At 36.8% G+C, this 541000-nt stretch overlaps 3 protein-coding genes, 1 long non-coding RNA gene and 2 other non-coding genes across 22 annotated transcripts; 4 read left to right on the top strand and 2 right to left on the bottom strand.

Annotated features, from left to right (window-relative positions):
- The first annotated feature begins 5496 nt into the window (after window positions 1-5496).
- Eloc (elongin C) lies at window positions 5497-27941 on the top strand. 3 transcript variants are annotated; one of them, XM_078017019.1, is made up of 5 exons: window positions 5497-5655; window positions 18761-18813; window positions 20785-20804; window positions 21144-21287; window positions 27521-27941. In XM_078017019.1, exons 4-5 carry the CDS (start codon window positions 21188-21190, stop codon window positions 27709-27711), a joined length of 291 nt encoding a protein of 96 aa, XP_077873145.1. In that variant the 5' UTR covers window positions 5497-5655; window positions 18761-18813; window positions 20785-20804; window positions 21144-21187; the 3' UTR covers window positions 27712-27941. The 3 variants fall into 3 exon arrangements, with proteins under 3 accessions (XP_077873145.1, XP_005335890.1, XP_005335889.1); XM_005335833.5 differs by lacking the exon at window positions 20785-20804 and having other exon boundaries at window positions 5498-5655; XM_005335832.5 differs by lacking the exons at window positions 5497-5655; window positions 20785-20804 and adding an exon at window positions 5693-5824.
- Window positions 27942-58678: 30737 nt separating this feature from the next.
- On the bottom strand, window positions 58679-59535 carry LOC144365475 (uncharacterized). The gene is made up of 2 exons (XR_013423949.1): window positions 59328-59535; window positions 58679-58888 (listed from the first exon to the last, which is right to left on the bottom strand). It is a non-coding gene; the product is annotated as an uncharacterized LOC144365475 (long non-coding RNA).
- A 50-nt stretch (window positions 59536-59585) lies between these two features.
- Window positions 59586-117036, top strand: Ube2w (ubiquitin conjugating enzyme E2 W). Of its 2 annotated transcripts, none has more exons than XM_005335831.4 (6): window positions 59586-59710; window positions 82781-82872; window positions 87383-87485; window positions 100384-100539; window positions 104179-104254; window positions 113543-117036. In XM_005335831.4, the coding sequence occupies exons 1-6, from the start codon at window positions 59609-59611 to the stop codon at window positions 113554-113556; spliced, it is 543 nt and encodes a 180-aa protein (XP_005335888.1). In that variant the 5' UTR covers window positions 59586-59608; the 3' UTR covers window positions 113557-117036. The 2 variants fall into 2 exon arrangements, with proteins under 2 accessions (XP_005335888.1, XP_040149869.1); XM_040293935.2 differs by lacking the exon at window positions 59586-59710 and adding an exon at window positions 59813-59866.
- A 43040-nt stretch (window positions 117037-160076) lies between these two features.
- On the top strand, window positions 160077-458493 carry Stau2 (staufen double-stranded RNA binding protein 2). Of its 14 annotated transcripts, XM_040293939.2 has the most exons (17): window positions 160600-160752; window positions 168570-168639; window positions 169436-169501; window positions 186453-186535; window positions 194260-194390; window positions 202699-202858; window positions 209961-210096; window positions 269014-269170; window positions 270609-270716; window positions 274487-274699; window positions 282763-282900; window positions 286835-286966; window positions 300553-300613; window positions 344946-345253; window positions 366961-367074; window positions 456177-456265; window positions 457397-458493. In XM_040293939.2, the coding sequence occupies exons 5-17, from the start codon at window positions 194277-194279 to the stop codon at window positions 457488-457490; spliced, it is 1824 nt and encodes a 607-aa protein (XP_040149873.1). In that variant the 5' UTR covers window positions 160600-160752; window positions 168570-168639; window positions 169436-169501; window positions 186453-186535; window positions 194260-194276; the 3' UTR covers window positions 457491-458493. The 14 variants fall into 14 exon arrangements, 13 of the variants coding, with proteins under 13 accessions (XP_040149874.1, XP_040149873.1, XP_077873149.1 ...); XM_078017023.1 differs by lacking the exons at window positions 186453-186535; window positions 194260-194390 and adding an exon at window positions 174333-174416; XM_078017025.1 differs by lacking the exon at window positions 194260-194390.
- Window positions 405656-405727, top strand: Trnaa-agc (transfer RNA alanine (anticodon AGC)). Its single transcript has one exon. It is a non-coding gene; the product is annotated as a tRNA-Ala (tRNA).
- Window positions 458494-509076: 50583 nt separating the features above from the next.
- LOC120883856 (U4 spliceosomal RNA) lies at window positions 509077-509217 on the bottom strand. Its single transcript, XR_005726035.1, has one exon. It is a non-coding gene; the product is annotated as a U4 spliceosomal RNA (small nuclear RNA).
- Window positions 509218-541000: the final 31783 nt, after the last annotated feature.

Genomic DNA, 541000 nt, shown 5'->3' on the forward strand with positions numbered 1-541000 from the left:
CAGGCCTGTAATCCCAGCAGTTTGGGAGATTGAGGTAGGATTGCAAGTTTGGGGTCAGCTTCCACTATTTAGCGGGACCCTCGGCAATTTGAGATCATAATTTAAAAAAGTAAAAAGAACTGGGGATGTAGCTCAGTAGTAAAGTGCCCTTGGTTTCATTCTCAAGTACAGGGGAAAAAGGAGAAATGTATTTGATTCAGTATTTGTTTGCGTAAGTAAGAGAGGAACAAATTCACATTCGAAAATAAAATGTGATCTCCGTGACAACTCCAAAAATATCTGGGAGTGGGGAGCGGAGAGGATCTCTAGAGGGATAAAATGATGCTACTTTGTGATAAATTTTCCTATAGTTATTTTTTTCATCCTGCCTCCCCCCTCTCCCTCCTCCTCCCCCTCTCCCTCCCCCTCCTCCTCCTCCTCCTCCTCCTTTAATAGTGCTGGGGATTAAGGCCAAACCCTCCCACATGCTTAGTGAGCACTCTGCCACTGAGCTATACCCACAATCCTGCCACTTAAAAAAAAACAGTTTAGTGTTATTCATATTCATTATCCAATATCTTACTGATACATATTTAATTTTTTTCATACAAAAAGTGTTTTTAATGTTATTGAATTTGAATTCATATCATTTATCAAGCTTACTTTCTTCCTACAGATACTGTTGGATGAAAATACTTGTTCTATTTCTCAAGGTTTCTAGTTAGCTAAAATGAGATTATATTCTGAAAACTGTGCTATACAGTTACATAGGGTTGTTATTTATGGTCACACAGATTTTCCATTCTTATAATTTAGAGATATTTGTTGAATATAAGCTATTTGAATGGAATTTTAGACTGATTCTAAGGTTGCTTAAAAAGAAAATAGCCTCTAGGCTTTGTGTGGTGGCACACACCTTTAATCTCAGCTACTCAAGAAGCTGAGGCAGAAGGATTATAAATTCAAGGCCAAACTGGGCAATTTTAGTGAGACTTTGACTCAAAAAGTTGAGCCAGGAACAGTGGTATGCGCCTGTAATCCCAGCAGCTCTGGAGGCTGAGACAAGAGGATCAAGAGTTCAAAGCCAGCCTCAGCAAAAAACTAGGCGCTAAGCAACTCAGAGAGACCTTGTCTCTAAATAAAATACAAAATAGGCCTGGTGATGTGGCTCTAGTGGTCCAGTGCCCCTGAATTCAATCCCCGGTACCCCCCAAAAATGGAAAATAAAAATAAAAAGTTGAAAGGGCTGGGGATATAGTTCAGTGATAGAACTCTCACCTAGCATGCAGGAGGATCTGGATTCAATCCTCAGTACTTGAAGCAATTAAAAAGAAGATGGAAACCTATGGAAAAATTGAAAATGGACGTAACTTTTAGAAGGTATGACCTCCACTGTTGTAACATATGTAATGTTTGTGAGGTTTTGTTTGTTTGCTTGTTTCTTCTAAACTAAAAGAGGAAATACAATTGAAAATGAGCCCATGGAGCCCACAGCCTTCTCTTTGTTACTGAGCCAAGCCCATTTTGCCTGATGGTCAGTATAACCCAAATACAATGGGTTTCCTCTTGGTGAATACAAAGCCAATAAGCACAACCAAGAGATAAAAGAGAGAAGAAAGACTTATTACTTGCAGCAAGTAAGAAGAGCACAGGGGATACTTCCTAAAGCAATGTCTTTCTCAAGACAGAGGGCAAGACTTTATGGGAAAGACTCGTTTTCATCTTGAAAGGACTTATCATCACCTGTAGAGGCAGGCACATTCCTGAACAAACTTAGTTGGTGTAATAGTTTGGATCGAGAAATGTTCTTTGAAAAAATCATGTGATAGGCAATGAAGCAATGTTCAGAGGTGAAAAGACTAAATTACAAGAGCTGTAATCTCCTGAGGGGATTAATGCATTCGATGGATTAATAATTTGAATGCAGTACCAGCTAGTAACTGTAGGCAGGTGGGGCATGGCTGAAAGAAGCAGATTACTGGGATGTGCTCTGACTTCTTTATTTATATATCTTTATCTCTATGTCCTTCTCCTTCCAAACTGACATGAGCTGTGTAGCTTTCCACCAAGATGTTTCTGCCTTGCAGTCAGCCAGCCATGGACTGAATTTCTGAAACTGTGAGCCAAAATAAACCTTTCCTCCTTTAAATTGTTCTTGTCAAGTATATTTTGGCCACAATCATTAAAAACTGACTAGCACCGTGGAGATTATGCTTCATACACTGCATGTTCAAAGATGGCAGATCAGATCCCCAACTACTCAGTAGAGAATTTATCATCATGGGCTGGGTATACAGCTCAGTTGGTGGAATGCTTGCCTCACATGTACAAACCCTGGTTTCAATCCTCATGCACCAGAGAGAGAGAGAGAGAGAGAGAGAGAGAGAGAGAGAGAGGGAAGGAGGGAAGGAAAGAGGGAGGGAGAGAGAGAGAGAGAGAGAGAGAAAGAGAGAGAGAGAGAGAGAGAGAGAGAGAGAGAAGGAGGGAAGGAAAGAGGGAGGGAGAGAGAGAGAGAGAGAGACAGAGAGAGTTAGTTTAGCATCATAATCATAATGAGAACTTTTTTTTTTGTACCAAGGATTAAACCACCCAGGGGTACTTTACCAAGTACCACATCTAAGCCACATCTCCCAGTCCTTTTTAAAATATTTTACTTAGAAATAGGATCTCACTGAGTTGCCTAGGATCTCACTAAATTGCTGAGGCTGACTTTGAACTTTCAATCCTCTTGCCGCAGCCTCCCAAACCACTGGGATTACAGGCATAAGCCACTCTGCCTGGTTACAATGAGATTATGATGACCAAGTTTATTCTAGGTCACCTAAAAGAATGACTCAGTGATTTTGGCTAGTTTAAGTAGGTTCCTTGTGGTTTTCTCTGGAGGGCATTTTCTGAAACAAAACAAAACAACTCTTAGTGAATGTTAGCAGTCATTTAAAGGTAGCAGCTTCTTCCCTTGCAAGCACAGGTTCTTGCCCCTAAAAGTTCCTGCCTAGGGCTGAGTGCAGTGGCACAGGCTTGTAATCCCAACAGCTCTGGAGGCTGAGGCTGGAGGATCACAAGTTCAAAGTCAGCTTCACCAAAAGCAAAGTACTAAACAACTCATTGAGGTCCTGTCTAAATAAAATACAAAATAGGACAGTCGGGGATGTAGCTCAGTGGTCAAAGGCCCCAGAGTTCAATCCCTGGTACTTCTCAAAAAAACAACGTTCCTGCTTAGCAGCTAACAAAACAATTTTGAAAAAGAGTTTATTCACTAGGTGCCAATCATGTGGAAAGAGGAAAATTAGACTCAAATCTTCCTTTCCAAGGATAAGATCTAGAATTGTGTTAGTCAGTTTGTTGTCACTGTGACAAAAATACCTGGGAAAAACAACTTAAAGGAGTAAAGATTTCTCTTGGTTCATGGTTTCAGATATATCCTTCCAGGACACACCCCAGTAATCTATTTCCTCCAACTAGGCCTTACCTCTTACAGTTTCCACTACCCTCCAATAAATCCATTCAGCTATGAATCCATCATGATGATGTTAGAGCTCTTATGATCCAATCACTTCTCAAAAGCTCCACCATTGATCATTAGGGACCAAGTCTTCAATACATGAGCTTTTAGGGGTCATTTCGTATCCAAACAATGAGAAAGGTATTTATAGGTTCAAGAAACAGAGTGGTCATGAGGCTGTGGTTGTGGCTCAGTGGTGAAGTGCTCTCCTAGCATGCATGGGGCACTGGGTTTGATCCTCAGCACCACATAAGTGTAAAAGAAAGATATTGTGTCCACCTAAACTTTAAAAAATAAATATTAGAAAAAAAAAGAAACAGGGTGGTCTTAGACATGGGGAAAGGCAATTATGGGCAGGGAAAAGTGAAGTAATCAGTGGTCTATGCACATATAATCAAACTCCATAACTCTTCATTCTGGAGAATAGCAGCATTCAGGTGATCTGTGAGTGCTACCCCTCTGTTATCAAAGGTCACCCTTGGACACCTGCACAGGCCTAAACACAGGATTAGTGGTTTTAACCAGTTGGAGATAGACAAAGGCATCTTTATAAGTTCCTGGAAAACAATTTAGGCAATTATTATCATTAAGACCCTTGTATTGGGGGGGGGCTGGGGGCTGGGTTGTGGCTTAGTGGTAGAGCACTTGCCTAGCATGTGTGAGGCTGTGGGTTCCATTCTCAGCACCACATATAAACAAATAAATAAATAAAGGTCCATCAATAACTAACAAAAATGTTTTTTAAAAAACCATGTATCAGAGGTGTTATTTATAACAAAGCTAATGGGAATATACTGTTTAGTTATGGGACTTTTAAAATTGATGATTAAAAGCAAGTAACTAAAAAGCAGTGAAGCTAGATTGTTTATTACAGTTTTTCCCTCAGTTTCATCTGCACCCCCGCCACCCTCATGAAACTCCATCTTGAGCTACTAGCACGGCCAAAATCTGTATTATTTCTGCAAAGGCTTTGAAAAGTTAATATAGGGCAGCACGTTCTATTCTGGAGATTAATTCTAAAAATACAATATCTTTTTCTGACCAAAATAAATTTTAAAAAGCCTTTTAGGGCTGGGGATGTAGCTCAGTGATAGAATGCTGACCTGCATGCATAAAGCCCTGGCTTGTTACCCAGCACTGACACTTAAAAAAAAAAAAAAAAAAAAAGCCTTTCAGGCAAAAGTCATTAATCAGTTCAAAAAGAAACTGAGTCGCCCGTGTATCTAGTTTCCTTTTGTGGGTATTATTACACAACAGTGCCTCGCTGAGTAACTTGCAACGTTGAGTGCCTTAGCCCAACATCCTCTTCATGCCACACTCCATAAAAGCAGTAGAGGGTGAACTTAATTTAGCTGTTTCAGCCTTCTTGGAAAGGTGCCTATATCTAACCACAGGAAAGCAAGTAAAAAGGAAAGGCTGTTCGAAAGAATGCAAGATGAGGGCATTCGGAGACGGGGTGGGCAAAGCCCGGGGGTGGGGGGCGGGGATGGGAAATATGGTTCCTAAATTGAGCATCAAAGCGCCTGGACTTTCTGTGAGTGAGCTCAAAATCTACAAACCCAGGAGACTAGACTTGGGGGCGGAGAACGGCTCTCAGAGTGGGAGTGGGGGTGTGGCTAGTTTTCAGTAAACACAGAGCGGTACCGGGAAAAAAGGAAATGAAGCTAGCGGATTAAGCGAGCCGTTGAGATGCTCGTCAACACGCCCTGCAACTTTTCAAAAGGCAGCTGCTGCTTCATTAAGAGCACGATTTTATTAGCATGGGAAACCCACTCCTACGTCTCAATCTCCGTCGCACTATCTTCCACTTCCAAGCGTACCCACAAACCAGAGGCAAGCAAAACCTCTACCACTACCGAAATCCTAACGTGCAGCACAAGAAACTACAAGTTCCAGGATGCACCGCTGCCTGGGGCCAAATACCAACAACAGCAACCCTCCAGAAAAACTCCAAGTCCCAAGGTGCAGTTCTGCCTAAGATTCCCGAGAGCCTTTGTAGAAATTGGATTAGGTTGGCGCGGCATGCTGGGAATCCAAAATATCTAGAATCGGACTGGTGGAGATTTGCCAGTGACGTCTCTTTGGAGGGCCTGAGTTATTGAAGGGGAAGGAAAGGGACGCTACGCACTTCCTGCAGACCCGTGGGCAAAGGACGGCGTCTCAAGCCTCACCAGGTACTAATCTCCCGCCCGTCGCAGAAAGCGGCATTGACCCGGCGGAAGTAATTCCTTCGACTGCCCCGGAACCCACTGGGGCAGGCAGCTGGGGGTGGGGGGGGTGGCCCTGGAGTAGGGGCTGTGGCGGTACGAGGGGACTCAGCTGCGGTGGCTGCGAGGCTGACGAGTGAGTGTCGGGTTGGGGCGGGAACCAAGCTGCGGGTGCGCGTGGAGAGTGAGGGAGGCTGGAACTGGGTGGTTTCACAGTCCCACTTCTCACCCCTTCCCATCTGGGCGGGGAAGGAACGGAAGCTCTTAACCTCCCGGGCCTCCCCAGCTCTTGGTTTGGGGGAGGGGAGAGGAGGTTGGCGGGACCTTTACTGGCGCCCCTCGGTGGGCTTGGAAAGATGTTGAAGGAGGGGAGGCTGCCGGCGAGATTGGGCCTCGCGGGGCTGAGCGCGGGGAGGGTGGAGTTAGAGGAGTATGGCATCCCTCTCGTCTTTTTCTTTAATCATGTGCGTTCAGTTCATTCTTGTCTTGAAGTCAGTCTCTAGTCCAGGAGTTGGTCTTCACTCTTCCTGCAGCGGGACCCCGAATAAAGTTTACCTTGCAGGCAACTCCTTGGATGATCTCTGCCTGACTTGGTTGGTTGGGGTTTTCGTGCATCTACATCCATTCTTGACTGAAAGAAGGTATCAAATATAGTGTCCAATTGATTTCTTACTGAAATCTCTTTAGTAGCATTTAACTGTGGAATTTGGGTCATTTAGTGTGAACATTTCTATTGAGCATGTCTTTCAGTGTAGAAAGTATCTGAACTCTTCAGTCTTTTTTAAAATATACGTTTATTTATTTATATGCGGTTCTCAAGATCGAACCCAGTGCCTCACACATGTGCCCCCTGAGCCACAACCGCAATCCAATCTTTAGTCTTTATAAAAAGCAAACAAACAAAAACTTGTTTTTAAAGTTCCAAATTTGCTTTTTGATCTCCAGTTATTTTCTTTTTCCTTTTTAAGTGGCCTAAAATGACAAATATCTAATCTCACTTACGTTATAATCATGTGAAAAATCACAGTTCACATGTGTTTAAAAAATTATTGTTATATAGTAATTATGTATATGAGTGGGTTTCACTGTGACATATTTGTACGTGTACATAACATGATTTGGTTAATTTCATTTCCCAGTACCTCTCTTTGCCCTCCTGGTGGTCCTTGTCCTCTGTCTTACTGGTCTCCTTTCTATTTTTACCAGATTCCTTTTTTCCTCTCTAATATCTATGATATAACATAACAGCTCTTGACTTTCTTGAGTCTGGTTAGTTTGCTCAACGTGATGTTCTGAAATTCCATCCATTTATCAGCAAATGACATAATTTACTTATTTTTTAAAGCTAAATAAAACTCCATGATGTGTATGCAGAGAATATATGCCACATTTTCTTTGTCCATTCATCTGTTGAGCCTGGTTACTGTGAGTTGCACTCCTATTGCTATAAACATAGGTATGCATGTATTGCTTTAGTTGACTTTTATTCTTTTGGATAAAAACCAAGAAGTCACAAGTGAATTTATTCTTTCTAGAGATATAATGGCAAGGAAACAGCTGTGATTCTTCCCATCATGGATATTTGTTGTGATGATTCAGGATTCTACTTCATTTTTATCTTGGGTTGATTTATGTATTTATTTTTATTTAATTTTTTGCAGTTTGGGGGATGGAACCCAGGGTTTCCCATGTGCTAGGCAAGTGCTCTACTACACCGCCAGCTTCCTATTTAAATTTTTAAAAACTGTTTTTTGTTAAATGTGAAGGTTTAGCCAAGTATGGTGGCACATACTTGTAATCCCAGCATCTTAGGAGACTGAGGCAAGAGAATTGCAAGTTTGAGGCTAGCCTCTACAACTTAGTGAGGCCCTGCCTTAAATGATAAAGGGGTTGGTGATGGCAAGCACAGTGGCACATACCTATAATCCCAGCAACTCCAGAGCCTGAGTTAGGAGTATTATAATTTCAAGGCCAGCTTTAGTAACTTAGGGAGGTCCTAACCAATTTAGTGAGACCCTGTCTCAAAAGATGAAAAGGGCTAGAGATGTAGCTCAGCAGAGAACTCCCAGTTTCAATCTCAGTACCATGGGCATGGGGAGTAAAGTTTTGTCTAATTAAACTATTATTCAAAAAATTACACATTTATTTCAAAAGGAGAGAATCTTTATCACTACTAGATGGTACTTCTGTAAGAAAATTAAGCAGTAGTTGACACCCAGAAATTATAGTCAGCCCCATATATCGAGTTCTAAAGTAATATTAGTTTAGTGCGCTTTTTTTGTATAATTTTCAAATGCTGCAAATTAAATTTATGCTCTTATATGTTTATGCATTTCAGCTAACCTGCCACCCTAAATGATTTATTGTTCCATTATTATATAAGGTCAGACATAGCTCATCCAGTGGTGCCTCAAATTTTAAAAAATATTTATTGAGAATCTACTATTATTGTCACTGTTTCAGGCCTGCCCTCAAAGAACTTGAGAAAAGAGAGTATATGTATAAGTAATCAAATAATAGTTTCAGGTTGTGCTTAAAGGAAATATATCAAGTTTAGGGGTTATTGTAACTGGGATGGGAATGTCTAATTTTGATAGACTAATCAGGGAAGACCTCTCTGAGGAGTTGATGTTTTAGCTGTCTTAAGGAAGACTTAAAGGAAGAATTTTTCAGACAGCAGCAACTGCAAATGCAAAGACCTTGAGATGTGAGTAAACTTGACCTATTCAAAGAATACTAAGAAGATCAAGGTAAGTGGAACATAGTAAAGGAGAAGTAGTACAAGATGAGGTGAGAGAAGTTAACAAGAAATAAATAAGATTGGGGCCTTATAGTCCTCTTTCTATCTGTAATGAGAAGTCAAAGCATTAGAGGGTTTTGGCAGGAAAGTGATACTGATTTATGCTTGAGATGGTAGTTTGCTGGGTGGAGAACAGACCAGCTGGGAAGAAAATGGGGAAACAATCTCATGAGTAGGCTTTGAAGTATTCTATTTGAGATATGGTAGCTTGAACTAGAGGTATAGAGTTAGAAATAAATGAGAAATGGTCTGATTTGGAATGTAATTTGAAGCTGGAGTCAAATCAGTTCACCCTAGGGACAAAAGAAAAAAAAAAAACTGAATGATCATATGTTGAGCATCTTTTGAGTACCATTTACCAAAATGGGGAAGACTGGAAAGGGACCATGGTTTCTGAGAGAAGTCTCGGGAGTTCTATATGGAACTTGTTGAGTTTGAATATTAAGATAGCTGAGAATATGTGAGAAGGCATGTTAGAGGTTCATAACTTGCACTTAACAGAGAAGCCAGTCTAGGAAGTTAATCTGGAAATCCTGTTTTATAGGTGATATTTAAATCTGTGTACTGGAGGACATCAAGCGAATGTTAATAGAGAATAAGGCAGAAAACTACAAGTGATAAAAGTCAAAAAAAAACAGGAGAGTATAGCATTAGGAGCACTAAGGGAAAAAAAATATCTCAAGGAAGGGAGTAGGCAGTTATGTAAAGTTGCAACAAATAAGGTGAGGATTAAAAATTGGCCACGTGACCATGCAAAATTTGATATGACGAGACTCTTGAGCAAATTGATAGGCCAAAAGTCAGATTGGAGTGGGTTTAGGAGTGGATGGCAGCCTAGGGGTATAATTTAGTGGTAGAGCACATTTTCCGGGCCCTGGGTTCAGTCCCCAGAACCAAATGAAAAAAGTGGATGGTGGGTTGGAGGGCGTGAGGATGTGAATAATGACAAGAGCAAGTCCTTAGGGGAAAAGGTATAGGACTCAGTGCTTAATGGAAGAGCTGACTGTGGACAAGATCTATATTTTTTATTCAACTTTTGAAACAAAAACATGAATAGTATATGGTGTATAGATGCAGGTAAGTTGTAGGTAGGAAGATAAGGAATTGAAGTGATTTATTTCAGTGTATTTTTAGCCCATCATTCTAAAGGTTCTTCTAAATGATTTTATAACGTACAGAATCTATGATTAGATGTACACAATATATTGGAAATAACTGCTCATACTTTTTGCAAACTGAAACAAAGGAATCTGGAGATGTTTAAAAAGGTGATTAGGCAGATTACAGGGTGAGGCAAACACTCAGAGGGAACATGCAGTGCTCAGTAAATTCTGTATTGTAGCTGGGCTCACACACACCTGTAATCTCAGCAGCTTAGGAGGCTGAGGCAAGAGGATCGAGAGTTCAAAGCGAGGCTCTAAGCAATTCAATGAGACCCTGTCTCTAATAAAATACAAAATAGGGCTGGGGATGTGACTCAATGGTTGAGTTCAATCCCCAGTACCCTCTCACCCCCACCTGCCCCCCCTCCAAAAAAAATCTGTGTTGTGTGGGGATAAATACTTAATAAAGATGGGAAATTGAGTTATAGGCAGTTGTAAGGGCAAGGAGGAACTTAAGATGGACTCAGGCATTAAAATGGTAGCGCTAGAAGGGACTTGTTGACACACATCTAGTTTATTTCCTTCATTTGGGAGACAAGAATCAGAAATCCTGTCTCTTAACCTAATATGGTCTCAAGATAGAAAGTAAGGGTTTAGGATTCTTTTGCTTCTTATCCATGAGTTTCTAGGACTGAGGGATTTAAGATTAAGAACTAGAAATGGTTGTTAACATTTTTTATCAATTGAACAAAAATTCAAAGAAAATTTTTATAACTCATAATAAAAATTATGTGAAATTCAAAATTCTCTGCCGTAAATAAAACTTTGTGGAAACACAACCATACTCATTTGTTTACATCTGTCTTGCTGCTTTTGCCTTCTACTCACAGAGTTGGAGTAGTTGTGACAGAGAGCTTATGACCTGGCCTGCTAAGTATAAAATATTATCTTTCCCTTTACAGAAAAAGATTGCTATCTCCCACACTAAAATGTAATTTCCAGACTGGGAAATAAAGACTAAAATAACGTGTCTTTATTTTTGTCCACAGATTATCTGAAGCATCTAGAAGAGTGTGTGTGTCTATACACATATATACATACGTGTTCATATGTAGATAGGCATAGATGAGTGAGCCTCTGGTTTGGAAATAATCATAGAAGTTAGTGTTTCGATGTGTTTGCTCTGTGCTAGGCACCATTCTAAGTGCTTTTTACATAAACTGATTCTTTAAGGCTCTGGGGTAGACTCTGTATTCCCATGTTATAGAAACTTAGGCACAGAAAGGTTATATAATTTCCCCCAAGGTAACATAGCTAGGAATCTGCAAAGGTCAATTGCGTTTAAGCACTATTTTATGTGGAGGGCTAAAATCAAGTCTTCAGGGATGATAGAAAACAATACTAGAATGGTTAGGTAGGAGAAATGAAAGAGGATAGTGTTACAAAGGACTATGTATCTTCCCCTGTGTTCTTAAATTAGGCATTAAAAATCTGTATCTCAGCCTGTGTTCCTTATCAGTCACTCTTTTGTTTCATAAGGCCCAACTCCCCAATCTCTGACCTCTTTTCCTACATTCTCTCCTTGACTCACTCCTCTGGCCAAACTGGTGTCTTGGTGTTCTCTTCTTTCAAAGATTCATTCTTTCAGGCCTCAGATAACCATATCTTACTCCCTACTTTGTACAGGTCTCTTGTACAGTGTTGGTGAAGCCTGTCTTTACCACCCTGAATGCAATACCAGCCTCATCTCCTCTCTGCCCATTCCCTACTCACCTTACCCTGCTTTACTTTTCCCCATAGCTCTTCTTCTATCTCACACTTCTATTTTAATCTTCTGTCCCCACCTTTCTTTCCATGAGAATCTTCTGTTAATGTTTTTCTCTGTGTCCCCAATGCCTAGGATAGCACTTGGCATGCTAACCCTCAATAACTATTTGTTGAAGGAGCTGGGTGTGGTGGTGCATGCCTATAATCCTAGTGACCCAAGAGGCTGAGGCAGGAGGATCCCAAACCTGAGACCAGGCTCAACAACTTAGACCCTGTCTCTAAAAATAAAAACAAAAAGGGCTGGAAAATAGCTCAGGGATAAAGGGCCTCTGGCGCAATCTCCTGTACCACTAAAAAGTCCTGGTGGGAGGAATAGAATTTAGTGGTAGAAAGTGAAAAGCACTTAGAATGGTCCCTAGCATGCATGAGGTCCTGGGTTCCATATCCAGCAAAAGAAAGAAAAGGAAAGGAAAGGGGAAAAAATTTCAGTAAGTTGAATAAGCATTTGTATGAGCCTAAGAACCCTTAAATATGACTCCAGGAGGATTCATCTTTGACACCCAGGCCAGTATTTGAGCTATTCTGTACCATAAAAGTTCCCAGGCCCTATCTACCCCACCCAACTCACCTGTATGATCTGGGGCCACATTAGTGAGTCTTAATTTGGAGTCAAACATAAAAGTTATATCAGGCATCACAGATGAAGATAGAGTGGGGACCTAGCAATGTTTTCTGTGATAAGTTAGTGTCACCTTATACTGAGCTGTGGAAAATTCTAACGTATATGTTTAGACACTGAAGGTCCTAGGGGAGAATCCAGATAAGGGTAAATATTCGAGAGTTTATTTTCCAGTTCTCAGGAAACAAAACAGTATAAACCCTGAGTTGTTGTAGAACAAACTTGTTCATCTTTAGCTCAAAAGAATGATTTCTTATCCTTCAAATTATGAGTTGTAATAGGTTAAATGGAAAATGTTTGGAGCCTGCTTCAAAGATCTTTAACAATGGTAAGTACTAATTAGTAATTAAAGGTAACTGATATCTAGTTATTAAGGTAGAAAATTCTAAGGTACAATTTTAGTCAACCTTGGACAACTTAACCCAGACATCTCTGCAATGGTGTATTATTATTAAATGTTCATACCAACCCATGTGGTAGGTATTAATATTCTTATTCTTTAAGCTGAGATGGAACAATTTAAGTCTACAGAGTGGCACTGTGGGGATCTAAACATGCAGCCACCAGGTCTCCCTTAACTAAGGGCAGAAGAGTGGACCCAGGCGAGCACAGGAGTGGGGATCCAATTTATGCTATAAGGTTTCAGTAAGAAATCCTCTAGCCTGGCATGGTGGCACACACCTAAATCCAGGCTACTGGGGAGACTGAGGCAGGAGGATTGAAGTTCAAGGCTAGCCTGGGCAATTTAGTGTCTTAAAATAAAAAAGGCTGGGGAGATAGCTCAGTGGTAGAACACTTCTGGGTTCAATCCCCAATATAGCAAAAAGAAAAATAATATCTGTTGAAGGAATGAATTTGTAAACTGGTTTCCAACAACACTGAATTATGCTGTATGCCCTCCATCCAAGCTGTTTGACTTTGCTCATTACTCCGCCTGGATCACTCTCTCCTTATAGTCTAGCCTGATAAAAACATCTTCATCCATTGAGACTCATCAAAAGCTATTTTCCTTTTATGGCTGTTCACTTAACAAATTTTCTATTGCAGCCTTGTACCTCAGAATTACTTGCTTTGAAACAAACTCCCCATCCTCCTCTGGTAGAATCTACATTTCTATTAAATCTGGGGTAATGTCAGTATGTCTTTGGAAAGGTTAATCAGACAGAAAACCTTCCTGGATTGAAGACATCTTTGGAGTTGAGAGACTGCAGCTTCAGGGGCTGGAGTCGGGGCTCAGTGGTAGAGCGCTTGCCTAGCACATGTGAGGCACTGGGTTCAATTCCCAGCACCACATAAAAATGAACAAATAAAATAAAGGTATTGTGTCCGCCTACTAAAAAATTAGAAAAGAGGGAGAGAGAGACTGCAATTTCAGTGGGCTAGGTGGCCCACGCCTGTAATCCCTGTAGCTCAGGAGGCTGAGACAGGTGGAGTTCAAAGCCAGCCTCAGCAATGGCGAGGCTCTAAGCAAATCAGTGAGACCCTGTCTCAAAAAAAAAAAAAAAAAAAAAAAAAATTAGGCTGGAGACATAGCTCAGTGGTCGAGTGCCCCAGAGTTCAATTTCCCCATAACCCTCCCACCCCCTCCCAAAAAGAGATACAACTTCAGAAATCAATAATTTTTACTTTCACCTTATATTTTTTAAATTGAGGTATGATGTACATATAGGGAAATGCTCATTTTCTCTCAGTTTGTGAGTTTGCTTTTTGATTTCTTCATGGCTTGTGGGTTTCTTGTTTTGGTTTTTTCTATTTTTTGTTTTTTTAATGGGTGTTTTTGCTATTTTTTTTTTTAAGGAATCCAGTTTTTAAAATTTGTGCTTTCTAGTATCTTTTATGAGAAATCTTTGCCTACATGAATATTATGAAAATGCTCTGTTTTCTTCTAGAAGCTTTATTATTTTGCCTTTTACATTTAGCTCTGTGAAATATCTCAGATAGATTTTTATGTATGGGGAGAATAACAGTTCTTTTCCAGATTGCTATCTAGTTATTCCTGAATCATATGTTGAAGAGATTTTCCTTTCTAGCCATGTTTTTTTTGTTTTTGTTTTTGTTTTTTCCTATACATATGCTTTGATTTACTTACTGGTATAAGGATTCAGAAAAGCCATACTTATTTTTGCTATTTGCAATTTGCTATGAAACAGATGTAACCCACCAAAACATAGATAATTAGTGACCATCACATCATTCACATTATATCTAAGGACTACTTAACATGACTGTGTCTGTTACAGGGTTCATACTTTGCTTCTTTTTATTTTTTGAGACTGATTTTGCTCAGTTGTTGAGGCTGGCCTCAAACTTGTGATCCTCTTGCTTCAGTCTCCTGAGTGAGTGGAATTGGAAGCGTGTGACTCCAGATCATTACATTCTTACATCAAGTTAAGAATCATCAGGTCAACCATTTATCAGCTTTTCATTGCTGTGACAAAATACCTAAAAAAAAATCAACTTTAAAGGAGGAAAAATTTATTGTGGCTCATGGTTTCAGTCTGCGGTCATTTGGCCCCATCTCTCTGGGCCTGTTTTGAGGCAGTGCATCATGGCAAAGGAGTGGTAAAGCATTGCTGCTCACCTCATGGCATCCAAGACCAGGGAGAGAGAGCAAGAGAGGAGCTAAAGACAAGCCTAAACTTAATGAAAAGCCATCTCCAAAAGTTTCCACAACCTCCCAATAGTGCCACCAACTGGGGAATCAAAGCATTAAAGACATAGGAGCTTTTGCGGGGCATTTAAAAAATCAATTTTAAGTCATAGATGAAATACATGAATAGATACTCCGTTTAGAAGAATATTTCAGACAAGCCTACATTCTCTATTGGCTATGTCTCTCTTTACCAGTCTTTATGCCAGTGATAAGGATTATTATCAGTTTAGAGAATATCTTTCAAGACCTTTTTCTAGTCATACACTTTAGAGCATGTATTCACACATTTTTTTTTTAAAGAGAGAGAATTTTAATATTTATTTTTTTAGTTCTCGGCGGATACAACATCTTTCTTTTGTATGTGGTGCTGAGGATCAAACCCGTGCTGCACGCATGCCAGGCGAGCGCGCTACCGCTTGAGCCATATCCCCAGCCCCAACACATTCTTATTTATCTGCAAATTAGAAGATTAGAAGGTGAGAAGCCACTTCTGTTACCTAAGGGACATCAAACTGTATTTATCATTCTAACATACCTTTTAAAAAGTCTGGTTTATTTTGTGGGCCTTTTGTGTCATTATGTATAGACTTTTACCTTATTCACAGACCCACAATATTTCAAACTATGGGTATAATATTTTCATTTAGCTCATTCCCTAATTGATGAATCTTTTAAAGCATTTTAGTTTTCTCATGAGTACATATTGTGGTAACTATTCTCCTTGCCTTTGCACACAGTGCTAGTGTTTCTGTAATGTAAATGCCAAGATAAATTTCACAAAGTTTTTTAATTGATACTATTGATGCTTTCCAAGACTGTATAGCCATTTCTTTAGTGTTATCCATCCCTGCCTCCTCCACTTAATTTTAGATGGTTTTAAAAGTAAACTTTGCATTTTTTTGTGATTAGTATTGCAACCAAGCAATTTTTCTTATTTATTTATTTTGTGGTGGTGCTAGGGATTGGACCTAGGGTTTTACACATGCTATGCAAGCAAGTGCTTTACCACTGTGATACATCCCCATGCCTGACCTCCATGTTTAACCTGTTCAGTTCATATTCCCAGAACTCAGCTTAGTTATCCAACAAATATTCAAACTGAATTTTTTTTTCCTCTCCAAACTTACATTTCTACAAGTAATTCATGGGTCACAAACTTAATTACATTTCACATATTTTTAAATTCTAAGAATTAGGAAATTTTAATTCTTAATGTTGATTTAGTCTTTTCTCTGTTAGTGACGGTAAACCTTTTCCTCCCTTCTTAATCTCTGTTGTATAAATGGTAAAACTGATTTACTATATTAAGTCTGTAGAGAAACTGTTGCTACCCAAAGGGCTTCTAAGATGACTGCATGGTTGCTTAGCTACTGCTAGTTAAATAAACATTTTAGATGTTTTACTCTGGAAATTGTCCAGATAGAAAAGTTGAAACTTGAAATTCTTGTACTTCAAGTCTTTCTAGAATTTTTTTCTTTTTAAAAGAAAGATTACAAAGTACTGTAAAAAGAAGAAAATGACATTGATGAATATTTTAATTGCCTATTATTATAACATGGCATAGTACTATTTTTAAAGCTTAGAGAACTACCTAAGGATTTATATCAGCAGCTCTCAAGAGAAGTAGAAAATAAGTTTAACTGGAGCCAGCATTTTTTATCTTGGAGGTGTAGAACAATGGAAAAGAAGTAGAATATGAGGAATATGAGCTGTGAAGTCAAACTTACCAAGGTTTAAATCTTGTTGCTTAAGTTGTAGAAGTCTTTGAGTAAGTGGTAGCCTCTTCATTGTTTCCCAGTCTCTAAATTAAGAACAATAATTCTGTAGAAGAGCTGTTATTTAAATAAGATACGGTCTGTAAAGCATTTATTGCAATCTTTACCAATTATTAAAGATCCACAATTTGTTGGTTAAAATATAATATGCCAGTTTTGCCTTTTTTCTCTGTTTTAGCTCACATTAAAACTAGTGCTTTAAATGTGTTCCTGTTTAGAGTGTTCAAGGCTAAAGTAGGTTTGATTGGGGGTTAAGGTCTTACAATGTAGTCAAAGCTGGCCTCAGACTTCTGGGTTCAAGTGATTCTTCTGCCTCAACCCCCCTAGTAACTAGTACAACAGACATATGCTCCCACCATCAGCTCAAGAGATTTGATTTCTACCACTATGTCACTGTGGGAGCAAATCACTCAAGCTTTCTGAATATCTTCTTTCCTAAACAGAGGGATTTGATCGGATATCTCCCAAGTTCTTATACTAAAATGTCATGTTTCATTTTCTTGATTCCTTAAGGCTAGAATTAAAATATTGCTTAGTAAGTTCTTAGAATATGTGTGTGTACATGCGTGCATGTGCTAGGGATCAAACCCAGGGCCTTATGGCATTCTAGGTAAGCACTCTGCCATTGAGCCACAAACCCAGCTCCAGGATATGCTATTTACCTATTGGTGACAAATAATATTTGTATAAAAAAGACTCAAGAAATGCTGTCATGTTGTTAAAATACAAATTATTGGGCTGCGGGTGTAGCTCAGTGGTAAGGTACTTTTCTAATATGTGTGGGGCCCTGGGTTCACTTCCTAGTACCACAAAGTATAAACTACTTGAAGGGCGGGTGCTGGGATACCGACCTTTCTTTTTTTTTCTTCTAGGAATCTGTTATTTTGGAAATATTAAGATTTTTCAAATTATATATATTTTGGAGGGGGTGGGTACTGGGGATTGAACTCCGGGGCCCTCAACAACTGAGCCACATCCCCAGCCCTATTTTGTATTTTATTTAGAGACAGAGTCTCACTGAGTTGCTTAGTGCCTCAGCCTCCCGAGCCGCTGGGATTACAAGCATGCGCCACCATGCCCAGCTTCAAACTGTGTATTTTTACCATTTTGTTGTTAAATTTCAGATCTTGGGTAGCCTATAAACAAAAAGAATGGAAGACTAAGATTATGTAGATGTACACACTTAATATAAGTAGAAGACAAGTCTTTTTTTAATATATTTTTTTTAGTTATAGTTTGACACAATACCTTTATTCCATTTATTCATTTTTACGTGTGTTGAGGATCAAATCCAGGGCCACACATGTGCTAGGTGAATGCTCTACCACTGAGTCACAACCCCAGACCCCAAGTCTTGTCTTTTTAAAATTTTTGTGGAAGCTTCTTCCTATTGTGTATATCATGTTGTCATTCATTGAAACCAATATTTGCTTACTTTCTACCACTATATAGTAAATACAGGATACAGAGCTTCTGGTATCCTTACCATATTGAGTAAGGAGTCATTGCCTGGCTGGCACATGGACATGTAAGAAAGCACAAGGTTCAGTATCCAGGGTATTTATTGAGTTCCCAATATGTAGACATGATTGATGGAATTATGACCAAAAAGGTTGAACTCAATCCTCAGCCCCCTCCGTCTGAAGTCTTTTTCCAAGGTCCTCAAATTCCTCCAGCCTGAGTCCTCTAGTTAGCTTACAATATTTAGAAGCCGTCCAGTCAATTGGTTACCATAAAGTAGGTGAATAATGAATAACAAAGACACTGTTATCATTAGGGAAATTTTAAGGGTTTAGAGGCTATTTTCCAGAAAGGAGGGACAATGGTCTGCCAAATCCTTCTGTTCTACAATAGAACCATAGTTTTCTTTAGATTATTGGCTGAGACCTTTACTCAAAAATAATAATGATAATGAAGAAACACTGCCTTATCTCAGTGTAGCATTTTTCTTTATCATTATGATGCGTGTTTGCATTTTAATATGCTGTACTTTTTTGCATGTGTATTAACTCAACATGGCAGATACTTTACAACCTCCCCTTAGTACCACCAACCCCCAATTTAGAATGGTTATTTATTATACTTCTATTTTAAATAATCTTCCTACAATTCAGAATCCCCATCTGATCAATTCACAAAGCATTTTGATATACTTCACTTGGTTGATAGAAGTGTATGTTGGAGTTATGACCCCCATGCATAAGAAGGAGAGTCCTTAAACTGTTAACACCAAGAATGTGTTAAATAACAGTGAGCAAAAACATTAATCTTATTGTGGTGTTGTTAAATTTTCAGGAAACTACTCACGTTCCTGTGGAACCAAACTAGAATTTATAAGAACATAATGGGTAAGTTATGTAAAGAAAATTTTGTGTTTCAATTAGTAGAAGCTATTTTTTCTTCTCAAAGACAGACCTTCAGAGTCATTGAATGCAAGTAAGAAAATGGTTAGAGTAAACTGAAATTAGTTGTTTAAGTTAAGACTTGCGTTTATTGTATGTTCCTGAAAGGCACATCAGTAAAAATATTGTGCCAGATCAAATTGGTAAAATGCAGTGAGTAATTGTACCTTAAGAAATTTGAGGGCTCATGGGGTTGTGGCGTGGCTCAGTGGTAGAGCACTCAGTGGTAGAACGTTTACCTGGCATGTGTGAAGCCCTGGGTTGAAAACCCAGCACTGCAAAAAAAAAAAAAAAAAAAGGAAAAGAAATTTGAAACTTCCTCAATAAATATAAAATGGTTTAATTTGGGGGTGGGAATTAGAAGCATAAATTGAAATAACTGATAGCTTTTTAGTTTTGTTCTTAGACATTGACAATAACTGTTAAAAATTCTGTATGCTTGAATAGTCTTATCATTTAGAAGTTATTTACATCTTTATAAGTCCCCCAGACTTTATTACGAAAAATTAATTACACTATCATAGCTTTCATTGAATGCTTAATCTTTTGCCTCAATTTGCTTTCTCTGCATGTTTGTGTTTTTCTGTACTCATTTAAGACTTACATAACACTTCACACCTAAACACTTAAGCATTTATCTCCTAATTTAGTCCATATTCAGAATTTCCCAACAGTTTTAATAGTATTCTTCACAGCAGGTTTGCTTATTTTAATCTGTTAATCCAGTCAGGGATCACTTATTGCATTAACTTGTCTCTCTCATTCTTTTAAACAATTCCCTACTTTTTGAGGGGTGGGGAGAAGGACTTTTCATGACTTTGTTTTGAAGAGTAAGCCAATAGTTTAAAGACTATTCTTCAATTTAAATTTGTCTGTCCTTGTGATTATATTCAGAGTAAATATTTTTTGCAGCAATAGGTGATTTTAATATTTATTAATCTTAGTTTTAGGGCTTTCTGAGTTAACTATTAACAAATGGGTAAGTGGATTTTTAAAGATTTTTTTTTAAGATTTTTTAAAAATTGTAGATGGACACAATACCTTTATTTTATTTATTTTTATATGGTGTTGGGGATCAAACCCAGTGCCTCACACATGCTAGGCAAGCGCTCTATCACTGAGCCACAACCCTAGCCCTCCTATGTTTTTAAAGTAAGCTTTAAGATATGTTAGTAACCATAAAAGATAAAGTTCTGGGATGGTACAGAATTGTAAAAGGTATGTATGTGAGAAAAGATCTTAAGGGGATATACCAAAAATATGTATATATGTACCACAAAAAAGTTAAATTGAGTGGACTACTGTGGCTGAAACCAGTGCAGTAGCAATGAGGGTAACTGGTAGTATGCATTCTCTGTTTTCATCTCTACTTCGAATTTTTTTCTTTTCTTTTTGCTGTGTATGGGACCAAACCCAGGGCTTTTGAGCATGGAAAGTAGGCACTTTATCACTGAGCTACAACACCCAGTTCCCTCTACTTTGAATTTTAAAAGACTGATTCTGTCTAAATTCATTATGTTAAACCATGCAATAATTTAAATTGGTCAGTAAATGTCTTTAAGATTGTTTGTATGGGGACAGGGGTTGTTGCTCAGTGGTAGAGCACTTGTCTCACATGTGTGATGCCCTGGGTTTAATCCTTAGGACCACATATAAATAAACAAATAAAATAAAAGTATTGTGTCTATCTACAACTAAAAATATTTTTTTTAAAAAAGATTGCTTTTATGTATCAGGAATACATAAAAGCAAGTAAAAGAAGGCTTAACTTATAGAATTTGGGACTTGGCATATAAACACTATGCAATTCTAGAAAAGTATATCAGGAAATAGAGTTAAGTCATTTATTTAATATTTTATCTTTATCTTCACATTTGATTGTGCTGCTTTGGCAACCAAAAAAAATTTTTTTGTCAGTACCTCCTTGAAAAAGATTGGTAAGTTTTCATCTAATATATCCTTTGATCTAGAGTTTATGCTGACAGTGGAAAATATTTAACAAGGTGTTAAAAACTTTAAAGTTGGAGCTGAGGGTGTGGTTTAGTAGTAGAGTACCTAACTAGTATGAGCAAGGCCCTGGGTTCAATCCCCAGCACTGAAAAAAAGGAAAAAAAAACTTTGAAGTCTCAGTGGCTGTTACCTTCCAGAAATGTTTATTGTCTTGAATTTCTCAAATATTAGCCTTAGTGAAACTGTTTGGTTTTAGTATACTAGTGTGATTCAAGAATCATTTCAATTAAGTTTAAAAAAAATAATCATTTTACTACCAACTTTAGATGGAGAAGAGAAAACCTATGGTGGCTGTGAAGGCCCTGATGCCATGTATGTCAAATTAATATCTTCTGATGGTCATGAATTTATTGTAAAAAGAGAACATGCACTAACATCAGGAACAATAAAAGCCATGTTGAGTGGCCCAGGTAAGTAGTTCTTTTCCTTAATGTTTGATAAATGTATTTTTTTAAGTTTAATCAAATGAGTCCTATTTAAAGAAAAAGTCTTCTAATGTTATTTCCTGGTTGTGTTGTATTGGGAAAAAAATTGGTGTGTGCCATTTTCTGTTTTCATTTATTTACCCTATAAATTTCAACAAAAACAAATTGATTATGTGGTAATAGGAAGGTTTGATTTTTTTTACATTTAGTTTCCATTGTCAACTTTTTAACTGTAGATTCTAGTGATTTTGTTCTAGTTTGATAGAAAGGTTATTTCTAGAAGTTCAATATCTCCCAGATCTCTATTTTTAACATTTTTTTCTTAAAAATAAATTTAAAAAAAAAACGTAGTATAGAATTAACTGTTTTAAAGTGTACAGTTCATTGCCATTTACTATGTTCACAATGTTGTGGAGCCTAGTTGCAGAACATTTTCATCACTCTAAAACAAAACCCCATACTCATTAAGCTATCGCTACATATCATTCTTCTCCTCTCACCTTTCCACATCTGACAACCAATATGCTTTCTAATTTTCTTATTCTGGACATTTCATATAAATGTAGTCATGCTATGTGACCTTTTGTATCTGGCTTTTTTTCACTTGACATTAATGCTCTCAAGGTTCATATATGTGGTAACATATATATTACTTTAGTCCTTTTTATGGCTGAATAATATTCTATTGTGTGAATATAGAACTTTTTAAAATCTGTTTGTCTTAGTTGATTAATATTTGGGTTGTTTCCACCTTTTGGCTACTATGAATAGTGCTGCCTTAAACATTTGTATGCAGGTCATTTGTCTGAATACTTGGTTTCTGTTCTTTTGCATGTATATATAAGAGTAGAACTGTATGATCATATAGTAATTCTACATTTAACTTTTGGAGGAACTATCAGATTCCTTTCACAGAAGCTGAATCATTTCACATTTCTACCAATAGTATACTAGAGTTCCAGTTTTTATGTATCCTGGCCAATAAGTATTATTGCCTATATTATTATGTATTATTGCCTTTTTGGTTGTCGGTTTTTCTAGTGAGTATGAAGGGATATTTCACTGTGGTTCTGATTTGCATTTCTTAATAATTAATGATGTTGTATTTTTTTCATATATATCTTCTTTGGAGGAATGTCAATGTCTGTTCAAGCCTTTTTCCCATTTTTGGTGTTGAGTTTTAAGAGTTGTTTGTTTGCTTGTTTTTAAGTTTTTATTGGTTTTGTTTTGTTTGACTAGGGCCTCTCCACCACCAAGTAGCATTCCCAGTCCCTTTTTATTTATTTTTAAGACAGGGTCTCGATAAGTGGCCGGCCTGGCTTTTAATTGCAATCTTTCTGCCTCAGTCTACCGAGTAGCTGGGATTATAGATGTGCATCACACTCAGCCTGTAAGAGTTGGCTTTTGTTGGTTTTTGGTACTGAGGACTAAATTCAGGGGCACTCGACCACTGAGCCACATCCCCGGCCTTTCTTTTTTTCGTATTTTATTTAGAGACAGAGTCTCACTGAATTGCTTAATGCCTTGCTTTTTGCTGAGGCTGGCTTTGAACTCTTGATCCTTCTGCCTCAGACCCTCAAGTTGCTGGGATTACAGGCGTGCACCCATGTGCCCAGCTGTTTTGGTTTTCTTTTTTTGTTTGTTTGTTTAGTACCAAGGGTTTAACACAGGGGAACTTTATACAGAGCCATATCCTTGGTCTTTTTTTATTTTTTATTTTGAGATAGGGTCTCATTAAGTTGCTGAGGTTGGCCTCTTAACCTCCTGCATTTGCTGGGATTATAGCCTATGCCACCATGCCCAGCTTTGTTAGAGTTCTTTATACATTCTTGATATTAGTCCCTTATCTAATACATAATTTGCAAATAAATATTTTGTTCTGTTCCATGGGTTGCTTGCCTGCCTTCCTGCCTTCCCCCTATTTTCTTTTCTTTTTTTTTTTGTTTAAGAGAGAATGAGAGAGGAGAGAGAGAGAGAATTTTTTTTTTTTTTAATATTTATTTTTCGTTCTCGGCGGACACAACATCTTTGTTGGTATGTGGTGCTGAGGATGGAACCCGGGCCGCACGCATGCCACGCGAGCACGCTACCGCTTGAGCCACATCTCCAGCCCCTTCCCCCTATTTTCTTCTTCCCTCCTTCATTTTCCAGTCTCGCACATGCCAGGCAAGCTTTCTACCACTAAACTCTATCAAATCTTTAGTTTTTTTGTTTGTTTTTTTAAATAGTGTCATTTGAAGCGTATGTTTTATTTTATTTTGATGAAGTATAATTGTTTGATTTTTGTTTTTATGTCTTTTCTGCAACCATATCCAACAACATGAAGATTTAATTAAGTTAGATTTCCCCTGCATTTTCTTCTAGGAGTTTTATGAATTCAGCTCTTATAATACTTAGGTTTTTTGTTTTAAATTAATTTTTGTGTATGGTGTTGGGTGAGAGTTAAACTTCATTCTTTTGCATGAGGATATCTACTATCGTATATTGAAGAAACCATTCTTTTCCCTCTTGAATGTTCTTGGTACCCTTGATAAAAATTGGTTAACCAGAGATGTGCATGTTTGTTTCTGGGCTCTCTATTCTGTTTATCTATATGAAAATTGTTTCAGTTGCTTGAATCCCTTATTCCTTATCTATATTTTTTTACTATGAAAATTTTAAAGCAAAACCAGAAATGCAATGGTGTAATATACCTCCATGTGCCAAACTTCGGTAGTTATTAATATTTTGCCCATCGTATCTTGTTTTACCTACTATCCCTATTTTGGGAGTATTTCAAGAAATTCCCTGACATTTTGACATTTCACTTGCAAACTCTTGTGGCCTTTTTTTGTTTGTTTTTGTGGTTTTTTGTGGTGCAGTACTGGGGTTTGAATCCAGGGCTTCTCACATGCTAAGCATATGCTCTACCACTAAGCTACATCCTTGGGCCCTGCACGCACCCACCCCCCTTTTTTTTCCCTTTTGTACCAGGTTACACTAAGTTGTACTGGCTGGCCTTGAACTTTTAATCCTCTTCCCTTAGCCTCCTGAGTAGCTGGGATTATGTATGCGCCACCATTCCAGCTATATCACATCTTTTACAGGTCAGGATTGACTGGTGGGTTCCAGGGTTGTCAAGCTGATTCATGCATAAAAATTCCCTAATCTGACTTTCATATAATGGCTTTAGAATTCATTGTGATTATTATTGAGGTTTACTTCATTTGGGATTAAAAATAGTGATTTACTAATTCTTTGGTTTCTTCTGCATTTATTAGCTAGAATTTTCCTATATATAAAAAAAAACTATTAAGTTACCTTGAAATAAAGTCTGTGTGGGAAAAGCAAGATAATTGCTTGGATTTTTTTCATTGTACATAAAATTTTTCATTAATCAATGAATTGGTTCTCCTTCATCTTCCAAATAGCATAGTGTTTTGTTCTTATTTTTGAGTTTTGATATATCATTGTGAGCTTTTGACTTATTATATTTGATGTTTTCTTTTGGATGTAGGGTGATGAAGCCTTATCATGTTGTCCAGGTTGGCCTCAAACTCCTGGGCCCAAATGATCTCACTAACTCAGCCTCTCAAGAGCTGGGTCTACAGACAAATGCCACTATGCCTGGTTCCATCTTTCTCACTGATGCTAAAATTCCTTCATTTTTGTGTCAGAAAGAGCTACCTCAGTTTGACTTACAATAGTGTTTTGTTGTTTGTTCTGTTTTTCAGTGCTCTGAGACTCAATCAAAACCAAGGCGTTGTGTGTGCTAGGCAACCACTTTACCACTGAACCATATCCCAGCCCAGTTCCTATGTCCTTTGGACATGGTGTCCTTAGTCTTAGATAGCTATATTATTTTTTGTAATATTTCCCACGTTTGTCATATACAGTATTTCCCAGTCCTGAATGTGCTATTTTTCCCAAGAGCCATGTTTTCTTCAGCTAGAAAATGGTATTTAGGGACTGCAGTCTAGCTTTTAGGGGTACTTAATGCTCCTGGGTTGAATCAATTTTAGGCTTCCTACTGCACAATGCTAAGAAATAGTTTAGGGGGTAAGAAATCATAAATGCCAACAAAATTTTATTTTAAAATTATGATGAGAAAGCTTTTGCTTTTGTTAAGCTTTATTTTCTTTAATTTAAAAACACGAGTTTTAATCTTTGAGGAAGCAGGAAAATATTTAGCCCAAAATTAATATTTGTATAAAAAGGAATGAAGTATTGATGCATGCTACAATGGGAACATACATCTAAAACTTGCTCGATGAAAGAAACGAAAATGGTCACATTATATGTAATGATTTCATTTATATGAAATGTCCAGACTAGGTAAATACAAAGACAGAAAGCAGACTGGTGTTTGCCAGATGTTGGGGGTAACAGGGAATGAATGTTTTGAACTAGATGGAGGGTACAGTTGCATAACACTGTGAATGTATAAATGCCACTGAATAGTACACTTTAAGATGTTTGGTTTTAAGTTATATGAATTTCACCTTTAAAAAATTATCTGGTATCAAAAAGTTAATAAGTACCTATATTATCAATAATATATTATCAATAATATATTCAAAAGATGGAATTTAAATTTTTGACACACCAAAATTTATTTTGCTGAGTCCTACTCTCTTTCTTCTTACCTCACTCCAACCAGTAGAAACCTACTGGAAACTTTTTAAAATACTACATTCTCAGAAAGTGTATTTTTAAAAATATTTATTTTTTAATTATAGGTGGACATAATATCTTTATTTTATTTTTATGTGGTGCTGAAAATCGAACACAGTGCTTCACTTATGCTAGGCAAGTGCTTTACCTCTAAGCCACGACCCCAACCCTCAGAAAATGCATTTTGAGATTTAAATGCTTTTTATATTCAATGTATATGATAGTGCAAAATCATTAAAAATCTTGTCCCTATCAGTAAAGACTAAATGGTGTGACTTTCATGTGGCTAAAAATTCTCTAAGGAATGGGACTTGAAAGGTAGCTCAATTGGTGGAGTGCTTACATGCTATGCACAAAGGTGTTCAGCCCCCAGCACTACCAAAAATTTTTTTGAGGAATGACTGAAAACTGATAATAAATTATTAGTAAATACTCACAAAGAAAATGATTAGTAAATACAGAGAAATGTCTTACGAGGAAATCCTATTACCTGATCATATTTTTAAAAAATCTAAAAGAGGAAACAATTTTCTTGCCTGAAGATTTTTTTTTTTTTAAAGAGAGAGAGAGAAAGAGAATTTTTTTTTTTTAATATTTATTTCTTAGTTCTCGGCGGACACAACATCTTTGTTGGTATGTGGTGCTGAGGATCCAACCCGGGCCGCACGCATGCCAGGCGAGCGCGCTACCGCTTGAGCCATATCCCCAGCCCTAGATTTTTTTAAAATATATATTTCTCAGGCTAGGGTGTAGCTCAGTGGTAGAGCATGTGCTTAGCATGCACAAGGCTAAAAAACATCTATTTTATGATTTTATTCTTTATGTGCTCACTCATTACCAAAAGAGCCAAATTAGAAAATCGATGATTTGCCCTGACTTTATTTTTACATGGCAATTCAATACTGCATAGGACTCCTGATGACCTGTAAAGACTTGACTCCTGATTTAGCTTTTTCTTTCTTTTTCCTCCTTCAGTAATCAGACCACCAAGATTTTAGGAAAAGCTATTTTAAGTCTCTAAATCATGAGGACAGAATTAGAATCTTAAAATTCAGTCTAATGAATCTCAAAACTCTATCTTTAGTAGATTTTTGTTGTTTATATTCAAATCAGAGTTAAATAATTTGATGGCAATTAGGATTTTTTTAAATTATTATTCTTTTAATAATTATTAGCTTGCTAGGACTGCCACAACAAAGTACTACAGACTAGATGGCTTAAACAACAGAACTTAATTCTCTGACAATTCTGGAGTATAGAAGTTGAAATTAAATTCTCAGCAGGCAGGGTTGAATTCTCCTAAGACCTCTTTCTTTGCCTTGTTAGATGGTCATCTCCCTATGTCTTTACATGGTCTTCTCTCAGTGTCTGTCTGTGTCCTTATCTCTTGTGAGGATACCAGTTATTGGTTTACCACCAATTTTAATTTAATCACCTCTTTTAAAGACCCTATCTCCAAATATATTCACATTCTGAGGTACTAGGAGGTCTAAGACTCCAACATAGGAATTTGAGGGGGAACACTATTCACAGCCCATAACATACACAATCCTTTTGTTTTACAGGTCAGTTTGCCGAAAATGAAACTAATGAGGTCAATTTTAGAGAAATTCCATCTCATGTGCTATCAAAAGTATGCATGTATTTTACCTACAAGGTTCGCTACACTAACAGCTCTACCGAGATTCCTGAATTCCCAATTGCACCTGAAATCGCATTGGAACTACTGATGGCTGCGAACTTCCTAGATTGTTAAATAAAATAAATTATAATAAACTGTTAATTTTTTTTCAGTATTTAATATTTGTAGTTCAGTTAGTAATTTTTTCATATATAGCATGTTGCCTGTATGCAATTGAACTACAAATTTAATTGCAAAGCAGATTTTCTTCTGTTCTTTTGCATAGCAATCAAAGTTAAAATTTGTTTCATACATCAACAAATTAAGGACATTTTCACAAACTGAGAAATAAACAATTATGCCAATTTGTAGGTGGTTTTGTTTATCCTTTGGATGTGACTTTTAAAATTAGAACGATGATACAATAAATGCTGAAATATAGGCATAAACGAATATGTTCTACAGGTAAATAATGGGGCTATGTATTTTTGTTTTTAGTGTTTTTTTAAAAAAAACTTATTCTGATCTATAGCCACTGATAGCATTACTAGAGTTATGCAAATAATTACATAATAAACATGTTTATAACTTAGCCAAAAGTTGATTTTTATAATTCAAAGAATGGGAGTTGAAATTTCTTATGTGTTTTTTGATAAACTGCAGTATTATTTAAGTGTATCTTGTGTTTTGTTTATTGCTACAATTTAAGAACTTTATTTAAAAACAATTTGGAAGATCACTAGGTACAACTAGTAACTGTTTGAACTGTAAGCCATGGTCAACAAGTTAAACTTCGACTTAGATCCTGTTCATTGTGCATTTGGGACAATCCAAAGTACTGTACTTTCATTAACTTTCAAGCTTCCTTTGCAATTTTCAATCTTCATAGATCCCCGTGAATATAGTTCTTGTTTAAGTATGTTTTAAAATACTTACTATAAGTTTTATCTAGATCTTAAAGCGAGATTTTTTTGAACAATACCAGTCTTCCTCCATCAAATGTTATAAAGTATGAAAAATATTGAGCAATGTAGTAAAAAAATATTACAATACACTTAGATATAGTACATGAATTATCTTCTATTAATTAAAGTGTGTTCCTATAAATATGGTACCTTAATCAGTGGGTTTTATGAAGTCAGACTTATGAGGAAGCATTCAGCTTTTAAGCAAACAAAGAACATGAGAAACTGACAGCATTTTGTGTAGGCTTAGGAGAAGAATTACTGAAGTTGGAGGTAGTATTGTCTGTTTTAGTACAACAAAACTGATTTTGAGGCCTGTAAACTTAAGTCTTCACCTTATTGTTAAGACTAGCTAAATATAGTCCAGTTTTTCTGGAAAACTCAAAAAGCGTAAAATAATTTTTTCTCTTAGTAAACCTAAACATTGTACTTTACAATTTATTAAATGGAGTTAAAAAACACGTATTTTTAGTAATCTAAAACATACATACATACTTTAGAAGATATGTATCAAGTACAAGATCTTCTGGGGCTAGGGATATAGCTCAGTGATAGAGTGCTTTGAGGCACTAGGTTTGATCCCCAGCATGGTGGGAGGCTGCTACTTAGTAGCCAATAATAGCAATCATAAACCTATATAATGGTTTCTAAAGGTGAGAGCTGGAAATAAAGTTTGACCAGTTTTTGTAGGTTACTTTGTGTTAGATCCAGAAGTAACCTGAAGTTTAGAACATTAAAATAAAACTGGAATGAAGACTAGACAAATCTGTGTATCTTGCAGCAAATGGTACTTGCATGTTAATAAAGACTGATTGACTAAAAGGTATGATAAACACTCGATGTTTGATCTTTTTAACCTTGATGTCTCTTTTTTTTGTGAAAGATTCACAAGATTCTGCAATGAAACCTTAATAGTTTCCTGAAACAGTAATTAACTTCATATTATGTGCAAATCTCCCCAATGTTTTTTTTTTTGCACAAAAGATATTACTATAAAATGTTTTATTCAATTTTTATTTGATTTTTTTTCTGTCTAGGTTATGCTTTTTATTTTTCATGGAGTTATTATCAAATTAATTTCCTTACTTTTGAAAGATATGCCTACATATTGAGACATAGAATTTATTATATGCAGTAAATTCAGTTCATGCTAATAGAGAAACACATTGAGACATCTTGTTCTGCATAGGCCTGTCATCTTGGTGCAAGTCATTTGCTAAACTTATTCATTTATTTAGAAAGTACAAATATTCTAAGCAATAATATAAATTTGCTATTAAAAATTTAAGTGTTAACTCAAGTAATATCTAAATAGAACAAATTTCATACAAATTAACAAAGCTAGAAAGTATTTAGATATAACAATTCTAAGTTGAGCTCTGATTCACTGTAAATTTGATTAAATAAGGTCTTATACTCAAGATTCCATTGGCTTTATATGTACATTTTGTGTTTTATTTGCAGTATATAAGTCTGGTTTATTATCAAACCAATCATATTTTATATTCCTGTTAAACTTAATGGTTTGTTGGTTTAAACAAATATTTAATAGTATACAACTATTTTGGTATATTAGAGCACCAACCTGGGAGTTAAAAAAGTCTAGATCCTGAGCTGATTAGTCACTTGAGTTTCAACAAGTCTCTAGGCCTCTGTTTCACATCTGTAAAATTATGAGGTTGTACATCTATAGAGTGATTTTTACCACCTTATTTTTCTAATAAACAAGACTATTGTATAAAACCCAGACTATAACATTATAGATGCAGATTGGAAGAATTTTGAACTAGAGAGAAAACAATTGAGTTTTTGCTACTTCTAGATTATGCATAAAATATTACATTAGTACTAAAACTAAGGGCAAAAGATGAGGCTCAGTGGTGGAAGGCTTTATTAGCAAGTGTGAGATCTTAGATTCAATCCACAGAACCACTAGTAACAAAAGTACTGTAACTAGATTAATTTAGAATCTTTGTGGGTTTTTTTCTAGCCTACTATATGTAAAAAAAAATTGTTTTAGCTCTGGTTATCAGTAATTTTCTAATATGAAGGAAGAGTATGTTCTGTGATTTTCATACCAGTATAATTAATGCCAAGATCAATCTGAATTCAATTTTCTTTTTTCTTTCATTGTTTATTTTTGCAGTGCTGAGGATTGAATAGGGCCTGGCACATGCTTGCAGTACTACTGAGCCACATCCCCAGCCCTTTTCCATCCTTCCTTTCTTCCATTCATTCATTCATTCATTTTAGTACTGGGAATTGAGCCCAAGATACTGCTACCAGTGACCAACATCTACAGACCTTTTTTAAACTTTATTTTGAGATAGGTAACTTGTGATCCTCCTGCCTCAACCTCTTCATAGCTGGGATTACAGCCTGTGCCACCTTGCTTGCTTTAACTATTCTTTCTATTTGCCTATGAATTACGAAAGAGAGAAAAATGTTTTTTCACTCACTAGTTTATCCCGAATTGGGTACATCATGTATGATATCTGTGTCTACTTCATATATCTCTTGCTGAGCCCATTAGACCTTCCCCTCTCCCTCTCCCCCCCTCCCTTCCCCCCCTCTCTTTTTGAATGCCCAAGTCCTCAACCACTCTAGCACACAAACTCTACTGCAAAGCTACATCCTCCAGCTCCCCCAAATTTTTTATTTTTGCATGTTGTTCTCATACAGAACATGGGTAAATTGGACTTTTTCTCTCTTTCTAGTACTAGATACTTGGAATTGCTTTCATATTTAGAATTTTTAAAAATATATTTATTTTTTTAGTTCTTAGCAGACACAACTCTTTGTTTTTTTGTATGTGGTGCTGAGTGAGGGTCGAACCTGGGCCGCACGCATGCCAGGCTAGCGCACTACCCCCTTGAGCCACATCCCCAGCCCCTAGAATTTTTTTTTTATCTTGCTGTGTTGCCCAGTCTGGCTTCTGACCCAGAGTTCTCTCCTTAGCCTCCTAAGTAGCTGGGGTTACAGGTATGCATCATTTTTGTTGTCTGTGTTTTGTTTATTTTGAAATGGAATCTCAATATATTGCCCAGGCTGGTCTTGAACTCCTGATTTCAGTTGATCTTCCTGCTTTAGCCTCCCTAGTGCTGGGATTATAGGTGTGCACCACCACACCAGGCTTTTCAATTGTTATTAATACAAAAATGTTTTATTACATTTGAACTCAATATTATATACTAAGTCCTTTATGATAGGCCCTATTGCTTCATTATTTAGAAAAGCATATATAAAATGGCAGATTAGGATAAGAAAATCAAATTTAATGACTCCTTGGTGCTGGAGATTGAACACAGGGCCTCACACATGCTAAGCAGCTTTCTACCACTAAGCTATATCCCCATCCCTTGTGGTGTTTTTGTGTTTTATTTGAGACAGGGTCTCCCTTAATTGTTCACCCTGACCCTGAACTGTTGAACCTCCTAGTAGCTGGGATTACAGTTGTGCACCATTGCATCCAGGTAAATTTGGTGACTTTTTAAAATCAGAGTTGTCTAAAATTATTTTATCAGAGCCTTTAAATTTTTTGGCATCATAAGGTAAAGCTTGTGGTTAATCCTGCCTATGCATGCCAGCTGGTCCAGATCTGTGATTAATTTTTTTTAAGTAGTAGGATTTTAATTCGATGTGTACTTATCAAATTTATATTTTTTAAGTCAGTGTATTGTCATTTCTGCTTTAGAAAACTCGAGTCTGTATCAATCTCCAGTTTGATTTTGAATTGGAATGTATAGTTTTTTAAGATCATCAAAGGCAAAGTTTATCATTCCATAATTTCATTTGCAAGCTTCATTAGTTTATTGCCACCATCCAAATCAGCCATTATTTTTTCTTCTGATTTTTGACTTAAAAAAAAAACAACAAAGGATCTAAGAAAATATTTAATGATGATCCAAGATCACAAACTGATTTGCAGTAAAATTCTAGATTCAGATTATCATTTGAGTTAATTAGAACAAATATGGTGCTTAGATTCTAAAGAATTACACTCAGTAAAAGTCTTGGAAGTATTGAAGAACACAATATGCAAAATACTGAAATGATGTAATTGAGGTATAGGGAGTTGATACATGACGTATGCCTATAACATAAATGCTTTAAAAATTACATTTCTCTCCACATGAACATCATCCTTCATTTAGTAGGGCTGTTGAAAATGTTTCTGGAACTGCCCTGCTTTTAGGATTTATAATAAATATTCTTATAATAAATGATTCCCCCTCCTTTTTATTTTTTTTTAAATTTTTTGAGGTACTGGGGATTAAACCCAGGACCAGGAAAATGCATACCTCTAAACTACAACCCCCTGCCCATTCTTTTGAAACGTATATAACTAAAGGAATTAGAGTAGTTTTCTCATGTAGGCAGTAACCTGTCATATCAGAACAAAATTTAAAGCTGTAAGCTTGACCTGGCAAATAAAAGGAGTTAACCAAATTTAATTATTTATTTATTTATTTATTTATTTATTGGCATCATGGATGAACCCAGGGGCACTTAACCACTGAGCTATATCCCCAGCCCTTTTTCTATTTTATTTACAGACAAGGATTCACTGAGTGTTATTTAGGGCCTCCTTAACTTGCTGAGGCTGGCTTTGAACTCCAGATCCTCCTGCCTCAGCCTTCTGAGGCACTGGGATAGTGGGTGTGCGCCACTGCGTCTGGCCCAAGTTGTTTTTAACATCTTCAGATATTTATAGCATACTTGTGGAAACACTAATTTCACAGGGCAAACTTGACCCAATATTTTTTGTTCAATTCAGTTACCAAACATTTGCTTTTTTAATAAAGTAGCTGCATCAAAGTTGCAATTCAGGGCTGGGGATTTAGCTTAGTTGGTAGAGTGTTTGCCTTGCATGTACAAGGCCGTGAATTTAATCCCCAGCACCCCTCCCCCAAAAAAAGTTATAATTCAAATGAGTTTTTATCTTGCACTATATCATGTCTTGTTACTTTGCTCAGAGTAAGTTAAGGTTTAAATGTTGTGCTTCAAGTATATTTGGTTTTTATTGTTTTTGTTTGTTTGTTTTTTGCAACACCACATTGAAAGACAAATTTCCTGTTCTGGGCAAGAATAGAACCTGATAAACTATCACCTTAAATACTAAAGATTCTGTCCATTGAGAACCTATCCCTAAATAATTGTGTCCATAAACCTACATGGACTGTTGGAATGGCTATACTAGAGTCATAAAATATTATCTAAAGACTAGACTGTAAAATAACAGGAATAGGGATGGGATGTTTTGTTGTTGTTGTTGTTGTTGTGTTTTTTTGTGTTTGTTTTTTTAGGCAGTGTTTATCTCATTCTCTTAGTGTGTCTAGCATAGCACTATACACATGGTGAGCATTCAATAAGTATTTGTTGGAACTAAATCAAGCTCATTAGTATATAAAGGTAGTATCTTAATTATATTCAGTTGGGTCTTTAAGTTTTACATCTTAATTATCCATGTGTAAAAACTGAAAAAAATATTTGGCCCTCAATCGCCAAACTGAGGATATCTGCACATCATCCAGTCCCCCCACTTGCAGGGAAAAGTACTAAATTGGCAGACAGGAAGGCCATGCTCTAGATTGTTGGTTGCCAATCTAGATTCTTGGTGTTCTTTCTTGAAAAATGATAGTGGTCTCCGAACAAAGAAGATACTGAGCTGACTCACAACATATGAAAACACCTCAAGTCATTGTTCATCAGGGAAATGCTAATAAAAGCAACAATGAGTTAGTACTTTATATGCACTAGGAGTGCTACAATAACCAATGTTGTCCAGGATATGTAAAAACTGCATTGCTGATGGGAGTGTAAAATGGTTAGGTCAGCTGCTGTGGAAAAGTTTTTTTTCAGTTCTTCAAAAAAATAGAGCCTCATGTGTGCATGACCCTAGGTTTGGTACCCAGCACTGCAAAGAAAAAATAGGTAGAATTACCATAATTATAGACTCAAAAGTTTCTATTGACATTTTAAACAGAATAACTATGGGCTGGGGATGTGGCTCAAGCGGTAGCGCACTCGCCTGGCATGCGTGCGGCCTGGGTTCAATCCTCAGCACCACATACCAACAAACATGTTGTGTCCGCCAAAAACTAAAAAATAAATATTAAAATTCTCTCTCTCTCTCTCTCTCTCTCTCTCTCTCTCTCTCTCTCTCTCTTCTCTCTCAAATAAATTAAAAAAATAGAATAATCAAAGAAGAAAAAAGTTGGGATTAAATTCTAGAAGTTTAAACAAAATGCCAAAAAATAAGATAAAAGAATTAACTAAAATATAAACAACTGGAAAATAGGATTTAGTAAAGTAAGATAACATTTCTAAGAGTTGGTTAAAAATAATAGAAGAATTTGTGAGACATAATCGAGAAAAAAATGAACAAGCAAAAATGTATTGTTATGAAAAAAGAAACTGCCCAACATTTGTTATGAGAAAGGTCATATCCAAAAATAGAGAAAAGGGGCTGGGGATGTGGCTCAAGCAGTAGCAAGCTCGCCTGGCATGCGTGCGGCCCGGGTTCGATCCTCAGCACCACATACAAAGATGTTGTGTCCGCCTAAAACTAAAAAATAAATAAATGAATATTTAGAAAAAAAATAGAGAAAAGTTGTAAGAATATTTATGCCATACCAAAAATGTTTAAAATGGGACTAAGTGCTGGGCAGCAGTGACTCACATCTGTAATCCCAACAGCTCTGGAGGCTGAGGTAGAAGGATTGTGAGTTCAAAGGGAGCCTCAGCAACTAATCAGTTCCTAAGCAATTTCGGGAGAACCAATCTCAAAAAGAGCTGGCAATGTGACTAGGGCTAAATCACCCGCTTACTAAGTGACTAATCGCCCCTGGGTTCATCTCTAGTAGTAATCAGTGGGATTATTGGCATCTTCAAGGAACATGATTCCCATACTACTCTAGCATATAGGGAAAGATTGCCAACTTCCAAGTTGATATTACAAAGCTAGTGTAATCCACCACCGCCACTCAAGCATATGGAAGCAGTGGTCCTGACTAAAATACTAGCAAATGAAGTCCAGAGTGTATTCAAGAAATACGACACCATAGGGATATTTATTCCAGGAAAGCAAGGATGGTTTAAGAAAATCTATTTATTTAATATGCCAAAGGAAAAAAGTATCTCAATAGGTGATTTAAAATCCATTTGGTAAAATATAATCTCCACACTTTAGTTAAATCTAATACACTGGGGGTAGGAAAGTATGAAAAGGACATTATTTTAAAATAAGCTCAAGCCAATCATTAACTTATGCTGAAGAAAAAACATCAGTCAAAGGTATTCTCATTAAAAATGAGAGCCACCATAAGAATACTTTAGCATTTCTTAGAAATTTCCACACAATGTTGCATTTTTTTTAAATTAGGTATAAATATTGGAAAGGAACAGACAAAATATCTTCAGACAATGTGGTGTTGCTCAGAAAAATACCAAAAAGGTGAACTGAAAAATTCTGAAATTTAGAAGGAAGTAGAAAATGTGGATATTTGTGAAAAGTTCTTGTATTAGCTGAGCTACCTAGCATAGCAGTCTCCATCCTGGATGTGTGAAATATCCCATTATCCTGAATCTCCAATATGTATTCAGGGTAAAAATGGAAGTTCATAATCTGCTTGAATCAAATGTATGAAATATGATATGTCAAGAGCTTTGTAATGTTTTGAACAACTAATAATAATAAAAAAAATAAATAGAAAAAAAAATCCCATTATCCGAATCTAGGTGAAGATAGGACCCAAGCAGGCCGGAGTTGTGGCTCAGTGGAGCACTTGCCTAGCACATGTGAAGCATTGGGCTTGATCCTCAGCACCACATAAAAATAAATAAATAAAAATAAACATATTGCATCCATCTACAACTATATATATGAAAAGATAGGACCCAAACATCCTACTACAGAATTCCAAAGAGACTTCTTCCCTGATTCTTGACTACTAGGGCAAAAGAATATGATGAAGAAATCTAGAGTGTGGTGGCCCACACCTGAAATCTCAGTGGCCTGGAGGCTGAGGCAAGAGAATAGCAAGTTCAAGGTCAGCTTTGGCAGTTTAGCAAAACCCCTGTCTTGATAAAGAGGCTGACAGGGTTCAATCCCTAGTACTAAAAGAAGAAAATAAAATGTGTGTGTGTGTAATTATTAGAAGGATGTGGAGGGCTGCTTCTCTCCAATAATTATCTCTTCTTTTTACCTAGACAGTTCCAGTTGATTTCAGTTGCTTTCCATTGAGCATCCCCAACCCTATTTTGTATTTCACTGAGTTGTTTAGCGCCTTACCATTGCTGAGTCAAGCTTTGAACTCTTGATCCTCCTGCCTCAGCCTCCAGAGTCAGAGAACTATGATTCTTTTTTTTTTTGTGGTGCTTGCCAAGGATTGAACCCTAGGGCCTTGTGCATATGAGGCAAGCACTCTACCAACTGAGCTATATCCTCAGCCCCAGAACTATGATTCTTAAGAAATTAATAGTGGGGCTGGGGTTGTTGCTCAGTAGTAGAGTGTTCACCTAGCATGCACGAGGGATTGGGTTTGATCCTTAGCACCACATAATGAAAAATAAGGATATTGTGTCCATAATATTTATTAAAAAAGAAATTAATAGTGACAATAGATTGCAGGTTGATAAACCCTTAGGAAAATGAGAGAATCTGATTTTGATTAACATGTCTAGCTTGAGCTGAAAGTAGTAGCACTTCCACTGCATTTGTAAGGGATGTCTGAATGCCAAGAGCTCAGGAGGGTTAAATATTTATTCAAATTATTAATCTTAGAATAGAGTGTCCATTGAGGACACCACATTGATTCTTATAATACCTCTCTAAAAACAAGATGGAGGACATGAAGAATTAACAGTAATTTTTTGGTGTTCTAATTAGTTATACAGGACAGTAGAATGCATTTTGACATACCATACATAAATGGAGTATAACTTCTTATTCTTCTGGTTGTACATAATGTAGAATCATACCAGTCATGTAGTCATATATGCACATAGGTTAATAATGTCTGATTCATTCTAAATTCCTTCAGGCCCCCATAACCCTCCTCTCCCTTCACACCCCTCTGCCTAATTCAAAGTAACTCTGTTCTTCCCTAGCACGCGCACACACACACACATACACACACACACACACACACACACACACACACACACACACACACACACCGTTATTGTGAATTAGCATCCACATATCAGAGAAAACATTTGGCCTTTGTTTTTTGGAGATTGGCTTTTTCACTCAGCCTGATAGTCTCCAGCTCCATCAACAGTGTGATTTTATAGCCTGAGTAGTGAAATTATTGCTTTCAATGGTACTGGATAGATTAAAGAAGGAAGACCATCTAAAATGGTTGGATCTCAGTGCAAGATATGGTCAGAATCATCCTAGAAAAAAAATTTGGGGGGGTTCCATTCATCTTTTATTTATTTATTTTTAAATACACGATAGCAGTGGAAAACATTACAATTCTTATTACACAATTTTTCATATCTCTGTATATAAAGTATGTTCATGCCAATTTATGCCTTTATACATGTACTTTGTTATGTTTTTTTGCATTACTATTCTTAATACACATATATACCACAATTTTTGTATCTCTGTATATAAAGTATGTTGACACTCAATTCAAGTGTTCATACATGTACTTTATATAATGATGTCCATCACATTTCACCATCCTTGCTAATCCTCATCCCAGAAATTTTTTAGTACTCTGTTCTTCCACAGAATGCTTTCCAATAAAAATAGATCAAGTTTGATCCAATAGGTTCCTGAATTTAAATGTCAATTGACAGTGCTTATCATGTTAAATTCAGGATATTAATAGAGAAAAGAGTGGAAAACCTCAAAGTTAAATAGGCTTCATTTTCCCAAGCTTTGATGACATTCCGCAGCTAAACATGCCCTTCCATCTTCTTGGAGTGGAATAAGAAGAAGCTCCCTTACCTGGTGTTAACTTGCAGGAAGAGCTAATTCTTTCCTCCACCTGCCAGTGCTTCAAATATAAATGGAATATAGATGACACCGTAGGAATATAGGATATCCTAGGAATTCCCTAGATCCAGCATCAAAGTTAATGGAGACTTACTGTAACCCAGCATCAACCAGAAATTCAAATTCCTCAGGAATGAAAGTTTAGGTCCTACCTCTGGTAAATAAGTTCAGCCAGGAGACTTAGTGACTCAAGAAAAAGGAAACATGATAACAGAGATTGAAAATCAGGGCTGGGGTTGTAGCTCAGTGGTAGAGCACTTGCCTCTCATGTGAGAGGCACTGGGTTCAATTCTCAGCAACACATATAAATAAATAAATTAAATAAAGGTCCATCAACAACAACAACAAAAATTTTTTAAAAAATCATAAAACGCCTTTAGCCTTCTGATCAGATGTAGAAATGACAATGACAGCCTCTCCCTATATGTCCTTTCCTGCTATGTCCTATGTATATTTGTATTTACAATTCCCCTTCCCCCATTTTAATTACCATTTTTCCTCCTCCCCTCTACCCACTACATTATTTAGGCCTTGTGGAGGAGTATTTGGCCTTGAGAGGAACACAGGAGAACGAGAGAAGAAATGGACATGATGTAGAAATTCCAGACTCATTGTTTTGGTACTGGCTTGCAGAGATTGAATCCAGGGATCCTCTGAGTTACAGCCCCAACTCCCTGTTAATTTATTTTTTAGATACTGTCTTCCCTAAGTTGCTTAGGGCCTCAATAAGTTGATGAAGCTGGCTTTGAACTAGTTATCCCCATGCCTCAGCCTCCTGAGTTGCTGGGTTTTCGGGCACACACCACTGCACCCAGCCCACAATATCCCTTGAACTGTAACCTCGTTTTCCACACCAACTGTCATCACCCTATTTGGACTTTTATTGCCTATTGCCTAGACTGCCTAGGGGTTTGTAATAACCTTTCTTCAGGGAGTGTGTGTGTGTGTGTGTGTATGTGTTGATGCTGGGGATCCACATATAGGGCCCTCGGGCATGCTGGGTAAGTGTTCTACCACTTTGGCACACCTCCAGTCCTCATTCTGCTTTTTCAAGTACATGCCAGGGTGTTCAAAAAATTAGCATTTGTTTTATCTTAACTGTCTGCACAACACCTCAAAAAGTGATCTATTGGATAGTGTCTTGTTTTTTTCTTTCCTTTCTTCTTATTATTTTTTTAAATTTAATTTTGTTATTTTTTAAAATTTGGGCTATTTATTGTATATATAGGAAAATACCAAATCATATGTGTACAACTCAATAAATTTTCACAAAATGTATACAACTGTAACCCCTAGTCATACCAACAAATAGAACATGATCATCACCCCGTAAACCTCTCCTGTGACCGCTTCCCCATCACTGGTCTCCCCCCAAAAAATAACCCCAGACATCTAGTACCACAGATTAGTTTTGACTTTTTTTAACTTTATATAAATGATACTTTATATGTGTGACTTTTTTTGCTTAGCATTGTTTCTGAGATTCATTCATACTAATTTAGAAATGATTTATTCTCATTTCTGTAAAATGTATGTGTATGTATGTAACATAATTTATCCATTCTGTTAATAGACATTTAGATTGTTTCCAATTTTGAGCTGTCATACATAATGCTGCTATAAACGTTTTTGAATGTGGTTTTAGGTGTTCAAATTACATGCATTTTGTGTAAATACCAGAAGAAAAATGGCTGGTTCAAAGAATGCCTATATATTAAGCTTTATAAGTTGCTTGTCCAAAGTTGTGCCAATTTATACTTTGCTGTCAGTATATGAGAGTCACAGTTACTCTACATCCTCACCAATGCTAAGTATTGCCATTTTTATTTTAGCTATTCTGAAAGTGATATAGTGGTATTACATTTTAGAGTTCTCTTATTACATAAATCAGCTTTGTGCTACTCTAACAAAATATGAGGCACCTAACATAAAGAGAAAAGGTTTGCTGGCTCACACTTTGGGAGGGTTCAAAGCCATGGTGTCTTTTTGGTTTAGTTCTGGCAAGGGCAGTGGATTGTGGCACATCATTCCAAGACCACTTTTAGGAGCAAAAAAGTCACATCTCCAACCAGAGAAAAGAGAGCCACTGGAAGAGACAGGAGCCCCATAGTCCTCTTAGAGGACACGCCCCAATGAGCTAATGAACTCCCATAAAGCCCCACCTCCTAAACATTCCATCACTGCCCAGTAACACTGCCCAATGTAATTAGCTTTCAGTTACATACAGAGCACCCTTGAGAAACGTTATAAAAAAAAGCCATGGCAGTTATTGACTAATGAAATAAAATAAGTGTTCATTGGCATTTTGCATATTCTTCAAAAGTTTTATTTTCTGGGGTTGGGGTTGTGGCTCAGTGGTGGAGTGCTTGCCTAGCATGTGTAAGGCACTGGGTTCGATCCTCAGCACCACATAAAAAATTAAATAAATAAAATAAAGGTATTGTGTCCATCACAACTAAAAAAAAAAATTAAGTTCCTATCTTCTGAAGTGCTTCTTTTGCCCAGTTCTGTATTGAGTTGTCTATCTTTTTTTCTTGACTTATAGGATTTTTAAAATATATGCTACATATACTTATTGTGTGCTGTCTGTATTGGAAATATCTCAACCTGCAGTTTGCCTTTCAGTGGTGTGTGTGTGTGTGTGTGTGTGTGTGTGTGTGTGTGTGTGTTTCTGAGGATCAAACCTAGGGCCTCGCTCATGCTAGGCAAGTGCTTTCCCAGCAAAGCTACAGCCCCAACCTTTGCCATACACTTTCTTAATGTTGGGATTTTTTTTAAAGCCAAAGTTCCTAATTATAATGTAATCCAAATTAGTTCCCTTTATAATTAGTAATTTCTGTGTTGTTTAACAAATCTTTGCTTATCCCAAGGTCATGAAGCTATTCTCTTATGTTTCCCTCTAGAAAGTGTGCTGTTTTCCCTTTCACATTTAGAACATACATAGTCATTCTAGAATTGATGTTTATGTATGGTATCAGACAGAGAACAGTCAAGATTTATTTTTTTCTATGTTAATGTCCCATTGACCTAGTATTATTGACTGAAAAGAGCATTCTTTCTCCAGTGTACTGCAGTTGCCTTTGTTATAAATCAAGTAACTGAGTGTTAGGGAGGGTCTTTTTCTGGTTTCTTTCTCCTATTCTCATGCATTAGTGAAATGAAGTCCTACATCCTATAACTGTTCCTTCCAAACATTCTTCCATCTGCCTTTCAGAATCATATTCCTGTGGCAGATGTGATGTCACTCCTGATACATACAAAAGGCTAACCACAGTCTGAATTCAACCTATATTTCTTTTTTTGAAAAACATCTATTTTTTTTTAGTTGTAGACAATACCCTTACTTATTTATTTTTATGTGATGCTGAGGATCGAACCCAGGGCCTTGCACATGCTAGGCAAGTGCTCTATCGCTGAGCCACAATCCTAGCCCTCAACCTATATTTCTAACATTATATCCTTCTAGCCACTGGCACAAGACTCTTTAGCTTCTAAGTTGAGTCATGCCATGTCCCGGGTACAATTCTAGTTGAATTGTGTATTTTAGAAACTTCATCCCCATTACTGTATGGTGAATGGAATGAATTTTGCTACTCTCAGTCTGGTATCTTATGGGTCTTGAATATATGTGTAGCATTACAATTTGTCCTGTTCCCTGATTCCATGCTTGATTGGTCTGACTTCACATCTGTCACAGGGTCCTGATTCCAATTCATTTCCCCTATCAATTATAGTGCAGACCTGAACTCCCTGCTTGGCTGGGAACCAAACATCATACCTGAATATTGCCCCAGTGTTATTCATGAGGCTAAACATGTCCTCATAGAACCTGTAATCAGAGCATGGGAGCTGGTTCAAATTCTTGAAACAATGAATGTGTCCCCATTATCAGCCATACATGTGAGCACTGTGTAAAGATATGGTGTCTACCTCTGACACAGGCTCCATGGGCACTGTTTCCAGTCTGAAGTTCTGTGTCCATTTGGAAGTTGTCATAAGCTTCAGATCACTTCTGTGGAGCCAGCCCCAGAGGCAGGCCTTTCCTGCAGCCTCTGCCCAACATTTCCCTTTTCTTTTTCCAACCCATTGTTCATGTTCTGTCCTGTTCTATAATCAAAATGGTATATATTTCAGTCAGGCACAGTGGTGCATGCCTGTAATCCCAGCAGCTTGGGAGGCTGAGACAGGAGAATCATGAGTTCAAAGCCAGCCTCAGCAACTGCAAGGTACTAAGCAACTCAGTGAGCCTCTGTCTGTAAATAAAATACAAAAGAGGGCTGGGGATGTGGCTCAGTGGTTGAGTACCCCTGAGTTCAATCCCCAGTACCAAAAAAAAAAAAAAAAGGTCCATATTTCAACATCTATGCTGTATTTCTACCTAAACAAGCAGTTGGGTTATCCTAGACATCATTTACAAACTCTCCAACTCCACCATCCCCATGAAAAGATGGTTTGTTTCCCATATTTTGTCACCTCCCCAATCTCTGCTCTCTCATTTGCTTTTATTTGTATATCATTTTTGACATGTCACAACTAGCTTTGGATCATAATAATTATGTATGTCTATATAATTTTATCATTGCTGTTGCCCTTAGATTGTAGAACACTGAACAGTATTTTTATTCCTCATAAATCCTAGTAAAGGATCTTGTACATAGCAGAGTTTAAACATAGGAAAAAAGACAATTGAATATTGGCTCTACTAGTTATTTACCTGTTGTGTGATCTTGAGCAAATCATGTAATTTCCAAGTCTGGTTTTCTCAACAGCAAAAATGGGAACATAAGCTAGGCATGGTGGCACATGCCTGTCATCCTAGTGGCTCAGGAGGCTGAGGCAGGAGAATCACAAGTTCAAAGCCAATCTCTGCAACTTAGAGAGGTTTGAAGGTACTTAGAGAGACCCTGTCTCAAAATAAAACATAAAAAGGGCTGGAGATGAAACTCAGTGATTAAGCACCACTGGGTTTAATCCCTGGTACCAAGTAAATGAATAAATAAATAAATTTAATAAATAAAATGGGAACAGCTGTTACTCAGTATCCTCAGGGGATTGGTTCTAAGATCCACTCCACAAATACCAAAATCTGAGGATATTCAAAGCTTTTATATAAAATGGCATAGAATTTGCATATAACCACAAAAATCTTCCTGTATAGTTTAAATTCTCTAGATTACTTATAATGCCTTATATAATGTAAATGCTATGTAAAAAGTTTGCATGCTATACTATTTAGGGAGTAATGATAGGGGGGGAAAATCTTCACATTTGGTACAGACATTTTTTCCTAATATTTTTGACCCATGATTGGTTGAATACATGAATGTAGAAACTGCCAATATGGAGGGTCAACTATATGCCCAGAAGTGGAATTGCTTCACCATATGGTAATTATATTTTTATTTATTGTAAAACCATGATACTGTTTTCCACAGTTAGTTATTTTATATATATATATATATATATATATATATATATATATATATATATATATATATATATATAAAGGTAGTAATAACTATGTGTTGATTCTGCCTTCCACTTTAACACATTATCTTATTCTGCTTTAGCATTGAATTCTCTTGGGTTGTCAGGTATGATTAATATGAACCACAAATAGTTTTAAAATTTTCTAATTCTTATGCAAAATTAAAATAATTAGAATTGTTTTTTCTTTGATTGAATGGGCTAATACTTCATATACAACATTAAACAGTAATAAAAATAGATACCTTAGGCCCTAAGTTTGATCCCTAGCACTTAAAAAAAGAAAGAAAGAAAGAAAGAAAGAAATGGACATGGGGGCATGTTTCACTTGTTATGATCTTAGTGGGACTCCTGCCAGCATTTCCCCATTCACTTAGATGCTGGTTGTATGACTGAGATTATATATATAACTTATTATGTTATCTTTGGGGTATTTTAATTATTTATTTATTCTAACCTATTATATATGATAGCAGAATGCAATTCAATTCATATTACACATATAGAGCACAATTTTTCATCTCTCTGGTTGTATACAAAGTAGATTCACACCGTTTGTGTCTTTGGGGTATTTTTTGACACCAACAACCACTTCTCTTATTCTCTGGAAACCAACTGGGTGTTCAATAATTCAATTCTGACGTTAATTATTCTGAGTGAGGTTAAAGTGTCAGTACCACAAGACTGTTCTGCTTAAAATGTCAGTCACAAGTCCCTGCCTTTTAGCAGAATGGCTATAAACCAGGTGTTTCTATGACCACCCCCATCTGGTTTGGAAATTTGCTGGAATAGCTCAAAGAACTCAGAACATGTTTTACTTATGATTACCAGTTTATTATTATGATTATATTTTAGCAAGGATACAAATGAAGAGCCAGATGAATAAGTATATAGGGTAAAGTCTGGAAGGATCACTTCTGTAATGTGGAGTTCCAGTGTGCCACCCTCCCAGCATGTGGATGCATTCATGAACTCAGAAGCTCTCTAAGCACCACCATTTAGGTATATAATCAATTATTGATTGACTTGATCTCCAGCTTCTCTCATGTCCTCCATTCCCCCCAGTTTTTGGGTGGGACTGAAAGTACTAGCTGCTGTATTTCTAGTGACCAGGCCCATCCTGCCAAGAGTCACGTTATTAGAACAAAAGATACTCCTATCTCTCAGGAAATTATGAGTTTTAGGAGCTTTGTGTTAAGAATGAAGGACAAAGACCAAATACATTCTGCACAGTCTCTGAATTGCGATAACTTTACAATTTTTCAACTTTATGATAGTGTGAAAGTTGTTCAGATGCAATAGAAATGAGGCTGGTGATATAGCTCACTGGTAAAGCCTTGGCCAACTGTGTTCTATCCCCAGTCCTGGAAAGGAATACAGGGTGGGCTGATGGGAGTAAGGAAGGAAAGAAACTTCTTTAAATTGTGAAGTTTGATCCTTTCCTGAACTGGTGATATGCAGTATGGTGCTATGTTGTCATAATGGGCAGTGGGCAGCAAGCCACAGCTCCCAATTAGGAAACAACCCATGCTCTACAGTATGCTGTTCAGCTAAGCCATGATGTTTGATAGGTTAGATGCGTTAGATGCATCTTTTTAAAATTAGGACACATTCAACTTATGATGGGGTTATGTCCCCATCAGTCAAGAAACATCTACATTTCTCATTGTGCCACATCTTTTAATATTTTTTGTTCCATTCAGTTTTTCTTCAGAAACCATCAATTATGCTTATATATCTAATGACATATTTATGACTTTCACATTCATCATTTCCTCTCTAATGTTCTATTTATCCGTTTTTTAAAAAACTATACCCAGTCTGTGTTGAAATTTGTCTGGTTGCTTTAATAATGTGTTTTTACAGTTGGTTTGTTTGAATCAGGATCCAAACAAGGTTGTCATATTGCATTTGTTTAATATGTCTCTTAAGTATCTTTTAATCTGTGACATTTTCCCTCCCCCTCCCTTTTATGACATTTAGGGAAGAAATGGGTCATTTGTCTTGATGAATTTCCTATAATCTGACCTTGGCTATTTGCAGCCTCACCATGTGGTTTAATAAGTTCCTCTATTTTATATCTCTCTCATCCTGTATTTCCTATAACTGATCATGAGATATAGAATCTTGATTCTATATCTTGGTAATCTCTTAGCAACAGCACTTCCTAATTTACTTCCTATTCTACTATCTTCAGGAGGCACATACTGACTCACTGTTTCTGATGTTCAAATTGATCAATAGGATCATGTGTGTCAGCATAATTCACTTCTACGTTTGCCTTGGATATCTGAGTTACCCCCTTTAGGGCTCCCCAAGATACTGAAATCCACAAATGCTTAAGTCCTTTATGTGAAAGGGTAAAGTATTTGCATATGACCTATATGCATTCTTCCATATGTTAAATTCTCTCTTGATTATTTATAATATCTAATACGATGTGAATGCTGTGTAATTCATTATTATACTGTATTGTTTAAAGAATTTTAAGTCTGTAAATTTTAGTAAAATACAACTATTGTATGTCTAACTACATTGTACAGGAACAAGATATGAGGTGAACAATGTTCAAACAACAAGTACTAGAGAGAAAGACTGAATTTTTGTGCATTTGTAGGGGCTACAGTAGCATATGATTACACATCACTTCATTTGTGTGGATTTAACATAGTGTTTGGCACTGACAAACCAAAGTTTCACTTTCAGGATTTTTTTTTTTTTTTTTGGTATTGGGGATTGAACCCAGGGTTGCTCTACCACTGAACTATATCCCCAACATCATTTTATATATATAAAAGTTGTCAATGGAACTTTATTTAATTAATTTATTTATATATGGTGCTGAGAATCAAACTCAGTGCTTCACATAAGCTAGGTGAGTACTCTACCACTGAGCCACAACCCCAGCCCCCAGGAATTTTTTTTCCAAAAACATTTATACTGTTTTTGGCTGGGATTACAGATGCTGAGCTCCAAATACTTTTGATCCATGGTTGAATTCATGAATGTAGAGCCTGGAGCTAAGGAGCACAGACTGTATTAGGCTCCTCAGCTTTTTATGTAAGTGTTTTAACATCAGTTGGTGTTCCATATCTGTTTCCATTATTTCAGAAAGTTTGAAAAGTTTTATTCTTTAATATTTTCTTAACTTCCATGTGCAATAAATACATGCATACATATACATTGTATTTCTAGTTACATAACTATGTGTTTCATTTTATCAGGGTCCTTACTAGTTTTTCTTGCTAAAACCATCTTATCATCAGCCAGCAAAAGAACTTTCCAGGCTTTTAGCTGTAGTTTTTAGCTTCTCTAATTTTTTTAAGCTCTTTATTCTTTTTCATTTTATTTGATACATCCAATTAAATAAAAAGCATCAGCAACAGGATGAAATTTAAGATCTCCTTCAGTGATTTTTCAGTTTCCACTGCAGTAATCCTAAGTGGGAAAACTTAAGGAGTCTGAAGAACATTCTATTTTAAATAACTACAGGATGGTAAAATTCTTGTACTGGGAAGATGTGTCATGTCTAGCTGGTGGTTTTATAAACCCTCTGTCATATTCTAGGTGTATGTGTCCCTGGCTTTATAGTACTGTGATGTAAAAAGCTACTGGGAGCCTGAAGGCATCCACATCAAAAGCAAAGATACATCAACCACAAAGCCTTTCCTTTTCAAACTCTTAGTATTTTCAGTTACCTCTTCCTTGTGGACTTTGATATCTGTCCTCTTCCCCTCTCCTCCTATTAGCCAATGAAACAAAAAAACCCAACAAAACCTTTCGCTACTTTTTTTTTTTCTTTTTGAGACAGGGTCTCCATAAATTGGCCAGGTTGGGCTCAAATTTGCAATCATTCCCCCATCTCAATCTCTCCAATAGATGAGATTTCAAGTGTGTGCTACTATGCCCAGTCTTTCCTCTACCCCAGCCTTGCATTTGTTTTTAATATACTCTTATCTCTCTCTTTTCCTTAAGCATTTTTTTGTGGGGGTACCAGGGATTGATTCTAGGGGCACTGAGCCACATCCCCAGCCCTTTTTTGTATTTTATTTAAAGACAGGTCTCACTGAGTTACTTAGTGCCCTTGCTTTTTGCTGAGGATGGCTTTGAACTCTTGATCGTCCTGTCTCAGTCTCTAGAGCCACTGGGATTACAGACCTGCGTCACCACACCCAGCTTCCTTAAAAGTTCTTGATACTTCTGTTTCTTCGTTTACTAGTTCGCTCCACAGTTCTTTCCAGAAAAAAATAATCTGGTGTTTTTTTTGTGGTAATAAGGATCAAACTAAGCATCAAACATGGCTAGCCAAGTGCTCTACCACTGAGCTAACATCCCAGCTCCTCTCCACTTTTTTTTTTTTTTTTGCTACCGGGGATTGAACCCAGGTGGCTCAACCACTGAGCCACATCCCTAGCCCTTTTTATATTTTAATTTAGAGACAAAGTCTTGCTGTGTTGCTTAGGGCCTCACTAAATTGCTGGTTTGAATTTACAATCCTCCTGCCTCAATCTCCTGAAATCCACTGGTATTATAGGCATTAGCCACTGCTCCTGGCTCTCTCCACCTCTGAATTCATTAGATTCAAGTTTTCAATTCCAAAATAGGAAGATGGGACATGATGGGTGTTGGTGTTTCCTTATTTCCTAACTTCAGCATCATGTTCTTCTTTCTCCTAAGGTCTCTCTTGGGGGGATCTCTTTATTGTTGGGTTTTATTTTTTTGGTGCTGGGGATTGAATTCAGGGGGACTCTACCACTGAGCTACATCCCCAGTCCTTTTTATTTTATTTTATTTTTTTTGAGACACAGTCTTGCTAAATTGCCCAGGCTAGCATTGAACTTGTGATCCTTCTGCTTTAGCCTCCCAAGTAGGTGGGATTATGAATGTAAGCCATCATGCCCAGCTTTCAGGGTAAAATTCTAACTCTTCCATTTATAAACTGTACAACTGGCAAATTACTTACTAAATTACTCACTAAAGCCTTTTCCTTATGTGTAAAATAAGAATCATTTATGTACCTCATAGTGCTGTTTTAAAGATTAAATATGTGGTGCAGGTTAGGATATGTGACCATGAAAAATGACTGTAGAAGATCAGAATATGCCACCCTAAAATTGATTTCTTTTTTAAAATATTTTTTTAGTTGTTGATAGACCTTTATTTTATTTATTTATATGTGGTGCTGAGAATTGAACCCAGTGCCTCCCACATGCCAGGCAAGTTCACTACCGCTGAGACCCAGCCCCAGCCCCTAAAATTTATTTCTGAGCTGGTTATTTTGAGGAACTACAGGCATATAAACTCTGAAATGTTACCTTTTTGTGAAGAAAATTTACTTTTTTTTTTCTATTTTATTTTTGTGGCAGGGTGTTGCAATGTTGTTCAGCTGGCTTCAGATTCCTGGTCTCAAGCAATCAATCCTTTGCTTCCCAAGTAGCTGGGGACACATCACTGGACCTGGCTGACAATTTACACTTTATAAAGGAATTTTTAGTAGTAAAGGGAAATACTCCAGGAAGAAAACTACTCTGCTACAACATTTATCACCTGAGGTCATCTGCATAATAAGGCAACATTTACTCACCATGCACTTTCTCCTTTTTCCCTACCACAACGTATCTCCACCTCTTGGAAGCTCCATACCACCATTCCTTTCTGTTGCTCAAAATAATATATAAGCCTCAGTTATCTGGCTGCTTCTTCAAGTCTCATGTTTTTATGGAACTCCTATGCATGCATATATAAATAGAATTGTTTCTCTCCTGTTAATCTGCCTTATGTTAATTTGTAGACTATGCAAAGAATATATAAGGGTAGGAGGAAGCAATTTTTTCACTCCTACATAGGAAATACAAAATACCTCTCTCTGGGCCCCAAAATGACAAGGTTTCTATTATGATTATTGTCATTAAAAGGTAGATCTGAGTCGCGCACTGTGGGGCTTGCCTATAATCCCAGTGACTTGGGAGGCTGAGACAGGAGAATTGCAAGTTCAAGGCCAGCCTCAGCAACTTAGTGAGGCCCTAAGCAACTTAGCAAGCCCCTGTCTCAAAATAAAAAATAAAAAGGACTAGGGCTATAGCTCAATAATAAAGCCCTCTGGGTTCAATCTCTAGTATGTATAAATAAATAAATGACATATCTGGGAAGATACCACATGTGGACAATCATGAGGTTACCTCTGCATACTAGGTAGGGTATGGAGAAGCAACAGCCAATCTTTTTTTAAAAAATATATTTTCATTAGTTGTTGATGGGTATTTATTTATTTACTTACTTATTTTATATGTGGTGCTGAGAATTGAACCCAGTGCCTCACACGTGATAGGCAAGTGCCGTACCACTGAGCCACAACCCCAGTCTCACAACAACCCAATCTTAAAATTTTGTCTGTGGCAAACTGTTCAGGGGAAAGTGTCTTAGTGTATTCTGGCTGTTATAATAAAATACCATAAACTAGGTGGCTTATAAGTAACAGAAACCTATTTCACACAGTTCTGCAGACTGGGAATTCCATCAGAGCACAGGCAGATTTAGCATCTGGGGAGGTCCCACTTAACTGGTTCATGCACAGCCTTTTTTTTTTTTTTTTTTTCTGTGTGTCCTCACATTGGTAGGAAAGGTGAGAGACTCTCTGGGTCCAAAGGCTGCACCTTCTAAAATCATCAGTTTGGGGCTTAGGATTTCAACATATGAATTTGGGGGACAGAAACATTTAGCATAGAGTGTTTGCCTAGACTCTTCTGTATTCATAAGTGGTATGAAGTTTGGAAATTTTGGCAGGGTAATTCTTAGGTCACTGCCATATACTTCTAGTTCAACACCTCACCTGTTCACCAGACAAAGGTGAGGTGTTGAACTAGATAACAGGAAAAAACCATTAAGGACCAGACCTTATTAGTGTGGTGCTGTGTAGTTCACAGAGCATCTTACATCCGTGATGTCATTCAGACAGCACTACAAACTATGTGTTGAATTGAGGCTTTTTGGGTTTTGTGGGTTGTTTTACAGGGAATCAAACCCAGGAGCACTCTACCACTGAGCTATATCCCCAGACACCCCCTCCTGTGTCCTGCTTTTTATTCCACATTTTTATTGGTGCTTTATAGTTGTTCATAATGATTAGATTTGTTGTTACATATTTGTACATGCACACAATATAACAATATAATTTGGGCACTATCACTGCCCAGCACTTTCTTCCTCCATCCCCTCTTTCCTCTCCAGGGACCTTTCCTCTACTCTATTGACCTCTCTTGGATTATCATGACATTCCCCCTCCATTTTTCTTTTCCTTTTTTCCTCTCTAGCTTCCATATATGAGAGAAAACATATGATTCTTGACCTTCTGAGTTTGGCTTATTTTTCTTAGCATAATGTTTTAAAGTTTCATCCATTTTCATACAAATGGCATAATTTCATTCTTTATGGTTGAATAAAACTCCATTATGCATTTTCTTTATCACTTCATCCACTGTTGGACACCTAAGCTGTTTCCATAATTTGGCTACAGTGAATTGTGTTGTTATAAACACACAGTTAGTTGGTAACACATGTATCACTGTAGTATTATGACTTTAATTCTTCAGGATAAATATGGAGGAGTGGTATAGCTGGATCATATGGTGGATCAATGTTTAAACTCTTGAGGAACCTCCATACTGATTTCCATAATGGTATACTAATTTAAAATTCCACCAACAGTGTAAGTGTTCGCTTTTCTCAACATCCTTTTATTGTTGTTGTTGTTGTTGGGGATTGAACCAGGGGCGCTTAACCACTGAGCCACATCCCCAGCCCTTCTTAAATTTATTTTTTTATTTTGAGATAGGATCTCAATAAATTGCTTAAGGTGTTTTTGATTTGCTGAGGCTGGTCTTGAATGCTCAATCCTCCTGTCTCAGCCTCCCAAACTGCTGGGCTTCACATCCTCTTTTGTATGTGTGTGTACCTCACAGTTGCCGGGCAAACACTCCATCACTGAGCCACATCCTCAGTCCTCCCTTTTTATTTTATTTGGTGACAGGATCCTGCTAAATTGATGAGGCTGAACTTGATCTTGGGATCCTCCTCCTGAGAATACCCAGCTTGTGCTGGGATTTTTTTCCCCTCATTTTGCAAATAAGAAAGCTAAGGTTTAGAGAAATTTAAATGACCAACTTCAGGACATAAGCTAACAAGAAGCTGAGTTTGTATACAAATCTAAGCCTTTCTGACACATGGGAAGGAGAGAGAAGGCAAAAAGGTAGGAGGTAGAGACCTGGGGAGGGCTGGAAAAGAAATGGGAAAGCCAGACAGGAGGTAAAGTCATAGGATGAGAAAGAACTGTCTGGTGGGGACAAAATCACTAGGACTGCCATTAATCCTAACAAGCAAAGGGAGGATGCATGTTTGAGCAGTAAAGGTCTTATGAGGAAGTGAAAGGAGGCACTATGAATTATGGTGACCAATTATGGAAATTTCTTAGAAGGTTAAGAATTCAGCTGAATAGCTTTGAAGAAACCATCAAGCCTCCATTTTCCCTTTCCTTCCTTCCTTCCTTTTTTTCTTTTGGAAAAGGGTATTGAACCCAAGGGTGCTTTACCACTGAGCCACATCCCCAGCCCTTTTTATTTTTTTTTTGAGATAGGGTCTTGCAAAGTTGCTTAGGACCTCAAACTTGTGATTCTCTTACCTCAGCCTCCCAAGTCACTGGAATTACAAGCATGTGCCACCATGCCCAGAACTCCCCATTTTATAAGTGAAGAAATCCACACCCAGGAAGATACCTGACCAACTATAACACCAACAGCAAAGCCAGACTGAAGGCCAATCAGGATTAATTGGGATGTGTATGTTAAAATATTGAAATGCCTCTCTCTTATTGCAATTTTGTTAATTTTTTTCTTCCTTTTTTATTTTTATTATTTTTATTTTTTTAGTTGTAGATGGACACAATATCTTTATTTTTAAAATTTATTTATTTTAATGTGGTGCTGAGGATTGAACCCAGGGCCTCCCTCATGCATGTGAGGCAAGCACTCTAACACTAAGCCACAACTCCAGCCCCTCTTTATTTTTTTAAGATGAACTCTAGATAGGGCAAAGGAAAGGAGGGGAAGAGAGAGGGCAGAGGGGTAGGAAAGCCAGTGGAATGAGAAGGACATCATTACCCTAAGTACATGTATGAAGACATGAATGATATGACTCTACTTTGTGTACAACCAGAAATATGAAAATTGTGTTCTATATGTGTAATATGAATTGTAATGTATTCTGCTGTCATATATAACAAATTAAAATAAATTAAAAGAAAAAGAAATAGGATCTTGGCTGGGCATAGTGGTGCACATCTGTAATCCCAGTGGCTTCAGTGGCTAAGAAAGGAGGATTTCAAGTTTGAGACCCTAAGCAATTTAGCAAGACCCTGTTTAAAATAAAAAATAAAAAAGGGGCTGGGGTTGTAGCTCAGTAGCAAAGTGCTTGCCTAGCATGCGTGAAGCACTGAGTTCGATCCTCAGCACCACATAAAAATAAAGATGTTGTGTCCATCTACAACTAAAAATTTTAAAAAAATAAAAAAGGGCTAGGGATGTGGCTCAGTGGTCAAGAGGCCCTGGGTTCAATTCCAAGGAAGGAAGGAAGGAACAGGGTCTTCCTATGCTGCCCAGACTGGCCTTAAACTTCTGGGCTCAAATAATCTTCCTGCCTCAGCCTCCCAATTAGCAGGGACTGCAGGTGCACACTACTGCACCTGAGGCCTATTCATCTCTCTCTCCCTCTTCTCTTTCTTGCATTGCTGGGAATCAAATCCAGGGCCTTGCACATATTAAGCAAGTGCTTTACCACTGAGCTATATCCTCAGACTCTTTTTTCTTAATTTATTATTTTTTAAAATGTGTTCTACTTAATCGTACATGGCAGCAGAATGCATTTCAATTCATCATACATAAATGGAGTGTAACATTTCAACTCTCTGGTTGTACAATGATGTAGAGACGCACCATTCATGCAATCATATATGTACCTAGGGTAGTGATGTCCATCTCATTCCACCATATTTCCTACCCCAGATTCTTTTTTTAAACAGCTTCATTGAGTTGTAATTTAAACATCATAAATTTCACGCATTGTAAGTGTATAGTTCAATACTTCCTAGTCAGTTTATACAGTTGGATAACCACCAGCACAATCTAGTTTTAGAATAGTCCTATCCCACCAAAAGGAAAACATCAAATACTTCTTAGAAATTAGTAAATAGTGGTTGCCCTCAATCCTCCAAAAGAACCTTCTTCCACAGTCTCAATTCATCTGTTCCCAGTTCTGAGCTGCTTGCACAACATACAGCCTTTCAGGAAGCCTCTGTCCTCAGATGGTGGCATTATTGGGAGGTGGAAGCCTTAAGGAGATAAGTTCAGTGGAAGGATGTTAGGTCTCTGGGGGCATCCATAAATCAAATTACAGTGTCAATATTGCAGCAATTGTCCCATGGTCCTTTTGTATTTTGACTGTTTTTTGTTTGTTTTGTAGTACCCAGGTGAGCTTAGCATTAAGCCATATCCCCAATCCTTTATTTTTTTGTTATGGGGGATTGAACTGAGGAGCACTCAACCGCTGAGCCACATCCCCAGCCCTATTTTGTATTTGATTTAGAGACAGGGTCTTACTGAGTTGCTTAGTGCCTTGCCATTGCTGAGGCTGGCTTTGAACCCACCATTCTCCTATTTTTTTTTCTTAGTTGTTGAGGACCTTTATTTTTTTTAAAGAGAGACAGGAGAGAGAGAGAGAGAGAGAGAGAGAGAGAGAGAGAGAGAGAGAGAGAGAGAGAGGGAGAGAGAATTTTTTAATATTTATTTTTTAGTTTTCGGCGGACACAACATCTTTGTTTGTATGAGGTGCTGAGGATGGAACCCAGGCCACACGCATGCCAGATGAGCACGCTACCGCTTGAGCCACATCCCCAGCCCGAGGACCTTTATTTTTATTTATTTATTTATATATGGTGCTGGGAATTGAACCCAGTGCCTCACTCATGCTAGGCAAGCGCTCTACCACTGAGCCACAACCCCAACCCTCCTTTATTTTTTGAGACATATTTTGCCTTGTTAGCATTTTTGGATTTTGTGTTTTGTGCTTTTGCATCCCATTATTTTCACAATATACCTGTCTGTGCCTCCTATACTTACACAACCATTGTTATTTTTTTTCCAACTTTCAGTGCAGTGTCAAATAAATGAGATATTCAATACTTTATTATGAAATAGAATTTGTGTTAGGTGATTTTGACCAATTATGGGCTAATGTGTTCTGAGAACATTTAAGGTGGAATTGGCTAAGTTCTAATATTTATTAGGTTATATATTAGATGTATTTTCAACTTATGATATTTCTAAAAATTTATGATGGTTTTATTGGGAACATCTGTAAAAATTTTCCTAATTCACAATTTTGTCTACAAACCAGTCCCACAAAATAAGCCACCTATGCAAATCATTGTTACTTTATTAATTTTCTCTGTCCTTTATTAGGAGAGTCATGTGAAATGACTGGGTAGAGTTCAAAATTTTTTTTTACAATAATGCATTTTGCTTTGTAAATATGCTTTTTTAAAAGTATCTCTCTAAATTGTGATTATGGGGTTTTTGCTATTTCATGAAATGAAATCCTGCATATACTTTAACTAGATGACATAAGAATGAAAAATTAGCTAAAGCCCTAAGTATTTCTGCATAAATTACAATAAAGCCAAGTTATTTCCTTAATATATTTAGAAAAGTGATTTTTAAACTTAAAATAGAAAATTCCTATTGCATTTTTATCTTAGACTTTTAACATTACATTTTGACAACTCATTATAATTTTTAATTTCTTTTACTAGATGAATAGAATTTGCAATCTGGATGAAATTGAAAAGGTCATGCAGTCTGGCTTGCAAAATTTTGATAAGGAAATAAACCCAGAGAGATTAGGATCCTTGCTCAAGCTTGCTAACAACAGAAATAGGGTAAGAATATAAACTTCAAAATATTTATTTAGTGCCTTTTCAAACATCCAATAATCAAGTTATTGGTTGCTGAACTGCCTTCATTTCTCTAGTGAGATCAGCCACGAGGAACAAACTACTCTATAGAGATACAGACTCAAGCAAGGGACTGTGTGTGTGTGTTGAGACCCAGGACCTCACACCTCACACATGCTTTTTGGCAAGTACTCTACTACTGAGCTACATCCCCAGCCCTCCTTGTTTTATTTTTCTTTTGAGACCTGGGCTGGCTTCAAACTTGTAATCCTCTTGCCTCAGTCTCCTGAGTAGTTGGGATGTTCCTACAAGGAAATCCTCAGAGAACTGCTCCTAACTTTCCAATCTAGTGAATCACTAGAACAAAAGCATCCACTAATCAAATTACATTATCAATATTGCAGCAATTGCCCTATGGTCCATTTGGTTTTTGTTTGTTTACTTTTTGTTTTTTCAGTACTGGGGATTGAACCCAGGAGTGCTTTAGCACTGAGCTACATCCCTAATCCTTTTTATTTTTAATTTTGAGGTAGGGTCTCGCTAAATTGCTGAGGCTGGCTTGAAATTTGTGATCCTTGTGCTTCATCTTCCCAAGTAGCTGGTATCTTAAGCATGTGCTACCACACCCAGCTCCAGTATTTGTTCGTTTCTTTCTTTCTTTTTGGAAGTGAATGGAGTAGGATTTATTTCCAGTGGTCCTTCTGTGGATCCTTCAGTGTTCTTAGTTTCCCATATTTCCTCCTTTTGACTATCAAGTCCAGTGGCTAATTTTGTCTTCCATGTCTCAGGCCTTTCCTCAGACACATACACAGCTTATATATGTCCTGATTTTACTTCTTACTAGAAATGGAAGTTGGGGCATTTGGTAAAATGAGGAAGAATTGCCTCATCTCAACCTGCTTGTCTTACTGTGGAAATTTCAAAAAATACCATTATCAAATATAACATAACAATTCATTAGTATCATTTAAGATCCATTCTGTTTCATTTTCTCCAGTTGTCTCAAAAATATCTTTTTTACAGTTTGAAACAGAATCCAAAAGAGCTTAACCTATTGCATTTAATATTTAAGAATCTTTTACCACAAATGATGCTGTTAAGATTATTCTGTAAAGATATGGAAAACTTTAACCTCATTATTGTTGAACTGTTTTCCAAAGTGATTTCTCTCGATGTGACTCCTATACAGTTTGTGAGAAATTCACTTTCTCTTCCACTTCTGAAATTGTCTGACATTTTAACATTTGCCTATTTGATCACAAGCCCAGTCTGTAAAGAAATGTGATGTGAACCTAGTCTTCATGTTGCACGCTCAAGTGATTTATTTATTTATTTGGGAACCGGGGATTGAACCTGGGGTGTTTTGCCACTAAGCTACATCCCCAGACCTTTTTATTTTTAATTTTGAGACAAGGTTTCGCTAAGTTGCTGAGGCTGGTCATGAACTTGTAGTCCTCCTGCCTCAGCCTCCCCAGCCTTGGATTATAGGCATGTGCCACTACAGCTTGCAACTGTTTCAGATATAACAGTTCATGCTTAGTTAACATAATAATATACCTCTACACTATCCAAAAGTTACTATTTTAGTTCCCAAGTATGCCAGGATCTATTATATATTTTTGTTTTGGAGCTGAGGCTCAAGCCTAGGACCTTGAATATGCTAGGAATGTGCTTTACGATTGGACTACATTCCCACTCCTCTATTATATTTTAATGAAAGAGTGAAAAATATAGGTAATTTTGTGCTGTTTAGATTTCATTCATGACTGATAATTGACTTTTTCCTCCTATAAAGATCCTTTCAATATATATGAAACCCAAGGAACCAAACATTAGTTTTACTGTGAGCAATGTCAGAATTCCTGCAACCACTTTTCTTTCTTCTTAGCATCTGTCCTGGCAGGCTATTTGCTCTGATGATGCCATAATGCTTTGTTTGTGGGATCATCTGGTGTCACTTACTCCTTTAGGTAGAATCAACTTTTAAGCTAAGTGACTCTTAGGATGGTAAGCTTGATCTTCTGGAACAATTTTCTGAGTTTATAGGGATGAAGATCCTTAAAAGAAAAAAATATCTAGAAACTTTTTCCTAATCTTACCTCTTTCATTGGGATATATGGGTTTTACTCACTGTTGTAATGTTGACAACACAACTGGACTAACATTTGGTATGCTTTTGGTTGATTTCTGGTTGCCAAAAGCATTCAAATTTCCTCAAGGACAGTCATTGTGTACAAAAAGGGGGAAATCAGTTCATTTCTGGCAAAGACTGCAATTCAGAGAGGAAGAGTATACCAATATAACTTCTCTGGTGAGGAAGAACAGTGTGTCTAATATTATACCATGGAATAACTGGCATATTTTAAAGATCTTTTTCCTTTTTGAACACATTTCACATTATGGATGTTCCCAGAGAACATAATGATCTATCTTAAGAGTGTGAAGAATGATATCCTACATTGCCTATATTTATATCTTAGAGAAATGTCTAAGAAGAAAGCCAAATGAATAAAATGACAGATATGCAGATATGACAGATTTTAAGCTTTCCTTCTGGTAAAGTAAAAGCTTCTACCCAGTGTGTTAGCCACCTTGACTTTTTTTTTTTTTTTTAAAAGAGATAGAACATGAGGTGCAAGATTTTGGTTTCCATCTTCCTTTTATAAACCAATGACATCTTCAGTCCTGGAAGAGCTTTTAAAAATGTGGCTTTTGATAAATGTGGGCAGAACTGGTGCATTCTTAGGATTCTCTATGCTCAGCTTTTCCTACCCAAATTCATCTGTAGTTTGTGGTGGCCACCAAACTTTCCACCACCAAACTGCCCACCACGAAAAAGGCTGAAGACACCTGGATATGATAAAAGATATATGTATATTATAACGTGAAGCTGGTATTTTTTTTAAAAAAAAACATGCCTGGAATAAAATCTCTATTAAATTTCGAATGCCATTAACATCTATTTACGATACACATGAAGTTTCGTTGGCATAAGGGAGCGGAAATCAAAAATCAAAGAAAAACTTTAAAACTCTCTTTTCAGACAAGTTTCAGCTCTACAAATCTAAAAGCCCATGCCTTTAAAATACCAGTGTCGTTCTGCTCTCAATTATCATCCCGTTGTACAAGGAAAAGTGGGTCTCTCTTCCCCAAATAAGGAATATGAGGTTTCCAAGTCCGCGTGGAACAGAAAGAAGCCCCGGAAGTTTTTTCTGGTCCCGAGGGATAAAACTATCAAAGTGGGCTTGGTGTGAAAAACACACCCGAAAATAAAAATCTGTAAACACACCTTATAGTTGGAACAACAAAATGAAACAGAAATAAACCGCATGGATCCAGACGCATCAGGACCTCGCAGTACAGACGGAAAAACTAACTATGTTCGGGTCAAAAGTGGAACCGCGACTCTTAACTCACTAGGGTAGCGGGTGGGCCAGGGGCGGGCTGGGATCCGGGGTACCCGCAGCGCCTTTTGCCGCGCCCCTGCCCCTCCCCCGGGCGTCCTTGCACGCCAGCCAATCCCCTTGCGCCATCCCCTTCCCATCAGAGGCCCCGCCCCCCGCGCCCTGGATGTTAGGGCCCCGCGGCGTGACGCGAGCACGGCAGCTCCGCCCCCTGCGTCTCTGGCCTCGCTGGCCTTTGGGGGATGGTTCCATCATGGCGTCAATGCAGGTGAGAAGAGTTTGCTGCATCTGGGCGGGTGAGGGAGCTGCCGAAAGGGTGTGAGCGTTCGGGCGGGGGCGGCGTCTGAGACTTCGAGACCCAAGGGCGGGCTCCGGAGCCGTCCAAATGACTGGTCTTCTCCTAGCTTCAGGGCGTCGTGGAGGGGTGAGAGGCGGCGAGAGGAAGGGCGGGGGGGGGGCGGTGTTTCGGTCGGTCGAAGCGGACACCAGCCGGCCGGGAAGTTGGGGGATAAAGAAGGCTTAGGAGGAAGAAAGGGCGAAGTTTGGTGTTGGCTCCGCGATGGTGGTCTTGGAAGCGCCGCCCTGCACTCCTAGAGTGCCGCTGCTGGCCTTTCTGTCAGCTCCAGGGATGCCTTTTCTTCCGCCGTGCCCGGCCCGGCGGAAACAGCTGCGCCCGCCGTTGTCGCCCGGGCAGGGGCGGCCCTCCGAGGGGCTGAGTTGAGTGTGGGGGAGCTTGAAAAGGCGTTCCCGGAGAAGGCGCTTAGCGGCCTCTGCCCAGCCTCCCAAACCTGTCCTCCCAAACTGCTCGGCCCCTTCTTTCTCTTCCCTTTGACTCTTAATCATTTGCCCGGTGGGTACCTTCTTCTGTTAGCCTCGGCACTCGTGAGCAATCCTGCAGCAGCCCTCCCCCCCCCTCGCCTTCCGAATAAACTCCTAGGCCACGTACATCATTTGCCACCTAAGGTGCGAGCGCTGGAGGTTGGTCACTAGCCCCCTTAAACCTCTAGAGATAACTGGCCCTCTGATTTTTTTTTTTCCCCCACAATGCCCCACCCTTGCGGTCGCGGTAAGGGAGTAGCTCTTTGCCCTTCTTCCCCACACCTTTAAATGGAACCTTAATTTGGTGGAAGACGTTTGTTATCTACCTGACTGGTCTTCTGGCTTTCCAACTTAATTTGTCCCCCGGCGTCCCCCCCTCCCCAGTCCAGGGAGTTTGTTTTTTCAGGCAAAGATGGCAACCACAGTTGTAATTTTTCCTGCATTATCTATTCTGCATTTAATTCACAAATAAGACTAGGGGTATTTGAAACACGTGAGAAGAGAAGGTACAACTCTCCTTAGGAGTGTCAGCTGAATGCCATTTAGAGTTTTAATACCATCCTCTTAAGAGAATACATTTTTACTAAAAAGATTTTCTTGCTTTTGTTTTTAGAAGAATAAGCAAGTGTCTTTCCTCTCCATTTTCCCCTATACTAAAAGTGTTTTTCTTTCTTCATTTTCTTCCTCTTTTATTCAATACATATAATTTTTGCTTCATATTTTCTTCTGTGCTTTTATGTTGTCTGTCCTATTTCTACGTATTCTTTATGATATTCTCTTTACCTTTGCTTCTCTTTGGCCTTTCCTGAAGAACAATAAAATTGCGCAAAACATTACTAGTTGAAGAGATGTCACGAAGTGGTGCAGAGAAAAACAAGAACAATTTCAGAAACATTATATTTCACACTAACCTCCCCTGAGATGTTAGAGAAGTTTCGTCATTTGAGGCCTAAAAAGGAACTGTGTAACACCAGTTGAACAGTAGTAGATGGCTGTATTACCGCGTTAAGATTTTTATCTGTATTGAGATTAAAACATTATTTGTTATGACCTGCTGAACATTATTTGTATTAAGATAAAAACATTATTTAAGACTGAAAATTAAGATCTAAATATATACTTGTGAGATACCTAGGGATGATTGAACCCATAACCTGGCAAATGCACTACTGCTTGAACTTTGTTTGTCTCAAGCTCTTTTTAATTTATTTTGAGGCAGGATCTAAATTAGCCAGGGTGGACTCACCTGGAATTTGTAATCCTCCTGCCTCAACCTCTAGAGTATTGGGATTATAAGCAATTGCCGCTACACCTGCCCTGTGATTATATTTGATATGAGAACAGGGTTACCTGGTTAGATTTATATTTCAAGTATTTGGAAGGCAGATTTGTTTTTGAGAGATGCCGATAGTCTTTTAACTTTTACATGGTGACTTAGCAGTGAAAAAAATATTCGACATTGCAATAGTGCATTTTCCTGTGCCTTAAGTACTACCTCAGAACAAAATAAATTTAAGTTAATTGTAAATTAGAAAGTGATAGTGTTGTGGAGAAGAATCATGGAAGGAAGTTAGAAAGTCAGTATTTGAGTGGGAAAAAGTTTGCTATAACACAGAATGCTGCTCTGCCGATGCCCTTATTTAAAAAGCTTTTTTCCACCAGAACTGGTGCTAGAATCCAGGGCCTCGAGCATGCTCGACAATCATTCTACCTTGGAGCTACATCCCCAGCCTGTAAATTTTAAAAATTTTACGTTAGGATATTACTGCTGCTGAAGAAGTAAAGAAAAAGTTACTTATAAAGCTGCAAGGGCTTTTTTTTATCTTTTATTTTGTGACACAGTCTTACTAAATTGCTTGGAGGCTTGGCAAGTTGCTGAGTCTGGCCTGGAATTTTCAATCCTGCTTCAGCCTCCCAGGTTGCTAGGATTACAGGTGTGCACCACCATGCCCTCCTGGAGGAATTGTATTTTTAAAACTTGCCATATTGGGACTGGAGTTGTGGCTCAGTGGTAGAGTGCTTGCCTAGCATGTGTGAGGCCCTGGATTCCATCCTTAGTACCACATATAAATAAATAAAAGATCCATTGACAACTAAAAAATATTTTTTTAAAAAACATGCCATATTATACAAATATAATGTGGGATTTGATTACTTGATAAATGAAATTAATCTTTAGGATCAATACAATAAAATCAAGTAAGGATAAACAATTTTTTTACTGGAGAGTATGTATTTTAGAATTGAAATTGTAGCTACTTTAAGGTAGTCTGCCAGTGCTTCTCAATCTTTCAGGTTATGCCACATTTAGGAAATTTTTTTTTAGTAGTACACTAAGGTGGATGAGGTTATTGAAGCCTAGAAGCACCTGGCTAGGCAACTCGGTGACCAGTGGTGGGTGATCAATATTCTAGTACACTTACAAGGTTAGGGAAGCTCTGTTATATGACTAAAAATCTTCAATTTGCAGTTCAGAGTAATGATTTCCCCACTTATTTGGGCTCCTAAAGGCATTCTTTCCTGATTTTTTTTTCCTTCTATTTCTTCCTGGAACAGTCACATTGCCAAAGAACCATTCTTTTTTCTTTTTCTTTTAAAATATGTGCTTTTTAGTTGTAGTTGGATACAATACCTTTATTTATTTATTTTTATGTGATGCTGAGAATCTAACCCAGGACCTTGGACATTTTAAGCAAAGGGTCCTCCAACACTGAGCCAAAACCCCAGCCCAAGAAATCATTCTTATTTATTTATACTAGGGCTTGAATCTTGGGTATTTTACCATTGAGCTACATCCCCAGTCCTTTATTTATTTTGAGGCAGAGTCTCACTAAATTGAAGAGGATAACCTTGCCCTTGTGATCTTCCTACCCCAGCCTTTGAGTCACTAGGTTTATAGGCATGTGCCACTGCACCTGGCAAAAAAGCTTTCCTTTTTTTTTTTTTTTTTTGAAGTTGGAGGTTGAACCCACTGAGCTGTATCTCCAGTTCTTTTTATTTATTTATTTTTTATTTTCATTTTTATTTTTTGGTATTGGGGTTTGAACTCAGGGGAGACTTTACTACCCAGCTACATCTTCAGTGCTTTATATTTTTTATTTTGAGACAGGTTCTTGATAAATTGCCTAGGGCCTTGCAAAATTGCTGAGGCTGGACTTGAACTTACAGTCCTCTTGCCTCAGCCTCCCAAATTGCTGGAATTATAGGTGTGTATTACCATGCCTAAGAAACCATTCTTTTTTTTTTTTTTGATGTGGGGCGGGGTGTGCCAGGGATTTAACCCAGAGTCACATTCCTCGCCCTTTTTTAAAATTTATTTATTTATTGAGACAGGGTCTTGCTAATTTACTGAGGCTGGCTTTGAACTTGCAATCCTCCTGCCTCAGCCTCCTGAGTCACTGGGATTAAAGGCATGTGGGATTAAAGGCACTGCACCTGGCTAAAGAAATAATTTTTAATTCTTGGCAAGAGTAAAAGGAATCTACGTTTAATTTTTGTTAATTCTAGAAATCTTAAAATATTAAATGAAAAGTACTTTGTAACATATCTGTAGTTGTACTACTTTACAGTTTCTAATTATTTGGTACAAATTTTCCATCCCCAACTGTAAAAGCAATTATTTTAATTAGTTTTTTCAGTGCTGGTAATTGAACTCAGGGCCTCATGTATGCTAGGCAAGCCTTTTTTATTTTTTTTTTTGGGACAATGACCTTGAACTTGTGATCTTCCTGCCTTAACCTCCTGAGTCTTATGGGATTACAGGTGTATGTCACCAGGCCTAGCTGTATTTTCCAATTTTAGAGTTGGTATATTTTTCTAATTCGATGCTATTCATTTTAGATATAGACTCTTCTTTTTTTTTTTTTTTTTTTTAAGAGCGAGAGAGAGAGAGAGAAGTTTTTTTAATATTTATTTTTTTTAGTATCGGCGGACACAACATCTTTGTATGTGGTGCTGAGGATGGAACCCGGGCCTCACGCATGCCAGGCGAGCGCGCTACCGCTTGAGCCACATCTCCAGCCCGAGACTCTTCTTATGTTATGTCTTAAGATCTTGGAAAGTCATTGAATAAGAATTAATGCTAACTCTAAAAAAGTAGTGATATATTTGAGAGAAATAATTAAAATTGAATTACTTGTGAGTTTTCTGCATTTTCTTTCTCTTACCTAGCTGGGTCTTATTAGATTGTTGGAAGGGGATTGAGATTAAGTAACAGAAGGTAGAGTATAAATGTGTGTTTATTGTCAGAAGGTTTAGAAATAATGATTTGGAGTTATTCACAGCTCTGTGTTTTTCTTTATTTTTTTTAAGAGAGAGAATTTTAATATTTATTTCTTAGTTTTCGGCGGACACAACATCTTTGTTTATATGTGGTGCTGAGGATTGAATCCGGGCAGCAGGCATGCCATGCAAGCATGTTACCGCTTGAGCCACATCCTGAGCCCTCTGTGTTGTTCTTTACGCAAGTAATTGGATGTAGTGAATCAAAAGTTAGAAAATTGATTTGTCATTTTGGATGCTGAGTATCATTAAACATTGAGAACTTGAATCTTAATATCTGAGGTTTGTTGGATTCTTTAGTCATAAGACCCCCCCTGAGAGCTGTTGGAGTAGGAGCCAAGGGAAAAGGGAAAAAGCATAGAAAGAATTGAGGATGTTCTTTGAATGCTAAATGTAAATAGATAGTAGACCATATGTAAACAAAATAGTGGTAATCATCTTCTTACCTCAAAGCAGTTGATGTTGTACTCTTGCTTTTACTCAATTATCACTTTATGAGATCTTTTATTTTGGTATGAAAAGTGTTTAAATTTTTATTTAACTTTTCAAATATCTTCTCCCCTAGCTATAGATTTCATGAAAGCAAAAAAAAAAAAAAGAAAAGAAAAAAAGAAAAAAAGTTTCCCTCTGTCCCTTAAGTGTACATATAGTAAACAGTTGTCCATCACTTGACATTTAAAAGGAATACTTCTAACTCACAAATTCTGTATTTTAAATTCTATTTCAGGGGAATTTCTTAAGCAGTTCTATTAAAGTTGAATACTTGTAAAGAAGTAACTTATAATTTACATTTATATATATTCCAAAAAGTTGCTTTTTTTCTTGATTTATGTGTTTGCCAAACTTTGATTTTTTTCAAATATTTTTATATTCATTTTTTTTTAGATAATCATCATCCCTTGCCTAAATTATACCATCAGCTTTATAAATGGTTTTTCTGCTTGTGCCCTTTGTCTTCTTTCAACCTATTAAGTCCAAACAAAAGTCAAATATCCTTTCACTCACAATTCTACTGTGGCTTCCCTTTTTAAAGTATAATCCAGAATTCCTGCTATAGCTAACCTATAGGCCTTAACCTCACTCAGGTACTCTTATCTTTATAGCCTATTAATGACCTTAGTATTCCTGCCCCAGGGCCCTTGCCCAGGTTGTTTCCTCTGCTTTGAATGCTCTTCTCACATCCTGGAAGACTCCTTTTTACATTCTGATCCTTTTTGGAGTGTTATTCTTTCAGTGAGGTCTTTCCTAACACTGAATATAGCCCTCCCATCCAACACTAATAATTTCCTTCACTGCAAAATTCTTCATAACTATGATTTATTATTTATTAGTTTATTTACTATTGTCTCTGGATATAACCGAGTGCCTGGGGATTAGTAGGTTCTCAGTAAATGTTGAATGGATAATTATTTTTATTTGGTGCTGGGGATTGAATGCAGGGATGCTTTACTACTGAGCTTCATCCCCAGCTCTTTTTATTGTATTTTTAAATTTCAAGACAGGGTCTTGTTAAGTTGCTGAGGGTCTTGATAAATTGCTGAAACTGGCCTCCACTTTGTGATCTCCTGCCTCAGCCTCCTGACTCACTGGGATTATAGGCATTTACCATACCTGGCTCTATAATTGGGTTTGGACCTTTAGTTTGCCTTTTAATAGTTTGTAAACCCCTTCCCTAAAATAAGGGTGATGAAACAATCATATGAGGTAAAACTGCAGATTATTTCATTTCATGAGTTTTTGGAGTTGATTCAGAGTTGTGCTGTAGGTTTCCTAGTTTTAATTCCTCCCCTTTTTTCTTAGTTCCTGTGTTGGTAATAAATGGGAAAAAGACAGATTTCTTTTGTGATTATGTGACATCTGAAGTCTCTTGTGTTTCCAGATCACAGGAAGGAGGATATAGACGTAGGATTTCCAAACAAAATTTGAGAATTAGCCAAATAAAATGTGAGCATTTTATATAAACTCTAAAAGGCAGGGTTTTTTTTTTCCAGTTGAAATATATTTCACATATCATGAAACTTACTCTTTCAAAGTAAGTTCCTAATTCAGGGGTTTCTAATATATTCAGTCATTAACACTGTTGTTGGAACATTTTCATCGTCCTGGAAAAAAACAAAAACCTTATCTGTTAGCTGTCACTCTCAATTTTCCTTTTCCTCCAGCCTCAGGAAACCACTAATCTATTTTCTCTCTCCATGGATTTACCTATTCTGGGTACTTCATGAAAGAAATCACACTACAAGTGACCTTCTGTGACTGGCCTCTTTCACTTGTTTTTGAGGTTCATCCATATTTTTGCTCTGATCTGTACCTCTTCCCTTTTGGGGACCAAATAATAGTCTATTTTATGGTGTATCACTGTTTATTAATTTATCAATTGATATTTGGATTATTTTCTGTCGACATTTATCATTGTTTGACAATTTGGATTGTTTTCACTTTTTGAACATTCATGTACATATTTTTGTGTGCATATATGTTTTAATTTATTATAGATGTATTCCAACTAGTGGAGTTGCTGGATCATATGGTAGACTTCTAACTTTCTAAGTCTATAGAGAAAAAACAACTACTGTTTTCTCCTACTTTATATGTACAACACTCACTGAAACTGGAGTTTAAGGCAAAACTAGATTCTCTGCTTTTGCTGGCAGGTGAGGTCTGCAAAAGCTGTAGGTCTCTGCAGCTGAGAAAGCTTGTTCCCAGCTTGCAAAACCAGATTCTTTATCACTATCAAGTGCCATGTTGCAACTTTTTATGTTGGTCTGTGCTCTCCAGTGTCGCAGCAGACCCCAGTAGCTCATCGACAATTTCTTCTTTCTGGGTTCTTGTCCTTAAAATTCGAAGAATGAAATCCACAGACACAGAAGAGTAAGTGTAAAAGAGAAGGATTTATTTAAATGGGAAGAGTCGGATCTTTAGGGCTGAGAGGGAACCTGAGGGGGGGGGGGGCTGCTTGAGTCTACTAGTCTTGGGGTTTGTATAGCTCTTTGGCCATTGGTCCAAATTTATGCAAAGTCAGGTCTTGACAAAATACTAACATTATTGGTCCAAATTTTTGCTAATCAGGTACTAACACTATTGGTAAATCCTAGAGTCTGAACTGTCCTGCAATGTCCATTCAGGTATGCCCCACTTCTGTTTTTTTGCTGCTTCTCAGGCCCACACCAGTGTGATGGGCTGTGCCAAATGTGGCCCGTGCTTGCCAATCACCCTTCAGCCTTCCCGTCTGCTGCTGCTTCTTGGTGAAGATTAGAGGAATGTCTGTGGCTTGCATCCAGGGAGACAAATTGACCAGGACAAGGCATTAATACTACTGATACCATATATTCAGTTATTCCACACCAAAGTAGTTCTCTGACACCAGCTAGGTGTCCTATAATTCAATCCAGTAAAAACACTAACCCAAGTTAGCATAGATCCCACAGATCCTAGTCCTACATGACTACTCCACTTTTTAGACACCAGTTACAAGTATAGGCCCAGGTTAACCACAGTTCCAACATGGCTCCAAATGGGAAGTTCTAGACTACCCTCCCACCCCGTCCTCCACCATTTTGGGTTCCATAATTTTTTTTTTTTTTGGCAGTGCTGGACAAGTGCTCTACCTCTGAGCTATGTCTCCAGCACCCAGGGTTGATAATTTCCTAGATGGTCTTCCAGAACCCTAGAAGACTGTCTACTTAATAATAAATGAATAGTCAGATGAAACTATACATACAGCAAAATTCCTAAGGGTTTTTCAGCACAGCAACTACCATCTATGAATTTGGCATCCATGCATGCTTTCTGCCTGAAGATTTGTTGGTCAGTCAGAAGCTCTACAAATCCTGTTCTTTTAAATTTTTGAGGCTTTACTTTTTAAGAAGCATGATTGGTTAGAGCATCAACTATTGGTGAGCAACTCCATTTTTTGTCCCTCCCTAGAGGTTGGGAGGGTGGGGCTGAAAATTCCAGCCCTCTAATCACAGAATTGGTTCCTTTAGCAAACAGCCTCCATTCTGAGGCTATCCAGAAGCTTCTAGCTACCTATCACCTCATTAATATAAAAAAGAGGCTTTAGAGATTCCAAGAGTTTTAGGAGCTGTGAGCCAGGAATTTGAAAGAAGACTTATATAGCTGCCCTTTGTTATCTATGGGGAGACTGGTTCCAGGAATCCACCCCCAACTCCCTGCAAAAAAAAATACCAAAATCCATGGATGCTCAAGTTCCTTATATAAAAGTCATAAGTACATGCATATCCTCCCATCTCCATCAACTTTAGATTACTTATAATAACAAATATACCAAATACAATGTAATATTAGGTGATAGTCATTATACTGCATCATTTAGGGAATAATAACCGAAGTCTGTATATGTTTAGTATAGATGTAATTTCCCCCCTTCCCCTCCAAATTTTTTTTTTTTTTTGGGTACCAGGAATTGAACTCGGGCACTCAACCACTGAGCCACATCCCTAGCCCTATTTTGTAATTAAATTACATTTAAAAGGTAAAATACGGGCCTGGGGATGTGGCTCAAGCGGTAGCGCGCTCGCCTAGCATGCGTGCGGCCCGGGTTCGATCCTCAGCACCACATACAAACAAAGATGTTGTGTCCGCCGAGAACTAAGAAAAAATAAATAAACGTTAAAATTCTAAAAGAAAAAATAAAAAATAAAAAAAATAAAAGGTAAAATACTACCCCTAAATTATGACTTAATTGAGCTGGCATACTTCCTGGATATTGGAGTTTTTCTTAGCTCCTTAGGTAATTCTAACATACAGCATTAGTGTAGGACATGTCTTCACTGCAGAGTAACAATTCAGGCAAATTATGTAAATTGGATAAATTGTATTGCATCCTATTGGATCTGATTTAGAGTTCAGGAGACCTTAGGCATTTTTAAAAATAGAGCTTTATAGTTCATTTTGACAAAATCTTACATGTGTGGAATTAGATTTACTCAATTTCAGTCACTAGTGAACCTTTTTCTCTCCCCTTTTTCCTCCTCTATTACTTCTCTACTGTTTTTTTACTCATTTATGTATTTTTGGTGCTTTGTAGATATTGGGTTATTTGGTTTTTTGGCTTTTTTTTTTTTTGAGTTCTTCATATATTCTGGATATTAATCCCCTGCTAGAGGAACAGTTGACAAAGATTTTCTTCCATTCTGTAGCTCTGTCTTCATGAGAAACTTTTTAATTTGATGCCATTCCATTTATTCTTGGTTTTATTTCTTAAGTTTTAGGGGTCTTAAGGAAGTCATTTCCTGAACCAACATATTGGAATGTTGAGCCTGTTTTTTTCTAGTAGTTATAAAGTTTCTGTTCTAATGCCTAAGTCTTGATCCACTTTTGACTTTTGTGCAGGTTGAGAGATTTCTTGTACATGTGAATATCCAATTTTCCCAGCACCATTGGTTTAAAAGGCTAAAGGCTATCTTTTCTCCATATACATAGGGCTGGAATTTTCAGCCCCACCCTCCCAATCTCTATCAAGAGGCAAAAAGTGGAGTTGATCACCACTGTCGATGATGTTCTAACCAGTCACTCTTCTTAAAAAGTAAAGCCTCAAAATTGTATTTTGTGAGTATATATTTTTTGGTGTTGAACTTTTTTTATTATTCTAATCAGTTATATGACATAGTGGAAAGCACTTTGAGAATTTTTCATTTCTGGTTGTGCATGAAGTAGAGTCACACCATTCATGCAATCATACCTTACCTAGGGTAATGATGTTCATCTCATTCTACCATCTTTCCTACCCTTTTGCCCCCTCCCTCTTCTTCTATGCTCCATTCAAACCTCTTCCACTTATCCTATGCACCCCCCCCCCCAATATGGATTAGCATCCACTTGTCTATGAGAAAACATTCAGTCCCTGTTTTTTTGAGATTGGGTTATTTCACTTAGTATGATATTCTCCATCTCCACCCATTTACCTGCAAATGCCATAATTTTATTCTCTTAATGCTGAGTAATATTCCATTGTATATATGTACTAGAGTTTCTTTATCCATTCATCTATTGAAGGCCATCTAGGTTGCTTCCACAGTTTAGCAATTGCGAATTGTGCTGCTATAAACATTGAAGTGGCTGCATTACTGTAGTGTGCTGTTTTTAAGTCTTTAGGTATAGTCCAAGGAGTGGGATAGCTAGGTCAAATGGTGGATCCATTCCACATTTTTTTTATATATATATATATATATATATATATATATTTTAAAGAAAGAGTGAGAGAGAGAGAGAGAATTTTAATATTTATTTTTTAGTATTTGGCAGACACAACATCTTAGTTTGTATGTGGTGCTGAGGATCGAACCCGGGCTGCACGCATGCTAGGCGAGCGCGCTACCGCTTGAGCCACATCCCCAGCCCCATTCCACATTTTTTAAGGAATCGCCACACTGCTTTCCAGATTGGTTGCACCAATTTGCAGTCCCACCAGCAATGAATTAGTGTTCCTTTTCCCACACATCTCGTCAACACTTACTGTTTCTTGTATTCTCTGATAACTGCCATTGACTGGAATGAGACGAAATCTTAGTTTTGAGTTGCATTTCTCTAATTACTAGAGATGTTGAACATATTTTTACATATTTGTGGATCGTTTGTATTTCTTCTGAGAATTGTCTTGTTCAGCTCTTTAGCCCATTTAATGATTGGATTGTTTGTTCTTTTGTTGTTAAGTTCTTGGAGTTCTTTCTTTATATTTCTTGGAGATTCCTTCTCTATCTGATGTGAGTATGGCAAAAATTTGCTCCCAAAATGTGGGCTCTATCTTCATCTCATTGTTTCTTTCACTGAGAAGAAGCTTTTTAGTTTGAATCCATCCCATTTATAGATTTTTTTTTTTTTAAAGAGAGAGTGAGAGAGAGAGGGGGACAGAGAGAGAGAGAGAGAATTTTAACATTTATTTATTTTTTCTTAGTTCTCGGCGGACACAACATCTTTGTTGGTATGTGGTGCTGAGGATCGAACCCGGGCCGCACGCATGCTAGGCGAGCGCGCTACCGCTTGAGCCACATCCCCAGCCCTCCCATTTATAGATTCTTGATTTTATTTCTTGTGCTTTAGGAGTCTTGTTAAGGAAGTCGGGGCCTAATTGGACATAATGAAAATTTGGGCTTACTTTTTCTTCTATTAGGCATAGGGTCTCTGGTCTAATTCCTAGGTCCTTGATCCCCTTTGAGTTAAGTTTTGTGCATGGTGAGAGATAGGAGTTTAGTTTCATTTTGCTGCCTGTGGCTTTCCAGTTTTCCCAGCACTATTTGTTGATGAGGCTGTCTTCTCCAATGCATGTCTTTGGTGCCTTTGGGCTGTCTTCTCCAATGCATGTTTTTGGTGCCTTTGTCTAGTATGAGATGATTGTATGTGTGCATTTGTCTCTGTCTTCTATTCCATTGGTTTTCTTGTCTATTTTGATGCCAATATGCTGTTTTTGTTACTATAACTATGTAGTATGTTTTGAGATCAGATATTGTGATGGACCATAGGCATTTTAAAGTTTAATTCTCTGAAGGACCTTCAAGAAACAAATTTAAGGCTGTGGAAATGTTCATATATATGCTTGGCTTTCTACATAATTATAGTCCTATAAAAGACCATCTATTTCCAGGGCTGGGGTTGTGGCTCAGTGGTAGAGTGCTTGCCTAGCATGTGTGAGGCACTGGGTTTGAGTCTCAGCACCCCATATAAATAAATAAAATGGTCCTTCAACATCTAAATTTTTTTTTTAAAAGACCATCTATTTCCCAAGCCTATATTTCAGAGCACCATTTGACTGTCTTATCTACTTGACTGAAATTTCTTGTTTGACTATGTTGTAGAAAGAAACAATATCTGCCATGTGACTTTTTTAATGGAGCAGCATTAGTGTATACCAAGTACATTAAGGTGTGACTGTTGGTGATCAGTGTGTTAGGAAATGAATGATTCTTCTTGGCCAAGAAATTGTACCTGTGCAAACTTAAAAATTATTTTATAGAATTAATCTTTGGAGTTGAATATGAATAAAAACTTTATTTTGAAAATAATCTTAGAAGCTCTGTATTAAAAGAAAAATAGTCCTTTCCAGTAATTGAAATGTTAGTCTCCCTCCACCACCACCCCCCCCTTTTTAAAAGTATTTTGACCTTTCATTAGGGCTATTTGATTTTAATTTTTTATTCTAATTTGACCTTTCATTAGGGCTATTTGATTTTAATTTTTTATTCTAATTTGTTACATATGATAGCAGAATGCATTACAATTCATATTATATAGAGCATACTTATATCACTGTACACAAAGTAGAGTTGTACCATTTGTGTCTTCATACATGTAATTAAGGTAATGATGCCCATCTCATTCCACCATCTTTCCTATCCTCATGCTCACTCCCTTCCTCTCCCTCATGCCCCCTTCCCCTTAGGAATCCCTAATCCTTCCATCTCCCATTCTAAGACATACACTGAACTTATTATTTGCTCATTAAAGCCTCTGAGAGTCAGTTTTTTTAATTGTTTTAGTCAGCTTTTCATCACTGTGGTCAAAATACCAGACAAAAACAACTTGGGAAAGGAAAGAGTTTTTTTTGGGGGGGGGGCAGGGTGGGGGTAGTATGAAGGATTGAACTCAGGGGCACTCAACCACTGAGCCACACCTCTAGCTATTTTTTATTTAGAAACAGGATCTCTCTGAGTTGCTTAGCACCTCAACCTCCGGCATCACTGGGATTATAGGCACTCAGATAAGGGAAAGTTTTTTTTGGCTTATGGTTCCAGAAGTTTCTTTCACAGTAGACTTGAGTTCATTGGTCTGGGCCTAGTGAGGCAGAGCATCATGGTGGAAGGGCCTGGTGGAGGAGTACTGCTCCATTCGTGGCAACAAGGAAGCAGAGAAGGGGAAGGGGCCACAAGGAAAATGAATCTTTCCAATCTGGCATGCTCCTAGTGACTCACCTCCTCTATGCTAGGCAAGTGCTTTATCACTGGGCTAGCTACACCCACAAACTTACTACAAGAATTAAGCATTTTACCATAGTCTTTGCACCTAATGGTGGCCCAGGCCTGTATTTCTAATTTCTAGGGAGGCTAAGGCAGGAGGTTCAAAAATTAAAGACCAGCCTGGGAAATTTAGTGAGACTCTCTCTCAAAGTAGAAAATAAAAGATTTGGGGTGGGTGGGAGGGATTAACAAAAAAATAAAAGAAAAAACAACTGTGCTGAGGGTATTGCTGAGTAGTAGAGCTTACTTGCCTAGCATTGGTGAGGCTGTGGGTTTAATCCTGGAGGGGAAAAAAAAAATCTTCACACATTAAATGTGGTCTCCCCCCATCTTTACTTACTAAGTTCATGATTAACTGGAATTTGAATGTGTCCACCTTCTGTTGTCAGGCAAAAGTACTGAATGAAGGCAGATGTGGCAGCACACACCTATAATCCTAGCAAGTAGAAAGATTTAACAGAGGAAGTTTTCAAGTTTTAGCCCATCCTGGACCCTGTTTAGTGAGACTCTGTTTCAAAATAGAAAAATGAAAAAGGGTTTAGAAGAAAGACCAGAGAATAGAGGCAAGGAGAAAGGGGAAATACTGATAAGACTTAAGTGGAGCAAATTATATTCCTTGCTTGTATAATTATCTCAAAATGTTATACCCCAATGTTATATAATTATAATGCACTAATAAATAATTTTTTAAAGGACTTGGGTTGTAGTTCAGTGGTAAAGTGCTCTTGGGTTCAGTCTCCAGTGGGGGGGGGGGGAAAGAAAGTACCAATACAGCAAATCCCTAAAATCACAGGATGGCAAATCTCAGCAGACTGAGGAAAAAATAAATCATCTATATCCCTTGAGTATATTTGCCCAAATTGTCTTTTTATTAAGCAGATATTTGGGTTTAACAAAGTAATTAAACTGGAATCAGTAAGGTTTACTGGTTCATTTAAAGCTTTTATTCCTGCTGATATAAAATGTAAACAGTGTTTAGAAATATATAGTATCTAAATGGGCAAAGGTAGCAAGGCAAAGGGGAAAATTATATTAAGTAGCTTTTCCTTTATTGTTTTTAATTTAAAACGATAATTTTGTTAACTTTAGACAATGATGTCATGAGTTATGAACTTAAATGGTTTCATAGTAGTAATTTGCCCATTGGTTTAACTACTAAAGCCAACGTTTTATTATTATTTTTTTTGGAATACACTTGAAACAATATATTTCTGTAGTGAGGTGGATATGCAGAAATAATACTAGCATTTGATAATATTATACAAGATACTTAAGGTAATATAGAAAAGTACTAAAATTGTGATGACAAATATATATAAACTTTTGGAACTACAGGAAAGTAATTATAGGTGTGTATAATTAAATTGACTGAACAGCATGTACAGGAACCTGGTGTAGCTTAAGTTTGTTACAGGTAGAATAATCTGGACTCTGAAGTTTTTTTAATTAAAAAAATTTAGTGATAGGTATATTTATTTTAAAATGTGGTGCTGAGGATCAAACCCAGTGCCTCCTGCATGCTAGGTCTACCATTGAGTTCCAGCAACAGCCGAAGATTGTGAAGTTTTTGATTTAAAAGGAACTTTGTAGATTTTGTTTTGTGCTTCAGATTGAACCCAGGGATGTTCTACACCAGCAGTACTTGTAATTTTTAATTTTGAAATGGTTTCACTAAGCTATTATGGCTGACCTTGAATTTGTGGTACTCCTGCCTCAGCCTCCTGAGTTTGCTGAGATTATAGATAGCCATGTGCTTCTACACCTCTCTAAATGAACTTCAGAGAACATTTAGTCTTTTTTTCTATTAGTGAAAAATACAGGTCCAGAGTAACTTTCCTAAATTCCCATGGGAAACTTACAGTTTACCTGCAGTTCACAAAAGGCTCAAGTAATTAATCCCTCTCAAAGTATTTGTAATTCATTTTTTCCCAGCTTTGTTTTAAAACTACTTGACAGAATAGAAATGCTCTCAAAGAAATTATACTATCGATTTTACATATAATGAGTTCATTATAAAACTAGATTTTCAGTTCCCTGGAAAATATTGACCTTGGAACAATAAAAATGGCAATAACAATGCAGAACATTAAAAATGTATAGAAATGGGCTGGGACTGTTGCTCAGTGGTAAAGTGCTTGCCTCAAGTGTGTGAGGTACTTGTTGATCCTTAGCATCACATAAAAATAAATAAAGATATTTTGTGTCCATTCTACAGCTAAAAAAATATTTAAATAAAATTTAAAAAAATGTATAGAATAACCTGGGCACAGTGTTGCATGTCTGTAATCTAGCAGTTCAGGATGCTGAGGCAAGAGGATTGCAAGTTCAAAACCAGCCTCAGCAATTTAGTGAGATCCTGTCTCCAAAAACAAAACAAAACAACAAAACAGGATGGATATGCAGTTGAACGCCCCTGGGTTCAATCCTTGGTACCAAAAATAAAATAAAATAAAAAAACATAAAATAATTCTCTAATAGTAATATTCGATTAATTACAAGTCCCTAGATATGTGTTCCTTTAGGGCTATTCTCTATCAAAAGGAGTAATCTCTTCTAGGTTTCTTTTTAAGCCCAGAACTTAAAAAATAAAATCATTGGAAACTGCCTTTGGGCATAGAGTTGAGTTTAAATATTTACTTTAGAAATATGTCATGGTCTAATTAGCTATGTCCCTTTTGTTTCCAGTCTTTTGTATTTAAACCTATATGTTTGCTGCCTCCCCCAATTTTATGTCTTTCTTTAGAATAAATTTTCAAGAACAGTATTACTAGATCATGGAATCAGTATTTTTCTAGCTCTTGAAATACTTGATGGCAGTGAATTTAAATTCACAAAGGGAAAAAAATGGTAGAAAACAGTTTTGCTTTAGGGGTCTCTGCAAGGAAGACGGACTAGCAAGTAAAACATAAGTATAGAAGAAATAAGAAGAGAACCAAGTTTGATATAACAGAGTCAAAGGGGAAAAGGTCATTGCATAAAAGATAAGTGATAAGAAGTACAATGAAACCCCAGTAGATTTGATAAGCAAGTGTCATTGAGCCCGGAGAAGGCTTGTAGGGATTGATATTTAAATGAATGTAATGGAGCAGGAGGTAGAAGTGCAGGGGATGTTGGCTGAGTTCAAGGAATTGGACCATGAAAAGAAGTGGAGGGAGATAGAAGACAAATTTGGACTTTGTTTTAAAGGAGGAGAGAGAGACCCAGTTGGCGACCATTGGGAGGGGTTATGAAATGGGAAAGAGTGAAGTTATTAGAAACCAAATTGATTATTATGAGAACAGGATTCTAGGTGAGTTGATAAGACATGAGTTTCATAAGAGAAGGATAAGAAGATTTTTGAGAAGGGGAAAAAGTATTTTGTATCTGGGACTTAAGAACCAGATGCTGTAGTGACGGAGAATATGCATTGTTTTTATTTTGTTTTGACTTATTGGCTGAAAATGGAAAAATAAGCCGATAGTTTGCATAGAACTGTTGCTTAAAAGGGAAGTTTTCATTATTAAAGTCTGGAGAGCATCCATGAGTTTGTTTTTTTAAAAATATTTCCCTTGTCAGGTGTTGTAGTGCACAGGAGTAATTCCAGTAACTCTGAAAACTAAAAAAAATTAGGCAGGAAGACCACAAGTTTGAGCAACTTAGCAACTTAATGAGACCCTGTCTCAAAATTTAAAATAAATTAAAAGTGTTGAGGATATAGCTCATTCGTAAAATACCCCTGGGTCCAATCCCCAGTACAGAAAAAAATGAAAAAGCTAAAATAAAAATTAACAATTCCCTTAAAGCAGATAAAGTTAATACAAGGTTAGATAATATTTTTATTTGCTTTTTTATGAAGTTGGTTGGAAAACACTCTTCTAGGATAATCATTCTTTTTTTGTCATCTGTAATTTTTTTTCTTTTTTCTTTCTTTTTTTTTTTTTGGTAGATGGACACAATACCTTTATTTATTTCTACACAGTGCTGAGGATCATACTTAGGACCTCATATGTGTGAGGCAAGCGCTTTACCATTGAGCCACAACCTCAGCCCTCATCTCTGAATTTTAATGCCACCCTGTTTGTTTAGAACTTAAAACTTTTCAAGTTATTGTTATATTTTCTAGACCATTCATTCTATGCTTCAACAACAATTTAAGCGAGGGTGCATGTCATACATAATCTGATTGACTCGGGAACCTGAGGCAGGAGGATTGCAAGTTTAATGCCAGCTTCAGCAACTGAATGAGACCCTGTCTCAAAATAAAAAGGGCTGGGCTGGGCACAGTGGCTCACGCCTGTAATCCTAGCGGTTTGGGAGGCTGAGACAGGAAGATCACAGTTCAAAGCCAGCCCCAGTAAAAAGCGAGGTGCTAAGCAAAGTGAGACCCTGTCTCTAAATAAAATAGAAAATAGGGTTGGGGATGTGGCTCAGTGGTCAAGTGTCCCTCAGTTCAATCCCTGATACCAAAAAAAATAAATGAATAAATAAAAAGGGCTGGGGATGTAGCAGCTCAGAGGTAAAGCATCCCTGGGTTTAGTCCCTGGTGCCAAATAAATGAGTGAATAAATAAGTATCAATGTGAGGTTGATGTTTAATTATGAAAATATAAGATATAGATTATTATCATCTAAAGTTACATATATACTTTTTGATACCAGAAATTGAGTTTTCCAATTAAATATATTCTATTGTGCTGTTATAACAAAATACCTTAGACTAGATAGTTCATAAAAAACGGAAATTTATTCCTGACTGTTATGGAGGCTGGAAAGAACAAGTTCAAGACATGGTAGATTTGGTGTTGGTGAAGGCCTGTTCCACATAGGCAGCACCTTCTAGCTGTGTCCTTACCTGGGGAAAGGGACAAAGAAGTTTCTGCAGGCCACTTTCATAGGGCACTAATCCCACTCATATAGACTGCACCCTCGTGACCTAGTGACCTCCCAAAGGTCCCACCTCTTTTTATACCAACACATCGGAGATTTCAACTTGGATTTTGGAGGGACACAAACATTCAGACCACAGTATACCCCTCTAGCACCTAATTTATACTTTTTTAGGTTTTCATTTTGCCTACATTTTGAACAAATAATACCCTAGTATACTCACATCTAATTCTTGTCTCTTGTGATAGATTTGCAGTTCAATTTGTAGGTCAAACCAATATTTTTCTTTCTGAGGGACAGTACTGTCTATCATTTTATTTTGCATACTTATTATTTAAGTCTTGTTGTGTAACACGCCCTGTCTGTATGCATCTACATTTTCTACTCCATAGCATATTTTGTGATTTTTTTTTGACATTTTATTTGCTTGAGTAAATTATTTATTGATGTTTACCAGAATCTCTGTAGGTGGCTGTATTAATCATCTTTCTGTCACTGTGACAGAATATCTGAGAAAGAGTAAAAGAGATTTATTTTGGTTCACAGTTTCAGAGGTTTAAGTCCATGGTCACTTAATTGGTTCTATTGTTTCTGGGCCTGTGTTGAGGCAGAACACCATGGCCAGGAGGGTGTGGTAGAGCAAAGCTGTTCACTTTGTGGCAGCTTGGGGACCAAGCCTTCAACATAGGAGCCTTTGGGAAGCATTCTAAATCCAGATTTTAACAGTAGCCTAGCAAAATATAGAAAGTAAAAAAAAAATTAGCCAGTGCGTACAATGGTGCACGCCTATAATCCCAGTGGCTCAGGAGGATCCGAGTTCAAAGCCAGCCTGATGAGGCGCTAAGCAACTCAGTGAGATGCTATCTCAAAATACAAAATAGGACTGAGGATGTGGCTTGGTGGTTGAGTATCCCTCAGTTCAATCCTCAGTACAAACAAACAAAAAATGTATCTTTAGAAGAATATATTTAAAAATTCTTCCAAAAAAAAGTTTAGCATAAATTAAATGTCAACTCTGTCAGATTATTGCTTTTCATCTGTGGAATGAAATACAAGGATGAAGGGGAGAAAAATAGACGGCAGAAAACTTATTTTATTTCACTCTGAGTCAAGGTTTCTAGGTAACTTAAATATTTTATTTGAAGTGTAATTTCCAGAACACCAAAGATGTTTTTGTTGTACCTTGAGAAATTAAGGTTTGATTCTGGAGTTGTAAACTCTGGTTCTTGGAGCCAGGATGGTTTAAGGCACATATATTGGTTTCATGGTAGTATGCATACTACTCCTCAGTTGAATTAAACAGTCATTCTTCTGCTCTGGTAGATTCTGTTGTTTTTAGCTATCAGTCTGAATATTCCATAAGAAATTGGTACTTGGAAGCCCTCATGAACTGATCTTCATCAAAGATATGATTTAGAAGCTGGACTAGTTTAGAATGAATGAGCTTTCTAGGATGTTATTGAAAATACATAGCTTGCTTTTTCAATTTATTTTGTGGTACTGGAAATTGAACCCAGAGACCTCTATCACTGAGCCACATTCCCGGCTCTTTTATTTACCTATTTATTTTTAAATAATTTTAGTTGTAGATGGCACAATATCCTTTTTTTTTTTTTAAATGCGCTGAGGATAGAACCCTCTCATGTGCTAGGCAAATGGAGCTACAACTCCAGACCTTTATTTTTATTTTGAGACAGCGTCTTGCTAAATCACTAATTGTTAAACAGTTACAGCAGTACTTTGTTGATAACCTGTCATCCTCAGCTGTCTGAACTATTGCATTGATGAGAATAATCAGAAACTGAAGATTAAAATGTGGTTTAACATTGCTAAACAGATTGTGGTTGTGAAACTGTTGGTGGTTGGTGCTTTTCATTTTATGAAGAATTGACTGTTTCTAATATTCCTAGTTAGTTTCAGTGAGGCAGTATAATATAGTTTAAAATCATATAAAGCAATAAATGTTATCTAGTATTAATTCCACAACTGGAGATAAGGTTTGTTGCACCAAAATAATGCGTTTATTTACTAAAATAAATAGATGTATTCATTAAGTGAGGGCAGGGGTTGGGAACAGGGAAACATCAACAAAGAAGGAAAAAAGAAAAACAGTCACTGACAAGTGACTAAACCGACAGTTAACTAAACTGACAGTTAAAACAAGTAAAATTAAAGATATCAAACTGCCAGAACTACTTACTTTAGGGTCATATGGGCTTATGAGCCTATTATCCATGTTATTAACATTTATTTTTATATTTTTTGATAACTTAAAAATGTTGATCTTGGCCTGGGTTTGTAGCTCAGTGGTAAAGCATTTGCCTCACATGCATGGGAGGCCCTGGGTTCGATCCTCAGCACCACATAAAAATAAATAAATAAAAATAAAGATATTGTGTCCATCTACGACTAAAACATATTTTTAAAACTGTTGACCTTTATATTAATTCAGTATATCTTCATTTCATGATTGTGCCTAAGGCAACATTTTTTATATTCAAACTTGGTTTTACATTATGAGTTTATGTTTGGAAAGCATCAGCATTTCAAGTTGAGGGAAACTGACTGATTAGTATATTATGTCTTTCTTTTTAAAGTTCTCATAATTTGGAGGATTTCCATAGAAATATTCCCCATTCAATATGATCATTGAAGTAAGGTTTCTCAGAGATGCATTCCATATTGGGATGGGTTCTTTTTTAAAGTTTACTTGATTGCAGTACTTGATTGCATATTTGTTAACATTAGTAGAACCCGTTAAAACCCTTGTTCAAGTGTAGAAATTTGTTGCAAATATTTTGCCTCCTTATTCAGGCAGATTTTTATATAATCAAAATTCTATCTGTTGTGCTATCAAAATGACTATAAGCACTTTATAGATGCCATGAATCAAAAAGACATAGAAACATTACTATATTGGTTATAATATTTAATTGTCCAAAAAAAAAAAAAAGCAGAAGCCAGTTTGTTTTATACTAGGAATTGAACCCAGAGGTACTTCACCATTGAGCTACATCCCTAGTCCTTTTAATTCTTTATTTTAAGGCAGTATCTCACGAAATTGGCCTCTAACTTTCGATCCTTCTCCCTGAACCTTCCAAACTACTGTGATTACAGGTGTTATTAAGGAGAGAACTCTGAATTATGAACAGATATTTATGCTTGGTTGTTCTGTTTACTCCAAGAATTTACACTTGTAAACCCAGCTACTTAGAAGGCTGAAGCAGGAGGGTCTTAAGTTCAGGGATAGCCTGGGCAACATATCATGACCCTGTCTCAAAATAAAAGGTAAAAAGAGCTGGGAAAGTATCTCCCAGTGAGAGAGCACTTGCCTAGCATGTGAGAGGTCCTGGATTCAATCCCCCCATACTGGGGGAGTATTTATAATCATACACAAAATTGATTGTAATAACTTTGGTTATTTGTTGTTGGTTTTGTTTTTCCCCAGTGCTGGGGATTTAATGCTGGGTCTTGCACATACTATACAAGCACTCTGATATTGAACTGTATCCCCACTGCTGTTATTTCAGTTCAAGTTTGAAAGTGAACTTTCAACCCACAACCTGTGGACTGATGTGGTTTTTGTTTTTTTGCTTTGGTATACACTGAAGAAGTATGTTTATTAATGATATCAAGGGAAGAGATGCACAGTGAAAACTATACAAATGAGAATGCAAAATCCATATTCCTTATCTGTGCGATTAGATATGTTATATTCTAATGTTGTGCAGTAAACAACATAATAATCAGAAGATTATGTGCAAATGATCCTATTTAAGAAAATAATTATGGATATTTGATCATAAATAATTTTTAAATTTTTCAAAATTTTTTTTTTACAAGAAGTTTAATATGGGCTGGGGACGTGGCTCAAGCGGTAGCGCGCTCGCCTGGCATGCGTGCGGCCCGGGTTCGATCCTCAGCACCACATACCAACAAAGATGTTGTGTCCGCCGAGAACTGAAAAATAAATGTTAAAAATTCTCTCTCTCTCTCTCCTCTCTCACTTTCTCTTTAAAAAAAAAAAAAGTTTAATATGTTTCTCTGGAATGCTTGTCTGAGATGATATACTCTTTGAGAATTATGGAGAATATCTAGACTGTTAAAACTTTATAATTTTCATAGAGTAGCTATGGAATTGATGTTTTTATAAGTAATTGCTCTTCAGAACTTCACAGCATTGGTATTAAAATATTCTGACATTAGATTATGAATTGCAGGGCAAACCATTCAGGTTTTGAGAATTGGGTATGTATAAGATATGTAGAAAATATAAGGGTTTTGTAAAGATGATATATGAACATTTGGAGGAAATTTGATCAATAATTTCAGATTGTATAACTAGAAAGAAATTATATTGTTAAAAATAAAATACAAATTGCTATTGATAATCTTTTCTAGAAACGACTACAGAAAGAATTGTTGGCTTTGCAAAATGACCCACCTCCTGGGATGACTTTAAATGAAAAGAGTGTTCAAAATTCAATTACACAGTAAGTATTTAAATTTTATTTTATTTTTTTGTGGTGCTGAGGATTGAACCCAGGGCCTTGTGCATGCAAGGCAAGCACTTTGCCAACTGAGCTATATCCCCAGCCCAGTACTTTTTTTTATTGTTATTATGGTATATGAATATATACTTTTTTTTTTTCTTTTAGTCCTGGAAATTTAACCCAGGGCACTTTACCAGTAAGCTACATTTCCAGCCCTTTTTTGTTGTTGTTTTGTTGCTTAGGGCTTCACTAGATTTCTGAGGCTGGTCTTGAACTTATGATCTTCCTGCCTTAACCTCCCAAACCCCTGGGATTATAGGCATGTGCCACTGTGCCCAGCTATACTAGCTTTTAAAAATATCAGATTATTTTTATTTATCCCATTCTCTTAACAAGATAAGCAAACTTTATTCCATGCATTTAAATACCTAAACAGTTTTGTTTTACATATTATGTCACAATATACATATGGTTACATAATTTGTAAAGCTATTTCTTTTCTTCTTTTGCAGTGCTGGGGCTTGACTGAACCCAGGGCCTCATTCATACTAGGCAGGCACTCTACCACTAAGCTATACCCCCAGCTCCTTTTTTTTTTTTTTTTTTTTAAAACAAAAGTTTTGATTTGGGTTTTTTTTTGGAGGGTACTGGAGATTGAACTCTGGGACACTCAACTACTGAGCCACATATCCATCCCTATTTTGTATTTCATTTAGAGACAGAGTCTTACCGACTTGCTTTAGTGCCTCACTTTTGCTGAGGCTAGCTTTGAACTCTTGATCCTCCTGCCTCAGCCTCCTGAGCTGCTGGGTTTACAGGCGTGCATCACCATGCCCAGCTGATTTGGTTTTTGGGTTCTGTCTATAAAGCAACAAACATAAAAATCCTTTTTAAAAAATGCATGTAATACTGTTAGATCTAGTAAAATGCATCACTTCTCTGGGGAAGAGAGATATAGAAAAAAAATTTTGACTTATAACTCTTGTCAATATTTCTAATTTGGAGGATAACTTAGAAACAATGTAAATGTTGATAATATAGAAAGGGTTTATAGTGCAGTGCAAGAACGTTACTTGAGTTATAGTCTTGTCAGCATGTTAGGCAAAGTTTTGGGTAGTCATGATTACTTTTGAAAATTTCTTAGGTGTATTGACATGTATCCTGTCTTACTCCACCAAAGCCAATTTTCCCTCCAGTGTAGGATAGCTCTTTCTTTGATTAGGAGCCATATATGTGGAGAAATACCAAATTCCAATGTTTAAATGTTACAGATTAATAGGTACTCACACAGATTTAAGTGCTGAGACTGAAAGAATAGAATGCTCTCCCGTTGCATTCTTACTCCAAGCCTATGCTCATAATTGGGAATCGTAAACACTCATGGTTTCAATTTATGTAAATGCACATAGTGCAGCTACTGGATTTTATTTTATGTAGGCATCAATGATGTAGAAAATAGAAAACTGCAAAATGATTAGAATGAAATTTATCAAAAAAAACTTTAATAGTTATCTAGGGTGATTATACTTATTTTTTTCTAAATTTTCCATAATGAACATGTCATTTATAAATTAGTAAAAAGTTATTAAAATTTCCATAGACAAAATTATGTACAAAATCGTACATGGCCTTTCACCTGGCATGTACAGATATTACTTGATTAATGCATATTTGCTTAGATATTATTTAAAAAGTAAATTTAAATCACAAGTAAATTTATGGTACATTGTGTGACCTAAAAATTGTTTTATATAAAGAATGAAAGAGTACCAGAAAGTTTTCTAATTTTTCATTGCAATAACTCTGCCTAATAGACATGGGGAGTGGATAAAGAGAATTTTGAAGACTAAGATCATCCTGTTTCATAAAGAGAATAGTTTTATTTTCCTTTTTGCTGTGCTGGAGATAGAATACAGAGTGTCACACAAGGGCTCTATGACTGAGGCTGCAGCAAGTTTTTTGTTTTATTACAGGGCTTTTTTTTTTTTGTACTGAGAATTGAACCCAGGGGTGCTTAACCATTGAACCACATCCCCATCCCTTTTTATTTTTTACTTTTTATTTAGAGGCAGTCTCACTAAGTTGCAGAGGCTGGTTCTGAACTCATGATCCTCCTGCCTCAGCCTCCTGAGCCACTGGGATTATAGATGTGCACCACTGCACCCGGCTCTACATAACTTTTGCATTACATCTAATTTACTGTGTACCAGTTCTGATATTATGAATGTGCTAATTTTGGTTTTGTTTTGTATATTTGCTGTTATTTTTAATCCTAATAATACTGAGCTAAATGTCTCTTTTATAGTTCAGGTATTCAGCATTCATTCTGAAAATGAATATCCATGTTCTTAAGAGTTTATATGCTTTAGCTGATTTCTTTCAGAGAATAGGCATATTTACTATTTTATATACTCCTAAGTTCATACTATGTGGCTAATGACTATAACCCTAGTGATGTGTTCTCTTCTTTTATTTGAAATACTTGTATACCTGACAAGCATAAGGTTAAAGAGATTGGCCATGCATGTACAAAAATGTAACAACAAATCCTATGATTTTTTTTAAAGAGTAGTAAATCTTCTGACTTTTACTGTGATAACTACTGATCTTTTTATTATTATTATTTATTTTTTAGTTTTAGGTAGACACAACATCTTTGTTTTTATGTGGTGCTGAGAATCGAACCCAGTGCTTCATGCATACTAGGCGAGCGCTCTACCACTTGAGCCACATCCTCAGCCCCCAAATCCTATGATTATGTGTAAGGATAATGTACCAATAAAATATATGGGGGGGAAAAAGGAGTTGACTGATTACAATAAATAATACATGACAGAGCTATAATTAGGAACTCATTTTGTGTGTGTATGTGTTTGTTTGTATGAACTCAGGGGCACTACTGAATCACATCTCCAATCCTTATTTTTTTGAGACTGGCCTTAGATCCTTCTGCCTCAACCTTCCCAGTTGCTGGGATTGCAAGAGTATACTCCTGTGTCTCTCTAGTTAGGAACTCATTCTTAATGACATCAGTTCACTTTTTCTTTTTACAACTGCCCTATCATCTTTGCCATCTTTATTTCCTCTTCCCTCCTTAAAAAAAAGAGGTAGTGGGGGGGTGGGGTTGTGGTTCAGTGTTAAAGAGTGCTTACCTCACATGTGTCAGGCATTGAGTTCTATCCTCAGTACCACATATGGTACTGAGAAATGATTGTGGAATGTGATGAGTACATGTATGAAGACACGAATTGGTGTGAATTTACTTTATATACAATCAGAAAAAAAATAGTTATTAAAAAAAGGGGTAGTATTTAGAATATAAATAAAAACAGGTTTATGTAAATATATTAATGTATTTGTGTTATGTTATTCTTATATCAATAAAAACAGATTTATTGTTATATATGAAAATTAAGGTTGGAAAGATACCATAGAATTTTTTAAAAATATTTTTTAGTTATAGACAGATGCAATATCTTTGTTTATCATTTGTATGTGGTGCTAAGGATTGAACCCTGCGCCTTACATGTGCGAGGCAAGCACTCTGCCGCTGAGCCACAACCCCAGCACCCCATAGAATTTTTTTTCTGGGTTTTATTAAACAACGAAAACAGAGATAAAGAGAAGTCACTGTAGAGACTTGGCTTTTAGCCATCAGACTAAGTAGACTCAACTCAGCTTACTTTCCTCCATTCAGTCTTTTTAAGAATACTGATGAAAAAATAAAATTTAAAGCCATAATTCTCTGTACTCATTGTTGCTACCTCCATACCCCATTGCTTCTAACATTGACATCAGAAAGGCAGTTGACTAGTTTGATGTTATCTGTAATTGTCTATAAAGTTGCTTTAGAAACAGTCTTCTGAACAGCCAGGCAGAAAGGTGCATTCCCATAATCTCAGCAACCTGGGAGACTGAGACTGGAGAATCATAAGTTCAAGGCCAGCTTCAGCAACTCTGTGAGACCCTGTCTCAAAATAAAAATTAAAAGGGCTGGGATGTAGCTCAGTGGTTAAGTGCCCCTGGGTTAAATCCCAAGTACCCAAAAAAGAAGAAAAAATATCTTAGGAAAAAAGTGAGTTAGTATAAATCTAGTAGGAAGAGCATAACACAGGCTTTTGTGTTTGTTTTTTCAGTCATGGTTTAAAATGTGACTTTGTCCTTGACTAGCCATCTGACCTTGACTTAGGTATTTAACTCTGGAATGTCAGAGAATGGTGTTAGGGAGGGGTTATTAAAAAACCCACTCATAAAGTTGTTAGGATGATAAAATGCACTGTTAGAATTTATTGACTTCAGTAGGGCTGGGATGTAGTTTAGAGGCATCGCATTTACAAAGCCCTGGGTTTGATCCCCAGTTCCAAAAAAGACAACTCCACCAAAAAAAATAAAAATAAAAAAATAATAATAATAAAAATGACTCTAATCCCAGTAGGTGGCATCTCAGTGTTCTTTTTCCTTTTCTTACTCTAGTCCCTTTCAAGTTTTACATTTGTCTTTTTTATTCTAGGTGGATTGTAGACATGGAAGGTGCACCAGGTACCTTATATGAAGGGGAAAAATTTCAACTTCTATTTAAATTTAGTAGTCGATATCCTTTTGACTCTCCTCAGGTAATTGCCTTGCTTTTTAAAATTCTAATGTATTTTTATGTTATAGCAAAATACTGAATAGCGATTTTTGACTAAGTAGAAACTCATTATAAATATGTAAGTGGATTCATTCTTTCATTATCTTACTTGTAATATAATAAATATCAACATTTTACTTATTGGGATCAGGGTTTTCTTGCCTTGTGCTTTTCCATATATTTTAGCATAGAAGGGATTGGAAATCTAACCAGACTCTGAGTTGTGGGAGAATTTAGCATTTTATATTAATTGGGGGCACTTTTTTCTAGATCGGGTCATTGACTAGCATGTTAAACAGGCAAGTGCTCTACTGGAAAGGAGTATATCCTTGATTATACATTGACATGCTATCTTTGTAGTCTACAAAAGCATAGTACATTAACAATTGTTAAATATGTATTTATCAGCTCAAAATCTGATCATTATGATTTGAGACAGTTAATGACCTAATACTTAGACAAGGTATGGTGGTAGTAGAATAACATTTTAATTTATTTTTATATAGCTTTGTATTAAGTATTATAAGTAATATGGAGATGATTTAAAGTGTATGGGAGGATATGTGCAAGTTATATGAAAACACTGTGCCGTTTCATATATGGACTTGAGAATCTGTGGATTTAGGTGTCCACAGGAAGTCTTAGAACCAGTCTCTCATGGATCCTGAGGGTCAACTGTATTTCCAGATATCTCTTCCTCTTCTTTCTCTAGTTGAGATCACATATCCACTGATAAAGCTTTAAGCACAATTCATTTGGTTTTCTGGAAATTTTTTAAATGTATCCCTGATTGATTAGTAGGTCCCCAAGCATGTTGAGGGATACTCAGCACTGCTGGAGTCATCTTGGTAGTCCTTGGATAAAGGGCATCCTCTGGTCCTGGAGCCAGGAACTTGTAAGCCTGAATTCTTGGAACACTGACTAGTCTACAAGTGTAGACAACAAAATAATTCTTTTAAGTCTTGATCAAGTTCCTTCTTCAGGCTGGATGTCTGTTAGTCAGCCTTGTGTTGGTGAGGCCAAAATACCTGACAGAACAATTTAGAGAAGAGAAAGTTTATTTTGGCTCATGGTTTCAGAGGTCAATAGTCAGTCAACTGTGCTCTAGGCCCAAGGTGAAGCAAGACCTCACGGCAGACGAAGTATTTAATTGGTCAGTGATTAATTGGAGGTTAGAGAAAGGGAGACTTTCAGGTTTGTGGCTTGGTAAGATGGATAAATGAGTTACTAGAAGTACTTTTTCTTCAGAGTATTACTATAATAAAATATTTAGTTTTTAAATTTGAGGATTATGAGATCTGGCTAAAATAAGATTTAATGCCAACTTTCTCTAATATGCTAACTGATGTGATGTTCTGGGAAATGAACTAAATAAAGGAAGTAGTTCCTAGATAACCTGAAATTCAACTTGTTAGGTACTAAAATGTGCTATTTTGAGGAAAATCATACTCCTTTTTTTTATCGTTTTTAATATTTTTTAGTTGTAGATGGACGTAATACCTTTTTTATTTGTGTGTGGTGCTAGGATTGAACCCAGTGCCTCACACATGCAAGGCAAGTGCTCCACCACTGAGCTATAGCCCTACCCCTGGAAAATTATATTTCATTGCTACTTTCAACAGAATATATCACACAAAGTTTTTTTTTTTTAATTGGTCATGTAAGAGAGTAAATGGAAGTCAGTTATTGTATTGTGCTATTAAGAAAATTGTTTCCGAGCTGAGTGCTTGCCTGGCATGCATGAGGCACTGGGTTTGATCCTCAGCATCATATAAAAATAAAATAAAGATGTTGTATCCACCTAAAGCTAAAAAATAAATATTTAAAAAAATTGTTTCAAGGTTGTAGGATTAAATGAACACTGATTCCTTGAGTTCTAAAGTTTCTTTGTGGACAGAAAGCTGTTAAGACTTTTGATGTTTATTTTTACCATTTTTATAAAAATTGAAAGTATAGTCATGCTGTCATGACTTCAAGGCATCTGTAGACTATAATAAAAACCAAAGCAAACATCTTCCTTCTCTCCAAAAAATTACTTTCTCTTGTATTCTGGTACCCATCCTCTTGTCACCTTCAAACTACTCTTATTTCAACCCAGTGTGACATAGGAACTTAAGACATTTTCAACTAGAGGGAGATTGGAGAAGGGAAGTCAGAATTTTTCATTAGAGGTAAATGTGTTTCTATAAAAATAAAATTAAAAAAGTGTTCTCTAAACTGTCTCCTTAGTTCTTATTTTTTTTTTAATGTTTTTAGTTGTAGATGGATGTAATACCTTTATTTATTTATATGTAGTGCTGAGGATGGAACTCAGTGCCTCACAAGTGAAAAGCAAATGCTCTATCACTGAGCCACAACCTAGCCCCTTCTTAGTTTGTTCTAAGTCAAATATCAATCTTAAACATTTTTATTTTAATTTTTTAATATTTCTGTAAGTTATAGCATTTATAATAAGTTCTATCATTTTCATATTTCTTTTATCCTCTTCCTCTGATTTTACTTCTACCTATTGTTCTGATATTCCAGATTCTTTATTCAACACTCCCTCATTCTTCTCACTCTTCTTTCATCTTTGGTCATCTTAAATAATTGACTCCAGATCTGCCCCTCTAGGTACACTTTTCATTCCTTTTCCTTTTTGTACTATGGATTGAACCCAGAGGTGATTTGCCACTGAGCTACATCTCCCTACCCCCCCTTTTTTTTGGAGACAGAATCTCAGGATCTCACTAAGTTACTTAGAGCTTCAGTAAGTTGCTGAAGCTAGCCTCAGGCTTGCAGTCCTGCTACCTTAGCCTCCCAAGTTACTGTGAGTACCCGGGTTCAATTTCTGGTAACAAAAAAAAAAAAAGAAGGAGGAGGAATCCATATATTCCAAAACAATGGGAACAACTGCCCTAAAGCTTTTCACATTCTGCATATAATCTTTCACATTCTAAGAGAAAATTACTGTAAGGTTAAATAGACACTTTTCCCATGCTGGTACTTATACCTAGCTTCATACTTATACCTACCTGCACACTGCATCCTGCCACCTTTTCTAAGGTTTCATTTCATACCTTTTGGACATAAAATACTTGAATATGTCCACACATTTCAAATTTGACACATCTTACCTGAACCGTTTTCAATAACAAAATATTTTCTTGGGTTACTATTTATCTACTTTGCATAAAATTCTTCCCTTCTCCTTTTATGTGTACTTTTTCAAATCTTTTTGCAATGACTAAGTCAGCTCATTTCTTATTATCGTTGTTGTAAGCCCAAGTTTTTATCTTCCAGTTGGACTGTTAGAACAGCCTCTGGTTCTTTATATTATACATCCATTCTTTATTATTTCTTAGATAATAGGTAATACTTTCTTTCTTTGAAAGTATTAATTATTATCTAATTAGTTTTCATATACAAACACATGCCCCACCAGAACCCTGCATTCCATTTTTTCCCCACCTTTTTCACCCACTACGGTAAAATCTCTCTATGGTTCTTTATTTTCTATGAAATAAAGTCTTTAGCTTGGCATTCAGGTTCATTTATGGCAGTAAGAACTTAATCATTTCTGCACACTACCTCTGTGCATTTTACTATATAGAATGATGATTCTGTCACAAATACACTTAATTTAATTTCTATTCTTCTAACAGCTCTTAAGTGTTTAGGGGAGGTAGAATCAGCCTTATTTAAAAAAAATTTCATTATACATGACAGAATAAAAGTATTTTGATACACACACACACAAAATGAAGTATAATTCTAATTAGGATCCCTGACTTGTGTACATGGTATCAAGATTCACTGTGGTCTATTCATATATGTATGAAAAGTTCTGTCAGATTCATCCCACTATCTTTCCTATTCCTCCTCCCTTCTCTTTGTATTCTTTTCTTTCTTTAAGTGAAGGTCCATTATTTTAAGTGAAGAATTTGAAGCTTGTAGAAGTGTCTCATTTATGGTTTGATATCTAGTTGTAAAACAGTCAAGACTTCAATCTCAAGTCTTTTCTCTCCTCCATGCCATACTACCAGCTAGGTATAAGTACCAGCATGGGAAAAGTGCCTATTTAACCTTACAGTAATTTTTTTCTCTTAGAATGTGAAAGATTGTATGTGGAATGTGAAAAGCCTTAGGGCAGTTGTTCCCATTGTTTTGGAATATATGGATTCCTTTTTTTTTTTTTTTTTTTTTTTGGTACCAGGGATTGAACCTGGGTACTCAACCACTGAGCCACATCCACAGCTCTGTTGTATTTTATTTAGAGATGGGATCTCACTGAGTTGCTAAGCCCCTTGCAGTTGCTGAGGTGGCTTTGAATTTGGGATTCTCCTGTCTTAGCCTCCCAAGCTGCTAGGATTACAGGCTTGCTCCACTGCGCCCAGTGGATTCCTTTTTAACATTATTTAATGTTATAGTCCCTCTCATCTCATAGAAATTGTATATTCTAATATCCATTAAGTGAGACAGTGACAATATTCTGGCCAATAATTTTTAAAGTTAACTTGATCATTTTATTAATTTCAGCATCTGTATGATTTTAAAATAAATATAGTGGGTCCAGCAATCAATGCTTGATGTCCATATAGATTTCAAGACTTTTCCTATAACTTGAAACTTGCAGAGGTCCATTACTCTGGGGAAGTGGTTAGAACCATTCTTTTAGGACAGTAAAATTTCCCATTCACCAAAGGTCTTGATGTAATGCCTCAGCATTGACATTTATTAGGTCAGTTAGTCTTTCATATTTTTGTAGAATCACTACTGAATTTATCATGAGTTTTAAGAGTAGGATTTAGAAAACCTCTCTGGAATAGACCAATCTCATTGTGAAATTACTATGATTTTTTTCCTCACTGGTTATGATTATTTTCTTACATTGCATCTCATCTTCCTGTTCTCTGTCTAAAATTTGTTTGGCTTGGTCATTTGCTTTAAAAGAAATAACAAGAATGGAGCATGGTGGCACATGTCTGTAATCTCAGCTACCTGGGAGGCTGAGGCAGGAAGATCGCAAGTTTGAGGCCAGCCTAGGTAACTTAGAGAGGACCTGTCTCAAAATAAAAAGAGCCAGGCTGGGGATATGGCTCAAGCGGTAGCGCACTCGCCTGGCATGCGCAGGGCACTGGGTTCGATCCTTAGCATCACATAAAAAATAAAATAAAGTTGTTGTGTCCACCGAAAACTAAAAAAGTAAATATTAAAAAAATTCTCTCTCTCTCTCTCAAAAAATTAAAATTAAAAAAAGCCAGAGATGTAACGTAGTGGTACAACACTTGCTTAGTATGTGCAAGGCTCTGTGTTCAAACTCCATTATTGGGAGGAAAAAAAAAGAAGGAAAGGGAAAGAGACACCAGATTTTCATCACCCTTTTCCATTAATGTTCATTGATTATCAGCCATACAGGAAATTATGTGCATGCTTTATGTGCCAAGTACCATTCTCTGTACTTGCTAGGTTGAAGAGGATGTGGAGATTAAAAAAAAAGGCATGAACCTGCCTTTAAGGGACTAATAATCTGTTAAATATTTAGATAGGTGATGGGCATTTATTCATCTATTCTGTAACTATTTATTAAGCATATCTCATGGGACAGGCACTGTGCTAGGTACTGGTGATTAAATGGTGACCAAAATTGCAACAATAATTGGGTATGGTTGAACATGCCCATAGTCCTGGCATTTCAGTGGCTGAGATGGGAAGATTACTTGAGCTCAGGATTTCTAGGCCACCCTAGAAAACACAGCAAGACCTTGTCTCAAAAAATAACTACAACAACAGCAAATTCCTCATTGTGTAGATTTTAGTTCTTATTGGGAATAACAGGTAATAAAAAGTAAAATAATGGGAAAAAAGTAGAAGAGTGAGAGCCTTTAGGAAGATTTCATTGAGAAGATAACATTGGAGGAAAAATTTGAAAGAGTTGAGTAAGCCATGTGAAAGAGAAAACCAGAGAAAAGGAATAGGTGAGTACAGAAGGCAAAAGCCTTGAATCTAGATCTTGTAGAGTTGCTCCCAGAGTACTATATAAGCAAGAGGGTATAGTGTAGGACATAGGTCAGAGATAATTTGGGCTAAAGGGTCCATCACAGGTTGTGGTATACTGGATATTTTTATATTTTGTAAGAATTTGCATCTCCTCTGAGTAAAATGGGGAAGCCCTTGAAAATTGTTGAGCAGAGGAATGACATGCTATTTAAAACTAAAAGGATCAGTCTTCCTGTTGGCAAATAAACTGTTGAGGAAACAGAAAGTATTGCAGTAATCAAGTGAGAATCAATGGTGACTTGCACCAGAAGGGTAGCATTTATGGAAAGTGATCATAGTTGAATTTTTTTATTTTTGTGTTGCTGGCCATTGAACCCAGGGGTATTCTGCCACTGAGCTATACCCCCAGCCTTTGTTTGTTTGTTTTTGAGAGGATCCTGCTAAATTGCTCAGGCTGGCCTTGAACTTGCAGAACTCATGCCTCAGCCTCCCAAGTCACAGGGATTACAGGTGTGCACCACCATGTCCAGTTTGGACATATTTCAAAGAATGTATAAACAAACGGGATTTTTTGATAGATTAAGGAATATGAATAAAGGGGAGGTGTAAAAGAAAACTATGAGGGACAATAAATTTAAGTGTGAATTGTATGCTTTGGGAGCAAAAGGGAAAGTAATGACCAATTAAGAAGACTAAGGAAATAAAGAAACCTACCTGAAATGGTGAACTGGGGTTCAAAGGACACAAAAGAATTTATGTGAAACACATAGGGCAACTCATTGTTATACAAAATTACATATAAGAGGTTGTGAGGGGAATGGGAAAAAAAATGAGAAATGAATTACAGTAGATGGGGTAGAGAGAGAAGATGGGAGGGGAGGGGAGGGGGGATAGTAGAGGATAGGAAAAGGTAGCAGAATAAAACAGTTATTATTATGGCATTATGTAAAAATGTGGATTGTGTAACCGAAGTGATTCTGCAATCTTTGTAATGTTTTGAATAACCAATAAAATAATTTAAAAAATAAAATTGAAAAAAAAAAAGAAACATATAGGGCAAGACATGAAAGGACTTTGTCTTTTTGGATATTTGTGAACACATATGCTCTTGTACTTTTATGTATAGATACATGAAGGAGTATAGAAGTGATTGGGAGGATATTTTAAGGTTAATCAAAGAGAATCTTGTAATGTGAAAGAAGTAGATATTTACTTGATAGGCATTGGATGTTTAGTCAGTCTCCATCCAAACGTAAAGGCCTCAAGCTTAGTGTCTTAACTCTTGCTTTTCCTTTCTACCTTCTCCACATTAGGAGCTCGTCCCTTCTATAAAGTACTCCTTCTTTTGTCAAAATTTTTTATTTGAAAGAAGTATATCTGAAGTGCATCTTTATTACTTTGTAAGTGTCTCAGTTACAGTTGTTGTTAAAACTTTTCAAATCTAAGTTCTGTTGAAAAGACTATAGATATTTTAGAAATATTATGAGGAATATTTATTTAAACAGTAAAGAGAACTCTGTTTGGTCCTGACGTCTCATTGATGCCAAGAGCAATGCCAAAGTTACACCTCCCTTGTCTAAAACTTTTAGAAGTAGTAGGGGAAAGGAATAATCACTCTTCTCCTCATTCCTTCCTCCGATTTACACCTTCTTTATACAGACCCTCCTTTGTTACAGGGATCCAGAACCTGTTTTTATGGTGTCTTCATTCTTTCTTTTATACTTAGTGTAGTTCTTCTCTTTCATGTAATGGTGATCAAGCTTGTGTTCTTTTCTTTTTTTTTTTTTTTCCTTTGGTACTAAGGATTAAAACCCAGGGGGCACTTTATCACTGAGCTACACTCCAGCCCTTTCTCATTTTTTATTTTGCCATAGGGTCTCACTAAGTTGCCATGATTGGCCTTGAACTTGAAATCCTCCTGCCTCCCCCTCCCAAGTCACTGGTTACAGGCATGTGTAACAATGCCCAGTTCAAGCTTTCTTGAATAACAATTTCTATTGCCTAAAATTGCCTAAAATTCAGGACATCTGAAGAGCAAGAAGTTGAACAATGAACCCTAGTCATTAGTGTCTTAACTCTTGCTTTTCCTCTGTACCTCCTATATAACTTGGGGATGAAGTAGAGGGAAAATAAGGAGAAGACTAATAGAATAGACAAACAAGTATAAAGGGAAAAGAATGACTCCCATCAAAGAATTTAAGTTGAATTTCATCTTGTCCAAGAATTTTGTCTTTACAATACATGGAGAGCTGCATGGTAGAGATAATTGTGGAATCCTAGAGAAAACGATTAATATCGATTCTGCTGATATATAATAGAGGACTCAAAAGGGAGAATTGCATTAAAAACTGTGATAACATTTTAAGGCCTAGTCATTTATGGAATTATTTATCTTTTATTTTAAACTATCAAAATCATATGTAATTAAATATGATTTAGTTTTTATTACAATACTAAACTCTCTGCTTGTGTGCTGAATTTTTGTAGTTGAAATAAGTACTAATGTCTGCTTATCACTCCCTCATGTTATCCATAGAGAGGAACCTTGGTATCCAGATTATAGACGTCAGCTTTTATAACTTTTGGTTGTTTATTATATATACAGGTGTGATCTGTCTTGAAATTATATTAGGTGTCTGCCTTTCTCTGGGTGCATTATAATTAGGTGACTGCCTTTACCTCCAGGTGACTAATCAGAATACAGAATGTCCTCTTTGTGATAAAATCTCAATATTTGAGGTTTTTTATTATTGCATTTAATATTCAGAAATTCTTTTTTTAAAAATTTTTTCCCTTAGTTCTAGTTGGACACAGTACCTTTATTTTATGTATTTATGTATTTATTTATTTATATTCTGTGGTTTAGAGGATCAAACCCAGCGCCTTACATGTGCTAAGCAAGTACTCTACTACTGAGCCACAACCCCAGCCCCTGATATTGAGAAATTCTCATATTAGAGTTAACTGATCTTAATCCTTTATTTTGTTCTTGGTAATAATGCTGAAGTTTTTGGTAAACCTTATAAACATTATTTACACTTATGGATCTAGTTTCAATTACTGATTAATCTTTTTTAAGGCAAAATAAATATTGGCAATTATAAGATTGAACTGTTCTTAGACCATGTCAAATTTGAGCAGTATTCATTCTTTAGATTTTTATCACTGTAGTGGCTTTCAGTTTAGATTTTAGTAGATATTGCATGCACAGTACCCAAAAGTTACCCAGAGGTTCACCTGCTTAAAATTTTAGGTTGGGTGTAGAGTATGCATACTTACTTCCCTAATTATCCTGAGCATAGTTCTCTCTTAGCTTTCTCATCTGCTCTTGAAAAATGAACCACACTAATAGGGAGATGTTTGGAAACTTAGAGACATCTGAGAAGCACTTGTAACAGTCTCAGAAATTCAGTTATTTATATATACTAGATCTAATATTCTTTTCTAAAATGTCTTCAAAAATTCTCTTTTTAGTTAATTTGGTTTATGCAATGGGAAATGTATACAATTTTCAGCTATTAAACTGTTTTGATCTGTAGAATTAGTTTGAATCTGAATAAATTAAAACAAAATTCAAATCCCTTGAACTATTTTCAGATCCATTGTATTCAGTTGTTACATCAGTCCCAGATAGATTTATCAGCTACTTGGGGCCCTAAAAATATTTTGAACTCTAGATAGACACAAATTTCTTGAGCATTCTAATTAGCTGCATTAAAAATACTAAAATGTCCTCTTTGGGCTTGTACTTAGTATTAAATAAATAAGGATGGATAATTCTTTGCACTTGAAGAAATTCAGCCTTGGTTACTGCCCCCATAACATGCAGAAAATCATAGTAACAAAGTTTACATTAAAATTGTGGAAACTGGGGCTGGGGCCACAGCTCAGTGGCAGAACGCTTGCCTAGTGTGCATGAGGCACTGGATTCGATCCTCAGCACCACATAAAAAAATAAACAAATATTTTTTTTATCTACAACTACAGAAAAAAAAAAAACAACAACTGTAGAAACTGTACTTACCAGCCTTTTACACAAATATAAACTGTTGAAAAACTTTTTTTCTTTTATTGCAGGAACTCTCCTCTGGCATGTAAACTGAACCTTCCCATGTTTAGACAAACTTCTTAAATTCTGTAACTGTCAGGTTAGGCCATAGGATTTACTATAATATGTGGAAATAATGAATTCTCTTGTTTTTGGTTGCTACAGGTTTCAGACTGAATGCATTTGCGTGGCATGCAGCATGTTAAAATGTCTCTGCTTTTTAAATATAAGGGTTTATTAAGATTGGGTTTACTTTTATTTCAGTCTCTGACTTCAGAGCTATTTCTTCTTGATTTCTTTTTCTTTTCTGTTTGCTGTAGGTGTCGTCTATTACCACTCATTCCTTTTCTTTCTCTTCTGTCTTGATTTCCTTTTGCTCATGGCATACATCTTGGCTCTCAGGTCACATGAGTTAATTTATAAGAATTTCTCTGCAAGCCTGGAGCGGTGGCACACGCTTGTAATCCTAGCAGCTTGGGAGGCTAAGGATGATGTATCGCAAGTTGAGAGCCTCAGAAACTTAACAAGGCACTTAGCAACGCTCAGTGAGATCTGTCTCTAAATAAAATATTAAAAAAGGTTGGGGATATGACTCAGTGGTTAAGCACCCTGGGTTCAATCCTCAGTACCAAAAAAAAAAAAAAAAAAAAAAAAAATCTCTCCAAGAAGAATATTGCTTTCCTTTTGCTTTGTAAATTGGCTAGCCAAAGCATGTCATGATAACCTTCCTGTTTGCCTGTCTGGTATTTCCTTAGTGGTTGCTCATATACTGATTGTTTTTGCCTAAAAAGATAACTTGGCAGTTCTTTATTTTTTTGGCACTTTAAGAGCACTATTCTTCTTGTTGATAAATAGACTTGGGGGAGGGCGGGGGGACTGCTTTAAAAAGTAATTGTGGCCAGGGAATAATCTCTAGAGACATTGCTTGTGTTCTTAATGCAAATACCATTCTGATCAAAAGAGCTTTTTATGGCAAAATGAATACTCCAAATTAAATCCCCATTCTGTGAGATTTGTAAATTCTCATTCGAGACATCTACAATATGTTGTGCAAATGCATATGATATAATAAGTTATTGCTTATACTTATTAAATAAAATTTCATTTAAAAAACTAATTGTGGACAGACTAAAAGTGTGGAACTGGAACTGCAAGATTATTGTGCAGTTATTTCTTTATATAGAGCAATACTTTTAGTAAAAATGTGAAGAGTACAGTAGGTCTGATACATGCAATTGAGATAAATGGCATTGGTAGAATATAGCTATTCAAAGGCAAAATCCTTCTAGAGTGTCTTTTGTAATTGGGTAGGACAAATAACTTTGATTTCTCTTACTTTAAGGCTTTATTTTTCAGCTTTATTTTAACCTTTTTTTTTTTTTTTAAAGTGGGAATGGAGGTATATAGCCAGAATTTTAAAGGAAAAGAGAAAATTAAAAAAAAAAAGTTCATGCAAGTATGGAAAAATCATACTTTTGAAATAATCCTTTTTCTCTTATATATTAGCTTCAGCCAAGAAAATTAGTTCTTTGTGTTAGTATATCTAAAATTTTGGAAGATTACAAATTGTATGAAAATACTGCTTTATTAAAATGTAAATATTTGTAAAATTATAATAAATTTAGCTTTGTAACTATAGCTTAAAAATATTTACAAATCTTACAGTGAATTCCTCTCACATTCAAAACATGGGCATAACTTTTCTCTCTATATAAAGACAACAAAATGTATGTGAAGAACAATATATATTTTATGCGTTTCTGTCATAACTTAATATAGGACACATACTTAACTGATATTCTGCTACATTTGATAGTTTGTAAGGGCTGAGAGATATAAGTCTGGTTTGGGAATTATCAATTTGTACCTGATGAGATTTATAAAAGTCTCATCAAACCTGCTGAATCTACCTGTTAATGTAGGAACCCTGAATTTGTGTTTTTAGTCAGATCTTCCAGTAATTTTTTTTTTTTTTTAATGGTGAGATCAGTAATTAAGAATTACTGGGCTAGGTATATAGCTAAGTTGGGAGAGTGCTTGCCTTGCATGCACAAGGCCCTGGGTTTAATCCCCAGCACCACCACAAAAAAAAAAAAAAAAATCCTGGTGAATTGCAACAGTACTAACATATAAACATTACTTAAAGACTGGTGGGTTACATAAATTTAACTTTTATATAAAACTAATTTTGCTGGGGATGTAGATTCAGTGGCAAAGTGCTTGCCTGGCATGAATGAGATCCAAGGGTCAATCCCCAGGACTGCAAAAATAAATATCTCACTCTTGAATTTTTATGTACTCCTTAAAGGAAAGGTAGAGAAAAGTAGCAAGTAATTGGGAGATTCATTCAACCTTGTTGGTGAATAGCCAGATGTGTGAGGGAAGTTGGAATATACTGAAGTTATTTCCTTTTGCATATATAACTCAGGTGTGAGCATTGTTGCAAGTAATAGGGGGCATTCCTACTACCTGTAATTAATACTGCCTCAAAATTGAATTCTTTTGTTGGGAATTTTAGTGTATGATTTTTATATACAGAGAATAATGAATAGAATTTGAAAAACTGTTCTTTCACTAGTGAACAAATACATTGAAATTTTAAAATTTTAAAGGGAATTTATGAAAAGTAACTGAAATATAAAATAATTCAGCCCCTAACAACAACATGTTTATTCATTCATTGAAAGTAGTTCTTACTAAGTTAGTGAAAATAATTAGTTGTTTATCCTTTTCCTGGGACTAATTTTGGTGTGTTTGTTTTTATTTTTTAATCAAAACTTGTTATATGTGGAGAATATTTAGTTTTTGGTAGTAGAGGATATTTGAGTGTTAATGGAATTTTATTCTTTCTTAGGTCATGTTTACTGGTGAAAATATTCCTGTTCATCCTCATGTTTATAGCAATGGTCATATCTGTTTATCCATTCTAACAGAAGACTGGTCCCCAGCGCTCTCAGTCCAGTCAGTTTGTCTTAGCATTATTAGCATGCTTTCCAGCTGCAAAGAAAAGGTAGGACTTTTCAGAATTATTCCAGGTAATATTTCTTCTTTCAGTTTAGGTAGATTAACAATTTTAATACATAATTACTTTTATTTGAAGGAAGGACTCATGTTTTTTGTTTTAAAATTATAGGGAATGTCATGTTTAGTAATAAATTAGAAAGTTATTTTGATTATTTTTCATTACACATATGAAGTTTCACATAGAAATTTTAAACATTATATGGGCTAGGAGTCAGATTTACTGTTTTAAGAAAATTGTGCACATGGTATTAAATAATCTGAATTTTATTTCCATAAGCATTCAAGAGGCAAAGTGTACAAGAAATTCTTATTTCTAGATTTCCCAATGGAAAACCCAGAAATAAGTATAGTTCCTGTCACCTCTTTGCCAGCTCCCATTCTCTCAGCCTTTTAGGGTATTTCCCAGAGATCAGAACTCTACTATCCAAATGATTTGGTTGAATGAAAAAGCCTGTTACTATTAGAATTTTCAGGACTTTCCTTCTCTTCTCCCTACTCCCTTTCTCTACAGACTTGTATTTCTGGTGGAGGTGGGGAAAAGCCCAGAATGAAAAATCTCATGAGTTAAATTTAGCATACCCTTTAAAGTTATCTGAATCCTGTTTCTGGCTCTCTTATCATTTCTGCTTAAGGGTTAGTGTAGCTTAATATTTATATATTTGTACATTTTAAAGTCTCTTTTCCACAAGGATTTTCTTTTGTACTGCTAAAAAGAGGAACAGATTTGCCTTAGACTGTGTTTAGCATTTTTTCTCCTCTCTTCTCCAAATTAAACTGATGGACTGCTGTTTTTTTATTAGCATTTAGAGAACCTTTAAGATAAATAGTTATTTTTAAAATGATAATTTATGAAGAATCTGAAGCATTTTTAAGCCACTGTTTCACAAAGTGACTTTTTGGACTGTTAGGTCCATAAGAAGTTTCTTGATGTACAATTTAAAAAACAAAACCATTTTTTGTTTAAATAATGGAAAATAATGGATTGAATTGTATTTTTTAATTATGGGATTAAGAGCCCTTTATATTTTTATGTTTCATATAAGAAAAACACTGGCAAACTATGACACCATAATTAAAAGACATATATCCCTATTTAGGAATATTAAAGTGTACAGAAAAAAAAACATATCTTAGAGGAAATAACGCGTATATACCTAATATTAACACACACACCTCCCCCCAGTACTAAGGATTGAAAACGGGGGTTCTATACCACCAAACTACATTCCCAGCCCCTTTTTATTATTAATTTTTAGACGTTCCCTCTAAGTCACCCAGGCTGGCCTTGAACTTGGCTGTCATCTCAATCCTGAGTCCCCAGGATTGCAAGCATGCAGCACTGAGCCTGGCTTAATGTTACTTTTTAACTTCATTTTCCTCTTTGTTGTGTGTTTTTCTAAGCTGCATTTTAAAGCTGCAATTGAGCCTTTTGTTAATTTTGTTATCAATTCTTTTTCATTTCTTGCTTTCATATTTTCTCTTCTCTTTGCCCACCCCCCAACACACATGTGCACACATTTTAAATTTATGTGCAGAGCACTTTGCAGTTAAAGGGCTCTATTTCTTTTATGCTTAATGGCCATAAGAAAGTTAGGTGAGTAACTGTAGAATTTAATTTAAAAAGTTACTAAGACTTGATGAACAGTGGTATCTGCACATATCTCTCTCAGGGGCCTTGTGATTGTTAAGTTCTGTTTATATTTAATTGTACTGATTTCCTCTTAAAAACCAGAGCATGGTACCTCTTTTACATCATTCCCTTCATTCTAATTGTCTGCTACTAGTGCTTCTTGCATACTTAGTACAAGACTAATCATTTAGTTGGCATGGTGGCGCATGCCTATAATCCCATGGCTTGGGAGGTTGAGGCAGGAGGATCACTAAATTCAAGTCAGCCTCAGCAATTTAGTGAGTCCCTAAGCAACTCAGTGAGCCCCTGTCTCAAAATAAAATATAGAAAAGGGCTGGGGAATGTGGTTTAGTAATTTAGCTCCCCTGCATTCAATCCCCAGTACTAAAAAAAAAAAAAAAAAAAAAAGACGAATCATTTAAATTATTGATAAACTTTAAATAGAATCTTTCTATAATGCATTTATCCAAGATGATAATCTAGAAGTCAGAATTTTTGTGATATATTATACAATTCAACAAATGTTTATTAAGTACTTACTGTTTTTATTTTGCAGTGCGCTTGATTTCTATGAAAGAAAATAGCAATATAATTTTATAATACTGATTTTTTTTTTTCTGGGAGTTTTCTCAAATTTACCAACAGGGAAGTGTTGGGATAGTTTAACATCTGTGCTCTAATGTTCTTTTGGGGTTATTTATTTATTTTTATGTGGTGCTGAGGATTGAATCCAGGGCCTTGCACGTGCTAGGCAAACAACACTCTATTGCTAAGCCACAACCTAGGCCCCCTTTATACACACACACACACACACACACACACACACACACACACATATAATTTTTTTTAAGTTGTTAATGGGCCTTTATTTTATTAATTTATTTACATGCGGTGCTAAGAATTGAACCCAGGGCTCACATGTGCTAGGCAAATACTTTACCACTAAGCCACAACCCAAGCCCTCAAATGTTCTTTCTCTATCAAATGAAATTACTATTAATATAAACTCATAAGGACATTATGAGGCTCAACTAAGATGATAGTTATATATGTGGATTTTAGAAGTGTCAGATTAACTGCTTTTCTGCTATATAGGTAGTTGTTCTTATCATTGCTTTCTCAGTGGACCTTCTGTAAATGATGTCTCTTTTGATTAGCCTCATAAAGAATTCCCTTATATTTCATTTTATTAGCTTAGCTAAGAGAAATTAAGTCTGAAAAAAGAAATCATTGTCCTAATAGTTCTGAAAGTAGACAAAAGGAAGCTAATGGATGAGGATATCTGTCATATGATTTATAAACATTCCCTTGATAACTTTAATAATATAAATTTGACATGTTTCCAGATCTTTTTAGAAAATCTCATATTTCTTTTGTCTAGTTACTATCCAACAGTTTGCAGGAAAAATCTCTTCCATAATCTACTTTGAGTGTTGTTGACATCATTATTTCTGATGTTCTCGTTCCATTTGTTGCTCATATTATTTCAGTCTGTAAATATGATTAACAGGCCAGTGTCTTGATCTTTGGGTCTGTCCTTAGTGATATGATGTTACAAGAAAATAACAAACGTTTGTGAAGGTTTATAGATTGCTATAGTTCTTCAGACAACCTTAGTCTTTATTGTTTTAATTAGTTTGCAAAAGTAATTATTACATAGGGAAGTAAGCTGTAACAAATTTGGCTTCAAATATCTTATTATTTTTCTTTTGGTTGATGGGCATTTTCCAGTGGAACCTAACCCAGAACACATAAATACAACACTATTCTTTTTGTTCGTTTTTTTGTTTGTTCTGTTTTGTAGCAATTTAGGTGTCAAAAGTCCACATTTCCAGAATACATTTATAGTTTTTATTGTTTCAGTTATGCTGTCAGGTTTATATTGTTTTTACATATTCCTTAATAATTTTGCTTCGCTTTTATTAAAACTATCTCCCCTTTAGTTATTCTATTTTAGAATTTTCCTATTTAAACTCCTGTTTTTTTTTGTTTCAGAGAAGACCACCAGATAATTCTTTTTATGTGCGAACATGTAACAAGAATCCAAAGAAAACAAAATGGTGGTATCATGGTAAGCAGTTTTAATTTGTAATGATAACTTTTAGTATTTTGATTTAAAAGAGTATATATCTGTTTTTCTAAGAGGTGGAAAAATGAAGATATAATTGATATACATTTGTAATATGAACAATAGTTTTTTAAAGTATTGCAAGATATTTTATGGATAAGTTAGACTAGATTTTTAGTAAAACAAACAAAATCATAGCCATCATGTAAGTAAAATAAGGCATTATAGTAACTTTCTGACACTATTTTACTGCACAAAGGAAGTCCTTAATAATCTTCAGATCAAATAGAACCTAGCTATTAGAAACTTGTCATTAAAGGTAGATTTTTTCCTTTTTTTTTTTTTTTAAGTTTTTTTTTTTTTTTTTTCAGAAAGGATTAAACCCAGGGCTTTGTGTGTGCTAAGGAAGTAATTTTGATGCCTTGTGTACTTAATTCTGTTAGTTTGGCAGGTGGGGTGGGTTAGATGTCACGTTAAATTAAATAAAGCTTTCTGGATTGTATTATCCCTAAAAAAAAAAAGTTGGGCTGAATCTCAACATCGGATACATCTGCAAGACTGGGATCCTAATTAGAATAAGATATACTCCATGGTTGTATAAATATATCTATGTAGAATCTACTATCTAAAAAGAAAAGGTTTTGTCAAAAAAGTTGAGGTCTGATAATTTGACCTTTGTTAAGTACTCAATAATTTTAAGTGTCTATTGTTCCTAATTCAGAACTGCTAGAATCATTTCTAAACTAATCTCAGTGCTTCCTGAAAGAGGTATTTTAAATTAAAAGCAAAAAGTTGATATTCTTTGTGCTATTTTTCATGGGGTGCAGTGGGGGTTTATTCAATTATAGGACCTTATGCCTGCTGGACAAATCTTTCACCATTGGGCACTAGCCTTCTCAGTGTACTCTTTGAAGCAAGTGATTAAAAATCACTCTGTGTGGTTTTGTATACAAAAAAAATTATTTGTTCTCCCAGTTGTTGGTGGTTATGGTGGTTTTTGGTTTCCAGAAATCAGAATTGGCAAAATTAACAGGAATGTGCCCTTTCTCCCCTTATCTTTCCATATAGTGTGAAAGATTCTCTACCCTCACATAAAATGATTGAATTTTAAACTTGAGTTCTTCAAGTGTTTAAATAGAGTTAGTGCAGTGGCACTATGCCAGCAGTTAAAAATTAGAAAATATAGTGAAAGAATAATGTCATTCATGGGAGCTACACAAATATCAAAACTTGGGATAATGCTAATGAGAAATACTTGGGACCTACAAAAAAAAAAAAGAAAAAAAAACTTTTTAAGAACTATAAAAAAAACAGAGATACTTTGATGAGAAAACATACTGTTCTTAAGAAAATGTAATTTCAGTAAGAATCTAGCAGAATGATATGCATTGGTTTTTTAAAATTTTGGAAAAATAAATGTAAGAGCAAAGCTTGAAGTTTGAACTATAAAGGTAATAGAGGAGAATTTATCAGGTACTGAAACATTAAAAATAGATCTTTGGGACTGGATTTGTGGCTCAGTGGTAGAGTGCTTGTCTTACTGGGTTCAACACCACATAAAAGTATTGTACCCATCTACAACTAAAAAAAATAAAAAGGTCTAAAAAAAAAATATGTAGATCTTTGGCTGGGGTGGTTTGTGGCTCAGGGGTAGAGCTCTCCCCTAGCACATGTGAGGCCCTGGGTTTGATCCTTAGTACTACTTAAAAATAATAAAGGTATTGTGTCCTACGATACCACCTACAACTAAACATATATATTTATATACATACATAATTATTGTATAGAATTACTCTATTTAAACTCTGTTGTATATTGAGATTTGTTGAATGCATTAAAAATCACTGAAAAGGGGAAAGATTATTTAGTAATTAGGTTATTTTAAATCATCTGGGAAGGAATAAATTTAAATTTTTACCTCATATAAAATATTTCTTATGGATCATTTTTTTTAATATAATAAAGGAGGGGCTGGAGTTGTGGCTTAGTGGTAGAGCACTTGCCTAGCATGTGTGAGGCACTGGGTTTGATTCTTAGCACTGCACATAAATAAATGAATAAAATAAAGGTCCATCAAAATCTAAAAGTTTTTTTTTAAAAAAATATAATAAAAGAAAAAAGTGGGTTTTTTTGGTTTTGTTTTAATAGGTGTGTATGTGTGTTTCGTTTTTGTTTTTGTTTCTTGTTGTCAGTACTGGCGATTGAGCCCAGGCCCTTGCTCATGCTAAGCAAGCACTCTTACATGGGTTGTACACCCCCTAGCCCATTTTATTTTTTGAGACAGGATCTCACTAAGTTGTCCAGGGTGGCCCTGAACTTGCAATCCCCCTCTTGATTCATCTTCCCAGTAAGTTGGAATTTATAGGCATGTACTGCTGTGCTCAGCAGAACAATGCATTTTAATTTTTTTTATTAAATTACTTATTCTAATTTGTTATACATGATGGCAGAATACAATTTATTTCATGTTACTCATATAGAGTGCAATTTTTCAAGTCACTGATTGTACACAAAGTATTTTCACACCATTCTTGTCTTATACATGTACTTAGGGTAATGATGTCTAATTCATTCCACTATCATTTCTACTTCCTTGCCCCCTCCTTTCCCCTCCCTCCCCTTTGTCCTATCTAAAGTTCCTCCATTCCTCCCATGCTTCCCACACACCATCGCCATTATGAGTCAGCATCCTCATATCAAAGAAAATATTCGGCCTTTGGTTTTTTGGGTTGGCTTGCTTTACTTAGCATTATATTCTCCAACTTTATCCATTTATCTGAAAATACCATGATTTTATTCTCTTTTAATGCTGAGTAATGTTCCATTGTGTGTATATACAACAAAGTTTCCCCATCCATTCCTCTACTGAAGGGCATCTGGGTTGTTTCCATAATTTAGCTATTGTGAATTACGCTGATAATAAACATTTATATGGCTGTGTCCCTGTAGTATGCTGTTTTTAAGTCCTTTGGGTATAAACTGAGAAGTGGGGATAGCTGGGTCAAATGGTGGTTCCATTCTAAGTTTTCTAAGGAATCTCCATACTACTTTCTAGATTGGCTACACCAATTTGCAGTCCCACTAGCAATGTATGAGTGGGCCTCTTCTCCCACATCTTAAGAGTAAGAAAATCTTACTCTAAGGAAATCTTAGAGTAGTTTTGATTTGCATTTCTCTAAAGAACAATGCATTTTTAAAAGCATATTTTTAAAGTACAACCCTCTCCAATCTCACCCTATTGTTAGAGGGTACTATTCCTGTTTTTCCTTCCTCACTGCCCATAAAAGGAATTTTTAAAAAGATAAAATGTTTTCAAATACTTTTTAGTTGTTGGTGAACGTTGAATGTTCAAAATATTGAGATTTTTTTTTTTTTTAAGTACCAGGGATTGAACCCAATGGTACTTAACCACTGAGCCACATCCCCAGCCCTTTTTTTATATTTTATTTAGAGACAGGGTCTCACTAAGTTGCTTTAGGATCTCATTAAGTTGCTGAGGCTGGCTTTGAACTCGTGATCCTCCTGCCTCAGCTTCCCAAGCCCCTGGAATTACAAGCATGCACCACTGCACCTAACCGAGAAGTTCTTTTTTTTTTTTGGTACTGAGGATTGAACCCCCAGGGTCCTCAACCACTGATCCACATCCCCAGCCCTTTTTTATATTTTGTTTAGAGACAGGGTCTCACTGAGTTGCTGAGTGCCTCGCTGTATTGCTGAGGCTGCCTTTGAATTTGCAATCCTCCTGCCCCAGCCTCTGGAACCCCTGGGATTACAGGTGTGCACCATAGTCCACGGCTGAGAAATCCTTTATCAAAGAATACTTTCAGAATTTCTTCTTACTTGCTTTTGAATAAGAAGTTGGGAAAGGTCATATAGTGAAAAAATAAATACAAGAATTAAGTCCTTAAAAAAAATAAGTCCTTAAAATGATGTACAATTCATAGAGGATTTTTTTACATTTATCTGTTACTGAGAAATCTGTGCTTTCCCAACTGATGCAAGGTGTTTTTTTTTTTTTTTAATTACCTCAGGGATACATAATCTTCTATGTAAGCCAGGTACCCGCCCCCAAAGAAGCTTCAAACTAAATGAACTACTTATATAATGTAAAATAGCCTGTGTGTATACAGGAATTAATATTGTCAATAATACTTTTTATTCCCAATATAAATTAGCCATTTTTACAAGGCATTGGATTTAAAAAAAAAATTGTAGCTGTGTATGGACAGAATGCCTTTATTTGTTTATTTTTATGTGGTACTGAGGATCGAACCAGTTCCTCACATATGCTAGACAAGTGCTCTGCCACTGAGCTACAGCCCCAGCCCAAGGCATTGGATTTTAATTCACCTCAATGTAATTATTCTAGTTCATTCTCCAATCCCAGGTGTGTGTGTGTGTGTGTAATTTTTTTTTTCATTTACAGATAATTGTGTTTAAAATATCCTTGGTTTGTTGACTTACAGTGACTTTATTGTCTCCAAATATATTTTCTGTTCCTGCTGGAACCCTAAATACCTAAGTTATTCACTGCCAGCATTACTCCTTTAAGGGACAAATTTGTTGCTTAAATGAGTTTCATATGCAAACAAGGAACAATAATATTTGTAATTCACCAAGATGGTAGAGCCGCTGTTGATGTCATCCAACTAGGATGGCTGTAGAGAAAAAACAAAAAAAAAACCTCAGGCATTTCAACTGTGTAGCACTTTATTGTCTACATCAGAATGGCGCAGTTGTAAGCTATATGAATAAGAGCTTATCTTAGCATTATAGTTGAATCTGGATAATTTATCAAGAAGGTAGTCATAGTCTTAGAAAGCATAACCCATCAGCTTTTATTTTAATACACACACACACATTTAGTTGTTGATGGACCTTTATTTATTTGTATGTGATGCTGAGACTCAAACCCAGTACCTCAAACATGCTAGGCAAGCGCTCTGCTACTGAGCTACAACCCCAGCCTGTCAGCTTTGTTAATTAAAACTTTTCGGATGTCAGTTGGGTACAGTGGTGCACACCTATAATCCTCCTGACTGAGGCTGAGGAAGGGTAATGGCAAGTTCAAAACCAGCTTCAGCAACTTAGGGTCTCTGAAGAGCTGTGGGTATAACTCAGTAGTAGAGTATCTCTGGATTCAATTCCCCACCCTCCAAAACAAAAAACAAAACCAGAGATTGAACAAAAGCTTACTTGGAATTAGATAAACTCATTGGAACACTTAGCATTTCAGTTTCTAGAAACTAAATGGAGTTGAATGTCTGAGGTATCAGGCTCCACAGTTGTCCTACATGGTGTTAATCACAGGATGGAGACACTCTTAAAATAAAAATATGAATTCATTGACTCCTGGTCGTATAAGAGGAAGACAGCTTTCATGCCAAAGTTGAGCTGTTAGATACCAGGATTGGGTTCTTAGAAAAAGCCTCTTTCAGTGTAAATTTGTGATACATATTATTAATTAGTATCCCTTGAAAATTAGGTCAAGCCTGGTACCATAATGTTACTATGCATATTTCTTTCAAGGTTTTTTGATACAATGTATTAAAGTTTTAAAAGTATAACCAATATTAGTGCTGAGAGTCTTTGGATATAAAAAGTTTGTTGGTGAGTATACTTTCCTTAATTGTTATTTACTTGACATTTACTATCAAGGTGTTTTCCAGAAGTCTTACTATTTCTGTTCACTGAGGAATTAATATCATATCTGCATTGAAATGAAGGTATTATGTGTTGCTACTAAAGGCAGGGGTCCATATGCTTTGAAAAATCAATTGCTCAGAGAAAATGGGGTTAAAAAAAGCTAACTAAAATAGGTTTATGAAATAGATAATTCACTTCAGCATACAAATGAACTGAGAAATTTACTAGTGATTCAGACTTAGAATCTTCCTTAGAAAACAGGGCCTCATCTGATTGAGTGCACAAAAGAATGAATAATTGAGATCCCAAAGTTATATATTAAAATAATTGTTCTTGATAAAGGTAAAAATTATCTTTTTGTTAAACCATAATATATATCAATTAGGTAAGCCAAATAGAATCCATTAATAACACAAGCCATTTGTTTTCTGGGGCCAGTATTCAGCATATTTAAGCTTAGTTTCATGAGCAATTGCTTTCCACAGACAGAAACCCACATCTATGATTCTTGGAGCACTTTCCTTAAAGTGATAAAAAATTGGAACATTGGTCAGTTTCAAACTATAGCTTAAGGTTGTTACTGAGTATTGACTTCAGAAGCCTTGTTTTTTAGGAAATAAATTGGCATAGTGTCTAAATAGCACATCTAACCAACTGATAAATCTCTAATTTCAAGGAGTAGAGCAATATCTTTTTTTTTTGTATTTTTTTAAACCATGGACTATATTCTATGTAGAATATTCATTTATATGCAGGAGCATAAAATTATCTCAAATTGGTAGAATTAAACTCCTTTTCTTCCTGCCTTATATCTTCTGTCCTAGATTTACCTATATTATAAACCTTTTCGTTCTACCCTTTAAGGTTATAAAACCACTTATTAAAATTTTTCAGGCCAAACTTAAAACAGTTTGTACCCTCTGCTCCTGCTGCATAGAGATTCTATTATCTGCCTACTCTGAATCAGTTCATGAAAGAAAGCTTTAATTCCCTGAATTCTTGAGAGACAAAAAAATAACTATAAATATAGTTTCTTTCTTGGTGGCAGCATCCCATTAATATCTACTGACCTATGTTACTGTGTTTCTTTTTTTCTAATCTTGTGTCCCAGGGAGTGTATATAGAGATTAGTTTCCTATGAATACTCTGGGGAAAACTTGAATGACCATTCTTATCTAATACAGCTTTCTCTCTCATTTGTATTTCCCAGAAGCACAATGAAGTTAGGTGTAGTAAATGTTACTTCTTTGGAACTTACAATTTGTATATTTGAGAATGCAATTTTAGTAGGAGCTTCTATAATTTCAGAGAAAATCAAAATCATTAATAGGTGATTTTGTTTTTCTAGCTATTAGCTTGTTCACAGATACTTTAGCTAAGAGGCTAAAAATATTATGGTCTTTTATAATTTTTTGTAGATCTATGTTTGTCTTGATCTAAGGTGGATTTACTCCAGCTTTTTGTGTGACAGTCCTGGTGTCTAATTATCATTTCATCTAGGTACAAACTGTTCTTTGTAGTCACAAATGAGCCCCATCCCCCTCAGTTATGGCCCTTTTATTTAGGGAAAGGATTGCCATGGCTTTGAATCATACCAGTCTCTATACTTAGTTTATTTGTGAACACTTGATTACACATAGTCATCATGGATTAATAATCCTACAAATCCCTTTGGATCCTGGTGTCAGATCATAGGACTGTATCTTCAGAACATATTTATTAAGTTTCTTTCCTCAAAGCTAGGGTATTTATTTAAGGCAGATAATATGATATCAATCCTAAATCTCCTTTCAACATCTGACCCAAGATGGAGATTGGGATATGAGGAATAGCTTCACAGAGATTTCCTAGTCATTTTGGTAGCACATTCTGCAAAAGCCTGTCTACTGAAAACTTTCACAATGAACTATCTAATAAATAAAAATACCTTAATGTACCACCTACCAAAAATGGTATGTTTGGGGGGGATACAAGCTTAGTTGTGATTAACTAGATAACATTATGTTCAAATTGAATTTTGTCATTTAATTCTTAACTGTGTACATTGTCATCTGTTTCTTAAAGTTTATCCTAGTAGCTTGACATTCAGTAGAATTCAGTACCATCTTTTAGCATAGAGACTGAAGAATGATAAATTAGTAGTATTAATTTCGAGAAACTTTGTGCTTCAAGATATTTTATTGGAGACATGAAGTTTAAAAACTTCATTTTCTTACATTTGTTCTACGTCTATATTCCAAATTCCCAGTAATTTTAAGAAACATACTTACACGTGCAACTTAAAGATAGAAACTGCCTACTGTTTTCTTAAATGTTATTTTAAGTTTAAAGGGTTCTAATGAATTAGATATTTTTGCTTATTATGTATTTCGCTCATGGGGATTGAACCCAGGGCCTTCTTTCTTGTGCTGGGCATGTGTTCTGTCACTAAGATATCCCTAACCTTACAATTTTTTTTTTCCTTTAGTGCTGGGATCATACTCAGAGTCTTGAGCATGCTAGGCAAGCGCTCTACCCCTAAGCTATCCACCCAGCCCCTGATTTATTTTTAAAATTTGGTCTGTTTCATCCTTTAGATTATTCACCCTTTAGATTAACCCAAAATTATGGGATTATGGAATACTCCAAGAGTTTTTCCAGCGTAGCAGTGAGACTTCAGTGAGTTTTGGTTCTTGTTTAGTCTCTGAGTGAGAATTTTAATAGCAATATGTCAATTCTGACATGGAATAGTTTGTTAAATATTTTTGTTCAGTATTTTCTGAGTTTTTTTTTACAGCTTACAATACTCTCCTGTCATTGCCACCAGTCTTCCTGCTTTCTGAAGAATATCTTTTGGATGTGTTTTGTGAAATAATTTTATAAAATATATCATGAGTTTTAAAAAAATTGTCCATGTTACATTTAATATAATGTGCTGAGGCAACCAGAAGTTAATTACAAAATAATTCTGTGAGATTCTTTTTTATTTTAATTTTTTTATAGTTGTAGATGAAGAACATGCCTTTATTTTTTTATTTTTTATGTGGTGTTAGGGATCCAAACCAGTTCCTCACATGTGCTAGGCAAGCACTCTGCCACAAAGCCCCCAGCCCCTTCTGTGGGATTCTAAAGTGACCACTGCATGCATATATGTATGATAAATATATATATATATATATATATATATATATTTATATATACACATATATGTATACTTTATATGTATACATATATATATACTTGCTGAAAATTTATTTTCTAAAGGGAAATTAATAGCATTAATTTTCTATTGATTGATTTGGAGATCATATCTCATTGGTGAAAAAGTTTATATACCTCATATTCTAAAGAGACAGCTTACATTCAGTTAAATAGTATTGCAGGAATTTACTTTCTGTCTCGTTACAATTTTATTGCCTATAAAAGAATTCTCTTAAGATTGCTACATCCTGAATATATGCTAACATAATGGTTTCAACTTGTAAGCATATTAGTTCTAAATAAAGTAATAATACATTATTTTAAGGTTTGTGCAAACTTTTTTATACTAAAGGAATAAAGCATATCACTGTATAATTGAACACAAATTGGACTTTCTGTTAGACTAACTTGTAGATTTTGCTTATGCGTTCTTTTTAATTATCTTTTTTTCTCCTTTTCTTAAAGATGATACTTGTTGATGCCACTGTTATCATCCTCCTAGCAGAAGATAGTCCTACTGAGAAAATGAGCACTTTGATCATTCAGTCTTTGAACTTTAACCTTTGACTGGAAGTGACCTATAGGCAATGAAGACTACTTCCTTTTACTGCATTTTTACTCGTGTGCATTCTGGGCGCATGTTGATCGCTGGTTCAGTCCACGCAACTGACATGCTTTTATTAGTCATACAGTATTAATGCAGGTGTCAGGAAATGTCAAATATAATTCCATTTTTTATTTTTATTTTTTTAAGCTTTTGGAAAAGTTCCAGGTCCTCATGTATTGTGCAATAACAATGACTTTCTTGGTGGTTTTGGGACGTTCATTGCCGGCAATGGACGTTGTAACAGGAAAAGTTTTCATTAACTCCTGCCACTCAATGATTAATGCATGATAGGGCCTATGAAATGAACTTTTATCAGCTATGGTGGGATTATAAATAAAGTGAGGGATCCAACATTACTTTGAAAGTCACCCCAACTGTTTATATTTGGATTCTATGCACTGTGATCCTAAGGTTAACAGCATGAATTAACATGCGTCTTTAAAGGACTGTAATGAAAGATCATTGCATATTTATTTAATTGTTTATATCTGCTGTCAAATTGTTTTGACATGGAAGGTTTTCAAGTAACATTGGCAGAGAGGTACAATATGTTATCCCTATGGTGAAAATAAATTCATTTGTTGTATATAGTTCCTCAATCTCTGAAGTAAAGGTATGAGTAATATAGGGTATGAGTGATTTAATCAAGGCTTTATTTTGGAAGTAAGAAAAATAGCAGTGATGAATAAATTGCTGCAGTCCATCATTTGGGCTTGTTATTTGTACATTAAAGATTTTTTTTCCAAGTAGATTACACTCTGTTACTTCCTGCTAGCCATCAGCATGAGCCCTACTGCCTAAACACTATCTCGTTTATTTATGTTTGGAAAATCCATAAACATTTTTGTTTGCAATCTTGTTGCTTTTGTTACATTTTAAGTCAAGTTTGAATGTTATAGTACTTTAATTGAAAAACTTTTGTCAAGTTTTTTCTTGTAAAATTTCTTTACCTGTAAGTATCATTTGTTCTTTGATCCTGTACCCTAAAATAAGAAATACATTTTTGACAGAGGCTTAATGTTTTAACAAAAGAGTGTGGACATTTTTATTTTAAAATTTAGGCAAAAGTACACTATAAAATGGTATGCTTGCTTATTTGTCTCACACAGCCATATAGATTTTCCTGGAGGATTTTGTTTTGTTTTCTTGTTGTTGAAAAGACTTACAGCTAGATAAAGTTTTTCTATTAAAAAAAAAAAAAGTTGAAAGGTCCCATTCTCAGTAACCATGTAAGTTAATGATACTACAACTAGGTTCTCTTTTTAAAAAGTGATTAATGTATTTTATAAATTACCTTTTCACATATGCAAAATCTGTTTCTACTACAATGTTATTTTTACTAATGCCTTATTGTTGCACTCTTTTTGAAATATCCTTCAGTGAATTTATTAATCAATTTGGGCTTTAAAATAAAAGCCAGTTGGCTAAAAGGTCTGAAATATGTACCCCAGTAAAACCATCCAATCAATAATTGGTAAATAATATTTTAAAAATTGTTTTTAATCTCTGTGTAGATGACATTTTGTAGCTTTATACATGTTGTGAATTAAGGGCATATAATTTTACACTCTAAAAGTATAATTGCTGAACTCAGGGGTGGGTAGACTTCAAAAATATGTCTGCTGTAGAAACAACTTGAAAATAGTTTTAAACCATGGCCAGCCACCAAATTGTGGACACTGTTTATACTGCTTGTTAGCAACTACCATTTAGAAAATTATAAGCATTTTTTTCTGTTTTAACTAGATACATATGTAAGTTCTCACAGTGATCACTATCAGTTTTATCAGTTGCCCTGTTTAACCTAGTTAAAAAGACAACTTTGGATCATTCTTCGTTTTTAATAGCTTTTAACATAAAAGTTGTAGCTGTAAATTACGTATTTTCATATTTTACATAATTGCTCTAAACTACTGATTAACTTGATCTTTTTCTGGGGGAGGGGGGAGTGGGAAATCTTTCTCCATATTGCTGATCCTCTTACTAAAATCCTTTTATAAAGAAATGACCTGTGACATTTATTCACCAAAGGAATCAATATACCAGGTCAAAGAGTAACAATGTTATACTATATATTAATAGGTCTTATATAGCCTCAGTTGAGTTTTTTATAATAGTGTTTTAACATACCTCTCTCTACATAATAGATATCATAAAAGTAAAATGAAGCAGAGGAAAGTAAAGTAAAAGAAAACCAAATGATTTCGGTACATTTTCTGGCTTAAGAGAGAAGAAAATAAGATGAAATATCCTAAATATAGGAGCACCAATCATTCATAATCAGGTTAATAGTACTCCCTTGAATTTAGGACTCATTGAAAATTCCTTTGCACTTAGATTTAATTATTTTATGTGTAAGTTACATATTAAAAGTCATAAGACATTTAAAATGAGTCATTGCTTTTCCAAGGGCAAGTAATGGCTTTGTAATAAGGAAAAAATAAAAAAATAAAAATCTCTGTAATGTGTTGTTTAAAGACAACCAAAATACCTAGAAATGTACATAGGAATATACTAATACCCTCTTCCCTCTCTGGGGCTTTAGGCCTGCAGAATATGCTTTCATACCTAGAAAATATGTATTCTTTACTTCCTTATTTATTTATTTATTTATTTTAGGCCATTCTTGTTTGCCAAATTCTGTTAAGACAGTGATACATTCAGTACCTTTTTATGCATGCTTAGATCATGAACTTGGTGCCCTTTCAAAAAATTTTGTCAAGTAGGGATTAATGCCGTAGGTTTTATGAGAAAAGATTGTTTTCAGTTTTTTAAGGGAAATTTTTAAAAATAAATTTTGTGGCTCTTAAGGAATTAATGTTCATCTCTAAAGAACTTGTGATGTGTAATGCTTCCTTTTAGCCCGCAGGGAAATTAAGCATTTTTATACCCAGAAAAAAGTGCTGAAAATAGCTTTTATATAGTCAAAAGTTCAACTGGAAAAAGATCTTAATCCTTGTTGTTTTGGTTAGTACATAAATATTTGTTATAAAGTAACTAGTTTATTACTTTTTCCCTTCAGAATTTTAAATATATGCAAATACATATATATATGTCATTAGATACCTGCAGTGGATAATTGCTTCACATTCTAAAACAGGTACCTAGTGACTGCTTAATTGTTCCCAGATTGCATCAAAGATGAATTGACAAATAATGGCAATGAATAGTGATATGAAAATGGTATGTAACTACATATTGTTTCTGGTAATCAAGTCTTATTTTTTAAAAAGCCTATTGTTTTTGAGAAATGAGATATTTACAACTTGTTAAAACTTCTTCCTAAAAATAGAAGATAAGAGGAGGTACTGTGTGTTCAAAATTTTTTTAAATAAAGAATTCAGTGTCACTAGTTTAAGCCTTTATGGTTACTGCTGCTTATGTTTGTCTATCTCACTTTTATTAATTTTTTTTGTACATATCTTAGTTGAATGTTTAAAATTTAAAATTTTGTATAATTGCTAATATATATAAATTGGTTTTCAAAAATTGAGGATTAACCATATTTTACTTTTTCTGAAGATTCTTTATCAAAATCAGCTATAGTACTCTTCTGTTACATACGGTTGAGATCTATCTGAAGTAGGTGAAGTGTCTTTTAATCTCTCACTGACCCCAGTCGTCTTTGAAGTCCTTTAAAAAAAAATTTATAACACCCTTTTATTTTTATTTCTTTCTTACTGTCTCTCTCACAAATTTGTAGTGTATCAGTATTCAACACTTTGCTTTTCTGGCTTCTAAATTTTCTTTTAAAGGTTAGGAAATCTAAAGAAGGAAGACTACTATATCAGAAATTGTTTAAAACCTAAAAAGAGGTCCATGGGTATAGCTCAGTTGGTAGAGTACTTGCCTCGAATGCACAGGCCATGTGTTGAATCCCCATCACTCCCCCCCCAAAAAAAACTAAAAAGGATTCTCCTTCCTATAAATAAATAGACATTCTTGGCACCTAATTTCATTTCATTTTTAAAAATGGCTAAATTTGAGGCTGGGATTGTGGCTCAGTGGTAGAGCGCTTGCCTAGCACGTGTGAGGCCCTGGGTTCAATCCTCAGCACCACATAAATATAAAGAAAGATATTGTGTCCAACTACAACTCAAAAATATATATTTTAAAAAAGGCTAAATTTGTTGAATAATTGACCTAAATGAGCTGTTAGTCCTAATTAATTTCTTTGGTACTATATGGGAATTTTATTTCTTTTTGGGTGGGAACTCTCCCAAAGTCTACTTATTGGTCAAATGAATGAATGAGTTAGGTTTTTTACATTTAAATCTTTAAACCATTTTGAGATGTAGAGTTATTTTTCTAAAATAATTTGTGGAACACTTTTGCTTTCTTAACATACATTGTATATTAATTTAAAGACAAGATTATATATACTTTATCTTTAGACATGGAATCTAGACATATACTTCAACTTAGCTCTCTGTCTTGAAAATTGAAGTTATGGTTCCGACTATTATTCTGGTAAGTGATGTGTAAATTGTAAATTGAATTCTCAAATTTAGTATTGCGGCTTATATTTGGTAACAAGTCTCCAGAATAATTACATGATAGTCTTTTTAAGAAAATTCTTAGTTGATGTAATAATTATCTGAAGCTGAAGTTTTGAATATATGGAAGGAATGAATAGAAGCAGGTCTAAACATAACTCCAGTTGTATATGTTGAGTGAAAAATTGGTGGGAAGTTAATCCAGTTCTTACTCTGTTTCTTGGCATATAACACTGTCTGGATTTTTGAGGAAAGGTTTATCCTCTGTTTTTAAGTGTTTTTTCCTGGGCAAAAGCTTAATTTAAAAATTTTCTGAACTTTTAGTGGCATAACTTGTCAGATTTCCTGATATATAAAAGTGAATAATATTGCCTGTCATTTAAGCCTGAAAGAGACTATTGAGGAACTCAGTAGGTTTTAGCGGATACCATTGAAAACGCAAGTCTCTTCCTAGTTAAGTATAATTTATATAAATACAAATTAATTATCAGGCTCCAGGTAAAAGAATTATTTGAGAGGATTATTGGGTTATTATCTAGTAGCCAAGAATTAAGTGCATGCTCAGATTAAAATGGCTTTTAATACATACAGTTTTTCTTTTGATATTCAGAAATACAAATTGTGCGTTTTATTAATAGAAATGGAAATTTGTGCTTGGTTTGAGTAGGGTGGGTGTATATATTTTATAAATTCAAATTGCAAAAATATGTAAAATTACTACTTTTTAAATAGAAAAATGTTAAGACAGATGTCTGTTATATTTTTAAATTCATGTATCAAACTTTTGTTAGTTGAATATAGGTTACTTTGTGCTTTATGGAATTCAGTAACTTTTAATAATAAAGGAGTTGTCATTTGATTTTTTTTCTGTATACTTGAATACTAAATTAGATACTAGACTTCTTTGTAGTTTATAATAATATAAGACTGAATTTTGGTTCCTGTCTGCAGAAGATAGAGCTTATAAGGGTTATGGAAACAAACATGTCCATTTCCAAATTGAGTGCAACAGAACAAAGGTAGCCACTAAAACTGTGTAGTTTTATTCAACAGATCATCTTTGCTTAATCATATAGCTAGTATATTTTAGTAGTTCTTTATGCTGTGATTAAATGAGTCTTGATTAAAGACTAGGTGTTTTCAGAGAAGATAGAAATTGAGAGCCGGGCACTTCCTTAGAGTTACCATGAATCTGATGTTGCTGAACTACAAACTACAACTAAGAAGGATGTACTACTATAAAGAACTTCTGGATGCTTTTCTGAGTATACATCAATTTACTTAAATGAGTTGACTATTGAAGCAACAAGAAGAGAGAAGGAAATAAGCAGAAGAAGGAAATATCACTGCATCTATTATTCCTGGCAGGAAGAAATTAAATGTGCTTTGCTGATGCTCTTTAAGTTTTCTTTTTCACAGGGAATTTGCTTGCTCCAGGAGCATCTTGGTTCTCTTTGGGGCAGCCATACTACCATAAAAATCATATCTCAACAAGCTGTTTTTGCAGATTTAGATTAGTAGATGGTTAGAGACATTCAGGAACTTTGATGGCAGTCTTTTCCTTTATTTTAATCCTTAAAATTATTTCTACTTCACAAAGTAGAAAGAACTTTTGCCCACTAGTTTAAACTGCTTTGCTTAAGTGATTCTGCTGAAGTCCTCTCCCTGTAACTTTACACAGAAGGTAACATATAACAAAATTAAACACAAACTGAATTGAAGGTCCAGGGACAGTTACAGATTTGTTCTAGTTGAATAGTAAGGCCCAAAGCTACAGTTGTTCTTCATCTGTCCTGTTGGAAACCCCTCTCAATATATTTCTAATTGCTCATGTGATTTTTAAAAAATATTTGCCTGACGTGAATGCAAAATATGTAAGTGGGAGAACCTGCGGCCCTTTATAGTTCAGTGGAAATAATCTAAGGACAGTTGAAATAAGAACACTAAGGTAGAAAATATCTTCTCATGAGTCCATACCTTGCCTTCAAAGACCTAATATGGGTGAATCTCACCTTTGGGCAAGAATCTACTATAGGTGACTGGATAATAATTCTTGTCTTTTCTTCCCTCCCTACCTATCACTCATCTATCCTAAACTTTCTGATAATAGGCACAGTATTGCAATTGTGTTTATGTCCCCAGCACATAGTATCTAGCATATAGGCTTTTAATAAATAAATCTTGAATTAACTTGATTATATTTTGTATTTTTCATGCTATTTTTGTTGGGTTTTTTTTCTTTTTGTTTTGCTATTTCTAGGGCTTGAACCTAGAGGTACTCTACCACTGAGCTGCCCTCCCAGCCCTCTTTATTTTGAAACAGATTCTTGCTAAGTTGCCAAGGCTGGCCTCAAACTACTTCTGCCGCATCCCAAATTGCTTGGATTTGGTGGGGGATGCACCACAGTGCCTAGCTCAATTACTAACAATTCTGAAACATCCAGACCACCATCAGAGTGAAATGTAGCAGCACACAAAATCCTTCTGGCCCCAGTGAGTTTGAGAAGTTTGCTTTTAAATAAATTATAAATCATTGTTTGTGATTCCTTTTTGTATATGCTTCTCCTATCTTAAAGTTATTTTTCTTGAATTATATTGAATTAAGAATATAAATGCTTTAACCTAAATATACCAGAGGAGCAACGAGATCATAAAAGAAACCTGACACAAAGGTTAAAAACAAACATTAAGCATATCTGTTGAGTGTCTCATGCCAAGAGGGAAGGTAGATAAGAAAATCTATACCTGAGGCCTATGTAATGACAGAAATAGGTGGAAAGGTACAGATAGTAAAAAGTGGTGACCCCCGTAAGGCTCAGTTAATTGGTACTTTCAGATTATTACAGAAATAAATTGCAACAAGTACTGTCCTGGCTTGAAAACTAAACTTTGTAGATGGGTTCCAGGCAAGAACAAAGGTCAAAAACTACAAATCCCCAGGACTTGAGCTATGTGAATATACGCATAGATCAGTATAGCTGGCTGAGTGAGCCAGGGAGAGAACAGAGTAATTGGGAAAGAAATCCTGGGGCCTGATCATATGGGTCCTTCTAAGAGGTTATTTGGTCCTTTGGTTTCCATTGGCCAAGGTGAGCCAAAGAGTTGCTTTTATCCTCTTGTTTATTCAATTTGGAAGGATATAGCTATGAAATCGACCTACCTCTGAACAATATCTCAGTTGCCTGGAAAACAAAGTCAAGGATATTCTTTTTTTTTTTTTTTAATATTTTTTAGTCATTGATGGACCTTTATTTAATTTATTTGTATGTGGTGCTGAGAATTGAACCCAGGGCTTCACATGTGCCAGCCACCACTCCAGCCCTGTCAAGGATATTATTGAACACTAAACCACTACCCCAATGTTCCACCCATTAAAAAAAAAAAACAACCTGTCACCCAGTGGGGCTATGTCTTCATGGTGAAGGCCTGCTGAGTAAACCATTACCTGGTTCATTCTTGCTTCATATGGCTGTAGAGGGAATGTCAAATTTTCTACTTAAAAAGTGTGATCCCTGACTAGCAGTGTACTCAGGATGCAATAATAATCTAATTATTAGGAAATTATTTCATCCACACAGAAATCTTACTATGCTACCTGTTATGGTTGAAATTGTGTCAGAGATGTGGAAATCCTAACCCTTAATTCCTCAGAATTTGGCCACATTTGAAAATCCAGTCATTGCTGATGTAATTAAAGCAAGGTCATGCTGAAGTAAAGTGGACTCTAAATCAAAGATGATGTGTCTGGGGCTGGGGATGTGGCTCAAGCGGTAGCGCGCTTGCCTGGCATGCGTGCAGCCTGGGTTCGATCCTCAGCACCACATACAAAGATGTTGTGTCTGCCGAAAACTAAAAAATCTTAAAATTCTCTCTCCCTCTCCCCCCCCTCAAAAAAAAATGTGTCTGAAGACACAGAATATCATGTGATGATGGAGTTAGGCAACTGAATAGCAAGGTTTACTGGTGACCACCAAAAACTGGAAAAGATGAGTGTTTTAGTCAGCTTTTTTTGTTGCTGTGACTCAAATATCCAACAAAAACAATGTGGAGGAGGAAATATTTTGGCTCAGGTTTAGTCCTTAGCTGTGGGCAGAACATCATGGTGGAAGGTCATAGTGGAGGAAAGCAGCTCAGGACATGGCAACTAGGAAGCATAGAGCTCTGCTCACCAGGGACAAAACCTCAAAGTCACCCCCTAGTGACTTACTTCCTCCAAAACCCTACCTATCAGCAGTTAACTGTCCAGTTACTGTATCCACTGATTAGGTTACAGCTCAGAATTAATCATTTCACTGAACATTCTTTGTCTTACACAAGCTTAGAGGGGGACACCTCAAATCTAAACTGTAACATTCCACACCAACCCTAAAAAGCTGATGCTAATCTCACAAAGTAGAATGTATTTAGTTCATTTCCAAGAGTCCACGTAATCTAAACAGTTCCACCATTGCCCAAATGTCTCAGTCCAAAATCTGATCTGAGAATCAAAGCAAGATGGGCAGCTTGATTCCCGTCACTGGGTGCAGTGACGAACTCCTATAATCCCAGCAGCTCAGGAGGTTGAGGCAAGAGGCTCGTGAGTTCAAAGCCAGCCTTAGCAACAGCGAGGCCTAAGCAACTCAACAAGACCCTGTCTCTAATAAAGTAGAAAATTCGGTTGGGGATGTGGCTCAGTAGTTGAATGTCCCTGAGTTCAATCCCTTGTACCCCCCCCCAAAAAAAAATCCAGCTGGGCAATGTCCCTGAGTTCAATCCCTTGTACTCCCCTCCCCACCCCCAAATAAATCCAGCTGGGCAAATAAGTCCTGTAGCTGCATGTCCAGCTTCTGGGGCCCATCGCATTATGATGTTCTTTCCAAAGGGTTACTAGTCTGAGTAGCTCCACCCCATGGCCTTGCTAGGTGCAGTCCACATGGCCTCTCTCAGCTTGTTTCTATTCCATTCCTGCATCTTTCTTTGGCAGAGCTTCCACATTACCAGCATCTCTTAATTTCGGGGGTCTCCCTATCAGCTTCCTTCTCACAGCTTTATGCATCATCCTCTCAGGGGCTGCCTGTAGGGAATCCAACCCTGCCACTGTTTGTCTGGCTTTCCAACCTTTCCTTAGAAATCTTGGTGGAAGCCTTCATAATCCCCTATCATCCTTGAGTTTTAGATAGGTATGGTCTTGCCAGTTCCTAAGATTGCTTCAAGCCTTCTTTCCAATTGTTTGGGTAAAGCACTTAGCATCTCTTAAGTGGCTGTGATCTCTTTAACAACCACACTTTCCTTAGTCCCAGTTTTATACCTTTTTTGGCTAAAGTGCAAGTTTTTCAGTCTTCCTGGTCTGCTTTCTTCTCCCAAAGAAAATTTGGCTAAAAGCCACCAGCAATATCTGTGCCACCTGATGAATGTTGTGCTGCCTTGAAATTTTCTCCAGATGGATGTTATTAGCCATTCATTCAGCCTCACATAAAGTATCAGTACATTGGCAAAATGGACTAATTTGCCAAAATGTAACGTAAATTGCCTCTAGTACAATTTCCAATAGAGTCATCCTCTGAAACCTCATGAGCCCAGTCTTTACTGTCTGCTATCCTGTTCTGACTTTCTGATCTGAGCTCTCACCAGAATTGCCCATTAAGCTTCACCTATAGCACTACTTAACACTACTTTTCCAGCTTACATCTCTAAACTTTTCGAAATTTCTCCCACAAACTCCAAAATACTCCAAAAGCTTCCGAACCACATGGTCCGGTTAGTCACGGCAATAACCCTACTTCTTGGTACCAATTTGTTTTAGTCAACTTTGTGTCACTCTGGCCAAAAGACCTAACAAAACAATTTAAAACAAAAACAAAAGAGAAAAAGTTATTTTGCCTCATGGTTTCAGTGATCTTGTTCTATAGAAGGCCAACTCCATTGCTCTGAGCCTAAGGTGAGGCAGAACTTCATGGTGGCAGGAAAGTAGTTCAGAACATAGCAACCAGGAAGCAAAGAGAGAGAGCTCTGCCTACCAGGGACAAAAAAATGAGCCCCAAAGACATGCCCTCCAGTGACCTACTCTTCAAGCCCACATCCACCTGCCAACAGTTACCACCCAATCAATCTACATCAGTGGACTTACCCACTGATTAGGTTAAGGTTCTCATAACCAAATCATTTCACCTCTGAACATTCTTGCATATTCTGACACATGAGCTTTTGGGGAATACCTCATATCTAAGCCATAACTATAGGAAAGGCTTTTTCTTAGGGCATTTGGGGAGAGCATGGATCTGATAACACCTTAACCTTGGACTTCTGTTTCCCCAGAATTGTAAGATAATATGTTTGTTTGTTTGTTTTAGCAGGGTTTAGTGGCTTTATAGTCCAAAGTAGTTGGGAAGTTGAAGCAGGAGGAACTTGAGCCCAGTAGTTCAGGACAGCCTGAGCAACATACCAATACCACATTTAAAAAAAAAAAAATTAAATTTGTGGTACTTTATTATGGTAGACTTAAGAAATGAATACATACTGTCAATCTCTTTTTTTCTAGTTCTGTCTTCTGAATACACAGAATAAGTCCTAGTTTCTTTTCCAGATATCTCCAAATGCTTTAAGAATAAGTTTCATAGCATAGTGCGGGGCTGGGGGGCGGGAGACTTCTCCCTCATCAGTTTGTTTGTTGGTTGGTTTTGGTTAGTTTTAACATTTTTTTAAAAATTATTTGTTATTGTTACTTTTAGTATTTGGTTTTGCTTTTTCCTTAAGATGGGGGTCTCACTGGTTTCTAACTCCTGGGCTCAAATTGTTTTGTTTTTTTTATTCAAGCTGCCACACATTAGCTTTCCCTCTTAATTCAATGTCTGAGCTTTTGTTTTACATTTTTTAAAGTTAGGAACGTAAGCCTACAGCATACATTTAGTATCTCCAACTCAGCTGTTATTTGAACATTGTAACTACTTTCAGGGCTGGGGATGTGGCTCAAGCAGTAGTAGCCTGGCATGCGGGCGGCCTGGGTTCGATCCTTAGCACCACAAAGAAACAAAGATGTTGTGTCCGCCGAAAACTAAAAAATAAATATTAAAGATTTTCTCTCTCTCTCTCTCTCTCTCTCTCTCTCTCTCTCTCTCTCTCTCTCCTCTCTCTCTCTCTCTCAAAAACAAACAAATAAATAAATAAATCTTCTCTTTAAAAAAAAAAAACTACTTTCAAGCTGGTATCTTTCTAAAAAAAACTACTTTCAAGCTGGTATCTTTCTATCAAAAATCAAATTGCTATCATTCAGGCCATCTTCCTAAGTAACATCATCCAAGAAAGGATATGCTGATTGTTCTCTTGCAACTGGTTCATGTATCCCAAATGGGCATTCCTTTGGTTTCTCTTTGAATTGCTGAATTTTGCTTGTTGTTTTGCATTTTCTTATCAGTTGAAATCTACACATTCTGGTTCTGGTTTAAGAAAAAAAGTGTCTAGAGTGAATGCAAGGTGCATGGCAGCTGTGGAAGTGCACTGCTCAGCCCTCATGACATGAAATCTTGCTAGTCTGCCACAAGCAGTACAGTAGAGGAAAACACAACTGCAGCCCTTCAGGGTCTGTCTCAATTTTAGATCCAAGGAGTTTTCTCAAGCAGTTCCCAGCCAATGACTGCATGGTGGGAGCCTGGCAATTTCTGCCCACTGTGGAATTTCTAACATAATCCTCACTCAACCTCCCCGTTAGGTTGGTGAGAACTTGCCAGATTTGCCTCAGTTCAAAACTCCCTGCCCAAATCCATTTTCCCTTTCTTTCACAGGTTTCAGATCTACACCATGGTTTGTTTTTTGCAGCCTATTATTATTTTTATTCTTGGCTTTTTTTTTTTTTTTTGGTACCGGGAATTGAACTCAGGGGCGTTCAACCACTGAGCCACATCCCCAGCCCTATTTTGAATTTTATTTAGAAATAGGGTCTCACTGAGTTGCTTCGTGTTTCACCATTGCTGAGGCTGGCTTTGAACTCAAGATCCTCCTGCCTCAGCTTCCCAGGCCACTGGGATTACAGGTGTGTGCCACCATGCCTGGTTCTGTTATTATTATTTGGTACTAGGGACTGAACCCAAGGGTGTTTTATTACTAAGGTATATCCCCAGCCTTATTTGTTTGTTTGTTTGTTTATTTTGGTGCCAGGTATTGAACTCAGGGATACTTGACCACTGAACCACATCCCCAGCCCTATTTTGTTTTTTTTTGTTTTGTTTTGTTTTGTTTTGTTTTGGGGGGGATGCTGGGGATTGAACTCAGGGGCACTCAACCACCAAGCCACAGCCCCAGTCCTATTTTGTATTTTATTTAGACAGGGTCTCACTGAGTTGGCTAGCACCTTGCTTTTCTGAGGCTGGCTTTGAACTTGTGACCCTCCTCCTGCCTCAGCCTCCTGAGCCGCTGGGATTACAGGCATGCACCACAACTCCTGGCTTTATTTTTTTTTTTTTTATTTTGAGACAGTTTTGAGGCTAGCTTAAGTTGCTGAGGTTATCTCCAACTTTGATCCTCCTGCCTCAGCCTCCTAAATTTCTGGGTTTACAGATTTATGTCACCGTAACCAGCCTGATCCTATCTTTCACAAATTTACCTGCTAACAGGCCTTATACCCTCTTAACTCCATAGTCTGATTCCTGGAGGCCCCAAGTCAGCACATTTGGCACTGGGTATGGTGCAAGAAGGCAGTAAAAAGGGACTTTGAGACCCAACCACTACTCTGACAAGAGTATTCTATCCCAGGAGCTACCATTGATAGTACAAGGGTTTAAGTCTTTTTTTCTTTTTGTGCTAGAAACTGAACCCAGGGCCTTGTGCAAGCTAGGCAAATGCTTTCCAGTGAGTTATATCCCCAGCGTTTGGTTCAAGTCTTTGAAAAACAGGAAAACAATGAGTACAAAGACAATGGGATTTTTATTTTTTAAAATAAATTGTATTGACCCCCTGTCTTAGTTTGTACAAGCTGTCATAACAAGACACCACAGACTGGGTGACTTAAGCAATAGAAATTGATTTCTCATAGCTCTAGAGGCTTGAAGTCCAAAATTAAGGTTACTTGTAAGGTAGATTTCATCTGAGCCTTATGCTCATGGCATATATGTGGCTGCCATTGTGCTTTGGTGACAAGTCCTTTGTGCTTGTGAGAAAGGGGAAGAAAGATGTGTACCCCGTCGAGGTTTATAGAGTCCTATAGAGGAATAATGAAAAATTGAGGGTAATTAAACTATTGAAAACTAAGGCTGGGGGCTGGGGTTGTGGCTTAGCGGTAGAGCGCTCACTTAGCACGTGTGAGGCGTTGGGTTCGATCCTTAGCATCATGTAACAATAAATAAAAATAAAGATATTGTGTCCAACTACAACTAAAAATATATTTAAAAAAATACTAAGGCTGCACAACAGAAGGCCTCTTTAGTAGCTGCTAAGAAAGTCTCATCTACAGTGAGAGTGGGAGAGCAGGAAAAGCTGAAGACCAGGACCTGGGGGTAGAATGTCATTAGCATGTAGGAGGGAGGCCCTGGGTTTAATCGCCAGTAAAACAAATAAAAATAATCTGAAGGTCAAATGCGGAATTTAAGATTCTGGGTTTTTGTTGTTGTTGTTGTTGTTTTTATGTGTGTCTGTGTCTGTGTGTGTGTGTGTACTACTAGGAGTTGAACCCAAGAGTACTACCACTGGGCTACATCCCCAGCTCCCCGCCCTTTATTTTTTATATTTTATTTTTGAGACAGGGTCTTGCTAAATTGTTCAGGGTGACCTTGAATTTGTTTTCTCCTGTCTTAGACTGCAGAGTAGCTGGGATTACAGGCATGTGCCACCAGTAGAATTTAAAAGATTCTTGGGCTTCAAAGATGTTTGAATGGCTCACTGAGATGAGTCTGTTATGTCAAGATCAGGGCCCAGGTTGGGGACACTTGAGACTGACACATGGGAAGGATGGAGTCATCTGGGTAGATAACTCCAAACATTTTGGTTCCCTTGACTCCTCTGAAGTCTTAGAGCTTGTGGGGGTGGCTCAGTCCTCTCTATTGAGGGTATTAGAATATCCTCCCCATTGGAAAAATTGTCAGGGACCTGCCACACAATCTGCTCCCATCTCTTTGCAAAGTGTTGCCTCAACTTTTGGGACAGTCTTTCTTGCAACTAGTCTCGGTTGCAGAAGATGGCCATCATTGAACTAACTGCCTGTGCCAAGGCCAGTGTCTCGGCTTGGCACCAGAATCACGAGGCACTCACAGCTTTGTAGGTTCAAACAGCAATTCTTTATTCCCGCTCTCACACCGCCTCCACACAGGTCCAGGGGCAAACACGTTCTGCCGTCTACCCGCACAATCACCTACTCCACGAGGCTATCTCCAAATCCCATTTTAATCTCACGAGAACTCAACGGGAACAAGCAGCAGGAACACCCTAATCCCAGCAATAATCTTCAACTTCCAACTTCCCTAAAACCCATTATCTTAAACTGGCAACGCCTTAAACTCAAGGAGCCGGTTACTTCCTCAAACCTGATCAGCTCTAAACCCGGATCTGCCTAGGTCCTTGAGCAAGGTCACCTCATTAAAGCATGCATGCAATGTCCCATCAAATGTCCTCTAAACAGCATGGGGTACGCTTGGCAAGGAAATTTCGATGCGTCATTCCTACTTGGTAATGGCCCTCAGCATGCCTGGGATACACTGGCCCAATCATGGAGGAAAAGAACTATACTCCCAACATACCTGTAGTAATTATTTAGCAGGTATATACAGGACCCAGAGGCATATCTGTAGGACTAAATTTTGTAGATCATTAAACAAGGGGACTGGAGCGTGAGATTGATAATGGAGAGTTTATTGCTTTTGGGTTCTTCTCTTGGTCTATGGGATTTAACGTCCTGATAGATAGTCCAAGGCACAGTATGAACTCTTTACGAAGCTAGGCCCTTTAAGTCAGGAGAAAACACTTAACCACACTAAGCCAAAATGAATTGCCACAGTAGAAGATGGAAAAAGAATAAAAGACTCAAAAGAAGTGAACTTGCTGCAATGGGCATTAGGTGAGGTTGGAAGATTTACTAGAGAATTTTGTTGCATGAGAGGCACAGAGGACAGACAGTTCATTACCAAGGCCATCTGTAAGATGTTAGTGAGATGGGTACTAGAAACATTAAGTTCAATGGTGGCCGTCCTCTGCAATCAAGACTAGTGGCAAGAAAGACTGTCCCAAAAGTTGAGGCAACACTTTGCAAAGATGGGTGCCATATCCCAGAATGCTGTATAGGCACCAGAAAGACCTCTATAAGGAACATTGTCACTAGTAGGAAGAATGCACGAGTTCTGGAATAATTGCCAGGGTTGGATTCTTGCCAGGGGTCAGAGCAAGAGTCCCACTAACTCACAGCTACTGTCTTTGCACTGTGAATTCTTTTTGTCCAGGGACAAGCTAGTAAGAAGGTCATTTTGCCAGGCGAGGTGGCGCATCCCTGTCTGAGCATAGAATTTACCATTTATTCTCATTTTGATGTGTCCAAATTACATCTGTATTACACAGCCAAAATGTTTTCTCCATTCACAAACCTGAAGAGAGACTTTCATGAGCCACTTATGCCTCCCAGAGACAGAAAGGGAAGAGGCATTGTTTTATTTTTGTCTCCTTAGGAAATATTTTTGACTTTTGTTCAATAGAGTTTTTTGAGTGACCAATTTGACTCAATATCTTTCCAGTAAGAGTTGGAACCAGAATTTATACTTGAGGGAAACAAAACTCTCCTATCTGATGCTGATGCTGAGCCAGGTGTAAGGATGACTGTTTAAAATCACTTTCAAGTGTCTTGGGTATAAGTAATGTTACATCTCCTTGAAACATTAATCCAGGAGGATATAAAACAAATTAATTTTCCTCTGTAATTTGGTATCCAGAGTGTAAATACTTACAGAGAAGAATGTAACAAGAGAACAATAGCAAAATTTAAAATTTTTAATTTATTCTCTTACAGAAAGACTAGAAATAATTTCAACAGCCAAGAATTAAGAGGAAATATAGCCAAGTACCTGGCACATACCTGTAATCCCAACAGCTCAGGAGACTGAGTCAGGAGGATTGTGAGTTCAAAGCCAGCCTCAGCAATTTAGTGAGGCCCTAAGCAACTTAGTAAGACCCTGTATCAAAATATAAAAGAAAAAGGGTTGGGGATGTGACTCAGTGGTTGAATGCCCCTGGGTTCAATCCCCAGTGCCAAAAAAAAAAAAGAAGAAGAAGAAGAATTAGGAAATACAATTCTATTAAGAATGCATATAGAATTTTAAATTGAAGAAATATTTTGAGATCAGGGGCAAATCTCCTCAATGGTAAAAAAAAAAAAATTGGGGTTACGTTAGAGGTTTTGCTTGCTTGTTTTGCATTTTTGGTGCTGGAAATTCAACACCAGGACTTTGTGTATGCTAGACAAATGCCCTACCACTGGGTTAACCAATAGCGCAGATAGGAGTTAGTTTTGTTTTATGGTTCTGGGGATTGAATGTAGGGATGCTCTATTACTGAGCTATATACCCTAGGGCTATCTTTTTTTTTTAATTGCAAGTAAAACTATCTTACAGTAAAAGGAATTTGTTGATTTATGAAAATGGAGAGTCTAGGTGTGGTGCAGCTTCAGAATAGTTGGAAGAAAGAGCTCAAAGATGTTGTCTCCCATACACAGCTCTGGTTGGCTTTATTCTTTTTATCTATCTATCTATTTATTTGTTTTATTTTTTTCCTGCTACTGGGGATTAAATTCTGGGATGCTTTACCACTGGGCTACATCCCCAGTTCTTTTTTATGTTGACACAAAAGTCTCGCTAATTGCTGAAGCTGGCCTCAAACTTGTTATCCTCCTGCTTCAGCTTCCCAAGCTGCTGGATTAACAGGCATGTGCTATACTGTTCCTGACTCTGGTTGGCTTTATTCTAAAGGCAGATTCTCCCCAAATGGAGGGCAAGAGTATCCCTGACAGCTCTACCTTCTCAGTTTAGCAATGACAAGACAACACATTTCTCTTTCCCAGTGTTTGTGTATTCATCTTAGAGAAGGTTCTGGATGGTCTTTTTCTGGAATATTATGTCCACACCACCCCTTAGCCACTGAAGGGGGGAGATGGGGACTTTGGGCCAAACCTGGATCCATGACTGCCCCTTTGGCAGTGAGAGGAGGAGTTTCCCAATAGAATGCCAATGGGGTTGAGGAACTTTATTGAGCAGAGAACATCTGGCTTGCTTTCTTCATTATAGATGTTTGCATTGACCAAATGGGAGATGATAAATCTGAACTTGTATGTGTATTTATCTAAACTATTCCAGTCCATCAGGTTGCGTGTGAATGGAAAACATCTAAGGGAGTAGGCAGCTGGGAAACAACTAGGGACAGCTGGAAAGTTGCACAATGATTTAAGTTCCATTCAAGCTGTGATTTGAAGTTAAAAATAATGTGACATATGGATTAATTTTCAACACCTAACAATTTGAAGAGACAGGGCTGGAGGTGAAGTATTAATTCAACACTTTAATAAAACCTACCAAGATGCTACTAAAAGCTAATTAAACACATTTTCAAATTGTTCCTATTAAATGGTAAGTCTTGGACAAGATAGATGTAACATAGGAAGGTAATTAAATCTTACAAATTATCAAATGTATCCTAAATACTAGAGCTTATTTAAAATGTAGTTATAGGGCTGGGATTGTGGCTCAGCGGTAGAGCACTGGCCTAGCATGTATAAGGCCCTGGGTTTGATCCTCAGCACTACATAAAGATAAATAAATAAAGGCATTTTGTCCATCTACAACTAAAAAAATATTTAAAATGTAGTTATACTGTATATAGTAGACTATAACTTGAAGTGTATTTTATTCTTTATATAAATCATGTTTTATAAACAATTGAGTAAATGATATGATTTGTGCTAAGATCAATGAAATAGAAATAACTTTCCAAATTCTTTTTATAGCTAAGTGTGGTGGTTCACACCTGCAATCCCAGCTGTTAAGGAATCAGAGGCCAGAAAGTTGAAATTTCAAGACCAGCCTCAGCAACTTAGTGAGACTCTTTCAAAATAAAATATAAAGGGGTGGGGAATATAGCTCAGTGGTAGTGTGCCCTCTGGATTTGAATACTCAAAAAAAAAATCAAAATACTTCTATGATAACTGAAATTATTTGAATTGTGCATCATTACTTTGCTTAGCACAACACCAAATACTAACAAGGTTGTGGAGAGACAGGAAATCTCCTTCATTGCTGATGGAATGCAAAATGTCAAATCCACTTTGGAAGCAAGTTTGACAATTTTTTACAAAATTGAAGCCTACTCTCGCTATGATTCAGTGAATTCATTCTTTAGTATTTACCCAAATGAACTGAAAACTTTGTAGCCACTCAACATCCAGCCTCCAAATGTTTATAGTAAGTTTATTCCTAAGTGTCAAAACTTGGAAACCACTCAGATGTCCTTTAGTATGTAAATGGATAAATAAGCTGTGATATATCAGTAAAATGAAATATTATTTAACATTAAACAGAAATGAGTGACAAGTATAATTGGGCACGCCTGTAATTCCACGACTCAGGAGGCCAAGGCAAGAGTATCTCAAGTTCCAGACAAGCTTCAGCAACTAAGTGAGGCCCAAAGCAGCTTAGTGAGACTGTACCTAAAAATCAAAAGTAAAAAGAACTAGGGATGTGGCTCAGTGGTAAAATGCGCAAGGTTTAATCCCCAGTGCTACATACATAAAGTGAAAGAGAGAGAGAGAGAGAGAGAGAGAGAGAGAGAGAGAGAGAGAGAGAGAGAGAGAGAGAGGAGGAGGAGGAGGAGGAGGAGGAGGAGGAATGAGTTATTAAGCCACAAAAAGAGGTGGAGGAAAAGTAATGCATACTGCTAAGTGAAAGAAACCAGTCTTAAAAGGCTACATATATATGGTTATAACCTTATGACATTCTGGAAAAAGCAAAACTAAAGAGATCAGTAGTTGCCAGGAGTTAGTGGGGTGGGAGGGATGAATCAGCAGAGTATAGAGGATTTTTAGGGCAGCAAAACTAACCTGTATGATATTCTAATGATAAATACATGTCATTATATATTTGTTCAAACTCACAGGATGTATAACTTCAAGAATGATTCCAATAGGTAGATGATAATGTACTGTATATTTTTAAAGCTAGAAGAAGGAATTTTGAATGTTTTCACATAAAGAAATGATGAATGTTTGAGGAGACAGATTATATTTAATCTTATTTAAACATTATACAATGTATCTATGTATTGAGACACCACATTATACCCATGAATATGTATATTTTTTTTCTTTTTTCCTGTGTGTGTGTGTGTTTTTGAGGTACTGGGGGTTGAGTCCAAGGGCTTACACATGCTAGGCAAGTGCTCTATCACTGAGTTATATCCCCCAGCCTTTTTTTTTTTTTTTTTTTGTGGTACCAGGGATTGAACCCAAAGACCCTCTACCACTGAGCCACAACTCCAGCCCTTTTTAAATTTTTATTTTCAGACAGGGTCTCACTAAGTTGCTCATACTGGCCTTGAACTTGCAATCCTCCTGACTGAGTAGGGGGTGGGGTGGGGAATCAAGCCTGGCTATTTTTTTTTAAGTTCTGGGTCTCACTTTATTGCTCAGTCTGGTCTCAGACTCCTGGGCTCAATCCTCCTGCCTCTGCTTCCTGGGACTACAGGCCTTCATACCCAGCCAATATGTACAATTTTTATGTTTTCACAAATTAGTTTTTAAAATTCAATTTAAATTTAGGAGAAAAGAGTGAACCCAGCTGGGCGTGGTAACACATGCCTTTAAATCTAGCTGTTTAGGAGGATCCCAAGTTTAAAGCCAGCCTCAGCAACGACAAGGAGCTAAGCAACTCGATGAGACCCCCCATCTCTAAATAAAATACAAAATAAGGCTGGGTATGTGGCTCATTGTTCAAGTGTCCCGGAGTTCAGTCCCCAATACCAAAAAGAAAGAAAAAAAAAGAATAAAAAGAGTGAACCCTAGTATGGACATCAAATAATAATGATGGTATATCAATAGTGACTAGTCGGTTATAACAAATGTACCATACTAATAATGATAAACTGAGAACAGAGAGCAGGAAATATATGGGAACTCTACTTTCTACTCAATTTTTGTGAACTTTAAACTACTTTTAAAAATAAATGCTTTTGATTTTAATAAAGAAAGGAGTGTTATTAACTGTAAAACCTTTGAGAGTGTCCAGAAGTTTAAAAAAAAAAAAAAGTAATCAGTTGTTCAGGCGGCAGCAGAGTGTTTGGGCTCTGGGGTGTGGGGAGACTGAAGTCACACGCATTGTGTAATGCATTAAGTGGGAGGGGCCACAGTACAATGCCAGACCAAAATCTCCTTGGCTCAAGGTCCAGTGAAAATGCTAAATAGCTCAGGAATGGCTTCCCACAGTGCACAGTAAAATACTTATAGCTAGTTGTCTATAAATGTTAGACATTATTCATTGAACCTCCTTCTCTACCACCTAACCCTCATAATTAAGATTAATAAAGGGGCTGGGGTTGTGGTTTGAGGGTAGAGTGCTTGCCTAGCATGTGTGAGGCACTGGGTTCAATCCTCAGCCCCACATAAAAATAAATACAAATAAAGGTATTATGTCTATCTACAACTAAAAATGTTTTTTAAAAAAGATTAATAAAAATATCTCATGAAATTTTGTTTGTCTTCTGTTTTTAGTTCTTTAATGTTATTGTAATTATAGCGTATTAATTTTCTATGATTGCTGTAACAAATTTCCACAAAATTGGTGGATTAAAACAGAAGAATTTTATTCTCCAGTAGTTCTGGAGCCCAGAAGTCCAAAATCAAATCAAGGCATTATCAGGACAGTGTTCCCTCTGGAAGCTGTGGAGGAGAATGCTTCCTTGCCCCTCACCTCTCCCACCCCTGGTTGGTCCCAGGGGTTCCTTGGCTTGTTGCTGTGTCACTCCCATTTGTGTATGTGTGTGTGTGTGTGTGTGTGTGTGTGTGGTACTGAGGATCGAACCCAAGGATACTCTACCATTGAACTACCTCTCCAGCCATTTTTGCTTAATTTTTAGACAAAGTCTTGCTAAATTGCTGAGGCTGGTCTGGAACTTGTAATTCTTCTGTTTTGGCCTCCCAAGTCACTGGGGTTATAGGCATGTGCCACCACATGTGGTCTTCACTCCAATTTCCACCTCTATAGTTACATCACCTCTTTCTCTTGTATCTGTCTACTCTGTGTTCTATCCCAAAACTCTCTCTGTTCCCTCTTATAAATGTGACTGCATGTAGGGTCTACCTCTATAGGATAAGTCTCTCCTTTTAAGACTTTAGTCACATTTTTTTTTTTTTTTGCCATGCAAGGTAATATTCACTCTTTACCATGTAGGATAATATTCACAGGATCCAGGGATTAGGACATGGGCAAGTCCCTTTAGCCCTGCGACTCATCCCCTACACATGGCCTTATGAAAATAGCCTTCCACAGTCTTGGATAGAAACCCAATATCCACTTAGGATACTTGAATTCATGAGAAAAATTAAATAAAAGCTCAAAATGCCCTAGAACTTTATATTAGGGTTCTCTAGAGGAACAGAACCAACAGGATATGTTTGTTTGTTTTTATGATTATAAAAAGGGGATTTATTAGATTGGCTTACACTACCAGAAGCTGGAGAGTCCCAGAATGACTGCCTGCAAACTGAAGAGCTAGAGGAACCAGTCCAAGACACTGAAGCCTCAGAACAAGTGGGACCAAAGATTCAACCCCAGTCCAGGACTCAAGGCCTGGAAATTCCCTGGAGAATCACAGGGCAGAGTCTGCTTTCAAGGAGTGAAGGAGCTGGAGTTGATGCCCTCAGACGATTCCATCAGCAATCAAGAATCTGTTTGAGAAGAATCCAGGGGCTGCTTTCTTATTCTTCCAACTTTTTGTTCCATTTAAGCCTCTAGCGTATTGGACTATGCTGCCCAAACTTAGGTCTTCACCTCAATTCCCGGTACCACATGCCAATCATTCCCAGAAACACCCTCACCGAGACACCTAGAAACCTCAATCTTTGGCATCTCTTAATCCAATCAGTTGACTATTCAAGTTAACCACCACAAACTTCTGCAACCAACCCTTTTTTTTTGGAAAGAATTTGAAGTGTTTTATTTAAAAAAAATAATAATAGTAGCTGGGTACTGAAAAATCTCAAACAAATGTACATATATACTTGGTACACAAAAACACTTCTTGGGGGCTGGGGTTGTGGCTCAGCGGTAGAGCATTTGCCTAGCATGTGCAAGGCCCTGGGTTCGATCCTCAGCACCACATTTAAAAAAATAAATAAATAAAATAAAGGTATTGTGTCCAACTACAGCTAAAAAATGAATCTTTAAAAACAAAAAAACACCTCTTGGGTCTTTCCTCATTGTTAACTTTCTCAGCTCCAGGGTCTTTTCTCTGATGGCTTGTCTAAACTAGCACCAGCACCTGGTGCCTGTCTCATTCCCAGCCACCCCTCACTTCTTACATGGCCCTTGTTTCTAACTTTCTGAACTTTACCTTCCCACCCCCCCCCCCATGTGAATAGATGCCTATCCTCTAATACATGGGGCAAAAAATCTATCTACTGTGCAGATTTACTTCCCTCCCCTTACACCTCTATTTCCCCTCCTTCCTGTCTTTCTATATTCCTTTCTTTTCACCTTCTTCACTTTTTTTTTTTTTTGGTGTGTTTGGTCATTGTTTTCCTCCCACCCAGAGCAGCTGTGATTTGTACAGCTTTTCCAAAGAATGAATGAACAAGCTAAGATGAAAGAGTGAAAGTTTCTTTCTTTCTGTTCCTTTTCTCCCAGCCCCTAAGGGTAATGGAAACTATTTTAAGATTTAATAAACAATGTCAAAGATCAGGTTCGACACAGTTTCTTAGCTGTGATTCTCAAAGCTGGTCCATGGCTCTCTACCAGCTCATGAGCTATTTTTAAACAGTCTATGAAGAGATGAGTATAGAAACTGAGCATGCACATTTAGAAACTTAGTAATTTGACACAGCAATATTATATCTGTTTAAAAAGAAACATTTTACCTTGTAGGCTATATGTATTTCTTTTTTTAATTTTATTTTTCTGGTGATTTGTTTTCATTGTATTTTAGAGGAGTATCAGACGATGATTGAAAAACAAAGGCCCTTAACATAGTTTGAGACACAGTCTCTCAAGTGCTTGGTAGATACTTCATTCTTTCTGATTGCATATTCAGTCAGCATATTCCTGTCTTCATTTCGGAAGAGAGAACATTTTAGAATTTAATAGTTTCTTTTTTCTCAACATTAGTTTCAAGTATAAGTTTTTGAACTGATTTTACAAGTAAGAAATCTCTTGGCTCACTTAAGTTTCCCAATTTTAGATTTTCATTGGTTTCAACTTAACTAGTGCCACCTCTATTACTGTGCTTCCTTTTCTCAAAGTCTTGTGAGATCTATCTTCTTGCTAGATCCTGCCTACTTTGTGCGCATGCACGCCTATGGTGTTGGGAATCCAACCTAGCTTGGATCTTGTGCATGCTAAGCCCGTGCTCTATCACTGAGCTACATTCCCACCCTAAAAAATCAATTTTTTAAAGGAGCTCCAAATTCACTTTCCTTTTTTTCTGTACTGGGGTTTGAACCCAGAGGTGCTCTACCACTAAGCTACATCCCCAGCCATTTTTATTTCTTTTTGAGACAGGCTCACTAAATTGCTCAGGTTGGCCTTGAACACTCAGTCCTCTTGCCTCAGGGTCCAAAGTTGCTGTAATCGGGTATACCATCAATGTGCCTGGATCTAACCTGTGCTTTAAAGCACTGACATCTATCATTTTAAACATTGTCATGTTTTCTACTTTTCATGATTATTTAATTTCTTCTCTTCTTCCTCCTTCTTCTAATATTGGGAATTGAACCCAGGGATGCTTTGCCACTGAGCTACATCCCCAGCTCCTTTTATTTTTTATTTTGAGGTAGGGTCTGCTAAATTGCTTAAGGCCTAACTAAATTGCTGAGGCTGGCCTTGAACTAGTGAATTAGTGTTCTTCCTGCCCCAGCCTCCCAAATAGCTAGGATTCCAGGTCTAGGCAACTGCCCCAGGCTTGACTGTTTAATGAAAGGTTGGTGATTACCTGCCTGCAGAATTGGTTTTGACATAGCTCAAATGGGTCATTAAAACATCCTTTTCAAATAACACCAAGAACTAAGGAAATAGAGGTTCAAGACAATGGAGATAAAGACCCATAAAATATAATAGGTTGATGATTTAAAACCGAGGGGGAAGATGGCGCTATGGCACAGGCCTGAAATTCCAGCAGCTCAGGAGGCTGAGGCAGGTGAATGTCGAGTTCAAAGCCAGCCTTAGCAATAGCAAGGCCCTAAGCAAATCAGAGAGACCCTGTCTCTAAATAAGGGCTGGGGATGTGGCTCAGTGGTTGAGTGCTCCTGAGTTTAATTCCCAGTACCCCACCCCACCCCCCAAAAAAAATCAGAAGGGGAATTAATGAAATCGCCAATGTAATGTTCTTTCTTGTTTCACCTGAAATCTTCTAATTCTTATCTGAGAATTGGAGCCTTGAGCTGTATGGTACAGGCAGAGCCTTCTGCTAGGTCTCCAACTGTGCCTTACTGTTTACCAAAGTGTGCTCCATGGCCATGTTTGCTTCCTATGGTCACCTGTGTTTGAGGAACAGCATATCCTATTCCTTTTTGGAGACACCATCACCATTGGCAGAAGAAAGACTTTGGGAAGTTCTGCAGAGATGTAGATATATTCAATCAAAGGATCCTTTACCAATGTAGCATCTATTAATGTTCAGTTTAATGATTTCAGGGAATTATGATACATAATGTTCTGGATTAGTTCTGTTATGGTCTGGAATGTGGAGATCCATAGGCCAAAAATTTCTTTATATTGTTGGTTCTGTCTTTACACTCTTAGTTCTGTATTATAATTTTATTATTTTTCTTTTCGTTTTTCTTTTTTTGCAGTACTAGGGATTGAACCTGGGCCTCACACGTCAGGCAAGTGCTCTGCCACTCAACTATATCCCCAGCTTTTTTTTTTTTTTAAATAATTTTTTGACATTTTACTTTTCCTTTTTTTGTTTATAACTTTATTTTACTTATTTATTCATTTTTATGTGGTGCTGAGGATTAAACCTAGGGCCTTGTATGTGTGAGGTGAGCACTCTACTGCTGAGCTATAACCCCAGCCCCCCAGCTATTTTTGGGGGGATACCAGGGATTGAACTCAGGGCACTCGACCACTGAGCCACATCCCCTGCCCTATTTTTTATATTTTATTTAGAGACAGGGTCTACACTGAGTTGTTTAGCACCTCGCTTTTTGCTGAGGCTGGCTTTGATCTTGCGATTCTCTTGCCTCAGTTCCAGAGCCACTGGGATTACAGGCGTATGCCACTGCCCCTGGCTATCCCCAACTTTTTAATTTTTTTCTTTTGAGACAGTCTTGCTAAATTGCCCAGGCTGGCCTCTAACTTGTGATCCTTTTGCTTCAGTCTCCCCAATAGCTGGGATTACAGGCATGTGCCACTGTAACTAGCTCCTTTTTTTGGAGAGGGAGGCAGGTACCGGGGATTAACCCAGCAACTAAATTTTGAGGTGGTATATTACACTGCAAAATAGATCATGAATTCAGAGTGTCATTGATAACTTTCCTCAAAGAGAGGAAAGAGTAAGGAAATATGCATAATTGGAATTTACCACTGAGCTACATCCCAGTCATTTTTATTTTTTGAGACAGGGTCTCACTATGTTGCTGAATCTGACCTTGAATTTGTGATTCTCCTCTCTCAGCTTCCTAAACCCAACTACACCTGGGATTATAGGTGTGTACTATGGTGCCCGGTTCCCAGCTTCTTTTTAATTTTATTTTTTGGTGGTACCAGTACCCCACCCCTCCAAAAAAAAAAAAAAAAGAGGAATTAATGAAATCGGCAATGTAATGTTCTTTCTTGTTTCACCTGAAATCTTCTAATTCTTATCTGAGATCAGAGCCTGGAGCTCTATTTACAGGCAGAGCCTTCTGCTGGGTCTCCAATTGTGCCTTACTGTTTACCAAAGTGTGTTCCATGGCCATGTTTGCTGCCACCAAGGTCCTATAGTCACCTCTGTGAAGTTCCAAGCAAAATAGGGAGCTAGAGGTGGAGGTTCACACAGTGAGGAAGTGCAGTAAACTTGAATTACACTAAGTAAAGTTGGGGTGGGGAAGGAAAAGAGAACACAGGGTAGTGCATACTATGCAAGTGCTCTACCACTGAGCTACATCCCCAGCCCTTGTGTTATAATTTTAGGGTATCCAAGGATAATCTGATAGTGTTCATTGAGTCTGCCTCTAAAAGAAGTGCTAGGAAAATTGTTACCTGACAGGCTTTTGTGACAAGTGTTTTAATTCCTTTTGTTCTATAAGAAGGAGGAGACAGTCACTCACTGGAAAGAAGTCGAAAAGTGGCACAAACATGGGAGCAGAACAGGAAGAATTGGACCTTTTCTGAGCTAAGTGCATTGACTAAGTCACCAGCTGCCATAAGGAAATTGACAGCCCACCAGCTCAAAGACAATATACTTACTATTTTGGGCTGTCCACAAAAACTCCAGTGAAGGGGCTATATCTTAATCAGTTTGTGCTGCTTATACCGCAATATCCTAGATGGGGTAATTTATAAAGGACAGAAATTTATTTCTCACAGTTCTGGAAGCTATGAAGTCCAAGATCAAGGTATCAATAGATTTGGTCTTTGCTGAAGTTCTTCTCGTTTTGTCCTCATCTGGCAATAGGTGGAAGGGCAAAGCGGGGGAAGGACAAAAAGGACAGGCAGCTATTTAAAGCTTCTTTTATAATGGCAGTAATCCCTTCACCAGGGCGGAGACATTATGACATAGCATGTACCAAAAGGTCCCACCTCTTAATCATTCATATTGCGTATTATGTTCCAATATAATGCATTTGGTTGTAGTTTGTATGTAGTTTGCATACATTCAAACAATAGCTGGTCAGCAAGGATGGAGACCCAGAGCATCTTCTGCTTCCTTTTCTTTTGGCAGTAATACTAAGCTTACAGAATAGTGACCATCAGGGGTGTACTTCCTCAAAGTTCCCACAGAGGCACTGTGTAGTGCTGTGACACTCGACTAATTCAGTCAGGGTCACTCCACGTGAAATGGATTGCACTGAATAATCACACTGAGACAGAGAAAATACCCTTTTTTTGGGGGGGGGGTTCAACGATGGCTCCTTGGCCCCAGCTCTCACAAGGGAAGCAAGAGAGGCAGACAAAAGAAAGAGAGCACGCCTGGAGCCCTATTTATTGAGGAGAAGACACTACAGAAAGTTCCACCCAAATGAGGCAAGGGATTGGGTTTCAGGGGGGTGTAGCTCAGTCCCATTGGGTGACCATTCCCAGAGCTTCATTCCCCTGCCTAGCACAAGTGAGGTCCACCTGCTCTCACACTGCGAGCGGAAGCCAATCCCACACCTCCATTGCTCAAGACTAAGGTCCGTGCTTGCTCCTATGTGGCAGCTCCTGACAGTGTAGCCTAGTGGTGATCCTGCCTGTATGACTCTTGGGAAAGGTCAACCTCTGTTAGGGAGTTAGAGGTGATGGTTCACACAGTGAGGAAGTGCAGTAAACTTGATTCACACCAAGTAAAGGTTGGTGGTCACAAAGTTGGGGTGGGGAAGGAAAAGAGAAGAGGGAGTCAATATCCAAGTCTTGGAGCAGCTGTGGTTTTATTATTTGAGTGGATGTCTGGGACGACCCTCATAAGAGGATATCCACAGAAAAGAGGAAAATTAGGTTAGGTTCAGCCCTGGACATAGAGGCCAGAAGGTATTAGATGGTAGAAAGATGTAGAGTCTTCAGAAATGGCGTGTGTGTGTGTGTGTGTGTGTGTGTGTGTGTGTGTGTGTGTTGGAGGGCGCTAAGCCTGACCTTGTCTGACTGCCTTCTGTAGGTCCCTCCCTAGGCTATTTCTCACTTGCCCATTGCCATCATGGTAGCATGTCCCAAACAGCATGATTCAATATTACATGTCACAGCCTTGCTACCTGGGGATTTCCTCCAGCTTCCAATGTACCTCTTCATCTTTTCAGCTGTTGCAACTATTGGCAGCCTTAACTTTCCCAATGCTTTTCTCTTGACCTGAAGAGGAGAGCAGACTAGAAAATAATACAAACCCCGTTCCTCTTTAATCTAGTGTTTGTAATCTCCATAGCCCAGGCATGCCCCCATCTTTAATGGGCAAAAAGGGTGTCCAATGCATCAAGTCAGCTGTCAGGATGTGTGCAGACCCAAGGAGGCACACATGAAAGGAAAATTTCAGTGTTACCTTATATTAATGTATGAACAGTACAGTGAAAAGGCAAGGTGACTTGTTTCAGAGAATGTGTGGATTTTAAATGCGATCCTGAAATCTTTTGAGAGAAGTAGGATAACTGCTTCCTCTTGAACTGAGTCCTGTGACCAATAGAATATGACAGAATTACAGGCCTTACAAACTGGTGGTCTTTACTACTTGGGTCATGGAACCGCACCACCCTGCTGTAAGCAAGCCAAACAGCTTTTTATTAGAAAGGTCACATGTGGTCATTCTGTCCAGCTGATAACCAGTATCAATGGCAGATATGAGGGAGTGAGCCTTTCTGTGATTTGAGCTCCTAGTCTGTGAGGTGCCCCGGTGGATTCTGCTTAAACTGCTTTCCTCCTCCCTGCTCTTCTGCCATGATGTTCTCTGCCTCACCTTGGGCCCAGCGCAATGGAGTTGGCTGTCTTTGGATTGGGACCCCAAATAAACTTCTCTTCCTCTGCATTGTTCTTGTCAGGTCTTTTGCTCACAGCAGTGAAAAAGCTAACTAAAACAAGAAGGGAGAAAGAATGCTCTGTGAAGTTATAATGAAGTCTTTTCAAAAGGGGATGGACAAGGAGTCTTGAATGAGGAAAGGAAAGAGGGACAAGTAATTGTTACGATGATACCTATCAAAATAGTCACATTAAAAAATGTTTTCAGAGCCTGGTGCGGTGGTGCATGCCTATAATACCAGTGGCTCAGGAGGCTGAGGCAGGAGGATTGGGAGTTCAAAGCCAGTCTCAGCAATAGCAAGGCACTAAGCAACTCAGTGAGACCCTGTCTCTAAATAAAATACAAAATAGGGCTGGGGACGTGCCTCAGTGTTTGAGTGCCCCTGAGTTCAATCCCAGGTGCAAAAAAAAAAAAAAAAAAAAAATCTGAGGACTGGGGTTTTAGCTTAATGGTAGAGTGCTTGCCTAGCATGTACAAGGCCTTGGATTAATCTCTGCACCACAAATAAATTATAAAATAAAAATAAGTTTAATAAATTAAATGAAGTGTTTGAAGAAGTCATCGAACTTGTTAAAGAATATCTGCCATCCTTTCCCCCCACCCCTAGCTTTCCCTTCTCCTCCCTCAGAGTTCAGAGATATGACAAATTTATTTCCACTGCAAGGAACTTTAAATTATTAGAAGCAAGACACATTTCTAGGCTTTATTAGCTTACTAGTTCCAAGAAATATATCTGAAATTTAAAGTAAAGATGGTGGAATAAAATCAGATTTTGACTCTTACCTCTGAAAACTAAGGAAATGAAAAATTTAAAAATTTGTTCTTTTTAGATATATATGACAGTAGGGTATATTTTAACATAATATACATACATGGAGTATAACTTCCCATTCTTGTGGTTTTACAGGATGTGGAGTTACACCAATTACGTCTTCATATATGAACATAGGAAAGTTATGTCGGGTTCCTTCCACTGTCTTTCCTACTCCCATCTTCCCTCCCTTCCTTTCATCCCCCTTTTTCTAACCTAATGAACTGCTGTCCTTCCCCTGACTTATTGTGTGTTAGTTTCCACATATCAGAGAGAACATTCAGCCTTTGGTTTTGGGGGATTGGCTTATTTCACTTAGCATGATAATCTCCAGTTCTATCCATATACTGGCAAATGCCATAATTTCATTCTTGTTTATGGCTGAGAAATATTTCATTGTGTATATATATACACCACAATTTCTTTATCCATTCATATGTTGAAGGGCACCTAAGTTGGTTCCAGAGCTTAGCTATTGTAATTTGAGCTGCTATAATCGTTGATGTGGCTGTATCACTATAGTATGCTGATTTTACATCCTTTGGGTATACACCCAGGAGTTGGACAACTGGGTCAAATGGTGGTTTCATTCCAAGCTTTCTGAGGAATCTTCATACTGCTTTCCATAGTGTGTTGTGGGGCAGGTCATTTAGAAGACACACCAAGTCCCAATTTTGTCCAGATTGAAGAGTCTTTATTTAGCCAGCTGGCCGTTGACTGCCCCCTGCAGGACTCATAACTGACTCTACAAGGAACAGCTCTGAGTCTGAGTATTTTAGGATATTTAAAGGCAAAAACCACATCTGGGTTGACATTCTGCAAGCAAGCAGGTACAGAAGCTGAAATGGACAGTTAGTGAGACAATGCAATGGGTACATTGGTATTTCCCACGGGACTTTTCAGGTTGGCATAGCAGAAGGGAAGTGAATCAAAATGACCTCGTTCAGTACAAGTTAGAGAATGGTTCCTAATATCTAGACAGTCATTCTCTGACAAGGTACGTTGCCCAAGAAAAATGGAAACCAAAGAGAACAATTTTACATTGTATAAGAATTGCCATTTTGTGTTGCCCAGTATGTTGTGCTAGGTAACTATTAATGGGTACAGAGGTGGGGCTTTCCCATGAGAGAAGCATTTCTTACATGATGTGGAGTCTCAGGGTAAAATGGAGTCTCTTTGGTCATTGTCCATATGGCCTGGCCCATAACAAGTGGTTGCACCAATATGTAGTCCCACCAGCAATGTATTATTGTACATTTTTCTCCATATCCTCATGAACATTTATTGTTGTCTATATTCTTGATAACTGCCATTCTGACTGGCATGAGATGAAATCTTGGTGTAGTTTAAATGTACATTTCTCTAATTGCTAGATATATAGAACATTTTTTCATATATTTGTTGACTGATCGTATTTCTTCTTCTGTGAAGTGCCTGCTCAGTTCCTTTGCCTATTCATTTATTTATTTAGCTATTCTTTTTTTTAAAAAAATATTTATTCTAATTTGTTATATATGACAGTGGAATGCATTTTAATTCATAGTATATATATAGACAGAGCACAATTTTCATGTCTCTTTTTGTACACAAAGTAGAGTCACACCATTAGTATCTTCATACATGTACTTGGGGTAATGATGCTCATCTCATTCCACCGTCTTTCCTATACGCTTCCCCCTCCCTTCCCCTCTTTCCTCTTTGCCCTATCTCCCCCTCATACCCATTATGGATCAGCATCCTCACATTTGGCATTTGGTTTTTGAGGATCGGCTTGCTTCGCTTAGTGTAATATTCTCTAACTCCACCCATTTACCTGCAAATGCCATGATTTTATTCTCTTTTAATGCTGAGCAATATTCCATTGTGTAGATACACTACAGTTTCTTTGTCCATTCATCTACTAAAGGGCATTTAGGTTGGTTCCACAATTTAGCTATTGTGAATTGTGCTGTTATAAATATGATGTGGCTGTGTCCCTGTAGTATGCTGTTTTAAAATCCTTTGGGTATAAACTGAGGAGTGTGATAGCTGGGTCAAATTGTGGTTCCATTTCAAGTTTTCTTAGGAATCTCCATACTGCTTTATCATCTCACTCCAATCAGAATGGCAGCTATTGAGAATACAAACAACAATGAGTGTTGGCAAGGATGTGGGGAAAGGCACACTCATACATTGCTGGTGAGACTGCAAATTGGGCACCAATAACTGTATTTGCATGGGTTTGCCTCTGTGTCCTCTATTCTGTACCATTGGTCAACAAGTCTATTTTGATGCCAATACCATGCTGTTTTTGTTACTATTGCTCTGTAGTATTAAGGTCTGGTATAATGATGCCACCTGCTTCACTCTTCTTGCTAATGATTGCTTTAGCTATTCTGGGTCTCTTATTTTTCAAGATGAATTTCATGACTGCTTTTTCTATTTCTATGATGAGTGTCATTGGGATTTTGACTGGAATTACAATAAATCAGTATAGTGCTTTGGTAGTATGGTCATTTTGACAATATTAATTCTGCCTATCTAAGAATAGGGGAGATCTTTCCATCTTCTAAGGTCTTCTTTGATTTCTTTCTTTAGTGTTCTATAATTTTCATTGTAGATGTCTGCCGCAGTCTGGCTGGGCACAATTCAGGAGCCACTTGTCAAAAGAAACTAACTTTATTTTTAGAACTACAAATGCCAAGCAAAACAGCTCCTCAGGAAAAAACCCTCAGAGCCCAACTGCCACCACCGGCTTCCACAAGCCTCTAACCCCCACACCAGCCTCTCAACCTCCCACAATCCTCCTGCTCTTGAGGCCGATTGGCTGGGTTGTGTGGGTGGAGCCAAAGAAGTCCCCTAATGAGCAGCTCCATGGAGGAGCCAATCAGCTAGATGTTGCTGGGGCCGCTGTGAGCCAATCATCAGCTGGCAGTCTGAAGGGCAGGGAAACAACCCAATGAACATCACCGCAGAGGAGCCAATCAGCTAGATGTTGCTGGGGCCACTGTGAGCCAATCATCAGCCGGCAGCTGGAAGTTTGCTGGCAGCTGGAAGTTTGCTGGGGCCCCTTTGGCTGTGGCTCTCAACATCTCCCCCTCTGTTTAAACAACAAGCATGTGGCTTAGGGACCGTGCCTGGCTTAGGTTGTCCAATACTACATATGGTCCTTACCCGTCTTCGGATGAGCTGACCTCAGGGCGTCAGCCTCCTGTCTTAGGTTGGTACCATTGTAATTGGATCTTACCCGTCATTGACTACCGGTCCAGTATACAGCCACACCTGTGGAGAGGTCTTTGTACCCGCGGGGGGGGGGGGGGATGAGGTTCTTTGCCTCACCTCTGTTGGCCCCCAAATTTTAGCTGACTGATCATGACAAGCAGAAGGGAGGAAGATACACCAAGCCAATTGACGGCTCTTGTTGGAAAAATTGTACCACCGATGACATCATCAGCAAAAATACCCCAACACTACCACAAGTCGCTGCACCAACAGATAGTTCACAATGCATACAAGTGAGTTCACAATGCATACAAGTGACATAGTTTAGACAAGTTCTGTAAGCGGTTCAGTGATGGCTATTACAGAAACTGTAGATTAGTTTTATCTTTGTCTTCACTGGCACAGGGATTAAGATAGGAATTCTGGCAATAATGGCTAAAGAAAAAATTATGTAACATTCCAGAAGGCACTAAAAGAAAACAATTTTCTTAACAATTTACATTATCTTGAAGAGAATTATTAAATATATAATGAAAAGGAAAGGTGAAAGTAAACAAACAGATCTGTTAACCTCCTTTTTTGTTTACATATTAAAAAAATTCTTAACAGTTATTTACCCAATTTAAATTAAACCATTTAAATCACGTGAATAAAAAAAATATTTGGATCTATTTTTTCATGAGCGCTCATCATATATGATATATGGACATACGTACATTCAAACATATAACACAAAACACAAGTTTGCACACATAATATAATACATACAACACATAACATAATAGTAAAGGCCTTACAACTTTTTACAGGTGAAATCTCCATTGCAATGTTTAAAAACTCTATAGTTTTTATAGCTATTATGGATTTGAGCTAAATCATCTTCTTTTTGGTCTGTAGAAATCGCTTTAGTTAATCTCTGTGGAATCCAAATCGGCTGCTGTTCTCCCTGTGGAAACACACAAACAGACCCCCAACTCCAGACAATCACTCGGTCAGGATTTTAGTAAATCTCTCTGGAATCCAAATCGGCTGCTGTTCTTCCTGTGGAAACACACAAACAGGCCCCCGACTCCAGACAATTACTGGGTCAGGACCTTTCCATTGTCGTGTTAGAATATCTTTCCAAAGTACCTTGGGCTTATGTACATTTTTTGGACACATATGCCTTTCTACAGCACTAAGTCCTGATGAATCCAAATTTAAAAAGTTTAGAGTAAAATGGGTTATTTTAAGTTTATCTTTGGGGAATATATACCCCTTCCCAATTCCGTCTTTTTGCTTTAATAAATACATTTTAATAGTTTGATGAGCTCTTTCAACTATGCCTTGTCCCTGTGGATTGTATGGGATTCCTGTTATATGAGTAATGCCAAATGATGAGCAAAATTGTTTAAAAGAGGTAGAAGTATAACCAGGGGCATTATCTGTTTTTAACTATTTTGGAATGCCCACAGTGGCAAAATTTTGTAAGCAATGAGCTATAACATCTTTAGTTTTTTCTCTGGCATGAAGGGAGTCCATCAAAAATCCAGAAGAAGTATCAACTGTAACACGCAAATATTTTAATTTTCCAAATTCTGGCAAGTGTGTGACGTCCATCTGCCAAATATGGTTAGGTATCAATCCTCTAGGATTGACTCCAAGATTAACTTGTGGTAAAAAGGTCACACAATTTTGACATTGTTTTATTATTTGTCTAGCTTGTTCCTTAGTTATTTTAAAATGCTTTTGCAAAGTATTAGCATTGACATGGAACCTTTTATGAAAATTTATAGCTTCTTCTAGTGTAGAGAAAATATGTATGTCATGTGTAGTTTTATCTGCTAGTTCATTGCCCAAACTAAGGGCTCCAGGCAATCCTGTATGTGCCCTGATATGTCCTATAAAGAATGGATCTTTTCTGTCCCAGATTAAACTTTGTATAGTGGAAAACAAAGAGAAAATAGTAGAAGAAGGGGAAATCCTACCAGCATCTTCAAGGGATACTATAGCATTAACTATATACTGACTATCAGAAAATAAATTAAATACAGAATCTTTAAACATCACAAAAGCTTGTAATACTGCATTAAGCTCTACCTTTTGAGCTGATTGTTTAGGTACTAAAAATGTAAAAGTTTGATCAGGTGTAACTATTGCTGCTGTACCATTATTTGACCCATCAGTGAATATATTTGGAGCATTCATGATAGGTGTTTTTCTTGTCATTTTTGGAAAAATTACAGGATGCAATGACCAAAAAGACAATAAAGGATTAGGTGGTAAGTGGTTATCAAATGAAACATTAGATTTGCACATGATTATTGCCCAAGTATTTAACTCATTAGCTAACTCATCAATTTGATTCATAGTATATGGAGTAATAATTTTATTAGGAGAAATTCCAAACACTGCCTTTGCTGTTTTTATTCCTTTGAGCATTAATTGTCCTACAGCCTCAGGATACCTAGTAAGAATAGTGTTAGGAGAATAAGATAAATGTATCCATAATAATGGACCTTCTTGCCAAAATACTCCTGTAGGAATATTTTTTGTTGGTAGTACAATAAATAATAAAGGCAAACTTATATCAATTCTATCCAAATGCATATTTTCCATATGTTTCAATGATTTTTAATGCTTTTCTTGCTTCAGGCGTTAACATTCGGGGTGAATTTGGATCTGATGGACCTTTTAGGATATCAAGTAAAGGTCCCAATTCTCCGGTTGGAATACCTAGATAAGGCCTTATCCAATTTATGTCTCCTAATAACTTTTGAAAGTCATTAAGTGATTTGAGTTGATCTACTCGTATTTGAATTTTTGGTGGACGGACCATGGTTGAGGATAATAGAACTCCTAAATAATTAATTGGAAAATTTAATTGTACTTTATCTATTGCTATCTCTAGATTACAATTTTTTAATAAATTTGTAAGTGTGGCATAACATTCTAGCAATGTGTTTTTAGCTTTGTGTGCTAATAATACATCACCCATATAATGAAATATTTGTAGTTCAGGATTTTGATTTCTAAGTGGCTGGATTACTTTGTTAACATAAATTTGACACATAGTTGGGCTGTTAGCCATCCCTTGAGGGAGTACTTTCCATTCATATCCCTGCACCTTCATGATTCAGAGCAGGGATAGTGCAAAACGTGGACTATCCTCAGGAAGAATTGGAATTGAAAAAAAACAATCTTTAATATCTATAACTAAAACATACCAAGTTTTTGGCAAAGTAGACAATTGAGGAATCCCCGATTGAGCAGGTCCCATAATGACAATTTCATTATTAATGGCTCTTAAATCTTGCAATAATCTCCATTTACCAGATTTCTTTTTGATGACAAAAATGGGAGTATTATGGGGAGATACAGAATGTTGTATATGTTTTTCCGCTAATTGTTGTTTGACAAGATCATGGGCTACTTGTATCTTTTCTTTAGTCAAGGGCCACTGAGGAACCCATATGGTCTTTCTGATTTCCATGTAATTTTTATCGTCTCAGTGGCCCTTTGTGAAAATCCAACCCATGTCTGTCTGTTCCTTGATCTATTTGTATTGGTGCTGCTTTACCTTGTTCTTGTTTTTCTAATCTTTTTCCTTTCCTAAAACCTTGTCTAGCCATAATAGTGGGTGCATTTTGATTGATATTATTTGTTAATGTCAAACCTAATTGATCTAAGACATCTCGTCCCCATAAATTTACGGGAAGATGATCCAATACATATGGCTGTATAGTTCCTTCACATCCTTCAGGATCCTTCCAATCTAATACCATTGCACTTCTATCGGGATTAGTCGCCACTCCTAGGCCTCAAAGTGTTTGAGTGGCTTGTTGTAATGGCCAATGTTTTGGCCATTCTTGACGAGAGATGATGCTAAGGTCTGCACCTGTATCCAGTAGCCCATTAAATTCATGTCCTTGAATATTTAGTTTTAGCATGGGGCGAGAATCTAAATTTAAAGAAAGCATAGCTCAATCTACACCTGTGGAGCCTAATCCCTTGGAACCTCTTTCTACAGCATGACTGGAAAATTTATCATGTAGGCTTGGTATTATTAGTAACTGTGCTATTCTATCTCCTGGTGAAATTACTGATATACCCTTTGGAGAACTGGCTAGAATTTTTATTTCACCTTCATAATCGGGATCAATTACCCCAGGACTTATCAAAAGTCCTTTTAGAGTAGAAGAGCTACGTCCCAATAATAAGCCTACTGTTCCTTTGGGAAGAGGTCCTTTTACCCCTGTGGGAATGATTTGAACTCCCATCTCTGGAGTTAGTACTGATTTGGCAGAGGCGCAGATGTCCAACCCTGCGCTCCCTCTGGTTTGTCTGATGAGGGATCTGATGTCCTGGGCACTACCCTGATGGGGTTGCTGGGGTTGCTGGGTTCCTCCAGTGCTCCGTATATTTGTGGTTTGGGGCCCTGGAGCATTGGGGCCCCCTGTCCATTTTTTGGCAACGGAGCCCGATGCCTTTGTCCACGATATTGTGGATAAACACCTTGTCCTTGTTCGTTTTTTGATAATGGAGTACCCTCTATGGTGGTTTGAGAACGGCATTCATTAGCCCAATGTCTCCCTCTACGGCATCGTGGGCAAATACCCGGTATTCTACTCGTTTGATACCTAGTTTTGTTAAACCCTCCTCCTATGGGGCAATTCCTTTTAAAATGTCCTGTTTGTTGACAATTGTAGCATGTTCTTGGCCTGGCATATAAAGCCTGTTTTACTGCAGCTGCCACAATTTGCCCTTGTTCATTAATGTCTCTGGCATCTAAAGCCTGTTTTACTGCAGCTGCCATGACTTGCTCTTGTTCATTAATGTCTCTACATAATTTAATATATGTGTTTAAATCTTCCTGTTTCCATGGTCTAATGATATCTCTGCACCAACGATTCGCTTGGTCATAAGCCAGTTGTTTTATTAATGGCATTGCTTGTTCTGTATTCCCAAAAATTTTGGTAGCTGTTTGAATAAGCCTATCTACAAATTCAGCATAAGGTTCATTAGCTTCTTGTATTATCTTAGATAATTGACCTTGTAAACTTCCATGTCCTTGTAAAGTCTTCCATGCCTTAACTGCATCTACATTAATTTGTAAATATACACCAGGATTATATGCAATTAGTTGCTGCCTATCCTCGTAAGGTCCCTTTCCTAACAACATATCTAGATTTCTCTGAGGATAACCAGCTGCTGCATTTCGCCTAGCCGTCTCCTTGCAAAATTCCTCATTGGCAACCTTCCATAACAGGTATTGTCCTCCAGTTAGCACAGCTTTACAAATATTAGCCCAATCTGCTGGCGTCATGTTTAAGTTGGTAATGGATTCAACCAAGCTTACAGTGAAGGGTGCTTGAGGACCATAGGTTGTTACAGCCTCTTTTAGCTCCTTCACTGATTTGAAATTTAAACCCTGGTAAATTCGCTGCCCTCCTACCTCAAATACAGGGCATACTTGAGATCCTGTCTCAGGAGCCCAACTATCAACTGCAGGACTTGGGAGTCTCCTAGCATATGGAGGTGGTGCTGTTGATTGGATACTTATGCCCTCTGGTGATAGAATGCTGTTAGTAGCAGTCTCCTGTAGAGGTGGTGCTGTTGGTTGGACACTTTCGCTCTCTGATAGAAAGGTGTTATTAGCAGTCTCCTGTTGTAACTGTTCCCCTGATGGCTTTTTCTGCTCTAAACTTCCTTCCTCTATCTCACTAACTTGAAAGACCTTCTCTTTTACTTGAATCTTTTCCTCTTTCTGACTAACTTGAGAGACCTTCTCTTTTACTTGAATCAATATGTCTTCTCCTTCCTCTACCTTTGTCTGAACTGAAGGCTTTGGACTAAGCAAACCAGATATGAACATCCACAATGGCAATGTGCCAACTGGCAGAGTTCCTGGGCTTTTCTTTTCTATTCTTTTTAAATCTTCACCATGATGGTTCCATTGTGATATATCTAACAACTCCTCCTTAAAAAGCCATGGGCTACATTTTTGTATTGTATCAACGTATGCCCTGACTGCTCTTGATTTTACTGGGAAGCCTCCTTCCTCTAATAATTTACTTAACAGTCTTTCGGTTTGTTTTTTTACTAATTTCTGATCCCGTATTTCTACTATAATACAACCCAACAAGATGACGCCAAACAAAACCGAGACAGAATCCAATAAAAATGGAACAGCAAAAATTCATTATAGCCTTTCTATCCTCCTGACATGTGCATCCGTCCTTTCTCCCTATCTGTTCCTCAGACGCAAATAGTTTTTCCTCAGATGTGAGCGGTTTTTCTTCCGGCTCACTCATCTCCAGGGACAGGCAAGTTAAAACAAAAATGAAGCAAAACAAAAGAGGAAACTTAGAATGGCTACCCATCCTCTCGCCCTGCCCTCAGGGGCAAGCAGTTTACTTACCCTCAGTCGCTCCCCGTGCGAGCCACCAAATGCCGCAGTCTGGCTGGGCACAATTCAGGAGCCACTTGTCAAAAGAAACTAACTTTATTTTTAGAACTACAAATGCCAAGCAAAACAGCTCCTCAGGAAAAAAACCCTCAGAGCCCAACTGCCACCACCGGCTTCCACAAGCCTCTCACTCCCACACCAGCCTCTCAACCTCCCACAATCCTCCTGCTCTTGAAGCCGATTGGCTGGGTTGTGTGGGTGGAGCCAAAGAAGTCCCCCAATGAGCAGTTCCGTGGAGGAGCCAATCAGCTAGATGTTGCTGGGGCCGCTGTGAGCCAATCATCAGCTGGCAGTCTGAAGGGCAGGGAAACAACCCAATGAACATCACCGCAGAGGAGCCAATCAGCTAGATGTTGCTGGGGCCGCTGTGAGCCAATCATCAGCCGGCAGCTGGAAGTTTGCTGGCAGCTGGAAGTTTGCTGGGGCCCCTTTGGCTGTGGCTCTCAACAGATGTCTGTCACCTCTTTCATTAAGTTGATTCCCAACTTTATTTTTTTTTTTGAGGCTATTGTAAATAGGATAGTTTTCTTAGTTTCTCTTCCAGAGGATTTGTCACTGATGTACAGAAATGCCTTTGTTTATGGGTGTTGATTTTATATCCTGCTACTTCGCTGAGTTCATTTATTACTTCTAGAAGTTTTCTCGTGGAATTTTTGGATCTTCTAGATATAGAATTATACCCTTGGCAAATAGTGCTAATTTGAGTTCTTCTTTTCCTATCCATATCTTTTTAATTTCTTTCATCTGTCTAATTGCTCTGGCCAGTGTTTCAAGAACTATGTTAAATAGAAAGTGGTGAAAGAGGGCATCCCCATCTTTTTCTAGTTTTTAGAGGGAATGCTTTCAATTTTTCTCCATTTAGAATGATGTTGGAGCAGAATAGAATAGACAATATGATTGATGTATGTACATTCCATGTATGTATTACATGTCAAAAAATAAAAATAAAAATAAATCATATGGTTAAAAAAAAAAGAATGATGTTGGCCTGGGGCTTAGCATAGATAACTTTTACAATGTTGAGATATGTGCCTGTTATCCCCAGTTTTTCTAGTGTTTTGAACATGAAGGGGTGCTCCATTTTGTTGAGTGTTTTTTAGATGATTATATGATTCTTATCTTTAAGTGTATTGATGTAATGAATTACATTTATTGATGTACATATGTTGAACCTACCTTTCGTCCCTTGGATGACCCCACTTGATTGTGGTGCACTATTTTTTTGATATGTTTTTGTATTTGATTTGCCAGAATTTTATTGAGAGTTTTTGCATCTATGTTCATTAGAGATATTGGTTTGACGTTTTCTTTCTTTTGTATGTATCTTTGTCTTGTTTTTGAATCAGGGTGATATTGGCCTCATAGATTGAGTTTGGAAATGCTGCCTCTTTTTCTGTTTCATGAAATAATTTGAGGAGCATTGGTATTAGTTCTTCTTTGAAGATCTTGTAGAACTCAGCTGTGTATCCATCTGGTCCTGGGCTTCCTTTGTCCATTTATTGATTGGGTTTTTTTTTTTTTTATTGTTAAGTTTTTTGAGTTCTTTGTATATCCAGGAGATTAATGCTCTATAATGAGGTGCAGGTGGCAAAAATTTTCTCCTATTGCATAGGATATATATATATATATATATATATATATATATATATATATATATATATATATATATATTGGACCCAATACTTTTATTTTATTTATTTTTATGTAGTACTGAGAATTGAACCCAGGGCCTCGCACATGCCAGGCAAGTGCTCTACCGCTGAGCCACAACCCCAGCCCCATAGGCTCTCTCTTCATGTTCTTAATTGTTTCCTTTGCTGTTAAGAAGCTTTTTAGCTTGATACATCCCATTTATTGATTTTTTTTTTTTTTTTTTTTGCGGGGGAGATACTGGGGATTGAACTCAGGAGCACTCGACTGCTGAGCCACATCCCCAGCCCTTTTTTGTATTTTATTTATAGACAGGGTCTCACTGAGTTGCTTAGTTCCTCACTTTTGCTAAGGCTGGTTTTGAACTCTAGATCCTCCTGTCTCAGATCCGTAGCTGCTGGGATTTCAGGCATTAGGCAACTTGCTCTGCCCATTTGATTCTTGATTTTACTTTTTTTAAGTTGTTGATGGACACATGCCTTTATTTTATTTATTTATATGTGGTGCTGAGAATTGAACCCAAAACTGAACATCTCACATGTACTAGGTAAGCACTCAACCACTGAGCCACAACCCCATCCCATTTATTTTACTTCTTGTGCTTTAGGAGTCTTGTTGAGGAATTTGGTTTCTAAGCCAATGTGATGGAGAGTTGGGCCTACTTTTTCTTCTAGTAGGCTCAGGGTCTCTGGTCTAATGCCTAGGTCCTTGAGTTTTGTACAGGGTGAGAGATGGGGTTTAATTTGACATGTATGGATGAAATGAAATGTTATTTTCCCTGTAAGCTCTACTAAGAAATGCTTAGCTAATGCAAAATCTGGGCAGAGTTTCCCAGATCAAATATGAGAAAAACAAAAATAAATTTTATTAAAATTATGCCAATTATTGTAGCAAAAATAATAAATGCATTCAAAATTATAACAATATCAATATTGCATTTAAAAGACAGTATATAGGATAGAAGAAAAAGAATTCAAGATTGAAGGAAAACAACCCAGGATAGAAGAAAAATAACTCATGTAACAGAAGAATACTTTCTATGATGCTTTGCTGTATAGATAAATGTAATGTAAGTATATATTCAATAAACAACCTCAATTTACAGATGATAAAATATAGATTAAGATGCAAGTACAGATTGCTAATTTTTTATCTTGTATTTTAATTAAATAATAATGAAACTTAAACAATGCTATTTGAAATTTAAGAAACAAGTGAGAATGAAGTTACTAGACAAAATATTGATAAAAAACAAATTTATGGCATGGTGGAAAGTGTAAAAAAATGAAGAGACAAGATGATTGCTACAGAGGAAAAATAAAAGTCAATGTAACAATAATTGTGTCCCTATTATTTTTAAGAACCTCTGCATACTTCATTAAATACAGTTTTATGTTCTGATTTTTAATGATTGCATTTGTAACATAATTTATTTCTACTCCTTTTTAGTTCAATAGCTTAGGTGGTTGATACTCTAATAAATATCTTGACATTATTATTGTGGAAAAAAATATACTTGGTTCCCAGCAACCAATTTTTTAGTGAATATATAAATATGTTGGGGATTTCTAGAATCATATTTTGATACAGGTAAAGTATTTGGAAGTATTAATTTTTTGGGGGGTTTACTAGGAACTGAACTCAGGGGCACTCAACCACTGAGTCATATCACCAGCCCTATTTTGTATTTTATTTAGAGTCAGGGTTTCACTTTGTTGTTTACCACCTTGCTGTTGCTGAGGCTGGCTTTGATCCTCCTGCCTCAGCCTCCTGAGCTGCTGAGATTAGAGGCATGCACCACTATGCCTGACCTGGAAGTGTTAATTTTTTAAAATTATTTTTTAACACCTTGTTTGTATTTATTTATTTTTATGTGATGCTGAGGATCGAACCCAGGGCCTCACATGAGCTAGGTGAGTGCTCTACTGCTGAGCTACAACCCCTGCCCTGGAAGTGTTAATTTTATGAAGTTGACGTCTTCTCCATTATGTGATAAATAGATAATGTTGGGGCAGTATCCTATATTATTGGTTTCATGTTTCCCCTTGCTCAATCTGTTCTAAAAATATCTGTATCGGCAGAATAATTAATATTGCACAGGATAGTTTTCATAAGTGGGTGAATTTTCAAAAACATTAAGACTGTGAGCGAAGATTTGTAGTTTTTTCCTGAAATTTGGGAGTGAGACAACTGTCTTGTGGAGGAAAGCAAAAGACTTTCAGGTTATTGTTTCCTTGTCCTTCCTTTTGTCTCCTTTCTACATTTTATTTTTACATTCAACATTCTACATTCTTTCTACATTTCTGCAGAAGATAAAATTCTTCTGTCCTACTTCTGTTCCATGATGACAAAGACTTTGCAGATCTTTTCCATTGCTATGTATTTCTATGCCAAGAATAGTAATTGACCCATAGTAGATATTAGTAAATGTTTGGGAAATTCACTACTCCATTACTCAACAAGTATTTATGAACCACTGTGCTAGATCCTGGAGAAACAAAAATGAGGAAGTCATTGTTCTCTTCTTCAGTGATTTTAGAGTATAGTGGGATAAACAGTGTGTGGTGATAAAAAAATATTTAGATATAAGCATATAAGGGAAAGTAATTTATATGAAGAATGTTATGGTTTAGATATGAGATGTCCCCCCAAAAGTTCATGTGTGAGACAAAGTAAGCAAGTTTAGAGGAGAAATGATTGTGTTATAAGAGCTTTAACATAATCAGTACATTAATCCACTGGATATGGATTAACTGGGTTGTAACTGTAAGCAGGTAATGTGTGACTGAAAGAGATATATCACTGAGGGTGTGCCTTTGGGGATTACATTTTGTCCATGATGAGGGGAGTCTCCATCTCTGCTTCATTGATAATGCCATGTCCTGAGCTGTTTTCCTCCTTCTGCTGTGGTATTCTGCCTCACCTCACACCCAGAGCAATGGAGTTGGCCAATTATGCACTGAGATCTCTGAAATCTGAGCCCCAAATCAACTTTTCTTCCTCTAAAATTGTTCTTGTCAAGTCTTTTGGTCACAGTGGCAAAAAAGCTAAATTAAAAAAAATGACTAATAGGGGCTAGAAAATTTTACAGAAAATGAATATTAAAAGAAATGAAAAGACATCAGAAAGAAAACTAGTTTGGGATTCTAACATTGGTCCCATTCAAACTTCTAAAAGTGTTATTATTATAAAGTGATTTGAAAGCATTATCCTTTTTCTTTCTTTTTTTAAAAAAAATTTTTTTTAGTTGCCAATGGATTTTTTACTTTATTTATTTATATGTGGTGCTGAGGATCAAACCCAGGGCCTCACACATGCCAGGCAAGTGCTCTTCTACTGAGCCACAACCCCATCCCATCATTATCCTTTTTCTGATGATTGAATATTTTACAATGGTACTCTAAAGATGTATTTGTGAATTAGTTGCTTTTCTGCTAATAGGACCACTGCTTTTTAAATATTCATTATTTTTAATTCTCATAAAAAGTAAAAGTAAATCCTAAAATTATCATAGAATTATGTGGGAATTTCCATGTCACCTAGGTGATTTCATGTGTTGATGCCTGTATACCTTGAGCAGTTGAAAATGCTGATTCAAGCTAAACAATAATTTCTGGAAATTATGACTTTAAAAACTTTAAATCAATTGTAAGAAAAAAAATTATGGCACAAAGTTTAAATCAACTTTAATGATCTGAATCAAAGTGAATGGAATTTCTGACCACTTCAGAGTGATTTCCAAAAGCATAAACTCATCCATTTATTCCCAAAGCATTTACTGTCCACCCACTTGCTGTTAGATGCTGAGACTACATAGATGAATGAGACATAGAGCCTGACTTGGACAATGCACTTGGTTGGTAGGCAAAGTTAGGCTAGAAAACAAACAATTGTAATATACTTACAATATCAGAGAAGAGGGCATCAAGAAAAGAGCATGGAATTAGAGAATGCCTGTCAGCCAGGTAATTTTTGGCTTGAGGGATGATTTATTCAAAGGTGAGGGAAGGGTAGACTATAGGGAGGGGAGAAACCTAGGGAAAAGCACAGAGAGGGGGAGGCTTATCTCTAGGGACAGCTGGTGTCAAGGGTATGTATTCATTCAAAACATTCAACATTTGAACTGTCATCTAAGCAGCTAGAAGTCATTAATTCAGGGGTGGTGCTGATTTAAGGAGGACCAGGCAAGTTAAATTTGAGGGAACTGGCAAAAGGTGAAAGGAGTCCAAAAAACATTTCTGGTAGGAAAATGTAGCAGGAGCCAATATTGTACCAAATAAAACCTATCACATGCCAGGCTCTATTTACACATTTTTATACCTAACACATTCAGTCTCTTAAAAAAAAAAAAGAAAGAAAGAAAAAAAAAAGAATTAACTGATTCATAGGGTAATATGCACACAATACTGTTTCTCCATCTGTAGACAGAACTATTGGTTTTAGATGGTAACTGAAATCACAGGCCTCGTAGACATAACTTAGGCAGGTAAGTGATACCAGGAAGGAATCCAGGGAATAATAATACAAATGAATAAGTTTGTGAAGAACACACTTAACAGTTCTATTTCTAGTTTTTTTTTTTTTTTTTACAGATTATTTTTGGTGTCATTTACTAAATAAAGTGTTACGTTTCATTGGGCTTAACTGGGTTGAAGTTACCTGGCCATAAGTAACCCACTTCAAAACCAGGACAAATCAAGAAGTAATTCGAATTTTCTTGCCTCAAAAATCAAAGATCTAGGGCACTGTTTTAAGATGATCCTCATTTTTGTACCTAAAGATTTCTTCTTCGAGTGACCACATAAGATATTTTGTTGGTCCAGGAGGATGCTTGGCCACGCCGATGCGGGAGGGTAGGTGATTAGGGATCTCCACTGTTTTCCGGGCCAGACAGTGAACCGGCCTCCTCCCCGCTGCCTCCCTCCCCCAGTCTGGAAAGGTGCAGGATCCGCTAAACCGTGCGTCGCACAGCGGCGGCCGGAGCAGACCCGGGATGGTCACGCGTCTCCGGAGCTGCAGAGGGGGGTAGTCCTAGAGCCCCGGGGAAGGTACGAGCAGGGAATCGGGGCCCAGGCCACGGACTAGAAAGAGCCAAAAGGTCTATTGGGTGGAGGAGGAAGTTGCCGGGTGCAGGTGTGTACAGGGCTGCCCTGGGCCCATCCTTTGCGGCCGAGGGGGCAGGGAGCCGCCCTGAGGACTAGGAGACCACGGCTAGGGCGCGCTGCCCACGCACTCGCCCATAGGAACGACCCTCGCCCCGAGGTCCCGCCCGCCGGCGCCAGCACCGCAGCGCCGCTGCTGCGGGGGGCCGGGCGGCCGCCAGGGGGCGGGAGCGGCACCGCGAACAATGGCCGCGCTCGGCCGCGGGCGCTCAGGCGGGAGCTGAGTGGAGGTAGGGCTGGAGCGGGCGCGCGCGCGGGCCTGGCGTGCTGGGGCGCGGGAGCGGCTGCGCAGGCGGGGGCGCGCGGCGCGAGCCCGGGAGGGCGCGGCGGGAGCGCAGGGGAGGCTGGCAGAGGCGGGGGGCGGGGAGCCCTTAGGGTGGAAGCCGGCGGCGGCGGCGGCGGCGGCGGCGGCCGAGCGGGGTCAGTTCTCCGTAGTGTTTGCCAATGTTGGAGCCGTCTGCAAAGTGTCCCTGGCAAGAAGGTAAATACCCTCGTTGGGGGCGCCCTGGAGGCCCCGACTTCCGCCCCGCTGGCGGAGGAGGCAGAGGGCGCTGGGGAGCCCTGCAGGTCCGCGGCGCGGCGAACCCCGAGCCGAACGGCCCCCTTCGCGGCCTCCCCTCCCCTCCCCGGCGCCATCCCTCCCTCCTCGGGCTCCCGGGGCTGGAGGGGGAGGGGAAGTGGGTGGGGGTAGGGCTGCCGGGGAGGGGGCGAATGTATGGGGGGGCGTGTGTGGAGGGGGTGGGACGACACAGGTGTCCTGAGGGGAGGAGCTGGGAGGACAGCTGGGAGGCCGGCCCCAGTGGGGGTGCCGAGGTGGGGGGACCTGGCGGGGGGCGCAGGAAGCCGGGGGTCTTGGGGGCCGGGTGGGCACTGCAGAAAGGAGGATGGCGAGAATCGGCGGTGCGGGAGAGAAGGAGGGCAGGGAAGGGCGGTGCGGGTGGTGCGGGTGTTGCGGGCGGTGCGGGGAAGCTCCGGAGGGTCTGCGGGGAATGGGCCCGGGGCGCTGGGGGCTGAGCGGTGGGGCCGGGGTGCGCCGGGTTGGGGGGTTGTGGCGGCGGCGGTGGCTATTTCTGTATAATGGGCAAGTGGCAAAGACGTAACTCCCCGAAATGGGGAAGGTAGGTGGGGCCGAGGGGACAAAATATATCCTATGACGGGCAAGTTCTGCTGTGGCTCTTAGGAACTATTACCGTGGTGGCTAGGCTTAAAGGGGTAGTTGGCAGTAGTGACCTTGCCGGGGCAAAGGGAGTTGGGCGATAGACAAAGCTCGGTTACGGAATCCACTATCTGAGGATAGGGACTCCAGTCCCTCCTGGGGCGAGCTGGGGATTGTGTGTTTGTGTGTGTGTGTTGTGTGTGTGTGTGTGTGTGTGGGGGGGGTTCCCCGCAGAGGCAATTGAAGAGATAGCAAAGCTGGGATTCTTAGTGAGGGGGTGGAGATAATGGCTGTGGGGTTCTGGAAGTCCCTGGAATTATATGTAGAATTTTGCATTGTGAATAATTTTCTTTGGAAGGGGTCCGTATTTGCCCTACATTTTTTTCTTTCTCACCTCCCAAAAGGTTAAGTGAGAATGCTAGGGTGGTGTGGGGACCATCCAATTAGGGTAGACCCAGGAATTTACTGAAGAATTTAAAAGTGGGTGGATCCTGCAGAAAGATAGAAATAATCCTTTAAATGTATTTAACGCACTGAAAATCTTTATTGTTTAAGGTTTGATTTCACAGTGCTCAGCTGAACTTTCGCTGAGCGTTACTTGGGTTTTGGTGTATCCTATGTTTTAGGAAAAAGCATGGTGAACATTTGAAATCAAAATTGTTATGGACAGTCAGGATGATAGTTACCTTGTAGGAGTCAAGATTGCAACATTTCTTTGATAGGTTTACTTCTTCCCTATCCTTGCTTTCTTGAAATGATTGGAATATACTGTTGCGATTTGAGCTGCAGTGGAAAACCTTAATAAAACCATCAAAACCAAGACTTATTCTGCTTCTGGTTAGTCTTGTATTGTGGCAAGTTGTTCATTGTTCAGTTTGTAGATATTTTAGTGCAAACTAGAGATATCACATATCACTTGAATTTTAGATTTGCTGCATTTTGCAGCAGGCCTCTATTTATGAAGCAGTAATGTTCATCTATGTGGTGTGTGCACTTTTTTATTCCCCCCACCCATGGTTTCAGCTCTAGTCACCATTACCACATTTCAATACATGGCAGTGTAATATGAAATCTACTTCTAAGTGAAGATTTCTTTGTAGGATATGGTGCATACTTCCTCATACATCACTTCATTTTTTTTTAAACAGTGTTTTGTATTTGTAAAAATGTTGCTGTATAATCCAAGTATATGTTGTTAGTTTCAAATGGTATGTCATGTAAGTTTTAAATTTTAACTTGTTTGGAAATAATTGGAAGTGTACAGAAAAGTTGCAAGAATAGAATATTACAGAGAGCATCTTTGTAACCTTTACCCAGATTCACCTGTTACCATTTCACCTATTTACTATTTTCTATTTCTCTCTCTCTCTCTCTCATACACTCACACACACACACACACACACACACACACACACACACACACACAATATTTCTTTCTGGGTATAGTACATATGTTATGGCTTTTTGCTCCCAAATATTTCTGGAAAAACCGTAAGAATTTTGTGTTTTGTCTTGTCTGGAATGAAGTTCTAAGAAAGAATGGCTTGGTCTGCTTTCAACAGAGAATATAAAAACATCTAAGATAGTAATTAAAGTTTTAAATATACAACAATGAAAGTGAGGTTAAGAGCTTTTTCTGTTTAGGTTCTAGACTATGTAGTTGGCCAAGGTGTGTTTTGTTCCCTCTTTATACTTAACCTCTTTCCTCCCATTTTTCTCTCTTTTTCTTTTGTACTTTGCAGTGGTGGGAATTGCACTGAGGAACACCTGTACTGAGCTAGAGTCCCAGTCCTTTTTTAAACTTTTTGAGATAGTCTTGATAAGTTGCTGAGCTCAAACTTGTGATTCTTCTTCCTGAGCCTCCATAGTAGCTGGAATTACAGGCCCGTATCACCTGGTCATCTTTTTTTTGTACTCCTTTTGAGAATCACCCCAGTTTGTGTTCTTTCTCTCTCTTCTGAATTTTGAGATAGCATCCTGCAAACTTGCCCAGGGTGGCCTCCAACTTGTAATCTTCCTGCCTCAGCTCCTTGCTCGAATTATAGGCATGTGCCACCACACCTAGTTATTGTTTGATTTTGAGTTTCGTAGGCTGCCTTGTTTAGGATAAACCCTTGACTTTGGTGTAGGAAAACTCTTAAGAAGGCAGGTCTTTTATAATTTAGTGTATGGTGAATAGAAGAAAATTTTGAACCTGTGTGAACTAGTTTTTATTTTTTTAGATTTTTTTTAGTTGTAGGTGGACACAATGCCTTTATTTTTATTTATTTATTTTTATGTGGTACTGAGGATCGAACCCAGTGCCTCACACATGCTAGGTGAGCGCTCTACAGTTGAGCCACAACCCCAGCCCAACAGGGTTTATTTTAATAAAGGGTAACATAGATGTCTCCCAGGAGGGAGAGGGGGACATAGCTGGTATCCTGGTATCCCCCATAGTGTAATAGATATTTAAATTTATGCTGTTTTATTTTCCTTAAGTTTGTTTCAGGTACCTGCTTTAAAAAGCTAAAATTAAAAACATTTTTTAGGGTACTGCTGGGGATTGAACTCAGGGCTTTGTACTTGTTAAGCAAGTGCTCTACTGTTGGGATACATCTCCAACACTTTTAAAATTTAAATTTATTTTTGAGACATGGTCTCACTTGTTGCCCAGGCTGGCCTTGAACTTGTGATTTTCCTTCCTTAGTCTCCCCTGTAGGTGTTATGACAGGTGTGTACCACTGTACCCAACTAAAAAACATTTTTAAACAGCTTTTTAATGAACCCATGGATTTTTAAAATAAGCTTTGAATTGATATTTAGTTGGGCCATAGTTAATAGTCTAAGAATCAGGATAGAAAATGCTTTTATTTTTCATATTGTCAAATAGAATGTTTAAATGAGAACTGTCTGCCAGATGTAGGATGGGTGCTGATGTAAAATGTTTATGGATATTAATCACAATGTCATTTTATAAAGTGGTATTTATTGAGGATGCTATAAATTTAATTTTGTATAGATTTTAATTCATTAGATGGGCAAAATATAGTTTTTTTTTTTTTTTTTTGGTATGAGGGATTGAACCCAGGGGCAATTAACCACCAAGTCACATCTCCAGCCCTTTTTATATTTTATTAGACCCTGGGTCTTGCTGACTTGCTCATGGCCTTGATAAGTTGCTGAGGCTAGCTTTGAACTGGAGATCCTCCTGTCTCAGCCTTTCAAGCCTCTGGGATTGCAGATGTGCACCACCTCGCCTGGCAAAATACAGTTCATTTTTAAAGGGGTGTGTTACATCTGCAGATACAGGTTGCACCTTTAATTCTTCTTGAATAGCAAGTCTTCCCTAGTTTGTAGTACTCTCTCCACTTGTGTTCTTTTGGTAGCTTGAAATCTGGAACTGCATGTCCTAATGTGCCTGACTGGCTATCACTGTAAGGTTTTTTGAGGTATGTGAATAGGTTTCTCTGAAAGTACTTTTAGTTGGATGGAACTGTATCTGAAATTTTTTTTTTGACAAAGAAAGGAGAGTTGCATTATGAAATCATAGGCAGTATAAGATGCTCCACATTTTATTGAGATCTCTTGATATTTTTTGATATGTCTTGATTTTTTTTTTTAAATTTAAAATACAGGACCATAGAGCAGGCATGTCTTTAAACAAGAAGTGAAATCTTAAAGACATGTGCTATTATGGGCATTCTCAATTATCTGTAGTATAGTTGTGAATTACAAATTATTTTTCTTTCTTTTTTTAAATTTTTCTTTTTTTTTTTTTTTTGGAGACAGGGTCTGGTTAAATTGCTGAGGCTGACCTTGAACTTGGGGTCCTCTGGCCTTAGCCTCCTGAGTTGCTGGGATTATAGGTGTGATGAAGTACAGGTTTTATACTAATGTAAATCTAGTATAACTTGCTTGATTAAAAAGAATAATTTTAGAACAATGTCTAGTTACCTCAGAGTAGTAATATTAGTTTCATTTATTTCAATTTATTATTATTATTATTATTATTGGTACCAGAGATTGAACCCAGGGGCACTTTACTAGCTATATTCCCAGTTCTTTTTATTTATTTTTAAAATTTTGAAACAGGATCTTGCTAATTTTCTTAGGGCCTTGCAAAGTTGCTGAGGCTGTGCTTGAGTTTACTATCCTCCTGCTTAAGCCTCCCTAGCAGCTGGAATTAACAGGGATTCGCCACCACGTCCCTCTCTTCATCTGTTTTATATAGCTCCTTATTTTAAATTGTTTAAAGAAAGCTTACAGAGTATTTGACATTTTACAGTGGATTTTAAGTGAATAGATGATTTTATTTTTGTTACTTCTAAAAGTACTATTTGTGCATCAGAAAATTAGAACTTTAAGAAATCCAACCCAATATCTTACTGTGGCTACTTCTTGGAATCACTTACCAAACTCTAATGATGAAGAAATACATACAGATTTGTAGATAAATATTTTTAGAGGCTTATACTAGATAAAAACAAAATGGTGTTTCTCGTAGTTGGTGAATGCTTAATAAGTAATGTTAAATTTTAGAAGGTACTTAGTGATTTTATTGGTGTATTTACATTTTTATGTTCCAAATGAAATTTTTTTGGGGCGAGTTGGGGTACTGAGGATTGAACTCGGGGTACTTGAACATTTAGAGACAGAATCTTACTGAATTGCTTAATGCTTCTCTTTTTCTGAGGGTGGCTTTGAACTCAAGATCTTCCTGTCTCAGCCTCCTGAGCTGCTGGGATTACAGATGTGTGTCACTATGCCCAGCCAACTGAATTATTATTATTATTATTATTATTTTATAATGGAATATTGAAAATTTTATTTATACTTCATAAATAGGTCAAAAAGAAAAATTATAATATAAAATTATAATTTTAATAAAAATTATAAAATATACTTGTTTTAATAGGTCAAATGAATTATTTTTAATTAAATACTTGGTTTTGTTTTATACTTTTAATCATAGAAAGTGTGTTTTAATACCATTTGACTACTGTCACACTTTTTTTTTTTTTTGGTGGTACTAGAGATTGAACCCAGGGCTTTGAGTGTGCTGGCTACCTCTAAGCTACATCCCCAACCCTTATGCAACACTTTTTAATGATCTCAACTTTTGATTTAAAAATATAAATGCTTAAGTTTTATAATTTAGCACATTCGAATTTTAATGTTACTTATTTGCTCATGTTGAACAGAAATTATTTTAGGTTAAGTAATACCTAAAGCACCATAGGAGTATTGAATTTTAGAGTTACCTGGATTGTCTTATTTATTGTTGCATAATAAATTACCTTAAAGTTAATATGACTTAAAATATTGAATAAACATTTAATTTCTCATAGCTTCTGTGGGTTAGAAATCTGGGTGCAAGTTAGGTGCCTGTGGCTTAATGTCATTTAGGGGGTGCAGTCAAGGTTGCATTTGGAGCAGCAGTTGCATCTGGAAGCTTGACTGGTGGAAGACCTACTTTCAAACTCTTGGCAGGATTCAGTTGCTGGCTCTTGGGACTGTTCGTCGGAAGACCTCAATTTTTGCTGGCTGTTGGCCAGTCTTCTCTCAGTTATTTGCCATGTGGGCCTTTCCTAAGGGCAGCTCACAGTATTGCATCTGGCTTCCCTCAGAGCAAACAAGTGAGAGATTAAGAGAAGGCGACATCAGTCTTTTTATAACCTAATCTTAGAAGTGGTATCTCATTATTTCTGTTCTATTTGTTAAAAGCCTCCTATCACAGAGACTTCAATTTGTTTTTTAAAAACTTAAAAAAAAGACTCAAAGATACATAAAATAATTTGATCAAGAAGGAGGTAATCTGAAGAATTTATACTAAAACTCCAATTCACTCAAATTTAGACCTTGTACTTTTTATGTAGTGTCCCAATCCCTTGGAAAATGTGAAAGAAAAGAAATAATACAGATGCTGAGGACGCTATTGTAAGAAACATTAAATGTTTTCAGAGTTGATTTGAATTGACTTTGGTTTGTCATCGTTCTTTTTTTTTTTTTATAGTTTGATGGCTCTTTTTTTTGGTGGAGGGGTACTGGGGATTGAATTCAAGGGCATTCAACCACTGTGCTACATCCCCAGCCCTGTTTTGTATTTTATTTAAATACAGGGTCTCACTGAGTTTCTTAGCACCTCACTTTTTGCTGAGGTTGGCTTTGAACTCTACATCCTCCTCCTGCAGCCTCTCGAGCTGGTGGGATCATAGGCGTGCGACACTGCACCTGAATTGTTGGCATATTTTTAATACAAGCATTAAATGGATTAAATGGGGCCTTCCAAGAAACTGAGACAATGCAACGATTCTGCCCCCCTTCAAACCCTAGTTCTTGGAATCAAGTCAGAAAGATTTCAGACTTGTTGCTTTCCAGAGAGTCCTGCTTAGGTTCACCTCTTGACTTTTAAAGATAGCAGGGTTGTCATATATATATTTTTTTATTTTGCCGGGGGTAGGTATTGTAGATTGAACCCAGATAAGCTTTACCACTCAGCTACATCCTAGTCTTTTTTGAAACGGGGTGTGACTAAGTTGCTAAGGCTGGCCTTGAATTTGTGATCCCCTTGCCTCAACCTCCCAAGTCACTAGGATTATAAGCTTGTGCCATCATTCCTGGCCCAATTTATCTTCTTGAAAAAATGGTAACTAGATACATGAGTGTTTCCTTCTGTGCATGTATATCTATAGAACCTTTGCTTCTGAGGGAAAGTTCAATATTAAAATTTTAAAGCATAAAATTTCTACCCAAATGATGGGATTTAGTCCTTTTTATTTTCCTGTGTTGCTGCTTGATAATTTTGGAACGAAAAGTGCCTGTAACATAATTTATATTTTATGTTAACCTTTTCCTTTATGAGAGCTCGTGGTTTGTTTGTTTATAAATTTGGGTTTTCCTTCCCTTCTTTAGCATATATCTTTCCATATACCACATGGAAAGAAATAACAGCCATGGGTGGTTATTAGGTCCAGAAGAAACAAACCCAAATGTAGCAATGGGACAATGATTGTGATGTGATTGATTTTCTAGGAAATTTTATGTAAAATTTTTATTTTTTAATTATTTTTTATAGTGCTGGGGAATGAACCCAGCACCTCATGAATGCTAGGCTAGTGCTCGCTTTACTACACCTTCAGCCCTTTTTTATTTTGACACAGGGTCTTGCTGAGGTACCAGGCTGGCCTTGTGGTTTTCCTGCTTCAGCCTCCTGAGTAACTGGGATTACAGGTGTGCACCACATGTCTAGTTTTTTTTTTCTTTTTTTTTGCATTGTGTGGAAAACTTTTATTTTGGAGTAAATCCTTTTATCAGCAATAACAGAATAAAAGAGAAATCATTCTATGAATTATTATGTAAAAAGGCACACATCTAGATTATATGACATTTTAATGTGAATACCATTTTCATATTGATAATAAGGGAAAAACATAAAATATGTAGCTTGGTAATCATATTGTGTATTCTGTAACATACAAGAATACTTGTGTATGTTACATCTTCTTTAGTATTAATTTATCATAAGTTATCATTGAAGATGGGAACAAAGCTATTTAAAACCTGACTGGAGTGAAGAGAATATACATTAAATATCAGTGAGATTTTTTGGGCTTGTTAACAGTTTTCTTTTTGTGGGGACTGTCTAGAACCATTAGAGACTTTGTTTATCAGTCTAGATCTGAGTGCTAGTCATTAGCCATTAGAGACTTTGTTTATCAATCTAGATCTGAGTGATATCCATAAGCCACATGTGTCTATTTAAATTCAAATTAACATTCAGAAATGTTAAATGTTTACTGTCTCAGCTACAACAGTCAAATCGGTCATATTTCAGGTGCCCATTAGCCATGTGGCTAATGGCTACCTAATTGGACAGCACAAGTATAGAACATTTCATTATCATAGAAAGCACTATGCTGATCTGGATCAACTGCATTTTATATTTGATTTTGATCATGTATTTAAAATACCAGTCGTTGAGGTTATCAACTAAGTTGAACTTTATTTCTTCATTTTCATTTTCCAGTTTTTGGAGCCGTGAGAGATACAGCAGTTTGATCATTATTGTCTTAACATGCTTCAAATAAATCAGGTGAGTTTGTGTTAAGGCATTTCGACATAAATTATGAAACATTTTAACTCAGCTCTTCTACAGCCATAACTTGACCACTGCTTTGTCAAACTTTTACATAGTGTATAATCATCATTGGAGATAGTGTAGGGCAGGTTTTATAAGGAAAATAGTTATAGTCCTGAAAATTGATAACTTCTGAGTGTATAGAGTGAAAGGTTGTCTGTTCTTGATGTCACACTCTCCAGGACTTGGTGTGTTAAGAATACTTCTGATACACCTTCAGTAGCTGGCAGTTCTGCAGACTCAGCATTTCTAGAGACAAATTGTATAAATTAGTTGTATCAGTGTGTTAAAAAAAGGTTCATTTTCTAGGGCATTGAAAAAGCTAGAAGGAAGTGTTCTGCTAAATAAATAGCAGCATATAATACCTTAAACTAACTGAAAGAAGTATTTTTCTTAGGTTTTGGCATTTTCCCAATAATTTTATACATTTAATTTTTACTTTTCTGAACAAACAAAACATTGTGTCATAACTATGTTACAAAATACTTTAATTTTTTTTGTTTCCAAATCAACAGAGAAGTAAATTGGTTTTCTGTGATTTGAGAAAGTAATCCTGACTGCCCTCCCCACCCTGAAGTCTCACTCACCTTGTATAAGAAATTTATGGTTCTTGTACATCAGATACCATCTCCAAGCCAGTGACTTCTAAGTTTGTACCCGCTCTAGGCCTTGTTTCTAAGCTCCAGACACTTGTAATAGTTATCAACTTGCTCACTTAAATTGGATGTCTTTACATATCTCAGATTTGACATATGTCTGAGAAATAATCTACCTACTTCAGTTATACTTGATTGTTTTAGTTCCGACATTGGGTAAGGTCATTCTGGCTTCAGGGACTTTGCACAGATTTATTCTTTCTGTACCTCTCTTTTCCTCCCCTATATTTGGCTTACTCGACTCCAGGCCTAGAATATGTTCTCTTAGAACTTTGCCCTTTTATTTAATGGCATTTTGACATTTGCAGTTATAGTCAAATATGAAATTTCAGTTGTCCCTTCACACTCATGGGTATTATATTTGTGGATTTAACTAACACAGGTTGAAAATATTTGGAAAAAAATTTGCATCTATTAGACTTTTTTTTTGTCATTGTCTCCTAAACAATAGAGTATAACAACTATGTATATAGTATTTACATTGTGTTAGGTATTTTAAGTAATCTAGAGTGATTTAACATATACAGGAGAATATGCATTGGTCATATGCAAATATTATGACATTTTTATACAAGGGACTTGAGCATTCACAGATTCTGGTATCTGAAGGGCATTCTGGAATCAATTCCCTTGGATATGGAGGGATTACTGTAGTTGTTTAATAACTATCTCCCTTGCTGGATAGTATACTCTATGAAGACAGTGATTTTGTATGTTTACTCTTGTATTCTCTGGTCCTAGAATGGTGTAAATGGTTTTCAAATATTTGTTGGATGAGTGGACGAATGGTGCTAGGGTTATCATAAATGGAAAGAGATCTCTGTTCTTTTCAGTAATAACCGCATAATTGTGTGGTCTAAAGTTTTTGTATTTTATGATGCTTTCATTATACAAATGTCGTTAACATAAGATCTCCTTTATGCAAAATTGTTCTGTTTTCCCCCTTTGGTAGTGGGGATTGACCCAAGGTGCTTTACCACTGAGCTATATCTCCAACCCTTTTTATTTTTTATTTTGAGACAGGTTCTCACTAAGTTGCTTAGGGCCTTGCTAAATTGCTAAGGCTGGCTTTGAACTTGCGATCTTCCTGCCTCAGCCTCCCAAGTTGCTGGGATTATAGGCATGTGCCACTGTACCTGGTGCAAAAAAAAAAAAAAAAAAAAAATGTTTTTTCTCCTATAACAGAAATTTTTCTGGTGCAACAAAAATTGCTTTCATCAAAGACATTTCTAATAGAGGCTTAAATAGATGTTATTGTTACTGTACTTGGTACTTCCTATACCCTGGCATCTGCTATCAAATTCCATTGGAAGCACCAGTGATGCTTTGTGATACTTGTCTTGCACACGGTGTTGTAGGTGTGAAGTTGTCATTAAATGACTTTCTGTGGATGCCTGCTATTAATTATATGGGTATAATTAGAATAATTTGTTTCATGTTCTTGTATAGATAGGTAGAAATGATCATTCACTTTATGCCAGCCAAGTTTAGTAGAAATTATAGTTTGTGGGTTAGTACTGAGGATTTACTAACTTTTTACATTGCAGTTCATGTTGAATTGGGCATTATACACAATTCCTAGGCAACGTTTAGCATGGCCACAAGCAATTTCCTGGGCTTTGGCTAGAAACTATACACAGTACTTAGCTTGCAAAAGACAAGCATTGCTAGAGTCAATTAAGATCCCATTCTTGTTACTAAGTTTCATCCCTACAAATGTTTCAAGTCTGAGGGAAAGAGTTAACATATTTGAGAATAGTAGAAGCTATTGTAAAGATTTTATCTTTAGCCACACCTAAATTTGAATTCCTAAATTTATGAATGATTTTTGTCTTTTATTTTCATGGTGATTGCTTTCTCATGGAAAGTAAGATTCACAAGTTAAAAGTAAAAAGAGATGGCAAGAGGATTTAAGCTGATCTTAAACTTGAAATAATTTTCCTTTTTATTATGAGATTTTCAACACTCACTCTAGGATTGATTCTAAATTTTTAGAATTAAAAAATTAGGGAGTTCTTTTTGTTTTCTTAAAATGCTTGAATAACTACACGCTTTTCTTGTCCTTACAGATTCTTCCACATATCTTCCTAAAACTAATTAAAAAATGGGCTATACTAAGATTCTGGATTATACTAAGATACTGGATTATCTGATATTTTGTTTGATATTAACTCTGCTTGACATATGGAATATTGGGGTGTTTTACTCTGTGTCATAATGGTTTTTTTTTTATCTTTAAATTGTGATCTTCATTTTGCTTTTTTAGAAGAATATGTGTTATTATCTGTGTGTAACCCATGATTACCATAGAAAAATTAGGTGATCTAGGTAAGCAAAAAGCCACAAACAAATCAACACACACACACACACACACACACACACACACACACACATACACATACACATTCCACTTTTACAGAGAGAATGACTGCTAACATTTTGGAATGTATACCTCTAGATATTCTTTTCTATACAGTTATGTTTTTGTGTGAATATGTTATATTTAAAAACTGGTATTATATAATATATAATATTCTGAAGTGATTTACTAATATCTTTTGTTTGGAAATACTAAAATTTGTTTAACGAAGCCCTCATTGTTGGATAGATTTTTATGTTTCCAAGAGGAAACACAGTGAAGATTTTAAATATATCCTTTTTTTCCCAGTTATTTAAAAATAATTCTAAAATGAAATACTGTACAAAGGAGTCTAAGAATTTTTTAAAATATTTTTTAGGGGACTGGAATTGTGGCTCAGTGGTAGAACACTTCCTTGGCATGTGTGAGGCACTGGGTTCCATCCTCAGCACCACTTATAAATAAAAAAAACTATAAAAAATATTTTTATAGTTGTCGATGGATCTTTTATTTTATTCATTTATTTTTACATGGTGTTGAGAACTAAACCCGGTACCTAACACATGCTAGACAAGTGCTCTACCACTGAGCTACAACCCCAACCCTGGGTCTATGAATTTTAAAGTTACTTGATACACAAATACCAAAAATAAAAATTTACTTACTATGATGTTTCAGTCTTTGCCAATATCTGACAAAAAATGATATTTTAGTTTGCATTTCTGAGATTTGTGTATATTTGTTTTTTTGCTTTGTTTTTTTGTGAATTGCTTGTAGTTATCCACTATCATCTTTTCTTTTCATTTGAAAATGATATTCTTTGGGTTATATTCTTTGAGAATTTTTTGAGCTATTATTTATAATTATTACTTCCCTTTTTTAGTTCATTATTCAACAGATAACTAATTAGTTTCCAGGGTACTATAGTAGATGGAGCTTTGGTATATTTTGGCCTTTCTTTGAGTCCCTAGGGAAAGGGAACTCATTTTAATATTAAGTTGCAGCAAATGCAAATTAAGAAAGCACACGTGCTATAAAATAATATTTTAAAATGAGTGGCTGAGGGGCTGGGGATGTGGCTCAAGAGGTAGCGCACTCGCCTGGCATGCGTGCAGCCCGCGTTCGATCCTCAGCACCACGTACAAACAAAGATGTTGTGTCCACCGAAAACTAAAAAATAAATATTAAAAAAAATTCTCTCTCTCTCTCTCTCTCTCAAAAAAAAAAAAAATGAGTGGCTGAAATAAGGCCACTTTTTTTGGACTAGCTGGTGAGGCAGACTAGACAGGTCAGTGATCCTAAGGGATTGGAGAAGTCTATAATTAGGCAGTTGTAGCATTGGGAGGGCCCAGCAGCCGAGAATTTATAGAGAACTAAGTGGTCTAATAGTTCTTTTTAACAAAGTTTGGTAGTAGATGCTGGGAAAATGGAAACCAAGAGGAAACTTTAAGGTCTGCTAAAGTGAAATGGGAAGACAGGCAGGACAAAACAGAATTTCAGTTTCAGAGGAGTAGAGGGGCCCTGCAGGGCAACAAGGAGCCAGATGTAGGAAAAATAAAATTGTTATTATACTATGAAGCATAAAGCCGGATTGTGATTATCAAGAAAGTAAAGACCTAGAATTTAAGAGTAATGTCTTTCTCACATGCTTGTTGTAATGAGCAATTGAATTAGCAAAGGCAAAATGTTTAACACTGGTCCTGTTATTACTGCTACTGCTGTTAATTTTTCTGTTAATGTTGCTGTTGCTGCCTGTTTTTGGAGACTGAAGGACTTGGAAGGCAGAGAGCAGACATTCAAGGGAGGTCATTGAATACTCGGAGGAATGAGCCACTTGGGCCCAGATTGGCTTCAGGTACCCTCCTGTTTCTTGATGTAGGTACGAGGAACTCTATTCTTTCTTGTAAAAATTACTGCTACTTACTTCGTTTTCTTTCTTTCTTTCTTTCTTTCTTTCTTTCTTTCTTTCTTTCTTTCTTTCTTTCTTTCTTAATTGTGATGGACCTTTATTTTATCTATCTCTCTGTCTATCTACAGTGCTGGGAATCCAACTTATTGGTTCATACATGCAAGGCAAATGCTCTACCTCTGAGCTATGACCCCAGCCCTACTACTTACTCTTAGTTCTATTTTTCTTCAACTCTTGGTGAGAAGTACTTTCTACAGTCTGTCCATCTTTCCTCATAGTCATAGAATAAGATCTGCAGTTAGGGGATAAGAAAAATAGAAACATAAGGAGGTTAAAAAGTATAAGAAGTATGTTTTCTTTCCCCTATGCTGCCAGTAAAAGGAACTGTATTTATCCTATGTGTAGTCAGCTTCCAGGAATGTTCTCCAGTGATCCCTGCATCAGAATATTTACACCCTTGTGTTATCACCTGGCACATTATACTGGGGTTGGTCTGTGTGATCAAAAGAGCATGGCAGAGTGATGGATCATTTTTTAGGATAGGTTATTTATAAAGTACATTGTGGCTTTTGCATTTTTTCTCTTGTACTCCTATTCCCCTTTTTCTCTCTCTTGCCTTCTCTCATTTGCTTGCTCTCTCTCCCTCTCCCTCTCCCTCTCCCTCTCCCTCTCCCTCTCGGATTGTTTATTCTGAGATCAGTTAGCTGCCATGTTGTGAACAGCCCAATGGAAAGAGCCATGTCATGAGAAATTGGGTCCTGCCAACAACTAAAGGAACTGAGGCCTCTAGCCAACAGCATGTAAACAAGCCTTCTTGGAAGCCAACTCTTCCCAACTAGTCAAGCTTGTAGTCCTAGACTACTGCACCATTGACACCTTTACTGCAGTCTCATGAGATACGTTGAGCCAGAACTATCCAGCTTAGTTGCCCTGTGATTGCTAGCTCTTAGAAACTATCTGGAGAAAACCCCAATAACTGTTTTATAAAGAGACTAAGTTGGGGCAATTTGCTGTGCAGCAAAAAATACTTTTTCACCTTAAACAACTTAAGAACATATAAAATATGTATAAACAGTGGTTTTTAGACATTGATTGACAGGCAGCACCAGACTGTGATCCCTGAGAGAAAGGAAATTAATGAGGTTCAGCCCTTTTATTGGACCAACTTACAGAAGAACCCAAAGGTAATTTTACTGGCTTCATTGCAAGGAGGTGAAACCAAAACAGAATCCAGCAATCTTGTCGAGATAAGTAGAAAACAGTAAGAAATTGGGAGGCCAAGGTGTGGTTAGAATTACAGAACAGGAAAGAAGAAGAAGAAGAAGAAGAAAAAGAAGAAGAAGAAGAAGAAGAAAAAGAAGAAGAAGAAGAAGAAAGAAAAGAATTGCAGGGCAGAGTACCAGTGAAAAAGATGCATTGTGTGTGTGTGAGTGGTGGTGGTGGTGGGGTACGCACAATGAGAGCACACACTAAAAAGCTAGTGTATGAGCATCCTGGAGCATCTTGGAGAACCTGCGGAGAGTTCTCCTGGAGTCTCGCTGTGTCTGATTTGTAGATGCTTGATAGGACCTACCTGACACTAGAGAAAATAGTAATACAAAGCAGTAAAAAAAACAATTTCTAGAATTTACACAAGGCTAGAAATAGTGTTCTCACAGCCCAGGTTGAAAGACTTTGTACAGTGGGCCCTGAAGACTCCAAGTGATTTCAGGTAACTTAACTATGCACCAAAACCCTAGAGGAATACAATACAATTCAGAATCTAACAATGTCAAATTCACAGTTATTGTCATTTAATACCAAAGAAAAATGTTTGCCTCAAGTTTAGTAATGAATAAAACTTTCATAGAAGATCAGTAAGGAAAGGGAAGATTCAAACAATAGTACAAACCAGCTAGGCCTAACAAGACATTTTAAAAATATCAAGCAACAGCCACATACACATTTTTCTCAAGTACATTTGAAATATTTGCCACAAAGCACGTTTCAGTAAATTTTAAAAGATTGAAATAATAAAAAGTATGTTCTCCAATGACAGTGAAATGAAGTTAGAAGTGAAGTCAGTGAATGGAAAGAATATTAGAAAATTTAGAAAATTTAAAATTTGGTCAACCCTCCATATTTGTATGTTCTGTATTTGTGGACTCAATCAAGTGCAGATTGAAAACATTTAGGGAAAAAATTGCATCTGTATGGAACATGTACAGACTTTCCCCCCTAGTTCTTTAAATAATACAGTGTAACAACTGTTTACATAGAATATGTATTTTATTAGATATTATAAGTAATAAGTAGATGATTCAAATTATATGGAAGGACTTACATAGGCTATGTGCAAATACTCTTGTCATTTTATTTATTGATATTGGGTATTGAACCCAGGGGCACTTAACCACTGAGCCATATCCCCAGCCCTTTTTTGTATTTTATTTAGAGACAGGGTCTTGCTGAGTTGCTTAGGGCCTCTTTAAGTTGCTGAAGCTGGCTTTGAACTCAAGATACTCCTGCCTTAGCCTCCTCAGCTGCTGGGATTAAAGGCGTATGCCATCACACCCACTTACTCTGCCATTTTATATAAGGGAATTGAACATTCTAAGATTTTGGTATCCTTTAGGGGTCCTGAAACCAGTCTCTCAAGGATACCAAAGGATTACTATATGCAGAAATTAAACACATTCTTAAACAATAGGTCAAAGTAAAAATACCACAGGGGAAATTAGAAAATACTTGGAGACAAAAATTAAAAAAAAAATTACTTGTTTGATGCAGTGAAAACATGCTCAGAGGGACATTAATAGCAGAAGTACTTACATTTAGAAAAGGAAGATCTTAGCCAGGCCTGGTGGCACAGGTCTATAATCCCAGAAACTCAGGAGGCTGAGGCAGGAATATTGCATTCAAGGCCAGCCTCAGCAATTTATCATGACCCTAGTGAATCTATAAAACAGCAACCCTCAAAAACTCCATTAAAGCTAATAAACAAATTGAGCAAATGTGTAGGTAAAAGATAGACACAAAAGAAATAGTTGTGTTTCTGTATACCAGAAATGAACAATCAAAGAAGGAAATTAAATAAGAGTTCCATTATAAGTAACATCCAAAAGCAAAAGGAGTACACTCCTTTAGGAAATATGCATGCACTCAAAAGTAGAAAATATTGTTGAAATAAATTAAAAGGAGATCTAGGTAAGTGGAAGGACATACTGTATTCATGGATTTGAAGATTTAGTATTGTTAATATGGCATTACTATCCAAAGCAAGTTATAGGTGCATTGCAATTTTTATCAAAATTCTAATGACCTTTTTTGCAAAAATGGAGAAGCTGATCTTCAAACTCATGAATTCCAAAAGGCCCAAGTAGTAAAAACAACCTTGAAAAAGAAGAAGAAAGCTGGAGAACACATATTTCCCAGTTTCAAAACTTACAATTAAGCATGGTAGCACATACCTGTAATCCCACCTACTTAGGAGGCTGAGGCAGGAGGATCTCAATTTTAAGGTCAGCAAGACCTGTCTCAATATTAAAAAAAAAAAAAAAGAGTGTTATAAATGTAGCTCAGTGTTAGAGTCCTTGCCTAGCAAGCATGAGGCCCTGGATTCAATTCCCAGTACTCCCTCTCTCCACCCTTCTGAAAAAGGAAAAAATACTTACTACAAAGCTATAATAATCAAAACAGTGTAATACTAGTGATATAAATATAAATGCATATACAGTTACAGCCACACACCAATAGAGTATCATTGAGGGTACAGAAATAAACCTATTCATCTGTATGCGATTTATTTTTGATAGTTGCAGGACCATTCAATGAGGAAGGAATAATTTTTCCAACAAATCATTCTGATACAACTAGAAATACACATGCAAAACCATGAAGTTGGATCCTTGCCTCACACTGTATACAAAAATTAACTCAAAATGGATCTGTGACCTAAATATAAGAACTAAAACTCAACAGCAAAAAGATAACCCAACTAAAAAACAAGCAAAAGACATGACTAGATATTTCTCAAAAGAAGATATACTGGTAGCCAAGATGAACATGATAAGAGATATTCAAAATCATTCATGATCAGAGAAATGCAAATGAAAACCATAGTGAGGTGCCACTTCATGCCTACTAGTTTGGCTAGAATCAAGACTCCAGCAATATCAAGTTTTGATGTAGATGTGGAGAAGCTGGAACTCTCATGTTGCGGGTGGGAATATTAAATGGTTTAGCTATTGTGGAAAAGAGTTTGTTTCTCAAACTAAATTGTCGTGTAACCCAGATTTTCCACTTTTAGGTATACATACAAAACAATTGAAAACAGGCACTCAAATAAATGTATACATGCATGTTCATAGTAGTACTATTTTCAATAGAAAAAATATGGAAACAACCCAAATACCCATCAGTGGATGAATGGGCATATTTATCTTACCTACATACCATACAATTTTGCTTAGCTATAGAAAGCAAATGAAGTACTGATACATGCCACAATGTAGAAGAACCTTGCAAATGATTTTAAGTGAAAGAAATAAAAAACAAAATGATTCCATTTATATGAAATATCCAGAATATATAATCCATAGATATAGAATGCAGATTGGTGGTTGCCAAGGCCTAAGGGGTAAGGAGGAATGGGGAACAACTGCCTAATGGGCATGCAGTTTCCTTTTGGAGTAATAGTGTTTTGGAACTAGATATAGGTAGTGGTTGCACAGTATTGTGAATGATCTAACTGTTACTGTATTGTTCACTTGAAATAGATTAATTAGATGTTTTGTTGTTATGTCGATTTTACTTCAGTAAAAAATTAAAATGTTTACAAAGAAGAAAGCAGATATTATTCATAGCCAAGATAAATAAATCACTGATTAGAAAGAGATTGGTGATTGATTTAGCAGACAAAGGTGCTGTAAATGTTTAAAAGAGAGGAAAGCAGGAGGAACATGATGTGAAAATAGATAGAAGATACAAAAATATACCCAAAGGCAATTTCTAGAGATTAAGAATGCAGTATCTGAAATTAAAAAATAAATACTGAATGGAATTATAGCCTATTATATATCATTGTTGTATGTAGGACACCTCAAAAAACTAAACAATTTCTCTATTTGAGTTTTTAATATGTGACCTTTGTATAGGATGATGGGACATAATGGGTTAATAGCAGATAAGCCACTGTAGAAGAAAAGATTAGTGAGCTCGAATACATAGAAATTGTGGCTATTTCAAATGATGCATACGTTGGAAAGACTGAAACAATAGTAGTACATCAATGAACTGTCGGGTGATGTCAGGTGGTCTGAGATACATGTAAGTAGAATCCCAGTAGAAGGGAGGGCAACAGGCAAACTATTAGAAGAAATAATGATTGAAAATCTTCTATGTTTAGTGAAAACTATAAACCCACAGATCTAAGAAGTCAATGAGGATGAAGTAGAAGAAACATTAAAGATGCAAAACAAGGCTCATCATAATCGAATTTCTGGAAACCAGTGATACTGAAAGAAAATCTTTTGAGGAATCTGAGGTTAAAAAGAAACATTATAAATAGAGAGGTTTTTGTTTTTGCCATCCTGGGAATCAAACCCAGTTCCTCACACATGCCAGGTAAGCACTCTATCCCTGAGCTACACCCCCAACCCCGAACAGAAATACAGATAAAGATTACCACAGAACTTTTCTTTGAAGCTGTGGGCCATAAGAAAGTAAGAGTTATATCTTAAAATTTTTTAAAAAAAAATTTTAGGTTGTAGATGGGGCTGAGGACATACTATGTTGGTAGAGTGCTTGCCTCGCATGTACAAGGCCCTGGGGTCAATCTCCAACCAAAAAAAAAAAATTGTAGATGGACACAGTACCTTTGTTTTACTTATTTATGTGGTGCTGAGGATCGAACCCAGTGCCCCACACATTCGAGGCAAGTGCTCTACCACTGAGTCACAACCCCAGCCCTGGAGTTACATCTTTAAAGTAATGAAAGAAAAATATTTATTAAATTAGCATTCTATTCCTTTTGAAAATACTTTTCAGAAAGAAGTGACTTTTTCTTGTGTTTTCTTAATTATGTTAAATATACATAACATTTTATCATCATAACCATTCTTTTTTAAAAAATATTTTTTAGTTGTAGTTGGACTACAGCTTTATTTATTTATTTTTATGTGGTGCTGAGGATCGAACTCAGGACCTCATATGTGCTGAGCAAGTGCTCTGCCACTGAGCCACAACCCCAGCCCCATCATAACCATTCTTAAGTGTACAGTTCTGTGACGTTCAGTGCATGCATATTTTCCTGCAGCCATCAGTATAATTCATTTCTAGACCCTTTTTTCATTTTCCCAACTGGAACATTCTGCCCATTAAACAATTAACTGTTATGATTAACTGTTGTAACACCAACTCCTCATTTCCCTACCCCAAGCCTATGACAACTGCTACTCTACTTTTTGTCTCTGTGAATTCGACTACTCTAAGTACCTTCATATAAACAATCATACAGTTCTTTTGTGACTGGCTTAGCTTTTTTTAGCCTAATGTCTTCAAGATTCATTCACATTTTATCATATACCATAATTTTCTTCCTTTTTAAGATTAAATAATATTCTAACGTATATACACATATATATATATATGTTAGAATATTATTTAATACACACACACATACCAAATTTGTTCATCCATTTATTTGTTGATGGTCATTTTTGGGTTGCTTCCTTATTTTGGTTTGTTGTGAATAATGCTATGTGAATGTGGTTGTATAGATATTTGTTTGAGTCCATTCATAAATTCTTTGTATACAGAGAAGCTTGAAAACAGTGCCCTGTAGTGAGGTAAATAATGCATCAAAACTGACACAGGTGACACAGATGATGTTCAAGAAGTCAGAGATACAGATAATACAGAAATATCAATATGAAACTTAAAAAGATGAAAAAATACCTGAGAAGAAAAATATACCAGATGAGATTAAAGGCAAATTTGACATTGCTGGAAAAATGACTAATAAATGTGAAGAAACAGCAAGGAAACCATCTAGAATGAAACACACAGAGAAAAAAATAATTTTAAGAATTAGAAAGCATCAGCGAAATGTAGGATACCTTCAAACAGCCACATGGATGAGGGATTAAAGTTCCTGAGGCAAGCAGGACACAGATAAGTATGTGTCAGGAAAAAGTGGCTAAAAGCCTTCTAGACTTAATGAAACCAGAAGCCTATAGAGCAAAGAAATTAAATGAATTCCAAGTGTAAGAAATATAAAATGATACCAAGGTATGTCATTGTCAAATTGCTGAATGCAATTATTAAAAAGAAAATCTTAAAAGTGGCCAGAGACTTGGTCATGTTATATGCAGAGGAGCAAAGATTAAGATGTAAGCAAGGAGCCAGATGTGGTGGTGCTTGCCTATAATCCCAGCAGCTTGGCAGGCTGAGGCAGGAGGATTGCAAGTTGGCCAGCTTCAGTAACTTGGCAAGGCCCTAAGTGACTTAGAAAGATTGTCTCAAAACACAAATAAAAAGGGCTGTGGCTGAGTGGTGAAGCATCCCTGGGTTCAATCCCTGGTACAACAAACAAACAAACAAATAAACAAAACTAATGCAAGCAAAGAAACAGTGGAGAAGCATCTTTAAAGTATAGAAAGATGAAAAGGATTAACGTAGAATTCTTTACTGTGAAAACAGATTTCAAAAACAAAGATGAAATAAACAATTTTCAAATACACAAAAGCTGAATGAATGCACCACTAATATACCCCATCTGGAAGAAAATTAAGTTCTCCTTTATTCAGTAGGAAAATAATACTCAGTGCAGATAGCAGATTTAAGTAAAAGGAAGAAGTGTACCATAAATAACAAATACTTAAAACTTTTTTTCATTATTAGTTAAATTACCTTAAATGATAGTTGACTGAAATAAAAATATTAAGTTATTATAGGTTATAACATAAAAGTAAAATGCATGTTAGCAATAACCTAATGGCAGGGAGGGAGAAATGGAAGTGTACTATAACAATTTTTATGCTGTACATGAAGTATATATAAATCTACTTGAAGGTAGATTTATAATTTAAAGATGGTATACTGTGACAGAGAAGCCACTAAAAAAGCTAAATACATAGTTGTAACTAATAATCCAAAAAGGGACATAAAATGGAATCAACAGTATAATCCAGCAAAAACCAAGAAAAAATTAAAAAGGAAAGACCGGATAGCACAAAGAAAATGAAGAGTAAAATGATAGACTCAAATTAACTGTATGAAAAATCACATTAAATGTAAATATTCTACTTAAATTGCAAGAAGTAAAATCAAGAATCAATAAATGGGATGGTATCAAACTAAAAACTAAACAGCAAAGGAAACAATCAAGAACATGAAGAGAGATCTTATGGGATGAGAGAAAATCTTTGCCACCTGCACCTCAAATAGAGCATTAATCTGCAGGATATACAAAGAATTTAAAAACCTTAATAATAATAACTTAAAAACCCATATAGCTCAGTCAATAAATGGGCAAAGGAACTGAACAGGCACTTCACAGAAGAAGAAATATAATCGGTCAACAAATATATGAAAAAATGTTCAACATTTCTAGCAATTAGAGAAATGCAGATTAAAACTACACTGAGGTTTGGAGTTGTAGCTCAGTGGCATAGAATTTGCCTAGCATGTGTGAGGCACGAGGTTCAATCCTCAATACCACATAAAAATAAATAAAGACATTTTGTCCATTTACAGCTACAAAAAATTAAAAAAAAAAACCACTTGAGACTTCATCTCCAGTCAGAATGGCAATTATCAAGAATACAAGTAACAATAAATGTTGTTGAGGATGTGGGGAAAAAGGTACACGCATACATGGCTGGTGGGACTGAAAATTGGTGCAACCATTCTTGAGAGCACTATCAAGATTCCTCAGAAAACTTGGACGGAACTACCATTTGACCAAGAAAACTTTTTTATTTTCAGCTGTCCCGTTCCTGATCATATACCCAAAGGACATAAAATCAGTATACTGTAGTGATGCAGCCACATTAATGTTTGTAGCAGCTTGATTTACAATAGCCAAGCTATGGAACCAACCTAGGTGCCCTTCATCATATGAATGGATAAAGAAAATATGGTATATATGCACAGTGGAATATCACTGAGCCATAAAGAAGAATGAAATTATGGCATTTACCAGTATATGGATGGAACCGGAGAATATTATGCTAAGTGAAATAAGCCCATCCAAAAAAATCAAAGGGCAAATTTTCTCTATGTGGATGTAAGGTGGGGAAAAAATAGAAGTTCATTGGATTAGACAAAGGGGAATGAAGGGAAGGAGGCAGGGGAATAGGAAAGACAGTGGCATGAATCAGAAATAATTTTCTGTGTTTATATATGAATACATGAGCATCAAAACTCCATGTGATGTACAAACAAAAGAATGGGATCCTGATTAGAATAAGCTACACTCTATGTATGCATATTATGTCAAATACACACTACGTGATATATATCTAAAAAAACAAATTAAAAAAATGTAAATAGTCTAAACACTCCAATTTAAAGTTGATATTTTCAGATTATATAAAACAGCAAGATCCATCTGTATGCTTTCCTATAAGAAATATTTTAAATACAAACACAATCAGATTAAAAGAATAGAAAAAATTGAGCATGGTAACCTAAAAAGAAATTTGAAGTGGTTCCAAGTAGATTTTAGAGCAAGGACATTAACAGAGATAAAGAAGTTTATTTTAGTAATTTCTCTCAATAATTGATAGAGAAAAACAGACAAAGTCTCCAAAGATATGGTAGACTTGACATTGCTTTCATCACACACCCTACCTAAGAAGAGCAGAGTACACGTTTGTTCATAAGTTCATACATATCATTTACCAAGATGACACTTTTGTAGGCCATGAAACAATTCTTAGTGAGTTCAAAGAGATCCAAGTCATAGAAAGAATGTTTTATGATTACAATGAAATTATAAGTCATTAGCAGAATGATCCTTTGAAAACCCCCAAATATTTAGAAATTAAGTAACACACAAACAGCTCATGATTATATAGGAGAAATGAAGAGGAAAATTAGAAAGTATTTTAAACTGAATGATAATGTCAATATGACATATTAGAAGATATCGCTATACTAGCTAGCACTTGGCTTTGGAAATTTATAGTACTGAATGTCAGAAAAGAGGAAAGTTCTCAAATAAACGATTTCAGCTTTCACCTTAAGAAGAAGAGCAAATTAATCCCAGAGGAAGCCAAAGAAAATAGGTAACCTAAATAGCTTTATATGTATTAAAAAAATAGACATTTTAGTTAAAATCTTCTCACAAAAAACTTTAGATTTTAGATAGTTTAATTGATTAATTTTTAATAAACACTTATAGAAAAAATGCCAATTTTATAAAACATAATTAAAATACTGGAGCAAATTTAAATATTGAAGCAATATGTAATCCTAGTGAGTTGGGAGGCTGAGGCAGGAGGATCATAAATTTGAGGATCTAAGTAACTTCAGTGAGACCTTGTCTCAAAATGAAGAATAAATAAATACTGGGAATGTGGCTCAGTGGTAGAGCACCCCTAGGTTCAAGCCACAGTACCAAAAAAAAAAAAAAAAAAGAAAAGAAAATAGAACATAAGAGCAATATACAAAACCTAATTATGGCTGAGCACAGTGGCGCCTGCTTGTAATCCAGCGGGTCTGGAGGCTGAGACAGGAGGATCATGAGTTTAAAGAGCCAGCCTCAGCAATGGTCAGTCTCTAATAAAATACGAAAGAGGGCTGGGGATATGGCTCAGTGGTTGAGTGCCCCTGAGTTTAATCCCTGGTACCAAAAAAAAAAAAAAAAAACCCAAACCAATTTTATTTCTATGAATATTTTCAGTAGCATCAAAAGGTGAAATACATATAGGCAAATCTAACAATATGTTAAAAAATATTAAGAACAAAACATTTCTAAGAGGGGCTGGAGTTGTGGCTCTGTGGTAGAGCACTTGACTAGCATGCGTGAGGCACTGGATTCAATCCTCAGCACCACATAAAACAAATAAAGATATTGTGTTCACCCAAAACTAAAAAATAAATATTAAAAAAAATAAAAAAAACATTGCTAAGAGAAATTAAACTGCCTAAATAGAGAATTATGACTGATTCTCATTATTCATGGACTTCTTCTTTGTGAATTGGCTTCCTCATTAAAACTTATTTGTAATCCCCAAATCAATGTTTTTGGTACTTTTGTGGTTGTTTATAGATACTTGCAGAGTGGCAAAGAATTCAAGTCACCTAATGCGCATATGAGGTTGAACAAGTCCACACTCTGCTTTCTTGTTTCACCTTTCGTATGTAACCAAGTGGCCTTTTCCTGGATTTAGTGTCACATTTGTTGCATTTCTGTGCTTCTTGTTTATTTCTTTGTTTCAAATGACTCTCAGGTGTAGTTTTTAAGTGCTATATAAGTATTCCTAAACCCAAGAAGGCATATGTTAAGGAGTCTTCATTTAGTCACAATATCTGTGTTGTTGGCTATGAGTTCAGTATTAATCAACCAAACATATATTTATTTGCAAATATATGAAAGTTGTGTGTGTTTATGTAAAGTAGTCTTTAAACAGAAACACAAAAAACACATCATTATCTCAATAATGAAAATTAACCATATCTTTTTCATGGGTTGAAAGACTTGGCTTTGTTAAAATGTTGATTGTCACCAAAGTAATCTATAGATTTATACTCCAATCTTTACATGCTGCATTGTCAAAATGGAAAAAATAAATTGCAAGTTAAAACCATTTACCATTATACATCTATTACAATGACTGATGTTAAGAAGATGACCATAACAGTGTTGGTAAGGATACCATATGCTTTTGCAGTGTTTAAATCTCAGGATAGCTTATTGGAAGTTGGAGATTGCAGGCATGACACTTAGGGCCTGCTTTGAATCAGATCCTTGAGCATCTTCTTTCTGTTTTTCAGAATCGTGGTGGCACTGTCAAGACTTTATAAAGGACAAGAGCAATTAGGATTTAAGACATATTATAAACCATTCCCTACTTTTGGTATGGCTTTATAAAGTAATAATATTAAAGTTAAACATGCTCATGTGAAAAAAGTAAAAGAATACCGTATATTGAAATAGAAAGTGAGAATATCCCCAATTCCACTTTTTAAATACATGCACCTTTAAAGAAGATAAAGATACAATCAGAATAATTTGTAACTTTTTAAATTCAGCAATTTGCAGTGTTTTCCCATGTCATTCTATAACCCCAATACTTCTTTTAATCCCTCTCCTCCTCCTCCTCCTCTTCCTTCTCTCTCTCTCTCTCTCTCTCTCTCTCTGTCTCTCTCTGCCCCCCCTTTCTTTTTCCCCCCTAGCCCCCTCCTTCCTTTCTTCCTTCCTAGGAAATTAACCCAGGGATGCTTTAGCACTGAGCTATATCCCCAGCCATTTTTATTTTGAGAGATGGTCTGGATAAGTTTCTTAGGGCCTTTGTGGTAAGTTGCTGAGGCTGGCCTCAAACTTGGGATCCTCTGCCTCAGGTTCTCAAGTTACTGGTCACTAAGATTACTGGCTTATACCTCCTGTGCCCAGTTGTTTTAGTTTTTTTCAAAGCTGCATAGTCCTAGGGCTGGGGATGTATTTCAGGGGTAAAGTGCTTGCCTGGTATGCAGCAGGCCCTGGATTCAATCGTTAGTTTAAAAAAAAAAAAAAAAAAGGTGGCCTCAAAGCTGCATATCCTTATAGTTTATTTTACCAATCCATTATTGGTGGATAAATTATTATCTTATTTATAATTATTATTACTACAGTCTTGCTTTCTTATTTTAATCTTCCACTTGTATTTATGCCTAGATGTAGAGTTGCTGTTTTAAACTTAGATACAGTGGAAATTTGAATCAACATTGTACACTAAAAATTAGCGCTAATTTATGTTTGCATCAGTAATGTTTGCAATCGTTTCCTGACATCCTTGCCAGTACTTACATGATATTAAAAAAAAAACTTATGATAATGCACTGTACATTTTAAAAAAGAATTTTAGAAGAAAGAATTTTGAAAGTTTTTACTATAAAGAAATGAAAAATGTTTGAGAAGGTAGAGATACTTAACCTGATTTAAATATTATACAACACATACATGTATTGAAAACATCATATTACTCCATGACTAGTTATAATTTTTATGTTTTAGTTAAAAATAAATTTAATTCAAAAAACAAAAAAAGGAACTGGGGCTGTAGCTCAGTGGTGGAGCACTTGCTTCACAGGTATGAGGCCCTGGGTTTGGTCTTCAGCACCATAAATAAATAAATAATTAAATAGCCCATCTACAGCTAAAAAAATATTAAAAAAGAAAAAAATTGCTAGCTATTATATCTCACTGGAGTTTGAATTTTTATTTCTTTAATTCTTTTTTTTTGGAACAGTTAGGTTTTCTCAGTAAATTATGTGATTTGGAGCTGGGGATGTAGCTTAGTGGTAAGCACTTAAAAAAAAAGGGAAACTAAAACATTACATGGATTGTGTATACATTTTCCCTTTTTTTCTTTTGGCTTTAAAAAACACTGATTTATGTTATTTTTGTATTTTATAATTGTTAACAGTTTGTCTTCATCTGTTACCAGTATTTCCATAGATTGTTTCTTAGTGTTATTTATCGTGTGTTCTGCTTTGCCAAAATGTTACATTTTTATGTTGTTAATTATCAGTTTTTTTTTCTTTTGTACCTTCTATGTTTCTTGTCTTTAATACCTTCTATATTATAGGACTATGAAATATAGCTAGTCCAATTTTTTTGTGTGCTTTTGTGGTATTTTGTATTTTAATACTTTTGGAATTTATTTTTGTGTTTATGTGAGATAGGAACTTAAATTTTTTCCTGGTAGATAAATGTTATAATAGAGTAGTTCAACACCTAAATAGTTCAGCAGTGATTTTGCTTGGGCAGCCTTAAGTTAAGGTTTAATTTAGTTACAATGTTTGTTTTAGTTATAGCTGTGGACAGAGAGTAGCATTTCTTGTAGAAGGCAAGAGTCTGTGGAAGATAAATTCCTTTATTTTTTGTCTTAATTTTTTTTTTTCCCTTGGAGATTAGGGTGATTTTCTTCTAATAGAAGAGAGAGAGGAGAGAAGGGAAAGAGATATAAAAACTGTGTCCAAATCACTTCTAGGAATAGGGATAGAAATAGACTCTTCTCTAGAGAAATAGAGGAGGTAGGAGTTCTGGTTTAGGAAACTTTTGGAGTTGTAGTGAATTCTAATTACATTTTTTCCCCATTATTGCCTTCCATTCATTTTGTATTGTGTTAAATGTTCTGCTTGCATTTGTCAAATATGATGTTTTCTGTGCTTTTCCCCTTGTCTTTGAAAAGCGTGACTTTCATCTTGCCTTGGTAGATTCCTGCTTTCCTTAACTAACCTGATTGCCACCTCTTAAAACCTTATTTTCTACACTCCTTTTCATGAGGATTCCTTATAACAGCCTTATTACAGCACTGAAAATACTGTAAATTATTGTATGTGTCTACTTTATGTGTCTTTTTTCTTCTCAGAGAGTATGAGCTCCTTTGGATACAGAGTATTTGCTTGTTCATTGAAAACTGTGAGCTACATTATTTCGGTATAGTTTAAAGATTCAAGTCCCAGAGAGTCCAAGACATGTTGTAGAGATATAAAAGTAGAGTACATTTAAAAAAATAGAATGTATCTATGCTTTATGTTGCATATGCATTTACTCTTGGTATCAGTGTTTCTTATCCAATTTATGGCAAGTTACATGTAAATAAGTTTCAGATCAATAAAGATAGAATATTCCCTTATACACATATGAAAAATCTTAAGTGTAATTCATATAATACTTGGGAATTTTCATGGAAAACAACATTAGGCATGTGTGATATACCAGGAAAAATAATAACACATGCTTTTCATATATATTCAAGAAGTACATTTCTATGAATAAAATCAATTTATTCTAACAGAACATTTTAGTTCAAAATATTTGTAATAGGGAGACATAAAAAACATTTGTATAGCTTTCTTAATAGTTTTAATATTTGATGATAGCATGTTCTAATAAATACTTATTATCACAATAACAGTGGATTCTTAATCATAGTTAACAGTGTCTTATATCATTTTATTCAACCTATACAATCATCTAATAAGATAAAAACAACTACTATCCCTATTTTACTATATAGAAAGTGAGATTTAAGATATAAGTTCTTTCTTTCTTTCTTTCTTTTTTTTTTTTTGGTACCAGGAAGTGAATTCAGGTGCACTCAGTCACTGAGCCACATCCTCAGCCCTATTTATATTTTGTTTCAAGATAGTGTCTCACTGAGTTGTTTAGTGCCTTGCCATTGCTGAGACTGGCTTTGAACTTGTGATCCTCCTGTTCCAGCCTCCTGTATCCAGCTAGGATTTAAGTTCTTTCTTAAGGTCATATAGATATCAGTAAGTGACAAAGATATCCAAAACATGCTCTTTACCAGAAGAGGAAATCAACAACCCAGTTGTTCTCTCCAAATGGCAGAGTCTTAGATAATGAAATCCATTATTATCAGTTTTATTTACTTGTAAGTAGGCTCTTGCTTACCAGCTACCCAATGAACTTGAAGCTTACTTCAAAATAACTTCAGGGATAACTTAGGTTTCTTGAAAATGTCTATCTACATAAAATTGTTTCTCATTTTTTGCAGTGTTAACTTTTCTAAAATGTTATATATAAATTAAGTCTATCTTTCTCTCTCTGTGTTTCTGTCTCTCTCTCTCTCTCTTTTTTTTTTGTCTCTGTATATGATACTGGGGATTGAACCCAGGGCCACAAACACTCTTGCAGGTACTCTACCATTGAGCTGTACTCCTCAGCTCTATATCTCCATTTTTATAGAGCAATTTGTTTTATAATTTGTAGATGCTTTATCCAAATTTTGGTATAATTCTAAAATTATTGCTGTATCATTAAGCTCTGTCAAATAGTTAATACTAATAAATAGGGAAACAGCTATTTAGAATAAAGTTTTAATCATTTTGTAAAGGAAAACATTACAACTACAGTTATTTTCCCATCAATTAACTTTAAATTTTTGGATTTTAATTATGAAGCTTTATCAAAGCAAGATCTTGGGCTAAGGATGTAGTTCAGTGGTAGAGTACTTGTCTAGCAAGTGCAAGATATTGGGTTTGATCCCTAAAACTGCAAAAACAAAACAAAACAAAGTAGGTTCTTAGACCAAAATATCAAACATTAAAATGCTTTGTTGGATTCATGTTAATTTTATGAATACAGAATTAAAATTAGTGGAATATAAGTTATATAGCATGTTATTAGCACTTCCTTAAAAGGATTTAGATCAATTTATTTTTTAAATCAAAAAAGGCTCATGTGACTATAAATGTACCATCTTATTCACTTTTTTAGAGGGGGTGGTTTGCTGGGGATTGAACCCAGGGGAACACTTGACTAAATCCCCAGCCTTTTTTATTTTTAGACAGAATCTCCCTAAGTTGTTCAGCGGGACTTAAACTTGTGATGCTTCTACCTCAGCCTCCCTAGTCACTGGGATTAGAAGTGTGCACCACCACACTGGTTTAATCACTTTTTTAAAAAATATATTTATTTTTTAGGTGTAGATGGACACAACACAATGCCTTTTTTTTATGTAGTGCTGAGGTTTGAACCCCGGGTCCCGCCTGTGCTAGGTGAGCACTCTACCGCTGAGCCACAATCCCAGCCCCATTAATCACTTTTTAATATATTTAAAACTTGTACAATTAAGCATTTTCTTACTATAAAATTTTACATTATGCCAGCTATGCTCTGATATTTTTGCATCAGATGAATATGTAGCATTATTGAATTGTGAAAATTGTACATTAGTAGTATAACCATTGTTCCAGTATTAAATGAAATAGGCTGATTTTTACCAGATTTTCAATATTTTCTCATTTTAAGCAAAAAAATAAAGTCATTCTATTTTTGCTTTTTGATGTTCAATAAGCCATGTTATTTGTTGCACTTGAGTATTTCATATCATGGTAAGCAAGAACTAAAATTGATTATACCTGCAGGTCACCAAATTTTCCATGATAACCAATTTTCCAAATTGAACACACAATGGATTAAGTAAAATGTGGGTTTTCTCAACTTCTCTTGTCTTTTTTCTTTGTACTATTCCCAAAAGAAATAATTGCTAGTTTTTTTTTTTTTTTTTGGCAGACACTAAAAATAGTTCATTGTAAATTCAGCTGTCAGCTGTATTGGTTCTACACTTGGTTACTTAGATTTTTCTCTTTTTTACTTAGGCCTTATCAGGTATTTTTGTAGTTTTCTTGTAGAATAGTTTCTTTTTTTAAAAAAAAACTTTATTTTATTTACTTATTTTTATATGATGTTGAGTATTAAACCCAGTGCCTCATATGTGCTAGGCAACTGCTCTACTACTGAGCCACAACCCCAGCCCATAAAATAGTTTCTTTTTTTTTAAATTTTTTTTTTTTAGTTGTAGATGGACAATACCTTTATTTATTTATCTTTATGTGGTGCTGAGGCTTCGATCCCAGTGCCTTGCACATGCTAGGCGAGCACTCTACCACTGAGCCACAATCTCAGCCCCAAAATAGTTTCTTAATCATAATGTTCATGATCAAGTCATTGTAGTAAATTATTGGTTTAAGAGTAATTAGGAATTTAGAAGAATACTGTTTTTCACGCTAATCTTTGCCATAGAAAGTTTGAGGATGAAGTTCTTAAAATCAGCAATTTCTGTTTATTTTATATATTATCCATACATTGTGCCTATAGTTTATTTAAGTAAACTTGCATGTTTAATAGCTAGATTTTAGAATTTTTATTGGCATTGATCAATGGGAGATGAAAGGAAAACTGAAAATTAGTTAAATCTGTCTATAAATGAGATGAAGAAAAATATAGGCTAAAATAATATAATATTAGAAAAATATTCTGAAGCTATAATAATACCTTATATTTGCAGTATAGTTTAGAAAACCATACTATTTAAAATCTTAAACTCACAATAAAATTGCGAATTAAGTAGGGTAGCTTTCTTACCTTCATTTTATAGAAAGAATAGAAAGTTTAGTAACTTTAAGCAAAGTCATTAAGACCTTGAAGGTTAGGGAAGGATTTTTTAAGCAAGATATAAAAAGCACAAACTATAAGAGAAATGATTGGTAACTGTTGATAGTCACATTTGTAATCCCATCTACTTGGTAGGCTGAGGTAGGATACCAGGTTTGAGGCTAGCCTGGGTAACTTGATGAGATTTTGTCTCAAAAAAAGGGCTGAGGATGTAGTTCAGTGGTGGATCACTTGCATACCATGTATCAGGTCATGAGATCAATCCCTTGTATCATATGCAAGAATAAAAAAAAGAACTATAACACATAAGATAATCAGGAAAGAACAGGAGTAGTTCACAGTGATGCATAAAGTAAGACAAAATGTTTAACCTTACTAGTAATCTGGGCATGCAAATAAAAATAATAGTAGGGAAAATACCCAAGAGACATTAGTGGGATACCATTTGTCAAACATCAAGTAATGGAAAATTAAAGTACCTGGCTGCCATACTCCATATTTTCAAGCTTGAGAATAAATTGTAATTTTTATGCTGCTAGGGGAATTTCATTTGGTACAGTCATTCTGAAAGCTGTTTAGCAGCATTTTCTTATAAGAGTGAAGAATTAGAAAGCACCCTAAATGTCTCTTAGTAGAGATAGGGATAACCACATTATTGTATGGAAAAATCAATAGCAGTTAGATGTAATGCACTAGATCTATATAGGTTAAAATTGTAAAAACATAATGAAGAGTGAGGAATGTAAATTGTGAAAAATTCTATTATTATTGTTTATGTAAATACAAAACCAAATGTGTCAAAACTGTATTTTCTCATGAATATGCATGTATGTCCATAAATATATTTTGAAATATCCTACAAGAGTATATTCTAAATTTATGTATTAGTAGTCTCTGGAAAAGATAAAAGGAACTTAGTTGAAGTACTGTTTTTTAATAGAAGAGATTCATAACTATAATGTGAAATAATCAAGATTTAAGGTAAATATGGAAAATGTTACCGATTTCAGTTCTGACTGTTCGGTAGTGGGCATTTGTTAAATTATTTTTTCTACTTTTAACTTTCAAAATTTCCTAAAAAAAAAGAAAAAAGAAAAGAAAGTTTAATTTGCTGAGGGTTCCCAAATATAGTTGGAAGAACAAGTACTTAACTTTTAGAACTTGATTCCCAAGTCTATAACCTTTTCTACTACTGTGCTGCCTCCAAATGAGAAGGAAAAAAATAAAAAAGAAAGGCTAGAAAAGGTGGACAGAATAAGCTTTTTAGTAATAAGTAGTCAAGAATTTACTTGATTATGATAAAATTTCTTGAGAGTAAAGGAAATTTACTTTAATAATATAAATTTTATTAATGTAAATTTACATTTATTAATGTAAATTTAATAATTTACAATAATATAAATTGAAAGTTATCTTATTTAAAAATGTATGCTGTTGTTACATATGTATAGAGAAGTATTTAAGAAAAAGGTACTTTATTGTTTAAAATGTGATATATACTTCTGTTGCATGTAATGGAAGACATTTTAGACGATTTGATTTTTGAAATACAAAATTCATGAAAATAATTTATTCATGTATACAATCTAATTTTAGTCCAAAAAGTGAAAACTAGTTTTCTTCCATTTTGTAAAGTCATTCTTGACAAAAACTTTATAGCCTTTTTATTTGCAGCTTCTCTCCAAGATAAAATGGCAAACCCCAAAGAGAAAACTCCAATGTGTCTGGTAAATGAGTTGGCCCGTTACAATAGCATCCAACCCCAGTATAAACTTCTGAGTGAAAGCGGGCCTGCTCATTCGAAGGTAAGGTTATGAAGAGAGGTGGTCAGACATCTTATCAAATTAGCAGACTTACCATCTCAGGTGTTAATTGTACATTATTTTGGAGTGTGGGGTGGTAGATGACCTGGAGGCTCTTTGTTTTGTATCAGTATTTTGAAATGTAAACAATTTTGTTACTTATTATGATTTGTAAAATGCTTTCAGATACAGTACCTCACAAAAACTTTATCAAAAATCAAGAAATACAGGTTTTTAAAATTTCTGCTTTGTAAATTGGGAAACTCAGGCACAGAAAAGTGACTTGCTTTATAGTTCAGAATTGACAGTACTAGCACTTACGTATGTTTGTTGGCTCCAAGTACAGTACTCTTTCCATTAAATCACAGCTGCTACAGTATAATGGAGACAGAGCAGATCATGCAATGGTTAATTATTGATACATCTTCTCCAGTGTGATGTTTAGTTTTAAGATTCATCATTTATGAAAGTTGTGTATTCCAGCATTATCATCTGTGTATTGTTATAATATTATTCTTTTAGATGGAAAAGCAATTTGTATATAGCTACATACACATTTACATATATACATGTTATAAAGAAGTCTACAATTAGTATATTTGATGCCTGTTCATCTGTGAAAAATCTCAATTGTGCCTAATTTTCCTTGGCACATTTTAAGTATTGGATATTATGGTAATTATACATTTTTATATGCAATGTAGAAACAGTTGATTCTGTAAGAGTTGATTGATCTTCATAAAGCCATTGGCTATTGGATTAATTGTTTTCTATCATTTCCCTTAAAGTAAGGAAAATAAAATGAAATTAAAATCTGTCAGTGTTGCTCCCTGGTAGAGGCTTTTCTGAAGGACTCATAGGCAACTATTTAAGTTTTTCATATTATCTCTTATTCTTGTATTGGCAGAGAAAATAGTTTGGCTAGGCTTTACTTGTTCATCTATGTATCCTGACTCTCTTTTATATACTTTGTGCTCTTAATCATGTTGAACTGTTTGCATTTCTCAGAATATTTCATGTTATTTTCACATTTCTGTGCTCTGCCTAAGTTAGATTTCTCTCTACCTTCAAGATGTTTTTGCTTTTATTGAACACCAAGCTTACTGTCTTGTATTCCAAACTTTTGTTAAACCTCTAATCTTCCCACTGGGCCTCCAGCAGGACCTGAAGTTGTAGTGATTACCGTATTGTGACAGTAGTATATGTTGTGTATTACTTTTGTTCTTACCCTCTGCTTATTTAGGGTTGTATATTTACTATTCCTTATGTCCCTTGCCCACATGTCCTTCTCAACTCCTTATTACCCATTCTAGGTATTCTTCCTTGAGGTAATTCTGAGTTTTGGTGTCATGTAATCAGAAACGCCCCACTTCCATTCATGATAGTAATTTATTGATCTCTGGGCTATTCATCACATTTCTCATGGCTCCCTTTCACTTTCTGCAATTTTCCTTCCATTTAAATTATTAGTGATTTTTTATTTTTTTGTACTGAGGATTGAACCCAGGGGAGTTTACCATTGAGCTACATCCCCAGTCCTTTTTATTTTTTATTTTGAGACAGAGTCTTGCTAAGTCACTGAGGGTCTCACCAAGTTGTTGAGGGTCGCCTTGAACTTGTAGCCTTTCTGCCTCAGCTTCCTGAGTCACTGGGATTATAGGTGTGTACTCCCATACCTGGCTAATTTTTAGTGATTTTGAGATCTAACTAGATAATTGTTCCAGCATGCTGACCTTTCAGTTCCTGGAACTTTTCCATTTATCTTGTTTTCTACTTTCCTTCAGCCACTCATTTCTGTAATTGCACTCTTGACCTTGTCACTACCAGTGACCCCAAAATCCTCCATAATTTTGGTTTCCGGGACTCATCTCTTGCTGATATGAACCTCATAACTTTCTAGATCATTGTTTGTTGTAATTTGATTTCAACAGTCCTTCCATATGACCAATCTATTGATTCTACCAGCTTTTTACTGTTCCTCACTTCCATTGTTTCTTTTTGTAGTTGTAGATGGACAGAATGCCTTTATTTTATTTATTTTTTTATGGTGCTAAGGATTGGACCCAGTACCTCACATGTGCTAGACAAACACTCTGCCACTAAGCTATAGCCCCAGCCCCACTTTCCTTACTTCTTAGTTAGGTCCTTGCTCAACTTAAAATTCTGAATGATTTGTATATAAATGTCCTTAGCTGTCTTGTCTGTCTTGTTGACGGGTACTTGCTGGGCAGAATCCCAACCTCAAATCTGAACTTTGCCTTCTTTTCTGAATAATGGAAGAATGGCCTGTAGAAGCCAAGCCTTCCATTTGTGTACTAGACCACAAGCCCATTACTCCAGGTTCACTTCCCCTGCCCTTTTCTCTTGACCCTTGCTTGCTTTTGTGCTGTCAATTTCTCCTGCTAGTGAATTATTCCCATTGGCATACAGATAGCCTATTCATTTTTTTCAATCTTAAAAAGATTTCCTGGCTCCACTTCCTCCTCCATTTATAACCTAATTCTCCTGTTCTTTATAGCAAAACTCCTAAAAGGAGTTGTCCACATTAGTTGTTTTGAATTCCTCTGTAGGCATGATTTTGTTCTCACCATTTCCACTGTTTAAAACTGGTCTAATGAAGGTCACCAGTAATATCCTCTTTAAATTTCTTAACAATTTTCAGTCCTGTGCTACTTGATCTGTTGCCTATATTTGATATAGGTGAAATATATTCAATTCCTTATTGAGATGTTTCTTTTGTTAGCTTCCAAGACACTGTGCTGTTTTTTCCTATTGTCTGACTGGCTATACTTTAAAAATTTCCTTTGATTCCCCCCACCCCTCTGTCTCTTATACCTTTTAATGTTGTAGAGTCCCAGAGTTCAGATCTTGGACCTCTTCTTACTCCCTTGACTGGACTCCCTTGTTGATTTCATACAGTCTTATAACTTTAAATAACATCTACATGCTGTCAGTATTCAAATTTATGTCTTCAGCCAGAGCTCTCCCCTGTACTCTAGAATTGCATATATAATTGCCTATTAATCATTGCTACTTGAGTGTCTAATAAGTCAAGCTGAGTACATCTGGAACTGAATTCCTAGTCTCTGTAACACATGTTCTCTTTTTCTCAGTAACACTTAACCACTTCAATATTTTATTGTTTTGTCTTCCCCAATTATAAACTGTATGAGGGCAGGGCTTTAATTTTGTTTGCTTACTGCTGTGTTCTCACTGCCTGTAATGGTGCATATAGTAGACAGTAAGTAGTTATTGAATGAGTGAATGAATACAATGAATGAAAAACTAAATTCAAGGTGTGGATAACAATAGTCAGCTTTTCTGAAAAGCAAAAAACAAAAAGGAACTAAAGGTTCTTTTTTTCTATAACTTTGAAAAGAGTGGGATTTCCAGTGTATTGTTGTTTATTTCAAAATAGTTTTCCCTTGTTAAAATTTCCTGACATTGCTCTGAAGCTCAAAAGTGAAAACATTATAAAGTGGAAAAGTAATTTATATGTGTTCATGAACAATAGAAATCTGTGAAATAGGATGTTAGAAGAATTCAGCATGTACATTAAAGAATAAGATTGATGTATTTCTTTTCAAAGGAATAGTCACTATTTAATATTTACTTTGATGATCTTGGCCTAAATCTTGTTATAGTCCAGAGAAAAGATGCATTTGTAAGCATTCATTGAAAGAGTTCTCTCAAAGAGTTCTGTGAACTCACATTTTGTCTGAGGAGCACTATTTATCCTTATAGTGAGTTCATTTCAGCAGAAGTAGAAACACTGTGGTGTTGAAACACCACTGACTGTGGTATTTTAGCTAAAATAATTAGAATTAGCTCTGTTCCTCCTGAAGGCTCATGCATATTTAGGTTTTAGTCCAGAGCTCTGATGGTATTACCCCAAGAGAAATGAACTGGATTGTTCTGTTACTGACTCCCATCTCTACCCTCTGTGTGTGGTAAAGGAAGACTAGACTACCTTGCAAAATTCTGGAGGAATCCAGAAGGATTCTGATTTTCCTACAGTTTTTTAGGAATATACTGAAAGTTTTTGAGCAGCTTATAAACTTTATAGTTCACTGCCAAGACTTCAAAGTCTGAACAGAATGTTTTCTCCCCAGTACTGGGGATTAACCAAGGGGCGGTCTACTACTGAGCGACATCACAGCCCTTTTTATTTTTTGAGACAGGGTCTTCCTTGCTAATCTGTACAGGTTGGCTTCGAACTTGTGATCTTCCTGCATTATCCTCCTGAGTCTCTGGCATTTCAAATGTACACCACCATGCCTGGTGGCTGAACAGAATTGTGGTGAAAGTGGACTGTGGTGTGTGTGTGTGTGTGTGTGTGTGTGTGTGTGTGTGTGTGTGTGTGTGTGTGTAGGGGGAATGGGTCTTGTAGACTCTTAATTTCTAGGCAGTCTCAGGATTCCTTTTGGGTTTTTCTAAGACTGAGAATCTTCTTTTTGCTAATCGATGCCTATTTCTTCAGTTGCCTTTTGTCATAGACCACTCCTTTTGGCTGTAGCTCTTTTTTTTTTTTTTTTTTTTTTTGGTGGGGGGTTGTGGTGGTAGAGATTGAACCCAGGAACTTGCACATGCTAGGCAAGTGCTCTACCACCGAGTCACATCCCCAGTTCCTTATATCTCTTTTTAAAAAATAATATGTACTACAATAATTGGCATATTCTTAAATGAAAGATAGTTATAAATTTAAGCAATATTAATGGGATCCATTTTGTGGAAAACAAAGTCATTTATATTCATGCATGTCAAGTACCATGATTTGGGTGCCACCTAATTTACTGCCTGGTTAAGGACTCTCTTTCTGGCTTACAGATGCTTTCTTCTTGCTGTATCCACACATAATGGAGAAAGAGAGATTTGGATTTCTTTCTTTTTGCAAACTAATCTTGTCACGGAGACCCATCCTCTTCACCTTATCTAAACATAATTATCTCCAAAGATCTCACTTCCCAAATATTATCATATTAGGACTTTAATATGAATTTTGGGGTATAGTCTATAATAGACTATATTCCTTGTTGTGTGTAGTTAACTGAAATCTGTTCTGTTACCTCCGTAGATAATCAGTCGCCTGACAGATTTCTTGAATCTCTGGATCCAATAGGAAAAGATAATCAAAGAAGCTGTTAAGGTTTTACCTGGAATTGTTGGGTAATGATGGACAGATTATCCTGGAGTATAAACTGATGGGGGGATGTGGCATGGAGGAGATGATGATTTATTTGACTTATTCCTCCTAAGTTAGTAGAAATATGTAGTGGGCAGTTAAATTTATGTGATTATTACTTATAAAGAGGTCATGTTTGGAGAGATGCAGAATATATTTTTTCCCCCACAGTACTGGGGCTTGAACCCAACAGTGCTTTATCATTGAGCTACATTCCTAGCCCTTTTATTTTTTATTTTGAGACAGGTCTCACTAAGTTTCTGAGTGACCTCAATTTTGCAATGCCCCTGTGTCAGCCTCCAGAGTTGCTGGGATTATATGCCTGTGCCACCACACTTGGCCAGAATAAATTTAACATGCTTTCCTGATACCATCAGGAATTTTAAGGTCTAATATTTACATACTTATTTCTGTTTTTAATTATGAGATATATATAATATATATCTAATGTAAAACCTTTAAACTTTCTTCATTAAATTTCAAAATTTGAATTAAAAAGAGCTCATTGAAAAATAATTTTGGGACTGGAGATGTGGCTCAAGTGGTGGCACGCTTGCCTAGCATGCGTGAGGCACTGGGTTCGATTCTCAGCACTATATGAAAATAAAATAGAGATGTTGTGTCCACCTAAAATTAAAAAGTAAATATTCAAAAAAAAGAAAAATAATTTTAAAATCAGGTAAATGTATTAAATATATATTTTAAGTATAAGTTTTAAACTGTATCAGAATATATGAAAATTTAATCATTTTTAACAGATGTGTATATATTTTGAATTACAAATGGTGATTTTTCAATTGTTTTGAAAAACAGAATACTAAAAGAATAGTACAAGCTGGGTGCAGTGGCGCATGCCTGTAATCCCAGTGGCTTGGGAGGCCAAGGCAGGAGGATCAAGAGTTCAAAGCCTGCCTCAGCAAAAGCAAGGCACTAAGCAACTCAGTGAGACCCTGTCTCTAAATAAAATACAAAATAGTGCTAGGGATGTGGCTCAGTGGTTGAGTGCCCCTGAGTTCAATCCCCAGTATCCCCCACCCCACAAAAAAAAAGAAAAAGAATAGTACAATAAGACTTATGTATCTTTTATATTTACTAATCAGTGTATTTGTCATATTACTTCATTTCCTGCTTCTTCTGTGTAGATCTTTATACAATTCGACAGTAAATTTCTGCCATCATGAAACTTCCCTTTAAAAAAAACAATACTTATACATTTCTTTCTTAATTTAAGACTAAAGATATTTTTCTGCATAACCATCCTCTATCACTCATGAACCAACATTTACTAGTCATGTTGTGTAATAGTCTGTGTTAGTCTGTTTGCTGCTGCTATAATAGAAATCCAGAGACTGGGTAAGTTTTATAAAGAAAAGAAGTTCCTTTGGCTCATAGTTCTAGAGGCAGGGAAGCTGAAATTAAGAGGCTGCATTCTTTGAGGGCCTTCTTGCTTCATTATCCCCTGGTAGGAGGCTAAATGGCAAGAGAGTGCCAGAGGGGCCTGCATTTCTTTTCTAACAAGCTTATTCTTCCTGTAAGAATCCATTTCTGTGGTAATAAATAATCCTTTCATGAGGGCAAACCCTTTGTGACCTAATCTTCTCTTAAAGGCCCTGCCTCTTTTAACATTTGGAGATTAAATTTTCAACACATAAACTTGGGGAGGACACATTTAAACCACAGCATCTTTCATAGTCGAATTTCTCCAGCTGTCCTCTATATGTCCTTTTTTTCCTCCTCTTTAAAATTCCCACTACAAATCTATTCAAGGATCTTGCATTGTATTTTATCATGTCTTTCATGTCTCTTAAGTGTCCTTTAATTGATAACTGTCCCCGCCCCCCACCCCTTTTCTTTTTCTTTTACAACATTTTTGGAGTCTAGGCCAGTTGTCTTATTGACTATCCCAAAATCTGGATCTGATCATTTCCTTAAGATTAGATTTGTTGGCCAAGAAGAGTATGTAATTGTTGATGTGTACTTCTCATTGGATTTTATCAGGAGGCACATGATGTCAATTTGTATGATTATTGATATTAACTTTAATAACTTGGTTAAGATATTTTCTATGTGATCTTGCTGCAAAGATACATTTTATTTTTGTAATATAAATACTTTTGTATTAACACTGCAAAGTAATAAGCAGTCTGTGATTTCAAACTGATTGTGAATGTATTGTTTAACTCGATCCTAAATTTTAAAGGTGAACAGTATGGTTTTGAGCACATATGGAAATAATGGTGTGAATGGAATGTAGAATGTAGAAGAGAAAGAATGTATGTGAAATAAGAATAGACAGTAGAACTTTTGTGTCAAGCTAAAATGATAACAATTGAATTTTTTTTTTTTTTTTTTTTTTTTTTTTGGAGACAGGGTCTTGCTATGTTGCCCAGGCTGGTCTCAAACTCAAACCATCCTCCTGTTTCAGCCACCACTCCTAGCTTTGGTTGAAGGTTTTTAACCTGGTGTTGGTTGAGATAATACAATTGGGTTTGAATTTCAGAAAGGTAGTTTTAGCAGCAGTTTGAAAATTATTGTCTAAGCTACAGATGATGAAAGGCTGGATCTAGTGAGGTGTCATTGGCAGAAAGAAGAGGAAGATTTGAGAAATATTCATGAGGTTAAAATGGACAGAATATGCTGACTGGTTAAATGTTCGTTGTGGGGATTGAATTTCTTGGTGATAAAGTATTTTATAGGGCTGCCTAATTTATTGACTATGTTGTGCTAAGGATAACATTTAAGTTATTACTTTTTAATAAATCCCTTATAGTGACAGGACCTTTTGGCTTCTATGACAGTTTCTTTTATTTGTACTTATTGTACTTTTCTGGGGACTATTTGAGACATTAATAATATGATTCTATTTAGGGAAGGGTTTGCTATCTGATTTTTTCTACTCAAAATGTACACTTTTAGAGCTGCTGTTAACCTTTGAGCTACATTAATACAATTTGATACAACCTCTTAAAATTATTTTACTAGATAAAATAAGATTTTTGTTGCATTTATCCCTAAGGTGACTTATACTACTAAAATTCTGATTCTGTGGTATGTATGTTTCACTCAGACAACCCATTTTATTTCCTGAAAAAATTTTCATGTTTTCTTTGTCTGTTTATATTTTCTAAGATGTTCTCAGTACAGCTGAGTCTTGGGGAGCAGACATGGGAATCCGAAGGGAGCAGTATAAAGAAGGCCCAACAAGCTGTTGCTAATAAAGCTTTGACTGAATCTACACTTCCCAAACCAGTACAGAAACCTCCCAAAAGTAATGTTAATAACAACCCAGGTATGGTACTCACTTGTTTTCTTCTGTTGTGTCATGTGGCATATATGGTGTTCTCTGTTTTTTATTTTAATATAGGAGGCTTGTTGCACATATTAATAGTAGTGTGTATGCACAGTACAGCTGAATAATAACTGAAGGTGAGAAGATGAGGAAGATGATTACAGTTATTCTAAAAATTTGCTTTAGTGGATACTGTTAAGGTACCTTATTTATGTTTTCAGTGTTGGTGAAAATATTTGCATGCAAAGTCCAGAAAATTTGAGTGTTTTTCTAAAATAAGAATAGAAATGATCAGTCTCTCTTTTCAAATGTATGATATGCATTTTTAACAATGAAGTTATTCTTTAGTTTAGTTTAATACAATTATAAAATTAATCATGAGCATCTTACAAAATACTTTGAATGTTGATGTAAAATTTTAGAAATGGTTGTTATTCAGTTTTTAACATTATATGATGTTTATTCAGAAACCCATAAATCTCAAGACCACTTGTGTATAAAATGCTGAGTAAATGACCATTCTAGTTTTAAGATCCCAAGGATAATTTTAAAAAGTTGTTTTGATTGTGTAAATACCAACAGAGTTATGTGTCCAGTTATTTTTGGGAAGAGGCAAATCTGTATTGAACATCATGCATCAAGTTAATAAAATTCCTATAAGTTTAGTATCATTTGTATATCCATTTATGTCATTCATTTGTTAACTTATTAATATAAGTTCTTATCTTCTGATCAATATTAATATTACCTTAAGCATTTTTGTGATGGAGTAAAAAACAAAAATGACATTTAGCCTGCCAATGATGACTCTCTTCTTTATTTTAATTATAATCTCCAAGCTTGTACTCATAATTAAATCACATAGACACCATTTCTTTCTCATGCAGCCTGCACTAGGTAGGAATAAGTCTGCTGTTTCAAGGACTGCTCTATCCAGAGTTTCCATGGCTGTCCTCGTACTAGACCTTTTGCTTCTGTTCAGTTGTTTATAGTTTTTATTAATGGCAATTAATTTACACAAGCCAAAGTAATACTATAATAAAGAAGAAACCTATTGTGTTCAATTTGAAGTCGACAAATGACTGTCTACTTTTTTAATTTTTAAAGATGTCTTCAAATTACTGGTTGGTCATTAGTACCATACTATTACCACTCTTTATTAAGCACTTGCTTTTCATATCTAAAAGGTATAAAATATTATCCTTTTCTGTGAATATCTTATAGTCTTATACCTAAATGTATAACTTGATGGTAGTTGTTTTAGTCAGCTTTTTTACTGTTGTAACCAAAAGAACTGACAAGAACAATTAGAGGACGAAAACTGTATTTGGGGGCTGAAGGCTTCAGAGGTCTAAGTCCATAGATGACTGACTCCATTCTTTGGGGGTCCAAGGTGAGGCAGAATATCATGGTGGAATATGATATTCCACCACAGTGGATTATCATGTAGCAGAGGAAAGTGACTCAGGACATGGCACCAAAAGCAGGGGCGGGGGATCCTCTTATCATAGACAAAATATATACCCCCAAAGGCATGTCCCCAGTGACCCATCTCTTCCAGTCCTCCAGCCACACACTTCCTGCCTATAGTTATCATCCAGTTAATCCCCGTCAGGGGCTTAAGGCACTGATTAGGTTAAGGCTCTCTTAATCCAGTCTTTTCACATCTAAGCTTTCTTGCGTTGTTTCAGACGTGAGTTTTTTGGGGACATATCATACCTAAACCATAACATTGGTGATTAAGTGCCATGTGAATAGTAATAGCAGTCAATATTGTAGGGAATGATAAACATGGATTGAGATAAGATATGGGCCTTGAATAAAGTAGCCAGGTTGAGAAGGAGAGGAAAGAATATTCTAGACTGAGAGAATGAAGAAAGGCAGGAGTCTGGACAATGGTTTGGTTAAAAAAAAAAACAACTTTTTTTTTTTTTTCTGGTAGCTAGTTTTTAATTAGAGTGAGTTGACAAGTGACTAGTAAGAAAAAAGACTGGAGGTGTAGATAGGGAGTGGATTGTGATGGACTCACTAGAATACCAGCTTTTCAAGATTGAATTTTTTTCTGTAGTTTGGGGGAATTAATGTTTATGAGAAAGTGGATGATGGGTTTAAAAAGAGCATTTTAAGACATTCAGTTTGACATGTGAATGGAAGGTGGAAGGTAGTAAAATCAAGGTGATCAGTTAGGAAATCATTGCCATAGTTTAATGGGTGGAGAAAGAGAAACTCATATGCATTGAGTCCAACATGCCCCCACTCTGGAAGGGTGCTGGGAGTAGCACTTTGAATAGAACAGAATGAACTGTCCAAGGCACATAATGTAAAGCAGGAGTAGTTGTGTATTGAGCTGTGAGTGAAGTCCACATTTAGAGGATTATAGCAGGAAGTAACCTACCAAGAGTCAGAGAAGCAAACAAGAGAGTCTGAAAGCCCATTAGAGATGTTTTCATTGTTGAATATCATAGTAAACTGAGAAAAGGAATAGATTATTTTGGGTAAACTTCTAAATTAAAGTGTACAGTCACATACAGGAAAGTGCACAGGTTACATTTGTAAAGCCTGATGAAGTTTTATACTGTGAACATCTCACTACAGGCTTTACTAGCTCCCAGATCAGAAGCCACCTTCAGTCCATTAAACAACTCCAGAGGAAGCCGTTCGTCTGATATCTGTCAGATTAGTTGTTCCTGCTTATTGGAAGCATACACTTGAGTCTTCTGTGATAACTTGTTTTTCATCATTTGTATTTGTGAGATTCATTCATATTGTGTTTAACAGTGTAGTATTTTATTGATATATAGTATTCCTTTGTATGAGTATGCCATAATTTACTTATTCATTGTACTTTTGATAGTTATTTGAATTATTTCCAATTGGGGCTATTAGAAATAATACTGCCACACTGCCATGAACATTCTTTTTTCTTTTTCTTTTTCTTTCTTTCTTTCTTTCTTTTTTTTTTTTTAAGAATTTAACCTTTATTTTTTATGTGGTGCTGAGAATCGAACCCAGTACCTCACCCATGCTAGGCAAGCACTCTACCACTGAGCTACAATTCCAGCCCCATTAATATTGTTATACATTTTTGTTGAGGATGTATTTATTTAGAATTGTTGTATTCCAATAGGTATGCACGTGTTCAGTATTAATAAATAATGTTAAACACTAACAATTTATTTTCTACCAGCAGTATCGGAGAATTTTTTGCATTCTTATGAATAGTTCAATATCTTTAGCTTTCAAAAAATTTTGGCTATTATGCTAGGGGATTTAATAGTAATTCACTGTGGTTTTAATTTGAATTTCCGTAGTCACTAGTGAAGATGCCTGATGAAACACCATGTACTTGTTGATGGTATCTGTGGTGTTTGGATAGCCTCTGTTTAAAGTGCCAGTTGGAATATTTTTTTCCCATTAAAAAATAACTGCATTATCTTTTAAATTTTTTTCTATTTTTTGATTTGTATTCATATCCTTTGTGTGTCTGATATATATATAATACATATATATCAGACACTTTCCATACAATTGTATGGTACATAATGAAGACCAATTTTGTAGTCTTTTCTTTTATGGTTAGTGCCTTTTTTGGTATACTTCTTGTCTCCCATAAGGTTATGAAGATAACATCACTTTATTTTTAGAAACTATCATTTTGTCTTTCTAATTCAGTCTACAGTCTGTCAGGAATCAATTTTATGTGAGATGTTAGGTAGAGCTTGGGATTTTTCTTTTTCTTTTCAATATACAGGCATTCAGTTAATCCAGCACTGCTTACTGAAAATATAGTCCATTGCCCTATGTGATGGTTATCATTATGTAACTGGGTCCACTTCTCTCACACTGAAAACAAGAGTGTTTAGCATTCCCTGGGGGCATCTTATAATTTGAAGCGGTACTGTGGATATTTTTCTGTGGAAGCATTCCTGGGGAGGTAAAGAAGATATGCACTTGGGTGGGGGGCTTAATCTGTATGAAGGAAGTAGGGAGACTGTGCCTTGAGAAGTGAAGCCTTTTCAATATAGTTTGAGCTTTCTGCTTTTCATTTACTTTTCTTTCATAAAGACCAGTTTTTAACATTGCTGTAAAAAAATACTATAGTTGTATTTTCAAATGAAAAATTTCTATTATCCACTTAATCTCACATGAACACAATACTCTTCCAATTATTTTAAAATCCAATTCATGGTGTGAGTGGCAGATATAGTGTGTCCCACCCATGCACACTATATATATTATTTCACTGGTGATTTCCCCCCCCCCCCGCCATATCCCCACCAACTGGTGATTTTCAAACACATTAGATTTCTTATTTATTGCCTTACTTAAAGATGAGGTGTTTTAAGCTTTTTCTGCCTCCATTTGAATTTTATCCTATTTGTGATTTGCAAAATAGAATTCAAGGTGACATAAATCTTGAATGATTAACATGTCAATTATTAACACAATCTTCATGAAATTTAAAATGTAATTTTAAAAGGAAACTTTGGAAAACTGTTAGGCTGTTTCTAATAAAGTTAATATAAACCCACTCTGTGACCTAGCAGATCAACTTTTAGGTTGTTATCCATGGGAACTGAAAAAGACTTATGCAAAAATGTTCAAGATAGCTTTATACATAATAGCCTCTAACTGGAAACAAATAGATATTTATTTAACATATGTACACGTTTTGCTAAATGACCTATGTTGGTACTTAAGATAGGTTGACATAATTTTATATTTAAGTTTTTTTATTATGGAATTTTAAAAACTTACAAAAGTAGAGAACTCTTAAAAATTAATAACATCATTATCAAGGAAGCAAAACAACATTTTTTTAACATTAAAGTCCAGAGTTCAGATTTCCATATAGTCTCATTTTTTAAATAATTGATTTATTTAAATGAAGATTGAAACAAGGTTCATTTGTTGAATTTAGTCTGTGATGTCTCTTTAGTCTTTTTTTTGGTGATACTGAAGCTTGAACTCAGGGGTGCCCTACCTCACCGAATTCTTGTATTTCCTGAAAATGAATGACTTAAGAGACTATGCAGATTCAGATTTTTTTTTTTTTTGCCAAGACTGCTTTATTGGTAATTTTGTCTATAGGTATTGCATTACCTCAGAAGACAATTTCTTGTGGTCTCCTATTTTGTGATTTTAAGGTTGATCAGGTGATTCTTTTATTGTTAGTCAGGTTCATCCATTATCCAGTTTCCCATTAACATTTGATCTAATTGTTGTTGCAGCCTGCTCATTGCTTAGAAGATCCATTATTTTATCTGGAGATGAAAACTGGTGATTTTGGTGGGACTCACTCCTTCTACATTTATAAGCTAGAATTCTTTTAGCTAATAGATAAAGAGCTTTTCCTTCATCATATGCTTGTTCTGAGTATAGTTTATTCAGTAGAGGCAAGACAAATAAATCCTTGAGTCGTTCCCTTTATATTTCTAAGTATTATGAACAGATCCGGAACCAATGATTTCTCTAAAATTTTTTTTTTTTTAATTGGGAAGTGTTATAAACTAAACAAATGATATTGGCTATCTTCATTATTAGTGGATTGATTTTAGTCCTCTTATGTGGATAGAGCTATAAATCATGGTTTCTAACATAAATGTAATTACTTTTTTTTCATTGTTTTATATCTATTTATAGACATTTGATAATTTCCTGATTTTTTTGCATGTTTCTTTTTCTCTAGAAATATAATATTTTACCATCATTTAAAGTCATTTGAAATAATTACTCTTTGTACAACTAAGGCCACCAATTTGATTTTACTATTAGCTTAATTGCATTGTTTTCTTCTTTTAAAGAGATTTTTGCTCCCCATTATTATTTAATTTTGTTTGAATTAAATAGCAGTATATTACTAGTTAAAAATCATGTTATTGGCAGTATGATTATTGAAGACAGTTTGAAACTTCTTTGATTTCTATAAGGTGGATCTCATTATTTATTTTATAGTATTTGAAGTCTTTTACAAATTTTTTATGTTTAATTCATCAACTCAATTTACAGATTGATTCAGTTTCATTTTTATTTTGATTTTAGGGATTGCGTCCTCCCCACTTTGATGAAGTTTTTAAATAATTTTGTAAACAATTCACATTTTCAGAATAAAGTCTATAAAACAGTATACATTCAAAGAAATCCAGTTTTTATTCTCCCCTTTTCTGTTGTGCCTTCTCTTTATATAAGTATGTATTTTTTCTTTGAGCTTTGACTTTATCCCTTTAAAAAATAAGCAAATATATATTTGTATTTTCATCTTTCTTAGATAACAGATAATATGTACTAATTGGTACTGTGCTTATTTTCATTTAACAGTATATTCTGTTCTTCTAAAATATAAACTCCAAGGTATATTGTTAAATTAAAAATTAAAAAAAAAGCAAAAGCAAAGGTTCATATACTTTTTATAGCTGCTTAGTATTTTATGCTATGGATGTTTATGTAAATGGTGCCATTTGATGGGTTTTAAAGGCTGTTTCTAGTTTTTTGCATTATAGCATTACCTGTACGTATCTTTTTGTATTTCCTAGGAATAGAAGACATTTTGGTTCTAGGAAATGTCATCCACAGAGCATCACTTATATTTACTTTGTCTTGTTGGTTATAGAAAAAAATCTCCAAAAATGTTTTTTGTCAGATAAAGTTCAAGAATTATTGATAACCTTATATTCATTGCTTATTTATTATAGTAATATTCTGCTCTATTTGTTACTTGATTACCAAAGTGTAAATAAAAATCCACGGTTGATATTTTTAATGATTGAATACAATGCAAAGCTTTCTGGGGTAAGTAATGTTGAAGTTTAATACTTAATATCCAAACTGAGCAATCTAAGAATCTCATGTTTACCTTGTTTTCAGTAGTATGACTACATGGTAGAATTTTTTATTCATTTATTCAGAAAATATTGTAAAATACCCAGAGATTTCACTAGAAACTGTTGTCTTATTTTTTACTTTGTTTAAAATTCATACAGTGGGGTTATCTACTCTCATCTTCTTCCATGGTAATTAAATGTATTAAAGATTTAGATTGTACATTTTATTGTGGAATATTTCACTTCTGTGCCTTTAATAGATATATATTTTTTTAAAACAGGCAGTATAACTCCAACTGTGGAACTGAATGGGCTTGCTATGAAAAGGGGAGAGCCTGCCATCTACAGGCCCTTAGATCCAAAGCCATTCCCAAATTATAGAGCTAATTACAACTTTCGGGGCATGTACAATCAGAGGTTTGTATGTCTTCTTTGATTTTGTTCATTATTATTTATGCATATTGGAAAAGTTTCTGAAATTCATAGCATTTTCAGTGTAATTACAATTCACTTTGTGCACTTTGCATGGAATTTAGATAAATCAGATTCATGAGGGGAATGTAAAGCAAGACATTAAAAAAACCCCACAGTTTTCAGAAATTAGTTTTTATTGAGTCATTAGAGCTCTGTATTTGTTGAAGGCAGGACCATGTTTTAAAGTCAACCCAAAGTTTATAGTGTCAACTTCTCAGTTGACTTTCTCATTCCTTCACCAAGCAGAATTAAGTGTTTTTCTTGATTTGTCTGAATATATGAATGAACATAAGTATTTCTAATTTATAGGTAATTTATTGGAGGAAGCAAGGATTTATTGTCTTTTTGTACATTGCATGACTCTATGATAGTTACAAGTATGACTGAATTTTCTTTTACAAGCATGGCAGAAGTTTCAAAATAAAGTTTTGTGGAGTTTTTCCCCCCGATCATAAAAGTCATATAAAACTCATGTGGAGAATATGGAAAATACAGAAAGGTAAAGAAATATAAATAAGTTGTAATCCCAGAATTAGCCACCCTTAATATTCTGATTTAATGTACCTTGTTTTTTTTTAAGCATATTAATGTATTTAACCGAATCAAAATTGTCTTCATGTGTAATTGTAATAGTTATTTATTGAGGTATAATATAGTGAAATATACAGATCTTAAGTGTACATCTTGATAACTATTATATATGCATATATCTATTTATACTTGGATGACTATTTATATGTGTTTATCTTTGTCTGATTACTACTTATATCACAGTAGAGAAAGTTCCTATCTCTCTGAGGGTTTCTAGAGACCTCCTGCTGATAGCATACTCTCACTCCAGGAGTAATCACATTTTGTCAGCGTAGATTAGTTTTGCCTGTTGTATGAGCTATATAAAATCTACTCATACAGTATTCACTGTATGTCTGGCTTCTTTTACTTTGTATAATAGTTCTCTTGTTTGTTGTTTGTTTGTGTTGAGATTCATCCATTTTATTTATGTCTGGGTTTTATTCTTTTTTATTGCTGAATATTGTTCCTTTGTATGAGTATGCCTTAATTTGTTTATCCTGCATATGCAGTATGATGCCCTGTATTCACCTAATATAGGTCAGTTTTTCATATCTTTAAATAATCTTTGAAAGGTATTTTTGCTGGCTATAAAATGCTTCATGTGACCAAGGTATATTTTATAATTGTATGCCTAGTTTTGGTTATTTAGATTGCACCCCTACCCCCTTTTCTGATTATAAATAATACTAGAGTTAAAAAATCTTAATGAACAAATCTTTGTTTGCATCCTTGTTTGTTTCCTTAAGGTAGATTATTTTAAAGGGAATATTAGAATTAAAAAGAATAATGTATTGCCTAATTGCATTGAAGTTTATCCTGATTTCTTATAGTATATGAGAATATCTTTTGTACTCTTACAACACTGAGTTGAAAAATTGTTCTATAGTTAAAAAATGGAATTTAAAAAATTTAATGCTATTGATTGCTAATGAAGCTGGATATTTTTTCAGATGTTTGCTAGTTTTTTTTTCTTTGTTCTTTTTAGTTATATATGACAGTAGAATGTATTTTGACATATTATACATACATGGGGTATAACTTCCCATGTGGAGTTATACTGGTCATGTATTCAAATATGAACATAGGAAAGTTATGTATGATTCAATCTACTGTCTTTCCTATCCCCCCCCAACTTCCCTTCATTTGCCTTTGTCTAATCCACTGAACTTCTGTTCTTCCCTCCCTCCCACCTTGCTAGTTGTTTTATCCTTTGTGATTTGTCTAATTTAGTTGACTAATTTTTATAGTATTACTTTGACCAATTTTCACGGTTATGTGTTAAAGGTATTAATATTCAGTCTATTTTTTTGGTTGTAATTTTTCTAAGTTTGAATTTTAATTTTTTACAAAATTACAAAGATTTTATGGTCTAATCTTTTGGCTTTTAAAAACATTTTTTTCTCTTTGCTTTTATGCCTAAGAAATTCTTTTTTTTTCCACATGTGATCAGATATTTGCTGATGCTTTTGTTATGGTTTTGATTACTGACAGTACAACTCAGATGTGCAGAGAATATATTTATTTAGTCTGTCTATAATTTGATACCTTTTGGTATCTTGCTTGGTAATGGAAAATTACCTTTAATCATATTTATTATCACTTAGTCCTGTTCAAATTGTAAATATTTTTTTTAAAGTGTTATTGTTTAGAATCTCTTAGATTTCTTTCCCTCCCCCTTTCCTCCTAGAATGGCTGGGAGTTCACTATGTGCTAGGATTGAGAGGGCCAGCCCTTCTGTCTGAGTCCTATGTTGTCCTTTGGTACCTCTGCTTTTTACAGTGATATCTATTGTTTATCAGGTGCTGAAAGCTGCAGTTAGTGACATTGAGTTCATTTTACCCCTCATGTCTTGCTTTCAGAGTGTGTTGTAACATTCCCCTTGTTAACTTGGCCTAAACCTTCAACTTTTCTTGGCTCCTCTCATTTGTGATTCCATTCTTATATTCTGTAGAGTCCCTGCTTTTAACTGGAGCATCTAGCAACAGGCTTCCTAGTTTTCAACCCTGTCGTACCACATAAGAGGCATAGGGGATATAATATTTTATTTAAAGGTGATTTAGTGCCCTTCCTCCCTCCTCCTCCTCCTTCTCCTCCACCACCTTCTCCTCCTTCTCCTCCACCACCTCCTCCTCCTTCTTCTGGCAGTGGGGTGGGGGCGGTATAATATTATCAGTTGCCTTTTATTTAAATTCTAACATTGCCTAATATAAATAAAGCTAGTAGCCCATTTCAGCACTGTAGGTATATTTAGTTATCATAGTAAGAAGCACCTTATCCCTTCTATACTTAAATATGCTTTTTAATTTTTTTTTTATTTTTATGGTACTGGGGATTGAAACCATTTCCTTGCCTGTGCTAGGCATGTGCTTTACCACTAAGCTACATCCCCAGTCAGGTACTTTATTTTATTTCTTTATTTTTGTAGTGCTGGGGATTGAACCCAGGTACTTATGCATGCCAGACAGATGCTGTACCACAGAACCACATCCCCAGCCCCCCCTTATACTTTACTCTTTTTATTTTTTAAAAATATTTTTTTAGTTGTCATTGGACCTTTATTTTATTTATTTATTTTTATTATATGTGGTGCTAAGAATCGAACTCAGAGCCTCACACATACTAGGCAAGTGCTCTACTACTGAATAGCCCCAGATACTTTATTTTTAATGTAATATAGTGTATAGATTCATGAGTATTATATTTTAATGTTTTTTTTGTATTTTAATATCTTCAGTCCTTTAATGAAATTTTGCTATAATTTTGATTAGGGAATTTATTATTTTTAAATGAAAGAAATACGGTGCAAAAGACATGAAAAATCAGACAGTAATCTTTCTCCTTATGGAGCTCATGTTCCAGGAAGAGAAGTAGTCTGCCAGTAAGAGGTTAGTCACTTAGAAGGTGGCGTTTGATGAAGACTAAAGGAAGAGAGGAAAAGAAACATGTGAATGGAGGGAGGGAGAAGAGGCACACAGGTTGGTCGACTTTAGGCATAAGAAATAGGAAGCACAAAGCCTCTTACAGCTGGAGTGAGCCTGGTATGTGGAGGCTTCCACCAGGAGACCAGCATGTCTAGAGTGAACCAAGTAGGGGATGAGTTGGTACATGAAATCAGAGGAGGCAACAGGGATCATATGGTTTGGTTTGAAATTTTCTTTTCCTTTCTAGAATAAGAATGATGGTATTTTTCCTTTGTTGGCAATTTCTAGTTTCAAGCTTTGATTCTGTAGTTGTCATGAGGGGTGAAAGAATTTTATTTATGACTTCAGAGAAGTCATAAATAAAGAGTATGTCTTAATAAATAAAGTAAACCTTCCTTCATATTTTTTTGGAGAATCTTTATGATTTTTTGTAAGTAACAAAAAGGATAAAAAGAAAATAGGGAAGTGCTGTTAAGCCTACAAGCTGTGTTTTAACTTAAAAAACTTTCTACTCTCAATAGAATAGATCTTCCCATTATTCAGTAGGCTGTTAAAATTATGATGGTACACACAACCTTAATTTATAGATGACACCACTGGAATGTATTGTAGGGAATTTGGAGTCAAAAATCAGAGGAGACTTTCTCTTTCTTGTCAGATTCTGAGTCAGTAGCTGTATGTGTGTGTGTGTGTGTGTGTGTGTGTGTGTGTGTGTGTGTGTATGTGATGTTGGGGATTGAACCCAGAGCCTTGTGCATATGAGGCAGGCACTCTACCTACTGAGCTATATCCCCAGCCCGAGTCATTAGCTGCTTAAGGCAGGGAATGAAAGGTTGAGAATTTAAGAGACAGATATCATTTAGAGAGATTTTTTGAAAAGATCCTCTCATTATTTACTTAAAATAATACTAAGTAACAATTAGTTATTACCCGTGCTGCTATTTTGTCTCTATTCTTTGCTGATGAGGTTTCTCCATTTGTACTCATTCAAAGTCCTAAAGAAAACAGATTTTTCCCCATCTGTTCTGTTTTTTTTTCTAATTTTTTGTAGTTGTAGATGGACAGCATGCCTTTATTTTATTTGTTTACTTTTTTGAAAAAAATTAAAAAAAACTTTTTAGTTGTAGTTCATTTATTTTTATGTGGTGCCAAGGATGTTTACTTTTTTGAAAAAAATTTAAAAAAACTTTTTAGTTGTAGTTCATTTATTTTTATGTGGTGCCAAGGATTGAACCCAGGGCCTCCCACGTGCTAGGCCAGCGTTCTACTGCTGAGCCACAACCCCAGCCCCTATTTGTTTACTTTTATGTGGTGCTGAGATTTGAACCCTCACATATTCGAGGCAAGCACATTCTACCACTGAGCAATAGCCCCAGCCCTTCTGCTCTGTTTTATAATAGGTGGAGAAAAAAGATTTGTTCATAGGCAAATACTGCAGTTGTTACCTGAATTCTGAAGAACCTGTCTCCTTTTGTTATACCCAAGATATTTGACAAGGAATACATCCAGTTACATCTTTTTGTTTCTGTTTTGGGATACTATTCACTAACAGATATGTTAAAAAGTAGAAAACATTTAAAAATTCATATGGCAAAGGATAAAGTAAAGATTGGAGAATATTTTATGCTTATGTTTTTCAGCTTTCTAGTAGTGTAATAAAATACTTGAGGTAATAAGCTTAAGCAGAAAGGCTCACAGTTTCAGAGGTTTCAGTCCATGGTCCATTGGACTGGTTGCTTTTGGGCCAGTGGTAAGGTAGTGTATCATGGCAGGAATTTATAGCAGAGGAAACTGCTTACCTCATGGTAGTCAGGAAGCAAAAAAAGAAGAGGAGGGACTAAGTTCCCAATATTTTCTTCAAGCACACACTCCTGCATGACTGGAAGACTTCCTACCTCTTAAAGGTACCTCTACCTTCCAGTAGAACCACAGGCTAGAAAGCATGTCTTTAATGTATGGCCCTTTAGGGCAAACTTTTCCAAACCATGGTAATGCTTTTACTCTCCCTTATTATAAAAAAATTATATAAAGGAATAGAATGTCTGTAATTAGGCCTCCTATAGACTTTTACTAATTTTGTATATTCATAAATAAAAAAGGTATTGTTGGTTGACAAATGGCCAGAAAATCCCTTGATCTGTTAATACAGATTTTCAAAAGACCGCAACTTAGAATAGATTATATGAACAGGGAGATTTTGGGATCATGTTACTAGGAAGGCTTTTGAGGAGATCTTAAGATGTGATTGGATAAAGAGCTTTAGTTTGATTCTTACTTACTTTTCATTTCTCTTTTTGTAGTTCTTGTCTCATTTTTCCTCTTCTTTCCTTCATTTTTTTAAAGAAGTTCATGCCCATTTATTGTACTTCATGTGTTACATAGTCTGTAAACTTGTAGTTCTAGAAAAGGGTCGAGATGTTTTTGAATTTATTATTATTATTATTTTTTATAGTACAGAGATTGAACCTAGGGTCTTGCACATGCTAGGCAAGCACTTTGCCATCAAGCTATATCCTTAGCCCTGTTTTTATTTTAGATATTTTATTTTAGAAAATTTCTAAGAAATGTCTTAGGAAACACTTCCATCCCAGAATTCATATTCAAACTGGGATTAGCATGGGGGAATATTTTTAATTGTCTAAGCCTGGATTTTGTGCTCAACCCAGAGAAAGAGGGATTATCTCCATCCAAATTGTACCCAGAGTGCAATTATTTTATAGAATGTTCTTCAAACAGTCAGAATATTTGTTCAAATTCTAGTTTTGATGCTTTTAGTTTGTGATCTAGGACAAGACACTGGCCCTCCATGAGTTTCCTCATTTGTTAAATAGAAATAGTAACAGCAAATGAAATTAATTTTGTGAGGTTTGATTCATTTCACAAACATTTATTTCAGGCCTGCTCTTTACTCCATATTTTATTCAAGTAGAGATCTATGATGAAAGACAGCCAGTGTAATAGATTCTGAGGTATAGTAGAAGAGGAATACAATGAAAAAAAAAACACAATGACAGTGTGATAAGAGTGTGTCTGATGCCATGGAAGCATTGGGCCTCACTTAGATTGGGCATCAAAGAAGTGTTTCAGGAAGAGTTGATACTTGACCTGAATCTTTAGGGTTAATCAGGTAAGGAAGAGAAGAAAAAACAATACAAATTTTGGTAGCAAAGACTAGGGATCCTGATAATTTTAGTTTATTTATGGACTTACAAGTAGTTTAGTATGTCTAGAATAAAAAAGCTGAAGTTCACACCAGGCCTATATCTGGGTGTCTTCAAGTGTCATGCCAGTGGTTTTGATTTTATTCTGAAGGTGATTAGGAGTCGTTGAAGGATTTTAAATTGAGGGATAAAATAATTGGATGTATGTTTCAGGAAAATTGCCTTGGCAGTGCATGCAAAATAGGTTGGGTAGTCCTATACTTCGAAGGAGAAGCAAGGAGTTTGTTGTAATTAAGGCTAAATGTGATGAGGGCCCAGAATTATGTAGTTTTCATAGATATTTAGACGATAGACCCGACAGCATTGGGGACTGATATGATGGAGTATTGCGTTAAAGCTTTTCATTGCTGTGATGAAATATCTGAGAAAATCAACTTAAAGGAGGAAAGATTTATTTTAGCTTATAGTTTCAGTCCATAGTACGTTGGCTCCAATGCTTGTGTGCCTGTGGTAAGGTAGAACATCATGATGGGGACGATGTGACAGAGCAAAGCTACTCATGTCATGGTGGCCAGAAAGCAGAAAAAAAGATCCAGTTGCTTGGGATTAGAAGTGTTTTGGATTTTGGAATTTTGGGGGGCTTTGGAATAATTGCATTTACCTAATGAGGTTTCATGGGAATGAAACCCAAGTCTAAACACAAAATTCATTTATGTTTCATATATACTTTGTACACATAAAGTGAAGGCATTTTTTTTTTTTTTTTTTTAGTACTAGGAATTTAAATAAGGGGCTTTTTTTAACCACTGAGTCGCTGAACCACATTCCCAGTCCTTTTAATTTTTTATTTTGAGACAGAGTCTCACTAAGTTGTTTAGGCCCACACTAAGTTGCTGAGGCCTTGAACTTAAATCCTCTTGCCTCAACCTCTGGAGTACCCGGGATTTCACAGCTACTGTGTCTGGCTATGAAAGTGATTTTACATAGTAAATTAAATAAATAATTTTGTCTGTGAAACCAAGTTTGCATGTATTGAACCATAAGACTGTGGCATCATGTCAGTGTTCAAAATGTTTCAGATTGTGGATCATTTCGGATTTTGGACTTTTGGATTAGGAATGTAACCCGTCTTTCAAAGTTTATGTTACCGAGGCTGAAATTTTGCTAAGTACTATTGGTGTGCTGTTTATTTTGAGGTTATTCAAACTTTTTTTTTTTTTTTTTTTTTGCTTTTACTGTTTGTAAAACCCTTTTAAAAGGCATATTAGAAAGTAGAATAGTTGAGGGTAGGGGTTGTGGTTCAGTGGTAGAGTGCTTGCCTAGAATGTGGGAGGCACTGGGTTCCATCCTCGGCACCACATAAAAACATAAATAAAATTAAGGTATTGTGTCCATCTACAATTAAAAAAAGAAAAAGAACAGTTGAGAAACATTGAATATATTTGTTCCAGCAGTGATATAAATAGACATAAACCTACAGTTTTGGTTTCTGCCACCAGATGGTGCCTGTGTATTGATAAAACAGTACACAACTTTGAAATCTCTTATAAATGAATACACATGAAGCGGGGGAAAAGCAAGAATTTGTTCTGAGAGTTACATATAACTTTGCCTTTGTGTCCTATATGCTTTGATTTGGAGAATATATTTTTTTCTTTTATCATGTGTTTTATACATGGAATGCATGTCAAGGCTTTTAAAAGTGTTACTTTCTTGCTGGGTGTGGTGTCACGTGCCTATAATCCTAGCAGTCTGGTAGACTGAGACAGGAGGATCACAAGTTGGGGGCTAGCCTTAGCAATTTAGTGAGAACCTTGGCAACTGTCTTAAATAAAAAATGATAAGGGCTAGGGATATAGCTCAGTCCCCAGGGTTCAATTCTCAGTATGAAAAAGGGGAAAAAAAGTATAGAAAAAAAATGATGCCTCCTTATTGAGGATGTTTTTCATTTGGGGAAATAAATCTAAACTTTAAAAGTAAGACATATTAAAAAAATACATTGTTATTAAAAACACGAACCGGAGAAGAGAATTTGAACAGGTTACCAAAGCAAGAATGAGAAAGAGTGTATTTAAAAGATAGTAGCTCTCACTTGAAAAATTGTGCTCTACATGTGTAATATGAAATGAATTGCATTCTGCCATCATGTATAACAAATTAGAATAAATAAGTAATTTTTTTTAGTTGTTGATAGACCTTTATTTTATTTATTTATATGTGGTGCTGAGAATCAAACTCAGTGCTTCACACATGCCAGGCAGGTATCCTACACCTGTGCCACAGCCCCATCCCAATAAATAATTTAATTAAAAAAAATAGTAGCTCTCATGGTCACAGATGTAAAAATCCTTAATAAAATATTAGCATATTAAGTTCAGCAAAGTTAAATAACATAATATGCCACAATTAAGTGGGGTTTATTCCAGGAAAGCAGGGTTTGTTTAGTATAGAATAATCAAAACAATGACCTATATTAACATAATGAAGGAAGAAAACTGTATGAGCACCTCATTAGATTCAAAAAAAGTATTTGAGACAAGCACAATGTACCTATAATCCCAGCTACTTGGGAAATAATGGAGAAGTAAAGTTATCTTTATTTGTAGATGCTGTGATCCTTTTATGTAGAAAATTCTAAGAAATCAAAACTGTAGTAGAATAAGTAAGTTTAGCAATGTAACAGGATAAAACATTAATATGTAGAAAAATCAGTAGTATTTCTACTTAATAGTAATGAATGGCTACCAAATGACTATAGCCTAAAAGCACATCATATTTAGGAATAAATTAACACTGTATATTGAATGCTATAAAATAATTGCTCACAATTAAAGAATACTCTTCTCCCAAAGTTAACATGATAATATAATATAATCTCAGTCAAAATTATAACTATTTAATAAAATTAATATTAACATTGCCATTTGTATAGAGATGTAATGGATGTGTAATAGTCAAAACAATATTGAAAAAGTACAAAGTTGGAGGGCTCACTCTACCTGACTTCAAGATTTGCAAAAATCTACCTTAATCAAGACAATGGAATATTGACCTAGGGACAAATGTATGGATTTGTGGAATAAAACAGTACAGAATTTGGCATATCATGACTCATGGGCCAAAGCTGACTTGTCTATTTTTGTGTGTCTTGCAAGGTAGGGATGCTTTTTACATATTTAAATGGCTGAAAAAAAATAAATGGCTGAAAAATATCAGAAGAAAAATTATATTTAATAGCACATGGAATTTAGGTCAAGTTGAAATTTTAAGAGCATGTCAGTTTTATTGGCACATAGCCACAATCATTTGTTTATATATTGTCTATAACTGCTTTTGTGCTACTATAGCACAGTTGAGTAGCTGTAACAGAGATTGTATGCCCTACAAAGCTCTTTACAGAAGAATATGGAGACAAGAAATATGGAGACAAGAAATAGATCCATCCAGAGATGGTGAATTTAATTTTTTCATAATTTAAGTGAAGATACAAATGGGGAAAGGATACTCTTTCTAAATATCTGTGGTGAAATAATTAGATATCAAGACAGAAACAAATGGGCTGGGGTTGTGGCTCAGTGGTAGAATGCTTGGCTAGCACGTGTGAAGCACTGGGTTCAATCCTCAGCACCACATATAAATAAATTAAATAAAAGTATTATGTCCATCTACAACTAAAAATATTTAAAAAAAAAAGACAGAAACAAAGAACTTTAACCTGTTTCACATCATAGACAAAAAATAATTATGACGGGTCATAGGCCTAAATGTAAAAGTTAAAGCTACAAAAATAAAACAAACAAACAAACCTCTGTTACTCTGTGGATAGGCAAAGATTTTTTAGAACACCAAGTTCACAAGTCATGTTTTCCAGAAGAAAATATTTTGGGATTTTGGAGATAGGAAAAGATTTCTTAGAACATAGAGAGCACAAATCATGAAAAAATTGAGAAGTCAAATATCATCAAAATTTAAAACTTCTAATATCTGAAAGTCATTGTTTAAAAAAATGTAAAAGTAAGACATATATTGAAAGAAAACATTTGTAATACATGTGTTTGAAAGAACTTGTCTCTAGAATACATAAAGGAATACCTACAACACCATAACAAGTCAACAAAAATGGGCAAAATATTTGAAGAGACTCTCAATAAGGAAGAGATGAGAATGTCTAATAAATATGTGAAAAGTTGCTCAAAACCATTAGACATCAGGGAAATGCAAATTGAAACCATAATTAAAATGGAAAAAGATTTGACAGCACCAGATGTTGATAACTAGAATTATCATATATCACTGCTGGGAATATAAAATGGTACAGTCACTTTGTCAGAATTTGTAAATTTCTTATGAAGTTAAGCATATACTTACAATATCCAGTAATTCCATACTTAGCATATATCTAAAAGAAATGAAAACATATAGCAATTCAAATTTGTACATCAATGTCTGTAACATCTTTCTCTATAATTGCCTTTAATAGGAAATTACCCAAGTATCTACTACCAGATAAATGGATAAAAAATTATTTTATATATAACCATGCCTTGGAGTACTGTTCAGCAGTAAGGCTTAGTCATAAAACAATATGTTGGAATCACCAAAGCATGGTGAGGGGGAAAAGCTAGATATATAGTATACATACTTGATATTCTGTTTTTTTTTGTTCTGGAATTAGCAAAACTAATTCCTCAGGGACAGAATAGCAAATATTAGAATAGCAAAACTGTTTCTTAGTGACAGAAGTTCATTGGTTCCCTAGATTTGGGGATAGGAATTTCCTATACAAGAAAGCTTTTGATTTTGATGATTGTTATATGATGAATGTCAAAATTCACTAACCTATGAGCACATTTCATTTTGTGTAAATTTTATCCAAAAAAAGTTGGTTTGAAAGATACATTTTGTAATACTCACTTGATTTGAAGCTAAAGATAGTTCTAAAATGTGTCATATTTTCTACTCAGGCATTTGGCCACAAACATTATAAATGTCTTTCTAGGGGATAAAATAGCATCTATCTCATAGAATGTTTGAGGACATAATGATTTGCCTGTAGGTTGTTTAATTTTTACTTTTGTACAATAATTATTATTATAATTATAAGCCCTTTTATACTGCAGGTGATAGCTTTAGTTACAAGTCTAGACTCCAGGGTTGGAATCATAGCTATGTGGATTTGAGCAGATTCCTCAGCCTAATTCTCAGTTAACTTCCCTGTAGTTTGAGGATAAATAAATAATAAATGTTTCCTTGTGGTGTTGTTTTTAGGATTTTTAATAAAGTAATTCAGGGACCACATATGATCCATAGTGTTTTCAGTTCCTTAAATGAATCAAAATATCAGTGTATGTGCACTAGATATTTGTGTGTGTGTGTGTTTTATAGCAGGGATTGAACCCAAGGATGCTTAACCATTGAACCACATCCATAGGCTTTTTTAGTGTTTATTTTGAAAGAGGGTCTCACTGGGTTGCTTAAAGCCTCACTAAGTTGATGAGGCTGACTTGGAACCTGTGATCCTCCTGAGCTGTTGAGATTATAGGCATGTGCCACCATGCCCAATTAGATATTGTTATTTTGAGATATTTTAAAAAATTCACTTCTTCCTATTTAAACAAACAGGGTATGATTCTATTATTATTCTTGGTATATATTTTATAGAGGAATGACTAATTCTGTATTGCAAATATGGGTATTTTTGGCTTTTCTGAGAATTTAGTTGACCTTAGAATAATACTGCCTGTAGCCTAGAGAATCATTTTTCCTTTGGAAAACTGCACATCAGTAGTCATCAACTTGGGATTTATTTATTTATTTATTTAAATAAAAAAATTAAATATTTGTTCTTAAGTTTTAGGTGGACACAATATCTTTATTTTACATTTGTGGGCATGCTAGGCGAGTACTCCACCACTAAGCCCCAACCCCAGCCCCTTAACTTGGAATTTAAACACAAGCTTTGGGAAAAAAAAAAATCTATGGTCTTTATGTAATAATTGTATGCAGCATTTTATACACATACCTCTTCTGCTGTGTACTCTCATGATAGCTATTTATTTTATCTTTGGTCTTTCAATTTTCTTGATCCTTATTCAGAAGGAATGGCTAGTCTGTGTTTTCTTGCCACAGAATCAGCATTTAGGTACTAATAACATGGAGATAAATTTCCCATGACAGAAATTCAGGATTCTATGCTCCTTTGTTCTGTTGTTAGAAGTAGCCAGGCAAGACCCAGGCTTACCACTTAACTTTGGATTAGAGACTATTTAAGATATGTATTTATTAAATAAAATTTTTTTATGTCAAACAAGTTTAACATTTTTCATAGCCTTTTTAAACAAACAACAAAATCAGAATTAAACCAAGCTAATTCTGATTTTAGATGTCTGATAAGTTCTGAATAAGATTTTGGATGATCATCAGAATAAGTCCTGTTCCAGAGTTTTTTTTTGTGTGTTGGTGACTGGAAACTTAGAATGTATTTCTTATAGAAATGTGATAAATGGGGTCAAAGTTTTCAAGATAGCCCGTAAAAACCCATTTTACTGACAGTTAATAGTGGTACCTTGTAAACAGTCCTAACTTTGACTTCCAAGGATCATTTCCCTCTTTGCCACCTAAAGAGTAGAGTGAGCCTCTTACAGTTCTAGCAATATAAGGAGTAGAGAACAGAGGAAGATTATAGCCATTGCCAGCAGTATTGAGAGAAGCAGTGTATATTGCAGCTATAATTTCAGGTTATTAGAAGTGAGGTTAATCAGCTGCCAAAGAAAGTGTGAATGCCTTAAGTGTTGGGCATGTTTTAGGGGAGCTTGGGGATATGAGCGGGGTAAAGAACCATATGTGGAAGCAGAAGAGAGACGGCTGAAATTAGAAATGAAGGGTCATTGACTTGGTCCAGGGCATGATGGATTAGATGTGCGTGATAACAGGAGTGCAGAATCTGATGTTTAGTGTAAAAGTTGGTAAGGACTGAGAATGACGTGCTATAATGAAACAACTCCTAAATTTTGTAAGGGCATTTCTGCTCTAGAAATAAAATTCAGATCCTTAAAATTTGGGACTGTACAAGATAATTCAATTTGTCCACATTCTCAGTAACATTGTTATGTTTTCTTTTCTTTTTTTTTTCTTTTTTTTGGTGGGTGGGTACCAGGGATTGAGCTCATGAGCACTTGACCACTGAGCTACATCCCCAGCCCTATTTTGTATTTTATTTAGAGACAGGTTCTCAGTGAGTTGCTTAGCATATCAAACTCTCCATCCTCCTGTCTCAGCTTCCTGAGCCTCTGGGATTACAGGCGTACACCGCCTGGCACTTTTCTGTTTCTTGTTTGTTGGTTAATAGCCATTCTAATGGGTATAAAGTGGTACCACCAATTCTAACATTCCCTCTCAGTTATAGATTCATTTCCCTAGACACATTGTTTTTTTAATTTTGGATGGACAACATACTTGATTTTATTTGTTTATTTTTATGTGGTGCTGAGGATCTAACCCAGTGCCTCACACGTGCTAGGCGAGCACTCTGCCACTGAGCTACATCCCCAGCCCAACACATTCTTTTACTCTGATTCATTGACACTAGTAGTATATTTTATTCATTGAATGTATGAATGTCAAATCAGTCAACCATTCTTGAGAATTGAGATGCTAGTAACACAAAGATTAGTGAGATCTGCCCTTATTCTTGAATTCATAGCCTAGTCAGGGAGGACAGATAACTCAGAATGATGAAGGCAGTAATAGCAGTTACCACATATGCTTTGGAACTACACAGAGTGTTATTTAATTCATTCAACACCAAGATCCTGGATAGTACATTGTCTTGAAAACTATTCAGCATTTTTCTAGAGGTATTAGTTGATGGAAGAAAGAGATCAATTTATAGAAATAAGTTATAGTAGTCTCCATTAACTGGATTTACTTCCCACTCTTTCTGTTACTGGCATTCATCTATAGTCCAGAGATACAAAATGGAACATTGTAGAAATGAATAATTTATAAACTGTGCGCTCTTCTGAACACATGTTGAACTATTATTTTACCATGTAATTGTTGCATATTTAAAAAATATTTATTTTTTAGTTTTAGGTGGACACAATATCTTTATTTTATTTTAATGTGGGGCTGACGATTGAACCCAGTGCCTTACATGTGCTCGGGGAGTGCTCTATTACTGCCGTAACTGCAGCCCTGATTGTTGCAGATTTTATGCCAAATTTTTTTGTTTTGCAAAAAGTGAGGTAATAACCATTATGTGAAACTTTTTTTAAAGAATTGTGCCAGTATTACTTTAAAATCATTTATTACTAAATTGTCTGTGGTGCTAGATTAGAATGCACAGAATACTTGTGAATATATGTTAATGTGGTGGTGATGATTTTATAGTGAAAAATGGAAATCTCTCTCAATCCAGTTCAGGATGTGAATTATCCCTTTGTCCAGCATTTGTATCATATATATTACCCCACTGTTGATCACTTGGTTATCTGTTGCAGTATTGCTGTGCTTGTTTTCAATTAATCCTTTTTTTATTTAATACTGATCCTAAAATGAAGGAGTAATACTAGCAGTTTGGATATGTCAAAAAGAAGTTGTGAAGTGCTTCCTTTAAGTGAAAAAGGTGAAAATAACAGTAAGATGTTTTTTCTTTAATTGTGGTGCTGGGAATTGAACCCAAGGCCTTGGCATGCTTGGCAGGCACTCTGCCACTGAGCTACACCCTACCCCACAATAAGATTTTTTTTTTTTACAGAATAAACATAATAAGGAAAATATTTTTATTTTTTAAAATTTATTTATTTATTCTAATTACATATATATGACAGCATAATGCATTTTGATTCATTGAACACAATTGCAGTACAACTTTTCATTTCTCTGGTTGTACACAATGTGGCGTCACACCATATATGCCATTCATGAGTGTACTTAGGGTAATGATGTCCATCTCATTCCACCATCTTTCCTGTCCCCATACCCTCTTCCCTCCCCTCTCTCCCCTTTGCCCAATCATAGTTTCTTCATTTTTTCCATTTGTTTTCCCAGAACATTCAGCCTTTGGTTTTTGGGAATTGGCTTACTTCACTTAGCATGATATTCTCCAAGTCTATTCATTTACCTGCAAATGCTATAATTTTATTCTCTTTTAATGCTGAGTAATATTCCGTTGTGTATATGTACCAGAGTTTCTTTATCCATTCATCTGTTGAAGGGCATCTAGGTTGGTTCCATATTTTAGCTATTGTGAATTGAGCTGCTATAAACATTGATGTGGCTGTGTCCCCATAATATGTTGATTTTAAGTCCTTTGGGTATAGACTAAGGAGTGGGATAGCTGCATCAAATGGTGGTTCCATTCCACGTTTTTTAAAGGAATCTGCATAATGCTTTCCAGATTGGCTGCACCAATTTGCAGTCCCACCAGCAATGTATGAGTGTGCCTTTCCCCCGACATCCTCACCAACACTTATTGTTGTTTCTATTCTTGATAACTGCCATTCTGACTGGTGTGAGATGAAATCTTGGAATATTTTTTAATTGATTTTTTAAAAAAATAAATGACAGCGGAATGCATTACAATACTTATTACACATATACAGCACAATTTTTCATATCTCTGATTGTATATAAAGTATGTTGACACCAATTTGTGTCTTCATATATGTGCTTTGGATAATGATGTCCATCAGATTCCACCATCCTTGCTAACCCCCTGCCCCCTCCCTTTCCCTCTCACCCATCTGCCCTATCTAGAGTTTGTCTATTCCTCCCATGCTTCCCCTCCCTATCCCACTATGAATCAGCCTCCTTATATCAGAGAAAACATTTGGCATTTGTTTTTTTGGGATTGGCTAACTTCACTTAGCATTATCACTTGGAATAGTTTTGATTTGCATTTCTCTTGTTGCTAGAGTTGTTGGACATTTTTTCATTTATTTGTTGATTGACTATATATCTTCTTCTGAGAAGTGTCTGTTTAGTTCCTTGGCCCATTTATTGATTGGGTTGTTTTTTGGTGTTAAGTTTTTTGAGTTCTTTATATATCCTGGAGATTAGTGCTCTGTCTGACATGTGTGTGGCAAAAATTTCCTCCCCAAATGTAGGCTCTCTCTTTACCTCATTGATTGTTTCGTTTGCTGAGAAGAAGCTTTTCAGTTTGAATCCATCTCATTTATTGATTCTTGATTTTATTTCTTGCACTTTAGGAGTCTTGCTAAGGACTTGTTGTTCGGGGCCTAATGGTCTATCTAGTTTTACTGTTTCATGTCAATAAGACTTTACTTTTTGTTTAAAGTAACTTATCAAAATTTATAATATTTATATTCCATTACCTGCTAATAATAACTGCAGTATTGGCTCATTGTATACTTCTATTTTAACTTATAATACTTATGATTATAGAAAATGAAAATTTCTGTAAATCTGTGGATGTAGCTCAGTTCAAACAGTGTTTACCTAGTAGCATCCATGAGGTTCTGTATTCACTTCCCAGCACAGAAAAAACAAACAACCTCCAAACAAACTATATAAATTTCAAATAATATGCACATTCCACTGTAAAAATTATGGTGGAATGAGTAATAAAATATTTGCAGGTGTAGAATATCACAGGTTAAAATTCTGTGTAAACAGTGGAATAAAATACAAGTTCAAGAAGATGAAGAACAGTGATGTAAAATTTATAATACATTAATAAGGTTTATATATTTTTAAGTAGATGAGGGTAAATGTCAACTCATTATAATACTTAGATTTCTTTGGACACAATTTAAAGGAGTAATATGTAATTTTATTTAAAAAATGTCAATATTTCCAACAAACCAGAAACTGTATCCTTTGTGGAAGCAAGTATTTAAGCAAAAATTTAGATGTTAATTAAAATTTTAGATATAATTAAAGTATATACAAATAAATGTAGATTTCCAAATCCTTTTATGCTATGAACATTTAAGTTTGAATACTATTGTCATAGACTTATTTGAAAAAAAAAAACTACATTAGAGAAGGCTGTTGTGTAATACATAGAGGAAATTTTTTAACTTAATGAACACATGCACAGGCAAATATGGTAGTTTGAAAATGACTTTGATAATTGAGTCTTGAATATGAAAATAGGAGTCATAATTAATTTTTTTGAGCTCAGTTGCTTCCAAAATTGAAATCTTTTAAAAATTTTTTTGGTATTTAATATACTTATATTTATCATAATCTTTCTGGTACAGTACAGGTAAAGCTTGAACCATTAGAGGGCAGTATGACTTTGTTTTTGGTATTAGCTTTCACAACATTTGGATGCTTTTGAGTAACAAGCTTACTATATGCATCATTTAAATTAATTGACAGTCTTAAATTGAAATTAAAATCTTTCATTTGAAAAATTTAATACAATAAAATTCTGATGGCAATAAAAGTTAAGCCCTTCTGTGTTTTCTTCTTTTACTTCCCCTGCCCCTAAACATATTAGAGCTTTTATAAAGTTTGGAAAGTTATACAGCTTGATTCTAAACTTAATATTTACCTTGATTTGCAACTGAAGAATTAATCTAAATCATGTTATAGGTTGCTACATGGGATAAAGGATTTAAAGATAAATTTGGGAAATGCTGCTTATCCTACCCTTCCTAAAGATTCCTTTAACAATTCTTTTTTTTTTTTTAATTAGATGGACACAATATCTTCATTTTATTTTTATGGGGTGCTGAGAATCGAACCCCAGTGCCTCACGCATGCTAGGCAAGCACGCTACCACTTGAGCCACATCCCCAGCCTCATCCTTTAACAATTCTTAAAGGTATCATGAAGAAAGCTATTTTAAGTAGTATCCGTCCCAGGATGAGCATCAGGCTTTCCTGGGGAGCTTTAAAAGCTCTGAAGCCCAGGCTCTATCTAGACTAATTATATCAGAATTTATGGTTGAACTATTTTTTTTGCAATATATATTTTAATTCAAAGTGAATCAAAAGTAATACACCATAAATTCTTAAATTGATACCAAAATAAGTCACCTGGAAAACTTGCTTTTTGTGATAAAGTACAGAAGGCTTTGTCACATTTAAATCACTGAGAATTAGAGAGAAATACTATCACAAACTGTAATAGACATTACATCCATAAAAATTGGTTGAGGATCTTGAACCAGTGTTTTAAAAAGTTTCCTGGGTGATTCTAATGTCTAGTCACTGAAATATTACCTCCCACTCCAAGCAAACATTACTCTCAATTAACACCATGAATTATGAGATTTGATTTAAGTAGTCATAGAAATTTTGAAAAAGGTAAAGTAGAAGGTAAAAATTAGTTAACTATAGTTTTCAGGGAATCAGTTGTTTATACTCAGTTTCCCGTTGCTGAGGATTCACTGCTTTTTAGAAACTAACACTTTATTTAAAATAATTTTGGATAGATTTTTTTAAGTTATGACATACATTTTTCATAAATAGAAAATACCACCATTATGAGCATACAGAATGCTTTATGATGACTCAGTGTCAACTTTATAAACTGCAAGAATTATTATAAGCAGTATGAGATATACACATGGTTTGTTTTTATTCCAAATGTTCCTAGACATCTGCTTCTGAGTACTCAAGCCTGCCTTTAGTTACTTTGTAAATCATCCCTGGCAGATAGCTTGCTAACTTATTTATTTATTTTAAAATTTTTCTTAGTTGTAGATGTATACAATACCTTTATTTTTATTTATTTATACTTATGTGGTGTTGAGGATCAATCTGGGGCCTTCACATACTAGGCAAGTGCTCTACCACTGAGCTACAACCCCAGTTCTTCAACTTATTTCTTATTCATTCATTCATTCATTCATTCTAATTTGTTATATATGATAGCAGAATGCATTTTAGTTCATATTACACATATATAGCACAATTTTTCATGTCTCCGGTTGTACACAAAGTAAAGTCACACTATTTGTGTTTTCATATATGTACTTAGGGTAATGATATTCATCTCATTCTACTGTCTTTCCTACTCCCATGCCCCCTCTCTCCCCCTCACTCCCTTTTGCCCTGTCTAAAGTTCCTTCATTTGTCTGATGCTCCCCCACCCCATTACGAATTAGCATCCACTTATCAGAGAAAACATTCGGCCTTTGGTTTTTTTGCGATTGGCTTACTTAGCATGATATTCTTCAACTCCATCCATTTTCCTGCAAATGCCATGATTTTATTCTCTTTAATGTTGAGTTATATTCCACTGTGTATATATGCCACATTTTCTTTATCCGTTCATCTACTGAAAGGTATCTAGGTTGATTCCACAGTTTGGCTATTGTGAATCGTGCTGCTACAGACATTGATGTGGCTGTGTCCCTATAGTACGCTGTTTTCCTATCCTTTGGGTACAGACCAAGGAGTGGGATAGCTGGGTCAAATGGTGATTCCATTCCAAATTTTCTAAGGAATCTGCATAATGCTTTCCATATTGACTGCACCAATTTGCAGTCCCACCAGCAATGTATGAGTGTGCCTTTCCCCCCCACTTCCTCACTAACACTTATTGTTGTTTGTATTCTTGATAACTGCCATCCTGACTGATGTGAGATGAAATCTTAATGTAGTTTTTATTTGTTTTTCTCTAATTGCTAGAGATGTTGAACATTTTTTCATATATTGATAGATTGTATATCTTCTTCTGAGAAGTGTCTGTTTTGTTCCTTAGCCCATTTATTGATTGGGTTATTCGTTTTTTTTTTTTTTTTTTTTTTTTTTTTTGGTGTGTGTGTGTGTTACTCTTTTTGAGTTCTTTATATGTTCTAAAGATTAGTGCTCTACCTGATGCATCTGTGGTGAAAATTTGCTCCCATTCTGTAGGCTCTCTATTCACCTCACTGATTGTTTCTTTTGCTGAGAAGAAGCTTTTTAGTTTAAATCTATCCCATTTATTATTTCTTGATTTTAATTCTTGTGCTACAGGAGTCTTATTAAGGAAGTCGGGGCCTAATCCTACATGATGTCAATATTTGGACCTTCTTTTTCTTTTGTTAGGTGCAGAGTCTCTGGTCTAACTCTTAGGTCCTTCATCCACTTTGAGTTGAGTTTTATGCAGGGTGAGAGATAGGGGTTTAGTTTCATTTTGCTGCATATGGATTTCCAGTTTTCCCAGCACCATTTGTTGAAGAGGCTATGTTTTCTCCAAGATATATTTTTGGCACCTTTGTCTAATATAAGATAACTGTAATTATGTGGATTTTCCTCTCTGTCCTCTGTTCTGTACCATTGGTTTCAAGTCTATTTTGGTGCCAATAATGTGCTGTTTTAGTTACTTGCCACCTGCTTCACTCTTGTAAGTATTGCTTTAGCTATTCAGGGTCCCTGATTTTCCAGATGAATTTCATGACTCCCTTTTCTATTTCTATGAGGAATGTCATTGGGATTTTGATTGGAATTGCTTTAAATCAGTGCTTTTGGCAGCATGGTCATTTTTACAATATTAATTCTGCCTATCCAAAAACAAGGGAGATCTTTCCATCTTCTAATGTCTCCTTTAATTTCTTTCTTTAACGTTCTGTAGTTTACATTGTAGAGGTCTGTCAGCATCACCTCTTTTGTTAAGTTGATTCTCAAGTATTTAATTTTTTTTGAGACTATTGTAAATGGGGTAATTTTCCTAGTTTCTATTTTAGAGGATTTGTCACTGATATACAGAGATACCCTTGATTTATAGGTGTTGATTTTATATCCTGCTACTTTGCCAAATTCATTTGTTAGTTCTAGAAGTTTTCTGGTGGAATTTTTTGGATCTTCTAGGTATACAATCATATCATTGGCAAATAGTGCTAATTTGAGTTTTTCTTCTCCATATCCTTTAATTTCTTTCGTCTGTCTAATTGCTCTGGCCAATGTTTCAAGAACTATGTTAAATAGAAGTGGTGAAAGAGGGCATCCCTGTCTTGTTCCAGTTTTTAGAGGGAATGCTTTCAATTTTTCTCCATTTAGAAAGATGTTGGCCTGGGGCTTAGCATAGATAACTTTTACAATGTTGAGATGTGTTCCTGTTATCCCTAGTTTTTCTAGTGTTTTGAACACTAGAAAAGTGTTTTTGTTGAATACTTTTTCTACATCTATTGAAATGATCATATAATTCTTATCTTTAAATGTATTGATGTGATGAGTTACGTTTATTGATGTCCATATGTTGAATCAACCTTTCATCCCTGGGATGATCCCACTTGATTGTGGTGCACTATCTTTTTGATATGTTTTTGTATTTGATTGCCAGAATTTTATTGAGAAGTGTTGCATCTGTGTTCATTAGAGATATTGGTCTGAAGTTTTCTTTCTTTAATGTGTCTTTGGTTTTGGAATCAGGATGATATTAGCTTCATTGAATGAGTTTCACGAAGTAATTCACAAAATAATTTGAGGAGTTTTGATATTAGTTCTTCTTTAAAGGTCTTGTTGTAGAACTCAGTTGCTTATCCATTTGGTTCTGGGCTTTTCTTGGTTGGTAGGCTTCTGATGCTGTCTTCTATTTCATTGCTTGAGATTGATCTGTTTAAATTGTGTATGTCATCTTGGTTCAGTTTGGGCAAATCACATGACTCTAGAAATTTGTTGATGCCTTTGATATTTTCTATTTTATTTGAGTACATATTTTCAAAATAATTTCTGATTATCTTCTGTATTTCTCTAGTGTCCATGATGATATTTCCTTTTCATCATGGATGTTAGCAATTTGAGTTTTCCCTTTCCTCTTCTCTTCATTAGCATGGCTAATGGTTTATCAATATTATTTATTTTTTTCAAAGAACCAACTTTTTGTTTTGTCATTTTTTTTCAATTGTTTCTTTTGTTTCAATTTCAATTATTTCATCTTTGAGTTTATTTCCTGCTTCTGCTTTTGGTGTTGATTTGTTCTTTTTGTGGGGCTTTGAGATGTAATGTTAGATCATTTATTTGTTGACTTTTTCTTCTTTTAAGGAATGAACTCTATGCAATGAATTTTCCTCTTAGAACTGCTTTCATAGTGTCCTAGAGATTTTAATATGTTGTATCAGTGTTCTCATTTACCTCTAAGAATTTTTTATTCTTCTCTGTGATGTCTTTTTCAACCCATTGTTCATTCAGTAGCATATTATTTTGTCTCCAGGTGTTCAAGTCGGTTTTATTTTTTATTTTATCATTGATTTCTAATTTCATTCCATTATGATCTGATAGAATGCAGTGTAGCATCTCTACTTTTTTGTATTTGCTTAGAGTTGCTTTTTAGCAAAATATATGGTCTCTTTTAGAGAAGGATCCATGTGCTACTTAGAAGAAAGTGTATTCACTTGTTGATGGATGATATAGTCTATATATGTCAGTTAAGTCTAAGTTATTGATTGTATTATTGAGTTCTGTAGTTTTTTTGTTTAGCTTTTCTTTGGAAGATCTCTCCAGTGGTGAAAGAGGTGTGCTAAATTCTCCCAGAATTTTTGTTTTGTGGTCTATTTGACTCTTGAACTTAAGAAGAATTTGTTTGATGAACATACCTGCTCCATTTTGGGGGGCATATATATTTATTATTGTTATGTCTTGTTGATGTACCGTTCCCTTAAGCAGTATGAAACGTCCTTCTTTGTTCCTTTTGATCAACTTTGGCTTGAAGTCTACTTTATTTGATATAAGTATGGAGTAAATAAGTTCTAATTTGTGAATATTTTGCTTTAGAACTTATTATTAAATAATTTATGTATATGTAAGATGACATGAAGAGCTTTGCTTGGGACTAGGCAAAAATAATTTCATAAAATTTAGTTTTTTGTATGTTAAAGGAGATAGAAAGTATTCATTTGGGTCTTTTTTTCCTCTTCTGAATATGGGGATTGTTATTCTTCTTTTTGGTATGTATATTAAAAAAGTGAAACTTATTTTCCAATATTAGAATATTTGCTAGAAAGCAATGCATACTTTTATGAAATTGCCTGAGTTTGATAATTTTGTTCATGTCACTTCTATGAAGGTATTTCTTTATTGATTTGATCTTTTTATTTAGAATTGCTTTTCTTCTTCCATTAAGCAGCCTTATATGCTTTTTGGTCTTCTATTACTGACCTTTGTCTCTGGAGTTTCTTTTTGAAAACCAAAAGGGAAACTTGTAACTTTCCGATTTCTAGGTGTAACAGCATCTGTTCACTGGTTAAAAAAAGAAAAGAGAGAAAAAGTAATAGAACTATAGACTATTTTTCTATAGCAATTCTCCCCACCCCCCCGCCTTCAATCTTTTTTTGGTGAGTTATAGATTAGAAGTCACCAGAGACAAACATTGGTTCCACATAAAAAATTTCCTAATATTACTGTCTCATGAGTAGTAAATACCTTGCCTTTAATATTGTTTATGTAGAACTGTAGTTATCAGCTTTCAGGGATTTTTAATTTTCAAGTGCTATGGATCAAACCCACAGTCTCTCATATACTAGATTAGCACTCTACCACTGAGCTACACCCCCATCTCTGCTCTATTAAAGAAAGATTTCTTGTTTTGGTATAAATGAATGGCTTTAAAAACTTCTTTGACTATGATTTGTGGTAATGAGTATATTTTTAATAGTATAATTTAGCACATACATACATATATGCAAATATATAACTCAAAAGATCTATGAAGCAGTGATATCCTTAATCTATGTATTATGTTGTTATGTTTCTATTTTGTTTCATTAAGAGTTGTGATTTATTGTTTTTATTTCATGACCTAGTAATGGATCATAATTTAAATTTTGAAAAACGTTAATTTATATGACTCCTAAGGTTTCTTCCAAAACCAAGATCCTGTTACTGTGACTCCATAATCTCACAGAGAATCCAAGTTTATTACAGAACAACTGGAAACCCAGTTAAATTAGGAATGGTAATAGGAATTTCTCTAAGACATCTGGATATACAGTGTCATCAGTTACGCAAAAAAGGAGAAAATAGAAAGAAACAAATAAACACAGAGTTTCTGAATAAAGTCTGTTGCCAATACATTATTATAAAGTTCACTGTCCTGAACAATAAATTTTTAACATGACTTTCATGAAAAAGAGTTAGAAACTTAGTAAGCAATATTGAAATTGATTTTGTTAATTCTATTTGATAGCTCTTTTTAGGAGTTTAGAATTAAGAGAATACTAGAATAAATTTTTAAAGATGCCTAAGTGGTAGAGTGGAGGGTTGATATTTATAATTTTTTTTCATAGTTTCTAATGTATGGGAAATAAAATATAATGAGGAATATGATCAGCATCAGTAACCTGGAGTCCTGTGCTGAGGAGGCATTGTGATCAGCATTGTTAACTAATCTAAATAAAAATAGCATTCTTTACCTGAAATGTAAAGCAAGAATAATAATATACATGAAGTGATAAGACATTGGAAGGTACTACTCCTTATTATTAATGAGTGAAATATTAAAGAAATATTTTAATAGGCCTATTAAAATATTTAGAAATGAGAATAACCCCCAAACTCCCAAATCTAACCCTTTTCAGAAAATCAGCACATAACTATCTATAGTAAGAAAATATGATAAATTTAAAGCCAGGCGTTAAAAGTTCAAAGATAATTGCACATCAGATATTTATTGTGTATCTGTTATGCTGAGAGCAGTAAAGCGATTCAAGGGAAATACCTGAAATTATTCCTGTTCTGGAGCAATTTCTGTCTTTTCAGATAAGATGCCAAAAGTAGAAGTTAAGTATGACTGACCATGTGTAGACATGGCTAGATTCTCTGCACACAGATGTGTTGATTGTCCCAAGTATGTATCTTCATCCCCATTTTTACCCATGAAGAAACTGAGACTCTTAAATTGCTCAAGATCATACATGCAGTTAATTATAGAACTGGGATTTAAAACTCTTTGTCTGACTTTAATCCATTCAATAAACGATTTTGTTACTGGGTATTTGGATACTATGAAATAAAGTCTCATTTCCAAATTTTTCTCAAATTAAAATTACCATAAATAATATTATATATTTTTCCTCAAATTAAAATCACCTGAAACTAATTGACTAAAAATAGTATTAGGAATAAGATTATAAAGTAAAATTTTAGAAAACATGTAGAAAACTTTAGAATAGATACTTCTGCTGGGGATGTAGCTCAGTAGTAGAGCACTTGCCTAGCATGTGGGAGGCCTTGCCTTCAATCCCCACATTGCCAAATAAAATAAAAGCAAGAGAGAGAAGATACTGCTAGTTTCTATTCATCTAGTTGTTTTTTACATACCTTATTTCCTTTAAAACAATTTTTAAAAAAATTTTGAAATAGGTATTCAAAGGCAGTTACAAAAGTAATACAGAGAGGTCCCTTGTACCCTGCACCCAGTCTCCCTCAATAGTTAACATTTTTACTACTTAGTGCAATATCCAAATCAGGAAATTCACATTGGTGGGAGGTATGTTGTAGTTCTATATCATTTGGTCACACACCACAGTCAAGATATAGAACTTTTCCAATCACCACATGTGTCTCCCTCCTGTTGCCCCTTTATGGTCTCACCTTCCTCTGCTACCCCACACTCCCAGCCTTTGGCAGTCACTGGTCTCTTCTTCATTTCTGTGCTTTTGACATCTAGATAATGCTACATAAATGTAATGTGGTATGTGACTCTATGAGTAATATTCTGTGTTGTGGTATGGATGTACTATGTTTTGTTTACTCACCTATTGACAGATATTTAGTTTTTGCATTTTTAATTCTGAATAAAGCTGCTGTGAACATTTGTATTTGGATTGTATTTGGAAATAAATGTTCATTTCTTTGGGATAGATGCCAAGTGCAATATACAGTTCTGGGTAAGTAAGTTTTCTAGGAATCTGCTGTGCTGTTTTCTGGGGTAGCTGAACCATTTTGCATCACAACCAAGACTATATGAGAGGTCCAGTTTCTCTTCATTTTCACCACCATTTGTTACCACTGTTTTGTATGTAGTGATTATCATAATCTTTTTTAAATATTTTATTTTTTAGTTGTAGTTGGACACAATACCCTTATTTTATTTATTTATTTTTATGTGGTGCTGAGGATGGAACCCAGGGACTTGCACTTGCTAGGTGAGCATTCTATCGCTGAGCCACAACCCCAGCCCTGTCATTATAATCTTAATTTACATTTGCCTAATGACTTGGGCTGTTGAAAATCTTTTTATTTAATTATTATTATTATTAGCCACCTCTATCTTCTTTGGTGAAATGTCTGTTGTTTACACATTTTTTTGTATTGTTTTATTTACCATGTAGTTTTAATGTTTCTTACATATTCTAGAAATGAGTCCATTATTAGAAATGTAGTTTAACCTTTTCTCTGTTTGTAGTTTTTTTTTTTCATCCCCTGCTTTTTTTCTTTTTTGATGTCATTTGATCAAACATGGGGCCTTGTACATGCTAAACAAGTGCTCTACCACTGAGTTAACAGCCCTAGCCTCATCCTCTTGACATGGTCTTCCAGAAAACAAGAGTTTTAAATTTGATTTTTAAAGCTCATTTATTTATTTATTTTGTTCTGGGAATTGAACTCAGGGGCACTTAACTGCTGAGCTATATCGCCAGCCCTTTTAATTTATTTAATTTATTTTTATTTTGAGACAGGGTCTTGCTAAATTGCTGAGGGTTTTACTAAATTTGCTGAGGCTGGTCTTGAACTTGGAGCTTTCTTGTCTCAGCCTCCCAAGTTTCTGGGATTATAAGTGTGTACCATTGGCCTGGCCCAATTTCTTTTTTTTCTTTTGATTGTTTTTTTGGTGTTATATCTAAATCTCTTTACCAAATCTTAGGTTCTCAAAGGTGTCCCTTAAGTTTTCTTCTAAAAGTTTTATTGTCTCGGTCGAATTTTACATTCTTACATAATTTCTTCTTGTTAGATGTCACATTTAGGTAAAAGTTGTTTTTACTTTTGATTATTTTTGTTATTTTGTTTTTTGACTGTCTGGAATATCCAGTTTTTCTGGCACCAGCACCATTTGTTGGATAGAGTATCCTTTCTCCATTGAATTGCTTTAGTGCCTTTGTAAAAAATCAATTAGCCATACTAGTGTATTTTAGTATGGGTTCTCTATTATGCTCTCTTCATCTTGTGTCTGTCTCTTTGTGAATACCATTCACCCTTGATTACTGAAGGTACATAATCAGTATTAACATAATATCAAGTGATTTCTTGTACTATATTCTTTTTTAAAAAAATATTTGAGGTATTCTATTTCCATTGCCTTTCCCCATAAAATAGAATAAGTCTTTTTCTTATATTTTTACTTTCAATTTCCTTGTGTTCATTGCTAGTATGTAGAAATAGTATTGATTTTTGCATTTTGATTTTTTTTTTGTCCTATGACATTACCATCTCACTTATTTTAGATGATTTTCAAAATGTGTTTCTTGGGCTTTTCTACATAGGCCAATAGGCCCTTTTCAGATAGGGACAATTTTATTTCTTTCTGCCTTTTACTTCCTTTTCTAACCTTACTATTCTGGCTAGATCTTTCAATACTGTGTTGAATTAAGAGTGGAATGGATATCCTTGCCTTTATTCTTCATGTTGGGGCAAAATAATTATGTTGTTTATCATCAAATCTGATTTTAGCCTTAGACTTTTAATAACTTTTAAAATTGAGTTGAGGATGTTCTTTTTATTGATAGTTTTTAAAGGATTTTAATTTTGAATGAGTGTTGAATTTTATAAAGTGTTTTTGCTGCTTCAAGGGGTCTGATCATGATGCCATTTTTACATCTTAATATGATAGAATACATTGATTGGCTTTTTTGAATATTGAACCAGCCTTGTATGTCTGTAATAAATGCCACTTGATCATGGTCTAAGACTCTTGGTTCAATTTTATGATATCCTGTTAAGAATTTTTGCTTTTATAGCCATGAAGGACATTGATCTCTAGTTTCCTTTATTTGTTAACTTTTAGACACAGTGATTTTGGTTTTAAGATTCTAATGGATTTACATAACAAAGTAGGAGATGTTCTTTTTATCTGGAAGAGATTTTGGGGGCATTGATGTTAACTCTTTAAAAGTTTGGTAGAATTCTTCTCTAAAACCATCTGGGTGTAGGGGTTTTTCTATTTCCCATTTTATTGATTTTTGTTCTTAGATTTATTTTCTTTTGCTTGCTTTATGTTAATTTTCCTCCTCTTGGGGTGTGTGTGTGTGTGTGTGTGTGTGTGTGTGTGTGTGTGTGTATGTGTGTGTTGTACCAGGGATTGAACTCAGGGGCACTCAGCCACAGAGCTACATCCCCAGTCCTATTTGTATTGTTTTTAGAGACAGGGTCTCACTGAGTTGCTTTTAGCACCTCACTGTTGCTAAGGCTGGCTTTGAACTCACCATTTTCCTAGGTCAGCTTCTTGAGTTGCTGGAATTACAGGCCTGTGCCACCACGCCCGGCCCACCTCTTGTTCTTTATTATTGAGGTACGAGCTTAAATTATTGAGACTTTCCTTTCTTCTTATATATACATTTAGTACTGTAAATTTTAGTGCTATAAATTTGTTGGATGCATGGCTTTACATATATCTCACAAAGTTTCATATGTTGTATTTCATTTTCAAATCCACTCTAGTGTATTTTTAAAATTACATAATTAATACTTTGTATTTGGCCCATAGATTTTAGAAGTATATTGTGTAGTTTCCAACTGTTTGGAGATTTTTCCTGTTATCTTGTTATTGATGTTTACTCTGATTCCACTGTACTCAGAGAATACACTGTGTATCATATTACTTCTGTTGAAAATTTGTCGAGTAAGTTTACTAAACCGTACTTTTCAAAATCTGCATCTAATTTTCATTTTGCCTTTAAAGCTGCTTGCCTTCTAGAAAAAACATGGTAAGCCCATATAAACTTATTTTGTGTGTTCTGGGGATTGAACACTTATCCACTGATCCACATTCCCTGCCCTTTTCATTTTGAGACAGGGTCTCACTGAGTTGCTGAGGGCCTCACTAAATTGCCGAGGCTGGCTTTGAACTTGCATTCCTCCTCCTATCTCATTGGGAATTTGTGGTAACTTGGATTACATGTGTGAGCCACCATGCCTGGCCCATTTCCCCTTTTTTTGTTTTTTGGTTGGGGGTACCAGGGATTGAACTCAGGGGAACTCGTCTACTGAGCCACATTCCCAGCCCTACTTTTTGTATTTCATTTAGAGACAGGGTTTACATTGAGTTGTTTAGCGCCTCATTTTAAAAAAAATTAAAATTTGTTTTAATTAGATACACATAACATTAGAATACATTTGTGCACTTTGATATATCATACATTGAAGGTATACAATTTCTCATTTCTGAGTGTACATGTTATAGAATCATATTGGTCATGTAGTCACATATATACAAAAAGTAATAATGTCTGTTTCATTCTACTATCTTTCTGTCCCCACATCCTCTCCCCTCCCCTCCCTTCATTTTTCTCTACCTAATCTAAGGTAATGCTGTTCTTTTCCAGTGCCCTCTGCCTTATTGTGAATTAACATGCACACATTAGAGAAAACATTCGGCCTTTGGTTTTTTGGGATTGGCTTATTTCACTTAGCATGATATTCTTTAACTCCATCCATGTATTGGCAAATGCCATAATTTCACTCTTCTTTAAAGCTGAGTAATATTCCATTGGGGGAATATATGTATATATTACATTTTCTTTATCCCTATAAACTGAGGAATGGTATAGACCAAGGAATGGAATAGCTGGGTCAAATGGTGTTTCCATTCCAAATTCTCTGAGGAATCTCCATACTGCTTTTCATAGTATTTGCACCAATTTGCAGTGCCACCAGCAAAGTATGAGTGTGCCTTTTTCAACAATATTTATTGTTGCCTGTATTCTTGATGACTACCATTTTGACAGCAGTGAGATGAAATCTTAGTGTAGTTTTGATTTGCATTTCTCTGATTGCTAGAGATGTTGAACACTTTCATATATTTGTTGATTGATTGTATTTCTTCTTCTGTGAAGTATCTGTTCAGTTCCTTATCCCATTTATTGATTGGGTTTTTTTTTTTTTGGTGTTACCCTTTTTGAGTTCTTTATATATCCTAGAGATTAATGCTTTATCGGAGGTGCATATGGTAAAGATTTTCTCTGAATCTGTAGGCTCTCTCCTCACATTATTGTTTCCTTTGCTAAGAAGAAACTTTTTAGTTTGATTTCATCCCATTTATTGATTCTTGATATTACTTCTTTAGGAACTTGTTAAGGAAGTCAGATCCTAGGCTGACATGGTAAAGATTTGGGCATACTTTTTCTTCTGTTAGGCATAAGGTTTCTTTTCTAGTGCCTAAGTCTTTGATCCACTTTGAGTTGATTTTTATGCAGAGTGAGAGATAGAAGTTTAATTTCATTTTGCTACATATGGCTTTCCAGTTTTGCCAGCACCATTTGTTGAATAGGCTATCTTTTCTTAAGTGAATGTTTCTGGCACCTGTGTCTAGTATGACATAACCATATTTATGTGGGTTTGTCCCTGTGTCTTCTGTTCTGTACCATTGATCTACAAGTCTATTTTGGTGCCAATACCATGACATTTTTGTTACTATAGCTCTGTGGTATAGTTTAGGTTCAGGATTAGAGTGCCTTCTGCTTCACTTTTCTTGCTATGGATTGCTTTAGCTTTTCTGGGTCTCTTATTTTTGTAAATAAACTTTATGATTGATTTTTCTATTTCTATGAAGAATGTCATTGGGATCTTAACAGGAATTGCATTAAGTCTGTATAATGCTTTTGATAGTATGGCCCTTTTGACAGTATTAATTCTGCCTATCCAGGAAATCTGAGATCTTTCCATTTTCTGAGGTTTTCTTTAATTTCTTTCTTTAGTGTTCTGTAGTTTTCATTGTAGAGATTTTTCACTGTAGAGGTTTTTCATCTCTTTTGTTAGATTAATTCCCAGATATTTTGTTTGTTTTGAGCCTATTGTGAATGGGGTAGGTTTTCTAATTTCTCTTTCAGTGGATTCATCACTGATGTATAGGAATGTTTGATTTGTGGCTATTGATTTTATATCCTGCTATTTTGCTGAATTCATTTATTAGTTCTAGAAGTTTTCTGGTGGAATTTTTTGGATCTTCTAAATATAGAATTATGTCATCAGCAAATAGTGATAGTTCTTCTTTACCTATTTGTGTCCCTTTAATTTCTTTCTTCTATCTAATTGCTCTGGCTAGAGTTTCAAGGATGATGTTGAATAGAAGTGGTGAAAGAGGACACATCCTTGTCTTGTTCCAGTTTTTAGCGGGAATGCTTTCAATTTTTCTCCATTTGGAATGATGTTGGCCTTGGGTTTAGCATATATAGCTTTTACAATGTTGAGGTATGTTTCTACTGTCCCTAGTTTTTCTAGTGTTTTGAACATGAAGGTGTGCTGCTGTCTTTTGTTAAATGCATTTTCTTCATCTATTGAGATGATCATATGATTCCTTTTTAAAAGTCTGTTAATATGATGAATTACATTTATTGCTTTCCAAATGTTGTACCAACCTGCATCCTGGATAAACCCCACTTGATTGTGGAGCATTATCTTTTTAATATATGCGATTTGCCAGAATTTTATTGAGAATTTTTGCGTCTATGTTCATCAGGAATATTGGTCTGAATTTTTTTTCTTTGATGTGTCTTTGTCTTGTTTTGGTATCAGGGTGATATTAGCCTCATAGAATGAGTTTGGAAGGGTTCCCTCCTTTCTGTTTCATAGAATATGTTGAGGAGTATTGGTGTTAATTCTTCTTTGAAAGTCTTGTAGAACTCAGATGAGAATCCATCTGGTCCTGGGCTTTTCTTGGTTCGTAGGCTTTTGATGGTGTTTTCTATTCCATTACTTGAAATTGATCTTTTTAAGTTGTGTATGACCTCTTCATTCAGTTGGCTAAGTCATGTATGTCTAGAAATTTGTCGATGTCTTTGATATTTTCTGTTCTATTGGAGTACAAATTTTCAAAATAGTTTCTAAGTATCTCTGTATTTTAGACTTGTTCATTGTGATATTTCCTTCTTCATCGTATATTTTAGTAATTTGTGTTTTTCTTTCTCTATTAGCATGGCCAGGGGTTTGTCTGTTTATTTTTTCAAAGAACCAATTTTTGTTTTTGTCAATTTTTAAGTATTGTTTCCCTTTTTTCAGTTTCATTGATTTCAGCTCTCATTTTAATTATTTCCTATCTTCTGCTTTTGATGTTGATTTGTTTATCTTTTTCTAGGGCTTTGAGATATAGTATTATGTCATTTATATGTTGACTTTTTATTCTTTTAATGAAGGTACTCAATGCACTAAACTTTCTTCTTAGTACTGCCTCATAGTGTCCCACAGATTTTTATATATTGTACCAGTGTTCTCCTTTACCTCTAAGATTTTTTAAATTTCATCCTTGATTTCTTCTACTATCCATTCATTTTTCAATAGTGTATTAGTCTCCATTTGTTACAGTAGCTTGTATTTTTTGTTCTGTCATTAATTTCTAATTTTATTCCATTGTGGTCTGAGAGAATGTAGGGTATTATGTCTTTTTTCTTTTTTGTATTTACTAAGAGTTACTTTGTGTCATAAGATATGGTCTATTTTAGAGAAGGAGCTATGCTGCTGCTAAAAAGAAAGTATATTTGCTCATTGATGGATGAAATATTCTATATATCTAAATTATTGATTGTATTATTTAGTTCTATAGTTTTCTTATTTAGTTTTTGTTTGGGAGATCTGTCCAGTAGTGAGAGAGGTGTGTTAATGTTACTCAGTATTATTATGTTGTAGTCTATTTGACTCTTGAAATTGAGGAGAGGTTGTTTGATTTACATAAATGCTCCATTGTTTGGGGCATAAATATTTATAATTGTTAGGTCCTGCTTTTTTATATATATATATTTCCCTTAGGAAGTATGAAATGTCCGTTTTTTGTCTCTTCTGATTAACTTTAGTTTGAAATCTCCTTTATCTGAGATGAGAGTAGAATCCCCTGCTGTTTATGCAGTCCATATAAGTGATAAGTTTTTTCCCCATCCTTTCACCTTCATCCTGTGGATGTCTTTGCCCATGAGGTGGGCAAAATATTGTTTGGTGTGCTTTTTAATCTAATCTGCCTATCTATGTCTTTTGATTGATGAGTTTAGGCTGTTAACATTCAAGGGTATTATTGAGGCATGATTTGCATTTTTTGTCATTTTGATTTATTTCTGGTTTTTAATTTGACTTAGTTTCTCCTTTGTTTGACTATTCCTTTAGTGTACATCATCCCTTTGCTGGTTTTTACATTTTTTTTCACTTCATCCTTATGGAATATTTTGTTGAGAATGTTCTGTTTTGTGGGCTTTCTAGTTGTGAATTCTTTTAGTTTTTGTTTTTCATGGAAGTTTTTAATTTCATCTTTAAATCTGAATCCTATTTTGTTGGATACAAATTCTTGGTTGGCATCCATTTTCTTTCAGAGCTTGAAATATATTATTCCAGGACCTCCTAGCTTTGAAGGTCTGGGTTGAGAAATCAGTTCTGAGATTCAAATTGCTTCCTCCCATATGTAATTTGATTTTTTTCTCACAGCCTTTAAGATTTTTTTCTTTGTTCTATGTGTTAGTCATTCTTATTATAATGTGTCTAGGTGTGGGTCTGCTGTAATTTTGTACATTTGGGGTCCTGTAAACCTCTTGCATTTTATTTTCCATCCCATTCTTTAGGTTTGGGAAATTTTCTGCTATTATATCATTGAAAAGATTGTCCATTCCTTTGGTTTGTATCTCTGCTCCTTTATCTATTCCAATAACTCTTAAATTTGGTCTTTTCATGTTATCTCATAGTTCTTGGTTGTTCTGCTCATATTTTCTTACCATCTTCTCTGCATAGTCAATTCTACTTTCAAGATTATAGATTTTGTCTTCATTGTCTGAGGTTTTTGTCTTTTAAGTGGTCTATTCTGTTGAATTTATAATTTAGTTTATTGATTTCTTCATTTTGAGTATTTCTGCTATTTTTTTAAATAATCTCTAACTTTTTTTTATTGAAGTGATCTTTCACTTCCTGTGTTTTTTTTTTACTTCTTATACCATCCTTCACAGATCAATTGAACTATGTACATTCTGAACTCCTTCTTGGACATTTCTTCTACTGTGTTATCAGTGGCTTCTGTTGATGAAGCTTCTTGGTTTGTTTGGGTCGCTGTATTCCTTTGTTTTTTCATGTTGTTTGTGTTTTCCTATCTAGAAATATAGATCTAAGGCAGCACAAATTTTACCCTGTAGACCTATAGTGTCCCTGAAGGTTTCCAACACCTTGCCTGTAATAGTGAGACTAATATCAACATCATCCAATGTACACAATATCTAGCCTTAAATCTAATAGCTTCCACTAAGACATCTACTGCTTTCTCACATTAAACCAAAATGACAAGTTTAATAACTATAGTAAAGCAGAAAAATTTTAAAACGGTTTACAATTCCAAATGGTGGACAAGAGAACAGAAGTAGCGTAGTATACTACGTTCGTGGGGGAGAAAGAAAGAAGCTAGAAGCAAAAATTCACAGGAAGAGTGGAAGACGAGTTGACAAGATTGGCTGTTGGTTGGAGAAAAGTTGGAAAGAAAATCCAAGAAGACACACCACAGGGGAAGAATACGAATAAAGAGAAAACAATTAAAGACATAAGAATACAACAAAAATGCAAAACACCATTTATATGTCATTGTGCTCCACACACTGATATAAAAACACCCTGTTCCAAATATGGTAGAGGTGAATTGAAAAATAAAATAAATTGAAAAATAAAATAAATTTATTGGTGAATTGAAAAATAAAATAAATCTTGCTGGAAAGTCGAACTGCCTCTGTCAGTGTTCAACAGTTTCTTAGCCCTGTCTCTGACATCTCTTGGGATCACCAAACCCAGATCAGCCCTTTCAAACCCAGTCTCTATCCCACCCATCTGAGTTTCAGATACCTCAGGCTCAGCTACACTGCAGTCCCGAGATCTCAGTGCTGCTCCTACATGCAGAAAGACCACCAGGGATACCCTCATGCAAAGGAGCAACCCCGAGATGCAGCAGCAAGACAAGGGCCACCAGCACTCTCAGCAGGAAGACCCCAGGCTCCTCCAAACCCACAGGCACCCCCACGCTGGACCTTTAGGTCTTGGACGGAGTCCCTAGGCTCTTGTGGCGGTAAACTTCCTGGCACCTGGCCCCCAGGCCCTGGCTGGTGTTCCCCAAATGGGTGCAGTCACACGCACCCAAACCTGGAGTCTCTCCTGCAGCAGTCCTCTAGGTGATGGTAACAGCGGTAGTGGCTGTGGTTGTTGGCAGCAGGCAGTGGGGCTGAAGCAGTAGCTGCAACTGTAGCTGTAGTTGTGCCAGCGGCATCACCAGGTGATCTCTGGGGGTTCGCAGCAGTGTCAGCATCAGTTTTGTCCAGAGCAGTGGTGTCTTTTGTGGCATCAGCAGGTGGTTGCAAGGGCAGCAGCACCCAGAAAGAAGACCTCCAGGTAACCTTGGGGTGGTAGCAGCTGCCTCAGAGGCAGCTGCAGTGGCTTAGCAGTGTAGGAGGCAGCAACATAGGTGGCAACTGATTGGACAAGAGACCTCCATTCAGTGACAGTGACCTTGGAGGTAGCATGGGAGGTAGCCAGGACCCTATGCCCAGAAAAGACCTCCAGGCACTGACAATGGCTTCTGTGGCTGTGTTGTCTGCTAGCACCTCACTTTTTGCTGAGGCTGTCTTTGAACTCGCAATCCTACTGTCTCAGCCTCCCAAGAAGCTGGGATTACAGGCACACACCACTGTGTCCAGCCCCATATACATTTTTTATTTAAAGAATTATCTATAATCTCATGTCCCAGAGGTACTACGCTAAGATTTTATATGTTATATAGATGTGTGCAAATCATATATTCCCATTTCACTTCAAAATGTCTTATAAGAATTTCCATGCAGTTAAATACACCTCTATTTATTAAATTTGCTTTATATTCCACTGTAGTAATATACTATAATTTATTGTAAACTTTTGTGTTGAGTTTGTTATCATGAAATAAGAGATAGCAGCACAAATAACAAACCTGGGGAAGTTTTCAGTAGTTCCTAGTCTGTAATTACCATCTCTTTTTAGGAAGAATAAAAGTATTGCTGTTTGAGACATTGATCCTCACTGGATCTCCCACTTTTAAATTTGTATTGTCAAAGGCCATATGGAGTTCTTCCTCTGTGATTGCTGTCTCTTAGTTTGAAGCTGCTATTAGGCCTAAACTGTAAATATGTGAACCATTTTGTCTTAGATGTACTTTTGGCATTTCAGAGGACACCAGTGTCATTGTTTTAAGTTCATGTCGCCTGTGTTCCCTCCGGAATATTAATTCCCTCTTGTGGAAGTCATATCCAAGTGATTTTCTTCCTGTATATATGTAATATATACATAGTAATATTTAGGGGAGTGGTACATATATGGAATTAGGCTCTCCACCATGTTTTCTAAACTGATAAAGGGATTTAGCTGCCTACTTTGGGGAATGTTTAATTGGAATTTCATGTCTTTTCTAGTTTGAGAAACTTTTCTGATTTCTTAGTTTTGTCACTGCTATTTACTGAGATAGGAAAGAATGAAGAATAAACAGGTTTGGGGTGCATTTAAAACTTCTGGCATAGACATGCCTGTAAGACATCCAAGAGGAATTGTCAAGTATGTGATCAATATAGGAGCCGGACCTCAGGGTAAGATCTAAATTAGAGAGGCAAATGTGGTTTTTGTGTCCATGTACAGTACTGGATAAGGCCCCACTGTTCCAGACCTCATTATTTCTCTGACCTCATTTACTCCTTCCACCATTCTATTGTAGTTGGTTACACTTTCCAAAATATCAGGCATACTTTTTTTTTTTTGAGTTATTTTCTTTTTTCTCTCACTTATTGGGGTCTCATACAACCTTTTCAGTTTAGCCTTTTATGGCTACCCTAGTTAAAATTATACCCCACCTCACCACACCCCGACAGCCTCAGCTTTCTGCCCTGCTTTCTTCACTGTACCACTTAGTATGACCTCTGCTAACCTTATATGGCTAGAGCAGATTAAGCAAGAATATGAAACTGGAGAGGGGAGGCAGAATTTCAGGCTTTTCTATGAAATTTGGTCTTCATGTTCAGAGCAGTGGGGGATGAACATTTTTAAGTAGGTGGAAAACTGAGCATATTTGCATACAGGAGCAATAGGAAAAGGGCATGGGTGGTTTTGGGTAGATCAAGTAGGAGACAGAAGAGGAGCAAAACAAAAACATTTTATGACTCACACACTGTGCTAGGGATTGAAGGAGCCAGGAGTAATAGGGCATGGTTCTGTCTTTTACTTAAAAGAGTAAGTCTCAAAGGCTAAAGAGATAATTTCAACCCAAAGATAATTGCTCTGAAATAGAAAAGTCATAGTGTTGTGCGGACATAAAAGAATGCATTAGTCCCAAGAATTTGGTTTATAAATCTGAACTTAATATTTGAGTAGCTTTTATAAGGTTGTTTATAAAGGTTTATAAAATTTTATAAAGTTTTACTACTTATAAATAGTCTCATGGTATTTAAAAATTTTCAACCTGAGGGATTTATTTAATCTCTGTTAGAGATTAGAAAAAGTTTAATTGTGTTTGATGTTAATCTATTAAGAGTTTAGATAATTTTTAAAAATGTGTTTTAAGGAATTTTAGGTTTGGGGGATATTAATAAGTATTGTATCAATGAAAGTAATTAACTGAGTACATTTGGATGGTGCTGGGTTACAACAGTGGATTTTTTCACTGCAAGACTTCTCAGTACTTATGATATACTTATGTACATTATGAATCTTCTAGAAGTGCATACAATGTTATATTAATGAATCATCTTTGGATACTGAGCAAACTTTAGGAAATGCTGGTTTCCATTATTTTCTGAAGATCTTAACTAGAACAATTTTCATGATCTGTCCTTTGATTTTTCTAATGTGTTTCAATATTACCATATAAAACAGCATTAACTGTGAAAATGCTAGGATTCTTGTGACTGTATTTTAATAGTATATTACATTTGGGATTAATGAACTTCTAAATTTGGCACATGTGACTAATAACTTCTTATAACTCAATGGGCAAATACTACATAGAGTGATTTTAATTCTATGTGAAATTTATGACTTAGGAATGTGTAATTAAATAACACTTTTCTGTCTTTTTATTGCCTCTTTTTTGTGACTTTGAAATATTAAAAATGTATTAAGAATACTTCATTTTAGGTTTTCTAGCTTTGGTATAGTCATAGTTTTGGCAGATAATGGTATCTTAGAGCTTGATATATGAGAAAAATAATGGCATATAAAATGCAATATTATGTGTGTTCTATTAAAAAGAGAGTTTGGAAAGTGTTTCTAGTGGCCACTTTTCATGTGTTTTTAGATTGGGGATTGGTTCTCAGGTCAAGCCAGGATTACCTTTTTTTGTATAAAGCACTTATAATTTGAGATTGTACATTTTTAAATTATTAAAAAAACAACAGACATATGATATTTTGTGATATGTGAAGATTGTATGAAATTCAGATTGCAGTATCCTTTGATAAAGATCGGCTGGCATAGAGCTGCACTCATTTATGTTGTGACTTCCCTCACACTATAGAAGCAGTGTTAGGCAGGTGTGCTAGAACCAGTAGGCCTGCAGAGGCCAAAATGCTTACCATCTGACTCTTTTGAGAAAATTTGCTGCCTCTGGCTTATATTAATGCATGATGGAGTTTATTGGGTTATTTGATGGGTTTATGAGGTAAAGGGAACTGTTTTATATACAACCAATGCTCCAAATTATTGTCTTCTAATAATTTCCATGAATTTGTCCTCAGTAGTTCTAGTCTTCTCTATTTTCTGGTAGATTGTATTTCATTTTAATTTTATTTAATTTTCTTCCTTTTTCCTATTGATCAATAAACAGTATATGATGTCATATTGTGATAGGAAGCACTTGGATTTGATAACTGTTTCTTTATAGAATAAACAAATTTTGAATAATTTTGTATTTTCCCCATATAAGTAATTTATAGAGAAAATTGATATATTTGAAGTTGACTATGATAGTCATTTTTAAAAGTAATTATTTAAAATGATTCTATTAGTAGAGTTAGTTGAATTAAAAATTTTCTTGGGTGGATACTAGGGATTGAACAAAGGGGCACTTAACTATTGAGCCACATTCCCATCCCTTTTTATATATTTTATTTAGAGACAGGGTCTTGCTAAGTTGCTGAGGCTGGCTTTGAATTTGCAATCTTCCTGTCTCAGCCTCCCAAGCTCCTGGGATTATAGGCATGCTGATGTCCAGCTATTTTTTTTTTTTTTTAACACAACTGGAATAAATATTCTTAGTATACTGTATCTCTTTGATTTGAATGTTACCACCAGCTTAATTTTACACAATTTTAAGTATTTATTATATATTCTGCTTAAAAGCTTGTTCATTGGCTTTTAAGAGAATTGGTTAAATTTTTGTTTTCAAAATTTGAATAATTTTGAAAATGAATTATTTCTTTTTATAAATTTCATGGTTTGGGAGAAGAGAAAACATTATCAAACCAGAGCAAGGATAATGAAATTATTGCTATCTTCTTCAACTTTAATGTTAAGTTTTAAAGAGGTATCTTTAAATATGTAGGTAACTGTAAGGTATTAAACATGGTCTTTTTTAATTTTACTTTTTTTTTTTTTTCAGCATTGGGGATTGAACCCAGGGGCTTGTGCATACTAAGAAAGCATTCTACCACTGAGCTACATTCCTAGGCTTTTGCTAAATTGCTCAATCTGAGCTTCAACAAATGATTCTCCTGTCTTAACTTCCCAGGTAGCTGGGATTATAGGTGTATGCTACCATATTTGGTTTAAGCATGACTTTTTAAAGGCAATTTTTAGTTTCAGTTGTGATATAGAAATTTATTCTCATTCTGAGTGATCTGAGAGGGTTGAAGAGGACAAGAATAGTTACCAAGTTTAGTTCAATAACATTTTACTATTAATACTGTCTTATTTTAATTTATTTTTTTTAGTTATACATGGCAGTAGAGTCTATTTTGATAAAATTATACATGCGTGGAATATATCTTATTCTAATTAGGGGCTCAGTCTTATGGATGTATACTATGGTGGGATTCATTGTGGTGGATTCATATATGTATATAGGAAAGTTATGTGAGATTTTTTTCCACTGTCTTTCATGGTTTGGGTCCTATCTTCCCTCCTTTGCTGTCATTCCCCTTTGTCTCATCCTCTGAACTTCTCTTCTTTCCCTGTCTTTTTTTTTTTTTTTTAGGTGTAGATGAATACAACACAATGCCTTTATTTTTATGTGGTGCTGAGTATCCAACCTGGGTCCCGCCCGTGGTAGGCGAATGCTCTACCGCTGAGCCACGATCTCAGCCTCTTTCCCTATCTTTTTATGAGAAAGAAAACTAGCTGAATATTCCTAGGCTTCCATGTGTTTTATTTTCCATCCCGTTTCTCTTGTAGATCATTTAGCAGTAGAACCTTGTTAGCTCTAATGAAACTTTGAAAGAATCATGTCCTCCCTTCAAATAACATGGAAACAGACAGTTTCCACAACTGAAGAATTTTTTTATGAGTGCATTAAAATTGTACAGAAAAGTGGGATTCATTGTACATACACATAAGAGAATTTGATCAGTTTCATTGCCCAGTATCTCTTGTTTCTCTTCCTCCTTCCCTCTGGCCTCCATTCTCTCCTGTATGGATCTCTTCTATTTTCATGAAATCTCTTTTTTCCCCTGTTTTCTCTCTAGCTCTCACATATGAGAGAAAATATATGACCCTTGACTTTCTAAGTATTCTCAAACTCTGATCTTTTCCACTGTTGATCATTTGTATTTCTTCTTTTGTAAATGTCTTTATTTTCCCATTTATTGATTGGGTTATTTGGGTTTTTTGGTACTTTTGAGTTGTTTAAATATTATATGTATTAATCCCTTTTGGAAGAGTAGCTGGCAAAGATTTTCTCCCTTTCTGTAGGTTCTCTCTTTACCTCTATTTTCTTTGCTGTACAGATGCTTTTTAATTTGATGTCATTGCACTTATTAATTCTTGGTTTTGTTTCTTAAATTTAGCGGTCTTGTTAACTTTCAACAATACCAATATGTTGGAATGTTGAGCCTTTTTTTTCCCCCCTAGCAGTTGCAGAGTTTCTAGTCTAATTCCTAGGTCTTTGATCCATTTGGAGTTGACTTTTGTGGACCATAAAAGATTGGGATCTGGTTTCATTCTTTTACATATGGAATTCTCATTTTCCCAGCACCATTTGTTAAAAAGGCTGTCTTTTCTCTAGCATTTTTTGTACCTTTGTCAAGTATCTGATGATTTGTATGTATTTGAGTTTGTTTGTCTTCTATTCCATTGGTGTTTATTCCATTGGTATTTGATGCTAACACATGCTGTTTTTGTTACTATAGCTCTGTCGTATAATTTGAGATCAGGTATTGTGATGCTTCTAGTGTTGTTGTTCTTGCTGAGTATTGCTTTGACTATTCTGAGTCTTCTATTCTTCCATATGAATTTTAGGACTTTTTTTTTTTTTTTTTAGTTCTGTGAAGAATATCATTGGTGTTTTGATGGGAATTACATTAAATCTCTATAATGCTTTTGGTAATGTGGCCATTTTGTCTGTCAGACCTTAACAGGTCCATAAGTCTTGAATCATTTTGTTTTTCAGTCTCTTTCTTCTCTTTAGTTTTTTGAATATAACTTTTGCCCCATACCCTCACTTAATTACCCACATAATTTCTGTTAATTAATCTTGAGCCATATGTCATCTCCTTTCTGCTATTATGTTTACCTAATGAATTTTAAATTTGAGTATAATGTTCTATAATTTCCATTTGATCTTTTTTATAGTTACTGTTCTACAACTAATTTATTCAATTAAAGCATACTTTCTTTTGTCTTTTTGAGTACAGTGTAACTTTTTCTGCTAGTTCTGACCTCTGAGTCCACTTCATTGTTGGTTTCTGTTATCTTTTTTCTTCTTCATATATTGTGTAATTTTGGTTTGTATTTTCAATATTGCTAATTAGATGTCATAGAAACTTCATTCTGTTATGTGCCTCTAAAGTGTAATAATTTTTTAAGTAGGCAGTTAGTTTTGCTGCAGTCTTCCAACAAAACTGTTTTCTTCTACTCTGTACAATAGCTCAGATTTCAATATCTTAACTGAGTTTCTCTGAATCTGTCCTATGATTGTATGGTTCAGGGGTCAGATAGAGATTTGGTGCAGTTTTGTCTATAGAACATGGGGCTCCCCCTCTCTAATCTCTTATTTCTAGGATTCCCCCTTCATATTCAAGTAGTTATTGTTGCCTAGAGCTCCTATCTCTAGATCTTCAAGCCAGTGAGACTGTATACACTCTAGTGGCATTTCTATGTGAGAATGGAACAGGATGGAGCCTGCCTTCAAGTTAAAGCTGATGAGGGTGGGTGGGTGGGGGAAGAAAGAAACAGACATACAGACACTCATTTTATGTTGTTCTGTTTTCCAGATGTTAACTCTCCTTCAGTGTCTTGCCTGTTCTATTATTGCCTTTGGATGATTATTATATTTTGTTCAGCATTTATAGTGTCCTTCAGGAGAATTGGTCCAATCAGCTTATTTGCCCACACTGGAAATAGGATTTCTGCTTCATTTTTTTGAAGAACTGTTTAAAATTTTTAAAGAACTGTTTAATATCCCTCTGTGTGATTGCTCCATAATTTATTTAACCAGTCCTATATTCATGGACATTTAGTTGTTTCAAATGTTTTGCTGAACATTATGCATTCATTTTAGCCACATGAGAAACATTCTTCTAGGCACACCAATAAATAGATATTCCTGCCATCATTGAAGGTTATATTCTGTTCAAACAGTAAAACATAAATATAATAAATATGTAGATGAGTATGTAAATATAACAAGATGTAGTATGTTATATAATAACAACATGATAGATTAGAAAATGAAAAGTGCTGTGGATAATAGAAAAGTAGAGCAGAGTGAAGGGGGTTATAATTTTAAATAGATCTTATTGAGAAGGTGAGATCTGAACAAAGACTTTTAAGGAGCAGAGAGAGTGAAGATGTTTGGGGAGAAACAAGAAGTCAGCTGTTATAAAGGCCCCAGGGTGTCTGGTAAGTTTGAGAGTAGGAATGTAGTTAGAGTGGGATAAGTGATGAATCCTGTGAGAAGGTCAGAGATGCGGCTGGAACAAGGTTTATGTAAGGCTTTGTGGGCCTCTAAGAATACTAGCTTTTCCTGAGTGCAGTGCGGAACCATTATAGGTTTCAGCAGTTACCTGATCTGACTTAAATTTTGAATGGACCACTTTGGCAACTGAGAACACTGAGAAGTTATTACAGAATTCCAGACTAAACACAGACTTTTTTGAATGTTTGAGAGGGTAATTTTTTGGCCAATATTATTAGGTAAAAAAAAATGATACTTCTTTGGCATTTTGATTTGCATTTCTTTAATTATGAATGAGGTTGAACATTTTAACATACATGTAGAGTCATCATTTATATTTCCTTTTCTGTGAACTCTGAATGAATAACCTTTGCTTCTTTTTCTGTTGATTTGATAATGTTTTCCTACTGATTTGTAGTCAGTACTTCTTAAAGCTCCTCATGTCCCTTCCATTGTATAAACAAAAATGAAAGCAGCTGCCTCAAGGGACAGATCATGCTGATGTTGGGAAGTACTTGGCGCCCCTGTCACAACTAAGTGGGTCCACCTGCAGCACTTTCCTAGCCAGATCCCACATGCTTCTTTCACTTCGAACTTGCCCTTCTGTGGGGCATGATTTGTTTTATCCTACATAGCTGAAAGTCTGTCCCTTACAAGTCCATATTTCTTCCTCACCATCATTCATTCTCACCTTGAGAGGCGAATTGAGTAGTGATGGGGACAAGGACGTCCATGAAATCAGTCTACCTTTGTTGAAAGCTGGCTCCACTTATTCCAGGTTACCTAATCTCTCTGTTCTTCATTTTTCTCAACTATAAAGTAGAAGTAATAATAGTACTTACCTCAGAAGGCTATTGTGGTGATTGAGTGAGTTACTGAGTACATAGTGCTGGCCTCTACAAAACCACTTAGTGTTAGCTATGATTACTCTCTCATCTCATGGGTATTAATTGGACTCTTTTAAGTGCTGGATGTCATGGTAGACACTAGACACTAGTACTGTGAACCAGCAGAAATCTGTCTCCCTTGTAGCCTTCCTAGAACACTACCCCTGGAATAGCACGTGAATCATTTACAGTAAAATTTTCCCATCATTGAGCAGTATGTCTTACTGCCCAAAGTACTGACTACAGTACTCAAGCATTTGTAGGGGAGTCCTGCTTAAATTCGAGAAATAGAAGGATATGCTTATTTTGATTTTATTAAAATTACATTTTGATAAAACAAGATTCAAGTGACAAAGAAGATTATAAGTTTAGCTCTTTATCTATTTAACTTCATCATAAGCTTTCCAGCTCTTAGGTGTTCAGTTTCTGGCCAGAATTTCTTATGCATAACTGAGGTGATTTAGCTTCCTGAGAGATCACCATGGTCATACTCTTGTCAGTTTTGATCATGCTTGTGCTTTGGCATTCTGAGTCTTAAACTCAGATTGTATTGTAAGTTTCTTTCCAACTTTCACAATAAGTATTGTCCTCTGCAAATAAGGATTGTATGGTCTATTTGCAAGTCTTTTTTTTTTTTGTTGTTGTTGTTTATTTTTTTCAGAAAAATAACAAAAAGAAAAATAAGTAAAATTTGCTCAACATGCACGCATTCTTACTTTTCTGAATTTTCCATGTTGCTTCCTCAGATACTTAAGAAACCTTATACACACTGGGTTTGAATGACTCATTGGTTTCACTCAACATCCTGTCTTTTTAAGACCATATGGAAACCTTTCTCTAAATCAATAATGGCAGCAAGACATTTTTTTTATTATGTTGAACTTATTAGTTTTGTCTCCACTTTAAAACAAAAATAATATTATTTTTTGTTCTAATCTTTCCTAAATCCAAATCAGTTCTTTATGTTGGCTTTTATTAATTATATTTCTAATGCACTATAATGAAATAATGTTAATAGCATACCTAGTAACATCAGTTAATTTCTTCCCTGTTCTCTTGCATGACTTCTTTCTCTTTCTTATCTCTTCATCTCTCATTGAGATGAAAATAAGCAGTTTCAGTGGTTTGTCTATTCTCTTTTACTTCTGGGTAAGATTTAGGTTCTTAGGCAGTAATGTTTGGACTATATATTTAATCATCTCAGGTATTATTTTCCTCATGGCTTACTGCTTTTCTCAGTTTGAGTTTCCTGGGAGCTTATTATTCACTAATTTCCCAGGCTTTTTCTTGGCTTAAGTTACCAGGACCTTGACCTACTCGCTTTCTTTATTTCCTTATGACTTGTTGACATTCTCACGTTCTCTGGTGAAGTTGCACTTCTTCAAAGATAAATGAGTTACTAGACTTCTACACTGTGATTGACAGGTCAAGGAACAGTCTAAGGAACATCACCCCAAGTATGTAAATTAGTGCCTTTTAAGATATAAGACAAAGAAAAATTTTAAAATTGTAGCAACATTCTTCATTATTTTACATTAAAATCTTCTGGAGGTGTATTTAGTTGGTGTCTAGTGTTTTTTACAATATCTGAACTTATCAATGTATCTTCTGCCCAGTGACTGGTATTTTGAAGTACATTGGCATTTCCTGAACCACCAGTGATCCAAATGTCAGGGTTCCTAGGGAGGTGTGAGGCTCCCTGGCATGGTACTAGCACTGTCAGGGTGTTCTACAGAGCACATGAAATGGAAGACACTGCTGGCATGATTATAATCTTCTTGGACCTCTCTCAAGCAGACAAAACAATATGGAACTAGTGACATGGGCCCTGTGTTCTGTGAGGAGCTAGTGGCTAAGGTTATTCCTTACAGGCAATAACAAAAAGCACAAGAGGTGCTGAAGCATCACAGGAATACTGTGGAATGTCTAAGAAGACTGAAGGGTTAGTTACCAAGAAGGAAAGAGGGCAAAAAACTGCGATTTCCTGAGCCTTCTGTGTTCTGGCACAGTGTATTGAACTTGTCCAGGGTTATAGCTGGTAAAGGGTTGAATTGACTCTCCAATCTAGCTCTTGCTTTTACTACTCCCTGTGCTAGCTCATGTAAACATCTGCTCTTTGAGAGTATTGAGATAACATGACAGACTTATTTCCAGACTAGTATTCTCAAAAACTATTATGCGCATAGAAAAGAATTTGCAGTGTGACAAAAATGCAGTATCTTATCCATATTGTGAACAGAAATAAACTATCATAATCAGAGGCCAGAACCGATAGCCTTTCAAAGCTATCACACTATTACATCACACTATTCCTATGTGTGGTAGTCAAACTGGTTATCAGTGTCATATTTTTACCACTTACTTGTTGCCTTGTGTTTCTCTCAGGGTACATGGTAGAAATAAAGGGGACTTGGTGATTTTCAATTTAATATCCATATTAATTCACATATTGATGTAAAAATATGCCTTGTTTTTCTGCAGGGAAAAGACAGTATACATAATTGCAGTTCACATAGTATTTGTGTAGATAATTTTTAAAAATTAATTTAAGATGAAATTGCTTAACACCAATTCAATATACCATTAGTATATTGATGTGACAGTATACACCTCTAATCCCAGTGACTCTGAAGGTTGAGGCAGGAGGATTGCAGATTCAAAGCCAGCCTCAGCAACTTAGCAGGACCCTATCAACTTAGTGAGACCCTGTCTCAAAATAAAAAGTAAAAGGGCTGGGGATGTGGCTAAGTGGTTAAGTACTGGTTTTAATTTCTGGTCTCCCCTGCCCTGCTGCAAAAAGAGTAAGAGTTCCCGGAAGGTCCCAGATATTCTATTGGTATTGCAAAAGTTGCCTTTTACATTTAAGGATCCTGGTAGTTGAGCAAGTCTTTCTTCCCTGTGTCTTTGAAAAGCAAACTTTGAGTCAGACAATGGAGTTGACTCCAGAGGATCTGTATTATTTCAATAAATTGGTATGAATTGCAGTGAAACCACCAAAGTATATTGCCAATCACAGCAGAAAATTTCAAGGCTCTTGAATGATTTTGTCAGTAATAAGAGACTACTTGGATTGCCTAAAATCTGACAGCATATCTCCATGTGGCACTTCCAGCTAATAAATTGTATTTCTACTTTCAGTTTCTGTAAAGTCACTTTAAAAGCCCTGCAGTTCTTATTTTAAACCATAGATTTCCTTTGAATGATTGTGAGAATATGAAACAAAATGATTATCTATTAGGCTAATTTTTATTGCAGATGAGAGGATAAAATGTTTTACAAAATAATTTATTAAATGTACCTATTCCTTGGCATACATGTTAAAATTTTTAATTACAGTTTTTATTATGTGTTGGAGCCAGCATTTTCCTATAGAAATGTAACTCAGGATTTAATATTGGGCAACAGTGGGAAAATGGGATTTAGTATGAAAATATTTGCTTTATGTAAACCTTTTTATGAATGCAGCTAATGCATAAGGTGAAGTCAAGCTGTAAAAACAATTAACTGGGAAACTGCCAAGTAAATTTTTTATATTCCTTTGAATATCTGTTAACTTACACATTTTTGTTATCATCAAACTATATGCAGATGTACAACCAGATTCACTTAGATTTGGGTGAAAGAGACAAAATACTAAAAGTAAAGAGTAAGTATAATTACTGTTTGTATCTCCAAACAAAGCACATTAATCTTTCTGCAATACCGTTGATGTAATGTCTCTGTGTTACTTTGGGGAGTATTTGAAGTGGGCAAACATCCAAAGTTGATAGTTAATTTTGATCAGCGAAAGCACTGGAGGAGATGTCTGGGTTGGACATTGTAACAAAGCAAACAATTTCTGGAGGTCTTGGAAGATTCCAGTACAAACATAATTTTCCACTTGAATCTTGTATTCTACATATCACAAAAGAAATTTATCCAAGAAAAGGTATAAAACCCCTTTAAAAATATAATCTGTTTATTTTTTCTTATGTATTTATACTTAACAAACTTCTGAAAAACATGTTTATGGGCTTAAAATAATGGAAAAGCGGAAGTATTTCAGATATTTTCTAGAACCAGTTTCATAAATTGTTTTGTTATTGGAAAAGACTTTTTCTATACTAGTGACTTTCAAGGAACATTTTCAGAGAACCCTTAACCAAAGATGGAATTTAATTATGGGATTATTATTATAACTCAAATAAAATATAAACCATAATTTCCATAGTTTTCTTAATACTTAGGATTCTCTTACTAGATTTGGAACATGCATTATTTAGCAAACATATTAAAAACTTAAAATTTTATTTTTAAAAACATTTTATAAACATTTTTGAGGTGGGGGCTGGGGATGTGGCTCAAGTGGTATCGCACTCGCCTGGCATGCATGCGACCAGGGTTCGATCCTCAGTACCACATACAAACAAAGATGTTGTGTCTGCCGAAAACTAAAAAATAAATATTAAAAAATTATCTCTCTCTCTCTTAAAAAAAACATTTTTGAAGTGCAGAGTATGTGTGTACATATATATGTATTTATTTGAAAATTGTCCCTAAGTAAATATATAGCCATGCTATTTCATAGAAAATACAATAATTTCTACCTGGTTTGCTGCTTGAATAAGATTGAGAAAGTTGATGTAGACAAGATCATTTGTTACTGAGGAGTCTTAGAGAACATAAAGCTTCTTGTCCAGTTATAAATCTAATAATTGGAACTTAAATTCAGTTGATCTTTCTCTAAATGTAAAGATCTTTTCTCTTTTATTTACTCCAATTTATAGGAATTACTCAATAGACAATTTAAAATTACATTTCTTTTTTTTGGAACTGGGGGTTGAACCTAGTTTAAACTAATTTAACAATGTTAGTGTAAAAAACAAAGAAGGGAGACCTTCAGACACTTTGCCACTGAGCTACATCCCAGCCCTAAATTACATTTCTTAAAATGCAAATTTTTATTACATTCAAGATTTAAAAACATTAATGTGACCTAGAGAGCATATAGACTCTTATCTATGACAAAATGCCTACAACAGCATATCCCAAAGGTGTTTCATAGACACACTGGATGGTTCACTATAAAAGGGTTTTCAGGGCTGGGGATGTGGCTCAAGTGGTAGCGCGCTCGCCTGGCATGCGGGCGGCCCGGGTTCGATCCTCAACACCACATACAAACAAAGATGTTGTGCCCGATGAAAACTACAAAATAAATATTTAAAAAAAAAAAAAGGGTTTTCATTACCAACCTTAATTAAAAAGCACTGTGTACAGAAACACACTATTCTCTCTTGAAGACTTTAAGGACAACAGAAAGCCCACAAGAAAGTAAATTCATTAATCTTGTATCTATCTCAATGATACCAAGAAAAGAAATTGAATATCCAACCCAAAGGAATAACAGAATAAGTCAGGGGAAGGCAATTGAATTCAGACTCTAATATTTTGTTCTTAGGAAGAATCCGTAGAATGTGTAAATACGTAATTTAATAAGGTAAGTAAATATGGGTTTTAAGTATAACACATAAACACATAATCTAATAAGTAAATATGGGTTTTAAGCTCAAATATGCAAAAATACAGACTGCTAATTAGTGGGCGGGAGTATAGCTGCATAAGAAGTAAAAATTCTTGTAAAATGCTGTATCAGTCAACTTATGATAAAAATAGTTTCAGAACCCAAATGAACTGGATGATTTGCAGGAAAACATAAATTACCAAACTGACCTTGGAAGAAAAAAAGAGATTTAATTGCCTTAGAAATAATAGAATAAGTAGTCACACAAATAGCCACTTCTGTCTTCCCCACCACTCTGAAGAAAAGCAACTAACCTAGATGGTTCCACAGAGAGATTGGAGCTTTGTACAACAGGAAATGAATTGTTTGGGGGCTGTTAACATTGACATCTAATTCAACAATGTTAGTTTAAAAAACAAAGAAAGGAGACCTTCAGATTAGTATTATTATAGAATATCAGTGGGAAAATCCTAATTAAAATATTGGCAAATGGAATTTGACAGTATATTGAAAGAAGAGTAACTATAATAACTAGAATTTATTCTAGGAATGTAAAGTTGTTTCAGTATTAGAAAATAGGTTAAAATTTACCTGATTAAGGGGTGAAAGGTAAAAATCATTACTGCCATGCAGATGCTGAAAAGACATTTAAAAAGTCTATTCTTGATTTTGAAAACTCAGTGCGTTTTAAGTAATTTGATATTTTCTTAACATTGTAAAATAGAAAATGTATACACTATAAATGCATACACGCTATAAATATGCACAAATACTCACACATGCTCTCTCTCCCTTTGTTCCCCAAATTCTCTTTTGGAAGTATAGACTGACATAATTAAATAAATTAAATTGTGAAAAGAAATAGGTAAAATATAATTTTGAAGTCCAGGCTTCAGAAAGGTAGAGCCTTTGTGAGAGAAGACAAAGAATGAACAGAGGGGTAGTAGATCTTTGCACTTAAATTGGTCTCCCAGACTTGTAGTATTTCCAGAATTTCCTTTAGTAATTGAGGTCCTACATATTACATTTGGCTTTCAGAGATCTTCAGAATCTGCCAGAAGTCTAGTCAGATTTAAGTTGTCTTGATATTCTATCTGAGTCCAGGACGACTTTCCCAAAGTTTATAGTTAGTACTTCTGCAGTTTATAGTGCTCATGTATCCAGTTAATTCAGAGGCACCACAGTGTAAAGGTTAAGAGAATGGCTCTGAACTGAAACTCCTTGAGCTCAAATGCTGGCTCAGATTGGATGGCCTTGGAAAAGTTAGTTAATGTCTGTATTTTCCAATTTCTTCATGGGTAAAATGAAGTTGGAGTTGTGTGGGGTTTGAGTGAGATTAGTATCTAAATGCTTAGCATAGTGTGGTGTCTGGCACACAGCAAGTGCTTTTTTTGTTTTTGCCTCAATTATGATAATGGTGTTGATGATTTATCTAGATATATATTTAGGGAAGGGGCAAGAATAAGCTTATGCTGGATCTGAGTGTGGCACTGAGGGTGGTGGTCTTGTGTTGAGGCTCTTTGATAACATGTTGTATTATTGTCCTGATTGTGGTAATAGTATCAGAGACATAGTACAAGTGCTTTTTTCTCTTGGCTCATATTCTAAATTCCATAAATCATTCCACTAGTTTATCAAATTTAAACTTGAACACAGATCTATTTACTTTGTTTTGAAAGAGACTACACTTGGTTCAGTTAAACACTTCCTTCTGTTTTTACCCCATGCAACCAATTATTTTAAAAAACTTGAAAGTATGAAAGAAGAGAATGTCATTTATAACCTTTCACTTCAGAACACTGTATCCTGGTTTTTAGTGCATGTCTTTTTGAATTTTCCCCCCCAGGCATTTAAAACATAGTTACAGTGATTGAACAGACAGAATCTTAAACCTTTTTGAAACTTAATTTTAGCTAACCTGTGAATCTGTTTTTATCATTCCTAATATTTGAAATTCCTTAAGAATTAATGCTGAGATCCCATAAAAGATATATTTTCAAAATTTATAGATGTGAACAGAGAAAGAACCAAATATCTATAGACATATTATATACATATAAGTTTGAAATTGTGCCAAGGACTACTTTATAGCTTTATGATAAAACTTGTTATTTTTCTGTAGCAAGAGAAATAATTTGACTTAGCAGTGCCAAGGAGTGTACAGAGAATCAAAATAATCAACATGTCATTTGAAATCCTAAGTTTTGGCTTTTAGAATTCTTTAATAATAGATTCTGCAAACATTTAACAGATAAGTAAACTGAGATAGAAAGGTTAAGTAACATTTCTGTGTTCAGTCAGTGTTAGAAATAAACACAGAATCCAAAACGTCTCCCTATTAGATCAGAAGATAACATTTTCATATATTTTAGGACATAAACCTGTAGAGGAGATATGAACATTTAAGCTGTATTGAGATTTATGAGTCATGCTATCAAATAAAATGAGGTAATTATTTTTCAATTTTTAAAAGTTTCAGTGTTATATGGAATATGTCTTTCTCACCTTGTAAAAGTGATACTTAAGAAAGCAGAGATGTTGAAGAAGAAAGCAGTCACAAGATGATAGGAAGGACAAAGGGATTTTAGTTTTGTTTAGAAAGATAATACAAAGTGAGTTGAGAAACAGGGCATTAAATGGAGTAAAATTAGGGAAGAGGGTAAGGATATATTGTATAGAATGTTGTTACAACAAACAAATATAAATAAGTATAAAATTTCCCCTTCACTTAAAAAAGTAAGACTATATAAGGAATGTGAAGTATTAACTCAAAGCATTAAAATATACATCTTTTTTTAATTGTTATATTGTCTTGAAGATAGACCAAATATGAATGAAGACTTTTGAGGGATCTAAAGAAAAGAAGGAAAGCATTTTATGTTTAGTTTTGTTTATTTTTTTTTGAAAGGCTTTCAGTAGATAAAGAGCAAGTTAGCATGGTCAAAGGCTTTGTAAGTAGTCCTTGTAAATTTGGACCATTAAGCAGTGTGGCACATAGTGCCCTTCATTCTGACTTTTCACTCTGTAGCTCTCAGTTGAGTCTGTTTGGGGCTTGACATGCTTAGAGACACAGGCATTCATTGTAGAGTTCAGTCACTCAGTAACATACCTCTGAAGTTCACTGGTGGACCTTTGTTTAGAACTCTTGCATTAGATTCTCTGGCCAGCTAAGGAGATAGCCAATTTAATAAATGTAAAAGATTTGGGGGAAATTCTTAAGAGTTTCTTGAATCTCTGAAATTAGTTGCATTTGATTCCCAACACCTCTGTAGAGATTTGTTACTTCGCAAGGTGACCTTGGGGCCTCTCTTGTCTCACTAGATGGCTGTGAGGATTAAATCAGAAAGAAATATGAAAGATCTAACCATTATGCTATTAGGAATACATGTGGCCCCCATTTGAATAGCGTTTGAAGCAATTGCCCATTCACCTAATCTTGTGGGATGTAATGCTAACCTGGAGCAGTAGCTCTCAGATTGTTGGTGTACACAGTCACCAGCAATTTAAGATTCTCATTCTATTCCCAAGGACTCTAATTAAGCATATCAGGGTTGGAGCACAGAAATCTGCATTTTTAACCAGCATTAAGATGATTCTGATGAAAATGGGATCATACTTTGGAGGCTGTGGAGAGGAAAAACCATTTGACCCTTAAATAATCTGGAAGAGGTTTCGAAGGGTCATCTTTGGATTGTAGGCACTATGGGGATCTAAACATCGACCATAAAATTCTAATTGAGAATACTCATTCAAAAATAGCTGTGTCCAAGTAGTTTAAATACATGCTGATTTGTAGGAATAGGAAATCACTTATTATTAAGTACCAACTTCAAGTTAAAAAAATAAAAATAGAAGAAAGAACTCCATTACATAGAGCATATCAACTTTAGAGCTAGTAAATTTTGGTGTTTCTTTAACAAAGGAAATAAATATTTAGACACAAGGTCTTAGCACATCTGTGTGATGAAGCATTTGCAATCATCGATTTTATAATCCAATCTGGATACCATTAATCAGGGTGCTCTGGTTAATCTTAATTGTCATGATGCAGTGAGGAGATGTGATGTGTAAGGTATTCAAGCCATGTGGGGTATATTATTAGGAATCATTGTTAAGAGGATGAAATGAAACTGGAATGAAACAAGTCAGGCGTCTGGTCTTGGTATTTCCTGTTGTTAGTGCTAGAATATTTTACTTTGTAATGTCAAAAATACAACATGCTTAATTTTCCCTCTGATATTTATATGATATAATTTATATGTACATATATATCAACATGCACATACATATGCATAGAGCCATATTTGATGACCAAAAAGGAAGAGGCCCCAAGGGCTCTTTAATGTGCAATTAATATTTTGGTCAGAAAATCAGCAGATTGTTTCAGTATGGTTATATGTTATGACATCATATTCTAGTAAAGTTATAATGAACAGAAATTTTGTTTGTCTCTGTGGCAAACCCAAATGAGTTTTGTAATTGTCAGCAGGCCTTAGTGATTATAGTGGCGCCCACTCCCTCTACCATAGTTAAACGTCTGTTAGCATTCTTATTGTGGACCTCTATTTTCAGAAGTTTATAATTAATTGTAAATATTTGCTCTGTGGTGAAAGATCAGATCAGGAGTAAATTTATGGTTTCAGGTTGTCTGTTTTAAGGTTTTGTAGAACCAGTTAAAATATGCATAAAATTTTGTGAAGATGGGAAAACTGAACTTTGTGGGATATAAAGATAATTTCCAATCTTCATATTAGCCTGTCTATATTTCTATATTAAAGGGATCTAAAATAAAATAGGTTATAGGAATTTGTGTATATTGGTACTCTATTTAGTTATTGTAATCAAAGAACAAAGCAGATTGTGGTTTTAAAATGCTTTTTAGTCTTTGGACATTAAAAATACTTTTACTTTCATTGAATTTTTTTCTTCCTTTAATTGTTTTATATTTGCTAATTAAAAAGTAAGAACATAGGACTTGATAATAAAATATACTTAAAATACTTTATCTTAAATTAGTAGAGAACTGTACATCAAGAAAATTGATTTTAAGAGTTTAAAATAGGAACTTTTTCTTTTTTGGATTTTCTGAATTTCTCCATTCCATTTGACACTATTGATTATCCCTTTCTCTGACATTATGTTGCGATTTCTTTTCTAACTCTGACTTTCTTTCATCTCCTTCACTGCCATCTATTGTTTCTCCTGCACTTTGATCATGCACATCAATCAGATCCCAGCCTAAGGCTCTTTTTTGGTTCCTTTACACTTACTCTTTCCAGGTGTTTATCCACTGGCCTGGTTTCAATTATTGCCTCACTAATCTGCATCTTCAGTACCAATCTACATTTCTAGTCTTTTACCTTCATTAAATGTTCATTGATTAATTCCATCTGCCCAATGAATTTTTATACTATTGGCTCGATCCATTTATCCCAGCTTGACTATAGAACACCACTACATGGATGTTTAGTAATTATTTAAGACATAATAGAATCTTGGGTTTGGAATGCAGCTCACTGATAGAGTAATAGCTGTAAGACTCAGGGTTTGATTCTTAGTTTTGTAAAACAGCAACAAAAAATATTATGGCCTCAATTGGGCTTCTCTTTGCTTGGAAGCAAACTTTTTTTTTTTTGAGAGAGAGAGAATTTTTTTTAATATTTATTTTTTAGTTTTTGACGGACACAACATCTTTGTTTGTATGTGGTGCTGAGGATCGAACCTGGGCCGCATGCATGCCAGGCGAGAGCGCTACCGCTTGAGCCACATCCCCAGCCTGGAAGCAAACATTTTACAACATTAATTTTTGACTTTTCACCATTGTCAGTCCATCCAAATTAATCCTATTCATTTTCTGAACTGTTTAATTAAAAGGTCATATTTCCCAATCATTACATTTCTTAGCCTGTGTTTGTCACTACATAAAATCAATCTCTCCTTCCAACTTTCCTCTCCCATTTAGCTTTCAGTAAGGACACTATGCTTCCTTGGTCTCCCTCTTATCACTCTCTCCAGCAGAATTCTCATTGTATTAAAGTTTTGAATACCATCTATGTATTGATGATTTCCACATTTTATTTCAACATTAGATCTCTTTCCTAGAGCGCAGGCTCATAAATCTGATTGTTCACTTGATATCTCCTCTTGTATGTCTAATAGTTCTAATAATTTAACGTTTCTAAAATAGAGCTACTGATACTCAGTCTCAGTAAATCCATTCCTTTTGTGTCTCAATGAACAGGTCATGTTTTATTTTTATTTCATATTCCATATATAGTCCTTAGGTAAACCCGTTTAGGCTTTTAAAATTCACCCAGAATCCAGTGACTTTTCATCACATCCACTGCTGTACCTACTTCTGATCACTATCATTTTTCCCTGGATTATCTGAGCAGCATCCTATTAGACCTCCCTACTTCTCCATTTTTTCCCTTTCAGTCTGTCCTCAACATATTAGATGATTCTTCCAAAATAAAAGTCAGATTATGTTACTTATTTCTGTTCAGAATAGCTGAGTATTTCACTCATGGTGAAAGTCAGAACCTTAAAAGAATTTCTAGGGAAGGCCCTGTGCAATCTGCCACTTCTCATTTCCTAGCTTTCCTTCCTTCACTCCCTAAACTCTAGCCAGACATGCCTCCTTTGAGTGATTTAAATATGCATGGCACATTTCTGCTTCATGGCTTTGTGCTTGGTGTTCTCTCTGCTTGATGCAGTATCCCAGATACCTTCATGGTTTGCTTTCTCATTCATTTCAAGTCTTGACAATGTCATTAGTTTCTTGATGAAACCTTCCTTGACAACCCTATCTAAAAATTCACCTCCCAACACTTTTGAACCCTTCCTGCTTTTTCTTTCATTATCTCTAACATTCTAGATATTCTACATATTTATCTTATTTATTGCCTGTTTTCTCCACTATAATATTTTGGTTCATTGTCATAGTCCCCTGTCATGTGGAACATACTCCATAAATAATTGTTGAATTAATGTGTTGTATTGCAAATATTCCTATTTTTTTCTTAATTTCTTCTAGAGTTATTCTTCTTTTAGTCTCCTTTATCCCCTCCTACCTGTATTATTGCAGCTTTCCAGTTATACTCTGTTAACTCAGTCATATTAAGCACAAACTTGCTAAAACTTTTCACTTTAAATATACTTTGTTATCTTTCCCCCTGTGACTTGGCATAAACTCTGCTCCCTATCACTAATCACCAGAGAAATGCAAGTAAAAATCACATTGGGATTCTATTTTACCCCAGTTAGAAGGGCTGGTATCAAAAAGACAAAAATTAACAAATGTTGATGAGGATATAGAGAAAGGAAAACTCTCATACACTATTGGTGGGAATGTAAATTAGTACAGCCATATAGAAAACATTATGAAGTTTCCTCAAAAAAAAACTAGAAGTAGAACTACCATATGATCCAGCAATCCCACTACAGGATATATACAAAAAGAATTGAAAACAGTATGTTAGACAGGTGCACTTTCCATGCTTATTGCAGTACTATTCTCAGTAGCCAAGGTTTGGATCAATCAAGGCATCCATTGATGGATGTATGGATAAAGAAAACAAGGTATGTGCATACAATAGAATATTATTCAGCCATAAAAAGAATGAAATTCTTCATATGCAGCAACATAGATGGAACTGGAAGACATTATATTAAGTGAAATAAATCAGGCAGAATGAAAAATACTATATGTAAGAACATATAAGTAAGACATAAGTGGAATATATATGGAAACTAAACCATATATATGGAAACTAAAAACTTTGATCTTGAAGAAGTGCAGAGAATAGAATAGTAGTTACCCAATCTGGGAAAGGATGTTAGAAACTGAGGGATGGAGATCAGATGGTTAATGAGGTTCAGTTGGATAGGATGAATAACTTCTAATGTTCTATATAGGGTCACTGTGGTTGACAATAATTAATTGAATATTTCAAAATAGGGAGAATTTTGAATGTTCCCAGCGCAAAGAAATGATACCTGTCTGAGGCGATGCATATTCCAGTTACCTTGATCTGTTCTTTACACATTGTATACATGTATGAAATGTCAAGTGTACCCCCATAAACATACATAGTTACTATGTATCATTTAAAAATTGAAATTGGTATAACTCTCTTTTCTTCCTTACATTGACTTTGATCTCATTACTTTGTATCATATTAAATTCATCCCTGCTTCCAAATTAGTGATTAAAACTGCCTTCTGCTAAAAGCACATTAATCATCATGTTGTCTCTTAAATGGCTCATCTGTCTCCAGAGTCTGTTATAGCTCCCCATCCTCAGCACCAAACCATTCTGTTCTCTTCTGCAAAATCTGACTGAAGACATGCCAGGAAATCCTCTGTGATGTAACTAAATAATTTTTCTGTATTCATTTATGTTTATTGTTGTACTCTACATATGTTTTCCATGGAGAGTAGTATACATTTATCTTTAGATGTATTGACACACCTTTTATCTTTTTATGTACATTCATAGGGTTAAAATTTTATTGGAGCTAGTAACAGGATATAGTACATTTGTATCGTTGGTAACATTTTTGATAAAGCAAATCTTATTAATGATTATAGAATAGTTTTATTGAACTAACATTAATTGTTTCATTTTCTTATTTTAGGTATCATTGCCCAATGCCTAAGATCTTTTATGTTCAGCTAACGGTAGGAAATAACGAGTTTTTTGGTGAAGGAAAGACTCGACAAGCTGCAAGGCACAATGCTGCAATGAAAGCCCTTCAAGCACTGCAGAATGAACCTATTCCAGAAAAGTCTCAGGTGTGGTGCTGCTGCATGTGGCTGTCTCTGTCTTACACTTCCCCAGTTGAGATTATTGATCAGAAAAATAAATATACTTTGTAAATATCAGTGGTAAAGAACACTAGGATAATAATCTGCTGAGATTTGTTTCTCAGATTACTTGTCTTGCTACATGAGTCTTACCTGTGCCTGTCAGTGTGACCTAATTCACCTCTTAGGTGGCTCAGAATTTTGGGATGTCTGTATAAGGATGCGAGATGACATTCATTTGCCTTGCATTTAATGCTGCATTTATTGAGCATAGATTACAGTGTGTTAATATAGAACCAAGAGATATAAAATTGAGATCTTTATGGATCCTTAAGTCTTTATTTTAGTTTTAAATTTTTTATTTTTATATTTTTAATTATATTTTTTAGTTGTAGATGAACACAATACCTTTATTTTTTTGTTTTTATTTTTATGTGGTGCTGGGGATTGAACCCAGTGCCCTTACGCATGCTAGGCAAGCCACAATCCCAACTAAGTCTTAGTTTATTTTATAAGTGAGGATATTGAGGCTATTCTCGAGTAATCTCACCCATTTTTATAGTTTTAGCCTATTTATCCATGGGCCTCGAAATAGTATTTGTAGCTCAGACATATCCTATATTTACCTTCTTATTGGACTTCTGCATTTAGTTATTTCAAAACCTACAGTTTGGCATCTATAGACACTTACTTTCCCCAAATCTGTTGGTTCTCCTTGTTTGAGATTTGTTTTAATGGCAGACTTTGGTCTTTTTTTGCTTGTGTACTTTTATCATAACTTTTTGTCTGTTTTTCCATTAGGTTATAAGCTTATTGACTCTCTCTTTCTCTCTAATACTTCTTCTATGCTCAGCACATATGAGACCCTCTAGAATTATGTATTAAATAAGTGAATACATTAATTGGTGCCAGTGCCAGATGCAGATCTCCTATGTCCTAGTTTGCATCCTTTGTTCTTTCTATAACTTAGTGTTTTCATAGGTCATATTTGAATTATTAGGGACTCATGTAGGAGCAAGGTGTGAGGGGTAGTGGGTAGGGAGCTCTCAAATAAGAGAATTGATTCTAGAAAGATAGGATAAATTCTGGAAGTAGTATATGGTTGTGTAAAAGATTTCCAAACTCAGCATTAAATGTTTCTATGTAAAGTTAAAAACAAAACAAACAAAACAAAACAAAAAACCCACACAAAATTCCCTGAAAACCAAGTATATAAAGCCTCACAGCAAAACGTTGACTATTATAGTCAGACAGAAATTCATTTGGATATAGTCCAGAGTTTGTTATTTTTTGTTGTATTTTAGCAAGGCTCTCTTGATTGTGGAACACACACACACACACACACACACACACACACACACACACACACGTATAAAGATTGTTGTAAAATTAATATTCAATGTTATTCTGTTTTTTTGTGATTTAGAATGGTGAATCAGGAAAGGAAATGGATGATGATAAAGATGCAAATAAATCCGAGATCAGCTTAGTATTTGAAATTGCTCTGAAGAGAAATATGCCTGTCAGTTTTGAGGTATGTTCTCATAGAGATCTTTCAATTTTTTTTCCTGTTCTGGTTATTTAAAATAAGCAAACAAATAAAATTAACTGGTGTAGTAGAATCCTGTAAGAGTTAATATGCTTCCTTAAGTTCAAATTCACTAGCTTGAAATAACCTGGGCCCTGGGGAAAATAGAAATTTCGATAATATCATAGATTCCTGCTGATCTTTTTGTTCTTTTATATTAAGGTGTTTGTATACGTGACATTTCAATTGTCATCATCACATCTATATTCTGGATACAAGATAATTTGTAATACCTTTTAGGATTTGGTGTTTTAAATAATAAAAAATAATACTAATTTGATTTTATTTAATTCAAGTTAATAGTCAAGTTAATTTTTAGTGACACATTTATGTTACTATACAGCTTTTTAAAAATTGTGTGGAGGCTAAAATATGTTTGACTTTTGGGTGGGAGGGTTTGCTGGGGATTGAATCCAGGGTCTCAGCATGCTGAGCATGTGCTCTACAACTGAGCTACATCCCCAGCCCCCAAAGTATGTTCAGCCTTAAATTAAGAAATAATCAAGAAATAAGGAAATTGCTTTCTAAAACTGAATGAATACATCATAAATTTTTTTTAATATTTATTTTTTAGGTATAGTTAGACACAATGCATTTATTTATTTATTTATGGTGCTGAGGATTGAACCCAGGGCCCCGCACGTACTAGGTGGGTGCTCTACCGCTGAGCCACAATCCCAGCCCAATCATAAATATTTTTATTAGTGCAAGAATTAAAACCAAGAATTAATAAATGGGATGGAATGAAACTAAAAAGTTTCTTCTCAGCAAAAGAAACAATCTGTGAGGTGAATAGAGAGCCTACATCTTGGGAGCAAATCTTTAAACCTCACACATCAGATAGAGCACTAATCTCTAGGGTATACAAAGAACTCAAAAAGCTAAGCACCAAAAAACAAAACAAAACAAAACAAAACAAAACAAAACAAACAAATAACCCAATCAACAAATGGGCCCCTAAGCAGACATTTCTCAGAAGAAGATATATAATCCATCAATAAATATATGAAAAAATGCTCATCATTTCTAGCAATTAGAGAAATGCAAATCAAAACTATTCTAATATATCTCACTCCAGTCAGAATGGCAGCTATTATGAAGACAACAATAAGTGTTGTCGAGGATGGGGGGGAAAAGGCACACTCATACATTGCTGGTGGGACTGCAAATTGGTGCAGCCAATATGGAAAGCAGTACGGAGATTCCTTGGAAATCTGGGAATGGAACCACCATTTGACCCAGCTATCCCTCTCCTCGGACTATACCCAAAGAACTTAAAAACAGAATTCTACAGGGACACAGTCACATCAATGTTTATGCAGCAGAATTCACAATAGCTAAACTGTGGAGCCAACCTAGATGCCCTTCAGTAGAGGAGTGGATAAAAAAAAAATGTGGCATATATACACAATGGAATATTACTCAGCAATAAAAGAGAATCAAATCATGGCATTTGCAGGTAAATGGATGGCATTGGAAAGATAATGCTAAGTGAAGTTAGCCAATCCCAAAAAAACAAATGGCAAATGTTTTCTCTGATATAAGGAAGCTGACTCATAGTGGGGTAGGGAAGGGGAGCATGGGAGGAATAGATGAATTCTAGGTAGATGAATTCTAGAGGGAAAGGGAGGGGGCAGGGATGGTGGAATGTGATGGAAATCATTATTCAAAGTACATGTATGAAGACACGAATTGGGTGTCAACATACTTTATACACAGAGAAATTAAAAATTGTGGTATTTATGTGTAATAAGAATTGTAATAAAAAAACAAAGTACATGTATAAAGACATGAATTGACGTGCATTTACTTTATATACAAAGATATGAAAAATTGTACTCTATATATGTAATAAGAATCATAATGCCTTCCTCTGTTTTGTATTTTAAAAAATAAAATCAAGGGGGCTGGGGATGTGGCTCAAGCGGTAGCATGCTTGCCTGGCATACACATGGCCCTGGGTTCGATCCTGAGCACCACGTACAAATAAAGATGTTGTGTCCGCCAAAAACCAAAAAATAAATATTAAAAAAATTCTCTCTCTCTCTCTTAAAAAAAAATAAAATCAATAAAAAAAATCAATGGAAGTGTAACTGATGTGATTCTGCAATCTGTATAGGGGTAAAAATGGGAGTTCATAACCCACTTGAATCAAAGTGTGAAATATGATATATCAAGAACTATGTAATGTTTTGAACAACCAACAATAAAAAAAATAAAAAAAATTAAAAAAAGAAACTAAAAAAAGAGGAAACTTAAAAATTATTATTTTAATACCTCATTGTGAAGACATCACTGATTTTACAGTTCATGACTGAAAAGTGGGCAAGAACCATGAAATAAGCTGAAATAGTTGTGGAGAACTTCTCTTAAAATTGTGCAACATCCTTTTACTAGACAGCTTCCATATTGTACTTGTTGGTAGGATCATCTGAACTGGACCAAGAAATAGTAGTGCTTCTTGTACACAGTTCTGACAAGTTGAGTTATCTGATTTCTTAGCCTGAAGCAGAGTAAAAGCAGTAATATGAGGAGGGCAGAGAGAGAGTATACTTGGGGTCTTATTAGTCTCAGCAAGAAATGATAGGGAAAATATAAGATACTTATAAAAAGTAATCAGAATATACAAAAATTATTGGTGTGTAGGATCTTTTAAAAGACTAGTAAATAGGAACATACAGTTTTATAAGTCCTTACAAGTTGTTGAGTATACTATAGTATCGAATATTTGATGTTCGTAATGATGCTCTTATTTGGTTAAATATTCAGTATTTTCTAGTTTATGACTTAGTTAAGTTCGTAAAACATGCTTTTTTAAATTGAGAAGGATGTTCATCAGAGTAAACGGTTGGCATTTAAACTAGTGAACTTAAATTACTTGGACACTATGAATAAATTTCTTATTCCTAATTATGTTGTATTATGGAGATGTTATGTTGTTTTCTTCCCTTCTCCTAATTGGTATCCAATATTAGAAGACAAAATTTCAATGTAATATATATCTTCTATATGTCAGAATTTCAAAGAGACTAAAGTTTTGAATACTCAGGGTTTGGAAGGCCTCTTCCCCCCAAAAAGCTGGTATAGTATAAAAGTAAGAACAGGACTATGTAGGGTTTAGGAACATGTACAGCAGACAGATTCATAATTCATTACTCTAGAAAGCTAGATATTATTGCATATCAGTGTATCTTTTTAAGATCATGTCAGAAAAGTAAATATCCCTTGCTGTAAAACAGCCATTGAGGTCTCTGTCAAGAAGAAGTTAAGGTAAGCTGCTTCACAGGTTATAGATTACAATAAGACATCGTCTTTGTTCTTGAGTAACTTACTCTGACAGAGGAGAAGATTGGTATGTAAACAATTATGTACAAATTGTGTCTAGATGGCTTATCTAATATAGTATCCAATTTATTTGGCATGTTTTATATTCTTAATTTTGTGTTTTGTAAGACATGGGGAAATAGTGATTAAAACAATTTTGTCTATGAATGTATTTTTTTAGATTTCTTTTACTTCAATTCAGGAAGAATCAGCTATGTTATAAATGAGTACTACTGGTATCATATTTCATCATAGCTTTCTTAAATACTATAATTTTATTGTAATTATGAATATCAATTATTATTATGATAAGAATATCAATAAGTATTTGTGCTGAAAGAATATATCTTAAGTGCCTATATATTATTTAATATTTTACTTGTATTCAATAGGTTATTAAAGAAAGTGGACCACCACATATGAAGAGCTTTGTTACTCGGGTATCAGTAGGAGAGTTCTCTGCAGAAGGAGAGGGAAATAGCAAAAAACTCTCTAAGAAGCGTGCTGCAACCACTGTCTTACAGGAGCTTAAAAAACTTCCACCTCTTCCGGTAGTGGAAAAGCCAAAACTATTTTTTAAAAAACGCCCTAAAACAATAGTAAAGGTAAGTATATACTTGTGAACATTAATCAGTTTTACCAAATAAATCGTCACATGCTGCGTGTTATTTAAGTCAGTGTTGGACTGTATGTATGATAGTGGTCCCATAAGATCATAATGGAACAGAATAATTCCTATTGCCTAATGTTTGTATCATACTTTTCTAAGTTTAGATATGTTTAAATATACATACACTTATCACTGTGTTAAAGTGTTTAGTAAGTAAAATGCTGTATTGGTTGTAGGCTGGGAGCAATGGGGTATACCATATAGCCTTAGCGTATAGTAGGCTACACCATCAAAATTTGCATGAGTATATGCTGTGATGTAAGCAATCACCTAATGATGCATTTTTCAGAATGCTTATCACAAGTGATACATTACCATAACACAGTGGCTATAGACAAAAGTTTTTCTAAATGTGGGTCCCTGTACATATAGATTATATATAATCCTGAGATCAGGATAGGACATATAACTATAAATTAATGACAGTTCTTTTTTGCTTTTTAAACACCTGTATATTTGTTCATCAAAATCATGATGATGATGATGATGATGATACCTTAGATATTTTAAGCTTTTTATGGTTTAAAAAGTGCTTTCCAATTATAATTTTCATTATGACCATGTAAAGTAGATGATGATATCCCTCATTTTACAAAAAGGTTTACAAAACATGTTCAAAGAATTTGCTCATTTTTATTCAGCTATCATGTGGAACAGCCTGAACTGTTCTGTCTAATCCAATGTTATTTACGCCACAACACCACCATATAGTAATGTGTTAGAATGTCATGAAATAGGAACAGTATACAAGGTAACAGCCATATGAATAAAACCAACAAGAATGACAGCAGCAGCAAGTAGAAGTTATAAAGCACTTTATGTACCAGACTTTGTCCCAGAGCTTTGTGTGCTTATCACATTTAATCCTCACAGCAGCCCTGTGAAGTTGATGTTATTGTTTTGTTTCCATTCATTTAGGTATATATACTTGCCAAAGAAGAATACAGAACATATCCCTTTTTAAGACATTGAGACTTATTACTTTTATTGCATCCTACATTATTTACATTAAAAAGGAAAAAAGGCAAAGTTTAAAGGAATCAGCACTGAGTGCAGAACAGTGCCCCTGAATGCTCAATGTGTGTGACATGAATGGAGCTAGAGTTCTGTGTTTCTAGAGAAAGTCTTTAGTTGTCCGCATTTCAATTGCCATTTTAGCCTCACTTGTTTAGCAGATTTCTGATTAGACTCTACAAATTAAGGATTGCAGATAAGAGATATAGTTAATCTTTGTTGAATTTCCTTTGTTTAAATTGTACAGAGGCATAACTTAGATATTTTTATGGGTTTAATACTGTAGTTAATTGCTGTATTTAAAAATACATATCTATATATGCATAAATAACTACATATACTTATTTTTTATTAAATTTTAATTTGTTTTAATTATACATGACAGTAGAACACATTTATGCACTTTGATATACATAAATGGTATATAATTTCTCATTTTTCTGAGTGTACATGTTGCAGAATCATATTGGTCATGTAGTCACATATATACATAAAGTAATAATGTCTGTTTCATTTTACTATTTTTTCTAACCCCTCTTCCCCCCACCTTCATTTCCATCTACCTAATCTAACACTATTCTTCTCTAGTGCCCCCCACCTTATTGTGAATTAGCATCTACACATTAGAGAAAAATACATATTTTTAATGAATACTGGCTTATTTGACTTAGAAGTTGTAGGTTATGCATTCACTGAAATAGTATTCTACATTAGAGCTGAGGTAGACAAAAAATAAAGGAGTCATATTGGTTCTGAAGAATACTGGCATTCACTCATATGCTGTAAGGGAGGAGGGTATAGCTAGTAAGAGCATGACCTTTGGAGTCAATTTTGATTATGATTCCCTGTGACCTGAATAAGTCACTTCACTTTTCTAATGGTATATTTCTTCCTGATAAATTGGCAATAGTAATTATTCTTGCTTGTCAAATTGTTGTCTCAAAGCAATGCACAAAATGCAGTAAGTATATATTAAGTATATATTGCTAATAATAATAATGCAAGAAATAATTATGCGTGGGCTCTCTCTTCCCATCGAGGAGATCCATGGAATAGGGTAGAGGAGAGTGTGGCTGAGGAGTCACTATTCAAGATCTCCAGAGACCAAGCAGGAAGCAGGTCTGATTTTATTGCACAGTTACCATGTATATATACTCAGGCAGTAGCTAAGCAGATTACAGGTAGCCACCAATGCAATTCTTCTAACTGTCCTTGCAGCAACCTATTGAGGAGTGGGCAGTGGAGCAAGCATAGAGACTGCAACACAAGGCCTCATGCCCAGGGTTGTGCCTGCTGGGTAAGCTGCCTGCCGCTCACACCTAGCACAAGGGGAGTGGCCTGTCACTCAGACATCCTTAAATTATGCCATGTATGCAATACTGCATACGCTTGTCCCTACATAATTACTCAATAAACATCAACCATTAGCATTTTGTATCTAATAACTGTTCACATTTTATATGTATGTGAATTTATCCATGATATATATTTGTAAAGCCTTCAGTATAAAAAAGGTGTAGCTTTTCTATAATGGAAAGATAGTGTTTTACATTAACATGAAGTACAAAACTTGTTACAATGATTTCCACTTATTCTATTAAACTAAATCTAATCTTAATATATTAAGAATTTGAAGCTATTGGGCTATAAAAAAATCTATATATTTCTAAAGTGTATGTGTAAATCTAATTCTTGTTCCAAGTTTAGCTGTTAAAAACAAGATTATTGTTAAAATTTAATCTCCCAGAGGCAAAGGATGGGAGAATCATTTTAAATTCTTAAAATTATTTGCTACTGCTTCTATAAACACATTATTCTGAAACTTCCTCCTATCTATCATTCATATTTCTGCTTAAACTTGACTTCTTCAGGGAACCCTTCTCTGATCCTCCTCCACTCCTAGACTTCGTTACCCCCTTGCATTTTTCCTTATATACATCACACTTGAAATTACTTGTGCTGTGTCTGTCTTATGTAAAATAAATCCTTTAGCTAGCCTCTGAAATGTAATTTTTATTTTATTTTATTTTTTTGAGAAAACAACATGCATATAATGATTTGGACTCTGTAGAATTTTAAGTATAATTGCCGATAAATGGGTCAGTTTGGAACAGAAACTCAACTTTTAGCATTTTTCTCACTTCTTTTTATGTCTTATATATCATACAGTTCCTTATGTTCAATAGAAGTAGAGAAAATATCTGAGGTGATTTGTTTTGATTTTATTTAAAATAATAAAACTATCACACTGTCTCATCATCTTCTTGATCATTCTGTGGTGTAGCTGTTATACCCATCTTAGAAATGAGGCCATTTGTGTTACTCCAAATCCTGTAGCAGAGTCAGATTTCAGATCCTGTTGTGTCTGACTTTAGTGTGTATTTGAAACTGGTTAATTGTGATTTCCTTTTGGATTTTAAATTTACTCTATGGAGTTATGCTGTTAACATGTACAGCTTCTCTGATGGTGTCTTTGGGTTTTATCCTTTCTTCAATACAGTTCTTTTCCACAACATGAAACTTTAAAGAAGGCTTTCCAATGCTGGACATAAAATTTTCTGGATATATCAGACTGTTCTTTCTGGTTTGTAGAATCTAAGACTTGTTATTTCAGGAATAACTTAATTGTCAAATGTACTGTTAATTAATTTCAAAGAAAGAAAGAAATCAATCCTTTCTTAGTATTCTCAGGATTCCTTCTTTACCCCAATTGGATTTATGCATATGGTCTTTGTCATTGGAATCCATATCTACAACAATTTGATACTTTAAGACATTCTTATAAGAGTCAAAAAGAAAAATATAACATTACCATTGGGAATGCATGTTTGTTTATTTGACTATCTTCATGTGCTAGGCATACTTCTAGTGCCAGACTCAAAGCTTTTCTTTACCTTTTTTCTGGGATTGCAATCTTATACTTTCCAATTATTGTTTGCATTTGTCTTTTCCCATCATCCCTCCTTCACCCCTTTTATAATTTGTTCAAATTTTATTTAGAATGTGAGTTTAAGTAGAAAAGTACTTTATCAAAAGCTGAAAGTCTCTTTTGTTCTCTTGTCTCCCTCTCCACCTAATCTTTGTGATGGTAGTTTTTGCTCTTTTTCCTCTTCTTCTTTCCCTAGACTGCTCTTTTACTTCTAGGGGTTCAAGTCAGTCTTCAGGTAGATGATTTACAAGCACTCTTCTGCACTCTACACTGTGTATTAGGCACCATTGCTTAATATTTCACAGGCATCTCAGACTCTGTGTCCCAAACTCTTCTTGTTTCCTTCTAACGTCTTTCTCTACTAGCATTCCTTATCTTAGTGACTGCCACCACCATCCAAATCTGCTGAAACTGAAAGCTAGAAGTCACTTTAACTTTTTTATTACCCTTTATATCCAATAAATCATCAAGTCCTATTGATTCTATCATCTAAATATGTCTTTAGGTTCTTTCTGTCTATCCCTTCTGGTCAATTTCACGATGATCTCTTGCCTGAACTACTATAGTCAGTTTTATTTTATTTTGTTTGGTACTGGGGATTAAACCCAGGATTTCTTTCCCACTGAGTTACATCACCAGCCTTTTAAATATTTTATTTAGAGACAGAGTCTTGCTTAGTTACTTCAGGGCCTTGCTAAGTTGCTGAGGCTGGCTTTGAACTTACTTCACAGTCCTCCTGCCTCAGGCTTCTGAGTCCCTGGGATTATAGGCGTGGCTACTGCACCTGGCTGCAGTCAGGTTTTAACTGCTTTCTTACAAGTACTCTGGATACAAAATGATCTTTTAAAAAGTGTGATCTTTTAGAAACACCTATCTAATCATATGCCTCTGCTATTAGAGTTTTTCATTTCTCTTTGGATAAATTCCAGAATACTAAACATAGTTTAAAAGAGGCTGAAGGAACTGACCTGCAGGCTGTACCTGAAGCACCATGTGGACATTACCAAGATCCTGAGTGTCAGTATTTTATCAGAAAGAGCTAAGACTACACAGTGTCTCTTATGTAAGATTACTGTAACATGTAATCTGTAATATAGTGATTGTCTTTGTCTCTACTACTTGTTTAAGAACAAATTTTCACTGGTGGAAGTAAAGCTTCAGCCATATGATATATGCAGACCTTCATTTTTAGAAAAACGTAAAGAAACTTCATATGGTAAAAGAATATTTGCTTTATAAAGAATTTTTGTTTTTAAATCATAATACATGCAAAAATCTATTTATAATCTTGTATATAAGTTGAAAAGCATGCTAATTAAATATGAGTAAGACCTACTGTCCCCTTTGAGTATAGAGCATAGAACTTAAATATAGCATATAGAAAGAACTTCAATAGGTTTAGACTCTCTGTATCTTTTTTTCTATCACATGCTCAATGCCACCTCCCTCAGACAACCATTATTAGTTTGTATGTATTTTTTTTACAGTTTTGAAATGTTTCTTTTTCTAATATATATGCATATTTATATTTATGCATAGTGTAATGTACATGTTTAAAGTGTACTTTTTTCGATATGTTTTGATACATGTACACACTTGTAAAGCCTTGACCACAATCAAGACACTAAATTGAGATTGGATACACTGGTTGAGATAGGAGGGTTGTGAAATCAAAGCCAGCCTTAGCAAAAGCGAGGTGCTAAGCAACTCAGACCCTGTCTTTAAATAAAATACAAAATAGGGCTGCAGATGTGGCTTAATGTTTGAGTGCCCCTGAGTTCAATCCTTGGTACCTCCCCTCTCCAGAAATAGATACATAAATTGTTCCTAAAAGTTTCCTCAGGCTTCTTGGTAATCCTTCACTCTCAGTTCCCAAGAAACCATTCCTTTTTTATGCCTTCTTTTACCAAGCATGATTATTTTGAGATTCATCCAGGTTGTTTCATATATCAATCATTGGTTCTATTTTATGGCTCAGTAGTACAGTATTTCATGGTATGGATACATGACCATTTGTTTATCCTTTTACTTGTTGGATATTTGAGATGTTTCTAGTTTTTGGTTATTGTACATAAAGCCAGTATGAACATTTGTATAGAAATCATCTATGATCATATGCTTTCATTTCTCTTGGTTAAATACTTCTAAGTGGAATGGCTTAGTCATTTTGTAAGTGTGTATCCAACTTTTTAAGAAACTGCCAGTTATTTGTCAAAGTACTATGATTCTACTGTCTCATTTTGTCATCAGTCTTGTCTGAGAATTCCAGTTGCTCTACATCTTTGCTAAAACTTAATAAAACAAGCCTTTAAAATTTCAGGTGTTCAAATACCTGTGTTATTGGTATCTCACTATAGTTTTAATTTATATTTCCCCAGTGATTCATGATAGTGAGAATCTTTTTATGTGCTTAAGGCATACGAGGCTTGATAAAGTATTCAGATCTTTTGTCTACTTAAAAAAATTTCTTGCTCACTTAAAAGAATAATTGTATATGAGAGGCCTTTCTTTCTTTTTTTTTTCGTACTGGAGATTGAACTCATGGGTACTGGACACGTGAGTCACATCCCCAGCCCTATTTTGTATTTTACTTAGAGACAGGGTCTCACTGAGTTGCTTAATGCCTCACTATTGCTTAGGCTAGCTTTGAACTCCTTATCCTCCTGTCTCAGCTTCCTGAGCTGCTGGAATTATAGGCGTGTGCCACCAGGCCTGGCAGAAATTGTTAATTTTGAAGATGTCTGATTTATTATTATTTACAAATGTGATTTTGGCATTGTAACTAAGAAATTGTCACCTACCCAGACCACAAAATTTTTGCTTGAATTCTGGAAATTTTGGAGTTTTAAAAATTATACTAATGTTATGCGTAACATTTGAGTTAATCATTTTTATAAATGGCATGAGATATGTATTGAAGTTCCTTGCTTTTTGCCTGTAAATTGTCCTAGCACCACTGGTTGACAAGACCAACTTATTTTCTGAAAAAAATAAGTTGACTCTGTGTGTGTGTGTGTGTGTGTGTGTGTGTGTGTATGTGTGTGTATTTCCAGATGCTAATTCTGTTCATTGATTTCTTTATATATTTTTATGCCAATACTACACATACTGTGTTGAATACTATAGTTTTATAATCTTGAAATCAGGTACTCTGAATCTTAGATTGTTTTGGTTATTTGTCCTTTGTAGTTTCACACAAATTTTAGTATTGGCTTATGAATTTTAAATTTTTTAAAAAGTCTACTGGGTAACATGATGAGACCCCATCATAAAAAAAAAGTTTATATTACTTTCCATTCTCACCAGTTGGTGCTGTTAGACTTTAATTTTTGATAAACTGGGTGGGTAGAGGGGTGAACTAGTATCTCACTGTAGTTTTTTTTTTTAATATTCGTTTATTTTTTAGTTGTTGTTGGACACAATATCTTTACTTATTTGTTTGTATGTGGTGCTGAGGATCGAACCCAGGGCCTCACTTGTGCTAGGCAAACACTCTACCGCTGAGCCACAACTCCAGTCCTCACTGTAGTTTTAATATGCATTTTTCAAGTTCTAATGAAGTTATCTTTTCATATGTGTATTTTTTTTGTGTGAAATATCTGTCATATTTTTGCCCATTTCCCTTTTATATTGTCTTTTTTTTTAATACCACTTAGGAGTTTTTAAAAACACAATTTGAATACTGGAGATTTCTTGTTAAATTATATGTGTGTTGCAAACATCTCTTCCCAGTCCATGGCTTATGCTCTCACATTCTTTTTGGTGAATACGAAGTTGTGAAGCAACTATACCATACTGAAGAATTGAATCAATTTTTTAAGACATGGTTGAGCCAATTTATTTATAAGACCTGTAAGTCTAAATCCCATAAAAGCTTTATTTATGGGTCTATTTTATGATTTGCCTTCATAAATCTTCATAAATGACTCTTGTTTACCTTCTGCAGTCACACTTTAGGGGTGTAGAGATAGAGGGGAGAACGATGGTTTCTTTAATGATCCAATAACAAGTTTTCTGGGCTTATTTTGAAATTTTTTTCTTTAATTATTTTGTAGGCTGGACCAGAATATGGTCAAGGAATGAACCCCATTAGTCGCCTGGCTCAAATTCAACAGGCCAAAAAAGAAAAGGAACCAGATTATGTTTTGCTTTCAGAAAGAGGAATGCCTCGACGTCGAGAATTTGTGATGCAGGTATTTCTAACCTTTATATTAAAAACTGATAAAGCTATTGAAAACATTTAGAAATCCTCAGGTTGGAATAGAGATATGGGGGAAAGACAAACTAGAACTTGATAGCAGAAAATAAATCGATGTTTACATTTGAACTTGTAAACCTGTCAACTTGATGGATACATACTAGTGTCAAGGACATGCTAGAATAGACAAGATGAGTTTTTGATGGGCCTATGAGTTCACACGGGCTATGTACCCAGAGTTTATCATTTAATGTCTATCTTTTAATTTTATGTTACATTTTGCAGCCAGAGTCCATTAACTGCTGGGAATTGGAGACAAATGGAATTAGAAACAAAATTTAGAAGAATGGATGTAATAGATGGAGCAAGGCCAAAATCATGAATTCCTGGGCTATCAGGGAAATTAGTTAGGACAGTGAGCTGCCTACCTAACCATTGTGGGGACTAAGGGATTCAGAATTGCTTGAGGGATCTAATTGCTGCATTGTGCAGCCAAGAACTTCGAAGGATGCTTACCTTATGTGTTGGTAGATGGTGGGGACTGGGAATGAGGTGGAATGCTTAAAATACCCTCCTTTTCAAATTTTATCTATCCAGTCTTTATTTGTCAATTAAAACCATGGTCTTGAAATCTTGGTTTTAATATTTTATTTGTATTTGCAGTTAATATTTAGTACATTATCATTGTGAAGTGTTTTTTTAAAGTGGCATGTGGCTAATGAAGCTTTCTCTCTCTTTTTTTATTTTTTGTACAAAACATAGTGACATCTGGTAACACAATTCAACTTTTGATTTGTGGATCACTTGTTCAATTGATTTTTCTTTTCTAGCAACTTAAAAAAATGAATAAGACGAATTTATAAGAATCCATTATATATTCTGGATGTGAGCCGTGGCATTTCAAATGTCATCCTCTGTGTTGTGACTATCATTTTTTAATAGTGCTTTTTTAAGAAAAGTAATTTTAAATGCAATCACTCTTCCTTTATTTTAGCTTTATAATAAGTCTAAAGAGCCAGATAAATAAGTGCTCTCATCTCTTTCGCCATAGGATCTTGGCTATTTTTAGCACATTGCATTACTGTATAAATTTTGTAATCAGCTTGTCAAAATCATAAAAGTATTTGTGGGGTTTTGACTGGAATTTATTGAATTTATATGTCAATTTAAAGAGAAATGATAATCATTATACTACTATTTTCTTCAATCCATGAACATGGCATAATCATTCTAATAGGATTTACTCATTAATCATTATTGTTTGCTGTGTACATTCCCTACACTTCCTAGGTCTCTGGTTTTCATTTAGTGTGAATAGTATCTTTTAGTATTTTTCATTTTCTAGTTGAATGTTGATGGAATATAGGAATGCAGTTGGTTTTTGGTACACTGACATTTTTATACAGAGAGCTTTTTGGATTCTCATTAATTCTTAAATTTACTTGTAGATTTTCTTGGATTTCTTATAAGTGACTATAAATAATGACATTTCCCCTTTCTAATTCTTTATCTTATTTTTTTATTGCTCTATTCAGGATTTGTAGTAATGTTAAATACTAGGAATGACAAGGCATTGTTTTCTTGTTTCTAATCCAAAATGTCTTCTTCTTCTTCTTCTTTTTTAGTACTAGGGCTTACCACCGAGCTATACTTCCAGCCCTTTTTATTTTCTATTTTGAGATAGGGTCTTGATAAGTTGCTGTGGACCTTGTTAAGTTGCCCCGGCTAACTTTGAACTTGTGATCCTCTTGCCTCAGCCTCCTGTGTAGCTGGGATTATAGGCATATGCCCCTGTGCCCAGCTCTAATCTTTAAGTTTCAGCATTAAGTACAGTGTTAGATGAGGTCTGCTGTATGTTTTTTGTAAAATTCCCTTCATCATATTAAGGAAATTTTCTTCTTTTCCTAGTTTGCTAATAGTTTTCATCATGAGTAAAGGTTGGATTTTAAATTTTACCAAATACTTTTGTTTCATTTATTAGGATGATCAAATTGGTTTGTCTCTTCATCCTGTTATATAGTACATTCCGTTGATTGCTTTTGTTTGCCTTTCACATATTCTCATATCACCCCCCTCCTCCACCGCCCCCTTTTTCCCCCTTGTACATGCTAGGCAAATGCTTAACCATTTCTTTAGTAGTTATGTAGTTCTATTCAGTTATAGACTCTTTTTGTGGAATTTTGGTAACTTGTATTGTTGAACAGCTTTTCCATTTTATTTAAATAGTTTTTAAAAAATATAAAATTATTTTGAATATTTCTTACAGTTTTGTAATGGGACAGAAGCTGTGGTAATTTCCCTTTTCATTCTTACTTGTGTCTTTCTCTCTCTCTCTCTCTTTTTTTTTCTTGATCAGTCTTACCTTGGTTTATCATTTTAACTTTTTAAAGAAACCAGCTTTTGGCTTCTCTATTGTATTTTATTTTTCATTTCTTTAATTTTTGCTCTTGTATTTATTCTTATGTTTTCTCAGTTTGATTTTGCATGTTTGTAACTTCTTGAGATGGATGTTATGTCATTTTATGCCCTTCTATATTCTACTATGACTACACATTTCTTCTAGATCCTGCTGCATCCTTCAAGTTTTGATATATTTTATTGTTTATTTAAAATACTTTCTAATTTCTATTGGGATTTTATCTTTTACCCATGGATTATTTAGAATTGCATTTTTTCATTTTCTCAGTTGTGGTTAACTTTTTATCTCTGAGATTATTGAATAAAACCAAATCCTACTATAGTTGTATATTTTCTCTGTCTCTTTGTGTTCCTTGTAATTCTGCTTTCTAACTTAATTTTTATATTTGTAGTATCTCTTTGCACATGCATCTTTTAAACAGCATTGCCCAACTCAGAAAATGTTCATGTGAATGTAAGATGACTCTTGTATATGTAAATATATATATGTTTGCAACACATGTGTGTTTAAATTACTCACAAAATACAACTGTGGAATAGTTTGCTGTTTACTGAGTAAATGTGATTGATTTAATAGTATGTTGATATGGATTATTTTGTTTGTTTACTATATATAAATGTTCATTTTTTAATTTTGGTACTGGGAATTGAATCCAGAAATGCTTTACCATCAAGCTATATCCCCTCGCCTCTGCCCCCAAGCCTTTTATATTTTTATTTTGAGACAGGGTCTCACTAAATTGCTGAGGGCCCACTAAGTTGCTGAGGCTAACCTCGAACTTGCTATCCTCCTGCCTTATTCTCCCAAGTTGCTGGGATAACAGGCATATACTACTACACCTGACTTCTTGTTTAATTTGCAAAGGAATACTATGAGGTAGTTAATATTATCCCTGCTTTACTAATGATGAACCTGAGGCTTATAGATGTTAAATAATTTGCACTAGTTCATACAGCCAGGAAATAGAATAGTTTCATATCTCAATCTAACTTAAACAGTCTTTATTCTTAACCACCGTATTATATTAACCCTTGTGTGTTAATTCTTTTCTAAAGTATTTAATAAAATCTTTGTAAACTTGCAATGCAATTTGAATATTGGTTTAAATGACATCAATATGGATTTCAACCTTTTCAGTTCATTAATTGAAATAAAGAACACTAAATGTGTAATATGCAACATGAACTCTATGCTAAGATATAAATCTGATTTTCCTGCTTATCTAAATAATACAAGTTTACTGCTTAAAAAATAAAATAATATATCAATTTGTAAGGCAATAAAATGTCCTCTATAAGACTGCTTTCCAGGACAACCCACCACTTTCCTGTATTTTTTTTGTGGGTGTACTTTCATTTATATCTATAAAATAGTGGGATTTATCTTCCTATTTTGTTTTGGACTGAGCTTTTTATTTTTGAATATTAGAGTGGAATACAATGCTTTATAATGTAAGGATTTCCTGTTTGTCAACACACTTATTATTAATTTCTTTCTTTAATTTTATCAGGTCAAGATAGGCAATGAAGTTGCTACTGGAACAGGGCCTAATAAAAAGATAGCCAAAAAAAATGCTGCAGAAGCAATGCTGTTACAACTTGGTTATAAAGCATCCACTAGTCTTCAAGATCAACTTGACAAGGTGAGAATAAAGCTTACATGCCTGTGTGCTTTCTGTCGGAATATTAAAGTGATTAATAAATTCTGATTATGACTAGTATTAAAGTAGGTGTCTATTTTAACTTTTCTAAGGCAGTGCTCTATCTTTATATAAGACAGATATTCCAGGTGCAAAATAACATCTATTTAAGGGGTAAGATGAAATATTAGTTAGTATTTATAATCTTACAATTAGCTAATAATAAAAATTTTTATATGATTGTACATATTCTGTAATATTTGTTGAATAATTTTTAACTTATTGAATGACTGTTTTTGTCAGTTAATTGTTTTTGTCTATAGACGTAGTCTTAATCTGCACCTTTTAAGAACAGAGGTTTTAGCCTTTATTTTGGGAATTAAGCTGAAAACACAGAAATAAGAATTCTGACGTATCTCTTTAGGGCAAGAACTATATTAGACAGACACACTATAAACTGATTTTTCTGTTTACTTTAAATTTAAAGATAAACTCACAGGGTATTTGTTTTCTGCCAAGACCTGTATTCATGGTCCCCAATTTCTTCTACAGCAGTTAATGACATCATTAACACCTACCTCTGTTGCAAGAGATGCACAGAACCCTGAATTCAGGGCTTGGCAGATAACTTGGTGAGAGTTGGCTTAATTTTATTTTGCATTAACTTATTTTATCTATGCATATGTAGAAATTATTCAATGTTTTATTTATATGGAAATTCATAATGAAACAGGCCTAATAAGTACTTTTATAAAACTGATATGCTTTTGATCAGGCCTTTCTTACATAAGGATTCTGTTTCATAGATATCTTTAGTTTCTCCATAAACAAATTTATGAAGTTTAGAATAAGAAATAAAGTTATCTGTTAAAAAATATTTAGCTTTATATTTCCTTTTGAGACAGCCATGATTCTTTTAATGATTAAAAAATCATTTGTGTAGTATTGCTAGCAATTTCAATTTTGTTTTTATAACCTGGCTAGTTAATGCTTTTTCTTCTTTTAAAAGAATTTGTAACGTGAAACCTAACATATGTTCCAGTTTCTGTAGATCTTATATTGTATATATGTTGTTTTAACTTAACACATTTGACTTAAAACTGGTGAGTAATTTATAAAAATATGTCAAAATACATCTCTTCACAGACACTTATTTATACAGTAAGTGAAAGAAAACAAGACAAAAATCAGCGTTAATTTTATTAATTAATTTTATTTATTTGAAAAACATTTCTTGCAAACAAGCTGTATTAGGGTTCTCCAGAGAACTAACCACATACATACACGCACATATACAAACACTCAGAGGGATTTATTTTAAGAAATTGGCCCATTTGATTGTGGAGGGTATTATAGTCTGGTTAGATAGGCTGTCAGGCTGGAGACTCTGAGTTCCAGTTCTAGTCCAAAGGCAGTCTGCTGGGAAATTCCCTTTTGCTCCAGGAGAGCAGCTTTTTGTTCTACTCAGGCTTTCAACTGATAATATGAACTTCATTCTTATGTGGAAGTGCAGTCAACTTTATTTAAAAGGCCCCAATTTAAATGTAAATATCATCCCCAAACTCTCACAGAAACACTTAGAATAAAGTTTGACCAATTATCTGGTCACTATGACTTCACAAGTTAGCACATAAAATTAACCATTACACCCATTAAAACTAAAGATAACAGGGTTACTGAATCTTGGTCTTTACACTCAAGGAATGAACCATTAGATGTTGGGAGTGAGGGGTTTCGATCATACAACAAACATTGTATACGTGTGTTAGGGTACACGGGGATGAGTCTGGAAAGTCAGGAAGAGTTGAGGCCACCATTTTTATATGAAGTAAAGAGCTTGAGGAATCATTCAAGTCTTGAACATGAAAATGAAATGATCTAGTTTGCATTCTTCAAAAGATAATTTGTAAATAATGTGGAAAATGGATTTGGTTAGGGTGAGGCTGAAGGCAGAGAGGCCAGCCAGTAGGCATGTAGAGAGTTATTTCCTCAAGAGATACTGAAGGCCAGGCTCAGTGGCACACACCTTTAATCTTAGCGGCTCTGGAGGCTTGAGGTAGGAGGATCAAGAAGAATTTAAAGCTAGTCTCAGCAATGGTGAGGTGTACTACACAACTCAGTGAGACCCTATCTCTAAATAAAACACAAAATAGAGCTGGGGATGTGGTCGAGTGTCTTTGAGTTCAATCCCTGGTACCACTCCCCTCCTCCCCCACCAAAAGGAGATACCAAGGGTCTAAACTAACACTGTGGTGGCAGAAAGGAGAGGGGAAAGACCCCAGAGATATCTCAACAGTGTAATTGGTACATGATGTGAGTGGCAGATAAGATTCATGAAGGATGGAAGAAGAAGGAGGAGAAAGGAATATCTGCAAAAATGAGGATTGGAGAAAGACTGAAAGCACTAGGTGGTAGTCATATGTTGCAGAGAAATCAAATAAATAAGTACTGGATATTTTGTTTTGCCAACAGATCTTTGGTATGGCAAAAGCAATTTTAAAAACCTGCAAAGCATTTTTTTTTTAAAATAGGTATTATTCATCCATGGTTAAAAGAATTGAAACAATAGATTAAACAAACAAATCAAACAAAAAAGTTTTTCTCATCTTCTCATAATCACAAGGACATCTCCCACTGTGAGTGTGTATTTGTATAGCATTCAGGATAGTGTCTAAGATACATTAAACATTCCATAAGGGCTTGATAAATAAAAATAAAATACATATCCTTATAGGTATATTCTATACATTAATATACCCCCACTTAAAAAATTCAGATTCTTGATGTGCGCTTCAGTGAAATTTGACAAATAGATAATATTTACTCACCACCACAATTAAGACCTTTAGCTTTTCTTGCACTTCCTTAAATTCCTTAATGCTTTATAAAATTAACCTGAGCCCTTACATTCATCCTCTGGTCAAGCAGTGATCTGATTTCTGTTCCTTTTTGCCTTTTGCAGAATATTAAACAATTAAAGTATACATTATATAGTTATTTTGTGTCTACTTCTTATTTCTTGGCATGATGTTTTTTCCCATATTTTTATTGGTACATTATATTTGTACATATTGATGGGATTTGTTGTTACATATTTATTCATGAATACAACATAACAACATAATTTGGCCAATATCACTCCCCAGTATTTCCCATTCCTATCCTTCACCCCTTAGTCCCTTTCCTCTACTGATCTCTCTTTTATTTTACTTCCCCTTTTCCTCTCTAGCTTCCATATACTAGAGAAAACATATAACCCTTAACTTTCTGAGTTTGATGTATTACACTTAACATGATGGTCTTTACTTCCATCCATTTTCCTGCAAATGCCATAATTTCATTTTTCTTGCTGAATAATTCAAAACTCTATTTTGTGTGTGTATATATTACATTTTCTTTATCCATCCATTCATTCATAGATGGAGACTTAGGCTGGTTTTGTAGTTTCACTATTATGAATTGTGCTGCTATAAAAATGAGTATGCATATATCTTACTGTATAAGATGTCTTTAATTCTTCAGGGTAAAGACTGAGAAGTGGTATAGCTGGATATATGATGGTTCCATGCCTAGTCTTTTGAGGAACCTTCATACTGATTTCCATAGCAGTTGTACTAATTTACAGTTCTAATAACAATGTAAAAGTGTTTCTTTTTCTCCACATCCTCTCCAGCATTTATTATTATTTGTATTATTGATGACTGCCAGTCTAACTGGTGTGAGATGAAATCTCATTGTAGTTTTGATTTGCATTTCATTTCCCTCATTGCTAATGGTGTTGAACATTTTTTTCCATGTATTTGTTGGCCATTCATTTATAGTTCGTTTGAGAAGTATCTGTTTAATTCATTAGATTTAACATAATGCTTTTGAAAGTTATCTACCTCACATTTATCATTAGTTTGAGCCTATTATAAAGCAGTTATAAACATTCACTTAGCAATCTTTGTATGTACATATTTCTCTGTTATATCCTGTATGTATGCATTCATTTAATAAGTATGCGTTTAATCTTATAAGAAATTATGAAGCTGTTTTTCCAAACAGGCTGTACTATTTTACATTCCTACCAGCAAAATTTGAAAATTCAACTTGCTCCATATCCTCTCTAGCTCTTGTTGGTATCCTTTTGTGTGTGTGTGTGTGTGTGTGTGTCGGGGCTAGTATGCCTTCTGCATGTGAGGCAAGCCTTCTAAGAACTGATCCACCATCACTTTTTAATTATTATTATTTTTTTAGTTGTAGTTGGACATAATATCTTTATTTTTTTTAATGTGGTGCTGAGGATTGAACCTAGCTCCTCGCACATGCTAAGTGAGCTCTCTACTGCTGAGCCACAACCCCAGCCCCCTACCACCATCACTTTTGATGGTGGTTTGGTCATGCTGTCTCTGGAGATATGTATATGTGTGCACGCACGCATGCACACACATAATTTTTTAAAAATTAAAATTCTTTTATTTTTGGTACTGGGAATTGAACTCAAGGGTGCTTCACCCCTGAGCCACATCTCCAGTTCTTTTTATTTTGAGACAGGGCCTTGCTAAGTTGCTGAGAATAGTCTCAAACTTGTGATCCTCTTTCTTCAGCCTTCCAAATCTCTGGAATTATAGGTGTGCACCACCACACCACCATGTCTGGATCTTTGGATATTTTTAATTGGTGCATTATAATTATACATAATAGTGGGATTCATTGTGACATATTTATACATGCACATAACATAATTTGGTCAGTTTCATTCTTTAGTACATCTTCTTCTGCTCCCTTCCTGTCTTACTTTGGTCTGTTTGGATTTTAGTGTGTATTTCTCTAATAATAATGTTGAGTGTTTATTATCATGTGTTTGTTTATTCCTTGAAGTGTATGTTCAAAATGTTTGCCTTTTTAAAGAATTAGATGGTTTGCTTTCTTATTTACAAGAGTTTTTAAGAATACTGAGTCTTCTGATCCATGAACAAGATTATTTCTCCATTAATTTAGATTTTTGGAAATCTGTCCCTTATTCCATCTTTTTCCCCAAAGAAATTGCATGTATGGGCTGGGATTATGGCTCAGTGGTAGAGTGCTCACCTAACACGTATGAGGCCCTGGGTTCGATCCTCAGCACCACATATTAAGTCAATAAATAAAATGAAGGTATTGTGTCAACTACAACTAAAAAGTATTTTAAAAAAAGAAATTGAATGCACATTTCTTATGTTTATCCTGTTTATTACAGATCAGATTTCAGCCATTTATGTCTGCTAAGAGAGTTACAACTTGTTCAGTCTGGAACCTGCTGTTCAGGTTCTAGATTTTGATTGATGTTCTCTTCTGTTGTTTCTGTGTGTGTAGCGTGGTGTGTGTGTGTGTGTGTGTGTGTGTGTGTGTGTGTGTGTGTGTGTATGTGTGTGTGTGTGAATTTGCTCTTCTGATCAATCTGACATGTTTAAATAGGAACCTTATAAAGCAGTTTCATTAGTGTTAGGGGAGAAATCAGAGAGCAGTAGACTTGGGATTCAGCTGAAGATGAAGAGTTAATCACAGTAAATGTAACCTAGTATTTAAATGTCTTTGGCCATTAGTAGAAGGAAAGGGAGTAAGAAACGAGGCTGGGTATGGTGGCCCACACATCTAATCCAGCCCATCTGTGAAACTTAGGGAAAGCCTGTCTCAAAATTTTAAAAAGAATTGGAGATTAGTTCAGTGATACAGCACCAGGGGTTTAATCCCCAGGATCACCCCATCCCACTACCTCCAGAAAAAGAAAATTAAAAAAAAAAAAAAGGAGGCACAAAATGGTAAATATATTTTTACCAACTTCAATGGAGCTCTCAAATGCATGGGAATGTGCATTTTTCTAATCAACATTCATATATCAGAGAGTAGGGACCATTTATCATGAATGGTTAGAAGCTACAAATGTAAATGACATCAGTTTGTAACAGCCTTTAGAATATTGGACATGGAAGCAAATAGATGACCTGTAGATGGGGATTTGAGGATGAAGCAACAGAAGGACAAAGGGGTAAATAGTTAAGAACTAGAAGGGACATGTCAGATATGGGATCCAAGCAAGGCAGATAATAAGCTAGAAGTAGTGAGAGAGATTGGAAAAGTCAAAGACTCAGAGGACTGAATGAAATTAATTACAAATGTTTATAGAAATAAAGGAAATAATTGAGGTATAAAATAGAAGAGTTACAGGAAGTGAAATTTGGGAGATGAGCTGCTGAGTTTTCTCTTTCTAGGACATGGTTTGTTTAGAGAGGGATCTAATGGATAATGTGTCCTGGGCACTACCCTGATGGTGTTGCTGGGTTCCTCCAGTGCTCCGTATATTTGTGGTCGTGGGCCCCGGAGCATTGGGCCCCCCTGCCCATTTTTTGGCAATGGAGCCTGATGCCTTTCTCCACGATATCATGGGTAAACACCTGGTCCTTCTCTGTTTTTTGATAACAGAGTACCCTCTATGGTGGTTTGAGAATGGCATTCATTAGCCCAATGTCTCCCTCTATGGCATCGTGGGCAAATACCCAGTATTCTACCCCTTTGATACCTAGTATTGTTAAACCCTCCTCCTATGGGGTAATTCCTTTTAAAATGCCCTATTTGTTCACAGTTATAGCATGTTTTTGGCCTGGCATCTAAAGCCTGTTGTACTGCAGCTGCCAAGACTTGCCCTTGTTCATTAATGTCTCTACATAATTTAATATATGTGTTTAAATCTCCATGTTTCCATGGTCTAATGGTCTCCTTACACCATCTGTTCGCTTGTTCATAGGCTAGCTGTTTAATTAATGGCATTGCTTGTTCTGTATCCCCAAAAACTCTGGTAGCTGTTTGAATAAGCCTATCTACAAATTCAGCGTAAGGTTCATTAGCTCCTTGTATTACCTTAGATAATTGACCTTGTAAATCTCCATGTCCTTGTAAAGTCTTCCATACCCTAACCGCATCTACAGCAATTTGTGAGTATATGGCAGGATCATATGCAATTTGTTGCTGCTGACCCTCATAAGGTCCCTTTCCTAACAACATATCTAGATTTCTCTGAGGATAACTGGCTGCTGCATTTTGCCTAGCCGTCTCCGTGCAAAATTCCTCATTGGCAACCTTCCATAACAGGTATTGTCATCCATTTAGCACAGCTTTACACATACTAGTCCAGTCTGCTGGCGTCATGTTCACATTGGTAATGGACTCGACCATGCTTACAGTGAAGGATGCTTGAGGACCATAGGTTGTTACAGCCTCTTTTAGCTGCTTCACTGTTTTGAAATCTAAAGCATGGTGAATTCGCTGCCCTCCTACCTGCTCAAATACAGGGCATACTAATGTTTGAGGTCCTGTCTCAGGATCCCATCTACCAACTATGGGGGTTGGGGGTCTCCCAGCATATGGAGGTGGAGCTGTTGGGTGGACACTTACGCCCTCTGGTGATAGAAAGGTATTAGTAGCAGTCTCCTGTTTTACCTTTTCCCCTGATGACTTTTTCTGCTCTAAACTTTCTTCCCCTTTCTGACAATCTTGAGAGGCCTCCTCTTTGACTTGATCTAAAATGTCTTCTCCTTGACTAAGTAAACAAGATTGTATCAACGTCCATAACAGTAATGTGTCAACTGGCAGAGTTCCTGGGCTTTCCTTTTCTATCCTTTTTAAATCTTCAATGTATGCCCTAATTGTTCTTGATATTAATGGGGTGCCTCCTTCCCTAAAAATTTACTTAACATTTTTTCGGTTTGTTTTTTTTACTAATTTTTAATTCCATATTTCCATGACAAAGATACTCCTCACTAAGATAATGCAAAACAAAACCGAGACAAAATGAAACAAAAATGGAACAAAAATTCATTATGATGGCCTTTCTATCCTCCTGAAATGTACATCCATCCTTTCTCCCTATCTGTTCCTCAGACGCAAATAGTTTTTCCTCAGATGTGAGCAGTTTTTCTTCTGTCTCACCCATATCCAGGGACAGGCAACTTAAAACAAAAGCAAAACAAAACGAAAGAAGAATCTTAAAATGGCTACCCATCCTCTCGCCCTGCCCTCAGCGGCGAGCAGTTTACCTTATCACTTATCCTCAGTGCGTGCGGGCCTCCAAATGCCAGCCGCCAAATGCTGCAGTCTGGCTGGGCACAATTCATGAGCCACTTATAAAGCAGGAACAAACTTTATTTTTAGAACACACACGCCGCACCACGAGAGCTCTTCAGGAATTCCCTTCCACCACCGGCTCTTCCATGAGCACCTCAACCACCACTCTTCCTGCCCTTGAGGACGATTGTCTGGGTTGTGTGGGCGGAGCCAAAAGAATCCCCCAGTGAGCAGCTCCATGGTCTGAAAAGGCAGGGAAACAGCCCAATGAGCATCACCGCAGAGGAGCCGATCAGCTGGAAGTTTGCTGGGGCCGCTGTGAGCCAATCAGCTAGAAGTTTGCTGGGGCTGCTTTGGCTGTGGCTCTGAACAATTAATAATCACTTTAACTTTGTCCCTGTTGACTTTATTTCCTCATATTCTCTTAAAAGGGTGAGAATTTTCAATATTAGACATAGCTCTCAGATGAAAATTGTTACTTCACTGTTTCAAATATATAGTTAAAATAAAAAAGCAAGGTAAAGGACAGAGAAATTAATACAATTATGTAATAGTTTTTTTTAATTCTACATTTAAAAATGTAATTTATTAATTTGGAAAGTCTAGCCAGAGTCCTGAGGCTAATTGTGGAACTGCTCTAGAATTCCTGAAACATAAATATTTTTCTAAGAACTTAAATAGTTGTTGGAGTGTTGGAGCTATTTTTTTTAAAGAGAGAATGAGAGAGAGAGAGAGATTTTAATATTTATTTTTTAGTATTTGGCAGACATAACATTTTTGTTTGTATGTGGTGCTGAGGATTGAACCCGGGCCGCACTCATGCCAGGTGAGTGTGCTACCGCTTGAGCCACATCCCCAGCCCAGGAGCTATTTTTTTTAATATTTATTTTTTAGTTGTAGTTGGACACAACACCTTAATTTATTTATTTATTTACTCACCCATTTATTTATTTATTTTTATGTGGTGCTGAGGATCGAACCCAGGACCCTGCACGTGCTAGGCAAGTGCTCTACTCGTGAGCCACAACCTCAGCCTCTGTTGGAGCTATTAATAAAATTAAATGTAAAGAAAGAATGAAAAAAATATTGAATATATTTTCTTTCTGCTCACAAGGTTTTCATACTGATAACAATTTTTAGTGGTTTTTCAAAATCTTTTAAAATTTCTGTCATCCTTGGAGGGATCTGCTTCTCCATCAGAGTGCTGTTTATTTGCAAATAATCCCTTTCCATTGAGGCCACTTTTGCACATTTCCATTAGTTTCAAACTCTGTTCTTTATCCCAGTGTCTTTCTTTTTTTTAAAATATTTTTTTAGTGGTTGATGTACCTTTTAATTAATTGATTTATTTATATGTGGTGCTGAGGATCGAACCCAGAACCTCACACATGCTAGGCAAGTGCTCTGCCACTGAGCCACAATGCCAGCCCCTCTTTCTTCTCTTTCTTAGATGCACAGTTCACACTTAATCCATGCTTTCTATTCATTTTTTTCTTCAGCTTTTTCTTTCGTTCCAAATGAAAAGGTACTAACTAGTATGATTACTGTTTTCTCAAAAAGCTCTGTTTGACATCCTGACACTTCTACATGTTAGCTGTATAACCTCAGACTGGCTATTGAGCACCTCTAACCCTAGTTTGCTTCTCTGTGAAGTTGAATATTAATATCATCTTATGAGATTTTTGTGAGAATGAAAATGAGATGATCTCTATCAATGTAAAATACCTAGCGAATTACCAACCATACTTAAGTGTCTTAAGTGTCAGCTGGTAACTATTACCTCTGTCAGCCTATTTTGTTATACAGCAGTTTTTGTCCTGTGAAGGATGCCTATGTTAGCATTTTCTAGTAGAAGATTACAGTAGTGATCTTGCAGGTGTGGAAGAAGACAGGATTTGTGTTTTAAGGAGATAAAAGAGATAATTAAAGGAAGAAAGAGATGCTCATTTGAAGCTGTTGGTTGTTTCTAATATACCATGCTATTTATCTGCAAATAGTCCCTTTCCATTGAGGCCACTTTTGCACATTTCCATTAGTTTCACGGAAGATGGAAGGAGACCCTCATTGTTATACATTTTGCACATTTCCATTAGTTTCAACTTGTTTTTCAGAATTCTTTATTTTCTTTTGTTCTGCTATTGTATCTTGTTATCCTTAAGATGTATAATAAAAATGAAAGAGATAAAGAAGAGAAAAAATTTGAAAGCCATTTGGTTAACTCTTTCCTAAAATTATGTTTTTGGTGAAAGTCAGGAGTTTCCCAGAATGGATAAAGTAACACTTGTATTTTTTTTTTAATTAATTGCTCAAGACAATACAATGATCATGACATATCATACATTTGATTCAAATGGGGTATGAATTCTTATTTTTCCACGTGTACAGATTGCAGAATCACATTGGTTATATAGCCACGTTTATACCTAAAGCAATACTAGTGTGTGTTGTATTCTGCTGCCCTTCCTATCCTCCCTCCCCTCCCCTCCCCTCTCCTCCCCTTCCATCACCTCTCTTTACCCAATCTACTGTGACAAATTTCTCTCTCTTTTTTTTCCTTCCCCCTCACATCCTCTTATATGTAATTTTGTATAACAATGAGGGTCTCCTTCCATCTTCCAGGCAAATTCCCCTTCTCCCTCCCATTCCCTCCCACCTTTCGTCCCTGTTTAGTGGTAATTCTCATGCTCTTCCTCCCTACTCTGTTTTGAGTCACCTCCCTTATATCAAAGAAAACATTCTGCATTTATTTTTTAGAGATTAGCTAATTTCACTTAGCATAATCTGCTGTAATGCCATTCATTTCCCTGCAAATGCCATGATTTTGTTATTTTTTAGTGCTGAGTAATATTCCATTGTGTATAAATGCCACATTTTTTTTTTTTATCCATTCATCTATTGAAGGGCATCTAGGTTGGTTCCACAGTTTAGCTATTGTGAATTGTGCTGCTATGAACATTGATGTAGCTGTGTCCTTGTAATATGCTCTTTTTAGGTCTTTTGGGTATAGTCTGAGAAAGGGAATAGCTGGGTCAAATGGTGGTTCCATTCCCAGCTTTCCAAGGAATTTCCATACTGCTTTCCAAATAGGCTGAACCAATTTGCAGTCCCACCAGCAATGTACAAGTGTACCTATTGCCCCACATCCTCGCCAGCACTTGTTATTGTTTGACTTCATAGTGGCTGCCATTCTTACTGGAGTGAGATAGTATTTTAGAGTGGTTTTAATTTGCATTTCTCTGATTGCTAGAGATAGTGAGCATTTTTTCATGTATTTGTTGATTGATTGTATATCCTCCTCTGAGAAGTGTCTGTTCAGATCCTTGGCCCATTTGTTGATTGGGTTATTTGTTTTCTTATTGTTTAATTTTTTGAGTTGTTTGTGTACTCTGGAGATTAGAGCTCTATCTGAAGTATGAGGGGTAAAACTTTGTTCCCAGGATGTAGGCTCCCTATTTACCTCACTTATTATTTCTCTTGCTGAGAAAAAACTTTTTAGTTTGAATGTGTTCCATTTGTTGATTCTTGATTTTAACTCTTGTGCTATAAGTGTCCTATTAAGGAATTTGGAGCCCGACCCCACGAGATGGAGATTAGGGCCAACTTTTTCTTCTATTAGATGCAGAGTCTCTGGTTTGATTCCTAGCTCCTTGATCCATTTTGAGTTAACTTTTGTGCATGGTGAGAGAAAGGAATTCAATTTCATTTTGTTGCATAAGGATTCCCAGTTCTCCCAGCACCATTTGTTGAAGATGCTATCCTTTCTCCATTGCATGCTTTTAGCACCTTTGTCTAATATAAGGTAGTTGTAATTTTGTGGATTGGTCTCTGTGTCCTCTGCTCTGTACCATTGGTCCATCCACCTGTTTTGGTACCAGTACCATGCTGTTTTTGTTACTGTTGCTCTGTAGAATAGTTTAAAATCTGGTATTGCTATACCATCTGTTTCACTCTTCCTGCTTAGAATTGCTTTAGCTATTCTGGATCTTTTATTTTTCCAGATGAATTTTATGATTGCTTTTTCTATTTCTGCAAGGAATTTTGATTGGCATTGCATTGAACCTATAGAGTACTTTTGGTAATATGGCCATCTTAATGATATTAATTCTGCCTATCCATGAACAAGGTATATCTTTCCATCTTCTAAGGTCTTCTTCTATTTCTCTCTTTAGGGTTCTGTAGTTTTCATTGTATAGGTTTTTCGCCTCTTTTGTTAGGTTGATTCCCAAGTATTTTTTTTTTTTTTTGAGGATATTGTGAATGGGGTGGTTGTCCTCATTTCCATTTCAGAGGATTTGTCACTGATACACAGGGATGCCTTTGATTTATGGATGTTGATTTTACATCCTGCCACTTTGCTGAATTCATTTACTAGTTTTAGAAATTTCCTGGTAGAACTTTTTGGGTCTGCTAGGTGTAGGATCATGTCATCCGCAAATAGTGCTAATTTAAATTCTTCTTTTCCTATCTTTATGCCTTTAATTTCTTTCGTCTAATTGCTCTGGCCAGTGTTTAGAGAACTATGTTGAATAGAAGTGGTGAGAGAGGGCATCCCTGTCTTGTTCCAGATTTTAGAGGGAATGCCTTCCATTTTTCTCCATTTAGAATAATGCTTGCCTGAGGCTTAGAATAAATAGCTTTTACAATGTTGAGGTAAGTTCCTGTTAACACTTCTATTCTTAATTTAACTTTAGGATTGATAAAGAAGCTCTTTTAGTCACTTTAGTACTTCTGATTACTAATATTGTTTATTTACAAATGAATTAAATATTTTTTAATCACTTAGAGCCTATCTTATACATACTACACTTAATATTAGTCTCCCTTTCTCCCCTTCCCTTTCCTCCTTCCCCCCTCTTTCTTCCTTCCTTCTTTCCTTCCTTCCATTCTTTCATTCTTTCTTTCTACCAGGGATTGAACTCAGGCACACTTAACCACTGAGCCATGTCCCAAGCCCCTGTTGTATTTTATTTTGAGACAGGGTCTTGCCAAGTTGCTCTACGGCCTCACTAAATTGCTGAGGTTTGCTTTGATCTTATGATCCTCCCACCTCAGCCTCTCAAGCTGCTGAGGTTACAGGTGTGTGTCACTGCACCAATATTAGGCTTTTTTGATACTTTCAATTGTAAATTTACACATGCAGTTGAAAGTTGATGGAGAGTTAGAAATAGATTCAAATATAGATAAGAGATAGATGATATTGTTTACATTAGTTACTCTTTTTCTTATACCTTTTTATTCTATCTATCTATCTATCTATCTATTTATTTTTATGTGGTGCTGAAAAATCTAACCTAGTGCTTTCTGTGTGAGGCAAGCACTCCACCACTGAGCTGCAACCCTAGGCCCCATTAGTTACTCTTGTAGCCATCTTCTCTTTGGAGAGAGTGCACAGAACTACCATAGAAGAAATCATTACCCTTACTTTGCTTAATTGATTGTCAGTATTTTATTTCATTTTGTAAATTAGCCTTTTTCTCTGGATTTAAACAATTGATTTAATCTTTCAGACAGGGGAAAACAAAGGCTGGAGTGGTCCAAAGGCTGGGTTTCCTGAACCAACAAATAACAGTAAGTTCTCATTTTTATGTTGTCTGCATTTAGTGTTCATCAGTAGTACTGACTGGTTCTGTCTGGATGCTGCTTTAAACATTGTGGAGGATATAGGGGAGTTGTGGTGTTTGCTTTCCTGAAAGAAAACTGGAAACTAAGACATAGACACTCATATCCTTAAAATGGCGAAACAATTGCAGATTCATATAGTGATGATATTTTTCAAACTGTCATTTTATTGATATAATATTCTTATAAAAATAAAAAAGCAATTATCTACAAATCAATTAGCTCTGAGATCAGCTGTTTTCAAAGTTAATTCTTTTAATGTCTATGCAAATATTTATATAATTATACTGATAAAATTTTTATTGTGTTGTTTTCTTTTAATAGTGCTATAAACATTTTCCACATTTTGCTGAGTCATTAGAATTTTTATTATTTAATTAAAATCACTAAATATAAATATAAAGTTGCTTATGGTCTTATTTCATGTATAGTATTCTTAATGCTTAAAACTCAATTTCTGTTTATTTCTTTTTCAAATGTATTTAATCAAGATATTTTGCACTGGACTTTTAGACACTGTACCCTCTTAAAAACATCTGTTTTCACTGAAATGACCATTTTACTGTAAATCAATGAATGAAAACATTTGGTTTTGAAAATGCTCAATTTATCTAATTTTTAACCCTGTTTCTCTTCCTTACAACCTCTAGGCACTGAAAAAGGAGGTTAAATCTGAAAATTGCCATAACAAGGGGTATTTAGTCTTTAAGATTGGCAGCTTACATCTTTATGTATATATAATGAAATTAATAACAGATATTACCAATGCATGCTTGTAAGAATTGAATTCTTGACTCAACTAGCCTCTTGAAAAGAATATTTCAGTGAGCTAATGGTATTTTTAGGGTAACTTTCTGAGAATAATTTAAATTAATGTGACTGAGAGACCTTGGACTATACAGTAGTGTTGAAAAATGTGATGAGTTTTGTATATACACCATAGAAAAAATGGAATCAGTTCAGGATTCTAAGAGAGTATATTTAATTCCTTTGATGTTTGAATATATTAGCTTATAATAACTTGATAAGAGAACATAGGGAACATTAAAATTGATTGAAGTTTTGTGTAAAGTATTTTAACATAGTACCTGTTTCTAGTAATTTTGTAATGAATGTTGATTTCCTTCCATCCTCCTTTCCCCATCTTTTATAAAAGTGATAAAAGTCTAAGTACTCTTGCCAAAAATTTAATTCTTATACTTTTTATTTGTCAGATATATTTTATCATGAACATTGTGACTAAAGAATAGTTTATTCTTGAGTCATATTTTGACACTAGCCATGTTTTTGAAGAACATATGAACATTACATATTTGAATATGGAAGTCATATAGTGATTAACTGGACATGAAATCACATTGTAGATAGCCTACAGGCTGTATCACTAAACAGATATTAGGGGTTGTAGCTCAGTGGTAGAGCACTTGCCTCACATGTGTGAGGCACTGGGTTCGATCCTCAGCACCACATAGAAATAAATAAATAAATAAATAAAGATATTGTGTCCATTACAACCAAAACATTATTTAAGAAAAAACACATTTCTAAAACAAACAATAAACAGAGATATTTTGGCTGTTAGTATTATGTGTTGATTTTTTTTTAACTTGCTAAATGATACTGGAACTCCTTTGCAAATATGAAAAGAATATATTAAAAAAAGGCTAATTGCTGGGTTTCTGTTCTCAGGACTAAAAGGCTCAGGGGTCACTCCAGGTAAACAGGGCTAACTGGGCTGCATGAAATAACCACACAAGAGACACAAATACCTTTTTCTTTGGGGTCGCTGTGACTGCTCCTCTTAAGGGTCCGCAGAAAGAGAGAGAGAGCGAGCGCGAGAGAGAGAGTGCGCATACGTACTGACCCTTTTATTGAGGAGAAGCTATTCAAATGAGGCAAGGGGTCAGGTTTCAGAGGGCTGAGTCTATCTTCATGATGTCCACTGTCAGCAGGTTGACTAAAAACCTGGGTTGGCCACATCCAAGGGCACAGTAAGAGAAGGGAACACATACAAGGCACTTCCATGCAAGATTCTATCCTAAACAGGGTAAGGGGTAATATTACAAAGGAACAGGTGAGCCTAGCTCCACCCATGGGGCTGTAGCAAGACATGCCCAGGCACGAAGACAGTCACTTGAACCCTAGAAGAGTGCAGCAGTCTAGTAGCATGGTTGCCTGACACCACATTGCCCAGCAGGGGAGTTAACTCAGTCTCGTGCGAGGTTGGTCTCCCACAGCTAATCAGTTTATTAAGTGATCAGAAATATGTAAGAGTGCCCCAAAGATTGTTTAACCTATTTGAAGCCAGTTTAAAACAACTAAATTGAGCTTGGTGCAGCGGTGTGTGCCTATTTAGCTACTCAGGAGGCTGAGACAGGAGAATCACAAGTTTGAGGCTAGCCTGGACAACTTAGCAAGACCTTGTCTCAAAATAAAAAATAAAAATGGACTGGAGATATAGCTCAGTGGTAAAGCACCCCTGGGTTCAATTCCCAGTACCAAAACAAAACAACAACAAATTAACTAAACTGTTAAAACTTTAAGAATTTCTCTGTTCTATAATGGTTCAAATTTGGAATTTCAAAGAATATTCTTACATCCCTTCCCGACTGTGAGGATAACAAAGCTGACATAATTCTTCAAATTAACACAGGTGGTTCTGCCTCAGGTTACCATAGATGATGAGAATCTGAAGAATAGAAACTGTAGTGTAGCCCAAGGTTTGATGGCTCACTAATGAACGAAGCTCCAGATCCATCAGAGCCAGTATAAAACTACTTAAATACATTAGGAAAAAGTTGGTTTCTGCTTAGTAATGGATCACTGAGGTGATAAGTCAATTACATGAAAATTAATTTAATGGTAATATTTAGGTTAACTTCTCTTCTATTTGATCAGTTCCTTAAGTTTGAAATTCTGCTCTAAGTGATTTCTGCCCTATGAAAAATACCTGTTAACATTTTAGGCAAGGGTTAAATCTTGGATCTTTTAGGATGACACAGGTTGAGGAAGATAGAAATTTGAGGTTGCCAGCACTAGGTGCCTTAATGACATATTGTCGAGCCATGAACAGTTCATTTTATATCTTATTTTCAATATGCTATGTTAAGAGTTATATATACAAATTTATAATGTTGAGACACTTAAATTATTGAATATTTGTACAATGATTAACCAACCTTGAAAAACATCTGAAAAGGTAACATTAACCTTGTGAAAAACATTGTGTTGTCATGAAGTGACTCTCTGCATCATTTTGTCAAATTCTACATCACTGTAGCTTTGAAGATCAAATTTCTAGCCAATCATTATATGGATAAATAACACAAAATTAACTTGAGTCATAATATACAGAAATTAAAAGAAGGGAATGCAGAGTTGGAAAGTGAAAGAAGGAAATTTTAATCTGGCATAGCTAGCACCTAACTATAAGTAGACAAAAAATGTTAATGTACATGTGCATTTAATTTTTGAAGTGGAAGATTTTTTTTTAAAGATTATAGTCATAGAAACTGCTAACAGTTACAATTGAAAAAAATACTTGAAATGGTTTTGCAAGTGATTGTGATTACATAGACTGGTTTCTCAATTTATTTTCCTGGCTTGATTACCTGCAGCTTTAAAATATGGACCTAATTTTGGTATGCTTCTCAGGCTTTCTTCATCATACTGAAGTATATCAGAACGTAGACTATTCTGTGTTTTTATCCTTCAAATCATTGTCATTATATTGAAGTACTAGAAAATGTTACAATATAATGTGAAGTTTTTGTTAAATTTGTCATAGGGCAATTTTATGCTTGGCATACACATAAAAAGCTAGCTTTGAGGAATGACTAACAAATTTTTTTTAAAAGATCATTCATTTTAAAGATTTACTGATTGCTTATGGAAAACTTTCTAAAATATTTAGATACAGTTCAGTTGATAATATCTTTTTTTTTGTATTCACAGTCCATGTTTCTTATTAATAAAGGGTTTTACTTGAAACAGGTTGTTTCTTAAAGGTGAACTCTAGCTTAATTCAAAATTGGATTAAGCTCAAAGGTATTCACTGGTATGTGCCGAATCCACCCACTAAAATATTATTTGGAAGCATTTTTTCCTCAGAAATATTTTTCCATTAACCTTTAAAAAAGTTTTAGGCCTCATGAAATATGTTGGCTCTTCTAGGTTCATTAGAGAAAACTCAAGACAAATACTTTTGGGACAGAATAGAGTGACTTTTTCAGGATTTAAGTTGACTCAGTAACATTTTTGTCACTTTTGTGTCATATGCAAGTCATATGCAGTGTACATCCTAAAACTAGGAAGCTATATTATCCCATTGATAGGATGTTGGATAGGTTGCCTGCTTGTTTCCCTGATAATGGTATACCTTATCTAGAACCTCTACTTATCTTTTTTTTTTCCTGTGGAGTGTGGGGGTTGTCCTTTGATGATAATAGATTAATACATTATTGCTTTAACAGTGTTTTGGGAGAGTTCCCTAAACAAATTCCTTTTGGGGTTCCCGTAACAGAAACCACTTTGTAATGAGACAATTAAAGTAGTTGTAGTCAATTGGATTTAAGTATAAAGCTGAGTGATACATCTTATCTGTTTATTTAGACATAAACAACTGTGTTCAAAATGCAAGAGTGTAGCTGATCTGTAGTGATGTATTTTAGAAAGATTTTGGTGAGTTACCTTTGCTGAGCAGACTGTGCTCTCCATCTGAGACTGCTGATGGAAACGTTCTTTTTACCATGAGCGAGAAAGACTTAATATTCCATAAAGATACCCTCCCCAGATTACCTTGGTGATATGTTGGACTGTCTGAGTGATGAGAAGCTGTAGTCTTTTGTTGTTTTAATTGCTTTGACAAGGATTTGCTTTTCTTGTCCAGTGAATCTAAGGTTAGAGGTAGCGTTAAGTTTGCTTCTATCGTAGTCATGTCGGTTAAGTCTGTGTTTGAAGGCCCATTTGTTTAAAGGAAAAAGAATTTGAGATTAGAAAGTGTTTGATCAGATTAGTACAGATAGCATATTTTCCAAAATATACTTAGGAAAAATTTAATGAATTTAAATTTTCATGATTTAAAAAACTTGCTTGACTTGTGTTTTTATACACAAAATGATTTTCAGATAACAGTTTGTGTGTGTGTGTTTTTTTTTAAAGGCAACCATAAAAACAGTTTAAGGATGCCTTTATTATTGTAGTATGAGAGTATTTTTAAGCATAAGAGCAAAGGGTGAAATGACAAAGAAAAAAAGAGATGAATTTAGATACATGAAAACTAAAAATGGTTTCAGAGCACAGCATAAAAGTAAGAAGTCAAATGACAAATAGAAAGCATAACCTGTGAATATATAGCAACAGGTTAAATGTATAGAGGACACGTGTAAGTTGATTTATTTAAAAAAAAAAAAAAAAGGCCAGTGCCCTGGTAGAAAAAAGAACAGACAATAAATAATGAAAAATTCTCAGCAATACTGAATAAGTACAGAGTAAAAATAAATATTATGAAATTTCTGATGTATAAAAGTTGTCAGGTCTTTAAAAATGATAATTCTACTCCTGAGGAAACACATACTCACATGCTACTGATAGTTTTGAGAACTAGTGTTTTCTTTCTGAAGGTTATTAGCCTAAGTATTAGAACACTTAGACACATTTCTTTTTAAAGCTTAACTAAAAGATAAGGAAAAATAGAATAGGTTTCTATAAAGTAAAACTAGCTTTTATAATTAGAAAAAAATCAAATATATTTAAAATACAGACACAGATTTTAACCAGAAATGCACTAGATTACTATATTTATTTATGTGTTTTTAAATGGTATTTAGTGCTTTAGATAAATGGTCACAACAAGGGTAAAGGGTCAAAATATAAAATTAAAAAACAAAGGCTGCGGATGTAGCTCAGTCAGTAGAGTACTTACCTTGCATGTACAAGGTACTGGGTTCAATCTCCAGCACCGCAAAAATAAGTAAATAAATAAATGAATAAAAAACAAAATGTTATTCCAATTCTCTAAAAATATACTATTATAAACATATGCATTAAGAAAAAGAAAACATGGTAAATATTACCTGGCTATTATAATATAAACAGTGGTTATCAATATATTCTTAAGTTGAGGGTCACTTCTGTTACCTTCCCTCAAATCCCTCTGCTTCTGTCTAGTTTCCTTGCCATGCCCAGTTAAGTCACTATTATCTAACTGATCTCCCTGCTGCTCCTCTTGCCAGTTCACTCACAACATAGAGTGAAGGGTGATCTTCAAAGGCAAAATGGGGACCTTGGAGATAGGACAATAGACTGACTCCTTCTCTGAAACCCTTTCTGGAGATGCCTAAGAAGCAAAAATGATCTTAAAGGATCCAGTACTTACTGCAAAAATGGTTTATATGTTGGTTGGTTGATTAAAAGTCAAAAGTCCTGTCCGAATAAAAAGAATTAATAAATAAATAAATAAAAGAAGAAGAAGAAAAGAAGTAAAAAGTTGGTTAGAAGCAGGAAGAAAATGACATCCTGGAGCAGACAAGGGCTAGAAACGTTGGATAGTATATTGTCTTTCTCTTGCTGTGTAACAAATTACCACAGTTATCAGTTTAAAACATTTATTTTCTTCCAGTTCCTAAGTCATCAGTTCAGGCATGGCTTAACTGGGTCCTCTACTCAAGGACTCACAAGTCTCCAGTCATAGTTTCAACCAGGATACATTTCTTTTTAGAGCTTTGAGTTCTTATATAAGCTCATGTGGTTGTTGGTGGAATTCAGTCCTTTTGTTTGTGGGTCTGAGGTCCCTGCTTTCTTGCTGACTATCAGTAGGGACTGCAGTCAGCTCCTAGAGGCCACCACAGTTCCTCTGCAGTGTGGCCTTCTCACAAATTGGCTGTTCCTGTCTTTAAAGTCAAGTAACTGGATTTAAGCATAAATATTATATATTAAACAGTTAGGGAAGCAGAGTTAATTCTATAGACAGGTGTCCATTAATGGATGGATAAATAAAGAAAATATGGTGTGTATGTGTGTGTGTGTATACATACACACAGTGGAATATTATTATTGTATTATTCAGCCATGAAAAAGAACTAAATTCTGTCAATTGCAGCCACATGGATTAAGCTGGAAGGTATTATATTGAGTGATATAAGTCAGGCAAAGAAAGACAAATACAACATGTTCTCACTTATATGTGAAAGAAAAAAAAATTGGCTTTATTTGTTAAGAAAACCACAGTTCACTGATTCACTCATCTCTAACTCTGAATTTTAGTGATCAATACATTTGTACTATTGAAAAATGTCTTGATATTTCACATGTACAATGCAGAGAATTGACAGTCTTGTTTCAGATTTTGTATTTGAAATTTCTGGCTAACATCTGGGGATGCAGATTTTGAAACTTGTAAGAACAAATTTGTTTTTTGTTTAAACTTGTTCTAGTTTTGTGACTTTTGGAATAAAATCAAGAAAGCAGTTAAAAATAAAAGCAAATGAAGAGTGTGGGGGAGGAAGGATTGGAGAGAGCATGGTTAACTAGTGCAGGGCTACAGTTGGTTGAGAAGAGTAACTCCTAATGTTCTGCAATACGGTAAGAAAACTGGTTGACAAAAACTAAGTGATATTTTAAAATAGCAAATAGAGAGGATTTTGAATGTTTCTCCCACAAAGGAATGATATGTCTGAGGTAAATTACATGTCAGTTACCCTGATCTGATCACTACATATTGTATACATGTATTAAATGTCACAATGCACCTTTTAAATAGGTTCAAAACACCAGAAAAACTAGGGATAGTAGAAACATACCTCAACATTGTATAACTTATCTATGTTAATCCCAAGGCCAACATCATTCTAAATGGTGAAAATTGAAAGTATTCCCCCTAAAAATTGGAACAAGACAAATGTGCCCTCTTTCACCACTTCTATTCAACATAGTTCTTGAAACTCTAGCCAGAGCAATTAGACAGATGAAAGAAATTTAAGGGATATGAATAGGAAAAGAAGAACTCAAACTATCATTGTTTGCCCACTACATGATTCTGTACTTAGAAGATCCAAAAAATTCCACCAGAAAACTTCCAGAATTAGTAAATGAATTTAGCAAAGTAGCAGGATATAAAATCAATACCCATAAATTAAATGCATTTCTATACATCAGTGATGAATCCTCTGGAAGATAAATTAGGAAAACTACCCCATTCACAATAGCCTCAAAACAAATAAAATATGTGGGAATCAACTTACCAAAAGAGGTGAAAGTCCTCTACAATGAAAACTACAGAACACTAAAGAAAAAAATTGAAGAAGATATTAGAAGATGGAAAGATCTCCCATGCCCTTGGGTAGGCAGAATTAATATTGTCAAAATGGCCATATTACCAAAAGAGCTATACAGATTAAATGTGATTCCAATTAAAATCCCAATGTCATTCCTTATAGAGATAGAAAAAGCAATAATGAAATTCATTTGGGAAAATAAGAGACATAGAATAGCCAAAGCAATCCTTAGCAAGAAGAATAAAGCAGGAAGCATCACTATATCAGGCCTTAAACTATACTACAGAGCAATAGTTACAAAACATGACATGGTATTGGTACCAAAATAGACCTGTAGACCAGTGGTACAGAATAGATGACACAGAAATGAACCCACATAGATACAGTTATCTCATACTAGATAAAGGCACCAAAAACACACATTGGAGAAAAGATAGCCTCTTCAAGAAATGATGCTGGGAAAACTGGAAATCCATATGCATTAAAATCAAAATAAACACCTCTCACCATGCACAAAACTCAAAGTGGATCAAAGTCCTAGGAATTAGACCAGAGACTTTATGCCTAGTAGAAGAAAAAGTAGACCCAAATCTTCATTATGTCAGACTAGGTAGGCCCCGACTTCCTTACCAAGACTGTTAAAGTGCAAGAAATAAAATCAAGAATCAATAAATGGGATGGATTCAAACTAAAAAGCTTCTTCTCAGCAAAAGAAGCAATCATTGAGGTGAATAGAGAGCCTACAGAATGGGAACAAATTTTCACCACACACACACATCAGATAGAACACTAATCTTTAAGATATATAAAGAACTCAAAAAGGGTAACACCAAAAAAACAACCCAATCAATAAATGGGCCAACGAACTGAACAGACACTTCTCAGAAGATGATATACAGTCAACAAATATGTGAAAAAAATGTTGAACATCTCTAGCAACTAGAGAAATAAATGCAAACCAAAACTACTCCAAGATTTCATTTCACACCAGTCAGAATGGTGTTATCAAGAATACAAACAACAATAAGTGTTTATGAGGATGTGGGGGAAAAGGCACATTCATACATTGCTGGTGGGACTTCAAATTGGTGCAACTGCTATGGAAAGCAGTATGGAGATTCCTTAGAAAACTTGGAATGGAACGATCATTTGACCCAGCTATCCCACTCCTTGGTCTATAACCAAAGGACCTAAAAATAGCATACTGCAGGGATGCAGCCACATCAACATTCATAGCAGTACAAGTTCATAATAGACAAACTGTGGAACCAACCTAGGTTCCCATTAATAGATGAATGGTAAAGAAACTGTGGCGCATATATATATATATACACACACATACATACATACATATATACATATATATATACATACACATACATATATACACATATACATACATACACACAATGGAATATTACTCAGCAATAAAAGAGAATAAAATTATTGCATTTGCAGATAAATGGATGGAATTGGAGAAGATAATGCTAAGTGAAACAAGCCAGTCCCCAAAAACCAAAGGCCAAATGTTTTCTCTGATAAGTGGATGCTAATCCATAATGGGGTGGGGAGCATGGGAAGAGTGGAGGAACTTTGGATGGGGCAAAGGGGAAGAGAGGAGGGGGCATGGGGATAGGAAATATGGTGGAATGAGACATCATTACTGTAGGTACATGTATGATTGCACGAATGGTATGACCCAACTTTGGTACAACCAGAGAAGTTAAAACCTGTGCTCCATTTGTGTACAATGAATCAAAGAGCATTCTGATGTTATATATCACTGATTAGAACAAATAAATAAAAAAATAAAAATACATCTTTAAACTACATATAATTTAAATTTGATAAATGTTGCTAGACTATCCAAAATACTTGTATGTACCAATTTATATTCCTACCAGCATATATCAGATTTTTTGTTTTCCTGAAATCTTGGTGGGCTGTCAAAATTCTGGATTTTTGCCAATCTGATAGTTGAAATAGGGCATTCAGTGTGGTATTATTTTGAATTTCTCCTATTAAGAATGAGACTGAGCATTTTTTGTACATTTATGAGCCTTCTGCACTTTTCTATCAAAAATATGATCATATCTATTTCATATTTTAAAATTAGATCATTGGTATTTTGTGTTTTTACGTGGTAGGACTTTATGTGTCTATATGCTTTATGGTATGGTTTAACTAGACTTTGTTTATAATGGAATTTCCTTTTAAAGCTTAGTTTTCTAAGTAGATATAAATGTATTTAATGTATCTTAATGACCTTTTAAAATAGTCTTTCTCTTCTAGTATTTGTTATCTTGGTGTAATTAATAATGTCTTCCCTAGTCTGATACTGTAATACATTTAAAATTATCTTCTGGAAACTTAAATCTTTGATACAATTGGGATTTATATTGAAACTATGGATGCAACTTTATTTCCCACTGCTTTGATACTTCCTTGATACCATATACTAAGATCCTGTGTGAATTTGGTTTCATTCTGGACTTTCTATTCTCTTTTGTTTAATTGACTGTTTATTCATACACAGTTTTTGTTATTGAATATTGTGTTTTAATATGTATCAATTTAAAACTGTGTAAAAAAATGTAAATGAAGGCCTGCTTGGTCCATGATCTTCTTGCACATACAACGCAGAGTACAAGTAATTAAAAAGATAAAAATCTCCTTGAGGGCTGGACACAGTGCTACCCTGTAATACTCAGTGGTACAATGCTTGCCTAGCATGCCAAGGCTCTGAGTTCCATTCCTAGTACTGCCACCCCATCCAAATCTCCCCTTAACATCAAAACTAAGATGTATGAGAAGTTCGAGCATGACTATAAAGTACTATTAAAGTTTGGAATGCAGGGGTGACAGTGTCCCTAAAGCTTATATGTGTTATGAATGCATCATTAATTAATTCATTTATTAAGAAAGTACTTATTGACTACATTTTACATTGCACCAATTTGCAGTCCCACCAGCAATATATGAGTGTGCCTTTTCCCCCACATCCTCATAAACACTTATTGTTGTTTGTATTATTGATAATGTCATTCTGACTGGTGTGAATGATTTCAGAAGTTTTTAAAGTTGATATTGCTTGAAAAGCTAGACCATCTGTAAAATAAACAGCACTGCCATCTCCCTATGTTAAAAAAAAGAGGGAAAACTTTAAAAAATTGATCAAGTGTTATTTGAAAAAAGTTATCAATTATTTTTAATTAAAAAATCTTATAGCACAGTACCTGACATTTTTGATTTTTAGTATTTGAACAAATAAAAGACTAGAATGTGTTTTCACTTTTTTCCACTGTTTTGATGATCTTTTAAGGAATTCATAATGAATAATATTAGTTCCCCCCAAAATTGTTGAAAATGGAATTCTTAGAATTTAGATAGTGCTTAGACCTGTAATTGTCAGCTTGGTGTTGCTGAACTCAATATTAATTATAAGTGGCATTATTTGTATTTCAATAGCTTAACAGAAATAATATATTTATTCTTAGGAAATTTGTGTTGGGTTAAAATTTTACCCAAATTCATATTTCAGGATATTTTGAATCTCCTGTTGGCATAGATGATTTATTATTACTTAATAAATCCCGGTTGTCTGAAAGACAGATCCTTTGAAACAAGGTATGCGTAAAAGAGTATAATATAGCCAGGCACAGTGGCTCACACCTGAAGTCCCAGCAACTTGGGAGCCCGAAACAAGAAGATTGCAAATTCATATCCAGCAGCCTCAGCAACTTAGCAAGGCCTCAGGCAACTTAATGAGACCCTGTCTCAAAATAAAAATGGCTTAGGATGTAGCTCAGTGGTAGAGCACCCTGGGTTAAATCCTTAGTATGAAACAAACCAAAAACAAACAAACATAAAACCACCACCACCAACAACAACAACATAAGGGGTCCTAAGTGTGAAAAGTTGAGTTGGGTAACATCCAGCCTCTATTTTACAAATAGAAAAATTGACGTTCAGGTATTTTTATAACATGTCTGATGACAGAAGGTAGGGAAGACTTGAAATCATGCCCTCTGATTCCAAGGTCTGTGCATTTGCTACTAGATGACACATTTATTTCTAGATATAGTACTTGGTGAAAATTAAGAAAAAATAATGTTTTTGAGAAATTCCACTAAAACTAAGTGTGCATGTTTTGAAAGAATGTTTTATACATCATGTACCAGGATCTTTTAAAAAAGAACACTTAGGATGTTTTATAACATGGAAAATGTCCAAACTATTGTTTCAGATACCACATTGATATTTGGGTGGATCATGTAAAAACACTAAATGACTGAGAAACTATGTGAAGTGTTTGTTTTAACTATTATTACATCAGTGGAACAGACATCTGTGTTACTTGATTTTCCTTAAGACTTAGAAAACTTTAGTAATAGTCCATTTCTAAAACAACAGGCTTTTTGGGTGATGTTATTAAACTGTGGTCTTTTATTCCAAGCTTTCTGGTTTGTGTTAAGATGATTCATAGACTCTTAGAGCTGAAAGATATTTTTAAGTTCCTCTAGTCTAATTCATTTTACAGATGAAGAAAGCAGGATAAAGAAGCTATCTGCTATCCCAATTTGAACCCAGATAGCTAGGCTCAGTCTAGTCCATTTACCACTGCACTTTTGTGTTTATTTTGACTTTGTCATGTTTTGTGCTAATACTAAATGTCAGACCTTCTGTTTGCCACTTAAAATTTTTTAATTGTGTATTTTGTATTGTGGTAAACACACACATAGGTTACACCTGCTTAATACATTTTTTTAAAGTGAACAATTCAGAATGGCGAACTATAAGCCCATTGTTGTACAGTGGATTTCTAGAATTTTTTCATCTTGAATGACTGATCCTCTGGACAGAAACTTCTCATTTCTCCCTCCCCTTATCCCCTGCTGTACTTTCTATTTCCATGAATTTTTCTAGTTTAGATACATCCTATAAATGGGATCATGCAGTATTTGTCCTTCTGTGATTTATTTTCCTTAGCATAATGTCCTCAAGGTTCATTTATGGATTTCTTTCCATTTTAATGGCTGAATAATATGCTGTTGTATATGTAGAACACATTTTTTTTAATCCTTTCATCTGTTGGTCGATTATTAGGTTGTTTTTACCTCTTGGCTATTATACCCAATGCTATAATGAATACCAGAGTATAATTATCTTTTCTAGATCTAATGTTTAATTCTTTGGAGTAACTAGTGGGATTGCAAAATCATATAGTGGTTCTATGTTTAATTTTTGGAAGAGACTCCAGTTGTTTTCTATAGTTGCTACACCATTTTGCCTTTTCATCAGTAGTGCACAGTTGTTAAAATTACTCTGTATTGCCAACACTTGTTCTCCCCGTCCACCCCCACTTTCTTGCAATGGCCGTCTCCAAAAGTGTAAGCTGATATTTCATTGTGGGTTTTTTTTTTTTGCATTTTCCTAATAATTAATTGGTGATAATTAGTATCTTTTCCTATATCTGTTTGCCATTTGTATGTCTTCTTTAGAGAAATGTCTATTGAAGTCCTTTGCCCAGGGTTATTTGTATGTGTGTTTTCCCCCCTATTGACTTGTAAGAGTTCCTTTTGTAAGAGAGTTTATTTTGGAGATTAAAACCTTGTCAGATATATGATTTAAAGATATTTTCTCTCATTCTAGAGGTTACATTTTAATCCTGTTGATTGTTGCCTTTGCTATGCAGAAGCTTTTTAGTTTGATGTAGTCCTGTTGTGTGCTTTGTTTTATAGTCTATGTTTCTATTGTAATTCCTAAGAAATTATTGGCAACAACAGTGTCATATAGTTTTTCCCCTGTGTTTCTTTTAGGAGTTTTATAGTTTAAGTATTATCTTTAAATATTTAATTTTTATGCATGGTATAAGTTCAGTTTCATTCTTTTGCTTGCAAATGTCCAGTTTTCCCAGCATTGTTTGTTGATAGAACTTCCTTTCAACATGAGTAGTCTTGACATTCTTGTCAAAGACCATGTGCTTCCATTTTTTTAGAGTCAGTTTTTGGCAATTGGTTCTTTGAGCCATGTTGCCCTGTTTCTTTATGTGTCTCTAACTTTGTGTTGGGAGCATCTCATTTGAAAAAACAGCCACCTCTCCCAGTCTTTATGAAGTAATTTTGTGTAGGGGAAGACCATCAGTAGTTAGCCTGGATAAGATTCTGAAGAACTCTGGAACCTTTTGGGAAGGACTGTGATTTCTTAGGGTCTGTGCATGCACTATTTTAATTAGAGAGGTTTGCCAGTTTCTTTTTCAGGAGATTGTAATCTCTTGCTCCCTTTGATGCCTGTAGGTTCTCTGGTTCTATATCAGAAAGCTACTTCACTCACCACCATTCTCATTTACCAACTAACTATTCAACTATGCTCATTTATCAGCCCCTCAATTCAGAGTAGGTAAGATACTAGTCCCGCAGGAAACCCTCCTTAGAGCCACAATGTTAAATGCATATTTCATTTTTCTCCCTCCAGAGAGAAACTTCAAGTTGTTTGCCTTCTCTTGAGCATGCTGAGGTGTGCCAGCCATAGCAAACTGCTCCCTGCTTTTCTTTGCTCTCTGCAGCCCTCTGGTAACCAAATATATTGGTTTTGTGAACATTCCAAGTGAAGTGAGACAATAACCAGTCCCTTGGGAAACTGTCATAAAATCCAGAACATTGGATGCACAATACACTCTTCTCTACCTAAGGAGAAGTTGTTATCTGAAATATTCTCTCCAGGCACTGAGCTATGTTGACTTGGGGAAGGTGTTAGTGTGGGTAAGGTGAAATCGTCATTCTTACCTGTTTCAATGTGACTGTTCTTGGCTTCATGCCCACCTGGTGTACTGCAACTTCTTAACTAGATTCTGGAATTCTCATAAAGGTATTTTAGTTTGTGTATCATTTTTCAGTCTGTTTTTATGGGGGAATAAGGTGGAGCTTTCTAGTCTCTTTAAGCTTTTTTATTTTAAGATAATTATAGATTTATATAAGTTATAAGAATTAATACAAAGATATCTTGTAATACTTTGCCTAGTTTAGTTATGATAGCATCTTAAAAACTATATAGTATGCTATAACAACTAAGATATTGATGCTAACAAGATATAGAATAATTCCATCACCACAAAGATCTCTCATGTTGCCCTGTTTCCTGACTCCAAAACCCCTGGAAGTTGTAATCTATTTTCCATGTCTTTAATTTTAGCATTTCAAGAATGTTGTAAAAATGGTATTATACAGTAGTACTTAACCTTTTGGGATTGATTTTTTTAAGATAGCATAATTCTCTGAAGATTTCATCCAGATTATTGAATGTGGCAATTATTGTTCTTTTTTATTTGTAAGTAGTATTCTATCATATGAGATAGTCTAATCACTTTGCTTTCAATTTTGGGATATTGCAAATAAAATTGCAATACTAATATTCTTATACAGATTTTTATGTGAACCTTTTTTTTTTCTGTGTTGTAGATGCCCAGGTATATTATTGCTTGTTATCTGGTAGTTGCATGTTTGCTTTTTATAGAGAAGGTCACATTTTCCCAGAGTACCAGTTTTCATTCATACCAGCAGTGTCTGAGTGATCCAGTTTCTCTAAATCCAGGATTTGGTATTTGTTTTAGCGAGCAGTTTTTTTTTTTTTTTCCAATTTGGGGTTTTCTGATAGGTATGCAGTGATATCTCATTGTGGTTTTAATCTTTCATTTCTTTAATGGTTAATGATGTTGATGTGTAATGTATAGAAAATCTTTGCATGTGCTTCTTTGACAACTGTGTATCCTTTTTGGTGAAATATTTCCATGTCTTCTGCCCATTTTCTATTTTGATGATGATGATGATGATGATATGATTTACAAATGTGGCTTCAGGTTTTTTTGTACATTATTGGTAGTAATCCTTAGATGGATATGTGGTTTGCAAATATTATCTCCTAGTTTATAGCTTGTATTTTCATTCTGTTTCTGTGCATGATTTTTGCACAGGAAAAAATTTAATTTTGTTAGGTCCTACTTATTTGTTTTTCTTTTTATGAATGTGTTTTTAATGTCAAGTGTAAGATCTCTTTCTCTAACCCTAGATTCCAAAGAGTTCTATGTTTTTCTCCTAAAAATTTTATAATTCTACATTTAAATTAGTGGTCCATTTTGAGATAATTTTTGTATAAAATGTGAGGCTTAGATTAAGATTTGCCCCCCTCCATGGGTATCTATGTGTTCCATTTGTTGAAAAGGCTGTCTATCTTCTGCTGAATTGCTTTTGCATTTTTGTGAAAAGTCACTTGGATGTACTTTTGCAAATTTAGTTCTGACTTCTCTGTTTTTTACCAGTGAATATGTATTTATTTCTTTGCCAGTGTCAGTTTTGATTACTGTACCAATATAATCTTTAAATTGGACAAAACAATTACTCCCACTGTATTCTTTTTACAAAATAATTTTAGGTGGTCCATTTCTTTTGTGTTTCCATATAAAATTTAAACTAATTTTGCCTCTGTCTACAAAAAATTTTGCTTAGATTTTGATATTTGTTCTAATTATTTACACGTGACAGTAGAGTACATTTTGACATATCATACATAAATGGAGTATAACATCTCATTCTTCTGGTTGTGCATGATGTAGAATTACACTAGTCATGTAATCATATATGCACATAGGGTAATAATATCCAATTTATTGTGCTGTTCTCTTACCCGTATATCCTGTCCCCTCCCTTCACTCTCCTCTGTCTAATCCAGAGTACCTCTGTTCTTCCCTAGCACCACCCATATTGTGAATTAACATCCACATATCAGAGAAAACATTCATGGTCTTTGGTTCTTTGCGATTGGCTTATTTTGCTTAGCGTGATATACTCCAGCTCCATCCATTTACCAGCAAATTTCATAATTTTATTCTTCTTTAAGGCTGAGTAATAGTCCATTGTGTATATATATCACAATTTCTTTATCCATTCACCTGTTGAAGGGCACCTAGGTTAGTTTCATAGTTTAGCTATTGTGAATTGAGCTGCTGTAAACATTGATGTGGCTATGTCACTGTAGTATGCTGATTTTAAATTCTTTGGGTATAAACCAAGGAGTGGGATAACTTGGTCAAATGGTGGTTTCATTCTAACTTTTCTGAGGAATTGTCATTACTGCTTTCTAGAGTGGTTGCACCAATTTGCAGTCCCATCAGCAATGTATGCGTGTGCCTTTCCCCCCCACATCCTTGCCAACATTTATTGTTGCTTGTATTCTTGACAGATGCCTTTCTGACTATAATGAGGTGAAATCTCAGTGTAGTTTTGATTTGCACTTCTCTAATTGCTAGAAATGTTGAACACTCTTTTATTTATTTGTTGACAATTTGTATTTCTTCTTCTGTGAAGTGCCTGTTCAGTTCCTTTGCCCATTTATTGATTGAGTTATTTGGTTTTTTATTAAGTTTATAGAGTTCTTATATTCTGGAGATTAATGTTCTGAAGTGCGTGTAGCAAATATTTTTTTCTCCCATTCTGTAGGCTGTCTCTTCATGTTCTTGATTAAATAAGTTTTTTAGCTTGATTCCATCCCATTTATTGATTCTTGAATTATTTCTTGTGCTTTAGGAGTCTCGTTAAGGAAGTCAGTTCCTAAGCCAACATTTGGGACCTACTTTTTCTTCTTTTAGATGCAGGGTCTCTGTTCTTGATCCACTTTGAGTTTTGTGCAGTGCCAGAGATAATTTCATTTTGTTACATATGGGTTCCCAGTTTTCCCACACCATTTGTTGAAGAGGCTATCTTTTCACACAAGTGTGTTTTTGGCATCTTTGTCTGTATTTTTGAAATACAAATTTGTTTGTTTCTGTGTCTTCTATTCTGTACCATTGGTCAGTCTGTCTGTTTTTGTGCCAATACTGTGCTGTTTTTGTTACTATAGCTCTGTAGTATAGTTTAAGGTCCGATATTATGATGCCTCTGCTTCACTTTTCTTCTTATGTATTGCTTTGGCTATTCTGGATCTTATTTTCTAAATGAATTTCATGATTGTTTTTGCTATCTCTGTGAAAAATGTCATTGGGATTTTAATAGGAATTGCATTAAATCTGTGTAATGCTTTTGGTAGTATGGCCATTTTGACAATATTAATTCTGCCTATCCAAAGGCATGGGAGATCTTTCCATCTTCTGAGGTCTTCTTCAATTTCTTTCTTTAGTAGTTTTTGTAGTAGAGGTCTTTCACCTATTTTGTTAAATTGATTCCCAAATATTTTATTTGTTTTGAGGCTATTGTGAATGGGGTAGTTTCCCTAATTTCTCTTTCAGTGGATCATCATTGATGTATAGGAATACATTTGATTTATGGGTGTTAATTTAATATCTTGCTACTTTGCTGAATTGAAATTTATTCTAAATTTTTTTTTGGTGGAATATTTTGGATCTTCTGAATACAGAATCATATAATCAGCAAACAGTATTCGTTTTGAGTTCTCTTTTCCTATTTATATCCCTTCAATTTCTTTATTCTGTCGAATTGCTTTGGCTAGAGTTTCAAGGATGATGTTGAATAAAAGTGGTGAAAGAGGGCATCACTTTGTTGTTCCAGTTCTTAGAGGGAATGCTTTCAGTTTTTCTTCATTTAGAATGATGCTGGCCTTGGGTTTAGCATAGATAGCTTATACAATGTTCAGGTATGTTTCTATTATCCCTGTTTTTCTAGTGTTTTGAACATGAAGGTGTGCTGTATTTTGTTAAATGCTTTTTCTGCATCTATTGAGATTATCATATGAGTTTTCTTTTTAAGTCTGTTGATGTGATGAATTATGTTTATTGATTTTTGTATGTTGAACCAACCTTGCATCCCTGGGATGAACTCCACTTGATCGTGGTGCACTATCTTTTTAATATGCTTTTGTATGTGATTTACCAGAATTTTATTGAGAATTTTTGCAACTCTGTTCATCAGGGATATTGGTCTGACGTTTTCTTTCCTTGTTTGGTTTTGGTATCAGGGTGATAATATCTTCATTATAATAAGTTCATAGAATGAGTTTGGAGGGTTCTTTCCTTTTCTATTTCATGGAATAATTGGAGAATTATTGGTGTTGATTATTCTTTGAAGGTCTTGCAGAACTTGGCTGAGAATCCCTTTGGTCCTTGGCTTTTCTTAAGTGGTAGGCTTTTGATGGTGTCTTCTATTTCAGAGTTTGAAATTGATTTGTTTAAATTGTGTATGTTCAGTTTGGGCAGGTCACACATCTGTAGAAATTTGTCAATATCTTCAAGATTTTCTATTTTATTGGAATATAAGTTTCTGAAATAGTTTCTGATTATCTTCTGTATTTCTGTAGTTTCTATCATGATATTTCCCTTTTTAATCACAAATTTTAGTAATTTAAGTTTTCTCTTTCTCTTCATTAGTGTGGCTAAGGATTTATCAATTTTATTCATTTTATCAAAGAACCAAGTTTTTGTTTTGCCTATTTTTTAAATTCTTTTGTTTCAATTTCATTAATTTGAGCTCTAATTTTAATTATTTCCTGTTTTTTTACTGCTTGGTTTTGTTTTTTTGAGTTCTTCTAGGGCTATGAGATATAATGTCACATCATTTATTTGTTGACTTTTTATTTGGTTAATGTGTGAGCTCAGTGCAGTGAACTTTCCCCTTAGCACTGCCTTCATGGTGTCTCAGAAATTTTGGTATGTTTTATCAGTGTTTTTATTTACCTTAGAGGTATTTTTAAATTTCTTCCCTTTTTTCTTCTGCTATCAATTCATCATTCAGCCTGCTGTTTAGTCTTTAGGTGTTGGAGTAGCTTCTAATTTTTATTTTAGCATTGATTTCTAGTTTTATTCCACTATGATCTGGTAGAATGCAGGGTATTTTTTTTTTCTGAGAGTTGGTTTGTGGCTTAACATATGGTCTATTTTAGAGAAGGATCCATGTGCTGCTGAGAAGAAGGGGTATTTGCTCAATGATGGATGGAATACTATATATGTGTCTGTTATGTCTAAATCACTGATTGTATTATTTAGTTCTATAGTTTCTTTTTTTGTTTGATTTACTTTATTTATTTATTTTATTGGTTGTTCACAACATTACAAAGCTCTTGACATATCATATTTCATACATTAGATTGAAGTGGGTTTGTTTAGTTTTTGTTTGGAAGATCTATCCAGTGGTGAGAGAGGTGTGTTAAAGTCACCCACTATTGTTTTCTTGTGGTGTATTTGATTCTTGAAATTAAGAAGGGTTTGTTTGATGTGCATTTTGCTCCATTGTTTGGAGCATAAATATTTACGATTTTTATGTCTTGTTGATGTATAATTCCCTTAGGTAGTATGAAGTGTACTTCTTTGTCCCTTCTGATTAATTTGTCTTCAGTCCATTTTATCTAAGATGAGGATGGAAACCCTTGCTTGTTCATGCAATCCATGTGAGTAATGTTTTTTCCCATCCTTTCACCTTCGGTTTGTGAATGTCTTTGCTTATGAGGTGAGTTTCTTGGAGACAACATATTGTTGGGTCTTGTTTTTTAATCCCAGCTGCCAGTCTTTGTCTTTTGATTGATGTGTTTAGACCATTTACATTCAAAGTTATTATTGAGATATGATTTGTATTCCTGGTCATTTTGGTTTATTTCTAGTTTTTAATTTGAATTAATTTCTCCTTTGAGCATTCCTTTAAATTTTTTTTTTTAGTTGTAAATGGACACAATATTTTTAGTTTATTTATTTTTTTGTGGTGTTGAGGATCAAACCCAGTGTCTCATTCATGCTAGGTAAGTGTTCTAACACTGAGCAACAACCTCAGCTCTGATTGACTATTTCTTTAGTGTAGTTCCTTCCTTTGCCAGTTTTCCTTTTTTATTTTCATTTCCTCTTCATGGAATATTTTGTTGAAAATGTTCTGTAGTGCATATTTTCTAGTTGTGAATTCTTTAAGTTTTGTTTATCAGGAAAGTTTTTATTTCATCTTCAAATCTGAAGCTTAATTTTACTGGGTATAGAATTCTTGGTTGGTATCCATCTTCTTTCAGAACTCGGTATATAATATTCCAGTGCCCCCTAGCTTTGAGGGTCTGGGTTGAGAAATCAGCTGAGATCTGAACTAGTTTCTAGTTTCCCCCTATATATAATCTGATATTTTTGCCTTTTAGCCTTTAAAAGTCTATCCTTATTCTGTATGTTAGACATTTTCATTATAATGTGTCTTGGTGTGTTGAGATTTTAATAGGAATTGTGCTAAACTTGTATATCAGTTTGGGGAGAATTGACATCTGCTTTTGTTTCCTGCTTCTCCCCACTCAGCTTCACTCTGTGATTTGTCACATTTTTGTGTTTCTTTGGATGTTCTAGAATGTTATGTTGAAAACTGAACATTTTAGGTAAACTGTTGCAACAACTCTAGGTAGTGATTCTCTACCTCTCCTGGGCTTATTTTTGTTGTTGTTTGATTGATGACTTGACTTAGCTATTTTTGAGAAGTGCAAGCCTGTTTCCTTCCCAGAGAGCAGATTCCTGAGCATGTGCATGGTCACCTGGGATGCCATTATATTTAGTAGGGCTCTTTTCCTGTGTCTCTGTTCTTTGTTGAGATTTCCACCTGTGTTAGTATTATATGTAGCTGTTTGGCTCCACTAATTGCTAGAGATGCTGTGTTGTTTTGTGAGACTTAAATTGTTTCTGGTCTCATCCACTCAACTTGGGGCTGCTTTGAGGAATAGCTTTTGAGGTCAATTCTTGAAGTTTGTTTGGACCCCAAGAGGATTCTTCTTAGCTCTTTCTAAGTTGTTTCTGACAAACTTGGTTTATAGTATAACTTGTTACTTTAATAAAACTACCATACTTATGAAGTGCTTATCCACAAAATCTCCACAGTTTTCCCTGAGTACCCTTAGGCTTGAACTTTCCCACATTTTATATCAAATAAAGTAATTTTCTTTTGGAAATATCTGGAACTCTTTCTTATGGATTACCTCCCCACTTGGGTACAATTTATGAGCCATTGCTCCAAAGTAGAAATTTAAAGACAATGCCCCACTTCTCTTTCGGTGATGTCCTACTTTATGATAAAGGTACCAGGTGGGGAAGTAGTTTCCGATATTCTTGACTTCCCTTTTCTGATGTGGAAGCTTCCTCCTTTTTTAAAAAATACTTTCAGTTGTAGATGGACACAGTACCTTTATTTTATTTATTTATTTTTATGTGGTGCTGAAGATCAAACCCAGTGCCTCACGTGTGCGAGGCAAGTGCTCTACCACTGAGCCACAACCCTAGCCCAGAGCCTCCCTCCTTGAAGAAGCTGAGGGGAAGAATATCAATGTGTAAGGATTCATCCTCCTGTACCTATCTATGTACAATCATTATTGTATGGGTGACAGCTGTGTGGAAAAAGGGACCCTCCAACATCTTGGCTTTATATACCAGGAATTTAGCTTCTACATCTTAGAACTGGAAGAAATGAGAAATTCTGGCAGCCTGCCCTTTCTGGTGAGATTCCATATTCCTTGATAGGAGAAGAAAAAGAGCCCCCATCTTCTTAACTATATGGGGGAAGAAAGGAGTGGATTATTGCTGAAATTTCACAGGCTTTTCTGATCATTATCAAGATTTTCTTGAGTAAATGTGCAATGACTTCAGATGTAAAATGTGAAATTAGGCTAAATTTCGTAGGTTAAAGACATGGTGCTGCACAAGACTACTTTTACTCTGATACCAGATGCAAAATTTGGGGATTCCCAGGGCTGATCAGTAGGTTAGAAATTTGTGAGTTCTTCCTACTCCATCAGGTTGGATAACTACCTAGACCAATCAAAAATCCTGGGAAGGTGCTTAGTTACAATTATATGATTTTTTTGTAGTGAAGAGAATACAAACCAGAAAGAGACACATTGGGTGAAATCTGGGAGTATACCAAATATGAATTTTTTGGTGTTATCTTTTATGGAGATAGGACACATCACCGTTATGGCACATGGAAGTGTAATAATATGGAGAGAGTAATGCTAACCAGGGAAACTCATTTAAGCTTCCCAGGTTGTCTAGAGTATTTTTATTGGGTTTTCATTATGCTGACTTTGACCTTGAAATTTGTATGAACTTGTAGCTCTTGGAGTTCAGGCTGACATCATATGGCTCAAAGCTTTTTTTCAGATGCCTATTACTACTCATATGTGGTCTTTCTGAAATGACCATCCCCCATTTGAATTTTCTCATAGTATAAACTATCTAGGGGCCCAATGTGAGTCTGTATGTTAACATAAACTCTGTGTGGTCCGTGTGGCCCACCAGGAATAATTCTTGTCACTCAGAAAATTCCAAGAATTTACAAACTACCCTCAAAAACTGAGGACAAAGGCCAAATTCTTTGTTACATGGGGGAAATGTTTCCTCATTGGCCAAATTCCCCTATGACATTTCCAGAAACTTTTATATTTTTGAAAAATCAATTTGTACCATTTAGGATTATAGGGGAGTTTGTCTGTGGATCTTCTCATATTATCATTTGGAAGTAGGACTTCCTGCTTTCTTTTGATTAATGTTTGCATGATGTATCAATTATTCCATCCTTTTATTTTCAGTTTGTCTATATCATTTGACATGAGTTTTTTGTAGAAAGTATATAGTTGGATCACATTTTAAAATCCACACTGCCAACTTCCTTTTAATTGGTATTCTTAGATCATTTACATTTAATAAAATCATTGGTATTTAGGGCTTAAGTATGTCATTTTATGCTTTTATAGTTGCTCTCCCTGTGTCTTCCTGTGGGTTACTTGATTTCTATTTAGAACTTTATTTACATTGTCTAGAGCATTTCTGAATGTGTCTTCTTTTTTTAAATAATTTTTTTAAGTTGTAGTTCAATACAAATGCTTTGTTTTATTTATTTTATGAGATGCTGAGGATCGAACCCAGGGCCTTGCACACGCTAGATGAGTGCTCTACAGCAGAGCCCCAGCCCCAGGCCACGAATGTGTCTTCTTATATAGTCTTCTTAGTTGTTACCTTATTTATTATCTAATAGTGTCTAATATTATCATCTTATCCTTAGGAGATTCATTTCAAGAAAAACCATGGATAATACCAGTTATTCACTCACACACACACACACACACACACACACACACACACACACAAACACACCCTGAAACCTTACCACATTGTACCAGAATTAATCTATTCCTCAGGTTTTATTCCCTGGTATTATTTCCTTTGCATCACTACTTTTGCACTTTGGGGCCATTATTAAGTATAAGGGTTATTTGAATACAACTGATACCAGGACAGTTTATCTAATAACCAGGATGACTACTAAATGATTAATGGATGGGTAATATATATGCATGGATACACTGGATGAAGGGATGATTCATGAGTGGGAAGAGCAGGATGGTGTAAGATTTCATCATACTATTCAGAACAACACAAACTTTACTTATGATTTTTTATTTCTAGAAATTTCCTTTTAGTATTTTCAGACCTCTGTGGATCATGGGTAACTGAAACCATGGAAAGTAAAACCCTGGTTAAGGGAGACTACAGTGTATACATAAACATCAGTCTACTGATGTTGCTTCTCAGTGTGATTGAAGTATAGAAACCTTATTTCCTTTTGTGTTTTTCTTCCCCCTGCCTTTATAATTGACTGAAGTATTTTCCCTCTATACATTTAGAATCACATCAGACAATACTACAATATTGTTTTATCAGAAAAATGCAATTCAGAAAAAACTCAAGAGGAAAAAAAAATTCCATTGTACTTGCTCTATGGTTTTTGCTTACCATACTTTTTTTTTCCTTCCCCATGTCCATGGATCTTTCTTTTTTCATTTCTTTCCTAATCAGAGGACTTGATTTAGCTATTCTTTTAGAATGTATTTGCTAGAAAACGTTCTTACTTTTTTTTCACTTGAGTCTGTCTTGATTTCACCTTTCTTCTTGAAATATATTTTTGCTGGATATAGGATTGTGGATTGAATTCTTTTTAAAGCACTTGATAAACATTGTGTTCCTCCCTTTTGGTCTCTGAGGTTTGTGATGAGAGATCTGTCATTTGAATTGTTTTTTTCCCTAAGGTTAGATTTTGTTTTTCTCTGGCCACTTTCAAGATTCTTTGTCTTTAGTTTTCAGCAGTTGAATTTCACTGTGTCTTGGCATGGATTTCTTTGTGTTTATCCTGTTTGGGATTTTTTAGCATCTTGAAGATTTATATCTCCTGACAATTGGGAGTTTTTAGCTATTATATCTTTCAAGTACTTTTTTAGCCCTACTTTTCCTCTCCTTTCTATAGCATGGATGTTATATCTTTTGTTGTAGTCTCAATTGGTCCTTGAGGCTCTTTTTGTTTTTTCTATTGTTTACATTTTCTTTCATTTCTTTCCAGTCTATTTTCTATCTGTTCTTCTAATTGGGTAATTTCTGGTTCACTGATTCTTTCCTTTACTCTGCTCCCTATCTTTTGTGCTTTTTATTTTTGGTTGTGTATTTTAGTTCTAAAATTTCCATTTGGTACTTTTTATCTTCTAATTTTTTAATCAGACCACCTGTTTTCTTAGACTTTATATTTTCAGTTGTTTTTGCATATTTGTATTTGTTTGTTGAAGCATTTTTTTCATGGCTGTTTTAAAGTAAATTGTTGAGATTATTCTAATGTCTCTGACATCTCACTGTTGGCATCTATTAATTCCTCTTCTCATTCACTTTGAGATCTCCATGGTTGTTGCTATGTTTAGTGATGTCTTTATTGAAACCTAAGCATATTCACATTATGAGAACTTGTATCTTATTTAAGCCTTCTGTTTTTACTGTTCTTGTTTTATTTTGCTTTTTGTGACCCACCTCAAGAAGGTAAAATGAGGAGTTTCTCCTTGCTATTGCTGGTTGGAGGTACAAGTCCAGATTCCCCACTGTGCACCCACTGACACTCAAAGTGGGGTCTTCCTCATTACTGTTGGGTGGATTAGGAATTTGGGCCCCCTTCCACATTTTGTCCAGACACTACAGTGGGGTGACTTTTCCCCCACTAGTTCTGGCTCCCCTTAAAATCCTGTCCTGATATCCTTCTAGTGGAAAGTGGAAGGGATCACTCATTATTGCCAGGTGGGAGTAGAAGTTTAGGCTCCCTAAGCGGTCTTCACCAACATTGCAGAGTGGGGATGAAAGTACCAGTGCCCTAAGTGGCTTTCTTTTGACATTTACTCCCACATTAGGGAAGTTGGAGCCTCAGTACAGCTTTTTGGAGGTAGAAATCCCTCCCCATTCTGTGTTTTGGTGACATGAATAAGAGTGGGACAACAGGGTTTGTCTGTTTGTTTTTTGTCTGAATCAATATCATTTTGGTCAAAGTTTTCTGTCTTGCTAGTTTTCCCCTTTTCTTGTCCTTGGGGGAAATACTGGAGAGTGATATTGGCCAAATTTTATTTATTTATTTATTTATATATATAAAAAATATTCTGTGCATGTACAAATATGTAACAACAAATTCCATATTATGAACTAGTATAATGCACCAGTAAAAATGTGAAAAAAATTTTTTTAAATGTTATTTTTATGACATTAAAAAAAATTGGATAGTACTTAGTCTTTATAAAATTTCAGTTCTTGTTATTCATAATATTGTGGAGTCTTTCATAAGTTTCTGAGTAACATTGACTAATTTATAATACATTGTTAAATCTCAATTATGTCACATAAGAGGAATTAAAATTATGTGAGCTAAGATTTTTTATTCTAAAGCTGTGCTTAAAATTTTCTGTTATGCTAACCTAGTACTTGAAATTACTTTCTCACCACCACAACAACTATGAAAATGGCTAAGCATGTTATTTTGACATCTTTCCCCAGGGATGGTATCATAGTGAGACTTTTTTAAAAAATATTTTTTTCCTTTGCCCTTATATCCATCTCTCCTAATACTATACAAGTCTGGTTCAGTGAATCTAGAAAACAAGTTTGAAATGAAGAGAGAGACCTCATTTTCAGTTCAATGTTTTGATAGTTTCTCCTCAGAAATTATTAGAATATTTTAGAATATTTTAGGAATACAGATGTGAAGAATTTCTTTGGTGTATAGATATAATCAATAAAAGTTCCTGTTTTGTTGTTTATTCACTGATTGTAAAGGCAGTTGCATGTGTTGCTGTTATAGCCAGATGCCTGGATTCTGGTCCTAACATCTGCCACTTACTGGTTATGGCTTTCAGTAAGTCACACAACCTCTTTGTGCCTTAGGATCTTCAATTATAATGTAAGGATAATCATAGTCCCTCCTTCATAGGGTCATTGTGAGGGTTACTGAGCTAAATGTGCAAAGCATTTGAAACAAATCAGAGATCTAGTAAGGACTATATGAATTTTAGTTATAATTAGTATTATGGTTGTTACTGTTTTGTGAGCTGCTTGAAGATGTAGACTATAAAGAAATTCTCAAAATCCTAGCATAGGAATTCTGTGGTGTAATTTTTTTGGTATTGGTGCAGTAACCTTGTCAGGTCATTTATGTCATATGGTAGACTTACATAATCTATATTTCAATCTTCTTACAGTTTTAAGGAAACAGTCACTAATGGAGTGATCCATGAGAATGACCCATAAGAATGATCTCTAACAAACCACATTTTTATCCCATTTAAATAAACTAATGCTTTAGTAAGCTTTTGTACTGCTGCAACTGAACGACCCGACCAGAACAACAGTAGAGGAGGAAAAGTTTATTTGAGGTCTCCTGGTTTCAGAGGTCGTAGTTGATAGAAGGCCGACTCCATTCCTCAGGGCTCAAGGTAAGGTTGAACATTGTGGGAGAAGAGTGTGGTGAAGGGAGCCAGCTCACCTGGTGATCAGGAAGCAGAAAGAGACTCCATTTGCCAGGTAGAAATATATACCCCAAAGTCATGCCCCAATTCCCACTCCTCCAGCCACACCCCACCATTTCAGTTATCACTCTTAATCCCTGTAAGGGGATTAATTTCCTGATTGGGTTAAGACTCTCACAACCCAATCATTTCTCCTCTGAACCTTCTTGTTTTGTGTCATTTGGAAACTTTCAGGGGACACTTCACGTCCAAACCATAACAGCTAAAATTGAAGATAACTATCTTCACAAGCTGCTCTCAAATGTCATTTTCATTGCAACAGTTCTGTCTTTTTCAGTAAAAATACTTAAGAATTCTGTCTTTATTGGAAAATATTGAGCCTTGAAAAAGGTACATGTGTCAGGAATGCCTGACTCCCCAATTAGCTCCCTAAACTATACTTAGAAGTTACTCATGAAGTACACTGTTCTGGTCAAGTCAAACTGTTTAACACAATTTCCCCTCATCTTTAATCTATATTTATGTTTTCTATTTGAAAACTGTTTCTAATCATAGAAATATGCTGAGTATGTCTTTAGTGTATTTTCGGTGATAGTGGTGATTGACAGTCTCTTCATGTTTCTATTGTAAGCTTTAGATTATTTTCCCAGAAAGATATATGTTGGCATATATAGCCAAAAGTTAACAGGTTATTATTTTTCTAACACATATCTATGGATCTCTGTTGGAATACCTGTGCCAGATCTACTCTTTGATTCATATCACTCACTTTGCATTCCAGATTTTCTTGTTAAAGAAAATTTCTGACCAGAGTATAAATCATTCTACTAGTGTAAGATTAAAAAAAAGATAGTTTATTTATTAATCCACGTACTTATCCTTTGTTATTATAAACTTTTTATTTTTCTCTTTTAAAGAAAAAAATTAACATTTTAGCCCCATTTGAAAATTCTGAATATCTCCTTTCTCTGGCTAAGCTGTGTACATTTGGTTAGTAGAAAAAGCTTTCCAAAGGTATTTCCCAGTTTCTTAGAAAAATTCAACAAAATTTTATTGCTGTTATTGTTGTTTGTTTTTAGGATTTTTGTTTGCTTATTTGTTTTGTGGTGGTGCTGGGGATTGAGCCAGGATCCTTATGTGGGCTAAGCAAACATTCTATGATTGAGCTACATCCCCAGCCCTTGTTTTTATTTTTTTAAGGCAAATTTATCATTACTACTTCTTACATCTTAATTCTCCTGCCAGTTGCATGAGGAACCATCTCTTTGAGGTACACTGGATACTCTGTCAGAGTCTCCAACCAGGCTGTGCCCTGGGGTTCTGCCTTTAGTGGGCCAGGGCCAGACTAAGCACTCTTAGTACTATGCTAAGAAAAAGTCTTTGAGTATCTCACTGAAAAGTTCTTTCTCAGTAATTCTATTCATAAATATTCACCAAATTAATAACTTTTCGTAAATGATTATAGTAAGTATAGCAAAAAGAAAAAAGATGCCAATGAAATGTACAGATTGATGAAGTCAGTGCTTTCATCCAACTCGAGATAAGAACAAGGTTAATTTCACCACTGGTTCAAGTTATGCTTTAGAACACATTAAAATACATTATTTTAAAATTACAGCTTTATAGTTATGCATAGTAATTGGGTTCATTTTGACAAAATCATATATGGAGGGAATTTGATTTTACTCTCCAATTTTCCCTTTCCACCCCCGCCATTCTTATTCTTCTTATCTACTTATCTTCCTTTTGCTTATTTATTTATTTTTGATTGGTACTTTCTACATACACGTAAAGGTGAAATTCCCTTTGGTATATTTGTATATGCATATAACCTGATTTTGTTGAATTCATCCCACATTTCCTCCACTTTTCCATCCTTCCTTCCTCCTTCTTGTTTTCCTTCTTCCACTCCACTGGTCTTCCCTATATATTTATGATATGTGGTCTACCCACCACCACCTTCTTCCCCCTCTTTTTGCTATAGCTTACACATTTGGTAGAAAATATTCATACCTTGATTTTCCAAGTCTGGGTTATTTTACTTAGCATGATGTTCTCAATTTCCATTCATTTACTGACAAATGCCATTATTTCATTCTTCTTTAGGTCTGAGTAAAACTCCATTGTGCATATATACCACATTTTCTTGATCTATTTATGTATTGATGGGCTTCTGGGCTGATTCCATAATTTGGCTATTGTGTATTGTGCTGCTATGAGCATTGCAGTGGCTGTATTGTTAGAATATGCTGATTTTAGTTCTTTTGGATAAATACCAAGAGTGGGATATGGTGGTTTCATTCCTAGTTTTTTTGTGTTGTTGTTTTTGGTTTTTTTGAGGAATCTCCATATTGCTTTCCAGAGTGGTGGCACTAATTTGCAGTCCCACCAACAATGTATCCAATGTACCTTTTCCACATATCTCATCGGTATTTATTATTTTTCATGTTCTTGAGAATTTCCATTCTGACTGGAGTGAAATGAAATGTTAGTGTTGTTTTGATTTGCATTTCTGAGATTGCTAAAGATGCTGAACATTTTTCCATATATTTATTGTCCATTTGTGTGTCTTCTTTTGAGAAATCTGTTTAATTCATTTGCTCATTTATTGATTGGGTGGGTGGTTATTTTTGTGTGTGTTCAGTTTTTTGACTTCTGTATATTCTTGATATTAATACCCTATCAAAGGAACAGCTGGCAAAGATTTTTTTCCATTCTGTAAGCTCTCTCTTCATGCTCTTGTTTCTTTTGCTGTGCAGAAGCTTTTTAATTTGACAGCATCCAACTCACTGATTCTTGGTTTTCTTTCCTGAGTATTAGGAGACTTGTTGATAAAATTGGTGCCTGCACCCATATGATGGAGTGTTGACCCTATGTTTTATTCTAGCAGTTGTATAGTTTCTGGTGTAATTCCTAAGTCTTTGATACATTGAGATTTGACCTTTGTGCAGGATGAGAGATCTAAATTCATTCTTTTGCTATCCGGTTTTTGTAGCACTATTTGTTAAAAAGGCTATCTTTTCTTCATCATACATTTTTGGCATCTTTGTCAAGTATCAGATGGCTGTAAGTATGTCTTTTTGTGTCTGTGTCTTCTGTTCTATTCCATTGATGTTTGTGTCTGTTTTGATGTTGTTACCATGCTGTTTTTGTTACTATAGTTCTGTAGTATAATGTGAGATCAGGTATTGTGATGCCTCCTCTATTGCTCTACTTGCTCAGAATTGCTTTGCCTATTCTGGGTCTCTTATTCTTCCAAATGAATTAAAGGACTTTTTTCCTAGTTCCGTGAAGAATGTCATTGATATTTTGATGAGAATTGCATTGAATCTGTATATTGCTTTTGTAAGTACGTATATTTTGACATATCAGTTCTAACCATTCAAGAACATGGAGGGGTATTTCCATCTTCTAAGGTCTTCTTTAATTTCTTCCTTTCTTCAGTGTTCTATAGTTCTTATTGTAATCTCTCACCTCCTGGTTAGATTAATTTCCAGGATTTTTTTTTTTAAACATTACTGTGAAGGGGATGTTTTCCTCATTTCTTTCTCAGCAGAACTGCTGTTGGAGTATAGGAAAGCTACTGATTTCTGAGTGTTGATCTTGTATCCTGCTACTTTGCTGAATTCATTTATCAGCTCTAGAAGTCTTCTGTTAGAATTTTTTTGTCTTCTAGTTATAGGATCATGTCATAGCAAACAGATAGTTTGATTTCCTGTTTTTCTATTTGTATCCCTTTCATTTCCTTCTCTTGCCTGATTGCTCTGGCTAGAGTTTTGAGAGCTATATTGAGTATTGGTTAGAGTGCACATCCTTGTCTTATTCCTTACTTTAGAGGAAAGGCTTTCAATTTTTCTCTGTTCAGTATGATGTTGATTTTGAGTTTGTTATATATAGCCTTTATGATGTTGAAGTAAGTTCCTCTATTCCTGTTTTTTCCAGCATTTTTAACATAAATGACTGCTGGATTTTATCAAAGGTTTTTTCTGCATCTATTGAGATGATCATATGATTCTTGTTCTTAATTCTATTTAAGTGGTGAATTAAATTGATTTATTGTTTTGTGTATGTTGAACCAATCTTGCATCCCTAAGATGAAGCCCACTTGATCATGGTGTATTTTCTTGATGTGTTTTTGAATGTGGTTTGCTATGTTTTATTAGAGATTTTTGCATCTGTGTTCATCAGGGTAGGTGGTCTATAGTTTTCTTCCTGTGTCTTTATTTGGTTTTGGTATTACAGTGATATTTGCTCCATAGAATGTAAAATACATCATTTCAATCACTTGTTCAATAGTGATTTCTTATAGTTGCTGTTTCTTTCTAGCTTTACCTTCCAAGGTAATTCTGAGACTGACCTTTAAAAGAAACTTCTTGAAAACAGTGTACCAGTTTGACATTTTTTTCATTGTATTGTTCTTAGCAGTTTCTTTTTTCAACTTAGCTTTCATAAAATTTTTCTTCGAATTTTGCATTATTGATTTTTTACTTCATAAACAGTATATATGTGATTTTAAATTTAGGCAGAGCTAGGGATCCAGCAGCCTCAGACAGAAGACCAGTTTGGCAGTGAGCTATGTGAGAAAGGGAAGCAGGTCTCATCAAATTCTTGTTCCAGTGGATCCCAGCAATATGGCAGCAGGAAGAAGATATTTTTGTAATGCACATCAGCCTACCAGTTAAACATCATGCTGAGGACAGATTCTGTCTTGTTTCTCATCTCCCTAGAGATCATTGTGGTCCAGTGGGCTCCTTCTTGGATCTCTCACCCAACAATTGATCTCAAAGTGCCCTTGGGAGACAACAAGGCCCCTGCCATGTGGTGTACACTGCCAGAGCTTAAGGAACCAATCAGGGCAAGTTTCAGGCTTGGAGTTAACTTTCTGAGTTGAGCTTTAGGTGTTTGGATATAATATTTAGTTCCTTGCCTGTTCTTTTAGGGGGCCATTTAATGGAATAGTTAAGTGTCCATTCTCTAGAGATAGATTGCCTAGAGTAACCATTCTAGCTTGCTGCTTATTATCTATATTCCTGTGGGTAAGTTGCCTAACATATGTATGCTTCAGTTTTTTTTTCATCTCTAATATATAGGACTAAGAATGCCCATCTCATTGGGTGGTTGTGAGAATTAAATGAGATAACGAACAGTGCTGGTGTTATGTCTGCAGTGTAGCTGTGTACAGTGGTCACAAACCAAGGAGGGAGTATGAAAGGCAAAATCAGGAACAAAAGTAGGTATTGGAAGAATGGGCTTAGAACATGGTCACTGCGCACGCTGCCCATTCTTCCTCCTCTGCCGAGTAGATCGCCTGCTTGGATAAAAGGCAGCCCCCCTATAAAATCTCTTGGTTGAATTTCCATCTTGGGATCACTAGGCAATGCTGAGCTGAAGTGGATCTGGGGCAAGCAGTCTGGGCCTCTCAGAACACACCCTGAACCCGGATCGGCTGAATTCAAGCTCCCGTTCGCCTGCTTCCCGCAGACAAACAGCTGTGACTCAGCACTAATCCATCCAGCTGAAACAACCGGTCAGCCCTTCTGATCCTACGGAGGTAAATGCCAACCGAGCCTTCATAGGTAGTGGCCACAGGTTTGAAACGGGGCTTGGGAGAGACAGTAAGGACCCACCCGTTGCATTGGTCACCCGGCAAAGGGAAACAAACTGTCGCCATTTGCAAGAGATACCACCATGGCAGAGAACTGACGTCATCAGACTGCAGCGGAGGAGATAACTTCATTGAAACCTGCAGCTACAGTGACTTCTTCCCTTCCCTTCTAATACCTTTCCTCCCAAGCATCAAATAAATTTATAGGAGTAAATAGTAACTCAGCAGTCAAACAGAATAAGAAGTAACATGAGCAGCTTCAAAAAGCAAGGAAGAAAAAGAGTACAAACAATGCAGGAAAGCCTAAATATTCAGGAGGACCTAGAGTCATCAGAAAAATGGTCATATAAAGAACTCAAGGAACACCTTAGACAGATGGAATGGAACCTTAAAGAGGATACGAGACAGCAAATTCAAGCAGCGAAAGAACACATTGAGAATGAGTTACATAAACAGATAAAAGAAGAAGTTAAGCATCTTTATCAGGAGATAGAGATTATAAAAAATAATCAAACAATAATTCTAGAAATGAAGGAAATGATAAACCAAATTATAAACTCAATTGAGAGTATCACTAACAGAGTGGAGCAAGTAGAAGCCAGAACATCAGATAATGAAGACAAAATATATCATCTTGAAAAGAGTCTAGCCAACTCAGAAAGGCTGGTAAAAAATCACGAGAAAAACATCCAAGAGTTATGGGTTAACATAAAAAAGCCAAACTTACGAGTCATCGGGATAGAAGAAGGTACAGAGATTCAAACCAAGAGAATGAGTGACCTGCTGAATGAAATAATTACAGAAAACTTTCCAGAAATAAAAAAGGAAACAGATATACAAATTGAAGATGCATACAGGACACCGAGCACACAAAATCACAGTACACCAACACCAAGACACATTGTTATGAAGATATCCAATATACAGAACAAAGAGAAAATATTAAAAGCTACAAGAGAAAGGAGACAGATTACATTCAGGGGTAAACCAATAAGGTTAACAATGGATTTTTCATCACAAGACACTGAAAGCAAGAAGGTCATGGAACAATGTATTTCAAACACTGAAAGACAATGGATGCCAACCAAGAATTCTGTATCCAGCAAAATTAAGCTTCAGGTATGACAATGAAATAAAAATCTTTCATGATAAACAAAAGTTAAAAGAATTTGCAGCCAGAAAACCAGCACTGCAAAGCATTTTGAGCAAAACACTACATGAGGAAGAAATGAAAAACAATAACCAAAACCATCAGAGGAAAGTGCCTCGGTAAAGACAGAGGGCGAGGGGAAAGATAATCATGGAGAAACAAACTAATTTTTTTAAAAAAAGGATAAATAATCAAACATGGATGGAAGTACAAACCATATATCAATAGTAACTCTGAATGTTAATGGCTTAAAGTCTCCAATAAAGCGACATAGGCTGGTATCATGGATTAAAAAAACAAATCCAACAATATGCTGCCTCCAGGAGACACATCTGATTGGAAAAGACATACACAGGCTGAAGGTGAAAGGATGGGAAAAAATATACCACGCACACGGTCCTCGTAAGCAAGCAGGGGTGGCCATCCTCATATCGAATAAAATCGACTTCAAGACTAAGTTAATCAAAAGAGATAAAGAAGGACATTATATACTGTTAAAAGGAACCATTCACCAGCAAGACATAACAATTATCAATATTTATGCACCAAATAATGGCACTGCGACATTCATAAAACAAATTCTCCTCAAGTTCAAGAATCAAATAGACCACAACACAATAATTATGGGTGACTTCAACACACCTCTCTCACCATTGGACAGATCCTCCAAACAAAACTTGAATAAAGAAACTATAGAACTCAATACCACAATCAATAACCTAGACTTAACTGACATATATAGAATATATCAACCATCATCAAATGGATATACTTTTTTCTCAGCAGCACATGAATCCTTCTCAAAAATAGACTATATATTATGCCATAGGGCAACCCTCAGTAAATATAAAGGGGTGGAGATAATATCATGCATTTTATCTGATCATAATGGAATGAAACTGGAAATCAATGATAAAAGAAGGAAGGAAAAATCCTACATCACATGGAAAATCAACAATATGTTACTGAATGATCAATGGATTACAGAAGACATAAAGGAGGAAATAAAAAAATTCTTAGAGATAAATGAAAATACAGAAACAACATATCGGAATCTATGGGACACAATGAAAGCAGTTTTAAGAGGAAAATTCATCGCCTGGTGGTCATTCCTCAAAAAAAGAAAAAACCAATAAATAAATGAGTTCACACTTCATCTCAAAGCCCTAGAAAAGGAAGAGCAAAACAACAGCAAATGTAGCAGAAGGCAAGAAATAATTAAAATCAGAGCGGAAATCAATGAAATTGAAACAAAAGAAACTATTGAAAAAATTAACAAAACTAAAAGTTGGTTCTTCGAAAAACTAAATAAGATCGACAGACCTTTAGCCATGCTAACGAAGAGAAGAAGAGAGAGAACTCAAATTACTAACATACGGGATGAAAAAGGCAATATCACAACAGATGCTACAGAAATACAGAAGACAATTAGAAATTATTTTGAAAACCTATATTCCAATAAAATAGAAGATAGTGAAGTCATCGATAAATTTCTTAAGTCATATGATTTGCCTAGACTGAGTCAGGAGGATACACACAATTTGAACAGACCAATATCAATGGATGAAATTGAAGAAGCCATCAAACGACTACCAACCAAGAAAAGCCCAGGACCGGATGGGTACACAGCGGAGTTTTACAAAACCTTTAAAGAAGAATTAATACCAATACTTTTCAAGTTATTTCAGGAAATAAAAAAAGAGGGATCTCTTTCAAATTCATTCTATGAGGCCAACATCACCCTGATTCCGAAACCAGACAAAGACACCTCAAAGAAAGAAAACTACAGACCAATATCTCTAATGAACCTAGATGCAAAAATCCTCAATAAAATTCTGGCGAATCGAATACAAAAACACATCAAAAAAATTGTGCACCATGATCAAGTAGGATTCATCCCTGGTATGCAAGGCTGGTTCAATATACAGAAATCAATAAATGTTATTCACCACATCAATAGACTTAAAGATAAGAACCATATGATCATCTCGATAGACGCAGAGAAAGCATTCGACAAAGTACAGCATCCTTTATGTTCAAAACACTTGAAAAACTAGGGATAACAGGAACGTACCTTGACATTGTAAAAGCTATCTATGCTAAGCCTCAGGCTAGCATCATTCTGAATGGACAAAAGTTGAAGGCATTCCCTCTAAAATCTGGAACAAGACAGGGATGCCCTCTATCACCACTTCTATTCAATATAGTTCTTGAAACACTGGCCAGAGCAATTAGACAGACGAAAGAAATTAAAAGCATAAAAATAGGAAAAGAAGAACTTAAATTATCACTATTTGCAGATGACATGATTCTATACTTAGAGGACCCAAAAGGGTCTACAAAGAAACTACTAGAACTAATAAATGAATTCAGCAAAGTGGCAGGATATAAAATCAACACGCATAGATCAAAGGCATTTCTGTATATCAGCAACAAAACTTCTGAAATGGAAATGAGGAAAAACACTCCATTCACAATATCCTCCAAAAAAATAAAATACTTGGGAATCAACCTAACAAAAGAGGTAAAAGATTTATACAATGAAAACTACAGAACCCTAAAGAGAGAAGTAGAAGAAGATCTTAGAAGATGGAAAAATATACCCTGTTCATGGATAGGCAGAACTAACATTATCAAAATGGCAATATTACCAAAAGTTCTCTATAGGTTTAATGCAATGCCAATCAAAATCCCAACGGCATTTCTTGTAGAAATAGATAAAGCAATCATGAAATTCATATGGAAAAATAAAAGACCCAGAATAGCAAAAGCAATTCTAAGCAGGAAGTGTGAATCAGGCAGTATAGTGATACCAGATTTCAAACTATATTACAGAGCAATAGTGACAAAAACAGCATGGTACTGGTACCAAAACAGGCGGGTGGACCAATGGTATAGAATAGAGGACACAGAGACTAATCCACAAAGTTACAACTATCTTATATTTGATAAAGGGGCTAAAAGCATGCAATGGAGGAAGGATAGCATCTTCAACAAATGGTGTTGGGAAAACTGGAAATCCATATTTAACAAAATGAAACTGAATCCCTTCCTCTCGCCATGCACAAAAGTTAACTCTAAATGGATCAAAGAGCTTGATATCAAATCAGAGACTCTGCATCTGATAGAAGAAAAAGTTGGCTCCGATCTACGTATTGTGGGGTCGGGCTCCAAATTCCTTAATAGGACACCCATAGCACAAGAGTTAATAACAAGAATCAACAAATGGGATTTACTTAAACTAAAAAGTTTTTTCTCAGCAAGAGAAACAATAAGAGAGGTAAATAGGGAGCCTACATCCTGGGAACAAATTTTTACTCCTCACACTTCAGATAGAGCCCTAATATCCAGAGTATACAAAGAACTCAAAAAATTAGACAATAAGATAACAAATAACCCAATCAGCAAATGGGTCAAGGACCTGAACAGACACTTCTCAGAGGAGGATATACAATGAATCAACAAGTACATGAAAAAATGCTCACCATCTCTAGCAGTCAGAGAAATGCAAATCAAAACCACCCTAAGATACTATCTCACTCCAGTAAGATTGGCAGCCACTATGAAGTCAAACAACAACAAGTGCTGGCGAGGATGTGGAGAAAAGGGTACTCTTGTACATTGCTGGTGGGACTGCAAATTGGTGCGGCCAATTTGGAAAGCAGTTTGGAGATTCCTGGGAAAGCTGGGAATGGAACCACCATTTGACCCTGCTATTGCCCTTCTCAGACTATTCCCTGAAGACCTTAAAAGAGCATGCTACAGGGATGCTGCCATATCGATGTTCATAGCAGCACAATTCACAATAGCTAGACTGTGGAACCAACCCAGATGCCCTTCAATAGATGAATGGATAAAAAAAAATGTGGCATCTATACACAATGGAGTACTATGCAGCAATAAAAAATTACAAAATCATAGAATTTGCAGGAAAATGGATGGCACTAGAGCAGATTATGCTTAGTGAAGCTAGTCAATCCCTAAAAAACAAATACCAAATGTCTCCTTTGATATAATGAGAGCAACTATGAACAGAACAGGGAGGAAGAGCAGGAAGAAAAGACTAACATTAAACAGAGACATGAGATGGGAGGGAAAGGGAGAGAAAAGAGAAATTGCATGGAAATGAAGGGAGATCCTCATTGCTATACAAAATTACATATAAAAGGATGTGAGGGGAATGGGAAAATAAGCAAGGAGAGTAATGAATTACAGTAGATGGGGTAGAGAGAGAAGATGGGATGGGAGGGAAGGGGGGATAGTAGGGGATAGGAAAGGTAGCAGAATACAACAATTACTAATTGGGCATTATGTAAAATTGTGGATGTGTAACCGACGTGATTCTGCAATCTGCATTTGGGGTAAAATTGGGAGTTCATAACCCACTTCAATCTAATGTATGAAATATTATATGTCAAGAGCTTTGTAATGTTGTGAACAACCAATAAAAAAAATTAAAAAAAAAAAGAAAAAGAATGGGCTTAGAACCTCTTCCAATAAGGGGTGAGTATAATGGGATGTAATAAACCCAAGCAGAAGAATGCAGTGTATAAAGTCCATGAGCAAAGCTGAGGTTAGAAAAACACAGACTTTGGTGGTTACATAAGAGAAAAATCTATTTAAACCGTGATTAAATAAAGGTAAGATAATTATGAAGTATAATAGGATGGCAATGACTTTAGAATTATTGAAACCTCTTTTGATAGATGTGTGAAAAAAATATTTTGTCACGCATCCTAATAGATATATAAATTGGCAAAATAAGTTAAAGGTCCCTAAATATGTATATGCTAAATTACTCTTTGATTCTACTTTTAGGCCATTTTACTCTTGAACAGCAATTTAAATTTCTATAGGAATACTTGATAAATTATGACTAATCCAACACTATTACTGATATTCAAGTTGAAAATTACATAAAAGTTGACTGCAGACTCTCATAAATGCATGTATTTTTTATACTGTTTCTATGACCATTCTGTTAGAGTTGAGCTCCGTAGAAGGCAATCTTCCTTATTCACAGAGAAAAGTCATCTTGGGCTTTGCTGTATAGTAGGAGAACCTGAACTCTCTATGGGTCTTTATACTGTGATGTATGCCTCCCTTAAGTATCGAGAGAGCATTTTCTTGCTTTATAATATTGCTATTAGAAAGTCCAGTACATGTATGAAGACATGAATTGATGTGAACATACTTTATACACAAACAGAGGTATGAAAAATTTTTCTATATGTGTAATAAAAATTGTGATGCATTCCACTGTCATGTATTTAAAAAATAAAGCCAATAAAAAAAGAAAGTCCCTTACTGATATATAATAATTATCCTGAAGTAATGTGGTTAAGTTTTTTGACTTCTTGAATTGAGTATATAAGTGAGAGTCATATCATTTAAGTAAGAATTATGTAAATGTATCCAGATAGTGAAAAAATTAATAATAGGTCTAAAAAATTTTAATAATGACATTTCACTTATCAAATTGGCAAATATTTTTTACAATGTTAATTGAAATATAATAAACTGTACACAATGTGTACAATTTGATCAATTTTGACATGTTTATAAACCTGTGAAGTGAGCACTTCCATTCCCTGAAACTTTCCTCATGCCTTTTGAAGTCTGTAATCCTGCTAACCCTATTCTCAGGCAATCTCAGTCTTACTTTCTGTCACAGTAAATAAGTGGCAAGGATTTTAAAAATTATAACATCTAATACCAAAATAGGAAACAAGGCACTTTCAGATATTTCTGTGAGAGTGCGAAATTGATACAAAGATTCCTTAGGGCCTACTTTGAAAACTTATATTCCAATAAATTGTAAAATCTAGAAGATATTAACAAATTTCTAGACACATATGATTTATCCAGATTAAACCATGATGATATAGAAAAACAAAACAGACCAGTATCAAGTAAACAGACTGACGCATTAATTAATAACTTCCCAACCTGAATGGAACCACCATTTGACCCAACTATCCCACTCCTCGGTCTATACCCAAAGGACTTAAAAATAGCATACTAAAGGGACACAGCCACATCAATGTTTATAGTAGCACAATTCACAATTGCTAAACTGTGGAAGCAACCTAGATGCCCTTCAGTAGATGAATGGATTAAAAATGTGGCATATATATACACAATGGAATTTTACTCAGCAATAAAAGAGAATAAAATCATGGCATTTTCAGGTAAATGGATGGCATTGGAGAAGATAATGCTAAGTGAAGTTAGCTAATCCCCAAAAGCAAATGCCGAATGTTTTTTTCTGATAGAAGGAGGCAGATTCATAGTGGTGTTGGGAGGGGGGAGCATGGGAGGAATAGAGGAACTCTAGATAGGGCAGAGGTGTTGGAGGGAAAGAGACAGGGGATTAGCAAGGATGGTGGAATGTGATTAACATCATTACCCAATGTACATGTATGAAGACATGAATTGGTGTCAACTTGCTTTATATACAACCAGAGATATGAAAAATTGTGTTGTATATGTGTAATAAGAATTGTAATGCATTCCACTGTCATTTATTTTTTTAAAAAATCAATTTAAAATTTTTTTAAAAATAAGAGGTTGATCTAGCCTTAGCAAAATGGTAGGATACAAAGCCCTTGTCCCTCCTTACCCCATGAACACACCAATTTAACAATAACTCATGGGAATATTCCCTTTGTAAGAAGCTCCTGTACCTCGGGCAAGCATGAAACCAGCTATATTGAAATAGGTAGGAAAACTGATAGAAGGAAAATATCCTTGTACCAAAATCTCAGACTCTGGCACTGTGCCATATAAACAAGACAGCTTCCCCCACCCCCAGTACACACACAGTCTTTAAGTTGCTCCCTGAGAAGGGAAAGAGATGCATCATACATCCAGTGCCCTAACTTTTCTGAGGGCTACCCAGAGGACTGGCTTCTGTTTAGCCTATCTCAGGGTACTGATGGCACATGGCATATTCTAGCTGCCTGAGTACAGTGATACCAGATGGTCACTATACCTACTCCCCCACCTCCAACTCAGCACAGAGGTGACAGTTGAAAAACTCTAGTGCACAGATTCTTAGGGAGATAAAGGGGTGCACCATATGTCCAATGACTCAGTTTATCTGGGGGCATCCTGAAGAAATAGGCTTCAGTCTTGCTTGTCTCTGAGTGTTTGTGGGAATGGCAGACTCTGCATACCTAGGGGTTGAAGAACAATGAAAAACAGGTTAGACTAACATAAAAGGTTAAAATGCACTGAGAATCTCTGACTGGACTGAGATTAGTGAGTTTTCTGCAGTACATGGTCAGTCCCTGAAGACTAGGAGAGGTGACTCTTTTGTCCAAATGTGCAGACACCAACAGAGAGAAGCAAGGAAAAAGAAAAAGATATTTTCTAAACAAGAGAATGAGATGTCTCAGGAAATTGATGCTAATGAGATGGAGATAATATGATTTACCTGACAGAGAATTCAAAATGACTCTCAAAGATGCTCAGTGCAGTCAGGAGAGTAACTTACGAACAAAGTGCTAATTCCATCAGAGAACTTCAAACTTCAAAAAGTCCAAAATGGAAACCAAGGAGTTGAAGACTAAATAACTGAATTGAAAAAAATCACCAGAGAGGTTTAACAGCACACAAGTTTCAGCAAAAGCCATTGGGAAGAGTGAAATTATGGCATTTGCAGGTGAATGGATGGAGCTGAAGAATATCATGCTAAGCGAAATAAGCCAATCCCCCCAAACCAAAGGCAGAACATTTTCTCTGATATTCAGAAGCTAATTCACAATAAGTGGGGCTTGGGAAGAATAGAGGTTCTTTGGATTAGGGAGAGGGGAGTGAAAAGAGGGGAGGAAGGTAGGAAGGATAGTGGAATGGATTGGATAGTGTTACCCAGTGTGCATGTATGATTACATGACAGGTGTGATACTACCTCATGTACAACCAGAAGAATGAGAAGTTATACTCCATTTATGTATGATGTGTCCAAATGCATTCTAATGACATGTACAACTAATTAGAACAAATAATAGTTTTTTTTAAAAGACCATTAGGAATTAGGGGAAAATGGGCAGGCCTTTCAGGATTTCCCAAAATGTTAGCTGCTTTTAATATTATGAGGAATGCTTGTATATAAATTAACTTGGGAAATTCTGGGTTAAATCAGGTTGAATGTATTTCTGTTCTGGGCTTCTTTGATTCTTTACTATGCTAATGTATATTTTTAGTCCCCTTGAAGAGTGTGTATGAAGAGTGTGTATGAGCGCACGCGCTCATGATGGCAAGGTGTCAGGGAGAGAGAATTCATTTGAATTATTTCCCAAATTTATTTATCATGGAACGCCTTTTTTTGCAGACTCCTTATAGAACACATTTCACAAAATGAATGCTGTGGAGACGAGCAACAGTGAAACCTTTCAGTGATTCTTACTGTAGCCCCCATGTGAAACAGCGGAGGTTTCAGTTAGAAAGCTAATGGCAGGAGGGTGGGGTGGGGGTGAAAGCAAGGGCATTAAGTTGTATCTCCAAGGCACATTCTCTACAAGGGATGACTTTCATTAATTTTAAAAGATAGTATGATTTGAGCTTAATATCTAAACAGAAGGCATCAGAACAAGCAGTGTGAAATATGGCTTGAAACGTCTCTGAGACAAATGGTAGTCAAAGCAAAGGGTGCCTCTGTGTTTAAACTCTTCTAATTGATGACATAGCACCCATCTTGCTCCTTTTGCTTACAGTACCTTTCCATGGCCTGACTTGAACAAATGTACCAGATGATGAAGGGCAAATTCTAGAGATGTTGGAATGAACATTATAACTTCTTGGTTATAGGTGAATCAGAGGTAATTTCCAAAAGTATAAGTTGGGCAATACACATATAAATGGTATTGTCATAATTAACTAAGCAAGATAGGGACAGTGTCAGTTTGGGAAGAATGTGCCCTTTCTGACATGTTCATGAGTTAGAATATTCTGTGGGTTATCCATGTGGAAAAGAGAGGACCAGTAGGCCATTGCATATATAAGTTTTTGTCTCTGAAAATGTTTGGACTGGTATGGCCTTCATTTTATCTTTTGTACCTCAGTTACTGCATGTAATGGGGCAGTTCCTTTCTATTTATGAGACATAAAATATTGAACTTCAGGGTAAAAATACTGCACATATCCTGTCTTCTTCCTCATTATATTTCCACACATCAATTTCCCTTATTCTTCCATGGCTTTCTTACCACACATTAAGTTCCACTGAAACCACTTTTGTAGAGTTTTTTAAACTTCTGATTTTAGGAATATTGACACATACTTTATAACTTTGTTTATATTTTTTTTATTCACCTCTAAATAGAAGCTGCAATTGCCTCTGTAGGCATGAGGACGATAATGATTGGCAGTGCTTCTCCTTTCTTTGTTATTAAATTAAGGAAGCTATTGAGCTAACAATGCTATAACATGTTTTTTCTCAATTATTTTAAGTGTAATAACAATGTTTCTTCATTTTATTTATAGCTCCAAAAGGAATTCTTCATTTGTCTCCTGATGTTTATCAAGAGATGGAAGCCAGCCGTCACAAAGTAATCTCTGGCACTACTCTAGGCTATTTGTCACCCAAAGATATGAACCAACCCTCAAGCTCTTTCTTCAGTATATCTCCCACATCGAATAGTTCAGCTACAATTGCCAGGGAACTCCTTATGAATGGAACATCTCCTACAGCTGAAGCCATAGGTTTAAAAGGAAGTTCTCCTACTCCCCCTTGTTCTCCAGTACAACCTTCAAAACAACTGGAATATTTAGCAAGGATTCAAGGCTTTCAGGTATGAATTAAAAAGCAAAAACAACAAAAAGCAAAACAATTCATTAGCCCCAAATCCTTCATCTCAATCCATCAGAAGGTCCATTCTTGTCTGCTAGTGTGACCTTTATGCCACTTACATCGTAAATTATTTAGGAACACAGAGGACAGAAAAAAAAAAGAGCCATATACACATGCCTCATTTTCTCTTACTTTCTGTCTATCCAATAATTCTTTTGCTGCCTGGCTTTCTCTCATTTTCTTTTTTCTTCTTTTCTTTTGTTTTTTTATAAACATTTTTTCATACTCTGTTTTGTCTTCCAGTTGGGTGCATCTATCTTCTTACTTAGTCTTCCACAAACAAAAATTCTGCCTTCAGATATTTGGTGTTAGTATTTCACTCATTTCTCCCTCTTTTAACATTAAAGTTGAGTTTTTCTAATGATGGGTTTACTTTTATAACAATTTTGAATTTTACATTCTATTGCTAGTAATGATTCAGGTACACTATTTAACATCATCGAAGTCTATTACCTTAGGAATTAATTAAACATGGTATTTGAATAATAATGCAACACTTTCTAGTTGTTTGAGGCATAATAATATGTATTTGTTTTATTGAATCATGTTTTGAACCATCTAGGTAGAATAGCAACTGCCTCTGATGGTACCAACAACTTTATTTCATTGAGTTTAACTTGTATGTGTGAATTTGGGGATAGAAATACCCCCCCCCCACACTTATTTATTCTTCGTTCCTTTTTGGGGAAACAAAAAGTCCAACACTTCTTTATGGATGTTTTAGAGATTTTTAAAGAATTATTAACTCCAGGAAAGGGAAACACATCCTGATTTCTTAGTTGCCTTGAAAATCATGTGCTGAACTGTAACCACCACCTCGACTGGATGAACTGCAGCTTGCTCGTGTAGAAAGGTCTACTCCCCAGATCTCGCTGTTCTTATCCCCCTTTTCATCTTAGTCTTATTCTTTAAGACCAAAAACTGTAATTTCCTTTAGAAGTGCTCTAGAAGATCTGTATTATGTAGAATGATCATGTATTTATAACCATTTTACAATTTTAGATTATAAAATGAGAGAGGATCATGTGTTTTGGGGGGCATTTTGCATGTTTGGTTTTGTTTTTTTCCTTCACAGAATCCTTCTGATTCTTTCAAATTTATTGCTAGGTAGTTGTTAGTGTTTTTAATTGGACTATTAATATGAAATTAAAGAAGCTGTTACCAACTATTGGCTCTGTCATCTGAAATTTCAAATGCTTAATTTCAGGTTATAATTTTAGAATTTGCTTTTGTTGTTTACTTTAAGAATCACAATAAATCACTATTTGAAAAAAAAAAGACCTTGATTCATATAGTTAAGGTACTAGAAAAAGTTAAGTAGCATTTAGTTCTACCTACAGTCTGCATAGTATGAATTAGAAATAAACTTTGATGAAAATAAATTAACTGCTTATTTACAAATCTAGTCATTTAGAAATGTTTGAGCATAACACTACATTTTTATAGAAGGCAAAAATTGCATTGAAGCTCTGAATTGACTTTTTGCTTAACAGTATTATAATAGATATAATTTTGTTGCCAGAAGAACTTAATTTTTTAAATTTGTTTTCATTTGTTAGTTCTTCACAATGACAACAACTATAACTTGAACATATCTTCACTGTAGTCAAAACATAATCTGCTTCCCCCATTATCAGACTCATTTCTTATACTTCTTTTAAAACTTACACTGAGACAATATACTCTTATTTATGGACAAGTTAAACATTTCCAGATCTGTGTACTGTGAATTTTACATACTAATGAATATAAACGTGGTTTTAAAACATTACTGTGCTTATTTGGCTGAATGAGCTGGAATTGATGAGAAATATTGTTGCTAATGGATCACAACCACATCTGGGAAGTAAACAAAATCTCTGTGGGAAGTGGCTTAGTGTTTGTCACATGCATAGCTCATTTTCATGTCACCATAGAAAGTTCTTTGTGGTTAAGAGTTTTAAAGCCTATTTCTTTCTAGATAGGTGTATATACCTAGTAGAAAAACATGTAGATTGTTTCTATTTCTTAAATGTTTTAATTAGACAATAGTTTAGAAATTGTAGGACCAGTTTTGTTAAGGATAATATGCCATTCTGTTAATTTTATTTCTGGAATTTAAAAACAATAAATTCTTTTTCTTTGTTTCTAGGTTAGTACCTTTTCATTTTATTGCACACTGAACAAATATTATTGCTTATTGAATATTGTATAAACCTTTCTTTGGCCTTCCTTTGCCCATTGCAAGTTGATTTAATCCTAACCAAGCTATTGTATGTGACGGCTATATTGTATTACCAAGTAAAAATATGTGAGTATGTGGAAAATGAAATTGTTTTAACTTTTAACTGTTTTCATTGTACAGTCTTTAGTCTTTTCATTTCATAGTTGAAATTATAAATTACAAAGTTAATTTATTCATTAGGATGTAGGATTAAATTCACATCCTTTTGTTTATATTTACAACAAGGAAAATTACTATACAATTCAAGTTATTAACAGCTAATTTCACAGAACAGAAAATAACTCAATACTTGTACATTCTCAGTGATTCTTTTACCCTGGCTTGAACTTAACTTGAAGATTTTTATCAGTTTTTTAAAATATTTTTTTAGACGTTGATGGACCTTTATTTTTTTCATTTATTTATATGTGGTGCCACAACCCCAGCCCAGATTTTTATCATTTTAGAAGCAAACCTTTGAATCTCATCATAAATGAATATTTTTTTTCTTTTGAGTTTTGAATGCATTTTAATTATCTTCTTTTAAAACTTGAACATTCTTAAATGATTTTTGATTAATTAATTATTAATGATAATAGTATTAGGGATTGAACCCAGGGGCGCTTTACCACTGAGCTAAATCTGCGGTTCTTTCTTTCTTTCTTTATTTTTTTGAAGCTGAATCTCACTAAGTTGCTGAGGTTCTTGCTAGGTCTTTGCAAGTCTGACTTGCAATCTTCCTTCCTCAGTTTCTTGAGTTGCTGGGGTTACAGATGCCACCATACCCAGTGGTTTATTACTTTTAGAAAAGTTTTATGTTAGTAGTTCTGTGAACCTCAGATGTTGTGTAGCATATTCAATCTGCTTCCATAACTTCTACACATTTTATAAACTCATTCAAAAGCTCATTCAATACCATAGTGTTTTAGAATTCCTTTTTTGTATACTTCATAATCTTTTATTATAATACTACAGTGTTTCAAAATCATTTAGCTTTTTAAAGAAAATTATGGCAAAAATGTTCTTGAAATGCTGTGCATTTGAACTGAAGTAGATTTCATGTTTACATTATTCTGTTTTTATGTCTTTAATATGCTTTTCATACTAATTATACTAAAACTCTTTTGTAACTAATAAATATAAATAGTTCCTAAATGAGCCATTAGAAAAATGATTAGATTAGGAATGCATGGATTATTTTAGTAAATTATCTTTTCTAGATGGATTTAATTTCAATTTGTATTCTATATCTTTCATGTGATCATTATCCATTGAATAGTACAATTTGTGAAAACTTCAGAGTAAAATATGACATACTAAATATATATATAAATAGTATATGTTTATATGTATATATAAATATATATATAAATAACATAAAGATATTAAATATAAATATATATAAATAATATAAAGAAGCACTTAGTATTTTAGTTAAACTTCACTGGCATATTTTTCAAAATCAAGAAGTGTTTTCTAGAAGGCTTTTCACCATTGTGAATTTTAGATGATGGTGTTATTTCCAGCAAGATGAGAAGGTCTACTTCAATTAAAAACTTTTTTTCAAATATAATTTGCACTTAATATATTTCAATTTATTTGTCTACTTTGTGAAATTTAATACCACTATAGCAGTCTTCTTTTTAGTTACAGGTTTCTTGTAAGTATTTAACACTATGATCTTAGTATAGACTACACTGAGATGGGGTTGGGGGTAGGGTGGGAGGGGTGGCTGGGCTCCCTGAGAATCTGAAAATTATCATCCGTTTTCCTATCTCTTTTTTTTTATCATCTTCTCTGTATTTCATGTTTTGTAATCCATATATTTATAATTGAAGTGATTATTTTTAGCTTATGCGTGTGTATTTTGAAGAATGGGGTATCCATTTTGTAAAAAGACTAATATAAGTGAAACTTTATAATTTACCAGTAAGAAAAGATGCAGAAAGAAATCATTCATATACACATATATACTCACATAGAAATATGTTCTCCCTCATTTTTAGTTTGTCCTTGAAGCATAACACATTATTTCATCTTAGCTCAGATTTTCACCTAGTCTGTTAAACAAATGGTACTATAAATGAGCAAAGCACATTTGTAGGTTTGGAATGGGGTCAGCAGATGATGCTATGATTCAGTAGCTCTTTGAAAATCTTTCTTAAACTTGGCTTCTACTGCTTTCCAAAGACCCTGGAAATTTAGGTATGTATTTGAACTCTCCTAAAGGCTCGGTCTTCCTATAGTTATCCTAAAACTCAGATGTATTCTTTGAATGGGCAGCCCAAGTTTATGACCTATCATGTCAAATACCCTCAGACCTTATATGCTGACCAAACCCCCAGGGGTTTGCAGATATAACTGTTCTTCCACAAAAACCAGTGGAGTTAGACATCAACTCATTTTATGGAAATTATAAACTGGAGAAAAATGTTACATTCGAAGAAAGAAATATTGATGCAGATAAAAACACACTTTGATGAGTAACAATAATACAGGTAAGAAATAAGCAGACTTGGAGTAAAACAGTTCATCATTGCTGCAATAACTATTTGGGACTAACGCCACCCTCAGTCACAGCAGTATGTAACTAAGAACTCAAAAAGTCAAAGACGCTCATCTTAACCCTTCATGCACAGTGTATACATAGTGAGGCACATAAAATATTTTTTAAGTTAATATACGTGCACAATAAGAGCCATTTCTTTTTTCCATGTGGTGCTGGTAATTGAACCCAGGGCCTTGTCCACACAAGGCAAGCACTCTATCAACTGAGCTACATCCCCAGCCCCAGTAAGAGCCATTTCTAACACAGAAACTTTGATGTAGACCTGAAATGAGCCACCATGGTGCAGAAAAAAAAAAAAAAATGACTGTTACTATGTGTACTCCCTAAGTAGAAAAACCTGTAGCTTTCTATGTATCACAAGAGATTTTCAACTCAACATGAAAATTGTTTAAAATTTTATTTGAAAATCAAAGCCTGAAGAAAAAAAAACATTTTCATCTAAACATGGATTACATTTCCTTTTACCTAATGACATAAGATTAAATATAGTACCCATTACATGGCTGGCAGATATTACCTCACTCCATTCCAAGTCATGTTGAAATGTCCCAGTGTTGTCCTCCCTCCAACATTCAGAGAGATTTTTTGAACACACAGCAATGGCTACAATTTCATATGTATTTTTCTGTCTTTACCAGAGGCAACTGGTAAAAGAACAGCATGAGAAATACCACATGTCAAGAATTTCTGCACACTCACAAAAAAGCAACACAAACAAAAAAGTACCTGCTTTAACTTACTTCATTTAGGAGATAAATGGATAAACAAAGGAAGGAAACTGACATTTATTGACTGGCTTGCTATATTAGATAGTGAAGTAGGCAATGTATATGCTATTTTGCAAGTGTCTTGATACATTTTTGCTTACAAATATATATTTTTTAAATTATAGTATTATTTAATGTTTGAAGACTAGTCCATGGGGGAGGACTGATTTGTGGTGGTCTTCTAGATATTGCTTTATTTTAATCATAGATTTTGTTCATACATTTAGTTCTATTCTTAATTCTATACACAACTGAGTGTGAGGCATTTTAGATTTTGACACTTTTGAGCTGGAATGGATGTTGGATTTTATTCTAAAATTAAATTTCATATGTAAATGCACATTTAAGGGCAAATAAGTAAAATATCACTTTATAATATAGTATATTTGTTTTCCCCTCTGGGATTACTAGTTTATTTTAAACCCTGACTCATTTTACATTCTACAGTATTCTGCCATCTTTATGTGGTCCCATCAAAAAGCAAATTTAACAGTCAGACAAAATGGATATTTTAAAAACTTCTTGTTTTTATCTGTATCACTTTTTTTTTAAGTGTAAGAGAAGTCAATAATTAAGTCCATTGGTTGGAACATTTGAGAAAACAAGGACTGGACTACTTGATACCAAGTTTACAGTTTTAACATCTTTTATTAACTTCTTAGTAACATTATGAACAGTTTTTAATCTTTTCAAGCGAGCGTGTGAAGAACTTGATTATGAAATTAGTCTGGCTGTAGAATTTCATGCCATTGAACATTCAAATTAATTCCATTGAAGAACAGGAAATGATTATTTGTTTATTCACTCCGGGTAAATACTAAGTAGCATGCTAAGTAGTGGATGCAGAATAAGTTATGGCCATTTGGGGACTGGACAAGTAAATAAACCAATATTCAAAAGATGAACTACTATCACAAATTAGCTCAGTTTCTAGGTAGGGATAAGTGTTCAAACATTACACAACAATTTGATAAAAATAATTAAATTTTAGCATGCTGCATGAAATAATGTGGAACAATGTATAGTGCTTGCCCCACATATTGTGTGTCATAGTCAGAGCGTAACTTTGTAAATGTTAATTTGAGATGTGATAATTGATGTGTAGAATCATGAATGGGTATAAACAGTTTTTCCCTGTTAGAGAAAAACTGACAGCAGAAGGGACATTTGAATTAAGATTTCAAGAGTACATAGAAACTTAAGGTGAATTTTAAAAAAAGGAATTATAGGTGGAAAAAAACAAAGTACTGAAGACATAAAAGGGTATGATATTTTAGAAAATACTTAAAAGTGCAAATGGTTGATGGGGAGGCTGAACTGATATGTGTGTTTTATTGAGGTTTGAGTTTTTTAAGCAATTAGAGACCTTAAAAGAGTAGTTATGTGATTCTTTTTTTGGAAAGATAATTCTGTAAGCTGTGTAAAAGAAGTAGACACCCCTGCCCCCCCCCCCAAAAAAAAGAAAGAAAAGGAAAAAGAAAAGAGAGACCACCGGGAGAAAGATTTAGAGTGGTTTTACACAAATCCAGGGGAAAAAAATAAAGATTGAATTAAGACAGAACCAGTGGGCATAGAGGAGTGGGGCTGGGGTACAGTTGTCTAACATGCATTTGGGAGAATTAAATTATCCCTTGTGCTGACTTCTGAGAGGACACTTTTACTAGGCTGCTTAGGGTAGAAACAGGAGTTAATGTGTTGTGGTGTAGAAACCACTTGAGTAAATGAGGTAGTATGAATGGGAGGTGTTTTAGGCAATGTTTTATTTTTAGTATGAATGAGATGAATAAACTTATGAAAAGTTGAGAGTTCCATATTGAACATGGGGAATTTGTGTTGCTTGTGGGACATTCAAGTGAAATTGTCCAATAGTCAATTAAAATGGCTCTGGTGATCATGGAGAAAGAATAAGATACACAGACCTGAGAGTCATTAGTATATAGATGTACTTGGAGGCACAGAAGTAGATAGGATTGACTAGGGAAAGTAAACAAATTCCTAATAAAGATTCCCAATGAATACTAACACACAGGAGTCATTTATTCAGTAATTCAACCTATATGTATTGAGTACCTCAAGCCAGGTATACTTCTTGGTACTGAGGATATATCATGAATATACAGTCAAGGTTCTTGCCTCATGGAACTAGCATTAGAATGGGTATGTGTGTTGGGGGGACAGTTGAAAAGGCAGGAAATCAAGTCTGAACATATGCCAAATTCAAATAGCGTTAAGCTCCTACTGTAACAAGGGCTTGGAAATTAATTATGATATTTATTGTGAGAATTATAAATAATAACTTAAAGTCTCCAATTGTGTCAACATATTTTTAAAATGTTTTAATCAACTTTATTCAGGTTTAATTTATATGCAATTAAAATACTTGCTTTAGTTGTATGGTTTGATACAGTGAAAAAAATATGTATACAACCATGTAACTACCACTACAGTGAAAAGGGACTGTTTCCATTACTATATAAATTGTCTTTGTCCCTCTTTGCACATGGTTTTTCTACCTTCTCTGGCTCCAAACAACCATAGTATTCTTCCTGGCACTAAAGATTGTTTTTTACCTTTTCAAAGAAATTAATATAAAATTAATACAAATGGAATATATAATATGTACAATTTTGTGTCTGATTTTTTTTTTACTCAGTACAATATTTTCCAGATTTTATTTGTTTTATGAATCAGTGTTTTGTTCCTTTTCATTGCTAAGCATTAATCCCTTGTATGGTGGATATATATTATAAATTGTCCAGTTTTCCTACTGATGGACATTTGGGTTTTTTTTAGTTTGGGGCTTTTACAAATAAAGATGTTTGTGAACAATACATATAAAATTTTATGCAGACATGTGTTTTCAATTCTCTTGAAAAAATACCTTGAAGTGGAATTACTGGATCATATGGTAAGTGTATGTACAATTTTATTTTTTAAAAAACAGATTCTTATTCAATATGTTGTATAATTTCATTCCTACCAGTAATATCTTTGAGGGTTCCATATATTACTGTGGTCAGACTCTATTGAGCCTATAGTGGTATGTCATTAAAATTTTAGTTTATATTTCACTGACGAGGAATCATGAGTTTCTTTTCCTGTGTTTATTGGTTGTATGTCTTTGTGAAGTGTCTGTATTTTTTTGCTCAGTTTCTAAATTTTTTGGTCTATTGTTGATTTTTATGAGTTCCTTATATCTTAAATACAAGTCATTTGCATATTATCTCCCTGCATATGGATTGTCCTTTCATTATATTAATGTGATATTTTAAAAAGCTTTCAATTTTGATAAAACTTTTCATATTTTTCCCCATGGCTTATGCTTTTTTGGTCTTATCTGAGAAATGTCTGACTACACCAAGGTCTTAAAGATTTTATCTTTATTTTATTTTATGGTTTCATCCTTAATGTTTAATGCTAAGATGTATTTAAAGTTAAATTTTTATGTATGGTTATGAGATAAGAGTTGAAGCTCATTTTTTTCTTGCAGAATAGCCATTTTTTTCAGCCTTACATTTATAATGTATTGTGTTTTCTCTGGCTGTTTTCACAATATTTGTTTATATTTGGTTTTTCACCAGTTTGACTATGCTCAGTCTAGGAAGGTTTTAAATTGAGCTTGGAATTCATTTAAATTCATAAAACTATAAGATAGCTTTTATAAGCCAGTTTTGGAAAATTTTGGCCACAACTTTTTTCAAAAAATGATTTACCCTTTCTCTATCCTCTGCTTTTATAATCCAATTATACAGGTGTTGAACATATTGATATTGTCCCTCATGTCTCTGAACTCTTTATTCTTTTTGGATTACATAATTCCTATTGATCTATCTTCAAGTTTACCAATTCTTACCTCTATTCCAATTCTTTTTTTAAAATTGATGTTATTTTTTAAATACATGACAGCAGAATGCATTAGAATTCTTATTACACATATAGAACACAATTTTTCATATCTTTGTATATAAAGTATGTTCACACCAATTTATGTCTTCATACATGTACTTGGATAATGATGTCCATCAAATTCCACCATCATTGCTAACCCCCTGCTTCCTCCCTTTCCCTCCCACCCCTCTTCCCTATCTAGAGTTAATCTATTCCTCCCATGATCCCCTACCCCACCCCACTGTGATTCAGTCACCTTATATCAGAGAAAACATTCAGCATTTGTTTTTTTTTTTTTTTGGGGGGGGGGTAGATTGGCTAACTTCACTTAGCATTGTCTTAAATGTCATTATTTACCTGCAAATGCCATGATTTTATTCTCTTTTATTGCTGAGTAATATTCCTTGTGTATATATGCCATATTTTTAATCCATTCATCTACTGAAGGGCATCTAGGTTGCTTCCACAGTTTAGCTATTGTGAATTGTGCTGCTATAAACATTGATGTGGCTGTGTCCCTGTAATATGCTATTTTTAAGTCCTTTGAGTATAGACCGAGGAGAAGGATAGCTGGGTCAAATGGTGGTTCCATTCCCAGTTTTCCAAGGAATCTCCATACTGCTTTTCATATTGGCTACACCAATTTGCAGTCCCACCAGCAATGTATGAGTAAACTGTACTTCAGAGCAATAGTAACAAAAACAGCATGGTACTTTCACCAAAAAAGACTGGTAGACCAATAGTACAGAATAGAAGATACAGAGACTAACCTACAAAATTACACTTATCTTATATTCCAATTCTTTTCTTGACCCCATATAATATTTTTTTTCATTTCTTCTTACTGTGTTTTAAAAAATCTAACATCCATTTGGATTTTTAAATAGTTCTGGTTCTCTGTTGAGATCCATGTCTGTGTAGCTATTGAGATCATGTTTTCCTTTAAATCTTGTTTTAAAATATTTTTTTTCAGTTGTAGATGCTCACAATATCTTTATTTTTATTTATTTATTTTTATGTGTGCTGAGGATTGAACACAGTGCTCACATGTGCAAGGCAAGCACTCAACCACTGAGCTATACCTCCAGCCCCCTTCAATTCTTCAAATTTATTTATGGTTAACTGCTTGAATTTTTTGTCAATTAATTTCAGTATCTCCACCCTGTGGTGTCAGTTTCCATTGACAGCCTTATTCATGTGATTAACTATTTACTGTTTTTCATGTTTTTAACTTTTGTTTGAAAAATGTACATTGTGGATAACATGTTGTATCAACTCTAGTCATTTTTTTTATCTAGTTATCAGTTAAGTTGCTTTGATTAAAACTATTCCTCTTGATGATACCCATTGGCTAATAGTCTCCATTCAGTTCTTTTACCTCCAACGTAGTTTTTTCCTCTTGTAGTCTCCCCTATGCCTGCATACTATAGCTATAAGATGATAATTTGAGCTGAGTTTATGCTCAGATTTTGGGATCCATTCTCTGCCTTTTCTAGCATCTAGCATTTACCCCCATAATTGAGTACATTTGAATTGTACTCAATTCAAAAAGTAGCAAACTTTTTAATCTCTACCAACTCTCACTGGTTTCTGCTTGTTTTCACACCAGGCGGTTTAGGGTCTCCTTGTATATGTGAAGTTTAGCAGTCTGCTGGGATTTGGATGGAGTTTATATTCAGATTTGATGTTGTATCACTTCTGCAGCTCTGTGACATCTAGGATTTCTTCCTTAAATGTCTAGCTTTTCTGCCATCTGTTTTCTGCTATTTCTTTGATGAGACTGTCATTTTTCATTTGTTTCAAGTTTAGCTAATTATTGGAATTTATTTTATTTTATTTTTTAGTTATAGCTCTTTCTTCTTACTCCTTTAGTTGGTGAGGCTGCAGGCTTCTATTTTTTTGTGGGACTGGGTATGGAACCTAGCATATCATACATGCTAGGCAAACACTCTGCCATTGAGCTACGTCTTTAGCCCATTTTATTTTTATGATAGTCCTGCTAAGTTACCCAGGCTAGCCTTGAACTTGGCTTCAGTCCATGGTTTCTTGGGTGTGTTGCTTTGGACTTTGGCAGCACAGTACTTCATGGTGGGAACACATGGCAGAGAATGCATGTTTACCTCATGGCATCCAGGAAGCAAAAAGAAAGAAAGAAGCCAGTATCCAAGTATCTCCCTTAAGGTACGCCTCCAGCAACCTAGTGTCTTTCCAGTAAGCTACATTCCTAAAGGTTCCACTATCTTCTAATAGTTGGAACCAACTTTGCAACTCATGGGCTGGTAGGAGATTTTCAAGATCTAAACTATAGCAGATAAACTTTAATTTCATTGTCTGAAGATTCTCTTATTCTAAAATTATTTTATGCATAGAAAAACTTAGGTTTATTCCTTAGTCTAATAATTGCTTGGCTTCTTTCAAATATTTTTAATTCTGAGCATTCAGGGTTCTATTTTCTACTATAAATATCCCCTTAGAAAAGAAAATGGATTTTCAGAGAAGTATTAGTGAGTTTAATGTTAATAGTTCTATAACCATAATAAAATGTAGCAGGAAATTAACACTGTTAAATACTATTAACTAATCTAAAGATCTTATTCAAATTTTGCCTGTTTTTCTTCTAATGCCCTTTTTCTGGTCTAGGATTCAGTGTAGGGTCCCACCTTGCTTCTAGTTGTTAATTCTCAAGTCTCTTCTAAGTAAATTTTTTTCAATCTTTTGTAATTTTGAAGTCTTGATCATTTGTTTTATAAGATTTTCTTTTGGCTGTTTTCTTTTTATTATTATTATTATTAGTTGTTCAAAACATTACAAAGCTCTTGACATATCATATTTCATATATTTGATTCAAGTGGGTTATGAACTCCCATTTTTACCCCGTATACAGATTGCAGAATCACATCGGTTACACATCCACGTGTTTACATACGGCCATACTAGTGTCTGTTGTATTCTGCTGCCTTTCCTATCCTCTACTATCCCCCCTCCCTTCCCCTCCCCTCCCATCTTCTCTCTCTACCCCATCTACTGTAATTCATTTCTCTTGTTTTTTTTTTCCTTTCCCCTCACTTCCTCGTATATGTAATTTTTTATAACAATGAGGGTCTCCTTCCATTTCCATGCAATTTCCCTTCTCTCTCCCTTTCCCTCCCACCTCTCGTCCCTGTTTAATGCTAATCTTCTTCTCATGCTCTTCCTCCCTGCTCTGTTCTTAGTTGCCCTCCTTATATCAAAGAAGACATTTGGCATTTGTTTTTTAGGGATTGGCTAGCTTCACTTAGCATAATGTGCTCTAATGCCATCCATTTCCCTGCAAATGCCATGATTTTTGTCATTTTTTAGTGCTGAGTAATACTCCATTATGTATAAATGCCACATTTTTTTATCCATTCATCTATTGAGGGGCATCTAGGTTGGTTCCACAGCCTAGCTATTGTGAATTGTACTGCTATGACCATCGATATAGCTGTATCCCTATAGTACGCTCTTTTAAGGTCTTTGGGGAATAGTCTGAGAAGAGGGATAGCTGGGTCAAATGGGGGTTCCATTCCCAACTTTCCAAGGAATCTCCATACTGCTTTCCAAACTGGCCGCACCAATTTGCAGTCCCACCAGCAATGTACAAGTGTACCCGTTTCCCCACATCCTCACCAGCACTTGTTGTTTGCCTTCATAATGGCTGCCATTTTCGTTTTATAAGATTTTCTTGAACTTGGGTTTTTCTAATTTTTTTATGATTAGATTAAGAGTTATTTTTAGTAAGGATATCACAGAAATGATGCTGTGCCCCCCCTCCGTTTTGTTGTGCCTTTTTCAATGCTTCTTTGTATGCCTCAGTTCGTAATATAATTATTAAATATTTTCTATGTATATATTAATAACAGCATCAGTGCTATAATTTCTACTTCAAATGTCAAAGATTATTCAGAAAATTAAAGAAAAGAAGGAAAATCTATTGTATTTACAAGTATTTTTGCTCTTTTCTGTATTCTTCCTTCCTGATGGAGTGCCAAGATTTCTGCTTTTATTTTTCCTGTTTCAAGAATTTAACTTTAGCCATTGTTTTATGGTAGATATACTGACAACAAACTTTCAGTTCCCTTCCATTTGAGAATGTTTTGTGTTCATCTTCATTCCCAAAAGATATTGTCATTGGCCATAAAATTCTAGGTTGACAATTCTTTCAACACTTGAAAAATAAAATATGCCAGTGTCTTCTGGCTTTCATTTCGTGGTTTCGGTTGAGAAAATGCTCTCATTCTAATTGTTTTACTTTTGTAGGTTAGAGGTTGTTTCTTTCTCAATGCTTCCAAGATTTTTCTTTAATTTTCAAAAGTTTAATTATTATATGTCTGGGTTCTTGGTGTTTATTGTGGTTTTCCTCCTTCTTAAAGGAGTAAGGTTTATATCTTTTACCAACATTTTGTAAATTTTTAATCATTATTTCTTTGAATTATTTTTCATTTTTACATATTTCTCTTCTCTTTTTAGAACTCTGATGATACAAATACTACCATATCATTTGTTATTGTCCCATAGATCCTTGAGTCTCTGTTCATTTTTTCTCCTTCTGTTTTCTCTGTTTTTCAGATTGGAGAATTTGTATTTTTCTATCTTCAGATTCACTGATTCTTTCTTCTACTTTCTCCATTTTGCTGTTAGGACCATCTGTTTTCTTCTATTTCTTTGATGAGACTGTCATTTTTCATTTGTTTCAAGTTCAGCTAATTATTGGAATTTATTTTATTTTATTTTTTTAGTTGTAGTTGGACACAATACCTTGTTTTATTTATATACTTTTATGTGGTGCTGAGGATCAAACCCAGGATCTCGCACACATTAGGCGAGGGTTCTAACATGAGCCACAGCCACAGCCCCTATGGGAATATTTTTATTAAGGCTACTTTATGATACTTGTAAATCTAATGTCTGTGTCATCTTGCTGTTGGCATCTGGTAATTGTCTTCTCATTCAAGCTGAAACTATGGTTCTTGATGTTCTGTTGAATTCTGGACATTTTGAGTGCTGTATACCTAAAAGCTCAGTTTTAGCAAGCCTCTTCTGACGTGGCACCAACTAGGAGTTTATGTTTTGCACTTAGTTTCGGCTGACATCTGGTGGAGGAGAGGGACTTTATTACAACTGGATGGAGGTGAAAATCCTCACCCTCCATTATGCCTCTTCTGTTAGCACCTTGGCAAGGAGAGGTAGGGTACTTCAGTGTCACTAGATGGAGGTGCACCAGGATTCATTAGGATTAAAACTCTTGATTATCCATGGTCCCGTCTCTTTTACCACACTAGCAGGGGAATTGGTTGCCTTATTGAAGTCTGCTGAGGGTACAAATATAGGGCTCCCCATTTGGCCTTTGTTATTGACATTAGGAATGGCTCTCTTCATTTTTTTTTTTTTTGCCATGTGATTGTAATTACTGTCTAAAAGTTTTCTATCTTGCTAGCTTATTTCTTCTATGATCCTTTGGTTAGAGCAGGCTTTCTTAGGTTTTTTGGTTTTGTTTTGTTTTTATTGACACCCATTGGCATTTCCAGATTCTTGGGTTCTCTTAATCCAGGATATTTAAAACAAAAAGAAAATTTAGGAATTCACCACTGTGTTTTTCCTTGAGTCCTGAAACCCCTAGGTGGTCTTCCTCCTTCTTTCCACTTTTCTGCATTCCCTTATGTTTATGCATAACATCAAGAGCTATTACCTTTACTTGTACTTAGCAGGAAGAATAAGAAGAAAGTAAATCTATTTCATCTTGCCTGGTAGCAGAAGTCATACATGATCTTTTTGTAAGAATGTAACTGTTTTAAATACAAGTGTGTATTGTATATTTCTAAACTATGTAATTCCTGAGTAGAAAGGTTAAAATTTTGCAAGTAAATGGATGGATCTGGAGATTATGCTAAGCAAAATAAACCAATCTCCCAAAACCAAAGGCTGAATGATCTCTCTGATATGTGGATGCTAACAGGACAAGAAGTGGTAGGAGAATAGAAGTTCATTGGATTAGACAAAGAGGAATGAAGGGAAAGGAGGGAGGACAGGAATAGGAAAGACAGTAGAATGAATCTGACATAACTTTCCTATGTATATATGAAAACAGCACAGTGAATCTCCACATCATAACCACAAGATTGGGATCCTAATTAGAATAAGATGTACACCATGTTTGTATAAATATGTCAAAATATATTCTATATATAAAAGAACAAATAAAAATATAATTAAATACATTATTAATTAAGCCAGTATGTAATGAAAAGATTGGTAATATCTTGTCTTTTATACCATTTTTTTTGAAGTGATACCCAATACAATTGAATTCTAGTATTTGGGAAGTGATAGACTTGGCCCTATTGAGAGAGAAGTTTTCATTAGTTTAACTTTAAAGATACATTGACTGTCTATACAACTGTAGTTTTCTTTTGACCTTGAGAAAGACTTTTCCTTATTAAAAAGTTATTTTCTTAAAAAAAACCTTTAGATTTTCATGTGGCTTGTCTTACACATAAATGAATGTATGTGGGTTTATAACAACATGAGTATGCACGACAGAAGAAGGCAACTCCTTTCTGGTAAATAAAAGTAACTATTAAAAATCAGTGCTCACAGTACATCTTTTTTTGCTATTTGCTACATGATTTTTATCTATGACTTGCACTACAGATAAATCTTTATTTATTAATGCCAGATTTTGAAAACCAAACATAAATATGTAATTTGCAAAGTTTATTCCATACACAGAATTTCTAAATGATAGAAAAGATAACTGCCAGTTGTGTTTCAGTCTGTTATGTGATTTCATTTATTCATTTACTCCTGTCCCTTTGGAGGCGTTAATGTGATAAGAATGAGTGAAAGAGATTACTCATCAACTAAAAGACTAGTATGTGGCTGAGCATGTTAGTTGTATGTGTACATTTTTGTTACAAATGATACAGTGTTAGTTTGTTAGATATGAAATTGAGTAAAAAATCTTTAGAGAAAGTCAGTAACAGACATTATCCATGTAAATATTCTTAAAGTTATACGTGTTGTCATCTTTTATTATTTTGGGATGTTATAGTAATAGAATATCTAATATTTATTTTAATAAACACTGTGAACCAGTCACGTCTAAATATGGCTCATGGATAAACTAATTTTATTCATTTATTATAAATTAATTACTTACATATAAATATAATGTAGACTTGTCATATTGACTGTGGTTGACCCAAATAAGATAATTCATATGTGATCTAAAAAGAAAATAGTTAATAAATATTTAAGATGCACTCATTCTACTTATTTAGGTCAATATTTATGAAACAAATCTATTTCATACCTTGCTAAGAACATGCTATTTATGTTAACAAAACTTAGTTCTTTTATGCAGCTGGTATGCAGACTCTGCAAGAATCAAGCATGTTTTGAGTATCCTAAGGTTTATTGTTAAAGCTGCCCCTTCTTAGATCATTGCTGTCTTTACTCTTGTGGGTGGGGCTCCTGTGCAGTAGCCAAGATGGCTCCTGTGCCTCTGCTACATGCTACTGAGAAGTAGGCCCCAGGTTAAAGAACCTCAGGTGTGCTAATCAAACCTGTGCTGTCTTAATACAGTGACTGTGGAGTTATCACATATGAATATGTAGGCCTTTATCTTTCCTTTATGATCTAAGGAGCAGCTTTATTTAAATGTGAGTCTTTTCCACACTCTCCTCATTTTTGTCCCCACAGGAGGTGGCCAGTACAGACATCTGACAGACAGGCAGTTAACCAGTTCTCTGCTGAGATTAGTAAAGTATTTAGTAGTCCTGCAACATCAAGGACCTTCAGCTCTGCAGGAAACAGTTTGGGGTGAGATAAAGAGCAATTTTCATTTGCATAGTCCCTCATATTTTCAAATAGGTATAAAAAATTCACATACCTAGCTTTTTATATAAGATATTGTAAGACTAGTAGTATTTTGTTTCTTACATTATATGAAGAGTTGAAATAATTTTTATAAAGGTAATCTTTAGACTAGCAAGATAAATGTCAGAATGTATAAGTATCATATCTCATCTGGGTTTATTGGAGTGCAAATCATACTAGAAAATTTGTTTTAAAATCACTATAGGTTTGCAAATTTCAAATGAATCCAGGTTATTTAATTGACATATTAATTTATGACTCACCTTTTAGTGGAATTATTTTTATAAGTTCATAAGAAACAAAATGTCAATACATAGCTGTTGACTAGTGTTATAAATCTAGAACAAATAGTACAACATTTACTGCTAACATTTTAAAATATTAAAAACACAAAGTGTTAAGATTTGTAAACAGTAAATCTTAAATATAGGGAGATGACTTTTATAATCTTCTAAAATTGTCTTTATTCATTTATTTCATCAAAATCAAGGTCCTACCTAAGACATTGTATACTGGATTTTCTAGGGTCACGGTTGTGGAAACACACTGCTTTTGTCCTAGCATTTGTCCTAGCATTTCTATTTTTAGTTTCAAGAAGAAAATATATACCTGAAGAGAGCCATATCAAACTTGTTTTCATTGGTCAAGTATGCAAAACATGATACTTTCTTAAGGCTTTTTTATTACACATTATGTTTTATTTAATTTAAAATTGAGTCCTTGAGTAATGGTTTCCATGTACTTTTTCACATATTTCTTATCCAGTTTATTGGGAAATCTCAATGCAATCGGAGGAAAATATGAAGTGATTTTATATTTCTTTAGTCACTGCTTTCCTCTATGCTTTATCAAATCTCTTATTCATGTTCATTTGTACTATTTTTGGCAAGTCCTTTAGTTTGTTAGTTACCTTTAGTTTTAAAAAATCTAGTTCAAGGGCTGGGAATGTAACTCAATAGTACAGGGCTTGTCTTACACACGAGATCCTGAGTTTGATTCCCAGCACCAAATTAATTAATTAATTGATTAAATTTTTTAAAAAAATTAGTCCAGTTCAGTGCAAAACTACAAGTCATATCCTTCCATTGCAAGTTATTCATTTTGGCTCAGTAGACTTAATGGCTCTCTTCCTCTCATTCAATCACTCCCACATCTTTGTGTTGATCATTGGTGAGATGGGGGCATGGTCTGGTTCTTAGATACTTTCTTCCACAATTTACTTCTATTTCATGATCTTACTCTTAGGGTCTTAGAAATCTTAGATTGGGATTAGGGTAAGGGGAGGTGGCACTTTTTAGTGTAGTTACATCCACTGCTGATTTCCACATGGATGATGTCTATGGTTTTCTTTAGGTAGTGCTCAGGTTTTCCCAGTTTCCTTGGTCCTAAGGGGCAACTGTTTCCTTTGGGCTTTACTAATGGTTTGTGCCCCTAGTCCACTCTGTTGGTGGGTTTCAATCTTCTGCTAAGATTCTCTTATCATTTCCTGCAAGGGCCATGAAAATCTGGGATGAGCATGTCTTGCTCCATCATTTTTGTTTTTCAAGTATGCTACGTGCCTTGAGACTCCTTCAACATGTGCTCAAATACATCCAAGCCTTGTTGCTGTATTTTCATGTGCTTTCAGACTGCCAGGGACATAACTGAGAGGGGCCTATAGGTTCAATTCTTAGCAAGCCTCTCAGCAGGGAATGCAATGTCAGTATTGCTTTTGTATAGGTATTCCCACTGTCTGTCAACTATTCTCTTAGAGCTACCTCATTCACTGAAAATACTCTATTCCTCATAAGGCTGACAAATCCAGATGATTTCCTCCCATTAACCTACTGTTGCTGTTCTTATGTGGATTCTTTGTGGTTGGACCAGTTATGCTAACTTTTATAAAGAGAGTAAGGGAAGGAAACTAAGGTTAAGTCCTAAATGTTGGCAGCTTTCTGGAGATTCTTTTGTGATTGGCTATGAGTCTTGGTGTCAGTTTGGGGGCATAGGAAACATCTTGTCAGAATTAGGTTTCTATTGAATGATAAAAGGCAATATTAACACTCTAAGCGCAAGCTGGCAAAAATAGGTAAAGGAGATCAAAAAGCATACATCTGAAATCTATTTTTAAAAGTTTCCAGGAAACTGCCAGAAAATTCTTTCAGTTACAGTCTCCTTGGACATCTGGTCAGTCATAGCTACAAGAACCTTGAGAAGTATAGTCTTTACTCTGAGCATCTAGTTGCCCAGCTAAAAATTACTATGGGAGAATACTGGAGGACACAGCAATAGAGATGTGACATCGTTGGAACTGTGTGCTAACTTGCACCTTTATATTTATCTTTCACACATGAATTGCATGGGTCCATAGTATTTATTAGGTAATTGGCTCATGGTGGCTTGTATATTGTTAGGAGAAAAGTTAAATCTTTCAGTTATGACATCCAAACCACTGAGGAAAACCAAGTTTGAAGCCTATCTTTTCAACTATAATTGTCTTTTCTAATTTTCATTTCTTTAGGATAAAGAATAGAAATGCAATAAGTCAGCTCACATACAAGAGTGTCAACTGTGTTTTTAGGAGAGTGTCATATCTTTCATATATACTTTCAATTGGAATTGAATAGGTGATTATGTTTTATTAAATTTATAAAGAGCATGTTTTATAATAGCACTATATCAGACATAATATTTTAACTATACCATAAATGCTTGCAAACTGTAGCTGTTATAGTGTCACCATTTATTGGCTTTTGCATAAACCTGTTATGTGATAAGTTACATTTTTTCCCATCATACCTAGCTGACACATAGTAAACAACACTTCCACATTTTTTAACTCCTGAACATAGACTGAGCTTTTAATTTGCTCAGGAGTTATAGTACAGTGAATTAGAACTGTTGTCAAATCTTTTTCTCTAAGGTTAACTCAGGAAAAAATGTTTTTATAACAAAATCTTTATAGTACTTTGGAAACAAGGCTTTTATATTGACTTGATTTGAGCCCTATGCTACTTTTATAGATTCCCAAGAGGAAAATTTCCCCACCTCCAGGGAAAATGATGGCTATTCTTAACAACCCTACTGGTTTAAAACAGTTGAATTATTAAACTATTAGACCAGGATTCATATTGCTATAATTTTCAGTCAGATTCTTATTATACATGACAAAATTAATGTGGGCCATATTCTGTAATAAAGGTATATGGGTGTCTGAACATTTTGCAGCTATTAGAATAAAATCTCAGGCAAGGAACTTATGTTAATTTTCTTGCTTAGAAATTCAAAATTCTCATCTAAACCTTTACTCTAAATATGTACACGTTAACAAATTGAGCAAGTTATGACTAATAAAACCAGTTTTCCCTCTAATATAATTGGTAGGAATCTCATTCCATTTTATAGACATATTTTTATTAATTTATCACAAAAGCAATACTCTTATTACCTTGTTGGCTTACAGTTTAAAAAACAGAACTTCTTTGAAAGTAGATAAATGGAAAGATGACAATTTTCTTAATATGAAACTGGACCTATACTTTCCTCTATCACATATGCCTTACCTCTGATATGGATTGTCTTACATGTGGTTTTAATAATGGTTAGTTATATTTAGCTAAAAGACAAATAATATTCTTGTAACTTTATTTTAGTCTACACTTTATAAATCATTTCAATTTAATTCAATTTGATTATAATGTCAAAATTTCAAACAGAACATGTATAGTGACAAACACATATATTCACTGATTTTGAAGGCGCTATAATGTAGAAAGAAAAGAATTGTCACTCCCAATTAAACAGCAATCACATACACGTGGAGTCAAAGATGAGGGAAAATTCAGGTTGGCAAAATTCCATTAGAATCAAATGGACTTTGACTAATGCTTACAAACTTGAGTCCTTTATACATTATGCATCCTGAAAAGCTGGACCTTAAAGATAGATGTAGCATTTAGTTGTGCATTTTTATACTAGCCATAATAAAAAGGCATTTCTTAAACTCCCTTAAAACCTCAAAAAGACTTAACCCATTAAATCCCAAGTTTTCCATTTTGTGAACATACTAAATATTCATATTTCAAAGTTACTGTAAGTGGCATATTTTTTGCTCAATTTAAAGTTTTTATAGGTGTTCTAATCTGGGACAATGGGACAAAATGGGTTAAAATGGAATTGATTTTCCATAGAAAATTGGAGGGTTCATAGGTTATAAGTATTTGAGGTGTGCTGTGCATAAATTATTTGAATTTTTTAAAAAATCTAGAACCTTTGAAAAAGGACCTTTTACATCTGACTCCCTCATAAAAAATGGTGTTCAGCAGATTGCGTGTGTTCTATTATAGGTTCACTACTGTGATAAACAAAGTGGCAAAGAATATGTGACCTGTCTGACCTTAGCCCCTGTGCAGATGACTTTCCATGCTATTGGAAGCTCCGTTGAAGCCAGCCATAACCAGGTATAATATGCCACTGCCATCTTGCTGCATTATGGCCCCGCTGAAAAATTGGAGGCCAGCAGAATGGAAGCTTATATGCACACATATAGCTTTGCTTTCCGTCATATATTTATTATCTACTAGCGCCATTTGCTAGATGTTTGAAAATCAAAATAGTTTGTGTTGGGAAATATATTGTAGGGGATTTAAATGATTTTAGACTTTTTTGTTTGCAGTTCATTATAAATATAGAATTATCTTACAACAAATAATTTCCCTCTATATTTTTTTACTCTTTAATAAAAACATATGAGAGTATAGATAATACTGGAGTCTCATGCTCATTTGGTTCTGTTAGAGAAGAGTTTTGTATAATATTCACCATGTGTGTAAAGTTCAGAACCATCAATTGAGTCCCATAATTTGGGATATTACTGAAGTGAAGTTCCAATGTTGTTTTAAAGTTTTATTTCTGAAATCAAACTGAAAATCTGAAAGTATATTGTTTCTAAATAAACACATTCCTTTAGTTTACATAGCTGCTTGAGAACATCCTGTTTACAAGATAGCATGTATTTTCAATGAAAATAATCATCACATTAGACTATACTAATTACCTAGGTCATAGAATTTCTAACTTGGAGCCAGAGTAAATAGACATATACAGTTTTACTATATGACTAACCCGCTATGCTTTCTAAATTAACAATGTACAGAACAAGCATAACATACTTTCATATCCATTTTTTGCTAAATTTCAGGACTTCTAGTAGTCTTCTGACTAATCATTTTTCTTCTGAGTAGTGCCTCTTGCATGGAGGGAATAAAAGAACATAATAGTGCATTTTCTCAAAGTCATGATTTATCATTGTCCAACTAAAAACAAAACTCCATTAAAGGCATGACTACCAGTGCACAATGTCTCTGACATTGTGGGTTTCCAGTCATTATTTCTTGATTAGTGGGAAGATAATGTGTGTTCAGAAAAGAGCAACTAATTTGTGGCCAGAAAATCTGACTTTTAGGATTAATTATGGCAAAAGTTAGGTGTGTTACCTGGATGGATTCTATCACTTTGTTGTACTTGGCTTCCTAGAATGTTAAATGAGAGAGTTAGATTAAATGACATAAGATACATCCCATTGCTCACATTTTATGATTCTGTGATTGATATTACTGCTCCTGTTTAAATGAACCTAACCAAAAATAAATAGTGTAGCATGTTGATCTAGAAAATAGCTAGAGAACATGCCAGTGCTTTTCAGTATTTTTATTACACTAATGTTTGCCTGAGCACAAAAGACAGTACAGTAAGGATCTGAGGGGTAAAACTTAAACTCACTGACAGAAAGTAATAAATTTCTTATATAAATTTCTTATAAGTTATATACAACTGTAATTTAGCTATAGATGTGTGCTAAGATACATAGTGAGAATGTTAGACATGTTTTCTGCTCTCATGGAACTTAGTCTAGTATATTCACCCCTTTGAATATTTGACAAGTATAGCTACCACCCTATCTATCTCTGTCTCCACTCATGGCAGAAACAAATGGCTTGAGCAGCTCGGGGTATCCATTCTGCAAAAGTCTTTTCTGAAGCAGAGCAAAGAATTGAAAGAGTGCATCAATATACCACACATCTGAAAGGTAGCATGTTACTATTAAAAAGCCCTGGACTGGGAATGAAGACTAGAATCAAATTCAACTCTGCCATAAATTAGTTGTGGATATTCTCTCTTCACCTCTTTGGAACTTGGCTTCTTCACGTGTAATATGATGAGGCTACTTCAGGTTTGTGCCAAATCCAGGGCTGCTATCAGCTCATGAGGCACCTTTACAAATTAGAAAAACAGTGCTTCTTCCTCAGGGCAATTTACTGATGTCCAAAGGAACTTTTTTTGTAATAGACCCACAATACCTACAGTGTAAGCAGTGCTTCTTTGACAATCTATACAACTGTACGTAGTGGTCTTACACTTTATCTGGAATGTCAATTTTACTTAATGGTAAGTAAATAAAGACATTTTTAGTTAAAGCAAGAATAATTTGTTACAGATAACAAATTTTCATGGAGTTTTTGAGATTTAAAAAAATGAACTTTCAGGAGATGTATTGATAATAGTCAAATGATGAATGAATACATGACTGGATCTCTGACAGAAATGATCATCGTGTGCATTGAACACCACTTTGGTGGCTTCAGAGTTGTACAGTGGGGGATATTTGTGTGATCAATGGTCCTCATTTGTACTTAGATAGGTTCCTTCATGACGGAAGACACAAAGTAAACCTCTACTCCACAACCTCTGGCTTTTCCACATCATGTTGCCACATTACCCGCTCCCCATCCTGAAGTTCTAACTGATCAAAAGTTACTCTTTTGATATACCAACAAGATAGACTTGGTCTCATAATGTGGAAAGGAGGAACCACTAAATACTTTTTCAACAATTGTTTTTTCAATGTGAGTGAATGGGAAAACATGTTAAAACAAGAAAAGTTATGATAATTTAAAAATATATTTCTGAATTCATTTGAGTCTCTGTCTCCAAAGGGATTGGGTTGATTCAAATGAAATTGGTCTTCTAAGAAAAAAAGTATATATAAGATTTAGAGGCCTTATGAAACTCAAATGCTCTTAACTATTTAGAAAATGAAATGGAGACGTGAAAGAGCTCTCTCATTTTGAGCCTTTATGGTTTATCTTCTTGTTTTTGTAAATTTAACTCAAGGAATTCAGTGCAGTCGAGACTGAATATATTATTCAGTGCATTCACTCACTGTATTAAAGAGTAACAAGGAAGGGATTATTAAATGAAATTTCTCTATCAAATACAAGTATGCTAAATGCTCAGGGGAAAGATTCAGTACCATCTGTATCCTAAAGATACTCAAATTTGTAGAGCTCTTAATTTTCCATCTCCCCTTATCAAACTTGCTGGTCCCTCCTCCCTTGTCTTTTCCTTTCCCCCTTTCTGGTAAATGACCCCACCTACCTTGTTGCCCAGGACATCTTTGAAACCATCCTCCACTCCTCTGTCCCCCAGCATGCTACACAGTCCCAGCAGCTCTTTCTATAATTCACTATCAGCTATTTTCCCAGGTCCTCAATTGTTTCCATACTAGCTTAAGTCACTGTTATTTTAAACACAAGAAACTGCAGTATCCTCTATAAAGTAGTTTCATTTTTGTTCTACTTTTTTTCCCATTATTGTCTATTGTAAATAGGCAGAATTGTTTTTAAGTTAATCATACATACTACTCAACTGCTCAAAACCTTCAAAAGGTTTCCCTTCATACCTACTATTAAAAGGCAAAATTTTAAACATAGCGTACAAGCCTTTCTGTGGTTTGACCCCCCTCCTCTTTTTCAGTCTCAGTTCCTGTCCCTCTCCTGCTCACTGTCTGTGTCCCAGTCTCATGGGCCTTGTGGCTAGTTACATGATGGTAGGTGAAAGAAACCACTCAAAGACTATATATCGAAGATTACATTTATATGAATTCTTGAGAAGGCAAAACTGTAGAAGTAGGAGACAGCTGAGTGGTTTCCAGGGACTGAGGATGTGGAGAGGGATTGAGTAGAAGATGTTCTGAAGGAATTTTTCAGAATGGTGGAAACAGACCGTATTGTAATTGTGGTGGTAGAAGTATTTCTATACATTTTCCTGACTCACAGAACTGTTCTCCAAAAAGGGTAAATATTACTGTTTGTATATAATGCCTGAATAAACATTTTTAAAGAAAAAAAAGCCAGGTTTATTGTTTTATCAGTTACTTATACAGTACTGACCCCAAGGAAATGTAGGAGGATGACATCTTCTTGCCTCTTCATACTCTGATATGTTGATTCCACTTTGGAATGCCTGGCTTAGAGCCCCTCTGAATGCTAGCACCTAGTAAGACCTGCTTCAGACTTCCTAGAATGATAACTATTATGAGTCAGAGTTTCTAAATGAGAAACTCTGAATTCTCATTTAGATAGTCATTCAGGCTGTAGGTTCCCCATGTTGTCTGGGTGGGAATGCTCTACATTTTTCCTATGCATCATAAATGGGTAATATTAGAAATTCACATTCCTTTACAATGTTTAGTTGTCCAGAACAAAAACAAAGTTTAAATTTCCAGATACTTATTTCTACAATAAATGTGTATTAGCTTTAGTGAACAGGGTTGTCAGTATTTCACTATACACTGGAGCATACAAAAATAAGGAGATTCTAACCTTCGTCCTTGGTGAGCCAGTTGTCTTGTGAAATTTAAAAATTATAGATCATATAGTGACTTCAAGGACATCCTTATAAGTAAGTTGAATAAACAACACATTCAGCTAGTGAGGGATCTGCTTAATATTTTTTAGTGTAGCCTATTAAAGTTATATTGGTTAGTGTATGTTATTAAAGCGTAATTCTTAGTAATAGGTTTTGAAGTCTCATAGCTTCATACAATTCACCAAGTATGTTATTCTTTACTTTCTCTTTCTGGCTGATACCCTTTCTGCACCTTCCCTCATCACAATGAGATGTTACTGAGTATCTTTTCCTATCTCCTCTAATTATATCAGTCACCTTCTAGTTATAGCCCCAAAGTCAGAACCTTCCCTCCCTTTGTTTTCTTTTTATTCATCTTCATTCAGATTGCACCATCAATCTCCAGTCTCACAAAGATTGGGTAAAAATGCTTTACCTTAGTTTCTAGATAATAGTTTTTTTTTTTATTGGTTGTTCAAAACATTACAGAGCTCAAGACATATCATCTTTCATACATTCGACTCAATTGGGTTTTGAACTCCCCAAATACATAATACAGACTCACTTCTGTTACATACTCACATTTTTACATAATGGCATATTAGTGATAATAGTTTTACTGCTCTCTATCATACTGTGTTCAGATTAGCTCTGACATTCTTGCTTCACATAAATAAAAGAATGAGTTAATAAATCAATCACTTAACCAAGCACAAATTAACTTTAAGTACCTTAAGTGTAATATATATCGGTATTTATTGTAATCGACTTCTAGTCAACAAAAGTAAGTTTGTAACAAGAGACACGTTACTTGGAATTTAAAAAAATTAGCAATTTTACAAACAATAAACAAGAACCAGGCTTATATATTGTGTATCTATCATGTGCTGGGCTCCCTGTATTATTTTGCTTGCTTGTTTATTTATTTATTGTGGTGCTGGAGATAAAAACCAGGCAAGTGCTCTACCACTGACCTACATTCCCAGCCTAGACATTTTGCTTATTTATTTCAGTTACTTGAATGAGGTATAAACTGTATCAGTTGTATATTTGTGTACAAATTAGTGAAATTAAGCTGAGTGGATCCTAGGGTAAGCTTCAACTTGGATTCCAATCAGGCCTCTAGATAAAGGGATGACCATTAAATGAAACAATTTGCACCTCTGATGGGTATTTGGTTTTACTTTTGATTAATTAAGTTCTCCTCATAGGTTTTTTTCTCTTTTCCCCAGGGTAATTATGCCATAAAGTCTTATACTGATATTTTAAAACTCAAAGAAAGAGAAAAAAAAACTTTCCACATCACAATCATATATTCATTGATTGTAGACTACGTACAAAACCTTTGTGGTACTAGATGTCTTAAATGATAATATCTATACTCCTTAGCTTTTGAAGTCATTACAATATAATGGAGCAAAAACCATGACTCATACTGGTTCAAGTACTAAGGAACCTCACTGTCTCATGTGAATTCAGAGGACAAGTGAGCTCCAAGGTTGATTGGGGAAGCAGCTCAGTGATGTCAGCAAGGATTTAGGTCATTACCATTTCTTAGCTTTGTCATCTTCTACTTCATCCTCTGATTCAGAAGGATAGCCAGAGAAGTTCTGTGTGTCACACATCCTACCCACTTCTGAAAGAGAGACCCGACCTTGGGTGTTGGACAAACACATCTGAATTGGGAACCACTCCAGCCATCTTTTGTTCATCACTATGGGCCTGGTTGGGCCATCCTGTGCCCATCTTTAAATAGGTCACTCACAGGAGAAATAAGACCACTGGTAAAATGGTAATTGGGGAATCATCCACCAGTACTACAACATGAGGGAGCAAATGTATGTATTAAAATTTTCTGGTATCCACATGTTTAAAAAGTAGTTAAAATTTAATAATACATTTAATTTAACTCAATATATCTAAAATATTTCACTATGTAATCAACTTTTCTCATTCTTGAAACTTTGTCTATTTTACCTTTACCTGTGATTTTAGACTATCACATTTTAGGTGCTTAATAGTCATATATGTTTGGATGGCACAGGTCTATAGGGTGAAACCCCAAGAACATTATGATTGGGTCCCTGCCTGTGTCTTCAGTCTCATCTTCCACCATTCCCCCTGTGCCTAGTTTGTACCCATACTCTGTCCTGGCTGTACTGAGTTACCACATATTGTGCTCTTATCCATCCCTGTCTTCACTTGTGCTATTCCTTCTGCCTTGCCCATTCTCTTTGCTCATAGGGAAACTTTAATTTTTAACTTTGTTGCATTACAACTTTTAATTTTGTTGTGTCATCAGATCCAGCCAAGATGTCATTCCAGTCAACAGGCCTTCTTTAAACCTACAGAGTCAAAATTCTCCTTTCATTGCACACTGTACTTTTTATATTATCCCATGGCTACAATTATCAGACTTTTCCCCCATGATGTCTTAGTATTGGTCTGCCCTCATGTGCAACAGCCACCTTGAGGTCCAAGAGGGTCTCATTGCTTTTGGTATTCTTTGTGTCTGTGCTCTGACAGATAGGAAGTACTCAGTACATATTTACAGGATGGAATTAAATTGAGATTTCTAAGAAAATTAGAATGACTTGTATTTGGTAGAATTTATTAGGTAAATTCGTGAGAGAAATGTTTGGCCAAGAAAGCTTTCTCCGATGGTGGCCATCTAAGGATATTTTTTGTGATCCCAGTATTTCCAGATGTTGCCCTCAAAGTATTCATATACCCTGAGTACAACTATGTAGCTATCATTAGGAGTCCATCATATATCTCTATTAATTCTTTTACTGACTACTTATAACCTTTAATTTTTCTAATCTTTCATAGCCGCCTTGGTGTCCTGAATTGTTTTCTTCAAGTCCAGGAACTATCTCCTGATTCTAGCATCTGTCATATAGTAAACAAACCAATAGTCACTGAATAATGTTGTTCGTGACTGCATTCCTCAGAATCTAAAGAGGCAGGAACATAATAGGCTATAGCAACAATTACCCAAGACAATTACAACTTTTAGTTAAAGTAAAATATACTTAAGTGACATTTTATAATAATAGACCCCACATCATTATCCTTTAGATAGATGCAGTGGCATTTCTAGTATTGCACAGATGCAGTGTAGGTTTTGAACTTTACTGCTTCCCCAGGTCCATATATTCAGCCACAGAACTGAGTGCTATGGGGTGTGAAGGATTGGGTATTGTTACTGCCGTTAGCAGCTTCTAAGAGATCCTGTAGCTGCCAGGATTCAAAATATAACTTTGAGTTTTGCTTACATTTTATGAATCAGGGTGCCAAAATAGATATATTAAAAAGGCAAATGAACTTTAATGTTTATTTTGGAAAAGTGCTTTCTTATTGATTTTTTTATCTTTCAAAATACTTCCTCTATCAGGAGCTTATCCCTTTATTGGAGAAATAAAAATTTCTTCTGCTTTTAACTTTATAAATTTTCCATTTTAAGTTAAGAACTTTAATACCTTAAAATAAATTAGAGCAGGACACTCACCAGTAACTCCTTCTTGCCACTGGATAGATGTTATTTATTGATAGATAGACTGGAACAAAAGACAGCATAGGTAGCCCAAGGGCTAAGTTTAATCTGTTACCCAAACTAATAATGGCCTTTACATTTTGAAATGGTTAAAAAAAATAAAAAGAAGAAAATTTATGACATGCAAAAATACAGAATTCAAGCTTTATTGGCCATAAATGCATTTATTGGGACATAGCCACACCATTGATGCAGATTTTGCTTGTGGCCACTTACACACTTCAGTGGCAGAGATAAGTAGTTCAGGCAGAGACCTCATTGGCTGCAGTGCCTAAAATATTTACTACTTGCCCCTTTACAGAAAGTGTTTGCCAATTTAATCCTAGGTTTAAAAGGAGAAAACATTAAGCTTTTGTATTTTATATCAAATGTTAAATTAAATGTGGTCATTCAGAGTTCATTCTCTTTCAGAAAAGACTCTGTGTCCTAGAAATATTGCCCATATTATAGCACAATAAGACTTGAATGTGGATTTTTGGATTAATTACTCTACAGTGAAAACCAGTTTTATTCTTGGGGAATAATAAATAAGTCTGTCTTCATTTTCATTAGAAGATTGAAATAAAGTTTGCCTATAGCAAAGATTACTTTTGTCTCCTTGCTGAAATTCCATTTAGAAACACTTCATGGCTGGATTTTTTTAAGTTATAGGGAATATTCATTTGTTTCTGTAGTGATCTTTCATTTCAGATATAAGCAGTTTCCAGAAATAACAGTGAATTATAGGAGAAGGTAGTGGGAAGATTGAATATTATGTATTTTATAACTGACTCATAATTTCATTTATGCTTAGTACAGCATGACCACATTTCTAAGAGGTTGCATATATCCAATGATATTGTGCTCACAAGTGACTTATTAATTTGAGCTATAAAATAATTTTGGACTGTAGTCAAAACCCACGAATTTACTTATTGCTTTTTTCTCCCTTTTTTTTCCCTTGGAATGATGAATAACACCTATTTTAAACAGCAAAATGTGTGAAATTTTAAATATAAAAACCCGACTTTCCTAACTACACTGCAAAAAAAAAAAAAGAGAGAGAGAGAGAGAGAGAGAGTTTTAGTGTGGTTATGTAATCTGTACCTCAGCATAGCTATAGATCAGTTTTTTGCCAATGTATCTTTTTAAAGATAATTTCATGTTTATGATATTATAAGACACAAATTAAAGTATAAAAAGAATCCAGAATTTCTCTAGTGTCAATTTTGGACCTGCACAATGCCCTACTATCATTAATTCTTTAATTCAGTATTCTAATTCTTAATGTACCATCTATATTAAAAATATTTAGGTAGGAATTTAGTATTCTTACTATTCTACATGCCTCTATGTTTGATGTTGGTTTGAAGATCACTGGGGAAATATTCTGAAAACCTTTTTGCTAACAGTTCACACTAATGAATCATAACCAGATACCAATACATACCATATGTATATAATTGGCTAAATGGATGTGAAAGTTAGAGTGGAAAACTGTTGCCTATATAGACTTTTTTAAAATGACGATCAATGGAATATAGATCCCTGGGCCACAGATTTGAGAGCCTTATTGCCCACTGGAGGTCACTTTTATAACCTAAGGAGTATTACCTTCCTCATAAATTCAAATTATGGTGTTGTGCATGATTTATTGCCCTATTTAAAACTGAAAAACAGAAACCTCCTCTCCTCTAGCAGTACACCTTCAATTAAGTCATGCTTTTCTCCCCATGTCCAAAATTCCTTTTTGGACAAACTTGTTACTGCTTATATTTTAAATTTTTCAATATTATTCTTTCATCGCTGATAGTTATTTGGCCTGCTCTCTTTCTTTCTATGTTGTCTTTCTTAATATCTCATATTTTTAAATTGCCCTTTCATTAATTAACTTCTCTTTTACATGTCTGAAATTTGAAGACATTTTTAAACCTCCAAATATTTACCATTTGTGATGTTAAATCACAAAGGCCAAGTAGTGATAATACATACAAAAACATTGAGGACCAGTTGCAAACTTTGTGTCAGAAATAGTTTAAAATATAGAAATATAGAAATATATTGAAAGGCTGTGGAAAATAGGAGTGATCAATAAAAGAATAATTTATTTGATGAAGCTTTTTTTAGGAGTTGAGGACCAAATATTATAAGGTTATTCCATATAGGCAACAGCATGAGAAAAGATAGAAACATGGAAGTTGGCAAAAGAATATGTGGGGAAAGAAAAACTCAGCTTGGTAGGAGCTCATGGACTAAATGATGCTGAATGAGATTAAGGCATTAATACATTCTTAAAAGCTACTCTGGACAGTATGCAATTAATGTTCTTTGCAGCCAAGAGCCATTCTTCGGTTAGGAACAAGGAATATGACTAGGTTGGTATCTGTAAAATCAATCTGGTAGCCAGATGCAGGACTGACTATGATGGGGAGGATGGTTTCTATCCCAGTAATTCAGGAATGGGTGCTGATTACCTTGATGGATGTAACCCTGAAAATGGCAACAAAAGCAGCAGATTTTCCCTGAAGACATTCAGAGAATCCATTGGCTTTAATGATCATCTGAGTATGAAAGAATGAGAACAATTAAAAATGGCCATTAAAGAAAACTATCAAAAAGGCACAGTGAGAGGTGGGTAAATTCTCTTTTCAAAAAGCAACAATAAAACTGAACAAAGTTGTCAAAAACAGCAAAGTTAGGAAATTTATAGAGGGCATTTACCAAATTGAGAAGCATTTATTTATAGAAAAACTACTGCACTTAAGGTAAGAAAAGTAGGATTCTATGGTGTTCCTAGTGGGGTGTGCTCTTCTCCACCTCTAGACCTGCACAGTAGTTCTCAAGGTTAGGAAAAGCTATGCAACCTCGGAGTTTCACTGGAGGAGAGGCCTTATAAAGTGAAATGTGAAAAGGCTCACCCTATCAGCATTGTGATAAACAGTAGACATCTTAGTGGCAAACAAACAAGAAATGTGAACTAGTAAACTTGGTGAGACTGAGGTTACAATCTTAATTGGATCCAATGGTGAACCAGTAGAGTAATCATAAATTTATCAGGGAGATTTGGGAAATGACAGTGTTACTGGGCCTTGATAAACTCGAACATGTGTTCCTGGCTGACTAAAAGACTTTATACATGTGCAGGAGAGATTAGAGGAGACTTAAACTATCTATATACTCTGGTTGACTGAAATTCTGCACATATGCAAAGGAGGTGCAGGAGGACCTGGCAGAAACTAAATGCAAGGGAGAGCTTGAAAACTACCTGAACTTGATGTGAGCCCCAAACTACACAGATTCACTGGCAGAGGATAGAAACTTTACTGGTTTAGGGTGTTGAAGCAGAACCAATAACCAATCATTGGCTGACCTGTAAGCTATGCATACACAGAACGACCCCCTAGGAAACCAGGCTTAAAATTTTAAAAACTGAGTAGTGATACAAGAAATTGTGCACCATGAGGAGGATGGATTCCACAGATTTAGTCCAGGAAAGTTAGTAAACAATAAAACAATAGCAAGAACAACCCTGAGGGGAAAAGATTAAAATCCAAAGTTTCTACAATATTGTATCTAAAAATCCCATTTTTCAATAAAAATTTAGAAGATATGTAAAGAAAGAAAAGGATGATCAATACTCAGGAGGGAAAAAGTAGTAGTGGAGCTCTTGTGAATGAGTTCAGATGTTGAACCTAGTAGACAAAGACTTGAAGCGGTTGTAATGAACAAAAGGAATTACAAAAACCACACTTAAAGAATTAGAGGATGATGGTACAGCAACAATAACTCAACAAGTAGAGAATCTCAGTACAAAGATAGAAATTAATAAAAAATATCAAAAGAAAAGTTTGGAGTTGAAAAATATAATAACTGAAACGAAGAAGTCACTAGGGTGACTAATAGATTTAAGATGATTCAAGAAGTCCATAGACTTCAAGATAGATCAAAAGGAACTATCTAGTTGAAATAACAGAGGAAAAAAAAAAAGGATTTAAAAAAGTGAACAAAGCCTCAGAAACCATACAGCAACATCAACCTTTAAAAAGGATTAACACCCTTATAAATGTTGGTTTACCCTCCAAAATTCAGTTACTACATATGCTATTTCATAAAAGAAATTTCATTTAAAAAAAACTCCTGTGAAAATCTCAGTAGACACAGAAAAAGCTTTGACAAAATTCAACAGTCATTCCTTGTTGAAAACCCTAAACACTCCAGAAGTAAAAGACAACTTCTTTAATTTGATAGAGAGGATCTACAAAAATACCTACAGCTAATATTGTCTTAATGGGGAAAGACCTTCCTCTAAGACTGGGAACAAAGGAACGATGTCTGCACTCACTACTACTCAACGTTGTACTAGAGATTGTAGCCTGTGTGAAATGGCAAAGAAAGGAGATAGAAAAAAAGAGGAAAGGATGGGGAGAGAAAAAGAATATGAGTAGAACATAAAGTATGTAGTTTGGAAAGGAAAAAGTAGAACTGTATTATTTGCAGATGGCATGATCTGGTATGTAGAAAATCCTAAGAAACATACACACACATACCTGTTAGAACTAATAAGCAAGTTTAATACAGTTACAGACAAGATAGAATGTGCAGATCAATTGTACATTGATGCAAAAATCAACTATATTTCTATATACTAGAAATAAATAATCAAAAAGTGAAATAAGAAGACTATTTTGTTCATAATAGTATCTGAAAGAATAAATACTCAGGGACCAATTTAAACAAGGAGGTACAAGACTTATACATAGAAAACTGATGAGAGAAATCAAATATCTGATTATATGACAGGCATTCAGTATATTCATGGATTAGAACTTTCCTTGGTTGTTAAGTTGATATTTTGTCCCAAATTGATATGTAGATTCAATACAATCCCTAACAAAATCCCAGTGGGCTTGTTTTGGGTAGAAATTGAGAAGCTGATCCTAAAATTTAACTGGAAATATGAAGAGATTAGAATAACTAAAACAATTTTGGAAAGGAAGAACAAAATTGGAAGACTTACACTACCCAATTTCAAACTTTATTTAAAAAAAACTATACTATTCTAGTTAGTGGCATAAAGATAGACATGTAGATCAGTGGAACACATTTGAATCAGAAAATGAAACTTCCTGTTTATGTTCAATTTTCAGCAAAAATACCAAGGAAATTCATTGAGGAAATGTTAGGTTTTTTAATAAATGGCACTAGGGAAATTAAATATAAGAAAAAAATTTAGATCATTGCCTCATACTATATGCAAAAAATAGCTCAAATTGGATAATAGATTTAAATGTAAATGTGATATAGTTTTATATAAAACTTCTGAAAGAAACAGGAGTAATTTTTATGACCTTGAGTTAGGTAGAGAATTCTTAGATAAAACATCAAAAGCATAATTCATTACAAAACTGGAAGTTAGACTTTGTCAAAATTTAAAACTTTTGAACTTCATAAATACCACTAAGAAAGTAAAAAGACAAGCCACTGATTAGAAGTAAATATTTGAAAATTACTTTTTTGATAAATGATTTTGGTTTAGGACATACAAAGGGTGCCTACAGTGTAATAATGAGAAGGCAACTCAATTAAAATGAATATGATATAAATAATTCCCTAAAGAAAATATACAGTTGTCTAGTAATCATCTGAGAAGATGCTCAATGCATAAGCTATCAGAGAAATGCAAAGTAAAACCACATTAGCATGTAATTTCACACCCAGTAAGATAACTATAACCAAAATAGCAGATAATAGCCAATGTTGGTGGAATTATAGAGAAAATGGTACCTTCATGGATTGCTTGTAGGAATGTACAGCTACTTTGGAACATAGTTTTGCAGTTTCTTAACAAATAAAATCCAATTTACCACATGATCCATTAATTCCACTCCTAGATTATATATTCAAGAAAAAAATGTTTACATAAAGACTTGTGTATGACTTATTCATTATTCATAGTAGCTAAAAACTGGAAACAACCCAAATGCCCACCAGCTGGTGAAGGGGTATTCATACAAAGAAATAGTATTCAGCAATAAAAAGAAATGAAATACGGAACCACTATGCCCTACATCTATGTTACAACATGGATGAACTTAAAAAATTTTATATATATATAAAACAGACACAAAGACCACATATTTTACTCCCATTTATACAAAATTTTCAGAAAAGGCAAGTTAGAAACAGATCAGCAGTACCCTTGAGCTAGAAATGAGAGCTGGTAAACTGTTGTCGGTGATGGAAATGTTCCAGATTTAGATTGTGGAGATGCTAACACAACTTTCTAAATTTATTAAAACTACTCAATGGATGAACTTTAGGGTATATATATTATACCTTAGTAAAGGTGTTTAAAAATAGCTGTATGAGTTTTCATTTTAAGGCTGTTGATGATAATGGAAGTGTTGGTAAGCACTGATTTATATGGGTCAGAAACTTCAAGGAATTTTACAGCAGACTTTCTATGGAATTTTTTTTATTTTAAATTTGGACAAAGGTAAAATGGAAAAACAGATATTAGCACATGTTTCCAAGGCCAAGACTTAACAAATTTCTGGCAGCTCACAGCCTTCTTACTTGCCTGTGTACCTCAAGCTTGAAGACTTGAGTCATGGTATTCTTTCTACCTCTCTTACCTTTTATTTCCAGTTTTCTTAGCTTTAGCTTTGTGATCTTTCTTAAATTTCCCATGGTTCTGACCCCAATTCCTGTTAATTATTATTGTTCCACCTAACTTTTGGTCATCATTTTTCCTCTTTACCAGCCCAATAAACTGATCCTGACTTCTGATTGTTCCTTTTGCCTAACTTGTTTCATTAATTTTTACATACTTAAAAAAAATAGCCAACTTTTTTAGCCCTGGGCTAATTATTAAGCCTGCCACACTGACTCACATGGAAATTCCATTGTTTTCTTTTGGAGGTTGGTGACTTCAGTTTTTGCCATATTAAATGTTAATTCCAGAACTGATATTTGGTAGATAGCTGAAGATTTGAAAAAGTAGGAATGAAGATGTAGATTTGGTCCCCAGTTAAGAATAAGAAAATAGGAATGAGCCAAAACATCAACCTTGTGAAAAACTACAAGATAAGGTGAAGGAGAATGACTAGAATCAAAAGGTTAACTTTTCCCCAAAAAATTTAAAAGTAAATGTATACCCAAAGGTTTTATTTTACCTTGAATTCTCTAGGTTAATCCATTGTACTAAAAAACTAGCTGCTTAAAAATAAAGGCAATAAATGTAGAACAGATCATTTTGAAGAAAAAAATTATAGTTATAAACAAGATAAGTGTGTTTGATCATTTTCTCATAAGAAGCCAATCTATGCCTTAAAAGAGACAATCATACAAAACACAAAACCTGACAGTGAAACTGCCTCTCCCACTAGGTGGCAAAAGTAAGCTGCTGGAGAGACCAGACAGCCCTGCTCTCACACCCTGTGTTGTCACTTATTCCTGTGTTGTGTCCTTAAAACCACCACTTTGAAAAATTCAAACACTTTATACTTTTGAAGTATATACCCTATGTAATCAGAATCTGTAAAATAAAGGAGGGGCAAAAACACACTTTGTGTTGATTTGGGGTAGCAATATGAATGTTTTGGGATATTTAGTATTTATATATAAACAAAAAATTACTGTGACCATTGACAATTTTGTCCCAAGAGTTCTTGGAAAATTCAGCTATTAAATGCCGAACTAAATGATGAATTTCATTTAGAATAAGCTACTGAATAGATGATAGGGAGCTATTAGAAGTCAATTCTAAATGGTTATCTGTCAATGTAAGTAGCTTCCCTCTCTGGACTTTAATGAATATAAAAAGTTTCAGGGGTTTTAATAAATATCTGGGACTTTGAATATGCTAAAAAAAATAGCCTGAAACAAATGATCACTTTCAAAATGTGCAATTCAGAGGTTTTCTTTTTTAATTACCAAATAATGTTCTGTTTTTATTTTCATATTAAAATTAGTAGATTTTTCCCCCTCTTTTCTCTCTCTTTTTTCTCTCTCTTAGTTTTATGCATTGTCCTTCTGTTTCCAGGTATCTTTGAATGATGGTAGACTTTGCTTTTATTCTAATAGAAACTGACTCCCTCACTAAGGTTTGTAAGCCCAGGCCAGTGGTGCAGAGCAATGGATTTTTCCTCCAGAAACAGAGACAGTGTAAAATTGGGGCAACGTTTCCCAAATCTCAGCAAACAAATTTTCGGTTTCTTCTCCTGAAGTACATACTCAGATATTAGCATTGCATCACTAGTCAAATTGTTTTTATTAAATATTTGAATTTTAAAAGCAGCTTGTGATTTATTCATCCATTCAACAAAGATTTATTCAGTATCATGTGCAAAAAAGAGAGCAAGAGAAAGAAAGGGAGCGCTCTTGTTGCTTTTTAACAAGAGACAAGGTGTTTGGGTATTGTTGGGTTTTTTTTTTTGTTTTGTTTTTGAGAGGAATTTTCAATTTTTGATTCATCATTTAGGTCAGGTCTATGAAAAGAAACCCATTTTATTAATTCTTTCATTCCAGTCTTCTTAATTTATGTAGATGATAGAACTCCTAACAGAGAATCATGTATCATCCCAGGAAATGAGCCTTGTTATTACTTTAAGCTTCATTGATTTGGAGGATTTAAAAGTTGACCATTTCAGTAGGGTAGTAAAGCATATATTCAGCAAAACTTCATTATAAAGCACTTTAATGTACCATGTATTCATTTATATTTATGCCAAGTGATGTCTCCCCTGTACACTTTGCTATGCAGTGTATCCTTTTCATGGTTACAAGGAAACTTATCAGTCAGGCCTATTGCCTGGTCCCTAACTGCAGTATTGTTATGGGCTTTTCTATGGCCTCATTTTATGAATGAGGCTGACCTCTAATCTCACCTCTAATTGAATTTATAATTGAAAGCTTAACCATTTCTACTGTTTGCTTTTGAAAGGAATTACAAGTGGTAACAGTTTTTCCACTGGTTTCTGCAGTGACTACTCAAATAAGAATAATTCAGAATAAAAGATTATCATAACATAAAAGTTCATTCATTCAATAAACCTGTATTAAATGTCTGCTGCATATAAGGCAGTGTGACTCTATGTGAGTATATGTACCTAAAGTTTCTGAATTAGAAATGGATGCTGTCCTTCAGAATTAATTGTCATGATTAGGAGAAAATATATAAGGCAAATGAATGATAACTGAAATAGAAGCAATATTTAAGAAGTTTTAGGAATTGAGCAGGAATGGTTTTGACAAGAAATTTTGACACAGGAGGGATCTTTGGTACAAAGAACTAAGTCTCCCTCTAGGCAATAGGAGACATTCAGTCCAGAGCAGAACTAGCACTGGTCCAAGTGTGAGAGGGGAGGAGCTGGGCTCATTTATTTGGCAGTCCCATGATTGAAGTATAGGGTTAATCTTTGAATATTAATGGAGTTAGACCTTGAGGTAGAGATCCAACTGTAGAGTGTCTTTGACACCAAAATAGAGAATTTAAATTCCCTCTAGTGGATCAAGGGCAGACATAGATATTTGCATGTATGCAAGGCAATTCTGGCCAATACACTGGTATAGAGCATAGGCAACAGTTAAGCTACATTAATTGAGGAATAATTTAGAAAATTTACTTGAGTGATATCTTTTTTTCTGGTTGGAATAAATATAGTAATGCCCTATTGTTAGGTGTTATTGTTAAATGGTTCAAATTATTTATTTTTACTTTAATTGGAAACACATATCCTAAAATATTATGTAATAAAAGGAGAACCCTACTTTAACTTCTTAGGTGATGATCAAATGATCTTTTACCTCTCAATTGCTAGTGGTAAAAAAATTCTGATTTCAAGAAAGTGTTTTTCCAGTTGTGCATACCTGTGATCTCAGTGACTCAGAGGATTGCAAGTTTGGGACTATCCTGAAGAATTTAGTGAGACCTTGTCTCAAAATAAAAAATAAAACAGGCTGGGGGAGCTGATAACTCAGTGATACTGTGCCCCTAGGTCCAGTTAGGGTTAAGTAATTTAGATTCTAGATCTTTTGAATACTATGGAAAGAGCCCTAAGAAGCATCTTTCATGTCCCACTTTTGGACACTTACCTACACAAGTCGCCAACAGAAATGAAAACTTTGTTGTTGTTTTTTTGTGTGTGAAATAATAGGTACTTTCCCACAATTAACTGCTGTGGGGAAAGAAACAACAAAAAAATGAAAAACTTTTTAATCTACATTTATATTTTGGTTGATAGATGCAGGCCAAGAGGAAAATTGACAAATGATCTTGGTCAAAGAACAACAATTTTATTAAACATGTTTTTGGATGTACTTGTTGAATTTTATACCCTCCATACCCCACCCCCATACCCAGTAAAGCCAAACTTGTGAGTTCCATAATAGGTAAGGGAAAATAAAGGCAAAAAGAAATCTACAGTTCTTTCCTGAACCGATTATTGAACATCATAATAGAATATGCTTGGAAAACTCTGATCTAAGCTTTTACCTTTAGAAGTTCAAAGTCTAGGGAATGTTATATTGTACATGCTAGGGAAGATTCATTGAGAAGTGAAATGTACTGCTCTGCTTTCATAAATGAGGCGTCTAGAGTGCATGTGCATGGCGTATATGACACAAGAGTAACAAATGTAATACCTATTTAAAATTTAAAAAACATTGAACATAAATATGCAACAACAACAAAGTTTTCATTTCTGTTGGTAACTTGTGGAGGTATGTGACCAGAAGTGGGACATGAAGGATACTTCTTAGGGCTCTTTACATGGAATTCAAAAGATCTGGAATCTGAATTTTTAAAATAGATCATTCTTTGCCATTAATATCTCTTTTCTTTGAAGAGATGTATTTCCATTTAAAAGTCTAATGTTATTTAAGATAAATTTTGAAGACCTAAAGTCCTTAGTTAATCTTTTTTTTATTAAATAACATTTTAACAAGGATTCAATACTTGTATTTAGTAAATATCCAACCGGGAGGGTTTCTGCAATTCTTTTTAGTAGGAAAATTGGCACAAAAGAAGTGTTCCTATTACCAAATTAGTTACTTTGAAGTCTATGGCAGACTGCATCAGTCTCTTATTTGAATTGGTGCTACAGAAGACACCCATTGTACATCATTAGTGATGCATTAAATTGGTTATTTATGTTTTAAAATCTAAGCATAGTGGAATCTTTTGTGTTTGCCTTCAGAGATTGCTGTTATAGTAAAACATTTTGAAATGAGTAAAGTTGTCTTTTTGGTTTAGTGAATGCATCATTGGAGACCTTAAAACTTAGTCTCTAACCACTCATGTTCTTATTTAGTAGAATGTGAGAAAATTGTTTAGGTTACTTTATATATTAAGGGGAAAAAAATCACATTATTTGTGTTATCACTTTAATATTTACAGTGAAGAAATGATAAAGGAGATTTATTGATCACATCACTAATCTTAAGTTTAGTCTTTTATTGAACATAGTAAGATTATATTCTGCTATTTTATTATGGTCATATATTATAATATCAGTTTCTTCTTGTTGCCAGGAAGATCATATAGTTATTTTTGTAATGAAAAATACAACTAATGTATGTATTGGAAATATCATTTTCAAGAATTTCTTAAAGAAATTTGTACAAGTGATGAAAAACAGGTGGCCAACATGATTGTCTTCTAATTGCTGGTAGAAATTAGCATATTTTACTGAAAGTCTCCACAATGTACTGTGTAACCTGATATTAGGAATGGTTAAAACTTTTTGCTTAGCAACTAAAAATATACTAAATCAAGTAGACTGGAAGAGAATGGATCTGATAGTTTTTTTTTTTTTAAATCCCATTTTGTTGCCTCCCTCCATACTTTATTTAATGGAGACTCTCAGAGATGACTTCACCTCTCAATTCCCTGGGAAACAAAGAATAAATAAAATAAATGCATGAAGTCTCAGCTTCAGAGCTGTCCATGAGAGCACCAATTTCTTGCCTATATAAACTGCTTGTCTAAAACAGAGGTATTTCACTTCTGGTGATAGTTCTTTTCTACTCCTGTGCTCCAGAGCTCATACTCTGAGATACACTGTTTCTGGGACTTAGTTTCCCAGCAGTTGTCATCTACCAGCAGTTGTCTATAATATTGATTGATTGAATGAGGCCCACTTGCATTATAGAGTCTAACCTGATTTAATCAACTCATCATCACTCTTAATCACATCTACAAAATGCCTTCATAGGAAGATCAAGATTAGTGTTTGACCAAACTAAGTACCACAGCCTAGCAGAGTTAACACATAACTATCATGCTTCTTACCAGCTCATAGAATAATTGGAAAACATATTGGGATTTGACACTTGGTTCTTGTGCTCACAGGCTGGGTTAACATTGAGCAAGTTTCTTAATCTCCTGAATAGGAGTTCCCTTGTTTACACAATAAAAGTGATATGCATTAGTCTACATGATTTGTAGATCATTGTGCCAGTTACACAAATACCTAAGAGATAAATTGAGTGTATAATGAATGAAAGAAGAAGAAAGATTTGATTTTAGATGTCACCTGAATATAGAACTAAATTTAGATGTCAAAAATCACATTAAAAGTTCTTACTAACAAATCTTCGTAGCAAAAAAAAAAGCAAACGTGTACCTAATATATTATGGTGTCTGTGTGTATTTACTTAGTTATTGACTCTATTCATGGAATGTATGCAGGCCACTGAGTATACAAACATATAGACTATACTGCAGACATAAGCTCTATGTTAATTCACTCAAAAACATTGAATGACTTCTAAATGTCAGGCAATGTGCTAGGCACAGGCCCCACTGCACCAAGAGTTTTGCTGACTTTGTCTTTATTACTTCCTTCATTAACCTGTGACATATAATAGATATTGCCTGGAGGAATTACATTTATAATATTTGTAACAATAGTTTACTATTTTTCCTCTATAAATGAGGTGGTATATCATATTCTGGCTCTGCTAAATGCTTCTTAAATAATATAAATTACATAGAAGATAAACTTTAACTGAAATGACTTTATCTTATTGGCAAATTTATAAATAGTGTTTTCTTCTAGTCCTTAAGGGATCAATATGTTATGTTGCCATCCACAAATATGTATTGGCATCATTAGCTTTCACTATGTATAATGTTGAACCAAATTTTAGAGATTTGCAGAAATACCTTTTGAATTTGATAAAGAATGTGGGATGTTTTATTCACTTCTTTTTAAAAAAAATAAAAAGTCTGTCATATAATAATTATGATGATAGAGAAACAATTGAGTGTGCCCTTTTGCTATTCTATTATAAATTTGAGAGAGAAGGTTCAAAAGATTAAATTAATATCAGGAAGAACATTTATATAATTTCTATAAAGTTTGGTATAACAAACTCAAGCTAATGAGATGATGTATTATTGTACTCAGCGATAACTAAGTTGCAGAGTGTCTGTTACTAGTATAATCGACATTGAAAAGTCCTCTGATGCAAATGGGTTCTATTTCAGCCTTTCAGTTACTAAAGGATACTTCATAGAAAATGACTTATATTTTTCTCAATTAGAACCTAAATGTCATCTTTATATCACCTACTTTAATGGGCACATCCTTTTCCAATAATAAGCTGCCAACAATAGATAATGATATCTATTATTGAATATTGATTAGCTTGTGCTTTAATTCCCTAATATAAAACCATTCCATGGTCTTAGTAATTCAGACTAAATTAAAAAAATAAGCTTTATACTATAAAAGTAATTTTAGATATTTATTCTTTTAAAAACAAGTCTTATGATTCTTATGATAACATAAAGGTCTAAAGCTTCAGGTTAAAGAAAAATATAAATCCTATAATATGAAAGGGGGACTTGGCAGTTATTTAATAGACTTGAGCCAGTTTAATAGATGAAGTAATCCACTATCTGTGGGGTTGAGTTCAGAAGATAATTGCACGTTCTTTACTTCTTAACGATTGTTCAATGTTAGAAAAAAAATCATCCAGAATTTTAAAATGCCAGACAAGAAATTAATTAGCCTTTCCTGATGAAAGTAGATGTTCCTTGGAAGCATTTGACCTGTGGTTTTCATATACTTGTGCTAATTTTATAGTAAATCTATTAATATAGTAATTTTGACAATAAAGTAATAAAGTTTTCAAGACTGAAAGGACTGTTAGCAATTGTCTAGATCTGTCTGTACTGTCCCAACTCTTCAACCATCAGCTAGACACATATGGCTCTTAAGCATCTGAAAATGTGGATAGTCTAAATTGGGATATGTGCCCTAAATATAAAATACACACTGGATTTAAAGACAGCACCAAAACAAAAAGAATGCAAATGATCTCATTAGTTTTTATTGGTTAAATGTTAAAATGATAATATATTTAGTATAGTGGATCAAATAAAGTATAAAACTAAAATTAATTTCATCTGTTTATTTTTACTTTTTAAATATAGCTATAAAAATCACATATGAAGCCTGCATAATATTTCTATTAAACTATGCTGGTCTAGTCAGCACTCATTGGAAGATGAGAAAACTGAAGCCCAAGAAGTAAAGACTTAACTAAACAGCAGAGCTTACACCAGAACTCAGGCTTTGGGATACAGATGCAGTTCTTCCTTGCTAGTACACTCTGTCAAGTATGGCAGTTAAAATTATAAGACACATAGACATTCCAGAGCATATACATCCAAGTAAGTATTAGTTCCTCCAATGTGGTCATCTTGCTATTATAAATTTGAGAGGCATCTTGAGAGGCCATGCATGCTTATTTTACTCACATATTTAAGTTATCACAAAAATGTTTTCAGAATTTTTGAAAAAAAAATTTTTAACAGCAAATTTGTGACTTTTTGAAGTGATTTGGGTTTTTAGAAATAACTACAAGATATTTGGAGATGTCTGCTAAATAATACTGTGCCTGGAACAAGTGTGTCATAAAAGGAGGGGGCTTCATGTGTGTGTTTACATGTGTGTAAGAGAGAAAGAGAACATACACACCAGGTAGACAGTCTTGTGAAGGGGAGTTCCAAAGTAGAATTCTGCCACTGTGCTAATCATTTGTTGGTCCCCAGGTGAATTCACAAACTAATACTGATTTGAATACATAATCTCTTAGATATTTTAATTATTATTTTATAGTCATATTTTTCATTAGATAAACTGAAGAAAATGTTAACTATACACATGTATATTTGACCTTGTTAACTATCCCTCCAATAGTTTATTTTGAGAGATACTTTGAGTAAACTAAATAATGAAAAAATTGTCAATTTTTATTGACATTCACTTGAAAACTGGAAGACTGTATAATATTACATTAAATAGAGAAAGTACTAAATAAGAAACTAAATTGTTTGGTAAAGTAAATGGTAACAGTTTTTAAGAATAACTCGTAATAAGCTTTTTAAAGAAAGATGTCAATGCTTAAGATAAACTTCCTTTAACATGTGCCCATTTCATAAGAAATATACTCATTAGTACTACTATAAAAAAATCCTCAATTCCAATTGAATGTCAGAATATGTTTATTTTGTAAACTATATGGTGCTACATATTTGTATCCCTGAGAGGAAAATGTATATTGTAACAGCCAGCCAAATGAAGAAATCTTTCCGTGATTTGCTATATGATTTTCAAAATATTAAGTAGCATACTTATTATCTGTAGATGATTGAATACCACAATCATATTCCCCTTTCTATCATCAAATTTTATATTTATCAGTATATTGGGTGCTTAGTATACCTAAAAGGTGTTGCCTACTTCTAATGTGAACAGATCAGTTTTCTTCCATGGTATTTTTAGGTTATACCCAGCTATCCCAGGATGTGATACAAAATAGAATTATGGTTTCAATTGCAAATAAAAATATATCCAAAAAATAAGAATCTAAATGCTTTTTTAAAAAAATCAGTAGAGTACATTAATTTAGAAATGGGAACATAAACTGAGCATGGTGGCACACACCTGTAATCCCAGTGGCTCAGGAGGCTGAGGTAGGAGGATCACAAGTTCAAAGCCAACCTTAGCAACTTAATGAGGCCCTACACAACTTGGAGAGAACCTGTCTCTTAAAAAAAAAAAAAAAGGCTAGGGATGTGATTTCAGTGGTAAAAGTGCCCCTGGGTTCAATCCCTGGTACAAGTCAGAAAGAATCCTAGTGGCTTGGGCAGCTGAGGCAGGAGGATTATGAGTTCAAAGCCAGTCTCAGCAAAAGCAAGGCACTAAACAATTCGGTGAAACCCTGTCTCTAAATAAAATACAAAAATAGGAATGGGGATCTGGCTCAGTGGCCAAGTGCCTCTAGTTCAATCTCCAGTTACCCACCCCCCACCAAAAAAAAAGGAGAAGAAGAAAGAAAGGAATACAGTTTAGGTTCTTAATCTGAATATATGGTACAATTAGTTTGAAAATATAACAAAAATGTTAATTACGAATGACCTATGAGGCTTTGCAGTATCTTATTGATTTGTTCTCCATTTTGTTGGCTCAGTGCAATTTAAAGACCTTGTTTTTCCTTCTGGATGCATGCATATCTACCAAATTTTAAATGTTATTTGTTAACAGGATTTTCATTGAAATTTAAGATGTTTCATAATAATTTGATATTTCTAGTTACAGTTCAAATGGCTTTTTGTAGATAACTTTTAAAGATTATTTGCTCTGAGCAAAGAATTTCATAGATTTTTAACAGAAGGTGGTATAACTATTGCTGCCCTTTCACAATACCCATAAATGTGGAAGACTTTGATACTCAAATCATGTGATCAAACTGAACTAATGTTTTAACTTCTTTGGATATTTGCTGTAGATGGTCTTGAAAGTCATTCAGTGGTTCTGTGTTTTAGGAGAAGGTAAACTTCATTGAGTTCAACATAAAGGAGTATCTATTAGTAGAGATAAAGTGTCAGTTTGGAAAAAATGTTAGTTTGAAAACTTGTGGGCAAGGGTTGTGGCTCAGTTGTACAGCACTTGCCTAGCATGTGTGAGATACTGGGTTCAATTCTCAGCACCCATATAAATAAATAAATGGTCCATTGGCAACTAAAAATGAAAGAAAACTTTAAGTGTTTATTTTAAGGTTACCTGCAATCATGTGTGTGCACATATATGCGTTCAGAGAGAAAATATGTATATGTTTGGTAAATATTCCTGCAGACAAATTATATACCTATCTAAATATACAGTTTTACTTAAAAACTATTTAATAACCTCCTAATCATGTATGGTGGATATTTTACTACTACAAAAAATGTAAATGCGAATGATCATTTTCCAGTATTGTATTGTAGAATTTTTGTAACATTCAGAAAAATTGAAAGGTTTTTCTAGTGCATAACCATATAGTTAATTGCCTAGATTGTACAATATTTTACTATACTTTTCATTGAACATCTTTATTTCTGTGGTTCTCTATTAATCCATCTCTTTTGAGATGTATTGCAGGCAGACAGATATCTGTATACTCTCTGCCTCTCCTGCTACTTTTGCAGGTGTGTTTTTAATTTGAGTTCAGTATTTGTTTATGGACCTTTTTTCTTTTGAGATAAAAATGTAAAAATCTGAAAGGTACCAGTTGACAGGTTCTGACCATAAGCCTGTGAAACTCAAACCCCTATTGAGAGATAAAGCATTACTATCACAATAAGGTCCCTCACTTTCCTTTTCAATAAATCCCAGCCCTCATCACCCTCAGTAGTAACCACTGTTCTGATATTTTCCACCACATATTATTTTTAAATGTTCCAGAACTTCACACAAACCCACATAGAATATACCTTTTTCTGTGATGCTTCTTTTATTTAGCAGTGTTTTTGAGATTCTACCCTATTGTGTGCATCCCTAGTCTGGTTTTTTTTTTTTTCTGTTGCTGAATAGTATTTCATTGTATAAATTATTTATTTATTCATTCCCCTTTTGAGAGACACCTGAGCTGTTTCTACTTCTTAACTATTGTGAATACAGCTGCTGTGAACATTCTTGTACAGGTCCTCTGAAGACATGTTTTAATTTCTCTTGGATCAGTTCCCAGGAGTGGAATTGCTGGGTCATAGAGTAGTTATACATTTTTCATGAGACACCCATTGACATTTTTACCGAGGATGAATGAAAGTTCCAGTTGGTGCCCATCCTGACCAACATTTTGTACTGACTTTTTAATTTTAGTTATTTTGGTGGGTGTATAATGGTATTGCATTATGGTTTTTAGTTTTTTGTTCCCCAATGACTAATGCTGTTGAGTACTTTTTGTTTATTGGTCATTTATATATCTTTCTTTGTGAAGACTCTTCCTTTTTTTGGTCTGTTTTAAACTAGTTTTTTTTTTTTTTTTTTTTTTTTTTTGTGTGTGTGTGTGTGTGTGTTTACTGGGGACTGAACCCAGTGGCACACTCTCATTGAGCAACATCTCCAGCCCATTTTTATTTTGAGATGAGGTTTTGCTAAGTTGCCCAGGCCTGCCTTTAACTTGTGATCTTCCTGCCTCCATCTCCTAAATTGCTGGGATTACACAGATGATTCACCATTCCCAGCTTGTCTTTTCATTATTAAGTTTTAGGAATTCTTTATATTCTTGCATACCAATTCTTTGTCATCTATTTTCATATAGCATATATAGCTTTTTACCTCCTTATTCATTTTTACTGGTGTATTTTCATAAGCAGAAGTAGTTTTTAAATTTTTTCATATTTTTATTGGTACATTATAATTAGACATAATGGAATTTGTTGTTACATATTCATACAGGTACATAATGTAACAACAATATAATTTGATCAATATTGTTTTCTAACATCTCTCCTTTAGATGTTTTAAGTTTTGATGCAATCTAGTTTTTTATTTTATGATTAATTTGTTTTAAGAAACCTATACCTTGTCCCAATTTGCAGAGGATTTCTCCTATCTCCATTTAAAAGCTTTATAGTGTTAAGTTTTACACTTTAGGTCTACAGTAGACCTCAGGTTAATATTTGTGTGTGGTATGAGGAAGAGTTTGAGATTCATTTTCCTTCTTTCAAACACAATTAAATTTCCTTGGCATGTTATTTAAAATCAAATGGCCAAATAAGTGTGGGTCTATTTCTGAACTCTCTAATCTCTTCCATTGACTTATTTTTTGATCCTTATGTTAATATTACTGTATGTAGCTTTATAGTCAGTGAATAGTAATACCTGAAAAGCTGCATGTTTGCCAGTATATATACTACCTTTATTTTCTTACTAATGTGATTTCCAACTTTGTACTACCATAACTAATACTGCCATGAAAATCCTTACCACATATATCTTTCCCCAGTTTTTGAATTATCTTCTTAGAGTTAATTTCTATATGTAGGAATTCTGGGTTAAAGGACGAGTGTATTTTTCATTTTGATACATAAATCCACTCTGTCTTTTACTCTTCTACCAACCTTTGCATTAGAGTACCTGTTTTCTTATACTATATTAAGAATTAAACTTTTAAAAGTTAAATTTTAAAACACAAGAATTCATAGACTTGGATTCTAAGATGTTTGTTTATATATATGTGTATGTGTGTGTGTGTGTATATATATATATATGTTTGTATGTGAAATTGGTGTTTGCTTTTCTTACTAATTTTTATCTCTGAATCATGTAGAAAGTATTTTCAACAGAGTACTTACCTAGGAAGCATTTTGCCAACAGGAGTTGATTTACTAATGCTCAGATTCCTTCTTCACGTTGGCTGGTAATGATTCTGCATTGATGGAAGCTGTAGGTGAGGTTGACTAAGGTAATAAGTGCTGCTATGATTGTGGAATCACCTCTAAGAACTTTCACTGAACTCTGTACTTATGCTTTCCAAAACAAGTAAAACATCCTTGAACAATAGAAAACAGCCTGGACTCATTTAATGAATACCTGGTAATTTTCTGACATAATAGTAGCTTGTATGGCACAGTTTACAATGCCAATCTGAGTCACTAACAATGAAATGCTTTATTATTTTTGTACTCTATATTTGTACTAAACTCTTAAATGTTGAAAGTTGAAAACAAAGCTCAGTACTCTGCCTCTTCCCGACTTCCCCCGCCCCATAACCTCTTGGTAGTATGTGGAAGGAATTTTCCATTAACTCTATCTCTTTGTGTCCAGTTTAAAAGTGCAGGGTTGGGGGCGGGGGATCAAAACATGCCAAATCAGAAAAACATTGAACCATGAGATTTTGCCTAATTTAACAGTTACCTTCCCTTTAATATTTTTACATTGCTAAAGGAAATCTAATTCTATTTACATCTTAAAGGTATAGTGGATTAATATCAAGGAGTCAGAAAATATATGTTGTAATCTGAAGACATCAGAAAATAAATATGTGACTTTTAGTGAATCACTTAATTTTCCCAACTATAAAATGAAGGGTTTGATCTTTGCTATCTCCAAGGCTCCTATAGTTCTTCAGTTGGCTTTGTGCCTGAATTCTAACTTAGGATAAAATTTTGTTTGGAAATCAGTAGATTCCACATTGGGAGTGTAACTCAGTGATAGAGCACTTGCCTAACATGTATGTGTAAGGCCCTGGGTTCAAGCACTGTAAAAAGAAAAAGAAGACAGAAAAGAGAAGGAAAGAAAAAATGAAAGAATTAGTAGATTTTAAGAATAATATAGCTAATTTGAGGAGTTAGAAAAAAGCAAAAGTACAGATTTTAAAAATGTATTTCAACCCCTTCAATGACTATTTCCCAATCCTGCATGCTGTGCCTTGCTACAGAATGCCAGAGCAGGTACTTAGGATGATTTCTTTTGTGTAAGCACACAGAAATATTAGGGGAAATAGACTGTGTGCCTGTTTGAGTCACCTGTTGAGAAAATAGGCAACTATTGACAAGTCTGATTCATGGCTGAGTGACTGCTCTGCTAGCCTTCACATGATCCCCACCGAGCAAAATCTTTGACCGCCTGCTAAACAAGGTCTGTTTGAAGTTTCTTTTTAACATTTCCAAAATGTTAATTCAGCAGGATGTCTCCTCTGGGGTTCTCCATGTCACCAAATCAGCAGCTGTTGAAATCCATTCACTTCAGCATGAAATGTTTTCATAAGTGCTTTTTTTATTTGTGACAACAGCAAAGTAAATATAAGACTAAAATTCTACCTCATTCAACATTTACATGTGCTTAAACTACTTCTAATTGTAGTTTACATTCATGGTGTTTATTTGCATGCATTCATACCAATAGACAGTTTTATTATAGAGGATTTGAAGTCAGCTTTGCTGCAGAATATTGTACCATGACCTTCTTCCTAAAATAATTTATTTAAACATTCATACTGTGAAAAAGTAAGAATTTATACAATGACTTTAAAGCAGTTTTTGTGTTTCTTATTAAGTACTGGCTTTTATGATTTTTGTGTCAGAAATTTAGGATATGTTTAAATCTCCGGATGTGAATACATGGTAGTTATAAATTCTTTGAATTTCCCACTTTAAAGGAAAAATATTGAGCTTCCAAGGAAATAATTTAGCAGGATAAAGTAAACGTAAAATTCTTGAGGTAAAGAACTGAGAACCAGCAAAATCCGATGGTAAAGATAAGGCACACCAAGGCTTACAGATTACATTGACTTGTTTGAATAAAGCTGTACTCCTTCAAGCCAGATCTTTTATTCATTTTAAGTAAAAGCCATATATCTTTGGTTGCAGAGTCAACATGAGAACTGCTACATTTTCTCAGCATGGATTGAACTGTCCCTTTTTTTCTGTTTATTCAGGTTTTAAAAGACTTAAGTGTAGTTTTATAAGTTCACCAGCTTGCTTTAGTCTTTGAGATACATTTCACCTCCCTATTATCAAATTTCATTACATGCGAAGGATTATCAGATCAACCCATTATACAGCCTAGCAGCATGAAGTCTTTTTCCATCTATGAGGTGAATATTGTGTAAATCAGACTCTCCAGTTTCAGTGGGAGGCAGAGGGTTGCACGGTGTCCATTTGTCAAGTTGATGGCACCGCAGTGAGGTTACATTAGCTTGTCTTTGAACAGAAGTGAAATCTTATGCGAAGCTCCCCTCGCTGTCATTTACACTAACATCCATCCTCTTAAACCCAGGCCTCTGAGAAAAACAAAGTGATGGCACAATATAATCAGTCACTCAAGTTGTCTGTCATCTGTTTTCTTAAGGAAATGACTTTTAAGTTACTGGAGCAAAGAACTGTAGAAAATTAACAAAGGTTGTAGTAGTAAAATTAGATGGAATTTTTTTTTTAAACTGCAGATGTCTTTTTGAGAAGTTTTTATATGCAGAATGCCAAAAAGAATTTTCCCCCCCTTTCATAATGAATCTCATGAAATGTATTTCTTCTTGAACAATAGACCTACTGCTGTTAACAACTGGAGTCTTTCTTGCTTAATGTTAATGTTTCCAAAAAACTTTCTGTAAAACTGAGTCTATAAAGCTCTCCAGCTCAGTAGGTTCTCTGACAATTAGCTCACCATCTTTCAATTCAGAGCTATCTGAATTTCAGTTATGTAATTAATGGCAAATCTTGCATATAGTAGGCTACTTGAGGGTAAATGGTACTTTAAATGTAAATTATTAGAATTTCATTACTTAATATTACTCTTAGACAATTCCTTTAAAACCCTAACTACATTGCCCATGATGGCCAGTCTGACTGGTGATCAAAATTGCAGGTTAGGTTTTATTTCCCTAAGCCTGTTTTATGGGCTAAAACACTCAGGTCATTTGCACCCTGTCTCATTCATCATGAAGTAGTTAAACTCAGATTGTTAAACCAGGAGAGATTAGCTGACAGTCAATGGTACATTAGATTAAGACCTCCTTTGGTTGTACGTAACTATTTATCCACCCATTTGTGTGGCATTTATAGCAAATATGCTTTCTGGTAAAATTTAAAAGGAATGGGAAGAATGTTTTTAAACAAGGAAAAATAGTCTCTTTTCAGCAATGCAATTAGTACTTTTTACCATTTCATTTGCTCTATCAGTAACTGATATTGAAGACCTTTAAGATAGGAAATTACTGGTCAGTATGCTTAAGTGTAAAGGAAGCTTCCCTTTTGTTTGCTTTGTGAACATATTTATTTAATTATACTGCTGATTTTTAAAAAAATAATGAATTTGAAAAACAGCTTCTTCTACTCAAAGTATGGCTAGGAGCAACACAATCTTTGCTTTAAAATTATTCTAGAAAAATCCTTTAAGGGGCTGGGGATGTGGCTCAAATGATAGCGTGCTCGCCTGGCATGTGCAGTGTGCTGGGTTCGATCCTCAGCACCACATAAAAAATAAAATAAAATAAAGATGTTGTGTCCACCAAAAACTAAAAAAATAAATATTAAAAAAAATTCTTTCTCTCTCTCTCTCTTTAAAAAAAAAGAAAGAAAAATTCTTTAAGAGCTTAAAGACAAAATTGACACAGACTTCTTAGTATTGGGGAAAGAGAAACTTAGATTTTTATGAAATAAAGTAAATTTATATGTATTTTAATTATAGTTAAATGTATTTTACAGAATGCTGTTGTTATTAACTCCTGTGCCCCCACAATGACTTATTAAGCACTGTATTATAAGGAAACTTTTTTGTTTTCTTCTCTTGTGAAACTTATGTGAACATTTGGAATTGGTGAACTTCTGAGAGACCCAGGAGATCAATCTTGATTAGTTTATTTTTCTTAGCAAAGATTTTGATAGCCTGGTATAGCTTTTTTTTCTTCTAAAAGATTCCTTATTTCCTCTGTTGAGTGATGAAATATTGTTTAAAAGTAACTCATAAATGAAATAGTGAAAAAGAGTTTAAGTAACTGAATCTTTCATTGTCAATGAGGAGACCTCAGATTTAAAACACTGATCTTTAATGGCCCCTTTCTTCATATTTCTTCCCAACTTAACCTCAAGGTGATTTTTAAAGTTATGGCTTAATTGGATGGTCATTTTACCTTTGCTTTGGAGCAATTTATTACAGCTTTATTTTCTTTATTACAACTTTATGGAAACATAAATGCTGGCATCTGTCTGATCAAAGGCTAATTTTTGATTAATTTGGTTTTGTAAATAGAAAACTTAAATCTATTTTGTCTTTGAACATTTGCAACTAGATACAATCATGAATAATCTCAAAAGCAGTATAAAATTTGGAAAAAAACTATATTTCTTTCTGGTTTTAGTCCTATCATTTTATTTGAAATAAAATTATGTTTACAAATTAAGTTATTTGAAAGTTTATGCTCTGTAGAAGAGTGTAATTACAATACCCTGTTATGCTTTCAAAAGACAAAAAGTCATGATAAATTTTTCATTCATTCACACACTTAGTCCTTAATACTTATTGAGTAAAAAAAAAAAACTGAGTGGCTGGATTAAATATTTGAACCCCACAGAGTGTTTTTTGTTTATATTAAACTGACTTTTTCCCTAACAAATTATATGAGAGAATTTATATTTCACAGTCTTTGATTTTCCCAGATATTTCTCCACAGTTAAGATAGGTTCTCATTTTTTACAAAACATTGATTTTATGTGATAGGTTATATCTAATGAAATTTATATTCCACTTTTTAAATTTATATTCTGATTTTTAACTTCTTTCTAGGATTCCAAATTTGGGGTTTCTTTTGTAGTATCATTTATCCTGGGATTGTTTGAACCACTTTCAGCATTAGTAATGCTGCCCCAATATTGTCTTATGTAGATATGTGAGTAAAGATGTGCCAAGATGCCTTGTGTGGGCAATTTACAAAAAAAAAAAAAAAAATCTCCTTTTTCAAATTGCAGAGTGCAATAGGATCAGGCAAGAGTTTGGACATTAAACAAATCAGAAACTCACTTGTCACTCTATCAAATAGGACACTTCTATGTGTTTATATGAAAAAGTAGAAAGAAGTCAAGTCTTCACCCCATAATCACTGCTCTGTTTGAGCGTCTCCTCTGTCATTACAGAAGATTCACACTTAGTCCTTTCACTTTCTTATTCATTTCCAATGATTACCCAAAGTCCCACCAGTCATCAAAGAAACACCAGATTCCTTTTTTTTCTTTACCAGCCCCACCTGAGTTAATTACAGGCATTGAGTTTCAAGGTCCTTCCCAGAAGTAATTTCTGGAGAATTATTTCAAAATAAGTTAATTGCTTTATTTCCCTAACTGACCCATAGATAGCACTGACCACGTGATGGACAAGAGTGTTCTTAGATCATGGCTGTTTTAAAATACTTACTTGCAGAATATCTTCTTTGATATAAGGGGGGCGACTCAAAACAGAGTAGGGAGGAAGAACATGAGAAGGTGAGGAGAGGTTCGTGGGAATGGAAGAGAGAAGAGGATGAGAGGTGCTTGGGAATGGGAGAGAGAAGGGGAATTGCAGGGAAGATAGTAGGAGGACCTCATTGTTATGCAAAATTACATATAAGATGGTGTGAGGGGAAAGAAAAAAGAGAGAGAGAGAAACACAGTAGATTGGGTAGAAAGAGGTGATGGGAGGGGAGGGAAGGGCAGGGGAGCAGGGTATAGGAAGGGTAGCAGAATACAATAGACACTAGTATGGCCCTATGTATAAACGTGGCTGTATAACCAATGTGATCCTGCAATCTGTACACGTGGAAAAATAAGATTACATACCCCATTTGAATCAAATGTATGATATGTCAAGATCATTGTAATGTTTTGAGCAACTAATAAAAAAAATAAAAAAATACTTACTTGCTTAAATGCTGCCATTGGTAGGAAGCAAGACTTACTGACTTTAGTATCCCTCCCAATCTCAAGTTCAGTGGTCAAGGAGAAAGGAAGATTCTAAGATATTAGTACAGTTTTTTGGTTTTTTTTTTTTTTTGTGGCCGGTGTAAAAAGGTTTTCTTGTATTTCAAACTTAAAACAACCCCTTTTTTATTTAATTTTTTCAGTTCTGGGGATACAATCAGGAATTTATCTATGCTAAAAAACAAATTCTACCTCAGAGCTACATCCCCAACCCAAAACAACCCTTTCAAATACAAATATGGGTAGTAGATCATTTTTCCATGAAAAACTGATAGAAAAATGTTTTTCTAAAATTAGATGTCATGTCTAGTAAAATAATTTTATATAAATAGCTAGTTGATAATATTTAAAGCCAGTCTCTAGTACTGTACAAGCTTATGAATCATTTCCTTGCATTAAAGCTTAATAATATTTATTTATATAATATTTTGAATAGCCAAGGAAGGAAGAAAAACTCTTATTACTCAAGTGTGCATTTATTTAAAGCATACAATAACTTATTTTCACTAAGAAATACGCTAATAGCAAAATTTAAAATTTCATATTTACCTTTTTATTGGTTCTTTTTTGTTATACATAATATTATAATTCATTTTGACATAATCATAAAAGCATGGAATTTAATTTAATTTGCTCCAACTTAGTCCCCAGTAATTCCCCTTTCCTTCCTCTCCTCCCTCCCCCATTCTCTTTCCTCTATTCTACTTATCTTTCTGCTATTTGTAGTTTTTTTTTTTTTAGTGTATTGTGAATGTACAAGATGGTAGTGTATTCATGTTATGTACATAGGAAAGTAAGGTTAGATTCATTCCATTGTTCTTCCCATAGCCCATCCTTCCTCCCTCCCTTTTATCCCCTTCAGCCAGTCTACAGATCTTTCTTCCATTTTGAAGGAATTCTTTCCACCCTCCCCCACACACCATCTTTTCCTTTCTCTCTCTCTTTCCTCCTTATATTGAACTAGCTTCCACATGTCAGAAAACATTTGACCTTGTGAGTTTCTGAGTCTGGTTTATTTCACTTAGCATGATGATCTTCATTTCTATCCATTTACCAGCAAATGTCATAATTTCATTCTTCTTTATGGCTGAGCATATATACATTCCATTTTGTATATACACCACATCTTCTTTATCCGTTCATCTGTTGAAGGCACCTAGGTTGGTTCCATAGCTTGGCTATTGCATAAGAAATAAAATAAAAAATCAGTAAGTGGGATGACATCAAATTAAAAGGCTTTTGCACAGCGAAAGAATTAAGAGTGTAAGGGAGAACTTACAGAATGGGAGAAAATCTTTTCCAGCTGCTTTTCAGATAGGGTATTAATATTCAGACTACACAAAGAAATAAAAAAAAATACCCAAAAAACAAATAACCAAATTAATGGCAAAAGAACTAAATAGATACTTCTTATAAGAGGAAATACAAATGTCAAAAAGTATGTGAAATAATGTTCAACATCTCCAGTAATTAGGGAAATACAAATCAAAACTATATTGAGATTTCATCTCACTCCAACTAGAATAGTAGTTATCAAGAATACAAATAATATCAAGAATACAAATTCTTGTTGGCAAGAATGTAGGGGAAAAGGTACACTCATACATTGTTTGTGGTACATAAATTAGTACAACCACTCTGGAAAGCAGTATGGAGACTCCTCAAAAAACTAGGGAGTGGAACCACCATATATGATCCACTCCTCAGTATATCCGAAAGATCTACAACCAGCCACATCAATGTTTATAGGAATACAATTCATATTTGCTTTTAATGAATCAAGCTAGCTATTTGTCCATGGACTTATTTATATAAAAAAATTTGAGTGTGCTATAACGACCAGGTCCTGAGGATAGATGTGGTGAGAAAATGTGATTCTCAGGTTCATTGGGTTATACAGTCTGCCAGAGGTATTGTATTATATATTTAATTGGCACAAGTTCAGGTTAGATACCTGTAGGAAGAGGCCTGGCCTCTTAAATTCCCCTCCTATTGGCTATATTCCTTAAGAGAAGAAGCCAAGATCCTAGATGTAGGCCCTAGACTTTCAGTCAGCCTTTTCCATACACACACACACACACACACACACACACACACACACACACACACACACTCCATTTTCTTTGGATTCTCCAGGGGGTATCGTTCTTGCTTCCTCCTCAGCTTCTCCTTGTCTTTGCCTATCATAGTTATTGGTGCTTGAAATCCCATTAAGAGTTTGCCTTTATCCAGAAGCATGTTCATTCTCTAGCTGGTGTGGGAGGCCATCCTCACACATGATTTGAGTTACCTCCCTGGCTGGGTGAGAGGCGCTTAGGCACAGCTGTGTCAGAGCTTTCCCCACCCTTCTCCAGGTCCAAGGGCTTGTCCATGCAGAGGCGAGTCTGTCCACTACCCCAAAGAACCAATCGTCATCCCTGACCTTGGGATGCTGCCCCCCTTAATCTTCTTTGGATGGGATTTTCCCCAGAATTTTTTGTTCCCCAATAAAAGCACACTCCCTGCCGTGTTCTCTCTCTCTCTCTCTCCCTCTCTCTCCCTCTCTCTCCCTCCCTCCCTCCCTCCCTCCCTCCCTCCCTCTCTCTCTCTCTCTCTCTCTCTCTCTCTCTCTCTCTCTCTCTCTCTCTCTCTCTCTCTCTCCTCTTCAGTAAACCTCACTAAATATTTGGTGGCTTGAGGCTGGAGCTAGGAGGAGCCATTCCTGAAGCTGGTTTTAAAGGTAATTAGAGTCTTTATCTCTTTAATTCAAAACTCCCTAGCGGTTTCTCACGATTCGAACCTTCTTTCATGAAGCTGGCGCAGGTCACAGGCTAAAAGCTGGTTCTTAGTTCTGTATTCAGTGACCTTCCATGCATCATGCACTGTGCCCTTGTCATGCTATGCCACTTGACAATTGGATTGTAAACTCCTGGAGGAACAGAGTGCCATCTTTTAAGTACACAGAATTGGACCTGTGTCAGGAGAGATAAGATGCTCATGTGTGATATTAAACTGAATGATAATTTAGAGTATGTATTTGTTTGTTTATTCATTTATTTTTGTGGTATTAGGGATTTAACCCTGGGGTGCTGTACTACTTAACTATACTCCCAGCCGTTTCTTTTTTATTTATTTTTGTTTTAAGACAGGGTCTCTCTAAGTTACTGAGGTTGGTCTCAAACTTGTCATCCTCCTGCTCAGCTTCCTCAGCTTCCCCAGTTGCCGTGTCTGACCAAATGATTTACTTTAAAAGTGTAGGGATGTAGTTCTTTAAAAGGATAAGGGAAACAAAACAACATTTAAAAAAATTACCTGTAATGGTTGCTGGAACTGAGGAATGCATTATGGAATTCAAATATCAGGGCTGTTCTGGAGGTGCTCTGCAGTACCACTTTTTTTTTCTTCTGCTGCTTATGAGATTAGAATATGTATATCTGAATTTGGTCTTGGAAGGATCAAGTATAATTATGATGTAAAGTTACCAAGTAATTAGTAAGGTATGGGAAAAGTAAATACTTTAAGTTTATTTCTCTTACTTCTGTCATGGCCAGTTGTCAATCCTTATTTATTAGAGAAAACTTTGTAGGTAATTTAATCTAACCTCCAGCGTGCCCCAGTTTGAGTTTGCGATTGCTGTAGAGAGTTGAGTGATTTCTCAGGGTTATACAGTCAGCTGATAGCAAGTTGGTTCATTTCTTATTATATAGCAGGAGTCATCAACAGGAAAATGAGACCCTTTTCTATAACTTAGGGATTGGATAGTGGAACTAATATCTACCTTACAAACTAAGATTTTTCACATTTACATTGTAGGTAATGGGGGGTGGGTGTGTTGGTAGAACAGTACTTAATACTTACTTTATTGAAATTCATGTATGAAAAGCCATTCCTTAACTAGGTTGTACTCTGCAACATTTCCAGTGCTTCATTTCTCTTCTAAAAACAATGTTTCAAAGACTGGATCCAAATCCATGGAGCTGACCTCTATGCATTATATAATCATTTGTAATACAAGTGTATGCTCAGAACCAATACTTAGCTTATAATGTCTCCAGGATGTTATGTTAACTTGAACTAGATTCCAATGCTCTGTAGCAATTCTAGAAGCAGCTTCAGAACATCGCCTTCTTCCATACTCCCATACTCATAAATATCAAAGTTTTAAAATTGTTTTTATATCATGTCATTATGTTGGCGTCTAACATCTTACATTTATTAGCAGTTTCCAAAGGAACCTACTGATAGGAGCATAGGGACTTGATGACCTCATGGTCATTGTCATCCCTGTCTTTATATGAAATGTAGCTTTTTAAATTGTTGTTGACACTAAAAGTGAACACTAATCGTGTCTTAATGTAACACTAACTCCAGACATGGCTCTATTTTTCTTCTCCTTGTGAACATGCTCCCTTGATGACACTGTGGCTGAAACAAAATCCTTAGCATTTGAAAGGAAAGAGCTAGCAAAGAGCAATGTCTTTGTAAACAGCACTTCAGTCAAACTCTGATACCAAATATAGCACTGTTAGATGCATGTGGGCAGGGCCTTCACAACGTCCAGTCCCACACGTTTAATCTTGGAGTCCTACATGTCTATCACACCTCCTTCGCATACCTGGCCTGGAGCCTTAATGGAATTCCTGCTCATTATTTCAGTGATTGCTTACTTCCTCTGTTTTTCCAATTGGTTCTCATTGTGCCAACTTCTTCAAGGAGCATTTTCTTACCTAAGCAACATTATAATGTTGTAATATATGCTGACAGTTCATTTATATGGCCCTTCTAGTTTCAAATGTTTTTATGTTCAATTACTGAAATTTAATCATCAGAAGAGATAGAATTTTCCCTAGGTCATGCAGCTTTGCTTAAATGTTAAAAGAGCAGTACTGAAATATAAGATTTTAAAGGTTTAAAAATTCAATATTAGGGCTGGGGTTGTGGCTCAGTGCTAGAACCCATTGTGTGAGGCACTGGGTTCAATTCTCAGCCCCACATATAAATAAATAAAATAAAGGCCCATCAACAACTTAAAAATTTTTTTTAAAATTCAATATTAAGAAAATTCATTAAGCTTTGAACTGATCATTTTTAAAATCATAGATAAGGGGCTGGAGCTGTGGCTCAGTGGTAGAGCACTCGCCTAGCATGTGCGAGGCCCTGGGTTCAATCCTCAGCAGCACCACATATAAATATTGTGTGTAACTACAACTAAAAAAGAAATAAACATTTAAAAAAAATAAATAATAGATAAGAGCTGTGTAAATGGTCACATGTAAATCACATGTTTTAAGAGGGATTAATCTGGAAATTATAACAAACCAAGTCAATAATTACTCATGATTGTGTAGACAATTTATGAGGTTTTTGTTTTTTTCCTGACATTTTCATGTTCTTGTGCACATGCTTTTTGGTTTTACTTTTACAGCTTCCTCTTCTTTAATGTTGTTAAAATTCTTTCAAGCCAAATGATTCTTTTAAATCTGTTTGTAGCACATTGAAAACACTTTTACTATAAATCCATTTTTACTAGAAAAAGAGACCAGGGCAGAAAGTGCAAACCACTCTATCTTCCAAGGAATCTCATTTTAGGCTTTATATTCTTTTACTGACCACTGATTATTCTATGGATGGGCTTTTTAAAAAATTCTTGTGTAAGGTATGAAGCAAATACTAAATATTATTTTTGATTCTGATACAAGGAAATTATAAGAGGCATGGGAGCTCTGTTTACCATTCTTTGCCAAGAAAACCACCCTTGAAGCTGTCTCAGTTGGCTAAATAGCATCCATACTTTACACCTGAACCTTGGCATAAATACTTAGTACTTGATTCTAATTTCTTAATATGATTCTGCAAATGAGGGGTTTTGATTAATAAAATATAAATGAAATGTTACAATTTGCAATTATTGCTATGTCTCAATTAATGACCCAAATAAAAGACTCCTATTAAAAATAAAACTTGAAGGCTAGGGTGTCATTTAGTGGTATAGGGCTTGCCTGGCATGCATAAAACCCTAGGTTCTGTCCCCAGCACTGCAAATAATGATGATGATGATGATAAAACTTCTTTTTTTTTTTTTTTTTTTTGTACCAGGGATTGAATGCAGGGGCACTCAACCATTGAGCCATATTCCCAGCCCTATTTTGTATTTTATTTAGAGACAGGGTCTCACTGAGTTGCTAAGCCCCTTGCCATTGCTGAGGCTGGCTTTGAACGTGATCCTCCTGTCTTAGCCTCCCAAGTCGCTGGGATTACAGGCATGCGCCACCATACCCAGCTATAAAACTTCATTTTAAATACAGATAAGTAGTCTATGTTAAATAGAAGGCAGCATACTGAAGTGACATCAGGTACTGTGCCTGGGAGTAGCATCTTTGACATGAGGTTTTTGTGGCAGAGTGCGTGTTTGCATGCAGTTATCTCAGAGTGCACGGCCAAGGCTTTCTTCTCCCTTGGTTTTTTTGTTGTTTGGTTTGGGATTTTTGTTTTCATGCCTAGAAACATGTCCTGTTCTGAAATAAACTAACTTGTTTACTGTTGAATGTCTGTTATAATTTTCAACTTAAAAAACGGTTTTTGGTTGTTGTGGTGGTTTTTTTTTTTTTTTTTTTTTTTAAGATCCTGGGTTTTTCTTTTTCCCTTTATCATTTCTTTGAAGTTACAATCAGTTGCTAGGGTGGCCTGGGGGGAGTTTTCTGGGACTTGGAATTAGGGAGTTGATCTGCCAGCTCATTCGCAGACTCCCTGGCAGTGAGGCCCTTAACTCTAGCTGTCTGTGACAAGGCGTGTCATACCCACCCAGAGGGGCTAGAGTGGGGATTAGATGAGTTAATATGTGTGAGGAGCCAAGTGCAGCCCATACCTGAGAGGAGCTTTAAAAAAACAATAGGCCAGAGGCTGCAAAAGAAGCTCCCCAGGTATAAAAGTAAAGTTAAATAAAAGGAAAAAGAATCCCACCTGCCTGGGATAGCACTCAAAAGACTATGTATACACAGACTAATGGCACAGTGGGAAAACTTTACTCAGAAAGTCGCCCACCTACTGTACTAGACCTAAAGGAAAACAAAAGTTCCGCCCTACAGAGTTGTTTTAAAAGGAGGGAATTTTTGAGTCAGACCCAACTCTGATTCATCCCCAAGACTCACTAGTCACATGCAGTGAAAATTCATTATAATGTTTCCACAAGCAGTATTTCCTACCTTTAAAACCACAACTGAAAATTCAAAGTGTTGAATGTTGCCCCGTAGTCCTGCAATATAGCTCTATTTAAAACCAATTTTAGTTCTTTATATAATTATTTAATCTGTTGTTATATTTAATCAGAAGTATTAATATATGATTAACATATGCAAAAATTGGCCTTTAGGGCAACAACATAGAAATGTGGATTGCAGAAATACCTTTCTAACTAGGGAAAGTTTTGGTTGGTTCACCCTCCAAAGAAGTATTGTTTGGTTTTATTTTGATTCAAATACTTATTCTAGAATCAGAAGCTGTAAGGGAGTGCAGGCAGTGACTCTCAAACTTTGGCATCCCTCAGAATTCCCAGGTACACTTGTTAGAGAGAGTTTTCTGGGATTTAGTAGATCTTAAGCAAAGCTTGAAAATTTACTTTTCTAACCACACTCAGGTGATGCTGAGTACGGACCAAGGAGCCTGTGCTGCTCTAGAGGTGATATTTCAACTACTCAGAACATCTTAGGGCATCAGTGTTAGGCTTTTCATCAGATTTTTCATAGAGATGATCTTCTGTTTTATACATGGGTATTATCTGCATTCAAAGATATTCAAGGAAAATCAAAAGAAAGCTGAACTGTTTATATTAATATGAAGGAGAGTAGACTTCAGAGCAAAGAATATTATCAGAGATAAAGAAAATCATTGCATAATAATAAAGGGACCAATTAATAAAGAGAACACTATTTTAAATGCTTATGTACCTAAAATAGAGCTTCAAAATAGAAAAAGTAAAAATTGATAGAAGTGCAAAGAGAAATAGACAGATTAACTATTACAGTCAGATTTCAGCAACCTTTGCCTAATAATGAAGAGAACATGTAGAAGAAAATCAGTGAGGATATGAAACACTCAACACACTCAACCAGCTTGACCTGACTGATGCGTAGAGAACGCTCCTCCAAACAATGTGCACCTCATGCACATTGTTTTCAAGTCCATGTGGGGCATTCATCTATAGATCATAAAATTCTAGGCCACAACACAAGCCTCAAAAGGTTTACAGAAATTCTCTTCATACAAATATGTTCTCTGCAAAACTGGAATTAAATTAAAAATCAATAACAGAAAATATGGTAGTTCCTATTAAAAGATTAAAATAGAACTATAGTCCAGCAATTCCATTTTTGTGTATACTATACACTCCAAAGAGCTAAAGTTAGGAACTTAGATGTCTGAACACCCATGTTTCCAGTAGTGTTATTCACAACACCCAAAAAATAGAAGTGTATTCATCCATTGGTAGATACCCATCTTCACCAACGGATGCATAGATAAACAAAATGTGATTTATGTACACAATGGAATTCTATTTAGTCTTAAAAAGGAAAGAAATTCTGCTGCGTTTTAAAACATGGATGAACCTTGTGAACATTTTGCCAAGTGAAAAGAAAAAAGATTACAAAAAGCAAATACTGGGGCTAGGGTTGTGGCTTAGTGTTAGAGTGCTTGCCTTGCACCTGTGAGGCACTGGGTTCGATCCTCAGCACCACATATAAATAAATAAATAAAGGTACTGTGTCCATCTACAGCTAAAAAAAAAGTTTTTTTAAAAAGCAAATACTGTGGGGGCTGGGGTTGTGGCTTAGTGGTAGAGCGCTCACCTAGCATGCACAAGGCACTGGGTTCGATTCTCAGCACCACATAAATGTAAAATAAAGATATTGTGTCCACCTAAAAAAAAAAAATTTAAAAAGCAAATACTGTGTATTTCCATTTATATGAGGTCTCTAGAGTAGTCAATTTGATAAAGACAGAAAGTAGAGCAGTGGTTGCCATGGGATGTGGGGGCGGAGGAATGGGGAGTTAATGCTCAGTGGATACAGATCTTCAATGTTGGAAGACGAAAAAAAATTGGAGATGGATGGTAGCGATGGCTATACAATGTGAATGTGCTTTATTCCATTGAGCTGCGTACTTTAAAAGTGGTTAAAATGGGCTGGGTGTCATGGTGCATGCCTATAATCCCAGCTACTTGAGAGACAGGCAAGAGGATCCCAAGTTCAACTTAGTGAGACCTTGTTTCAAAATAAAAAGGCATGACTATGATAGAGTGCCCTGGGTTTAATTCCTCCTTGGACATTCATTTTAATGTCTTTTCCTCAAGAATTTTGAGAGATGTAATGGTTATAAAACATCTCAGAAACTTTGAAGTTTCAGGTTTTATTTCAATTATGCACAGTAAGGTGTTCTTTTTAGGTCTAAATGGATGTGTAATATTTAAGTATATCCTTATTGAAAAATATCCTACTTATTTTTTTTAGGAGTTCTAAAGATTGTAGGGTTGAACTTAGGGTTATTCTACCACTGCATTTCATCCCCAGCCTTTTATTTTATTTTTAGATTTTAAAGGTCTTTCTAAGTTGCCTAGGCTGGCCTCGAATTTGAGATTCTCCTACCTCAGCCTCAAAAAGTCACTGGGACTAAAGGTGTGTGCCACCACTCTGGCTGGGTTATGGTTTTGTTTTTGTTTTTTTTTTTTTTTTTTTGGTACTGGGGATTGAACCCAGGGGTGTTTTACCACTGGGTAACATTCCCACTCCTTTTTGTTTTTTATTTTGAGGCAGGGTCTCACTAGTTGCTAAGGCTGGCCTTGAACTTGGAATCCTCCTGCTTCAGTTTCCAGAGTCTCTGGGAAAACAGGTGTGTCCTGCCATGCCCAGCTGTGGTTGTCTTTTTAAAAAGAGTTTTTACCCTGTGGATATTAATACTAAAATGTTTATAATAAAATGATACAGTAGTTGGGATTTGCTTTGAATTAATCAGGATTTGGGAGTATGGGTGAGGGCAGAGATAAAACAAGATAGAGCATGAGTTGGCAGTTGTTGAAGTTGAAGCATGAGTTCATGGAATTTCATTACACTACTCTCTGTCAATTTGTGCATTTGAATTTAATTCATAATAAACACTTTTAGAAAAAGAAAGAAACAAGGTTCAGGGAACTGACCCAGCTACCCAAATTCATAGTTTTGGGATTAATAATTAGAAATACAGCCATCCATCAATTTCAACCATCTACCTACCTATCTATAGACTTTGGGCTTTTTAAAAATTTTTGAGTATTTTAAAATTTTTAGGTGATGGAATTAAGGAAAAGGCTTAAAATGAGACAGAGGCAAGATATACAAAATGCATATGTTAAGTTTCTGTACATTTACTAGAGATGTATCATGAATTTGTCCATTAACTTCTTGCCTTTATACAGGAGGATATACTCAGTTTTATGAATCATAGCATTATTTGTAAATCTGGCTATCAAGTGTCCTATCATATTACCCATGTAAATAGCTGTACCTTAAGATCCATTGATGAGGTATAGGAAAATAGAGGGAAAGAAAAAGTAACTGTTTTGAGCATCTGTGATCTGTCAAGTGTTGTGCTAGATGCTCATACATATGTCTTTAGCCTTTATAAACCTTGCTCTACTAATAATGATTTTTCTTTGCATTGGCTTGGCTTTAGAATGTCTTTTTAAAACTTTGTCTCTAAATTCTTGGCATTTGCACATCCCTTATGTGCTTACTGTATTTCCTTGCACACGCTCGAACACACATACACCTATGTATTCTAACATTAGTACATTTAAATAACTATTATTATCAAACAATAAACAATTTATAATGAATTTTCTCTATAGAGAGTAATGCAAATTGAGCACATTCTCTATATTTTCAACTTCTATTTTAGTATGTCCTAATCTGATCATCAGTTCTGTTCCCTAACCTTCTTTTGCTCTGGCATTCCTTGCCTAGAGACAGTAAGACCTGTCCAGTTGTCTAAGGCAGAAACTAAGACAATTGGATTACATTTCTGACACCTTCTTCTAATCTTGTCCTCCCCCATAACCTGGTGTCTCTCATTAGAACTTCTATCCATCTTCATGAGTCCCATGCCCAGTTGAATACCAGCATTTTCACCTGACTGTTGCAACTGTGCCTCCTGTACCCAGATCTGTCACCCTCCTTTCCTTTTTGCACAACAGCCAAACTGATTTTCCAAAGCACAAGACCTATAGTTCCTCTGCTTTGATGCTTTCAATGAAGCAGTCTGCAAGCTCTTTAGACTGTGACTCACATAAGAAGTAAATTTAACATCACCACCCAACAAGTATATATGTATAAACAAACTTTGCATTTTTCTATTCAGTCTTATCCTATTCTATTATGATCTCTTTTGTTGAAAAAGTAGTGCTGGCAGAAACCCAATAAAAGTGATTTCAGAGCTAACTAATAGATGAGAGCTTAGTGGGAAAAACTTTGCTTTTTAGGATTTTTTACCTCTGCAGTGAGCATGATGGAGCTTCTCATGCTCTGCTCCCTGCTCTTCTTGGTAGCCCTGTCATGTCCCCTGTAATTTGATGCCCCCTCTTCTGAACCTCTTAGTGTCCCAGGGCAATACTCTTCTTCTTTTCCTTTGTCCCTACTCTCTACACTCCACACCCCCTCTAGCAGGTTAATCCTTCCAGTGCCAGCTTTAATGTCACTTCCTGCAGGAGGTGTAACCCTAGTGATATTTAAATAAAGTGTTTGTTATATACTGGTGACCATGCTAAGTCCCTGTCATGAATTATCTCATTTAAAATAAAGAGAGCCAGTGCTCAATCTTGTTTGTTAAATGATTTAATGTCACCTCATGCCTCTGCACTTGTTTAGGACTGGAAAGGTGTGCATTTAATCTTCTTTCTACTAAAATCTCTACAGTACTCAGAAGCCCCTTCTCAGATTGGCTGCTGCTATGAGCATTTGTCTTTACATGTCCACTGGGCCTCTGGCCATCAGGGCATCCATGAGTACAATAGCAGGAGAGAGGTAACCATTTCTTCAGACTTGAGAGCAAAGTACAGTCTACACCCATCATCTGGGAGCCTCAGGATGGAAATGCAGTCAGACATTACCATCTACCTCAGTATTTTATGTTATTATTTCTGTTTTCATTGATGGCCATTTTTTAAGGTCTAGTTTAATCTCTCATGTCCTATTGTTAGAAGTGTATTGAATCAGATCATAAATGTTATGTAGTCATGAAAAATGAAACATTTTTATAATCTGAATAAGGGTCACAATACCAAGTCAAAGGATGTTAACCACAGTACATGACCAGAAAATAAATTGTATGAAACCCAACAAATCCATCTTATTTTGTAGTAAGCAAATTAAAGCTGTAAAACTCCCGGGGAAAGAGAATGACATGGGTAAACACTTTCAATTTCAGGTGGTTATTTCTATTTACACAGAGAAATGACCCACAGCAGGTAAATAGTCCTTCAAAGGGTGTTGTCAGGTAAAAATAGCCAAATGTTCTCAAAGTGAGTTGCTCTGTAGTAACACCAAATCCAGTCTCAGCTATGTTTTCAGACACATGTGGAAGGGCCTGATGAATTCTATTCTGATTGGTCATCTGGTGCTGTTCTAACAATGTATGTTCTTGAATAAGAAAATAAAATAGGCCGCACGGCCCCCATTGGTCACAGTAAATGTAATTTCCAATATAAAAGCATTAGTATTTTTTTAAGTGATACTGTTTACATATGAGTTTCTAAACTGTTAGCTAATTTCCAAAAATTAATAATCACTCAGGAACACATAATTTGTTAGTCCTCCTCTTTAGAATATATGAATGTTACAATGAATTAAAATTGTAATGTTGTCACATTATAACTTAATTTCATATTATCTATTTTTACTTGTTCATAATTCTGTGAATCAACAGTAAAAGGAATGACAGAAGCTAGAATGAAATGGGTTGGATAAGTAGTTAGGGAACTGAATGTTAGTCCATATTCTGCTTTTGAACATCTCATGGCCATAAGCATATCCTTTGACCTGTTGGGTACCAGGTGACTGATCAACAAAATGATCAGACACCTGGTACCCAACAGGTCAAAGGATATGCTTACGATATGGTCATTTACTGTTTTTACATATATTTTTATTGGTGCATTATAGTTACATATAGTGGCAGAATTTGTTATTACATATTTGTACATGCACACAATTTAGCTATATAATATGGCCAATACCATCCCCAGTATTTCTCCTCTCCCTCCCTCCATCCCTTCCTCTGGTCCCTTTCCTCTATTCTACTGATCTCCCTTCAATTTTCATGAGGTGCCCCCCACTACCTTTTTTCCCCCTTTTCCTTGCTAGCTTCCACATGTGAGAGAAAACATACAACCCTTGACCTTTTGAGTTTGATTTATTTCACTTAATATAATGTTCTCAAGTTCTATCCATTTTCTTGCAGATGATGTAATTTCATTCTTCTTTATGGCTGAATAAAACTCCATTGTGTATATGCACCACATGTTCTTTATCCATTCATCTTTTCAAAGGGATCTTCTATGATTCTAAATTAATATTAAATGAGACCCTCATCACATATCAGTGGGAAAATCCTTTGTCAATTTAAATAAATTTAAAGATGGTTTTGATTCATTTTTTTTCCAGATTTCTTCCATATAGGAGATTTGGAATTTCTAAAGTTCTTAAGACACTTCAAAAAAGGAATAAAATAAAAATTACCAAAATATCATCTGTTGAATTAGTAATATCCATGTCTCTATTAATGCAATGAATTTACAGATATATTTATTGAATCCATGATTTATAGTAAGAGTAAAAACATTTATTTATATGCTCTGTATCTTAGCTACTAAGTCTCAGAAATGGAGTTTCTGTTCATCAGTTACATCCTGATCTGTGAGAACAAGAAAGTTTGAACAGTTGGTATCAGGGAATCAGTTAAAGTGAATCTAATTGTATCCTATCAACTTACAGACTAATCCACTTTTTAAAAAAAATTCTCACTGAAATGCAGTGTAATGCAGAAAATTGTACATAAGTGTACATTTGATGTATTTTCACCAACTGAACATAACTGTGTAATCAATATCCTAATCAAGAGACACACTAATATCCCAGTAGCCTCCTGCCCCACCATGCTCTCTCCCCAGAGATCTTCTGTCTTCTAACAACATAATTTAGTTGTACTTATTTTTGTACTTTGCATAAGTGGAATCTTATTATCCTGTTTTGTGTTTTTTTTTTCGTTCAATATTCTCTCTGTCTATAGTGTTGAGCATAGCCACACATCATTCTTCTCAAGGATGTATGATATTCCATTATGTGACTATCCTACATTTATCTCTTCTACTTTTTGGCTGTTATGAATAATATTATGTACATTCTTCTATCTTTTGATGAATATACATACCATTTAATCCACTGGGGAGACTTTCGTTCTAATGTTGCCTTTTGTACTATTCTGGCATACAGATCCCTCATCTGTGAGAATATTGAGTAGAAATTCATATATATCAAAAGTCATGGATTAATTTAAGCTCAAGCCAGCCTATCTTTTCTTGGTCTCTCTTCCCACAACAAACATACCCATTAAATGAACAGAGTACACTTCTTCTGTGTAAGAAGCCACAAAACAAAGTTGCAAAACACAGGATCCTTAACCTACTTAGAGTTGGAAAGTGTGGTTTGTTTTTGCTTTTGAGCAGTAGATCGTGAATGGTGAGTGCTAAAGGTCATTTCATTCTTTAAGTAAGACTAAGTCTCAGATGCACCAGATTTTCCCTGTTTTTTTTTTTCCTGACATATCACACACAGTGAGTTGACAGAAGTCAGATCATGAAATAACTCATCCCCCAAATCCAGTCACTAACTTTTATTTACTTCTTATAGGATAAAATATCCCCTTTACTTCCCTAAAATATGCAGTTGTGATGCGCGTGGGCAGATATTTCAAGAGGAAAATGCCTGCTGTCTCCAGAGACTGGATAAATGCCTACCCATTTTCAGATACTCCCCCCTCCACATGCTTCCAAGTTTTTTTTTAACTCTTTAGACCACATACCACAATAAATTATCAGAAGATTTAAGTTCGTAAATTACTCTTGCAGACAGTATTTCATTTGTTTATCTCAGCAACTCTGAGGTGGGCAAGAAAGATTGTTTTATTGAAAACATCATATTCCAATTTGTAGAGCCCCTTCCCCTTTAACTGATGTGATGGTGGATTATTTATGACTTTTGTAGCTGAAATTTCCAAACTGCTTCCATCTCCCTTCAGCTCACAATGCTCCTCTTCATCATCCCTGTCTTGCAACCTGATGTCCTTGGCACAAGGGTGAGGCAGGTAGTAGAATACTGCCCTAAGCTCTTTAGTGCTTGGAGCACCTGCAGATTCTCCTTTTAATTTTATTTCTTAGCTAGTGAGCACTTAATCCTTTTGATGGGACTCTGTTAGAAGGTATTGGTCCAGGCACTGGCTTATCATGTGGCATCACTGGCTAATCCAAGCCCTCAGCTATTTCTCTGTGTTACAGGCCAGAGTTCAGATCACAAGACCACACGGAGCTGAAGCTCCCCAGGGAGAAAGGTGCTGGTTACTCACAGTTCCTCTGCCTTCCTTGCACATCCATATATCCAAGGCCTGCAAAGATGCCAAGCACACGTGTTGCTTGGTCTTAAGGCATGTAGATTTTTGCACCATATTCAAATCAGGTGACTAAGACCACAGGAACTTAGACAGAACGATTCTTTTAAAAAGCCATATTGCACAGCCACTCTGCCGCCCTTTGATGTGTAGATGCTCTAACATGTGATCAATCTACATATTCCCTCCCCCTCCCACAGAAATATCATTTGATCTAAGATCCTCTCATCTTAAATATATTTCCCCAGTGTGCAGCTTTCAGTATTCCAGAGATCAAATATTCTTATTTAGACTGTAACACAGAACAATATTAATGAAAATCGCCTCCTCCCATCAGCAGCCATGAGCTGGGCTTTCCCACTGTCCTTGTGGATAGCTTCCTAGGGCTGCCAGCACTGTCAATACTGTAATTCACCATTATTGGAAGAATGACAGTTTTATATAAGCACTTTCTTCCTCCATCATGCTGGCATTCACATTGGCTATTACAAATTATGAAGCATACCAGATTTCTTCTTCCAAAATAACTTAAAATTGGGAGAAATCCTGTGGTATATGTTTTTATTTCTTAAAATTCTCTGCTGACTCATTTCCCCTTCATAACTGAGCTAGTTTTCACCAATACCTTTAATTACACCAGTTCTTTTTAATAAAGCTCATTTTTATTGACTTGCTCTCTACTTAATGAATTCTTCGTGGTCAAGTGAGAGCTTACTGACATGGCTGTTAAAATGACCCTGTGTTACAGCTGAAAGTGGGCTGCATCTTTCTACTTCCCTTTGTCTATTTGTAGTGTGTGTTTCTTGGAATTTCTTTATATCGAACCAAATCTACTGAAATCTTTTCTCTCTTAATATATGAGCTGGCCTTACTTTATGAAAATCTTTCACATACTGAAGAATATTCTAAATGGCACTTAAAGAAACCTCAAGGAGAATCTTTTTGTAAAACTCATAATTTTATTTTATATTATGAGTAATTATTCCCTAATTTATCTATATATTTGCTTTCACTGATGGTTTTCTAATCATATGCATTCATAGCTGAACACACAGGACAAAAGAAAGCATATATTTTACTGAAAGATAAGCTAGCAAAGACATTTTTTTAGAACTTTGGCCTGGTTTATCCATCTGATGTGAAGCCAAATTTTCATCTACCTTTGATAGACCTCCCCCAATCCTTTTCTGCCTCTCCCCACTCCTCTCCTCTGTTCTTGTGTGTAATTCACAGTTATATCTCTGTGCTAGTAATTAGTCCATTAGCGGCACTATTTTGATTGGGTGTTGCCCAACTGGATAGCTTTTTATGAAGCTTTATTTTAAACCCAGTGTCATCTCTTCTTAGCACATCAGGTTTTCTTCTCATGTTTTGACAGATCTATCCTTCCCCACCCAATTCTAGTACACCACCACCCTGTTCTATCACACCACATGCTGATTAAAGGCAAATCCATTCTGCATTCCCTTACTGTACCTCCACTCCTGGATTTTGTTAAGAGGGTTAGCCCTTAGCTGAAACAATGTAGATATGTGACATCTGACAAATTCCATGTGAGGTCCCCTAATCTATAAACTCTCTCCCACTGGCTCTGTCCTACAGCAGCACCCACAAACATACACATATAACCAGCCATGGAACTTTGCATTCCAGCATCATAGGAATACAAGTATTATAAGAGAATACTGATACGCCCTGATCTTAGCTTGAATTTCTTTCTTCCTTCCTTCCTTTTTTTTTAATTGTAGAAGTAATAACCAAGAATAGTAACTTATTGGGGAAAAGATAAAGAAAACCCATAGAAATGGAGCCTACCCTAAAATAGCATTCGGGAGTACTGAATTAGAGGAGCTGAAAACCATGAGGGTTTGAGGGTGGAGGATGGAGTAAGAAGAAAATGGTGACAATAGATAATACAAAAGGGAGACTCCAAGCAACAACACAAGGTAACTCACCCTCCTACTCAGTTTTGCTGGAAACCAGCCTGTGTATTATTATTGCTAGAAATTAGTGGGGGTTTCTCTTAGGGGGCTTTTCATGCCACTATCTCTATTAATTTTAATTTACTATCTAATTATATTCATCACCCCACACCTACTGTTTAGCTATATTTGTCTCAGGCTGCCTTCCTTCTGTCTATTATACATATGCCATTGCTACTGGATATGGAGTACTTGGCCTAAGTTAACTAATGCAAAATTTTCTAACTCCCTTCTACCTTCGGGCCAAACAAAAATAAACCCAAACTGGTAGTGATTTTCCCAGAATACCTCGCAATAGGGGCTATCTGCCTAGCAGCTGCTGAAAAACTGACTAACAACCCCAAATGTAGTGATTTGGAAACAAACTTGAACTTATTAATGAAAAAGAAAGTTGATCTTCACAACACCCTTGTAAACAGAAAGCATTATATTCACTATTTAAGGAGAAACTAAGGTTCAGAAATGCTAAGTGGTTTGCCCAGTCATAGAACCTATACATTTTGAGAGGCCTAAAAGCAGGACTAAAACACACACACACACACACACAACGCATATATAGAATGCAATAAAAATTTTTAAATATTTTTTTAAATTTTAAATGTTTTTGTTGCATTATAATTATACATAGCAGTGGGATTCATTATGCCATATTCATATATGCACATAACATAATTTGATCAATCTCTTTTCTAGTATCTTATCACTCACTTCCTCCCTCCCCTGATCTGCTTGCTCTACTCTGCTGGTCTCCCTTCTTTTATTATTATTATTATTATTATTTCAATTAATACATTACGACTTTATATACACACACACATATACATATTTGGGATTTGTTGTGATATATTTATATATAGACAGCATAATTTGGTAGATTTCATTCCCTAATACTCCCCCATACTCTCCCCTCCTCTCTCTTTCTTGATTCCTTTCCTCTATTCTGTTGAGATCCCCCTTTTTTTATTCATAAAAGCAGAACTTATGGTTTCAAATGAGGCAACCAGGCTCCTCCCACTTCTGGATGCTGCCTGTTGGTCAACTTTAAAGAAAAATAATAATATATCTGTATATTTAGAAGTCACATCAGTTGAAAATTCACTCAAAATCTGCTCAACTACTTCCCATTTGTTCAGGTTTTCAGTTTTGTTCATCAAGCAGCCTTGCTTTGATTCCAGCCTTAATCTGACTCTTCCCAGGTGCCTCTGTTCAGATGTTTTTTGAATTCTTGCCCAGTAGAAGCAGTCACTTGCTAATCTATTTTTCACCCTGTTGTCCTCAGCCAACATTCCTTTCCTTCCTTGAGCTGACCATGGAGAATCCCTGCAGCAGCACTAGCCCCAGCCTGTCTTCTGTCAACTACTGTATGTGGTTGTTTCAGTCATTTCCATGTTATGCCAAATAGGCCTCTTTCCAAGTCTGTATCGTCTTCTTACCTTCCAAACCTTTTCTGTCTCCCATCCAAACTCTCTCCCTAAGAGGAGTCAGAGTAAACGGGCACACCCTTTTATCATAGCAAGTCTATTGAGTTTGGAGGAGAGAGTGGGAGGTGTGGCTTTTTTGTGCAATCCTACCATTATTTCAATTTAGGGACAGGTCATTCATCTCCATCCCTTTGTTTTCCTACCTGTAAAGGGGGATAAATGAGGGTTGGGGTTGTGGCTGAGCAGTAGAGCACTCACCTAGCCCTGGGTTCGATCCTCAGCATCATATAAAAATAAGTAAATAAAATAGAGGTTTTGTGTCCAACTACAACTAAAAAAAAATATTTAAAAAGTGGGGGGAACAAATCATACCTTTCCCACTCCACCCATAGAAAGACATTATGAAGAGAATTAATCAATTTTTCACTCCTTTTTTTTAAAATTGGTGCATTGTAACTATACAAAATAGTGGCATTCATTTGGTATATTTATATATGCATATAACATAATTTGGTCAATTTTGTTCCGCCATACCTTTTAACCCCTTTCTCTCTCCTCTTCTCCTCCACCCCCATCTCCATCTTTTACTCTAGTGGTTTTATTTTTTCTTTATGAAAATCCCTTTTTTCTCCCTATCTTCTACAAATGAAAAAAATCATGACCCTTGACTTTCTTAATCTAGCTTGTTTCTCTTAACAAGTCCTCCAGTTCCATTCATTTTTCTGCAAATGACATAATTTCATTCTTCTTTTATGACTTTTATACTCCTGTGTATATACACAACATTTTCTGTATCCATTCAGCTGTTGACTGGCACCTGGACTGATTTCATAATTTGGCTGTTGTGAACTGCGCTGCTATAAACATGGGTATGCGTGTATCACTGGACTGTGCTGAATTTAGAGTACTACCAATTTTTAATTCAACTAACTTATAGTGGGTATCTACCATAGAACAGACATAGTTATTGAGCTTGGAGAAACAAAGATTAGAAGGCATGACATCTACCCCAAGTCCATTGGCAGCAATAGAGTTGCAAACAGAAGATTTTAGTTTATGGAAAATGCTAGAAGAAAAGTGCATATATTCTATAGGAGCTCAATCTGGAAGTTCAAAAGAGGCTTCTTGAGGAGTTTATACCTGAGCCTTGAAACACAAACAAGATAAAAGGAAAGGAGGGACCATTCAGGTAAGGGAAAGCACCAACAGAGCAAAGGTATATAAGGAAGACTTGGGAATGATAGGAGGGGCCAGAGCTGTGGGCGATAACCCACAGCCTGAGCCTCTGGAGGGCGGGTCACACCACAGTCACCTCTTCACCCCTGGCATCGAGCAAAACGCCTGGCAACAGGAAGGCACCTTGATGACATGATGAATGAGTGGAGGGCTTACCAGAGGCCACCCAGCACCTATAACACAAAGTAGAAGCTGGCCAGGGCACCAAGTGAAACAGATACGACGAATGGATGAGGAGGGAGTGAGAGGTGGGAAGGCCAGGGTGGCTCCATGGAGGAGAGCCTTTGAAAGAGGCCTTCAAGAAAATCTCTGGTGAGATTTACCGAAGGGGCTTCTTTTTTCCCCCTTTTCTGTGTCACATTCTTCCATTCACCAACCTCTTGACACTGGCTTAAGTTTCCCTCCACCCCCTTTTTCTTCCTGGCTTCCTTCCTGGATTATTTCTTTCATCCTGCCACGAAACCTTCATCCTCTCTAATAAGCCAGAGGGAAGAAAGGCGTTGCTCAAGCCCTTTCACCTCTCCTCTAGAGGAATTTTATTACAAAGACCAGGGATATAATAGCAAAATCATTTTTTTTTTGAAGACTCAGAGCTTCAGTGAAAAGGAGGAAGAGCACACATTTTCTAGCCATGTTAAAATGAAAAGAACGTGAGGGCTGGAGGTGTCATCCAGTGGCAGAGCACTTGCCCAGCATATGCAAGGGCCTGGATTCAATCCTCAACACCAAAAAAAAAAAATTAATAGAACATGAAATTAATAAAGATGATTGGTGACTTCATGAGTCTGAAACACCCAGAAAAATTGTTATGAGACCAGATGATGGTATTTTGGTTTAGAGTAATGGATTGCTCATCAGGTTTGTGAAGTCCAGAAGTGTGCAAAGTCTAAAATGCAAGAATGCATACCGAGTGTGTGATGATTTGGCTGAGATGAAGATGAGAGCCTTCAGGCAGAGCCCTGTGACAGCATTCATTGTCTTTAAATGCAGGGATGAAAAGTAGGCAGCAATAAAGTGAACAACAAGGGAAAGGGAATATCAGGTCCCATGTGGTGTAATTAAGCAAAACACACACATACATACATGTGTGCACATGTGTTTGCAAGGTTCACAACCAAGCAAGGCTATGATGGATATACAGAATTATTGCTGTACAGTGTTGGCACAATAAACTCAAAGTGGTCAGTCCTAGGGAAGGATAGAAGGAGTTTTAAAATGTTGTCCTGCAAAAGCCAAAAGGGGTTTGCAGCTACCCAAACTTAGTTTGAAAGAGATAATTAGTTCAAAAAAAATGAATAAGAAATAAAATACTAAAAGCATTCCAATAATTCTACTAACAAAGATAATAGAACTAGCATGCATTCTAGTCAGAAACATTCTTTCTAAATGTAAAAGTTAGGCAAGGAGGATGGGCTATATTTTATGGTTGGAAACTATGGTTAAAAAGGTCATTAAACACTTAATACAATATTATTACATGTGTTGGAAAACAGTAAATATGTGACCAAAAAGAAACTGAGATGTTTATTGTGTTTTTTTGAAGTGTTGAAAATGGAAAAGGATGCCCCAGTGCTGTTTGGCCACACTGCCCCAGCTGCAGGGAAAGGAAGGGATCGCAGCTGTTCATGCGTGTGGCCAGGGTGGGCTCCTCTCTCTTCCACCTGACTTCTCTCTTTTTCGAGTCTCTGCTCTTTGATGAGCAAGGCTGTGTAAAAATTCAAAAGGAAAATAAATATTTTTCTAGCAAGAGTAGAAAGCATCATGTTGATATTTACACTTCCACCGATTTTGGTTTCTCTCAGAAATTATGCTGAGAAAATAGTAGCATCTCCAACAAGCGATGATCTCACTTTAGCTGTATTTTCTTGACATGATGTCACAAAAACAAATCCACACCTCTAAAATTTCTTACAAAGAGTAGATCTTTTATTATTCTGAAAGAGATCATTCTTATTTACAGGTTGATGATATGACTTCATTTAACTTCCTGACTTCCTTTCTAAGTATGTTATTACAAGCCGTTTTCAACTTGGGTTTCTTTTTTTTTTTTTCCATGTTTTCTTTGATTCTTCTGTTTCCATTTTTTTTAATGCTCTGTTTTTAAAAGTTTCCTTGCATTTCCTGAAACCCTTAGTGTTTCAAGAGAAACATTGAGCTATTTAGACAGCAGTTTTGTGTGTGTTTGTGTGTGCGCGCACGTGTGTGTGTGTGTGTGTGTGTGTGTGTGTGTGTGTGTGTGTGTGAATCCAATGCTGCTGGGAACAAATGTTGCATTGTATATTATACGGAGCTGCCTCCTTCCTTCTTGAACAGAGCACCTGGTGTTACTGGTTTCAAAGAATATTTCAAGATTGGCAGTTGGAGTCTCTTCATAGAAGTGTAACAGCGCTTCCCAGAAAGCTTGAAAAATGATATGCAAAGTGAAGGAGAATAGAGAATAGGTGTCACCCTCTAAAAGAACAGTAAGCAGCCCAAGGACCTTCATTCAGAGAGGATTCCAGGAGAAAATGGAGACTTCTGAGAAACAGCTTTACAGCTTCACGTGAGCTTAGAAGTTTGAACAGCCTCTCAAAACAGTTCTGCCTAATCTGCCTGTCACCCTGTTTCTTATGAGCTTGTGTGCAAATGGACAAAACAAAGTAAAACAAAAACCACAAAACAGAGCCTTCTGCTTCAGGCAACATCTCAGAAAAGTTTCATTCAAAAGCCAGAAATTGTAACAAATGTTCAGGCAACTTGTTAAGTGTGGTCTTAAAAAACTCAACTCTTTATCAAAAGGAAAAAAATATATAGGTGACTTAAAGATGTTTCATAACAAATCTGGCTTTTAATGGAAAGGGTCGTGATGCTCCACTTTGAAGTCTTGGCTTCATAGCCACGAAGGCCTATTTCCTCTTATATACACACATACAGGTTGGTGAACCTTTGTGGAAGGTTAAAATGAAAAATGCCCAGAGTCAATCCATGAGACTTAAGGTACTTGCCTTATTTTATGCTACATCCTTTGTAGCTGCTCGCTGAGCAGAAATCATTTTGCAAAAGTCAAAACTTTTATTCATCCCAGATATGGAGTAAATCAGGACCAGGGGAAATTACCTTCTTAAAAGTTAGTTTCACAAATGAAGTAGATATCCCAACTCCTTTTTCTAAACACTTCCACAAAACTAAGTCTTAAAATCTTGGACTACAAATCAAAAAGTAAACTTTTACCAAAGTCATGGTAAGAATATCACAGTAAGGCATTCACCACTTAGAAAGACCTAGAAAACTGAAATGTGAACATTTGTTTTGTGTCATGAACTTACATAATAATCAGGGTGACTTGTTTTTCAATGGATTTTCTTATAATGCAATATAGTTATGAGCAAGTCCTCAGAAATTCACACAAAGCCCTTTTAATCTTCAGAATGGCATTCATGAGAAGAAATAAACATGAGGAATCCAAATTTTTATACAGCATTGTTATAAAAGTCATTTTAATTTGCATTTCGTCAGCTTAAGGCAAGTTAGAAGAGATTTAAAAATGAGAGGGGGGATAGTAGGGGATAGGAAAGGTAGCAGAATACAACAATTACTAATAGGGTATTATGTAAAATTGTGGATGTGTAACCGACGTGATTCTGCAATCTGCATTTGGGGTAAAATTGGGAGTTCATAACCCACTTCAATCTAATGTATGAAATATGATATGTCAAGAGCTTTGTAATGTTGTGAACAACCAATAAAAAAAATAAAAATGAACCAGTAAGAGTCTAGCACATACATATTGCCATACATAAAGGTCTGTGGCCATTTTCATTTTCTAAGATTGGCATATTGCTTTAGTAATGTACAAAGTAAGATAAAACTAGACAGTATTTCTCTTATCACTCTCTAGTAAGTATCATGTGAGTAAATAGCTTGTCCATGTCAGCCAGGCAGAAGTCAAACCCCAGGTATATCAGACTTCTCTATTTTAGCTCAGCAAATGCTGGTCAGGTCAGAGTAGACAGGAAGGCAGGAACTGGAAGGAAGAAAAAGGAACTTCCCAATGCCTCACTGTGACTGCCTTCGAGTTTGTTATATATTGTGCCAAAACATTTTCAGAGGCAACTTCTTCACCATTACTGGCAATTCAGTCTGCAATCCCATAGTCTTTACTACCAGGTCAGTTTTTTTTGTATATACTCCATTTGCACTCAAATAAATTGGACATTTTTTAAATACTAGTATCATAAAATTTCATAATAAATCAGGCTTAGACTAAAAACACTTAGATTCCAAACTCCTACCATGTAGGTGAGTCTTGAAGTTCATGGATACAGTAGGAATAAGGAAAAACATTTACAGATTTTTTTTGTTAGATTTAAAATACTTTGTCATTTACTGGTAGATGTGGGCAAAAAAAATTGTTATAAATGGAGGAGTAATGAGAGAAAAAAATTGGGAGGAGATGAAACTGGATGAAGCAGGGAAAATGGACTGACAGAAAGCAAAGGCTACAGCAGAATTGCTGGGAACCACAGAACTGCTGGGTGTGGCCGTGGCTGGTGGAGCACCAGGCAAGAAGTTCTAGGAGACTGGTCCAGTTCCATCCCTGCAGGCTCTTGAGTTTGAGTTCCCCTACATTCCAACCATGGGTGAAAGCCTGTAGCTACATCGCTGCCAGACTTCTGCTTCTTCCCACCTCATTCTCCCTCCTACAGCCTCCACCCTCCTCCCACATGCTGCCTGCCATGCTTGTGCCCATGCAGTCTGTTGACCTTGTTGGCTATACCAGCATGATGTGACGGAAGTGGTACCTCTCCTTAGCATATGGATGCATTTGCAAATACATAGAAGATATGGTGTGTAGCCCCCAGAGTTACCCCATATTTGCCATATTTGTTTTAACTCTATGAATTTTGTGATTTGTCTTCTGAACCACAGGGATGTCTTCAGCTGTTTATTCAATAGGATGTGATTAGATGTCAATCCCTGTATTCCTCTTCTGATGCTTACCTTCCACCTAACTACTTACTAAAATAAAGCTGGAATAAGTGTTACTCCTTTAGCACTTGCCAGGAAATAAGGAAATGGCCTGTTTAGTGTTTTTCTTCCCTCTAGCCTCATGAGCTGTTTGTGCCTTTGTGCAATAGTGAGAGCCATTCCTATGGTAAATACTTTACATGCATTATGTCATTTCAGGAGACCCAGAGAGGAAAAGCAACTTAGCCAAAGTCTCCCAGCCAAATTCCAGTTCAGATTGGTCTAACTCCATACCCTATATAATCACCAACTCCCTGAGACATATCAAAGAATCTGGGACCCAATTACTCTAGGAATGTTTGGTGAGCTCAACTGAAAAAAGGAAAAGAGTTAGGAGGAAGGGAGAGTGGCAAGCACACCCCCAAAACTGAAGCTTCTTGCTACATTATAGTCTCTTAAACCTAAGCTGGTTCTAGTGCAAACAGCTAAATTGTTTGGAATGAGTTGCAATTCAGAAGCCATTGAAAGTGGTGTGTGACCAACATATCCTAAGATGATAATAGGACAATCCTAGTGCTCCTTAAAACCTCAGTTTGAAAAATATAAAAATAAAGCTGTGTATAGAACCTGGCACTGAATAATCATGGCTCTCATTCTGGGAGCAACTGAGGCTTCTGTTGTAACCAAAGCTGAGACCTCCTAAGCCCCTAGGGAATCTACAAGCTGCCTTATGTCTGAAGATCATGAATGGAAATGTACTTAGAGCCTTGGTGGAAGACAGAGATCATCCCTTCACTTCAGCGTTTTCCTCAAAAGCCCTTTGTAATTATTATTTAGCTTTCCTTAACCATGATGGCTTACTCACATCAGTCTCCATGCTGGATGTCATCGAATGTGCTGAAACTCATTCACAACTTCTCTCATCCCCTGAAGTAATTTAGCATATGTGTTAAACAAGAATGAAGACCCCCCCCAAGAATTAATTTCACAATTTTGCTCTCAAATCATGTTTCTCTTCTAATGTGGAACAGATGACCTCCCTCAAATTACCTTACTCAAAAGAACAACAACAACAGTCCCGACACTTTTCCCATTTTCTTTTGGTTCTTGTTTGGTTAAATACAGAGTCAATAACTACTCCACAGCATCAAAGGGAATGAGAGTTGATTGCCAGCCTCAGAACTTGTCAGGTACCTCAGGCTAAGGCATTGAGAATCTTAAGACAAAGATATAAAAGTTGAATTGAGTTGGGGTTGGGGTTGGCAGCCACTGCAGGGTAGAGGATGAGGGTGAAGTGAGATGTGCCAGACTGGAGGTACGGTCTAATGGAAGGAGAACGATCCAATTAAGCACTGCCCTAGATTCCTCCCGAAGCTGTCCTCTGGTCTCCATTGTGTATTCATTGCTGGGCTGGGGAGGCAGGAGGCCTCAAGAGTCAAAGGGAGCTATGCCTGATAGGAGCTGCTCCTTCCAGAGACAGAGCCTGCATTGAGCAGATGAAGATGAGAGCCAAGGATAAGTATTCTTGAAATATGTTTTGGAAATTCCTGTTGAATGCATATATTCGGCAGCATACCAGGCCCCTTAGTAACAGCCCGTCGGGTGTTGTGACAACAGTGTGGGTGTGATGACAGCAGCATGTGTGGGATGTGGCAATATGTGGGGGCAGAGCTGCATGAGTCCAAGGTTCGGTTTAGATTTCAATGGGAGCTCTGCACATGGTAGGGCTGCTGTTTGAGGTCTTTACAGAGAGGATCATCTTAATAGGAGCCGACTTCTCGTAGGAGGCCCAGTTTCCTGACAGAAAGGAAGGTAAAAGCACTGTTTCAGAAACTGGAACACTTCTCAGCTATTTAAAGTTGTCACTTTAAAAAACTCTGGACTTTCAAGGTGGCTCTTAGGATGAATTTAGGGGTTCCTGATTGCTAAATGGAAAATGCATTCTCTAAAGCTGTTTCTATAAATGGAAAAGTATGACTTTTGCATAAATATAAATAATAAAACATCAGAAATAATGCATATACTCTATATTTGTTTGGAATTAGTTTTTCATAGGAGGTGAGGAGCTTGGCATCTCTTCTAGAATATGCACTGTCAAAGGAAAAGCATCCTATATGTGCCACTAGTCTTTCCAATTCTATCCCTGCATTTGCCATAGTAATATAAAAACCTTGCCAGGTTAACATTAAATCAGCAGTTGTTAATCATTGGAGAAAAATGAACTTAGGAAACTTCTTTAAAACAAAAACTTGAAAGTCAAAAATTTAATTATTTTCACCAAAGTAGGCTTTCATTCAATGAAATAATTTTATTAAATTATTTAGTCATTATAAGGAGCTGGAGTAATTAGAGTGTTTTATAATGCACTGTTGTTTTCCATGAAACTCTAGTGTGGCCCTGTTCCCTGGCCACAGGAATGTAAGAACTTCTTGGCAAATACCCTGACTAGGATCGGGTGGGATGATGTATAATTAATGTCAAGTGTTATTGCCCTTCTCCAATGCCATCCACCCACTGACCAGCATCAACTTCTTCCTGTTCTCTCTGTATTCATAGCTTGGTTTACACCACTTTGGTGTTGAATATATCTAGATAAAATTCTACTTTCCCCTTTGGAGAATATACATGACAAGAACCAAGTTCATGTAACAAGGAGTAAATTTCTTATTTCTTTGTTATGTAGGTTCAGAATGAGCCATCATTTTAATAAAATAATAGTTAAGTTAGTAAGGTTTTTTTTTTTAATAACATTCTATAGCAACTTAGGAAATCTTTTTGTTGGTGGTGGTATTTTTTTGTTTGTTTTGTTTTTGTTTTTAACTTTCTCCTTGAGCCTGGCTTGACAGGTATCAGGAAAGACTATCTGGAAACATAGTAAGACAGCAGGTTCTTTTTCTTATTATTAAGTCCAAGAAACTGATAAAGCAAAAAAAAAGGCATTTGTACATTAAAAAGAAGGAAAAAATTCTATTTCCTGAATATTCTGAAACAATATTAAACTGGACTCAAAGTAGAAACTATGAGTTTCAAGTACATTATCATGAAGCTGAATTGTTTAATGAGGAAAAGTTGTACTTGAAATTCCAAGTTAGTCCTGGGAATGATTTTATTTTATGGAGGTAAAGCTCAGAATTTTAATTAAATAGTAGTTCTTTATGTGAGGTTCCTGCGAAGAAAATTTAGAAGTCAAATTTAGGAATGAAATTGGAGGGTAGATCTTAATGGAGGTGATACTTAACAGGTTGGTATTAGTGTGCCCTTGTATGCCCTTACTGGTTGTTAAAATATGAAATTTCTAGATATCATTGGCAAATAGCTATGGCCTTAAATGCTTGGTAACCCCCACCAACCCCCTGACTGCCCAATGCCCTCTTCTGAAACCCAGCTACTACCAGGTAACATCCAGTGCAGCATAGGTTATCAAAGGCCTTTCCCCAGCCCAAAGTACCATTGTTCAGCTTGGTCAGGGCCCATGCCCTACCTGTTGTTCAGTGTGTTGTATGTCATACTATCCTAGTGGAAATGACATAAATGAATAAAAACAGCTAAACTGAGGGGACCTCAAAACTGAGAGGAAAGCCATACAAATACAGATATTACACCAAAGAGAAAACTAAGAGTGATATTTAAAAACTAAATTGGATAAAAAGCCTTGGAGTCATCGAAATATGAGAAAAGATAAAAGTCACTACATAGTTTTTCTCAGCCTTTTGCTTTGCCGATTCATGAGTCTGCAAGAATTTTTTTCCTCCCCCATCCTTTATTTTGGCCACATACTCTTTTGTACCAAATTACTTAATCTGGAAAGTATAAAGTGAAATTCTTTTATAATTACATTACATTACAAAGGGAAATGTAAGAGGTTGCCCAAGCGTGAATTGCTCATTGGAGATGAAGACACTACTGCATGTTTAAGAGTCACGGCTGACTGGGGGCTTCCTGGAGTCCACAAGGCACCAACGACAGGATTCCACTTTTTGAACTTGGAACTTGGACAACAACCTCCAGTCTGTTGTATTATTGATTGGCATTTATATAGTAATACTGGAAGATAAATGCTGTTTTGAGTTGTTGAGTTTTCTTACTGTGAAAAAGTCTCTTTAAGATCCTTGCCTTCTTTGATTGGAAAACAGTCATCAGACTGCATAGTGAACATCTTTGTACCTTTCAATGTGCTTGATGAGCAAGAAAAGGCCAAAGAGAATTGTGAGAAAAATCTTAGTTTATGGCTATAATGTACCCTGAGGAAAAATCTTAGCACTTCAAAGAGTTTCCAATGCAAATTAAAGAAAGATGTCAGAGCTAAGAGAATGTCATTAGTAAGTCTAAGTAGCAATACATTTGTAACATCTGAGGAACCAAAAATTTGGGAGCATTAAGACCTTCATTCATTTGGCAAGTGTTCTACGGTACACCATGTGTGATTCACTACTAAATAAAATATTCTGTATAACTCCTTCAATTTGAGTTTAGCACCCACCTGTACTGTTTCCATTTAAGAATGGATGCCCAAATGTGTCTATGTATGATTTTTTTCTATACTTAAAAAACAAAAAGCTTTTGAGGGTTGAGGCTGTGGCTCGGTGGTAGAGTGCTTGCTTAGCATGCACTAAAACCTGTGTTTGATCCCCAGCACTGCCCAAACAAACAAACGTAAGTATCATATTAGGGGAAGAAAAAGGTCTGTGACTGTATAAATATGGACTTTATCATCAGGGATGGTAGGAAGAGAATAATCATCTGGTAAGATGGAATGGAATGGGAACTGCAAGACTCCCTGAATGTGGGCTGCATGCTCATTCTGCTGAATAACCAGGGCTGCTCTGCCCCTTCCTTTCATGCCCCTTTCTTTCCTCCTACCTGCAAATCCTTCCTCTTTCATGTGCACATTTCCTCTTTTCTTTACTTCCTCCTATTGTGCACTTAGGAAGCATTCAAAAGATCCCGGTCTGAATGAATGATTGATAACTCTGGGCAGATTTCAGTTATTCTTTCTCCATGTAACGCAAGATGAGAGGTTTCATTTCTTACCCTGGGTTAATTTAGGCTCACCTATTTTAGATACGATCTATTTAAAGTCTTTTATATCACCAACTGTGATCTGTTTTAAATAGTCCATACTATAAATTTTAGATTTGCCCTTTTGTGCCTAATCTTATGTGGTATGTTTATTTATGTCCCCATTTAACTTCTGGGTTTTAATTTGACTATTCTAGTGGCAGTACAATTGCAATACATGCTGTTCCCAGATCTGAAGGGTATTTGTCTTACTACTGAGCCTAAGTCTGCCCATTAGATTGATTTGTGCCAGTACATGGATTCCCTTTTGACTTGGACCTATACATTGAACCCATATTTTAGACTCTTAAAAACAACAGATGGACTTGGCTGACAAACACTGTACCTCAGTTTATCTATCTATCTATCTATCTATCTATCTATCTTCTTGTCCAATATTTAATGAATACCCATAAGGTTTCAGGTTCTGTGTTGAGGCTAGAGGTACAATACCCCTTGACCTTGAGTAGCTTATGGCCAGGTAAGGTACAGAGACATAGTTCAATATATTATCAGTGCAATAAAAACCTATAACAGATATAAAGGCAAAGTATTTTCGAAGCACTAGGGATAAAACAACTCACTCAAGTAATTTGAGTAGCATTTAAGAGAGGGAATAGTTCATCTGAATCTTAAATAACAGGTCATGGGTTTTTAGGCAAAGACCAGAGGGAAGCACCTTCTAGATGGAGGGATTGGCCTAAGCAAAGCCACAGAGCACTTCCTGAGCCTGTCTGCAGGTTCTGTGAAGGTACTGGATTAGTCTGCTCTGGCCTGCTCTGAACTGAGGCTGTCTCAGAGCCACTTGGGACATTTCCCACTCTCCAGGCCAAGAGAGGCCTGGTTTAAGAGAAGTCAGTATCTATTGTGGCTGGAGTGAGTCTCCAAGGCTCTTTACCCTAACCACCTGGGCTCTTCACCCTAGCCACATGGCCCTGAGTTTGACCAGAGACCAAACTTTTTCACTTCCCAGATCAATGCCACCACCTTTCCTTCCTGAAGCTTTGCAAAAGTAAACTTTCCACCAGTAAACAGTGTATCTCACTGGATGTAGTGGTGCACACCTGTAATCCAAGTTGCTCAGGATGGAAAGTTAGAGGTCAGCCTGGGCAACTTAGTGAGGACATGTCCCCCCCTATTAAAAAAATAGAGAAGAAAAAGAAAGAGAAATAAAAGGGCTGGGGGTGTAGCTCGGTTGTGGAGTGCTTCCCTAACAATCATGAGGCCCTGAGTTCGATCCCCAGTACTGTAAAACAACAACAACAAATAGCGCATCTTAGAGCCAGCCTAAGCAAAGCAGTCAGTAGGCTTCGTGACCTGCACCTTTCTAGAAGATAGGATCCAGATGGGCTTTCTGCCTGCAGCAAGGCATGTTTGGTGATTTTGCACATGGTAGAATTCCACAGTGTCATACTGCAAACACTGAGTAGAATGAACTGGCTAAATATTTCCATCACCAGTAGAGGCTCAATCCTACCTCTAAGCATGAGCTGGCTTAGAGAGCCCACCAAAACTACCCTTCTTCCAATCTGGGGGGAACCACTCTGCATGCTCCAGAGCCATGGGTGGCTCCCAGCACCAACAATCACAGACTTATGTAGTCAGCAGCTCTCAAGGGGTGTCATTGTCCCCTGGAGTGCACAGTCCCACTGCTGGCCTTACTCTAATGTTATTTAAGCAACTATCTGTGTGCATTAACACATAGGCTGAACATCTGTAACCTCCATAGCTCAGTAAGCTGAAATAATATTGAATCGCCTTTGAAAGAATGTCTTGTAGTCTTTTCCTTACCTAGTATTCTTATTCTTCTCTCTTTAGAAACAAGAAGATGTTAAATGCCATTGAAATATAAGATTTCATCATGGACTATTATTGCTATTGTTAGGTTGAAGATGAGGGTGGATAGATAAGTGATATGCATGTAGCATTGGGGAAAATTGATTCAGGACTCTTTCCTATGGATCCTAATTTTCACTGCCCTTCTCTGTTGCCACCATTAACTCAGGGTGTGATAAATATCCCTCAATACAAGTACAAACAAATCACAAAAAGCATTTAAATCCACTTAATCCATGTTTAGTAATTTTTGTCAAGAAGCAGAAGTCAATATGTGAGGTGTAGGTGCATCCATTAAACATTTTTAAAATTAGGTTATATCTACAAATGAAATAGGCAATCAAATAATCTAATAAGAAATATTATTCTTCAGGTTTCCACAGTTTTTACATTTGCTCAGTGGGTGTTATAACACAATTATTATTTAAAGTTTTGGTCTGTGTAATGAAATGCAACTTTATGAATGTGTAGCATTTGAAAGCTAACAGAGTGCCCCAATAAGTGCTAAATGTAGCTGCTTAGTCTGGTGAACAGAATTCTTATTTCAGAGTTTGCTCTGTTGAGAAACAATGTTTTTAAAAATATTTTTAGTTGTAGGTGGACATAATACCTTTTTATTTATTTTTATGTGGTGCTGAGGATTGAACCCAGTACCTCACACATGCAAGGCAAGCAATCTACTATTATTGATCCATAACCCCAAGCTGAGAAACAATTTTAATAACCTTTATTTCATAGATAATTGTTCATTTAGGGTAACTCATTTTTAAATAGTCTAGTATTCTGGATTTTTTCTCTAAGAAATATATTTAGAATTAGGTGGTCTTGAACAAAAGGAAGACAGCATTTAGTGAGTGCCCATTTGTTTCCTGGCTACACAGATGTGCATCCAAGTGAAAGCACAAAGCTCAGCCCTCTGGAACGGAGTCAGTTCCAGAACTGGCATCCACACAAGAGAGAGCAGCCTGGAAGCTCTGACCCTTACCTAGGACATTTGCCTTCTTAAAACAACAATAACACATGCTTATTCAGTAGCTTCATATCTTTTATAAAAAGATGTTATTTGTGTTACCAAGCCAGATTTTTTATTTCTTGCTGGAATAAACATGAAAAAAAAAAAAAGTCAGGGCTGAGAATGTGGCTCAGTGATAGAGCACTTGCCTATCATATGTGAGGCTCTGGATTAAATTCCAGCACCATGAAGAAAGAAAAAAAAAAAAACCCTACCTACCCTGAGAATTAATTTCCTCTTTAAAAAAAAAAAAAAGTTTCTCCTTCTGATTTCTAAAAAGAGCTATCCATTTTCAAACTGGTTTAACTACTCCCGCCTCAAAGCACCCAAGCATCTGTGCCAATTTTTGCCAGTTTGGTTTGGGTAGCAAAGTCCCTCTTGATTTTTCCCAGACAGACCTCAGAATCTGAAGAGTATGTTTTTTGAATATATTTGCACTTTGGGTGTAAAATATAAATGATAGAATATAAAAGACAGGAATATGAGATAAGAAATGGGGATACATGGTTAAGTAGACACAGGAAAAACAGTTTTTACATTCTGACTCAGAAATGAATGTTTGAGATTAATAATTGCCAGCAATGGCTCATAAATATATAATATTTTATATGCTACTCCAGGTGAATTTTGCCTCTATGGAAACATTCTTTTCCTTTTTCAATAATTGCTAGCCTCTTTTTAAAAATCACAGGTGTTTTTTTAATTTACTTTTTTGCTTTGTAATTACATTTTAAAGGTGAGATTTTAAGATTGCATTTTTAGCAAAGAAACCTGCAGCTGTGAGTCTTATCTTCCAGAATTATTCCTGCTCTTTTGAAATTTTTCTTTAAAGATATTGAGTTAGAGTCACTTACTAACCACAAATACAAAATGCATTAGGTTTTAACAGCAGATCTAAATTAAAAACTCAGTAACGTGGAACAAATGAACCCCTTAGTTCATTTCCAAATGAAAACCCCACTTACGTTTTATTGTTTCTAAACCTTTCTTACTGCAAACCATCAATCCACTAACTTCCTTCTGGTTTGTTCAAGCTTTGAACTGTACCTTTATGGTGCTATAAATTAGCATGTCACCGAGCTACATTGTAATTTGCATTAATTTCTATAGAGTTGGAGTTGTCTGGGAAGACATCTTTACAGTACTTCAAATTCACTCAGAAAAAGAATGCCTAACTAAAAGATGTAAAACATAAATTTAAAAAAGATGTTCTGGCTTTTATCTTGAGATGGAAAATAAAAGTGGTCAAAGTTATGTTTGCTGTTCTGTGATCCAGAACTAACTTTCTACTACTTTAGTCCTGTTGTTTTGGGCAAACATCTCAGCAGCAGGAAGTAGAGAGAAGAGCAATCTTGCTCTCACCCACCTGAAGACAAGGGACCATTTCAAAGATATGGTTACAAGGGAAATGATCAGGGTCATAAAATTGTCAACGAAATGCACTGTCTGTAAGCTTTCTGTGGGATACCTGGCAAGAAAAATCCAAAGGCCAGAGCTGAGAAAGGACAGGGCCTCCTCCTGATCCTGGTTTGGACTGGACCAGGCAAATCTCAAAGGAGTGGCCTTGATCAGGTGCTGCAGTAGCCTTTGTGAGGTGCCTCAGAGTGAGTGTCCAGGAGCTCTGTCCTCTGTCACCGAACCTGCTATCGTGATAGAGTAGGAGAGGGGTTAGAGAAGAGGCAATGGATCATTTGAGGAGGCTCTTGAAGGGGGAAAAAAAAACAAAAACCATAACTGCTCTTTTGTGAAACTGAATCTCTAGAGAGTGAGCCTTCTGCATACATCAGGGAGCTGTTTGTTCACTGTGGCACCTATCTGTCAGAGTAACCATGTCTGCTCCTTGCTGGCTCATTCCCTACTCCCAGCTCCTTGCTTTCATTGCCCGCCTTGCCCTCTCCAGGCTGTATCCTGCAGAAGCTGATCCTTCAGTGGAATTTGTTTTCCAAACTTTAAAAACAAAATTACTGGGAGGGTAAAAGAAAACCAAAGCCTTCAGTCCTTGGGCGTCATGCCACCAAACTCCTTTAACTCCAGCCCTGGGTTTTTGTGTCCCTTTGAAATAGACACGGTTTGGGCTGAACCTGCACTTCCTAGCATCTGGAGAAGAGGAGGAAGAATATACTATTTTTAAAAGGAACTTTCTGGAAAGTGTACAAGACCTGATAATTAAAAAAATAAAAGCCAAACCCTCAGCTGCACAAACAGCCCTTGTTCTCTTCCAGCAAAGGTCTGTCAGGAGTGCCCACCTTCCTCTCTCTGAGAAGAGCAATTAAGGAGACCAGGAAGCATCGCTGAGTTGGTCTGTTTTCTAGCAACCTCTTCAGTCCCCTCCTTTGATCTAGCTGTGAGTGGGAAGGGGGAGCTAACTCAACCTGCTTCAGGCCTGCAGCCCGATTTGTAGGCACTGTGTTAGCGAAGAGTTCTCTCTTTCTTAACGTATTTTTTTGAATCAGAGTGTACACATCTGTCTTTATACCCAGCCGCTTTTCTGGCCCCAAACAAGTTCTCTGTGAATTTCCCCAACGGAGCTCAGTGGGATCTCTGTCAGCTGCAAGATTTATGTCATCTTGTCCAGTCCTGAGAACTGTTCCTTCAGCTCCTCACATCTGGATCTAATTGGAAAGACATTAAATGCACTGGAAAGGCATATTTCAGGGCAGTTCTTTATAGACAACCCTATTATAAAGGAGCTGACGGCTGTAGGTTCAAGTGGGATGAGCCAAGACAACGTCTCAGAAAATGGAAAGCACAAAATTATGAAAGAGCTGCTGGGAATGAGAAGGCACTGTTCATGGATTACATTTATTTGGTTGCTTTGGGAGGGAAATGGGGCAAGATGTCTGCCAAGTGCTTAAGACACACTAAAAAAAAAAAAAATCTTGCAGTTGGTCTAATAACTACACTTCTAATATATTTCCAGTATTTCTATTACACATTAATTCAGGTCGAGCATCCCTGATCCAAAAATGAGAAACTCAAAATATTATGAGCACCTAATCTAAATTTCAGATTTTGGATTTTTGAATCAGGGATGCTCAATACATGAAGTCTACGAAAATATTCCAAAATCAAAAAACTTCAGAAATCTGAAATACTTCTGGTCCCAAGCACTTTGGATAAGAGGTGCTCCACAGGTACATAGAAAAATGTCAGCTTTTTTCATCTAAATTCATAGAGCCCCTAGATCCATGCACTCACAATTGAACCCCTTGGGGTAGTGAGGATATCATTTATTTCTTCATTACCCCCTTGCCTCTGGGAGCCTTGTCTGGGACTGTGTGACTTGAAAGGGATTTGGACCGCCACACAACCCTGCTGTAAAGGGGCTGCTGCCTTCTGTGTTCACAGAAGGGACTGGGTGGGCCCGGTCCATGTTGGGACCACACAGAGCTCCTCATCCAGATTGTGCAGGAGGTGGTGAGGAATGCCAACACTACCTCCTTCTCAACATCCCACCCAGTCAGCTTTCCTGGGCTCCCTGCGTCCAGAGAGAGTGAACCCAGCAAAAATAGTTGTAACAGCAAGAGGAGGTCAGCAGTGCACCAGCTACTGAAAGATGGAGGCCTGTTCCCTTCCACCTGCCTCCTGGGTGCCCTGCTACCAGGCAGATGGTGCCTTCCAAAACACAGATCTGAGCAGGGTACTTTCCAGTCCCCTTCCCTTCCTGGCCCTGGTGACACTGCCACTCTCCTAGTCTCTTAATCTGCTGTTACCCATAACTTATTACACCACTATGGAAAAATAATTTGGCATATCTATCAAATTTTTATATTTGTTTTGAATGTATCTGTAAAAGGTTTATGTTACAGACTATCCACTGCAGCTTTATTTGTTAAAGCTAGACATAATCTACATGTCTATTACTAGGAAATTGATTAAATATGTTATGGTACAGTTATATAGTGAAATAAGATGTTTCTATGACAAAGAATGAGATAGAACTATTTATGATGCCAAGAAAAGATGTCCAAGGTAGTATTGTTACATGAGAAAAAGCAAGTTGCAGAAAAATGAGCATGTGATTTCATCTAGGGAAAAAATACAAAGTTCATATATATGTATACAAGAATATAATAAATACAATACATGGAAAGTATTCTAACACCCAAATGTTAATAGTAGTAACTTCTGTTATGTGGGATTAGAATTCATTGAAGGGAAAGACAATATGGGGGATTTTTCTTTACCGTCTAAATATTTTAAAAAGTTTTACCATGGGAATTGTTCATTTTAAGATAAAAATACTATTTTCCAAAATTAGTTTTAATTTTGGTTTTGTATTTAATTTTTAATATCTTTTTAGTTGTAGGTGGACACAATACCTTTATTTTATTTATATTTAGTGCTGAGGATCAAACCGAGTGCCTCACATATGCTAGGTGAACATTCTACTGCTGAGCCACAATCCTATCTCCTTATATTTAATTTTTATTATTTATTTATTTATTTTTATTTTTTGGTACCAGGGATTCAACCCAGGGGTGTTTAATCACTGGGTCACATTCCCAGCCCCTTTTTATATTTTATTTAGAGATAGGATCTCACTGAGTTGCTTAGGGCCTCACTAAGTTGCTGAGGCTGGCTTTGAACTAGCAATCCTCCTGCCTCAACCTCCTAAGTCACTGGGATTACAGGCATGTACCATCATGCCTGGCTAATTTTATTTTTATTATTATAGGTGCACACAAAGTTGGGGGGAAAAAAGGTCCATAGAGGTACTGTGTACTCTGTACGCAGTCTCCTTTCTGCTGCCCCTGTATACTCTCACCCTCACTCTACTGCCCATGCTCCCAGCCCTCAGCAACCAACAATCTATTCTCTACCTCTGTGCTTTTGTCATCTCAGAATGTTTTATACATGGAATCGTGTAGTGTGTGACTTTTTGAGATTGGACTTTTTTTTTTTTTTTCACTTAACCTAATGCCCTTGAAGTTGCTCCAGGTTGTTGTGTGCATTGATAGTTCATTTATAGTCGATGGTGAACATAGTATTTTGTGGAACAATTCACCTATTCTGGTATATTTTAATTGCTTCCAGTGTTTTATTATTACAGATAAAGTTACCGTAACATTTGCATTAGACATAAACCCCTGTTAGTCTGGGATAAATGTGATACTTGGTTAGTTTATGTTTATAGTTTTTTTTTTTTAATGAAAAACTGTTTTTCAGGATGGCTAAACTGTTTTACATTCTCATCAGAAATCGATGAGAGACCACTTTCTCTGGGACTTCTCCAGCATTTAGTGATGTTATGACTTTTTATTTTGGCTGTCTTGAGAGATGTGACACTGTGGTCTCAATGGCAGTGAGTGATGTTGAGCATCTTTTTTTGTGTTGACTTGCCATTCCAAAATCCTCATAAGTGACATGTCTCTTCACGTCCTTTGCCATTTTCTAATTGGATTATGTGATTTTTGCTATTGAGTTTTTGAGAGTTCTTAATGTATTCTAGATACTAGTCCTCTATTAGATATGTGGTCTGCAAACATTTTTGCCCAGTTGTAGCTTGTCTTTTTCGTCTTATTCCAGATTGTTTCACAGAGCAAAAGTAGGTAGTTTTGATATCATCTATTTCATCAGTTTTTCTTTTGTTTTTAAAAAGTGAATGAGGTTGTTTGCTGCCTCACTCTCTTGCTTAAGATTCATCTTAGCCCAGCCTGCTTGTAAACTGTGATGAACCCTGAAGAAACTTTTGTTTCTCCTGAATATTCACACAGGGTTGTTTTTTATGAAGTTATAGTTCAACTAACTCAGCTATAAATTCTGACTTCTTTCTCAGTTGATAAGGAAGTCTGGTTAAATTTTGGTTCTTTTTATTCTTGAAGTTGGGGTTCACTAAAAACCCTCCACCTGTCCTTGGTCTCCCAGGACCCCAGCCTTCACTTCCCCTGCCATGGGAGCCCCTGTGGAAGCAAAAGTGCTATGACTTTCTCCTTGTAAGGCTTCTCCTTACATAAAAACATGGTGGGAATTAATAAAGTAGGTGCTCACTGTTGACTTGTGGTCTCTCTGTCCTGAAGGTGTCATCACAGGAGGCAATTTTGAGGAAGATTTGTGCATTTCTTGGCAATATGAGAGTGTAGAACACGAGTTGTAACACCTCCAGGTCACCCAGCTGGGCTATGAGAACCAGGCAGCCATGTCCACCCACTCATGGAGCATCAACTACATGCCAGTGTTAGTGCTACAGACATGAACCAATTAAGACTAATCTGTGCCCTATTCTAGGGACTTAACAGGTAGACAGACATGCAGATTTATCATAAGGGAGCACAATGCCCTGGTACCACTCTTGATAAAGACTGATTATTCTCATCTCCTTTCTTGGGATTTTCCTCAGCTCATAGCTTGACTCTGTTATCCAATCTCCCATGAAGTTAAGTGTGTCCTGTCACCAGATTCTGGCCTGTGGAATGTGAGGGCTTTCTTCCTCATTCATAATTTCCTCCCATACACCATCCTTCATTTTATTTTCTCTTACATTGACTAGATGGAGAGGATTGAATGAAATGGCCCAGAGAGGGGCAAACTCAGAAGGGTCTGAATCCCTTGCTGATCAGGATCCACTGCACAGGAACTTCCAGTTGAGCTTTCCATGGACATTGAGACCCTGGAGTTTTTGTTGAGCAGTTTGTTTATCTTGACTTGTACACAGAGCACATAATTCAGTACTCCCCATACAGAAAGACTTCATAGAGGTGGTACTTGATTTCCCTTGGGGCATATCCTGCATTTCATTGTACTTTAAGTACTATTTACTTTTACAAATCAGGATATTGCCTTGTTGTTTTTGTACATTGTACATTGCATTTCAAGTACTTTAAGTACTATTTACTTTTACAAATCAGGATATTGCCTTGTTGTTTTTGATGTTTGTGCTCATTCACTAATTTTCCTCCTTTGAAATATCTTTTTACCTTCATTTGGCTAATAATACTAGCTATACAAAGCCCTAAAGTTGCATGCTGTCAAATTCCAAATAGCTTGTTGCTTTTAGAAACCACCCCTCCCTTCAGCAAATTCTTCTAGCCTTTTGATAACTTAATTCATATTCTTTCCGCATATTTATCCAACGAGGCAGCTTTTTAATTCTGGCATGGTCACCCTCCTTTCCTCCTGGGCTTTGATACTACCAGATGCTAGGGGAAAACATTTGCAATATGCCTACAATCTATTTCAATATATAATTCTATCCAATTGAATGTCAGGCATTTCTAAAGAATGCTGTTAGTTGATATAATGTCCCTTGCTCAAGTTAAGGTTTTGATTTTGAATTCATATTGGAATGCCTTGTGTTATATTTTGTCCCAAATTTCTGAAACTATCATAGATACCCTCTTCTATCTATCTTGCCTCCTTAAAAGATTAACCATCAAGAGTGGAATTTAATGTGATATCTTTAGAAAGCAAAAGAAGAAAAATATTCTGCTTTTGAAAGAGAACTACCCTCAGGCCAAAAAAAAAAAAAATCCCAACAACCCATGCCAGTTGTCATGCATGCAGCTTAAGATGGATTAGGATTCCAACATACATTCTTATACTTATAACCTTACATCTTCATTTGTAACCAAGAAATTAGAAAGCAGTGTTTGGATATATTAGAATGTATCAACCCTCTTGGAGTACTAGCAATTTCTAGAAACAATAGAATTTCTTACACAAGTATTTCACATATCTAGCCCATATCCCCCAAAGTATTCTAAGTTTCTTCTCATTTTGAAATGAAGGTAAGTGAGGGGACCACTTGTGACCCTATTATTCCAATATAAAGTAAACCTCTCTGTTTGATTATATTGTTTTAATGAAGATGTTTTGAGGAAATCAGGATACCAGATTTTCCTTTGAGATAGTTACTTACAGACTTTAAAAATTGCTTTTAATAAAATTTCTAAACATTACCAAAGTGTGGTATTATTAATGATATGCTTTTCTTCCAGTTGTAACTAGGGGGAAAAAAAGAGAGTTTACTTCTTGAAAATTCAGTGATTCTGCATTTGTGTTAATACAAAAAAGAAACCTTCTAGAACACATTTAATTAGAGTTAATTAAATTATGCTTCATTTGAAAGCCTGACATTTAGACACTACTCACTCCATCTGACTAGTTAAGTCTTTAAAATCATATGAATTGATAACTTGTGGCTTTCCATAACTGGGGAAAATAATTTGCTCTTTAATTTCCTTGGGAACTTCTAAGAATTAATAAAACTGTATATAAAGTGTGGCTTAGAGGTAACTGGATATTCTTAACCACAGGCACTATTTTAACCGTTCATTCATTCTTTCAGTCAGCTAGTGGGTATTTATTGAGGATTTACTCTTCTAGGTGCTGAGTATTCACACTGAATAAAATACACAAATTTCTGCCCTCACAGAACTTATATTCTGCCTAGAGACATAATTAATAAAGTAAGTGGTTAAGTATGTAACAGAAATTTAGAAGGAAATACAATTTTACTGAAAATCAGGCAGTTTGAGGAGATTCGGATCATCAGGCAGAAGTGGGTTGGTATGACTCCTTTAGATCCAGTGGTCATGAGGAGGTGACATTTGAGCAGAGAACAGGATTAAGCTGTGTGAAGAGCTGGAAGAGCAACCAGGAAAGTCACGTGAAAGGCCTTGAGCCTGAAAGAACTTGGGAGTTCTAAGAGCCTATAGGCTGGTGTGCTGGAACTGCATGGGCCCAGGAATGCACAGTAGGTGAGAGACTCGAGCTGGAGGTTGGGCAGAATCACACTGGGTTTTGGGACCATAAAAGGAATTTGGATAGTAGGGCACTGTGGAGCACACCTATAATCTCAGTGATTTGGGAGTCTGAAGCAGGAGAATGGCAAGTTCAAGGCTGGCCTCAGCAACTTATTTAAAATAAAATAAAAAGAGCTGGGGATGTAGCTCAGTGGTGGAGAGTCCCTGGATTCAATCTCCAGTACTAAAATTTAAAAAGAAAAGAAAAGAGAAAGAAAGGAAGGAAGGAAGGAAGGAAGGAAGGAAGGAAGAAAGAAAGAAAGAAGGTCCTTATATGCTTTTGATAGTGACCTGTTTTCATTTACATTTCAGAAATCTTACTCTGGAACTGGTGTGGTGATGCACACCATAATCACAATGACTCAATAGGCTGAAGTAGGGGGACTGTAAGTTTAAGAATGGCTTCAGCAACTTAGTGAGGCCCTAAGCAACTTAGCAAAATCAAATAAAAAGAGCTGAGGATGTGGCTGGGTACTTAAACACCCCTGGGTTCAATCCCTAGTGCCAAACAAGCAAACAGAACCTTACTATGGATATACACAAAGCACAGGCTTTAGGTAGGCATTTTAATCGTTGAGGTTTTTACTTGTCCAAACTCATATAGGCTAGTAACAGGTGGAGTCAGTCATTGATTCCCAAATGCGTTCAGCTGCAAATCCCAGGCTCTGACCTACTTTGCTTCCCTGCCTGCAGCAGGACCCAGGGAGCTGGAAATCATGCATAACACTTGCATGTAGTGGGCTGCTGTAGCGCATCCTGCTGGCTCGCAGCCACCAACTTTGCACAGATCTCCCAACTCTGTGTCCACTGAGTCACCTTAGAAGGTGAAAATCAGCCATGGAAGGGTATCAACAAATACTACAGGTCAGGATTCCTGCCCCCACCCCCCACCAGGATCAGTTAAACATTTACTAGCACTACTTGTACATGGAGGAACTGTCTGGAAGTATATAAACATCCATTGTAGAATTAAGTCCTACAGTGGAATGGCTTTCCTGATTCAGTCTTCTAAATGGAGATGCTGAGGCACAGTGTGGGCTAGATCCTTCCTCACATGACCAGTGGTGAAGCTCAGGTCCACATGTTACCCTCACCATGAGAACTCAGAGGACCATACTTACAACTTGTTAGGTAGTTCTACATGTCACTTCTTCAACAACCCTTGTCATTGTGCACACAGGCTGGGGTATAACCTGCGTGGCTGTGTGTGTACGCGAACAGGCCCAACTCTTGAGTACCAAGGAGCTGAAGATGGCAAGGCTTGCAAAGCCCGCCACCTGACAGATGGCCCCAGCAATGGGCCCCACCCAGTCTTTCCTCAGGGCCCCCTTGCCCACGAGTTTCCTTTTGGACAGTTTCCTTCTTATTTTGATCCCCAATCCTTTTGCCATAGGGCTTTCATCCTCTGGGGTTGGCGCAGGCTTTCCACAGTAAGGCACTTCCCTTCTCTACACAACAGCTTTAAGATTGCGCCCAGTGCCTGCTCTGTTCCCCATTCCTACTCACCCTCCCAGCTCCAGCATCCTGCAGGGCTTCGCACATGTTGCTTCTCTGGACCCCAAAAGTTTCTCTTACCCTAAATATCACCCCAAATGCTGCCTCTCCACAATGAGCACCCTTTCTTGGGGCTACAGTTCACTGTTCTTTCTTTGCAGCTATCATGTGTTGCAGGGCCATCACATACAGGCCATTCTCCATGCTGGGAGACACCCACAAAAAACCATGTACATTGGCATTAGTTTTGCTAGTGTCTAGCACAGCGCCTGGTTCTCAGTAGATATTTGTTGAATGAATGACAGTTCCCAGTGGGGAGTCAGGCCCCTCCCTCAAGGAAATAATGACAGACAAATGCTATGAGGGAAATAAACAGGGCTGTGATTTCCTGGGAGGAGATGTGGTCAGGGGAGGTATCCTGGAGCTAAGACCTAATGAAAGACCAGCATTGGTTGATGAGAAGGGATGGACAGAAGGACCTGAGAAGGAAGGGAGTTTGTCCCAGTAGAAGAACAGAAAGGAGCCATGAGTGAAGAGACAGTAGGACAAGGTGGAAGGAGGCCATTGAAGGACTTAGGTGGGAAGTGACATAGTCTTACTAAGGCTGCTTCAAGAGGTGTAGGGAGCTCTTCCCGCCTACTGTGGCTTGCAGGGAACCTGCAGGGGCAACTTCATGAACCTCAGCACCATAGACCCCATTTCTTCTCAGGCCTTCCCTTTGCCCAGTCATCCCAGGCAGACCCTCGTAGTCTCCTTCCTGGGTCCAGCACCAATGTAGTCTCAGGAGAGACTCTAACAGCAGACGTTTACAACTCTGTGACTTGCAGTTCCCTTTAACGGATTCATACTCATTTTTAATGGGTGCCATGACAAATGCCACAAATTGATGGCTTACAGCAACACATGTACGTTATCTTGCAGTTCTCCACGTCAGGAGTCTTGCATGGTAGCAGGTCTGTGCTCCTTTCTGGAGAAGAATCCATTTCCCAGTAAGTGATGACATAGCTCTCTGACTTTTCTCCCATAGGCCCTCTCACCACCACTACCACACTTGGGAAAGGTGCTCTAATTCTAATCATTCCTGGGATTAGATTCGATCCACCTTCATAATACAGGTGAAAAGTCTCATCTCAAAACTCCTTGCTTTAATCCCATCTGCAAAGTCCCCTTTGCCATATAAAACAGCATATTCACAGGTACCTTAGAGTAGGACATGGATACAACTGGAGGTCATTATCCCACCTACCACAGGACTCCTTGACCCTAAAAGATCAGTCAATCAAATAAAATGATGAACCATTAGGATATAGATTTAAAAACCAATTTAAAAATACATCTTTGAGACTATCAAAGAAATGTTAACATGGGTATTTAGATGTAATAATTGATTACTAATATTTTTAGGTGTGAAGATACTGAATGTTACTCTAGGGCTTGGAATTCTTAATAGCTTTTGATTAAGGTTTTATTAGGGAGAACAAGAACAATGGACTGAAAGCATTAAGAGGAATATAAAGAGAACTAGACCTAAAGGAACAGGGAGGAGAAAGGAGTATAAGAATTTTATCACTGGATGTTGAGTTCAAAAGACAGCAAAGAAAAATATATAATACAAGCTCTCATTTATTAATAACCTCTAAAGTGTTTAATAACCACTAACTTTTTATATAATCCAGTGCAGTAAGAGTTGTAGTCTCCAAATTACAGATAAAGAACAGGAGGCTGAGAGGGGCAAAGTAACTTGTTTAAGGACACATAGATGGATTGCAAGAGCTGGAATTTTAATCCAGGTCTGAAAAACTCTGTTAGCCACCTTTCCATTTCTATAACAAAATGTAATCAACTTATAAAGAGAAGGGGTTTCTTTTTGGCTCACAGTTTTGGAAATTTCAGTTCATGATGAGTAGCCCCATTGTTTTGGGCCCGTGGTGAAGGAGCACATCATGGTGGTAGCATGTGGCAGAGTAAGACTATTCACCTCATGGACAGGGAGCAAAAAAGAGAAGAAAGAGATCGAGTCCCACAGTTGCCTTTGGATACACACCCCTAATGACCTAAGGACCTACCACAAGTCCTTACATCTAAAAAGTTCTACCACTTTCTAATAATAGCATCCTGGGGACAGAGCCTTTAACACAGGCCTTTGGGGGCATTCAAGATCCAAAGTATAGCAGACTCCAAATACCAAGCCCTTTTCTCTTCCTTGTCCAGGTGACAAGGAGAGTGTATTAGTTTCCTTTTGCTGCTTTAACAAATTACTAAAGACCTTTTGACTTACCACAAATGTATTATCTTACAGTTCGGTAGGCCAGAAATCAGACAGAGGCCTCACTGAGCTAAGATTAAGGTTTTAGTAGTTCTTTCTTGGAGACTCTAGGAGAGAATCTACTTCCTTTCCATTTTTTTCCTCTACTCTTTGACGCATGGCCCCTTCCTCCATCTTCAAAATCAACAACATTATACTTGTTTGATTATTCTTCCCTGGTACATCTTTTTCTTTGACCAAAGCCAGGAAAGGTTCTCTGATTTTAAGGATTTGAGCAATTAGAGTGGACCCACCCAGATAATCCAGGCTAATCTTCCCATCTCAGCATTCATGCCTTAACCTCATCTGCAAAATCCCTTTTGCCATGTGAGGTAACATGTGGATTCTGGGAAGTAGGATATGGGCAAGTTGGTGGCGGAGAGTATTATTCTACCTTCCACAGGGAACGATGCTGCCATTATGACACTTATCTTGCCAGCACACTAGTGTGCCCAACACCTTATTGTGACAAGCCCCATTACAAAGGGGACTTTGTGTTGAATCCAAAAAAAAATTAAATACAGGGCAAAAAAGGACTTTGAGCAGCAATGACGTTGGCCAAATCGAAAGAGCCTAGTTAGAGGAAGGCATGAGAGTGGATGCTGCTGCTCAAGTGTGTTCTAAACACATTGGTGACATTCCTCAGCACAGTTAATCCTGCTTTAAATCCATCTTTGTGTTGTCGTCATGGCTGGCAGCTATATGAATTACCCATTCTAAGAGCCTGACTGCAGAAATCAAGGTGGTGGCTAAGTTTGCTCATTTTTTAAAACCAATTTTTCAAATTCTAGAGCCAATACACCTATTTTAGGAAACTATGGAAAATCTGCATGTTTCTGATCACCCACCCTCCTACTTTTTTTTTTTTCACAACCAGTCCCCCCCCCCACAACGAGTAACCATCATCTTGAGGCAGACAGTTCTTTGTTCCAAGGGCAAGTCATTTTATAAAGTACCAATTTTATGGAAATTACCTGATCTAATAGGATTGTGGGAGCTTGAATGAGAAGTTCAGGCTATAATGAAATTGTTAGAAAGCAGGGCAGCAAGTGAGTTAATTAACACTGAGTGTAATCCCTTTTTTAATTTAAAAAAAGTTACATCATTGATTCATCTGAAATGAAATAGACTACAGTGATAAAGTTTAGAAACACAAATATTTTTTTGGCTTCTCTAGTTTTATATAGAGACAGGGCATTTAATTATAGACCTTTTAAAGCAGCAAAAGGTTCTCTTAGAAACCTTAAAATTCACGTTCTTCAAGTTTACTAAAGAACGGTCTTTCGATCATTTGAGTGATTTAATATACAGTCAGTCCCAGAGACTGTTGAGATGGGAAGTTAGGAGAATCCTCCACTGCAGATGAAGATGTTTGCTTTTGAAGCCTATCATTTCCTCGTGGCAGGAGACTGATTTAATTAACTGCATACATGACCACTATGGTCATTGTGAGCTGAATCTAGCAGTTAGATCTGCTCCCAGGAAGAGATCAACATGAACAAGCACTTTAGAGAGAAAAGGCAAAACAAAACAAACCTTGAACACTTACTTAAAAAACGAAGGCCACATTCAGACGTGTATGGTTATCATTGACTTTAATAGGAACAGCCTGTCTGTTTCTGGGAATCAGGATAAGTTGGTGGGAAAAGTATGACATAGAAGCAAAGGAAATAAAAGGACTTGTTGGGCATCTTGTTCAAAGACTTCACAAAGAGCTGCTTGTCAGGAAAATGAGTTTAAAAATCACATTTTGCTAATGAAGACTGTGTCTCTCAAGAGAATGACCTAATGCTGCTACACTGTCATTACAAACTAATCCCTGAAGAAGGAAGCAGGAAGAAGAGGTACTGGTTTTAACAATTAGCACTATTTGCTAATTGCTTATCGTCAAAAGGAGAGTTCCAAATTGCAGAAATGACTGGAAAGATGCACCATTCTCTGTACACACACACACACACACACACACACACACACACACACGATCCAGGACCAACAATAGGCATGGAAAATATCTATTGGCATCGTGTTTCTGGCATCGCTATAACTACGCACCAAACAAGCAACACATGAGTCGGTGGCGACATCTGTTCTAGAACCTGTGGGGCTTCATTCACAAAGCAGTTGTAAAATCTTTGGGGGACAAAAATATTTCCATATCACTATGCAGATGCTTTCCTCTAAGGGAAACACACACACATATACAAAATGGATAAGTTTCAGGGCTGAAAAGACAGGATAAAAACAGGACATGTCATCCACTTATTTAAAATATGTCTTTAATTTTTGTCCCAAACAAATCTTCATTGATTGTTTTGGCTATGTGTTGTCTTTTCTTTTTAAAATCATAGAGCACATTAGTTGTCATAGGCTGAAGTCTAAGACTGAGGTTGGTAGGCTGCGGTGACATACAAATGGATGCCGAGTATGTTTGTTTTGGTTTGCTAGGAAAACACTGGAAATGAAATCATTGAGTTGTCTATTTGTTTATAGCCAAAGACTTATGGAGGGTTCTGGGTACTTATGTTAGTGTATCTTTGAAATTCTCTAATCCACAGTGAGTGGGAAGTTACACAACTTGGGTTCAGCATCATCCAGGATGTTCCTCATTAGAGAACCCAGATTTGCCTTCTTCCCACGACTCCCCAAGTTTAGTTTACATTCATCACACAGCAAATTGTCCATGCTGAAGGGTGAACTGCAGGCAGTGCGACCTGAACATCTTGTTATCTATTTACCTTCTCAGTAAATAGACAATTAAGAACTTGCCTCTTAAGCAGGATTCCAAGTATATCTTCCCAAATGAGAGCTCTTTGATTTCCCCCTCTTTCCAAAGTGTCCTTTAATACTATGTAGCAGATTTATAATATGTTTGGAATTTTTTAAAGCAGCTGGCCTCTAGTAAGTTAACAATTTATTCAGTTGGAATAGTTTAAACATGAGGACTTTGTTGATTTTACCATCTTCTGGACAATTTTGGAGGAGTATTGTAAAACACTTCTGTAGACTGTTAAATTTTAGCATTTATTCATAAAGCCACTGCATTATCCATTGTTCTTTGAAATAATTGATCTGATAGAAAAGGCTCTTTTGCTTGTTTGACCTCAGTACATAATTGGGTCTTGCTAAATGTACTGTGGCTTTTTCAGGCATTTTGCATCTTTCTATTGTTGTGAGCATTTTGCTGTAGAAAGAGAAGCCAACCTATCTCTTGTGGAATTCTTTAATTGGTAAATGTCCTTTCCCGGAAAATAGTGGGTGATGAATTGAGAACGAAGGTGGGAGGAGCGCCCCGGATTCCTCAGTTGTGCTCTTGGCAAGCGGAGGAGGAAGCAGCTCCGAGAATGTTCTCTTAGTACCTGCAAGAGGAGCCACAAAGGTCTGCAGCCCTGTCCATCTCTGCTTTCCCAAGCAGTTTGGGCTCATGGCTGACTGTACATCATAGTCAAACCCTTTATTCTCTTTGTCCATTTCACTTCTGCAATCCTGGACCTCCTCTTCTTTTTTAAAATTTATTATTATTATTATTATTATTGTTGCTGCTGCTGTTGTTGTTGTTGTTGTTGTTATTATTATTATTATTATTATTATTATTATTATTATTATTATTATTTGGGGTACTGGGAATTGAACCACGGGGCTCTTAACCACTGAACCACATCTTCATCACTTTTATATATTTCATTTAGAGATATGGTCTCGCTGAGTTGCTTAGGGCCTCACTAAGTTGCTGAGGCTAAGCTTGAACTCATGATCCTCCTGCCTCAGCCTCCCAACCAGAGTCATTGGGATTACAGGCATGCACCACTATGCTGGGCTCCTGGAACCTCTTCTTGCTGCAACTTCCTATACCCCACAAGCCCTGCAAAACCCTTGAACTCCTTTCTCCCTCCTGCCAGCAAGGGGAAAAGTCTTTTCAGAAAAATGGAGAAGGGAGGCAAATAAAGAAGCAAGACACATTACCTTTGGAGTGTTAAGAAGTGGAGAATTGAGTCATCTTGTTTGTGGTCCTGGCATGGTTCTAAGTGACAAAATAATTCCTGTAGTCATTTGGCATTAGCCAAAATTGTGTTACAGAAGTGCTGAGTAGAGCCTTGGAAGTCAAACCAGGGAAACTGGGAGGGGGCTGAGGGATTTCTACAAATAACTAAATCTTCAAGTAAATGGAGGAAACTTTATTAGCTTACTTCAAGTTATTATTGTGGGAAGCAGTGAATGGAGTGAGTATGGAAGAGAAACTAAGAGTGATTTTAAAATAATTTTGAAAGAAGCCATGCTGAAATTGGGCAGCCTAAATGTGAACAGCTTTAAGTTCAGAAAAAAATAAAGAGAAATGACCAAGAATATGGTTGGGGTTCAAATCTCTGCTTCTCAAGTAGATTTGTGAATTCTCTAGCCTTCTTTTTTTAATATATTTTAATATATTTTTTTTTAGTTGTAGTTGGACACAATACCTTTATTCTATTTATTTATTTTTTATGTTTTGCTGAGGATCGAACACAGTGCCTCACACATGCTAGGCAAGTGCTCTACTGTTGAGCCACAACGCCTGCCCTTCTCTGGGTTTCTGCTTCCTTATGGGCAGGACCTCCCTTGCAGGGCTGTGATAACACCTGAGGTCACGCAAGTATAGGGCCTGTGGCAGAGTGATGCTCATCAAATGATAGCTATTACTGTTTACAGAGGTTAAGATAAATTATTATCTTAGTCCTATATAAATTAGAAAGAAGTCCTTTCATACTTATAAGCCATTGTATTCCAGATTATCGGTAAGACGTGGGCTGAATGATCTCAGCAGGTAGATAAGGGAATGTTACTTGGAAGCTGTCAAGCATACCTTTGGAGGGAAGCAGTCACTCAAGAATTCTGAAAATCCGTTTATGGCATAAGTGTGAAAGAGCACACTGCCATTTCAGCCTGTAGGATGCTCTTTGAATGATGACAGTCATTTTGACAGTGCATGGGGACCAGAATGACATGATGATAAAATCATCCCAGAAATTTTGCAAGAGATAAAACATTGAACCTGCTCCCTGAGACCTGGCCTTTGTCTCAGGTGTTTGTCTCTATTTAGATGAAAAGAGTAGGTGCCATAGTTCTGGACACAATGAAGCAGGTTATTTGGTTAGTGGTATTCAGGCCACATGAGGAACCAAGTGTTCCCAATGGCAGTCTAGGTAAATGGGCTTACAATTTTAATTTAAGGTTTTAAAACATTTTGGGTTCCGGGAGTATAACTCTATAGTAGCATGATTGATGTCATAAGTTTGATCCCTAGTAACCCCCCCACCCGCAAGATACACACATATAAATATTTGATTTGGGTTGTTGATTTGGCCTCCTTGGGAATAAAACAGGACTGAGAAGCCCTGGAGCTCTCAAAAGTCTCATTCAGCAATATCACACTGCAAATTTGAATGGACTATTAATAGTTCATTTGGGAATAAATTGACCAAAATTAACATTCCCACCAATAATTCACATATTAATGTATCATAACAAAATAGCTGGTCATTTGTTCAAAATTGTTGCAACTACAAAAAGCTTTAGGTTCATGAGCCCACCCAAGAAGTTGGGAGTATTTGTGAAGATGGTCAGGCATGTATGGTCTTTGGAGCTCAGAAGCAAGTGGGCCTGACTCTTAGTGCCACATACATGTGGGAGTCAGGACACATGCTCAGGTTGATGGCACAGCCCATGAGAACATATATACTCACAGGACTGTTTTTAGCATAACTATCCCAGCATTTCAGGACTTGAAAGGGTTTCAGATGTCACCCAATCAAATCTAAACAAGAGTCAAATTCTTCTGCATTTTTTTTTTTTTTTGAGGACTATGGCCAGAGCTATTCAAATCTGGCTCTTTCAAAAGTGAATTTAATTTTTGAAAAGAACCAAATCCTCACTAAGGCCAAGTTTAATGAATAAAGTAAATGATCAAGATAAATAAATTAAAAACAAGGTTGGGCCATAAAATGACAAAACTGATTTGCTCACTTGACCTGCAAAGTGGTTCTGAAAAGTAATTCCAGCAGCACTGAGCGCAATGCCTTCCTCCCACTGCTGGTGTGGGTGCGCCTGTGAGGACAGGCAGAGAGTACAGACCAAGATCTGCAAGAACAGGCATCATATTTGACTTAGATATTCAATTTCTAAGGATTTATCGTAAAGTATTGAGATGGTTCAACAATGATTTAATGAGTAGAAAGCTCAGTGCAGTGTTCATAACAGCTTAAAAATTGGAACTTTGCTAAACGTCTAGCAGTGGGGATTGGCCAGATACAGAAAGGCATATAAAGTCAGTAGGATACTGTGCAGCGTGAAAATGCTGCTTCTGAATGTTTGTGTTGGTGTGGAAAACTGCTCGTGTTCAAGAAAAGAGCAGGTAACAAAGCAGTGTTAAGATCTGCTTCCGGTGAAGGTGAGTAGCTATGGGGAGGAGTGAGGTGCGGCATGGGATTATGAATATTTCAACTCTTTTTGCTTGTCTATATATTCTGACTTTCCTATAACAACAAAATGTTTTTAAGTGTTTTTTAGTTGTCAGTGGTTCTTTATTTTATTTATCTTTATGTGATTCTGAGAACTGAACCCAGTGCCTCACACATGCTAGGCAAGCCCTCTACCACTGAGCCACAACTCCAGCCCCACAACAAAATATTTTAAAAATAAAATGACAATAAAGGAAAACATTCAAAAGAGAGGGAGACTAATTCTGCTGTCTTGAGAGAGGAACATGGTGCACCTGTATTCATTTGCTGCTGGAACAAAGTCCACAGGCTGCAGGTCTCAAACAGCAGAAGCTTGTTGCCTCACAGTCTGGAGGCTGGGAATGTGGGATCAGGTGTTGGCAGGGTTGGTTCCTTCTGAGTGGTAGGAAGGATCTGGTCCCTGCATCTCTCCTCACTTCTGGGAATCTTTGGTGTCCTTGGTTTCTGCTGCCACATTGCAATCTCTCTTTTCTTCTTCATGCGGTGTTCTCCCTAAATGTGCATCTGTGTTCAGATTTCTGCTTTACATAAGGACGCCAGTTGCAGGGTGAGGGCCCCACCTTACTCCTGTGTGACCTCATTTTAACTAACCACATCTGCAACAACACTGTTTCCAAATAAGATCACATTCCAAGGTATTGAAGCTCAGGACTTCTGCATATGCATATGCAGGATTCAAGCCCACAGTGGTACCCAGTGAGACAGCCACACTGCTCCTGCGCCACTGTCGACCACAGTAACGTGCCACTGGCTATACAGCATGATTGAGAGTCTGGATCAAGAGCAGTGGGATGGGGACACTGACCGCCTCTCTGTAGAACTCCAGGTTCAAAGAGAATGGTGAAAACTGAGCCCAAGCACAGTCTCCTCCCTGTCCCAGGGCTCCTTGGCCAGGATTGCAGACACAGATACCTGTTTAGACTAGCACATCTGATCTGGGGGGCTCAGTTTAAAGACCTGAAAAGAATAGTAGTCTAAGAAAAGAAAACCACGTATCATTACTTTTGTTTGTATATAGAAATTGTGGCTTAAGAAACAAAACAAACACTAGACATGGTGACACAGCCTGTGATCCTAGCCATGTGGGGAGCAGGAGGATCTCAAGTTGGAGGCCAATCTGGGTGATTTTTAGCAAGATCCTACCTCAAAATGAAAAATAAGTGCTGGGGTTGTGGCTCAGTGGCAGAGCGCTTGCCTTGCACAAGTGAGGCACTGGGTTCAATCCTCAGCATCACATAAAAATGAAAAACAAAATAAAGATATTGTGTCCATGTAAAATTAAAAAATATTTTTAAAAATAAATTTTAAAAAAGGGCTGGAGACGCAGTTCAATGGAAGAGGGCCCTTGGATTTGATCCCTAGTACCACAAAACAAAACAAAAAATCCAGAAAAGCCAAGAGAAAAGATAAAAATATTAGGAGTAGACTGGTCACCATGGCACACACCTGTAAATCCCAGGGGCTCAGAATTACATATTCAGGAGGACCTCAAATTGAAAGCCAACCTAAGCAGCTTAGTGAAGCCCTGTCTCAAAATTAAAAAAAAAATTAAAAGGGCTGGGGATGTGGCTCAGTGGTTGACTGCCCCTGGGTTCAATCCCCAGTACCCTTCCCCCCAAATTGAGAGTATATTACACTAAAAACTGTATGTGAATGTTTACGGTGGTTTTATTCATAATCACCAAAACCCAGAAACAATCAAGACCCCCTTTGTAAGTGAGGGGCTACACCAACTGTGACACATCTGTGCAATGAAATAAAAGAAATGAGCTGGGAAAAGACACAGAAGGACTTTAAAATGCACATTGCTAAGTGAAAAAAAAAAAACAGTCCAAAAAAATCTGCACAGTACATGGGTCCAAGTATATGACACTTTGGAAAAAGCAAAACTGTAGAAGCAATAGAAAGATCAGTGGTTGCCAGGAGTTTGATGGGGAAGGAGGTAAAGAGGGAGAGATAAATAGGTGGAGCTCAGGATTTTTAAGGCAGTGAAACTATTCTACATATAGATACTGTGATGGTTGCTATGTGTCATTATGCATTTGTGAAAACCCATGGAATATACAGCACAAAGAGTGAATCCTAATGTAAACTGTGATTTAATTAATGATAATATATCAATGTTTACTCATCAGTTATGACAAATGTACTTTACTGCTGCAAGATGATGGTAATAAGGGAAACTGTTTAGGACAGAGAGGCAGAAGGCAGTGCATGGGAACTCTGCACACCATCTCCTCAATTGTTCCATAAACCTAAAACTGCATGAAAAAAAAAGAAGTCTATTAACTTAAAAGTGAAATCTTCCAAATAAATATCTTCTGTAAAAAGAAATGTAAAAGAAACTATGCACTTAGCTACCCAAAAGGGGCCTTTGGCAGATAAGTTTGAGAAACTGCAAGAGTTAGCTCTTTTCAAAGGCAGCTGAGAAGACACAGATGCCCAAAGTGTGAACCAGCGGGACTCTGGAGATGCAAACAGCCCCTAAGCCCACACCTACCTCAGACTCAACAAAGCCCTTCTAATGGAGCTTCCAAGATGGGGAGGGGGAGGGGAAGAGCAACCAAATTCTTATTCAAAGAAATAACAATTTGGAACACGCACAAGAGTGTCAACAAGTTATGTAGATCTTATCAGCAGTTGCATTTTTGGTGCCTCCCAGCTATCCAGCCAGGCTCCACCAGCCTGTCATCACCCATCAGCATCCCACACCTCTGGGTCTATCAACACCTCACCAGAGCTCCAAGGAGCCCAGATTCTTGCTCCTTCCCTTTCCTCTCAGGATGCCATCATAGCCTTCCACTGACTATGCATGAGAACCTGCTGTCCATTTCTGGTAATATTCTGTCACTTAATTTGGTCTTCAACATCCACAAAATTTTGAATAACAATACCTTTATGCTAGCTTTGGAAAAAGTGCTCAAGGTGGAAAAATCTGATACCTTCACATCTGAAGGAAGAGGGTGATGCATAATCTCAGTCACGTGAGGAGAAAACATGCAAAGTATTTCCTGTTTATAGGAAGTGTACATTTGCAGGTGAAATTTGCAAAATTGTGGGTAAGGGATAAGGCATAAGACTCATTGAAATTCTTTTTCCCAATCTTCCTAAAAAAGTTCTGGAAAAAAATTGTATACATACACCTATAATTTATAGTTTTAAATTATTTGTTATTATTTTCATTATATATATATTATTTATGTTATATATACATGTATATATATGTGTGTATATATAAAATAAAAATATACATGTACTTTGCTCTATGATAACTCAGCCTTTCAAATGTAATTTTGCTAAAGGATGTAAAAAGCATTTCTTTAGATTAGTGAAAACGATAGTCTATATCTCGACTTTCTTTTACAGTTACCTCTGCATTACATTAAAGTCAGTGAATGGCTCTCCTTGTTTGTTTTCATTGTAGGCAGCTTTAAGTGCCTTGAAACAATTTTCTGAACAAGGACTGGATCCAATTGATGGAGCAATGAATATTGAAAAGGGTTCTCTTGAAAAGTGAGTAAATCCTCCATTGGTATTTTTATATTTGTAATTTTCATAATGGTACAAAAGATGAGGCATAGACAATTATGATGTAAAAACATCCAGGCAAAGATATCTAAATCTTGCAAAATTATTCATTATATAATTAAAGGTAGATAAATGAAAAGCAGCATAGGTGGTCATATTCATCTTCTATAATATATCTGCAAGTTTTAATCTATGAATTAATGAATGCCTTTGGTGGAAATGTTTATGAGTTTGTTGACCCTAGAGACTTTGCAAAACTTACCAAAAAGTTTTTTTCACTTCATACTGTTGACCATCCTCTGACTAACCCACTTTCTGTGATTAAAAAATTTAAAAAACCCACTTATATTCCTGCTAAGTTGTGAACACAATAGAGAGAAAAGAAAAAGATATAGAGAGATGTCCCTCCCCTAGGCTGCACTGGTTTTTCACATTGTCATATGAAACACAGCACAACAGTGCCACAGGCCTGGGGCTTCTAGGGCTTGCAACTATAAAAATTATTTCTGGAATCCAGCTTGCAGCATTTTTATGAGACTTGTACATAAGGCTCTATCTAAGGGACTGGATTTTGGGTCTCTCCAGAGACCCAATTTATACTAAAGAAACGTAAGGCAATTACATTTACATAGTAGGATCCAAACTCTTTCAAAGCAAAAATAATAACCAGCAAGTTCTCAGAACACACACATAATATTTTTAGAATTAAAATAAAAATAGATAACCCAGGAAGTAAAAACCAGACACAATGATCCTGTAGTTAAATGAACATACCCCCAAAAAACCAAACCAAAATAACCCAGAAAAACAACAACAACAAAACTGCCAACATTTGGTCATTAATATTTAAAAGGTAAGAGCATGAGAAGAAAACATTTGGTAAACAGACGTGGCATTTTAAGTTGTCTATAGATTGGCAACCACTTATAAGCTAATTTAATCAAAACCATTTCCACATGATCTCATCAGCAGACTATCTGAACATAAATATTGTTGTTTCACTTTAAAATGTCACTTTTGTGGTGACCTTTGAATCCTATGTGCCATCTGCTAATAAACATGTCTGAAGATGTGCAACCCTGGACCTCAGCTCTTGTTAATGTATTAATCTTTTAGACAAGCCAAGCATCTGAGAGAGAAAGCGGACAATAACCAGGCGAACCCGGGCTCCATCGCTCAGGACTGCAAGAAATCAAAGTCGGCCATCTAGCAACTCCCAGAACCCACGGCTGCCACCGCATCCTTATAAACCTGTCAGCACGCATGAGGGTGTCTGAGTTCAAGGAAATGAATGACTAATACCATTATTTGAGTCTTATGTGAAGACAACACTATTCTAACACAAGAGATAATGTACATGGTACTGTTTATTCAACTGGGGAAAAATAAAACTTTGAGCATTTCCCTTGGAACTTGAGATCAGATCATAACTCTTTTGCCCAGAGGCAGCAGAAATCTGATCCTGCTACTGGAGCTTAAAATAACAATTAATGAAAAGTGTTAGAAACAGAGCTCAAGTTTTTAAATGATTAATAGAGAAGTTGGGTTTGGTTCTGTTGTTCTGATTGTTTTCTCGTGGCGCTTGTGTTCAGTTATACTCTCTCTCGTTTGAAAAAATGCTTGACCATTCGAAAACTAACCACTGACGTGCTGTGGAATGTGATGGTTGTTGTCTTCATATAGAGTCACACAGTTTCTCTTTTTATGCAGATATTTGTAATCTTCATCCTATATCAATATAAATAAGGTGCGCTACGCAAAGATGTATGCAAACAAATATGTTTTAAATCAGGTCAGATATTTGATTAAAAACATGAAATAATGCTAGGAACAAGTAGTTTCAATATATTCCAGGAATTTTAAAAAGCAAAAACAAAACAAAACCAAGCAGTTGTGGGTTTTGAGCTCCATGATACCATTAGCAATGAAGGGGGCGTCTTGCCTCTGCGCGTCATTTTCCTGGATTCCACTCTGTGTCGTGGAAACCGTGCCACCCCCATCCGTGTGTTGTAACCACTCACTGTTTGCATCAAGAGTGTCTTTATTCAATGCCTCTGGATTTGGGACAGTGAGTAGGATCAGAGTCAATGATGTACATGGCGGGGAAGGGAAAGCCTGTTGGAGAAGCTTCTAGCCAAGCCGCGTTCTGGACCAGCATGTTGGAATCCAGCGTGGGGCAAACGCAGTAAAAATTTGGTCGGTTTCTGTGTGAAGTGTTGTTATTGTTGTTCTTTCATGCCCTCACTCTTCTTTCTTAAATATCACCTCAGTGAAACCCATTGGAAAGGCCACCACCCGGCCCAGTCACCCTGCCCAGCAGAGGAATTAGCAACCGTATCTGTGAAACTGCAGAGCCGCCTCCTGGGTGACACGCGGGCCAGGTTCTGGCCAGCCAACGTCATCTCATTGTCCAGGCTTTCTCCTTATTGATTTGCAGATGTTGTGCAATGAGAAAACACTATACGGTCTAACTGCTCGACCCAACCTGACAATAGGAATATAATTATGTAAGATTTCACAAGCAAAACCACCACAAATCATGATCTGGCTGACTCACACTCGACTGGAGAATAAACAAACAGCACCATAAGGAAATAACTCCAGGGTTGTTGCTAATGACTCCCATGTGGGGAAGTCCGTCCGTCTGTCTGTCAGTACTGGGAGGGCTGGGTGCCCTTGCAGGAAGTAGGTTTTGTTACATAAAACTGGGTCCCAGTGAAAAGAACAGCACATCTATAAGGTGGAGGTTCATAGAGGTAAACTGAAATATCGTCCTGCTGCCTAACCCAAGGGCACACAGGGCCCCAAATCACTCCCATAGAAGGGGACAGGCCCTTTCTTCTACCAGGACTTGGCCACCTGAGGCTTCCACCCTCAGATGAGGTGGGGGCTACTTCAGACAGGATCACTGAAGTGGCTCCTCAGTTTAGCCAACCCAGTAAACATGTGACCTTCTGCAGAGTCACAAGGCCTGCAGGTCTGGGAGAGAGTGACGAGCCTAGGGAACAAACAAAGCTAATCGGTTCTCACGACCCAAGTATCTGAAGCGTTTAGCTGGGGCTGCCTGCCATGGAGCCCTCCTCAGTGCTGATGGGTCACTGAGCCCCCAGAGCTGTGGTGGCTGTGGGGGTGGTGGGAGTGCAGATGTGCCCAGCATCTCAAATTTAGTAATCAATTATTTCTTCAAAATCCCATGCCTTCTACTTGCTGGAAGAGCCCAGGAAGGCCTTCAGATATTTTCCCCAGAACAGCAGCACTTCCTGGGAGTCATCTGGAATTTTTTTTTTATTATTGAATTACCAATGCAAATGATGGGTGGCCTGCAGTTCCTGGCAAGGCCCTGCTGCAATGCTCTGTTCCAAAGCGCAATGTTATATATCATTAGAGGGGAAACCATTAAGTAGATTTATTGAAAGAATGTTTCTTCAGCACAAGGAGATCTTTTTGATGAAAAATGGAACTCATTATTCTTTAAAGGATACAGATTGACTTATCTCCTTTATCAATTACAGTGTCTGCTTTCAGCTTTTCTCAATCAGCGTGGGGCTTTGTAGTCACTTCCCAGTGCTGAGGCCAATGTGTTTTATGAAAAAGGTTTGTTTTTACATTTTAATTGGAAATATAATATTGCACTTTGGAACTCTGACCATCTTTTCCAGTACAACTTGCCAAAGATCAATGGTGAGACACCACCCATCAGATGGGGACAGGCATCCCAAACCTCTCCCCAGGCGACCCCTGTGACAAGTTGTCCTAGCATTCTTCTCCCAAGCAAACATTCTCAATTGTGACTTTTTTTTTTTGACAGTTTTGACCAATGTATCCACCATAAAGTAAAAATAGATGAATGAAAAAATGTGCCTTATTACACAGAGGTTTTCAGGACTCCTGGTGACTTTGGAAATGTGGTCCAGACCTGCTAGCTGCTGTTTAAATCCTGCTGCAGGTCCGGAACTGCAGAGTTTGTTTTGTACCTTTTTACTTCCAAAAGCTACTTGTTACCATTATGACCAGGAATGACAGAGAACCTAACAGTTTTGCACACAGAGCTGATAAATAATTAATGGCAAAATCATATGAATTTGTCTTTGAGACTTCCGCAGCCTAACCCACATGATATAAGCACCTGGTAATTGTATGAGAGATACACTGACTAAGTGGGCAAAGGAATGATCTATCATCCACCACAAGTTGGAGAAATGAATTTTAAGTCTCACTGCTTGCATAACAAAGAGATAGGCATTGGTGATAACATATGACACTACTGTTAATGTGATACTAGACCCTCAACCCTGAGGGTCTCCGAGGTTTTTTAATCAAAAACATGGTAAGTCAACAACAACAACAAAACACTCGCTTACTTAAGTAAATGTGGCACTTTGTGCTGTAGCACTTTGTTTGGTTTTATTTTATCTTCCCACTTCTACATTTATATTCCTTTCCTAGGTTAGCAGGTTTAATAACATTCCCCATCCCAGGTGCATCCCTATTTTCTGTAATCTCATGTGCATATCTTCATGAGGAAAGACCTTGTAATATCTGGTTCAGAGAAAAGACTTCCTTAGGCCTTAAACTGACTATTTCTGGCAGATAACCACTGAGTTCCATCTCACCTTCAGGACTTAAGTTACCTCACTGGGAGAAGCTTTCTTCTTAGGTTCTAACTTTTCAACGCAGGTAAGGGCTCCTTGGACTATATCCCCAGGACACTCTGAAATAATTAACAAAACAACTTCAATTAAAGAGTCCCCATCATTCTAGCTAGTGGGAAAGATCAAGAAGGAAATAAGCCTAGATAACCAGTAGCTTATCTTCCTATTCTTAGAGCAACATGCTATATATTCTGGAGACACTATCAAAGAAGCCACATCTACTTTCAAGGAACTTTTCTTTTAGTAGTGCATCTTGTATCACTCCCACCATACTCCAAACATCCACCGCCCCCCACCCACACATAATGGGGTTGAAAGCCCTTTAAATTTACCAACACTCAGAAAGCCAATCAACCCAATTTATTTCTCAGTGGGTCTCCCGGCCTAGTGCAGTGCCCACCTTAATACAGTACGTGCTGAATAAATGTCTGTTCAGTGGATTAACAACACAGAAAACTCTGCTGGGATGATTTTCCCCATCTAATGACATCGACAGTGACATGGACAGAGAAGTCTGGCCTTCCTCTTGCCTAGGAATAAACTTCTAGTTCTATCTCTGTTAACATGTAGACTTTCAACATCATCTTAACATCTTCAGGTTTCAGCCTTTCATTCAAAATCTGGAGTTAAAAAATATTTAGTATTATGTGGACTTTAAAAAAAAATGTGCACATATTATGAAAATAAATATAACACTTTAGTCCATTAGTGACGATTAGAGAAAGAGCCATGGTCGAGGAGTGTGGCTAGTTTAGGAACCTGTTTTCATCACAGATGTGACTTTGGCAAGGGATACGGCTCTCCTGGGCCTCAGCTTTCCCATGTATGAAATGATGGCCCCTAAGAACACGGTAGCTCTAAACTTATCTTCTATCTGCCTTGGGAGGATTGCTAGCAACACACTTATGTTCAAAGTGTGTGTCTGATAGGTGTGAAGTTTTTATCAACCACCTAGAAGGAAAATATCACTCTTATGTTAATTAGGATCCTTTCAGTTTCAAGTTCTGAGAATCAATTCAAACCAGCAATGGGAAATTTGCTAATAAGGCCAGAGGGGTATTTCACAGAACATCACGGCAAAAATTCAGGAAACACACACATATACACACACAAAACAAAACTGGAACCAGGAAGTAAAAGGCTGTGGGGAAACTAGGAAGTTCTCCCTCTCTCTTTCCTTTCTCTCTTTCTCTCTCTTCCTAAACCAGCTGCTATTTCTCAAGTGCACATACCAAAGAACATGGCTACCAATAGAACCCAAGTTTATACAATACCTGAAGGAATACTGACTTCCTTCTTTAATTTTAATCCCAGAGTTTTAGGAAGCTACCCCAACTGGTCCCTCTTGGACCAGGAGCTCTCCTCTGGCCTACATTGTACGAATATGGCTGCCCCAAGTCCATACCTAGGGAGCTCGGTGGAGCAGCCCATCTAAGAAAAGGGAATCACTGTTGGGGGAGACATCCCAATAGATACCTGCCTCCACTCCTTCTCACAGTTTTCGTGGGGCAAGGCTCATTTCAATCATGTGCTAATTTCTTTCAAGGTAGTAAACAGTGAAGCTTCAAAAACTGAATAATGTTCTTCCAAATGTCTTAGATTTGTCTCCAGCTTGTGAATGCTGTAGCACTTTGTTTGGTTTTATTTAATTTAATCCTCCAGGCCTTACTTTCAAGGATCTGATGAACCACAAAACTATCCTGAATGAGTCATAAAACTACCTTAAGTAAAAAATAAAATCTTTCCAGTGATCCCAAATTAATATATTTTAAATAAAACAGCTTCCCTTCAGCATGTACAAGTATTGAAAAAGAAAATTAGGTGATAGTGTGGCCTTCCAGCCTCCAGAGAACCAAAGGCCACTTTCCTGCTTTTGTTTTGAGAGTTATGATCCAGAAGGGACTTTTTGAGACTCGCAACTGAAGTTAGTTGGGAGAGACACAGGCAACCTTGATCTCCTTTTCTTTCAAATTTTGCTCACAAATATTCATGGGGACCCAAGGAAGGGAGGAGATTTGGTTTTGGGGGTGGAAAGAGACAGAAATTTGTACTGAAAATTGAAGTTATTAAGGAAGCCAAGCTGCCATGGGAATGAATGAAGGAATGGAAAGTTCTGGAGAAGGCTTTGATAGAGACAGACTAGGTACTCCCTGCAATAATAATATAATAATTATTATGAATAATTATGAATAATTCTTTTCAGCTTCAGGAATGAGTAAAATCTTCCATTTCTCTTGAGCCTACCACCAAAGCAGAAGGATGTCTGGCCACTGGTCCTTCCTCATTCTCTGAGTCCAGAGGAAGGAATAGGATCCTTCTTCACCCACTCAAGATGATCCATAAGCGCCAAGCTTTGGCAAAGATTGGGTCTGCATGTGAACTCCAGGGAGAACCTAGCCAATGGATTACCTCTGAACCTCTAACAGCTGAGAAAGTCTAGACCTTTTTTTGGAGGTGGGGCCTGGAACTAGAGCCGCTTCCACAGTGTGCCGGTGTCAGGCACAGGAGACATTCCGCCTTCAGCCCACCACAGCTGCTGCCTCTGCCTTGGGAGGAGAGGCAACGAGCCTGAAGTTGTCTGCTTAAACTGCTTGCCTTCTAGTTTCTGGCTGGAACCAAGTTCTAATCTCTCAATCAGCAAATACAGATTGAGTCTCCATCTTTAAATTAGTCACAGTGGGAAACCAAATGAAGCCAAAAATGAGGTCTCTACCTTTCCCAATTGGGAAGATGAAGTAGAAACAAGATATTGAGAGGGTGCAAGAAAGTGAAGAGAGATGCTCTTCAGTAGGAATTGATTTCAGCTTCTTCCACTCCCACATGCTTGAGAGATCTTAGGCCAATTATAAGAAGATCTGCCCTAAATTCCTGCTTCTCTTATATAGTGACTGGGGCTGGTCAACTATAACTAAGATGCTATAAGAATCCAATTTACATGTTTCCCTTCCTCCCTCCCTTCCTCCCTCCCTCCCTCCTTCCTTCCTTTATTTCTTTCTGTACCAGGGATCAAACCCAGTGGTGCTTAACCACTGAGCCACATTCCCAGCCCTTTTTAAAAATTTTTTTTGGGGGGTGGGTACTGGGGATTGAACTCAAAGGCACTCTGTCACTGAACCACATCCTCAGCCCTATTTTGTATTTTATTTAAAGACAGGGTCTTACCAAGTTGCTTAGGGTCTTGCTTTTTGCTGAGGCTGCCTTTGAAATCACGATCCTCCTGCCTCAGCCTCCTGAACTGCTGGGACTTTTTTTTTTTTTTTTGAAACAGGGTCTCCCTAAGTTGCTGAAGCTGGCTTTGAACATTCAATCCTCCTGCCTCAACCTCCAGAATTATTGGGATTACAGACATGAGCTTTTTTCTGGGGTAAATCCCTGTGATAGTTGTAGCCCTAGGAACCAACATCCCCTCCATGACTCCCACCTCCACCACCAGCAATGTTCCTAACTGCCAGTGTGTATTACTTCTACCCCCTTCATCAAAGAAGCAGTGTTAGGCATGGTTAAGAGTCAGGATTCCCAAGCAATACTGCCTAGGTTCCACACTTGGCCTTCCCACTATCTTCTTGTGTGTTTAGGTATCACTTCTCCAAGCCTCATTTTCCTCAACTATAAAATAAAGATGGCAATGTAATTATGGGGATTAAATAAATTAATTCTATGGATTAATACATCTAAAGTGTTTTGAACTGCATGTGGCACAGAGTAAGCACTCATAAACATGAGTTATGATTGACCAAAAGACATCAATGAATTAATCAATAAGTATTGATCAACTACTGTGTGCCAGAAACTATAATCAGGTGCTAAGAGAAAGGGGCAGAGATGAATCAAGCACAGTCTGTTCTGCATCAAGGGATTTTTTGGCTTCTTAAAGGTAATGATAAAACACATACACAAATAAATATTACCCCAAACTGAATTTTCTCAGAGATTCAGGGGAGGAAATCTACAGAAAGCTCCACGGGTCTTCTTAGATCTTAGGATCATCTTTGAGATGCTTTTTCCACAATGTCAAATATAGTGGCTCCCAATGCCTCCTCAGGCCTGGTGTGGTGAGAACGGCCCAGAGATGAGAAGGTATGTCTCACCCAGGGATTCCACATTCCCCACACACCTCCTGCTCTACCTCCTCATCTAGGGTCCTCAGGGAGCTATGGGACAATGGTAGAAAAAACTGACAGTGACCCAGGAGGATTCACAAAACCCCAGAAGTGGAGGAAACCCAAACTGATGAAGTGACTCTGAAATATCAGGCCTAAGCTAGGCTTGTTGGTTTCTGTTTCCTGGAGGGACAGAGGAAGAACTGTGAACAGTCCAGTGCCCCCTGGCCAGGGTGGGAAAGACAGTGTATGCATCCCTTTTGCTCTATGGGTTTACAAATTATGGCACCACTACAATGTTCCTACATTATTTCTCAGTAGGTCATAAAAAATTGCTTACAGTGGGATTGAAGGGATCAGGATCTGGTTGAGGGGAGTCAAGGTAGAGAGGGAGAACAGGAAGAACTGAATGTATAAAGAAGGCACATTGGATAGACAAAGGGGGATGAAGGGAAGAGAGGGGGGAGAGATAGGAAAGACAGTGGAATGAATCAGACAGAACTTTCCTATGTGCGTACCCCACCAGTGTAACTCCACATCATGTTCAACCATGAGACTGGGATCCTAATTAGAATAAGTTATACTCCATGTATGTTTAATATGTCAAAATACACTCTATTATGTATACTTAAAAAGAACAAATAAAAACATAAATATAAAAGGAGAAGAAGTAGAAGACAGACTCAGCAGGTCCTAATGACACATGGATATGGGATGGGGGGACCATCTTTAGTGGCTCCAGTGTCCTGGCTTGGGAACTGGACAAGTGACACTTCTGTCCACTCAGGTAGAGAGCACAGGGAGGCGCAGTTGGTAATGAGTTCCATTCTGGGTCTGTTGAGGCTGACGTGCACACAGAACACCCAAAGAAAGATCTTCAGTTGGTAACAGAGGATCTGGAGAGGATATTGAAGTTACAGAGAAGGTATTTGTGAGCAATAAGCCCCTGGTGGTCATCAACAAGTAACATTTAGAAGGCTGACATTCTCCAGATGAAGAACAAAAGTCCAAGGACAAACCCTTGGGAAGCCCCGACACTTATGGTCAGCTGAAGAGAGGAGGAGCGCAAGATGCAATTGGAGAAATAAGAAAAGGAAGGCTGGGAGGGCAGGATAGTCGGGAGTGACCACAGGGAGGATGTGAGTGACAAGAGAAGGTGGGAAGGGAGCCCATCAGCACGGGCATTAGGAAGTCATGGATGACCTCTGACAGTCCTGTTCAGGAAAGCAGAGGATGCAAGAAAGAGAGCTAGACAGCTGCTCAGCAAAGCCAGTGGTTTTCTAGATAGCAGATGTTCTAGGGCACTAGCTGTAAGGACTGTAAATAGGTGCGACTGTTCTAGAGCACAACAGGGCAATATGTATCCAAATATTAAGAAACAGCTTCACTGTCAGTAACTCTGTTTTCTCACTGTCCAGGGATGGTGCCTGTTCTGGTACCTGTCAGCGAGGCAGAAGAAGCCAGTGCCCTTGGGAACTCAAACACATGTAACTCTCTCATTTCAGCATCCTCCCCAGTGACCTGTAACTGGGAGTGTGTTGGCAGTCTCTGAAGGTGGTCACTGCTGATGGGCAGTGGATGCCCAACCTGTGGATGCTGACCATGGGGGTGCATTGAGATGAGGGCACTTCCAACCTGGCTAATAAGATGAATCTTGGCTCTGGTAGGCTTGAGGTCACAGCTCTGCCAGGTTTTCTTTTCTTCCTCAGCAGTATTGGGGATAGAACCCCAGGGCCCTCTACCACTGACCCACATCCTCAGCCCTTTTTGATTTTTTTTTAAATTTTGAGACAGGATCTCACTAAGTTGCTGAGCCTGTTCTTGAACTTGTGATCCTCCTGCCTCAACCTCCTGAGTAACTGGGATTAGAACTGCATTACCATGTTCAGAGCAGTTTTCATTTACCTTAGAAGAGGATGGAATCACTACCTTAAGAGAAGAGCCATGAAACAGAGGGCAGAAACTCCACTGGAAATCGGCTTGGTCTGGGCGTTCATGGCAAGAGCTGTGTAGGTTATGAGAATGGGCCTTGTGTGGACAGAGACCAGGATACGTTATCTAATCTGGAAAAGCCATAATCAAGTTATGGTGGATTAAGGAAAGTTGTAAATGATCACTCTCTCCATGAAGAAGTGGAGTTTATTTATCTTTCCCTTGAATCTGGGCTGACCCTATCATCGCTAAACCAACTGGTGGAAGCCACATTGTACCAGTCTCAGGCCTAAGCCTTCTGGGTCTAGCCTCCTCCTACCTCCCGAGGAGACCTCTCCTCCTACTTGCTCTCACTCTGGGAACTCAGTCACTCTGCTGTGAGAAGCCCAAGCCACATGAAGGGGCCACCCCTTGCCAAGCTGCCTCAGCCGTGCTCCAAAGCCACAGCGAGCATCCATTTGCCAACCATGTGAGCGGCCGTCTTGGATGCTCCATTAAAGCCTCAGATGACCTCAGCCTGGGTCAACATCACAAGGGGCAGAAATACCACCCAGCTGAGCCCAGTCAACCCACAGACTTGTGAGAAGTAGCAGGAGTTGCTCTTTTGGTCACAACTACTTTGGGGCGGTTTGTTACATAACAGTAGATTTTCCATACAACTTCCACCTAATTGCTGCAGTGGTTGACACACACAAACCTCAAACCACCCCTAAACTTCCATCTCAGCTGCACAGAATCCTCCTGGGACCCCCTTCAACCAGCATAAGAGGGTGGAGCTCCTTTTGCCAGTCTCCCTACAGGTGCCTGCAGTGGAATGAATGTCTCAGGCATGAAGGAGAGGCAGAAAGGGACTGGAAGACATTCAGCTGGAGAAAGAGAGGGCTTTTTTTTCAATGAGTTATCAGAACCACTTGGGGCTGAGGCCACTGTTAAACAGGACAACACGGTTGTCACTTTTATTTTTTTATTTTTTCAGTCTCCATAGGAAAAGTCCTGATGCCAAGATGAGGTAGAACCCGAGAGCTAAGTTCCCGTACTTTCTTGTACTGAGAGTCCGTATTAGTGACATGAGGTGACACTTGAACTGTGTGGTTGTGTCTCTCCAACACTGCTGACTCAAGTCCCCACAGCCTCCCAAACACTGTGAGTCCCGCTCAGCCCTGGAGCCTGGTCCAAACTCCCTCACAATCTCAGTTGCATGCTTCTCCAGGTGGGGACCATCACTTGACCCTGCTTAAAAGGTCCAGAAGGAATGACAAAAGCCTGAAGCACCTTTCTTTTGTCCCATGGGAGCCCTGTGTGTGTGTGGAGGAGGGGACACACACACTAGTTCACTAAGAGTGTGGTCCTAGGAACAGAGCTTTGAGCTAGAAGTGAGAATGTCTCAGAAAGTTCTGGTTCAGTCCCCGGAGCCAAAGTCCCACCTTTCTTGCTGTATTGAAATGATAGTTAATAAACATGCTCAGGCTCTTCAGCTCAAGTGACTTTGTTTATAGCAGACAAAATGTACTTGAAGCTCATTATAGACATTGCTATAACTCTTTGCATTTCAGACTTAAAGGAATTTCCAGCACAATGGCTGTATTGTTTTTATATTGTCTGGAACATCACTGATAGCAGGAAGACTTTATTACTAGGAAAAATAAAATAAAATTAAGCAAGGTGGTCTGTGACGAGTTATCGTTTTATGGAATTAATTTCACATCCAGTTTTGGATGATCTCATAAATTGTTCTTTGGGTTGGCAATTTCACCTTTGCCTGCTAGATTGAGTTATTTCCTTGTAATTCAGACCCCCCTGTCTAGTCTGTAATGAAGAACACCTTGTGTGCACTGGCTGGCAGGACAGGAGAGGACCTCTATCCATAATTGTCGTGACAGTGGAACAAAGCTCAGCCACTCATTCCCAGGGGACAATCAGACACTCATTCCCAGGGGACAATACATTGACACAATATCAGGTGGGGAGAAAAAGGTTGGAGGGAGTCCCTAAACACTGTGTGTGACAAGGGTGTGTTTAGACAATATCTGTTTCAGATCACTGGACCCCAAACCTCAGAACAGTTCCCCAAACTTCTATGGCAACGCGGATAGAGTTGCCAAGGAGACCAGAGCCCCACCTGAAATGGCTTCTAAGATCTTCTCCAGAGGAGCAGAACTCACATATTTGGAGAACAAAAAATGGCTTCTTTGGGGACAGAGATCTCAGATCCTTTAAATCCAGCGAAGAGGAAGAGGCCTACAAAAGAATGACCTTCTAGAAATAAAAGCTGCACAGCTGAAGAGTCTCCTTTGGACCCTACAGGGTGCAACAAATCACTGTCCAAAGCTGCGTCCTCTTTCTTCTAGGTGGGAGAGGGGACAGAGTCTCCTACTCGGCATGGATCCAAGCCCACCAAAAGCTTATAGTGACCTGACCTCCAACCCCCAGGTCAGAGTTAGCCTTGCTGAATGTATATCATTTGCTCTCTCTGAAATCTGCAAATAAAACAGCCATGTAAGATCTATTGCCTCATCAAAGACATGGAAACTGATCCAGAAACCATCTTTGTTGCTGAAACCAATGACCTTGACTCTTCCCCCATGACCGCTGGCTGCTTCTGCCAAGACTTACAAGACCCGTGTCACAAACAGCACAGCTGGAAGAGGATCACTTGCAGTGCTCCACTCAGCCACCCTGCTGGATAGAGAGGTGCCTCTGGACTGGGGCTGGTGGCTCTCAGCACATGGCTCTAACATTCCTTCTTTTGGAGATGTAGCTCAGTGGTACAGCACTTGCTTGGCATGTGCGAGGTCCTAGGTTCCACCCCCAGCCCTGCAAAACAAACAAACAAACAGCTTCTTTTAACTAGAACTTTAGAAAACAACTTTAGAAAACCAACATTTATTTAGAGGAGAGTGCTCTAAAGGGCCATTGCTATTCATAGGGTAACCAACCAGCCCAGTTTGGCCAGGACTGAGGGATTCCGGGAATATTGGGCTGACTGTAAGTGCTAAAGCGGAAACTCCAAAAACAAATGGGGACAGTCAATCTCATAGAAGCAGATGACACAGCAAAGATCCCTAGAGTTCCACACACACTGCCCTCCAGCTGTGGGTACCCAGTCATCCAGGGAAGTCAAGGCTCTTATTCATTCTACTCTCTGACATGATAAAATCTGAGCTGGGGACCTGACTTAAACCTTTCGGGGAACCCACTTGAGCCCTTTCAGCAAACTGTGCCTTCTAATGCCCAAAGAAAATCTATCACATGGGAAGGCCCGCAAGAGCCCGGGCTATTCACACTGTGGCCTCTGTTTCTTCTTAGAGTGTGCCCCACCTCTATGACCTGGCAAAGCACATCAAAAGGCCAGTTGGGAACCTTGGCAACCCAAATGAGATCTGTAAGAGCTGGTCGACAGATTTCCTCCTGCTGAGGTCGTGTGAGTATCTTTATAGGATTCTGAGTCAGAGACCTAGGCTTAGTCCAGGGTCATTCCTTTGCTAAGTCTGGAAAAGATACACAAGTTATAAGGAGTGGAGACAATTGGCTTTTCTGGGAGATGCTTTGTCCTCCCAGAAAAGAATGCAGAAAAGCATTAAAGACAGTTCTGTCCTTGGACGAGGAAACTCCAAGATGACACCAGCTCATGTGGAGCACAGTTGTTTTGTAGATTGCGCCACTGAGGGTAGAACACAAGCACAGAGTTGTTTTCACTTAGCTACTGTTATGGTTGTGATCTGAAATCCCCCCCGCAATGTTGATGTAAAAGACTCAGTCCCTAGCCTGTGTCTCTATTGGAAGGTGTGGAATCTTTAGGACGGGGAGCCTAATGGAAGGGAATTGGGTCATTGAGGGATTCAATGCAGTTTCTTATGATATTTAACCCAGAGCAGTAGTGCATTCCTAAACCCAGCAACATGGGAGGCTGAGGCAGGAGGATTACAGGTTTAAAGCCAGCTTGCAACTTAGTGAGAGCTTGTCTCAAAATAAACACATGAAAAGGGCTGGGGGTGTAGTTCTAAGTGATAGAGTCCCCCTAGTACCCAAATTAAACAAAATAAAGCTAACTGAAAAGCTAAGTAATAAAACTGAAATGTCACTGAGAAGTGTTGGGATGACGGATTTAATTTTTACAACTGGAAATTCTAAAGAAACACCCCATCTGCAGATGCAGTTCAAGACCCACTTCTAGCAAGAAGCCATCCTGGATGATCAGACCACTCCCTGCTGGGAACACAGGGTGCCCCATTAATTTTCTTTGTAGCAGATGGCGAGCACTGTGCCTGTGTGTTATCATTTAAGGGGCCATATGTGCTCATATGTTCTCCTCACTAGATTGCAACCTCCTGGAAGACATTTCTTTCTTTCTTTTTCTGGATATAACCAACCAGTTTGGGCCAATAGAAGAAATTCAGTTGTTATTGCTGATATGTGATCAAACAGAAACCCTGGTCAAATCTGGGTGACACGTGTATCTGCTTACTCTGTGACCCAGCAATTCCACACCTAAATATTTACCCAAGAGAAAGGAACACGGAATGCCTGTGCAAAAATATCAGTTATTCACAATAGTCCTAAACAGGAAATCGCCCACATGTTCATAAACAGGAAAACAGATATACAACGGAATACTACTCAGCAATACATAGGATAAACCTATCAACAAGGTCAATGCCGTGGATGAATCTCAAATGCTCTATATTTCAGGAAGCCTTACACAAAAGATTATATGCTGCACAATTTCATTTATATGAAGCTTTTGAAAAGGCAAAACTCAGTCATGGTGAAAAAGATACCAGACTTGTGCTGACTTCTTGGCTGAGATGGAGACTGTGACTGAGAAAGAGGCTTGAGGGAACTCCCGGGATGATGCTAGCATCCTATATCTCAATAAGAGTCGTAACCCAGGAGCATGCATTCATTCGTCAGGGATTAGCAACATCCTCTCACCATGTGTGCATTTTATTCAAGGCAAATTTTACCTTAAAAGAAAAGATCATTAACAAACATTGAGCACTAACAGTGTGCATGCTGAGAACTACTGATGTTTGCAATTTACTTTGAAATGCATCAGAAAAATATGGATTGAGGGATGAGCAGATAAACAATAAAACCCATCAGCTCCAGTTGACCACCCCCAACTCCCTTTCCACTGCACTGAGCTTCAGTGCTGTCACTCCTGGGGAAGGGGGAGCTGGAAGGACACATTGCCCCCTCTGATAAGGCTGTAGAAGAGGAGGTGGTATCCTAGGGGGCAGGCACATTTCCAGGGAATTGGGAGGAGAGCAGTGAGATGGGAGCTATGAGTTTTGCTGGTGGTAGGAAGGATCAGGTCAAGAGTGAAATTGGGGGCTCCAAAGGGCTGAGTAGGGGGAGCAAAAGGGAATTAGAGGCTGGTGGGGGGCAACATGGCTTAAGGCTTTGATCTACAGCCTCTGCCCAAAGGAATGCCCCAATTCTTGGCACATACCAGGTATGAAGGAATGTTTGTTGAATGACAAGCTGGCCTAGCTCTCTCCATCCCTGGGTCTACAGCCCTTGAAGTCCAGAGTCAAATCCATGGTTCAAAGGACTATCTCTTCTTAGGAAACACTGATAATCCAAACCACATCTAACCTCCTTCCGCCTTTGATAGGGTAACTGGGCTGATAGATCAGAGAGCGCCTCAGATTTGGTCCATCTGGATTTCGGCAGAGGTTGCAAACTGGCAGCCCTCGGGCTGGACCCAGCACACAGATGTGCTATGTGTTTTGTTTGGCCTCCCAAAGGGTTGTTTTCTTAAAGTTTAGTTTAGTTGCCAAGATTTTTAAATCACATAAAATCTGAATTGTCTGCAGCTCTTGAAGATCCAACGAACAGGGGCCTCCATGAGGAAAGCTGGCAGGAATGGGCAGCAGCCACCTCCTGGGAGACCTGGCCCTCATTCTCTCCCATCCCCCAACTCGTCCCAGGGGCATGGACTTGATTCCACCCCTGCCTGCCCTGTCACTTGTGTGACAAGAGGGAAAAGTCAGGGTTGGCCGGTAGCAGCACTAGACTAACCCTAACGCAATAAGTACTGACTAAGCCCCGTGTTTGATTCTAGGGACACGGTGGAGAACAAAATGTCTCGGTCTTTTTGTTATTAAGCGGCAGGATGAAAGAGGGATGAGATCGAGCATAATTTGTGGGGGGGAGAGTGCCTGCCGTAGATAAGGTGGTGGGGACGCCTGCTGGCTGGCCTTTATAAACTAAGTCCTAAAGGATGAGGAGATCTGGGGGAGTGTGAAGGTTGGGGGAAGACCTTGGATGGGGAACTTCTTAGATTCTTCCAGGGGCTGAGAGAAGCCCTATGTCAAGGATGTTTGAATGAGAGTGGAGCAAGACAAGGTCGAGGAGGTGGGCAGCGGGTGGGACTTGTAGACCAGGGTATGGAGTTTAGATTTTATTTTGGGCCCAAGAGGAGGCTGGAGGTTTGGGGCAAGGGAGAGACATGATCAGCTCTGCATTTCATCAGCTCTTGTTCTATATAGGTAGGGAATGCAGGGGAGGGTGGCCAAAGTCTCATTAGGAAGCACCTGCAGCATGTAGGTGGGAGGGATGGTGGCTTGCTTGGTCGGGGAGGAGAGACACAGGTACATTCTGGAGGAAGTCAGTTCATAACTGGAGAAAGTAGCTCTGAACCTTCTATCAATGGCTGGTCTGGATGTCAATTCTCGGAGGGAATTAGACAAAGGCTTACCAGGAGAAGACAACTCGATCTCGACTTCTGACAAAACGCGAGATGTTTGCACGGAAATGACACTCCTTTGGTAGTTTGATGAAACCTAAAACTGTTCACAAAATGTCTGAAAATTCACACGGATTGTGCCTTCTGTTCCACAGTGTAGCTGCATTTGATCTGATATTTAAAAACCAAGATTCTTCCCAGTGTCACTCTTCCCAATACCCTCTGACAATGGTTCTCGACCTCCACTGTGCACCAGAATCACCCATGAAGCTTTGGCAGATGGGTCCTGGGCCCCTCCCAGAGGTTCTGATTTAACTGTTGAGCCTGTGTCCTGGGCCTCTGGAGTTTTAAAGCCTCCTAGAGACGCTCACATAAAGTCATGATGGAGAACCATTCCTTAAAGCAGAGGTTCTCAAAGGATGGAAGCTAGACCACCAGTAGCCGTAGCCTCACAACCTGGAAACTTGTAAAAAATGCAGTTTTCTCTGGCTCCACCCCAGACCTTTGACATGCAAAATTCTGTGAGGTGGATGCAGCTATGTGCTTCTAACAAGCCCCCGACCCTAGAGGATTACAACGCCTGCTGAAGTTTGAAAGCTCATGCTCTAGACTCTGCACTTTTCAGTTTGAAAAGCTCAGGCGGCATTTCTTCTGATCCTCACCAGGAAAGGGAGCATGAGCAGACACTGTCTTTTCCATCTGTCAGATGGACAGAAGAAAGTAGAGAGAAATTCTGTGCTTTTCCAGGCAGTGGCAGACAAGGGACTCAAAGCCAGGTCTTTTGATGGTGAAGGTGACCGTGAGCATTCACAATCACCCCCATACTATGCCACCTCTTACCTCTTGTCATCTGACAGTTCTGATGATGGGGGGTGCCTTCAGGGTAGATACAGTGTCCCAGGCCCTGGGGAATGGTGTGTGCAACTGCATCTGTAAAGGGCCAGATGGTAAATGGCTTTTTGGGTCACAATGTTTCCGTCTTCTTCCAAAATGCAAGATGTTTGCACATAAATGACACGTAAATAATACTATGTGCCATTGCAGCATGAATGTAGCCACAGGCAATACACAAATGACCATGTGTGTCTGTGTTCCAATAAAACTGTATTTGTTAAAGTAGGTGGAGGGCAGATAAGGTGCTGCTCTGGAGTACGATTTGGCCTAGGACATAGGTACAGGTCAGGTCCCTGTGCAGTACCACACCTTCAACCCTCACGGGCATCGAGTGGAGAGCTCAGGAGGCCCTGCTGCTTAATTGCCCAACGACAGGAAGTGGGGAGGGCTGAGGAGGTGGATATGGCTTTTCTGGCTTCCCCTCCTAACCAAGACCTCAGGAAGTGACACTGATGAGATCCAAGGCCAGGGCAGGTCACCTAGGTGGTAGGATTGGCCAAGCCATTCCCTGCTAGTACTGTAGGGACAATACCTGAGCCAACGGTTTGCTGTCCAAACCCAGTGGCTCATTCTTCCGGAAATTACCTTCATGGAAAATCTTAGAACATTCTAAAGCCACTGAATACAGAAGGGAAAAAATAACAACTGAGCGAGATGTGTAGTGGGAAACAGGGATCAGAGGTGGCAGAGGGCCGGCTCTTAGCTGGGTACAACATTCTGTCTCAAACCCACAGAATAGTTGCAGGAGCCAAAATCCTGGGCACACATAACCCTGTGATTGCTAAGAAAGGAAATGCATCTCAGCACAGAGCAAGTACAACCCCACAAGGGCTGACAAAGCATAGTATTAGAGAATTTTTTGTCATATTAAAAATTTTTATTCTAAAATGACCTGCTTTAACATATTCAGATAGGTCACATGTGTTTGCATTATAAGGTTTAAAATATGGTGAAAACCTGTGGTTCTGTTGTCCAAAGAACTAAGACATTGCCAATAATGCCTATGCCTAATGCTCTTTTTCCAGCCAGGGACCCAGGTCTCCACAGAAATAACTGTTATCCTGAATTAGGGAGTTTGTCACTACTTTGCACAAATATAGTCATACTGGTATGTGTACCTACATGGCATATTGTTACTTTTGCTTGTTTTGAAGTGGTATAAAAATGATATCATGCTATTTGATATTTGCTTCTATTTTTCGGTCAGCATTGTTAAGATTCCTCCATGTTTTATGTAATTATAGCATGCTCACATTATACTCATGTTCAATGGTATGTAGTATGCTGTTGCATGACTATGTGGCGGAGTAGAATTGCACTTACTAGGACCTGCAATTGCTTGAACTCTCAAAAAATTTCAAACCGTTTTCAAAAATGTTTGAACCCATTTTTATGCTCCTCGTAATGATGAGTTCTCATTACCCCGCATCCTCTCAAACACCAGATATGTGTGTGGGCATGCACATGATTATATACATGTGGGCTACAGTATTGATACATGCATGTATACATATAATGCATGTAGCCCACATGTATATAACTTTATGTGCATGAATATCAACTATTTCAATCATAAGAAAGTAAATGGAATAAAATATTGAACCCCACATATACCTATAGCGTACCTTTGGTAATGATCAAACCATCTTTTTTTCACCAATTTTCTCAATTCCCTCCCTATTGAATTACACTAAAGCACATCAGAGATATCATTTCATTCATAAATATTTCAGTGTGTTATTTCTTAAAAATTAAAACACTTAGAACATAACCAAAATATCATTGTTATCCCCAAAATATAATTTCTTATTATCATCAACTATCTAGTGCATTAGTATTCTGTTATATGCAAATATAACCAATATATCTAATAAATATGACATAGACTTGTTCATGAACATTTGTTTCTAATCCTGACTATTATGAATGATGCTGCTTATACAAGTTGGTGTGGACAAATTTTTGAGTAGATAAAATAGTGAAATTGCTGGGTATATAATAATTATATGTTTATATTTAAATTGTCCAAGTGCATAATTTTGTATTCCCTTCAGCGTTATAGTGGATCACCTATGTTCTAGCATGTGCCAGAATTTCCTTTCTTTCATTTTTTGTTTCTTTGTTTTGTTTTCAGTGCTGAGGACCAAACCCAGGGCCTGGCACATGCTAGGCAAATACTCTGAGATATATCCCCAAATTTGCTTGCTTTTAAGGCTAAATACTATCCTACTGTACAAATATACCACATTTTGCTTATTCATTCATCCATCGGTGGGAATGTAATTTGACTTGCTGCTTTTTAAAAGTTTTTAAGAGTTCTGTCTGGATGCAGCCTGATTTACCAATATTTCTTATGGGACTCATTTTTAAATCAATTAATTATTATAATTATTTATATAATACTTGGATCATGTTTTTGGTGTCATGTTTAAGAAATCTTTGCCAAACTCAGGATCCAAAAGATTTTCCATGTTTTCTCCTGAGAGTTGTATAGATTTAGCTCTTACTTTTGGGATCTATTATTTATTTTGATGTAATTTTAAAATATGGTGTGACATAAATGTCTAATTTAATCTTTTTGCATTTAGATATCCAGATGTCTCAGCACCAATTCTTGTGAGAGTGTGTGTGTGTGTGTGTGTGTGGGTATGTGTGTGTGTGTGTGTGTGTGTGTGTGTGTGTGTGTGGTGCTGGGGATCAACCCAGGGCCTTGTGCTTGTGAGGCAAGCACTCTACCAACTGAGCCATATCCCCAGTCCCTAGCACCAATTCTTGAGAAGACTATCTTTTGCCCTTGAATTACTTTGACACCTTTTCAAAATCAATTGAACAGAAATGAGAGTTTCTCACACGTATATGTTATGTTCTTATACAGATACCACATATCCTTTGTTTTTGCATGTCTATTAATCCTTTCTATTGCTTTATTTTATTTAATGCTTTATTTTATTTTATTTTATTTAGTTATACATGACAGCAGAAGCCATTTTGATATAATTATACAAACATGGAATATATCTCATTCTGGTTAGAATCCCATTATTATGGATGTACATAATGGTGAGATTCACTCGGTTGTTTTCATATATATTCATAAGAAAATTATGTCAGGTTCATTCCACTGTCTTTCCTTTTTCTATCCTCCCTACCTTCCCTCTATTCCCCATTGTCTAATCTACTGAACTTCTAGTCTCCCTCTCACCCGCCCCCTTATTGTGGGTTAGCTTCTACATATCAGAGAAAACATTTGGCCTTTGCTTTTTGGGACTGGCTTATTTTACTTAGCATGGTAGTTTCCAGATCCTTCCATTTGCTGGCAAATGTCATTAAGTCATTCATTAATGGCTGAGTAATAGTCCATTGTGTATATATACATTTTCTTTACCCATTCACCTGTGGAAGAGCACCTAGGTTAGTTCCATAGCTTAGTTATTAGAAATTGGGCTGTTATAAACATTGATGTGACTATGTCACTGTAGTATGCTGATTTTAAATCCTTCGTGTATATACTGAGGAGTAGCATAACTGGGTCAAATGGTGGTTCCATTCCAAGTTTTCTAAAGAATCTCCATACTGCTTTCTATAATGGTTATACCTATTTGCAGTCCCACCAACAATGAATGTGTGTGCCTTTCTCCCCACATCCTTGCCAACATTAATTGTTATTTGTATTGTTTATAATTGCCATTCTGACTGGAGATGGAATTTCAGTGTAGCTTTAATTTGCCTTTCTCTAATTGCTAGAGATGTTGAACATTTTTTCATGTATTTATTGACCATTTGTATTTCTTCTTCTGTCTAATTACTATAACTTTAAGTTTTGGTATTAAGCTTTATATTGTAAACTTTGGAACTTTGAAATTTAGTTGGCTATTTCAGGATCTTTGCATTTCCATATAAATACTAGCAAAAATAGATATTTTTAGTTCTTCCTTTTCAGTCTATATTTTCCTTGTCTTATTGTGTTGGCTAAAGTTACTAGTTGAATAGAAATGGTGAAAGCAGACACTCTTGCATTATTTCCAAGGGAAAAGCATTCAGTCTTTCACTACTAAATATGATGTTAACTATTATTTTTTGTTGTTGTTGATGGCCCTCATCAAGTTGAGAAAATTCCTTTCTATACATGGATACTCTTCCTTAACAATTTTCAGCATGAATAGACATTGTATTTTGTCAAATGCTCTTCTGTGAAAGGTACCTATGTAGTTTTGTCCTAATTTCTAGTTATGTGATGTAGTAGGTGAATCAAATAGCTGTTGATTTTAGGATGTTAAGCCAGTCTTGTACTCCTAGGATATATCTCACTTTGTCATTGTGCATAATTTTTGTGTGTGTGTCTTGGGTTCAATTTGCTAATATTTTGTTTAATATTTTACATCTATATTCATAAGGAATATTGTTCTGTAGTTTTTTATTCTTGGATATCTTTTTTTTACTTTAGTATCAGATTAATAATGCCCTGAGTGAATTAACTGAAAGTAATTCTGAAAGATTTTGTGTTTGACTGATGCTATTCTTTCTAAGCTTTGATAAAAATTACCAGAAAAATCATTTGGGCATGAATTTTTCTCTCTGTGTGTAGAAGTTTTAATGCTAATTCAATATTTTTTAAATATTTATTTTTTAGTTGTAGGTGGACACAATATCTTTATTTCATTTGTATGTGGTTCTGAGGTTGGAACTTCTAGGTGTTTACCACTATAATCCCAGCCCTCAATTTTTTGACTAGAATAAATTTAATATTGATTAGAATAAATTTTTTGACTAGAATAAATTTATTTTTGACTAGAATAAATTTAAGAAGAATGTTAAAATCTTAGTAGCACCATAAGATTTTAACTACTAAGATTTTAACATTCTTCTTAAATTTATTCTAGTAATTTATGTCATTCTAGAAATGTAGTCTTTTCATCTAAATCATCTGATTCATTTGCACAAAATTGCCCATAATATTCTCTTATGAGTCTGTTAATTTCTATAGGTTCTCATTTTGGTATTTTGTACCTTTTATGTTTATTTTCCTGGTCAGTTTAATTAAAGGCTTATCCATTTTGTAGATCTTTTTGAAAAGTCAACTTTTGGTTTTATTGATTCCCTCTATGCTTTGTCTCTTTTTATTAATTTCCACTTTGACTTTTATCATTTCCTACTTTGTTCTTATTTTGTGTTTGAATTGGTCTGTTTTTCCCTGACTTTTTGAGATAGAAGATTATATTATTGGTTTTGGATTGTCTTCATCTTCAAAATAAGTGTTCAAAGCTATAAACTACCCTCTGCAAAATTTAGCTACAACCAAAATTTTGACATAGTGTATTTTCCATTTGGTTCACTTGAAGATGTTTTTTTAATTTCCCTTGTGATTTCTTCTTTGATCAAGAGAGATTAGAAGTATGTTGTTTATTTTTATAATATTAGAAAGATATCTCAAATTATTTCTCTGTTGTTGATTTCTAATTTAATTTTGCTTTGGCTAATAAACATAATTGGATGACATAAAATCTTTTAAATTGATTTTTACTTATTTTATAGCCTATCATACGATCTATGGAGAATATTCTATGTGTACTTATAAATAATATATTGTCTTATTTTGTTGGTTGGAGTGCTCTATTAATATCAGTTGGTCTATTTGGTTAACAATGTTATCCAAGGTTTCTATATTTTTGCTGGTTTTCTATCTAGTTATTCCATCAATTACTGAAAGGGTGGTATTGATTGAAGTCTCTAATTATAATTACTAAATTATCTATTTTTCTTTTCAATTCTAAGAGTTTTTGCCAGTATTGGGGAATTTATTTTGAGTTGTGTTGCAATTCTACCTTTATCAGCAGTGTTCTTTTTGTCTCTATTGATATTTCTTATCTTGAATTGTATTGTGGCTCATGTTAATATCATCACTATAACCCTGTTATGATTACGCTTTGCATAGTTTTATGGAAGTTCCTTTACTTTCAACGTCGTTGTGTTTTTGAATCTGAAACCCCAAGCTATCCATAACATCATGAACTGAAGGCCCATAATAACATCTTAAATGAAGAAAGCAGCAAAGCATGTGCCGTACTTAAGGTCATGTACCAGTTGACAGCAGAGTTGAGAATAAAACCTGGACTCTAGAAACCCAGGCTTTCCTGGTAGTGCTGGGACCAGAGCCAACTTGGATCAAAATTATTATGGGGATATAGCTCAGTTGGTAGAGTGCTTGCCTCACAAGGCCCTGGGTTCAATCCCCAGCATCAAAAAAAAAAAAAATGATGCCAGCAAGGTTTCAATTCTCCTAAGGACTTTATTTTGTGATCTTTCTCATCATGGATCTAATCAGCCAGTAAGGTTTTTGGAACCTCTCTCTGCTTCCTCCCTAGCTCTCCTTTCCCTTCCCAAGTGTGGCAGGTTCTTCTGTTAAAACCTCTTTCCATGGAATAATTTTAGGACTATTGGTATTAATTCTTCTTTGTTGGTCTCTATACCCAAAGGACTTAAAAAGAGCATACTACAGTGATGCAGCCGCATCAATGTTTATAGCAGCTCAATTTACAATAACTAAACTGTGGAAATGACCTAGATGTCTTTCAATAGATGAATGGATAAACAAACTGTGGTACATATACACAATGGGATATTAATCACCATTAAAAGAGAATCAAATTATGGCATTTATAGGTAAATGGATGGAGTTGGAGAATATCATGCTAAGCGAAGTAAGACAATTTCAAAAAACTAAAGACCGAATGTTCTCTCTGATAAGTGGATGCTGATCCATATTGGGGAGGTGGGCATGGGAAAAATGGAGGAACTTTGATTGAGCAAAGGAGAGGGAGAGGTGGGGGAAGGTACGAAGGAGCAGGAAAGATGGTGGAATGAGATGGACAACATTACCCTGGGTACATGAATGACTACACATATGGTGTGATGCTACATCATGTACAACCAGAGAAATGAAAAGTTGTGCTGCAATTTCGTACAATGAATCAAAATGCATTCTACTGTCATATATAATTAATTAATTTAAAAAAATTAAATCCCTCTTCCCAAAATGTTCCACACATATATACCCCAAACTATTGTGTAGATGCTCCTGAAACTGAATTTTGTTTATGAAGAATAACCAAGGACTTAGTTTAAAGAATGAAAGTGAATGGTCAAATATTGGGCCTCAAGAAGACAATTGGGGCTATTTCTTTTACCTAATGAATTTTCCCATCCCTAGGATATAAATCCACATAGAAAGTACCCACTTCACTTATGCCTAACATCATTAGAGTCCTTTGTCCATTGAACTTTATATCTCTCAAGGCTTGTCCCATAGATGTGAGGTAGGTGGGACTCTTAAAGACAGGGCAATCTGAAGGACTCAACATTAATGTTCAAAGGCAAAATCTGTAGCTCTTATCATGGTTTGCAGAAGGAATCACATGTAGGATTAAGGTCATATTTCTAAAGATTAAAGAAATGTGAAACGTAAATAACCCTGTGACTATATAAACATTGTTTTGTATTTTTAGGCTGCTATAACAAAATACCATAAGCAGGGTGACTTATAAGGAACAGAAACTTATTTCTAAAAGTGCTGGAGACTGGAAGTTCAAGATCAGGGTGCCAGCATGGCCAGGTTCTGGTAAGGGCTCTCTTCTGGGTAGCAGACTTCTTACTGGATCCTCACATGGTGGAAGGGCAAAGGAGCTAGGTCTCTTCTATAAGGGCACTAATCCCATTTATAAGGGTTCTGCACTCATGCCCTAATTATGTCCTAAGGGTCCTAATCTTTTAATAATAGCACATTGGCCATTAAGTTTCAGCACATGAATTTGGGTGGGGAGATATATTCAGACCATAGCACAGCCCAAGATTCTTATGTTGAAATCTTAACCCTCAAGGTTCAAGTGGGGACCCAGAGTCTATTCCTTTTTGCCCTTCCACATACTTGTAAGGACACTTAGTGCCATCTATGAGAAAGTGGGCTTTTAGCAGATAATGAATCCCTGATACCTTGATCTGGTACTTCCTGGCCTCTGGAGCTGTGAGAAAAAAAAAATCTGCTGTTTATAATTACACAGTTTTGGGTTGAGGGTGTAGCTAAGTGGTAGAGTGCTTCCTTAGCATGTATAAGTCCCCTGGGTTCAATCCCCTTCACCACAATTAATGTAAATAAAATAAATTGCCCAATCTCAAATATTCTGTTACAGCATCACAAATGAATTAAGATAGGTGGCCCAACATTGGGCCATAGTATTCGTCAGGTCTTGGAATTAAGTAATATCTTTCCATTATGGTGGCTGCAACAGGATCAGGGGTTCACTGAGGTGGCATGGCTGGGCTCCTCTGTCTTCTCCTTTGTAAGTGGCTTTTTATCTGCACAGACGATAGAGTTGTTCACATGTGCTATTCCAAAAGGAGCAGAAAATTATGAAAACAACAATTAGGTTAGGGGAATTCTGACTTGGCCCCATGTAGCTCTTGGGAAAGATGAATGGACACTTCCAACCCTTGTCCCTGACTGGCAGAGCCCAAAAAACATATTCTCTTGACCTTCTCGGTGGGCCATTTTGCCACCCATAGGTGGGCTATCATTCTTGCCTTTTAATTCAATTTTTATTTTTTTATTTCCCTAACTAGAACTATAAATGACCAGAAACTACATAAAGTGGGAGAAAATGTTTGGAATCTTAGGAAGATCAGTGACATCAGCTGTTTTCCTGGCTTGTGGTAAGGTCATGAAGTTCAATCTGGAATGGCTGATAATGAAGCTCACACGGCCGTGTATACCTCAGTTGATTAGGTGTGTGTCCTGCCATAAGTACTCTGCATTTTATTTCAGGTTTCATCAGATTTCAGGGAAAGTTACATTTAAAAAAAAAAAAAAACCTGGATTTTTGTCCTTATAACTCTTTGACACAAGATGTTTTAGGAACAAATTAGGTAACAGTAGGTGAGGAAACCCGATTATATCTTTCTGCCAAGATTCCATTGTTTTAGGTCAAAGCAAGAAGAAGCACAGCCTAGGATACTAGTATGAATCCAAACCAGACCAACTTTTCTTTTTTTCCAGTGCTTGGGTTGGAACCTGAGGCCTGGAGCTTGCTAGGCATGTGTTCTACCTCAGAACCATGCTCCCAGCCCACAGGAAGGTTTTGAGTCCTATCTAGATCGTTTATTGGCTCTACGACCTGAGTAAGTCATTTAACCTTTCGTCCACCCACTTCCCCACTTTATACAGAAGGGCTACTGCAAGAAATAATGCATGATAATGTAGAGCATTTTGTATCTGACACATAGTCAGTCTTATGTGTTGGCTTGTTAAAACCTGAATTTGAAGAATCTCCCCCCACCCCAACACCTTTTTTTCAAATCTATGAACACTGGCCAGTTGGATGGAGAAAATCTATAGGCCTAGAAAATAGTGAATTTCTGAGTTGTAAGACTTTGTTTTAGTCAGCTTTTTTACTGCTGTGACTACAAGATCCAAAAAGAACGATGTTGGAGGAGGAAAAGTTTATTTGAGAGCTCACAGTTTCAGAGTTCTCAGTCCATAGACAGCTGGCTCCATTCCTCAGGGCTTGAGGTGAGGCAGAACATCATGGCCGAAGAGTGTGGTGGAGTGAAGCAGCTCGCATGGGTGGGACCCGGGTTCGATCCTCAACACCACATAAAAATAAAGGCATTGTATTGTGAGATATTCCACTCACCAGATACAAAATATATACCCCAAAGATATGCCCCCATGCCCTCTTCCTCCAGCCATAACCTAAACCGCCTTCAGTTACCACTAAGTTAATATCCATCAGGAGGTTAATTCACTGGTTGGGTTAAGGTTCTTATAACCAATCATTTCACCTCTGAATGTTCTTGCATTGTCTCACACAGGAGCTTTTTTGGGGTACCTCATATCCAAACCATAACAGACTCAGAAGAGAGTGTCAGAGCTGAAACCAACAGTAAGTTCTTAACTGAAAGGCAGAGTTTTCTGCAAAATGCAAATGAGTTCATATAGTAATTTGACTTTTAAAAAATCTTAGAGATGAAAACATGATATACCCCCCACACACACAGGCAAACAGATACATGCTCACACAAATGCACTGACCTGCACACCATCTTGCCCATATTTTATGGCATGATTAATAATAATTAGATGTCTAAATACTGAGTCAGTTGCAATTTTCGTTTATGATATCATCCAGTGTTTAAGTATTTCTCCTCCTGCCTCTGACCATTAATGACATCTCCTATAGTTGTTAATGTGTATGATTCACCACTAGAATGTAGTTCTTTAAGAGACTATAGCTTTGGGCTGGGGTTGTGGCTCAGCGGTTGAGCACTTGCCTAGAACGTGTGGGGTTCAATCCTCAGCACCACGTAAGAATAAATAAGGGGCTGGGGATGTGGCTCAAGCAGTAACACACTCTCCAGGCATGCGTGGGGTGCTGGGTTCGATCCTCGGCACCACATAAAATAAAATAAAATGTGTCCACTGAAAACTGAAAAATAAACATTAAAAGATTCTCTCTCTCTCTCTAAGAAAATACTTAAAAAAAGAATAAATAAATAAAATAAAGGTATTGTGTCCAATTACAACTAAAAAATATTTTAAAAAGAAAAAATATATAAAAGAGACTACAGCTTTTCATCAGTGCTCAGAATATTGTAGGTGCTCAATAAATATTTTTAAAGTAACATGTATATGAGTGAATATATGAATTCTTTCCTCTTGGAAAAAGTCATGATGTCTGGAAGTGCTGCAGCCATTCTGCATCCATAAGGCAAAAAGCCAATCCAATAAAAATGGTGTAGTAAAAAGATGGGAGCCTAGGAGCCTCCTCACCAGTGCAGAACGGCTAGTGTGAGAAATGTAGATCCATATTCATACAAGTTGGGTTGTAGGAAACTTGATGTCAAAAGCCTTCTTAATGGTTACTCTTTGTTCTATATATCCATGCTGTATATGTCCTCTGGTAGACTGTGACTGACTGCAAAGATCAGAATTCAACTGGATTTTTTTTCTGTTTTAAGGATTATATGCATTTCCTCTCCTTGAATTTACTGATATTAAAATATATTTGCTTCCCAACAATAAATGTTGGCAAGGATGTGGGCAAAAAATACACTCATGCATTGCTGGTGGGACTGCAAATTGGTACAACCATTATGGAAAGCAGTATGGAGATTCCTCAGAAAACTAGAAATGGAACCACTATTTGACCCAGCTATCATTCCTTGGTTTATACCCCCAAAACTTAAAATCAACATACTGTAGCAATGCAGCCACATCAATGTTTATAGCGGCTTAACTCAGAATAGCTAAACTATAGAACCAACCTAGATGCCCTTCAACAGATGAATGGATAAAGAAATGGTACATGTACACAATGGAATATTACTTATCCTTCAAGAAGAATGAAATTATGGCATTTGCTGGTAAATGGATGGAGCTGGAGAATATCATGCTAAGCGAAAATAAGCCAATCTCCAAAAACCAGAGGCCAAATGTTTTCTCTGATATGTGGATGCTAATTCATAATAAGGCTGGGGGCTAGGGAAGAATAGATTAATTTGGATTAGGCAGAGAGGAGTGAAGAGAAGGCATGGGTATGAGGGGAGGAAGGACAGTAGAAAGGATCAGATATTATTCCTCTATTACATAAATGATTACACAACTGGTTTGATTCTACATCGTGTACAATCAGAAGAGAAGTCATACTCCATTTATGTATGAATCGTCAAAGTGTATTCTACTGTCATGTACAACTAATCAGAACAATTTTTAAAAAATATATCTGCTTCCATTTTTTGTTACTTTTTATTTTGAAAAAATTTCCAACTACACAAAAGTTGTGATAATAGTACAATAAATTCCTATATACCTTTCTTCTAGATTTGCCAATTGTTAATATTTTACTACATTTCTCCTCTTTTACATATATTGGGGGGGATTCTGAAACTTTTAAGACTATATTGTATTAGATATTGTGAACTTTAACCCCAAAATATTTTCATGCATATTCCTTAAAGATAAGAATAGTCTTTTACACAGCTAAGAAATTTCACATTGATAAAGGACTATTACCTAGAACACAAGTCGTACGCACATCTTATGACTTGCCCCAAAGCTGTCCATAGCTGTGCTTCTGTCTTGACAAGATCCCAATCCAGGTTGACATGCCACATTCAATTGTCATCTCTTTTTAGTGTCCTTTAATGTGAAATGGTTCCTTAGTGGGCTGGGGGTACAGCTCAGAGGTGGAAGGCTGACCTAACACGCTTGAGGCACTGGATTGCCCTCCCGGCAGGCATTACAAACAAACAGTGCACAGAATCAAACTGATCAGACTTTCTTTTTCCTTTGTGAGATTAATATTTAAAAAAGAAAGAGAGAGAGAGAGAGAGGGGGGGGGGGCGGGAGGAAGGGAAGAAAGAAGGAAGGAAGGAAGGAAGTGAAACAGGCTTGTATTTTAGGAGAATTTATCACCATGCGCGTTTCTGTAGTTGCTCACGATCAGATTAAAGTCACACAGTTTGGGCAGGAATGAGATATTGCTGAGCCCATCATGTTGGATGGGAGGGAAGTCGCCATTCCTGGTGGAGTAAACCTTATCATTTGTTAAGAGATAAGCTCTGGCTCTTCTTATGAGTCTAATATCTAAGCTCTCAGAGGCCAAGAGAATCATCTTTCTTCCAGAATCCGTGGGCCACATGGTGTCATTCCCATGGTTTCCCGGAGAGACTTTGGTAAGAGACGAATTCAGGACATATTTTGACAGCTGCACTTGGAATAAGTGGAGATGACTCCTTCAGATTTGATAAAGCCGGTTGCTACGCCCAGATTTCCTGGCAGCCAGTAGGAAAGGGGTTAATGAGGACACAGTCCATCTGGCTTTCCTGAAGGACTGCTGAGCTTCTCCCAAATATCATTCTTATACACCTGAAGAAGTTACAGGATCCCGTTCCCATGGGATTCTGAGCCAATGGAGCCCTGGCCTGTGATTTATGTAAAAAAGTAGCTGTCCCTTCATTTCCCACAATGGCTTCATTCTTACCTTATGAACCTGCTTGGTCAGTGTCCCTTTGATTTATGAAAGATTTCAAACTCCCCCAATAACTATCCCTTTTCTTTTCATTAAAGTTAATCCCCACAAAGACACTTTCATCCGCTGATTAGTCATGCCCCAGTGAGCCCTGCTAACCAGAGGCTAAGTTATTGATGTGTTAAAGATGTAATCTCTCAGTCTGGGGACCCCTGAAGAAACCCCAACGTGTTATTTGACAGTCAGCACCTCACAAGGCATGGCCTCCTTTGAGCAACCTCAGTCGCAGGTCTTCCTCGGTGCCCATAAATCTCTGGCCCGGTGGCCTGTGAGGGCTGAGCTATTGGAGATTGGGCTGCCAGCACACACTGCCCTACACCCCAGGACATCGAAGTTCCTTCTCTGGACTCTAGTTTCCATTCCCAATAAGCAGTGTCCAGTCACAAATCTATTACACCATCAGCAGCAGTTCATTGTTTTCTCTCCTGCCTGTGGCCTTCCTCATAAATTCTCACAACCCACAAGTCAACAGGACTCTAATTTGGGTGTGCCATGGGCCACTAACGGCACTAACCTTTCCTCCTCCCCGTTGATTTGGAGCTGTGTGTAAGCTTGTCTCAGCCATGATGAGTCTAGTGGATGGTGACTGCACAGAGGAGAAGCTTCCATGGAAATGTGTAGCCGTCTTTCAGCAACCAGTTTTAAATCTGTAGATTAAAATATATATATGACATCTTAAACCTTTTAGATCTTTCCTCTTCTAAGTTGATTTTCTCAGGTATTTGGTCACAGTGAAGGAAAACTGACAAACATGCAGTGTGCTGAATTTTCTCTTACTGTGAGCTGTGAGGTTCAGTTTGCTTTATGTCAGGCTCATGTTTCTCAACTGGAAGGACCATTCATGGAGCAGTGTTTCTTGCATTGTAAGATTTTAGGATTTAATTGGGTACAATGGTGCACTCCTATAATCCCAGTGGCTTGAGAGGCTGAGACAGGAGGATCACGAGTTCAAAGCCAGCCTCAGCAACTTAGCAAGACCCTGTCTTAAAAATAAAATATACAAAGGGCTGGGGATGTAGCTCAGGGGTTAAGTGCCCCTGGGTTCAATCCCAGTACCAAAAAAAAAAAATTTTTTTTGAGGGTATAGCATTTTCTATGCTCATATAAGAGGCAAGAAAGCCCCCCCCCCACAGTCATTGTGACAATCTCAAATGCCTACAAATATTTGTTTTTCCTACAACAATTTTTAATTGTCCCTGGGAAAGCAACATCCTACTCCCATACACCTTAAATAAAAAGAAGATAACTAGAGCAGGAGTGGAGATTTGGGCTATCTAATATATATCTAGAAAATCTGTCCCACAAAAACATAACCTTGACCTTGGTTTGGCTCAAGTTTCTTTTTTTTTTTTTTTTTTTCTTTCAAGTAACGCTTATTTACCAGCACACAGTTTTGTGGGTCGGAAGGCCAGGCCTTCCACAGTGGGTACCGCAAGGCTGAAATCAAGATGTTGGTTGGGTTTATCTGAGGTTTAGGAAAAGAACTGCTTCTAGGCACAGTCAAAATCAGCTCCCTGTGTAGGACTAAAGTTATGGTTTTCTTTCTGGCTATCAGCTGGGACTTCTATCAGCTCCTAGAGGCCACTCACACTGGTTTCCATGTGGTCCTCTGTCTTCACATCTGCAGACTTATGGTCTGGATATGAAGACTCATGTGTTGAAGGCTTGGTCCCCAGTGCAGCAATATTCAGAGGTGTGACTCGGGAAGTGATTGGAGCATGAGGGCTCTGATCTCATCAGTGGATTAATCCATTGTTGGGTTCCTAGTTGAGTAGACCATTGGGAGGTGGTGAAAACTGTAAGAGGTGAGGCCTCATGGGAGCATGTAGGTCACTGGGGGCATGTCCTGTAAGTTATTTCTCATCCCCAGCCCCTTCCCACCTACCTTCTGCTTCCTGGCTGCCCTAAGGAGAGCAGTTTATTTAGCCAAGTCCTTCTACCATGATGTTCTTTCTGCCTAATCTCAGGCCCAGAAACAGCAGGAACAAGCAGATCATAGATTGAAATCTCTGAAACCATGAACCAAAACAAATCTTTCCTCTTGTAAGTTGATTTTCTCAGGTATTTGGTCACAGTGAAGGAAAGCTGACAAACATGCAGTGTGCTGAATTTTTCTCTTACTCAGAATCTCTTTTCCTTTTTCTTCTTCTCCTTACCAGAGAAAATTCTTGCTGAACCTAACAACTGGACTTTGCTCTCTTTAGAAATGAGCCCACCGATCATGAGCTTGGATATTGGGGCAATGTCAAATTGCTATAAAATTTTCTTATGGTTTCCTTTCAATTTCTGTACCTAACTCATTTGGGGCAGGTTTATTTTCTTAAATGAACAATATATTTTTTTAAATTATTTTAATTCCATAGGAGATAGAGGAATACATGCTTCCAAAAATGCAGAGCACTACAATAGCTAATATTCCACTTACCACCGTGCCACAAACTTATCACTCTTCTCTCTCTAGAAGAACTGGTAGTTATGAACTTGTGGGTATACAGCCAGACTGCATTTTACCGCCTTACATACATTTATATGTATCCCCTGAAAATGCATAGTGGGCATTTTTCTTTAAATGACCACCACACTGGAAATATAATCTGAAAATTACTTTCATTATCAAGCAGCATGTTTTGAGGGTTACCTATATTAATCTACAGACCTGATTCATTTTTCTCAATGTACTATGTATGGTTTTATTTAAGCATTTTCTCTCCTGATATCCATTTATAATTTTTTTAATTTAAAGCAATGCTGAATTTATAATCTTGCCTCAGATTTCTTTAGAGACATATCATAAAATGAAGTTGCTGTGTCTTAGTTAGGAACTCTGGAATTATAACAGGTATTATTAAAATGCTGCCCCAAGGGGCACCATGAGAATTCCCTTCACTCACATCTTCAACTTTCCATCCCTGTGACCAAATACCTGACAAAAATCAACTTAGCAGAGGAAAGATTTGTTTTGCCTCATGGTTTCAATAGTTTGCATTTTGGGGGCCTAAGGTTTGTAAGCTCCTTAACCTAAGATTACCACTATTTTCTTCTAATAATTTTAATGTTTTTACACTTAGGTTTTAATCTCTTCGGGGTGTGTGTGTGTGTGTGTGTGTGTGTGTGTGTGTGTGTGTGTGTGATGCAAGATGGTGATTTATCTTTCACACGGATGGACAGTTGTTCCAGTTCTGTTTATTGAATAGTCTGCCCTTTCCCCTCTGATATGATATACCAACTCTACAAAGCCCTGAAGTCCCAGGTCTATACCCCGATCTATCTTTTTTATTTGCTCCAGTGTCAATACCATGCTGTTAAAATTACCTTAGCTTTGTAATGTCTCTGTCTCTTGGGAGACTCATCTTGCCTACTTTGGGACAGACACCTGGGTTATTCTTAAACATTTACTCTTTTGTAATTTTTACAGTTTATTAAGGGCTAAGAAAAATTATGTTGGAATTTTGATTAAAATTATTTTAAGTTACAGATGAATTTGAGGAACATCACAGAGCCATTTCAAAGACTTACGTAAGGGCAATTACATAAAATTTCAAGCTAGAAAGAACTGATTCTAAACCCTTAAAAAAAAGAGAGAGAGAGAGGAGGCAGACACTGTGAAACATTTTCCAAAAATGGAGGAAAAAAATCTCAGTCATTCATTCAACTAATAGTTTTGAGTGCCCACTAGGTGCTCACCATTATTCTAACCTTCCAGAATTCACCAGTGAAAAAGGCAAACACTGCTTTTGGCCTTACAAAAGGTACATTCTAGAAGGGTGAAAAAAGAGACCATTTTAAAAACAAATAAGACTACAGCTGCTCCTTGGCACCTATAGGGAATTGTTCTGGGACCTCTGTGGATACCAAAATCTGAGGATGATCAAGTCCCTTTATATAAATGATGTAATATTTGCATATAATCTATGAACATATAATCCCATAGACTTTAAATCACCTCCAGATTACTTATAATATCCACAAATGTTATGTTAGTAGTTGCTATACTGTGTTATTTATGGAAAAATGACCAAAAAAACCCCACCTCTAAATATTCAGTACAGACGCAATTTTTTCTCAAGTATTCTCGGTCTGCAATAGGTTGACTCTGTGGATAGGAACCCACAGATAAGGAGGGCCAACTGTATCGCTCATTGTCATAAACGCTAGGAAGGAAGAAGACTGAGGCCTGCGTGGCATTCCTGGACAGCCTTTCTAAAAGTCAAATTGGAGCCCACACCTGGAGGAGGCAGATCAGGAGAGCATTCCACATGGTTCCAGTGAGGGCCAAAGGCTAGAGGTGGAAAGCATGTGGCCTTGAGGACCCCACAGAAGCTATCATGGGGACCAGCAGGGGATCCTAGATCACAGGCCACAGTGTGGAGTTGAGGTTTCATTTAACTTGCAGTGAGAAGCCAGGAAAGGAAGTGGGGGGAGGTGAAGGAAGAGGCAGGTACTGGAGCAGATTCTGAACAGCAATGGATTTGGGAAGTGGAAGTCTCTAGAACTACCATTTACTCTGTGTTTTTAAAGGCATTTTACTGTTTTTTTTTTCCCCACCCTTCTTTTTCTACCTTAATCTTTATAGGAAAGTAACCCCGGGTTATTAAGAGATTATTGTATTGCTTTCTGGAAATAAACATAGTTCTTCTTGTTTTTGACTGGGAGCAGTTTTACAATGCTATTTAGCTGAGGCCAGAAGAAATAGAGTGTCAGAATAAAGATTCTTTTTCCTTCCTCATGGCGGTGAAGTAAATTCAGCCTTTAATGTGAAGAAAGTTGAGTTTCTGCTAAAACCCAGAGGTACCATCATTAGCTTGGGAAGGGCCTTTGGTCTTTAAAGTGTTCACCCTCAGGCTATTGCAGGAGGCCCGGAGAACTGGGCTTTCAATGGCTTCAAGACTGAATCACCTGCTCCAGCTCTGAAGCTATCAATCAGTGTGGCTACATTACCAACAGATACAGTGTATTTCATTTAGCTGTCAAAATCCTTGGCCAGATGCTACCACAACTATTAATAAAAATATTCAGTTACCGTAGATGGGATTAAGCATAAAGAAACTGACTTCAAACCAGGAAGCAAAGGGTAGAGAGAAACTCTGGGTGGAAACACCAACAGCTGAGTCCTTCATTGCCTGTAATAGGGACTGCTCTTTTGAAAGCCCCTTTTATGAGCTTTCAACTCAGTGGTTGAGCCCTTGCCTGTCTGTGTGAGGTCCTGGGTTCAATACTGAGCATGGCAAAAGAGAAACAAAACCATTACTTTGTAATCTACGGAAAGTATGCAGTACATCTTCAAGTTTGCCAAAGGCAGTGTTAAAAACTCTAGAGGCCAACAGATCTGCCCGGGGCAAATTATTGAACCTCATTTTTAAGATCTGTAAAATGGAAATAGTTATATCATCTCATTGGATCTGAGGATATATGAGATAAAGCCTTTTAGCTCAGTGTGTGGGGTTCCTTCGTTATCTATAGCTACAGTTTTATTTCTGAAGAAAAATTCCTAAACAATGGGGAAAACATACAGAAAACCTCAGTGGAACTGTATGCTAAGCCTGGAGGATGTACAGAACATAAGTCCCCAAATGTGCTTCCCACCCTTGCTGGGCTGCCAACTCTGCGCTTCTTCCAGCACATGACTCATCGGCTGGTGGCACCTTCACTCCGTGGTCTGAGCTCATCCTCAGGGGGCTCAACCCTTCCCGCTTCCCTATGCCCACCACACTCCATCCACCCCTTAATCTTGCCCTTGGTTTAGACCAGGGCTTAGCAAACTTTTTCCAAAAGGCGTCACTTAGTATTTCTTGTTTAGCCATCTGTGCAGTTTCTGTCACAATTACAATCATCCCTTGGCATGGGGAAGAGATTGGCACCTGCATACCCTCGGATACCAAAATCTGCAGATACTCAAGTCTGTTTATAAAATGGTATACTATTTGCCTATAATCTATGCACATCCTCCTGCATACTTTAAGTCACCTCTAGATTACTTACAATACTGAACACAATGTAAATGCCATATGAAAAGTTGGTGTACTTTATTATTTAGAGAATAATGACAAGGGGAGGGGAAAGTCCGTACATTTTCAGTACAGATGCAATTGTTTTTACCAAGTATTTTTGAATCCATAAAAGCAGATCTTGTAGATATAGAATATTGACTGTCCTCAGCTCTGCAATTCTAGTAGAAAAACAGCCATGGACAATAGCATAAAGGAATGGTTGTAGGGCTGTGGATGTAGCTCAATGATAGAGAGCTTGCCCAGCATGCCTGAGGCTCTGGGTTCCATCCACAAGGCAGGGATGTGGGGAAAAGAGTGAGTATGGCTGTGTTCCAATAAAACTTTATTTACAAAAATGGGCGGGAGCAGGATTTCACTCCCTAGAGTATAGTTAGCTGGCCTCTCATTTAGACAATGATCTCTCTGGTATTGAAACTGAACAGAAGGATCCAACACTACCCAAGAGGTATCCTTAAAATCTGTTTCTTCCATTTTTAACAGCCATGGCTGCTCCATACACCTTGTGGCCATGTGGGAAATTTTGCTTTGGCTGCAGCGGCTTCCATGACAGGTCCATCCCAGATGAGTGTAGCTCTGTGACTGAGCACTCGCCTGGCTTGTGTGAGGTCCTGGGTTCAATACACAGCATGGCAAAAAAAGAAACAAAACCATTTGTGTGTGTGTGTGTGTGTGTGTGTGTGTGTGTGTGTGTGAGTCATGCAGCTTCTCTTGAATGACTCCACTCCTCTGCAGCCCTTTAGCTGTTCCCAATCCAGGCCACAAGACCCTTTTCTACCCATGACTAAGCACAAACTGTGACTAACCTGCAGGACACTGCTGGTGCAGGAGCCCACCTTTTTTCCTATATAAGCAGCCTTCCCATTCCCTTATCAGAACATTCCAGACGTTGCTTTCCATTATACTGAAGCATATGTTCCAATAAGATCTCTTTTGAATGAATTTTACTTTGCCTATTTGTGATTTCTATCTTAAGTAGAGCAAGGTAAGCTGGTTGCACTAAGAGCTGGTGACATTTAGGCTACTGGCATTAACAGTGGCCAGCAGCCAGGACTTGTAACACTGGAATCAGCTAGTAGCCAGAGAGTGGTGAGAGTGAGAATCAGCAGTGGAGCATGGTTGGGAGCCACTGGCTCCAACTGCTGGGAAAGTTTCAAAGAACTGTTGACAGTTGCTGGTTCTAGCTGTCAGGTGAGCAGAGAGTACGGCCACTAAGACTAAGAGCCGAGAGCCTCTGGCATTCAACACTCAGAGCTGCTAACACTAAGGGAGCTGCACTTTGCCTAGTCCAGATTTCTATTTGGGTTGAGCAAGAGAATCCTCAACTGATTGTACCAGTATTGGTTCCAGGACCCCAGGGCTTCCTGCAGTCCTGATCTAATCTTGTTACTTACTTTTTGGTTTTGGGTTTTTATGTTTTTTGTTTTTAATCGGCACTCCGGATTTAACCCAAGGCCTTGCACATGCTAAATAAGTGCTCTTTCAGGAGCTACACCCACAACTCCTATTTTTTGTCACTTTTTATTTAAAATCTTTCAATGATTTCCCATGGTTTTTGCAAATGGTGGTCTTGGACCATATCATTAAAATTGTGCCCCAATTGCCTTTTAAAATGTAGATTTCCAGGTTCCTCTCCAAAGCCATTAAAATAGAATCACCTGGGTTGGGCTGGGAGTTGAGGGGTTTTTTTTTTTTTTGGTGGTTATGGGGTGGGGGAATTAGCACTTTATTTGGGAATTGGATTTTAATGAATCTCCCAGGGAATTCTAACATAGCAGCTCTCAAAGTGAGGTTCCTAGACCTCTGCAGGATCCACCATGTGTTTTGGGGAGGTTTGAAAAACAGAAAAGAACAAATGGAATCTGTTGTAGGAGGTGGAGAGGAATGGGAAGGTTGGGGGAAGGAGAGCCTCACAGGGAAGGTGGCAGCTGATAGAGGTGCCTGATAAGAGGTGAGTGTGTCTCTGGAAGGAACATCCCAGAGGAACTGTAAGTTCAAAGGCCCTGTGGCTGAGATGTCTGGTAGAAATCCAGTGTGGCTGTATGAGGAAGGAAGGGAGGGAGAGAGCAGAGGGAAGAAGAGGAGGACATGAGACTATAGAGGAGCCAAGCAGGTGGTGCAGGACCCTGGAGGCCCTTGAAGGACTGGCTTTCCCCCAGAGCAAGATGAGAACCATTTGAGCAGGTCTAACTCTGCAAACTAGTCCGAGAATTTAGCCATCTCTTCTTTCTTCTTGACACACTTCCTCCTTTTCTTCCTCAGAGTATTAACTCTCTTCCTCCTGTGTGCTGTAAGCTCCTCTAGGATCCAGGCTCAGGCTTACCCACCTTTATCCTCAGTGCCAAAGATTCCCAGGACCATGTGGATGATCAGCAAACACTGAGGCATATAAGAACACTGTCCTCCTCTGTGGCTTCATTCTGACCTGAGCTGGTAAGAACTGCTTAAGAAAAATACATGTACAGCTCCAATTTAAAAAAATAAATAAATACAATTTTTTTTGAATAAACGCTAGAAAAAAATTTCCCATAAGTTGCTTAATAAATGATATGTCATCTTTTTCACAATCCAACATCAAGCACGTCACCGTCACCAGAGAGCCAGAAACCAACATGCCTTTCCTTTGTGATCACAGATCAATCTGAATTTTAAAATTAGTATTTTCTGGATGCGAGTCTGTGGCATTGGGGAAGCAATCTCTCCTTTCCTCATGGGGCTACCAGGGAGTTTTACAATTATTTTTCCGCTCTTCTTAGAATGTAGCTGGCCTTCTGTGTTGGTGTGTCCTACATCTCCCTGTGGGCATCTTGCTGGGCAGTGTTTTCCTTAGTATTATCCTGGCCTGACACTCCAAGGCTGGACTCCAAGGTGCCTGGTGCTGATACCCCACTGCTGATGAAAATCAGTCAGGGCTGAGTTCCGTTTCCCCAGATGTGAAGATTGAGCACCCAAGAGACACCAAGGCAAGCAGAGGAAGCCAGTTTTATTTGAGGATAGAACAGAGACAGGCTTCTCTGCAAGGAAGGGTTCTCAGAGCTGGGTGTCCGGGGCAGTGGGGGTGTCCTGCCCCTTTTATACATTTTAGAATCATTTTGTTCTCATGGCCTTTCCTCCCTTCATCCTGTGTATACTATTTGTGGACCAAAGTGACTTGACCAAAAGGTGAGCCAAGGGCAGAAATGAAGCAGCCCAGGAGTCCATGCTGGAAAGGAGAAGCCCAGGAGAAATTCATTAACAGCCCCTTGTGGGGAGGTACACCCCCACCCCAGGCAGGTGACTTTCTGGCCATGGTGAGGAGAGGGGGGTATGAGAGGCTACCAGGACTCCTGACCTCTCTCCCTTTACTTCAAAGAACACAAAGTAAACCAAAGAGCCCTCGTTTCTTTCCACAGCTTGAGGTGTCAGGAACTCAAAAGGAGGAACGTTATGTTGCTGTATTAGGATACCACCTAATGAGTTATTTCTGAAGACCAGAAGTTGACTTGGCTCATGGATCTAGAGACTGGGAGATGCAAGATCCAGAAGCCACTCCTGTGAAGGTCTTCTTGCTGGGTCATCCCATGGCAGAAAGCATCACATAATGAGAGAATCTCTAAGAGAGAGCAAGAGATCTAGCACACAGCCCCCAAAGTCCTTCTATAATGGGAATTGATCCATTTGTTGAAGTAAAAAGCCCTGATGACCTAGATACTTCCAATTGGGTTCCCCTCCCCATGCTAATGCATTGATGTAGTGGTCAGCTTTTCATTGCTATGACAAGATACCTGAGAAGAACAACTTGAGGAAAGATTTATTTGGACTCACAGTTTCAGAGGTTTCAGGCCATTGTCAGCTGGCTCCACTGTTTCTGGGGCTGTAAGGAACAGGGAGAAAGCAGCAAGGACAAAATACAGTCATCTATGGCACAATCCCTTCAACTAGATCCCACCCCTTGTAGTCTTCACCCCCCCTCAACTGCATCATCAGATGAGGACTAAACCTTCAGCACATGAGTCTTGGGGGCCCATTCCAAACTACTAGACTCAAACTACAGTAACTGTGGATTAAGTTGACAACACATACTTGGGGGGAGGACATAGTCAAAGGTTGGCAAGTAGAATTTAAGATGAATGGCACTATTCAAAGAAATGAGTATTTGACTTACTACATGCTTATGTGTGTACATTTCATTAAGGATGTCAAGATGGCTCATACAATACTTTTATTCTCAGGCGCTGCCCCTTCTGTTTATCTGTATTGATAAAAAATAAATCCAAAGGCTCTCATTGTCCTGTGTCTAAGCAGACCGTTTTTGAACGGCTGTCTGAGCTTCCTCGGCACAGGAGGAATCTACGGCTCTCCCCCTCCACACTGGGTGCCCACCCACGAGTTGTCAGCTTCAGGGGGCTGTGGCTGTTCCACTTTGCTTCTGTGGTTGGTGTGGTACCAGCACAGTACCTTTCATGTGGAAGGGATGTTTGATTGACATCTGTTAAACAGATATGACTGTGACACACTATATAATTTTAAAATATTAGTTTCTGCTCTCTCCAAAATTTCTTTCTACTCTATAGCCCTTGTTCTACCCCAGGAAGGTAGTCATGGACGGGTCATGGACGGGTCATGGACGGGTCATGGATGGGTCATGGACAGGTCATGGATAGTCACTGCCTCGAGGAATGAGTGATTAGAGAGAAGTGGCTTATGAGGGAAATCAGGCCAGAAACCCTTGATTTGGACAATGAGTTAGATGTCTGGAATGAATGGAGAGTAAATGGGGAATGAGGAAAGTGTAAGCGAATCCCCAGCCCTCTCCACCTCCATCTTTCCTATGCTCCACATCCCAGGTAGATGACAGCGGAGGCCCAGGCATGTTTAAAGAAGTGGAAAGAGGTAAGACCTGAGCCCTGGCCTCTGGGTGAGCCGGGGAGGAGGTGAGTACCAGGGCTCCCGAGCAGGCATGGCTGTGATGGCCTCACCTGGGAGCTGTGAAATGCTCCCATGAGCCTGAGGGTGGCATCTCTTGGTGGACAGCCTGCCTCTGTGGGCCACCCCCAGTCACACAACATCCCCACAGCTGGACGTGCCCAAAGAGCACAAGAAGGTTTGAATAGTGGGTGGAGACAGCTGTGATGAGAGTGAATCAGTGGCCGTAGAGGCCGCGATTGTTTCAGTAGGGTCCTTTGTGGAGGCTCAATGTCACCTAGAACCAGGTCCCCAGTTTTTTTCTAGGATCATTCTCCCGGCTTTAAGATCCAATCTGGAGACGAGGGCTTGGAATAGAAATTCAGACCAGCTATAGGGAAATGAATTCATTTTCTTTTGAAACTGAGTGCATGGGAAAAGATCATGCTCACTACAGATAAGAGAATAGCTGAGCCGCGTCACTAGTGCTTTTTCTTTCATCCCTTTCCGACTTCTTCTGATAAGACACAAACATGGAACCAAATTAGGGTCTGCTGCATGATGTTTGTCCAGTTATTGAGACTGTGGTCCCAGCCCTGTCAGGCACTTGGGGATAGGTTTATAGATTGCCTTTGCCCCAATATTTTCTAGGCCCTACCTCCTACAGGTTTAATCACCTTACCATAGCGCTATGACGACCAAACTTTCAACACATGGGCCTTTGAGGAACATTTAAATTCATACTATAGAGCCCATGAAGCCTACTTTGTTGTAAATGTTAAGAATGCATTAGTTAGTGGCTGGGGTTGTGGCTCAGTGGTAGAGCACTTGCCTAGCATGTGTGAGGCATTGGGTTGGAGTCTCAACATCACATACAAATTATAAATCAATAAAATAAAGGTCCATCAGCAAAAAAAAAAAATTTAAAAAAAAGAATGCATTAGCTATTTTGGCCATCAGATACTTTTCTGGTAACAGAAAGTGGAAGAGGGACACCTACTAGGAGATCAATGGACTTGTCAAGCATGTAGGCAAGAGATTGGTGAGTGTAGGACTAGAAAGAAGGAATGGGTGTGGTGCAATAGATTGTCTCACTGTCCCTGGGGCCTAAGAGGGGGATAGTCCAGGCTCTCCATGGTAATGCCCTTATTTGAGACTGGGTCTTGGAGAAAGTTTGTGTCATTGACAGGAAGAGGAAGTGTGGAGAACAGAGCTGGCTTTGGGAGGCGAGTGAGAGTAACCGGCCTTAGTCATGCTAAGTGGGAGATAAGGACAGGGCCTCCAAGACAAAATATCCCACTGGGAATTGAAGATGAAGAAGAAAAATCAGATTTGGAAATGTGGATTTGAAAGTTAGTGGTGTTGCATAACTTTTGAGACTGTGAGGCCACGTGCAATTTCTTAGGAATTGAGTGGATAGATAAGCAAGGTGCTAAAAATCAGAGGAGGAGGCGTTCAGAATATTTTCTACCACCACTTAAAGGAATCAGGCAATTCGCTGCATCGTTGGATCCAGTAGCCTGGTGGAAGTTTTTTTCCACTTGGGATTTCCAGGAGATGGTTGTACAGAATAACAAACCTGTTTTGATCTTTCAGTGCTAAAACATGATTTAAAAAAAAAAAAAGTCAGAATACTGGTAAAACCTCACAGAGTTAAGTGTCACAGGGATCTTGTAGCAGGTTCCTTAGCACCCACCCCCCCCTTCCCCTTTTCCTCACTTTTTAATGATCCATTTATTTTTCAGGCAATTCTTTCAGGAATTTAAAAGTTTAAGCAGGGGTTACATGGAGAACTAACAGGAAATGTCTCATCTTTCCAAGTTTATTGTTGAGAGTGGCCAGATGTCATTTGTTTGTGAGTGGGAAATGGGAAGTTAGATCACAGAATGTGAAATTTAAAACTCCCCCTCTTTTTTTTTTTTTTCCAGGGAGGTGGAGAGGAGAAACTCACAGGGAAGCCACTTTGACTCCTCGGACTGTGTTAACAGCGTAGGGGCAGTGCTCATGAGAAAGATGCTAACATGAGAACATGTTTTACAGTCTGTAAGCTTTGCTCTTTTCAAGGTCTGTGTGCAAACAGCTGGTTTCGCCTGGATGCGCCAGGGTGCTTGGGAGCTCTCTGTGGATCTGCTGTAATTATAAACTCCATGAAGTGCCAGGAATGGAGGCCAACGTTCTTATTGGTCATCATGCCCTAGAATAAAACCATCAGAAACTAACTTAGGAAGTGTCCTTCAGCATTTAGTGCTTACAAAAGCAATTATATTGATTTTTTTTTTTTAAATTATATTTTCAGCCTCTGTGGTTTAAACTCTAGGTCAAATACTTCCAGACTCTTCAGTCTGGCTGGCTTCGATCTGGTCCCTTGCCTCTTAATTGCTCCGTTGACTGTCCCGGAAATACCCTCTTTGTCCCTTGCTGTTGCTACAGTGGGCCTTGGCAGGCTCCCACTCCACCAGGTGTTGTCCCCAGCCATTGCCATGGCAGCAATGTACAACAAAGACTCTGAGGGTCTTGGAATTGACAGGCCTGACACGGGCCCTGAAGGCCCTTCTCCGGTTCATGATTTGCTAATACATCTGTCTTCCTCAGAGAAACAGAGCAGATTGCCCCTCCTTATTGGAAGATGACAGGCTCCAGGCCAGACAATCAGATGAAAACTTGGAATTGGTTATTGGATCACTGGGCCAAACATGGGCTACTTAGCTGAATGAGAAGATACAAAGAGGGATCTAAGAACAGCTACAGGATTCAGAATTTCTTGACCAGTTTTGCAAAGGAAAAGGAAAAGGAAGCCCCCACTTACCGACTGGACTTTCAAGGGTAAAAGAAAGAGTCCCTATCCTCTTTTCAAAGTTATTTAGCAGGTTTGTCTTTCCTGGGCCCTACCTAAGATCCTGAAATCCCCGCATAAGACTCTTAGAGTTAACTCTTTACAGCTCCAATTACACAAGTACTGAGCTGAAGAAGCCAGCCCTTGACCAGGCTTTTCTGCATACTGGTTTCCTAATCATCTACTATTGATGCACCACAGGATGGAAAACAATGTGTGCATGCATGCTTGCGTGTGTGCGCACGCGCACAAACACACACACATACACAATTTTTAATTTCATTAATATCATGTAAAATGCACATGAGTCAAAATTTGCCTTTGCAACTATTTTCAAATATACAATTCAGTATCATTCACTGTGTTGGGCAGCAAATTTCTAGTCCTTTTTTTTTTTTCAGAACTTTAAAATTTTCCCAAACAAAATCTCTCTACCCATTAAGCAATAATGCCCCATTCCCCCTCCTTCATTCCCTAGTAACCTCTTATTTTACTTTCTGTCTCCTTGAATTTGCCTATTCTAGATATCAACAGATAAACTTTAAAAATTGTTTTCGTTTTATTTAGCATAAAATGCATGGAAAATGATTCATGCATTTTTATACATGCTCACGGAACAAAGAAAAGTACAAAGGAAAAAAAATATAAGCAAAAGAAAATTACATCATCACATACCATTGTCAACATTTGCTGAACATTATCACAGACACCTTTCCATGCACATAGACATTCAGAGCCATAGGAAGAAAAATGCAGAACCAGATGGGTAAACTTTGAAAAAAAATGAGATTATTCAACATATGGGCTTTTTAAGTTAGAAATTTAATTGTGGAGGAGAATTTAACAGAAGAAAAAGGGATTGAAAACATTGTCCAGCTTTGGATAAGTGATTATTCACTTAACAAATATTAACTCTGAAAAAGATGTTGGACTCCTTCATTTGTTGATGATGTTTTTCAACTTGGACTGTCGCAGAGCAATGCTGTAGTGAGCAATGGTGACATTCAAGCACTCAGCCCAGGAGGCCTGAGGTGGAGGCTGACACCTGGCTTTAGGGCACCAGGACTTTCTGCTTGGAGCTTGGAGCTTTCATTTTCAGAGCCAATCATGATGCTAATGCAAACAGGCCAAGCATTATATAACCCATCACCTTCCATGTATTAAGATCCTGGATCCTTACAACCAACCAGTGATTGTGCTACTGGCTACTTACTAGTATCTATAGTAGGACTGAATGAGTGAACAGCTGAGGAATTTGCCCAAGGTCACAAAGCTGGAGGACCCAGGCAGGCTGACAACCGAGCTCACATCACCTCTGAAGGTGAGCTTCCATTGGATCTGCGACTTCAACAAGGGGGCTTTTGCTGGCTGGGCTCACTGTCGGGGAGAAGGATGGTGAGGTCCAGCCAACCCTGGCTATTAACATGGTGCATGCCCATGACTTATCTCATTTGCTCTTCTCCAATACATTCCCATCTGACCGAGGAGAGAGAACAGACGTTAACTCTTCTGAGTACACAGTCCAGAGTCAGCTTTGGCCTCTGACTTCAGAACCACCACTTTCTGTTTCTGCCCCTCTCCTCAGCCCAGCTCTCTCTGAGCCTGATGCTGATACGTTGCAAATGTACAAGGGGAGGAGTACTTTAAAAACAAAGGCCCCTCTTTTGAGTGAATACCTGTGGAATACCATATAAAGAAAAATCAAGGGCTTCATATTGGTTTCCTGAAGCTGCCAGGAACAAATTACCATCAGCAGTGGTTTAAAACAGAAGAAATTTACAGTCATGTATCAGTTGGGGATTTATTTGGATAAATGCATTTTTAGGCAATTTCTTCATTGTGAAAACATCATAGAGGGTACTTACACCAAATGAGAAGAAGACTTCAGTGACACTAGGTGATATAATCTTATGGGCTGCTCTTGTGAGAAACTGATGTGATTCCATTTTTGAAAAAAAAAAAATGACAGCAGCTTCTACCTCAAATCCTGTCCAAAGGAAGGGGACGTTACCCTTGTCCTTGGAAAAACCCACAGAGAGCTCCTAGGCACATACCCACCCTACTGAGTTGTTTGTCTGTAAATAACAGGAGAGCTCTTTGGCGCCAGGTATCCCTGACTCAATTAGGCTAGGTGAGGACCCATAGCAACCCCCCTAGCAACCACCAATCAGCATGAGACAGGGAAAATACCTGGGATGCCAGATGACCCCCCCAGTAGTCTCGGTGGTTGATAACATGTTAGGAAACCATGTAGTTTAGCACATATACCCCTCACGGATTAAACCAATCAATTCAAACGAACCCCCCTCTTGTACTAACCAATCACCCCTACCCAACTTGTTCCCGCCAGTGAATGTGCTAATCAATGTTAAGAGTTGTTGTTTGACTTTCCCACGGTATGGAATGATTTGCTGTGTGATGTTGTGACACATAGAGTATCCCCCCAAAACCTATAAAATCTCACTGGACAAAGGACCGGGACTCACTCCTTGGGACCACTGCGACAGAAACACTGGTGAGTCCAGGCTCGAGCTTGCAATAAAGACTCTTGTGTGATTACATCGTATTTGGCTCCTGGAGGTCTATTGGGGTCCCACAAATCTGGCATTACACTTGTATATGTGATCCATCATCGATTGAAGCATTGGTATGTAGCACATGACTGTCCTTTCTCACAGTTCTGGAAGCCAGATGTCCAAAATCTAGGTATTGGATGGGCCACACCCTCTGAAATTTCTAGGGGAGAATCCTTGCTTGCCTCTCCCAGCTCCTGGTGACTCATGACAATCTTTGGCATTCCTCGGCTTGTGGTTGCATCACTCTGCTCTGGGCTTCCTTCACATCACCTTCTCCTTTCTTATAAGGGCATTTGTCATTGATTTAGGGCCCACTGTAATTCAGAATGATCTTGAGATGCTTCACTTAATTACATCTACCAAAACCCTTTTTCCAGGTAAAGTCACATTCACAGGTTCACAGCAGATATGTCTTCTGGGGACCTCGAAACCCTTGACTTACTTCATGGCTAGTGACTGAGTGAAAGGAACTCACTCCAGTGGGTAACTTCAAGGCCGCCACTGACAGAAAAGTGGCCCCTGATTAAACTTCATGCCTGTCTGTCACAGGGAGCCACTGGCAGCTACATCAGAGCTGTATTGCACCATCTTGAATCATAGTGAGACTTACAACTGCAAAGGCTCCTACATTTTGCCCTTGTATAGAATTTCTCTTTGGGGGTTAAAAATGCACATCCACACTTAGTTTCTGACTAGGAGGGGAAAAGGAAAGAAAAACAGCAAAGTTCAGATCTCATGAGGCTGTGCCACACGTCTGTATATAATGTTCTCCTCACAAAGATGTTATAGTGAATGCTTTGAACTGTCCCCATAAGGCATATGATGCAATTAGAATATCCAACAAGTTATTTTGGGAAAATAAGCTGAGTCCTAGTACAGAACACCCATTAAACCTGTAACCCTTGGTCTGACTTTGTGCCTCTCATTCTAGGCATGGTGTTGTAAGGCCTAAGGCCCCCAGCTTCAAGGGAAGAGGACATCAGTGGAGAGATCATGGTTCTACTCTGGCCAAGAGACCCAGGCCTACTAAATCTCTGTCATAAGAATACCTTGACTTTTTGGTAGGGAAGAAGTGTCGGGGATTGAACTCAGGAGCACCTAACTACTGAGCCACATCCCCAGCCCCATTTTGTATTTTATTTAGAGACAGGGTCTCACTGAGTTGCTTAGCAACTTGCTTTTGCTGAGGCTGGCTTTGAACTTGCAACCTCCTGCCTCAGCCTCCCGAGCGACTGGGATTACAGGTGTGTGCCACCATGCTCAGCCATAAGAATACTTTGTTAAGTTAAAATTCTCTTTTCTTCCACCCTATTATGACTTAGTTCTAAAAATGACCCCCAAAGAACTCATGTGTTAGGCACTATAGCAATGTTTAGAGGTGAGGCTTGTCAGTGGATTGATCCATTTGATGGATTAGTCATTTGAATGGACTATTGGGTGATAATTGTAGGCAGGTGGGGCATGGCTGCAGGAAGCAGATCACTATGATTTTGAGGAATACCTCTTGTCCCTGACTCCTTACTTTCTCTCTCCCCTCTCTCTCTTTCTGCTTCCTTGCTCCCATAAACTGAGCACCTTTCCTCCTCTACCTCTTCAGCACAATGTTCTGCTTTATTTCAGGCCAAGAGCAATGGAATTGGCTGCCCATGCACCCAAATTCCTGAACTGTGAGGCCAAACTAAATTTTCCCTTCTCTTAAGTTGTTCTAGTCAGGTATTTTGGTCACAGTGGCAAAAAAGCACTGTCTAACACAGAGATCATCTCATACCCAATTTAAAGAGGCTTGAGATGGATACGTTTCCAATATTAAAGACTCCTTTCTCATCATTCTCTGACTTGCTCATCCCTCCCTTGAATCTCCCTGCTCAGCTCGGGCCCCACTACCCACACTTTCCTCTGAAATCCCAAAGACTTTATTGATGCACCCCTCATCACCGATGCTGGAGGGTGGGTAGATGATGCTAATTTCTTGCTCCCCCGTATCTCTGTGTATCTCTGTCTGTGACTCGAAGCAATGCCAATGCCATTTGAATGATACTGGAAGCCCCTGGTATTCCCAGAATTCCTTCCTCCGCCCTAGATTAGCAGGAAGGCAGTCAGTTTCATAGAATTTGGGAGCTTCATAAATTTATGAATAGTTGTCTTCTACTGATTTGATTTATCTTGAAAACTGGTTGTTGAAGTTCCTTCCTTTGCCCCTTTAAAATAGCTTACTGGTAGTTTTATCATTTAGATCCCATTCTTGTTTCAGAAAAATAAAAAAGTAAAGCATCATATCTGGGCATCTGACCGTTTTTATCTGTGGCTAATGCCGTAATCGGAGAATCAGTGTGATAGGGACTGCCAGGCATGCATCGCTCCTCCGTGGCTCCTTCCCTAGTTTCCTCCTTAGGAAATGATTCTCTTGCAACCTGGGTGGGTGGTGCACCCCCACCCAGCTGTGGTTATTGTCAAATGCATGAGTCAGTGGCCAGAACAGCTCCTTCAACCCTCTTCAGGGGCCTCTGCCCATCATTCACACAGGGCCAACTTCAGTCAGGCCCTGTTCACCTGCTTTTGCAAGTACCAAATCCTCTCATCGGGCCTCTGTGGATTATCATCTCCATTTTCAAACAAGAAAATTGGGGTCTGGAGGGCTGCCCAAGGTCATGAATGGACCCCAACTGCCTGGCTTCAGAGCTCATTCCTTTGATCACTGTGCCAACCTGCTACATCAGGGGGCTGATCTCTTAAGGCAGAAGGGCCACACTGTTGCCTGTGTGAAAGGCCACACTGCTGCCTTTAAGAAAAAAGAGTAAACATCTTAATAACATGCACTTTGAACATTCCAATGTGGAAAGCAAATTATTGCACATTCAATATGGTAAGAATCCCATGGGTTAGGATAAAGACACTATTTTGGGGGTGGGGTGGGTGCGGGTACTGGGAATTGAACTCAGGACCGCTAAGCCACATCCCCAGCCCTGTTTTGTACTTTATTTAGATAGTGTCTCCCTGAGTTGCTTAAAAACTCACTTTTTGCTGAGGCTGGCTTTGATCCTCCTGCCTCAGCCTCCCAAAACGCTGGGATTACAGATGTGTGCTACTGTGCCAGGCTTAAAGACATTTTTTTTTAAAATCCCTGTTTTACTCATGAGGAAATTGGGAGTTCCGATATCTTGATTTGCCTAAGGCCACCAGTTGGTAGGTAGGGATTTGAGTCTAGTGCTTCTGTCCCTAAGTCCAGGCTTCTTTCTACAGCCCAAGACAGTGCCTACTTGTGGTCTGCTTTGATCATTTAGAGAAAACTCGCTTCCCCTAAAACATCTTTTGCACCTGCCTGGCCCCTTGTCTGTAGTCCCTCCGCCAAACCTGCCTCCGCTAGAACCCGACCCTGTAGGGGATCTTCCATCCATCAGTTTGGCCAAGGTTCCTTCTCAGGATCTGAACTAACTGAGGTGCTCACAGATTCAATGTTAATAGAATGGATGGATTTGTTCCCAGTTAGTTTTCCCCGGAAAATTCCAGTGAGAATGCAAATAAGTCGACTGGCAGAGAGGCCTGGAATTTTTTTATTGATTCCCCTCCCAGAGGACTGAGCCTTGATAGGGCAAGAGGAGAGAAGAAGGGAAAGCCCCTGGGGGCAGTGAGCCCTCCAGCAAATCAAGTGCAAGGTGGAGACCCCAGACCCCCATGGAAGAAAGAAAAGAAGCAGTCCTGGTCCTGGGGAGGGACAGGGGTAAGACAGGCCCTACAGGCTTCAGTTTCACCCTGGGTTGTCTGGTCCTTGGGACACAGTGAGTCCAACCCCTCCCACACACACACAATGGGTAAGGCTGGGGGCCCAAGGCTGGATTCTCCCCAGTCCCAGAGCAAGGGCCAAAAAAGTGAGTTTTCCCAAGAAGGTCCAGGGAACTTGCCTAGATACCCCCCTATTTAGGCCAGGGTCTCCCTTCCTTTTACAGAACAGTACACTGAGAAAGGAGAGGAAGTGCATCTCCTCACCCCACGCGAGTTCATCAAATGGTCCTGCTTCTTGCCCAGGCCTTTCTCTACGCATCAACACACATAGGTTCATATTGTACACCATAGTGGGACCTTGCTCTGTCGATCTTTCGGTGACTTATCTTTTCCACGTAAATACGTTGGACAGCTCACTGTCAATTCACACATCAGATGAGCTGTAATCTTTGGAAAATAGCTGCATTGCATTTCGTCATCCCACATACCAGACATACCTCCATGTCCTGAGCCAGTCTCTCTCCCTGGTGAACAAGAGAGCTGCCTCCAGGTTGTTACAACCCGCACTTACATAAAGCCATTTACACAGAGGCACATGGATGGAGCAACTGTTTATTTTGAGAGATTCCCATGGTCCACTTCGCCTTCTCTCCCTAGTCTTTACTGAGGAAGGGAGTGTATTTCTCCTGGGCTCAGCTTTAGAAATCGAGTTCCATGCTGCCCTCCCAACTGTGCCAGGGCAGCGAGTGAATCATTTCACCCGGTTTCTGAGCCAACCTCCGTGAAAATGACGACGACGAGTGAAAATCCTGACCCACAGTCATCACACAGGTGGCCTCTGGCCTCCTATTCCGGAGAACGGAGGCTTCCCTGCATCATTTTCTGTAATGCCAAAGGAAATCCCCAGAGCAGGCGGACTCCCTGATGCCTCACGGAAGGCACTCCCACGGAGATAACCGGATGAATGCTTTCTTCATCACAGCCCCTGGTTCTCAATGGCCTCCCGGCTGCCAAGAAACCTTTCTGAGCTCATTGCCGCTGCGGCAGCCAGACTGCACTTCCTAGAAAATTGTCATTCCATTGACTGTTTACTCTTGGGGTGGATCACTGCTTCCCATAAGCTCTTGCAGCCCTAAGGTAGTCTTTTGGTAAATCCCACCAGGTGTCGACACGAAGGGGAAAAGACGTTCTGTATTTTACATTCTTGATTTTTTTTTTTAATGTGTCAGAGAAATGGAAGTCATGGTCCTATTTTTAGTTCACGCTAAAAGCAAGCAATGGACAATTCTAGCAAGGGAACTCAATGTTGTGTCACAATCACTCTCGCAGTGGTGCACTGCTTGGGATGTGAAAAGGACAAGGAGACGAAGTTCCTTCCTAATATATTTCTCATGCATGTCGTTGACAGCTTTGATTTTTTTTTTAATCAGCCTCTGTAGAGACTATCAAAAATTGACAGTGCTGACCATATTGCAAGTTGTCATAGCCAGGTGTTGGGAAAAGTTTTCAATTAGCAATAACTGAGCCTCAGATAAACCTTATTGGCTGTGATCCTGCTGCTGCACAAATCTCACAGTCTCGATTTTTGCCAAACACTCTATGAGCCACTTATATTAGTTCCTTATCAGTTTAATGACTTTTTTAGTTGTCGTAGATTCATCTTCATGAACATCTTATACAATGGGTTGGGTGTGCTGATTGGGTTTCAACACATATCAAAAATTTAAATGTTGCTCATCACCTAAAATACTCTGGAATCCAACCCAGTGGCACACTCTGAAAAAATCAGACCTTATTGGGTCGCAGACTCAAGCTTTCTATGGGGGAGTGGTCTGAGGCTAGCATGGGTTGATTACTGCTAAGACATTGAGATACTGCCATTTGTCTTTGCAATTGCAATTTTTTTTAAGGGGATTAAACCCAGGGGCACCTAACCATAGAGCCACATCTTCAGCCCTTTTAATTTTTTATTTTGAGATAGGGTCTTGCTAAATTGCTTAAGTTCAGGCTAAGTTGCTCAGGCTGTCTTTAAACTTGAGATCCTCCTGCCTCAGCCTCTCTAGTTACTAGGATTACAGTTGTATGTCACTGCACCTGGCTTGTCTTTGCATTTTAATGCATTTACTGTACTACAGATCCAAAAATCGGGAGTTGGGAGGGTTGGAAAAATAATCTACGTTTTGGAAGGTAGAGCAGCTTAATGAAAAAAATGTGTGGACTTTGGAATCGGGTCTAGATACACACCTTAGTGTCATTATACAGGTTCCTCCTTTGTAAAGAGGGGATAGTGATAGCCACTTATAAACTGAAGCGATAATTATCTGAGATAATAGATACAAAGTGCCTGGGGGAGGGAAGGTATCAATTACCCTGTGGCAGCTAGCAGGGCCTCCGAGCAAGTGTAGATGTGATAACCACCCAAGATAGACCCAGCCCAATAGCAGTGTAGGCTACCCCTACTACAGGGCCTTCTAAAGCATTGATGGAAAAAAATCAACAGCCTTTGAAAAAGGTTTCCAGTTATGAAAAGGTCAAGCTCCCTAAGATTTAAGATAAGGCACTATGAGTTTCTTGGGAAACAATTGCCTTGAAGAGCTTTGGAGAATCGCAGGAAGTCCTCCTGTTGATGTCCTGGGCTTCTGTTCAGTGAGTGACATAGGGGTTAAAAAATAAGCTGAAACACTCACTGGGCATCTCTTCAAAAAAAAAAAAAAAGGTAAAGGCAAGGTTCCAAGTGAAGAACTCATTAGATGGGAAAAGGCAATATAGTGTCATAGTGAAGGGTATGGATTCTAGCCCTGGTGCCTGGGCTTGAATCCTGCTTTGACTGCACACCAGCCCTGAACCAGAAATGCAAAGGCCCTGGGGTGGGAGCATGGTTGAGGAGTCAGGGACATCAAGGAGGCTGACATGCTGCCGTGGACTGAAAGGGGCTTAGGGGAGGGAGTTGTAGCATCTTGTGAACTTATAGGAGGAGGCAGTTGGGGAGAGCCTGATGGGAAGGCTGCTCTCCCCGCTACACTATGGACAAGTAAGGGGTTCACTGGGTCAGGTGGCTCTGCTTACAGCCTCTGGGGCTGGGAGGATAAAGCCTGGCCTCAGAGACAGTCACAGCTGGCTGGAGCATGGGGCTTAACAATGATAGAAAATGGCTCGGAAGTGCTGTCTGGCTGCGGCAGCAACAGCAATGAGCTGAGAAAGTTTTTCTGGCAGCCAAGGGAGGCCGTTGAGAATAGATCCATGATTGTACTCGGGGAGTATGGTGGGCATCTGGGGGCTCTCCTAAGCTGACCTAATTTTAAATGCAGTGAAAGGTCTTAAGCTTTTATGTAGGAAATGGGGAGAGACAAAGAACCCTTAGGACAACTGGTCAGGCATACCCCATCCCTGCCTCTGTGCTGAGCCCCATCTTTCTCCAGAGCCCCCCCACGTGGCATGGATTCCTCCCTGCCTAGCCAATCCGTCGGGCATGGCTGTGGAGGACAGGGTGAGGGGATGGGAAGGGTCACATCAGCTGAGTTCCTCCACCCCCACCCCCCTCCACCATAGGAGATGCGCTCAGATGTGGTGGCTGAGAAAACAACTCTGCTTCCTGCGGAGCCTTCAGAAGCCCACGCCCAGTCTACCGCGGCCCATTTTTGCAGCTGAAGGAGAAACTGCTGGAAATAGGAGTTTCCCTGATGTCATTGGGGTGATGCTGACTGTGTTCTCCCAGAGACACCAGGGAGTTGGCTCAGGAAGGGCCGGGTGGGAAGTGTGCAGCTTTGGACGGACGCTCTGGGCTCTTCGCAGAGGGAGGTGAGGTGGAGCTCCCGGTTGACTGAACTTTCACCTGCCCTCAAGGGCACCAGAAGTTCTCATCCTCAAACGGAGGTTCAGGAGAGCAGAGATTTCGAGATAGGGACCAGCCGGGCCATGAGAACCTCTGAATCCTCCTGGTCTCTTCCTATCCTCCTTCCTGTCCTTCCCCCCCTTCTCTGCCCTTTTGTCCTGTGGACTCATCTTGGTACGTCTAATTTCTTTTCTTTCATTCTTCTGGGTCATGATCTCATTTAGAGAGGCCGAGAAGACTGAGAGGAACCAGAGAGGAGAAGCAGCTGATTCCTGGTGGGGCAGGGAATGTCCCAAATGAGCTTGAGACTCCTGACTGTGCCCCAAAGCACAGAAGCTATCAAAACTGGCCCAGGAGCCTGCTGGAGAGACCTGTTGGCCAAAGACACAGAATTTTTAACATCAAAAAGGAATAATGGCCTGGCGCAGTAGAGCATAGCAGGAATCCCAGCTGCTCAGGAAGCTGAGGCAGGAGGATCGCGAATTCAAAGTCAGCTTCAGTAAAAGCAAGATGCTAAGCAGCTCAGTGAGACCCTGTCTCTAAGTAAAATACAGAATAGGGCTGGGGATGTGGCTCAGTGGTCGAGGGCCCCTGAGTTCAATCCTTGCTACTGCCCCCCATCCAAAAAAAAAAAAGAAAGAAAGAAAAACTGAATAATGACTGCAATGTACAGAAAGGTGGCAATATAGAAATCCATGAGTTCATAATGATAAGAGAAGAACTCCTCTTTGGTCACTATCAGAGGTTGCTTGAAATTCTCATTTCTCTGAGAATTGACAGAGAGGAATAAGCCTGTGTTTCACCATTTCTGTGTAAGATACATTTCCGAGTAACCAAAGAACTGGTGATATAGAATTCATCTTTATGTAAGAATTCCTCCTAATAAATGCAGAAGGAATAGTAGAATTAGAAAATTATGATTTTGAAATCCCTGATAAAAGAATGGATTTGGAAGTGCTCATCAACAGACACTAAAACCATTTGGAGAAAGGTTGACACCATACTTTAAAATAGGAACCATGCAGCAACCTTAACCAGGTTGCCCATACCCCCCAGCCATTCAGGAGGCTGAGGCAGGAGGATCTCTTGAGTCCAGGAGTTCAGGACCAGCCTGGGTAACATAAAGAGACCTTCTTTCCTTAAAAAGGCAAAACAGGGGTAGAGTGCTCGCCTAGCACATACGAAGCGCTGGGTTAGATCCTCTGCACCACATAAAAGTAAATAAATAAAATAAAGGCATTGTGTAAAATAAATAAATAAAAAGGCAAAACAGAATCCTCAATAACAGCAACCTCTATTCTTTGTATATAACAATTGTTTATTATAGTCTAATTAAGCATCTGGATTTGCACCATCCAGTATGGCTATGGTCCTTCAGCACTTGAAATGTGGCCTTTCTGAATTGAACTGTGCTTTAAGAGCACAATGTACATCTGATTGTGTGTGTGTGTGTGTGTGTGTGTGTGTGTGTGGTGCTGGGGATTGAACCCAGGGCCTTGTGCATGTGAGACAAGCACTCTACCAACTGAGCTGTGTCCCCAGCCCATACATCTGACTTTGAAGACTATTGAAAAAGAATATAAAATATCTCACTTATATTTTATATTAATTGCATTTTGAAGTGCTAGTATCTTGACCATTTTACATTAAATAAAACATTTTAAAAATGACTTTACCCATTTTTTTTAACTTTTTAGATGTGGCTGGAATTCTATTTCCACTGGACACCACCACTTACTCTTAAGTCAACTCCACAGTTTACAGAAAATTCTGGCCCTAGTGGAACAAGTTAAACAACGCCAAAAGGAAATGAGTCCAGAATGTGGGGGAATTCTACCAGACAGAAAATGACCGACGTTTTTAGGACAAATAAATAGTTTTAGAATAAACAGAGAGGAGGAGTGGCTTTCAATGAAAATAGATATAACAACCAGGTGCCATTAATGTATGAAACTTATTTGCTTCCCAAACAAACAGTTGTGAAAAGGGACTTTGGAAATGATCTGGAAAACTTGAACATTAGGACTGGGTATTTGGTTCTATTAAGGGTTTACTGCTCATTTTGTTAGAGGTGATAATGGCATCATGGTTATGCTTTTAAGGGTTAGTGGCATCTGAGTGTTTGTGAGTGAATTCATATGTCCTCTGGGATTTGCTTTAAAGTGCTTGCAGTGAACAGTGTGCTAGATGGATGACACCAGATTGACAAATGACAGCTCCTGTTAAAATGAGGTGATGAAGCTGTGGAAGTTCCTTATATTCTCCTCTCTCCTTTTTATATGTCAAAAAGTTCTAGAGTTTATTTATGATAAAGAATGTGTATCTATATCCATAATACACAATGCTACCTTTAATACTATATTTATTTAAAGTATTTTTTATAATACTGTTATAGTGAATTTTTATGCTTCCCAGACAATTTTAATTTTAATTTTGTATGTATTTTTGGCACTGGGAATTGAAACTAGGATCTCCTACAAGCTAAGCGCCCACTTTACTACTGGGCCACACCTCCCCCCACCCCAATCCCGCCATTTTAAATTTTCATTCCTGGGAAAGGAGTCATGCAGTTGGTTGGTTCAGTCAAGGAGCATGAAATCTTTGAAGTCAGATTCCAGTGAAAAGGGGGAAGAAACCTGAAAGACTCATTGCTGGGTTCCGACCCAACTGCAGCAGATCACCGCTAGGCTTCCGTGGGGAAGGAAGGCTGACAAGAAGCCAGCTCAAAGGCCCCTGGATTCCTAAGGAGTGAGGCAGGGCCCATGCTCACCTAAAGAAGGCCTGAGAGGAGCCTGAGGGTCAGCCTGGGGCAGGATGCACAGGCAGACACTGAGGTCAAGGATCTGGTATAGCTGGTTACTGGTATATCTGGAAAAAGGAGATCCTGAGTTCACAAGAGAGGATGAATACTCACAATTCCAGTTTGTTAACTGGCAAAGAGCTGTGACCATCAGGGCTCAGATGTCTGTGGCCACTAAGCAGCACAGTGTAGGGACCAACACCCAGAGAGAAGAGAGGAATTCAGATGAGAGTGACAGCTGATAGGATTAGGCTATGAAAATGCCCAATGCCTCTGTCCCTGACGGTGGGAAAACTGCCCTACTGATTGCACAGGACTTTCATTTTGTATTAAGAGGACAGGGCAAAAAAAAAAAAACACATGGAAACCGTGCCCCTGATTTCACCTCTTGTGGGAGTCCTGACCACCTAATCCTCTTCCTCTATCCATACGTTTGGTCAGGTTACTGTTGAGTCACTCCATCTTTTTATAAGTAAACATTTTTAAAATTCTATTTTATAAATGAACTCCCAGAGGACAAACCTGTATTCTCATTTCCTAAGTTCTGATGGTGTCTTAGTCTACTTGTGTGGCTATAACAAAATACCACAGACAGAGTGATTTATAAACAAAATAAATTTATTTCTCACAGTTCTGGAGGCTGGTAAGTCTAAGGTCAAGGTGCTGGCAGGTCTGGTGTCTGGTGAGGGCTGCTCTCTGCTTCCAAGATGGTGCCATGTTCTCTGTGACCTCTCATGATGGAAAGGGGATGGAGGAAAAGCAAAAAGAGACAAATGGTCCTGAAGCCTCTTTAGGGCATTAATTCCCTCTCTCCCAAAGATACCACCTTTTAATATTATGTTGCTGGGGATTAAGTTTCAACTTGAATTTTTTGGGGGGTGGGGGGTACAAACATTCAAACCATAGCAGATGGGATCCCTCGTGATATTCCTTCAGGGTATAAACAAAGGATGGAACTCACAATGAACCCTGTTCATGATTTATGAAGCATAACAGTAAAGAACATGGGTACTAGAGTTGCACACGTAGGAATTTCATTTAACCCTCCCTCCTCCGTTGACTAGTTGTGTAACCTTGAACAATTGGCCCCTCAAGCCTTGGTTTCCTAAAAATGCATGCCCTTGACATCATCATGAAAAGCTGATCACATAGAACACCTGGCACCTGGCAGGTACGTGAGAAGTGGGAGCTGTGGCTGCTTTGCTTTGACTGTTGCTGCAGTGTGTAAGAGTTGGCCCTTGCTAAGCGAGCTCTGCTCATAGAGGCTAAAGTACCTGCCTGAACTGGAAGCTTAGATCTGCTTCCACCCTCCACGTGCAAATCCAGGGCCTTTCTTGATAGAATTAAGAGTGGGACCCAGCCGTGGAACACAGGCTAATCCCAGAAGCGAGGTGTATTTGGCATGCTCACTCTGCTTGCTTCTCTGGTCTAGCAACTCCATAGGGCAGCATCGTGGGAATGGAAGTGGTGACCTGATCCGCAGTGGCTACCACCACATGAAGAATTAGCCCGCACCTCACAGTTTTCACTCCTCTTCTCCAGCACAACCTGCATTGCTCTCTGTCCTAAGACCCCCCCCCCATACAGCTCTTTTCTTCTTTGCAGTCTCCTTGGGAAGGAGGTATCTATGACTGATAAGGCTTAGTGTCTTACCTTCAAAAAATATTTGCTCTTGAGCTCAACATAAAGCCTGAGTTCGTTCAAAATAACAAAACCGGAATGAATGATTCCTTCCAGATTTCCCAAGTGCCTGGCTGGCACCTAGTAGGTACTCAATAAATATTTATTAAGTGATTAATGGAGGGGATTTTGGCCACCATAGTGAATTGCTGAGGGGCATCCTTTAGGCCTGGGGACTTTCCTGGGACCATTCTAATTACCCCTCAGAGGGTGGTTTCCTATTCCAGTTACTCACAAGGTCAGCCCTGACCAGGGGCCCTAGGCGGGCATTCCTTTAAGGGTTGAAGATAATTCTGGTCAGAGCTTTAGGTGCTTGTTAGCTTCATGGTGCTTTAGGGCCATTAAAGCTCTGCTTAGGTGGGATGGGTTCCCAGGGGGAGGGATGGAAAGCTCACCACTTAAGTCATTTATGCTTTGGCTGCCCAGGCCTGAAAAATGCCCTTGGGAGCTATCCTGAAGTGCGGGGAGGATAAGTTAAATTGCTTAATAGATCCTGGCAGCTTTGGCAAGGACGAATGGCTCAGCATTAATCGGGCACACGGAGTGCAGATGAATCTCTGAAGAGTACTTCCGATTTGCCCGTTCAGCTCTCACCCGGCTTCGAAGCATCCACATCCGTCAACTCCCAAACTGATGCTGGTTATTAAAGAAATAGGATTCTGGATACCCGCCCTGACCTTCATACTCCACACACACTTGCTTGTCTCCTGAGCAACATACTGAGAGTCCCTACTATGGGACAGGCATAGTCGAGCAATAGATGAAGTTACTGAAGCTGTCCCCATGAATCTCCATTCTGGGAGGCAGATATTGGGAATTAGGGAACAGAGGGACAGATGCTTGACTGGAGGTCCACGGGAAGAAGGCCTACATAGGGAGGCTGTGGCTCTGCCTCGGGGGAAGGTGGCAAGGGGACCTTCCTGGTCCGTTGGGAACTGGAGGAAGGTGGCAGGCCTCCAAGGTGGGCAAACAAGGGAGCAGCGTGTGACTCAGGCAGAGAGCTATTCAGGGAATACACGGGAGCCCAAGGGAGGAGGGCGTGGGCAGGCAAGGTCCACAGGAGCCGGATCCAGAAGGGCCCGTGCGCCCCGGGAGGAGTGTCTGCTTGCACTCTGATGGGGTGGTGAGTCACCAGAGGATCAGAACCTGGGCAGGACATGTGCAGCTTTGGGCTGTGAAAAAGGCACACCTAGAGTGCAGGACGCACAGGAGTGGGGACCGGATCAGAAGCGGGGAAACCTCTTTTAAAGATCCAGGACATGAATCAAGGTCGCAAGCAATATTTTAATTCTTGCTACTCATGCCATAGCAATGGGGTACCAGAGAGCTCAATTCACCCCTCTGGGCTCTTTTCTCCAGCTGAGGAAAATATGGAAACAAAAAATGTCTAAAAAGAGTATCTCGGGAGGGGTAGGGACATAGCTCAGTGGATAGAGTGCTTGCCTGACACACACAAGGCCCTGGGTTCAATCCCCAGCACACACACACACACACACACACATACACACACACACACAGAGTATCTTAGGCACTTTGGTTGCAAGTGACAGAAAGCCACCTTGAGCCAGCTTAGGAAGAAAGAATTGATAGGCAACTCGTGTTGCTGGGGAAAGATCTGGTGGTCCTCGGGTGGCAGGAATAGTTGTTGCTGGGGGGCTGGGTCTCCACCACCTTTCCCATTTCTGTTCCCATCAGTGCACAGGTGCCATATTCCTTCCTGGAAACCTGGTCAGCTGCTGTTCACCTGCCTCAGATCTCAGAGTCGCACCACCCAAGGGGCGGAGTCTCTTCTTTCAGTTCCACTTTGCTATGGTCTGGGTATGGTTTGAGTGTCCTGAAAAGCTTCATGAGCTGGTGTGGCAGTGTTGACCCAGTGGAACCTGTAAGAGGTGGGGCCACTGCAAGGTAGTCAGGTCATGGGGGCACTGTCCTCAGAGGGACTCTATAGTTCTCACAGGACTGATTTATCCTCATGAGAGTGGGCTGTTATGACGAAGTGAGGCCACTCCTTGGGCTTGCACCCTTTTGCACACAGTCAGTTCCCTTTCCATTTCTCTGTCACATTGTGATGTAGTCGCCCTAACCCCCTGTTTGTACCTTTCAACCACCAGAATGATGAGTTAAATAAACCACTCCATTTTATAATGTACCCAGCCTCTGATATTTAGTTATAGCAATACAAAATGATGTAATACACTTTTGGACAAATCCTAGAGAGAACTTTGATTAACTGGGTTGGGACCAAATACTCTTCCATCAACTAGTCAACATGGACAGGGGATGAGATAACATGAGTGACTCAAATTGAAACGGACTGCTCTTCTTTAGTCAATTAAATATGACCAGGAAAGCAGCATCTGGAGAAATGATGGTAGCTCCCACTACAGAGTTGCAGTGTGGGAAAGAGCATGGGTTCAAAAGAGTTGCTATGAACTGAATATTTTTGTCCCTGTCCTCCAATTCAAAGGTTGAAGTCCTAACCCCAGTGTGATGGTATTGGGAGGTGGTAATTAGGTTAGATGAGGTCATAAAGATGGGGCTCTCATGATGTGATTAGTGCCCTTATAGGAGGAAAGCAGATTTCTTTACATGCACCAAGAAAAGGCCTTATGAGGTCAGAGTGAGAAGTTGTCTACAAGCCAAGGAGAGGATTCTCCAAGAGCCAAACTTTCTAGTACCTTGATCCTGACCTTCCCAGTCTTCAGAACTGAGGAATAAATGTCTGTGATTTCAGTCATCCCGTCTATGGTATTTTGTTATAGCAGTCTAAGCTAAAATAGGGTGCAATACCAGAAAAGCTGGAGATACAGGAAAAATGGGATCAGCATCACAAAACAGTGTAGAGATGCATGACCTTACACAAATACAAGAAGTACTGCTCACTTTTTGATTGTGGTACTTCTTTGCATTCACCTTTCTAGTTTTGGTGCAAAGATGAGTTACACTTAATAGGGACATCATAACAAGTGGTGTTGAGTGACTGAATATCACAGATTTGAGTTAGTGAATAGCATAATACAGGGGAGTCCTGCTCCATCAAGGATTAGATTCTAAAGTTCACATGGACCGTGGCAATCACATGTCATCAATAACCCTTGGAATCTCCCCAGGGAGATGCCATGTTGAAAACCAACTTAACATCACTCAGTAAGTTTGACAGAACCATTTTTCCTCCAAGTTGGAACACATTGCTGTTTCCTTTGGTCGGACACCCCATGAAGCAGTTGGCTCTTATTTAAGGGTGATGCTTTATGAGAAAATAGATTAATATCAGAATCCCATTCCACATAGCGAGATGCTCAGGAGGAAAGAACAGATTCAATTTTCCCATCTCAGTCTCTCTCTGGGCATGGACTCCCTGAGTAGAGTGGCAGGTGGAAGGATTGCCTTATTCACATTGTTATTTTTGTCTTCCATTGCTGAACAAACCTAATTGAAATCATGTGAACCAGAAGGGCATTTAATGTCATGTTCTTTTTTTTTTTTCCTGTGTAATGTTGTTTGATGTTTATATTCTAGAATGTCTATCCAGTGAGCTAGGAGAGCCATGTGCTCGGTTCACAACAGAGTCTCTAATGCCCATGACTGTGCATGGCACATAGTAGGCCCTCAACAACTGTGTGTTATGGGAATGATTTCTTTGCACATGGCACCATGCTTGCTGCTGAAGGAGTGGGATAGGGAGATGGGTGAGAGTGGCCCTTCCCCTCAGCCATGGTCACCTAGTAAGAGAGATCAGACATGGAAAATCTAAAAACACATGGAAAGATAAGGGGACCCAGAAGGGAGTGTTGACTGTCAATGTCAATAAAAAAAGCGAGGTGAGAGCAGAGAATGTGTTGGTCAGGTTTCCGTCTCTGTGATAAGATGCCCGAGGTGATCAATTAAAGAGGAGAGAAAGTTTCTTTTTGGCTCAGAGATTCAAAGACTTTGGTCCCATGGTCTCCGGGCCACATTGCTTTGGGCCTGTGCCAAAGCCAAACATCATGGCAGAAGCATGTTTCATGGTCTCCCAGTGACACTTGAACAAAATCTGCCGGGTAGAGAGCACAGAGCACAGGGTTCTTGGGGCATCAGATCTAAGGAGGTGTGACTGGTATCGGGGTCACACTGCAGAGAGCTGTGAGTCAGCCTTTAGTGCCTAGGTTTTTCCTATCTTGCGGGTCTCAGGTTGGGCATCACCTCCCCCAGGAAGCCTTACCTGGTTTTCTCAGGTTATCTGGGTGTCCCTGCACCCCGGTTGCCACATCTAGAAGTGATCCGGTACCTTCCTTTCTCGTGGGCTTATTCGCTGCATATCAGTTCTCTGCTCACGTGTGTCGGCCACTGGACAGTGAGCAGCTTGAGGGTGCGGCCCCACTGGATCCTCTTTGCATGCCCGGTTTGTGAGTGAGAGAATGAAAAAGTTGGTGAGGCACTGGGTGTGGAGAAGAGGGCGTGAACAGGTCCAAGGCATTTGGGCAGGACTTAGCCAGAGGCGATGGCCGACAGCAGGTGGACAGAAAGCTTTGTGGATTTAGTCTACAGTGGATAGGAGGGAGGCCAGGTGGCTGGAGAACCATGTGGGCCTGTGCATAAGCACCTTGACTCTGGCCTGGGATTGTCTGAGCCTGAATCCCAGCTGTACCACCTCTGGCAACTTCAAGAGCTGTCTACACCTCTGTTTTCCTCCTGGGGAGAATGGGACTGTCAGTCCTGAAGCTGAGATCCCGTGTGCCCAGGACCAGCAGCACTCTCCTCCTCTCCTTCTGGGCACCTCCTGGTTTCTCGAGGTTCTGCTTAAAATGCCGGGTGCAAATAGTGTGGGTGACTCCTGCTGGGAGCTTGGACTGGCCCGGCCTCAGGCTAAGAAGAGATTGGCAGCAGTGGTTTGTGGTTTAATATTGGAGGCTCTGAGGTCCCAGGACATGGGTCAACTCCCACCTCCAAACTTAACACCCTTACAATCTTGAATTTGCTCCCAAACCACTCTGAGCTTCAGATTCAGAGGCCAGTAAGACAAGGATAATAAGAGTATGGGCCTTGTGGGGTTGTCTGTGAGTGGTAACTGAGCCAGTATGCAGCTCCCCCTCAGACACAGGAACCCCTGACTTTCCACGCTCTGACCTCCCAGGGCCACCCCCTGCACCCATCCCCTATCCTAGGTTCACAGGACTCTACTGCTCTTTAATCTTGGGCTTGTTCTCGTCTCCCACCCTGCACGTTTTCTCGTCCCTCAGCCCAACTGTTCTTGCCCTAGGTCTTTCCAAATCATTCTCTCTGACTTCAGTCAGGTCTCTGCTCAAATCACCTCCTGAGAGCAACCTTCCCTCCCAGCTCTCTTTTCTAAACTAGCCTCCCTCCTGCTCACCCTGCCACTCCCTACCCCTCGCTTTGCTTTCTGGATCATCCTCACATTTATAGGCTTCACACCTCTCCCTCCTGGGGAGGAAGCTTGGTGACCACAGGCATCTGTTCTGTCTCCATCACTGATGCGACCCAGAGCCTAGAAAAGCAACCAACACATAGTAGGTACACAGTAAGTATTTGTAGAATGAGTGTGTGGATAAACGGAATTTTTTAAATTCACATATCATAAACTTCACCATTTTAAAGAATAGTTCAGTATCATTGAGTATATTCACAATTTTTTTTTAAAGAGAGAGTGAGAGAGAGAGAGAGAGAGAGAGAGAATTTTTAATATTTATTTTTTGGTTCTTGGCAGACACAACATCTTTGTTGGTATGTGGTGCTGAGGATCGAACCCGGGCCGCACGCATGCCAGGTGAGCGCACTACCGCTTGAGCCACATCCCCAGCCCCTATATTCACAATTTTATGCAACAATATCATCTCTTATCTTTTTATCATCCCAAAAGGAAACTCTATACCCCTTAGGTGTCAATTCCCAGCCTCCCCTACCCATGTCCCTCAGAAGCCCTAATCTATTTTCAGTCTCTGGGAATTTGCCTGTTCTGGATATTTCATATAAATGGAATCATACCATATGTGATCATTTGTGATGGGCTTCCTTCACTTAACATATTTTTGAGGCTCATTACAAGATAGCATGTGAGAGTACTTCCTTCCTTTTTATGACTAAATAATATTGGTGGATGTATATACTACATATGGTTATTTGTTCATTTGTTGATAGGCATTTGAGTTGTTTCCACCTGTGGACTATCTCAAGCAGTGCTGCTATGCACATTTGGGCACAGTAGTGCCCCCTTATCTGCAGGGAATACACTCCAAGACTCCCTGGATGCCTGAGGATAGTACTAAGCCTTATACATACCATGTTTTTTCCTGTACTCACATACCTATGATAAAACTTAATTTACAAATTAAGCACAATAAAAGTTTAACTTAATGTACTGTAATAAAAGTTCTGTGGATGTGGTCTGTCTCTATTTCTTTCCCCCAAATGTCTTATTGCACTGTCCTCACCCTTCTCGTGATGATGTGAGAAGACGCAATGCCTGTGGGTGAGATGAGGTGAGATGAGGTGAGGTGAGGTGACACAGGCATTGTGAGTCAGTGTTAGGTACTACATGAAGATAACTTGAACATAAATCCTGCAATGCCTTGACAGTTGATCTGATAACTGAGACGTTTAGTAAATGACTAAAGGGTGTATAGGGTATACAGCATGGATACACTGGACAAAGAAGGTGATTCCTGTCCTGAGCAGGGTGGATGGAGCAGGATGACAATTTTAAACTTCTAAATATATCATTTTTTAACTTAAATATATAATTTTAAACTTAAATCAGGGTGGAGCAGGATGTCAATTTTAAATTTCTAAGTATATCATTTTTAACTTAAATATATAATTTTAAACTTAAATTACTTCTGGAATTTTCCGTTTAACATTTTCAGGCCTAGGTTGACCTTGGGTACCAGGAAGAGCCAAAAGTGATACCACCAATAAGGAAGGGCTACTGTGAAAGCTTTTGTTTGTTTGTTTGTTTTCAAATACTTTAGAGTATGTATTCTTTAGAGTGGAATGTTGGGGTTAGATGATGATGTTATATTTAACTTTTTGAAATGCCATCGGACTATTTTCCAATGTAAGTGTCCTCTTTTACATTCCACCAGTGATGTGGGAGAGGTCCAATTTCTTCACATCCTGATAACACTTATTATTTTCTGGTTTCTTGGTTATAGCCATCCAGTAAGTATGGAATAGTATCTCACTGAGGTTTTGATTTGCATTTCCCTATTGACTAATGATGGGAACATCTTTCCACAGCGTATACTGTTGAATCAGAGGCAGGTCTTGTTTGGGTGATCTTGCCTGAGGTTGTACGGTTCGGGAAAATGGAGAATACTGTGTTTCCTCTCGCTTTCCCCCTTCATTGCCAGGATGTGGGCTGGGCTGCCTGGGTCCTGTTTTACCTCCACATTGCAGCACATGAACTGGAGATTTGAAAGTGTGACCCGAACCAGTGGGGAGGGTAAATGAGATAGGGGAATGGCTAAGAGTGCAGACTCTGAAACCAGATTCTGGGCATTCGAGTCCTGGCTCTACCCCCATCTAACTCTGTGACCTTGGGCTGCCTGAGTCAAGGTCTCTGCCCGGGTTTCTTGTCTGTAGCTGAGTTTAATAATAGTAATTGCCTCATAGTGTTGTTGTGAAGATTGATGAGTTAATATCAAAAAAAAAAAAAAAAGCCAGAACTCGGTAAGGGCTGGCTATTATTATCCTGGGATTTTGTATTTCAGTTTCAGGTGGACACGGGCTATCAAGCTCATATTTGTTCTTCTGCTCTGCTCACCAGTCTCCTCAGAGTTCTTTATGGACTGTCTTCCATTTGAACTACATAAAGACTCTCTTATCTGATATTTGTCGGTGCCAGTCTTTAAAGCAAAAGGAGTGTGGCCTCATGTAATGGCTCATTTTGTAGCCAAGCAAGACTTTGATGAAATCCTTTAAAAATGGTGCATCTCTGATCATCAGACTTGGGGCCGGGGACACCGAATGAAGAGGTAGAATTTGAAAGGCCAATTTAGTCGCCCACCCCACTGCTGTCTGGGTGGGTACCACAGGGCAGACAGAAAAACCTGCATTTCCTTCTAGCCTGGGCCTCCCTGCACCAATTGAATCCTGCCCCGGTACCTTTGGCATGCAGTTGGGCAAGCCTAACCTGAACATTCCAGAAAATTCTTCTGAAGAAATCCTCCTTGAACCCTTCCTAAGGATGGTTTTCTGTGCTCCATCTGTGATTGATTTGGCTCTCTTGATTCTCTCGTCATCTCTCTTTGGGCCTTAAGAATCTTAGGCAGGAAAGCTCTTGATTTGGGAGAAGAGATGAACGTTACTTTGAACTTCTTGAAGTATCCCTTTGAAGACTTTTCTTCTAGCTATAATGAGCAAAAACCATTTTAGATGGTGGAAAGTTTTTTTCTGTCTTTTAGTTTTGGTGGATGCTGGGGATCAAACCTAGAGTCTCATGCGTGTTAGGCAAGTGCCTTACCACCAAGCTACACCACCAGCCCAGGGCAAAGCATTCTTGCCTCGTAAAGGAAGCCTGGAAGGAGGGGAGCAGGGGCACCACCCAAGGCTGTATCACAGGCTCAGGTCTAAGGGATCTCCTGGGGCTCTTCAGGCTCAGGGTGGGGAAGGCCAATCACTCAGAGACCCCTTTCAGCCCCTTGTGAACTCTACACAGACCATAAGAGCAAGACTTTGATGCAAATCTGGGACATATTTGTCCCCTCATTTGCACAATGGTATCTAATAAATGCACTCTGTGACCATCATGGTGCCATGGCAGGTCTGATTGGCTTCGTGTAGTCTTTAAGAAAAGCCACACCATTCCAAGGAAAGATCCCCTACTCTCCTGGAAGGAGCTCCTGAGCTTCTTCCTGGGGTGTTCAGCCATGTCTATCTGTTTCCGTTTGGGAAATCAGGGGTGTGGGCCTGTCAGACAACTCAGATGTCCCACAGCCTCAGATGACATGGCCTCACCTCCTGGTACTTATTGATTAGGCCTCTTGGATGGCTGCTGACCTCATGTTGTCTTCTGAGAATTACCAATGAGAGGCTGTCACAGTTTGGACGTGTGCCCCCAAATTGTCATGTATTGGAGATCCTCAATGCTGCAGGTTCAGAGGTGGGCTTTGGGGAAGTGGTTGGATCATCAGCACTCTGGTCTTCTCAGTGGATTAATCCACTGAGGCCTTCAAAATTCCAATGGATCATTGGGAGATTGTGGAAAAGGTAGGAGGTGGGACCTAATAGAAGGGATGGATCCTTGGGGGCATGCCCTAGGGAACATTTTTGCGTCCGTATCTCCTTCCTCTCTCTTCCTCTCACTCTCTCTCTCTTTTTTTAAAATTCCATGCATATATCATTATATCAAAATAAACCCAATTATTACTACAACTAAAAAGCACTAATAAAATTTTTAAAAAAAGTAGTTACCTTTTTAGTGACACCCGCCCCACCCTTCTGATCCTGGTTTATCTCTCCCAGTCATAGTACAGCTTCTATGATATTACTTGTTCTTGTGTTCACTGCCAATCTCATTCTGCTACAATGTAAGCCTCTGAGGGCTTGTTGTGTCATTGTGATATCCCCAGCACCTGGGATAATGACTGACATTCTCATAGTTGGCTTTCATTAAATATTTGTTGAATGAACTAATAAGAGAATGGATGACTTGTAAAGTATCTTTTACCTCTAAGAAGCCAGAATTTTGGACAGTGAAGGGAAAGAACCCTGGATACAGAATCAGATGGTCTGAGTTTGAGTCCCAACTCTGTCACTTGAAAGTCAGGTTACCTGAAAGAAAGTGATCTGAAAGTGCAGACTCTCCGTTTCCTCATCTGTGAAGAGTGAATATAGATAATATTTATTTTATGTTTGCTGTGTTCCAGAAACTTACCAATTGCCTTGTCACCTTAACTAAGTTATAGAGGGATGTTTTCGTCAGCTTTTGTGTCGCTGTGACCAAAAGACCTGATGAACAATTTTAGAGGAGGAAAAGTGTATTGGGGGCTCACAGTTTCAGAGGTCTCAGTCCATAGAAGGCCAGCTCCATTGCTCTGTGCCCAAGATGTGGCAGAACATCATGGCAGGAGAAGTATACCCTCAACACCCACTTCCTCCAGCCACACCCCACCTTCCTACAGTTACCAGATTTTCAATTAATCACTATGAGAGGATTAATGCACCCATTGGGATAAGGCTCTCATAACCCAATCATTTCACCTCTAAACATTCTTGCATTGTCTAATACAGGAGCTTTGGGGGGACATCTCAATCCAAACCACAACAAGGAAGAGTCAGATACTATGTGCCTCTTGATGTGAAGTGATATTCAGTACCTAGCACCACTCATGAAGAATTCTTGCCAAAAGTATTTCACCTGAACATAAACAAGCCATCTGGCCTAACTTCTAGTTAACAAGAAAACCAGAGCTAGGGAAACAGGTTAAAACAATATTACAAAGGAAAAAACAGACAAACTCAGAATTTGGGATATTCTTTAAAACAACTGGCCTAGCCACTGCATACACATTATTTTCACGAAAATAATAGTAAAAATGAAGGGCCATTGTAGGTTAAAATAGTATGAGGAGACACGAAGTACATGGTCTTTGCTTGGAATGTAGTTTTTGTAAAACATTATTTGAATAGGCAAAAACTAGAATCACCAATAATGCATATAATCAATTGAATGGACATGTAGCATGGATAAAATACAATGTAATATTACAGAGCAGTAAAACAAAATGTGCTATTGCATCACACCATAAGCTGCATCACATGATATACTATATATATTATATATACATATATTTTATATATATATATATATATATAATACACACACACACACACACATTCTATATATACATTTTCACATATGGTAAATTTAACCAAACTTTAAAGAAGAAAAAAATCTTTTGGATACATTTGAATTTGTTAGGAAATCATTAACATTGTTAGGTGTAATATAGTACTGTGGCTACATAAGAGAACATCCTTACTTTTGGGAGGTTTACTGGCAAATACTGAAGCATTTCAGTTGAACTGTCATGATATCTGCAAATTACTTTGCAACAGAGGGAGAGGAGATTGACTGATCCAGCTGAAGATAAATAAAGCCTGTGCAACAAAAATTTGACAACTGTTGAATGTAGATGTTGGCTAGATGGGTGTCCATTAAACTATATATTTTCGAGCTTTTGCATGTAAGAAAAAATTTTTTTAAATGTCAAGATTTATTATAAAACAACAGTTATGGAGATGATATGGGTAAGAAAAATTTCATAATAAAAAGGTGGGAAAATTTTCCATGGACAGCCAGGCAAGGTGGCACATGCCTGCAGTCCAAGCTACGCAGTAGGCTGAGGCAGGAAGATCACTTGAGCTCACCAGTTCAAGATTAGTTGGGCAATTTAGTGAGACCCATTTAAAAAAAAAAAATCACGGCACTCTGTGCTTATGCAGTGACTGAGTCTGGGGAGAGGAACATCTGGTCCTTGATATCAGCAGTCCTGAGGCCTCTGGATGTCCTTTCTTCCCTCCCACACCGGGCCTGGGCGGCTTCTCTGCCACTTCTGGAAGGTGCTATAGCCAGTGTGAGTTGATTTTTTTTTTTATTAATATTCTTTGAGAGGAACTTTGTGTGTCAAAGAAGAAACACTACTTGTGGTTAATTTTTTTTAAAGTTACATTCAATTTGTTTAAGTAATGCAGTGGGAGAAAAAAAAAACCTTCATTTTCTTTAAGCTTTTAACCTCAACTGACAACTTTCATTTTATTTATAAATCTACTAAATTTTAACAATCACTTTTAAAGAGGCCTTTTACATCTTACTTAATTAAATCCCCTTATATATTTTACCCTGGATTTATAAATTGAATATATTTGTGTTTATTTATAAGCACGTAAATGCCTAACGATCAGAGCATTCCCAAACACTTAAACAATTCTAATAAGTATCATAAGTTACACTTAAAAAATACAGTACATCTCAAATTCTCATAAACATTCCAGTATTGTTTACAAACCTAGTAAAATCACAAATCTAAACAATTACTCAATTACACTTTTTAAACTGGAATCAGGAGACTCATTATATTTGATTCTTTAATACTGACTCCTCTTAAACATGACAAACACTCCGAACGCCCAATAGACATAGATTGTTGGCGGACCTCATAGAAAAGGGTTCATACTTCATCTGAACCCTTCCCAAGGTCAACAGAAACACTTACTCATGGAGGAAACAATTAAGTTGAGCTAAGCAAGTTACAGTTTCCATCTCAGCAGACAGAGGTGAGACAGCAGATTTTGCTGTGGACACAAGATCCAGTTTTCCTCACGATCCTTATAGACTAGTTAAACCATCAAGACAGGAACTCTCTGCCGGTGGCGGGGTTGCATTCCCCGGGGGGGGTTAAAGGCATTCTGTTGCCTGAGTCACCCATCTGGTCCGAGACTCTTCTCCTTATTCCCAGATTGCTTCAGTTATTTATTGCCTGATTTTGTTCAGATCCTGCCCTACTATCCCACCCCCCCACACACATATTCTTTCTATCCTGTGGGACCACAGAACCCTTAGCTGTTGAATGACACCCAGTTGCATTCTGTGTTTCTCTGATGGTTTTCCTTAACTCCACCCTCAGAATACAGAAGTCACACTGCAGACTGAGTTGGGCCCCTGGCCTCATGGATCGCCCAGTCGTGTTAAGGCAGCAGGCATGAGCTTGTGTCTCTGGGAGAGGGGCCCCAGTCTCTCCTACACTCAAATTCCCAAAGTCTGTCTTGGTCCTTGACAATTCCCCAGAACTCTGCAAGGGCTCTTTACCAGGAACCACAGCCTCATATTCTCTTTCATGGATCTCCTCCTTCTTTGTCCCCCAGCCCTAAGGATTTTCCTGATACTAGAATGAGTGGGGTCACTTTATCTTCCTTAAACACTCAACCCAAGAACTTAGTCTGGGCTTCTACCTTTTCTCATAGGATTTTTAAAAGTTCTTAGACTTTTTTTTTTTTTTAAGCCAGAGATTAGATTGAACCCAGTGGTACTTAACCACTGTATCATATCCCCAACCCTTTTTATTTTTTTTGAGACAGGGTCCCACTAAGTTACTGAGGCTGGCTTCATCTTTGTGATCCTCCTGAGTTGCTGAGATTACTGGCATGCACTACCATATGCAGCTAACTTTTGTCATTTTCCTGTTTAGTAATAAATACTGACATAAATCCATTTGGTACAATACAGCAATAGCTCATTCCTTTTTCTTATTCCTTTGCAGTACTCCCCTGAATGGGTCCATATCACCATGGACCCATTCTCCTATTGATGGACATTTAAGTTGTTTCCAATTGGTCTGAACAAACAGACTAGAGTGACATTCTTGTTCGAATCCTCTGGTGTGCACGTGTGAGTATTTCTTTAGGTGTTCTCTCTCTGGGAGTGGGGTTGTTGGGTAAGCAGCATGTGCATCTTTGATTTTGCAAAATGTGAGAGGTTATGTACTTACACTGGCAATTATGAGAATTCCTTTTGTTCCACACCCTGGACAATCATTCATATTATCAGATATTTTTTAAGTGATCCCAGTGGCACATGCCTGTAACTCCCAGTGACTTGGGAAGCTGAGGCGGAGGGTCTGCAAGTTTGAGCCTCATCAACTTAGTAAGATCCTTAAGACCCCCATCTCAAAATAAAATTTTAAAAGGTCTGGGCATGTTGCTCAGAGGTAATGTGACCCTGGGTTCAATCCCCAGAACCAAAAAAAAAAAGACATATTATCAGATTTTTTTCACCTTTGCAAACCAGATGGGAATGACATACAATCTCTCTTTGTGGTTTTAAGTTGTGTTTCTCTGATTACTGGTGAGGCTGAGCATTTATGCATTGACGCTTTACTGCTGGGTTTTCTAGTCTGCAGCTTCTGTCTTCTGCAGTCATAAGTGACTGTGGTTTTTAAACCCAGTGTTTTTAAAGAGGAGGGGTGGTAACAGATGAGGGAAGGAACTAGGAGTTTCAACAACTATACAAAGAAAGAAGACTTGTTTCTTTTTCCTTCTGCCCTGCTGGGGATGGAACCTAGGGCCTTGTACTCGCTAGGCCAGTGCTCTACCACCGAGCTAAACCCCCAGTCTCAGAATACTCACTTTGTTATTTCATAAAGAACAGAGTGGTTGCCCACAAGAGGAGCAAATCGCCATAGCCATCAGGTTGCCTCACCCTTGGATCCTGCCTTTATCAGCCCTGCAAGGTCCCCACACAAGGTGTCTCCCCCAGCTATCCATAACCAATCCCCCCCACACATTTTAGGTGAAGTTCACTCACCTAGGGTGGGGCTATCCTTGGCCCCAAAGGCTTGGCAGCTGTATGGAGAGGTCTCTACCTCCTGCCAGTGCAGTTTGTTTGGTACCAATAATAGCATGCCGTCCCCTTCTTGGAATAAGCACTACAAATCTAGACATTCTGCCTTCGGATGCATGGTGACTTCATTCCCTCTCCAAAAGCTAGGATTCTAAATGCACAAGACCCTGACTGGGGAGGCTGAGGCAAGAGGATCAAAAGTTCAAGGACAGCCTCAGCAACTTAGCAAGGCCCTAAGCAACTTAGAGAGAACATGTCTCAAAAAAAAAAAAAAAAATGCTGGGGATGTGGCTCAGTGGTTGGGCAACCCTGGGTTCGGTCCCCAGTACCAATTAATAAATAAATACCCAAGACTCAAAGGGAATTTTAAACTCCAAGATTCATGGTGCTTTAAACTGGTGAGTAGCTACACATTTTTATACAGACAGATGTTATGTCTCCCTCCATTCTTTTCACAGAGAAAGAAGGTGGTGTAAGAGTTTTCCATCCCTTCTCTTTCAGTTTCTAAAGAATACTTAGGCCACAGGAGAGGAAGACACTGGCCTCTACTCCCGCCTCTTGACCCAAGGACTCCCTCAAGTATGCAAGCCTTTCAACTTGTGGAATTCAAGCTGAACCTCAGCAAATTTTAAATGATGGCACGTCATGGACCTTTGGGGTCTTGCATGAATATCTTGTTATGAATGGTAACCCTTGAATATTAAGTTTGTTAAACATGTTCATTTATTTTTTAAATGACTCTATCAGAAGGCAATTTACATATGATAAAAATTTACCCATTTGAGTGTAAAATTCAATGATTTTTGGTACCTCCACAGATGTTTAACTATCACCATAATCAATTTTAGATCACTACCCCCAAAGAGAAACTTGTACCCTTTGGCTATCACAATCTCTCCCTGGTCATAAGCAACTACTGATCTACTTCCTGTCTCTATAGGTTTGCCTCTTTCAGACTTTTCATACACATGGAATCATGTAACATGTGGTCTTTTGTGCAGATCTGAGGTATTACAGTTTCTACCTTATAATCTTTGTAGTGCCCCAGCAGGTTACCAATACCTCACCTTTAAGGGGGAGATCGATATTTACAGCACCCAATGCAAACAATACACAGCCTTAAACCAAAGAACTCCGATTTAGACAGTTACAGTTTTGTCGCAATAAACAGAAATGATGTGTTTGATTAGTATCTGCAATATAAATAGTAGGTTTACATAAGGGTCTGATGGTGGACAAAGAGGGTTGAGTGGGGTGTAGGGTGTGGGGTTTGTGGGGTAGGAGGGGATAATATAGAGGTGTCAGATCATAGGAAGAGTGAAGCTGGAATCAAGAGACGCAGGCTAGCAGGGATAAGGCCTGCAGGGACCTTGTGATGGTCTTCCAGGTCCTGGATGGAAATTGGCTGGGAGAGCCATGTGTTGATATATGGGAGGCCAAAGTGCTCTTATCCTCCTTCCAGAATACAGAGTCTTTTATGCTCTGCCTTCTCCCATATGTGGTCTTTTGTGACTGACTTTTCCCCTTAGCATAATGTTTTCAAGGCTTATTCTTATAACATTTGTAGAAGTCCATTCCTTTTTATGGCCAAATAATATTCCACTTGGGTATACCAGATTTTATTTACTCATTCATCCATTGATAGACATTTGGATTATTTCAACATTTTAACTACCTGGAACAGTGTTCCATGAACATATCCATTCAAGTTTTTTGCATATTGATTTATTTACTTTCTCAAATATGTTTATCTATCTATCTATATCTATCTATCTGTCTACCTATCTATCTATGCACGTGCCCACATACATACTAAAACTAGGGGCACTTTACCACTGAACTACATCCCCAGACCTTTTTTATCTTTTATTCTGAGACAGGGTTTTACTAAGTTGCTTAGGGTCTTATTAACTTACCCAGACTGGCCTTGAACATGTGATCTTCCGACCTCAGCCTCCCAAGGGACTACAGGTGTGTGCTACCATGCCTGGCTTTGCCTGAATTTTAATAGGGTTGTTTGCCTTTTTTGTTGAGTTCTTTGAGTTCTTTCAATTATCATTTTCTGAGCACAAAGTATGTGCCAGGGATGGGTCTATGCCACTTGGGAAGAGAAAGATGAAAAAGGTTAAGATCAGCCTTTTTTGTTGTTTTCAGTTTTTCTGTGAACAATGAGTGTCTCTGGCAGGGGACCCACTCTCTACAGTTAATACAGAGGGGAGACAAGGCCTCTGGCTGGGCCACTGTGGGCTCCACTGTGGGGGGTGGGGCCTAAGATGGGCCTAAAGTGGGCCCAGGGAAACGGGGACTGAGTGAACCTGGGAGTCATTATTGGAGTTGGGGAAACAGTAAGAATGCCTGGCCAGAGCCCAGGGATCCCCAGGGAGACAGCCAATCCTGAGTGCAGAGAGTGGAGATGGGGGCAGGCACGTGAGTAGGAGGGAAATTGTGAATGAGATCATATACAATTAAAAACTGACCAGCTACCTCTAATCCCAGTGGCTCAGGAGGCTGAGGCAGGAGGATCACGAGTTCAAGGCCAGCCTCAGCAAAAACAAGGTGCCAAGCAACTCAGTGAGCCCCTGTCTCTAAATAAAATACAAAATAGGGCTGGGGATGTGGCTCAGGGGTCGAGTGCCACGGAGTTCAATCCCTGATACTCCCCTTCCCCACAAATAATCGACAAGCTAAAACTACAGGACAAAGCCAAAAGCAAACAGAAAGACGAAAATACAAAACAAAACAAAAAACCATGACTGGGAAGTCTCACCCTATGACTAAGTGCCCGGAGCCTCCTCGTACGTAGCACCTGGGAAGAACTGTCTGTAGATGTAGTAACAAGTGGGACGCGCGGGTTTGTGGTTGGGCTGCTATGGCTCAGGGGTATGTGTGTCACTGAGAAAAAATGCCCCAAGACCCTGGCACCCCGGGGTTCCTGATTCCTATGAGGGAGCATCTATTTAACTCCAGACTGATTTGCGGGGCCCCAGGACTATTGGTGGCCTCCCTGTCCCCCTTATTCGGCTTCTCTGGAGCCGCAGCTGGCTCTTCTGGCTGCCTGCAAGTTGTCACTTACCCACCAGTGCTTCAGCTTCATGGTCTCTTAAGATCCCCAGGTCTCCTATATTACAGAGGTGAAGGATCTATTCTTTCTACCCGAGGCCTGTCAGAGAGCTAGCTCCCAATGGGATAAGCTCCATCTTTATCTTTGGCCTGAAGCCATGCAGTACAGTGGCTCATGGGTCTTGGGTGCCTACTGGGGGGCAAGCACCCCAGCAGGAGAAAGAATACCAGGATTTAACCCCGACTCAAGGGGACACCTGCTCTAGCCAGGGTCAAACACATTGTGAAGCACAAAAAAAAAAAAAAAAAAAAAAACCAACTTCCTTCCCAGGACTGCTCAGAGGAACCCAGTGTCCTTTGTGCTAGGGAGTGTTAGTGGTGTTTCGGGAACAGACTTTGGCCCTGGGGCACTTTTCCAGTAGCATCTCTTGATGATAATGTTGCAAGGGACACACTTGGGGGAATGAGGGCTATGACCTCTGGGACACACTTGACGTTATGTCTGGGTGCAGCCTGAGAGCTTAACAGAGCTGGAGAAGCACGGGTCAGCCAGGGCGGGCATTGCAAGGTCACTGTGAAGGTCACTAGGACAAAAATCTTTGTCCTATTCACGGAGAAATTATTGCCACCAAATATTTTGGCCTTTGGCTTCTAGGAACAGGGGACCTGTGTGTCCTGGCCATCTTTGTGTCCCAGTGCCCAGCAGGTGGCAACTTATGAGATATGTGTTTGCCCTGTGATTTCTTCCTTTCTTGTCACAGGCAAAGATGACATTGGGCTGAGAGACAATCTGCTATGGTTACTTACAGATGGAAAGCTGCCTTCTCAAATGTGATTCCAAAGATAGGACATTCTGGTCTTTTAAATGTTTTCATGCGAGACGTGGTGGTACACACCTGCAGTCCCAGCTGTTTGGGAGGCTGAGGTAGAAAGGTCACTTGAGCCCAGGAGTTTGAGGCCTGCCCAGGAAATATATGAAAACCCCCAATCCCTTATATATATATTTAGTTGTAGATGGACACAATACCTTTATTTTGTTTATTTATTTATATCTGGTGCTGAGGATGGAACCCAATGCCTCACACATGCAAGGCAAATGCTCTACCACTGAGCCCCAACCCCAGCCCCAACCCCCTATCTCTTTTTAAAAAATGTTTATTTGGGAATGGGAGTGTAGGTCAGTGGTAAAGCATGTGCTTAGCATGCAGAATCCTTGGGTTCAGTCCTTAGCACCAAACAAACTGTTGTGAAATTCTCATAAACAAAACTTCCCATCCTGATTTTTTTTTTTTTTTGGTACCAGTAATTGAACCCAGGAGTACTTAGCTATTAAGTCACATCCCTGGCCATTTTAAAAAATATTTCATTTAGAGACAGGGTCTCCCTAAGTTGCTTAGGGCCTCGATAAGTTGCTGAGGCTGCCTTTGAATTGGGATCCCCCTGCCTCATCCTTCCAAGCCACGGGAATTACAGGCACACACCACCTTGCGCCTGCTCTGACCAGTTTTAAGAGTAAAGTTTAGCATCATTAAGCATGTTCACACTGTTGTGCATATAATCTCCAGATATTTTCATCTCTTTTTTTTTTGGCAGTTGTGGAAATTGGAACTAAGGGCCCTTTACCACTGAGCTACACTCATGTCCCTTTACTATGTTGGGTCTTGTTAAATTGCTGAGGCTGGCCTCAAACTTGTGATCTTCTTACCTCAGCCTCCCAAGTCACTGGGATTACAGGCTGCTCCATTTCACCTGGCTACCAATTTTCATCTTTTAAATAGGCTGTTCTTTTTATTTTTTAAACCTTTATTTTTATTTATCCATTTTTTTCAACGTGGTGCTGAGGATCGAACCCAGCACCTCACATATGCTAGGCAAGCACTCTACCATTGAGCCACAACCCCAACCCCCAAATACCTATTCTTCCAAGGCTGAAATGTGTTCCCTAAATAGGTTTCACTTGAAGTTGAAAACGTAGACCATCATCTTCTTCTTTTTCATCTTTCTGTCTCCCCAATATCTTGGAACTGGGGTTGCTTGCAAATGAATCCAATTTTAGAGGCCAGATTCCTACAGAAAATTCTAGAAACCCTAAGGGTGATTATGGAACTGACTTAGCCTGCAATTGTTCAGTTCCAAGAAGTGCACAGTAGAGTGATCAGGTGAAACCCATTTTCTGTATCTTTCTCTAGTCTATCAGAACCTCCTTTCCTTATTAGGTAACATTTAACCTATCTCCAAATTTATTTGATCTCCTCCATACATAAAATACCACCTCTCCCCTTCTGAGACAAATCATTTCCAACTGATATTTCCTCCTGGAGAATAAACCAGAAGTTCCCAAATAAAACAAACTTCTCATCCTGTGGCTCACTGAGCTAAAATGTAAAAAAAATGGAGTGAAACTTGTTCCCTGCAGCTCCATCCCAGGGAGGAAGACCAGCGGGTTCCTCTTCTCCAGAATGCACTGGACTTTCCTGCTGCATCTGTAGCAGGTGAGGAAAAGTGGTTCCTGGGCTTTCAGCTGGCTGCTGGGAGGTCTTTGGGGACAGAGTCCAGGCGGTGGAGGAGCAGGACGTCTGAGCAGCTGGAGGAACTGTGGGAATGTCCCCGGGGGCCTGCAGCTCTCTCTCGCTCCTTCCAGTTCCTTCCGAGAGACAGCATATTCATTTCTTCACTCCCTGGCCAGCTTCTGCTTCCTGGCTCTCAGGCCTCCAAGGCCTGGGCTGCAGGAATGCAGAGGGCAGAGGCTTGGGCTCCAGAATCATCAAGGAAGAAGCACCCCAGGTTCGCTTCTAGAAGCACTTCAGCATCCTGGGGTAAAATCTCAGAAAATCTGAGCATGCCAAGTCATTGCCAAAGTCAGAGAAAAGGGGGACAGTACAGACTTTTATTGTTTTTCTTCTTATTATTTTCTTTGTGGAAGGATGATTTCCATTGTCACTTCAAGCCAGGTGGATATCGGGGTTAAATTAAAGTTCTCTCTCTTTTTTTTTTTTTTTTTTATGTCTGCCTCGGTGCTTGCCTGACCTTCAAAACGTACCTAATTTCTGTATTTACTCTCCAAGTTTTCCATGACTGACCATATATTCTGAGGGCTTGGGAGGACAGTCACTGTTTGGGTTGGGGGTGGATTTGGATTGGTGGGGCTGCCTTACAAACTTCTCTGGCCTACCCTTTTGCATACAAGTGAGGTTATAAGAATAAAGGCCCAAAGGGCATGTCAACAGTAAATCCCTTTGTCCTCACAGTTCTTTTAGGAGTCACAAAGCAGGAGACTTGGGAAAGTTTCTCTTGTGGGTAAGGCAGAAGTGAATATATTCCTGTGTTACTGACAAGAGGACCACCAGGTATTTGAAGAGCACAAAGGGTCACGTAGATCAACATTTATTGAGCATCTACTATGTACTTGGCTCACACATGTTAGGATTAGCATTGCTGAGATAAATAAAATGGGACTCTTGTACAAACAATTAATTAACTAATGGAAGCATAGTTAAGTATTTGTGGTAAAGCAAAAAATGTATTTGGTCTTTGTCTTCAGTTCTTGGCTGAGCTCCTAAAACCCTTGGAATTTCTGTAGCAATAAGAATGTCTTTTGTTATTCATAACAAGCCTCTTACAAACATACCTGAGTTTATGCTAATGAAGTGGGCACTCAGTTTCAAGACCTCCCTTGGGGGAATGTTGGAATTTTCAACATCTCCACCCACACCTCTGGGGAGAGATGAGGGAATACAGATGGAATTCTGTCACCAGCAGCCAATAATTTGATCAATCATTTCTGTGTAATAAAACTTAGATAAAAACTCTTGAAGAGCAAGGTTGGCCCTGTGTATCTTTTCTACCTGGCTGTCCGTCTGTGAACTGTATTCTAAAGACTACAGTGTTTTCCTGAGTTCTGGGCCATTCTAGGGAATTCAAACCTAAGGTGACTTGTGGGAGGTCCTGAATTTGCAGCTAGCTAAGTAGACTAGATACATGGGTAGCCTGGGGACCCCCGTTTGGGACTGGCATCTGAAGCAAAGGAGAGAAGCCTTGTGGGATGGAGCCCTCACCCTGTGGGGTCTGCACTAATTCTGGGGAGTGTCAGAAAGCAGATTGAATTGTAGGGCACCTGATTGGTGCCAGAAAATTACAAAGTGTTAGAAACACAAAATAGTACTATAAACGGGAACTTTGATGTAGGTATTTGTTCCACATTACCGTTAGGATGAACCATATGAAATTGCCTTTTTTTGTAGATCAAAACAGTTGAGAAATGGCAATTTCATATGATTCAGCCTAAAGCGGTCTATCAAACACTTTCGGGGTGTAGGAGGCACAGTACCAGGGTTTTGTGTGTATCCTTACATTTCCTCACAATACTCTCCATGCAAGTACTTCTATGAATGACAGTTTACTCACGAGGAGATTGAGACACAGGGAGGTAAAGACAAAGGCCCGGATACCAGGCCAGTTTGGATTGGAGTTCATGTTGTCTGACAGCAGACCCTGAGTGTATTAGTTTGCTAGGGCTGCAGTAACAAAGCAACACAAACTGGGTAGCTTAAAATAACAGAAATCTATTCTTTCTTTCTATTTAAAAAAATGCTTTTATTAGTGCATTATATGCAAACATAATGGTTGGGTTCATTTTGACATAATCATACACGAAAGGAATTTGATTTCTTCATTTCAGTCACTTCCCCTATTCCCCTTTGTCTACACTACATAAAGGTGGAATTCATTGTGGTATGTATATTTATACATGCATATAGCATGATTTTGTCAAATTCTATTCTTCCACAGTTCCAGAAGCTAGAAATTTGAAGTCAAGGTGTCAGCAGGCTGGGATCCTTTTTGAAAGGCTCCAAGCAGAATCTGCACCTTGCCTTTTTCCTGGCTTTTGGTCCTTGATAACAATTCCTTGGTGTACCTTGGCTTGTATCTGTGTCACTCCAATCTCTGCCTCTGTGGTTACATGGTGCCTTCTCCCTGTATTTCCATCTCTTCCTAAAAGGACATCAGTGATTTAATTTAAGGCCCATTTTAATCCAATATGACCTCATCTTGATTACATCTGCAAAGGCTATTTCCAAATAAGGGCACATTTACAGGCCTTGGGGATTTGGACCTCAACGATCTTTGGGGAGGACATGATTCAATCCACAATACTGAGCTCTTGAGCAGGAACTCCACAGGATGCTGTGCTGTCGACATACGTATGTGTGTCAGTGTCCGAGCCAGGACCCCCACCTGCCCATTAGCCACCTGGATCACTCAGGCCCCGAATGAGCTGGGCTGGCCTGGGAGACTGCACACGTGCAGGCAGAGGGCTGGGATGGAGGAGCCAGGCTCCGGTTCCTCCCTTGGGGGAGGGGAGGCCTATGGAGTAGCGTCCAGGTGGACCACCCAGGACGTGTGGGCAAGCAAGAGGGCATTTTTCATGGCTGCTATGCACACACATCTCTCCCTGCAGCATGGTTTCAATCACCTTGACAGGAAAACCTCAAACTTAGAATCTGGGCTGAAGATGCTTTGTTTTTCTTGCTAATCAATGTCTTTTGCTTTTGGCTAGTGGTAAGAACCATTTCAACAGTCACAGCTAATAAGCTTGTTAGGAGCTTCTGGAAGACATTGTGTTAGTTCACGACAGAAATGAGCAGGATTCTCTAACCTGTGTGGCCGTATGTCCTCAATGCTTCCCCGAGAGATGGGTAAATCATGGACTGTGTAAACGTTTTGAGATAGCTATTGTATTAGAAGGATTGTAAGCCACAGGGAAAGTCATACTAAGTAGGAACCGGGCTGTGGTCATGTACTGCTCTACCTTGACATTTAGTGGGAGATCAGGGATGCCCCGCTTGACCCGGGACCTGCTTCGAAAAAGGCAGTTTTTGGCCTGAGTTCAGTGTTCCAGAGACCAGATAGGATTCTTCGAGCAGACTGATAAGAATTGGTCCTGTCTCATCTTTTTTGGCACATTAAAGGAGTTCATCTGAACTCACATGTATCCATTTGATGATGCTTGAAATTTGTATTTTGTTTTCCCCCAGGATTCTCATGAAAAGTTGCCTGTGCATTTATTTAAGCAATTCATGCTCCTGAGGCCAAGCAAACAAAATTGCCAAAGAGCAACAGTTTCCAGGTTTCGTTTAGGAAAGAATTTTCCTTTGGTCGTTTTAAGGGTGGATTTTGTTACTAGAAACCCGAGTACAAGGTTAAAGACTTCATGTGCTATCTGTTGACACTGCCCTTCACCTTCTGGGCCTCTGCCCCAGGGCTGGCCACACAGACTCTTTTTCTTGGGCCAGACTGAGGTTTCTTTAGTGTGACTCAGCCTGGGGATTAGGTCCAGGAAGAGAGCATTGTTTCTAGTCTGGTTTCTCCTTGGGAGAAGGAAGTTCCCCTCTTAACCTTACTGCATCACCTTTTATGATTTCTGCTGAGGCTGCCCGAGGGTCCCCAAGTTGGGTCCCATGGATCTGGGATCTCTTCTCATTCTGTGCTTCCCCCTCCCAGGTTTGCTTACTTCATAGTTTCTATGCAGAATCTTAGCACCAACCTCCCCGCTAAGGACCAGAGCTGGTTGTCCAGCTGTCTGCGTTATTCTCATCCTGCATCCCCAATGCACCATTTCTAAGTTGGACTGCCTGTGAATTCTTCTCACTTAAAACAACTCAGGTGCTCTTGGGCGATAAGCTATCTTCAGTCACCTGAGCTTACAAGTTCCCTTTGTGCCATTGGCTGCTCAGACCCAGCTCTCCTGACATTCTCACTGCTTCTGTCTCTTGCAGGCCTTCATCACCCATCTGATGGACTATAGCATCTGCCCTTCTAACTGGTGTGTCCCTATTTGCTGGGTCTTGAAATTGTTTATTGCAGCTTAATGGATTCTATTAACTCACAACTCTGACCATGTTGCTTTCTTGCAAAAAAAAAAAAAAAATCTAGGACTTCCCTCTTCTGTATCAAATGAGGGACACATTTCTCATCCTGTAATGAAGGTTATTCTCTGATGGGACCTCCTGAGAGAATGGATGCTGTTCTCTTCCCATGTTCTGTTTCAGCCACAATGAATATAATTTATCTACTCTGACCTCTGTACCTTTCCTGAGAATCCATTCCCAGAGGTGCCCAAACTCCCATTCCCGGCCTCATGGGTGGCCATCACAACCGTCCAGGATTCTTTCCCCTCCCCACACTCTGAGGCTTCATTTGTGGCACATTCAGGTATACTTCCTTGTACCTGAGTTAACTGCATGCTACTTGAGTCCCTGGGGTAGGCCCTTTGGCTCAGTAGATGCATGGTGTATCTGCTAAACTGTGGACAAATGCTGACTCAACATCCCTAGTCCTGCGTCCCAGCCACTTCTGGTCCATCACAGCTTTGCTATCTCTACTCTTCTTTTCAATCAGTCACAGTGAATTAATTTGGCATTAAAAAAAAATCCTCCTCCCCCAACCTTACTGATTTCATATTTTGTTGGAGGCAAAAGCAAATTTCCAAGTTACAGGTCAACATCAATTTAGAATTATTTCTGCCAGTTGGAAACAAAAACTTTGAAAAGGACATTTAACTTGATTTTTTTTTTTTTTAAGCCTTGGGAAAAATTTGAAAGCTATAGTCTTTCAAGGAAACAGGATACTAAAACACACACACACACA

The sequence above is a fragment of the Ictidomys tridecemlineatus genome, chromosome 7, assembly GCF_052094955.1.
Source record: "Ictidomys tridecemlineatus isolate mIctTri1 chromosome 7, mIctTri1.hap1, whole genome shotgun sequence".
Taxonomy (NCBI): Eukaryota; Metazoa; Chordata; class Mammalia; order Rodentia; family Sciuridae; genus Ictidomys; species Ictidomys tridecemlineatus.

Excerpts from the sequence above, each read along its gene's own strand:
- Eloc (XM_005335833.5), top strand. Across the intron at positions 21,288-27,520 it reads AGCCATGTTGAGTGGCCCAG|GTCAGTTTGCCGAAAATGAA; the intron begins GTAAGTAGTTCT and ends TTTGTTTTACAG.
- Stau2 (XM_040293939.2), top strand. The coding sequence starts at position 194,277 with ATGGCAAACCCCAAAGAGAAAACTCCAATGTGTCTGGTAAATGAGTTG. Across the intron at positions 274,700-282,762 it reads GCCCTAAAACAATAGTAAAG|GCTGGACCAGAATATGGTCA; the intron begins GTAAGTATATAC and ends ATTATTTTGTAG. Across the intron at positions 456,266-457,396 it reads GAAAAGGGTTCTCTTGAAAA|ACAAGCCAAGCATCTGAGAG; the intron begins GTGAGTAAATCC and ends TTAATCTTTTAG.
- Ube2w (XM_005335831.4), top strand. The coding sequence starts at position 59,609 with ATGTTAGGGCCCCGCGGCGTGACGCGAGCACGGCAGCTCCGCCCCCTG. Across the intron at positions 59,711-82,780 it reads CCATCATGGCGTCAATGCAG|AAACGACTACAGAAAGAATT; the intron begins GTGAGAAGAGTT and ends AATCTTTTCTAG. Across the intron at positions 87,486-100,383 it reads ATCCTTTTGACTCTCCTCAG|GTCATGTTTACTGGTGAAAA; the intron begins GTAATTGCCTTG and ends ATTCTTTCTTAG.